Source organism: Ranitomeya imitator, chromosome 1 (genome assembly GCF_032444005.1).
Source record: "Ranitomeya imitator isolate aRanImi1 chromosome 1, aRanImi1.pri, whole genome shotgun sequence".
NCBI lineage: Eukaryota > Metazoa > Chordata > Amphibia > Anura > Dendrobatidae > Ranitomeya > Ranitomeya imitator.
In genome coordinates, this window is record NC_091282.1 from 1,029,207,094 (window position 1) to 1,029,783,809 (window position 576,716).

The 576,716-nt window shown below is 43.7% G+C and overlaps 3 protein-coding genes across 4 annotated transcripts; 2 read left to right on the plus strand and 1 right to left on the minus strand.

The window, feature by feature from the left end:
• The first annotated feature begins 31,971 nt into the window (after positions 1-31,971).
• Positions 31,972-54,720, plus strand: MMAA (metabolism of cobalamin associated A). Its single transcript, XM_069744027.1, has 7 exons — positions 31,972-32,049; positions 34,011-34,490; positions 36,717-36,839; positions 38,225-38,395; positions 44,469-44,554; positions 45,636-45,785; positions 54,385-54,720. The coding sequence occupies exons 2-7, from the start codon at positions 34,106-34,108 to the stop codon at positions 54,670-54,672; spliced, it is 1,203 nt and encodes a 400-aa protein (XP_069600128.1). The 5' UTR covers positions 31,972-32,049; positions 34,011-34,105; the 3' UTR covers positions 54,673-54,720.
• A 15,061-nt stretch (positions 54,721-69,781) lies between these two features.
• On the plus strand, positions 69,782-115,613 carry LOC138656782 (uncharacterized). The gene is made up of 7 exons (XM_069744028.1): positions 69,782-70,105; positions 71,264-71,340; positions 88,495-88,559; positions 89,966-90,035; positions 97,240-97,331; positions 98,635-98,707; positions 112,935-115,613. The coding sequence occupies exons 1-7, from the start codon at positions 69,843-69,845 to the stop codon at positions 113,078-113,080; spliced, it is 786 nt and encodes a 261-aa protein (XP_069600129.1). The 5' UTR covers positions 69,782-69,842; the 3' UTR covers positions 113,081-115,613.
• A 38,539-nt stretch (positions 115,614-154,152) lies between these two features.
• Positions 154,153-445,877, minus strand: ZNF827 (zinc finger protein 827). 2 transcript variants are annotated; one of them, XM_069744030.1, is made up of 14 exons: positions 445,395-445,807; positions 344,679-345,674; positions 311,358-311,530; positions 301,737-302,190; positions 276,118-276,342; positions 225,767-226,000; positions 217,175-217,229; positions 214,676-214,773; positions 164,511-164,648; positions 164,086-164,257; positions 161,115-161,281; positions 159,929-160,120; positions 158,586-158,772; positions 154,153-155,918 (listed from the first exon to the last, which is right to left on the minus strand). In XM_069744030.1, exons 1-13 carry the CDS (start codon positions 445,435-445,437, stop codon positions 158,591-158,593), a joined length of 3,129 nt encoding a protein of 1,042 aa, XP_069600131.1. In that variant the 5' UTR covers positions 445,438-445,807; the 3' UTR covers positions 154,153-155,918; positions 158,586-158,590. The 2 variants fall into 2 exon arrangements, with proteins under 2 accessions (XP_069600131.1, XP_069600130.1); XM_069744029.1 differs by having other exon boundaries at positions 154,968-155,918; positions 158,595-158,772; positions 445,395-445,877.
• Between the last annotated feature and the right edge of the window lie 130,839 nt (positions 445,878-576,716).

Below are 576,716 nucleotides of genomic sequence, written 5' to 3' on the forward strand. Positions count from 1 at the left end.
TATACTCGTGTATAAGCAGAGTTTTTGAGCATATTTTTATGTGCTGAAAACACCCTCCCACCCTTCCCCCGGCTTATACACGAGTCATTGTCCCAGAAAGCCGGAGGGGGCGCAGCGGGTGACAGAAGCAGGAGCCGGCGGCTGTGGCTAAACCCTGTGCCGCTGCTAAAGAGAAATGAATATTCAGTTATCTTACAGCGCTCACAGTGACAGCCGCCGCCGGCTTCCAGATGACATCCTACTCACCCTCCAGCGTGCCCTCGCAGCATCTCAATAGTGCCGGCTTCCAGTTGCTCTTCCTGTGCTGAGCGATATGCACACATCTCCACTCCCATAGGCGTGGAGTGAATGTTCATTACCTTAATGAGTGATGCCAGGTGATCGCTCAGCATGGGAAGAACAACTGGAAGCCGGCACCAAGGAGATGCTGCGAGGGCACGCTGGAGGGGTGAGTAGGACTTTTTTTTTGTTTGTTTGGTAATAGGAAGCATACATACCAGGATGGGAGGGGGGGAGCCACGCATACCAGGATGGGAGGGGGGGGAGCCACGCATACCAGGATGGGAGGGGGTGGAGCCACGCATACCAGGATGGGAGGGGGGGGAGCCACGCATACCGGGATGGGAGGGGGGAGCCACGCATACCGGGATGGGAGGGGGGAGCCACGCATACCGGGATGGGAGGGGGGAGCCACGCATACCGGGATGGGTGGGTGGAGCCACGCATACCGGGATGGGTGGGTGGAGCCACGCATACCGGGATGGGTGGGGGGAGCCACGCATACCGGGATGGGAGGGGGGAGCCACGCATACCGGGATGGGAGGGGGGAGCCACGCATGCCGGGATGGGTGGGAGGAGCCACGCATGCCGGGATGGGAGGGGGGAGCCACGCATGCCGGGATGGGAGGGGGGAGCCACGCATGCTGGGATGGGTGGGGGGAGCCACGCATGGGAGGGGGGCAGCCACGCATGCCAGGATGGGAGGGGGGGAGCCACGCATACAGGACAAGGGGAGCCAAGCATCATACCAGGACAGGGATGAGGGGACAGTGCATACCTGGCTTATACTCGAGTCAAGCGTACCCAGTTTTTCATGGCAAACTTAGGTGCCTCGGCTTATACTCGAGTCGGCTTATACTTGAGTATGTACGGTATATTAGAAAGTTCCATAGCAATTCATTTTTTACAGTGCCCAAAGCAGGAACACCTCTCTCGTAAATGTAAACTATATATCATTTATTCTATATTGCAGGGGGTGGGCAGTTAATTTTAGAGGGGTCACATGAGAGATCCTGACTTTTGTGCAGGGCCAAACCAATAGGCCGAAATGATTTCTGTTTAAAATTAATAACCCCCAATATAAATATTGCATAATATTGAGCAGCATTATGTCGGCTAGCTCTTAATACACATTATAATAGGACTTATTGTAATATGTATTCTGTCTGTGGCCGCTAATCAAAACAATATAATTTACTGTTCTTTTTATGCAGTGAATCATATTGCTCTCTGTTCAGCCCAGATCAACAGATGTCCCCATATGACACACGGTGTGATGATCCCCAGACAGTATCCTGTCTGCACATATTTCACTAACAAGTGTTTGATAATTTAAAACAAAAAAAACCCTCTCTTCATTCCACCATCGCACAGTGTTCCTGTCTCTGCTGCGTGGCAGGAGGCGCCGTGCTGCAGGCTCAATCTAGTGGTCATCGCTCCTGCTGCACTCGCATATTCTGAACGGTGGCAAAATCTACGGTACATTTAAAGCAAATATTGTGCATGAGTGCCAAAAAAACACCTTTTATATGCTTTTTTTTTTGTGTGCACATGACATGTATAGTGGCAATTAATATGTAAATTCAATCCAAAGTGAGATTTTATGTAATTGGACTGGTGTTGTGAATATGGAAATGGAACAGATGTATGGTTTTCGAATCGAATTCTTGGGACATGTGTCACAGGGGAGTGTCAGTATAGTAGTTTTCTATTTCTGTAGTAGAAGGTCCCCACCATTGATAAGCGTGAAGGTCACACACTGCTTCTGCCTGCTGTCTTCCCAAACTTCAAAGGCTTTTGTGGTGAGCTTTCCTTCACACCCCTATTCTGATGTGTAGGATGAGGTTCCTCGCTGGCCTTGGTAGCTCCTTCTCATGACCACTCTGTTAGGCACGCAGATGAGGGGGGGGGGGGGGCGGATTTTTGTTAAATTTGTATCGGTGGGGGAGGTATGATTGTGCAAAAGAACTCAAAGCTGAGATGCTGAAGAGGCAGAAGGACCAAACGTAACAATTGAGAAAATGAGTTATAATAACTCCAATAAAACAGAAGTGAAGATGGCGCCATTCACCATATCACAAAATCTTCTTTACTGATACAAAACCAGCATAAAAATTCCAAATATTGTGCAAATAACATGACAAGCAGTAGGCATTTTGTGTCTCTTAAGCTTAGTGAAGTTTGGGTGGGGTTTGCTTACAACTTTAAGCCACCAAACTCAATTCTGAGTAAAAGGTAAAAAATAATGCAATATGAAGTGGTCCATTGTTAAAGGGACTCTGTCACCTGAATTTGCAGGGAACAATCTTCAGCCATGGAGGCGGGGTTTTTGGGTGTTTGATTCACCCTTTCCTTACCCGCTGGCTGCAATATTGGATTGAAGTTCATTCTCTGTCCTCCATAGTACACGCATGCGCAAGGCAAGATTACCTTGTGCAGGCATGTACTACGGAGGACAGAGAATGAACTTCAATCCAATATTGCAGCCAGCATGCTGCCAGCGGGTAAAGGCCCCTTCACATTAAGCGACGCTGCAGCGATACCGACAACGATCCGGATCGCTGCAGCGTCGCTGTTTGGTCGCTGGAGAGCTGTCACACAGACCGCTCTCCAGCGACCAACGATGCCGGTAACCAGGGTAAACATCGGGTAACTAAGCGCAGGGCCGCGCTTAGTTACCCGATGTTTACCCTGGTTACCAGTGAAGACATCGCTGGATCGGTGTCACACACGCCGATCCAGCGATGTCAGCAGGAGTCCAGCGACGAAATAAAGTTCTGGACTTTATTCAGCGACCAACGATCTCCCAGCAGGGGCCTGATCGTTGGTCGCTGTCACACATAACGATTTCATTAACGATATCGTTGCTACGTCACAAAAAGCAACGATATCGTTAACAATATCGTTATGTGTGAAGGTACCTTTAGGAAAGGGTGAATCAAACACCCGAAAACCCCGCCCCTATAGCTGAAGATTGTTCCCTCCAAATTCAGGTGACAGAGTACCTTTAAATGGCTGCTTTATAAATATCACAAGATGTCTGAAGGGCTTTCTACAGTTACCAGTGTAGCCGTTGATTTTCTTTGTGTGTAAATGTAGTATTTGTAACCTCCTCTCCAAATTCTAGAGGACCAGGAGGCAAGCTGTAATAAATACATAGAGGTACTGGAAGAGTTTGGCCAAGAAAAGCCTCCTTTTTATGGGATGGCTATATTACATCTCCACAGAAACATTGTACACTTTATAGAGACTCTCATGCACAAACTAATAAAAACCAAGAGGATCATATTTAGATAGCAAGTGTATTTATTGTAAAATATCACTTCTTTACCACTAATGAAGCATACACTGCTGCTCTGAGTATATGTGATCTAGATCTGGATCTGTGCCAGTAGTTACCATGTGCAAAAGAGAGAAAATGGCAGAAAGCTCAAATCAGTGAGAAAATAAAAGCGCTTTGTGTACCTCTATGAAGCGGGAGGGAATGCATGAACTTACTACACCCATAGAAACCCATTACAACTACCCCTGAATCCCATGTACTTCTCTCCCTCTTTCCTAACTGCTGGTACAACTGAACTATCTCTTACTCTGGAATAGCCACTGCACCCCTGAATCCCATGTACTTCTCTCCCTCTTTCCTAACTGCTGGTACGTCTGATCTCCTACTCTGGAATAGCCACTGCACCCCTGAATCCCGTGTACGGTACTTTTCTCCCTCTGTTCTTGGTGGTACGTTGCTTCTTTTTCCCTGACTTTAATTCCTGTATTATTCTGTAAATTTTTTGACTCTGACTGCATATTGACATGTCTGTGCTCCTCACACCTAGCCCCATCTTGTGATCTTATCCTGCCTCTGTCTTCATCTTTGGTAGTCAAGTGTTGTATTAACTGCAGTCTGCTAATTGTCACCTGCTGTGGACTGTCCTCCACCTCCTTCCTCCCCTCCCTCTCTCACCTGGCTTCATTTCTTGGACATTTGAATGGTAGAAGTTGCATTGAGCGGGTCAGATCTGACATAATTTCAAGTGACATATTTTAAGTGTATCATCTGAAATATACCAGAAATCGGCCAGACGGTAAGACTAATCGCTGTCTTCTAAATTTACTTGCCTTTCTTTTTCTCCCTTGCTCTTTAACCATGCTCCCACCGTTTTTCTCCACTAATCCTCAACCCCATACCCTCGCACCCTCAAACCACATAACTATCTCCACCTCTCTCTTACCCCCCCACCTCGCTTCATCTGCAGACCTGCTCTCAACCTCAGACCTCTACTACCAAAATATAATATAAGACAATCACTCTCCTTCACCCACCTGCTCCTCTTTCTCTGCTTATTCTTACTGCTGGCGACACATCCCACATTCCTGCCTCCCCCCCCTCTGCCTCATTCATCACTAATCCTCACACTATCCTCACACTATGAGAAAGTTGCAACTACTCACACTAAAGGTACCGTCACACATAACGATTTCGTTAACGATATCGTTGCTTTTTGTGACGTAGCAACGAAATCATTATGCGTGACAGCGACCAACGATCAGGCCCCTGCTGGGTGATCGTTGGTCGCTGCGAGTGATCAGGACCTTTATTTGGTCGCTGATCACCCGTGTGTGACGCCGATCCAGCGCCGGCTGGCCGTAAAGCAGAGCACAGCGGTGATGTCACCGCTCTGCTTCACGGCCGGCGCTTACACAGTGCAGGGAAGCTGACGCCGGGGGACGTGACAGACACCGGAATGTAAGAATGTAGTGTTTTGTTTTTTTAAATTTACAATGGTAACCAGGGTAAACATCGGGTTACTAAGCGCGGCCCTGCGGTTAGTAACCCGATGTTTACCCTGGTTACCCGGGGACTTCGGCATCGCTGGAGAGCTGTCTGACAGCTCTCCAGCGACCACACAACGACTTGCCAACGATCACGGCCAGGTCTTATCGCTGGTAGTGATCGTTGGTAAATCGTTTAGTGTAACGGTACCTTTAAAATCTGTGTCACTGACCCCCACCCCCCTGCTTCCTCTCTCTGGGGCACTTTGGAATGCCCGCTCCATATGCAACAAGCTCCACATGATCCACGATCTCTTTACTTCCCGCAACCTTTCCTTCCTGGCCCTCACTGAGACCTAGCTGTCGCCCCCTGACACGGCCTCGCCTGCAGCACGGAGTTACGGTGGCCTCCAATTTACCCACTCTCCTCGCTCTGGAGAACTGGTGGACGAGTGGCTATCCTTTCTAAAAACTGTTCCTTCAACCTTATCCTCCCTTCTTTCAAGGTTCACTCTGTCCGAATCTACGCTCCCTCCAGTCTCCAAATGGCTGTCATATACCGACCACCAGGCTCAGCCACTGCCTTCATCGACCAATTCTCCACCTGGCTCCTTCACTTTCTCTCCGCTGACATCCCCACCATCATCATGGGTTACTTTAATATCCCTACTGACACCCAGCAGCTTCCAAGCTACTGGCCCTTCATCCTTTGGACTCACTCAGTGGTCCTCCACAGCCACCCACACAGACATACACTAGACCTCATCTTCACGCATCTCTGTTCCTTATCTAATCTCACAACCTCTCTCTTCCCCCTATCTGACCACCATCTACTTGCCTTCTCATCCTTGTCTTCCTCACCTGCCCCCCATGTCTAGATATTCAGACTCCTACCCCTGTCCTCCAAATCTTCACTCTACGACACGGACAGCGCCACCGCTTTCTATAACTCCACCCTCACATCAGCCATAGATTCAGTCGCCCCTCTCATGCATGGCACAGTGCGATGAACCAATAGGCAACATTGGCATAACAATCTCACAAAAACATTTCGACAAGAATCCAGGGTTGCAGAGCAGCGTTGGAAGAAAACACGCCTGCCAGACAACTTCACTGCTTTCAAACAAGCTACATTTGACTTCAAATTAGCCCTCACCTCCGATAAACAGACCTATTTCACTAACCTTGTATCTTCACTATCTTACAACCCAAAACAACTATTCAGCACATTTAACTCCCTCGTCCGCCCACCACTGCCACCTCCAACTACCCTCATCTCTTCTGAGGACTTTGCCACCTACTTCAAAAACAAGATCGACCACACAAGGCAAACCCTAACTGTTCCACCACTTCATATACCAGACCTCTACTCTTCCCTAATAACCTCCCTCTCCAAAATCACTGAAGGAGAGCTTACTCTTTTCCAAATCACACCTCACCACCTGTGCACTTGACCCCATCCCCTCCCACCTGCTCCCCAACCTCACTAACATGCTCATTCCAGCCCTAACCCATCTTTTCAACCTATCGCTATCTTCTGGTACCTTCCCCTCTGCCTTCAAACATGCCACCATCACACCCATCCTCAAAAAAACTAACGGCCCAACTGCTATGCCCAGCTATAGCCCCATATCACTGCTCCCGTTTGCTTCAAAACTCCTTGAGCAGCATGTCCATGCTCAAATTTCCTCCCACCTCTCATCTAACTCCTTGACAACCTCCAATCTGGCTTCTGCCCCCACCACTCCACCGAAACTGCCCTGACAAAAATTACTAATGATTTACAGCCAAAGCTAACGGACAATTCTCGATCCTCCTCCTTCTTGACCTGTCGTCTGCTTTCGACGCAGTCGATCACTGCCTACTGCTAGATTCTTCCCTTGGCATCAAAGACCTTGCCCTGTCCTAGATTGCCTCATACCTTTCTGACCGCCCATTTAGCGTTTCCCATACCACCTCCTTATCCCGCCCTCTCTCTGTTGGAGTCCCTCAAGGCTCTGTCCTAGAGCCCCTACTTTTTTCCATCTATACCCTTGTCCTAGGACAACTCATAAAGTCCCATGGCTTCCAGTACCACCTGTATGCGGATGACACTCAGATCTACCTCTCTGGTCCAGATGTGACCTCTCTGCTGTCCAGAATCCCGAAGTGTCTGTCCGTCATATCCTCCTTCACCTTTCGTTTGCTAAAACTCAATGTAGACAAAACCGAACTCATCATCTTTCCCCCATCTCACGTATCCCCCCCAACTGATCTATCTATTAGGGTAAACGGCATCACGCTCTCTCCCGCACCTGAAATCCGCTGCCGCGGGGTAACTCTCGACTCTGCCCTGTCCTTCAAACCGCATGTCCAAACTCTTGCCACCTCCTGTCGCCTCCAACTCAAAAATATTGCCAGAATCCGTTCCTTCCTCAGCCCAGAATCTACTAAAACTCTTGTGCATGCCCTCATCATCTCCCGCCTCGACTACTGCAACACCCTCTTCTGTGGCCTCCCCGCTAACTCTCTTGCACCACTCCAGTCTGTCCTCAACTCTGCTGCTCGGCTAATCCACCTCTCTCCTTGCTACTCCCCTGCTTCTTCCCTGTGCAAATCCCTCCACTGGCTCCCAATTCCCCAACGAATCCAGTTCAAACTACTAACACTGATCTACAAAGCCATCCACAACCTGTCACCTCCCTATATCTCTGAACTAATCTCCCAATATCTTCCCTCGCGTAATCTCATCCTCCCAAGACCTCCTACTCTCCGCCACACTTATTCGTTCCTCACACAACCGCCTCCAAGATTTTTCCCAAATATCCCCCATCCTCTGGAATTCCATGCCTCAACATGTCCGATTATCCACCACCCTCGGATCCTTCAGACGTAACCTGAAAACCCATCTCTTCAAGAAAGCCTACAGCCTGCTATAACCATTCTGCCGCATCACCAGAACCGCCGCCTCTTCCCCACTATCCCATAGAATGTAAGTCCGCAAGGACAGGGTCCTCTCCCCTTTGTACCAGTCTGTCACTGTAAAGTTGTTTACAGTAAACAATATCTATAACTCTGTATGTAACCCCTTTCTCATGTACAGCACCATAGAATTAATGGTGCTATATAAAGGAATAATAATAATTACCTTAGTGTATATAGGCACTGGTGCAAATCCAGTAATGTCACTGGAAGCAACTAATCTGCAGACCAGCCCTTGAATTTGAGCAGTTTAGTAGGGCAGTGTGTGTTCTGGCTAGCCCAGTGCGAAGGCTATGTTCACATCTGCATAATAGGTTCTGTTAGAAACCAATTACTTTTTTTTTTACGCTTGCATCAAAGTAAATGTAGCTGGTCATGTTTCCAGGAGCAATGGGGAACAATCCTTACTCCATATATAAGGCCCTTTGTACAGCAGGGAGGACAGGCTTGTGTCACATGTACTGGTTTGACACCGGCTCCAGATGCTGCACACAAGCGCTTTCCTCCGCACTCCAGCTTATTGCTGACTAAGGGGCCCAGCTATGTGTGAGGATCCTGCTTCAACAGATGTTCTCTTTTTCACCATGTGGTTTTCGAAGTACAACATATTTCATTGTTCCTGTGATTTTCTTTCCTCTCATTCATTACAATAAAATCTGTTGTTTTCTCGAGAGGAATATATGTCACTAAACAGCTGTATTTCCCCTCAGGAAAGGGAAAACATAAAAAAAAAAATCTACCACCATGTCAGCTAGACAATGAAACACTGAGATCTTGGTGTGCAAAATGCCAACTTATTCAAACAAGGCAACCAAATATGTACAAGTATGAAAAACTGCAACATGTCACAAAGACCTAAATATGCCTATAAATGAAAATTCCGATTTTATTGAAATATTTAATTTGCTGAAAGATAGACTAAGTGCATTGAGTTTCTGGCATTACAGAGAGTTTGTATGTTCTCCCCATGTTTGCGTGGGTTTCCTCCCACATTCCAAAGACATACTGATAGGGAATTTAGATTGTGAGCCCCATCGGGGACAGTGATGATAATGTGTGCAAAACTGTAAAGCGCTGCGGAATATGTTAGCGCTATATAAAAGTAAAGATTATTATTATTAACTCCCAGGATATACAGGTCAAATGTATTCATAGGGCTCCATTCAAGTAACAGAGGCCATACGGACACTCGTAGGTGTTGGGATCCGTTTTTCTAGTTGTATTGTAAAGCAAGAGAATAGACTTTCTTTTCTGATAGTCAAATAAAAAACGTATACTGTGCACTACACTTAGGTGGCAAACTTCAGAGGTAAAAGTCAGAAAATCTTCCAGACATGATGAAGGGCTTATACCTTATGTACTGATCCTTAATAGGGCTATCCCAAAATGACCATTTAGCACCTACCCACAAGGTAGTCAATAAATATCTGCTAGGGGCAACAGTCCCCCACAATAACAAGAATCGAGGGTTTGGAGTACTTCATTGCACAACCACAATCGGAAGGAGTTCGACTAGAGCTCATGGCTGATTCACGCTGTGCTGCGCCATTCAAGGTCTATGGGCTTCATGGACACAGACAGGCAAAGTGCCCGGGCTTGTCCATCAGTCCTACAGACAGTGGATGAAGCAGCAGTGCTCACACTCAATGGCTGTATCGTCACACCTCTCATTGGGATTTGATACTGTCTGAACCTTGTTCTAGTGCGTATTGGGTTCATCGTGATCAAATATTTTAAAGGAATCTGTCACTAGATTTTTGCCACCTAATCTGAGAGGAGCAGAATGTAGACAGACCCTCATTCAACCGGTCTGTCACTTACTGGGCTGCTTGCTGTGGTTTTGATAAAATAGCTTTTTATGAGTAGAGAATAACTAAACTCGCTGAAATATAGTCCTCCATATTTATGAACTCTGTAATGCCACACACACTACTGATTGGCAGCTTGCTGCCTATGCAGTGTACACAAGCTGCCATTCAGTGGTGTAGGCGGGGTTATACAGAGCTCAGCATTCAGAGTCCTGGTAGATCTGCAGCAGAGGAAACCGCAATTATGTCAAAACTACAGCAAGCAGCTCAGTAAGGGACTTGCTGGAATCAGGTCTGCCCCTATATCATGCTGCTCTCAGATGGGATTCAGTCAACACAAAAAGAAAATGAGGTAATGAAAATACCACCAAAAATAAAATAATTTTATTAAATAATCAGACAATCACATGTGACATAATCCAAAAAGGGTAAAAAATGAAACGAGGAGAAAAAAAACAGTACACTAATGGGAAGCAAGAGGTCTATAGTATGACTTGGGAAAGCAGAGGCAACCACATCAAGGTGCAAAATATTCACATGGTAACACCTAGTGACACATATATATCACTAAGTAGTAGCTGCACCCATGTGCTGCCCCACATAAAACACTGCATTACATTAGATGCTTACCCATAGTAAGTCAAGACCTGAAGACAAGCTCCCTGCAATCCCTGACGCGCGTTTCGCGTGCCCGCTTTCTCAGATGGGATAGCAGAAATCTGGTGACTTGAGAGGTTATCCCAGAAACTTTTTTATTTTCAAATTCCCTGTTGTCCAATGACCTCTCCACTGTAACCCAGCCATGCCTTCATGTACTAGCTAATTTCTTATAACATTTTCTGGCTCCAGCTCCTCCATAAGGGCAGTGACGATGCATGAAATCGGAATACACTTGCCCATTCAAGTCAATGGGTGCCTGGAAATCATCGGACTGCATTTGGATGACATCTGGGGGCAGTCCCAATCTCCTCGGACTCACAATGGTAAAGTTCATAGTGCAGCTTTCATTTTGCTAGTGCTATTTAAAAAAAAAATGAAAGCTGACCTCTGATTGGTTTCCGTTGTAAAATGAAAGCTGAGCGCTGATTCGATGCTGTTGACAACAAAGACCGTTTCTCTTTCAGACTGTATAGAAGAAGGCTCGGTTCTTTTTACATTGTACATAGGGATCCTGTCATCAGAAAAAAAGAGCTATTTACCTGCAGATATGACGACATCCGAGTCAGCAGTCACTAGCAAGGTAGATCATGTACAGTGCATGGTCTAACTAACTTGCGTCTGCAGCACTGAAAGACTTCTGCATTGCTATGTCTCATAACTGCGCTCAGACTGCAGAAAGTGAAAGTCCCATAGTGGGACAAAGTAAAAGAAAAGTTGTAAAAGAAAATTGTAAAAATATTTGTAAAAAAAAAAAATCACAAAATAATAAATATATACATTATACCCATAAATAAATATTCTGAAAAAAACTTTTAAATAAAAGTACACATATTTGATGTCGCCGCTTCCGGAATGACCCGACCTATAAAACTGTCCCACTAGTTAACCCCTTTCTGCTTTATCATCATACGGCCGAACAAAATGTGCAGTAAAAAATACGAATGTAAATATATGGTGTCTCTGAAACAGTCATCTATCTGGTCCCGTAAAAAAACAAGCCGCCATAGAGCTCCATCAGACAAAAAATAAAAAAAAGTTATAGCTCTGACTAAAGCGATGCAAAAATAATTTTTTTCCATAAAATAGTTTTTATTGTGGAAAAGCGCCAAAAAATAATAAATATATAGATATAATATAAATGGGATATCTCTCTAATTGCACTGACCCAAAGAAAAAAGCTGCCTTATCAATTTTACCACACATGGAACGGCATAAAAAAAGCAAAGCAAAAAACAATTCCTGCATTGCTGGTTTTTGTTTGTTCTGCCTCCCAAAAATCAGAAGAGAAAGCAATCAAAAAAATGTCATGAGCCTGAAAATGGTACCAATAAAATCGTCAACTCTTCCCGTAAAAAACATGACATGACTTTGCCAGCAGAAATATTGCAAGCAAACATAAAGAAAACAATATGAAACTAGCATCGCTGTAATCACACCAACCTGAATAAAGTCATCTAACAGCGTAAAAAATAAAAGCAAGTCTTCACCTGCTGTTGATTTGTTTCATTATGCCTCCCAAATATCGCAGTAAGGTTCAGCTCACATTTATCCTGCACTCTATGCTGAGCTCTTACACCAGGGTTTCCATGTAAATTTCTGAAATACGTGATTCAGACCACTGGCGGAAGATTCCTATAATGGGACAGATGACGGCATTGTCTGACCTGTGGTCCGGCGGTGTCCGTCTTTTTATTAGAAGTGCATGAAAATGCCATCGGTCACAGTTTTGTGTACCTCTGGAAAAAAAAAGGACACCGTTGAATAGAGGCCAGACGGAGTCCAGAGTAACTCTGCTGCCTTATTATAGTGAGTCCCTCCCTTGGGGGTTTCATCTGAATTACGTCATTCGGAGATTTAAATGGAGACCTTGATGTAAGTGCTCAGCATAGAACGCAGGATAAATGTGATCCAAAATGTTCCCAATGAAATCTTCAACTCAATCCACCAAAAAAGCAAGCCTGCACTCAAGTCCGTCATCTCTCTACTGAAACATAAGGGGCTTCCACATTACTGGCAGCACAAAGGCTCTGGAAAAGCAAAATGGCCCTCGCCCCGCAAAAGAAATTCAGCAAATTCTGTGCTCCAAAATCCAAATGCCCCATTGCACCTAAACCGCAGTTAGTGTCCATATGTTTGACATTTCTGTTGCTATGAGAGCCGGGTGCATAAGCTGGGCACAATGTACTGGTCACTACAATGGCAGTTTGCAATTTTCACTCCGCAACATTCATTGCTGCTTGTTTCTGGAAAACACCCATGGAGTCAAAATTATCACGACACCTGTAGATAAATTCCCAAGGGCTTATAATTTCCAAAATGGAGTCGCTTGAAGGGGGATTCTGCTCTTCTAGAACTTAGGGGCTCTGTGTATGGAGTCCGTAAAGTATTATAGAAAATTGTGTGCTCCAGGATGCCTTCTGTATAACAGTGCGGAGCACTATTTGCCCTAATTTGCACTATTTGCATTAATAGCGCTCCGTCCATCCCGAGTCTTGTCGTATGGCTAAGTAGTACTGTACAGCCAGATATGGGGTATTTCTACATTCAGCAGAAATTGTGGAACAATGGCGCTTCTTCACTTCTGAGCTTTGCACTGTGCCTTAAAAGTAGTTTTCGGCCACATACAGGCTATCGGCGTACTCAAAATAAATTGTACGACAAATTTTGGGGTCCATTTTCTCCTGCTATCCTTGCGAAGATAACAAAAATTGGTGCTAAAATAACATTTTTGGGGAAAAATTTTGACTTTTACTTTCACGGCTCTACGTTATAAACTTCTGTGAATTAGAGGAGGGTTAAAGGTGCTCACCACACACCTAGATGTGTCCTTGAGGGGTCTAGCTTCCAAAATGGTGTAAATTGTGGGTGTTTTACACTGTTTAAGCACCTCAGGGGCTCACAAAATGAAACATGACACCGCAGACCATTCTATCAAAGTCAGAGTTTCAAAACATCAAAACTTCTTTTCTGAGCCCTGCCGTGAGCCCAAACAGTTGTTTACCCCAATATATGGAATATACGCGCACACAGGAGAAATTGAATAACAAATTTTGGGGGCGATTTTCTCCTGCTATAATTGTGAAAATATAATAACATTTTTATGGTAAAAGTTTGATTTTTTGTTTTATTTTCACAGCTTAATATTACAAACTTCTGTGAAACACATGGGGATTCACATGTAAATTTCCCTGAGGGATCTAGCTTCCAAAATGGTGTCACTTGTGGGGTGGTTTCCACTGCTTAGGCACCGGGGGCTCTCTAAATGCAACATGACGTCCACTAATTATTACAGCAAATTTTGCATTAAAAAAGTCAAATGGCGCGCCTTCCCTTCTGAGCCCTGCTGTGTGCCCAAACAGTGGTTTTCCCCACATATGGGATATCAGTAGGCTCAGGAGAAATTGCACAACAAATTTTGGGGTCCATTGTTTCCTGCTAAATTTACAAACATAAAAAAAATGTGGGTCTAAAGTAAAATTTTTGTGACAAAAAGTTAAATGTTCATTTTTTCCTTCCACATTCCAAAAAATCCTGTGAAGCACCTGAAGGGTTAATAAACTTCTTGCATGTGGTTTTGAATACCTCAAGGGATGCAGTTTTTAGAGTGGTGTCACTTTTGGGTATTTTCTGTCATATGGGCCCCTCAGGGTATGTGCACACGTCAGGATTTCTTGCAGAAATTTCCTGAAGAAAACCGGAAATTTTCTGCAAGAAATCCGCTTTTTTTTTTTTGCGCTTTTTTCTCGTTTTTTTTTTTAACATTTTGCAAGCGAAATTAGCTTGCAGAATGCTAAAGTTTTCCAAGCGATCTGTAGCATCACTTGGAAAACTGACTGACAGGTTGGTCACACTTGTCAAACATAGTGTTTGACAAGTGTGACCAACTTTTTACTATGCCTATGCAGCATCAATAGTAAAAGATAGAATGTTTAAAAATAAACAGCCGATCTCCTCAGCGGCGTCAGATGGTGTGTGTGTGCAGGACCTTCGATGACGTCGCGGTCACGCGACCAATCACAAGACGGCGACGTCATCGCAGGTCCTTCACATAGAGCATCTATAGGAATGGAAGAGAGAGCGTGCACCGATGAGAGGCGGGAGGACTCCGGGGCCATCAGAAGGTGAGTATATGACTATTTTTTATTTTAATTCTTTTTTTTTTACCAATTATATGGTGCCCAGTCCGTGGAGGAGACTCTCCTCTCCTCCACCCTGGGTACCAACCGCACATAATCTGCTTACTTCCCACATGGGGCTGCATGATCAATGCATTCCTAGGTGTGCGGAATCCCCGCAATTCCGCAAATTTAATGAACATGTTGCTTTTTTTTCCGCAATGCGATTTTTTCGCGGAAAAAAATGCAACATTTGCACTAGAAATGCGGAATACACTTTAAATAATAGGAGGCATATGTAAGCTTTTTTTTTTTGCGTTTTTATCATGTTTTTATAGCGAAAAAACACGAAAAAAACGCGAAAAATACTGAACGTGTGCACATGGCCTCAAAGTCACTTTAAATGTGATGTGTTCCCCAAGAAATAAGTAGTCTTGTAAACTTTGTTGAAAAAATGAGAAATCGTTTTTAACCCTTATAACTTGCTAGCAAAAAAAATTATGTTTCAAAATTGTGCCGATATAAAGTTGACATGTGGGAAATGTTATTAACTATTTTGTGTGACAAAACTTTGATTTAAGGTCATAAAAAATTAAGTTTGAAAATTGCAACATTTTAAAAATTTTCACCAAATTTCCGTTGTTTTTTCACAAATAAATGCTATTGATATTGAAGAAATGTTACCAATACCAAGTACAATATTTGACAGAAAAACAGTCTCACAATCATTGGGATCTGTTGAACAGTTCCAGAGGTCAGAATTGTAAAATTTGGCCTGGTCATGAAAGTGCAAACAGCCTTGAGGGTAAAAGGGTTAAATGTCGAGTCTAACGACTTGAATTAACGGCATCAGAAGAAAATGCACCCAAATCACATTTGAGATACAGTGGACTAAGATTGCCAAAAGTGTGACTAGGAGATCAGACGTTTCTCTGCTAGAAAAATCTAGCAATCGCCATTGTGTGCCTAGGCTGCAGATGTAGAACTTCATATTTTAATTACAGAAACCATTAGGCTGCATTTACACATACATACATTTTAAAGGACGGGTATTGTACCACCTCTGTGTTCATGTTGCAGTTACACATAGTAGCGGCATTATTTTTGTGTAGCACGAAAAGTGTTTTACTTCATTTGCTTAAAGGGACTCTGTCACCTGAATTTGGCGGGACCGGTTTTCAGTCATATGGGCGGAGTTTTTGGGTGTTTGATTCACCCTTTCCTTACCCGCTGGCTGCATGCTGGCTGCAATATTGGATTGAAGTTCATTCTCTGTCCTCCGTAGTACATGCCTGCACAAGGAGGACATAGAATGAACTTCAATTCAGGTGACAGGTTCCCTTTAAACAAACTATGCTGCACAACTGCTACATTGTAACTGCAGCCTTAAAGAGGTAACCAGGGACGCCTTCGGCCAGGGCTCCCCAGCTGTCGCGTCAGCTGCCACACACCTTCCTGCACCAAACCACAAGTATGTAATTTGCATACAAGCAGTCACATGCCAACTAGACGTACTAACCCTTGCTTAATACAAGCAAACTTAGCAAGAGAGCATCTCTAGTTGGCATGTTGCCATAAGTATGCAAATCATAAGCTCACGGTCAAGTGACCATCGGCTCTGGCTGGCAAAATCGGAGAATCTTGACAATGTGCGGTGAGCACGCTGTGAGGATTCAGAAGTCTGCAGTCACATAGAGACAACCGTGGTCCATTGTAATTCACAATAGTCTGAAAACATGCCTTAGACAATGATCACATGATTTGGCAATGCTAGAGTGCCGAAATGGAATAAGAACAAGATTATGTACACCTTTACATCTATGTTCTGGCAGGAGTCTGGAGATTCAGAAAAAAAAATTGTCTTTGGATAAGGATAGCTCCAAGGAATGTTAGCAACTTTTGATTTTTCTTTTGAAATTGCTTACATTAGAAGTTTCACCATCAGTGAACATGTTCTTTAACAAAAAACCTTTCCGTTCAAAAAATTTCAACTTTTTAGTTTCATTTCTCTTGGCGTAGATTGACATGCTAAGCATGCTGAGATGAGGAGACTTAAAGGGACACTGTCACCTGAATTTGGAGGGAACAATCTTCAGCCATGGAGGCGGGTTTTGGGGTTTTTGATTCACCCTTTCCTTACCCGCTGGCTGCATGCTGGCTGCAATATTGGATTGAAGTTCATTCTCTGTCCTCCGTAGTACATGACTGCACAAAGTAATCTTGCCTTGCGCAGGCGTGTACTATGGAGGACAGAGAATGAACTTCAATCCAATATTGCAGCCAGCATGCAGCCAGCGGGTAAGGAAAGGGTGAATCAAAAACACAAAACCCCGCCTCCATGGCTGAAGATTGTTCCCTCCAAATTCAGGTGACAGTGTCCCTTTAAGGCTTGCTCAACACTGGCGTATAACATGGAGGAGTGCAATGTGAGAAAACATCTCACTGCACTCTGACCAATGTTATTCAATGAGTCATGGCTCATCTGCAAGTTTTGCTTAGCTCTAATCGGACCTGAGGGAAAACAAATCGCAGCATGTTGCAATTGCTCTTGTATATCAGATGAGACTCACCAATCCAATTCAATGTGTGGGAGAAAAAAAAAAAGGATAGCACACGGACCATGCTTATGGTGTCCGTTTTTTAAAGGGAACCTGTCACCAGGTTTGGCCAATATGAGATGCGACCACTGCCTTTCATTATATTATAGAATGCTGTATATCAGCCCAAACCCGACCTAGAACTGAAAAATAACTGTTGAGGGCAAAGTACTGCAATACGCAGCAATAGGAAAGGTCAGAAAGGAACAACGCCTGCGCACTACAGGTCTTTGCCCTAAACAGGGCAGATAAGTACGCCTGCGCAGGAGCACGATGCCGGGGAGCCTGTGTGGATGATGCAGGGACGCGTCATCCAAACAAAACAAGAAGGAGGACGGTGATCGTAAGAAGACGGGAGGCACCAGACCAAGAAGAGCGACACCACCAGGACCGGACCGCCCCACAGTTATTTTTCAGTTCTTCTAGGTCGGGTTGGGGGCCGATATACAGCATTACAGAATGCTGTATATCGGCCCGAAAGGTGGTGGCCGTATCTCATATCACACAAACCTGGTGACAGGTTCCCTTTAAAGGGACACTGTCACCTGAATTTGGAGGGAACAATCTTCAGCCATGGAGGCGGGGTTTTGGGGTTTTTGATTCACCCTTTCCTTACCCGCTGGCTGCATGCTGGCTGCAATATTGGATTGAAGTTCATTCTCTGTCCTCCGTAGTACATGACTGCACAAAGTAATCTTGCCTTGCGCAGGCGTGTACTATGGAGGACAGAGAATGAACTTCAATCCAATATTGCAGCCAGCATGCAGCCAGCGGGTAAGGAAAGGGTGAATCAAAAACACAAAACCCCGCCTCCATGGCTGAAGATTGTTCCCTCCAAATTCAGGTGACAGTGTCCCTTTAAGCACACATCTCAAAGGAACCACTTAATTCAATCAGCCAATAACTGTAAATTCACAGCCAGAACCCTCAGAATAGATAGAACAGATACTGTAGATATATAGAATAGATAGATATATAGATCAGATAGATATCCTGTAGGAGTAATTTCACTAGTCCCCGACATATAATAAACTTGCACCCTTTCATGTGGAGTTTATTCTATCACTTTTTAGGCTTGTCCAACCTAATAAATAATTTTATAAAAATTACTGAGGGTCTCCCCTCTATTTTATGAAACCAGCAAAGGTAAAGCAGACAGCTGTGAGACGATATTATCAGGCTGAGAAGGTCCATGGTTATTTGGTCCTTCCCAAGTCCCAACCTAAAAATACCAGCCCTCAGCCGCCCCAATTCTGGCGCTTTGCCCGGCTCTTCCAGATTGACTTGGTGTAGTGGCAATCAGGGTAATAGTAGTTGGCTAAAATCACAGCTGGCATCAAGCCCTGATGTTAGTAATGGAGAGCTGTATATCTGACACCCTACAAACAGCCTGCCCCAATGCACAGTGTCAGTCAGGGCCGGTGGTACAGTTACCTCATTCTTCCTGCCATCATAGGATTTGTAGCAGTATTTTCAGCTGCAAATCCTGAACGTGTACACATAGCCTTAAGGTACCGTCACACTAAGCGACGCTGCAGCGATACCGACAACGATCCGGATCGCTGCAGCGTCGCTGTTTGGTCGCTGGAGAGCTGTCACACAGACAGCTCTCCGGCGACCAACTATGCCGGTAACCAGGGTAAACATCGGGTTACTAAGCGCAGTGCCGCGCTTAGTAACCCGATGTTTACCCTGGTTACCAGCGTAAAAGTAAAAAAAAAAACACTACATACTTACCTTCCGCTGTCTGTCCCTCGGCGCTCTGCTTCTCTGCCCTGTGTAAGCACAGCGGCCGGAAAGCAGAGCGGTGACGTCACCGCTCTGCTTTCCGGCCGCTGTGCTTACACAGGGCAGAGAAGCAGAGCGCCGAGGGACAGACAGCGGAACGTAAGTATGTAGTGTTTGGTTTTTTTTACTTTTACGCTGGGAACCAGGGTAAACATCGGGTTACAAAGCGCGGCCCTGCGCTTAGTAACCCGATGTTTACCCTGGTTACCAGCGAAGACATCGCTGAATCGGCGTCACACACGCCAATTCAGCGATGTCAGCAGGAAGTCCAGCGACGAAATAAAGTGCTGGACTTTCTGCAGCGAACAACGACATCACAGCAGGATTCTGATCGCTGCTGTGTGTCAAACTGAACGATATCGCTAGCCAGGACGCTGCAACGTCACGGATCGCTAGCGATATCGTTTAGTGTGACGGTACCTTTAGTCCCTGTCCTGTGTTCTCCACCCACCCTAACCTTTATCAGGGTCTTATAATTAATTGTGCGGTGAGGAGGACGATATCAGGGCCTTATAAGGAATTGTGGTGTTTGGGAGGATGCAATCAGGGACTTCACATCTTTCATTCGCCACCACCCAATTTATTTTAAATCCACATTTAACTTCCTCCACCCTCTCCCCCTGTTCAGGAGCTTGTATGTCCGCCCGCCTCATAGACTATTTATGATTATGTAGGACATAGCTCAATAGTATTATAGATACAATTATCGTGCTTCATTTTCTCAAAGGGTTACTTTTTTTGATTTTTGATATTTTTGCTTGCGTCAGTAGGGACAAACCACGTTAACCCAGGGCGTCATATCACTTTATTCAGGGTGCCTACCTTTGCAGTCAGGTAGTCACTATATAGCAATTAATGAGGATAGCTTTTATCACTCTTTTAGAACTTACGGAGTGACTCAATTACAATATAATGGTAGCTGTTTTATTCTTTGTCTATTGAACCCTTGTATCTGGTCATATATGTACACATCTAGCTAGGCATATCTACTGATGCCGCTAATTATTATTAATATATGTTGGTACTGGTGGTAGTGGTGCTTTTGAGTATATAATTTCCCTCTGAGGTTCCTTTGTGCTGTTTTCACTATATGGCCGGGATCACACATGCGAGAAATACAGCCGAGTTTCGCATTTTAATACCCGGCATTGCTGCCGTCACTCAGGAGCGGAGTGTGCGGCCGCATAGCAATATATGCAACCTCACGCTCCACTCCAGAGAGACGGCGGCAATGCCGGGTATTAACATGCGAAACTCGGCCGTATTTCTCACATGTGTGATCCCGGCCTAAAAATGGTTTTAATATTAAATTGATTATTTTTAGTGGTTGTTTTGCAGTTTTTATTTCTTATTAATTGGCTCACTGGGGTTATTTGATTTTTTGTTTAATAGCAGATAAAAGAAGAGGCATTAGTAAAAAAGAAAAACACATGGAGAACATCAACACATATTTCAGCATTATAGAAGAGATTTCAACTTAATTTAGGATGAACTGAGTAGAATAGCCATGTCTGTAGGTGATCAATGCCAATCATGCTCAGTAAAGCTAAGTGTCTTGGTATTGAGCACTGTTATCTGCTGGCCTGATGTCCTGAGTTTGACTTTGACAAAGGGTAATATCTAGGCAGAGTTTGTATGTTCTTCCAACGTTTGTGTGTTTCCTCCAAATACTCTGACCAAGGGTAATATCTACGCGGAGTTTGTATATTCTCCCAACGTTTGTGTGTTTCCTCCAAATACTCTGACCAAGGGTAATATCTATACAGAGTTTGTATGTTCTTCCAACGTTTGTGTGTTTCCTCCAAATACTCTGACCAATGGTAATATCTACGCGTAGATTGTATGTTCTTCCAACGTTTGTGTGTATTTTCTCCAAATATTCTGACCAAGGGTAATATCTACGCAGAGTTTGTATGTTCTTCCAACGTTTGTGTGTGTTTCCTCCAAATTCTCTGACCAAGGGTAATATCTACACAGAGTTTGTATGTTCTTCCAATGTTTGTGTGTTTCCTCCAAATACCCTGACCAAGGGTAATATCTACACAGAGTTTGTATGTTCTTCCAACGTTTGTGTGTGTTTCCTCCAAATTCTCTGATCAAGGGTAATATCTACACAGAGTTTGTATGTTCTTCCAACGTTTGTGTGTGTTTCCTCCAAATTCTCTGATCAAGGGTAATATCTACACAGAGTTTGTATGTTCTTCCAACGTTTGTGTGTTTCCTCCAAATACCCTGACCAAGTGTAATATCTACACGGAGTTTGTATGTTCTTCCAATGTTTGTGTGTTTCCTCCAAATACCCTGACCAAGGGTAATATCTACACAGAGTTTGTATGTTCTTCCAACGTTTGTGTGTGTTTCCTCCAAATTCTCTGACCAAGGGTAATATCTACACAGAGTTTGTATGCTCTTCCAATGTTTGTGTGTTTCCTCCAAATACCCTGACCAAGGGTAATATCTACACAGAGTTTGTATGTTCTTCCAACGTTTGTGTGTGTTTCCTCCAAATTCTCTGATCAAGGGTAATATCTACACAGAGTTTGTATGTTCTTCCAATGTTTGTGTGTTTCCTCCAAATACCCTGACCAAGGGTAATATCTACACAGAGTTTGTATGTTCTTCCAACGTTTGTGTGTGTTTCCTCCAAATTCTCTGACCAAGGGTAATATCTACGCAGAGTTTGTATGTTCTTCCAACGTTTGTGTGTGTTTCCTCCAAATTCTCTGATCAAGGGTAATATCTACACAGAGTTTGTATGTTCTTCCAACGTTTGTGTGTGTTTCCTCCAAATACCCTGACCAAGTTTAATATCTACACAGAGTTTGTATGTTCTTCCAATGTTTGTGTGTTTCATCCCAATACCCTGACCAAGTGTAATATCTACAGAGTTTGTATGTTCTTCCAATGTTTGTGTGTTTCCTCCAAATACCCTGACCAAGGGTAATATCTACACAGAGTTTGTATGTTCTTCCAACGTTTGTGTGTTTCCTCCAAATACTCTGACCAAGGGTAATATCTACGCGGAGATTGTATGTTCGTCCAACGTTTGTGTGTATTTTCTCCAAATACTCTGACCAAGGGTAATATCTACGCAGAGTTTGTATGTTCTTCCAACGTTTGTGTGTGCTTCCTCCAAAAACTCTGAGCAAGGGTAATATGTACACAGAGTTTGTATGTTCTTCCAACATTTGTGTGTTTCCTCCAAATACCCTGACCAAGGGTAATATCTACACAGAGTTTGTATGTTCTTCCAACGTTTGTGTGTGTTTCCTCCAAAAACTCTGAGCAAGGGTAATATGTACACAGAGTTTGTATGTTCTTCCAACATTTGTGTGTTTCCTCCAAATACCCTGACCAAGAGTAATATCTACGCGGAGTTTGTATGTTCTTCCAATGTTTGTGTGTTTCCTCCAAATACCCTGACCAAGGGTAATATCTACACAGAGTTTGTATGTTCTTCCAACGTTTGTGTGTGTTTCCTCCAAATTCTCTGATCAAGGGTAATATCTACATAGAGTTTGTATGTTCTTCCAACGTTTGTGTGTTTCCTCCAAATACCCTGACCAAGGGTAATATCTACACAGAGTTTGTATGTTCTTCCAACGTTTGTGTGTGTTTCCTCCAAATTCTCTGACCAAGGGTAATATCTACACAGAGTTTGTATGTTCTTCCAATGTTTGTGTGTTTCCTCCAAATACCCTGACCAAGGGTAATATCTACACAAAGTTTGTATGTTCTTCCGTTTGTGTGTGTTTCCTCCAAATTCTCTGATCAAGGGTAATATCTACACAGAGTTTGTATGTTCTTCCAACGTTTGTGTGTGTTTCCTCCAAATTCTCTGATCAAGGGTAATATCTACATAGAGTTTGTATGTTCTTCCAACGTTTGTGTGTTTCCTCCAAATACCCTGACCAAGGGTAATATCTACACAGAGTTTGTATGTTCTTCCAACGTTTGTGTGTGCTTCCTCCAAAAACTCAAAAACTCTGAGCAAGGGTAATATGTACACAGAGTTTGTATGTTCTTCCAACATTTGTGTGTTTCCTCCAAATACCCTGACCAAGAGTAATATCTACGCGGAGTTTGTATGTTCTTCCAATGTTTGTGTGTTTCCTCCAAATACCCTGACCAAGGGTAATATCTACGCGGAGATTGTATGTTCGTCCAACGTTTGTGTGTATTTTCTCCAAATACTCTGACCAAGGGTAATATCTACGCAGAGTTTGTATGTTCTTCCAACGTTTGTGTGTGTTTCCTCCAAATTCTCTGACCAAGGGTAATATCTACACAGAGTTTGTATGTTCTACCAATGTTTGTGTGTTTCCTCCAAATACCCTGACCAAGGGTAATATCTACACAGAGTTTGTATGTTCTTCCAACGTTTGTGTGTGTTTCCTCCAAATACGCTGACCAAGGGTAATATCTACACAGAGTTTGTATGTTCTTCCAATGTTGGCGTTTGTTTGCTCAAATACATACTGGATAATCTGCAAATTAATTTTTGCACAGTGCTGCAGAATGAACATCGAAGCTGGTACATCCTGTGGAAGCACACTATATGGCAGGAAGTATGTGGACACTCTCCTAATTATTGAGTTCAGACTTTAGAAGCACATCTACTGCAAACACCTGCATTATAATTAAGAACACAGAAATGCAATAACAATAGCCAAACGATGGCAGTAGTAGGATCATTCATACTGAAGAGCTCAGTGACTTAAAAGGGGAAAGCAAAGTAATAAACATGCTTCCTGTTGAATCCTTTGCTGCTGTGGTGGTCTCTACTGGTCCTGTCATTATAATTTTGAATGCCCCATCTATCAGACAAGTTGGCAAAGCAATCAATCACTGGCCTCGGTTGTTATTTTTTGTATATTATTATTATTTATTTATATAGCACCATTAATTCCATGGTGCTGTACATGAAAAGGGGTTACATCAAAATAAAAATATCACTTACAGTAAACAAAACTAACAATGACAGACTGGTACAGAGGGAAGAGGACCCTGCCCTTGCAGGCTTACATTCTACAGGATTATGGGGAAGGAGACAGTAGGTCGAGGGTTGCAGTAGCTCCAATGGTGTTGAGGTGGCCGTGTGGTCTTTACAGGCTCTAAGCTTCCTTGAAGAGGTGGGTTTTCAGGTTTCTTTTGAAGGATCCAAAAGTAGTGGATAACCGGATGTGTTGTATATGCAGTGATTGGCAGCAGCGTTCATTGACTGTTGGATGAGCCATGATCGTGGAAAGCTCTTCAGGAATCATCCGAGAGGAACCACTAGAGCGGCAAGAGATGTCATGATAACTAGTTGCTATTTATTTAATATTCTCAACTCTAGGGGAAATGTTGTAAAATCCTGGAAACCCAGTATATCAAAATGATCAATTTATCAAAATTCTCAATTCTGATGTAAAATTTGTATTCAGTGAACACTTTCCCTTTACGGAGATAGGAGATGGCAGCTTGTGCTGATAAGATCCAATGTAGACAGGAGGGAAGAGCTAGAGGCGTGCTATGTTTTATCGCGTAGCACTCAGCCGTGTTATGCGGTAGTGTGACACCGTCTTTAGGCCTCGTTCACGCGTTCAGTATTTGGTTAGTAATTTATCTCAGTATTTGTAATACAAAACCAGGAGTGGAACAGTCAGAGGAAAAGTACAGGGTGGAGCGCGGTAATTTGCTGATTTGGGAATGAAATAAAAAAATTATGATCATTAGAAAAATTTATTTTATATTTTAATTATACTGAACAGTAATGGAATTTTTAAATTACATGGTTTTAAATAGTGTATCTGGCAAATGTCGACCTTCGCTATCCACACACTGCTGCATACGTTTTCTGAAGTTTTCATGAACTCTAACAAGCATGTCCACTGGTATTCTGCCAATTTCAGCTTCAATATTGTTCCTTAGGTCTTCCAAGGTGTTGGGACGGTTGATATACACCTTAGACTTCAGGTAACCCCAAAGGAAAAAATCGCTTGGGGCTAAATCTGGTGAGCGTGCTGGCCAGTTCACATCTCCCCTCAAAGAGATAAGCCGTCCAGGAAACATTTGCCTCAAACAATTCATGGTAACCCTCGCTGTGTGTGCAGTGGCACCATCCTGTTGGAACCATGTATCCTCTAGTTCCATTGCCTCAAGAGCCGGCTGAAAATAATGCTGTATCATAGACAAGTACCGTTCGGAGTTCACAGTTATGGCACGACCATTATCCTGAAAAAAGTAAGGACCAATGATGCCTACTCGTGATATGGCGCACCACACAGTGACGCGGTCCGAATTTGAAAAATACGCTTCAACACAAAATGACCTCTCCTCACGTGTCCACTGCATGATGGCAACTGAAAGGCAGAGGAATACAAATCTCCCATCAGCCACTGTAAGCCACACCCACTCTCCCCTCTCTTCGACCGACAGTGCCGCCACAGCATGCAGTGCAAAAAAGCAAATTACCGCGCTCCACCCTGTATAATAGAAACACGTCACCACTTTTTCAGCCAGTCCAGGTTTTGGCTTACAATTACTGACGCAAAATACTGACTGTGTGAACATGGCCTTATGCATAGTTTCCAACTCTCCTAGAAAAAAAAATAAAAAGGAAAAAAACTCAAGAATTAAATGGCAGGTCTCCCAGTCACCGGTGAACCCAAGGACAGTACATCCCCTATGACTGCGAATGTGCCGGATGCCACCGGAGTTGGAAAATGATGATGCAACAAGGGGTGACCTGGAAAAAATAAAGTGTCTAAACATTGCAAATCATATCACTCCACAATCTTATACTTCTCCGGAAAAGCCCTTTTGCAAATATTGGCAACTATAGTTTTAGGCTGGGTTCCCAAAAATACCTAAAAAAAAATGGCTAAAAAACCGTTTGATAGACCCTTTGTCTTCATTTCAACGTCATTTTTTTCCCATCCTGAAGAGGTTTTAAAAAACACCTAATTAAAATTAAAAAGATGTGCTTGTCGGTGTTTGAGGCATACTCCTTCTGGAATCCGCTTCAAACTTGGCACGTAAAGTTATCAGGATGCAGAAAAAGATTCCTTAACCCCTTCATGACCTTGGGATTTTTCGTTTTTCCGCGTTCGTTTTTCACTCCCCTCCTTCCCAGAGCCATAACTTTTTTATTTTTCCGTCAATTTGGCCATGTGAGGGCTTATTTTTTGCAGGACGAGTTGTACTTTTGAACAACATCATTGGTTTTAGCATGTCGTGTACTAGAAAACAGGAAAAAAATTCCAAGTGCGGTGAAATTTGCAAAAAAGTGCAGTCCCACACTTGTTTTTTGTTTGGCTTTTTTGCTAGGTTCACTAAATGCTAAAACTGACCTGCCATTATGTTTCTCCAGGTCAGTACGAGTTCATAGACACCTAACATGACTAGGTTATTTTTTACCTAAGTGGTGAAAAAAAATTCCAAACTTTGCTACAAAAAAAGAAAATTGCGCCATTTTCCGATACTTGTAGCGTCTCCATTTTTCATGATCTGGGGTCAGTTGAGGGCTTATTTTTTGCATGCCGAGATGAAGTTTTTAATGATAGCATTTTGGTGCAGATACGTTCTTTTGATCGCCCGTTATTGCATTTTAAAGCAATGTCGCGGAGACCAAAAAAACGTAATTCTAGCGTTTCGAATTTTTTCTCGCTACGCCGTTTAGCGATCAGGTTAATGCTTTTTTTAATTGATAGATCGGGCGATTCTGAGCGCGGCGATACCAAATATGTGTAGATTTGATTTTTTTTTATTGATTTATTTTGATTGGGGCGAAAGGGGGGTGATTTAAACTTTTATATTTTTTTTATTTTTTTCACATTTTTTTTAACTTTTTTTTTTTACTTTTGCCATGCTTCAATAGCCTCCATGGGAGGCTAGAAGCAGGCACAGCACGATCGCCTCTGCTACATAGCAGTGATCTGCTGTTCGCTGCTATGTAGCAGAATTGCAGGTGTGCTGTGAGCGCCGACCACAGGGTGGTGCTCACAGCTACCGGTGCTCAGTAACCATAGAGGTCTCAAGGACCTCTATGGTTACAATACTGAAGCATCGCCGACCTCCGATCATGTGACGGGGGTTGGCGATGATGTCATTTCCGGCTGCATGCGGTAGTTAAATGCCGCTGTCTGCGTTTGACAGCGGCATTTAACTAGTTAATAGGTGCGGGCAGATGGCGATTCTGCTCGCGCCTATTACGGGCACATGTCAGCTGTTCAAAACAGCTGACATGTCCCGGCTTTGGTGCGGACTCCCCGCCGGAGCCCGCATCAAAGCAGGGGATCTGACCTCGGACGTACTATCCCGTCCGAGGTCAGAAAGGGGTTAAAAATGCTTCAAAAAATAATTCAGGAACAAAAAACCTCAAAAAACTCCTCCCCTCCAAAAAGTGCTTCCTGAAAACTGCAAAGAACTCTATGGGAACCTTAAGGCTATGTGCACACGTTGCGGATTTTGCTGCGGATCTGCAGCAGTTTTCCATGCGTTGTACAGCAGGGGTGTCAAACTGCATTCCTCGAGGGCTGCAAACCGGTCATGTTTTCAGGATTTCCTTGCATTGCACAGGTGATAATTTAATCACCTGCAGAGAATGATTCCAGCACCTTGTGCAATACTAAGGAAATCTTGAAAACACGCATGGTCTGAGGCCCTCGAGGAATGCAGTTTGACACCCCTGTTGTACAGTACCATGTAAACGTACGGAAAACAAAATCCGCAGTGCACATGCTGCGGGAAAAAACGTGCTTCTCAATAGGAATCTGCAGGTGTAAAACCGCAGGTGGAATCCGCACAAAAACCGCGGGTAATCTGCAGTGCGGTTTACCTGCTGACATTGCAAAAACAGTGTGGAACAATCCGCACACCAATCCGCAACGTGGGCACATAGCCTAAAGGGGCTTTCCAGGATTTGTAAAAAGCTGGCCAAGGGGGGGGATGTGCTAAAATAATGAAAAGGCCGGGGTTCCTCCTTTGGCCCCGGTGGTCCAGCATTGATCACCTCCATTATCCCCCACAGCTAGTCACTGGCCTTGGCGGTGACACGTTTGGCGCGTGACCTCTGGGACCAGCGATTGACTGCGGAGATCACATGAAATATTGACGGTACGTTATCATTGTTTCAGCCACCAGAGACCACCGTGTCAGGGGCTTCAAGGGGTATGCAACAATTAGTTTAGAACATTCTCAAGTTTTTAAAGTCGTGGAAAATCCATTTACACTCTCTTAGGTGAACTTGGCATGTAAACCAGTACAGCACAATACACCCTCCCTCAGCAGGCTCTGGGACACCATGCACACCTGCAAGCACAGTACGGCTCCATGTGTGTGTGCCCAGCTCTGCCCGGCTCCATGTGTGTGTGCCCAGCTCTGCCCGGCTCCATGTGTGTGTGCCCAGCTCTGCCCGGCTCCATGTGTGTGTGCCCAGCTCTGCCCGGCTCCATGTGTGTGTGCCCAGCTCTGCCCGGCTCCATGTGTGTGTGCCCAGCACTGCCCGGCTCCATGTGTGTGTGCCCAGCTCCATGTGCGTGTGCCCAGCTCTGCCCGGCTCCATGTGTGTGTGCCCAGCTCTGCCCGGCTCCATGTGTGTGTGCCCAGCTCTGCCCGGCTCCATGTGTGTGTGCCCAGCTCTGCCCGGCTCCATGTGTGTGTGCCCAGCTCTGCCCGGCCCCATGTGTGTGTGCCCAGCTCTGCCCGGCCCCATGTGTGTGTGCCCAGCTCTGCCCAGCTCCATGTGTGTGTGCCCAGCACTGCCCGGCTCCATGTGTGTGTGCCCAGCTCCATGTGTGTGTGCCCAGCTCTGCCCGGCTCCATGTGTGTGTGCCCAGCTCTGCCCGGCTCCATTTGTGTGTGCCCAGCACTGCCCGGCTCCATGTGTGTGTGCCCAGCCCTGCCCGGCTCCATGTGTGTGTGCCCAGCACTGTCCGGCTCCATGTGTGTGTGCCCAGCACTGCCCGGCTCCATGTGTGTGTGCCCAGCCCTGCCCCATGTGTGTGTGCCCAGCACTGCCCGGCTCCATGTGTGTGTGCCCAGCCCTGCCCGGCTCCATGTGTGCGTGCCCAGCACTGCCCGGCTCCATGTGTGCGTGCCCAGCCCTGCCCGGCTCCATGTGTGTGTGCCCAGCACTGCCCGGCTCCATGTATGTGTGCCCAGCACTGCCCGGCTCCATGTGTGTGTGCCCAGCCCTGCCCGGCTCCATGTGTGTGTGCCCAGCCCGGCTCCATGTGTGTGTGCCCAGCACTGCCCGGCTCCATGTGTGTGTGCCCAGCACTGCCCGGCTCCATGTGTGTGTGCCCAGCACTGCCCGGCTCCATGTGTGTGTGCCCAGCACTGCCCGGCTCCATGTGTGTGTGCCCAGCTCTGCCCGGCTCCATGTGTGTGTGCCCAGCTCTGCCCGGCTCCATGTGTGTGTGCCCAGCTCTGCCCGGCTCCATGTATGTGTGCCCAGCACTGCCCTGCTCCATGTGTGTGTGCCCAGCCCTGCCCGGCTCCATGTGTGTGTGCCCAGCACTGCCCGGCTCCATGTGTGTGTGCCCAGCACTGCCCGGCTCCATGTGTGTGTGCCCAGCACTGCCCGGCTCCATGTGTGTGTGCCCAGCTCTGCCCGGCTCCGTGTGTGTGCCCAGCTCTGCCCGGCTCCATGTGTGTGTGCCCAGCTCTGCCCGGCTCCATGTGTGTGTGCCCAGCACTGCCCGGCTCCATGTGTGTGTGCCCAGCACTGCCCGGCTCCATGTGTGTGTGCCCAGCACTGCCCTGCTCCATGTGTGTGTGCCCAGCTCTGCCCGGCTCCATGTGTGTGTGCCCAGCCCTGCCCGGCTCCATGTGTGTGTGCCCAGCACTGCCCGGCTCCATGTGTGTGTGCCCAGCACTGCCCGGCTCCATGTGTGTGTGCCCAGCACTGCCCGGCTCCATGTGTGTGTGCCCAGCACTGCCCGGCTCCATGTGTGTGTGCCCAGCTCTGCCCGGCTCCATGTGTGTGTGCCCAGCTCTGCCCGGCTCCATGTGTGTGTGCCCAGCTCTGCCCGGCTCCATGTGTGTGTGCCCAGCTCTGCCCGGCTCCGTGTGTGTGCCCAGCTCTGCCCGGCTCCATGTGTGTGTGCCCAGCACTGCCCGGCTCCATGTGTGTGTGCCCAGCACTGCCCGGCTCCATGTGTGTGTGCCCAGCACTGCCCGGCTCCATGTGTGTGTGCCCAGCTCTGCCCGGCTCCATGTGTGTGTGCCCAGCACTGCCCTGCTCCATGTGTGTGTGCCCAGCTCTGCCCGGCTCCATGTGTGTGTGCCCAGCACTGCCCGGCTCCATGTGTGTGTGCCCAGCTCTGCCCGGCTCCGTGTGTGTGCCCAGCTCTGCCCGGCTCCATGTGTGTGTGCCCAGCTCTGCCCGGCTCCATGTGTGTGTGCCCAGCACTGCCCGGCTCCATGTGTGTGTGCCCAGCACTGCCCGGCTCCATGTGTGTGTGCCCAGCACTGCCCTGCTCCATGTGTGTGTGCCCAGCTCTGCCCGGCTCCATGTGTGTGTGCCCAGCCCTGCCCGGCTCCATGTGTGTGTGCCCAGCACTGCCCGGCTCCATGTGTGTGTGCCCAGCACTGCCCGGCTCCATGTGTGTGTGCCCAGCACTGCCCGGCTCCATGTGTGTGTGCCCAGCACTGCCCGGCTCCATGTGTGTGTGCCCAGCTCTGCCCGGCTCCATGTGTGTGTGCCCAGCTCTGCCCGGCTCCGTGTGTGTGCCCAGCTCTGCCCGGCTCCATGTGTGTGTGCCCAGCACTGCCCGGCTCCATGTGTGTGTGCCCAGCACTGCCCGGCTCCATGTGTGTGTGCCCAGCACTGCCCGGCTCCATGTGTGTGTGCCCAGCTCTGCCCGGCTCCATGTGTGTGTGCCCAGCACTGCCCTGCTCCATGTGTGTGTGCCCAGCTCTGCCCGGCTCCATGTGTGTGTGCCCAGCTCTGCCCGGCTCCATGTGTGTGTGCCCAGCTCTGCCCGGCTCCATGTGTGTGTGCCCAGCTCTGCCCGGCTCCATGTGTGTGTGCCCAGCTCTGCCCGGCTCCGTGTGTGTGCCCAGCTCTGCCCGGCTCCATGTGTGTGTGCCCAGCTCTGCCCGGCTCCATGTGTGTGTGCCCAGCTCTGCCCGGCTCCATGTGTGTGTGCCCAGCTCTGCCCGGCTCCGTGTGTGTGCCCAGCTCTGCCCGGCTCCATGTGTGTGTGCCCAGCTCTGCCCGGCTCCATGTGTGTGTGCCCAGCTCTGCCCGGCTCCATGTGTGTGTGCCCAGCTCTGCCCGGCTCCATGTGTGTGTGCCCAGCTCTGCCCGGCTCCGTGTGTGTGCCCAGCTCTGCCCGGCTCCATGTGTGTGTGCCCAGCACTGCCCGGCTCCATGTGTGTGTGCCCAGCACTGCCCGGCTCCATGTGTGTGTGCCCAGCACTGCCCGGCTCCATGTGTGTGTGCCCAGCTCTGCCCGGCTCCATGTGTGTGTGCCCAGCACTGCCCTGCTCCATGTGTGTGTGCCCAGCTCTGCCCGGCTCCATGTGTGTGTGCCCAGCTCTGCCCGGCTCCATGTGTGTGTGCCCAGCTCTGCCCGGCTCCATGTGTGTGTGCCCAGCTCTGCCCGGCTCCGTGTGTGTGCCCAGCTCTGCCCGGCTCCATGTGTGTGTGCCCAGCTCTGCCCGGCTCCATGTGTGTGTGCCCAGCTCTGCCCGGCTCCATGTGTGTGTGCCCAGCTCTGCCCGGCTCCGTGTGTGTGCCCAGCTCTGCCCGGCTCCATGTGTGTGTGCCCAGCTCTGCCCGGCTCCATGTGTGTGTTCCCAGCTCTGCCTCCCCTCATAACTGGGGGACGCATCTACTACCGGGGAGCCGACAGCAGACGGTCACGTGAAACGTACGGACTGCGTGTCGGTGCATCATGGGACGTGTAGTTCTGGCTGCGCCCGAGGTACTGTACAGGGAAGCACGCAGAACTACATTTCCCGGCAGTACGTACAGCCATGGGGCGTCCTTGGCCAATAGGCGCTATGGACCTGTGAGGAACTGGTAGGAGGCAGCAGGACGAGCATGGAGAAGGACCCAGGCGTGATGTCACCCTGGAGCAGGTAAGCTGCCGTGCTGGCTGGTGCAGCATACATAATGTATATATGGGCCGCAGGTCCTGCCTTAGTTAGTTCTGGTTAGTTTCCTTATGACTTGTATACACACAGGTGATAATACAACCAATAAAGGGCTTAGCAATAGTGCCCAACTGGAGGACCTGATAATACATGGCCTCAGCGCCACGACTGAGGGACCATGTTCATGTATTGTACATATCTTCCCTGAGATTAGGCCGGTGGGCGTCCGCTCATCTCCCAGAGATGCCACATGAATATTATTATTATTATTTATATAGCACCATTAATTCCATGGTGCAGTACATGAGAAAGGGTTACGTACAGGGTTATATATATACTAGATGGCAGCCCGATTCTAAAGAATCGGGAGTCTAGAATCCATATATACTTTATTTATTCAAATGTAAGAATAATACAATTAATAAATAATAGTAAGAAAGAACAAAAATAATAGGCAGTATATGGAGAAAACACCAAACAAAAGTTCAAAATTGGTGTGAAAATGTCACTGAACCACTTCACAACTAAATATATATAGTTTTGGTAAATGGTATTATCATTTTTTTGACGAAATTGGGCAGGAGCTTGAAGAGCAACGTCACTGGGCCCGCCTCCACGCAGTAGAAACTTGCTGTGAGGTAAAAATTCAAAAATCACACCAAAATGGCGGGCGGAGTGTGTCACAGTACGGCACGTTTCTGATTGGTCGCTCGCAGCAGGCAGCAACCAATCAGACACTGGACACTGTTGACGTCACTTATCTCCGGACATTAGCTCCGGACATTAGCTCCGGACATTAGCTCCGGACAGGAAGTTGGCACAAATTGCAGGAAGTAGTATTCTAGGCAATTATATATTAGATATTGTATACACGTGTCCTGGTCAGGGGTCTTGGACTGACAGATAATGGCCGCTTACACCCCTATATTACCAAACAGCGCCCTTCATCTTATTAGGTTGTATTAGGTAGACCCCTATGGATGTCCATTGATATTTTTATCCATACGCTACATACGCTGGAAAATAGATGCACACTTTTTTTTTTTTTTTGCCTGACATGAGGAATCTAGTGTATAAGACATATGCAAATGAGGCTAGAAGTGCACTGGGGGCGTGTCAGTGCACTTGGAAGAAGCCGTCCAGCTGTGCTAACACACCCCCAGTGCATTTCCAGCATGATTTGCATATGTCTTCACTAGATATCTCATGACTGGCACGTCAGATTGCTACACATAAGGTGTTATTTGCAGGCGACGACAGCTTATACAGCCGTACCAATTACCAGCATATATAAAAAAAATAACAGCCCTAACTGGTTTCCTTTAAACTCCATCCAACAGAATGCAACAAACACAATTCTTTTAAGTCATCATTTAGAGAGAACTTATTGTAGAAGTGTCAGAGATTTGTTGCATTGAGACCCCGCTGATTGCAGGGACACATCGGCCAAAGCAGTCTGCATTTTTTTTCAGATCTTAAGGGTAAATGCACACTTGGCAGATTTGTTGCTGATATTTCAGCAATTAAAAATCGGAATTGGTTCTCTTCTGAAGCATATGGATTTATGACAAAAGGAGATAACATGGATGACATCCAAGTGCCAGGCACGAGGTCTTGAACATATTATTCAAGCACTCCAAAGCCACTCGTTTAACACCCGAGCATGCTCAGATAACACTTTCTCCGACCACATTTGCTCATCACTACTCTCTATGCCTGGCGGCAAAAATCATGGGATGCCCGATGGCACAAGTGCCTGTGTAACTGCTACGTTACGTTGGTTTTTAGACTTTCACTGCCAAGCGCCTATCTTCTGATGAGATCATCACATTATCATTTTCTGTGCCTGTCTAGTTTACGTGTGCTGGTAAATAAGTGTGTCATTATTATTGGTGGTAATATCGTCGGACAATATCTCCCTTTTCTGATGTTCACTGTCTTTACAGCTGAAGGAAGCCATTGAGAGGAGCGGAGTGTCCATTCCCCGGAGCTGGAGAACGGTTTGTTCATCATCATTATCTGACCCTTAATAATTGCCAACATGCCAGGATTAGCGCTGTGCCAGCTGCGGATGTTAACAAGCACTGTACGTCGGAGGGCGTTGATGTTGGCGTCCTTACACAGACCGGGCACTGAGCAGCACCCATCCCAAACAGACTATTCTGGCTGTAGAAGGTCTCGGTGGTCTTCTTCCATATCACCGAGAGAGTCCGAGCCTCTGGAAGGGAAAGAACAGAGACGGCTGAGTAACATCTATAAAGGGCTGATAAATGGCCAGCGAGCCTGCTTGGCTGAAGCCATAACACTAGTGGAGTCTACTCATCTGAGGAAGAGACAGATGGCACAAATACTATTGCAGAAGGTACTATCCCATCACCGGGAGCAGGAGCAATTAAATAACGGAAAGCCTCTAGCGTTTAGAGTGGGTCAGTGTTGGATTTCCTGCTTCTTTATGTAACACATATAGTCATCTGTTCCATCTCTGTGTTATTAATGGTTATACATGTGTTTTACATTCAGAGTGGTAAGGGTTAATGTTACCAGGAATGATGGACAGCTGCTCCGTTCTGCCCTAGTGTACTGTGTGTGTCATTAATAGGTCGTAATTGGGATGTGAAAACCCTTTTTCAGTATTCCCGCTCACCTAGAAGACCCCAGTGGTTGATTATCCTAAATGTATCCATATATAACACAACTGACCACCATTATGACCACTGTTACTGTTTATGATCATTAAGGGGGCACACATTTTGAAATTTCAGCAATTGTTAAAGTGGACCTACACTTCTGACCTGACATTAAGTGTAGAGAGATGATCTGTAATGCATACGTTGTAGTGGGCACAATACACTCTGGGTGAGGTACAAATGCCAGGTCAGACATAAAGTTCCAGCACCCAAATTCTCATGTGTGATTACCCACTAACCAACAAATACACAGTGTGCGGGGAGGGACCTGTGACTCCAGTGCAGCAGGCGGGGAGAAGCCATCAGGGACCCACCTTCCTGACTAGGGACTCTTGTGGCTTGTAGAGTATATTTTTCTCTGAAATGGCGTAGCATTTCAGAGTCGAACATACCTGGCTGAGGTCACCCAACCAGTGCCCGATGCATGGTGTCTGCGTGCGGATCGGGCAGCATGTATCAGCTGTCAAGTTCCCTTTATGTGTACCTAAATTAGAGCTAGGGGAGCAGGATCTCCTCCTTGTATGTATAGGAGGCATCAATCCACTAGTTTCCTTCCAATCTGGAGCTGAGCTCAGGAAACCCTGGCAGTAGGATATGAAGCCCACAGAGGGAAAACGGCCCGCGATACTATTCTGTGGCTTCCAGCCGCCTGATCATACACCTTCTTGTCTGAGTATGGCGGCTTCTTACATGTATATTCCTTGCCAGAGAGAAGAGCAGTGGTGTAGTGCAGAGCAGGGACACTTGATTCTCTGCAACCCCCAAATGTTAGCAGACCGGCCATCTCCTGCCAGTGTGTAGCACTCCAGAAAGGAGTAGATGATGTGGAGACGTGGTCATACATGAATCATACTCTCCTCAATATAGTTTTATAGGAGGAGTGAAACATATTTTAGCAAATGACATTAGGTACATGCATGGTCTGTTCCTTTCTAGAATGCTATCATTGAGATGTAATATGCAAATTGCCTCTTCTGAGAAAAAGAGGACTTAAACTCTATAGCGCCACCTGTTGGAAGTAGCGATCCTACAAGTCACAATCAACCCTTTAACGAGTCGTGCAATATGACTTAGGATAAAAGCCAAATCAGTATCTCAATTCGCAGACACGGTGTTTCGGGCTGTTGGCCCATGGTGACTTATTTTCATCATAGGTAGGATCATATACTTGCATATATTGCACATATATGGCATTTAATTACAATATTTTATAAATATCCCAGATCTTAATTCCCGCTTTGTCTTGTTGCGGCCCTTGGAATTGCTTCAATCTGACAATGTCAAATTAAATTTAATCCCCGTATTATAGGCTTTCTTTTTCTGTGCCTTTATTATCGAAATTTGCGCTTAATATGGGTGTACTCGCATATTGTGTTCTATTGCATTTTTTCTGCGTTATGAGCAATGCATGGGTATTTGTGGGGATTACATCACTGTTTTTACTGAAACAAAAAACATCTCCAAATCGCTTCCCCAACCTCAGATTGAGATTTCTACAATTGTGTTTCAGTCAAGACAAGAAGTGAACTGTGAGCTTGACCGCCTTATGTGGGCTGCCACCACACTCTTCATGTCTACGTTTCTTTCTACATCTCTGTAGCTTTAGGGTATGTGCACACGTTCTGTTTTTTTTTCGCGATAAAAACGGATTACAAACTGCAGACATGTGCATCCTATCATTTAGAATGCATTCTGCAATTTTTGTGCACATGATGCGTTTTTTTCCATAAAAAAAGCAGCATGTTCATTAATTTTGCGGATCTTTTGCGTTTTTCCCGCTATTCTATGCATTGGGAAAAAACGCAAAAAAAAACACGCAAAAAAAGGCATGCGGATTTCTGGCAGAAATGTCCGGTTTTTGTCAGGAAATTTCTGCTAGAAAATCCTGACGTGTGCACATACCCTTATGCTTGGATGCATAGACCAAATATATAGCGACTTTTGTTTCTGTCATCCCGGCCACAGGTCTGTCCGGTCCTCCTGGTGCTGGCAAGTCCACATTTATTGAATACTTTGGGAAAATGCTGACAGGACAGGGACATAAAGTTGCGGTTCTAGCCGTGGATCCTTCCTCCAGTACTAGTGGTGGTAAGTTGAATGATTTACTCTTACAGCTAGTGTTGACTGACAACACGTACAGATAACTTGGCCACTATATAGAAGAAAACTTTATTCAGGCTTTATTGGAGAGTGTAGGCCCAAGCATGCAGTAGATGAAACCATGGTGCGAGCTATGCCCCATCTGAGAAAACGTTGGGACTTCAGGACCCGGACTAAACATACAGCCATTTCTCACCTTGAAGAGCTTCATCTGAAGGCAAAGACGGAGCTCTACAAGGAGTGAAATGGCCAAAGCCTTTTTTAATCTGTATCTTCATCCTGACAATGAAGAAAAAAAAAATAAAATAAAGGCTTGAAAGACACATGGTGAGCGCCACCATTTACCACCTCCGTGCATTCAGTGCTAGGACTTCACCTCATGTGGCTCCTCCTGTGAGCCTTTGTTTGGGCTGTGGATTTCGTTTATCGCGTCTTTGTGGGAGATGTTGGGACACGTCCGGTGGTTTTGTATTTTTATATTATTGTTTACATGCCAGCATTGGGTTTCAGGGAACAGAACTGCTGCCAAAATCCCCTCCCTCATAACTATCAGCACCCTCGGGCCAGTGCGGAGGGTCATGGTGACAGTCTCTCCCATGGTAACCTTTGGGTGCAATGGTTGCTCAGCACCTGGTCATAAAACCTGTACAATCATCATTCAGCAGTGTGATCTTTGTGCGTATGAAAACATGTCCTATTTTTTATCATTTACTTTTATGCAGACCGTACACAGATATTTCCTTATTAAATCTTATTCTGGGAATGTGATTATTACTACAGCTCCCTGAGACATGGTTACACATCTTTCCTGGACTTCTGAATGGCAAACCTTGTATGTCACGATGCAGTACAGAAACTGGAGAGGTTATCGCTGTAGATTGTGTATTTAGGTGTCTAGAAAGCTGGAGTAAAGCACTTATGGGTGCTGTTATAGCTGTCAAACATGATTAAAATTATAGGGGTAATCTGGTAATACCAAATAGCCATTAGACTGTCGGGGGTGAGACCACAATTTATTGCCAGTATGGGGGGTCTTGTGTGTTTTGATTGAATGGTGCAGTGGTCCCACTGCCTCTCTATTCGAAGGTTATGGGACTGACAAAGATAGCCGAGCGCGGTATGCTGCTTTCTTAGTCAGTTTTATAGGTGAATGATGGGGGCTCAGCAGACGATCATAGGTAGTGAATGGAGGGGCCCTCATTCAGTTGGTGGGGGAGCAGATGAACCCCCACCAATTTAGCAATTATTAGTCTTTATTTCTTAGAGAAATCTGCTCTTAATTCTCTATGATGATTCTTGGCATTACACTTAGACTCATTCTCCCAGAAAACGTAGTTATAAGCTTAACAAAATAAATTTCATCTGCATTTTAGGTTCTCTTCTTGGAGATAAAACAAGAATGACTGAGCTGTCCAGAGATATGAATGCTTACATTAGACCCTCTCCAACCAGGGGGACCTTGGGAGGGGTCACACGAACAACTAATGAAGCCATTCTACTGTGCGAGAGTGGGGGCTACGACATTGTCCTTGTGGAAACTGTAGGTAAGAAAAAAAAAAGATAGCTCCTTGATGTTGTCCAAAAGCACCGCAGAATACTAAGCAATACCCCAAACTAAGGGTGTAGGAAGCCAATCAATGCAATATAAATCGGCAGGAGAAGCTATATACTCTATATATTAGATCAATAGAACCTGACTTTTAATAATGTCAAAGGTAAAACTTGAGGCTTATCCTACATGATGATGATAACAACAAAACATAGTAACATAGTAACATAGTTAGTAAGGCCGAAAAAAGACATTTGTCCATCCAGTTCAGCCTATATTCCGTCATAATAAATCCCCAGATCTACGTCCTTTTACAGAACCTAATAATTGTATGATACAATATTGTTCTGCTCCAGGAAGACATCCAGGCCTCTCTTGAACCCCTCGACTGAGTTCGCCATCACCACCTCCTCAGGCAAGCAATTCCAGATTCTCACTGCCCTAACAGTAAAGAATCCTCTTCTATGTTGGTGGAAAAACCTTCTCTCCTCCAGACGCAAAGAATGCCCCCTTGTGCCCGTCACCTTCCTTGGTATAAACAGATCCTCAGCGAGATATTTGTATTGTCCCCTTATATACTTATACATGGTTATTAGATCGCCCCTCAGTCGTCTTTTTTCTAGACTAAATAATCCTAATTTCGCTAATCTATCTGGGTATTGTAGTTCTCCCATCCCCTTTATTAATTTTGTTGCCCTCCTTTGTACTCTCTCTAGTTCCATTATATCCTTCCTGAGCACCGGTGCCCAAAACTGGACACAGTACTCCATGTGCGGTCTAACTAGGGATTTGTACAGAGGCAGTATAATGCTCTCATCATGTGTATCCAGACCTCTTTTAATGCACCCCATGATCCTGTTTGCCTTGGCAGCTGCTGCCTGGCACTGGCTGCTCCAGGTAAGTTTATCATTAACTAGGATCCCCAAGTCCTTCTCCCTGTCAGATTTACCCAGTGGTTTCCCGTTCAGTGTGTAATGGTGATATTGATTCCTTCTTCCCATGTGTATAACCTTACATTTATCATTGTTAAACCTCATCTGCCACCTTTCAGCCCAAGTTTCCAACTTATCCAGATCCATCTGTAGCAGAATACTATCTTCTCTTGTATTAACTGCTTTACATAGTTTTGTATCATCTGCAAATATCGATATTTTACTGTGTAAACCTTCTACCAGATCATTAATGAATATGTTGAAGAGAACAGGTCCCAATACTGACCCCTGCGGTACCCCACTGGTCACAGCGACCCAGTTAGAGACTATACCATTTATAACCACCCTCTGCTTTCTATCACTAAGCCAGTTACTAACCCATTTACACACATTTTCCCCCAGACCAAGCATTCTCATTTTGTGTACCAACCTCTTGTGCGGCACGGTATCAAATGCTTTGGAAAAATCGAGATATACCAGGTCCAATGACTCACCGTGGTCCAGCCTATAGCTTACCTCTTCATAAAAATTGATTAGATTGGTTTGACAGGAGCGATTTCTCATAAACCCATGCTGATATGGAGTTAAACAGTTATTCTCATTGAGATAATCCAGAATAACATCCCTCAGAAACCCTTCAAATATTTTACCAACAATAGAGGTTAGACTTACTGGCCTATAATTTCCAGGTTCACTTTTAGAGCCCTTTTTGAATATTGGCACCACATTTGCTATGCGCCAGTCCTGCGGAACAGACCCTGTCGCTATAGAGTCCCTAAAAATAAGAAATAATGGTTTATCTATTACATTACTTAGTTCCCTTAGTACTCGTGGGTGTATGCCATCCGGACCCGGAGATTTATCTATTTTAATCTTATTTAGCCGGTTTCGCACCTCTTCTTGGGTTAGATTGGTGACCCTTAATATAGGGTTTTCATTGTTTCTTGGGATTTCACCTAGCATTTCATTTTCCACCGTGAATACCGTGGAGAAGAAGGTGTTTAATATGTTAGCTTTTTCCTCGTCATCTACAACCATTCTTTCCTCACTATTTTTTAAGGGGCCTACATTTTCAGTTTTTATTCTTTTACTATTGATATAGTTGAAGAACAGTTTGGGATTAGTTTTACTCTCCTTAGCAATGTGCTTCTCTGTTTCCTTTTTGGCAGCTTTAATTAGTTTTTTAGATAAAGTATTTTTCTCCCTATAGTTTTTTAGAGCTTCAATGGTGCCATCCTGCTTTAGTAGTGCAAATGCTTTCTTTTTACTGTTAATTGCCTGTCTTACTTCTTTGTTTAGCCACATTGGGTTTTTCCTATTTCTAGTCCTTTTATTCCCACAAGGTATAAACCGCTTACACTGCCTATTTAGGATGTTCTTAAACATTTCCCATTTATTATCTGTATTCTCATTTCTGAGGATATTGTCCCAGTCTACCAGATTAAGGGCATCTCTAAGCTGGTCAAACTTTGCCTTCCTAAAGTTCAGTGTTTTTGTGACTCCCTGACAAGTCCCCCTAGTGAAAGACAGGTGAAACTGTACAATATTGTGGTCGCTATTTCCTAGATGCCCGACCACCTGCAGATTTGTTATTCTGTCAGGTCTATTAGATAGTATTAGGTCTAAAAGTGCTGCTCCTCTGGTTGGATTCTGCACCAATTGTGAAAGATAATTTTTCTTGGTTATTAGCAGAAACCTGTTGCCTTTATGGGTTTCACAGGTTTCTGTTTCCCAGTTAATATCCGGGTAGTTAAAGTCCCCCATAACCAGGACCTCATTATGGGTTGCAGCTTCATCTATCTGCTTTAGAAGTAGACTTTCCATGCTTTCTGTTAAAACACACGGAAGCACCCAAATAAGTGCAATTAATAAAATGGTTCGGTCTCACCCATAATGCTGTCAGAGAAGGCCAGCCATACATTCAAGAAGGGACAGTGGTCATGCAGGTATTAGTGTACCTTGTTGTACCCCATGTGAGGTCCCTCTTCCTGACAAGGACAGTACCCAAGTGTGATCCTGTCCCACTAAATGTCCCTAATTCCTGCGCCCAACGCGTTTTGTCCACCTGTAACGGGGGACTCAAAAAATAAATGGAAACAATAGAAAGGGGGTCAAATAAATGCAAGACCCTTAGTAAAAAAGGGAAATACAGATGGGAGCCTATGATGTCAAGGCAGCCTAAAAGTTGGCAGAGTGCTGCACAACAATAGGGCAAGGTCTAAGCCTTACACCATTCATCCCACCGTAAACGTTATATTGGACCACTCAAATACGGAACATTTAATAGTGTCAAAGGTAAAAATGGAGTCTTGCCCTACATGAACAATAACAATGAACAACATATTTGAGGGCTAAGTAATTCTGTATTATTCTATTCAGGTATGGCACACCATAGCAGATAACTGCCTATTTGGTCACATTCCTGGAAGACCATTAGAATAGGTTTTAATAAAATGTGTACTATAAGATACAGCCATGTAGAGTGCTCAGAATTTTGGGACATGAGCGCTCCACATTGGGACATGAGCGCTCCACATGGATGTCCTTGTCCTTCACAGCTTCATTGATGTGTTGCATAATATAGAACATTTAAATTCTATATAGTGAATGAGACAGTTCTCCACAGTTTGCAATGGTCTTTTCATCAACCATTTAGGTAACTACAGGAACGCAAATCAGTAATACTAATATGTATCGTAGGGATGTCATCCAATAGGCATTTAGTGTCACTGTTGATGCCACTGGCAACTGCTGACAAGTTCCCATTATTTATTGCTCTTAACGGGCATCTGTCATCAGGTTTTTGTTACCCCATCTGCGAGCAGTATGATGTAGAGGCAGAGATCCTGATTCCAGCGATGTTACTTACCGCTGCAGTTTTGATTAAAAACTGTTTATCTGCTGCAGATTTACCAGTTCTCTTCAAGGGAATCTGTCACCCCATTTTAGGCCTATAAGCTGCGGCCACCGCCATCAGGGGCTTATCTACAGCATTCTGGAATGCTGTAGATAAGCCCCCGATGTAACCTGAAAGAGGAGAAAAAGAGATTAGATTATACTCACCCAGGGGCGGTCCCGCTGCGGTCTGGTTCGATGGGTGTCGCGGTCCGGGTCCAGCTCCTCCCATCTTCATACGATGACGTCCTCTTCTTTGCTACCTGCCGCGGCTCCTGCGCAGGCAGACTTTGCCCTGTTGAGGGCAGATGAAAGTACTGCAGTGTGCAGGCGCCGGGAAAGGTCAGAGAGGCTTAGCGCCTGCACACTGCAGTACTTTGCTCTGCCCTCAACAGGTCAAAGTACGCCTGCGCCACAGCCGCAGCATGAAGTAAAGAAGAGGAATACATCTCATGAAGATGGGAGGCTCCGGACCACAATGCCCTTCAGACTGAACCGCCCTTGGGTGAGTATAATCTAACTTGTTTTTTCTTTCAGGTTACATCGGGGGCTTATGTACAGCATTATAGAATGCTGTAGATAAGCCCCTGATGGCAGTGGCCTTAGCTTATAGGCCTAAAATGGCGTGACATATTCCCTTTAAGTTTGTGCTCTGTACCACTAACAGGCAGCTTTCTGCCTATGCGCAGAGTATAAGGAAAGCTGCCAATCAGTGGTGGGGGCGGGGTTATACAGAGCTCATGAACATGGAGGACTACATGACAGCAGGTTTACTAGTCCTCCAGTCATAATCTTCTGCTTATAAAACAGTGATTTTTATCAAAACTACAGCAAACAGCCCTGTAAGTGACGCATCTCTAGAATCAGGCATTCTGCCTCTACATTATTTTGCTCTCAGATTAGGTAGAAAACACCTGGTGACAGATTACCAAAAGGTTTATTGCTATTGAATTGGAAATGATCTTAGACCAGTTTCACATGTCATTTTTTTTTCTTTTTCTCATATGTGAAAAACGGTCCTTTTTTTTTTTTCCTCAGTGTTCTTGGTTCATGTAATTTTTTTTTATTTACAACCCTTGCTGCATCGGTTTATCAGGCACGGAAAAAAAAAAACTTGGCTCCTTCTACGCATTAAACAGTAAATATGGACATGACAGCCATGTTCTCTCCATTTTTTTCACAAGGCCACTGACGTGTATTGTTGAGTCTGATACGTAATACAGATCAAAGTAGGATATGTCTCCGCTTTATTTTTTTCTTCATTTGTTTTTTTTATGGACAATTAGTCTGCAAAACTTGTGAAAAGTGGTACAGTAATGGGTCCGTGATCTATCCCTAAAAATAATGGATTGCATATGTACCCCTCCCCCCCCCCCAAAAAAAAAAATATATATATATAATATATATAGCTGTCCTTATTCAGACTTTTCCTCAGCTTTGTGAGTGGATGGGTTTCATGTACTGTGGTTTTCTGCTATGTGTTTTTAGCACCTCCTGTGCTTTTTATAAGCCACAGCTTCCTAAACTCTTGGTAGTCTTTTATCCAATTTTTTGATATCTGCTAATAAAATTCTAAACCAACGATAGTGTCTTATAAATGCACATAAGTCCACAGCTAGAAAGTCACTCTATCCGCTGTTTTTCCATCTTCATCGGCTTACCACCAGACTTCTTGGACTCTCCATCTCCAACCCAGCATTGTTCCTGAGTAATCATGCATTTAGATAAGTTGATAATCACCTCGAGAGCAAAGAAAACGCATGTAAAAATCAGCTTTGGGCTATATTCACACATCCGTGTGTCCGTGGAGTATGGACCGCTGGTCTCCTGACACAAATTCAACAGACATATATCAGGCTGTCAAGTTTGTGTCAGGAGACCCCTGTGGCCTGTCCTTGCAGTGTGGATGGAGAATCAAGGATGTCTGAATATTGGCAGCAAATCGGCCCATGTAAACAGTTGATGTTCTGCCGATAACATAATGGTGTATGGAGACAGAATGATCATCGTAAAAATCGTTCTGCATCCATCGGTCTGGTTTTCCTGAGGAAGCGATGTTTGATGGACTTTTATATAGTTGATCATTAATTGGCAGTAATGGGCCCATCTTAATGCACCTGACGGCCATATGCTTATGGTGGACAATGTTGGCTGTTACTGCCCCTATCGTCTACTCTACTGCATGATCTGAGCGTGCTCTGTACACACAGTAAGAATCTCCACATTTGTGTCATCACGCAGGAGTGGGGCAGTCGGAGTTTGCTGTGGCTGACATGGTGGACATGTTTGTTTTACTTCTGCCACCAGCAGGGGGCGACGAGTTGCAGGTAGGTAATTCGGTTCTGTGACTATTCGGTTCTGTGACTATGGAATAAGTAGACTAGAGGGAATGGTGGAACGGTGTGTGTGTTGCTGACATTTACCAGAGATTATTCCTCCTTTTTATTATTATGCAGGGTTTGCTATATATTACGTTACCCCCCCAAAAAAAGAACATATCCTGTAGCGATGTTGTTAATCTGCATCGGTTCCAATAAATTCTCTCTCTGTTGTGTCTCTTCTTTAAATATTTATCCACCCGGTTAGCCAAGGAATATAAATCAGCTGCTTCCGCTCCAGGACGCTGACCATATGGGAGCAATCACTTCGGTTCCATGTGAGTTAGGTTGGATGACTTGTAATTTGCATTAGCGTTCACCTCTGTCTGCTTCCTGGAGTGCACAGGAAGTTTTATGTGGCATTAGTTGGGAACTGATGGTTTAAATCACTGGAAGTCACAGACGCCGCACAAACGAGTATGCAAATCAAGCCCACGGCTCCGAGCGTCATCTGGATTCTGGAGACTCGGACTTTCTCCTCTGCCTTCCTGTTACAATCATGGAGGAACTGAAATGTGTGCCGCAGATTGGAACCAGGTGTTGGCGTGTTTGGACAATGTACAAAGGGAGAACATACATTCAGGCGGACGCCGTCCCGCTCCGTCCCCCACGGTCATATGGGATGACTTGTAGAGATTTTCTGGCTAACTGGTTATATGACTGCCACGATAGATTGCTTAGGATTGGTCACCCAGCTTTCCTATACCCTGAATGTCAAAATTGATGCAGTGACTGACACTTCTCCTGCTGTCATATCACTACATTATTCAATTAGGAAATATGCCGGAGCTGATAGAAGTGATCCCAGAAGATTATATTCACTGGTGATTTTTTAAAAATATTTTTTTTAGTTTTAATAATATAACAAGACACTTTAAGGATTTTTTTTTCTTATTCTGCCTGGCTAAAAGCAAGTAATTTAATTTTAATGGGCTACTTCATATAATTCCTGCTTCCACAGTGTGTTCACATATTGATAAAGTGGTCAACAGCCGGGATTTCAAGTACATAATGATCTATCTTCCCTCAGGGCATAAAGCGAGGGATAGTGGAAATGGCTGACCTAGTTACTATAACCAAGGCAGACGGAGACTTGCTTATTCCTGCAAGGAAGATTCAGGCAGAGTATGTGAGTGCATTGAAGTTACTGCGGACGCGATCCAAGACCTGGAGACCTCAGGTAAGCACAATGGCAGGATGAGGAATTAAAGTCGGGTATTTCAGCCTTACTCGGGTTTCCACCGAGTATCGTGGATGATCGATTGACATGTTTGAGTCCCCGCGGTTGCATGTTTCATGGCTATTAGACAGCCACTAAGATGCGGGGATTGCCTGTGTATGTCAGGGAGTCTCCGCTTGTTTTGTGGCTGTCTAACAGTTGCGAAACATGTGGTCGCGGGGACTCGAACTTGTCACTTGATCACCCGCGATACTCAGTGGAAACCCGAGTAAGGAGCACTTGCGCTCATCACTACTCCTTACCTGAGGATTGTGCCTGTCCTACATGTGCAGCTGCTCACACCCAGATTACTATGTCTTTGGCGCAAGGGATTATTCAGCCACATGGACATTCATCAGCCGCAGCCATTTTCTTTTCACCTGATTTTATCATATTCTGCCTATAAAACACTATTACAGAATTGTATGCTGTGTACCAGAACCGATGAGGCTTTGCATTGTATTATGGCACAGTAAAGAAGAAATGGTATAAACATTTTTTTTTTACAAAACAGGATGTATGTAAGCAGCAGTTTTGCTAAAATTTGCTTCCAACACATACAACCCCTGGCAAAAATTATGTAATCTCCGGCCTTGGAGGATGTTCATTCAGTTGTTTAATTTTGTAGACAAAAAAGCAGATCACAGACATGGCACAAAACTAAAGTCATTTCAAATGGCAACTTCCTGGCTTTAAGAATCACTAAAAGAAATCAAGAACAAAAAATGTGGTAGTCAGTAATGGTTACGGTACTTTTTTTTAACCAAGCATAGGGAAAAATTATGGAATCACTGAAATCTGAGGAAAAAAATTATGGAATCATGAAAAACATCAAACAAAAAAACACTCCAAAACATCACTAGTATTTTGTTGCACCACCTCTGGCTTTTATAACAGCTTGAAGTCTCTGAGGCATGGACTTACTGAGTGTCACACAGGACTCTTCATCAATCTGGCTTGAACTTTCTCTGATTGCTGTTGCCAGATCAGCTTTGCAGGTTGGAGCCTTGTCATGAACCATTTTTTTTTCAACTTCCACCAAAGATTTTCAATTGGATTGAGATCCGGACTATTTGCAGGCCATGACATTGACCTTATGTGTCTTTTTTTCAAGGAATGTTTTCACAATTGTTGCTCTATGGCAGGATGCATTATCATCTTGAAAATTGATTTCATCATCCCCAAACATCCTTTCAATTGACGGGATAAGAAAAATGTCCAAAATATCAACATAAACTTGTGCATTTATTAAAGATGTAATGACAGCCATCTCCCCAGTGCCTTTACCTGACATGCAGCCCCATATCATCAATGACTGTGTAAATTTGCATGTTCTCTTCAGGCAGTCATCTTTATCAATCTCATTGGAACGGCACCAAACAAGTTCCAGCATCATCACCTTGCCCAATGCAGATTTGTGATTCATCACTGAATATGACTTTCATCCAGTCATCCACAGTCCACGATTGGTTTTCCTTAACCCATTGTAACCTTGTTTTTTTCTGTTTAGGTGTTAATGATGACTTTCGTTTAGCTTTTCTGTATGTAAATCCCATTTCCTTTAGGCGGTTTCTTACAGTTCGGTCACAGACGTTGACTCCAGTTTCCACCCATTCGTTCCTCATTTGTTTTGTCATGAATTTCCTGTTTTGGAGACATATTGCTTTAAGTTTCCGGTCTTGACGCTTTGATGTCTTCCTTGGTTTACCAGTATGTTTGCCTTTAACAACCTTCCCATGTTTGTATTTGGTCCATATTTTAGACACAGCTGACTGTGAACAACCAACATCTTTTGCAACATTGCATCGTGATTTACCCTCTTTTAAGAGTTTGATAATCCTCTACTTTGTTTCAATTGACATCTCTCGTGTTGGAGCCATGATTCATGTCAGTCCACTTCGTGCAACAGCTCTCCAAGGTGTGATCACTACTTTTTAGATGCAGACTAATGAGCAGATCTAATTTGTTGCAGGTGTTATTTTTGGGTATGAAAATGTACAGGGCGATTCCATAATTTTTTCCTCAGAATTGAGTGATTCCATAATGTTTTCCCTATGATTGGTTAAAAAGAGTAACCATTACTGACTACCATATTTTTTGTTCTTGATTTCTTTTAGTGTTTCTTAAAGCTAGAAAGTTGCCATTTGAAATGACTTTAGTTTTGTGCCATGTCTGTGATCTGCTTTTTTTCTACAAAATTAAACAACTGAATGAACATCCTCCAAGGCCGGTGATTACATAATTTTTGCCTGGGGTTGTAGACCCTGAGATCATGTTTTTTAATGTGATTTTTTTAAAACTTGAAATGCAGCAGAATTGCGAATGTAGCTGCATCAAAAGCAACCCTAAAGGGTAATTAACAAAATGTTCCTGATTCTTTAACACAGGGTGCCATTGTTTTGTATGCCCACGTTTGCCGGGATACACCACATTTATCACACAGCGCGTACCACCATGTTCAGTTTTATGCCATCTAAATGTTATAATTAATACTTTTGCCTCATTATATTTAATATATTGTTATATACCATTAATGGGAGTCTGTAGCACAAAATGACTCTTCAAACCAAGCACAGCCGCCTGCTGCACCCTTGGCGTGGCCAAACCATTCAGTGCACCTTCCCACCTGCTTGTGCAACATGTCCTCCTTCCCTTTGCATTGTAAAGACAGAGCTGTCATTCAAGAGGGTGGAAGCGATAAACAAAAAACAAGTAGGGCCATTTAATTATTTAGCCGCGCAAGGGTGCGCCAAGCACCTGTGTGTGATTTTAACATTTTGGGATGACCCTCTGTTTAGCCCTTTGATGACCAGGGGAAATATTTGTTCCATAGTTTTAAACTGAAACCAATTTCATTTATCCCCTTTATAACCGGGCCTCATTTTTTTAAAATCTGACCAGTGTCACTTTATTAGGTTATAGCTCTGGAATTCTTCAACGGATTCCAGTGATTCTGAGATTATTTTTTCATGACATATTGTACTTCATGATAGTGGTAAAAAATTTTCGATGTGACTTGCGTGCTTTTGTGAAAGTATTGGAAATTTGGTGAAAATTTCACTATTTTCCATATTTTAATTCTTATGACCTTAAACCAAGGAGTTATGTCACACAAAATAGTTAATGCTTTGAACAGAAAGGAAAAAAAAAGGCATGAACCGCACCTCCAAAAATCATAAGTTGATCTAAAGCTGCTAGGCAAAAATTTATATATTTGAATATGAGGTTTTCAGTTTAACATTCTGATCAGACTGTATGAAGCCCACTGCCACGTCACGGCAAACCTCGTAGTGGGTCCTACCGCCCTAACGGAGCGGAGACGTGCGGCGACCATCGCCACAGCGGCAATGCACCAGCAAGGCGGATGGCCTGTTGCCCCACAGCACCCATGCTGCAAGACTGAGTCCCCATGACTCCAGACCGCGCCACCGCACAGCACCAGCACCAAAATGAAAGGAGCACTGAAACTCACTTTCCTCCAGCTCTTCAGTGAGAGCCAAAATAGGCTAGACCCCTTACTTTGCAGTCTCCTGCTAATTAAAATCACCTGTGCCAAATGGGAGGAGTGCTGGTCCAAGACAGACTAGAACATGCTTTGATCAAAAAGGAAAAGAAAAAAAAAAGGCATGAACCGCACCTCCAAAAATCAGAAGTTGATCTAAAGCCGCTTCTTGGCTCTCACTACGAGGTTTGCCGTGACTTGGCAGTGGGCTTTATCCCCTTCATGACCTTGGGATTTTTCGTTTTTCCGTGTTCGTTTTTCACTCCCCTCCTTCCCAGAGCGATAACTTTATTTTTCCGTCAATTTGGCCATGTGAGGGCTTATTTTTTGCGGGACGAGTTGTACTTTTGAACGACATCATTGGTTTTAGCATGTCGTGTACTAGAAAACGGGAAAAAAATTCCAAGTGCGGTGAAATTGCAAAAAAAGTGCAATCCCACACTTGTTCTTTGTTTGGCTTTTTTGCTAGGTTCATTAAATGCTAAAACTGACCTGCCATTATGATTCTCCAGGTCAGTACGAGTTCATAGACACCTAACATGACTAGGTTATTTTTTATCTAAGTAATGAAAAAAAATTCCAAACTTTGCTAAAATAAAAAAACAATTGCGCCATTTTCCGATACCCGTAGCGTCTCCATTTTTCGTGATCTGGGGTCGGTTGAAGGCTTATTTTTTGCATGCCGAGATGACGTTTTTAATGATAGCATTTCGGTGCAGATACGTTCTTTTGATCGCCCGTTATTGCATTTTAATGCAATGTCGCGGCGACCAAAAAAACGTAATTCTGGCGTTTTGAATTTTTTTCCCGCTACGCTGTTTAGCGATCAGGTTAATGCTTTTTTTTAGTTGATAGATCGGGCGATTCTGAGCGATACCAAATATGCGTAGATTTTATATTTTTTTAATTGATTTATTTTGATTGGGGCGAAAGGGGGGTGATTTAAACTTTTATATTTTTTTTATTTTTTTTACATTTTTTTTTCAACTTTTTTTTTTTTACTTTTGCCATGCTTCAATAGCCTCCATGGGAGGCAAGAAGCAGGCACAACCCGATCACCTCTGCTACATAGCAGCGATCTGCTGATCGCTGCTATATAGCAGAAATGGAGGTGTGCTGTGAGCGCCGACCACAGGGTGGCGCTCACAGCCACCGGCGATCAGTAACCATAGAGGTCTCAAGGACCTCTATGGTTACAATGGAGACGCATCGCCGACCCCCGATCATGTGACGGGGTCGGCGATGACGTCATTTCCGGCCGCCCGGCCGGATGCGGTAGTTAAATGCCGCTGTCTGCGTTTGACAGCGGCATTTAACTAGTTAATAGGTGTGGGCAGATCGCGATTCTGCCCGCGCCTATTTCGGGCACATGTCAGCTGTTCAAAACAGCTGACATGTCCCGGCTTTGATGCGGGCTCACCGCGGAGCCCTGCATCAAATAGGGGATCTGACCTCGGACGTACTATCCTGTCCGAGGTCAGATAGGGGTTAAATAGTCTGATCAGAATGTTAAACTGAAAACCTCATATTCAGTTATATAAATTTTTGCCTAGCGGCTTTAGATCAACTTATGATTTTTGGAGGTGCTGCTCATGCCTTTTTTTTTTCATTTTTGTGCAAAGCATGTTCTAGTCTTTCTTGGACCAGCACTCCTCCCATTTGGCACAGGTGATTTTTAATTGGCAGGAGACTGCAAAGTAAGGGGTCTAGCCCATTTTGGCTCTCACTGAAGAGCTGGAGGAAGAGGAGTTTCAGTGCTCCTTTCATTTTGGTGCTGGTGCTGTGTGGCGGCCATTGTTACTGTGGCTTTGTGCTCGTGGGGCGGTGCGGTCTGGAGTCATGGGGGCTCAGTCTCGCAGCATGGGTGCTTTGGGGCAACAGGCCGTCCGCACCGAAAAAAAAAATTTGCCTCACTTTTTTTTTTTTTTTCCCAAGGGTAACAGGAAAAAATGGACCTCCCATATGTGGTTGACAATTACTTTAGAGGCACAGTGCAAAGCTCGGAAGGGAAGGAGAAGGGTGTGATGGCACAGTGGTAGAGCCCCTGAGGTGCCAGAACAGCAGAAACCCTCATAAGTGACTTCTTTTACAAACTAAACCTATCAATGTTAATGACCCACTGGAAGAGCCCCTGAGGTGCTAAAACAGCAGAACCCCCTATAAGTGACACCATTTTCCAAACTACACCTCTCAATGAATACATCTGGAGGTGCAGTGATCATATTGACACCACGAGTGTGTCACAGAATTTTATACCATTAGGCAGTGAAGAAAAAGTACCACAAAAAAAATGTTTTAGCCTCAGATTTTTTATTTTTACACAATGAAATAGGTAAAAATGGCACCAAAATTTGTCATACAATCCCGATTTTCCTAGAATAGTTTGCGAACTCAATATACAGAGCCCCTAAGTGCTAGAAGAGCAGAATACTCTTTTTGGAAATTATACCCATGCCAATCATGTGGATGCTAAATGCGGTTTAGGCACACTGGGGCTCAAAAGGGAGAGGGTATTTGGATTTGGGAGCACAGAGTTTGTTGGATTTCCTTTGGGGGGCTAGGAGCCATTTCACTTTTCCAGAGCCTTTGCACTATCAGTAACATGGTATGGTATATTTCCATTAACAGATGACGGACCTGAGTGGGGACTTGCTTTTTTGTGGATTGATTTGGAGCTTTTGTTAGGGAACATTTTACACAACATTTGGGATCACATTTATCCTGCGCTCTACGCTGAGCACTTACATCAGAGTTTCCATCTAAATCTCCAAGTGATGTGATTCAGATGAGACCTCCGAGGAATCCATTCTCTATCATGAGGCAGCAGAGTTACTCTGGACTCCGTCTGTTCTTTGTTCAGCGGTGTCCTTTTCAGAAGTGCACAAAACTGTGACGGCTTGCACTTTTATGCACGCCTAAAGAGACGGACACCGCCAGATCACAGGTCCTATGGCGTCCACAGTACCTACATCTGCCTCATTACAGGGACTTTATTCTTCAGGTTGGTACGATTACATGGATACCAGATTTATATCTGGGTTTTCTATTTGTCTGCTGTCGCACTTTTAGGGGGGTTGCAAAAACTAGTTTTTGGATCGCCATATTTTGAAAGCTACAATTTTTCCATATTTCGGCTAACTACTGTACATGTGAGGGCTTCTTTTTTCCGGGATGAGTTAACATTTTTATTGGTATCTTTTCCGGACGCATGACATTTTTTCATCACTTTCTATTCTGACTTTTGGGATGCAGAGTGAACAAAAATCATTCATTCAGGAATTTATTTATTTATTTTTTTGATGAGGCAGCTTTATTGTTCGCGTCAGTACGATTACATTGATACATCTTTTATGCCATTTTTTTACTTTTGTGCACTTTTTCAAATTAAAAACCTTTATAGAAAAAAATAATTATTATTGCATCGCATATTTCATATCTAATTAGAGAAATGTGTACTTTTTTCTTTTTTACATAAAAATGTGTATTAGTGTAATGATTTTTTTTTATTGTTTTTATTTTGTAAGATATATATACCGGTATTATTTCTTTAAATTTTTTACAATTTTTTCGCTTTTCTTTTTAACCTTTTTACTTAGGTGCTTTAGGGGGCTTTAACTTTTTTTTTCACTTTTTTACTCTGATTGCAGGTAGCTTCTGAAACCTTGCCAACGATCAGGCCACCGCGATGAGTTTCCGGGGGCACCGATCTGAAGGCAGATGGAGCTTCCCCTCTCTGCCTGCCTCCTAAATGTTGTGATCGCTCTCAATCGCAGCATTAGGGGGTTTAACAGTCAGGGGCGGTGTTGGCACCATCCCTGGCTGTTAGTGCAGGAGCTCAGCCACTAGCAGTGCTGAGCTACTGCTGTGATCGAGCAGGAAGTACTGATATTCTGGCACCTCCTGCACGATCACAGCGATCTCTTCCCATGCCCCTTATCTGTCACTGACAGCTTCTGCACTGAACTGTCACCGCCTGGCAGTTCAAAGTCATGGCTGGCATAGCATGTCATGATGCAGGAACTGACAACTGCTCATAACGTGCTCTGTCAGTCATTGGACGTAAAGGAGTTAATCAATTTACAGTCCTTAAAGGACAGATTAAATTGCTGTTGGACGAACGTTTGTCTGACATCTTTCTCTTCCAGCTCTTCCATATACCGTATTTTCCGCTTTGTAAGACGCACTTTATTTCCCCCAAATTTGGGGGGGAAATGTGGGTGTGTCTAACAAAGCGGATATACCGCTTACCATTACAGGCTGGGATAAGGGGCTGTCCGCCGCCGCTACCGCCCGCCGCCGCTATCGTCCGCCGCCGCTTCCGGGTTGTCCGCTGCTGCCCCGGGTGATGCTGGAGGCTCCGGTGCTGCGGGGGGCTCTGGCGACATTTTGTGAAAGACCAGAGCCCCCCGGTAGGTACATGCGCATCCAGCCCCGCTAAGCACTTTTATGGCCTCTATGAGAGAACTGCTGATAGACTTTTCTTTCAGTCGCCTTTCTTACAAAAAGCAAAAGGTCCAGCCCATGGAAATCCAACGTTCTGGAACCTTCTCTCCCTAGCATCATTGGTCAGGGAAGAATCAGGAGGCTACCATACACATTAGGTGGCGGGCCGACATTGATTGGTTTGGACAACTTCGGTCTAATGTGAATTGTGGCCTTTAGATCATTAAAGCTCTGGTAGTACTTAGGTTGCATCTCCAATTTTCCTGCATAATTGAGTGACAGTATTGTTAAACTTTGCTAAACTTCTTAGATAATTCAGTATTTCTATAGTCCTTGTGTCACAAAAATGTAAGGTAATCTTAAGCTAGAATATCCTGATTTTTTTTTTTTTTTCAACCAAAGCCAAGAATTTCAGGATCACACCTATTCAAAATAAAACTGCATACCATCACATTATTGGATTGAGTCACAACTGTATGTTGTGGATCTTTGTACCCATAAAATAGAAATGGGGGGGGGAAGTGGCATTCAGGAACGATAGTTTATCCAGCTTTAGAGGAGCATGTTATGTTCTTTTCTTGTGTTGCCCATTCCATTAAATGCTTTCTATTGCAGGTTCTACGCATTTCTGCTAAGACTGGAGAAGGCATACCAGAGTTGTGGAAGAAGATGATGGACTTTCAGAATATCATGATCACTAGTGGAGAACTTATAGCCAGGCGTAGGAGTCAGCAGAAGGTCTGGATGTGGAGTCTGATTCGGGAAAATGTTCTTCTGCACTTTAGAAATCATCCTGCAGTTAAGGATCAGATACCCCTCCTTGAGGAGCAGGTCCTTGCTGGTGTCTTGTCACCTGGTCATGCGGCGGACATGCTTCTCCAAGCATTTTCTGAAAGCAGCTGAAATATCAGTCACATCCTTGTAAATAAAATGAACTCATTAATTATCTTATATACTTGTGTTTAAGTCGACCCGAGTATAATCGGAGGAAGAAGTACTGTATAACTGTATGGTGAATATTGAAGAATTTATAGCAGACCTGTCAGCTGAATCCATCACAAAACTTATCCAAGAAGTGTGCAAGTTTCATACATGGCTGACCACTCTTCTACTTTAATAGGTATCCAATTCATTCTTTAGAGTAGGAATTGATTTGGCAACATAAATTTGGGTGCCATCCATGGGTCACACTAATCCAAATATCAGACATATTATAATGTGACCACTCAATATGTAAGTGAATGTTTAGTTTGTAAAACTTAAAGGGGTTCTCCAAGAATGTAATAAAATGTCCCCTGTCCTAGTCATGTGCTAGCACAGGCTGCAGTCTGTAGGAATACTGCCCCCGACACCTGTGTCTCAATTGACGGGCGCTGTATCAAACACACACCTCCATAAACCAAAGAAGTGTGTGGCAGGAGAAGAAAGAAATCTACTCGCTAACTGGGCACAAAGGATTTTTATCTCCAGCCTCTGTGCTCAGACAGTCAGAGGAGAAGATTTATTTCTACACCTCCCACACTTCTCAGCTCATGGAAGTACAAGTGTGCTTATAAGGCTACGTTCACATTAGCGTTGCGCGCCGCTGCGTCGGCGACGCAACGCACGACGCACAAAAAAACGCGCGCAAACGCACGCAAAAACGCTGCGTTTTGCGACGCGTGCGTCGTTTTTTGACGAAAATCGGACGCACGAAAAATGCAACTTGTTGCATTTTCTTGCGTCCGACGCTAGCGTCGGAAACGACGCATGTGTCGGAAAACGCAACAAAAAAAACGCACGCGTCCCCCATGTTAAACATAGGGGCGCGTCGCCGCTGCGTCGCCGACGCAACAGCGACGCACATTAGCGGAACGCTAATGTGAACGTAGCCTAAGACAGCTTCTGGCAGTTAAGACACAGGTCACAGAAGCTGTGTTTCTTCAGATTGCAGCCCATTTTGACATGTGACTTTGACAGGCTGCAGTTTAAATTATGTGATGACGACCATTTTATTACATTCTTGGAGAATCTCTTTGTGACTGGTCTTGTATTTTTATACAGCTATACTTGGATACTAAATATACAAGTCATTTGAACAGGCTCCGCTTACAATGACACAGGTTATGTCACATGCTGATTGTGGAGAGAAAATAACCACAATGAGTGCATTTGTTTTATTTTGTTTGTTTTTATTGTAGTGCAGTGTTTTCCTTTTCATAATTTCACATTGCTATGAATTCACAGGCAGTCTCACAGTGCTATACCCACCCTTCCCGCCTGTCTTACTATTGCCAGCTCTGCACAGATAATATATTTTGTGATTTTCCTTATACGTAAGAGAAGGCTACACGTAGTTGGCACTAATATACAGAGAAGTTCGGGCAGTCACGTATCCTGAGACGGAAGGCGTTATTATGGTACACTTTGGGGGCACCAGAATTGAGCTCTTTAACTGGGGTAGAACGGCCATGCCTGGATGCAACTACAAAAAAAGTCTTGCCTGTTGCTTTTCACACCTATGTACACAAGAATATTCACATCCAGCGAATCAATGGAAGATTTACATAAGGAAACTCATTCCACCAGAAACATGCCAATCACATCTCCTGCCGTATTATCCCACTGCCAACACAAGTGACTGTCGCATGCAAACAGAAGGACAAAATATGTCAATAGGACCATGTTGTGCAAGTTATACTAGATTTATTGGCTGCAGTTGTCAAAAGTCGTTTGCAAGTACAGAACAACCTGTGCAGGTAACGTGAGAGATATAGGGTGGCCATACTCGTAGACTTATACCAGCGAAATCCATCGACAGTGGGGGGGAAAAGTATTGGCATGTTTAATTTTGAACCTTGACATACACGTGAGAGAGCCACCTAAACACGAGTGCTCAGACGAATGTGTTTTCAATGGGTAGTGGAGAAAGCCGCTGCCAGATATCTGATGGCAGCAGCTTGTCTTCTCTGAAAACATTCCCTTGACCTCATCTGTTGGGGAAGAATTGGGAGGCCGCCAAACATCACAGATGGTCAGTCCGCCAAAAAGGCGGGTTCTAGCCGTCCTTCATTTAATGTGCACGGTGGCTATAACATGCTTGATCCTTTGTTCCCACAGGAGATGAGCTGCCGCCAGATGAGCTTGGCAGCGGTTTATTTCCTTCCTCCCATTGAAATAAAACATGTAAGCTTATCTGTACCATGCATGCTTGGTAGGAACGCCTGTCAGCTACTGAGGAGGATCGTTCACTACACAGCCACTGACCACTGGGATAAAACTACAATGTGTTATTACAGATTTTGTTTTGAAACTTTTTCTGCAAAGTTCTCCAAGCTGGAAACAATGACAAACTTGAGTGATCCAGGTGAGGACGGGATCTGGAGTTGTGGTTGGCCGGCCGCATGGTCAGCTAGGCTACAGACATGGTAGGTTTGGTCTCATCTGGGGAGTGGGCTGATAAGTGGGGAAAAAAGGCAGAAGGTAAATGGGGGATCAGAAATGGGAAAAGGACCACGTGGCCGATTAGGTGTTCAATCAGCACGTGGACAACAAGCACGTCTGAATAAGTCCTAATGGTCAGATTGTCCAATGAATGCCACACCACTATTGCTAGGTGTGGACGTGGCTATGGAACAGCCCACCAGTGGTTCTTCCACCAGTGAAATCGTTGCTTCAGAAACTATCCTGCATTCTGTAAAGAAAAAAAAAAAGATCTCTCTCTTGGTTTCCTAGTTCTCGATCCATAAAATATAACAAATATTGGTTAAGTTCATATATGGAACGAATATCTTCATAAAATAAAGCTGAAATCATAAAAATATATTTTAAAAAGATTTTAATTGATATAATAAAGATGATATAACTGTTTGGAACCAATTACACAAGCTAACCTGATTTCCAGCATTTATAGTGAGTATCTGTCAAATGATGAATTAATGAGATACGTCGAGTTTTTTTCAAATGTTTATGAATAGAAATGTATTATTGTTATTGACACTAATTAGGAGTGAGCAGAAGTCTCATGCAACAGAATGGCAGGGCGACTTCATGATTTCTTACCAATGACATCTTCATGTAAAGGGACCATTAACTGTATAAAAGTACAATCAGCGAGTAGGAGAGCAGATAAGAGTTCTGTAGCACCACCTGCTGGCCTTGCCAGGGTATGCACACATGGGTTCTCTATAAAATGTGGAATTGAGTTCTACCTGGTGACTTAAACACAACATTTATGTGTTTAAGCCTGATACCAATAGATATTTGGGTATTGTGTATACAGTATATATATATTAAAAAAAGGTAGGAGATTATTCTCTAGCGATTTTATTCATGCTTCATTTTCTCCTCCAGAGATGGCCCCTTAATGCTTAATGTGCGACACAGAATTATAGTTTATTAATTCATTGATATAAAAATGTGTGTAAACCATTAAAATAAGTCTGGACATAGGGAAAAACAGGGACACCTACAGTCATGGCCAAAAGTATTGACACCCCTGCAATTCTGTCATATAATACTCAGTTTCTTCCTGAAAATGATTGCAAACACAAATTATTTGGTATTATTATCTTCATTTAATTTGTCTTAGATGAAAAAACACAAAAGAGAATGAAGCAAAAAGCAAAACATTGATCATTTCACACAAAACTCCAAAAATGGTCCAGACAAAAGTATTGGCACCCTCAGCCTAATACTTGGTTGCACAACCTTTAGCCAAAATAACTGCGACCAACCACTTCCGGTAACCATCAATGAGTTTCTTACAATGCTCTGCTGGAATTTTAGACCATTCTTCTTTGGCAAACTGCTCCAGGTCCCTGATATTTGAAGGGTGCCTTCTCCAAACTGCCATTTTTAGATCTCTCCACAGGTGTTCTATGGGATTCAGGTCTGGACTCATTGCTGGCCACCTTAGAAGTCTCCAGTGCTTTCTCTCAAACCATTTTCTAGTGCTTTTTGAAGTGTGTTTTGGGTCATTGTCCTGCTGGAAGACCCATGACCTCTGAGGGAGACCCAGCTTTCTCACACTGGACCCTACATTATGCTGCAAAATTTGTTGGTATTCTTCAGACTTCATAATGCCATGCATACGGTTAAGCAGTCCAGTGCCAGAGGCAGCAAAGTAACCCCAAAACATCAGGGAACTTCCGCCATGTTTGACTGTAGGGACCGTGTTCTTTTCTTTGAATGCCTCTTTTTTTCTCCTGTAAACTCTATGTTGATGCCTTTGCCCAAAAAGCTCTACTTTGTCTCATCTGACCAGAGAACATTCTTCCAAAACATTTTAGGCTTTTTCAGGTAAGTTTTGGCAAACTCCAGCCTGGCTTTTTTATGTCTCGGGGTAAGAAGTGGGGTCTTCCTGGGTCTCCTACCATACAGTCCCTTTTCATTCAGATGCCGACGGATAGTACGGGTTGACACTGTTGTACCCTCGGTCTGCGGGGCAGCTTGAACTTGTTTGGATGTTAGTTGAGGTTCTTTATCCAACATCCGCACAATCTTGCGTTGAAATCTCTTGTCAATTTTTCTTTTTCGTCCACATCTAGTGAGGTTAGCCACAGTGCCATGGGCTTTAAACTTCTTGATGACACTGCACACGGTAGACACAGGAACATTCAGGTCTTTGGAGATGGACTTGTAGCCTTGAGATTGCTCATGCTTCCTCACAATTTGGTTTCTCAAGTCCTCAGACAGTTCTTTGGTCTTCTTTCTTTTCTCCATGCTCAATGTGGTACACACAAGGACACAGGACAGAGGTTGAGTCAACTTTAATCCATGTCAACTGGCTGCAAGTGTGATTTAGTTATTGCCAACACCTGTTAGGTGCCACAGGTAAGTTACAGGTGCTGTTAATTACACAAATTAGAGAAGCATCACATGATTTTTCGAACAGTGCCAATACTTTTGTCCACCCCCTTTTTTATGTTTGGTGTGGAATTATATCCAATTTGGCTTTAGAACAATTCTTTTCGTGTTTTTTCATTAAAGACAAATTAAATGAAGATAATAATAACAAAGAATTTGTGCTTGCAATCATTTTCAGGAAGAAAATGAGTATTATCTGACAGAATTGCAGGGGTGTCAATACTTTTGGCCGTGACTGTAGGATAAGAACAAAATGAATGGGACAAACCCATACAGAGAAATTCTCATGTATATGTCACACAGCATCAGGATGGATTCACATATACTTTTATTTTTACATAAAAAAAAATGTTTTATTTTTACATAAAAAAAAAATAATTACATAAAAAAAAAAAAAATCAATTTTGATCAGTGTTTTGTATGTTTTTGATCCTTGTGTTTTCACTATCAGTGCTGCATCTCTATATTATTCCGAAGCTTCTCCTACCCAATAGACATTGAAAAGCCGACCCCAAACGTCTGCTTTGGTGTCCTTTTTTTTTTTATGGACCCACTGAACAGCTGATTTTGATTTGCAAATCGGATCAAAATCGGACATGTTCATTTTTATTTGTGGAACGATGGTCCGTAAAAACATAAATAAAAGGGCTGGCGAAGATGCCTGTATTCTACAAAGGGTTCATGTTCTATCCTAAAAAAAAAAAAAGATTGTGACACAGACTTGTAAATGCGGACAAAGAGTAGATAACTAAACATAATTTTTACATTGCAAATTCCCCAAGGAACTGAAAAAAAATGACCGCAAACATAGATATGCCTGATGTCTATATGCCACAATGCATCAGCGGAGCCCTCCCCACCCACCAGAATGAATAATCTGGGGGAAGCACTTATTCCAGCATACACCTCTGCGTGTGGGATTGTCTCCTCGCATATATTACTCATATCTTATGTGTCCTTCATTTTCTCCCGTCTACACTCCTTTATAATCATTTATATCTGTTTTTTGCAAGTGAATTACTATATGTATATAAATAAAGTTGGGTAGTGATTTGTTTTGGACCATATCTTAATTATACAGCTCTTAAATTATTGCCGTTCCAAGTCTATGTGCACACGTATAATGGTCCACTGCAGATTTTTCCGCAGCGGATTTGATAAATCTGCGGTGCAAAAACGCCTTTTTGCTGCAGATTTATTGCGGATTTCACTGCGGTTTTACAACTGCGGTTTTCTATAGGAGCAGCTGTAAAACCGCTGTGGAATCCGCAGAAAGAAGTAACATGCTGCGGAATGTAAACCACTGCGTTTCTGCGCGTTTTTTCCGCAACATGGGCACAGCGTTTTTTGTTTCCCATAGGTTTACATTGTAATGTAAACTAATGGCAAACTGCTGCGGACCCGCAGCTGCAGAAACGCAGCGTTTTCCGCATCGTGTGCACATACCCTAAACAAGCTAGTGGTCACTGAACTTCCTTAAAGGGAACCTGTTATGTGAACAATGCTTTTAACCCCTTCATGACCCAGCCTATTTTGACCTTAAAGACCTTGCCGTTTTTTGCAATTCTGACCAGTGTCCCTTTATGAGGTAATAACTCAGGAACGCTTCAATGGATCCTAGCGGTTCTGAGATTGTTTTTTCGTGACATATTGGGCTTCATGTTAGTGGTAAATTTAGGTCAATAAATTCTGTGTTTATTTGTGATAAAAATGGAAATTTGGCGAAAATTTTGAAAATTTCGCAATTTTCACATTTTGAATTTTTATTCTGTTAAACCAGAGAGGTATGTGACACAAAATAGTTAATAAATAACATTTCCCACACGTCTACTTTACATCAGCACAATTTTGGAAACAAAATTTTTTTTTGCTAGGAAGTTATAAGGGTTAAAATTTGACCAGCGATTTCTCATTTTTACAACGAAATTTACAAAACCATTTTTTTTAGGGACCACCTCACATTTGAAGTCAGTTTGAGGGGTCTATATGGCTGAAAATACCCAAAAGTGACACCATTCTAAAAACTGCACCCCTCAAGGTGCACAAAACCACATTCCAGAAGTTTATTAACCCTTTAGGTGCTTCACAGCAGCAGAAGCAACATGGAAGGAAAAAATGAACATTTAACTTTTTAGTCACAAAAATGATTTTTCAGCAACAATTTTTGTATTTTCCCAATGGTAAAAGGAGAAACTGAACAACGAAAGTTGTTGTCCAATTTGTCCTGAGTACGCTGATACCTCATATGTGGGGGTAAACCACTGTTTGGGCGCACGGCAGGGCTTGGAAGGGAAGGAGCGCCATTTGACTTTTTGAATGAAAAATTGGCTGCACTCTTTAGCGGACACCATGTCAAGTTTGGAGAGCCCCCGTGTGCCTAAAAATTGGAGCTCCCCCACAAGTGACCCCATTTTGGAAACTAGACGCCCCAAGGAACTTATCTAGATGCATAGTGAGCCCTTTAAACCCCCAGGTGCTTCACAAATTGATCCGTAAAAATGAAAAAGTACTATTTTTTCACAAAAAAAATTCTTTTAGCCTCAATTTTTTCATTTTCACATGGACAACAGGATAAAATGGATCCTAAAATTTGTTTGGCAATTTCTCCTGAGCACACTGATACCTCACATGTGGGGGTAAACCACTGTTTGGGCACATGGTAAGGCTCGGAAGGGAAGGAGCGCCATTTGACTTTTTGAATGAAAAATTATCTCCATCGTTAGCGGACACCATGTCGCGTTTGGAGAGACCCTGTGTGCTTAAACATTGGAGCTCCCCCACAAGTGACCCCATTTTGGAAACTGGACCCCCCAAGGAACTTATCTAGATGCCTAGTGAGCACTTTAAACCCTCAGGTGCTTCACAAATTGATCCGTAAAAATGAAAAAGTACTTTTTTTTCACACAAAAATTATTTTCGCCTCAATTTTTTCATTTTCACATGGGCAATAGGATAAAATGGATCCTATAATTTGTTGAGCAATTTCTCCCGAGTACGCCGATACCTCATATGTGGGGGTAAACCACTGTTTGGGCACACGGCAGGGCTCAGAAGGGAAGGCACGCCATTTGGCTTTTTAAATGGAAAATTAGCTCCAATCATTAGCGGACACCATGTCGCGTTTGGAGAGCCCCTGTGTGCCTAAACATTAGAGATCCCCCACAAATGACCCCATTTTGGAAGCTAGACCCCCAAAGGAACTAATCTAGATGTGTGGTGAGCACTTTGAACCCTCAAGTGCTTCACAGAAGTTTATAACGCAGAGCCATGAAAATAAAATAAAAAATTCTTTTCTCAAAAATGATTTTTTAGCCCGCAATTTTTTATTTTCCCAAGGGTAACAGGAGAAATTTGACCCCAAAAGTTGTTGTCCAGTTTCTCCTGAGTACGCTGATACCCAATATGTGGGGGTAAACCACTGTTTAGGCACATGCTGGGGCTCGGAAGTGAAGTAGTGACGTTTTGAAATGCAGACTTTGATGGAATGCTCTGCGGGCATCACGTTGCGTTTGCAGAGCCCCTGATGTGGCTAAACAGTAGAAACCCCCCACAAGTGACCCCATTTTGGAAACTAGACCCCGAAAGGAACTTATCTAGATGTGAGGTGAGCACTTTGAACCCCCAAGTGCTTCACAGAAGTTCATAACACAGAGCAGTGAAAATAATAAATACGTTTTCTTTCCTCAAAAATAATTTTTTAGCCCAGAATTTTTTATTTTCCCAAGGGTTACAGGAGAAATTGGACCCCAAAAGTTGTTGTCCAGTTTCTCCTGAGTACGCTGATACCCCATGTGTGGGGGTAAACCACTGTTTGGGCACACGTCGGGGCTCAGAAGGGAAGTAGTGACTTTTGAAATGCAGACTTTGATGGAATGATCTGCGGCCGTCATGTTGCGTTTGCAGAGCCCCTGGTGTGCCTAAACAGTAGAAACCCCCCACAAGTGACCCCATTTTGGAAACTAGACCCCCCAAGGAACTTATCTAGATATGTGGTGAGCACTTTGAACCCCCAAGTGCTTCACAGACGTTTACAACGCAGAGCCGTGAAAATAAAAAATCATTTTTCTTTCCTCAAAAATGATGTTTTAGCAAGCATTTTTTTATTTTCTCAAGGGTAACAGGAGAAATTGGACCCCAGTAATTGTTGCGCAGTTTGTCCTGAGTATGCTGGTACCCCATATGTGGGGGTAAACCACTGTTTGGGCACATGTCGGGGCTCGGAAGTGAGGGAGCACCATTTGACTTTTTGAATACAAGATTGGCTGGAATCAATGGTGGCGCCATGTTGCGTTTGGAGACCCCCTGATGTGCCTAAACAGTGGAAACCCCTCAATTCTACCTCCAACACACCCCTAAACCTTATCCCAATTGTAGCCGTAACCCTAATCACAACCCTAACCCCAACACACCCGTAACCCCAACACACCCCTAACCCCAACACACCCCTAACCCTAACCACAACCCTAATTCCAACCCAACCCTAACCCTAAGGCTATGTGCCCACATTGTGGATTCGTGAGATTTTTCAGCATCATTTTTGAAAAATCCGCGGGTAAAAGGCACTGCGTTTTACCTGCGGATTTACCGCGGATTTCCAGTGTATTTTGTGCGGATTTCACCTGCGGATTCCTATTGAGGAACAGGTGTAAAACGCTGCGGAATCCGCACAAAGAATTGACATGCTGCGGAAAATACAACGCAGCGTTTCCGCGTGGTATTTTCCGCACCATGGGCACAGCGGATTTGGCTTTCCATATGTTTACATGGTACTGTAAACCTGATGGAACACTGCAGCGAATCTGCAGCGGCCAATCCGCACCGTGTGCACATAGCCTAATTCTAAAGGTATGTGCACACGCTGCGGAAAACGCTGCGGATCCGCAGCAGTTTCCCATGAGCTTACAGTTCAATGTAAACCTATGAGAAACAAAAATCGCTGTACACATGCTGCGGAAAAACTGCACGGAAACGCAGCGGTTTACATTCCGCAGCATGTCACTTCTTTCTGCGGATTCCGCAGCGGTTTTACAACTGCTCCAATAGAAAATCGCAGTTGTAAAACCGCATTGAAATGCGCAGAAAAAACTTGGTAAATCCGCCATAAATCCGCAGCGGTTTAGCACTGCGGATTTATCAAATCCTCTGCGGAAAAATCCGCATAGGACCAGAATACGTGTGCACATCCCGAACCCTAACCCTACCCCTACTCCTAACCCTACCCCTAACCCTACCCCTAACCCTACTCCTAACCCTACACCTAACCCTACCCCTAACCCTAACCCTTCCCCTAACCCTAACCCTACTCCTAACCCTACCCCTAACCCTACCCCTACCCCTAACCCTACCCCTAACCCTAACCCTAACCCTAGTTCTTACCCCAACCTTAGTGGGAAAAAATATATATATATTTTTTTATTGTCCCTACCTATGGGGGTGACAAAGGGGGGGGGGGGGGGTCATTTACTTTTTTTTTATTTTGATCACTGAGATAGGTTATATCTCAGTGATCAAAATTCACTCTGGAACGACATGCGCCCGCCATTTTGGAAGATGGCGGCGCCCAAGGAAAGAAGACGGACGGACCCCGGGAGGCCAGGTAAGTATAAGGGGGGGGGGAGATCAGGGCACGGGGGGGGCGTCGGAGCACGGGGGGGTGGATCGGAGCATGGGGGGGTGGATTGGAACACGGGGGGGTGGATTGGAGCACGGAGTGGGGGATCGCTGTGCGGGCGGGTGGATCGGAGCACGGGGGGGGATCGCTGTGCGGGGGGGGATCGCTGTGCGGGGGGGGGATCGGAGCACGGGGGTGTGATTGGAGCACGGGGGGAGCGGACAGGAGGCCGGGGGAGCGGAGCACAGGACGGAGGGGAGCGGACCACAGATCGGGGGGCTGGGGGGGCGATCGGTGGGGTGGGGTGGGTGCACATTAGTGTTTCCAGCCATGGCCGATGATATTGCAGCATCGGCCATGGCTGGATTGTAATATTTCACCATATTTTTAGGTGAAATATTACAAATCGCTCTGATTGGCAGTTTCACTTTCAACAGCCAATCAAAGCGATCGTAGCCACGAGGGGGTGAAGCCACCCCCCCTGGGCTAAACTACCACTCCCCCTGTCCCTGCAGGCCGGGTGAAATGGGAGTTAACCCTTTCACCCGATCTGCAGGGACGCGATCTTTCCATGACGCATATGCTGCGTCATGGGTCGGATTGGCACCGACTTTCATGACGCAGCGTATGCGTCAAAGGTCGGGAAGGGGTTAATCTTCAGATATAGGGTTAATCTTCAGGCTAATTGCATTTTGAAGTTGCCTGGCGCCTGCCATGAAAGCCCGCTACTGGGAGTAAATGAACTTTATTCCTCCAAGCAGCCCCTGGCTTTCAGTCATGGAGTCTGGCGTGGCTTCAGTCACTGCCCGGTACATATTGAGCGACGGATGAAATCACGCTCCGGCACTGACTGACAGCAGGCTCAGCACTGATGCACTGTGGAGCCAGCAGTCAGTCAGTGCCGGGGTGTGGTTACAGCTGCTGCTCACTATGTACTTGTAATGCAGGTGACTGGACGCAACGAGCAGCGATCACGAGGCAGAAACAGCCAGGGGTTGATATAATGCTATTTATATACACCAGTAATGTTTAAACAATTAGTGTTAGTAGCTATGCAACTTAACAGTAGAAGGAATAACAACAGGTTTAGAATAAATAAAGTCTCTCACTACGTAATGATCGTGTTCTTTTCAGAGGTGGTGCGCCTAGCCTTTGGGAGTCACCACATGAGTTCTCAAAGCGCTGGCCCTAGCAGTAATCACCGGGTTTTCCCGCTAGGCCGCAAGTCTCTTCCTGACGTAGTCTATCAAAGCTTGAGACTCTGATGCACCAAACCAACCTACCCTCCTAATCCCAACCGATCCCGATACCATAGATGATGGCTGGAAGCACCAGTAATTAACTCCAGAGCCCCACTTTTCAGCTTCAAGCAAATGTGACATTATCCTCAATCACAAATTTACAGAACAATGAACTGGGTAGATTACTAGATGAATACGATGCTTGTCTGGAAGTGGCGGCTCTGCTCACTCGTACTGTTCCTCCACAGTCGCAGGCGTCCCTCTCCTGTTGCAGTCTCTGCATGGCTCTTCTCAGCTTGACCTTCAGCGGAAGTCTCTCAGGTTCAGGGCAGAGAGGCTTGGGCCTCAAAGGCTTGACCAGCACAGGGTGCAGATCCTGACTCTGACCAGTGTAAGTGGTACTTGGGGATTTCTTCTGGGGACTCCGGACCTTGCCAGGGGGTGATCGGCTCCTGGGTGATGCAGACTTCCCGCTGAGGCCTGCCACGTTGGTCTCAACGGTGTCTCTAGAGCATGTCTGCCCCGATCTCTTCCCCGGCGCCATATCTCTTCGTGGCTGGGCGGCAGGGCTTTTATATTAGGGAAGTCCTTTCTGTGGGTCACCTGATGCAGTCCAGCACACAAGATCGTTCCCCCTGCAAATCTTCCAGCACATGGCATGGTTCTGCTTGATTTCGGCTGGCCAGCAGATGGCAGGCTTTTCTCCTTAATGGCACATCCTGCACAGATTATGCAGAGGTCTCATGGCTTCTTGTTACATACTGAGAGGAGACTGAAGCAGTGCCTACAGTTAGGTCCATATATATTTGGACAGAGACAACATTTTTCTAATTTTGGTTATAGACATTACCACAATGAATTTTAAACAAAACAATTCAGATGCAGTTGAAGTTCAGACTTTCAGCTTTCGTTTGAGGGTATCCACATTAAAATTGGATGAAGGGTTTAGGAGTTTCAGGTCCTTAACATGTGCCACCCTGTTTTTAAAGGGACCAAAAGTAATTGGACAGATTCAATAATTTTAAGGAAAATGTACATTTTTAGTACTTGGTTGAAAACCCTTTGTTGGCAATGACTGCCTGAAGTCTTGACCTCATGGACATCACCAGACACTGTTTCCTCCTTTTTGATGCTCTGCCAGGCCTTCACTGCGGTGGTTTTCAGTTGCTATTTGTTTGTGGCCTTTCTGTCTGAAGTTTAGTCTTTAACAAGTGAAATGCATGCTCAATTGGGTTGAGATCAGGTGACTGACTTGGCCATTCAAGAATATTCCACTTCTTTGCTTTAATAAACTCCTGGGTTGCTTTGGCTTTATGTTTTGGGTCACTGTTCATCTGTAGTATGAAAGGTTGACCAATCAGTTTGGCTGCATTTGGCTGGATCTGAGCACACAGTATGGCTCTGAATACCTCAGAATTCATTCGGCTGCTTCTGTCCTGTGTCACATCATCAATAAACACTAGTGACCCAGTGCCACTGGCAGCCATGCATGCCCAAGTCATCACACTGCTTCCGCCGTGTCTTACAGATGATGTGGTATGCTTTGGATCATGAGATGTACCACGCCTTTGCCATACTTTTCTCTTTCCATCATTCTGGTAGAGGTTGATCTTGGTTTCATCTGTCCAAAGAATGTTTTTCCAGAACTGTGCTGGCCTTTTTAGATGTTTTTTAGCAAAGTCCAGTCTAGCCTTTTTATTCTTGATGCTTATGAGTGGCTTGCACCATGCAGTGAACCCTCTGTATTTACTTTCATGCAGTCTTCTCTTTATGGTAGATTTGGATATTGATACGACTACCTCCTGGAGAGTGTTGTTCACTTGGTTGGCTGTTGTGAAGGGGTTTCTCTTCACCATGGGGATTATTCTGCGATCATCCACCACTGTTGTCTTCTGTGGGCACCCAGGTCTTTTTGCATTGATGAGTTCACCAGTGTTTTCTTTCTTTCTCAGGATGTACCAAACTGTAGATTTTGCCACTCCTAATATTGTAGCAATTTCTCGGATGGGTTTTTTCTGTTTTCGCAGCTTAAGGATGGCTTGTTTCACCTGCATGGAGAGCTCCTTTGACTGCATATTTACTTCACAGCAAAACCTTCCAAATGCAAGCACCACACCTCAAATCAACTCCAGGCCTTTTATCTGCTTAATTGAGAATGACATAACGAAGGGATTGCCCACACCTGTCCATGAAATAGCCTTGGAGTCAATTGTCCAATTACTTTTGGTCCCTTTAAAAATAGGGTGGCACATGTTAAGGAGCGGAAACTCTTAAACCCTTCATCCAATTTGAATGTGGATACCCTCAAATGAAAGCTGAAAGTCTGATCTTCAACTGCATCTGAATTGTTTTGTTTAAAATTCATTGTGGTAATGTCTATAACCAAAATTAGAAAAATGTTGTCTCTGTCCAAATATATATGGCCCTAACTGTATATGACTGAAAGCCAGATACAAAAAGAAAAAAAGATGTTCTATAAAAATTGGGTATGGAAAATTGCATGGACATATGGCATTTTATTTCAGGCCTTATATATGCCTGTGTTACCTGTATGCCCCTCGTTATGTGTTGAGAGAGGCACTATAGGTGAGAATTGTAAAGACAAGGTCTTCCATGCAGATGACTGTATTTTCAGATCAAATTTAATCTATGGCGCCGTGCATAGGTCCGATTTTTTTCCTAATACAACATGCAAATTTTGCATACAATATTCGGATTGCACTCAGCCATCCAAGTCAATGGGTCCCGACTGCACTCGGATGCCATTCGAATGCGATCCGATTTTCACGCATTGACTGAATGGAGAATCTTTTTCCATCTTCTCATTTGAGAAAATCAGATCACACTGTGATCACACTGTAATCATACGCTGATCTGAGTATCATTTGTAAAAATCAACCGGATTCTCTCGGATGAGAGAAAATACGATCTTGTGACCCTAGCCTAATATACATCAATACAATGATATCGGATATATATACCTATGCACTTTTACTGTATGTAAATCCTACCATACGGTGTGGCATCGGTGCCTGGGAGCTTTAGGCTTAGTTTCTCTAGGATAGAACTCATATACTGTATAAGTAAGATTATTTAGAAGTGACTGGCATACTGTAAGATACCGGATTCTGCGCTCTATATTAGTCATTTCACATGGTAGAGAACGTTATTGTGTTCTGTGCTCACTTTGCATAGTAATTGATATGCAGTGCTTGCTCGGGTACACCTTTCACGTGGTGGTCACCGAGTAACGAGGGTCAAGTAGCGAGCAATATGAGTGTTGCTAAGCAACCATTAACAACAGAGCAGAGCCTGCTGAACGAGCGCAGAGTAGTGGAGGCGAGAACACTTCTTACTCTCTAGAACTCTTCATCATGACAATGGCAGGATATTCCCTATACCACAATGCCAACTTTCAGTCATTTGTTAGTCTAAATTACCAGCCTAGGCCTGCCAAGGAGAAATATGCTGAGATTAGAGTTGAAGCGCAGCTGCAGCACATCCGTGATGCCAGAAAGAAAGAGGAAAGTGCCACAGTATACGCTGGTGACTACCGGAGGAAGGAGCTGGATGAAAGCTGTCAATCATCGATGAGACCAAGCTCACCTACCCGGATGAACAAGCCTCACCCACCTGAGTAAGAATTATAGGCTGAGTATTATAGGCTGAACTGGATGGACAAATGTCTTTTTTCGGCCTTACTAACTATGTTACTATGTTACTATGTAATGTGTGTGAGGCGATGATGCGAGCTCTATGCTGGTGACTGTCTTGGGATATGGCCAATAATAATATTGGGTTCTCCAAAACGTATTCCTGACACACCATTTCCACCATAACCAGCTCCAAATTCCATAATAATTGTCACCGAACGTAGACACTGTATGGCCAAAAGTAATTTTAAGGGAATCAGTAGGATCAGCCCCCTAAGCCGTCTATATGGGCATGTGGCATGTAGGGCATAGGAAGCTGGATATAATGAGATCTTGATACCTGTAATCCGATGTCTTATTTCAGCCTAATCTGCTGGAAAATTGTGTGACAAAAAACTGGTAACAGATATTACACCTGTTTATTTCTCTGCACATTGCTGGCTACAAATCTGCTTGTTATGACAGGGAGTTTATAACTGTTTTATCTGTCGTTTGCTGAGCTCCTCTCAACTGATTTATGACCACACATCACATGCAAAGAAAGTTGAACGTTTATGTAATCAAAAATTAGCACATAAAAGCTCAGAAAAAGATAGATAAGAGAGTTACAAACTCTCTTTCAGAATGAGCTCCCTGATTAATTCTTATTTTACTTATTCTGCATCCAGCAAGGGACCGTACATCACCGAGGCTATGGAACGCAAATTTTGCCAAATTTTTTATGAAACCTAATTGTAAAAAATATGTTAGTCCAAAATACAAGCATAGAAGTAGAAAAAAGGAAAAACAGTTGCCCCAAAGGGCAAATGGGAGCAGTTAGGCTCCCATTGCCTAACTGCGGGGAGCCGGCTGTCAATCAGCGTGATGCCAGCAGTCTTGCCCCTTACACAGAGCAGACTGGAAGAATGAGAGCTGCTATTTTGACTAAGAGCAGCTAAATCACCAGCAGGAGCGGTCGGTGACTGCTCTGAGCTGGCACCAGGTAGGACAGTTAGGTAGTTGCCTCTTTTACCAACTACATGCATGTTAGCTTTTATGCCCACAGAAAACCCTGTCATGATGAAGATCTGTCAGTGATAATACTAGTAGCAGATTATAATCTAATAAAACATGTGATCATGATTTTTTAATGTCTTTTACAGGGTATTCTTATTTACGACACTACATAACATCCCAGGTCATTACAACTGTAAGAAAAACATCTCTTTGGAAGAAAAAGGTAATTGTATTCAGGAAATGATGACTACAAAGAAACCCATCATATTTCATGCACATTAGCTAACTTCATCCATCCCACCAAAAAATTTAGAGATATATTCTCTAAGTACCTTATAGTCTATGGGCTAATTGTTTGGTATGTCATGAATCCTTTTTTTCACTACAGGGGATCACTCAGGCGTTTATGCCAATGAAAGTCTGCATTGCATACGTTTGTATCCAATGTTTATATCTATAGTGTTTGAAGATGTATTTCATGTATACATTGTTTTAAACAAAATATGTAAATGGGTTTTTATATATTACTTTGGTATACAGTAATATGACTAGCGATTAGTGATGAGCGAGTGTGCCCGTTACTCGAGATTTCTGAGCATGGTCAGGTAACATAGTAACATAGTTAGTAAGGCCGAAAAAAGACATTTGTCCATCCAGTTCAGCCTATATTCCATCATAATAAATCCCCAGATCTACGTCCTTCTACAGAACCTAATTGTATGATACAATATTGTTCTGCTCCAGGAAGACATCCAGGCCTCTCTTGAACCCCTCGACTGAGTTCGCCATCACCACCTCCTCAGGCAAGCAATTCCAGATTCTCACTGCCCTAACAGGCAGTTAGGTGTTCTCCAAGTATCTTGAGCGTGCTTGTATATTATGCTGGTGTCCCACAGCTACATGATTTGTGGCTGTTGGGCAATCCATGCATGTGCAAAAACAAAAAAAAACAGGATTCATAAAAAATAACCTTTAATGACATGTACTACTAAAAACTCTAATCATTAAAACACAACAGCAGAAATGTGCCTATATGATCCTAGAGCGACACTAAGCTTTGTCCTACCTGGCAGCGGGGGTTGGCACCCTAAATTACGCTTGGCGCCCCCACTCCACGGCGGCTCGCCCTCAGAATCCCTAGAGATCCCTACAATGCAGGAAGCCTAGAACGACCTAATATGTGCCTAACGGACAAACCCTACCTGACAGTGGAGGTTGGCACCCTACTTTGAAACGGTTGGCGCCCCTACTCAGCGTCGACTTACCCTAGGATCCCTCAAAAATCCCTACAATGGAGATAAAGAATAGAAAAATGTCCCAATACACCCTGATAACCACAAGAAGAAAATAAAGAAATAAAAAAATGTGAAACAAAAACCTAACAAACCAACAAAATAGTATAATGTAATAGAGAGATCAGTATATCACAGATTGGGCTTCGATCGACAAAGTCAGATATGCCCAGCTGATAGAGGGTATATCAGGATGCAATAAATAAATCTCACATCATCAAAATAAGAAAAGATGATAACAAGTATCCAATAGGGGGACACATTTATATCTTAAAGTCAATCAGTAGACAATTATGTTGCCGAGACACGATCGTCTCTAACAAATCAGGCAATATACACATGTATAGATCTTAGACAAATTGCCCAGAACGCCCCCTCATATGGACACAAAAAAGGCTATTACATCAATCTCCAATCATACAACTACAAACGGCAATAATAAAGTGCAAAGTGCCAAATTGATCCTACACCCCTTAATAGAGGGTATAGAACCGATAATTACAGCAGCGTTGTCATCACAAAATGCACCGTACCAACTTAAACTTAACCCTCAATAATAGAGGGTACGGAACCAATAGTCACAGCAGCATAGTAATTCAGTGATTAGCACAGTAAGATCAAGGATACTCATCTGTGAGCAGCGGCACAAAATCCCGACATCAGGGTAACGCCGTAGGAGATGATGATGAGGAGATGAGAAAAACAGCACTCGATCAATATCTTATCCCCAAAACAATGCCCGACGTGTTTCCCCCCCCCCCCATTGTTACAAGGGGGTTCATCAGGGGTCAGCAGCACGTGTAGTCTGAGCTGTGATGATTTGTGGCTGTTGGGCAATCCATGCATGTGTACAGGTTGTCTGTTTTTTAGGGAATCCCCACATGCACTCAGGCTGTCTAGCAGCCGCAAATCATGCAGATGCGGCGGCACAAACATAATCTATGAGCATGCCCAAAATACTCGGAGAGCATCCGAGCATGCTCGTAAATCCAGAGTAACGAGCACACTCGCTCATCACTACTAGCGATGAGTGAACCCAAACAGTAAAGTTTGGGGTCCATATGTAACACCTACTGTTCTGGCACGAAACCCCAAACACGAAGTTCTCCAAGAAGTCCATTTTACTATTCGGGTTCATCACCCTGAAAATCGGGTGTTTCCCACACTGACATCTGGATGACAGAGTGAGAAACACCGGTGGCTCTGATAGACTGTAAAATCACTACCGCCGGTCAGAGAGCTACAGTTTCCACGCTGTAAGATGACAGTGTGAGCCAGCAGCTGTGATTGGCAGTTATAAGGTTACCTTTGGTTACATGCTTTGGCTGATGAGATAGTACTACTCCTATCAGCCTACACCTGCTGTTGCTGAAAAGAGCAAGAGAAGGCACTGCTGATGGGAATATTCATCAGCTGGTGCGTGTGCTAAAAAATAAATAATGATACAAAAAAAATTACATGGGGTCTCTTCTATTTTTGATAACCAGAGCAGGCAAAACTGGCAGCTGTGGGCTGCAAACCTCAGCTGCCAGCTTTATCATAGCTGGTTGTCAAGAACAGAGGGGTCCCCACACTGTTTTTTAAAACTATTTAAATAAGTAATTTTTAAAAATTACATGGGGTCCCCCGCATTTTTGACAACCAGCTAAGCTAAAGCTGACAGCTGGGGCTGGTATTCTCAGGCTGGTAAGGGGCCATGTATATTACCCCCAGCCTAAAAATAGCAGCCTGCAGCCACCGCAGAAAACATGCATCTACTAGATTTGCCAATTCTGGCTCTTTGCCCTGCTCTTCCCACTTGACCTGGTGCGGTGGCAAGTGGGGTAATCGTTGTGGAGTTGATGCCAGCTGTTTTATGGCCGCTGACATCAAGTCCACAGGTTAGTAATGGAGAGCTGTCTATAATACACCCCATTACTAAACCCATAGTTAGATTGTAAAAAAGAAACAGTACTTTACTTGAAAGAAAAACACATGCTCCTTTATTTGAAATAAAAAAAAAACACAGTTTTACTCACCTTATGCCTCATCCATTGAAGCCCTTGTCACCTGTAAAAATAAATAAATAAAAAACAAACAACCATATCACTCACCTGTCTAAAGCAAAGATTAGCAAGACAGCGCCTTTTCTGGGGCAGCTGCACGGCTGCTATTTTTAGGCTAGGGGGTGAAATATCCATGGCCCCCAACTGTCTGCTTTAGCTTTTCTGGTTGTCGTAAATGAGGGAATCCACAACGTCTTTTCTTTTAAATAATTTATTTTAATAATTTTAAAAAACAGAGGGACCCCTCTATTCCTGATAATCACTGTCATCTGATAGCATGAGAACCACAGCTCTGTGACAAGTGGCAATGATCTTACCGCAGATCAGAGCCTGGGTTTGCCATGCTGTTATGCAGATGACAGCATTGCAAACAACAGATGTTCTGGCTACCCATTCATCTGAATGTGATTTGGGTACCTTTCTGGTTCTTGTACCAAAGCCAAAATATTTTTAGATGTTCGGCTGAACCTGCCAGACCCGAACATCCACAGGTTTGCCCATCACTAAAAACGACTTACGGTATATTCATATCATGCTATTAAAATCAGAATTAAACTTGTCTATGGCTCATTGACAGACCTAGCATCAACTGCGTGAGAATTGAATTAATCTATATCCAATTTGACTCTAATAGCTCTCTTATTGTAAAGTTAGCATATTTTAGGTGTAGCACATGTGTAGCATGTGAATTTATCGAGACTGGGAAAGAATTCAACAATGACATTACCAATGAAACTTTCCAAGTGAAAGATTTCATAAATTGTGAAACTAAGGGGATTATTTATCAGGCAACTTGCAGATGCCGTAAATCATATGTTGGAAAAAAACAACTAGGGAATTTGGGAGAAGGGTAGGGGAACACTTGGGGGGACATTTGCAATGAGAGGGACACACCACTGGTGAAACATGTCAATGGTCATCATGGTCATCATGGGAGGGGGGATATCAAAATGATCAAATCCATGGGCATTGACAAAATTAAACCATTAGTTAGAGGAGGAGACTTTGACAGGATGGTGTTGCAGAGGGAGTCTTGATGGATCTTCCATTTGGACACACAAAAACCACATGGTCTGAATGAACAACTTAGTTATAGTTGCTTCCTCTAAGAGAATCCATTCATAGTGGAAACGGCTTTATAAGGGACACATGGGTTCCACAACCTCATAAAACTTGATGTCCCCCTCACACTTCGCTTTAAAGAATATCTCCCCCTTCCAACTGTAGTAGTCTTTATACAAAAATTCAATAAGTCCCTCCAATATTTCTCCTGCCACCCCTCCTTCTTCCTTCCCTATATTTGAACGTATCCTGATCTTGTCCTTATATATTTTTGCAAATGTATTGATATTAGGGGCATTGTATACATGAAACCAGTCAATTAAAATGGATTTATATATGCAAAATAGAAACCAAAATATGGGCAAAAATTAAAAGTGCTTGACATTAGACTGTCGTTGATACGATTTTTAAGGGTTGTCCCTATATAATATCCAACAGTAATCTGCCATTGTTGAGTCATTCCAAAAACCCTGGTAGCGATGTTCCATTACTTTCATGTCCTGGTGAAACCGCTCGCCTTGTTCATCGCTTACATCCCCAAGATTTTGAGGGAAGAAATCTAAATGTGAATGCAAAAAGTGCATTTTCAGAGACATGCGACACCCAAGGCACTGGTATGCATTTAGCAGTTCCTCAACACCTTCAACATATTCTGGAGATTTTTTTTCCTAAGAAGTTTTCACAAATCCACTTGAAGCTATTCCAAGATCTCAATTCCTTATCATTTAGAATTCCTTCGAACACATCATCTCTCATAAGCTCTCTGATCTGAGGAACAACAAATACCCCTTCCTTCAGTTTTGCTGGTGAAATGCTGGAGAATTTCTGTGAAATGTACTGGAACCCTTGTGAATTTGTCTTTGCCATGGCTTTCACAAAGTTTTTAACCAATCCCAACTTTATATGTAGTAGAGGAAGAAAGATCTTTGTTCCTCTATGTCGCTGTTACTACTGCTAGCACCAATTGTGGGCATTGCTGCAGGGTGTCAGCTGTCACATACTGCTGACACCCACACGCGCTCACTGCGGCCGCACACCATGAGACTGCGGTGATCACGGCGCCGTACTAGTACTACTGCTGGCACAAATGCAGTTCCCGCATACTAGTACGGCGCATGTCGCGAAGGGGTTTATCATGAGTGATTGAACATGCTTGGCCTTTTGTTGTAAAAGAACCACACACATAGCAGAATCTGTTCAGATTGATGCACTGTCGGGGCATTTTTCTCCTTTAAATCAGATCAAACAGTAAGTTCAGTTCAATGGTGGTGGCAAACTCAAAAAAAAATGCGATGAGCCGACCGACTATGTGTAAATATTTCCCCAGAGATGACAGAGGCAGCTTGTATTTAGAACTGATTTTACTGGAGGTAATCAGGTAGATAACTATATACAGTTGTGAGGTAAATGGGTCGTCAGCCTATTCCTTACAGATGAACATTTGGAGACAGACAGATTCTCAGTGTGACATTGGCTGCTTTCAGGTTCTCTCTCTGTGGAGACCCTCACTCAGTTACACCTCAGTGGCTGAGCTGTTTTCTTCCCTCTTAGGCGACTTGCCCTCCCAGAAATGCAGTGAAAATCCTCTCACAATGGCGGCTGTTCACTGCCTTCCCTTCTATCTCACTGTGGCAGGGCTCAGATTCCTGTAGAGGCCTGTCTCCTGTCAGAGTCTCACATACCAGTCCTTGCTGCCATCACCATCCTTTTCTGACTAACTTAAACCTTACCACCTCATAACAGTTAGCTCCTCCCCATAACATGTGACTTTCTAAGGAGCAGTCGTTGGTTGACTGTCAATACTCCTCCGATAAAACTCACTAAAACCTTTACTGATGTTGTCCCTGTAAGAAAATTCACAACTAAGTAAGACAAGCAAAGACATGGGAATCTAATATATAAAGCTGAATGTGTGTGTGTGTGTGTATGTGTGTCCGGGATTGGCATCTGCACCGTCGCAGCTACAGCCACAAAATTTTGCACAGTCACACGTCTGGACCCCGAGAGCGTCATAGGCTATGTTGTGAGGCGAAATTTTAACCCCGCGTGTTACAATTCACCAAACAATTTTGCCCCTATCTACATAATGGGGAAAAAGTGAAAGGGAAAGTGTTGGAGACAAATTGACAGCTGCCAGATGTGAACAAGGGGGACTTAAAGAATGGGAGCGATGGCGCCAAAGAGTATATACCGTACAGTTGCTAAGGTGGGGCCCCGACATGGGATACTCAGCACACACGGGGATATGAACACACACACACAAAATGCGCCACACACTACCACGCGCTTGAACACATATACCACCCTCAGCACACATTTCACCACACATACACCAACCTCGCCACATAAAAGTTGAAACACAAAAGTCGCCACTCAAAACTAGCCATGCACAAAATTCACCACATGCAAAACTCGCCACATGCAAAACTAGGCTCACGCAAAACTCACCTCATCGAAAACTCGCCACATGCAAACTTGCACACGCGGAAAAATTGCCACATGCACAAAAGTTGCAACACATGCAAAAGTTGCCTCACATAAAACTCGCCACACGCAAAACTCGCCATGCACAAAACTTGCTGCACACAACTTGCTACACTAACCTGTCACATGCAACTTGACACACAAATAGTTGCTACACACGTCGCCACACAAAACTCCTCTCACAAAAGTCGCTACATGCATGTCGCCACACGCAACTCAACACACACAACTTGACACATGAAACTCGCCCTAAAACACAAGTCTGGTATTATGCTTCAAAAAAAAATCTGATTAATAAGCAAACATTTAGGAAATACGGCAGCTGTCAGTCACATAACCTGTCTATTATGTGTATGTGTGAGCTAATATATACTGCCGGGGGGGAGGGCTTCCTGTTGGCTGGGGATTTATCAGGCTAGCAATAGCAACCAATCACAGCTCAGCTTCTATTTTGCTACAGTTAATTAGTCTGAGCTCTGATTGGTTAATATAGGCAACAAAGGACATTCTCAGTATTAAAAAGCTTGTACTATACAAAGGTGAGATGACATACAGGTATATACTATATACAGGAGGAGATGACATACAGGTATATACTATATACAGGAGCAGATGAGATACAGGTATATAATATATACAGGAGGAGATGACACACAGGTATATACTATATACAGGAGGAGATGACATACAGGTATATACTATATACAGGAGGAGATGACATACAGGTATATACTATATACAGGAAGAGATGACATACAAGTATATACTATATACAGGAGGAGATGACATACAGGTATATAGTATATACAGGGGAGATGACATACAGGTATATACTATATAAAGGGGAGATGACATACAGGTACAGTGGGGCAAAAAAGTATTTAGTCAGTCAGCAATAGTGCAAGTTCCACCACTTAAAAAGATGAGAGGCGTCTGTAATTTACATCATAGGTAGACCTCAACTATGGGAGACAAACTGAGAAAAAAAAATCCAGAAAATCACATTGTCTGTTTTTTTAACATTTTATTTGCATATTATGGTGGAAAATAAGTATTTGGTCAGAAACAAAATTTCATCTCAATACTTTGTAATATATCCTTTGTTGGCAATGACAGAGGTCAAACGTTTTCTGTAAGTCTTCATAAGGTTGCCACACACTGTTGTTGGTATGTTGGCCCATTCCTCCATGCAGATCTCCTCTAGAGCAGTGATGTTTTTGGCTTTTCGCTTGGAAACACGGACTTTCAACTCCCTCCAAAGGTTTTCTATAGGGTTGAGATCTGGAGACTGGCTAGGCCACTCCAGGACCTTGAAATGCTTCTTACGAAGCCACTCCTTCGTTGCCCTGGCGGTGTGCTTTGGATCATTGTCATGTTGAAAGACCCAGCCACGTTTCATCTTCAATGCCCTTGCTGATGGAAGGAGGTTTGCACTCAAAATCTCACGATACATGGCCCCATTCATTCTTTCATGTACCCGGATCAGTCGTCCTGGCCCCTTTGCAGAGAAACAGCCCCAAAGCATGATGTTTCCACCACCATGCTTTACAGTAGGTATGGTGTTTGATGGATGCAACTCGGTATTCTTTTTCCTCCAAACACGACAAGTTGTGTTTCTACCAAACAGTTCCAGTTTGGTTTCATCAGACCATAGGACATTCTCCCAAAACTCCTCTGGATCATCCAAATGCTCTCTAGCAAACTTCAGACGGGCCCGGACATGTACTGGCTTAAGCAGTGGGACACGTCTGGCACTGCAGGATCTGAGTCCATGGTGACGTAGTGTGTTACTTATGATAGGCCTTGTTACATTGGTCCCAGCTCTCTGCAGTTCACTCACTAGGTCCCCCCGCGTGGTTCTGGGATTTTTGCTCACCGTTCTTGTGATCATTCTGACCCCACGGGGTGGGATTTTGCGTGGAGCCCCAGATCAAGGGAGATTATCAGTGGTCTTGTGTTGTGAATTCTGTTGTCGAACTCCCTCCTGTGGTCATGAATGGTACTTCGGCGAGTTCTGTCCATGGACTCCCTCTGGTGGCTGTGAGTGAAGGTGCTGCTTCTGAGGTTCCTTACACAGGTGACGTGGTTTATCCTTTGGTTGGCTGCTCTATTTAACTCCACTCAGATCGTTACTCCATGCCAGCTGTCAATGTTCCTGCATTGGTTCAGTTCGCTCCTGGATCTTTCTGGTGACCTGTCTTCTCCAGCAGAAGCTAAGTTCCTGATAGTTATTATTTGTTCATTGTTTCCTTGTCCAGCTGGTTATCATGATTTTGTCTTGCTAGCTGGAAGCTCTGGGATGCAGAGTGGCACCTCCGCACCGTGAGTCGGTGCGGAGGTCTTTTTTGCACACTCTGCGTGGTCTTTTGTAGTTTTTGTGCTGACCGCAAAGATACCTTTCCTATCCTGTGTTTGTTTAGTAAGTCTGGCCTCCCTTTGCTGAAACCTGTTTCATTTCTGCGTTTGTGACTTTCATCTTTACTCACAGTCAATATATGTGGGGGGCTGCCTTTTCCTTTGGGGAATTTCTCTGAGGCAAGGTAGGCTATTTTTCTATCTCTAGGGCTAGCTAGCTCTTAGGCTGTGAAGAAGCGTCTAGGGAGAGTCAGGAACGCTCCATGGCTATTTCTAGTGTGTGTGATAGGATTAGGGCTTGCGGTCAGCAGAGCTCCCACATCCCAGAGCTTGTCCTGTGTGAGTTTAACTATCAGGTCGTGCCGGGTGCTCCTAACCACCAGGTCCATAACAGTACAGCTGGCCCAAAGTTCTGAGACCATTTTTTTTCTTTGCACTGTGTTTTGCCTTTCTTTTCCCCTAAACCTTTGGGTGGTTCAGGACACAGGTGTAGATATGGACATTCAAGGTCTGTCCTCTTGTGTGGATCATCTCACTGCAAGGGTACAAAACATTCAAGATTTTGTGGTTCAGAATCCTATGTTAGAGCCCAGAATTCCTATTCCTGATTTATTTTCTGGGGATAGATCTAAGTTCTTGAATTTAAAAAATAATTGTAAACTGTTTCTAGGTTTGAAATCCCGCTCCTCTGGTGACCCCGTTCAACAAGTAAAAATCATTATTTCTTTGTTGCGTGGTGACCCTCAAGACTGGGCATTTTCCCTTGCGCCAGGAGATCCTGCATTGCGTGATGTTGATGCTTTTTTTCTGGCACTTGGATTGCTTTATGATGAACCAAATTCAGTGGATCAGGCAGAGAAAATCTTGCTGGCTTTGTGTCAGGGTCAGGATAAAGCAGAGGTTTACTGTCAGAAGTTAGAAAGTGGTCTGTGCTTACTCAGTGGAATGAGTGTGCCCTGGCGGCAATTTTCAGAAAGGGTCTTTCTGAAGCCCTTAAGAACGTCATGGTGGGATTTCCCACACCTGCTGGTCTGAATGAGTCTATGTCCTTGGCCATTCAGATCGATCGGCGCTTGCGTGAGCGCAAAGCTGTGCACCATCTGGCGGTATTCTCTGAGCATAGGCCTGAGCCTATGCAGTGTGATAGGACTTTGACCAGAGCTGAACGGCAAGAACACAGACGTTGGAATGGGCTGTGTTTTTACTGTGGTGAATCCACTCATGCTATCTCCGCTAGGTTCGCTAGGTCTGCCACCATTGGTACGGTACAGTCTAAATTTCTTTTGTCCGTTACTCTGATTTGCTCTCTGTTGTCCTATTCTGTTATGGCATTTGTGGATTCAGGCGCTGCCCTGAATTTGATGGACTTGGAGTTTGCCAGGCGCTGTGGTTTTTTCTTGGAGCCCTTGCAGTATCCTATTCCATTGAGAGGAATTGATGCTACGCCTTTGGCCAAGAATAAGCCTCAGTACTGGACTCAATTGACCATGTGCATGGCTCCTGCACATCAGGAGGATATTCGCTTTTTGGTGTTGCATAATCTGCATGATGTGGTCGTTTTGGGGTTGCCATGGCTACAGGTCCATAATCCAGTGTTGGATTGGAAATCTATGTCTGTCCGGCTGGGGTTGTCAGGGGGTACATGGTGATGTTCCATTGTTGTCAATTTCCCCTTCCACTCCTTCTGAAGTCCCTGAGTTTTTATCAGATTATCGGGATGTATTTGAAGAGCCCAAATCCGGTGCCCTACCTCCTCATAGGGATTGCGATTGTGCTATTAATTTGATTCCTGGTAGTAAGTTTCCTAAGGGCCGTCTATTTAATTTATCTGTGCCAGAGTACGCCGCTATGCGGAGTTATGTAAAGGAATCCTTGGAGAAGGGTCATATTCGCCCGTCGTCGTCACCATTGGGAACAGGGTTCTTTTTTGTGGCCAAGAAGGATGGCTCTTTGAGACCTTGTATTGATTACCGCCTTCTTAATAAGATCACAGTCAAATTTCAGTATCCTTTGCCGCTGCGGTCTGATTTGTTTGCTCGGATTAAGGGGGCTAGTTGGTTCACCAAGATAGATCTTCGAGGGGCGTATAATCTTGTCCGAATTAAACAGGGCGATGAATGGAAAACAGCATTTAATACGCCCGAGGGCCATTTTGAGTACCTGGTTATGCCATTCGGGCTTTCTAATGCTCCATCTGTGTTTCAGTCCTTTATGCATGACATCTTCCGAGAGTACCTGGATAGATTCATGATTGTATATTTGGATGATATTTTGGTCTTTTCGGATGATTGGGAGTCTCATGTGAAGCAGGTCAGAATGGTGTTCCAGGTCCTTCGTGCGAATTCCTTGTTTGTGAAGGGGTCAAAGTGTCTCTTTGGAGTTCAGAAGGTTTCATTTTTGGGTTTCATTTTTTCCCCTTCTACTGTCGAGATGGACCCTGTTAAAGTTCAGGCCATTTATGATTGGACTCAGCCGACATCTGTGAAGAGCCTGCAGAAGTTCCTGGGCTTTGCTAATTTTTACAGTCGCTTCATCGCTAATTTTTCTAGTATTGCTAAACCGTTGACTGATTTGACCAAGAAAGGTGCTGATGTGGTCAATTGGTCCTCTGCGGCTGTAGAGGCTTTTCAGGAGTTGAAGCGTCGTTTTTCTTCTGCCCCTGTGTTGTGCCAGCCAGATGTTTCGCTCCCGTTTCAGGTCGAGGTTGATGCTTCTGAGATTGGAGCACGGGCTGTTTTGTCGCAAAGAAGTTCTGATTGCTCGGTGATGAAACCATGTGCCTTCTTTTCTAGAAAATTCTTGCCTGCTGAGCGCAATTATGATGTGGGCAATCGAGAGATGTTGGCCATGAAGTGGGCATTCGAGGAGTGGCGACATTGGCTTGAAGGAGCTAAACATCACGTGGTGGTCTTGACGGATCACAAGAATTTGACTTATCTCGAGTCTGCCAAACGGTTGAATCCTAGACAGGCTCGATGGTCGCTCTTTTTCTCCCGTTTTGATTTTGTGGTTTCATACCTTCCGGGATCTAAGAATGTGAAGGCTGATGCCCTGTCACGGAGTTTTGTGCCTGATTCTCCGGGTGTTCCGGAGCTGGCGGGTATTCTTAAAAGAGGGGGTAATTTTGTCTGCCATCTCCCCTGATTTGCGGCGCGTGCTGCAGAAGTTTCAGGCTGATAGACCTGACCGTTGTCCTACGGAGAAACTGTTTGTCCCTGATAGATGGACTAGTAGAGTTATCTCTGAGGTTCATTGTTCGGTGTTGGCTGGTCATCCTGGAATCTTTGGTACGAGATTTGGTGGCTAGATCCTTTTGGTGGCCTTCTTTGTCACGGGATGTGCGTTCTTTTGTGCAGTCCTGTGGGACTTGTGCTCGGGCTAAGCCCTGCTGTTCTCGTGCCAGTGGGTTGCTTTTGCCCTTGCCGGTCCCGAAGAGGCCCTGGACGCATATTTCCATGGACTTTATTTCTGAGCTCCCTGTTTCTCAAAGGATGTCGGTCATTTGGGTGGTTTGTGATCGCTTCTCTAAGATGGTCCATTTGGTACCCTTGTCTAATTTACCTTCCTCCTCTGATTTGGTGCCATTGTTTTTCCAGCATGTGGTTCGTTTGCATGGCATTCCAGAGAACATCGTCTCGGACAGAGGTTTCCAGTTTGTTTCGAGGTTTTGGCGGTCCTTTTGTGCTAAGATGGGCATTGATTTGTCTTTTTCTTCGGCTTTCCATCCTCAGACTAATGGCCAAACCGAATGAACTAATCAGACTTTGGAAACATATCTGAGATGATCTAGTTCGTGCCTTTCATTTGGCTCATCCTGATCGGCGACCCCTCCTCAAGGGGGGGGTACTGTTGTGAATTCTGTTGTCGAACTCCCTCCTGTGGTCATGAATGGTACTTCGGCGTGTTCTGTCCATGGACTCCCTCTGGTGGCTGTGAGTGAAGCTGCTGCTTCTGAGGTTCCTTACACAGGTGACATGGTTTATCCTTTGGTTGGCTGCTCTATTTAGCTCCACTCAGATCGTTACTCCATGCCAGCTGTCAATGTTCCTGCATTGGTTCAGTTCGCTCCTGGATCTTTCTGGTGACCTGTCTTCTCCAGCAGAAGCTAAGTTCCTGATAGTTATTATTTGTTCATTGTTTCCTTGTCCAGCTGGTTATCATGATTTTGTCTTGCTAGCTGGAAGCTCTGGGATGCAGAGTGGCACCTCCGCACCGTGAGTCGGTGCGGAGGTCTTTTTTGCACACTCTGCGTGGTCTTTTGTAGTTTTTGTGCTGACCGCAAAGATACCTTTCCTATCCTGTGTCTGTTTAGTAAGTCTGGCCTCCCTTTGCTGAAACCTGTTTCATTTCTGCGTTTGTGACTTTCATCTTTACTCACAGTCAATATATGTGGGGGGGCTGCCTTTTCCTTTGGGGAATTTCTCTGAGGCAAGGTAGGCTATATTTTCTATCTCTAGGGCTAGCTAGCTCTTAGGCTGTGAAGAGGCGTATAGGGAGAGTCAGGAACGCTCCACGGCTATTTCTAGTGTGTGTGATAGGATTAGGGCTTGCGGTCATCAGAGCTCCCACATCCCAGAGCTTGTCCTGTGTGAGTTTAACTATCAGGTCGTGCCGGGTGCTCCTACCTACCAGGTCCATAACAGTCTTGTATGTCTTCCATTTTCTAATTATTGCTCCCATTGTTGATTTCTTCACTCCAAGCTGGTTGGCTATTGCAGATTCAGTCTTCCCAGCCTGGTGCAGGGCTACAATTTTGTTTCTGGTGTCCTTTGACAGCTCTTTGGTCTTCACCATAGTGGAGTTTGGAGTCAGACTGTTTGAGGGTGTGCACAGGTGTATTTTTATACTGATAACAAGTTTAAACAGGTGCCATTACTACAGGTAATGAGTGGAGGAAAGAGGAGACTCTTAAAGAAGAAGTTACAGGTCTGTGAGAGCCAGAAATCTTGATTGTTTGTTTCTGACCAAATACTTATTTTCCACCATAATATGCAAAAAAAATGATAAAAAAACAGACAATGTGATTTTCTGGATTTTTTTTCTCAGTTTGTCTCCCATAGTTGCGGTCTACCTATGATGTAAATTACAGACGCCTCTCATCTTTTTAAGTGGTGGAACTTGCACTATTGCTGACTGACTAAATACTTTTTTGCCCCACTGTATATACTATATACAGGTATATACTATATACAGGAGGAGATGACACACAGGTATATACTATATACAGGGGAGATGACATACAGGTATATACTATATAAAGGGGAGATGACATACAGGTATATACTATATACAGGAGGAGATGACACACAGGTATATACTATTTACAGGGGAGATGACATACAGGTATATACTATATAAAGGGGAGATGACATACAGGTATATACTATATACAGGAGGAGATGACACACAGGTATATAGTATATACAGGGGAGATGACACATCCATATACTATATACAGGAGGAGATAACATACAGGTATGTACTATATAAAGGGGAGATGACATACAGGTATATACTATATACAGGAGGAGATGACACACAGGTATATACTATATACAGGAGGAAATGACACAGGTATATACTATATACAGGGGAGATGACATACAGGTATATACTATATACAGGAGGAGATGACATACAGGTATATACTATACACAGGAGGAGATGACACACAGGTATATACTATATACAGGAGGAAATGACACACAGGTATATACTACATACAGGGGAGATGACATACAGGTATATACTTTATACAGGAGGAGATAGCATACAGGAATATACTATTTACAGGGGAGTTGACATACAGGTATATACTATATACAGGAGGAGATGACATACAGGTATATACTATTTACAGGGGAGATGGAATACAGGTATATACTATATACAGGGGAGATGGCATACAGGCATATATTGAGGGGAAAATGACAGGTGTGAGGTCAAAATGACAGGTGTTGGGGGGGAAATGGGGAGAGGAGTGAGGGGGAAATGAGAGATGTGAGGGGGGAAATGAGAGGCGTGATGGGAAAATGAGGGAAGTGAGGTGCTATAGCCAACCACAGTCAGTTACTATGCCTGGGTAACGCCGGGCTTTTCAGCTAGTAACATATGAAAAACCACATACATTGAAAATGCTGAAATAACGTAGTAACAAAAATACTTCTATCTCAGAAACTTTATGTGATAGAGGAAAACTAAGCATATTTTTTGAATCAGCACATCAAACTCTATAAAACAGACATATTACCTTTGCTGATGATTTTTTTTTGTGTTGACCAACCTAACCTTCCCTTTGATTATACTGAGCAGTATCTTCAGCAATACTTCAGTTTAGCTTCCTCCTCCTCTCCTGTTTTTTACTATGCACTTATTGTGATAAAAGTCACACATAGAATAGGTCAGAGGAGTGTATTTCTGGGCTAGTTTTACCAGTATAAGGATTTCCCTATATGTATGGTACTATGGTTGCTATAGATACTCCACAGTTTACACTAAACATTTCTCCGTGCGGCTCAATTACTGTATATGTGAGACGTAATGTGGAGGAGATTCCCAGTCACATCATCCACCTTTGAACTAGAAGTGAAGTGATCCTTCGGAAATTGTATGTGTCTCAACACAGGAGAAACGCAATCCATAGACCAGAAGTGACAGCATTTGCGATCACATGATCTTCCGGTGGTCCAGAAGCCACACTGCTGTCGGGGCATGCGTTCCAGGCATATGGACTTGCATTCCAGAGACTGGAAATGGCGTCAGATGCCTCTGTAGTGGGAGGTGGATCTACTGTACTTATAAAACATGCACCGGACATGATGATGAAGCGGACCAAATCTCATGTAGGGGCACTGACCCAATCAGACCCATTTTTTGGTATACTTGCCACTGCAAGAGTCCAACCTGTATTCCCATATATTATTTAACCCCCTCCCTGATGAATCCCCTGAATGGAGGGGGAAACGCGTTGGGAATCCATACAATTCCTATGGGAAATTTGAGGGCAGGCTGCACCTGGGTACTGCCCTTGTAAGGGCAGGAGCAATGCAGGGGCATGACAAGGAGTTTTAGAGGAAAAGAGTAACTTAAAACCTCCCCCACCACTATCATTGTTCCCCTCCTGATCCAGTCTTGTGTACCTGGGGGCAGAAAGAAAACCACATTGGTGAGATCAAACCAATTTTTGAAACACAGAGTATGTATAGCATTTATCAGCTGTGTCTCACTAATAAGAAATAGGCACTGTGGATCTGGCTCTGAATTTACTTGTCATTAATAGTACAATCCTGACGGGTAACAAAAACTATTACGGTATTTAACAAAACAGTCTACGCTTATATCACACATTGTGATGCACTATGAAATAAAGTGGTTATATAGATCAGATAAATGAATGATGGGCCTTCTTGAGTTTTTGGGGGGGATTTTTTGAGGATTTCTACCTTTCCTGAAGCAGTTTTTAAGTGTTTTAGAAAAAAAAAAATTTCCAAGAGGTTTTTTTTCTGCAGCCTTCTGATCTAACAGTCTCTGGTTTAGGTCACGTTCACATGTTCATTATTTGGTCAGTATTTGTAAAGCCTAAATCAGGAGTGGAATAATCAGAGGAAAAGATTAGCAGAAACACGTCACCACTTCTGTATATATCACCCACTCCTGGTTTTAGCTTACAAATACTGATGTAAAATACTGAACGTGTGAATGTCGCCTTAGAACGACTGTAAAATACTGAACGTGTGAATGTCGCCTTAGAACGAATTCCATCAGGATCCTCTTCAAAGAACTGACTTGCATTTATTTTCCACAATGCCCCTTTAGGAAAAAAAAAATGCTCAAACAACTCTTCATATGAAAAGCAATGTGTAAACGAACACAAATAATAATAATAATTGTTTTACAAGCATTTTTGAAGCAGTTAAAAAGAAAAACAAAAAAAGTAGTGTGAAGATAGCCTTAGACACTCTGATTACTGCTGGATTTCAACATGCAAGGTCCCTGTTACCTCTTCCACAATTTAAATAAACATGGATACCTGGTGCAGTCAGGAGAAATAGCGTTCGGCCTAACACGCATCTCAGCTCAAGATGTTTTAGATGTAAGTAAACCAATTATGATAATAATTTAAGAAATGGTTTCTTGCAGGTGAAGAACAAACAAACATTTCTCCCACTAGACCTAAAAAACTCCAGCGTGGAGACAAGACCAAGGTATGGTAAAACAAATGCAACCATCTGAAGGTCACACTTCTAATGTTTCTTACATCCAAAGAGGTTTTTTTAATATAGTATTCCTTTAAATTTCTCATATGAATCAACTTCTAAGTTGATTTATGATCAATAAAAGTTCAACTGTTAAAAGGTGTTTTCCACTTTCAAGAAACTGGACCTCAAACACTCTAAAATACCTAAACTAATGCCGGCTACCCTCCACTGCTTGCGTCTTGGTTTTTGCCTATAGCAGTGACATCACATTGACAGTGCACATCACTGCTTAGAGCCGAGGCTGGACATGAGGGGGGTGAAGACCTTCTCTATTTCTTATTTTAGAGTATTGGGGTCCACTGTTCTGTAATTGGGAAACCTCTTTAACTGGTCAATAACCAGCGTAGAAGAGAGATACGGTAAGAGGTATGCACCCTGTCATTAGAATAAGCTCACTAATGGATTGACTAGTAACTCGTTCTCCAATCCCTTTGGGTTGAACTGGCAACCTCTTTTTTCAACCGATCACCACTTTGCAACAGCCCCCACTTCAGTCTCTCCAAAATCCCAAGTTCAAAACATAGGTGAGCTGTTAATTCCCTTTTTCACTGTGATACACAGACCATTGAAGCCAAACTGTCCAAGATTTTAAATTAAATCCCATTGGAAAAATGTTATATACCGGTATATATTTACTTTTCAGAGAAAGTGTACTCATTTCTGATATATATATATATATATATATATATATATGTATATATATGTATATATATATATATATATATATATATATATATATATATATATATAGTGCTCAGTATAAAGGAGTATCTCACTGAACACCAATACAATTTCCAAAATTTTGACACGACTGAGATTTTTGGCACATTTGTTTAATCCATAACATAAAAGTAAGGTTATATTATTAACCTTCATTATAAAATCTTCAGTTTTACTTACCGTAAATTAGTTGATGCACAAATTAATAAATCCCATGGCTGCAACATCACTCTCAATCCAGCTTCCATTCTCTAAAAGAGGACTTTCTTCAAGAATGGAAAAAGATAGATGTTGCAATATGATGCTGACTTGCTCATACCATGCCTAGAAGACTGTTCTTAAAAATGATGGAGGTCATACAAAATACTAAATATAGTAGTTTTTGATTTGGGGTGTACTGATTTTTTGCTTCAACTAATTTGTTTAAAACTGAAGATCGTGTAATGAAAGTTATATTATTAACCTTAGTCTCATAATGTGGGTTAAAAAATGTTCTATGAAACTCAGTCTTGTCAAAATTTGTGCAATTCTTCTTGTGTTATGTGTGTGTATATATATATATATATATATATATATATATACTGTTGGAAAATGACATAAGAACCATCACAGGGTATTTTGTACTTTCACAGGTACAGATATTTAATGACGTAAACTCCAATATGGCAGCCCAGGCTTGGCTCAAGCTTGCTAATGTTGAAGGTAAGATGTGTATTCAGCTTTCCATATTATGCATAGTCCAGGACATGGAGGGAATGTGCAAAACTCAGGAAGATTCTATTTAGTGTTCTATTTGTCATGAATTATTCCCTCAAAAACTGTGGAAAATCCAACATTATATTGAAAAGTGATCTAGGGGAACGACTCTCAGAGAAGATTTTGCAGGAGAGGTTTACTGCATATCAATAGGTGCTGCAAAGTGTTCCTTACTTACAATTAATCTACATTTGCACACTGAAGAGTAGAGATGATAGAACATTTTCAAATTCACCTGTTTTTTGATAATATTTAAAAAAACATTCAATATGTGATGAAAAAAAATTGCTGGGAATTGCAGGTAGTTACATTGTGCTGAGATAATAGGGCCAGCAGTGTGAGGTTTCATGCTTGTTTTCATGTGTTTAAGTGGCCTCTGTAAGTTGGAAGTCAGATGTGAGATAGAGACGGGCACAGTTCTGGCGTAGGAGAATCTGTGGTTGTCATGATGCCCTTAAGGACATGTGAAGCCTGTGTGTGTTCTCCGTAGTCATTGTGTAAAATTTTTGAATTTTTCAAACTAGCTGTAAGAGGAACGATAAGTGGGGAAAAAAGAAACGCAGAGGAGAAATGAGACAAGATTAATAGGAAGAAAGACGTTAGTGTGGATGTGTGATGAGCACTTTTGCTGTGTTACCTAAATTCTTAGCAAGCGTTCAGTTGGATTCAGTATAGAGAGAGTGATGGGGAAAGAGAAAGTAGGAGACAGAAAGAGAGGAGGTAGAGAGGGAAGGGGAGAAAGAGACCCATGGGGTCTGCGACATATAAAATCTGCTACAATGTGTAAAACAGTAATGGCCGTTTTAGGACAATTCACAAGAATCGAATCGCACATTGTTCAAATTTGACAGGACCTGTGGATTTCAGAAAATTAGACTTGAATTCGATTTGCCTGAAATCGGTCCTCTTTGCTGAAGAGTCTAAGAGTTCAACCATTGTAAACAGATGTAACTTGTTGTCCAGTGCAGACATTGATATAGCTGTAAATGGAAACACTAAGGGGCCCATTCACCGAAACTGGTGCTCCTTCTCTTTCTGCTGATGTGCACGATTATCAGATTTGTACAACAGTCATGGACCAAAGTACATTTCTGTCGTAACTTAGAGAACTTTTGTGGCGTAAATTATGAAGAATTTGTCTGGCTATGCTCTGCCACGTCCCAGCAAATGGACAAACTAATATGTCTAGGTGATGGTGTGGGTACAGAAGCTTTCCTTAACTGAAAGATCACCCGTGGAGCTCTGCTTAACTGACAGCCAAGCTCTTGCAGCAATTGTCAGGGCCAGTGCCAGCACCATCCTTGGCTGTTTAACCCTTTCAATTATGTGGTCAAAATTGGTTGCAGCATCCAAAGGGTTGTGATAAAGAAGGGGCTTTTTCTTAAACTGTGTCGAGACCACCATATCGTGATCGTGTGGTACCAATGAATGCTATGGAAATCGGAGGTCAAACAAAGACCTGCTGATCTGCCGGATATAGTGGCCTGTTTGACCCTGCCATATGCAAAGTCTAATAAGCTTCCTCTAAATGAGACGCAGACAGATCTAATACCTTGCATTGCATATGTATTGCTGGCAGGGCTGAACTGGGACTGAGGTTCAGTCCTAGAAATCAAAAGCCCACAGTCCATAGAGGCCCATACTCTCTTTCCTAGATGAGGATCACAATTTAGGAAATGACCCTGCCTGAAGATAAAATAAATCAAGATGTACTGCAAAACTAATACTACCAATAATACCGCTACATAATGCCCCCACATAGTGATAGAATTCCACCATATTGATCAATTCCAAACTCCACTGGGATATTACCAATATTATCATCAATATTGCAATATTATAACAAATAATACCTCCAGACCATAAACATACAGCTCTTGCAAAAATTAAGAGACCATAGCAAAATGTTCAGTTTGTCTGATTTTTCTCTTAATAGGTATATTTTTGATTAAAATGTAAATTGTTCTTTTCTAATATATAATTGCCTAGAATACTACTTCCTGCAATTTGTGCCAACTTCCGTGGCTTTGTCCGGAGCTAATGTCCGGAGCTAATGTCCGGAGCTAATGTCCAGAGATTAATTGCCTAGAATACTACTTCCTGCAATTTGTGCCAACTTCCGTGGCTTTGTCCGGAGCTAATGTCCGGAGCTAATGTCCGGAGATAAGTGACGTCAACAGTGTCCAGTGTCTGATTGGTTGCCGCCTGCTGCGAGCGACCAATCAGAAACGTGCCGTACTGTGACACACTCCGCCCGCCATTTTGGTGTGATTTTTGAATTTTTACCTCACAGCAAGTTTCTACTGCGTGGAGGCGGGCCCAGTGACGTTGCTCTTCAAGCTCCTGCCGAATTTCGTCAAAAAAATGATAATACCATTTACCAAAACTATATATATTTAGTTGTGAAGTGGTTCAGTGACATTTTCACACCAATTTTGAACTTTTGTTTGGTGTTTTCTCCATATACTGCATATTATTTTTGTTCTTTCTTACTATTATTTATTAATTGTATTATTCTTACATTTGAATAAATAAAGTATATATGGATTCTAGACTCCCGATTCTTTAGAATCGGGCTGCCATCTAGTATTCTATAAACTTCTGACAACATGTCTCTGAATTTCCAAGCAATAAATTTTGCATTTTTTTTCTAACAAATGAAAATGGTCAAAATAAAAAAAGTGCTTTCAGACATCAAATAATGCAAAGAAAACAAGTTCAGAATCATTTAGAAACAACAATACTAATGTTTTAACTCAGGAAGAGTTCAGAAATCAGTATTGTATGAAATAACCATGATTTTTAATCACAGCTTTCATGCGCCTTGGCATGCTTTCCACCAGTCTTTCACACTGCTTCTGGCGCAAAAATGTAAGCAGTACTTCTTTGTTTGATGGCTTGTGACTATCCATCTTCCTCTTGACTACATCCAAGAGGTTTTCAACGGGGTTCAGGTCTGGAGATTGGGCTGCCCATGACAGGGTTTTGATGTGGTGGTCTCTTAATTTTTGCCTGAGCTGTATATTACCGTCATATACAGTATGGTAGTGCTAATACCACCATACTGATCATAAATCAAAACTACTGTATAAAGACTAATATTACCACCATACAACCCATACAGCAGTGATGTAATGGTAGATATTAGTGACTCAGTGGAGAAGTTCTCAATGATTGTAATCATTTACTTTGCATTTTGCCTAAACCGCCATACCCACTTCTTTGGTTTATTGCTTTTCCAGCACCCACCTCAAATTCCCCCACTTCTGCACAAACCATAGTACTATAACCACTGTACTAAATAGTAATAATGCGCCCTTTGTGCCTCCTCATAGCAGTAATTCAGTCCCCTATATAAATGGTGTCCCCCTTGTGCCTTCTTGTAATAATACTGCCTACCTGTGCCTAACAATACTAATATTAACAACAATAATAATTCACCCCTGTGGTTCCTTATAATGATATAACAATGCTCTAGTTGTGCTTACTTATAAGGGTACGCTCCCATGACCCACAGAGGCTAGATGTTACAGCGTTGTGGATCGGATTTCTAGAAATCCCATGTCCACTATGCATGCATGTGGGCCTGCGGATCACCCACGGAGACGGGCATGCAGTGCAGGTTTACGATCCGCAGCATGTCAACTAAACTTGCAGAGACACCAGTCTCCTCAACAAAAATGTAATCAATAAAAATGTACTGAACGTGGTGAATCCCCACAGTTCGGTGAACACATGTGGATTTACCTGCATTCAATAGAAGGCAGCGCTTTAGATGCAGTGAACATACGCTGCATCCAAAGTGCTGCTAGTTCCGGAGCATGTGCACATAGCCTAAGAATGACCCCTCATTGTGCCTCCATGCATACTGACCCTTTATTTCAGGGGTGACAAACTGCATTCCTCGAGGGCCTCAAACCATGCGTGTTTTCAAGATTTCCTTAGCATTGCACAAGGTGCTGGAATCATTCTCTGCAGGGGATTAAATTATCACCTGCGCAATGCATGGAAATCCTGAAAACATGACTTGGTTGCAGCCCTCGAGGAATGCAGTTTGACACCCCTGCTTTATTTTGCCTCCCCTTTGCCTGCCAAAGGATAAAAAGATATAATAATACCTCACCTCATTCTTAGGGCTCATACTCACCTGCTAGAAACTCGGATGAGTCTCGCACATCAATACCCGGCACTGCCCCCGACACTCAGGAGTGGAGCGTGCGGCTGCATGTATTGCTATGCGGCCGCACGCTCCGCTCCTGAGTGCCGGGTGCAGTGCCGGGTATTGCCGTGAGAGAATCATCTGAGTTTCTCGCAGGTGAGTATGAGCCCTTACGCTGAGTGGTGATGCACTCCTCCACTGCAGACCCCGGGCTGGTGCAGGTGACGCAATGAAATCATATCATCACACTGCCTGACATCCGCTTCACTGCACCTATCCTTTCCTATCGTACGGTCCTATCCTATTTATTCCATTTCTAGATGTTCTGACCCCGTTTTCTCCATCTTGTTCTAATTCTATTTATTTTGTTGCATTCCTTTTTTTAGTTTGTCTATCACTACTTTTCTATCTCCTGTTCATTACTATGCTATCTGTTCCTCTACTTTTATTACTATTCCTATCTCATCCATCCCTATCCTACATGTTATATTTTGTTTATATTTATTACATTCCTGTGCTATCCATTCCAAGCCTGTTTCTTTCATTTTTTTTGGTTTCAATCCTTTCTTTTTTGTATTTTATAAAGTCTTTTTCTGTCCTTTCGCATCCCTCACTATCTATTCTATATTTTGATCCTATTCTATTCTTTCCTATCGGTGCTTATTTGTAACTACCATATCATTTCCAATACTATCAGATCCATTCCTATCCATTTTTAGAATCTGTTCTTATCCTTTCTTTTCCTAATTATTGCTATCCTATCTATTAAATTTACTTCTTATCTCTTTTAACCCTTGACATGTACACGTACATCGCAGAGGGAAGTGCGTTCCTGCAAACCACCGAACATGACAGCAGACCATTCCTCCACATCACCCCGCTTGGCTGTACCGCCCCCTGCATCTACGATAGCTGTGATAGGCCTATTAATTCTGACAAGCCAATCACAGCAATCTGACAATAAAGTAAAAAAAAAATCTTTGTGACACGCTGTGATTGGTGCTGTCTGAGAAAGTACCAATCACAGCAGTCACAATGAATAGGGTGATCGCGACGTCACCTCTGCGGACTAACCCTTTTGTCGCTGATTGACTGAACAATAGTTACCAATCGGCACCAAAACAGTAGATTTTAAATAGTGATTACTGCACTGCTCACCATCTTTTCAACAGATGTGGAGTGGAGAGGGGTTGTGGAGATCTTCTCTTACCTGAGAAAAAGATTTTGCATTGGTGACCAGTGGGATCTGTCTCCTGCAATCCTGTGCTATTTGCTGTGCTGTGTGATCAAATTGTGATCACAGCAGCAGCCACAGTTACCATATCCCTGTTCCTGCTCTCCCTACCCCCAATCCCACCCACTCCCCAATGTAATTTTGATGCATTTGTTTCCACCTTTTCCGTGTGCTTGGCGTCCTGCGTTGAGCATTCGTGCTCTTACCGTGGCCGCAGCACTATGATCAGCATCGCTTCTGGGACTTTTTTTTTTTTTGTAAAACTGTAGGTAGAGTAGCGGATGTCGCAGTGTAAGTGACGTCCGATTTTCTTGTAAAAAAAAAGATTATAGTAGCTAGCACAGAGTAGCTTTATAGGTAGAGAGGTATCGTATTAAGGGAGCGCACATCGCAGTGTAAGTGATGTCTGTTTTTCTTTTGCACAAAAAAAGATTAGTTAGCGCCGACTAAAGTGTTTCTTCTATATTTCTCCTTTTTACTTTTTTCTCTACTTTTTTTTTACTTCTTTTGTATCTGTTTGTTTCTCTACATTTTTGCTCTCCATTTTTTCTCTCTACTTTTTATAGTAAATTCAAGAATAAATTGTACCTTTTACAGACTCCCCACACAACACACGTATAAAAGCATACACACATGCCCAGTGTTTTGAAGAATAAAATAAAAATGGCCCATTCGTCAAGAAGACACTATTCACCAGAAGAGGCGTAAGCTTTCCTTGCCGCTGACACGGATTCAGGCAGTGAGGAAGATCCCACATTCCTCTATTTTTCTTCCTCCTCCTCATCTAGTGAAGAGGGACCCCCATCAATGTGCCCTATGACTAAGGCAGCCCCTTCTGCAATCAATCCCATGTGGACTCCAGCCCCAGAAAATTATCAGCTTGTTATTCCGGATTTCAAGGGTAGCGTAGGAGTCCAAATTGACGCTAAAGGCCTCATTAAAATTTACTTTTTCAAATTCTATAATAAATGTTATGGTGGCCCAGACAAATTTGTTTGCCCATCAATTTTTTACACAAAATCCCATGTCATCACAGGCAAGAAATTGTATATGGGAGGTGAAGGAGAGATTGGTGTCAAACATAACACCCAGACAGCGCGCCTGCTGCCGGGCGTTATTATGGTGCAACCCACGGAGAGGGAAATGTCAGATATAGGAAAGTTAGTAGATGGCGGGAGCAGAAGAAGTTCAGTTTTGGAAAGGTTGAGTTTCAGATAGAGAGCGGACATGATGTTGCAGGCTGTGGACAGACAGTCACTGGTGTTCTGAAGTACAGCAGGGGTAAGGTCATCCTAATTTACACCTAATTTATCTATCCTATATAGTCTTATACAATTCATTACTCCACTATGCTGTCCTTTATTCTTTCATCCTTTCTTATCTCATCTAATCCTTAATCCTTTCCAATCTTATTCACCCTATCCTATCTGTTGCTTTATAATGTTATCTTTTGTAATTCATTTTATTTTATTCTTTCACATCCTTTCATATTATTTTTTAATACCATTACTAATCTAATCTGTTCCCACAGTAGTCTATCCTTCTGCTTCTTCTGTTCCTGTCCTATGTATCACTCCTATCTCCTCTGTATCTGTCCATCCCTACTGTAGATCTGTATGCTATATCTCTTCCTTTTCTATTTTTATCCATTTAGTTCTCATTTTATGCTTTTAATGTTTTCCAAATCTTTAGCTTCTGGTCCTTTTCAGTTCTTTATATATTTACTAAACGGTCCATTCTTCTTGTGATAACTACAGACTATTCTGCAGTTATGAATATGATAAAGTTTGTAAGTGATAAACAAGCAATGAGTGAGGATCCAAGAGCAAAGAAGAATTTACTCAACCAGGTAAGAGTTTTGATATTTTTGTAAAATAGAAAAAAGTTCACATTGTAATTCCTGATTTAATTATAACTATCTAACAGTTTACCTGACTTTTAATTTTCTGTAACAATAAAAGTGCACCAGGGGGCATCTCTTGAGGAGGAAGGGTATGGTAGGACATAGTAAGAAGGAACATAAACCAGCTCACCCATGATTCAGCAACCAAACCTCGGGAGCACGGACCCGCTGTGTCCAGGCGTGCAAGATCCAAAAAAAGAGAAAGAAATGTCCAGCTTCACCGAGTCCGTAAAAAGGCGATTTCTTTATTAAACTTTAAACATGGAGGATACAGACTTCAGCACAACCATATGGGTAAGAATCTCAACGCGTTTCTGGAGACTAGGCTCCCTTAATCATGGAAACGCGTTGAGATACTCGGTGAAGCTGGACATTTCTTTCTCTTTTTATGGTAGGACATGCATTATGGCCACTATGCCGATTTAGGTCAAGAGTAGTTTAAAGAAAGGACTTTGAGGGCGATTCATTAAGACCAAAAAGCAAAGCGAGTACCAGCTCAACTGGTGTAGATAAGCTTATATCAAGGCACAGACCATGTTCTTGTGTAGCTGGAAATCCAAAAATTAATCTTTAGTCCAGCCACATGAGTAAAGGATGAAATCATCTTTATTGAATGTTGAATAAAAACAACTAACAGAGTAACGCCATAAAATTCGGCTCCAAACTTCATTTTATGATGTAACTTTTTACAACATGATTTTACTCAATATTCAATAGAAAACATTTTATGTTTTATCCAAGTGCCTGGAGTAAAGATGCCTTTTTGGTGATTCATTATTGAAGCTCTCACCTAAGTAGACTGTCCTCCTGATAATCTACAGTCTGCAGTTGCCACAAATGTACGCAAACCTGAGGCTGGTGTACATTGATGGAGTATGCTACTCCACTTTAGTGGCATAACTTATGATGAATTTGAGGGTTGGACGTCCTACCCATGCCCGTATTGACATAGCTGGCCAGGACTGATGTATAAATGCTAAAAGTCCCAATGTGCCAAGTTGCAGGAAAATATTGGGACTTATTATGGTGTTTATGCCAGATTTCTGGAATATACTCCCTAATGAACTGCCCCGTTTAAATGCCTGGCATGCACCTACGGCCTTGTTGTTTGACCTATATGGCCTGTCCCGATCTCCATATTTTCTATTTTATTTTTTTGCTGGGTGGGGAAGAGGGGTTCATTTTGGTTGAAGAAAGCAGCACAGTTTCTATAATTCACTGTTCATAACATTTTATATCTTTTAAACAGGCATTGGAACAATACATGAAACCGGAATATGTTCCCTCAGCCCAACGGTGGTTACTAAATGCTCGGCCTGAAGGTAAACTTAATATGAATGGCATCAAGACCTCCTACGTACAGTTCATGTAGTAAATTACAAGTATAAAGAGGCAAAATAAATGTGTGAATATTCGACCTGAAAATATAACACTTATTCCTAGCAAATCACCAAGGTTACAGAATTATTTATTTTGAAATATGTTTCTCAATGTGAGATGTGAACATAAATGACTTTTCTAATATGCGACTTACAACTGTGATCTTCATAGAGTAAATATAATGTTCAGTACTTTAGACCATGTATCGTACAATAGCATCAATGGCAACGAGAGGAAAATTCAATGTATTGCCCAAAACGTTTGCAGATGTGTTTTTCTCGTGTACTTTACTATACAGTATATACACTATTATCTGTGACAGGTCAGACACTGACAGTGAAGGGTCACACTGCAGGATTTGCGCCTGGTGTCCATCCCCTATCAGGCCCATCTTGGGTATACACTGCACATTTTTGTGATGCATTTGTTCAGATGTTTAGATGATTTTTTCGTTCACTCATTCACAGATGTAGCAGCCATAACCTTTTAATTTGTATGTAAGCTTCACTGTATGTTTTTTTTTTTTTACAAATCAAGCTGTCATTTTTGTAAAGTGAAATTTTGCCAAACACACGGTTAGGGGTTAAATTTGTATTAACTTTTTATGATTCCCCTCTGCTTTTCTCAACAGAACATTGAGAGAAGTGAATGACAGTTGTGATTTGCACATTTGCAGTCAGCTGACCACCCACGTGAAAGAGGGTGGTGCTGTTATGGACAGTAAGGAACACGCTGTCACTTTAAGAGACTGCACCCCCTTGTCTGGCATGATGGAATGTTCTGCTTCTCCCCTGCAATAGACTGTGTGAATGAACTGGACTGAGCAGAGGGTGGGGGTGGAGCCTGGACAGCTCAGGGAAGAAGCAGAACATTCCATCACGCCAGACAAGGGGGTGCAGTCTCTTAAAGTGACAGCGTGTTCCATACTGTCCATAACAGTACCACCCTCTTGCATGCTCCCACAGTGACTGCAGAAATTTGTCTAGAGTCTGAAAAACCCCTTTAAAAATGAGACTTTATACCCTCTAACCTGTATTTTACTCCAAGTATATACAGTGGGGAAAATAAGTATTTGATACACTGCCAATTTTGCATGTTTTCCAGCCTACAAAGAATGGAGAGGTCTGCAATTTTTATCATATGTACACTTCAACTGTAAGAGACAGAATCTAAAGATATAAATCAGAAAAGCACATTGTATGATTTTTAAATAATTAAATTGCATTTTATTAAATTAAATAAGCATTTGATCATCTACCAAGTAGCAAGAATTCTGGCTCTAACAGACCTATTAGTTTTTCTTTAAGAAACCCTCCTACTCTGCACTCATTACCTATATTAATTGCACCTGTTTGAACTCATTACTTGTATAAAAGAATATGTCCACACACTAAATTGATCAAACTCCAACTTCTTCACCATGGCCAAAACCAAAGAGCTGTCTAAGGACACCAGGTACAAAATTGTAGACCTGCACGAAGTTGGGATGGAATACAAGAAAATAAGCAAGCAGCTTGGTGAGAAGGCAATTGTTGGCACAATTATTAGAAAAAAGAAGAAGCATAAGATGACTGTCAATCTTCCTCGGTCTGGGGCTTTTTGCAAGATTTCGCCTCGTGGGGTAAGGATGATTCTGGGAAAGGTCAGGAATCAGCCCCAAAACTACACGGGAGGACCTGGTCAATGACCTGAGGAGAATTGGGACCACAGTCTCAATCAATAACGTTAGTAACACACTACACCATCATGGATTAAATCCTGCAGGGCTTGCAAGGTCCCCCTGCTCACGCCAGCACATGCCAAGGCCCACTTGACGTTTGCCAATGACCATCTGGATCATCCATAGGAGGCATGGAAGAAGGTAATGTGGTCAAACTTGACTAAAATAGAACTTTTTGGTGTCAACTCCACTCACCGCGTTTGGAGGAAGAAGGATAATAATAATAATAATAATAATAATCTTTATTTTTATATAGCGCTAACATATTCCGCAGCGCTTTACAGTTTGCACACATTATCATCGCTGTCCCCAATGGGGCTCACAAACAAGGACACCGTCTTTGCTGTGAAGCAGGGTGGGGGAAACATCATACTTTGGGGATGCTTTTCTGCGAAGGGGGAAGGATGACTGCATCATATTGAAGGGAGAATGGATGGGGTCATGTATCGTGAGCTTTTGGCCAACAATCTCTTCCCTCAATAAGAGCATTGAAGATCGGTTGTTGCTGTGTCTTCCAGTATGAAAATGACTCGAAACACACAGCCAGGGCAACGAAGGAGTGGCTCCGTAAGAAGCATTATGCATTGGCCTAGCCAGTCTCCCAAACTGAACCCAATAGAAAATCTTTGGAGGAAGCTGAAACTCAATGTTTCCTAGCGACAGCCCCGAAACCTGAAAGATCTGGAGAAGATCTGTATGGAGGAGTGGGCCAAAATCTCTGCTGCAGTGTGTGCAAACTTTGTCAAGAACTACAGGAAACGTCTGACCTCTGTATTTACAAACAAAGGTTTCTATGCCAAATATTAAGTTCTGCTTTTCTACTGTATCAAATACGTATTTCATGCAATAAAATGCAAATGAATTATGTAAAAATCATACAATGTGATTTTATGGATTTCCTTTATACAAGCAACGAGTGCAAACAGGTGCAATTAATACAAGTAATGAGTGCAGAGTAGGAGGGCTTCTTTAAGAAAATCTAACAGGTCTGTCAGAGCCAGAATTCTTCCTGGTTGGTAAGTGATGAAATACTTATTTCATGCAATAAAATGAAATGTAATTATTTAAAAATCATACAATGTGATTTTCTGTTTTTTATTTTTAGAATCTGTCTCTCAAGGTTGAAGTGTACCTATGATAGAAATTACAGACCTCTCTATTCTTTGTAGATGGGAAAACTTGCAAAATTGTCAGTGTATTAAATACTTATTTTCTCCACTATATGTATATAGAGATGTACTGGTATATAGAGAGGGCAGCACGGTGGCTCAGTGGTTAGCACTGTTGCTTTGCAGCGCTGGGGTTCTGGATTCAAATCCCACCAAGGTAAACATCTGAAAGGTGTTTGTATGTTCTCCCTGTGTTTGCTGACAGGGAATTTAGATTGTGAGTCCATTGGGGACAGCAATGATAATGCCTGTAAAGTGCTGTGGAATATGATGGCGCTATATGCATAATAAATATATAAATACATCTCTATTTACTAGTACATTATGTCTGTAATGAAGAAGCATACCATTTGGAGCTTTATGCAGAGAAAATATACCTCTACTCAGCAGTGCTGCCTATAGCTCAATACTAAAACTGTTACATGCCATACTAGAGGTTCACAATTTGAATCCCAAGGAAGAGTGTCCTAACTGAGCAACGTGATGTGTGACTAGGCCGCTCTCCTCCATGGGCCCCTGTGCAGCTAACCAGCTGCTCTGAGTTGCTTCTCCTGTGCCATACACTAAGTTACTGACAGGTAGTATTCCCTCTTTTTTTAAGTGTTTCTATTATACAGTCATCCTTTTATGCAATTCTTTTGCAATGCTGTTAGACACAGAAAGCGCACACTGGGGTAAGTTACTGTAAAAAGAGGTTACTCTCCTACTCTCTAGGCTCCAGTCACTAGGCATTAAGGACACTGCTCTCCTGGTTCTCCTCCTATCTTTCTGACCGCTCCTTCAGTGTATCGTTCCTTGGCTCCACTTCATCTTTTCTTCCTCTCACTGTCGGGGTACCTCAGGGCTCAGTCCTTGGCCCCTTCTCTTCTCCCTCTACACAGCCCCAATTGGACAGACCATCAGATTTGGCTTTCAGTACCATCTTCATGCTGATGACACACAACTATACACGTCAGCCCCTGACCTTACCCCGCTGTACTACAGAACGCCAGTGACTGTCTGTAGTCTCCGACATCATGTCTGCTCTCTATCTGAAACTCAACCTCTCCAAAACTGAACTTCTTCTGCTCCCGCCGTCTACTAACCTCCCTAAATCTGACATTTCTCTCTCCGTGGGTGGCACCATAATAACGCCCCGGCAGCAGGCGTGCTGTCTGGGTGTTATGTTTGACTCCGATCTCTCCTTCACCTCCCATATACAATCTCTTGCCCACTCGTGCCGCTTACACCTAAAGAACATCTCTAGAATCCGCCCTTTTCTCACCATGGAAACAACAAAAACCATCACTGTTGCCCTGATCCACTCCCGCCTGGACTACTGTAATGCTCTATTAATTGGCCTCCCCCTTACTCGACTTTCCCCTCTCCATTCCATCCTTAATGCAGCAGCCAGGGTCGTCTATCTAGCTAATCGTTACTCGGATGTGTCCGCTCTTCGCCAGTCGTTACACTGGCTGCCCATTCATTACAGGATACAATTCAAAGTACTTGCTCTCACCCACAAAGCTCTTCACAGTGCAGCACCCCCTTACATATCCTCCCTCATTTCTGTCTATCGGCCTAACCGACCACTGCGCTCTGCAAATGATTTTTGACTAACCTCCAAGACTTCTCCCGTTCTGCGCAAATCCTCTGGAATGCTCTACCCCAAGATATTAGGACCATCCACAATTTGCATAGTTTTAGGCGCTCGCTCAAAACACATTTGTTCAGAGCGGCCTACCACGTTCACTAATCAAAGTAATTTTATGTTTGTGTTTGTGTGTGTAGCCCATTCACTATCTCCATCTATCCCCCACCCCCTGAAAATGGCTGGACCATCATTGTAAATACATAATTGTAAATACACACCTGTACTTTGTATCTCCCCACCTCATTGTAGATTGTAAGCTCTCACGAGCAGGGTCGTCTTATTTCGCTTTAATTATTGTATTGTTAACGTTGTTACTTATGACAGTTGTGTTTGAAAATGTAAAGCGTTGCGGAATATGTTGGCGCTATATGAATAAAGATTATTATTATAACTTAACTTTTAATTATAATTCATGGTTAAAAATAAATACTGACTTCCAATAGATCACAACACCAAAATTTTCATCCATCTGGATTCAGTGTTGAGTGGACATAAATATTCCCCAATGTGCACCTTTTCTAGTGGGCATATGTTTGTCTAGGAATGTGGAAATGAAAGTCACAATAATGCTTCAACCAGTCACAAAAAGCCATTGTCATAGAGCCCAAAGAGCTAATAAGGAAAAATGGTATTAAACCTTTTTACACATAGGTCAAAGCCAAATATTTAAATTAAGTGACATAAAGGTACAACTAACAAGTGAGAAAATCGACACGTCTCTCCTGTCATTAGGTCCAGTTTCCAGTTAATTAGTGGCTGTATCTAACAACAGGACAATTCGCAAACTGTATATTTAAAGGTGTGAACAAAGGTAAAGATGTAGAATAGATACAGACTCATGACCAGGTAATAGGGGCCACAAATAAAGTTGAGGTCAGATAGCACCTTGAACAAGGCTATTGGTAGCTTATAGTGTAACCTGTATAGCTTATAGTGTAACCTGAGATGTCCTCAGAATTTTACCTTAAGGTACCGTCACACTCAGCGATGCTGCAGCGATATAGACAACCAGCCGATCGCTGCAGCGTCGCTGTTTAGGTCGCTGTAGAGACGTCAAACATGGCAACACCAGAACGATGCAGGAGCGATCCAGTGACGTAACGGCGACTCACTTATCGTTCTCGCTGGTTGTTAGCTCCATGTAAAACATTGCTGGCATCGTTGCTTTTGCTGTCAAACATGACGATACACGCCGACCTGACGACCAAATAAAGTTCTGGACTTCTAGCTCTGACCAGCGATGGCACAGCGGGATCCTGATCGCTGCTGCGTGTCAAACACAACGAGATTGCTATCCAGGACGCTGCAACATCACGGATCGTTGCCGTTCTCGTTGTAAGGTTGCTGAGTGTGAAGGTACCTTTAGTCCAACAGAATTTATCTCTTTTGGTGCCAAAACAAGAGGATAATGTCAGAAAAGGTGCATATTACAAGCTAAGGGACACGGCTGTAGGTAGTCCTGTGGCATTTGCTTATGTTAACTTATTCCTGGGTTGGTGAGACGATACTGTGGTCTTTCAGATTCTACGTCCGATTTACATTTTGAGTACATACATTGATGATATTTTTATTGTCTGGTCTGGCACTGAGCAGGCATTTAAAAGAAAGAAAGAAATGTGGATTATTTCAATCATAATACCTATGAAAGACAATGGATACAATCTATAATGAGATCCATATCTGAAAGATTGGGAATCATCCTCCTAAAAATCCCCTTAAACTCAGGGAGCTTAATGGGTGAGATATCTTCAGATATACCTCTAATTTTAATGTTGTTACGACGGGATCTGTCCTTTAGATCTGCCAACTTAAGCTTCAACTGACGAATCTCTGACAGAGTCAGACTGTTCCTTTAGGGACAGTGCATGTGACTTTTCCAATTCTGACAGTCTAACTTCATGGTTATCCAACCCAGAAGTGAAAAACTTGACAGTCCCCTGAAATATTTTCGTCTTGTTGTCCATATCAAGACGCAATCTGGTGCTAAGTTTATCAACCAGACTATCCATACACGTCTCAAGCGACGTTGCATCATGAAAGGTACAAGAAGACAAGGAAGACACAGATGGTTTCTCTTTCTTTGGTTTGGACTTTTTTGGACTAGGATTGGGAGAGTAATTAGTAGAGTCCTCTTCTGAAGAATTGGTAATGGAGGACCTCGTTCCCCCCCAACTTGAGGGACGCTTCCTCTTTGAGGAGGAAGAGAAGTCCATGGTCTCAGTAGGAATGAATGAAGAGGGAAGTTCCACACAGAGCTCTGCTAAGCAAACTTTAGGTGTGGACGCAGAATGAGAGAGGGCCTTGATAGAGGACTGTGAGAGCTCACTCTTAATAGAGAACGAGACTTAACTGGACTCAGCAAATTAACCAAGTCCCTTGAAGAACCACAATTAGCCCGTGGGTCCTTATTTTGTTTTTGAACTCTAGAAGAACCAGAAGATTTAGCCATAGGCAATTTAAAGGTGAGCTGACTCATGGTGTCCAGCGGTATTATAAAAAAAGTGATTGAAGGTAAGACAAGGTCCCACCACAATGTGATTGTCATGATCCAGTTCTGAGTTTATGTTCAGCTGTCTTATCTCGGGACTGGTCATGTGGGAGTTAATCCCCTCTGCTTCACTTTGAAGCTGGCTGAGCTATTTAAGTCCTCTGCAGCCTGTGGGCCAGTGTCAGCTATAGTTCATGCTGCACGGTTTGAGCACCTGACCTGGATACTTGTACTAGTGTTCCTTTGGCCTCTGACTGCCTGCACCCGTTTATGACTTGTTCTGACCTCTGGCTTGTACCCCGACTCCATCTTACGTCTCACGTTTTGGTTACCACGTTCCCGGTAGGCTCTGACTTCTTGCTTGTCCCCGACAATTCTCTGCTCGCCCCTTCTGTACCGCGCTGCTATCTTCGTGTATGACCTTGGCTTGTCTGACGTCTCTTTCATTACCTGTGACACCTGTATTGTTGTTCAGTGTTGATGCGCTGTGTGTACAACCTCTTTTCCTTAACCAGCACCCCCTGGTGGAGGTTGTTCTATACTGCACTGCAGTAGCACATTACAGTGATAATGCATAGGTTATGACATAGAAACAACTTGTTATATATTTTACCAACCTCTTACTCTAAAATTTTATCTCCCAATAAGATACAGGTAAAAGTGACATAATATTTAAATAGGTACATATATAAATATGCAATACAAATTTGTTATAAGCTTTATATAATTATTATCATTAATATTATATTAATCAGAACCAACTCCCACTTTATTAAAAGTATCTGCTAAAAAGCAATGGACCAAAAAGACCTGTTCAGGCAATAAAAATACCCAGCCCTTCCCCACCCTCAATGAAACCAAGCAAGCAATCAGTCAATATTATGCAAAGACAGAGCAGCTGTAATCTTCTGCAGCCTCCAGAAGATGGCCGTCACCGCCAGAGGAGGAGAAGCCGGGGAACCGATGAAAACAACGGTCCGTGACAGGATCTTCCCGGGTGGTTTGCTCAATAAAAACAAAAGCAAAATAGATCCCAGACCCCTGGTTCACAAGGGGCAACCCAAAGGAAGTTTTCTGAAGTGGTTCCAAAGCAATTTGAGAACTTACAAGAATATTGCAAGCAGCGATGACATCACTGAAGCGGAGGAAGATGGCGCCTGGAGCAGTCCGTGGTAGAAGCTTCACCCCCAGTGTGTCAGGTGCAGATACAGTTAAAAGGGGGCAAAAAAAACCCGGTAGGGTAGGGGCACACCCAAGGAAGGTGATCCGTTGTAGTTTGTGACATCGCCCGATTAGCAGTGACGTCACTGAGATGGAGGAAGATGGCGCCTGGAGGGGTCCCTGACAGAATCTTCATCCTTGATGTGCCAGGTCCAAACGTAGTCAAAAGGGGCAAAAAACCCCAGTTGGGTAGGGGCACACCTAAGGAAGGTCCAGGGAGGTGTTTCTTGGTAGTCTGTCACACCGCCCGATTAGCGGTGACGTCACTGAAAGAAAAAAATGCCGGACCACCAGCGCTTATGACAGACTGTGACAGGGCCCTCAAAGATGATGTGCCTGGTACCAATTCGATCAAAAAAGGGTAAAAAAACCCAGATGGCCAGGGGCAACCCCCAAAAAAACTCCAGTGGTGCTAATAGAAATTAACACAATGTCTTCAGCAGGGCAATAGAGGTTACTGAGGTAACCATAGCAACCTCACAGACACCAGGTAAAACAGGTTAACCAGAAAAAAAGCACTAAAAGCAAGAAATGTTTCAAAAATGTCATAAATCCACACAAATGTATATAAAAAATAAAAAACAATGTTTAAAAAGAAAAATTGTAGTCCTTTAGTTTATTTTACCTCAGAAAATTAGTCACTCACAGGGACAAGCCATTTGATGACGCCATTTTAAGTGTGTCATCTTCAAAACAGGATAAACAAAAAAATTTCTGAATAAAAGTAAATATGAATGGAAGCACAAATTTTCAAAAAAGATCACGTTATATGTTGCGCTAGAGGGTTACCTCAGGAGCTCGCACGACTACATCACCTGCACCTAAGCCACGCCCCCATCGTTAGTGGTATCTGTGTGTCACTTGATTTGAACATTACTTGTTTTCGTTATGACCTGTGTATAATAAGGTTCAATACCATTTGCTCTTATTGACTTTTTAAGCTCTATGCTAATGGATTTTGTGGTTTTTGTGACTATGGTGTTGTGATCTGCTAAAAAGAACATTGGAGGTCAGCATATATTTTTAGATATGAATTATAATTAAAAGTTAAATTTTATCACTAACTTTTGTTTTACAATATCTGCTTTCAATGATTTTTTTTAATTTGTTCTCTGAATACATACATACAGTGGGTACGGAAAGAATTCATACCCCTTTAAATTTTTCACTCTGTTTCATTGCAGCCTTTGGTAAATTCAAAAAAGTTCATTTTTTCTCATTAATGTACAATCTGGACCCCATCTTGACTGAAAAAAACAGAAATGTAGTAATTTTTGCAAATTTATTAAAAAAATAAAAACTGAAATATCACATGGTCAAAAGTATTCAAAACCTTTGCTCAGTATCGAGTAAAAGCATCATTTTGAGCTAATACAGCCATGAGTCTTCTTGGGAATGATGCTACAAGATTTTCACAACTGGATTTGGGGATCCTCTGCCATTCTTCTTTGCAGATCCTTCCATTTAAGGATTCTTCCATTTAAGGAACTTAAAACTTCTTCCATTTAAGGATTTTGGAGGCCACTCTGCTGTTAGGAACCTTGAGTACTGCAAAAATTCTGTTGTAACCGTGGCCAGATCTGTGTCTTGCCACAATTCTTTTTCTGAGCTTCTTGGTCAGTTCCTTTGACCTCATGATTCTCATTTGGTCTGACAAGCACTGTTAAGGTACCTTCACACTAAACGACGCTGAAGCGATCCAGACAACGATCCGGATCGCTGCAGCGTCGCTGTTTGGTCGCTGGAGAGCTGTCACACAGACCGCTCTCCAGCGACCAACGATGCCGGTAACCAGGGTAAACATCGGGTTACTAAGCGCAGGGCCGCGCTTAGTAACCCGATGTTTACCCTGGTTACCATCCTAAAAGTAAAAAAACAAACGCTACATACTTACCTACCGCTGTCTGTCCCCGGTGCTGTGCTTCTCTGCTCTGGCTGTGAGCGCCGGGCGGCCGGAAAGCAGAGCGGTGACGTCACCGCTCTGCTTTCCGGCCGCTGTGCTCACAGCCAGAGCAGAGAAGCAGAGCGCCGGAGGACAGACAGCGGTAGGTAAGTATGTAGCGTTTGTTTTTTTTACTTTTAGGATGGTAACCAGGGTAAACATCGGGTTACTAAGCGCGGCCCTGCGCTTAGTAACCCGATGTTTACCCTGGTTACCAGCGAAGACATCGCTGAATCGGTGTCACACACGCCGATTCAGCGATGTCAGCGGGAGAGCCAGCAACCAAAGAAAGGTCTGGCCCTCTAGCCCCGACCAACGACATCACAGCAGGATTCTGATCGCTGCTGCGTGTCAAACTAAACGATATCGCTAGCGAGGACGCTGCAACGTCACGGATTGCTAGCGATATCGTTTAGTGTGAAGGTACCTTTAGCTGTGAGGTGTTATATAGACAGGTGTGTGCCTTTCTAAATCAAGTCCTATCAGTTTAATTAAACACAGCTGGACTCCAATGAAGGAGTAGAACAATCTCAAGGAGGATCACAAGGAAATGGACAGCATATGACTTAAATATGAGTGTCTGAGCAAAGGGTCTGAATACTTATGACCATGTGGTATTTCAGGTTTTCTTTTTTATTAACTTTGCAAAAATGTCTACATTTCTGCTTTTTTCAGTCAAGATGGGGTGCAGGGTGTACATTACTGAGGAAAAAAAATGAACTTTTTTGAATTTACCAAATAGCTGCAATGAAACAAAGAGTATATATATATACATATATATATACTAGCTATTGGACCCATTCTACGCCCGGGTGGCAAGCATTTATATTGGTATATGGTCTCCATCCTGGTATGTGCTGCTCCATCCTGCATCCCCATCCTGGTATGTGCTGCTCCATCCTGCGCCCCCATTCTGTCATGTGCTGTTCCCATTCTGCGCCCCCGTTCTGACATGCGCTGCTCCCATCCTGCGCCTCCATTTTGTCATTTGCTGCTCCCATCCTGCACCCCCATTCTGTCACGTGCTGCTCCCATCCTGCGCCTCCATTCTGTCATTTGCTGCTCCCATCCTGTGCCCCCGTTCTGTCATGTGCTGCTCCCATCCTGCGTCCCCGTTCTGTCATGTGCTGCTCCCATCCTGCACCCCCGTTCTGTCATGTGCTGCTCCCTTCCTGCGCCCCCGTTCTGTCATGTGCTGCTGCCATCCTGTGCCCCCGTTCTGTAATGTGCTGCTCCCATCCTGCGTCCCCGTTCTGTCATGTGCTGCTCCCATCCTGCACCCCTGTCCTGTCATGTGCTGCTCCCATCCTGCGCCCCCGTTCTGTCATGTGCTGCTGCCATCCTGTGCCCCCGTTCTGTCATGTGCTGCTCCCATCCTGCGCCCCCATTCTGTCATGTGCTGCTCCCATCCTGTGCCCCCGTTCTGTCATGTGCTGCTCCCATCCTGCACCCCTGTCCTGTCATGTGCTGCTCCCATCCTGCGCCCCCGTTCTGTCATGTGCTGCTGCCATCCTGTGCCCCCGTTCTGTCATGTGCTGCTCCCATCCTGCGCCCCCATTCTGTCATGTGCTGCTCCCATCCTGCGCCCCCGTTCTGTCATGTGCTGCTCCCATCCTGCGCCCCCGTTCTGTCATGTGCTGCTCCCATCCTGCGCCCCCGTTCTGTCATGTGCTGCATCCTTTCCGCCGCCATTTTCTTGGTCCTCCTGCTGGCGGAATCGGCGCCTGCGCAGTCCGCGCTTTCCGGCGCCATTTTCTTGAAGACACACTGCAGTCTTCAAGAAAATGGCGCCGGAAAGCGCGGACTGCGCAGGCGCCGATTCCGGCAGCAGGACCAAGAAAATGGCGGCGTAAGTAACAAATTGCTGTGGCATGAAGTGCCACAGCTTTATGCCACAGCAATTTGTTACTTACGCCATTCCTTTCCACCCATTTTCTTCGTCCTCCTGCTGCCGGAATCGGCGCCTGCGCAGTCCGCACTTTCCGGCGCCATTTTCTTGTAGACACACTGGGATCGGCGCCTGCGCAGTCCGCGCTTTCCGGCGCCATTTTCTTGAAGACACACTGCAGTGCGCAGGCGCCGATTCCGGCAGCAGGACAAAGGAATCAGGTGGCGTAAGTAACAAATTGCTGTGGCATGAAGTGCCACAGCTTCATGCCACAGCAATTTGTTACTTACGCCATTCCTTTCCGCCCATTTTCTTCATCCTCCTGCTGCCAGAATCGGCGCCTGCGCAGTCCGGCGCCATTTTCTTGAAGACTGCAGTGTGTCTTCAAGAAAATGGTGCCGGAAAGCGTGGACTGCGCAGGTGCCGATTTCGGCATCAGGAGGACGAAGAAAATGGGCGGAAAGGAATGGCGTAAGTAACAAATTGCTGTGGCATGAAGTGCCACAGCATAATCAGGGCGCAAATATGTGCATGGTGTCCCCCTGCTCCCGACCCCCTGCTCCCGGCAGTCTGCGCCTTCCAGCACCATTTTTTTTCCTGACACTCTATAATGTAACGCTAGGAGCGTCGCGCCTGCGCGGTCTATAAAGGCTTCGGACAGAGTGACGCTCCCAGCATTATAGATATATATATATATACAAACTGCTCAAAAAAAGGGCCAACCGCACCAGCATATGGTCTCACAAAGGGTCTGAGGATCTCATCTCAGTACCTAACGGCAGTCAGGCTACCCTCTGACTGTGCAGCCCTCCAAAGAAATGCCACCCCACACCATTACTGACTCACTGCCAAACCGGTCATGCTGAAGTATGTTGCAGGCAGCAGATCGCTCTCCACGGCGTCTCCAGACTCTGTCACATGTGCTTAGTGTGAACCTGCTTTCATCTGTGAAGAGCACAGGGCACCAGTGGCGAATTTGCCAATCCTGGTGTTCTGTGGCAAATGCCAAGTGTCCTGCATGGTGTTGGGCTGTGAGCACAACCCCCATCTGTGGACGTCAGGCACTCAGACCATCCTGATGGAGTCGGTTTCTAACAGTTTGTGCGCACATACACATTTGTGGCCTGCTGGAGGTCATTTTGCAGGGCTTTGGCAGTGCTCCTCCTGTTCCTCCTTGCACAAAGGCTGAGGTAGCGGTCCTGCTGCTGGGTTGTTGCCATCCTACAGGCCCCCTCCACATCTCCTGGTGTACTGGCCTGTCTCCTGGTAGCGCCTCCAGCCTCTGGACACTACGCTGACAGACACAGCAAACCTTCACATTGATGTGCTATCCTGTATGAGCTGCACTACCTGAGCCACTTGTGTGGGTTGTAGAGTCCGTCTTGTGCTACCATGAGTGTGAAAGCACAATCAACATTCAAAAGAGACCAAAACATCAGCCAGAAAGCATTGGTACTGAGATGTGGTCTGTGGTCCTCACCTGCATAACCACTCCTTTATTGAGTGTGTCTTGATAATTGCCAATAATTTCCATCTGTTTATTCCATTTGCACAACAGTATGTGAAATTGATTGTCAAACAGTGTCGCTTCCTAAGTGGACAGTTTGATTTCATAGAAGTTTGATTTACTTGGAGTTATATTCTGTTGTTTAAGTGTTCCCTTTATTTTTTTGAGCAGTGTATATATTTGAGTTTTCTTGCGCTGTATGATTTGTAAAATAGATATGTCAACATTTGTCTCCCCTCATAATTCTTCTAGAAGCTCCATTTACCAATTTCGAGTATTTTATGCAGTGCTAGCCATATTGTTAAGACTACAGTCACTATAATTAGCCCCCTGTAAGTTAATAAGGTCCCTCAGTCAACATCCACCAGCGTGTTGTGGCCGCCATTATAAACAGAGCCCAATATGTACCATACAGGCTACAGCCTTCTTTTTTACATTTCATATCTGTAGTTGCACTAGTGTACGGTGTGTGATCACATAACTTGATGGGGTTTATAATTTACATTGGGTTAGTACATTTTATCTCGTTATTTTATACATGCCACAAGCTGGTGTTATTACTACACATCCATATCTAACACATCATTACACTTCATTTCAGAAGGGAAAGCTGTGGAGAGATTGCTTAGGACTTTGTCTACGGGACCTCCAACAGCACTAAAAGGAACTTCTGGATCTTATCCACATGTTTACAGACCACAAAAGAAAGAATATCTAATACACCCGGACTGGAGGGCACAGAAATAAACTGATTAAACTCTATTTCAGTAAGATGTCTACGCCAAGTTGTTTGGAGTGTGGACAATGACTGTCGTGTTCCTATCCCTGAAGACACCAATCGCGTTATTTGTAAAAGTGTTATGTGGCTTTTACATATATTTTGATATATACATATATTGTGAGAAGGTCACTGGTAAAATACTGGAGGGGAAACATGTGTCACTAAGGATGTTAGCCTCAGTGATATGAACCTGGAAAAATGCTCCAGCACACTATGTGCTAAGAGGGGTTAATTGAACATATTAAGGGCTGAGATTTGGGGACAGCTCAAGCGTAGGTGGGAGGCTATATCCAATATTTCCAATCCCAGGGTGTGGTCCAGAAGGTAAATGTGGAGCCTTTGGACTCATTCAGTGTTCGGTGTGTCTGGAGATGAGATCTCCCGAGCTGTGCTCATGTTAAAGAGAACTGAACCTTGTTTTCGCTCCCCTGAGTGGGCGGATCCCCACAGCCACACAAACCATACTGTATACTATTTTTTTGCCTGTTATGCCAGAAGAGCCATGTTTATTTGCCTAATTTTGGACTTTTGGTTTTTAATAAACCAATTAAAAACTTAAACGGAAAGTGTTTATGTCACTACCTTCATGCAGCTGAGTGAGTCCACAATATATATAAACATTTATAATGTAATCCATAGTGTAAAGCAGTGTTATGGATAATGTTGTAGATGATGTTATAATGTTGGTAATGTATAATGTAGCATCTGATAATGAAAGGTATTGTATAAGCTATACTGATGTAATGCATGATAGAGATAGATGTTGTAGTGTTTGCATAGAATGTAGGTGAAAGGTTACATTTGCCCAGCATCAGACAGCAGTGTCAGAGACAGTTACTGTTGGGACTAGCCCACAGGGGGAGGGCTTAGTGATAGGTAAAAAGGACTGCGCTTCCTGGTTAGGAAGAGATAGGAGTTAGAGTCTTAGGCTGCCGTCACACTAGTTTAGCAAAAACTGACATACTGGATATACATTAGAAAGTATGTGGTCCTAAAAATACGGGACCAAACAATGAGAGCGCAGCCGCGACTCCACACAATATACAACACCTACAAGAGATCAGGAGTATACTCTCATATATAAGTATAAAGAGATGAGACCCTGAGTCTTAAAATGATTATATCAAAAGGTGAAAATTTATTAAACAGGGCTCATTAATAGTACAAAGAAATGGCTATAAGCCTAAATGCACAAAAACATGACGAGAGAACAGGGGAAAAAAAAGAACCACATAAAAAACAGCAACTGCCAGAGGAGGTACATCCCTAAATGTTGGTACTATGAGTGGGCATAGGATAAATAGGTCAGGCATCCCACCATCAAGGGGTAATTACATAGGGAGCCCATATGCTAATATTGCAACCCATAAACCTAATATGCTCTCACTCATACTGCCCAGCATAACAGTAACTCACCCATGTGGGAGGGAGGAACCTCGACAGGTAGGAGAAAAGGGCCCCAACGCGCGTTTCGCGAAGTTGGCTTCCTCAGGGGACCAACGTCACACTAGCAGTATTTGGTCAGTATTTTACATTAGTATTTGTAAGCAAAAGCCAGGAGTGGAACAATTAGAGGAAAAGTATAATAGAAACACATGCACCACTTCTGTATTTATCACCCACTCCTGGTTTTGGTTTACAAATACTGATGTAAAATACTGACCAAATACTGCTAGTGTGACAGCAATCTTAAGAAGTAACAAGTGTGCAGTGCTGCCAAGGGGTGATTCAAAGCATAAAGAGATGTATGGACAGGGATAGTGAGATCCTGAAGAGAATTACTGATGAGACAGAGTTGCCTTCCACCTTAAAGGAGTCCTCGCATAGAACAATGTGCCTCGAGAAACTTGAGAGCTTTCTAGTGTGGAAGGTAACTGACCTAAAAGAGACTGAGATCGTGGAATTAGTGGGGGTCCCGAGCAGTAGATCCAGGGCTTTCATAGTAAGGGTATGTGCACTCATTGCAGGATTTTGCTGCGGATCCGCAGCGGATTGGCCGCTGCGGATTCGCAACAGTTTTCCACGAGTTTACAGTACCATGTAAACCTATGGAAAAGAAAATCCGCTGTACACATGCTGCGGAAAATACCGTGCAGAAACGTAGCGCTGTTTATTCCGCAGCATGTCAATTATTTGTGCGGATTCCGCAGCGGTTTACACCTGCTCCATAATAGGAATCCACAGGTGTAAAACCGCAAAAAAAATTGTGGTAATTCCGCAGGAAATCCGCAGTGTGGTTTACCTGTGGATTTACCAAAAACAGTCCGGAAAAATCCGCAGAGTAATCCGTAGCGTGTGCACATACCCCCTAATAGGATGCAGAACTGCTGAGTGAGTAGAGGGCAAAACAGTGTGTTTCACTGGCCCTGGAGTAGACTACAATGGAAGTAAATTATGTGCTTGAAAATACTTTTCACTGTGAAGGAAACATGCTTACAACTGTGTACCTGCTATCCTTTGTACATAACCCTTATCAAGTTCAGTAAAGTACCCATGTGTGAATGGAAGTCTACTTCTACTTTATTAAACTGTGGACTTCGGGGTCCTGGCCAGCCAACACTATTGGTTTAAGGTGGCCTGCATGGGCGCAAGGCCCTCACATTACCAACACCCTGCCAGAACCCATCTTTTCCTTTAAAGAGTCAAGGTGTTGTGAAGTAGCAGCTCGGCCATGGCTACCGCCTGTAGTCAATTTACCCTGCTTATTTCAGTAAGGCCACATACACATGTTCAGTATTAGGTCAGTATTTGACATCAATATTAATAAGCCAAAACCAGGAGTGGGTGATAAATACAGAAGTGGTGCACAAGTGCCTATTATACTTTTCCTCTGGTTGTTCCCCTCCTGATTTTGGCTTACAAATACTGATGTAAAGTACTGACCAAATACTGAACATGTGATTGTGGCCTAAGGTGTGTACACCGAATGCTTATTTCAGAAAGGCCATGTTCACACATTCAGTATTTAGTCAATATTTTACATCAATATTTTCAAACCAAAAACAGGAGTGGAACAATCACGATTGGAAAGGAAAAAAAAAAATTGCAGCATGCTGTGATTGCATGCCAAATTCGGATCGCAATCAAACATATAAGTCTATATATGTCTATGGGTGCATGTGAAACATCTTGAAACATTCTTTGAGCTGGGCATTATTGATGTGGTCTCCCGTGGCTGTGTGTCCACTATTTGGGCTCAGTCCGTCTCAGCCCTTATCCACATGCATGTCACTTGACAAAATTGTAAGGTTTTTAATATTAGAGTTAGGGCTGTCCCAATTACGGTCAGCATGACGGGATGGCTTTCGCATTTTTTTGATTAAAAAACATGGTAACTAAATACCGTATATTATTTTCATGCACTATGCCATTTATTTATGTACTGCAGGGTATTTAATCTTTATGTTTCTGTCTTTGTTTTTTTTTCTGTTCAGTGACCAGTGTGAACATGCGCTTACACGCTGCATGCACACCAATTTATAGCCCAGTTCATACCTTTTTTAAAAAAAATTTTACATAGAGCATTATAGTATGCAAAAGACGCATACGCATGATATACGGATGCTAGCCGAGAAAGAAACGCATACTCGCATAGCACTCACATGACATATGGAATGACAAGTGCAGGACACTCGCCAACTTTTCTGGCTGAGAATCTGAGCAATTTTATATATGCAGATGTGAGCGAACCCTAAGATGAGTGTTTATCTCAGGAAGAGGTCTACATTGGGCATTTATTTCAGTAAGAGGTCTACACTGATCGTTGTATTTTGACACATTGCTTTGAAACTAAGGGCTAGCCCACTTTGCATACTTTGTCTCCTGTTGATTCCTGCATTTTTCATAAAAATGTGAATGGATCACAGCAAAAAAGAATACCTCTACCAGAACAATAATTTTCCATTTTCCCTGAATCCTTTCCTTTTTGAGAAGAAATAATGAACTCAAGGACACCAAATACGAGCTTTTAAACTATATTTCAATGATACTTTAGCGGAGTAGCTGCATCAGACTTGTGCACAGAAGTCACATAGCACATTAGTGTATGCTGCTGAGATGCTGATTATTGCATTACCTGAACTGAAAAGCGTGGTGGGTCTCCTCCTCTTGGTATTCCGTAACACTCCAGCCATGAGATCACTGGATATTTACACAGCTGGAAGGGAAGTGACCATGGAATTAGACATGAGTCCACATGGACTAGTGTCAAAGTTTGTCACTGCAGTTCCCAAAATTGCATTTCTCCAATATTTAGGACATTGCCAGCAGACATGACATAGGCTTAAAATAAAGAATGATTAAGAAAATGAGCTGACTGTGGGTGGCTTTTTATGAGGTCTAGAATTTGGAAACCGTATCAGGCATAAATATAATGAGCTTTACGCTTCACCAAGTTTTAGTTTGATTATAGTAGTATTCCAGGTTTAAAACGTTGCTGCTTTCTTCTAAAACAAATGCCAGATCTGTCCACAGTCTGTGTGGTATGGCAGCCCGGCACCATTCACTTCCAGCTGGAACGTCAGACACACTTTATGGACCGGTACTGTTTCTGGAAGGAAGTAGCCATGGTTTTCTAAGCTTGGACAAATACTTTAAATGCAGCATCTGGCAGAGAATCACCCATGATCCTGGGATGTTCAAGAATGTCCTAACAGAGTCAGCAGCTGCACTGAGACACAGAGCTTGCTGCCATGCTCGGCCTGACTTTCCATAGAAAAGGCAGAGATGTTTATTACAATATTCACAGCTTTGATCAAGCCCCGTGTATAAACTTTAGGAAGCACTTTATCCTCCCGTCCTAGTGATCTTGTGATTGTTGTGTGCTGAAAGGGAGCAGGCGCTGCTGGATCTGAGCATACTCAAATCAGCTCTTCAGTTCAAGGAGGAGGCTGAATTTGCCCTGTTAAAGGGACTGATATGTCAGTCCCAGTTACAGGGACACCTAGCAAAAAAAAGTATTTTAAGGTTTTAACGCCCTCAAAGACCTTTTTCGACTTGACTTTATGGGGAGCACAACATGCAAAATATATATTATTATTATTATTTATTGTTATAGCGCCATTTATTCCATGGTGCTTTACATATGAGGAGGGGTATACATAAAAACAAGTACAATAATCTTAAACAATACAAGTCATAACTGGTACAGGAGGAGAGAGGACCCTGCCCGTGAAGGCTCACAAGCTACTATATATATATATATATATATATATATATATATATATATATATATATATATATATATATATATATATATATATATATATATATATATATATATATATACACACACAGTACAAACCAAAAGTTTGGACACACCTTCACATTTAAAGATTTTTCTGTATTTTCATGACTATGAAAATTGTAAATTCACACTGAAGGCATCAAAACTATGCATTAACACAAGTGGAATTATATACTTAACAAAAAAGTGTGAAACAACTGAAAATATGTCTTATATTCTAGGTACCTCTTGAAGCTCATCGAGAGAATGCCAAAGCAGTCATCAAAGCAAAAGGTGGCTACTTTGAAGAACCTAGAATATAAGACATATTTCAGTTGTTTCACACTTTTTTGTTAAGTATATAATTCCACTTGTGTTAATGCATAGTTTTGATGCCTTCAGTGTGAATTTACAATTTTCATAGTCATGAAAATACAGAAAAATCTTTAAATGTGAAGGTGTGTCCAAACTTTTGGTTTGTACTGTATATATATATATATATATATATATATATATATATATATATACACACACACTACTCAAAAACAAATAAAGGGAACACTAAAATACCACATCCTAGATATCTTTGAATTAAATATTTAATTTGCAAATGCTTATTCATTACATAGTGGAATGTGTTGAGAACAATAGAACATAAAAATGATCAATGTAAGTCCAAATGAATATCCTATGGAGGTCTGGATTTGGAATGATACTCATAATCAAAGTGGAAAATCAAATTACAGGCTGATCCCACTTTAGTGGAAATGCCTCAAGACAAGGAAATGATGCTCAGTTGTGTGTGGCCTCCATGTGCCTGTATGATCTCCCTACTTTGCTTGGGCATGCTCCTGATAAGGCGGCGGGTGGTCTCCTGAGGGATCTCCTCCCAGACCTGGACCAAAGCATCCGCCAACTCCTGGAAAGTATGTGGTTCAACGTGACATTGGTGGATGGTACGAGACATGATGTCCCAGATGTGTTCAATTGGATTCAGGTCTGGGGAACGAGCGGGCCAGTCCATAGCTTCAATGCCTTCATCTTGCAGGAACTGCTGACACACTCTAGCCACATGAGGTTGGGAATTGTCCTGCATTAAGAGGAACCCAAGGCCAACCGCACCACCATATGGTTTCACAAAGGGTCTGAGGATCTCATCTCGGTACCTAATGGCAGTCAGGCTACCTCTGGCGAGCACAGGGAGGGCTGTGCGCCAGTGGCAAATTTGCCAATCCTGGTGCTCAGTGTCAAATGCCAATCGTCCTGCACGGTGTTGGGCTGTGAGCACAACCCCCATCTGTGGACGTCGGGCACTCAGACCATCCTCATGGAGTCGGTTTCTAACAGTTTGTGCAGACACATGCACATTTTTGGCCTGCTGCAGGTCATTTTTCAGGGCTCTGGCAGTGCTCCTCCTGTTCCTCCTTCCACAAAGGCTGAGGTAGCAGTCCTGCTGCTGGGTTGTTGCCCTCCTGTGGCCCCCTCCATGTCTCTTGGTGTAGTGACCTGTCTCCTGGTAGTGCCTCCAGCCTCTGGACACTACGCTGACAGACACAGCAAACCTTCCTGCCACAGCTCGCATTGATGTGCCATCCTGGATGAGCTGCACTACCTGAGCCACTTGTGTGGGTTGTAGAGTCCGTCTCATGCTACCACGAGTGTGAAAGCACAACCAACATTCAAAAGTGACCAAAACATCAGCCAGAAAGCATTGGTACTGAGATGTGGTCTGTGGTCCCCACCTGCAGAACCACTCCTTTATTGAGTGTGTCTTGATAATTGCCAATAATTTCCATCTGTTGTCTATTCCATTTGCACAACAGCATGTGAAATTGATTGTCAAACAGTGTTGCTTCCTAAGTGGACAGTTTCATTTAACAGAAGTTTGATTTACTTGGAGTTATATTCTGTTGTTTAAGTGTTCCCTTTATTTTTTGAGCTATATATATATATATATATATATATATATATATATATATATATATACACATACATACATACATAAAGGAAATCAAGAAAAAAAAAAGTTAAAAAAGCCAGTGCCAGTTCATACACAATAAAAAATAAAACAATATATAGAAATAATAGCAACAGTAAGGGTAACACAATTATTCAACATAGCCTAGTGTTAACTTGTGGTCTTAAAACACAATTTGAAAAAAAAAGTCAAAAACAGAGACATATTTCCTATTTTCCTCTACATTGTCCCTAATATCGGCAAAAAATATGAATACAAAAATGCCATTAAAAACTTTTCCCCAAGTATCACAAAAGAAAGAAGCAAAAATTGCTTGAATAACAAAAAAATAAAAAAACATGCTATAAAATATTTTGAAACTACAAGCATGAAGAAACACCCACACAAATGTGCCTGGTCATGAATATGGGAACTAGCCCACTCTCGAACTTGTTCTGGATTTTTAGAAAATAAAAAAATTCCCACAAATAACTATTGCAGGCTTGGTAAATTCCCTGTGCTGCCCCTCTAATGGTCTTGTTAACTGTCCTCCAGTGATGATGTGTCAACTTCACACAAATGACCACTGCAGACAATCTCTGTTATAGGAATGAATACATTTTTTTAGATTCATTGCTCTGTGGCTATTATTTTTTTCTTAATCCTGGACAAGTACTTCGGATTATATCCCCTATTCTTTCTACTGCAGCTCTGTATACTCAGTCTGGCTGCTGTGATAAGCCCATGCTCCATTACCAGCTCATAGGAAGCATATACCTAACTCTCCTGCACACTTTCTAGACACTTGTTAAAATATGATGCTTGTGGTCTATGCTGCAACCTATAGATATATGTACAGTAGTGTTCCAAATACCATAATAGCATGCCAATATGAATAACCAGATTAATCACTGTTTTTGGTATATATTATATCACCACATGTCAAACAATTTACCAGTTGGTGCAGTAGATTCTAAGAAAACCAACAGACTCAGCATTCATGATCTGCATGTTTTTGAGTCTGTGTATTAGAATAATTAATTGAAAGGAGGTGTGCTCAAAATAACAGCATTGTGGAGTTCAATAAGTGAGGTCAATCTTTTGTGTAAAGAAACAGGTGTGAATCAGGTGGCCCTTATTTAAAGGGACACTGTCACCTGAATTTGGAGGGAACAATCTTCAGCCATGGAGGCGGGGTTTTTGGGTGAGGAAGGCCAATCGCTGAAACGCGCGTCGGGGAGGACGGGACTACTGTGCATGTGTTCTGTGACTCACCACTGCGGTATGTACTATATATCTGACACATGTTTATAGGGTCACATGCATTGCTGTTAGACGTTCCTCTATGTTTCATGCAATTGATAGCATATATGGACCTTTTACCTTTATGGTCCATAAAAGATATTAGTGCACTTTAGTCCGGTCCCTTTATGATGTGTGTATGGGCTTGTGTAGGGGATTTGTTTGCCTGCCGTGCTGTATACCTGTTTTTTACATAATAAAGTTTTTTCATATTTGCATTAATTGGACGTTTTGGACTGCGTTTTTGGTGCTTTTTTTGTTTAGAGCTAGATAGCAGAATAGCCGATAATTGTCGGCATCTGTATAATCATTACAGAACCCGACAGGATATGAGACATGGTTTACATACAGTAAACCATTGCATATCCGTTATTTTTTATATGTCCCTCACTAATAACGTTAGTAGTGTGTGTGCAAAATTTTGGAGCTGTAGGTGTTAACTTAAAGGATTTATGCCAGCTATATATATTCAGGCACCTATGTCTGTCACAAGGCTACTATTTAGCAGCTTTACCACCTATGCTTGCCATCCCCCTCTTTTTTCCTGTCTTTTCTGAAGCCATTCATTACACCTATGGATTTTTTTCACTGATTTATGTATATGAAACCCATGTTACTTTTTGTTTGATATTTATTACATGTTATTGATTTCCAATAAAAGTACATTTTGGTATTTTAGACTCTATGTTCTCCTGATTATGCAACATTCAAAAGTGACCAAAACATCAGCCAGAAAGCATTGGTACTGAGATGTGGTCTATGGTCCCCACCTGCAGAACCACTCCTTTATTGTGTCTTGATAGTTGCCAATATTTTCCATCTGTTGTCTATTCCATTTGCACAATAGCATGTGAAATTGATTGACAAACAGTGTTGCTTCCTAAGTGGACAGTTTCATTTCACAGAAGTTTGATTTACTTGGGAGTTCTATTCTGACGTTTAGGTGTTCCCTTTATTTTTTTGTTTGAAGTGTATATATGTCAATGACATATATATTTACACCTATACTATGTGTATACATTTATTTTATCTATTGTATTCTAATCTGTCAGTGCGATTTTACTGTACACCGCACTGAATTGTCAGCTTTTCGATGCGTATTTCTCGCAAGTCACAGTGATGGTCCATGTGGTGTGCAAGTTTTTCTCGCACCCATACTTTCATTGGTGAGTCTGCGATTTCACTCGCATGTATAATACGGCCAAGAAAAAAAACTGCTGGGAGTAGCCCCATAGATTAACATTGGGCCGAAGGCTATGCGATTTTTTCTCGCATAGCACTCGTCCGTATTCCTCTCTAGTGTGACTCCGGCCTAATACAGTGATCACTGGTGACATTGTACACAGGACTGCTGTATATAGTATACAGTGTATAGTGTCAGTGTACAGGTAACACACTGACTCGCCAGTGACGTCTCTAGGTGAAGTCCTTCATCTTTGCTTTTCATCTTCGCAATACTAGACACGGCACTCAGGGCTTCTTGGAGGTGCACAAGTTAGGTATCCAACCCGTCAGATATAAGCAATAAATTACTTGGCACTCAGGAGAATTTTTTCATGATAAGAAGTGAACAATTCGTTTATTTGGTGCATCCAGTTCAAATTTAAACGTTTTCGGTCTAATCACAAGACCTTCATCAGAAATTGTTTTAGAATACTGAAATACATATGCAGAAAAAAACACAGGAAGATGCTTATAGAAAAAATTACAAGATGCACAGTATATATACAAACGTGATACATTCTGGTCAAAATAATAAATACATCACTTGTTAAACGACAGACAACAACAGTGGCGGTCTGAACAGATCCGGCCTGGTGTTCCGTGAGTCTCGTTCAGGGGATGCTATAGACTGTGAACGTGTATAGAAAATTATACAGTGACGGTAACAAATCCTGTCAAGGGAATAGCCGAGTGGGAGGCAAATTGACCACCCCCAAAGGATACAGAATATGAAGTGACCTCCCAAAACGCGGGGTCACAGAGCTAAGGTGCAAGGTGAAAATGCCTAAAACATAAAAGCATGAACATATGAGTATACACATTGATGCCATAGTGCAGGTATCGTGCGGAGCGACTGGGCATAAGGCCCTGTTAAATATTCTGAACTAACGGACCAGCCCTTATGTGTGACCACCTAGAGCCTGTATGTAATGGATAGAGATATGTAGGTATAAATATACAGTGTAATGTATGAGACCCAGATAGAACACCTCCAGAGGCCCCAAAATAATACCTGTAAGACACAATGACTATGTATGGGCCCACAAAGGTGTCGGCGTTAGACGGGGTCCGGGAGAGGAGAGCGCCTGGGAAACACAACATGAGGGAGGAGCATGACATATCATATGGAAATGGCTAAATTGCCCAAGACAGGGAAAAAGGGAAAATACCCTGGTGCAGCTACTGTGACCTGGGAGTCCGGAGGTATGGGGGAGTGCTGTGGAAGAGAGAAGATAGGGGTCGGGGCTAGGGGGAGCACAGGAGGGGGATGAGCGCTGCTGGGAGAGGGTATGGCAATTACCTAGAACCTCGGAGCACACTGGCACCGTGCTGCAGGGGTCGCGTTGCTCCCGGGACTGGTGACCGGCAGTGGCACTTCCGGATTTAAGTGCGCGCTGCCTGGCGGTCACCTGACCAGCTGCGTCATAGGGGACACGTGACCGGGAAGGCTGCGCACGCGCAGAAAAGATGCCGGCATGAGAGGAGCCAGTGAGGTGACCGGGGCTTGCGGCACCTGCGCATAAGGAATAGAGCCCAAAGAGGCTGTGTATGACAATAGCGGCCATGTGTAGGGAGAGCCTCAGCGCCGGGCGGGCCATAAGATAACCGGACCGGTGAACAAGAGACTGGAGCAGATGAATGGGCAGTGCTGAAGACAAGTGTTGGAACACTCTGCATAGAAGATAGGCTAACCATGTAGATAAGAACAGGACCCTAAGAGGTGGTCACACAGTAGCGATATAGAGATAGGGGTAACACTCTATATAAAAAATGGCATTGTGCATGAATACTGTACCATGTGGGGTAAGACCAGTGCTCGGTGCGAGAGGTGCAATTAACGGTTCTGTGGGGAAAAGACATGAAACAGTTAAAATCAAGACGTAACTAGTCAAACAAGGTCAATATACCTGACAAATGTACTAACTAACACAGTATGCTACAAAAAAAGCTGAGACATCATAGTCCCTATTTAATCCCTTTGGTTCTAGGGTCTGTAATGTGTAGATCCAGTATGCTTCCCTCCTTTGAAGCATTTTAGTACGGTTTTGGCCCCTTCTAGGGATGTCTACCTGTTCCAGAACCTGGAACCGGAGTTGGGAAATGCTATGATTCTTTTCGGAAAAATGATGTGGGAGGGGGAGGTGCGTCTTATTACATCGGATGGTGGACTTATGTTGGGCCACTCTATCCCTCACTGTTTGTGTGGTCTCGCCCACATAGGCCAGACCGCAAGGGCATTTGATAAGATAGACCACAAATGTGGACTCACAGGTGTAAAAGCCTTTTATGGGGATGGCCTTGCCAGTTTGTGGGTGAAAAACAGAGGGACCCTTTTGTACGTTACTACACTGAAGGCAGTTTAGGCTGGGAAATGTACCACGTCTCTGAGTTTGTAGGAAAGTTTGCTTAGGGACCACTGTGCCTGGGCCAACATCTGCCTTGACTAACCTATCCTTAAGGTTCCTAGTTCGCTTAAAGCATGACAGGAAAGGCACTTTGAACTCTGGAATTTTCGGGTAGCTTTTGGTTAAAATATTCCAGTGTCTCCTTATGGTAGACTGTACTAGGCCAGAGAAAGGGTGGAAAGTAGAAACAAAGGGGATTCTCTTTTGATTATCCTTGGGTTTACTATTTGATAGGTTCCTTTTGGCATCCGTCAGTACCCCAAGGGGATAACCCCTGTCAGTGAATTTATGTTCCATCTCAATGAGTCTAGTTTTTTCGATATTTTCATCGGAGACAATTCTGTCCACCCTATGAAACTGTGATTTCGGGATGGAGTTCTTAATGGAGGATGGGTGGCAACTGGTGAAGTGCAAAAGACCGTTGCGATCAGTAGGTTTTGTATATATGTCTATGGCTAGAAGACCCTCCCTCTCCTTGTATATCAAGGTGTCCAGAAAGCTAATCCTGTGTGTGTCATGTTGTATGGAGTATTTGAGTTCAGGCCAGATACTATTGATGTGTTGGTCAAAAGGCAGGAGTGATTCAATTGGACCGTCCCAAATGCAAAATATATCATCGATATATCTCCGCCAAACCCTACAGTGAGCCGTGAATAAGGGATGATTGTACACAAAGTCACTTTCAAAAGCCACCATGTATGCTACAGCGTAGGGGGGCGCTACGTTCACGCTCATTGCTGTGCCTTGTTGCTGGGCGTAAAAAGTGTCCTGAAACAAAGTAGTTTTCTTTGAGTACCAAGCCCAGAAGGTCGGCACAGAAATGACGGATTTTGATATCTACTTTGTTCTCACTCAGGAGTCTGTCTGTGGCTGCTAAGCCTTTCTCATGTACTATCGAGGTGTACAAGCTGTTGACATCCCAGGTAATCAAAAGGGAAGAGGGGGCTATGGGGCCCAAGGATCTAATGACTTGAATAAAGTCATTAGTATCCAGCAAAAAAGAGCGGGTGGTCTTAACCAGTGGCGTTAGAATTTTCCCCAGCACCATGGATAGTGGTGACAGTACCGAATCGGTCAGGGAAACGATGGGCCTGCCAGGTGGTTTGACTAATCTTTTATGTATTTTAGGCAAAACATAAAATATGGGGGTGATGGGATCCCTTTTAATGAGGAAATCCCTCATTTTACTGTCGATGGTGCCTGCTTGGAAGTGAAAATCTATAATAGGCGCAATTTTTTGGACTAACTGGTTCAAAGGGTTATGTGGTATTACCTTGTATACTGTGGTGTCCCCCAGTCGTCTAAACACTTCCTCAAGGTAATCAGATCTATTCATGATTACCGTCGCCCCACCTTTATCTGCTGGTTTAATTATCAGAGACTTATCCGACGATAGTTGCTCCAGTGAAAGTCTCTCTGAGTGTGAGAGATTGGTGTGGAACTGGAACTTCCCCCGATCCATCTCCCGAGTCAGCGTATGGATGTCCCTCTCAACAAGGGAAACAAAGGTTTCCACTGGTGGATTGGACCGAGGTGGCATGTAAGAACTGTGGGCCCGTAGCCCCAGATCTCGGAGTTCAAGAAAGATCTTGTCCTGCCTTGAAGGATTCAAAGCAGGGGATTGTTCTGAGAAATGGACATGTAGTCTGAGGTTGCGATAGAACCTCTGTAGATCCTTGCTGAGTTCAAAAGAGTTGAACTTGTACATAGGGCAAAAGGATAAGCCCTTTTGAAGTACAGATAGTTGATGCGTGTCCAAGTTTTTCGAGATGTTAAATACCAGTGGGAGGTCCTTACCTGTGAGCACGTCACCATCTGGTTTCTGGGTTCCTTGGCGGCATTGGCCCCCCCGCCTCGTTTTCCCTTTTGACGGCCGCGGTTGTTCCCTAAAAAAGAATGGGAGGTAGAAGAATTTGAGGTACCGGGCCTGCTGTCGATGGAACCAGAAGAGCTTAGAGAGCTGTGTCGCCTGGTGGAATGCCGAGTATCTCGCCACTGGAGACTCGGTTCTGTAAATAGTCCTCGGTGTCTCTCAGAAATTTCGATCTTTTCCTCTTTTCTAACTCTGATCTGTGTGACCGTAATAATTCTTGGTTTTTCGTCTTGAGTTCCTGGAACTCCTCCTGGGGCATAGTGCTGGTCAGTTGGCTCTCGATGGTGTTTATTTGGGAGTTTACCGTATCCAGGTTCTTTTGGAGATAAGAGAGGGTTAAAGTCATCAGATCTGCCGAACATTTGTTCAGAATGTGTTCAAACTTTGTGCAGTAATCTTTATCTTCCCTGAAGAAGGTTGGTTGTAAAGGGACCCGTAGGCCCCGTGGGATCCTCTGGACTCGGAGGTACTCAGCTATTGTAATGATGTGCAGTTCTAGGTTAACTGCTCTTCTAGACTCGCATTCCAAGTCGCAATTCTTAAGCTCTTTGGTCGGAATTTGAAGAAAGTCGCTGGGTGCGGTTACTTTGGAGAGAATTTCCGCCGCTTCTGTTGCGTTGAAGGAGAAGGTCTCACTCGACATCGTCCGAGGTGCCCGTGTAAGGATAAGGCATGCAGCAATAGTATACAGTGTATAGTGTCAGTGTACAGGTAACACACTGACTCGCCAGTGACGTCTCTAGGTGAAGTCATTCATCTTTGCTTTTCATCTTCATCCAGCACAGACCGTCATCACTTCTTCCAGCCAGGGCTCGTCTCTGCAGGAAGTATGTTCTGAAAGCATTCAAGAAAAGAGGAGGGGGGATAGGAAAAGTTATGAGCTTGACACGCCGAGATATGCATCTGTAAGCCGTTGCAAATGAATGTAACTGGTGGGTGCCGTACCTGCTGGTGATTTCAGCTGAAGTAGAAGAAAGGAAAAGGGAATATCCAGCACGTCCAACCAGTGTAAGTAAAATATCCAAAATTTATTGAAGCATTTTAAAAAACAATATTAAAAAAGAGAGAGGGAGACTCTCTCTGCCTGACGCGTTTCTGGCGCACCACGGCGCCCTTAGTCATAGGAACTAATACCATATAGATGAACAGGTTTATATATAGCAAGGAACCAAGCACAGACATAGCAATCAATTGCATTGAAAAAGGCTGCAGCTAAACATAACAAGACTTTTTTCTCCTATTTCAAATACACTGAAATTGCATAAATATATACTTTAAATTGCCGCAAGATCTATCTGTAAGTTCAATATATGTAAAAAAGGTCATTCCTGTAATTCATACCGTGTGGATGTTTAGTGTCTAAAGTGTTATGAAAGGCAATTCAGTACTACAATGGACATAGCGGTCAGAGCACATACAGTGATCTGACAATAACCCAAAATCATAGAACGAGCTCTGAGACGTGGGAACTCTGCAGACCGCAATCCCTAATCCTCTCCAAACAACACTAGAGGCAGCCGTGGATTGCGCCTAACTCTGCCTATGCAACTCGGCACAGCCTGAGAAACTAACTAGCCTGAAGATAGAAAATAAGCCTACCTTGCCTCAGAGAAATACCCCAAAGGAAAAGGCAGCCCCCCACATATAATGACTGTGAGTTAAGATGAAAAGACAAACGTAGAGATGAAATAGATTCAGCAAAGTGAGGCCCGACTTTCTTAACAGATCGAGGATAGAAAAGGTAACTTTGCGGTCTACACAAAACCCTAAAGAAAACCACGCAAAGGGGGCAAAAAGACCCTCCGTACCGAACTAACGGCACGGAGGTACACCCTTTACGTCCCAGAGCTTCCAGCAACAAATTAGTCAAGCTGGACAGAAAAAATAGCAAACAAATAGCAAAGAAGAACTTAGCTATGCAGAGCAGCAGGCCACAGGAATGATCCAGGGAAAAGCAAGACCAACACTGGAACATTGACAGGAAGCCAGGATCAAAGCATTAGGTGGAGTTAAGTAGAGAAGCACCTAACGACCTCACCAGATCACCTGAGGGAGGAAACTCAGTAGCCGCAGTACCACTTCCATCCACCAACAGAAGCTCACAGAGAGAATCAGCCGAAGTACCACTTGTGACCACAGGAGGGAGCTCTGCCACAGAATTCACAACAGTACCCCCCCCTTGAGGAGGGGTCACCGAACCCTCACCAGAGCCCCCAGGCCGACCAGGATGAGCCACATGAAAGGCACGAACAAGATCGGGAGCATGGACATCAGAGGCAAAAACCCAGGAATTATCCTCCTGAGCATAACCCTTCCATTTAACCAGATACTGGAGTCTCAGTCTAGAAACACGAGAATCCAAAATCTTCTCCACAATATACTCCAATTCCCCCTCCACCAAAACCGGGGCAGGAGGATCAACAGATGGAACCATAGGTGCCACGTATCTCCGCAACAATGACCTATGGAATACGTTATGTATGGAAAAAGAATCTGGAAGGGTCAGACGAAAAGACACAGGATTAAGAACCTCAGAAATCCTATACTGACCAATGAAACGAGGTTTAAACTTAGGAGAGGAAACCTTCATAGGAATATGACGAGAAGATAACCAAACCAGATCCCCAACACGAAGTCGGGGACCCACACGGCGTCTGCGATTAGCGAAACGTTGAGCCTTCTCCTGGGACAAGGTCAAATTGTCCACTACATGAGTCCAAATCTGCTGCAACCTGTCCACCACAGTATCCACACCAGGACAGTCCGAAGACTCAACCTGTCCTGAAGAGAAACGAGGATGGAACCCAGAATTGCAGAAAAATGGCGAAACCAAGGTAGCCGAGCTGGCCCGATTATTAAGGGCGAACTCAGCCAAAGGCAAAAAGGACACCCAGTCATCCTGATCGGCAGAAACAAAGCATCTCAGATATGTTTCCAAGGTCTGATTGGTTCGTTCGGTCTGGCCATTAGTCTGAGGATGGAAAGCCGAGGAAAAAAAAAGTCAATGCCCATCCTACCACAAAAGGCTCGCCAAAACCTTGAAACAAACTGGGAACCTCTGTCAAACGATATTCTCTGGAATGCCATGTAAACGAACCACATGCTGGAAGAACAATGGCACCAAATCAGAGGAGGAAGGCAATTTAGACAAGGGTACCAGATGGACCATCTTAGAAAAGCGATCACAGACCACCCAAATGACTGACATCTTTTGAGAAACGGGAAGATCAGAAATAAAATCCTTAGAGATATGTGTCCAAGGTCTCTTCGGGACCTGCAAGGGCAAAAGCAACCCACTGGCACGAGAACAGCAGGGCTTAGCCCGAGCACAAATCCCACAGGACTGCACAAAAACACGCACATCCCGCGACAGAGACGGCCACCAAAAGGATCTAGCCACCAACTCTCTGGTACCAAAGATTCCAGGATGACCAGCCAACACCGAACAATGAACCTCAGAGATAACTTTATTGGTCCACCTATCAGGGACAAACAGTCTCTCCGCTGGACAACGATCAGGTTTATTAGCCTGAAATTTTTGCAGCACCCGCCGCAAATCAGGGGAGATGGCAGACACAATTACTCCTTCCTTGAGGATACCCGCCGGCTCAGACAAACCCAGAGAGTCGGGAACAAAACTCCTAGACAGAGCATCCGCCTTCACATTTTTAGAGCCCGGAAGGTACGAAATGACAAAGTCAAAACGGGCAAAAAACAGCGACCAACGAGCCTGTCTAGGATTCAACCGCTTAGCAGACTCAAGATAAGTCAAGTTCTTATGATCAGTCAATACCACCACGCGATGCTTAGCTCCTTCAAGCCAATGACGCCACTCCTCGAATGCCCACTTCATGGCCAGCAACTCTCGGTTGCCCACATCATAATTTCGCTCAGCAGGCGAAAACTTCCTGGAAAAAAAAGCGCATGGTTTCATCACTGAGCAATCAGAACCTCTCTGCGACAAAACAGCCCCTGCTCCAATCTCAGAAGCATCAACCTCGCCCTGGAACGGAAGAGAAACATCTGGTTGACACAACACAGGGGCAGAAGAAAAACGACGCTTCAAGTCTTGAAAAGCTTCCACAGCAGCAGAAGACCAATTGACCAAATCAGCACCCTTCTTGGTCAAATCGGTCAATGGTTTGGCAATACTAGAAAAATTGCAGATGAAGCGACGATAAAAATTAGCAAAGCCCAGGAACTATTGCAGACTTTTCAGAGATGTCGGCTGAGTCCAATCATGGATGGCTTGGACCTTAACAGGATCCATCTCGATAGTAGAAGGGGAAAAGATGAACCCCAAAAATGAAACCACCTGCACACCAAAGAGACACTTTGATCCCTTCACAAACAAAGAATTAGCACGCAGGACCTGAAAAACTGTTCTGACCTGCTTCACATGAGACTCCCAATCATCCGAGAAGATCAAAATGTCATCCAAGTACACAATCAGGAATTTATCCAGGTACTCTCGGAAGATGTCATGCATAAAGGACTGAAACACTGATGGAGCATTGGCAAGTCCGAATGGCATCACTAGATACTCAAAATGACCCTCGGGCGTATTAAATGCAGTTTTCCATTCATCTCCTCGCCTGATTCGCACCAGATTATACGCACCACGAAGATCTATCTTAGTGAACCAACTAGCCCCCTTAATCCGAGCAAACAAATCAGATAACAATGGCAAGGGGTACTGAAATTTAACCGTGATCTTATTTAGAAGGCGGTAATCTATACAAGGTCTCAGCGAACCATCCTTCTTGGCTACAAAAAAGAACCCTGCTCCTAATGGTGACGATGACGGGCGAATATGCCCCTTCTCCAGGGATTCCTTCACATAACTGCGCATAGCGGCGTGCTCAGGCACGGATAAATTAAACAGTCGACCTTTTGGGAATTTACTACCAGGAATCAAATTGATAGCACAATCACAATCCCTATGCGGAGGTAGGGCATCGGACTTAGGCTCATCAAATACATCCCGGTAATCAGACAAGAACTCTGGAACCTCAGAAGGGGTGGATGACGAAATTGACAGAAATGGAACATCACCATGTACCCCCTGACAACCCCAGCTGGACACCGACATGGATTTCCAATCTAATACTGGATTATAGGCTTGTAGCCATGGCAACCCCAACACGACCACATCATGCAGATTATGCAACACCAGAAAGCGAATAACCTCCTGATGTGCAGGAGCCATGCACATGGTCAGCTGGGTCCAGTATTGAGGCTTATTCTTGGCCAAAGGCGTGGCATCAATTCCTCTCAATGGAATAGGACACTGCAAGGGCTCTAAGAGACACCAACAATGCTTAGCATACTCCAAGTCCATCAAATTCAGGGCAGCGCCTGAATCCACAAATGCCATGACAGAATACGATGACAAAGAGCAGATCAAGGTAACGGACAGAAGAAATTTTGACTGTACCGTACCAATGGTGGCAGACCTAGCGAACCGCTTAGTGCGCTTAGGACAATCAGAGATAGCATGAGTGGAATCACCACAGTAGAAACACAGCCCATTCAAACGTCTGTGTTCTTGCCGTTTAACTCTGGTCAAAGTCCTATCGCACTGCATAGGCTCAGGTTTAAGCTCAGGTAATACCGCCAAATGGTGCACAGATTTACGCTCACGCAAGCGTCGACCAATCTGAATGGCCAAAGACATAGACTCATTCAAACCAGCAGGCATAGGAAATCCCACCATGACATCCTTAAGGGCTTCAGAGAGACCCTTTCTGAACATAGCTGCCAGCGCAGATTCATTCCATTGAGTGAGCACGGAACACTTTCTAAATTTCTGACAATATACCTCTATCTCATCCTGACCCTGACAAAGAGCCAGGAAATTTTTCTCTGCCTGATCCACTGAATTAGGTTCATCGTACAGCAATCCGAGCGCCAGGAAAAACGCATCGATATTACTCAATGCAGGATCTCCTGGCGCAAGAGAAAATGCCCAGTCCTGAGGGTCGCCGCGCAAAAAAGAAATAACAATCAAAACCTGTTGAACTGGATCACCAGAGGAGCGAGGTTTCAAGGCCAGAAATAATTTACAATTATTTTTGAAACTCAGAAACTTAGTTCTATCTCCAAAAAACAAATCAGGAATAGGAATTCTTGGTTCCAACATAGCTTTCTGATCAATAGTGTCTTGAATCTTTTGTACTCTTGCCGAGAGCTGATCCACAAATGAAGACAGACTTCTAATGTCCATCGCTACACCTGTGTACTGAACCACCCAAATGTCTAGGGGAAAAAAAAGGCAAAACACAGTGCAAAGAAAAAAAAAATGGTCTCAGAACTTCTTTTTTCCCTCTATTGAGAATCATTAGTACTTTTGGCTTCCTGTACTTTTATGAAAGGCAATTCAGTACTACAATGGACATAGCGGTCAGAGCACATACAGTGATCTGACAATAACCCAAAATCATAGAACGAGCTCTGAGACGTGGGAACTCTGCAGACCGCAATCCCTAATCCTCTCCAAACAACACTAGAGGCAGCCGTGGATTGCGCCTAACTCTGCCTATGCAACTCGGCACAGCCTGAGAAACTAACTAGCCTGAAGATAGAAAATAAGCCTACCTTGCCTCAGAGAAATACCCCAAAGGAAAAGGCAGCCCCCCACATATAATGACTGTGAGTTAAGATGAAAAGACAAACGTAGAGATGAAATAGATTCAGCAAAGTGAGGCCCGACTTTCTTAACCCCTTCCCGACCTGTGACACAGCGTATGCGTCATGAAAGTCGGTGCCAATCCGACCTGTGACGCATATGCTGTGTCACAGAAAGATCGCGTCCCTGCAGGCCGGGTGAAAGGGTTAACTCCAATTTCACCCGGCCTGCAGGGACAGGGGGAGTGGTAGTTTAGCCCAGGGGGGGTGGCTTCACCCCCCCCCATGGCTACGATCGCTCTGATTGGCTGTTGAAAGTGAAACTGCCAATCAGAGCGATTTGTAATATTTCACCTAAAAAACTGGTGAAATATTACAATCCAGCCATGGCCGATGCTGCAATATCATCGGCCATGGCTGGAAACACTTATGTGCAGAATTTTTTTTTTTTTTTACACTAAGGTTAGAATAGGGTTAGGGTTAGGGGTAGGGTTAGAGGTAGGGTTAGGGGTAGGGTTAGGGGTAGGGCTAGGGTTTCGGTATGTGCACACGTATTCTGTTCCTCTGCGGATTTTTCCGCTGCGGATTTGATAAATCCGCAGTGCTAAACCGCTGTGGATTTATCGCGGATTTACCGCGGTTTTTCTGCGCATTTCACTGCGGTTTTACAACTGCGATTTTCTATTGGAGCAGTTGTAAAACCGCTGTGGAATCCGCAGAAAGAAGTGACATGCTGTGGAATGTAAACCGCTGCGTTTCCGTGCAGTTTTTCCGCAGCATGTGTACAGCGATTTTTGTTTCCCGTAGGTTTACATTGAACTGTAAACTCATGGGAAACTGCTGCGGATCCGCAGCGTTTTCCGCAGCGTGTGCACATACCTTTAGAATTAGGCTATGTGCACACGGTGCGGATTTTCCTGCGGATCTGCAGCGGATTGGCCGCTGCGGATTCGCAGCAGTGTTCCATCAGGTTTGCAGTTCCATGTAAACATATGGAAAACCAAATCCGCTGTGCCCATGGTGCGGAAAATACCACGCGGAAATGCTGCGTTGTATTTTCCGCAGCATGTCAATTCTTTGTGCGGATTCCGCAGCGTTTTACACCTGTTCCTCAATAGGAATCCACAGGTGAAATCCGCACAAAAAACACTGGAAATCCACGGTAAATCCGCAGGTAAAACGCAGTGCCCTTTACCCGCGGATTTTTCAAAAATGATGCTGAAAAATCTCACACGAATCCGCAACGTGGGCACATAGCCTTAGGGTTAGGGTTGGAATTAGGGTTGTGGTTAGGGGTGTGATTAGGGTTATGGCTACAGTTGGGATTAGGGTTAGGGGTGTGTTGGGGTTAGTGTTGGAGTTAGAATTGAGGGGTTTCCACTGTTTAGGCACATCAGGGGTCTCCAAATGCAACATGGCGCCACCATTGATTCCAGCCAATCTTGTATTCATAAAGTCAAATGGTGCTCCCTCAATTCCGAGCCCCGACGTGCGCACAAACAGTGGTTTACCCCCACATATGGGGTACCAGCATACTCAGGACAAACTGGACAACAACTTTTGTGGTCCAATTTCTCCTGTAACCCTTGGGAAAATAAAAAATTCTGGGCTAAAAAATTATTTTTGAGGAAAGAAAATGTATTTATTATTTTCACGGCTCTGTGTTATAAACTTCTGTAAAGCACTTGGGGGTTGAAAGTGCTCACCACATATCTAGATAAGTTCCTTTGGGGGTCTAGTTTCCAAAATGGGGTCATTTGTGGGGGGTTTCTACTGTTTAGGCACACCAGGAGCTCTGCAAACGCAACGTGACGCCCGCAGACCATTCCATCAAAGTCTGCATTTCAAAAGTCACTACTTCCCTTCGGAGCCCCGACGTGTGCCCAAACAGTGGTTTACCCCCACACATGGGGTATCAGCGTACTCAGGACAAACTGGACAACAACTTTTGTGGTCCAATTTCTCCTGTAACCCTTGGGAAAATAAACAATTCTGGGCTAAATAATTATTTTTGAGGAAAGAAAACGTATTTATTATTTTCACTGCTCTGTGTTATGAACTTCTGTGAAGCACTTGGGGGTTCAAAGTGCTCACCTCACATCTAGATAAGTTCCTTTCGGGGTCGTTTCCAAAATGGGGTCACTTGTGGGGGGTTTCTACTGTTTAGCCACATCAGGGGCTCTGCAAACGCAACATGACGCCCGCAGAGTATTCCATCAAAGTCTGCATTTCAAAACGTCACTACTTCACTTCCGAGCCCCAGCATGTGCCTAAACAGTGGTTTACCCCCACATATGGGGTATCAGCGTACTCAGGAGAAACTGGACAACAACTTTTGGGGTCAAATTTCTCCTGTTACCCTTGGGAAAATAAAAAATAGCGGGCTAAAAAAATCATTTTTGAGAAAAGAATTTTCTTTTTAATTTTCATGGCTCTGCGTTATAAACTTCTGTGAAGCACTTGAGGGTTCAAAGTGCTCACCACACATCTAGATTAGTTCCTTTGGGGGTCTAGTTTCTAAAATGGGGTCATTTGTGGGGGATCTCCAATGTTTAGGCACACAGGGGCTCTCCAAACGCGACATGGTGTCCGCTAATGATTGGAGCTAATTTTCCATTTAAAAAGCCAAATGGCGTGCCTTCCCTTCTGAGCCCTGCCGTGCGCCCAAACAGTGGTTTACCCCCACATATGGGGTATCTGCGTACTCAGGACAAACTGGACAACAACATTTGTGGTCCAATTTCTCCTATTACCATTGGCAAAATAGGAAATTCCAGGCTAAAAAATCATTTTTGAGAAAAGAAAATTTATTTTTTATTTTCATGGCTCTGCATTATAAACTTCTGTGAAGCACCTGGGGGTTTAAAGTGCTCAGTATGCATCTAGATAAGTTCCTTGGGGGGTCTAGTTTCCAAAATGGGGTCACTTGTGGGGGAGCTCCAATGCATAGGCACACAGGGGCTCTCCAAACGTGACATGGTGTCCGCTAAAGAGTGCAGCCAATTTTTCATTCAAAAAGTCAAATGGCGCTCCTTCCCTTCCAAGCCCTGCCGTGCGCCCAAACAGTGGTTTACCCCCACATATGAGGTATCAGCGTACTCAGGACAAATTGGACAACAACTTTCGTGGTCCAGTTTCTCCTTTTACCATTGGGAAAATAAAAAAATTGTTGCTGAAAAATCATTTTTGTGACTAAAAAGTTAAATGTTCATTTTTTCCTTCCATGTTGCTTCTGCTGCTGTGAAGCACCTGAAGGGTTAATAAACTTCTTGAATGTGGTTTTGTGCACCTTGAGGGGTGCAGTTTTTAGAATGGTGTCACGTTTGGCTATTTTCAGCCATATAGACCCCTTAAACTGACTTCAAATGTGAGGTGGTCCCTAAAAAAAATGGTTTTGTAAATTTCGTTGTAAAAATGAGAAATCGCTGGTCAAATTTTAACCCTTATAACTTCCTAGCAAAAAAAATTTTTGTTTCCAAAATTGTGCTGATGTAAAGTAGACATGTGGGAAATGTTATTTATTAACTATTTTGTGTCACATAACTCTCTGGTTTAACAGAATAAAAATTCAAAATGTGAAAATTGCGAAATTTTCAAAATTTTCGCCAAATTTCCGTTTTTATCACAAATAAACACAGAATTTATTGACCTAAATTTACCACTAACATGAAGCCCAATATGTCACGAAAAAACAATCTCAGAACCGCTAGGATCCATTGAAGCGTTCCTGAGTTATTACCTCATAAAGGGACACTGGTCAGAATTGCAAAAAACGGCAAAGTCTTTAAGGTCAAAATAGGCTGGGTCATGAAGGGGTTAACAGATCGAGGATAGAAAAGGTAACTTTGCGGTCTACACAAAACCCTAAAGAATACCACGCAAAGGGGGCAAAAAGACCCTCCGTACCGAACTAACGGCACGGAGGTACACCCTTTGCATCCCAGAGCTTCCAGCAACAAATTAGACAAGCTGGACAGAAAAAATAGCAAACAAATAGCAAAGAAGAACTTAGCTATGCAGAGCAGCAGGCCACAGGAATGATCCAGGGAAAAGCAAGACCAACACTGGAACATTGACAGGAAGCCAGGATCAAAGCATTAGGTGGAGTTAAGTAGAGAAGCACCTAACGACCTCACCAGATCACCTGAGGGAGGAAACTCAGAAGCGCAGTACCACTTCCCTCCACCAACAGAAGCTCACAGAGAGAATCAGCCGAAGTACCACTTGTGACCACAGGAGGGAGCTCTGCCACAGAATTCACAACACTAAAGCCAGAATCCAAAAGGCTTCCCGCATGCTAATTGTTTCTTCCAATCTCCACCTCTAGGTGATTGACTAACCCTTTCTATGCCAAAAAAATGAAAAATCTGATAGGTCTCCTTTATGTACAGAAATAAAATGTTTCGTAACCCCAGAATAGCCTGAATTATTGTTATTTATATTTGCTATGTGTTCTGAAATTCTTTTTTTTATTTTCCTTGTGGTGTAACCTATATAGCAAATGTTGCAAGCCTTACATCTTATGCAGTATATGACGTGGTCAGAATCACAATTAAGAAATGATTTTATATTATAAGTAACATTGTGATTCGAGGAAAAAGTAGTTCTTTTGTTGTCGGCAAATTGGTAGACATTACATCTGTTGCCAGAACATTTAAAAAAACCTTTTATTGATAACCATGATGTGGGAGTTTTTTTCTGGCGCACCATACTGGGAGACAAAATATTCCCCAGTGTGCAACCTCTCCTGGCCACTACTCTGCATCCATTCTGAATAATTGTGCATAAAGATTTATCCTGATTGACTACAGGGAGATATTTAAGAATGATCTGTTTAATTTTATTGTACTGACTGCTATAAGCGGTAGAAAAAGTAATCTGCGTTTCAGGAGCGGCACTTGCATTTTCACTGTCAGAATACAATAAATCAGCACGTGGAATTTTGGAAACATGTCTGAATGCATGTCTTATATTGGATTGTTTATATCCCCTATCAAATAATCTATCAGAAATAAGATGACTTTCCTTGTGGAAACTTTCCTCACTAGAGCAAATTCTCCTCGCTCTCGTGAGCTCACCCCTAGGAATGGCATGAATGGTGTGTCGAGGGTGTGCGCTTGAAGACATCAGGATTGTGTTTCCAGAATTGTCTTTTCTATAAAGAGAAGTATTAACCCTATGTGATGTATTGCTGCGCGAAACGCACGTCGGGGACCACCTCCTGACTGTCTCTCCACCCTGCCCTGCTATTAGGTAAGCCTGTGTTCCCATGCTGGTCACTACGACTCTTGTTATTTTTATATAGCTGCAGCTTGGATGGCACTTTTGTGTGCATGGGCGCCTACTTCTTAGGTTGAGGCACACTGGTGTTTCTATCTACCTGTGGACCTGACTAGCCCTGTTATTGTTCCTATGTTAATTTACATGGCTTTTGGTACCATTATGATGTCTTAATTAATATTATTACGTAGTTTATGGGGCCAGGTCTTTTCCCAGGATAGACACTTCTGTGTCTATATTTACAATTCTACCAGGATTTGGTGCTTCAACCCCTTTTTTTCCTCCCTCGGTTTCTGGGGTGGGGGGTGGGTTCAGGAGAGTAGGGGTATGGGGGCTACTTTTCAGCATATTTCAAGTATTCATCTTTGTTCATATTACCTTATGATATTTGATATGAAACTTAATGTTATTTTATTGGTTTTGGAAACAAAGCTTATTAAAATTGTTCATCAATGCTCAGTCTTTTCTCCTTGAACTACAGTAACAGGAAGGCCTGGGCTTCATGATAGTGGTAAAATTTCTTTGATATTACCTGCGTTTATTTGTGAAAAAAATGGAAATTTGGCAAAAATGTCGCAATTTTTATGCCCTTAAATCACAGAAATATGTCACACAAAATACTTAATAAGTAACATTTCCCACATGTCTACTTTACATCAGCACAATTTTGGAACCAAAATTTTTTTTGTTAGGGAGTTATAAGGGTTAAAATTTGACCAGCAATTTCTCATTTTTACAACACGATTTTATTTAGGGACCATATCACATTTGAAGTCATTTTGAGGGGTCTATAAGATAGAAAATAACCAAGTGTGACACCATTCTAAAAACTGCACCCCTCTAGGTGCTCAAAACCACATTCAAGAAGTTTATTTACCCTTCAGGTGTTTCACAGGAATTTTTGGAATGTTTTAAAAAAATGAACATTTAACTTTTTTTCACAAATTTACTTCAGCTCCAATTTGTTTTATTTTACCAAGGGTAACAGGAGAAAATGGACCCCAAAAGGTTGTTGTACAATTTGTCCTGTGTACGCAGATATCTGGGGGTAAACCACTGTTTGGGCGCATGGCAGAGCTCGGAAGGGAAGGAGCGCCATTTGACTTTAATGCAAAATTGACTGGAATTGAGATGGGACACCATGTTGCGTTTGGAGAGCTCCTGATGTGCCTAAACATTGAAACCCCCCAAAGTGACACCAAAGTTTATAACGCAGAGCCATGAAAATAAAATTTTTTTTTTTCCACAAAAATTGTATTTACCCCCAGTTTTGTATTTTTCCAAGGGTAACAGGAGAAATTGGACCCCAAAAGTTGTTGTCCAATTTGTCGTGTACGCTGATACCCCATATGTGGGGGGAACCACCGTTTGGGCACATGGCAGAGCTCGAAAGGGAAGGAGCGCCATTTGGAATGCAGACTTAAGTGGATTGGTCTGCAGGCATCACATTGCATTTGCAGAGCCGCTGATGTAACTAAACAGTAGAAACCCCCCCACAAGTGACCCCATATTGGAATCTAGATCCCTCAAGGAACTTATCTAGATGTGTTGTGAGAACTTTGAACCCCCAAGTGTTTCACTACACTTTATAATGCTGAGCCGTGAAAATAAAAAATAATTTTTTTCCCACAAAAATGTTTTTTTTTAGCCCCGCAAATTTTTATTTTCCCAAGGGTAACAAGAGAAATTGGACTCCAAAAGTTGCTGTCCAATTTGTCCTGAGTACACTGATACCCCATATGTTGGGGTAAACCCGTTTGGGTGCACAGGAGAGTTTGTAAGGGAAGGAGCACTGTTTTACTTTTTCAACGCAGAATTGGCTGGAATTGAGATCGGACGCCATGTCGCATTTGGAGAGCCCTGATGTGCCTAAACAGTGGAAACCCCCAATTGTAACAAACCCTAATGCAAACACACCCCTAACCCTAATCCCAACCAAACCTTTAACCCCAACACACCCCTAACCCTAATCCCAACCATAACGCTGAAACTCCCCTAATCCTAATCCCAACCGTAAATGTAATCCAAACCCTAACCCTAACTTTAGCCCCAACCCTAACTGTAGCCCTAACCCTAATGGGAAAATGGAAATAAATACATTTTTTAAATTTTATTATTTTTCCCTAACTAAGGGGGTCATAAAGGGGGGTTTGATTTACTTTTATTGCAGGTTTTTTAGCAGATTTTTATGATTAGCAGCTGTCACACACTAAAAGACGCTTTTTATTGCAAAAAAGTTTTTGCGTCTCCACATTTTGAGAGCTATAATTTTTCAATATTTTGGTCAACAGAGTCATGGGAGGTCTTGTTTTTTGCAGGACAAGTTGACGTTTTTATTGGTAACATTTTCTGGCACGTGACTTTTTTTTATCGCTTTTTATTCTGATTTTTGTGAGGCAGAATGACCAAAAACCAGCTATTCATGAATTTCTTTTGTGGGGGCGCTTATACCGTTCCATGTTTGGTAAAATTGATAAAAGTTTTATTCTTCGGGTCAGTACGATTACAGCAATACCTCATTTATATAATTTCTTTATGTTTTGCCGTTTTTATACGATAAAAACTATTTTATAGCAAAAATTATTATTTTTGCATCGCTTTATTCTGAGGACTATAACTTTTTAATTTTTTCGCTGATGATGCTGTATGGCGGCTTCTTTTTTTGCGGGACAAGATGACATTTTCAGCGGGACCATGGTTATTTATATCCATCTTTTTGATCGCGTGTTATTTCACTTTTTGTTCGGTGGTGTGATAATAAAGCGTTGTTTTTTGCCGCTTTTTTTTTTTTACGGTGTTCACTGAAGGGTTTAACTAGTGGGACAGTTTTATAGGTCAGGTCGTTACGGACATGACGATACTTTTATTGTTTTTTTTATTTAGATAAAGAAATGTATTTATGGGAACAATATATATATTTTTTCTTTATTAGGAATTATTTTATTTTTTTTTACACATCTAAATATATATTTTTTTTACATTATCACATTGTCCCAGGAGGGGACATCACTATATAGTGACAGATCGCTAATCTGACACTTTGCAGAGCACTGTGTCAGATCAGCGATCTGACAGGCAGTGCTCCAGGCTTACAGGTGCCTGCTCTGAGCAGGCTCTTGTAAGCCACCTCCCTGCAGGACCCGGAAGTAGCCCCGCGGCCATTTTGGATCCGAGGCCTGCAGGGAGGAGATGCTCGGTACAAGGTGAGCACATCGCCTTGTACCGAGGGTCTCAGTGAAGCCCGCAGGGAGCCCACTCCCTGCGTGATGCTTCCCTATGCCCCCGGAACGCTACGATCATACTTGATCACAGTATGCCGGGGGTTAATGTGCCAGGAGCTGTCCGTGAGCGCTCCTGGCACATAGTGCCGGATATCAGCTGCGATAGTCAGCTGACACCCAGCCTTGCTCCCCCCGTGAGTGCGGCCGATTGCATATGACGTACTATCCCGTCACTGGGAATTAAGTCCCAGGTCACCTCAACGGGATAGTACGTCATATGGGATTAAGGGGTTAAAACAGTATCCTCAAAAAATAAAAAATACATGACAGCAGTAATAATATCGCTTAATTAGCGCCTATGGTAATAGTATTCCCCATCCTGGCCCCCGTGTGTCTCATTCTTGGCTCCAGCCATATGTTCTCCCATCCTGCCCTCATCAGTAACCATTCTGCCCCATGTGATGGGACAGGATCACGGGACATCTGCCCCGTGATCCTGCTCTATCTGTTCCATTTGTCTCCATTGTATCCATCCTGCACCATGTGTCTCCATCCTGCCCCATGTGTCTCCATCCTGCCCCATCTGTCTCCGTCCTGCCTCATTTGTCTCCATCCTGCCCCATGATCCTGCCACAGTTGTCTCCACCCTTCCCCATCTGTCTCATCCTGCCCCATGATCCTACCCCATCTGTCTCCATCCTGCCCCATGATCTTGCCCCGTGTCTCTATCCTGCCACATGATCCTGCCCCATCTGTCACCAACATGCCCCATCATCCTGCCCTGTCTCCATTCTTACCCCATGTCTCCATTCTTGCCACCTGTGTCTCCATTCTTGCCCCGTCTCTATTCTTCCCCCTGTGTCACCGATCCTGCCCCTGCCGCTTTCAATAAGAATAAAAAAACCTTTCTTCTTACCTTGCCACGCTCCTACGGCGAAGTTCCCTACACGCAGTTCAAGCGCCCACTCGCCGGCGAATGACAATGATGTCATACGCCGCAGATGTGCATGCTGACATCAGCTGCCAGCCTCCGTTTGGCTCAAGGATAAACAGTCGCACTCATAATTCCTTTAAGTTTGCAAACAATTTAGAATTTTCAAACCACCAAAATAAAATGATTCACTGCAGTTGAGACAATAAGGTATTCCAATGGTATAAGGCAACGTTTCGACCCACTTTGTCTTTATCAAACCTTACTCGTAGTAGAAAGGCAAGGAGAGGATATATTTCATGAGAGGTGCTGGAGTCTCATTACGGGCTTCTGGTATGCTGCATCTGGAGACCTACGATTGGCTCACACGGCTTCTAGCTATTGCTGTGCGGGCCTGGCCCCGCACGACAAAAGAGTTTAACTGAACCTGGGTCTTTGACGCAGCTTCAGTTTCTGCAGTGGCAGAATCCTGCCGCTGGGTCCCGATGACTAAAAGAGATGGGGTCTTATGCGGGCCCACTCTGGTCATCGGGCCCCATACGCCAGTCAAAGCAGTAATGCCCTGATGGCAGACATGATGCTGGCCCCGGAAAGTACGCATCGTATAGTGCTGGCCCTGGAAAGTACACATCATATAGTGCTGGCCCCGGAAAGTACACATCATATAGTGCTGGCCCCGGAAAGTACACATCATATAGTGCTGGCCCCGGAGAGTACACATCGTATAGTGCTACCCCCAGAAAATACACATCGTATATAGTGCTACCCCAGGAAAGTACACATCGTATAGAGCTGGCCCCTGAAAGTACACATCACTCTGGTCATCGGGCCCCATACGCCAGTCAAAACAGTAATACCCTGATGGCAGACATGATGCTGGCCCTGGAAAGTACACATCGTATAGTGCTGGCCCCGGAAAGTACACATCATATAGTGCTGGCCCCGGAAAGTACACATCATATAGTGCTGGCCCCGGAAAGTACACATCATATAGTGCTGGCCCCGGAAAGTACACATCGTATAGTGCTACCCCCAGAAAGTACACATCGTATATAGTGCTACCCCAGGAAAGTACACATCGTATACAGCTGGCCCCTGAAAGTACACATCATGTAGTGCTGCCCACAGAATGTACACATTGTATAGGGCTGCCCCCGAAAAGTACACATGATAAATTGTTGGCCCCGGAAAGTACACATCGTATAGTGCTACCCTTGGAAAGTACACATCGTATAGTGCTGGCCCGGAAAGTACACATATAGTGCTGGCCCCGGAAAGTACACATCGTATAGTGCTACCCCCAGAAAGCACACATCGTATAGTGCTGCCCCAGGAAAGTACACATCGTATAGTGCTGGCCCCGGAAAATACACATCATACAGCGCTACCCCCGGAAAGTACACATCATACAGTGCTACCCCCGGAAGGTACACATCGTATATTGCTGGCCCCGGAAAATACACATCATACAGCGCTACCCCCGGAAAGTACACTTCATACAGTGCTACCCCCGGAAGGTACACATCGTATATTGCTGGCCCCGGAAAGTACACATCGTACAGTGCTACCCCCGGAAAGTACACATCGCACAGTGCTACTCCTGGAAAGTACACATTGCACAGTGCTACCCCTGGAAAGTACATATTGTATAGTGCTGCCCCCGGAAAGTACACATCGTATAGTGCTGGTCTCGGAAAGTACACATCGTATAGTGCTACCCCCGGAAAGTACACATCATGTAGTGCTGCCCACAGATTGTACACATCATGTAGTGCTGCCCATAGAATGTACTCATTGTATAGTGCTGCTCCCGGAAAGTACACGATATAATGTTGGCCCCGGAAAGTACACATATAGTGTGGCCCCGGAAAGTACACATCGTATAGTGCTACCCCCAGAAAGTACACATCGTATAGTGCTGCCCCAGGAAAGTACACATCGTATAGTGCTGCCTCCGGAATGTACACATCGTATAGTGCTGCCCTTGGAAAGTAAACATCGTATAGTGCTGGTCCTGGAAAGTACAGATAGTATAGTGCTGGCCCCGGAAAGCACACATTGTATAGTGCTACCCTCAGAAAGTACACATCGTATAGTGCTACCCCCGGAAAGTACACATCATGTAGTGCTGCCCACAGAATGTACACATCATGTAGTGCTGCCCAAAGAATGTACACATTGCATAGTGCTGCTCCCGGAAAGTACACATGATATAATGTTGGCCCCGGAAAGTACACATCGTACAGTGCTACCCTCGGAAAGTACACATATACTGCTGACCCCAGAAAGTACACATTGTATAGTGCTACCCCCAGAAAGTACACATCGTATAGTGCTGCCCCAGGAAAGTACACATCGTATAGTGCTGGCCCAGGAAAGTACACATCGTACAGTGCTGCCCCCGGAATGTACACATCGTATTGTGCTGCCCTTGGAAAGTACACATCGTATAGTGCTGGTCCTGGAAAGTACACATCGTATAGTGTGGTCCTGGAAAGTACACATCGTATAGTGCTACCCCAGGAAAGTACACATCGTATAGTGCTACCCCCAGGAAAGTACACATCGTATAGTGCTGGCCCCGGAAAGTACACATCGTACAGTGCTGCCCCCGGAATGTACACATCGTATTGTGCTGCCCTTGGAAAGTACACATCGTATAGTGCTGGTCCTGGAAAGTACACATCGTATAGTGCTGGTCCTGGAAAGTACACATCGTATAGTGCTACCCCCAGGAAAGTACACATCGTACAGTGCTGCCCCCGGAATGTACACATCGTATTGTGCTGCCCTTGGAAAGTACACATCGTATAGTGCTGGTCCTGGAAATTACACATCGTATAGTGCTACCCCCAGAAAGTACACATCGTATAGTGCTGCCTCTGGAAAGTACACATCATATTTTCCTGTCCCCTGTGACTGCAGCGTCAAAACCACGTTCTGGACCACCGTACCTTTGTGTTCACAGTTGTCACAACTGTTAGTTTATTTCTAATTAAAACCCCAGTCTCATTTCAGTCTTTAATAAATGTGTAGACACACAGTAAAATAATTGAACAATAAATACAGAAAACTGAAAGCTTTAATTGTAAACATATTTGCTGCTTTTATACCTAGTTAGGTAACCATTCTCCCAGAGAAAAGGGGAAAAAAAAAACTTTTTTAATATACCCAGTCTGTTTCATGCTCAAAGGTGAGCAGAAATAAAGGACACAGTGCTGTGAATAGCAATAATATCATATAGAATAATATCATATAGGAAAGCATTCATATACACCAAAGTGTTTATGTCATCGGATGGGGAAAACGTTTCAGTTTATAATACATTACAGTTCACTTTTTGATCAACATACATAATATCGTCAAAGTAACTTTAGGCTTTCTGGTCTGTTTAACAGAAGACAAAGTATATTTTTATTAAAATCCTCAAAAGTACTGCTACTTTTTTTTTTCTTTTTCCAGAAAATCAATGTTTTATTCTCCTTTTTTAAGGTTACGTATCAATACAACCAAATGTTATGCAACCATTGCTGCCTCAGCTAGCAGTAAAGTGCAAGAAAGTTGCCACATTTGTTATATCCATGCTTTTAGCATCACATAGAAGAGGTCTCGTGTAAGACCTCAGTACAGGTAGAGGGTTATTCACCTTTCTAAAAAGTCATCAGAAAGCCAAGCTTGTTAGCTTAACATTGAGTCCCTTTCTTATCATGTTTCAAAGTGCCTTGTGATTATTAGCTTGCCTCATTCAGCCAAGTTTACTCTGGGGTGTATCTAAGCTTATATTTGCAACTTGCAATTTCCCTCTGTGTGTCAATCCAATGAAGCGTGAAATGGTGCCTGAGAGATTACAGTGGTGTGCAAGGAAAGCCGCCTGGCACAATTGTTACCGAGAAGATTGGTCTGTAAGCGTCATCACACAGAGAATAAGTGCGTACTGCATGTAACAATGGAGTTTTACCAGCTAAGTGATAAATCAGACGGAATCAACTTAATGAGAAGCTATACAGACAGCAAACAAAGCTCATGTTTATATGGATAGTCATTTCCAGGCCGATCGATAGGTTTTCAATGTCTGGAATTTTTATGGTGGTGTCCAAAAAGTTAAATTGAGTATATGAATAGTCCCAATGTACTATACACTTTTCTCATACACCAGGCTACAAGCCATAAACATTCAAAACCACTCAATATAGACATCCCTGACCCGAAAATCTAATAATTGTCCTATATATGGATGGGACAACCTAAACAAATCTCTAAAAGGTATATCTACAAGATTAATATTTTGTTTCCTTATGCCAATCACAGTACCTTTCCTGACCGCCATGAGTTACCGTAACTGCCTGTTAGGCATATGAAGGTTGGTTCCGGTATTGTGATCCGAGCACAGTTCATGGCTCTAGGACATGTGAAATTGGCATTAGCGCTATAAAACAAATCATATGATAAATGTCACAATTGTGACGACATTACGGTTGTTGGACTCCATTTATCCACTCTATTCACCTTTAAGGCATTTACGTCATCAAAGAGAAAAGAAAATATTTTTATAGAAAGTATCAAACCTTGATAATTAGTTGCCAGCAAGTGTTACAACTATGAATTTATTTAATTGAACAGAGGCCCCAGGAATATACAGCCAAAGGCAAACTAATTTTTGTGGCCAAAAAAAGGCTCAGCAAGGATAGTCCAGGCTTTATCAAAGGTAACGATACTGATAAAGATTTGAGTGTGAAAATTGGTTTACATGCAGTTAATGGAAAAACTGGTGATACAAAGAAATAAAGATAGAACAATGTCATACTGGACACCAAGTGTAAAATTAATGAAGATTAAAGGGGCACGCAGCAGTATCGGTCGTATAATATCAGCCACCATAGACACAGGTAGGCTGGTCTGTGATGTTCTGCTAAAGGATTATGGACAAGAAGTGCTGGAGAATCTCAGTCGTGTGATCACCACTTCATCTCAAATCACGAGTGTGGAGAACGGCCAATGATAAAAGCAGCTGTTTCCGTTTTGTAGTTTGGTATAGTATAATCTAGAATACAGGAGTATAGGTGGGGGGCGCTGGAGTGCACATGGTCATATACAGTGAAGGAAATAATTATTTGATCCCTTGCTGATTTTGTCAGTTTGCCCACTGACAAAGACACGAACAGTCTGTCAGTGGGCAAACTTAAAAATTCAGCAAGGGATCAAATACTTATTTCCTTCACTCTATCTCTTCTCAGTGGATATAATCAACAATATAACCACTTAATCAGTGCTTGTTTAAGGTGCACTTACACAGAAAGATTCAAACTATATGGGGACCGAAAGTTAACTTGGTCGTTTGGTTGCCATACAGTTTGCATATTATCGGCAGCACATGTCCTGTTTACATGATGTGATATGGACACCAGTGATTTTAGGCCACCATAAATAATGAAACTAGGTGGAAAATGAGTGTGTCTCTTGTTCATTAACCGATTAGTGGCGAGTTTACAAGAGCATTCTTATGAATGCAAGTTCTTGGATAATGAATAGGTCCTTCGTCAGTGAAGTACAGTGGATATCTCCGGCCACAAGAAAGGAAGCCATAACATAGTGGTGTAGAAATAAGACACAAGTTCATTTAGTTTAGCTTAACTGAAGTAACGCCACCTGATTGGATGCTCCATTTTTTATCCAAGCCACGATGGCTCAGCAAAGAACACTATTTTGATGAATTCACAGTGCAAAACAATTTATACTGTGAGAAAAAAAAACTAAAATCCTATGGGCATTGTACTAACATGTTTATACCTATGGACCTCCGGCAACAGAACTGAAAAATACGTTACAGCACCCATCATGCATGTGTAATGGTATTGGGTGGCTTCAGTTGAATGTGCCCTTAGCTGAGCGTGCCTTACTTTAGAATAAAGACATTCTACCATGCACATAAATGGCAGTGAGCACAAGCCCACACACAATCACTAGCTGTGTATTCAGGACATTTTTCATTCACACAGATCCCAAACACACAATTGTGAATTGTATATGAAGTCGTATTTCATCATTAAAAATAAAAACAAAACCTATACATATATTTATTTCACAATCCATGTGACTGCTATCGGAGTGATAAACAGCAGGAAGATAAAGTGCCACCTTTATTATTGGGAGCCTGTATCAAGACAGAGCTTTGCATGTAATTAATTGTAAGAGTGCTAAAAGTTGTTTAATAGTCAGTTACTGACATTTATTGTGAAAGTAATGAGCCGTTTAGCATCTGGGAAACAATCTATGATTGACAATAATTGTAGCAGAGGAAGAATTGCAAGGGGTTACCTACATAGGAATACTAATGGCTTCGAAAGTAATTTACTCTGCCAGCTTGAGAAACCCTGCTGCGAAATGCGTGTGCCGGGGACCTGAATGTATCATCACCACCTTATTAACGTGGCATCATGCAATGGCCTTCTCCCACTTGTAGCACATGCTTTTCTCATCCCATAACTGATGGAAGGACCTTTGTTGGACCGGTCACTAAAGGGAATCTGGCACCATCTGAGAGCAGCATGATGTAGGGGCAGAGACTGTGTTACTTACTGAGCTGCTTGATGTACTCTTTATAAAATCACTTTTATAGGTGGCAGATGTACCAGTTTTCTCAATGCTGAGCTCTGTCTAACCCCGCCCAAACCACTGATTGGCAACTTCTGTGCACATGTGCAGAAAGCTGCCAATCAGTGGTGTGGGCGGGGTTATACGGAGCTCATGAATAGGCAGGAGTACATGGCAGCAGGTTTATAAATCCTCTAGTTATAATTTCATACTAATAAAATAGTGATTTTAGCAAAATTACACCATGCAGCCCAGTAAGGTATACATCTCTAGAATAAGGGTCTCTGTCTCTACATTATGCTGCTCTCAGATTAGGTGGCAAAAACTTGGTGAAAGATTCCCTTTAAAGGGATTTTCCAAGAATGTAATAAAATGGACCCAGCCACAAAAATAAGCAGCCCATCCCAGTCATGTGTCAGGATGGACTGCAGTCTGGAGAAAAACAGGTCCCGAAACTTTTGTCTCAACTAACATTGGAGCTGCATAGGAAGCACACATACCAGTGATTTGCTGGTACATGAGAAGAAATACACCAACTTCTTCATGGAGGACGGAAACTAGAAAAAAAAATCCTTTGTGCTCAGTCAGATGAGGAAAAGATTTATTTTCACGTCATAGCCTTTTCTTTAGTTTACAGAGGTAAGTGTTCTTTAGACACAGCTCCTCTGTCAGTTGAGACATAGGTCTTGGGAGATGTGTTTCTCCAGACTGCAGTGCATCCTGATACATTAATAGGATGGGCTGCCATCTGAGTTATGTGGCAGGGGCCATTTTAATACGTTCTTATAGAACCCATTTAAAATTGGGCTAAGCAGCTGGCAATGTCTCCCTTTCAATAGTTCACCTCATGGAGATCATACATGATTCAATCTATCCTTGTACTAATTGGGAAGAGTAGGAAAAGAATAGTTTTGTATATTGAACAACTGTGGCGAGGGTTTCGTGATACAGAAGACATGTGGAAACGGAGGAAATAGGCAAAAATAAAGGTTAAAGAATTACCAACTTACTATCCAGGGGATTTATTAAAATTGGCACCAACAAATATGGAACAGCTGCCAATCAGCAAAATGAAAAGCTAAATTCCCACCAGTTACTTTTTCTTGTGCACCAGTTTTAATAAAACCACATCTGCTGGCTTCCATTGCAAAGAAAAACCACATGGTCAATAAATATAAATTCTTCTGTGGGTTTAGGAGCTCGTTTGCTGTATGTATCATCACTTCTCATTAAATATGTACCGTCACATCATCATAGGTAAATACCTGTCTGACAAGACACAAGCTTTGATCCACATATTGGAATCATCTGGAATACATACCAACAAAATCTTATTTTATACGTTTAACGGGTGAGAAAATTTAGCTTCGGACTGACATTTTAGACAATCAATGGTATATTATGGTTTAGGAAATGTGATACATGAACTAGCGCAAGGCAAAGCACTGTGCAAAACTGCCTTTTATCCTGGGTGCATCACCCAGCTTGTCTCGGACACCCTTTATAATCCTTACTGGACAGAATTACATCAATTTCTACAGGCAATATATATATTCAGTACAAAAAGGTACCCACTGCATACTCACTGTATTTAACCCTTGCGTGTCATTCTAGTGAGATAAATCATTTTACATTTGCAGACAACCATGGAAACCATGATTAGGCTGTATCCTTTGTCCCGATGCCATTGTAACCAGTTGCTAAGTGAACTTCCACACAAGCCTCTTAAGACAATGGCAGCAGAAATACTGCGTATTCAGACTAGTATAATGGGCCCTTGACCTGTTTTGCAGCAGGAAGATGTTAAAGCAAGTGGATTAAAAAAACACGATGCAAAAGCAGCACGCGATCGAGTACACAGCTGCCAGTTCAACATCCAGCATTGTCGGTCTGTAAGCGCTGCATGTTTTCTTCTGTCACACAGAGCTTACAATGGTAATTTACTCAGGCCAAATTAGGTGGCAGAGCAGCACAGGGTTTCCTACCTACAACCACCAGTCTTGCTTTACCGGACATATGGGAGGTGTGTTGGTAATCTGAATAACTGAACAGGGTGGACTGCAAATCAAAGGCAATACTGCAAAAAGTAAATATATCTATATAACTAGTGTATGGTCTTACATCTCTAGACACCTAAGAACAACTAATATGACCTATTATTCTGCAGCAAATCAGTGAACATTCGCCTGCAAGCCACCCTGCAAATTATAGGATTTTCCAATTCCTAAGCAACAATAGAGTATGTTACACAAGGTAAGCAGCGAAGATCTAGGACGTCACCAATTTCTAGTCATTTGTAATGCAGGTTTCAAAATGTCAGCCTCCGGAGCCTGTACGGTGCCAGAAAAATGAAAGAGAACCCTACTTTCTGGTGAGGATTCCAGCTGCACTTCTTAAGGGTTTACTTTACCTGTAAATGATACATTTGCAATAACATTATCTGCAGGAAAACTGTAACATGGATAAGTGAAGGCGTTTTATACTGGGACCCTTGAAGCCCATTATGTAAAGTACTGGCATAGGGCATAAGAAAAGCCAATGACAGATCTCAGGAGCGGTACTGGATGGAAAGGAAAATATAATATATACAATTAAATACGCTGTGTTGAGAATGCACATAGGAAGATACTCCAGAGTGCTTATATTATGGGTGGTACATTTCTCTTCATAGTATGTATGGGTGGTACTAGAGGTGTTGCAAATTGATTCATCGTTCAGAAGCCAATCTGTGGCTGCCATACAGGAACCCAGCGAACAGCTTCCTACCTGCCGGCATCATCTTTTGATTAGCTGGCCTGGCACAATGTCATTTTTGCGGTGTTGCGCCAGATCAGCTAGTCAAAAGAAGAGCCACGGATGCTAACAGGTAGGAGACAGTTCACTGAGTTCCAGTCAGGCAGGTCACCGAGACAGCAGCTGCACCAGGTTCTGCAAACTGGTTTGCAGCATTTCTAGGTGGTACTTTTTTCCCCTCAGTACTTCTATTATGGGTGGTACTTTTCTCCACTTAGTACTTCTATTATGGGTGGTACTTTTCTCTCCACAGTACTTCTATTATGGGTGGTACTTTTCTCTCCACAGTACTTCTATTATGGGTGGTACTTTTCTCTCCACAGTACTTCTATTATGGGTGGTACTTTTCTCCCCTTAGTACTTCTATTATGGGTGGTACTTTTCTCCACTTAGTACTTCTATTATGGGTGGTACTTTTCTCTCCACAGTACTTCTATTATGGGTGGTACTTTTCTCCCCACAGTACTTCTATTATGGGTGGTACTTTTCTCCCCTTAGTACTTCTATTATGGGTGGTACTTTTCTCTCCACAGTACTTCTATTATGGGTGGTACTTTTCTCCCCACAGTACTTCTATTATGGGTGGTACTTTTCTCCCCTCAGTACTTCTATTATGGGTGGTACTTTTCTCTCCACAGTACTTCTATTATGGGTGGTAATTTTCTCCCCACAGTACTTCTATTATGGGTGGTACTTTTCTCTCCACAGTACTTCTATTATGGGTGGTATTTTTCTCCCCACAGTACTTCTATTATGGGTGGTACTTTTCTCCACTTAGTACTTCTATTATGGGTGGTACTTTTCTCTCCACAGTACTTCTATTATGGGTGGTACTTTTCTCTCCACAGTACTTCTATTATGGGTGGTACTTTTCTCCCCACAGTACTTCTATTATGGGTGGTACTTTTCTCCCCTTAGTACTTCTATTATGGGTGGTACTTTTCTCCCCTTAGTACTTCTATTATGGGTGGTACTTTTCTCTCCACAGTACTTCTATTATGGGTGGTACTTTTCTCCCCACAGTACTTCTATTATGGGTGGTACTTTTCTCCCCTTAGTACTTCTATTATGGGTGGTACTTTTCTCCCCTTAGTACTTCTATTATGGGTGGTACTTTTCTCTCCACAGTACTTCTATTATGGGTGGTACTTTTCTCCACTTAGTACTTCTATTATGGGTGGTACTTTTCTCTCCACAGTACTTCTATTATGGGTGGTACTTTTCTCCCCACAGTACTTCTATTATGGGTGGTACTTTTCTCCCCTCAGTACTTATACTATTGGTGGTACTTTTCTCCCCACAGTACTTCTATTATGGGTGGTACTTTTCTCCCCTCAGTACTTATACTATTGGTGGTACTTTTTTCCCCACAGTACTTCTATTATGGGTGGTACTTTTCTCCACTTAGTACTTCTATTATGGGTGGTACTTTTCTCTCCACTTAGTACTTCTATTATGGGTGGTACTTTTCTCCCCACAGTACTTCTATTATGGGTGGTACTTTTCTCCCCTTAGTACTTCTATTATGGGTGGTACTTTTCTCTCCACAGTACTTCTATTATGGGTGGTACTTTTCTCCCCACAGTACTTCTATTATGGGTGGTATTTTTCTCCCCTCAGTACTTATACTATTGGTGGTACTTTTTTCCCCACAGTATTTCTATTATGGGTGGTACTTTTCTCCCCTCAGTACTTATACTATTGGTGGTACTTTTCTCCCCACAGTACTTCTATTATGGGTGGTACTTTTCTCCCCTCAGTACTTCTACTATGGGTGGTACTTTTCTCCCCTCAGTACTTCTACTATGGGTGGTACTTTTCTCCCCACAGTACTTCAATTATGGGTGGTACTTTTCCCCCCACAGTACTTCTGTTATGGGTGGCACTTTTCTCCCCTCAGTACTTCTACTATGGGTGGTGCTTTTCTCCCCTCAGTACTTCTACTATGGGTGGCACTTTTCTCCCCTCAGTACTTCTGTTATGGGTGGTACTTTTCTCCCCTCAGTACTTCTGTTATGGGTGGTACTTTTCTCTACTTAATACTTCTATTATGGGTGGTACTTTTTTCCCCATAGCACTTCCATTGTGGGTGGTACTTTTCTCCCCACAGGACTTCCATTATGGGTGGTACCTCTCTCCCCTCAGTACTTCTATTATATGAGGTACTTTTCTCCTCTCAGGTCTTCTATTATGGGTGGTACTTTACTCATCACAGTACTTCTATTATGGGTGGTACATTTCTATCAACAGATTTTTCTTATTAAGTGTGGAACACATTTCTCTCCACAGTACTTTATCAGGCTGCAACATACTTGTATACAAATGAAATATGAAACTATCATTTAATAAGTGCAGAAGCCGTCACCAAAAGCAGCGGCATTGGGGCACCAGCCCCTCGATATGTAGACGTATGCAGTAGGTTTTCTCTCTGAATATTTCATTAAGCAGCTTTATGTAAATGCAGTAAGTATACACACAGAGCCCATTAACTAATCTTCATACCAATCAAACATATAATTTGCAGCAATGTTTACCTGCCGGATTTTAGAGACAAAATAAGGGCCATTCTTAAACAGTTTTTGCCCTTTCTGTCAGTCCAAGGTAAGCAAGGAAGGAGTGCTTCGGCGTGGTGACACCAGGGGGTGCCGTTTGAGGTCTGGGAGGATGGAATGTGACATTATAATGGTTCATAGGAAAGAGCATTGTTAAGGGAATGAGATGAGCAAATTCTGAGTTCTGGTACCTATCCAAGCATGATAAGTTACCATTTACTGCAAAGGCTTTAAGTGCTAAATGTGTCTCCATGCCACTGCTTTGAGCAGCAGACATAGCCACTGTTTGGAGAGCCTGTGAGGCAGACATGACAGAGAGAGGTGACAAGAGGCTCCTAGTGTCATTGACGGAGAGCCCAGGGGTAGCCTCTTTTTGGACTGTGGTCTGGAATTTCTTCTCTTCTTCCAGGAACTCACCATTCTGGTGCTTCTTAACATGACGGCTGAAGACAAAAGGGTGGGTGGTCTTAAACAGGCACTCCTCGCAGCTGAAGGTCTGGCGGGGAGAGTGCTTGAGCTTCTTGTGCAAATTGAGATTGTCTTTGCGCTTGCAGCTATAGCTGCACTGGTCACAGTGAAAGGGGCGCTCTCCTGTGTGGACACGCACATGCTCAATCAGCTTATTGGCCGTCTTTGAGAGGTAGCCACACTGGTCACACTTGTAATGATTCCCGAGCCGATGCTCGCGGATGTGCACTTCCAGCTCTAGCTGGTTTGCCTTGACCGTCTTGCAGATCCGACACTTGTACTCCATCTTGTAGTGCGTTTTCAAGTGACATTCCATGGCTGCAGGGCGGTTTGTGGAGTAAATGCAGAATGGGCACCTAGAAAGAAAGCCATGCAAACCATATACAGTTAGTCTTGTCACCAGACATAAATGAGATTACGGTATATTGACAATAACTAAAGGTGACTATGCATAGCTACTAACAACTTTTCAAAAACTACGATTTAGCAGCTTGAACATTCTAATAATACTATGAAACATTTTAAGGAACTTACTGCAGCAGTCTGTTTCTGGCAGTATGTAGTCTGTGCCTGCAGTCCAGACTGTCAAAAAGCAGCCTCTGATTTCTGGAAAGGCTGCAAGTCAACCTTGAAAGGATATGTCACCATATTTTACAAAATAGACTGCATCCACTTTTAAATAAATGTTTTGGACCTGATGAGGTGGATGTACTTGCTGTGAAAACGGTCTAAGACTAAGAATATTAGTTGATTCACCGGAGCTGCTCCCAGTGTCTGTAATTGTCTGCAACACTGACAGCCAATCAGTGAGCTCAATGGTTCATGCCATGTACACTCACAAAGCCGCTAAGCTCAATTATTGGCTGCAGCAGTGTTAACATGGTATCAACGCTGCAGACAATCACAGACACTGAAATCAGTAGTGACTCAACACTGGACCTGGGCAGGGTAAATAAAGCCCAGTCTGGTTTTTTTTTTTACTACTAACAGCGCTTAGATCTTTTCTGAAAAGGTACAATCCCTTTAAGAACCTGACATTTTCAGCTCTTTCAGATCTACTGTTATGTATTTGAGATCAACAGAGAATATTGAAGGTGAAGTTGAGCTTGGTGATATGAAATGTACAATTTTCTATCGTATTAATCGGTATTTTAGTATGAAAAGCTATATAATTACAGACTTAGAAAATGCACATACGGTAAGTCCGGTCTCCCTGGTGCACACAGAATGGTGTGCTGTGCTGTCTGGGAGCAGTGTAGGGGAGGTGAGAATCCGGACTCCTGAGCTTTCTCTGTGAGTCCTTGCAGCATTTATACAGCTTTTTATATAAAAATAGTAAAAAATTTGAAACTAAATTGAAAAATTAAGCTGCCTTCCTACAGGGTCGCATTACAGATTTGACCTCTGCGTCAAGATAATATAATACTTCTTTTGGTTACACCGTTTAGTTGTCACTTATCACTTACTACATGGACAATGAAACATTGAAACACCATTCCATATATGACCACACACAACAAAAATGGATAGAAGGCTGCATTAAAGGGAACTACAGGGCGTGATATTGCATTTTTAAAATAATTGATTGTGCTGATCACGATGTCAATTAAGTGCCAGTTAGCATGATTACAGAGCAGACACGGTGTGCATCTGTAACTGCTCCGTGCTGTGCCCGCCCACATGACTGGGATACAACAGCACACAGTGAGATATATTATATATATAATTATTTTCAGCCTTCCACTCATAATGCTAGATGGAATAAGGGTAACTGTGCTGCCCTGGAATTCATTACAGAGGGAATTCCGTAATGACAGGTTCACTTTAAACCAACTTTTTCTAAGCACTTATATTTTATACAGTGAAAAGATGGATTTATACAGTTTCTCTTGAATAATAAATCCACTTTAGTAAGCGCCTATCACCACGGAGTTCTACTATTTAGCTCTATAAACTCAATGCTACTTGAGGACCTGTGACCTATTCAGCTTTGCAGACATTATACTTTCACTACAGTCCTTTCTGGACCATTCACAAAGTGATGTGAATAGTATTAGTAAGGTTAATAACCATAACAGAATAGGAAGTTTCCTTATATTACAAATAAAATATAAACTTAAACGAGGTTGTCCCATTTTAATCAATAGATCTTGGAATAATAGTGAAGTTCCACAATAAAATGTGCTAAAACAAAATGTTCCGATGCTGAGATAAACCTGAAAATATGCCCCTTCTATGTACTGTGTAATGGTTGCGTCCAACCATGCACTGTTCCCTCAGCTCAAGGTCGGCACATATCACAGCACCTGGCCGATGATGAAACATGGGGCACTTAGGATAAGCGAGTATACAGATAAAATAGGAGGGGTTCGCAGCTGCTGCTTTTTGAGGTTACACATTTCCCTGTTCTGAGGTAACACAGGAATGAGTGACCCATCTCCAGCCCTTTGAGCTCATCATAATTCAAGTCAGTGACGTAGGAGCTCAAGCAGCCACTGAGCTTATACGTCACTAGCTCGATTTATGATCAGCTCACAGGACTGGTGATGTGGCAGAAATACTTGCATCTGTGATAAAGCAGGCAGGGAAATGTGTTAACTCAGAAAAGAGCAATTGCTTTTTCGTCTGTATACTCACTTATCATAAGTTACTTATGCTTCTACCTTTACCAAGAACTACGGTATCTGCCGGCCATAAGCTGGAGCAGCTTTGCACGATCAGTCATTACACAATATATAGCAGGGGCACATATTTAAGATTTCAGCACAGGAACATTTTTTACCCCACACAACCAGTTGTGGAACTTGTTATTATTACAAGATCTATTAATTAAAACACACTTTGTTCGTGGAAAAACCCCTTGAAATGCTATCAATGATAATATTTTGGGAATGAGGGCATGCTATGACTGTGTATTCCTAGCTACATATCCAGAGAATATCTTGCAGACATATACAAAAATAATCATATTCATACAACAGAATGTTTCATATGCTTAACACAGGAAAAGTTTTTGTACTTGCTTTCCTTACTTGAGCCCACCGGTAGGGACTGTGTGGCATTTCTTGTGTTCTAACAGCTGTTCAGGTGTCTTCATGAACTTATGGCACACGTCACACTCGTACATTCGAGTGATCAGGTGAATCTGCAGGTGTCGTTCAAACATTGGTTTTGTTTTGCAAACAAAATTGCAGAACACACATTCAAAACCTGCCATTATAAAAGATCTATTAGCATAAAACTTTAATATCCTAATATCATAATAAATTAAACAAAAGTAATAAACTGCACAATGATCGAAGGGGTTTTCAGCTTAATCTTGTTTTCTGTCAAAAAATAAAAAAATGCTTTATTTAATTGCTTTATCTGTAGCACAGCATCATGTTTTTTATCATTTGGCTGCAGTGGTGATGTCACAACTACAGTATGTGACCGTTGCAGCCAATCATGAGCCAAGTAACTGGCTGCAGTGGTCACGTACTGTAGTCATGACATTACTGCTGCAACCATGTCATGGAAGACTGCAGGTGGCGGTGGACAGGTAGTGCTGAGGTGTCATTGTAACTAAGGCTCATTTTGTTATTTGTTTAGATAGTGGATGCTAAGGAAAGAAAGAAACATTTAAACTGGGAAAAGCCATTTATACACTGAAAAACATATTGGCAGAAAGTAGCTACAACATGAAACCAATAAAAAGAAAGGTGTAAAGGGTTCCTCCAGGACTTTGATATTGATGGCTTATGCATAGAATAGGTCATGATTATCAGTTACATGGGAGTCCACTTCACGGCACCCCCACAATCATTTTGGTTACCCCTTCATTTTCTCTCAGGCATCAGGAGACTGAATTGCAGTATCAGGCATAAACATTGCAAACTGTTTAGTACTACACCTGGGAAACATTGAAGGTTAGGCAGAAGTCGCCTGACCCCATCAATTAGGTGATCAGTGTGGGCACCAAAAGTCAGACCACTAATGATCTAATAATTATGGCCTATCTTATGGATAGGCCATAAGGGTCCCAGAAACCCCCTTTAACCAATGGAAATCTCATTTAAGCAAAGCAATCCCAGATCACCATCTCACCATTTATTGTACATACAAGTAGGAGATCTGTTGTTCTAGTGTTACCAATATTGTACATGTTATATTGCTCACTAGTCCTCATTTTAAGCATTGAATCCTATCCCTTTTCTATCAGTGTTGCCATTCTCCACCTCATACCACAATATTTAGTCACTCGCTCACTTCAGAGCTCCTTATAATGCGCTTGGGTAAAATGGGAATGACATTGTCAGTGCACAGAAAGAGGCGCTTACAGGTGGACGGAGAGGACATTGTGGCAGCTTGTGTGAAACACAGTTACCTTTGTCAGATTTCTCCTCGCTGCTAACAAAAGGCTGGGAGCTGTGTCCTACAGAAATCACCAACAAGCTGTTTGAAGTCGGGTTTCTTAGTGGGGTGTCCGAGTCTTCTTTACTGTTGGCTGAATCACTAAGTGCTGACAATGAAGAAGAAGAAGGGCTTACGGATTCACTGGGGGTCTTTCTTTCATCTCCTAGAGAAAAAAAAACACCCTTTTAAATGGTACGATTTTAGACAGTTTTTCTAGACACCGGGCTCCATGTCACACATGAGCTGGGTGCACATGATGATTTCCATACTGGCCAAGATGCACGAGTTTTCTCAGTGAAGGTGTTATTATGGGCTTGCAGGGGACTTGTCAGAATTCCTGACATATTTTGTCCTAGCAAATATGTGTACTTCCTATACATCAATAATGCTGAAGAACCTTTTCTTGACATTTTCCATTATGCCATTCCTCTTTTATACCTGCATGAAATTGATGCCAATGTCTTACCATTCCCTTTGTCAACATGGTGTGCCCCTGTACAGTAAAATGGTCAGCTCTTATTGGACAAGCAGACATTATGGGAATTGGAGGAACTGTATAGAATTTCTAGGTATTATATAAAATGTTTAAACTGTGAAAATATTGCATAAAATAAACTACTTGTGTACATTTTCCTAACATTAAAAGATTACAAGTGACCAAATCATAGCCCAAAACATGCATTTCCATACTTTTGTAACTTAATCTGTGAACATTTCCTAACCTTAGTAAATGAAAGATGCAATGCAAGCTAGCTTTCAGGCAATATGTCCAAAATAATGGATACAAAAAATAATAAAATATTATTTGGTACAAGTATTGATAAACATCATATTAAAAACATATAAAAAGTACTGTAGATCCGACAGTGCAAGTGGCGTCAAAGACAGTGGGAGAGAGGACAGTGTGCACCTTGTCCGTTGGGACCGTTGTTTTTTTTTATTACCTTCCGGTTGGTCCATTTCTATTTGAGCCCATATTGTTTGGTAACCCTGCTAATATTTCGACAGCATATTGCTTTTATAGCTTTAAGATAAGTTTATACATAAAGTTCTCATCTTTTTGTCTATTTTTATTCGTTTGCGTTTCACTCCACTAATAAAGTGCTCTCCTCCTCTGTGGTCCATTATTTCGGTCTGTGAGGGCCTCCTTTCCTTACCTGAGTGTTTGGTGCTAATGTGAGTTCTCATATCAGCTTCTTCCATGGTGACAAAGTCACAAGTACTGCAGCAAATTGAATACATCCATTGTTCCTTGTCTACATGTAGAGACATGTGGCTCACAAACTGGACATTCAGCTCGGTCTCAAAGCCACAAACATGGCAGCTATATGGGATGAAGAGGAACAAACGTCATTATCTGTGGATGCATTTTTGCAAGTTCTGTCACCTCCGAAAGCCATAGCATTGATACAAAGCCAGAATAGAGGATTTCCATAAAAACTTTGAAATGCTTCTAAGGTTTTGTGAAAGTTATGGCATAAAAGATTAATACCGTGACTTTTTAATTCCCGTAAGTACTGAAGAAACAAACAAAACATCTTTGAGGATGTTCCCCCCTTCCAACCATGTGTGTATATATATATATATATATATATATAAATATATATATATATATATATATATATATATATATATATATATATATATATATTGTGGGGTATGTGTCATGACATTACACTGTGGAGTATAATGATGATGTTAATTGGGAACTACATGTTCCAGATGCTGCACATCACCTAGCGGATTCCTCTGGGCAACAGAGGAGCAATGTAACCCTGCCAAATACAGTTGTAAAGGCTGGTTTGTTGCTAAGTAGAGAGCACACGGCACCTCAGAAACCAACTCAAACAATCTGGACAGCTTCCCAGGTTACTGCGCACTATTTCACAAGCTTCCAGGAACGTCATGTCCCAGTCAGTGCTAGAATATGAACACAATGCTGCCATCGGCTGTTATTTAGTGAACAGGACATACACAGAACAAGACCTCAGATCATTGTGTGACAGCGCAAACTGACAGGGTCACTGCCTATTTTTAACCGTGTACACAGGGCAAAGGGAATGAGACTTCCAGGAAGTCGCAAATATGGCGGGGATCACACTTGTGCACGGAGTTTTGTATACCTGTTCTGTTAGAGGAACACAAGAAACCCAACTCCTGCAGGAAAATGTCCGATCGTGGAAACAAATAACGCCAGATGGAACCCCGTAAGATCCATTCGGTTTTTGGCTGTTTTTTTTTTTTCTGAAAAAAATGACTGACCTTCGTCTGAGCCTTCGACACAAGTGTGAACAGTGCTGTTTAATAATGTATAAAAGCTATAAAATGCTAAAACATAGTGCCAGGGTGCTGTGGAACAGATTGACACTATATAGATACATAGGAAAAAATGTGCAAAACATCCAGCAATGTAGTCCTTAAAATCCAGATTTTATTGGCAATGCATTAAAATCCAAGAATCAGAAATCGCAGACGCGTTACTCACATACGTCCTTGCTCAATGGACCCCTTGTTGGATTTTTTGCACATTATTCCTAAGTGACCCTTTGTCATACCAATGGTTTTCTCCGTGCGTCGGGGATTCCTCTGTTCCGTGGTGAGCTGATTGTTTCTTTCTGTTTGACTCTATACATACATGCTTTCATCTAGGACAATGCTACATTTCACTAAAGAAAGTGACTCCATGTACTTGAATAAATATTATTTATAAGCTGGGATTTTATTATGCACAAGCTGGATATTTAGATTTTTTGGGATAATCTAAGAAATACAATTCACCTTATGTGGTGTCATCCAGCGGTAAGAGAAAGAGAATGAACTTTCAGGACAGGATGATTGGGGATTTGGATGTTTCGCCCCCGGGTACATTTCGCCCTGTGAGTACCCTGTTTTGCCCCCAGAATTTTGCGTTTGGATGTTTTGCCAGTTTGTCCTTGTGGTTCATGAATTCCCGTCCGGCATCAATCCACACGTCTCAAAAGTACTGTACAGAGTGCTTCACTTTTGTGACATGTTAAATCAACTGTTTCCATCTGACGTCACGGGGAACCGCTAGACTGCACTCCGTGACCCAAGGAGCTGCAGCTGCGACAGGTAAGTATCATCCTGGGGGCCAAATGCTGGGGACGAAATGTGCGCGGGCAAAATGTACCCGGGGATGAATTACTGGGGGCGAACTGCTGGGGGCGAAACATCCTATAACTGGATGATTGGCATTGGTCATGTGATTAACTCCATGTTGGACTTTATATTAAACCTCAATGGGTAATAAGAAGGCTACTACCTTCATACCTGCTATTCTCATCAGCCAATTCATGGCAGTGCTGAATATTCAACACCTTTCGACTAATTCAGAAAGCTCTAGGGCATTTTTTTGTGACAAAACAGAACTGTCATTAGGCTTAACTTCCGTATATTGCACAAAACCACTTTATTTCTTAGTAAAACACTCTGGTGATTGACAGCTGGTTACTGGGCAAATACAAACAGCAGCCCTCCAATCACAGAGGTGACAGGTGGGCAGAACACGCCCCTCACGAGTTCAGAGGGCTCAATCCATTGGAAGAATTTATCAAGACAGGTGATACATAAGCCAGTGTTGAACCCACAGGCTGCTGGAGTGTATTGTGCTAATCTTATGAAGAGGGGCACCCATCATAATAAATATAAGTAAACTAGAAATGCCCGATCTGACATACGGTAATTTCAAATACAATGTGTGCCAGTTATTGTGCAAATGCCCCTTCCACATTTTTGATCCCAGAAAACTGTAGAGGGAATATTAAATGGAGAACAATAAATGGCCAGTGTATGTTTTGAAAAAAATGCACAAGATTTTTTTTTTCTTCAGCCATTTTGGCTAATAGGAGAGCCAACCTGTCCCCTTTAAACCCAATCTGATGACAGATCGGATTTTAAACATACCGTACATTGCTTTTATCAATGTAATATTTGAGATTACTAATGCCATAATTGGCCTTCTGAGATAAAATGAAATAATTGACTGAATTTCTCGTAAAAAAAAAACATGTAAAAGCCATTAATCTAAAAATAAAACCTATTAAAATGGTTGAAAACATCTTCAATGTAATACTGAATAAAGAACACAAGTATGTGAGTGCCTCTCACCTGTAGTAATATGGGTTCTTCTTTTTCTCACTGGTATCAGAAATGACGGCACTGACAATATCTTCAGTGTCAGTGCTTACCAACTTTACCGCGTGGACAGTTAGGTGCTGGTTCAGGTTAGCCCGGCACTTTGCAGCATATGGGCACAAATGGCACTTGTACTTTCTCTCTTCTGTACAGGAAAGTACAAAAACAGTGATATTAAATCCATCACATAGGCTACATTATACAAGAGGAAATGTCTGCCCATCATAAGCGTTAAAGAAATATGACCTATTGCTGCCCATGAAATACCAAACTGGCAGCACAAGATGAAGAACAAACTTGAGATGGTACAACCGGGCCTCTCCTAGGCGTTCACCATGTCGATAAAAAGGTGGGCTTCAGGGCATACTTTTAATATTTCACAATAATGATAGCAGTACCTGTGTGCAATAATAGATGTCGAGATAAAGTCTGCTGTCTACCAAACACTTTTCCACAAACATCGCATGGAAAGAGCTGTTCATTCAGCTTCCAGGCCATTAACCCACTGCCTGCATCTAGTCCAAGTGTCTCTGAATCTGCAACAATGGAGAAAATACATCAAAGGATTTATGTAGGCGAAGACTTGTTAACCAGGTTGTAATTCCATCTTTGTAGTAAAAGAAAAAAACAAAATACACAACTTAATTAAGAATTTACTGGATATATTAGGTTAGAACAAGAAGAAATATTACAGACAGTGTAAAGCCAGAACAAAGATATACACCGGCTGGTGCTCATCATCAGGGAAGGTTTAGACTTCTTAAAATATTCTGCAGAAGAAAATCACTTTATGATCATAACACTTTCAAGACTTTGCTATGAGAATGGATGCCGAGTGCTATGTTTTTATTGGGGCCCAACTGTCAAAGGACACATAATTCATAAGACGATCCATGGGATCTGGCCGGCACATGCACAGTTCTCATGTCTGAGAGACATACCACCTGGACAGGCATCAAAAGAAATGGTTTCTGGTTAAAAAACAGATGTTCTTGGCCAGTGAATACACTGAGCATTTTTATATGTGCAAACAGCTTACAGGAGAACATCAAAGACACAGCAAGAAGTGTAGAACAGCTCCTGAATTGCCATTGTTTGCTCACACTGAGATCAGCATTGATACCAGAAAATCCTCAACCACTGACTGTCCAGATCAGCGTGCAACTAGGGTCCAACATCTGCTCACATCATAGTATTAGACACCTCTGATTAGAAGCTTCAGTAATGTAAGCCAAGCAACAAGAGGCACGGAAGGGTATTGTAATAAAGGGTCATGTAAAGCCAGCTACCCCTGTTCTGTCCTTATAAGCTGCTTCAGATTTGTTCATACCAGCATTGTGAACGCAAGCATTCTGGATGAAAAAGGCTCCTTGTAACATGTATCATCTTAATACATGAGGTCAATTTTCTGATGTCATAAACCTGGACAAGTCTTTCAAAACTGTAAAAAAAAGACTACTTGTGGGAATCTTGAGACAAGTTCTTACCATCAGAATCCAAGGGGGAGCAAGTGCATCAATTTTGAATATGAGGCATTTGCTTTAAAAGGAAATAAAAACCAGAAACTAACTCATTCTTTTTCTATTTAGAGTTTTATTCTATTTTCTGTACATATGGGGCAGTGAAAACACAAGTGTGAACACAGCCTAAGGCTCTGCTCTCAAGATGAGTTTTTGCAAGCTTCTGACGCTGTGTCTAACAGTTCCGGCACTGTGGATGGGATTTATAGAAATCTCATGCCCATTTTTACGCAGTGTAAACTGACCTTCGGTGTTTCAAATCCGCAACAAAAAATGCAGGAGTTTTTACGGCTTGTAATCCGTACATCAATAAAGTTTTGTCATAGCCAAATACCAAGAAATATCAAAAACAAAGCAGCTTTATTTAAAAGCATGACACCAACAAGAGCCAAAAATTGCAGGAACAAAAACATGATAAAAACGCATGTAAAAAAAAAATCACAAGTAGCTTAGTTTACATAATAGGTCCAGAAATGCTGCAGAAAATCTGCAAGATTAAAAACACACCAAAAGCTCATCATGGGAATGCAGCCCTATAGTCCAGAGCAGTATTATTATTTTACTGGCTTCAGCGGTCAAATCTTAAGGTACCGTCACACATAGCGACGCTGCAGCGATACCGACAACGATCCGGATCGCTGCAGCGTCGCTGTTTGGTCGCTGGAGAGCTGTCACACAGACAGCTCTCCAGCGACCAACGATCCCGAGGTCCCCGGTAACCAGGGTAAACATCGGGTAACTAAGCGCAGGGCCGCGCTTAGTAACCCGATGTTTACCCTGGTTACCAGCGTAAAAAAACAAACAGTACATACTTACATTCAGCTGTCTGTCCCTTGCCGTCTGGTTCCTGCACTGACTGCTGGCCGTAAAGTGAAAGTGAAAGCACAGCACAGCGGTGAGTCACACAGCGGTGACTCACCGCTGTGGCTGTGCTCTGCTTTCACTTTACGGCCAGCAGTCAGTGCAGGAACCAGACGGCAAGGGACAGACAGCTGAATGTAAGTATGTACTGTTTGTTTTTTTACGCTGGTAACCAGGGTAAACATCGGGTTACTAAGCGTGGCCCTGCGCTTAGTTACCCGATGTTTACCCTGGTTACCAGTGAAGACATCGCTGAATCGGTGTCACACACGCCGATTCAGCGATGTCTACGGGGAGTCCAGCGACGAAATAAAGTTCTGGACTTTCTTCCCCGACCAGCGATCTCCCAGCAGGGGCCTGATCGCTGCTGCCTGTCACACTGGACGATATCGCTAGCGAGGACGCTGCAACGTCACGGATCGCTAGCGATATCATCTAGTGTGACAGTACCTTTAGCTTTGCCGATTGCTGGAACATAATTTGCAACAGAGAATATTTTGTAGAACGTAAAGGGAATTGGTGGTCGGTGCTCGTAGCATTTCTGCTAGATACAGGCGATCTGATCATCGCCTGTATGCAGCAGAGCCGATCAAAGTAGTGCAGCTTCTATTGAAGCATGCAGAAAGTAAAAAAAAAAAAAAGTTTTTAAAAATATTCAAAAAATAAAAGTATAAAAGTTTAAATAACCCCCTTTCGCCCCACCCAAAAACAAAACAAACAAAAAAAATCAAATATACACATATTTGGTATCGCCGCGTTCAGATTCGCCCGATCTAGCAATATAAAAAACGGCGTAATGAGAAAAAAATTCAAAACGTCAGAATTACATTTTTTTGGTCACCGCAACATTGCAATAAAATGTAATAACGGGAGATTAAAAGATCGTATCTATACCAAAATGGTATCAATAAAAAAACCTAGACATTTTGCATACCTATGAACTCATAATGACCTGGAGAATCATAATGGCAGGTCAGTTTTAGCATTTAGTGAACAACAACAAAAAAAGGAACAACTATGGAATTGCACTTTTCTTGCAATTTCACGGCCTTGGAATTTTTTTTTTTTCCAATTCCCAGTACACAATATGTTAAAACCAATGGTTCCGTTCAAAAGTACAAACTCATCTCACAAAAAACAAGCCCTCAAATGGCCATTTTTACAGAAAAATAAATAAGTTAAGGCTCTGGGAAGAAAAGGAGCTAAAAATGAAAACGCAAAAACGAAAATACCTATGGTCGTTATTGGGTTAAACCAGGGCCGAACTGGGACTAAAATTCAGCCCTGGTATCGATTTTAAATTGTTTTTAACTAGTTTTTGTACCGTGGGAGGGCGGATGTCGGCGTGGGGAGGAGCGCTAGTATCTGGCGCTACTTCTGGCGTCACATCCGCACTCTCATTGAACCCGTTGAAGCGCCAGGTGGGAGCGAAACGGCAGTTGTTCGGCAGCCACTATCTGTTTTATATGCACCCACGTGCCGTGAAGATATGCCACAATAAAGTACCTGTTTGTGAAGACTGGTGAGTGCTGCCATTTTTTCTACATTGCTATGACTGTATAATATCTTTGTACACTTGTAGGTTACAAGAAGTGAGGGGAGTGTAACAGGACTATATAACATATAATCACAGCTGTATCCAGCATTACAGCTCAGTCCTATTTATTGCTTTTAGTTGCAGTACCAAGAAAAGCCGCTACTTTACCTACATAACTGGATCTCGTAGATAATGAAGGGATGAGACGACCAAAGGCTATGGAACCTCATTCTGATGCTCCTTAAACTTTGCCTACAGCCATTTTTGGTTCCGCTGCGCAGCACGAGACCCTGTGACTCTGAAAAGCGGTGACATCAGTAATGTCACCGCACTTCAGATCTTCCGGGTCTTGCGCTGAGCTCGGCGACTGTGAAGAGCGGTATTGTTACTACCGTCACCGCTCTTCAGAGTCGCTGGATCTCGCCAGGTCTGGGCTAGTAAGGGGGTGTCTGATAGACACCTCTCCATTACTTACACCAGGGATTGATAGCAGCTGACATTACACAGCTGACATCAACCCTAAAAATCATTACACATACCAGAATTAAATGCTGTGGTGGCTGGGAAAAGCAGTAGAGTTCGCGCTATTCCCAGGCGCCGGGTGCTAACTACAGCTGTCATCATCTTTGCCTGGTCTCCCTGCAAAGCATTTCTGCTGTATTTACATGCACTGATCTCAGGCCATTAAACGAGTGTGATCAACAATACTGTCGTTTGCTTGTTTCCCCGCCTCTTTACACCACCTGAGAAAGAATGAAAGGAACAGAACAATCACAATTAGATTAATCTGTCCCAATACAGCATTATGTTATCAGCAGCACATCTACAGTTTACATCGGCGATGTGCTGCTGAGAACAACGATTTCTGTTCCCACATAAACAATCCAATCACTCAATGAATAGGCAGCATTTTGCTTGTTTAGTATCGTACACCGCATAGTCCTCCATATATTATAATGTGCACCTCAGTCATCCATATAGTATAATACACTCCTCAGTCCTCCATATAGTATAATACACTCCTCAGTCCTCCAAATAGTATAATACATTCCTCATAGTGCTCCTCCATATAGTATAATGCCCTGCCATTGTCATCCATGTAGTACAATTCACTTCCCATAGTATAATGCACCCCATAGTTCTTCATATAGTATAATGTATTCCCCATAGTCCTCGATACAGTATAATGCAGCCCACATATAGTATAATAATGCCACTCCAGAGTATAATGCAGCCACCCCACAGAATATATTGCAGCCCCCTGAGTATAATGTAACCCCTCAGAGAATATAATTCAGCCCCCTCATATAGTATAATGCAGCAACCAGTACAAGTAATTGATGCTCTCATGGATTGACAGTGGCAGTTAAATTGATGGAACCGGAGCTACTTCTGGTCGCTGTTAAAGGCAGATGCTGGCTATATAGCCTAGCCGGCATCTGCATTGGTAGGATGCAGACTTCACTTCTGGGCAACTTCATACAGCCTGCATGTGACCTGTGCCAAAATATACATCACATGTTACTAGGGGGTAAAAGCTATCACGTAGCCCCAGCGCTGTACTTGGCTATGTCCAGAAGTCCAATAGAGAGTGAATGGAGCAGTTTTGTGCATGCAATGGCCACTACTCAATTCCGACAAGACATTTCAGAGCCCCGGTCTCCATTTCTGCTTGTGGTGTGTAAACCTGTGAGTACAACTGTACATGTAACAACACGGAAGAAGGACACTGCCAGGAGACAGGGCACCAACGTGTACTGGCAACATTGTGATGATCTGACGGGACTGTTTTTCATTCACTGCCCATGTAATTGCAGATGGGCGGGTGATAAAGGCTGGTAGCACACACATATTTTGTATCTCCAACAAACGTACTCTAGAAAAACAGTTTACAAACGTTTAACTGCACTTAAAAAGCTAAACTTCTGTCTAGTAAATACATTTAATGCTAAACTAAAACCAGTCATTTTCTCCCACATTCTAAAGGTCCCTTTCTCTCCCATTCTCCTGTCATTATACTGAAGGTCACCTTCACATAAAACACAACGTTAGCATGGAGAAGACTCTCAATTAGTTCTACAAATTGTACTCTAAGTGCAGGCGATTGTGGCGCTCACTACTGCCATCTTGTGGTCTGCTAAAAACTACAAGTCAACATAACACTTCACAAACTACAAATAACAAGCCAAGACCACTTTTTTTTTACAATAACCAAAGTTGAATTTTTAAAACACACATAAGATAATGATCAAAATTCCGAAATTGGAATATTACAATGAGTAGATTGTAAAATACATTATATTCATTCCATAATATATTATGCTTAAATACATTTATCTATTGAGATACAATTTAGACAAATGTAAGTCATCGAGGCAAAAGCAGCTTCAGTGAGAAAGAATAAAGCGGCTCGATAATTAGTGTATCAGTGTTTGCTCTAGTTGACAAGTGCAATTGTTTTTAGGGTAGATCTAAATGAGGCAGACACGCAGTGGATTTTCTGCCATGGATTGGCATGAGAAAAATACACTGTACATATTGGAGTAACAAGATTGTGATTTAAATTGAACAAAATTTCATCTACATTCTGCAGGGAAAATCCTCAGCAGAATTAGTTCTACGGGGCAGATGTGAAATTTGCAACATTTATATTTATTTTACCCACTTATATAGCACCATTAATTCCACAGAGCTTTATACACATTATCACTGTCCCCATTGGGGCTCACAATCTAGATTCCCTATCAGTATGTCTTTGGCGTGTGGGAGGAAACTCAGGGAGAACACACAAACTCCTTGCAGATGTTGTCGCTGGTTGTTCCATAAAACCCACAGTGATTTTCTCCTCTGAGGATATTGATAAGTCTATTAGGTAGTCATGGGGTGCACATCCACCTATACATTATAATTACGGCTTAAAGGGGCTGTCCACTACTTGGACAACCTCTTCTCAATCAGTATGTTTTGCCCTATTAAAATAAAAACACTAATGTTTTGCCCTATTAAAATAAAAACACTAATTATACTCCCCTCCGGTGCCTTTCCAGTGGTGTTGGCATTGACTTTCCCATCGATTGCGTAACAAAGTGACGTCACGCGAACTCTGCGACCAATCAGCAGCCGCTTCACTCACCCCACTTTTGGACAAATCGCTTAAATATAGAGGAAGGGAGCGCTGCTGCTCGCTCTCTTTCTCCGGATGTATGTGATACATCTGAAGGTGGGGAAAGAGCAGCCGTCCATTGGCCGTGGGGTTCACGTGACGTCACACTGTTTGGTGATCGCTGGAAAAGTCAATGCCAACACTGCTGGAATGATTGCAGCTCTGGGAGTGAGTATAAGTGTTGTTTTATTGGGGGTAAACATACGAATTGAGAAGGGGTGTCCTAGTAGAGCACAACCCATTTAAATCCAGACGGTAAACTGAAGACTTGAATGCACTAATGTGTTAGGGAACTGCATATAATGCTTTTTTGTAATATACAGTGCTAAGCAAAAATAAGTATACCCGCTTTGAAAATTAAGATTTTAATCAATATCTTATGCAACACAAGAACAATTCCTAAAATTTTGACAAGATTGAGTTTCATAAACATTTTTTTAATCCATAATATGAAAGTAAGGTTAATAATATAATTTTCATTGCAAAACCTTCAGTTTTACTCAAATTAGTTGATGCAAAGATGAATACTCCCCACATCAAAAACGGCAACATCTAGTATTTTGTATGACCTCCACAATTTTTAAGGACAGCACCAAGTCTTCTGGGCATGGAAGGAACAAGTTGGGGACATATTACAACATCTATCTTTTTCCATTTGTCAAGAACAACCTATTTTAGAGCTTGGTAGCTGGTTGGAGGGTGATGCTCAACTTGTGTCTTCAGAATTCCCCATAGGTGTTGGATTGGGTTCACATCAGGAGACTTATTTGGCCACTGAATCACTTTTTGTTTTTCAGAAATGTAACAGATGTTTTTTTTAATCATTATCATGTTGGAAAAGTGCAAATATACCAAGGGCACGGAGTGATGCTAGCATCTTCTCTTTCAATATAGAGCAGTGTATTTGAGAACTCAAGATAATATCAATGAAATATAGCGCCCCGACACCAGCAGCACTGCCACCACCATTTTTCACTTTAGGCACCATGCATTTTCCTTTGTACACCTTACCTTTGCGACTCCATACAGCAAAGGTGTCAAACTGCATTCCTCGAGGGCTGCAAACAGGTCATGTTTTCAGGATTTCCTTGTTTTGCACAAGGTGCTGGAATCATTCTGTGCAGGTGATTAAATTATCACCTGTGCAATACAAGGAAATCCTGAAAACATGACCTGTTTGCGGCCCTCGAGGAATGCAGTTTGACACCTCTGCCATACAGTTTTGAAGCCACCAGACTTTTATTTAGTTGTACTCATTTTTGCCACATGATCTTGAATAAATCGGTTAGGAAAATTACCTTTTTGGGAGTGCAAAATAATATGTAGTATGATATCCCATAGAAAATATTTATTCTCAAATGAGAATATTCCCGCATATTCCCGCACTCACAGGAGAGGGAGTGTGTCAGCAGACACCACAGCCTGTGTTCGCTTTCTCTGTGCTCTATATACAAACAGTGGACTGAATCTAACTTTCCCAACACTAAAGAGGTTGTCCAGGACAATTTTTTTTTTTTTACTATGGGCCTAAAATCTAAACAACAAGGTAGTTGCTAACCGAGGCACCTTCCTGACTGTTCTACCCTTTAGGGCTTGTTTCCATTTGCGAGAAACACGTCCGTGTCTCGCATGTGGAAACGAAGCTCTGGTGCCGGAACTCCGGAGCGGAGCGTGCGGCCGCGTAGCAACACATGGAGCCGCACGCTCTGCTCCGGAGTGCCAGCACCAGAGCTTCATTTCAACATGCGAGACACGGACGTGTTTCTCGCAAATGGAAACAAGCCCTTAAGATCTCAATCTGGTCACCGACCGCTTCTGCCAACAATCCAGAAGGTGCATGTTTCAGATTGCTCTGTCTACAGGGTGTGACTGCTGAGGTCATGCTGACTGACAGGTGTCTCCTAGAAATTATGCTTTCGGGAGCTGCCTGTAAAGAAAATTTGGCAAAAAATTTGAAATTTGAAAATTGCGAAAATTTCAAATTTTTATTCTGTCAAACCAGAGAGTTATGTGACTCAAAAAAGTTAATAAATAACATTTCCCACATGTCTACTTTTCATCAGCACAATTTTGGGAAAAATTTTTTATTGTTAGGAAGTTATAAGGGTTCAAAGTTTATCAGCAATTTCTCATTTTTCCAGCAAAATTTACAAAACCATTTTTTTTAGTGACCACATCTCATTTGACGTCCCTTTGAGGGGCTATATGACAGAAAACACCCAAAAGTGACACCATTCCAAAAACTGCACCCCTCAAGCTACTCAAAACTACATTCAAGAGGATTATTAACCTTCACAGGAACTAAAGCAACGTGGAAGGAAAAAATGGACTTTTTAATGTTTTCATCAAAAATGTTCTTTTAGCCTCAATTTTTTTCATTTTCACAAGGGCAACAGGATAAAATGGATCCTAAAAATATTTGTGAAATTTCTCCTGAATACACCGATGCCTCATATGTAGTTATAAAGCACTGTTTGGGCGCACAGCAGAGCTCGGAAGGGAAGGAGCGCCATTTGAGTTTTTGAATGGAAAATTAGCTCCAATCGTTACCGGACACCATGTCGCGTATGAAGAGCCCCTGTGTACCTAAACATTGGATCTCCCCCACAAGTGACCCTATTTTGGAAACTAGACCCCCCAAGTAACTTATCTAGATGCATAGTGAGAACTTTGAATGCCCAGGTGCTTAACTAAAGTTTATAACGCCCGGGCATGAAAATAAAAAAAATCATATTTTTTCCACAAACATGATCTTTTAGTCCCCAATTTATTTCCTCAAGGGTAACAGGAGAAATTGGACCCCAAAAGTTGTTGTCCAATTTGTCCTGAGTACGCTGATAACCCATATTGGGAGAAAACTACTGTATGGACACACGTCAGGGCTTGGAAGGGAAGTAGTGATGTTTTGGAATGCAGACTTTGATGGAATGGTCTGTGGGTGTCATGTCACCCCTGATGTACCTAAACAGTGGAAACTCCCCACGAGTGACCCCATTTTGGAAACTAGACCCCCCCAAGGAACTTATCTAGATGTGTGGTGAGAACCCCTGATGTGCCTAAACAGTGGAAACCCCCCAATTCTAACTCCAATCCTAACACACCCCTAACCCTAATCCCAAACCTAACCACAAACCTAACCCTAACACACCCCTAAACCTAATCCCAACCCTAACCCCAATTTTAGCCCCAACCCTAATCCTAATCCCTACCCTAACTTTAGCCCCAACCGTAACCCTAATTTTATCACCAACCCTAACCCTAACTTGAGCCTAACTCTAACCCTAATGCGTAAACTGGAGTGGAGGGGGCGATCACTGGGGCAGGGGGGCCATCACTGGGGTAGGGGGGCCATTGCTGGGGCAGAAAGCGATCAGGGGGCCATCAGCGGGGCAGGGGGCGATCGCTGGGGCAGGGGGCAATCGCTGGGCAGGTGATCAGTTGGTCAGGTCAGCATGCAGGCACATCGCTTTTCAGCTTCCAGGGACTGGATGAACTTGGTGAGTGACGCAGCCATACTGTACTCTGCCACCGCCCCTCCACATCTGATTGGAGAGCTAGCCTCACATGGACACTAGCTCCAATCAGATCTGGGGGGTGACAAATAGGTCACCAGGAGGGATCATAGCCACGGGGGGGGGGGGGGGGGGGGGGAGGGAGGGGGGGCAAAGCCCCCCCCCGGGCTCAAGTACAAGTCCCCCTGTACCTGCGGATCGGGTGACATTTCAGTTAACCCGTTCACCCGACCTGCAGGAACTCGATCCCGCCATGACGCCACATAGGTGTCACAGGTCGGATTGGCACCAACTTTCATGACGCCTCCATGGCTCTCCATGCATGTGCTGTGACTGTGACACAGCCATGACACATGCAGCTGCAGAGCCAGACAGCTGATCAGCCGGCTTGCTCCATGTCTCCGGGTTCCCTCTGCAGCTTATTCGGTAAGCACTATAGCTTGCCGAATAAGCAGGGACCCAATCAAATTCGCTCAACTCTAGTCATTGCTAAAGAAGCTGTCTTTTCAGAGTGCTGTATCCAAGCATATTAATGGAAAGTTGAGTAGAAGGGAAAAGCGTGGTAGAAAAAGGTGCACAAGCAACCGGGATAACCGCAGCCTTGAAAGGATTGTTAAGAAAAGGCCATCAAAAAATTTGGGGGAGATTCATAAAGATTGGACTGCTGCTGGAGTCATTGCTTCAAGAGCCACCACACACAGACATATCCAGGACATGGGCTACAAGTGTCGCATTCCTTGTGTTAAGCCACTCACTCATGACGAATAGACAACGCCAGACGCATCTAAGCCTTCTTTCACACTTGTGTCGGTACGGGGCCGTCGGAATGCATCGGCCAGACGTACCGACGCACGTTGTGAAAATTGTGCACAACGTGGGCAGCGGATGCAGTTTTTCAACGCATCCACTGCCCAGTCTATGTCTCGTGGAGGAGGGGGCGGAGTTCCGGACGCGCATGCGCGGTCGGAAATGGTGGACGCAACGTACAAAAAAAGTTACATTGAACTTTTTTTGTGACTATGGTCCGCCAAAACACAACGGATCCAGTACACGACGTGTGGCCAAACGTCGCGATCCGTCGGCAATACAAGTCTATTGGCAAAAAACGCATGCTGCGAGCACATTTGCAGGATCTGTTTTTTGTCCAAAATGACGGATTGCGAGGGATGCCACACGACGCAAGTGTGAAAGTAGCCTTACCTGGGCCAAGAAGAAAAAGAACTGGCCTGTTGCTCAGTGGTCCAAAGTGCTGCATTCAGATGATAGTAAATTTTGGATTTCATTTGGAAATCAAGGTCCCAGAGTCTTGAGGAAGAGTGGAGAGGCACACAATCCAAGCTGCTTGAGGTTTAGTGTGACGTTTCCACAATAAGTGATGATTTGGGGAGCCATGTCATCTGCTGGTATAGGTCCACTATGTTTTATCAAGACCAAAGTCAGCGCAGCCTGTTATGTTTGCTAATGACAGGTGTTATGAAGGCAATCCAGAAACACAGTGTGCTTAGCGATCAGAGCGCACACAGTGATCTGACAAATACCCAAAAATACAAGAACGAGCTCTGAGACGTGGAAACTCTGTAGACTGCACACCTGATCCTATCCTAAACACAACTAAAAGCGGCTGTGGATTGCGCCTAACAACTACCTAGGCAACTCGGCACAGCCTAAGAAACTAGCTAGCCTGAAGATAGAAAAATAGGCCTGACTTGCCCCAGAGAAATTCCCCAAAGGAAAAGGCAGCCCCCCACATATAATGACTGTGAGTAAGATGAAAAGACAAAACGTAGGGATGAAATAGATTCAGCAAAGTGGGGCCCGATATTCTAGGACAGAGCGAGGACAGTAAAGCGAACTTTGCAGTCTACAAAAAACCCTAAAGCAAAACCACGCAAAGGGGGCAAAAAAAAACCCACCGTGCCGAACTAACGGCACGGCGGTACACCCTTTGCGTCTCAGAGCTTCCAGCAAAACAAAAGACAAGCTGGACAGAAAAAAAGCAACAAAAAAGCAAAAAGCACTTAGCTATACAGAGCAGCAGGTCACAGGAACAATCAGGAGAAGCTCAGATCCAACACTGAAACATTGACAAGGAGCAAGGATAGCAGCATCAGGCGGAGTTAAGTAATGAAGCAGTTAACGAGCTCACCAGAACACCTGAGGGAGGAAGCTCAGAAGCTGCAGTACCACTTGTGACCACAGGAGTGAATTCAGCCACAGAATTCACAACAGCAGCCGTCTACCAGGAAATTTTAAGTACTTCATGCTTACCTCTGCCGACAAGTCTTTTAGAGATAGAAATTTCATTCTTCAGCAGGACTTGGCACCTGTCCACACTGCCAAAAGTACCAATACCTGTCATGCTGCATTGATGCAGTAATTGATGCAAAAGGAGCCCCGACCAAGTATTGAGTGCATTTACTGAAAGTATATTTCAGTAGGCCAACATTTTGAATTTTAAAATAATTTTTCAAGCTGGTGTTATAAAGTATTCTAATTTACTGAGACAATGACTTTGGGGTTTCAATTGGCTGTAAGCCATAATCATTAACATTAACATAAATAAACACTTGAAATAGATCACTCGGTTAGTAATGATTCTACATAATATACGAGTTTCACTTTTAGCATTGAAAAACTGAAATTAAATTTTTGATTATATTCTAACTTTGTGAAAAGCACCTGTAGTTAAGAAACTAAACAGTCCATTTAAAACTAGGTTTACACCAGCACCTGGATTCAGAAACTGATCCATCCCACTACAACACAAATTATGCCAGATAGTCTCCATTGGCTGTACTTAGTTCTGTTTGGTTTCTGATTGAGTGGAAGATATTTTAATGGAAAGTCAAAGGCAAATGTATATGACAACACAATGGCTCAGTGGTTCGCACTGTAGACTTCCAGTGTTGGGATCCTGAGTTCAAATCCCACATAGGACATCTCCAAGAAGTTAATATGTTCTTCCTATGTTTGCGTGGGTTTCCCCCAGTTCTCCTGTTTCCTCCCACACTCCAAAGACATACTGATAGGGAATTTAGATTGTGAGCCCCAATGGTGACAGTGATGATGATATGTGCAAAGCGTTGAGGAGTATGATGAGGAGTATAAAATAAGTTTAAAAAAGTCAACCAACCTACATTTCTTGAAAGGTAATCTGTCACCACATTTGACTTATGTTAACTATTACAATTGGTACATAGGTTATAGACTGCTGAAAATAGTCCTCCCTGTGTGTCTCATATCAGATGCCTTGTTGTGGATAAATAATGTTTAATAACTTTATGTAAATGACCTCTTCCAGGCTATGGGGAGGACGCTGCCTGGAAGATAACTCTGCCTCCAGAGCTTGTTTTACATGAAGGGGCAGATACCAGTGTGATGTCCGCTCTCTGGTCACCGTTGGCAGTTATGAAAATCTTGAGGCTCTATACCTAAACACTCTACAACATTTGTAGCCATGCAGTGGAATAATAACCCTGTAACATGTAAGTACTGTAGTGCTAGGCTGATTTTGGATAAGAAGCTGCTGCCATAAAAGTATCTTGGTGGGAATTTCACCTTTGCCACAGTTTTCTGTGGTAGGTTCACTAACAAGGGAGAGGCGCATCTGCACAATGATTAATCATGGACTGTTCCTCTGCAAGGAAATGTGTAAGAGCCCAAACTTTAATGACTCGCTGGACTTAGAATAGCTTCACAGCAGCTGCGCGCTGGGTACAAACTTAGTATGAGAAATACAGTGCAAGAGAGGGCAACATCAGACACTGACGGAGGTTACACTGTTAAATCAGAGTTCAGCACTCGGGCCGCAAAGCTCTATTACAGTTGCATAATGAAAGGAAGAAATTTAACATTAAGTAAAAGCCAAAAATGACTTCCTATCTGTGCTTTGCTGATTTTTTTTTTTTTGCTGAATAGTTATACTAGAACTACTTCAAATAATGACTAGTAATTAAATTATCATATAGTATATATAAATGCTCATATTTTTAACCTCTTAAGGAACAGACCATTTTGGTACACAGGACCACGGAAAATGTAAAATTTTTCATCTTGCCATTCCAGAAGTGATACATTCATCATGTTTGCATCAGGGCATAGATGTGGGGTCAAATTGTAAGTTCTGCACACACACATACCACTTTAAGATACACTTATGTTATGTTGGCATTTACTTCTCATTTTGCATTTAGATTTCATTTTGTATTTACATTTCATTTTGTAGGGAACAAGCAAAAAAAACCAAACTCAAAACAAACAAAAAAATAACACCCCATTATTTTTTTCCCCCTATTATATTACCTTAGTCATCACTGACATAGAATAATTGTATATATTTATATTTGTTGTGGTGACTGTAGATATACAAAATATATAGTTGAATATGTGATTTTTTAAATTGTGTTTTATACAATAAATGCTTTTTTTTACTGGATTTTTAAAAGGAACTTGACACGTGAAAAAAACTATTAGGGTATGTGCACACGTAGAATGGTCCACTGCGGATTTTTCCGCAGCGGATTTGATAAATCCGCAGTGCAAAACCGCTGCGTTTTTTTCTGCGGATTTATCGCGTTTTCTATTGCGGATTCCGCTGCGGTTTTACAGCTGCACTTTTCTATTGGAGCAGATGTAAAAACGCTGCGGATTCTGCACAAAGAATTGACATGCAGCGGAAAATAAATCGCTGCGTTTCCGCGCGTTTTTTCCGCAGCATGGGCACAGCATTTTTTGTTTCCCATAGGTTTACATTGTACTGTAAACTCATGGGAAACTGCTGCGGATCCGCAGCAAAATCTTCAACGTGTGCACATACCCTTAACCTGTGGATATGTGGTTAATCTTCAAATTAATAGTGTTCTGAACCTGCCTGGTGCTTGCATGTAGAGCTGGGCTGCAGAAAGGAAATCCACTGTATTCCCCCATCAGCGTTCTGGTTTCAGTCACGGGGGCAGCGCGGGTTCAGACACAGCTCTGTGTATAGAGAGCGGCGGCTGTAACCATGCCACCCGACACAGACTGACTGCTCGCTCAGCATTAGGAACGGCTGTCAGTCAGTGCCGGGGGTGCGGTTACAGCAATCCCTTTCTGTGCACAGAGCGGTAACTGAACTCATGCCGGGGCAGCTACCATGACTGAAACCCAAACACTAACTTAAAAAAACTGACCTTCGCATCCAAACATAGAATAAGTGTGAACAGGTACTGAACCTAGAGTCACCAACTCATATACTCTCAAACAAAAAGGCAGCACACTGTAGCGCCATAGCATGTAAATATGAAATATGAAGCCACAATAAGGCATTTCTCGTTTCCAGGGCCTAGCAATGCCTTTCCTCACTTAGAATAAAGTCTTCATCTGTACTTTACGCAGCACACTGTAGCGTGGCTTCCAGGTACACATGAATTGGCCAATTTATGCGCTAAACTTATATATATTTCTAATGCAGTAATGCAATTCAATTTTCATATTTCATATTTACATGCTATAGCGCTACAGTGTGCTGCCTTTTTGTATATCCTGGTGATTCGAAGATTTTTTTTTCCCCCTCACACATTGTACTTTATGTTAGTGGTAAATTTAAGTTGATAAGTTTTTCATTTTTTTGTAAAAATATTTAATCTTTTGTAAAAATATCTAATTTGATGAAAAATTTGAAAAAATAGGGATTTTCATCTTTGAATGCTTTTATCCATAATCCAGATAGCCATGACCGCGTATGGCCAATAAAGGATCCTTTCCGTAAAGCATCCCCCACCCCCAACTACCTTGCCCCTCTTAACCCCTCCATCTATTACCCAGGAAAACACACCACCACGTTAATTTCTTTTTGGATAATTTGGCCACAGCGGCCATTTTATTAACAAACAAATACATAAATAACAACATGTAAACAGTAAATATATAAAACCTCGAGGGGGGGGCTCTTGGAGCTAAAAAATCTGGCTCATAATAGGCAGAGAGCCTACCCAAAATTTTTACAAAAAACACGTATTTACCCTCAGCCGTAACCACCAGCTCGAGGGCACCATGTAACCCATTTCGGGCAAACCAACCACAAAGCTCCCGAGGTAAACACCCCGTCCAGAGCCCGTACCAAAAGCCAGATCAACCCTATCAGCATCATCACCAACTCCAAGAACCCCACCCCCCGCCAACGCCACTGTGACAATAATACAGAATGCTTGCCTTCAATAAATCAACAGAAAAGAAATATAATTCAAAAGACCCCTTTTTTTTTTTTTTTTTTTTACCTTAAGAATTGACGAACTCGCCGATCTTGCCTAAAGCTACGTTGCCTCATAGAACCGCTAAAACAGGGAGGGTGGGAGGGACTCACTTCGCCCGTCTAAGGTAACTGATCTCCCCTTTTCCCGCACTTTCCCAAGCCCCCACCTCCCTTTTTGCATAAATCCCCACCCCAAATCCTACTCTTCCAATCCCCGGGCTCCTTTACTCAATAACACCTTTATTTTTTAAAAGAAAACCTACTGCACTGCTCCCATGGCAACGCAGTCATGTGGGGGCCTCCTTTTAGCTGCGCCCCATACAGCCCCCCCTCTTGACCGCGTATGGCCAATAAAGGATCCTTTCCGTAAAGCATCCCCCACCCCCAACTACCTTGCCCCTCTTAACCCCTCCATCTATTACCCAGGAAAACACACCACCACGTTAATTTCTTTTTGGATAATTTGGCCACAGCGGCCATTTTATTAACAAACAAATACATAAATAACAACATGTAAACCTTAAATATATAAAACCTCGAGGGGGGGGCTCTTGGAGCTAAAAAATCTGGCTCATAATAGGCAGAGAGCCTACCCAAAATTTTTACAAAAAACACGTATTTACCCTCAGCCGTAACCACCAGCTCGAGGGCACCATGTAACCCATTTCGGGCAAACCAACCACAAAGCTCCCGAGGTAAACACCCCGTCCAGAGCCCGTACCAAAAGCCAGATCAACCCTATCAGCATCATCACCAACTCCAAGAACCCCACCCCCCGCCACACACGAACAGCCCTGACCACCTCAGGCTCGTGAGTGCCCCACCACCGCCAAAGCTCTTTCAACTCCTTCCTGTAGACCGAGCGCCCATAAATCCATCCCGATCTCGTTAAGATGCACTCCATCATCCCTCCAAAAATTACCGACCCCGGCCTCCAGCTCGAAATGCCTCACGGCAATACCCCCATTCCGGGACACAAAACTCGCCACCATCCTGTTCAATTTTACCCTGGCTCTGTTAATCCCTTTATGGGAACGGGCCTCCCGCCACGTCTTCCGCGGCACAATGTCTGACCACACAGTCAGCATACCGGGAAAAGATACCCACAGCCTCAACAAGTCATAACGGATATCCCGAATGAGTTCCCTCACGGGTTTTGCCCCCAAATCATTACCCCCCAAGTGAACCACTAAAATATCCGGAGGGCGATCCAGACGGGCGGCGCGGGAGAATTCCGGCAAAAAACTACGCCACGACATACTACGAGTCCCCATCCAACGGATGATCACTGCCTCTCGGCCGAAACCCAGTTGCCTACCATTCGCGCGCGCATCGGCCCGGAGGGCGCCCCAATAAACGAAAGAGTGTCCGACAATCCACGCCAAAAGAGGGGTACGACCTGAAAAACACAACCATAATTAACAATCCGCAAAGACGTCCCTCTTCACCCCGCATTGTTGATTTAATGCCGCACATAAGACAGGTAACGATTAGAACTCCATCTGCCTATTTTCTTGATCACCTCCGGCCCAAGGCCCAAACCATCGGCCTCAGATGCGGCCCCAATCCTAAAAGAATGCGAGCCGAAATTTTCCGGGTTAACACCCAGCAAACCCAAGCCCTTCTTCAAAATGGCTACAAACTGGAAACGTGACAAGAAATCCCCCTCTTGGTGTTGCAACAGAGGGCCTGACCTGACTGATGACAAATTCCAATATGCCTCTAAGCAGCGTTGCGGACACATCCCGCTACCCGCCACCCTTCCTAGCACTACTTTCTTTCCCCTACCTAGCTGATCCGTCTTTGAACGCCTTATCCAAAAGGCAACTCCCCCTTCCCAAAAAACCACATCTTCCGCCAAAAGACCACCTGACCTGTCCTTGCTCGGGGAAACCAATTCACCCAGACGCAAAGCACCAAAAAACGCTAGAGAAAAGGCCAATTGAAACAGTACCACCTCAAACTGAGATGAACAAATTACGCCCAAGGCCTCCCCTAACCGCTGCAACAACCCAAAAGAAATGGGCCTGCGCTTATCAAAAGTCGAATTACCCTTACGAAAACCTTTCAACGCCTGCCGTATAACAAAGTCCTTTGTGACGTCCCTCAATCCTTGCAACTGAAAACCAAAAGCCAAACCTGCTATAAACTTGTTTAACCTAGACACGGACCAACCCCACTCCACGACCTTACCTACCAGTGCCAATAACGCCATTGCCCTGTCGCTATCTGACTCAGCCGAGCCGCATTGAAACAACCAACTTTCCCACATGGCCCATGACGCCGCATAATCTGACCATGTCCTGTTTGACACCGAGGCTTGGATCAATCGGCCTCCCCTTCCGTAACCACCTGCCACAGATGCAAAGGACATGCTGCTCCTGCCGCCTCCGAATCTGGAGCCAAATCCCGGAATCGGTCCCACTGCAAACGAGACAAAGCATCAGCTATATTGTTCTGAACTCCTGGCACGTGCACCGCCGTAATCCATGCATTCAACTCCAAGCATCTCAGTACCAACTCCCTGACCAACCTAATTACTGGAGGGGAAGAAGAAGATAAGCTGTTAATCACGGCCACCACGCTCGAGTTATCGCAATGGAAACGTACTCGCCGATCACGAAAGCTGTCACCCCAAACAAACACTGACACCACAATCGGGAACAACTCCAACAATGCCAAATTCTTGGTGAGCCCCTTCTTTCGCCAATCCTCTGGTCACACCCCGACGCTCCATTTTCCTCCACAGTAGGCCCCATAACCAACTCCACCTGCTGCGTCTGTGTAGATCTCGCAATCAAAAGCATTCAGATCCTCCTGCTGAATAAGCGACCTGCCATTATAGCCTTCCAAAAAACGTTGCCAAACAAGAAGGTCCTCCTTATGCTCTCTACCCAAGCGAATAAAATGATGAGCCGACCGAACTCCAGCCGTCGCCCTGGACAATCTGCGGCAAAATATCCTGCCCATTGGCATAATACGACAAGCAAAATTCAGGCGGCCCAGCAGCGACTGCAACTCCTTCAATGAAGTCTTCCGCAATTTTCCAATCCGACTCACCTCTCGCTTAAACAACTCCAACTTATCATCAGGCAACCTACACTCCATTTTCTCAGAATCAATGAGAATCCCTAAGAAACTCAAGACCGTGCAGGGGCCCTCCGTTTTTCCCTGTGCCAAAGGAACACCAAACTGTCCGGCCACCCATTCCATGGTCCCAAGTAAATGACAGCACACTGCTGAATCCGGTGGACCAACAAACAAAAAATCATCCAAATAGTGAATGACAGAAGGAACGGCCGATACATCTCTCACTACCCACTCTAAAAAGGTACTGAAAGTCTCAAACAATGCACAGGAAATAGAACATCCCATAGGCAAACACCTATCCAAGTAAAAACCACCCTCCCACCAACAACCTAACAAAGGAATGCTCTGCGGGTGCACCGGCAAGAGCCTAAATGCCGACTCGATGTCCGTTTTTGCCAGCAATGCTCCAGGCCCGTACATTCGCACCCACCGAACAGCCGCATCAAACGATGTGTAAACAACGGAGCACAACTCCTCCGCAATCCCGTCATTAACCGAGGATCCTTTGGGATATGAAAGATGCTGAATTAGCCGGAACTTGTTCGGCTCCTTCTTGGGCACCACCCCAAGCGGGGAAACAATTACACCCGCCATGGGCAACGAACTAAAAGGCCCCGCCATTCTTCCCAGCTCAACCTCTTTTGCCAATTTAGCCAAAACCACCTCCGCATGCAAGCCAGCTGATCTCAAATTTTTTGTAGAAAAAGGAACAACATGCATCGGGTGAGGGATCTTAAACCCCTCAAGAAAACCGTCCCTAATAACCTCCGCCTTTTTAACATCCGGGTATCTACTTAGATAGGGGGCCATCTTTTGAACCCTCACCGGAGTCACCCCCTTGACCGCCACCCACTGATGGCTTACCACGTGATTTCTTGAAACACTTAGCGGCTCTGTGAGAGGCCCCGTTGCAATGGGAGCACACGTGTTTAAATTTACAAGTGGTGCCATACTTGCACTGGCCCTCATTAAACTGCCAGCATGTCCCAGATTTTTCCTTTGAACCCTGAGACCCGTGTCCTCCACTTTGTCCTGACTGCTGACTGCTACCCCCCCTCCCCCCTGAAAGGACTGCCCATAACGCACCGGAGCCATCACCTTCAGCCACAACCCGATGTCTTTTTGGTCCCACCTTATCTCCGGCCTCACTGCTTTTCGCTGCCTGAACTGTTCATCGTATCTCAGCCAAGCCTGGCCCCCGTAGGTACGATGCGCCTCACCAATAGCATCCAAATAACAAAACAGGCCCGAGCAATTCTCGGGGAATTTCTCCCCTATAACACTCGCTAGAATGGCAAAGGCCTGCTGCCAGTTAACGAACGTCTGAGGAATAAGGCGCCAACGCCTCTTTTCTTCCTCTTCCTTTTTGCTGTCGTCTTTCTTTCCTTTATCCAAGTTAAATTTTTCTAAAGGAAGGAGAGAGAAAATCTCTACGTATTCATCTTTCCAAATCTTTTCCTTGACTTCTTTCTTCAAATGGGCCCCCAGCGGACCCTCAAAACACACATATACCTCGCCTTTTGCCCTGTCGTCTAACTTAACGGTATCACCTTTTCCCGTTTCCGTTTGTACCGACACCGACACCCCCGCCACAGAAACAGGTGTCCCGCTACCCGAGCTCGCAATCTCGTTCGAACCCCCTGCTACGCCCCCGGCAACTGACACCCAGGCACCAGCGGGCGACGATCCCACACTGTTAGCAACTGAGCTACCCCCGCCCCCATCCAATCTACGCAAAATCTGCGACATACCCGCTAGAAGTTCTCTGACCCCCGGGACCTCATTACAGCCCCCACCCCGCTCCACCACACCCGAAACACCCGGCACTGGGGAAAGACTGGACATGTACTCACGTGGCTGCGCAGGTGCTGTGTCCCCACCAGCCGTGCTTCCTGAATCCTGCTGGTCCATTTCGTCGCGATGTTCGTTCCCGGAATCATCGCTGCCGCTCATCTGCCCCAGGCCCGCGCCCCTGGCCTCCACGTCACCAGGGGGGACCGAGACTGGCGAAGGCGACCGGTCCCTCGACCTCCTGCTGGATCTGGATCTGTCCGGCTCCGTGATTCCTCTGCCTCCAGCCGCTGGACTGTCTCCTCTGGACGCCGCTCCTGCGGCCCGACCGCGACCCGCTCCTTGCCGTGATGCCGCCGCTGTCCTGCCCGATAGTCTGCTCTGCCGTCCTGTCGCAGAGCCAGGCGCACTGGGGGGATGGGATCCGGGTGCCCCCGCCGCAATTGCGCCCGCCGCGATACTCCCCGGCTCCTGCCTGGTGGATGCTGCCGCCGCCGCTGGGCTCCTTCCCCGTCCCCCTGCTCGTGTTGCCGCCACCGCGGGAGGTGCTCCCCGGCGGGTAGAAGCTGCTGCTATCGGTGCTGCGGCGCCGCCGCGCCCTCTGCTAGGCCGCACCGGAAATGCGGCCCTGACATCCTGTGCAGCGCCGGCGTCCTGCCGCGTCTGCACCGCTCGCCCAGCACCGCGCCGCCTCGCGCCGGCAGGGCCGCCAGGTGGATTCCTGCCGGGGGAGGGGGCGGGCAAGGTGGATCGGCCGCGTCCCCCAGCCCCCGCAGGGTCCCTGGAGGGGCTCCGCGGCCTGCGCCTGCCGCGCGGTGTAGTGTCGGGGGACAGCCTGTCTGGCGGCCTAGACCGCCTGGTTCTGCTGCCCCGGCTCCCGCTGTCCTGGCTCCCACTGCCTCCGAGCAGCCCTGTGAGCTGCTCCTCCAGCCATCCGGCCCTCCTGGAACTGGCCTCCCGACGAAGCTGAGCTACCAGGCTGTCCACAGAAGACATGGTGAGAGGGATGTGGCAGCAGGTCCACTCACTTCGCCCGTCTAAGGTAACTGATCTCCCCTTTTCCCGCACTTTCCCAAGCCCCCACCTCCCTTTTTGCATAAATCCCCACCCCAAATCCTACTCTTCCAATCCCCGGGCTCCTTTACTCAATAACACCTTTATTTTTTAAAAGAAAACCTACTGCACTGCTCCCATGGCAACGCAGTCATGTGGGGGCCTCCTTTTAGCTGCGCCCCATACAGCCCCCCCTCTTGACACACAAAATAGTTTAAATAACATTTCCCACATGTCAACTTAATGTCAGCTTCATTTTTCAAATGTCCTGTTATTTTGTTACAATGTTAGAAGTATTAAAATTAAGCAGAATTTTCTCTTATCAAGGAAATTTACAAATCCAATTTTTTATGGACCTATTCACGGATGGAGGGGCATTGAAGGCACTATATATGATATATATATATATATATATATATATATATATATATATATATATATATATATATTTAGACTGAATTGGACTGGAATTGACTGGAAGGTAACAGACTACTAACCACTACAATGTTTCGATTTCTTTTCTCTTTCACCCCCATACTACTTTCCTTCTTACAATCTCCTGCAATCCCTCCTCCTAGTAAGGAACTAGTCATTTCTTCCTCCATACTCCCCAGCCATCTCACCTTCTCCTCAGAACTGTTCCTCCACATACAATCCTTTTTATCCAGACACACACGGCCGCATCATGTCCTATCCTGCTCCCACCTTCTAATGATCTGTCTGTTACTCCTCATTGCTGGTGACATATCCCCAAATCCCGGCCCTCCCCAATTCATCCCCACACTCGTTTCTAACCCCCTGCCACGATCCTCCGCACGTTTTCCCAACCACGACAACCTCATACCCATTCATCCAGCCCCCACTCCCCAGCTCCCCCTACTTGGAGCACTATGGAACGCACGCTCCATCTGCAACAAACTGACATTTATCCACGACCTCTTCATCACCAACAAACTCTCCTTCCTCGGCCTCACTGAAACCTGGCTCACCCCCTCTGACTCTGCCTCTCCAGCTGCGCTCTCCTATGGCGGATTCCACCTCTCTCACACCCCTCGCCCCAGCAACAAACGCGGTGGAGGAGTTGGCTTGTTCCTGTCCGACACCTGCTCCTTCACTCCAATCCCACCCTCCACTACTCTTCCCTCGTTTGAGGTGCACTCTGTCCGCATCTATTCCCCCTCCAACCTCCAGCTGGCTGTCATCTACCGCCCCCCAGAACTAGCCATCTCCACCTTTCTCGACCACTTCACCACCTGGCTACTTCATTTCCTCTCTGTTGACATCCCCACTATCATCATGGGTGATTTCAATGTCCCCATTGACACTTTCACCTCAGCTACCTCTAAACTTTTATCACTGACTGCCTCCTTTGGCCTCACTCAATGGTCCTCTGAGGCCACTCACAAAGATGGCCACACGCTGGACCTCATCTTCACCCGCCTCTGCTCCCTTACTAATCTCACTAACACACCCCTCCCCCTGTCTGACCACAACCTACTGACATTCTCGTCCCTCTCCTCTCCTAGTGTGCAACCCCCACTCCACAAACTCACTCACCCTCGCAGAAATCTCAAACATCTCAACTTACAATCACTCTCTGAGTCCCTTCTCCCTCTCACAGACATAGCTTCCCTTCATGACACAGATGCTGCTGCCACTTTTTATAACACCACAATAACAACAACACTCGATTCGGCCGCCCCACTCATGCATAGTAAAACTCGTACAATTAACAGGCAGCCCTGGCTGACCAGCCTGACCAAAGAATTGAGACGGGCTTCCAGGATTGCTGAGCGGAGATGGAAGCGATCCCACTCTGCCGACCACTTCACTGCATACAAGCAGTCCCTCGCCAGCTTCAAGTCTGCGCTCACTGCCGCAAAACAAACTTACTTCTCATCCCTCATATCCTCCCTGTCCCACAACCCTAAACAGCTTTTCAACACTTTCAATTCTCTACTCCGTCCCCCCGCACCTCCTCCCTCCCCCCTCATTTCTGCTGATGACTTCGCCTCTTTCTTTAAACAGAAGATCGATACGATCAGAGAAAGCTTTGGCACACAGCGCCCACTACCCCTCTTAGCTGCTCAACCCTGCTCCTCCAAAACCAGCTTCTCCACCATGACAGAAGATCAGCTCTCCACCCTCCTGTCAAGATCACACCTCACCACCTGCACGCTTGACCCGCTCCCATCCCACCTCATCCCTAACCTTTCCACGGTCTTCATCCCAACCCTAACGCACCTCTTCAACCTCTCACTCACAACAGGTGTCTTTCCCTCATCCTTCAAGCATGCCAAGATCACACCCATCCTCAAAAAGCCCTCCCTCGACCCATCCTCTGTGTCTAGCTATCGCCCAATATCTCTTCTCCCTTATGCCTCCAAATTGCTGGAGCAACATGTCCATCTTGAACTGTCCTCCCACTTCTCCTCCTGCTCCCTCTTTGATCGGTTACAATCAGGCTTCCGTTCCCATCACTCAACTGAAACTGCCCTAACTAAAGTCACCAATGACCTACTAACTGCCACGAGCAAGCGACACTACTCTGTCCTCCTTCTCCTGGACTTGTCTTCTGCCTTTGACACTGTAGACCACTCCCTTTTGCTACAAATCCTCTCATCCCTTGGCATCACAGACTTGGCCCTTTCCTGGATCTCGTCATATCTGACAGACCGAACATTCAGTGTCTCCCTCCCCCACACCACCTCCTCACTTCGCCCCTTGTCAGTCGGTGTTCCTCAAGGCTCTGTTCTAGGACCCCTACTCTTCTCCATCTACACTTTCGGCCTGGGACAGCTCATAGAATCCCACGGTATGCAGTACCATCTCTACGCTGACGACACGCAGATCTACCTCTCCGGACCTGACCTCTCCTCCTTGCTTACCAAAATCCCGCACTGTCTGTCTGCCATTTCAGCCTTCTTTTCTGCTCGCTTTCTACAACTGAACATGGACAAAACAGAATTCATCATCTTTCCCCTATCTCACTCTACCCCTCCACCAGACCTATCCATCAATGTCAATGGCTGCTCACTATCCCCAGTCCCACTCGCCCGGTGCCTCGGGGTGATCCTCGACTCTGCCCTCTCTTTCAAGCCACATATCCAAGCCCTTGCCTCCTCCTGTCGTCTCAAACTCAAAAATATTTCCCGGATCCGTGCTTTCCTTGACCGCAACACTGCAAAAACGCTAGTGCATGCCCTTATCATCTCCCGCCTCGATTACTGCAACCTCCTACTCTCTGGACTCCCCTCTAGCACTCTGGCACCACTCCAATCCATCCTACACTCTGCTGCCCGACTAATCCACCTGTCCCCCCGCTATTCCCCAGCCTCTCCCCTGTGTCAAGCCCTTCACTGGCTTCCTATTGCCCAGAGACTCCAGTTCAAAACCCTCACACTGACATACAAAGCCATCCACAACCTGTCTCCTCCATACATCTGTGACATGGTCTCCCGGTACCTACCTACACGCGACCTCCGATCCTCCCAAGACCTCCTTCTCTACTCCCCTCTCATCTCTTCTTCCCATAACCGCATCCAAGACTTCTCCCGTGCTTCCCCCATACTCTGGAACTCTCTACCCCAACACATCAGACTTGCGCCTACCATAGAAACCTTCAAAAAGAACCTGAAGACTCATCTCTTCCGACAAGCCTACAGCCTGCAGTGATCCTCAACCTACTGAACAGCCGCACAGCCAGCTCTTCCCTCTCCTAGTGTATCCTCACCCACCCCCTGCAGACTGTGAGCCCTCGCGGGCAGGGTCCTCCCTCCTTATGCACTCGTGTGCCTTGTTATCTGCTCATGTTTAATGTATTTGTCTATATTTGCCCCGTATTCACATGTAAAGCGCCATGGAATAAATGGCGCTATAAAAATGTATAATAATAATAATAATATGATACCCTTTTAAAAACAGCACTCAAGTTATTCTAAAAAGCTGTTAGAAAATTTGTAAACTCTTCATGTCCTTCACAGGAATTAAAGGGATGATCCACAGGTCAATTAAATTTGTATCTAAATCCCCATTTAGTGCCGTAATCTAAACTCTTTTCTAATATGTTTGCATTTAAAATTCCCTACTGTTCCCTAACTACACTATCAAAGTGTATATTCTATTCTCCCAGTGCATCTTGGGATACTTAAACTAAGTCTCATCAGGGGACAGAGGCTTCGATCACTGCCGCAGCACCTGCCCCTCTCTCTGAAATGAAGCATCATTAGTGACGCGCGTTTCAGGAGCAGGGATAGTCCTTGCCCTGTAATGTGCACAATAACAGCACATTCTTTGTTGCTGAATCAGCTCAGCAGTAACAAGCCGGCAACACAGAGGAAAGCGCAATGTCAGTGAGCGGTACCAGGATACCCAGTGCAAGAGACCAGCACCGCCCCTCAAGTGATGTCACTTGCGTGAGTGGCGCTTGTTCTTTGCACGTCGCTGGGTATTCTCAGACCGCACTCTTGACAGTGAGCTTTCCGGTCTGATGGTATCCATCCTTTTAGGCATGCACACGTATGGTCGTCCTCACGTGTGCTCTAAAAAGACGCCTAGAATGTTGGAGTACCACCAGAACAGAGATCAGTACAAAATGACTGCATCTGCCCCATTATAGTGAGTGGTTCCATTGGGGGGTTTTGTCCGAATTAACGTTTTTGGCCGTCTACACGGAAACCCTAAATGCAACATCTCAGTGGGAAGCATAGGATAAATGTGAACTGAGCCTTATTCCGATTTTTGGGAGGTAGAATGAAAAAATAGACAGCAGTAAAAGAATAGTTTTTATTTTAGTGCAGTTCACCGTGAGGTATAAGTGATGACTGCTTTATTCTTCAGGTCAGTACAATGACAACTTTTTGCTTCTATCACATAGTAACAATGCTTCTCATTAAAAAATAAATACATTTTTAGGTTGCTATTTTTGAAGAGCGGTAACTTTTGAAAAAATTTTTAGTGAACAGAGCTGTATGAGGACTTATTTTGTGTTTGACGAGTTGAAGATTTTTTTTTTTGGTGGGGAACATAACATATGTTGAGAGCTTTTTATTCAGATTTTTCATATGTGGATTGAACAAAAAATAGCAATTCAGTTACTGTTTTTCCATATATTTAATATATATATATATATATATATATATATATAAAAATAATATTTTACAAAAATTAATTTGTTTGCATCGCCATATTCTTAGAGCTGTAACTTATTTTTTTGTTGAATGAGCCATATTAGGGCTTGTCTTTTTTGGGACGATTTGGCGTTTTTATTTGTACCATTTTATCTTTACATGTGGCTTTTTGTATTCTTTTTATTCAATTTTTTTGTGAGTCAGTATGATGAAAAAGCTATATTTTTGGAGTATTTTTGATTTTTTTTTATTGTGTTTGCCGTATGGAATAAATTATGTGACAGTTTTATAGATCAGGTTGTTCTGGACGCGGCGATACCAACATTTATTTGTTTATTTCCGTTTTAACAAAAAAGCTGTTTTTAGTGACCACGGTAAATGGGTTTTTCTTGATTTATGTGCACTTTCTTTGTGTATTTTTTTTTTATATTTTTTTCACTTAAACCCACTGTGGGACATGAATATTTTTTCCTTTGATCACTAGTCTTCTGCATTGCAGTACTTGTGTCCTGCAGTACCTGAGAACTGTAAAATTTTCACTGACTCAGCCTGTTGCACCCATCTATAAGCAAGGATTAACAGGCCATCATACCTTGGTGTTATCAGATGACCTTGGGGTGCGATGTCAATTATCAGCATCTGCGATTATGATCACTGAGGGTCTATGGTGTTAAAATGGCTGTTTTGACCACTTAGATGCCCCTGTCACGATCGACAGCATTAACCCCACAAACGGTGGGGTTGTTAAGGGGTTAAGAGTGCATACAAAGGTAGCTGTCATTGACAACTGCCTGTTTATTACTTTGAATACACACTTAATGTCTGCTCTTCATCATAAAACATGCTTCAAATACCTATTCACAGCAGGGTGCAGAAAGGATTTCATAAGTGGGGTTATGAGTTATATAGATCAAAGGCTGGGAGCCTTGGATCACTGCCCGCACCCAAAGCTGTGAAGAGCAGACATGGAATGTATATGGAGAGTAATTAACAGGTAGTTATCAATGGTAAATAATCATTTGGGCCAAAAATGTGTCTGTATGCCTCCACTGGTACATAGAGGTTCAGTGCTTTCATCTTGTGCAGCCACTCCTTCTGTACTCCATAGACAGGATAAGATAAAACAATGTCATCTGGATTATAATTCTAGTTTTACAGAATTATGGATATATCCGATGGAGAACACATTCCCATCTGTGGGTCAAATTGCAAAAAGTTTTGCAGATCTGTCCATATTTCCTGAGGCGTTCTCCTCCACCAGAAGCACTCATGGATCAAATTCGTAAGCTGTAGCTGTATTTTATCTGCAGACTTTACCTGCAGACTTGTAGTTTTAGACTGGACAACCCCTTTTTTTTTATCAGATAAATTTTTATTGAACATAATAAATGTTATCTATTCATACAACAAAGTGCATTTGTGTTTTTCATTTTAACAAGAAAATATACCCCTTCTCCCCCCTCCCTCCTTCAGATAACCAACCCCAACTTTCCCCCCTCCTCCCCAAGAAGATCATTTTTATTACAGACAAATTGTATTATTAACATTATTTACCACAACCTCTTAATCATTCCCATTTAGCCATGGCTGCCATAGCTTTTGAAAAAACCCCATCCTATTCCTCTTGGTATAAATGCTTTTTTCGAGCTGGACAATATGATTCACCTGTGCGGTAAATTCTCGTCTGGTTGGAGGTTCCTCCCTAATCCAGTATCTCGCAATCACTTTCCTTGCAACGAAGAGCAATCTAGCTATTGCCATTTTGGCAGTTTCATCGGCCGACAACTCCTCCACATACCCAAGTATACAAACCACTGGATCCCTGGGAATCGCACATCCATAAAGCACTCCAATTTGGTTCAACACTGCTACCCAATATGAAAAGAGCCTGGGGCACACCCACAACATGTGGAGCATACCCGCCTCAGTCTGAGTGCACCTAGGGCACTCAGAATCCAATCTCACTCCGGCTTTGAACAACAAGTCAGGTGTCCTATAGGCCCTATTAACCACATACAATTGCGAGAGTCTCCCAGGCTCACTCATTGACAATTTAGGTATGTATTCCAGAATAGACCCCCATTTGTCATCGTCTATTTCCCCCAGTTCGGCCTCCCATTTTCCTCTAGCTTTAATCGGGTAATCCTCCAAGAATGTGTGTAGTAAATCCCCATATACTTCCGATATAGCCCCCTTTGTTCCATTGTTATTTAGAATACAGTCTAACATGAGATCTTTCTGAACCACTATGGGCCCCCTCTTCCTCTGTGCCTGAAAAGCGTGCTGAACTCTCCTATATTGATACCATTTTAATCCCGGAAACTGAAATTCCTGCCGAAGCGCATCATAAGATCTAAGACTCCCACTGTGAATCAATTGTCCTAATAGCCTAATACCCTTTTCTCTCCATTCTCCCATTCCTTCCATATGGTTAAATTCTTGAAGAGATGAGTTATCCCAGATAGGTGAAAATTCCGTGAAGCCCCCAATTCCCCTAATACGCTTCAGCATCTGCCATACTCTATGAATTAAATTCATGGTGGGAAAGCCATTCCCCAATTTCCTAAATAGTCCTGATTCCAGACCCAAACTCAAGGGCCATACCCCGCTAATATGCACCAGACTACTGTGACCCATTTCTTCCACTAACCCTTTCCCCCATCCCCTAAGATGTTGGCTCTGTGCAGCCAGAAAGTATAACCATGGGTTGGGTAACGCAAGCCCCCCCTCATCTTTGGGTCTCTGCAAAGTCTCCTGCCTAATCCTCGGGCTCTTCTTTCCCCACACCAACTCTCCAAATATCGATTTCAGCTTACGGAATGTTCTCATCGGGATCCATACCGGAGAATTATGTAGGACATACAGGATCTGAGGCATCACCACCATCTTAAGGAGATTTACTCTTCCTACCACTGACAAATTTAGCTTACTCCAAGCTGAGATCTTAGTGCGTATCTTAGTTACTAAAGGCTCGAGATTAAGTTCCTCAAATCTAGTTAAGGGAAGAGCTACCTGCATCCCCAAATATTTAAACTGAGTGACCACCCTTAATTTTGTATCTTCTTCCACCTCCCTTGTACAATCCACTTCTCTATCTATCTGCATAACGCTCGATTTGTCCCAATTAATAACTAGCCCTGAAATTTGCCCAAATCTCTCGATTAATGCTATTACATTTCTTAGTGGTTCCCCAGAGCTCTCAAGGAAAAGCAGTATGTCATCTGCATATAAGGCGATTTTTTCCTCCATCTTCCCATATAAAAACCCTTTCACCATTTGAGACCGTCTGATAGTCGCTGCCAGCGGTTCCACCGCCAAAGCAAACAGCAGCGGGGACAACGGGCACCCCTGCCTTGTACCTCTAAAAAGCTGAAAGCTGTCTGACATCATATTGTTCACCCTGATTTTGGCCACCGGAGAGGAGTATAGGAGTCTCACCCATGACACAAAGACTGGCCCAAACCCACAACGACTCAGCACCGACCACAGGTATTGCCATTCTATACTATCAAAGGCCTTGTGTGCATCGAGGGAAACCACCACTCTCTTGCCAGCATTATCAGCCGGTATTTGCATATTAAGAAATAGCCTTCTCAAGTTAATGGCAGTTGATTTATTAGGCATAAAGCCTGATTGGTCCGAATGAACCACTTTTTCTATCACCCGGGTCAGCCTGTTCGCCAGGGCCTTAGCCAGAATCTTGACATCTGTCGTTAGGAGTGATATCGGCCTATATGACTCCGGCAATCTTGGGTTCTTGTCTGGTTTGGGGATGACCACAATAATGGCCTCCCTCATGGAATCAGGCAATATACCCCTCTCCAGTGACTCCTCAAAGACCTCCAACAACTGAGCCATCAGCTCCTCAGCAAAGTTGCCGTATATTTCGACAGGAATGCCGTCCGCCCCCGGCGCCTTCCCTCCCGCCATGGACCTCAAGGCCCCCTCCAATTCCTCCACCGTAAACGGCCTATCCAACCAGTCTCTATCCTCTGTCTCTATTCTAGGCAAGTCTGCCACCTCTAAGAACCTGTCAATTTCTTCTTCTCCCTGTTCCAATCGTGATGTATATAGTTTGCTGTAAAAACCCTTAAATCCTTCCATAATTTGGGCCCCCTGTGTAACAATACTGCCATTTTCCAATTCTAGGGCATGTACATGTGCCGATTCCCTTTGCGCCGATGCCACCACCGACAGCAGATGCCCCACTTTCTCTCCCTCCGCATAAAATGCCTCTCTTTGGAAATTCCTTGTCCTTTCTGCTCTACGTAAGTGTAACTTATTCACCTCCTCCTGAGCCTTCTTCATACGTTTTATGGTGTCCTGTGAGCGCAGATCATTCAATGCAGCCTCCGCTACCTTCAATTCTTCCATTATCGCTTTATCAGATTCCCTTGTTCGTGTTTTGTGCCTAGATATCTCTCTAAATAATATCCCCCTCAAGAATGCCTTCATGGTATCCCACACCACATATTTCGCTGCACTACCTTTATTAATTAGAAAGAACTCCTCCAGCTCCTCCCCTATCTTTCCCATATCCAGAATTTGCAACCAGAAAGGGTTAATTTTCCACCCCCGCTTAGCTATCTCCCCCAGGCTTTCAATTTTCAGTGTTACCACAAGCGGACTATGGTCCGAGACTACCCTAGCCATATACGCCACCTTCTCCACTAGCCCGTCCATTCCTTCATTGCCCAGGGCCAAATCGATGCGAGACAACGAGCCATGTGTCGCCGAATAGCAGGAAAAGCAGTACGTGTCAGTGTTACGGACTCTCCACAGATCCCTCCATGCTACTTCTTTCAAATAACTACCAAACGCTGTCTCATTCCCTTCCGCCCTCAGCTGTGCGTGTTGACCCTTATCCCAGTGATCGTTAATAATGTTATTGACATCTCCCAATATAAGCAAAGGAACTCCTCCCCATCTACCGGCTATATTAAGAATTTCCTGCAGTTTTTTCCCCGAGTACGGTGGAGGAATATATACCGACACTACACATATCAATTTAGCGAATACTTTACACACTAGGAATACATATTGTCCATCACTGTCTATCGTCACCTCCACCTCCTCAAACGGTACGTTCGTGTGCACCAGAATCGACACCCCTCTAGCATAGTTCGAGAACGTCGCATGGTACGCCCTCCTCACCCATCTTTTATGCAGTATATCCACTTTTTCTTTTACTAAATGGGTTTCCTGAAGGCATATCAGCGAGGGCCTCTGTTTCAAGATATATTGCAAAATCGCCGTACGCTTTGTATTGTTTGATAGACCTCTAATGTTCCAGCTCAAAATTTTAACTTTATCTCCCATCATATTGCCAAACAATGAAAATATTCTTCTCCCATCCTTTGATCTTCTTCCCCCCTCCCCTAAACTGACCCCTCCCCCCCCAAACCTCCCCCCCATCCCTCATTATTACAAATTAACCTAAACCTTACCTCTCCCTCCCTCAATAACCTCCTCCCTCACAAAACTCCTACTCCCTCTCTATATGAGAAAAAGGGGAACGTACTAACACTCCTACCAGTGACTTAGAAGCCGACACTCACCCACAATAAATTTCCCACTATCCAACAGTCGTTCCCCTCCCCCCGCCCATCTGAAACATAATGTAAAAACAGTTGCGCCGCCGAACACAACCAAAGCGCACTAGTCCTTCAAAACAAGTTACTCCAGTATTCTGTCACAGTGAACCCGTAGCTCAGTTAATTCTGTCAGATGAACACTTTAGACAGAAAATCACTCCTGATCCTCCTCAGCGGTTCCCTTTCGCTTCAATACGCTTCGCGTTCAGATCCAACCAGTGTGACACTTCCTCAGGGCTCTGGAAAAAGTGGACCTTATCCATAGCCACCACGCGTAGTTTTGCCGGATACATCATAGAATAAGCCAGGCCCAGTTCACGCAGACGTCTTTTAGTCTCTCCAAACTTCATCCTAAGCCTCTGCACAATTGTGGAATAGTCAGGATAGATGGATACTCGATTTCCATCGATGGTTAATTCCTCCATATTCCTGGCCTTCCTCATCAGAATATCTCGGTCTCTATAATTCAGGATTTTAGCCAGAAAAGTCCTTGGAGGGGATCCAGGGGGCAAAGGTCTGGACGGCACCCTGTGCGCTCTTTCAACCGCGAATAACTTAGTGAGACTATCTCCTCCCACCTTAGTTTTCAACCATGTTTCAATAAATTCCGTGGGGTTGTTTCCTTCTGCCTTTTCAGGCACACCAACAATTCTCAAGTTATTCCTACGTGAGCGGTTCTCCAGATCGTCAGTTTTAAGCTCCAACTCTGAAATGCGCTGGATGTATTTTTTCTCCCTTTTAGTCATTTCGGCAATTTGGTCCTCCGCTCCCCCTACACGTTCCTCTAACAGTTCAACTCTCCCCTCCATTTTGTGCATGGCTGAGCGAAACGAGGAGACCTCCCCCTTCAGGCCATCCACCTGAGCAGTTAGGGTTGTTAAAGCAGTCTTGCAAGACAATATAGCAGAGAAAATGTCCCTCAGGGTCGGCTCCGCAGCCTCATCAATACATACAGTTCCCAGCTGTGCTGCACAATCCAGGGCCAGCCCAGCCCCCTTATCTAGTGGGGCATTGCTTATGGCTGGTGTTATGGTGGGTGCTAAGCAGGATTCGCTCTCCACCACCTCCCTCTGTGCCCCAGCCTGCTCACCCGTCTGCTCCACTGAGTCCACTGCTCCTCCTGTCACCTCTCCTTCAGCTCCTTGCATCATCCGTCCTGCCTCCTCTGTTCTGGCAAACTGCTCCAGCTTTGCTAGTATTTCTAGCCGCTTCTGGTAAGCAGCGCCTGCCTTTGCCGCCTCCTCCGCTGCGCTGTCGGCGCCATCTTGGGAGCGCGTGCAGCCGGCCACCCCGGCTTCTTTCTGCCTTTTGCGCGTCATTTTCCCCCGGCTCCTGCAGCGCGCTTTTCGCTCTCCCTGCTCCCCGGCCACTCAGGAGCTGCTCCTCCGGTGTTTGGCGTTCGGCGGCGCCTTCAGAATCACTTAAATCTCCGTTCGGGCAGCGGGAGAGGTCCGGCAAGCGTCCTCTCACATCTCCTGCTAGGCCACGCCCCCGGACAACCCCTTTAAACATCCCAGCTCTATAGCTCTAAGCATTAGTCACACTAGACCGTAATACGGACGAGTGCAATGTGATAAAAAATCGCATAGCACTCGGCCCAATGTTAATCTATGGGGCAGCTCCTATTATCTGTTGTTTTCTCGGCCGTATTCAGGATCCGAGTGAAATCGCAGCATGCTGTGATTGTCATCATATCTCGGCCGAGAATCGCCAATGCAAGTCTATGGGTGCGAGAAAAAAATGGATTACACATGGACCATCAGTGTGACTTTTGAGAAATACACATAGGTGTTCTATAGAAAAGTCGGCAATTCAGTGCGGTGTACAGTAAAATCACATTGACATGTTAGAATAGAACAGATAAAATTAATGTGTATATATATATATACAGTGGGGCAAAAAAGTATTTAGTCAGTCAGCAATAGTGCAAGTTCCACCACTTAAAAAGATGAGAGGCGTCCGTAATTTACATCATAGGTAGACCTCAACTATGGGAGACAAACTGAGAAAAAAAAATCCAGAAAATCACATTGTCTGTTTTTTTAACAATTTATTTGCATATTATGGTGGAAAATAAGTATTTGGTCAGAAACAAACAATCAAGATTTCTGGCTCTCACAGACCTGTAACTTCTTCTTTAAGAGTCTCCTCTTTCCTCCACTCATTACCTGTAGTAATGGCACCTGTTTAAACTTGTTATCAGTATAAAAAGACACCTGTGCACACCCTCAAACAGTCTGACTCCAAACTCCACTATGGTGAAGACCAAAGAGCTGTCAAAGGACACCAGAAACAAAATTGTAGCCCTGCACCAGGCTGGGAAGACTGAATCTGCAATAGCCAACCAGCTTGGAGTGAAGAAATCAACAGTGGGAGCAATAATTAGAAAATGGAAGACATACAAGACCACTGATAATCTCCCTCGATCTGGGGCTCCACGCAAAATCCCACCCCGTGGGGTCAGAATGATCACAAGAATGGTGAGCAAAAATCCCAGAACCACGCGGGGGGACCTAGTGAATGAACTGCAGAGAGCTGGGACCAATGTAATAAGGCCTACCATAAGTAACACACTACGCCACCATGGACTCAGATCCTGCAGTGCCAGACGTGTCCCACTGCTTAAGCCAGTACATGTCCGGGCCCGTCTGAAGTTTGCTAGAGAGCATTTGGATGATCCAGAGGAGTTTTGTGAGAATGTCCTATGGTCTGATGAAACCAAACTGGAACTGTTTGGTAGAAACACAACTTGTCGTGTTTGGAGGAAAACGAATACTGAGTTGCATCCATCAAACACCATACCTACTGTAAAGCATGGTGGTGGAAACATCATGCTTTGGGGCTGTTTCTCTGCAAAGGGGCCAGGACGACTGATCCGGGTACATGAAAGAATGAATGGAACCATGTATCGTGAGATTTTGAGTGCAAACCTCCTTCCATCAGCAAGGGCATTGAAGATGAAACGTGGCTGGGTCTTTCAACATCCAAAGCACACTGCCAGGGCAACGAAGGAGTGGCTTCGTAAGAAGCATTTCAAGGTCCTGGAGTGGCCTAGCCAGTCTCCAGATCTCAACCCTATAGAAAACCTTTGGAGGGAGTTGAAAGTCCGTGTTGCCAAGCGAAAAGCCAAAAACATCACTGCTCTAGAGGAGATCTGCATGGAGGAAAGGGCCAACATACCAACAACAGTGTGTGGCAACCTTGTGAAGACTTACAGAAAACGTTTGACCTCTGTCATTGCCAACAAAGGATATATTACAAAGTATTGAGATGAAATTTTGTTTCTGACCAAATACTTATTTTCCACCATAATATGCAAATAAAATGTAAAAAAAACAGACAATGTGATTTTCTGTATTTTTTTTCTCAGTTTGTCTCCCATAGTTGAGGTCTACCTATGATGTAAATTACAGACGCCTCTCATCTTTTTAAGTGGTGGAACTTGCACTATTGCTGACTGACTAAATACTTTTTTGCCCCACTGTATATACTAGCTGAAGAGCCCGGCGTTGCCTGGGCATAGTAAATATCTGTGGTTAGTTATAGCACGTCACTTCTCTTATTTTCCCATCACGCCTCTCATTTTCCCAATCACATCTTTAATTTTCCCCCTCACATCTCTCATTTTCTCCCTCACACCTCTCATTTTCTCCCTCACTCCTCTCATTCCCGCCTAACACTTGTCATTTCGACCTCACATCTGTCATTTTCCGATCACTACACTATTTTCCCTCACTCCTCTCATTTTGCACTCACACCTTTTCATTTTCACCTCACACCTCTCATTTTCACCTCAGTATATACATGTTTGTCATCTCCCTTATATATAGTATACACCTGTATGTCATCTCCTGTATATAGTATATACCTGTATGTCATCTCCCCTGTATATAGTATATACCTGCTGTGTGTCATCTCCCCTGTATATAGTATATACCTGTATGTCATCTCCTCCTATATATAGTATATACCTGTATGTCATCTCCTCCTATATATAGTATATACCTGTATGTCATCTCCTCCTATATATAGTATATACCTGTATGTCATCTCCTTCTATATATAGTATATACCTGTATGTCATCTCCTCCTGTATATAGTATATACCTGTGTGTCATCTCCCCTGTATATAGTATATATCTGTGTGTCATCTCCTCCTGTATATAGTATATACCTGTATGTCATCTTCTATATATAGCATATACCTGTATGTCATCTCCTCCTGTATATAGTATATACCTGTAGGTAATCTGCTCCTGTATATAGTATATACCTGTGTGTCATCTCCTCCTGTATATAGTATATACCTGTATGTCATCTCCTCCTGTATATAGTATATACTTGTAGGTAATCTGCTCCTGTATATAGTATATACCTGTGTGTCATCTCCTCCTGTATATAGTATGTACCTGTATGTCGTCATCTCCTTTATATAGTATATACCTGTGCGTCATCTCTCCTGTATATAGTATATATCTGTGTGTCATCTCCCCTGTATATAGTATATACCTGTGTGATCTCCTGTATTAGACCTCGTTAACACGTTATTTGCTCAGTATTTTTACCTCAGTATTTGTAAGATAAATTGGCAGCCTGATAAATCCCCAGCCAACAGGAAGCCCTCCCCCTGGAAGTATATATTAGCTCACACATACACATAATAGACAGGTCATGTGACTGACAGCTGCCGTATTTCCTATATGGTACATTTGTTGCTCTTGTAGTTTGTCTGCTTATTAATCAGATTTTTATTTTTGAAGGCTAATACCAGACTTGTGTGTGTTTTAGGGCGAGTTTCGTTTGTCAAGTTGTGTGTGTTGAGTTGTGTGTGGCGACATGCATGTAGCGACTTTTGTGAGATGAGTTTTGTGTGGCAACATGCGTGTAGCAACTTTTTGTGTGTCGAGTTGCATGTGACAGGTTAGTGTAGCAAGTTGTGTGCAGCAAGTTTTGCGCATGGCGAGTTTTGCGCGTGGTGAGTTTTATGTCTGGTGCCTTTTGAGTATGTGCAAGTTTTGTGTGAGGCAACTTTTGCATGTGTTGCAAATTTTGTGCATGTGGCAATTTTTCCACATGTGTAAGTTTTGCGTGTGGCGAGTTTTCCATGAGGTGAGTTTTGCGCTTGTGGCGAGTTTTGCGTGAGCCTATTTTTTGCATGTGGCGAGTTTTGCGCGTGGTGAGTTTTGAGCGGCGACTTTTGTGTTTCGACTTTTATGTGGCGAGGTTGGTGTATGTGTGGTGAAATGTGTGCTGAGGGTGGTATATGTGTTCAAGCACGTGGTAGTGTGTGGCGCATTTTGTGTGTGTGTTCATATCCCCATGTGTGGTGAGTATCTCATGTCGGGGTCCCACCTTAGCAACTGTACGGTATATACTCTTTGGCGCCATCGCTCTCATTCTTTAAGTCCCCCTTGTTCACATCTGGCAGCTGTCAATTTGCCTCCAACACTTTTCCTTTCACTTTTCCCCATTATGTAGATAGGGGAAAAATTGTTTGGTGAATTGGAAAGCGCGGAGTTAAAATTTCACCTCACAACATAACCTATGACGCTCTCGGGGTCCAGACGTGTGACTGTGTAAAATTTTGTGGCTGTAGCTGCGACGCCTCCAACACTTTTCATTTCACTTTTTCCCCATTATGTAGATAGGGGAAAAATTGTTTGGTGAATTGGAAAGCGCGGGGTTAAAATTTCACCTCACAACGTAGCCTATGACGCTCTCAGGGTCCAGACGTGTGACTGTGCAAAATTTTGTTGTTGTAGCTGCGAAGCTTCCAACACTTTTCCTTTCACTTTTTTCCCCATTATGTAGATAGGGGCAAAATTGTTTGGTGAATTGGAACGCGCGGGGTTAAAATTTCGCCTCACAATATAGCCTATGACGCTCTCGGGGTCCAGACGTGTGACTGTGCAAAATTTTGTGGCTGTAGCTGCGACGGTGCAGATGCCAATCCAGGACATACACACATACACACACACACATTCACCTTTATATAGTAGATATATATATATATATATATATATATATATATATATATATATATATATATAAATAAATCAGTGAGACTCATATATATACATATATTTATATTTCATATAGTGCTAGATAGCAGAAAAGCCGGTAATTCAATTGCCGGCTTTTGCCATCTCCTTCTCAAACCCGACAGGATATGAGACATGATTTACATACAGTAAATCATTTCATATCCCTTATTTTTTTTACATATTCCTCACTAGTAATGTTAGAAGTGTATGTGTGCAAAATTTGGGGGTTCTAGCTGTTAAAATAAAGGGTTAAATAACGGAAAAAACTGGCGTGGGCTCCTGCTCAATTTTCTCCGCCAGAGTGGGAAAGCCAGTGACTGAGGGCAGATATTAATAGCCTAGAGAGGGACCATGATTATTGGCCCCCCCCGGCTAAAAACATCTGCCCCCAGCTACCCCAGAAAAGGCACATTTGTAAGATGCGCCTATTCTGGCACTTAGCCTCTCTCTTCCCACTCACGAGTAGCGGTGGGATATGGGATAATAAGGGGTTAATGTCACCTTGCTATTGTAAGGTGACATTAAGCCAGGTTAATAATGGAGAGGTGTCAATAAGACACCTCTCCATTATTAATCCTATGTTCTTAAAGGGTTAAAGAAACACACACACATTAGAAAAAAAGTATTTTAATGAAATGAAGACACATGGTGTTGTAATAGTTTATTAAACGCTCAATCCAATTGAAGACCCTTGTCACCTGAAACAAAGTTAAAATAAAAAAACAGCAATATCACATACCTCTCCGGAGCTCAGTCAAGTCCCATGATGTAAATCCATCAGAAGGGGTTAAATAATTTTACAAGCAGAAGCCTGCTAATGCAGCTGTGCTCCTGCCTGTAAAAAGTTGGGAATGAATGGAATGCAGGGGAGTAGCTACCTAGACTTGCGATGCTGCGCCCCCTGCTGGCATAAGCTCGTATGAACTCTAGCATGGGAATTTTTCAGAATATTTTCTCACGCTCGAGTTCATGCCAGTAGGGGGCGCAGCACCGCAAGTCTAGGTAGCTACGTTCCCCTGCTTCCATCCATTCCCCAGTTTTTACAGGCAGGAGCACAGCTGCATTAGCAGGCTTCTGCTTGTAAATTTAACCCTTTCTGATGGATTTACATCGTGGGACTTGACTGTAACGCCGGAGAGGTATGGGATATTGTTGGTTTTTATTTTAACTTTGTTTCAGGTGACAAGGGTCTTCAATTGGATTGAGCGTTTAATAAACTATTACAACACCATGTGTCTTTATTTCTTTAAAATACTTTTTTCCTAATGTTTGTGTTTTTTTAACCCTTTAAGAACAAAGGATTAATAATGGATAGGTGACTTATTGACACCTTTCCATTATTAACCTGGCTTAAAGTCACCTTACTATAGCAAGGTGACATTAACCCCTTATTACCCCATATCCCACCGCTACAGGGGAGCGGGAAGAGAGTGGCTAAGTGCCAGAATAGGCGCACCTTACAGAGGGGGTGGCTGGGGGCAGATGTTTTTCGCGGGGGGGTTTGAAATAACCATGGTCCCTCTCTAGGCTATTAATATCTGCCCTCAGTCACTGGCTTACCCACTCTGGCGGAGAAAATTGTGCGGGAGCCAACGCCAGTTTTTTTCAGTGATTTAACCCTTTATTTTAACAGCTAGAACCCCCAAATTTTGCACACAGACGCTTCTAACATTAGTAGTGAGGAATATGTAAAAAAAATAAGGGATATGAAATGGTTTACTGTATGTAAACCATGTCTCATATCCTGTCGGGTTTGATAAGGAGATAGCAAAAGCCAGCAATTGAATTACCAGCTTTTCTGCTATCTAGCGCTGTAGGAAATATAAATATATGTAGGTATATGTATCTCACTGACATACATATATACATGTCCACGTAGTGTAGTGCACTGCCCGCATAGTATATTGCCCAGCCACGTAGTATATTGCCCAGTCACGTAGTATATTGTCGAACCACGTAGTATATTGCACAGCCCACGTAGTATATTGCCCAGCCACTTAGTATATTGCCCAACCACATAGTATATTGCCCAGCCACGTAGTATAGTGCCCAGTCAGGTAGTATATTGCACAGCCCACGTAGTATATTGCCCAGCCACGTAGTATATTGCCCAGTCACGTAGTGTATTGCCCAAATTTATAAATATTTTTAGAGTAGGCGTTCTTGAAAATCATAAATTACTCAAAAAAAAAATTTTTTATTAAATATATTTTTTTAAAAGGCCACCAACCTGTGGCTATACCAAACACCACCAAAAAAAACACTGAAAAAAAGCTAGTGAGGACAACTAGGAATACCCTAATAATCATCTACGTTGTGGTCTGCCTGGCGGCGGGGGTTGGCACCCTAGGGGATAACGTTATGGCGCCCCCCCTCCACGTCGGCTCGCCCTAGGGTCCCTAGAAGGCCCAGCCACGTATTATATTGCCCAGTCACGTAGTATATTGCCCAGCCACGTAGTATATTGCCTAACCACGTAGTATATTGCACAGCCCACGTAGTATATTGCCCAACCACGTAGTATATTGCCCAGCCACGTAGTATATTGTCCAACTACGTAGTATATTGCCCAGCCACGTAGTATATTGCCCAGCCACGTAGTATATTGCCCAGCCATGTAGTATATTGCCCAGCCACGTAGTATATTGCCCAGCCACGTAGTATATTGCCCAGCCACGTAGTATATTGCCCAGTCACGTAGTATATTGCCCAGCCACGTAGTATATTGCCTAGCCACGTAGTATATTGCCCAGTCACGTAGTATATTGCACAGCCCACGTAGTATATTGCCCAGCCACGTAGTATATTGCACAGCCCACGTAGTATATTGCACAGCCCACGTAGTATATTGCCCAGCCACGTAGTATATTGCCCAGTCACGTAGTATATTGCCCAGCCACGTAGTATATTGCCCAGTCACGTAGTATATTGCACAGCCCACGTAGTATATTGCCCAGTCACGTAGTATATTGCCCAGCCAAGTAGTATATTGCCCAACCACGAAGTATATTGCCCAGCCACGTAGTATATTGCCCAGTCACGTAGTATATTGCACAGCCCACGTAGTATATTGTCCAGTCACGTAGTATATTGCCCAGCCACGTAGTATATTGCCCAACCACGAAGTATATTGTACAACCCACGTAGTATATTGCCCAGCCACGTAGTATATTACCCAACCACGTAGTATATTGCCCAGGCACGTAGTATATTGCACAGCCCACGTAGTATATTGCACAGCCCACGTAGTATATTGCCCAGTCACGTAGTATATTGCCCAGTCACGTAGTATATTGCCCAGCCAAGTAGTATATTGCCCAACCACGAAGTATATTGCACAACCCACGTAGTATATTGCCCAGCCACGTAGTATATTGCCCAGTCACGTAGTATATTGCACAGCCCACGTAGTATATTGTCCAGTCACGTAGTATATTGCCCAGCCACGTAGTATATTGCCCAACCACGAAGTATATTGTACAACCCACGTAGTATATTGCCCAGCCACGTAGTATATTGCCCAACCACGTAGTATATTACCCAACCACGTAGTATATTGCCCAGGCACATAGTATATTGCCCAGTCAGGTAGTATATTGCACAGCCCACATAGTATATTGCACAGCCCACATAGTATATTGCCTAGCCACGTAGTATATTGCCCAACCACGAAGTATATTGCCCAGTCACGTAGTATATTGCCCAGCCACGTAGTATATTGCCAAATCACGTAGTATATTGCCCAGCCACGTAGTATATTGCCTAACCACGTAGTATATTGCCCAGTCACGTAGTATATTGCACAGCCCACGTATATTGTCCAGCCAGGTAGTATATTGCCCAACCACGTAGTATATTGCCCAGTGAAGTAGTATATTGCTCAGTCACGTAGTATATTGCACAACCCACGTAGTATATTGCCCAGCCATGTAGTATATTGCCCAGCCACGTAATATATTGCCCAGCCACGTAGTATATTGCCCAGCCACGTAGTATATTGCCCAGTCACGTAGTATATTGCCCAGTGACGTAGTATATTGCCCAGCCACGTAGTATATTGCCCAGTGACGTAGTGTACAGCACAGAGCCACGTAGTATATTGCCCAGTGACGTAGTATACAGCACAGAGCCACGTAGTATATTGCCCAGTGACGTACGTAGTATACAGCACAGAGCCACGTAGTATATTGCACAGCGACGTAGTATACAGCACAGAGCCACGTAGTATATTGCCCAGCCACGTAGTATATTGCCCAGCCATGTATGTCACAGGTTAAAAAATAAACATATACTCACCTTCCGAGGGAGCCCTTGTAGTCATGTGCACTCGGCAGCTTCCGGTCCCAGGGTTGGTAGCGCAAGGACCCGTGATGACGTCACGGTCACATGATCGTGACGTCATGTCAGGTCCTTCTCGTGCAGGCGCGCAGGACCTGTGATGAGGTCGCGGTCACATGACCGTGATGTCATGGCAGGTCCTTGTCGCATACCACCCTTGCCACCTGAACCTGCCGCTTGCATGGAGCGGTTACCGGAGCATCGCGAGGAGCGGGAAAGGCGGCGGAAGGTGAGTATAAAATTATTTTTAATTTTTTAAAATTATTTTTAACCTTAGATCCTTTTACTATTGACGCTGCATAGGCAGCATCAATAGTAAAAACTTGGTCACACAGGGTTAATAGCGGCGGTAACGGAGTGCGTTACCCGCGGCATAACGCGGTCCATTCCTGCTGGCATTAACCCTGTGTGAGCGGTGACAGCGGGGAGTATGGAGCGGGCACCGGGCACTGCGTGGCCTGTGTTATATACTACGTCGACTGTGTTATATACTGCGTGGCTGCTATATACTGCGTGGGCTGTGTTATATAGTATGTGGGCTGTGTTATATACTGTTTGGGCTGTGCTATATACTGCGTGGCCACTGTATATTGCGTGGCCTGTATTAACGCATCGGGTATTCTACAATATGTATGTTTGTATATAGCAGCCACATAGTATATAGCACAGGCCACGTCGTATTTGTCTGCTATATACATACATACATATTCTAGAGTACCCGATGCTTTAGAATCGGGCCACCATCTAGTAAACGATATAATTGGGCAGCACGGTGGCTCACAGGTTAGTACTGTTGCATTGCTGCACTGAGGTCCTGAGTTCCAATCTCACGAACTACAACATCTCCCCATGTTTCCTTCGGGTTCTCAGGTTTCCTCCCACACTCCAAAAACATACTGATCAGTCATTTAGATTGTGATCCCTAATGGGGACAGTGCCAATAATGTCTGTACAGCACGGTGGAATTAATGGCGCTATATAAAACTGTCACAACCCAGCTGATGGGTGACCCGGGACTCCTTTCCTGTCCCTACCACTAGGGGGAGTCCTAGCTCACCCTATTGTCTGGGATACTTCAGAAGGTGAAGATGCCGGGGCCGCCACCCTTGCCTTATCTCCTTAGTCAGCCTTCTGTCAGTTCTCTTCCCCCACCCAGGGAAGAGGGGCGCTACTGTGCACTGCAATGGACCAACCCGACGAACAAGGCAACACAAACAAGGTGCAGTCTTCTGGCTCCTCTCTGTTTCGGTAACCCAGTGACAATAAGTAAGTAAAATAAATAATGTACTTAAAGGGTAACCATACAGTCAAGTAGCTTTCAAGAATTAGTTAGCACGCTGACAGAAGCAGCAAAGGTTTGAAGGAAATTATAGAGCACTGTTAAGCTGTGTAGATGTGAATACAGATATGAAGTAAATTAGAAAGATTGTGCTGAGCTTTCTAACAAGTTTTTATAGGTCTCACTCTGCATCTCACATGGGCTATAATTCGCTATGTAACCTGGCACCTCACTGATATGAGCTAGCTGATAGTCTTGAGCAAGGCCTGAGTTGAGCTATTTTTTTCTCCAAAGTGAATGACAAATTCAGGAGGTGGGAGGGATTGAAGTGTCTCATAAATGAAAAAAAAAAGCAAAGTTTGGTAATATATATTACAAAGTTTCATATGATCTCACGTACTACTGATTAATGCAAAGTTTGTTAAAAGTACAGTTCTCTTTTAAACAGTTGTGGACAACCCTTTTACATGCACTGCAATAGGGAATCTGCAGATGATCCCCTTTACTCTGAGTCACAACACAGATCTGATACCTAGAAAGACTCCCAACTCTATGGCCTACATCATATCCATAGTCTCAGTTTTATTCATTATAAGAAATGGTAATAAATGGAGGAAACCTAATCATATAAAAAAAAAATCAAATTAATTTCAGATGTAATTTATAACATATATTTCTTTATACTTTGTATAAATCTGATTTGCATTTTTAATTATAAAGAATGTGTTTTCTATTAATATTCTTCCAGAAATGACCAAACCTGCTTTAGTATTGCCCTTTGCGTTACAGATGACACATCCATACTTAAGAGAATTGATAATGAGCATCACTTTGCTCATTACAGATATTATTCCCACTTGTTTCTTGACCTCAGCACTGCTTGTGACACGGATGGCGATTTGATTTTATGTGGACATCTGTGGTCTTCATATAACCTCAGTTACGGGTCAAGCTCCCATAATTGGTTATGCCTGGTCCTCACAGAAGACATTTTTTCAAGCCAAGTATAATTTGCTGCCGTCAGGATCCATTCGAAATTTCTAATTTGGCCAGTATATCATAGATTACATATAATCGTCATTATCTTTTCTTGCAGAGGATAAAAATGTATCAAAAGACGTCTCCTGCTTCTACTCTTTTAAATCTGATGTTGCAAGTCACATATTCGTAAGCGGTAGGGGCAAGAATTAACTAACTTTTAGTTTTTTCAGATAAGTTTAGCCTGTGCAGATCTTAGAGATCTTATTTATTCACTGCTTATTTTATTCACTTACCGTATATACTCATGTATAGGCCAACTTTTTCAGCACATTTTTTTGTGTTGAAAATGCGCCCCTCTGCTTATACACAAGTCATTGCCCCAGAAGATGCCGGGGGAGGGCGAGCGGCGGGTCACAGGAGGCAGGAGTCGGCAGGCTGCGGGTAAAGCCTGTGCCCGCTGCTAAAGAGAAATTAATACAGCCACAGCCACCGGCTTCTAGCAGCGGCCGGGCTATCACGGGTGAATATTCACCTCTCACCACTTCCATAGGCGTGGAGAGAGGTGAATATTCATTACCTTAATGAGCAGGGATACGTGATCGCTCGGCCGCATGAGCTGCTGGCACCGGAACAAGATACTAAGAGGGCATACAGGGAAAGTAAGTAGGATGTTTTTTTATGCTTTGCTCATGGGGGCCCCGCATGCAAGGATAGGGATAAGGAACCATGCATACAACGATCGTGATAAGGAGCCAAGCATACAAGGATGGGGATGAGGAGCCATGCATACAAGGATGGGAATAAGGAGCCATGCAGACAAGGATGGGAAAAAGAAGCCATGCAGACAAGGATGGGGATAACGAGCCATATAGACAAGGATGGGAATAAGGGGGGAGGTAGTGGGGCATATGCTGTCATTGGTGGCTTCTGCCCAGAGGGGTACATCATTCGTGCATTCATTGGAACTTGACAATGGTACGAAAGTGTCGGAGACCTCTGAGAACTTAAGGGTCTTTATGGACTTCTATGCGGATCTGTATTCCTCTGGAGTGGTCCCATCGGTGGCATTTTTAGAGGGTATTATCTTACCTAGGCTGAGTGAGGAGGATAGGGAAAGTTTGGAGGGCCCTATAACAGACGAATGGCAAGGGGTAAGCAGATGGACTACCATCCGAAATGTATAAAGAGATGGAGGGGGTGTTGCTGCCCAGATTAAGAGTGGTCTTGGAGGAGGCTAAGAATAGGGGAATCCTGCAAGCCTCCATTAGGGAGGCCATAATAGTTGTAATCCCGAAGGAAGATAAGGATCTACGACAGCCTGAATCAAATCGCCCGATCTCTTTGCTTACTACTGACGTTATGCTTCTGGCTGGGGTGTTAGCGACCTGACTGACGGGTGTTATTTCTAAGTTAATACATCCAGATCAGTCTGGCTTTATGCCTGACAGGTCTACGGCAGTTAATCTAAGAAGGCTTTTTTTGAAATTACAATTGGGGGCCGATAACGGCGGTCATAGAGTTATTGCTTCCTTAGACGCCCATAAGGCATTTGATAGTGTGGAATGGGGGTACTTGTGTCAGGTATTGCACGGTTTTGGCTTTGGTCCACAATTTGTGTCTTGGGTCCAGCTGTTGTATGCGCAACCATCAGCTAGAGTGAATGGTGAGCTTTCTCACACGATACAGCTACATAGAGGGACGAGACAGGGGTGTCCACTCTCCCCTCTTTTGTTTGCTTTAGCCGTGGAGCCGTTGGCCGCCAAAATTCGACAGTCTGCCGAGGTCTCTGGGTTTAAATATGGGTCGATAGAAGAAAAGATGGCCCTTTAAGCAGACGATATACTGCTGTTTTTGAGGGACCCATGTGACTCATTGAGCAATGCTATTCGGCTCATCGAGGGATTTGGTGCTTTATCGGGGCTAAAGATAAACTGGAAGAAATCAACTCTACTCATGGTGGATGATACATGGGATGAGCTGGAGATTCCACGGAAGGGGGTAGACTTAAAATTGTAGACCAATTCAAATATTTGGGGATACTAATCTCTGTCGATTACAAATTATTTGCATAAGAATCTGACACCGGTGCTGGGAATTCTTAAGGCAAAGGTAGGGGCTTGGTCTAAACTGCACTTGTCTGTTGTAGGTCGAGTTAATCTTATTAAGATTATTCTGATGCCTAAGATATTGTATTTTCTCCATAACTCACCTATCTGGATACCGTGTGGGAAGTTCAAGCTGATAAACTCGTTATTTAGAAGTTTGGTGTGGGGGAAACAGCACCCACGAATCAGGTTGGAGACTCTTCAGCGACCTAAGGACGCGGGAGGTTTGGCTTTACCTAATCTCGAAATATATTTTTTAGCGGCCCAATGTCAGCATTTAAAGGGCTGGGAACATGAGACATCTGCCAATGGGGTACAACTCTTGATAGAAAGGGTGACAAAAAGAAGTCCAGCGGTACAGTGTTTAGAAGATGGTTCCCTGGGGATGCTTGGGATAATGTATCCAACATTGTTTCTGATATATAAAATATGGGGGAGAGTTAAACAAATTCGTGGGGTCACCTGTCATACTAGGTTTTCTACGTTGTGGTTTAATAATAATCTACCGGAGTTTTTGGCGATGGGATATATACCAGAATGGCAAGCTAAGGGGATTCAATATGTCTATCAGATTTTAGAGCGGCGGGAGTTGAAACCATTTTCCCAGTTGCAGTCGGAGTATCATCTTAGGACATCCGGCGGTTGTCAATATGCACAAGTTCAACATGCATTTGTGGCTCAGAATAAGGGGGATTGTCTCAAAATCCAAAGTGACTTAGTATTGGAATATATCTGTGGAGTGGGGACGAGGGGTGTTATCTCCTCCCTATACAAAGATCTACTTCATACTCACTTATTGGGATATCTGATTGGCGCGAGGGCTAAATGGGAAAGAGAGTTGGGTCGCTTGAAGGATGAAACATGGGAATCTGTATTAGAATGGATACCCAAATTATCATTGAATGAACCGTATAGACTTTCCCAGCTTTATATTATACACAGAGTGTATAGGTCTCCGGATGTCTTATATAGAGCTGGGTTGAGATCTGACTCGGAATGCCCTAAATGTAGGAATGATAATGCTGGAATGTTTCACATGCTTTGGACGTGTCCGAGATTGACTGCTTTTTGGTTAGTGGTTCTCAGCCGGATAGGAGCATACAGATGCATAATTCCAAGGGAACCAGTGGTGTGCGTGTTGGGATATGTAGAGGAGATAGTTGTGGATAACAAGTTAAAAATAGCTATCGTTAGACTACTATACATGGCTTGGAAGGTCATAGCAAGAAACTGGACAAATGAGGAGCCTCCCTCAAAGGGAGAATACATTAAATATGTGGGAGAAATTCATTGCCCTGGAAAAGGGAGTGTATCAGAAAAGAGGGAAAATGGTTTTGTATGACAAATTGTGGACGCCTTGGCTGGAATTGGGATAGGAGGAGGTTAAGGGAAGATAGGCCTGAGGAGGTTTCGCCTATACAATAATGGTTTACGTGTTCATAATGGATGACACTACATAATGCTAACGTATATATACTGTTACAAGACATGTTAAAAGAAGAGCGTGAGCAGTCTAAATGGGAAGGAGGGGGGAGGGGTGGGGAAGGAGGGGAAAGGGATGGGGAAGGAGGGGGGAGGGGTTTGGGAAGGGGGGTAAATGTTGGGGAAAAATTGAAAAATACATGTATTAATGTTAAATGTTTTATTGAAATGTTATACTTAATAAAAAATGATGGGGATAAGGAGCCATACAGACAAGGATGGGAATAAGGAGCCATGCAGACAAGGATGGGAATGAGGAGCTATGCAGACAAGGATGGGGATGAGGAAGCATGCATACCAGGATAGGGATGAGGGGACAATGCATACCCGGCTTATACTCAAGTCAATAAGTTTTCCCAGTTTTTGTGGCAAAATTAGGTGCCTTTGCTTATACTCGGGTCGGCTTATACACGAGTATATATGGTAACTTACTGCCTTTTTTATAAATATTATTGGCTATTTTTTGTGATTATAAAACTCTAGGCTAAATACAGTTGCAGCACAGTTTTTACAGGTGTGTGGAAGGGGCACACCTTAAGGTACGCTCACAGTTATTATGAGGCAGAACAATCTGACATTTTCTCACTTCAGGAACCAGTGCTGAGATTTCTTGTATTTTGTGCTATATTTTTGAGGTTTTGCCAAAGTTTTTTAAAGCATTTTCCCCCCACATTTTTGATTTGATAGTGTCAAGTTTGGACCCGAATCTACTCTTTTTTTCTACGACAAAGTTTTCAAAACATTGTTGAAAAAAAATTAGCCATAAGCAGAGCAGTGGATTCTCCATTAAAATGAATAGCAAAACATTAAATTATAAAAAAAGAAACGCATAGATTTCAATCCTGGCTACTATACCTGGCAATGAGGACCTTCCTTGAGGAGATTGTTCACTTTTTGGGAGATCTTTAGAAGTGAAGGGTGATTGTCTAAACTTATCTTCTGAAAAAAATGGGCTAGAAGACAAAAACCAATTATTACACAAACAACTGTTGGACCAATTTTATAGAGGTCTACTGGGAATTTCTGGTGCTGAGCCAATTCACAAATTTCACTTGTGGATTCTCAATTATACAAATCATTAACTATATAGCGCAGTATAGGTTTTCTTTATTTCACCTTTATAGAATATAGAAGAATGAGAATGTCACTTCTTTTAACCACTTTTCGAAAAAACACTGAAGCGATTCAAAGAAGTGACATAAGAAGTAACTTGCATTTGTGGGGCACTTTTGCGGTGCTTTGTCTGTACATACCCCTAGGGTATGTTCCCATGGGAAATATCTCCCGTGAAATATCAACATGGAAAAACAGCAGCGGCAAAGAATGCAGGATTTTGTTCTGGAAATGCGGCATATTTGCGGTATTATTCTCCTTTAGCAATGGATAAGGTGAGATCCCAGCATAGAATAATATTCTGCCAATATAAAGTCTGCAGTGGTGGTCATTTTACTGTGAAAATATTCTCTTTTGGATGCAGATGATATTTTGTAAAATATTATCAAAGAAACGGCTACTGTGATATGCAGCAGACTTTCCACCCAGAAAATCTGCATGGAAAATCCCCTGGAAATCCACCACAGGTGCACAGATGGACACCCTTTCAATTACTGCGCACTAGCTTGACCCTATTGACATATATACACACACACACACAATCACATATATACAGCAGTGTGTGTGTGTGTGGGGGGGTATTTAGTCAGCTATCAATTGTGCAAGTTCTCTCACTTAAAAAGATGAGAGAGGCCTGTAATTGACACCATAGGTAGACCACAAGTATGAGAGTCAAAATGAGAAAACAAATCCAGAATATCACCTTGTCTGATTTGGCAAGATTTATTTTGCAAATTATGGTGGAAAATAAGTGTTTGGTCATTAACAAAAGTTCATCTCAATATTTTGCTATATAACCTTTGTTGGCAATGACAGAGGTCAAACATTTTTTCTGTAAGTCTCCACAAGGTTGGCACACACTGTTAGTGGTGTGTTGGCCCATTTCTCCATGCAGATCTCCTCTACAGCAGTGATGTTTTGGGCCTGTCACTGGGCAACACAGACTTTCAACTCCCTCCAAATTTTTTCTATGGAGTTGAGATCTGGAGACTGGCTAGGCCACTCCAGGACCCTTATATGTTTCTTACGAAACAACTCCTTTGTTGCCCTGACGGTGTATTTGGGATTATTATTATCCACATTTCATCTTCCGTGCCCTTGCTAATGGAAGGAGGTTTGCACTCAAAATCACTCACGATACATGACCCCATTCATTCTTTCATGTACACTGATCAGTTGTCCCGGTCCCTTTACAGAGAAACAGCCCCAAAGCATGATGTTGACACCCCCATGCTTCACATTAGGTATGGTGTTCTTTGGATGCAACTCAGCATTCTGTCTCCTCCAAACTCGACGAATTTTGTTTCTACAAACAGTTCTACTTTGGTTTCATCAGACCATATGACACTGTCCCAATACTCTTCTGGATAATCCAAATGCTCTCTAGCAAATTTCAGAAGGGCCTGGACATGTACTGGCTTAAGCAGGGGGACACGTCTAACACTGCAGGATCTGAGTCCCTGGGGGCACAGTGTGTTACTGATGGTAGCCTTTGTTACAGTGGTCCCAGCCCTATGCAGGTCATTCACTAGGTACCCAACGTATGGTTCTGGGATTTTTGCTCACCGTTCTTGTGATAATTTTGACCCCAGGGGGTGAGATATAGCTTGGAACCCCAGATCGAGGGAGATTATCAGTGGTCTTGTATGTCTTCCATTTTCTTATTATTGCTACCACAGTTGATTCCATCACACCAAGCTGCTTGCCTATTGCAGATTCAGTCTTCCCAGCCTGGTGCAGGGCGACAATTTTGATTCTGGTGTCCTTCGACAGCTCTTTGGTCTTCACCATAGCTTGGAGCTTGGAGTGTGACTTTTGAAGTTGTGGACAGCTGACTTTTATACTGATAAGTTCAAACAGGCGCCATTACTACAGGCAATGAGTGGAGGACAGAGGAGCCTCTTAAAGAAGAAGTTACAGGTCTGTGAGAGCCAGAAATCTTGCATGTTTTAGGCGAGCAAATACTTATTTTTTACCATATTTTGCAAAATAAATCTTGCCAAATCAGACAAGGTGATTTTCTGGATTTGCTTTTTCATTTTGACTCTTATAGTTGTGGTCTTCCTATGATGTCAATTACAGGCCTCTCTCATCTTTTTAAGTGGGAGAACGTGCACATTTGGTGTCTGACTAAATACTTTTTTCCCAACTGTATATATATATATACACACATACACACACACATATGTATATTATATTTTGGTGAATATGGGATATTTTATGTAGAAATTGAACAATTACCTGGTTGTTCTGATAATGTTTGACTTGTTATGATTATTTTCTTTGCTGACTTTCTCTGTAATATAAGTCACAAGAAGAGTTACAAGTTTTGGGGTAATTTCTGTGCCTTCCATTATTATGCAAATCTGTTATTTCAGCATTCTCTCATTGATGTAGCTACCATGACCATTAGGCTAAGTTCACACTGGACGTTTTTGATGCTTTTTTTAATGCAAATTTTCAGCTGCATTTGACAGTACCAGCTATGTCTACGAGATTTCAGAAATCTCATGAACACAGTTTGGTGTTTTTGTCATCAGTATTTTGTGCTTTGCTTGTTTTTTTTGTACACAGAACATGTCACTTCTTTCATCGTTTTTTCAGCAATTTTCACCCATTAAATTGAATTGAAAAAAACGCATGAAAAATAAACACAAAAAATGCAGCGAAAAACATAGCAAAACCTGCGTTTATACCACAGCTTCTTTCCTGCCAAGCACTCAGGATTTGCTGCAGAAAAGATGCCCAGTGTGAACCTAGCCTTAAGCGTCTTGTTCACACATCACTAAACCTCTAGGAAAGTTCATTACAATCTATGAACCCTAGGTGTCAATATATAGCTAATTTAAAAACACACAAATAAATACAGTCTCCACATAACAAGGCTCTCTGGGGCACAGTCACACCTAAATTCAAAACATTTTTCAAGGGTGCAATTTTATAGGAGACCCTAATATCAGATCTAAGAGGGTAAGCAGAGAAGCCTAAGGTCGGGGGTCACACTTGCGTGTTCAATGCGAGACACTCGCACATTAATTCCCGGCACTGCCGCCGGCACTCGGGACCGGAGATTGCGGCTGCATGCATTTCTATGCAGCCGCACGCTCCGGTCCAAACTGCCGGTGGCAGTGTAGGGAATTGATGCGCGAGTGTCTCGCATTTAACTTGCAAGTGTGACCCCGGCCTAAGGCCTGTTTCACACGTCAGTGGCTCCGGTACGTGTGGTGACAGTTTCCTCAAGTACCGAAGACACTGACTCACGCAGACACATCAAAAATAAATGTGTCTCTGCACATCTCAGCGTGTTTTTACGGACCGTGTGTCCGTGTGCAAAACACGGAGACATGTCCGCGTTTCTCCGGCAGCACGGTCCGCAAAGCGTCCCGCACATGTGCACACGGAGAACAGTGTGCACTCTCCTCCGTGTGCACGTACCGCTGCAGGAGAAACAGCGCTACAGTTAAGCGCTGTCCCCTGCTTTTGTTGCTGAAGTCGGCATTCATTCCTTCTCCCAACAGCGTTCGCTGGAGAGAAGGAATGAAAAATCAAGGTTTTGTTAAAAATAAAGTTTGGAGTCACCTCCCGCCTCCCACCCCCCGTGCGCCGACAAGCTTGCAGAGAAATACTCACCCAGCTCCTGCGATGCCTGCTCTCAGTGCCGGCAACCTGTCCTGTGTGAGCGGTCACGTGATTCCGCTCATTACAGTGATGAATATGCGGCTCCACCCCTATGGGAGGTGGAGCCGCATATTCATCACTGTAATGAGCGGTACCACGTGACCGCTCACACAGGACAGGCTGCCGGCGCTGAGAGGAGGCATCGCGGGAGCTGGGTGCGTATTTCTCTGAAAGCGGGCGGGCGCACGGGGGTGGGAGGCGGGAGGTGACCCCAAACTTTATTTTTAACAAAAAACAAACAAAAAAAAAATCCTTGATTTTTCATTCCTTCTCTCCAGCGAACGCTGCTGGGGAGAAGGAATGAATGCCGGCTTCAGCACCAAAAGCAGGGGACAGCGCTTAACTGTAGCGCTGTCTCCTGCACGGTCCGTGTGGTCCTCAGTCGGCATACGGCTGCCGCACGTGTGCCACACTGATGTGCCACGTGAGCACACGGACACGGATAATCTGGACGTGTGAGACTGGCCTAAAAGATACATCCTACTCATTACTTCCCCGGCATTAGATGCGCCATGTCTCTCATACTTGTCCCTAGGCATTTTATCTGCAGGTCTATCAGACTCTTCAGTGGATCGCCAGTAGTTTATAAGGATATTGTGGATGACAAATTGTAAAAAAAGGGTTGAGTATAGCATCTATGGGTAAGGATCCAATATAAGGTTGTTCTTGTCATCTATGTAATCCTGAGGACAAAGATTAAAGTATACTTTAGGACTGCTCACCCAGACACCATTTTTTTTTTCCTATGGGTTACTCATTTTATTTTACTAATTAAATGGGTATTGCAGTAGGAAGAAGCGGTCATCTATTTCTAGATCGATGAGGATTCCAGCGGTCTGACACCCATCGAAATACAAGTTATTGCATACCTTAACGATAGGTGATAATTCCTATGGAATTGAGATATTGATTTGGCTTTTATCCTAAGTCATATTGCACGACTCGTTAAAGGGTTGATTGTGACTTGTAGGATCGCTACTTCCAACAGGTGGCGCTATAGAGTTTAAGTCCTCTTTTTCTCAGAAGAGGCAATTTGCAAATTATGTTCAGGAATAAAAGTTATAGTGTAAGAAGCTATATAAGTATCCTGAATGATCCTTTTCTCATGTTTTAAAGGCAAAGCTCATACCTAAAAACATACTCAGAAACCATAGAAAATGAAATTCTGTATAAAATATCTTTTGGAAACGCAATATTTAGCCAAGCACCCAGCACAGCCTCCTTAAAGAGAATCTGTCACAATCTGAGAGCAGCATGTAGAGACAGAGGTTATGATTTCAGTTATGTGTCACTTTCTAGGCTGCTTGCTTTAATTTTGATAAAATCACAGCTTTATCAGTAGAAGATTATTACTAGAGGACAAGTAAACCTGCAGCCATTCAATCCTCTATATTCATGAGCTATGTATAACCCCACCCCCACCACGGATTGGCAAATTTCTGCCTATGCACAGTGTACACAGAAAGATGTCTAGAATTCAGAGAACTGCTAGATGTGCAGCAGATAAAACAGTGATTTTATAAAAAATAAAACAAGCAGCCCAGTTAGGGCCTGTGAACAAGTTGCAGATTTATCACAGTTTTTCTCTGTAGTTGTGTTACAAAACCTGAAGGGTTTCCTGATGCCAGCGAAGTGAATGAGAATCCTGACGTTGCTTATTTATGACTTGCAGATTTGGCGCAGATTTAAATCTGCAGTATGTCTATTCTTTCTGCATTTTTTCTGCAGATTTCACTCATACTATTGTGTGGGGAAAAATCCGCCCCCAAAACGCAATTAAAAACACGGGGAAAAAAGCAACTATTTTAAGCAGCACATTTCTTGCCAAGAGATGCAGAAATTTCTGCACCAAATACTGAACGTCTACACATACCCTAAATGACACATCGCTGGAATCAGGATCTCTATCCCTACATCGTGCTGCTCTCAGATTGGGTAGAAAAAATCCGGTGACAAATTCTCTTTAACCCCTTCATGACCCAGCCTATTTTGACCCTAAAGACCTTGCCATTTTTTGCAATTCTGACCAGTGTCCCTTTATGAGGTAATAACTCAGGAACGCTTCAACGGATCCTAGCGGTTCTGAGAATGTTTTTTCGTGACATATTGGGCTTCATGTTAGTGGTAAATTTAGGTCAATAAAATCTGCGTTTATTTGTGATAAAATCGGAAATTTGGCAAAAATTTTGAAAATTTCGCAATTTTCACATTTTGAATTTTTATTCTGTTAAACTAGAGAGTTATGTGACACAAAATAGTTAATAAATAACATTTCCCACATGTATACTTTACATCAGCACAATTTTGGAACCAAAATTTTTTTTTGCTAGGAAGTTATAAGGGTTAAAATTTGACCAGCGATTTCTCATTTTTACAACGAAATTTACAAAACCATTTTTTTAGGGACCACCTCACATTTGAAGTCAATTTGAGGGGTCTATATGGCTGAAAATACCCAAAAGTGACACCATTCTAAAAACTGCACCCCTCAAGGTACTCAAAACCACATTCAAGAAGTTTATTAACCCTTCAGGTGCTTCACAGCAGCAGAAGCAACATGGAAGGAAAAAATGAACATTTAACTTTTTAGTCACAAAAATTATATTTTAGCAACAATTTTTTTATTTTCCCAATGGTAAAAGGAGAAACTGAACCACGAAAGTTGTTGTCCAATTTGTCCTGAGTACGCTGATACCTCATATGTGGGGGTAAACCACTGTTTGGGCGCACGGCAGGGCTTGGAAGGGAAGGAGCGCCATTTGACTTTTTGAATAAAAAATTGGCTCCATTCTTTAGCGGACACCATGTCACGTTTGGAGAGCTCACGTGTGCCTAAAAATTGGAGCTCCCCCACAAGTGACCCCATTTTGGAAACTAGACGCCCCAAGGAACTTATCTAGATGCATAGTGAGCACTTTGAACCCCCAGGTGCTTCACAAATTGATCCATAAAAATGAAAAAGTACTTTTTTTTCACAAAAAAATTCTTTTAGCCTCAATTTTTTCATTTTCACATGGGTAACAGGATAAAATGGATCATAAAATTTGTTGGGCAATTTCTCCTGAGTACACCAATACCTCAGATGTGGGGGTAAACCACTGTTTGGGCACATGGTAAGGCTCGGAAGGGAAGGAGCGCCATTTGACTTTTTGAATGAAAAATTATCTCCATCGTTAGCGGACACCATGTCGCGTTTGGAGAGACCCTGTGTGCCTAAACATTGGCGCTCCCCCACAAGTGACCCCATTTTGGAAACTAGACCCCCCAAGGAACTTATCTAGATGCCTAGTGAGCACTTTAAACCCTCAGGTGCTTCACAAATTGATCTATAAAAATGAAAAAGTACTTTTTTTTCACACAAAAAATTCTTTTCGCCTCAATTTTTTCATTTTCACATGGGCAATAGGATAAAATGGATCATAAAATTTGTTGGTCAATTTCTCCCGAGTACGCCGATACCTCATATGTGGGGGTAAACCACTGTTTGGGCACACGGCAGGGCTCGGAAGGGAAGGCGTGCCATTTGACTTTTTGAATGGAAAATTAGCTCCAATTGTTAGCAGACACCATGTCGCGTTTGGAGAGCCCCTGTGTGCCTAAACATTGGAGATCCCCCACAAGTGACCCCATTTTGGAAACTAGACCCCCCAAGGAACTTATCTAGATGCATATTGAGCACTTTAAACCCCCAGGTGCTTCACAGAAGTTTATAAAGCAGAGCCATGAAAATAAAAAATAATTTTTCTTTCCTCAAAAATGATTTTTTAGCCTGGAATTTCCTATTTTGCCAAGGGTAATAGGAGAAATTGGACCCCAAATGTTCTTGTCCAGTTTGTCCTGAGTACGCTGATACCCCATACGTGGGGGTAAACCACTGTTTGGGCGCACGGCAGGGCTCGGAAGGGAAGGCACGCCATTTGGCTTTTTAAATGGAAAATTAGCTCCAATCATTAGCGGACACCATGTCACGTTTGGAGAGCCACTGTGTGCCTAAACATTGGAGATCCCCCAGAAATGACCCCATTTTGGAAACTAGACCCCCAAAGGAACTAATCTAGATGTGTGGTGAGGACTTTGAACCCCCAAGTGCTTCACAGAAGTTTATAACGCAGAGCCATGAAAATAAAAAAAAAAAATTATTTTCTCAAAAATGATCTTTTAGCCTGCAATTTTTTATTTTCCCAAGGGTAACAGGAGAAATATGACCCCAAAAGTTGTTGTCCAGTTTCTCCTGAGTACGCTGATACCCCATATGTGGGGGTAAACTACTGTTTGGGCACATGCCGGGGCTCGGAAGTGAAGTAGTGACGTTTTGAAATGCAGACTTTGATGGAATGCTCTGCGGGCGTCACGTTGCGTTTGCAGAGCCCCTGGTGTTCCTAAACAGTAGAAACCCCCCACAAGTGACCCCATTTTAGAAACTAGACCCCCCAAGGAACTTATCTAGATATGTGGTGAGCACTTTGAACCCCCAAGTGCTTCACAGACGTTTACAACGCAGAGCCGTGAAAATAAAAAATCATTTTTCTTTCCTCAAAAATGATGTTTTAGCAAGCATTTTTTTTATTTTCACAAGGGTAACAGGATAAATTGGACCCCAGTAATTGTTGCGCAGTTTGTCCTGAGTATGCTGGTACCCCATATGTGGGGGTAAACCACTGTTTGGGCGCACGTCGGGGCTCGGAATTGAGGGAGCACCATTTGACTTTTTGAATACGAGATTGGCTGGAATCAATGGTGGCGCCATGTTGCGTTTGGAGACCCCTGATGTGCCTAAACAGTGGAAACCCCTCAATTCTACCTCCAACACTAACCCCCCCACACCCCTAACCCTAATCCCAACTGTAGCCATAACCCTAATCACAACCCTAATTCCAACCCTAACCCTAAGGCTATGTGCCCACGTTGCGGATTCGTGTGAGATTTTTCAGCATCATTTTTGAAAAATCCGCGGGTAAAAGGCACTGCGTTTTACCTGCGGATTTTCCGCGGATTTCCAGTGTTTTTTGTGCGGATTTCACCTGCGGATTCCTATTGAGGAACAGGTGTAAAACGCTGCGGAATCCGCACAAAGAATTGACATGCTGCGGAAAATACAACGCAGCGTTTCAGCGCGGTATTTTCCGCACCATGGGCACAGCGGATTTGGTTTTCCATAGGTTTACATGGTACTGTAAACCTGATGGAACACTGCTGCGAATCCGCAGCGGCCAATCCGCAGTGTGGGCACATAGCCTAATTCTAAAGGTATGTGCACACGCTGCGGAAAACACTGCGGATCCGCAGCAGTTTCCAATGAGTTTACAGTTCAATGCAAACCCATGGGAAACAAAAATCGCTGTACACATGCTGCGGAAAAACTGCACGGAAACGCAGCGGTTTACATTCCGCAGCATGTCACTTCTTTGTGCGGATTCCGCAGCGGTTTTACAACTGCTCCAATAGAAAATCGCAGTTGTAAAACCGCAGTGAAATGCGCAGAAAAAACGCGGTAAATCCGCCATAAATCCGCAGCGGTTTAGCACTGCGGATTTATCAAATCCGCAGCGGAAAAATCCGCAGAGGACCAGAATACGTGTGCACATAACGAAACCCTAACCCTAGCCCTAACCCTACCCCTAACCCTACCCCTACCCCTAACCCTACCCCTAACCCCCTACCCCTAACCCTACCCCTAGCCCTAACCCTACCCTTAACCCTAACCCTATTCTAACATTAGTGGGAAAAAAAAAATTCTTTATTTTTTTTATTGTCCCTACCTATGGGGGTGACAAAGGGGGGGGGGTTATTTATTATTTTTTTATTTTGATCACTGAGATAGATTATATCTCAGTGATCAAAATGCACTTTGGAACGAATCTGCCGGCCGGCAGATTCGGCGGGCGCACTGCGCATGCGCCCGCCATTTTGGAAGATGGCGGCGCCCGGGGAGAAGACGGACGGACCCCGGCAGGATCGGTAAGTATGATAGGGTGGGTGGGGAGCACGGGGGGGGGGGATCGGAGCATGGGGGGGTGAATCGGAGCGCGGGAGGTGTGGAACGGAGCACGGGGAGGGTGGAACGGAGCACGGGGGGTGGAACGGAGCACGGGAGGGTGGAACGGAGCAGGGGGGGGTGGATCGGAGTGCAGGGGGGGTGATTGGAGCACGGGGGGGTGATTGGAGCACGGGGGCGAGCGGACAAGAGCACGGGGGGGAGCGGAGCACAGGACAGAGGGGAGCGGGGCAGTGTACCGGGCAGATCGGAGGGCTGGGGGGGCGATCGGTGGGGTGGGGGCACATTAGTATTTCCAGCCATGGCCGATGATATTTCAGCATCGGCCATGGCTGGATTGTAATATTTCACCCGTTATAATAGGTGAAATATTACAAATCGCTCTGATTGGCAGTTTCACTTTCAACAGCCAATCAGAGCGATCGTAGCCACGGGGGGGTGATGCCACCCCCCCTGGGCTAAACTACCACTCCCCCTGTCCCTGCAGATCGGGTGAAATGGGAGTTAACCCTTTCACCCGATCTGCAGGGACGCGATCTTTCCATGATGCCACATAGGCGTCATGGGTCGGATTGGCACCGACTTTCATGACGCCTACGTGGCGTCATGGGTCGGGAAGGGGTTAAGATTCCATGCATAGGTTCTTGGTTGTAGCATACTCAATGCTCACAGGGATGTTAATTAATGCCCATAAAAGATGCTTGCTTTGCCTTTTTCTGTACCTCCCAGCACTGAGAAGAGAGCAGAGGGCATATATAGCAACCTGTCAACCAAATCCTATAGAGACTGTGGCCACTGGGAATTAGAAGACTAGGGTCAAAGGAAGTTCCTTAAAAACACACATTCGCCAACCTACTCATACAGAGACCTAGCTGGAACATAGATTTCTTTTTTGCGTCTCCCAGGATTTGTGATTACTGCATATCTTGTCTCCTACCTGTTGTGTTGCACACAATCATTGATGTTGCGTTATATCACAAAATTTTGCGCTGATGATTCTGACCTATCCACGTTACGTTAACATTCATTGGACAATTGTACAACGGGACCCTGTGCACGAAGAGGGTAAGTTCTGATTCCGCACACTGCTATATGTCATCACATATATCAAGATTTCACGAGTTTGACATTAAAGACGCCACTATAAATTGGTATATTACCTGACAATTTGAAGAGGAGTTCTGAAGCCATCTTCACAGAGATGTCTTGGCTGAACAGGTTCCCCTCGGGAATAACTCTGCACTCTGGCATCTTCTGCAAGTGCTCGTTTTTTTCTTGCCTTAATAAAGTGCTGTAACCAATGTTTTGTCTGGGGGAGACGGAAGAGTCAGGGATGTCAACCTCCATGGGTTCTTCTTTAATCTTCACAGTCTGCGCATCCTTACAACTTTCAGCTACACAGGGATGCAGAAAGAAATTCAATTACAAACTCTACCTTACTGAAAAAAACAAAAAACAACTGTGCGAATCCGATCTGATCTCCGTGCCTGTACAGTCTAAAAGACTGATTCTGAGAAAGACAGCTAAAAACATAAAATTCTAAACTTTTTATGGCGGAATTCTTCTTTACAATCCTGGAAAATTGAGATTAAACCAATACAAAAATTAACATTAAAAAGGAATGAATAGGACAACAGAAAATTACCTATTACTTAAATCATGTTTTTGTGTTACATTTATTTTTACAAATTTTTGGCACTGTTTTTATTCTTCTTCCATATCGTAATGTTTACTAAAAAATAAAAATTAGAAATTTTATTAAGAATGGCGATTGAACACGTTTATTAAATGGTACAAGCCACTTATTTAACTCAACACATTTTCCAAGTGCGCATCTTTGTGACATAAGAAATGCTGGCATTTTCCATGAATCTCACAGGTGGGCATGGTCCCGCTCCCTCCCTAGCTCCACCCATTCTGGCGGAACTGCAGTCACAAAGATTTTGTGCGCCTCCATGTTGCGCACAAAAGTTATTTATCAAAGTTTTATTTCAGTTTTCTGGCTAAAAAACTATGATGAATCGGCACCTAACTTCTTGTTGCTTTAGGAAATCCTCATGTATTTTAGCCACAATGAACAGACTGATAATAAGCATGAGAACATGGGCTCTGGGTTAGGAAAAATGGCAGCAGGTGCTTTGGACTTAAGAGTCAAAATCTGAATATCTGCAATCAGTGTTTGCAAGTAACAGTGAAGCATGGTGGAGGGTCTTGGCAAGTTTGGGGCTGCATTTCAGAAAAGGAGTTTGGGGATTTGGTCAGGATTAATGGTACCAATGTCATTAAAAAACATTTTTAGCGTAAAGAACAAGGAATTCTACAAGTAACGATATGGCCCCTACAGAGCCCCGACCTTAACATCGAGTCTGTGTGGCATTACATGAAGCGACAGAAGGATTTGCACAAGTCTACATGCATAGATGAAGTGTGGTCACTAGTTCTTCAAGATGCTTGGAACAACCAGTCTGTCGAGTTTCTTCAAAAACTGTGTGCATCAGAGAAAAGATGCTATTTTGACGACAAAGGGCGGTCACACCAAATATTGATTTGATTTACGATAGATTTGTTTTTTGTTAATTCATTTTAAATTTTGCTAATTAGTAAAAATGAACTATTAACACTTCTATTTCTGAAAACATTCTTACTTAGCAGCATGGGTTGTTACAATAGCTGGAGGTCTGCTGAAGACCCCCATGCCTATCATTATGATCCTCTTGTGAAAGACAGCCCATGGACGATGTTCAGAGAAGATTGTGATTTTAGTTATACATAGCTGGGATGCTGTGCTGATATGTATAGCACAAGCGATAGGATGATTGCAGCAGAAAGTCATCTAAGGGGACTATTAAATAAAGTAAAAAGTGAATACATTTTTTTTTTTTAAATATGAAAATAAGGAGAAAAAAAAGACACAAAAGTTCAAATCACCCACAATTAATAATAAAACAAACTAAAAAAAAATACTGTATATACTCAAGTATAAGCCGACCCGAGTATAAGCCGACCCCCCTAATTTTGCCACAAAAAACTGGGAAAACTTAATGACTCGAGTATAAGCCTAGGGTGGGAAATGCAGCAGCTACCAGTAAATGTCAAAAGTAAAAATAGATACCAATAAAAGTAAAATTAATTGAGACATCAGTAGGTTAAGTGTTTTTGAATATCCATATTCAATCAGGAGCCCCATATAATGATCCATAAAGTTTATGATGGCCCCATAAGATGCTCCATATTAAAATATGCCCAATATAATCCTGCATAAAGGTTAATAATGGCCCCATAAGATGCTCCATAGACATATTTGCCCAATATAATACTGCACAAATGTTGATTATGGCTCCATAAGATGCTCCATAAAGATATTTGCCCCATATAGTGCTGCACAAACATTGATTATGGCCCCATACAGACACTTGCCCCATATAGTGCTGCACAAACCTGATGGTCCCATACAGACACTTGCCCCATATAGTGCTGCACAAACGTTATGGCCCCATACAGACACTTGCCCCATATAGTGCTGCACAAACGTTATGGCCCCATACAGACACAAGCCCCATATAGTGCTGCACAAACGTTATGGCCCCATACAGACACAAGCCCCATATAGTGCTGCACAAACGTTATGGCCCCATACAGACACTTGCCCCATATAGTGCTGCACAAACGTTATGGCCCCATACAGACACAAACCCCATATAGTGTTGCACAAAAGTTATGGCCCCATAGATGCTCCATACAGACAGTTGCCCCATTTGCTGTTGCTGCGATAAAAAAAAAAATAAAAAAAATCACATATTAGCCTCTCCGTCGCTCAGGCCCCCGGCACTTTCAATATTCACCTGCTCCTCGTTCCAGCGCCGCTCCATCTTCAGCGTCTTCTGTACTGACGTTCAGGCAGATGGCGCGCACTAACCACGTCATCGCACCCTCTGACCTGAGCGTCACTGCAGAAGACGCTGAAGACGGAGCATCGCCGGAACGAGGAGCAGTTGAATATCGCGCAGAGCTCCCCTCTCCGTTATACTCACCTGCTCCTGGCGCTGTGCAGTCCTTGCTTCCCCGGCGCCGGCAGCTTCTTCCTGTATTGAGCGGTCACCGTTACCGCTCATTACAGCAATGAATATGCGGCTCCACCTCTATGGGAGGTGGAGCCGCATATTCATTACTGTAATGAGCGGTACCATGTGACTGCTCAGTACAGGAAGAAGCTGGGGCACCAGGGATCTGCAGGGACCACGCCGGGAGCAGGTGAGTATAATTAGACATCCCCTGCTCCCCCTACCCTGCCGACCCCTGGGTATGACTCGAGTATAAGCCGAGAGGGGGACTTTCAGCCCAAAAAAGTTGACTGAAAATGTCGGCTTATACTCGAGTATATACGGTAACCATATTTGAAGACACAAAAGAGCACAGTGAGGCCTGAAATACTCTGTTGTAAAAAAAATCACAGTAATAAGCAAGTGCTAGTCAAAAAAACAACAGGGTATTTAGTTGATACGTTTTTTGCAAAAAAATGTATACTAAGCTGCTCCACCAATCGTCAAGGTTTTTTTTACAACAGAGTATTTTAGGCCTCACTGTGCTCTTTTGTGTCTTCAAGTTTCTTGGTGGTGTGTGAACATGTTCCTACAGACTTGTTCAATGTGCAAGGAGCCTATGTGTTTCTGGTTCGGTAACCATATTTGGTATTGCCGAGATCGCAGAAGTCCGATCTATCAAAATCTAAAATAAACTAATCTGTTTAGTTTAACAGGTTGTCAATTGTCTTTTGCAAAATACTGTTAATACGGTGTGGGGTTGTTTGTTTTCCTGTAACTAAACAATTCTCTACTTCAGTAGTTACTATACCATATGGTGTGTTCATATGAACCTGTTGATATGAATGTTTTGTGGTGTACAGGTCCTTCTCAAAAAATTAGCATATAGTGTTAAATTTCATTATTTACCATAATGTAATGATTACAATTAAACTTTCATATATTATAGATTCATTATCCACCAACTGAAATTTGTCAGGTCTTTTACTGTTTTAATACTGATGATTTTGGCATACAACTCCTGATAACCCAAAAAACCTGTCTCAATAAATTAGCATATTTCACCCATCCAATCAAATAAAAGTGTTTTTTAATAACAAACAAAAAACCAACAAATAATAATGTTCAGTTATGCACTCAATACTTGGTCGGGAATCCTTTGGCAGAAATGACTGCTTCAATGCAGCGTGGCATGGAGGCAATCAGCCTGTGACACTGCTGAGATGTTATGGAGGCCCAGGATGCTTCAATAGCGGCCTTAAGCTCATCCAGAGTGTTGGGTCTTGTGTCTCTCAACTTTCTCTTCACAATATCCCACAGATTCTCTATGGGGTTCAGGTCAGGAGAGTTGGCAGGCCAATTGAGCACAGTAATACCATGGTCAGTAAACCATTTACCAGTGGTTTTGGCACTGTGAGCAGGTGCCAGGTCGTGCTGAAAAATGAAATCTTCATCTCCATAAAGCATTTCAGCCGATGGAAGCATGAAGTGCTCCAAAATCTCCTGATAGCTAGCTGCATTGACCCTGCCCTTGATGAAACACAGTGGACCAACACCAGCAGCTGACATGGCACCCCACACCATCTCTGACTGTGGGTACTTGACACTGGACTTCAGGCATTTTGGCATTTCCTTCTCCCCAGTCTTCCTCCAGACTCTGGCACCTTGATTTCCGAATGACATGCAAAATTTGCTTTCATCAGAAAAAAGTACTTGGGACCACTTAGCAACAGTCCAGTGCTGCTTCTCTGTAGCTCAAAAGTGGCTTTACCTGGGGAATGCAGCACTTGTAGCCCATTTCCTGCACACGCCTGTGCACGGTGGCTCTGGATGTTTCCACACCAGACTCAGTCCACTGCTTCCTCAGGTTCCCCAAGGTCTGGAATCGGTCCTTCTCCACAATCTTCCTCAGGGTCCGGTCTCCTCTTCTCGTTGTACAGCGTTTTCTGCCACATTGTTTCCTTCCAACAGACTTACCATTGAGGTGCCTTGATACAGCACTCTGGGAACAGCCTATTTGTTGAGAAATTTCTTTCTGGGTCTTACCCTCTTGCTTGAGGGTGTCAATGATGGCCTTCTTGACATCTGTCAGGTCGCTAGTCTTACCCATGATGGGGGTTTTGAGTAATGAACCAGGCAGGGAGTTTATAAAAGCCTCAGGTATCTTTTGCATGTGTTTAGAGTTAATTAGTTGATTCAGAAGATTAGGGTAATAGGTCGTTTAGAGAACCTTTTCTTGATATGCTAATTTATTGAGACAGGTTTTTTGGGTTATCAGGAGTTGTATGCCAAAATCATCAGTATTAAAACAATTAAAGACCTGACAAATTTCAGTTGGTGGATAATGAATCTATAATATATGAAAGTTTAATTGTAATCATTACATTATGGTAAATATTGAAATTTAACACTATATGCTAATTTTTTGAGAAGGACCTGTATTATAAAAACAATAAAATTTTGAATGAGAAATAAACTAATCTGATTGGTAGACGGCGTAAAGAAAATTAAACTTCTTTTGCTGCCACAACATTGCAATAAAATGCAACAATAGGCGATCAAAACATTTTATCTACCCCAAAATGATATCAATAAAAACATCAGTTCAGGGCGCAAAAAATAAGCCCTCACACAGACCCATATTTCCCGAAAAATTAAAACGTTATGGGTCTTGGGAAATGGCAACAAAAACAAAAATATTTTCTTAAAAATTTGCAATTTTTTTTGTAACCACTTAAATAAAAAAACAAAAAAAAACACAAATTTGCTATCTGCATCCTTGTACGGACCTGTAGAATCATATTACCAAGTCAATTTTACCATATAGTGAACATGGTAAATAAAAACTCCTCAAAACAATTGTAAAATTGCAATTTTTTTGTAATTTCAACACATTTGATATTTTTTTCCCCATTCTCCAGTACAGTTTGTGGTAGAATAAATAGTTTAATTCAAAAGTACAATTTCTCCAGCAAAAACAAGACATCATACGACTATATTGACGGAAAAATAAAAAAAAGTTATGGCTCTTGGAAGAAAAAAACTAACTAAAAACGGAAAATAGCCATGGCATTAAGGAGTTAAACTTGAAAGCTGCTTGTTGGTCATACAGTTAAACATTCGGACTATAAATTCTGGATATGGTATATGTATTTTCTCCCCAAAGCAGGAGCTATCGCTTGTTTTGTCGCTAAGTGATTGAGACGTCTACAGTGGGTACGTAAAGTATTCAGACACCTTAAAATTTTTCACTCTTTGTTTCATTGCAGCCATTTGGTAAATTAAAAAAAAGTTCATTTTTTTCTCATTAATGTACACTCTGCACCCCATCTTGACTGAAAAAAAAATGTAGAAATTTTTGAAAACTTATTAAAAAGGAAAAATTGAAATATGGTCATAAGTATTCAGACCCTTTGCTCAGACACTCATATTTAAATCACATGCTGTCTATTTCCTTGTGATCTGCCTTGAGATGGTTATACTCCTTCATTGGAGTCCAGCTGTGTTTAATTAAACTGATAGGACTTGATATGGGAAGGCACCAACCTGTCTATATAAGACGTCACAGGTCACAGTGCATGCCAAATGAGATTCAGGAGGTTAAAGGAACTGGCCAATTGTGGAAAGGCACAGATCTGGCCAGGGTTACAAAAGAATTTCTGCAGTGCTTAAGGTTCCTAAGAGCACAGTGGCCTCCATAATCTTTAAATGGAAGAAGTTTGGGACCACCAGAAGTCTTCCTAGACCTGGCCATACAGCCAAAGTGAGCAATCGTGGGAGAAGAGCCTTGGTGAGAGAGGTAAAGAACCACAAGATCACTGTGGCTAAGCTCCAGAGATGCAGTTGGGAGATGGGAGAAAATTCCACAAAGTCAACTATCACTGCAGCCCTCCATCAGTCGGGCCTTTAAGGCAGTGTGGCCCAACGGAAGCCGCTCCTCAGCGCAAGACATATGGAAGCCCGCATACAGTTTGCTAAAAAACACATGAAGGACTCCTAGACTATGAGAAATAAGATTCTCTGGTCTGATGAGACGAAGATAGAACTTTCTGGTGATAATTCTAAGCGGTATGTGTGGAGAAACCAGGCACTGCTCATCACCTGCCCAATACAATCCCAACAGTCAAACATGGTGGTGGCAGCATCATGCTATGGGGGTGTTTTTCAGCTGCAAGGAGAGGACGACTGGTTGCCTTTGAAGGAAACATGAATGCGGCCAAGTACAGAGATATCTTGAATGAAAACCTTTTCCAGAGTTCTCTGGGCCTCAGACTTGCCCGAAGCTTCACCTTCCAACAAGACAATGATATTAAGCACACAACTAAAATAACAAAGGAGTGGCTTCAGAATAACTCTGTGATCATTCTTGACAGGCCCAGCCAGAGCCCTGACCTAAACCCAATTGAGCATCTCTGAAGAGACCTGAAAATGACTGTCCACTAACAATCACCATCCAACCTGACGGAACTGAGGAGGATCTGCAAGGAAGAATGGCAGAGGATCCCCAAATTTAGGTGTGAAAAACTTGTTGTGTTGCATCATTCCCAAGACAACTCATGGCTGTACTAGCTCAAAAGGGTGCTTCTACTCCATACTGAGCACAGGGTCTGAATACTTATGACCATGTGATATTTCAGTTTTTCTTTTTTAATACATTTTTCTACATTTCTGGGTTTTTTTTCAGTCAAAGGGGGTGCAGAGTGTACATTAATGAGAAAAAAAATGAACTTTTTTGAATTTACCAAATGGCTGCAATGAAACAAAAGGAGTGATAAATTTAAAGGGGTCTGAATACTTTCCGTACCCTCTGTAAACTAAGCATGGATGATTTGTGGTGTAATAATGTTTCCCGGGGGTCGCTAAATAGAAAAACATGAAGTACAGTACAGGTTAGCAGGATATCTGGGACAGGTCTACAACACATGCAGAATTGGTGGAATACAGTTGTGCTCAAAAGTTTATATAACCCGGCAGAATTTTTGATTTCTTGTCCTTTTTTCAGAGAATATGAATGATAACACCAAAACTTCTTCACCACTCATGGTCAGTGGTTTGGTGAAGCCATTTATTGTCAAACTACTGCGTTCTCTCTTTTTAAATCATGATGACAACCCAAAACATCCAAATGACCATGATCAAAAGTTCACATACCCTGGTGATTTTGGCCTGAAAACATGCACAGAAGTTGAGACAAATGGGTTTGAATGGCTACTAAAGGTAACATCCTCACCTAAAAGCAAAACCACGGTCAGGTAGACCAACAAAAAAGTCATCCACAACTGCCAGGAAAACTGTTCGGATGCAAAGAAAAACCCACAAATAATATCAGCTGAAATACAGGACTCTCTGAAAACTAGCGGCGTCGCTGTTTCAAGATGCACAATCAGAAGGCACTTCAAGAAAAATGGGCTGCATGGTCGGGTCGCCAAAAGAAAGCCATTACTGCGTAAATGCCACAAAATATCACGCCTAGAATACCCAAAACAGCACTGACAAGCCTCAAAACCTCTGGAACAAGGTAATTTGAAGTGATGAGATCAAAATTGAACTTTTTGGCTACAACCATAAACCTTACATTTGGAGAGAGGTCAACAAGGCCTATGATGAAAGGAACACCATTCCTAATGTAAAGCACTGAGGTGAATCGATGATGTATTGGGGATGTGAGAGCTACAAAGGCACAGGCAACTTGGTCAAAGTTGAAGGAAAGATGAATGCAGCATGTTATCAGCAAATACTGGAGACAAATTTGCACTCCTTAGCCCGGATGCTGCGCATGGGACATACTTGGACGTTCCAACATGAAAACGATCCAAAAAACAAGGCCAAGTCGACCTGTCATTGGCTACAGCAGAAGCAAGTGAAGGTTCTAGAGTGGCCATCTCAGTCTCCTGACCTCAATATCATTGAGCCACTCTGAGGAGAACTCAAGAGCGCAGTTCATGCTAGACAGCTCAGGAATTTTCAGGAACTGGAGGCTTTTTGCCAAAAAGAGTGGGCAGCTTTATCATCTGAGAAAATAAAGAACCTCATCCACAACTACCACAAAAGACTTCAAGCTGTCATTAATGGTAGAGGGGGCAATACACAGTATTAAGAAATGCGGTATGTGAACTTTTGATCAGGGTCATTTAAATGTTTGGGGTTGTCATTATGATTTTAAAAGAGAAAACACAGTAGTTTGACAATAAATGGCTTTACCCAACCACTAACCATGAGTGGAGAAAAGGTTTTGGTATTATCATTCATATACTCTAAAAGAGGCCAAGAAAGGAAAATTTCTGCCTGGACGACATTTTTGTTTTTACAGAGCCCCTGATTTTCCATTTGTTAATCACAGTTTGAACGCTGCTGACTGGCATTATCAATTCCTTGGATATGTTTTTGTATCCCTTTCCTGTTTTATATAGTTCAACTACCTTTGTCCGTAGATCTGTTGACAGTTCTTTTGCTTTCAACATGACTCACAATCCAGAAATGTCAGTGGCTTGATGACAGATGCAAGAGTCTGTCTGGATCCCAGAAACTCACTAAGCTTTTATGCACACACATTGATTATAAGCAAACAGGTCACAGGTGAGGATGTTACCCTTTGGTAGCCATGCAAACCCATTTGTGTCAATTTCTGTGCATGTTATCAGGCCAAAATCACCAGGGTATGTGAACTTTTGATCAGGGTCATTTGGATGTTTTGGGTTGTCATTATGATTTAAAAAGAGAAAACACAGTAGGTTGACAATAAATGGCTTCAACCAACCACTAACCATGAGTGGAGAAAAAGCTTTGGTGTTATCATTCATATTCTCTGAAAAATGGCCAAGAAAGCAAATATTCTGCTGGGGTATGTAAACTTTTGAGCACAACATGATAAGGAATCAAACACTTTAGAAATATCGAGAGAAAGAAAGTGAGCACCTTGCGTGAGAAAGCTAAATGAGCCAAATTAACCAAACTGTGAATATTATGGCTAGCTTTGACAATGTGGGATAAATTCAGTTGGATCTCTAAGGGTATGCGTAGACGATTAGGAATTGGCAGTGCTTTGGATGCAGCACATGTCCATTGCGTCAGAAGCGCCTCCGGCTATTGAATGTAGCTGAATCCGCATGTGTTCACTGAATCGTGTGGATTCATCGCGTTCAATACATTGTCTGGGTGAAATTTCTCTTGCGGAGACTCACATGCTGCCATCTGGAAAGATGCGACGCATGTCCGGATCCACGGGTGAGCTGCAGGTGTCTTTGAAATCCCATCCACTATGCTGTAACATGTGGAAGCTGTGGGTTGGACCCTGCGCAAGTACACAGTGTCCAACCCACAGTGTTTACTGATCGTGGGCACATAACCAAAGTATTAAGGAGCTGAGGAACGAGGTTCATCCTCATCCATAAAACCACAACTTTCCATTTTGAAATCCACAGTATGTCTGACCCGTGTGGACATACCCTTAAAAATTGTTTTAGCAAACTAAAATCTCAGTTGGCTTAAGTTTGATTACGTTACTTTAAAAAGGTGATTGTAAAACTCAATTTTATTAGAAACACAGTCAACCCCTGTTCATCTGGGCATATAAAGGTCAACAGGTGAGTTCGCAGTATGAGATCCCCATCTATCAGTCACAACAGAAAGTTGTTCTTCCAACCAGACACTTATGTTACCCAGACAGCCATTCATCTATATAGTTTCCATGTAATACTACATTTGCATTGAATAATGCCTACCTAGCTGTAGCTTCCCTGCGGCAAAGTTAGGCTAGTTTCACATTTGCGTTTAAATCCGCAGCGTTTAATCCGCATCCGCAAGAGGTGGAAAAAACGCATATAAACGCGTACAAACGCGTTTTTTAACCACATGCGGTAACGTATGCTGTAAAAAAACGCCGCGTTTGTACGCGTTCATATGCGTTTTTTCTTGCGTTTGCGTTTTTTGTGCGCACGTTGAGAAATTTCCCAAGAGAAAAATCTAGATAACCAGACACCACCAATGGGACTACAGAGGGCGTGTATTATGGTATTTCTTTATATAGACCCCGGAACAGCTGTAATATTCAGATTTTGCTCCTGTATCCTGTGTCATGATGGATCTTCGCATGGAGAGCTTTTATTTCAACCTGGATTTAAGCATCAAGCTGTTTCTTGCCTGTGCTTTGCTTGGGAGCAAGACAGAACTCGCGAAAGATGGAGAAGGAGACAACGTCGGCGTTTTTGGAGACACCCCATAATCGAACTACGTGAGAGCCGGGGAGCCTATCACACGCTGTATGGTGAGCTTAATGCCAACCCGGAGAAATTCCATGAATATACAAGGATGTCGCAAGACTCATTCCGGGATTTGTTTGCTCGTGTCCAAGGAACCATACAGAGACAGGACACCCAGCTCCGTAGAGTGATTCCACCGGAGGAATGTCTGCTGGTTACATTAAGGTACGTTACAAATCTAAACCAATGACAGTCCAAATTTTGTGTTTTCAGACATGTATGTTTTGGATATTTACCTATCTTTCTTTAGCGTAAACACACCATCAATAGAATAGATTGTAATTTTTTTTTTGTTTCTGTTTTTCTTACAGATTTCTGGCAACCGGAGGGAGTTTATCATCCCTCCACTTCCAATACCGGCTTGAAATATCCACTCTGTCCGGAATAGTTGCGGACACCTGTCAGGCTTTGTGGAATGTACTCCGGGATGAGTTTATACCCGTACCCACCGTGGACATGTGGCTTGAAATAGCTGAAAAATTCTGGAGTGTGTGATTTCCCCAACTGTTTAGGAACGGTGGATGGAAAGCACATCCGCATTATCAAACCTGCCAGAACAGGATCGGAGTTTTTCAACTATAAAAAATATTTTTCTGTTATGCTCATGGCAATAGCTGATGCGAACTGTCGCTTCATCGCCGTGGACATTGGAGCTTTTGGCCGTGGCAACGATTCCCAGACGTTAAAGAACTCGGATATGGGCCGGCGTGTGTATGGCAAAAATTTCAACTTTCCCCCGCCACAACCTCTCCCCAACACTGAAGGTCCACCGCTGCCATTTGTTATGGTTGGGGATGAGGCCTTTCAGATGTGTGAAAACCTACTGAAGCCATATTCCAGTCGGGACTTGAACCACACTAAAAGGATCTTAACTACGGACTGACCAGGGCCCGAAGAACAGTAGAGTGTTCCTTTGGCATTCTGGTCTCAAAATGGCGCATTCTTGCATCAGCCATAAATCTAAAAGTGGAAACTGTCGACGAGGTGGTCAAAGCCTGTGTGGTTCTTCACAATTATATAATGGCTAAGGAGCAACCCAACATTGAACTGGATGAACCAGTTGCACACCCACTGCCCGAATTCCAGCATCACCCGCTGCGGTCAACTGCAGCAGTTGGTCACATGTGGGACCAATTTGCTGCCTTTTTTGATTCAGATATTGGACGAGTGTCATGGCAGGACAATGTTGTTTAAATGTCCTGTTGTTATTACATCTGTAACAGTAATTATCTGAAATGATAGCAATATTTCTCATTAATAAACTTTAGTTTTGGTTGTGTTGACCGTGTCTCCTATGTTTTCCTCTACAAACCAAGGCTGTCCTAAAACTTGCAGTATTTGGTCTATATTTAATATCAGTATTTGTAATCCAAAACCAGGAGTGGGTGTTAAAGGCAGAGGTGCTAGTTGTTATGTTAATAACATAATTTACCTCTAATTGCTCCACTCCTTGTTTTGGCATACAAATACTGATATAAAATACTGGCCACATACTGCTTGTGTTATGGCAGCCATGTTGCTTTACGCTTGGTGACGTCATTGCGTCCTGATTCTGTTCTGCAGTATCCATTGGACACAGACTGAAGAGACAATGACTGTCACATTCAAGAGATCTATACTCATCAAGTCAGGTGTCAGAACTAATGAATTCACGATGCACATGTAACAGCCTCATGAATTAACTATTTCTGTCACCTGTGCAGGTGAGCATAGATATGCCGTGTGACCACCATTGTCCCTTCTATTTGTGTGTAATAGATTATGTACACAGAAGAGAAAATGGAGGTTATACAAGGCAGTTCTCTACTCACTAGATCAGGTTTCAGAACTGATTTTTTTTTTTTTGACACCTGACCAGTTCAGTAGAGTTCTGCACTGTATTTCCGCCATTTTCTCTTCAGACTGCAACTCAAGTCACAGCAGAAAGAAGAGATTATGGAGATAATACATTTATTATTTTTGGGTCTACCTCATATCTTTATACTAAAGACACACAAAGGTGCATTTTTTTTTAATAACTACTGGAGATATGATGTGGCCCAAAAATTAAGTGTGTGGCGAAGTTTCTTGGCACACGGTGTGTGTTGCCGGCGGCGATAGACACAATAAACCAAACATAATTTTGGCAAATAAAATTGTATTTATTTTTTTAACAACCAAAAAACTTTATTTAACTGCGCCGGCTTGGGGTGGAGTGATGTAAACGGGGGGGTGTGACGCACTGAGGCCTGGCTAACCGTGGATGACGCAGAGGTGACAGGAGACGGGGCAATGAAACTAATGGGGTCTGGTAGTTCGGGGAAGGGGCTTGACACACGAGATGCTTGAGACGCAGTTGAAGGGTGAGACAAACCTAACATTACAGACACATTGGAAGGTGAAGGGGAAGGAATGCTAAGAGTTCTCTGTTTTTTTTGTGTGTGTGTTTTTTTTATTTTGACAGGTTCTGGGAGGTATTGGTGGGCTGATATGGCGTGGCGTAGTAGTGGGTGACCTGTTAGTGTCCGGCTGCACCATGCCAGAGTCCATAGCACTCGTAGAGCGTGCAGCCATGCCAGAGTCCATAGCGCTCGTAGAGCGTGCAGCCATGCCAGAGTCCATAGCGCTCGTAGAGCGTGCAGCCATGCCAGAGTCCATAGTGCTCATAGAGCGTGCAGCCATGCCAGAGTCCATTGTGCTTGTAGAGCGTGCAGCCATGCCAGAGTCCATAGCACTCGTAGAGCGTGCATCCATGCCAGAGTCCATAGCCCTTGTAGAGCGGAAGGCCATGCCAGGGTCCTGCTGCATCGTGATGGGGGCAGTACGGAAAGCCATGCAAGGGTCCTGCTGCATTGTGGTGTCAGTGGAGGAGGTCCAAGCAGGAGCAGCGGTTGTCACGGTGGTGGCGGTGGGATGTTCAACTGCACTCGGCATGGTGCTGGCGCTGTAGTGGTGTCCGCCTGTGGAAAGAATTGAGGTGGCCGTGCAGTGATATGCAGCAGAGGTCGGCATTGAAGTTAATCATGACAGTGAAGGCACAGTTGGATATGCCGCCACTGTCTGCTGGAAATACCGACTCTGCTGCATAGCCTGCACATAAGCAGCATTGCAGGCCTGCATGACACTCAGCTGGAGATCAGGAGTAAGGTGTTCCGACATGCCCTGCTCAATTTGGTTAAAAAAAAATGATGAGCTGGCCTCTGGAGGTCGGCTTTCACTTGATCAAGGCTTTTGGTGACCTCATGGATACGTGCATTCAAGAGGTTATGTGAAACATCCATTCGGTCACCCAAAGCCTTGATTGCTTCGTGTAAAACCGAGCTCAAGTGCAAAACTCGGGCATGAGTGACCTGTCCGAAGCCCTCTGCTGCTGCCGGGAGGAGCCCAAAAAAAAAGGGGCAGTGGAAGAGGACTTCGAAAGGGGAAGACCTGATGGACCAGCTCCCTGATCTCCAGTTAGTGTGGAAGGCCCACTTGCTGCTGCGCTGCTGGATGGCTGGGACGGGTCCGCGGCTTTCGGATGAAGGACCGCTCCAGAACCTGGGCCAACAGTAGTGCTCCATGTGCTGTGAAAAAAGGAAACAGAAAATGAATACCAAAAATAAACCAGATGCCAAATCCTGTGGAATAGAAACATACATAGTATGGCAATTCAATACAACCTAATGCACGTGATAAATACTTACGCTCTCTGGGCAAGGACCGGTCTTAAAAATGCCAGAACGCGATGGTATTTGTACGTTCGGATCCTTGCTCCTGAACCACTGGCAACACGGCTCTCTTGACGCAGGTCCTTGTTGAAGCGGTCCTTAATCGAACGCCAACGTGTTTTGACTTTGCCCACTGTTAACAAAAAAAACATTTTGGTCAGAAAAAGGACTTTGGGCCGTGCTCATGCAACTGTGTGTGATGAGAGAAACTCCTGAGAGTTTCTTTCATCACACACAGTTGAGTGAGCACAGCCAAGGTCTCTGCTGCTTCACGCTGCAGTGCAATACTTACCAAATGCACTTCGGACCCGAGTCGGGGCATTGTCCCAGCCATCCCACAGCTCTTTGGCCACCTCATTCTATAGGCGCCGCAATGTGACTTTGTTTGGGTGCAGTGGATCCCGGGTGTCCCACAACGGGACTCGCTCCTGGACCAGGGCGATGAGGAGGTCATTCTCTATGAGATCATCCTCCCGTTGTGAAACCTGAAAAATAAATAAAGTCATTAAAGTTTGGTCAATTAACATAAGGAAAAGAAAGAAAAAAAGATGCAGAGAAATTGCATGAATAGGAAAGTCAACATACAAAAGCATTCCAGAAGAAAAAAGTAAAGAAATACGAATGGAAAGAAAGGAAGATTCAAGAGTATGACACTGAGGATACATAAAAAACAGTCAGCCTTGTATACGTACCTGCTGCCGTCCTTCCACTGGACCTTGACTCCGCTGCTCCTGGCCAGTCTCTGCCGCAGATGAAGAAGAGCTCTAAAAAAATGAAAAACAAACATTGCACCATGTGTGGATGTGACAGTGAATACTTACCAATCGGACGAGGCAAGTACTCACCTCACTCACATACTCGACTTCTGACGGCCCAGGAAGAAACTCCTCATGAGAAGAAGCTGAAGAAGAAGACATTCTGATGCATGTAGAAAGAAAGAAATGGCAGAAATTAGGACATGTAGAGACAGAAAATAAAAAATAAAGGCATTGGCTTGGATATACTCACATTGTTCAGAGGCTTGTTTTCTCAAAAGGTGCTGTGGTCCGTCTGTTCTCCTTGGCTGTCTGCTGTGGTCCGTCTGCTCTGCTTCAGTGTCTGCTGAGTAGTGACCTGCAAATGTCCACTATCTCCCTTTATCACCTACTATGTGGGGGGTGGCTTATCAGTGTCTAGACATGTTGTTTTCAATTGAAACGCATGCGTCCGCGAACACAACCAAACGCATGTGCTTCTGAACGCATGCGTTCATATAGACAGCAATGCGTTTTTTGCCGCAAAACTTGCGCAATCAACCGCATGCGTTACCAGGCGGCAAATTGACGCCTCTAAAAATTACTACATGTTGCATTTCCGCGCCAAACCGCAAACGTCGAAACGACGCATGCGTCGTCAAACGCGAACAATCACGAACGCATGCGTTCCTAATGTTAAATATAGGAATACAAAACGCATGCGGATATATGCGGTAGAAATGCTGCGGACACAAACGCAAATGTGAAACCGGCCTTAACTGGCCATATTTTGAAAGGGGCTGTCTCTGAAGGGAAAACAGCTAGAAGGTTTATATTAGGTGGTAGGGCATGGTTTCCATTTTTTCCACTTTGCTGCTGCAGTAATAATAATTGTTTAGTGAAAATTGGATCTATGTAGGTGGAAATATCCTTCACATTCCTTACAAGAGATAGTTTTTGGAAGCCAAGATCTAAAAGGCTTTTCAAGTACATGCTTTTCCCTTTAAGTCTGGTGCAGGAACGCTAAGCAGGGTGGAGAGGTCAGCCCTAATGTACCTAGTGTAGCCAGGTTTGCTCTTGTCAGCCACGCAGAAAATAACTTGAAAGCTGACCTCTGTCCCATTTAAGAAGGCAATTCCATTTCTCTTGACCTTCATAGAGGCCAAAGCGATACGGTGAGATTTCCAAATCATGAATTAAGTTTAGACTGTGTCACTTAAATTGTGTCTCTATCCACGATGAGAGATAAGGTATTTATTATTGAAGATTAGATATTGGGGTGAATTCACATGATATCAGTTGTAAGGCTATGTGCACATGCTGCGGATGGGTGTGCGGATTTTTCCACACTGATTTTGGTAAATCCGCAGGTAAACCGCACTGCGGATTTACCGCGTTTTTTTGTGCGGATTCCACTTGCGGTTTTACACCTGCGGATTCCTATTGAGGAGCAGGTGTAAACCGCTGCGGAATCCGCACAAAGAATTGACATGCTGCGGAAAATAAACCACTGCGTTTCCGCGCGTTTTTTTTCTGCAGCATGTGCACTGCGGATTTTGTTTTCCATAGGTTTACATGGTACTATAAACTCATGGAAAACTGCTGCAAATTCGCAGCGTCAAATCCGCTGCGGAGCTGCAGCACAAAATCTGCAACGTGTGCACATAGCCTAAGAAGGACGGGTCCAGATCTGCTGCTGTGGGGTAAATGTTGATCAAGCAATTTTGAAAGATTGCTAAGTAACAAACAAATGAACTGATTCCAGTGCGCTAAAAGGAAAACTATAAATGACTACAACCACCCCTTCCCCCCCCCCGGCTGCTCAAGTGGACACCAAGGGCCGAGAAAATCACCTCAAAAATTCTATGTATAGAAAAGTGGTATTGGTAAGTTGTGTTCACTGCACAGATAACAGCGTATTGTCTGGATATTTATAAGGCAAAATGTCAGTCACCAAAGGATTCAAAAGAAAAAAAAGCAACCAGGTAAACTACATTTTAGCAACCAGTTCAGTGGATGTTAAAAAATAGGCAAAAAGACGCAACCCGTTTGGTGTCAATAGTATCGGCATTAGGATTACAAAAATGTCCAACCACTTTACAAGTATTCTGTTTCAACAGACATTAATTGGATCAGCATTTTTGGGACAGATGTCTTTATCGAACTCACTGTTCTGATGTACTGTCTGATATAAATAATCACTTTAGTGGAGAAACACCTGAGGGTTAAGGTACCTTCACACTGACCAACTTCACAACGATATCGCTAGCGACCTGTCACGTTGCAGTGATATCGTTGTGTTTGACAGGCAGCAGCGATCTGGATCCTGCTGTGACATCGTTGGTTGGAGCAGAATGTCCAGAACTTTATTTCGTCGCTGGATCTCCCGCAGACATCGCTGAATTGGCATGTGTGACGCCGATTCAGCGATGTCTTCACTGGTAACCAGGGTAAACATCGGGTTACTAAGCGCAGGGCCGCGCTTAGTAACCCGATGTTTACCCTGGTTACCAGTGTAAATGTAAAAAAAAAAAAAAAACACTTCATACTTACATTCCGGTGTCTATCGCGTCCCTCGGCGTTCTGCTTCCCTGCACTGTTAGCGCCGGCCAGCCGTAAAGCAGATTACAGCGGTGACGTCACTGCTGTGCTTTACGGCCAGCCGGCGCTCACAGTCAGTGCAGGAAAGCACAACGACGGGGGACGCGACAGACACCGGAATGTAAGTATGTAGTGTTTGCTTTTTTTTACATTATCACTGGTAACCAGGGTAAACATCGGGTTACTAAGCGCGGCCCTGCGCTTAGTAATCCGATGTTTACCCTGGTTACCAGGGGACTTCGCATAGTTGGTCGCTGGAGAGCTGTCAGTGTGACAGCTCTCCAGCGACCACACAGCGACGCTGCAGCGATCAGGATCTTTTTCTAGATCGCTGCAGCGTCGCTAAATATGACGGTACCTTTAGTCCGTGCTGTAGCCACCAAGCCGGGATACACGCCACAGTGTTCAGGGTGCCCCGCCGGTGGGTCACCCGACACTAGAATCAGCATGCCGGAGTAATGGCGTGTGCACGCTTCATTCTACGGTCAGGTGAGCCACTGGCCGGGAATCCTGAACACTGCAGCATGTATCCACACTTGGCGGCTACAGTCACACATCATTTGCTCAGGTGAGTTGTCCCAAAAATGTTGATATAATTAACATATATTTGTTGAAACAGAATACTTGCGAAGTGGTTACTTTTCTAGATGCCATGTCCCTACTAGACAGGTTCTCATTAGTTTTAGATTCAGCAGCTCAGACTTAAAGTGAATCTGTCACTAGGTTTTTGCCACCTAATCTGAGAGGATCATAATCTAGAGACAGAGACCCTGATTATAGTGATGTATCACTTACTGGGCTGCTTAGTGCAGTTTTGTTAAAATCGCTATTTTATGAGCAGGAGATTATCAGTAGAGGACTAGTAAACCTGCTGCCATATAGTCCTCCATATTCATGAGCCATTTATAACCCTGCCCCCACCACTGATTGCCAACATTCTGTGTACACTGTACATAGGCAGAAAGCTGCCAATCAGTGGGGTGGGAGGAGTTATAAAGAGCTAACATTCAGAGAACTAGTAGGTCTGCAGAAGATAAAATTGTGATTATCAAAATGACAATATGCAGCCCAGTAAGTGATACATGGCTGTAATCAGAGACTCATCATTATGTATCATTTAGATGGGGATCAGAAACAGAACCAGAAACAGTATTTTTGACCTCACTGTGCTCTTTTGTGTCATCATTTAAATGGGGTAGCAAAAGCTGGTGACAGATTTCCTTTAAATGCTTAAAGCATCTTCACTAGAAAACTACCCAATGCGGATACATTTACTGTAAAACTTGCATACGTATTTCATATTTTTAATCCTAGTACTGTAAGCAAATAAAGGAATAGTAATAAAAAACAACAGACATTCGTATACTAGGAGAGGGTACAAGGGATGGTAAAATAGTGCTTTCTGCATACTGATTTATATAGAGGCAGGAAAGAAAGAAGGGAAGAGGAGAGAGTAAAAATGATTTAAGATTTAGTTACATTTACATATTTGTGTTTTAGGTAAAAAAAGGGGGAACGTTCATCAGCTAAGACCACTTTATTTTTGTTACTGATTCTTTTCCTACCTATATAGAGTGAATACGTTCATTCTAAGGCAACGTTCAGTATTCGGTCAGTATTTTATGTCAGTGTTTGTAACCCAAAATCATGAGTGGAACAATCAGAGGAAAAGTGTAACAGAATAGCATTCATCACCCACTCCTGGTTTTTGCTTACAAATACTGAGAATGTGAACATGGCCTTACACTAATATTTACTAGGACAGAGCTGTCGGGAGAGCTGACAGATGCTGTTTATCTCAGTGTATGTGCAGGAGATTCGGAGCTCTGTATCAAATTGCACAGCAGAATTGGAATTGTTCAATGCTTTCAACTCTCTGCAGTTTAGAAATATGTGGAAATCACTACTATATACTTCTTGTACTCACAATGGACACCCAATCTAATAAGGAGTGATAAAAACTTAAAGGGAACGTGTCATCAGAAAATGACTAGTGATGAGCGAATATACTCGTTACACGAGGACCCCCGAGCATGCTCGTCGAGGACCCCCGAGCATGCTCGAGAAATCTTGAGCAGCGAGTATATTCGCTCATCACTAAAAATGACCTATTGTTTAAATCGAGTTTTCAGAACCATTAGTTGCTTGTCACGTTTCCTTATCGCTATCTATTTAAATGTAAGTAAATAAATCCTGCAGCTTTCATTCTGGCCACATTGGATGTCTAGAACAAGATCACATACAAATCAAGGTGTCACCTCCAGATTATAGGTACCTCTGGTCTCTGTGACTGCTGTACAGCAGATCTCTGAACACTATAAACTGCGTAGAAAAGCAGCTCAGATAAATGGCCTCCCCCTAATCATATAGCGGAAACAGAAGAAAAAGAGCTATACATTAATAAAGTTAGAATATTTATCATTATCTGATTTTATTAGCAAAATAGAAGTTGTACAATTCCTTTAAAAATGATGAAACATCCCACAAATACTGCAGAAGATTGTTTACTTTACTTGATACATGGATTTCTGGTAATAAAATTGGGGAAACTGCAGGCAGCCCCCCTGAACATGAACAGAGTAGTGCTGCAGTTCTAGGGTACAGATGTGCGGCAAAAACTGACTTTATGACATGAAGAGTAAGAGAACAAAGTGCTTCGTTTCACCTTTTCTAGACAGCTGGTAGTCACTATTGGCCAGTTACAGGAGTCATGTATCATGACTTTATAATGCCAAGCCAAAATTTTCTCCAAAAGGAAAAGGAAAATGGAGCTTTTTCCTTTTAAACAAGATTTCTGGTTGCCCATTTTCCATGTCATACAGCGATGGCATTGCTACTTCCAGTAGGTGGCACTGGAGACCCCGATCTAAGAAGAGGCTATTTGCATATTTTTTCACAAGGAGGATTGCATAGACCAGTGGTCCCCAACTCCAGGCCTCAAGGGCCGCCAACAGTGCAGGTTTTCAGGATTTCCTTAGTATTGCACAGGGGTTGGAATCATCACCTGTGCAGATGATCACATTACCACCGATGCAATACTAAAGAAATCCTGAAAACCTGCACTGTTGGCGGCCCTCGAGGCCTGGAGTTGGGGACCCCTGGCATAGACTATAGTCTCCCTATGCCCACTTGGCAGTCTAGTTAATGAGAAGCTTTCCGCCTCGAAAGTACCCCTTCAATGTTCGTTAACAGCAAAATAGTTGGATAATGCATGCACTTTGATTTTATTCGAAGTCTCCATTCCGAGCTCACATGTGCTTTGCTTAATACACTTTATGTCACACAATTTGGTCTTTTCCTCTATGAACATATAATTTAAGCATTCTTCCTACAATGTTTTCTTTCTGGTCACCGCCCATTCACTAGTATAATTGATGCCGAGTGGTTGTAGGTATGTGCTCATCTACTTATAAATATAGATGAATACAGATTTGTCAAAGACAGAAGTCAAACGGCACGCTACTTTCCTAATCACTAATTAAATAAAATGTAGGTCATGAAACAAATACTTCTCTTAAAAAAATAAATAAAAAAGGTTGCGAGAACAAAAGAGCCACAGCATGCGGATTCAATCTCCTCATAACCGCAAAGGTTATAATTTTCTTTTCTCACTACAACTGACAACGTAATCAGCACTTCGCAATAGACAACAAGAAATGATAAAGTGCAAAAAAGGCTTCCATCAAAACAAACACACACATACACACAAACATATACACATACAGAAACACCCACATATATACAGTTGTTCTCAAAAGTTTACATACCTCGGCAAAATTTTTGCTTTCTTGGCCTTTTTTTCAGAGAATATGAATGATAACCCCAAAACGTTTTCTCCACTCATGGTTAGTGGTTGGGTGAAGCGGTTTATTGTCAAACTACCGTGTTTTCTCTTTTAACCCCTTAACCCCCAAGGGAGGTTTGCATGCTAATGACCGGGACAATTTTTACAATTCTGACCACTGTCCCTTTATGAGGTTATAACTCTGGAACGCTTCAACGGATCCCGGTGATTCTGACACTCTTTTTCTCGTGACATATTGTACTTCATGATAGTGGTAAAATTTATTTGATGTGATTTGCGTTTATTTGTGAAAAAAATGGAAATTTGGTGAATATTTTGCAATTTTCCCACTTTGAATTTTCATGCCCTTAAATAACAGAGATATGTCACACAAAATACTTAATAAGTAACATTTCCCACATGTCTACTTTACATCAGCACAATTTTGGAACCAAAATTTTTTTTTTGTTAGGGAGCAATAAGGGTTAAAAGTTGACCAGCAGTTTCTCAGTTTTACAACACCATTTTTTTTAGGGACCACATCACATTTGAAGTCACTTTGAGGGGTCTATATGATAGAAAATACCCAAGTGTGACACCATTCTAAAAACTGCACCCCTCAAGGTGTTCAAAACCACATTCAAGAAGTTTATTAACCCTTCAGGTGCTTCACAGGAATTTTTGGAATGTTTAAAAAAAAAATAATGTGCATTTAACTTTCTTTCACAAAAAAATTACTTCAGATCAAATTTGTTTTATTTTACCAAGGGTAATAGGAGAAATTGGACTCTCAAAGTTGTTGTACAATTTGTCCTGAGTATGCCGATACCCCATATGTGGGGGTAAACCACTGGCTGCATGGCAGAGCTCGGAAGGGAAGGAGCGCCGTTTGACTTTTCAATGCAAAATTGGCTGGAATTGAGATGGGACGCCATGTCGAGTTTGGAGAGCCCCTGATGTGCCTAAACAGTGGAAACTCCCCACAAGTGACACCATTTTGGAAACCAGACCCCCTAAGGAACTTATCTAGATGTGTGGTTAGCACTTTGAACCCCCAAGTGCTTCACAGAAGTTTATAATGTAGAGCCATAAAAATAAAAAATCATATTTTTTTAACAAAAATTATTGTTTTGCCCCCAATTTTTTATTTTCCCAAGGGTAACAGGGGAAATTGGACCCCAAAAGTTGTGCAATTTGTCCTGACTACGCTGATACCCCATATGTGGGGGTAAACCACTGTTTAGGTGCATGGCAGAGCTCGGAAGGGAAGGAGCACCGTTTGACTTTTTCAACGCAGAATTGGCTGGAATTGAGATCAGACGCCATGTCACGTTTGGAGAGCCCCTGATGTGCCTAAACAGTGGAAACCCCCCACAGGTGACCCAATTTTGGAAACTAGACCACCTAAGGAAATTATCTAGATGTATGGTGTGCATTTTGAACCCTCAATTGTTTCACTAAAGTTTATAATATAGGGCCGTGAAAAATAGAAAAAAAAAATTTTTCCCCACAAAAATGATTTTTTTTTTAGCCCCAGTTATGTGTTTTCCCAAGGGTAACAGGATAAATTGGACCCCAAAAGTTGTTTTGCAATTTGTCCTGAGTACGCTGATACCCCATATGTGGGGGGAACCACCATTTGGAAACATGGCAGAACTCAGAAGGGAAGGAGCGCCATTTTGGAATGCAGACTTTGATGGAATGGTCTGCGGGCGTCACGTTGCGTTTGCAGAGCCCCTGATGTTCCTAAACAGTAGAAACCAACCACAAGTGACCACATATTGGAAACTTGACCCCCCAAGGAACTTGTCTAGATGTGTTGTGTGAACTTTCAACCCCCAAGTGTTTCACTAAAGTTTATAACGCAGAGCCGTGAAAATAAAAAATCTTTTTTTTTCCCACAGAAATGGTTTTTTTTAGCCCCCAGTTTTGTATTTTCCCAAGGGTAACAGGAGAAATTTGACCCAAAAAGTTTTTGTGCAAGTTGTCCTGAGTACGCTAATACCCCATATGTGGGAGAAAACTACTGTTTGGGCACACGTCGGGCCTCGGAAGGGAAGAAGTGGCGTCTTGGAATGCAGACTTGATGGAATGGTCGGCAGGCGTCATGTTGTGCTTGCAGAACCCCTGATGTGCCTAAACAGTGGAAACCCCCCAATTCTAACTCCAACCCTAACCCCAACACACCCCTAACCCGAACCCTAACTACACTCCTAACCTGAACACAACCCTAACCCCTCCCCCCCCCCCCCGTGAGCGTGGCTGATCGCCAATGACATACTATCCCGTCCATGGTAATTAAGTCACAGGTCACATGGACGGGATAGTACGTCCAATGACAGAAATGGGTTAAATCATAATGACAACCCAAAACATCCAAATGAACCTGACCTAAAGTTCACATGCCCTGGTGATTTTGGCCTAATAGCATGCACAAGTTGACACAAATGGGTTTGAATGGCTACTAAAGGTAACATACTCACCTGTAACCTGTTTGCTTGCAATCAGTGTGTGTGTATAAAAGCTCCAGTGAGTTTCTGGGATCCAGACAGATTCTTGCATCTTTCATCCAGCCACTGATGTTTCTGGATTGTGAGTCATGGGGAAAGTAAAAGAATTTTCAACGGATTTATGGGAAAAGGTTGTTGAACAGGAAAGTGATACAAAAAGATATCCAAGGAATTGATAATGCCAGTCAGCAGCATTCAAACTGTGATTAAGAAATGGAAAATCAGGAGCTCTAAAAACAAAACCACGGTCAGGTAGACCAACAAAAATTTTGTCCACAACTGCAAGGAAAAATTTTCAGGATGCAAAGAAAAACCCACAAATAACATCAGCTGAAATACTGGACTCTGAAAACTAGCGGTGTGGCTGTTTGAAAATGCACAATAAGGAGGCACTTGAAGAAAAATGGGATGTATGGTCGATTTGCCAGAAGAAAACCACAAAGTATCTCGCCTACAGTATGCAAAACAGCACAGAGACAAGCCTCAAAACTTCTGGAACAAGGTAATGTGGAGTGATGAAATTGAACTTTTTGGCCACAATCATAAACGTTACATTTGGAAAGATGTCAAGAAGGCCTATGATGAAAGGAACACCATTCCTACTATAAAGCATGGAGGTGGATCGCTGATGTTTTGGGGATGTGAGCGACAAAGGCACAGGAAACTTGGTCAAAGTTGAAGGAAAAATGAATGCAGCACGTTATCAGCAAATACTGGAGGCAAATTTGCACTCATCAGCCCGGAAGCTGCGCATGGGACGCACTTGGGCGTTCCAACATGACAATGATCTAAAACAGGGGTCTCAAACTGCATTCCTCGAGGGCTGCAAACAGGTCATGTTTTCAGGATTTCCTTGTACTGCACAGGTGATAATTTAATCACCAACTCATTATTTGTATAGGTGATTAAATTATCACCTGTGCAGTACAAGGAAATCCTGAAAACATGACCTGTTTGCAGCCCTCGAGGAATGCAGTTTGACACCCCTGATCTAAAACACAAGGCCAAGTTGACCATCAATTACTGCATCAATGCGGCGTGGCATGGAGGCGATCAGTCTGTGGCACTGCTGAGGTGTTATGGAAGCCCAAGTTGCTTTGATAGCAGCCTTCAGCTTGTCTGCATTGTTGGGTCTGGTGCCTCTCATCTTCCTCTTGACAATACCCCATAGATTCTCTATTTGGTTAAGGTCAGACAAGTTTGCTAGCCAATCAAGCACAATGATACTGTTGTCGTTAAACCAGGTATTGGTATTTTTGGCAGTGTGGACAGGTGTCAAGTCCTGCTGGAGAACTAAATTTCCATCTCCTTAAAGCTTGTCAGCAAAGGGAAGCATGAAGTTCTCTAAAATTTCCTGGTAGACAGCTGCACTGACTTTGGTCTTGATAAAAACACAGTGTATCTATACCAGCAGATGACATATCTCCCCTGCTGCACGGAGCACTCGCACACTGGGATACAGCGTGGCTCTTTTTACAAGTACATACAGTTTTGCCTTTACCTCTTGCGCTGTCCTTGGCTTATGATGCCCAGCTGGTCTACAGTACATATCAGCTGCAGCAGGTCCCTATAATTTGAACGCTCATGATCGCTTACAGAGCACCCCTTCACATCCAGTTCATAGTAACATAGTTATTAAGGTTGAAGGAAGACTTTAAGTCCATTTAGTTCAACCCATAGCCTAACCTAACATGCCCTAACATGTTGATCCAGAGGAAGGCAAAAAAACCCATGTGGCAAAGAGTAAGCTCCACATTGGGGAAAAAAATTCCTTCCCGACTCCACATACGGCAATCAGACTAGTTCCCTGGATCAACGCCCTATCAAGGAATCTAGTATATATACCCTGCAACATTATACTTTTCAAGAAAGGCATCCAGTCCCCTCTTAAATTTAAGTAATGAATCACTCATTACAACATCATACGGCAGAGAGTTCCATAGTCTCACTGCTCTTACAGTAAAGAATCCGCGTCTGTTATTACGCTTAAACCTTCTTTCCTCCAGACGTAGAGGATGCCCCCTTGTCCCTGACTCAGGTCTATGTTTAAAAAGATCATCAGAAAGGTCTTTGCACTGTCCACTCATATATTTATACATTAAAATAAGATCTGTCTTTGTCTTCATTTTTCCAAACTAAATAGCCCCAAGTGTAATAACCTATCTTGGTATTGCAGACCCCCCCAGTCCTCTAATAACCTTGGTTGCTCTTCTCTGCACCCGCTCTAGTTCAGCTATGTCTTTCTTATACACCGGAGACCAGAACTGTGCACAGTATTCTAAGTGTGGTCGAACTAGTGACTTGTATAGAGGTAAAATTATGTTCTCCTCATGAGCATCTATGCCTCTTTTAATGCATCCCATTATTTTATTTGCCTTTGTAGCAGCTGCCTGACACTGGCCACTGAACATGAGTTTGTCATCCACCCATACACCCAGGTCTTTTTCATTGACGGTTTTGCCCAGAGTTTTAGAATTAAGCACATAATTATACATCTTATTACTTCTACCCAAGTGCATGACCTTACATTTATCCCCATTAAAGCTCATTTGCCATTTATCAGCCCAAGCTTCTAGTTTACATAAATCATCCTGTAATATAAAATTGTCCTCCTCTGTATTGATTACCCTGCAGAGTTTAGTGTCATCTGCAAATATTGAAATTCTGCTCTGAATGCCCCCTACAATGTCATTAATAAATATGTTAAAAAAGAAGCGGGCCCAATACTGACCCCTGTGTCATGTTAAAGAATGTTCTGATGAAGGTCCTGTGACAGACCGAAAAAGTTCATAACCATTTTTGTCTGGATGCACAAATTAAAGGAAGCTCTTTTTTGTTTAAATACTGAGTGCCAAGCTTATTATTATATTTTGACGGGTTGGATACCTGACTTGAGCACCAACAACACTTTTACTATAGAGTGCCGTGTTAAGGTACCTTCACACTGAACGATATCGCTAACGATCCGTGACGTTGCAGCGTCCTGGCTAGCGATATCGTTCAGTTTGACACGCAGCAGCGATCAGGATCCTGCTGTGATGTCGTTGGTCGCTACAGAAAGTCCAGAACTTTATTTCGTCGCTGGACTTCCTGCAGACATCGCTGAATCGGCGTGTGTGACGCCGATTCAGCCATGTCTTCACTGGTAACCAGGGTACACATCAGGTTACTAAGCGCAGGGCCGCGCTTAGTAACCCGATGTTTACCCTGGTTACCAGCATAAACGTAAAAAAAAAAAAACACTACATATTTACCTTCTGCTGTCTGTCCCCGGCGCTGTGCTTCTCTGCTCTGGCTGTGAGCGCCGGCCAGCTGGAAAGCACAGCGGTGACGTCACCGCTCTGCTTTCCGGCCGCTGTGCTCACAGTCAGTGCAGGAAAGCACAGCGCTGGGGACAGACAGCAGAAGGTAAGTATGTAGTGTTTGTTTTTTTTACGTTTACGCTGGTAACCAGGGTAAACATCGGGTTACTAAGCGCGGCCCTGCGGGATCGTGTTCGTGACAGTGTTCAGCTGGTCTTACCATGCAAGAAGCTGCGTACAGAATATACAGTGTGTGTGTTGTGCGTATGGCATATACAGTGTGTGTGTGTTGCGTACGGCATATACAGTGTGTTTGTGTGTGTGGTGCGTACGCCGTGTACAGTGTGTGTGTGTGGTGCGATGGTGTTCTGCTGGCGGTACTGCGCAAGAGGCTGGTAGCAACAGCAATTTCCTTATTGAGACACCCATCACGTAGGTGTACCAATATGGAGGTCAGTGAACTTCCGCCGCTTGGAATTCTGGGATCCGGACACATCTGGATGGAATAGGATGTGAAGACATTACAAGGCAAGTATATATTAAGAAGATACATACACACACAAGCAAATTCCTGTGGTATCTCTTTAGCGGGGGAAGTAACATACTACATTCTACAAAATGCCAGCCACACAGTATTTGTGTTGGTTACCAGATGTCAAGGTACAGAGGGGTAAGGTTAGTTTTTTTTTTCCTTTAACACACTATCTAAAGGAAATGTCAGTAAACCTTTCACTAAGGAACCAGTATGAGCGCAGGGTAGTGTTTAACATCGTAACCATATCTATTTCATTGACTTCCAGTTCCAGAGCTGTGTCACACTGAAATTCTTCTTTTATTCTTATACAACATAGCTTTGCAAGTGCACTGGTGGACTCTGCTTCATGACATACACTATGCTGTCCACTGTCAATGAAGAAGCTGGATGCTAAGCCGAGCCCAGGACTGCAAAGGCACCTACAAGCCAAGTGCACCTTCAAATCTAATTTGCATATGCATAAAATATGAATTTCAGTGCAATGATATAGGTGGAAAAACTGTAGAAGAATAAGAGTGCACAAGACCCTAGGATGATACCATTTAGGGTATAAGGAAAGTAAAAGGAAGGTGGTTACCTGAGCAGGTTGGGTGCAGGCACAGCTATTATGAACGCTGCTGCCTCGTGTCAGGGGGATGATCTCCTCCAGGATAGCGGACCAATTTGGATGATGACACGATATTGGGCTGCGCTGCTGTTATGAAGAATTCTTAGGCCTAAGATCAGTTGAATGGTTTTTATTTCCACAAGATGTTTCAATGCTGGACTAGTGTCTTTTTCAAGTGAAAAATCAATTGCATCAATGAATGTCCAAATTGGTCAGTGCAACGATATAGGCATCATTGGAGATGTTTCACCTTTGCCCTTCCTACGTTACCGGTGGTTTCTTAAGGTACCTTCACACTGAGCGACTTTAGAACGATAACGATAGCGATCCGTGACGTTGCAGCGTCCTGGATAGCGATATCGTTGTGTTTGACACGCAGCAGCGATCAGGATCCTGCTGTGAGATCGCTGGTCGGAGCTAGAAGGCCAGAACTTTATTTTGTCGCTGGATCACCCGCTGACATCGCTGAATCGGCGTGTGTGATGCCGATTCAGCGATGTCTTCACTTGTAACCAGGGTAAACATCGGGTTACTAAGCGCAGTAGTAACCCGATATTTACCCTGGTTACCTAAAAAAACAAAACACTACATACTTACATTCCGGTGTCTGTCGCGTCCCTCGCAGTCAGCTTCCCGCACTGACTGAGCGCCGGCCGTAAAGCACAGTGGTGACGTCACCGCTGTGCTCTGCTCTACGGCCGGCCGGCCGGGAGTTGGGAGAAATAGCCAAGTCAGATTGCCATCTTTGTTCCCCTCTCGCACTAAGAACACATGAATGCACATTCAAGCTGAGCATGCATGTATGAGGGAAGGGATCGCTGACAACTAAACAAGAAATTAGCCAACAGCTATTGAAGGTGTATTTCTACCTTTAGAAACATATCAGAAATTGTGGCATCTTATCAATTAAATATATTTAAGGTACCTTCACACTCAGCGACGCTGCAGCGATACCGACAACGATGTCGATCGCTGCAGCGTCGCTGTTTGGTCGCTGGAGAGCTGTCACACAGACAGCTCTCCAGCGACCAACGATCCCGAGGTCCCCGGGTAACCAAGGTAAACATCGGGTTACTAAGCGCAGGGCCGCGCTTAGTAACCCGATGTTTACCCTGGTTACCAGCGTAAAAGTAAAAACAACAAACACTACATACTTACCTACCGCTGTCTGTCCCCGGCGCTCAGCTTCTCTGCACTCCTCCTGCACTGACTGTGAGCACAGCGGCCGGAAAGCAGAGCGGTGACGTCACCCCTCTGCTTTCCGGCTGACCGACGCTCACAGCCAGTGCAGGAGGAGTGCAGAGAAGCTGAGCGCCGGGGACAGACAGCGGTAGGTAAGTATGTAGTGTTTGTTTTTTTTACTTTTACGCTGGTAACCAGGGTAAACATCGGGTTACTAAGCGCGGCCCTGCGCTTAGTAACCCGATGTTTACCCTGGTTACCAGTGAAGACATCGCTGGATCGGTGTCACACACGCCGATCCAGCGATGTCTGCAGGGAGTCCAGCGACGAAATAAAGTTCTGGACTTTCCTCAGCGACCAACGATCTCCCAGCAGGGGCCTGATCGTTGGTCGCTGTCACACAGAACGATTTCCTTAACGATATCGTTGCTACGTCACAAAAAGCAACAACGATAACGATATCGTTATGTGTGAAGGTACCTTTAGTGTAAAACTGAGATAAAGGAAGAGTCATGTAGCTAAAGAAGAGGTCTACTTGAAGTGACACATCTGATACATAGCAGAAGATCATAATGTGATCTGTTATCTCAGCCCCAAGTACAGACACTGTATAGAGGGCACAAGCCCCTTGGTCACTGCTCAGAGATTTCTGCAGCTGAAAATCAAGTACAACATTCTTACTCACATTTCAGTTACTCTTATGTCAGATTTCCAATAACTCAATCTCTGAGCAGAATCTGGCCGCTGCTTATCCCATTCTTCCTACAGCAATAAGACGGCATCCTTTGCTGACCCAAGTAGGTTTACAAAGGTAGCAAAGGACACATTTTTAGCCTGACAGCTAAAACCCCGTAAAATCTAAACTGTTTTGGCTGACCTAAAGAAAATGCAGACTCCTGTAAATCAATTTATTTGCTAAAGATATTAACGATTTTGGGGGGATTTTTTAATTTTTATTTTCAATGATCGTATCTTACAGTTTTTGTTTTGGCCACTGAGCCTCATACTTGGCTGACACTGTACAGATCAGTGGTTAGCAGTCATCTCATTATCACCACAGATAGGATTACAATGACAGGTCTTATCTATAGAAAACACAGGAGAACCCCAATGAAAATAGTCACAGCTCACCTCCACCCCCTCACTGCACAATGACATCTGCACGCATAGAAAAACATCCCATTTTGGTAAATATTAACTTTAAAAAACAAAAAACTAATTCTAACCACTAAAACACTGACGCAATCGTACTGACCTGAAGAATCATATTACCAAGTTATTTTTAACACACAATGAATGAATGTAAAAATGTGTAAAAATTCCATACAAAAAAACTAACAGAATTGCATTCTTTTCACCATATCTTGGAAGAAAGGTAGGAAAATATGTTATAACAATAACCAAGGTAGGAAATGGCAAAAAAAGGTTACAAATAATGTATAAATAATTTATATTACAAGGTAGTAATACTTTTTGCTTTAAATTAATTGGCATTTAATGTAATGAATGGCAATGGCAATGAATGGATAGAGATTTCTCTTCACTTTGAAGTTACAAGTCTTTGTTGATCAGTCTGTTTAATAAAAGCATTTCCAATTTGGACATTATGCAGGACACTCACATATAGGATAAAATTCAGAAATAAATGTTGAATTTCTGTGACCCACTCCAATACGGAGAATAGGGTTCCTCAGAATTGACCAACAAAGCAGTACAAAAATAGACGGGAAAGCGTGCTTCGTAGGGACGAGCGGAGCCGTGGAAGTTTGGATTTTGGTACCAGTCCCAAACTTTAGTCCAAAGTTCAATTCGGGTACCAAAACATTACTCGAACTTGAACCTGAACCCCATTGAAATGTAAGGGGACCCAAACTCACCCTCTCGACTTCCCCAAAACTTAAAGCTTTGAAGATCGGGTACGCTTATCTCTACTGCTTGGCTGCTCCTGTAACACCCATGGCAGTGAATGATGAGTGCTGTGCACATACATGACCACCTCGCCAGTCATACTCTGTTGGATGTGATCGCTGCCTTGGCAGACAGGATGGGGGAACTATGCTTTCCCCATTGGTGCAGTTCTAAGAGGTTTGACCTGCATACATCACAGCTTTATGGTATCATCTTCTCTGCACTGAGACGGACACTGCCCCATTCTCTGCACTGAGATGTACACTGCCCCATTCTCTGCACTGAGCCGGACACTGCCCCCTTCTCTGCACTGAGCCAGACACTGCCTCTTCTCTGCACTGAGCCAGACACTGCCTCTTCTCTGCACTGAGCCAGACACTGCCCCTTCTCTGCACTGAGCCGGACACTGCCCCTTCTCTGCACTGAGCCAGACACTGCCCCTTCTCTGCACTGAGCCAGACACTGCCCCTTCTCTGCACTGAGCCAGACACTGCCTCTTCTCTGCACTGAGCCAGACACTGCCCCTTCTCTGCACTGAGCCGGACACTGCCCCCTTCTCTGCACTGAGCCGGACACTGCCCCCTTCTCTGCACTGAGCCAGACACTGCCCCTTCTCTGCACTGAGCCAGACACTGCCCCTTCTCTGCACTGAGCCAGACACTGCCCCTTCTCTGCACTGAGCCAGACACTGCCTCTTCTCTGCACTGAGCCAGACACTGCCCCTTCTCTGCACTGAGCCAGACACTGCCCCTTCTCTGCACTGAGCCAGACACTGCCCCTTCTCTGCACTGAGCCAGACACTGCCCCCTTCTCTGCACTGAGCCAGACACTGCCTCTTCTCTGCACTGAGCCAGACACTGCCCCTTCTCTGCACTGAGCCAGACACTGCCCCTTCTCTGCACTGAGCCGGACACTGCCCCTTCTCTGCACTGAGCCAGACACTGCCCCTTCTCTGCACTGAGCCAGACACTGCCCCCTTCTCTGCACTGAGCCAGACACTGCCCCTTCTCTGCACTGAGCCAGACACTGCCCCTTCTCTGCACTGAGACGGACACTGCCCCCTTCTCTGCACTGAGACGGACACTGCCCCCTTCTCTGCACTGAGCCGGACACTGCCCCCTTCTCTGCACTGAGACGGACACTGCCCCCTTCTCTGCACTGAGACGGACACTGCCCCCTTCTCTGCACTGAGACGGACACTGCCCCCTTCTCTGCACTGAGCCGGACACTGCCCCCTTCTCTGCACTGAGCCGGACACTGCCCCTTCTCTGCACTGAGCCAGACACTGCCCCTTCTCTGCACTGAGCCAGACACTGCCTCTTCTCTGCACTGAGCCAGACACTGCCCCTTCTCTGCACTGAGCCAGACACTGCCCCTTCTCTGCACTGAGCCGGACACTGCCCCTTCTCTGCACTGAGCCAGACACTGCCCCTTCTCTGCACTGAGCCAGACACTGCCCCCTTCTCTGCACTGAGCCAGACACTGCCCCTTCTCTGCACTGAGCCAGACACTGCCCCTTCTCTGCACTGAGACGGACACTGCCCCCTTCTCTGCACTGAGACGGACACTGCCCCCTTCTCTGCACTGAGCCGGACACTGCCCCCTTCTCTGCACTGAGCCGGACACTGCCCCCTTCTCTGCACTGAGGCGGACACTGCCCCTCCTCTGCACTGAGCCAGACACTGCCCCCTTCTCTGCACTGAGATGGACACTGCCCCTTCTCTGCACTGAGCCGGACACTGCCCCCTTCTCTGCACTGAGCCGGACACTGCCCCCTTCTCTGCACTGAGTCGGACACTGCCCCCTTCTCTGCACTGAGACGGACACTGCCCCCTTCTCTGCACTGAGACGGACACTGCCCCCTTCTCTGCACTGAGCCGGACACTGCCCCCTTCTCTGCACTGAGCCGGACACTGCCCCCTTCTCTGCACTGAGGCGGACACTGCCCCCTTCTCTGCACTGAGACGGACACTGCCCCCTTCTCTGCACTGAGACGGACACTGCCCCCTTCTCTGCACTGAGCCGGACACTGCCCCCTTCTCTGCACTGAGCCGGACACTGCCCCCTTCTCTGCACTGAGGCGGACACTGCCCCTCCTCTGCACTGAGCCAGACACTGCCCCCTTCTCTGCACTGAGATGGACACTGCCCCCTTCTCTGCACTGAGCCGGACACTGCCCCCTTCTCTGCACTGAGTTGGACACTGCCCCCTTCTCTGCACTGAGCCGGACACTGCCCCCTTCTCTGCACCAAGCCGGACACTGCCCCCTTCTCTGCACTGAGTCGGACACTGCCCCCTTCTCTGCACTGAGATGGACACTGCCCCCTTCTCTGCACTGAGACGGACACTGCCCCCTTCTCTGCACTGAGCCGGACACTGCCCCCTTCTCTGCACTGAGCCGGACACTGCCCCCTTCTCTGCACTGAGCCGGACACTGCCCCGCTTCATAGACCGCACAGTAGAAGAAAACAATGACATGAAGCCATTCTGCTTTGGTTCAGAGGTGAACCCTACACTACCCTGTGTAAAATGCCGACTTGCTGCCAGACTGGGATAGGAGAATTCGCATTAAACAGCTTTAAATAGAAAGTTCATCATCAGTTCACAGAGGCCGACAATTGGTTCAAGATCAGTAGCTCACAAATTATAGGCCAGAACAAGCCAGTTTCTGATCTGTGTATTGCTTGAACTTGCTGAACACAATGAAAACAATGCCGCCCTTATTTTTTTTTGTTCTTTTTAGAGGAATCTGTCACCAGGTTTATGTTGCCCAATCTGAGGTTCTACAATCATCTGGACCCTTGCTGCAATTTTCATAAAATACTGCTTAATCTGCTAGTCTTCTCGATCAGCTCGATCTGTGCAGTCCTTTTTTATTATTGGGCAACAAATAGTCTCCACTGTACATAGGCAGAAAATAGTCAATGGCAAGGTTTTCCTTCCTGTGGAACCATGACGCAGAGCAAGATCCAACACACAACACCACTGTGGGGTCATAATGCGGGGTCCAACGATTCAATGGGAAGAACAGTGTTACGCGCCGCACTCTTTTTCCCATAAAATCTGATGGAATTTGTGACAGAGCCCCTGATGTTAATGTGAACAGTGTCTTACCACTGATCGCTTTCTTGGGGCCACATCTGTCCATAGGCTATGTCTGATACTGCAGAGAATCCCATGCAGCGCACTTAGACAGATGTGGCACGGTTTCTGGAAACAAGGGGGAAGAAAAAGCAGACCCTTTTAATCCCAGATAACCTTAAACTTGATAGAAATATTTAGAAATAAAAAAAAAAAGCCTCAAGTGCCAAAACCCACCGCTGACCTGGATTTTAAATTTAGGACACTAGTAATCTTCTGCACATTTGCTGTTTAGTAAAGATCACGGAGATATAACGTGAAACCCATCCATTCTGTGATGGTAAATCAGTGTGATGAGCGCTATAATGATGATGGGTTATGTAAAGAATGAGAACATTCACAGCGAAGCGCAGCAATAGGCCCTTTCACAGGAGGAAATTCAGGATATTGTTTGGAGAGGCTTACTTCTCTGAAGGTCGCTTTTCTTTTCACTGGCATTTACTGGTGTTTTTCGGTTATTTTTACATTTTTTTTAATTTTCTACTTCTTTTGTTACATGTAAAAAAAATAACAACAAAAAACATTTTTTACTATAAATTTTGTTTCATGAATTTTACCATGTGTTTTGTAGTGACAGTTTTCACAGGATAAACGTTCGTCAGCCTGGATGTGACATGTAGAAAAATATGCTACAAAAACCCCCCTGACTCCTGCAATGACAAACAGACCTGCATTTGTTTCTAAAAGCATTTGATTTTCTGTCGCTGGTCGTGAGTCACATGCGGCTCACTTGCAAAAGGCTTCAATGCAAAGTGCACGTGACTGCAGCTTATTTGGCTGTGATTAGGTGTTTTTGTTTTTGTCCATGGTCATATCTATGGATGGGAAATTGGTCCATGGCCATATCTATGGATGGGAAATTGGTCCATGGCCATATCTATGGATGGGAAATTTGTCCATGGTCCTATCTATGGATTGGAAATTTGTCCATGGTCCTATCTATGGATAGGAAATTTGTCCATGGTCCTATCTATGGATTAGAAATTTGTCCATGGTCCTATCTATGGATAGGAAATTTGTCCATGGTCCTATCTATGGATAGGAAATGTGTCCATGGTCCTATCTATGGATTGGAAATGTGTCCATGGTCCTATCTATGGATAGGAAATGTGTCCATGGTCCTATCTATGGATAGGAAATTTGTCCATGGTCCTATCTATGGATAGGAAATGTGTCTATGGTCCTATCTATGGATAGGAAATTGGTCCATTGTCCTATCTATGTATGGGAAATTGGTCCATGGTCCTATCTATGGATAGGAAATTTGTCCATTGTCCTATCTATGTATGGGAAATTGGTCTATGGTTCTATGTCCTACCCATAGATAGGAAATTGGTCTATTCTCCTTCTCTTATCAGCACCATGACATCACGCAACGCTGCAACACTGAGGAGAACCAATGCACCCTCAGAGATACTTCGCCTGGAAGCACTAATCTACATTAGTACAATCGGACTGCCATTGACACATATTGCAGGTAAACAACCTTCCCACTACATACGTGGATCCAATATGACGGTTTGCACTTTATACCTTTGGTTGCATCTGAGCAAATCCCTATGCATGTAATATTTATCCACCTGTTTAAGTGCCACATGGTTACACCCAGGCTATCATCTCAACAATCTGTAGATTATTGTAAATCTGATCTATTGTATAAATGTGTAATATATTTTACTTGTTCGATTTATTCAGAACATACAATTGTTCTATTGTTCCATTTCATTTTAGCGCAAATTGTCTTTTGAATTTCAGTGTCTAATGTTGTTGCACATAGTGGATTTTTGCTATTTATTTTCAGCTTGTGAGATGGACAGTGTAATGCCACGGTAGCAGACTGATGCAGTGATGAGGTAGTAACCCACAAAGTTCAAACACAAAATTCCTTTATTGTGTTTATTCACAGCATTAAATGTCCCAATTCACACAAGTGCATATAATCTCAGTGCATAGTATTAATGTCCATTTCAGCATACTACATACTACACGGCATCCTTCTGTTTACAGTCACTAAACACGCTGGCCTTCCCTTTGACCAGTAGTCGTGGGCGACTGCACCGCCGGGCCAATGTCTCTTACTCACAGCTGTACACAGTCCTTGTTATCATCTTGTTTGCAGTCGTTACACACACCAGTCCTCCATCGGGCACAGGACGGTCTATCTCCGGTTCACCTACGGGCACAAGACAGTCCACCTCCGAGACCAGTTACCGTGGATGGTAGCACCACCTTGTACGCTGTGGGTGCCAGGCCTATTGGCTCGGCTCTGTCCTGTGTGTCTTCACACAGACAAATCTCTGCAGAGCCTCCGCTCTGCACTCTGACCTACACCAACTGACACTGGCCCTGACACACCCAAACCCTTTGCTGCAGGGCTTTTAACAAAGAAACCTGTGGCCTTCAGCCACATGGAAACCTGGGCTGGGAATGAAACGGACAGCATGACTACCATCCTGCAGTCTGTTTCACACACGACATCCCAAAGCAGGTTTCCCCTACATCTGTCTTGGACACTAGCATGTCCAAGACAAACACTTTTATTTTTTCTTGTCCGCATTGCAGCCACCGCTACATCCGTGACTGCCATGCACTCCTATGGCCTTCATACGCCTCCCTGAACAAACTGGTGAGAACACACAATGACCTCTACCTGTGACATCGATCACTGCTTCACCATTGCAATCACAGCTACGCCTGTGACTGCAATGCACCCCCATGGCCTCACTACAACTCCGTGCACAACCTGGGGAGATCAAACAGCGACCTCTACCTGTGACATTGGTCACTGCTTCACCATTGCAATCACAGCTACGCCTGTGACTGCATTGCACCCCCATGGCCTCACTACAACTCCGTGCACAACCTGAGGAGAACAAACAGCGACCCCTACCAGTGACATCGGTCACTGCTTCACCATTGCGATCACAGCTACACCTGCGACTGCAATGCTCCCTCATGGCCTCACTATGCCTCCGTGCCCATCCTGGGGAGAACAAACAGCAACCCCTGCCTGTGACACCAGTCACTGCCTCACAACAGGTAACAGCGCCATTGTGGTTATTTAGAGCTTTTTAGTTTTGCAACTTGCAGAAAAGTCACATGGTGCTGTAATCACGTTGGAATTGCGTTGAAGTCTATAACAACTGAGTTGCATGCTACTAGCGACCATTGATATCACATTTGGAAACATCTGTGAAGGTGTCACAAATATGGTAGCTCACTATTCCCAAAGCGACAGCATAGGAAGTCTTTAGATGCAATGTCATAATTCAACATTGCACTTAATGTCATGCTACATGCAACAGTGTAGGTCTAGCCTTACATGGGAACGTATGTCACCAACAATATCTCGTCACAAAACCAAAAAATTCTATGCAACTGGTCTGCAACTTGCTGAAAATAAAGATTAAACAACAACAAGACAGATTTTATCAACCAAGGTACCATTATAATTAGTATAACGGCACTAACCTGACACTGTCTGTAGGTTACTGAGCACAATCCTCTCCTGACAGGTTCCCTTTAATGGTTAAACCATCTTATGCATTAAGTTCCTAAAGGTACAGCTCCTAATGTCCCATTCTATGGAAGAAATTGCTCTCTTCTAATTTGTTGCCTGCAAAGTCTTTCAAACTTTATTCACTGTAACCAATAGCAAAATAGTAACACTTGTGTGCTACAGGGTCTGATGTTTCTTTGCTAATAGGGAAAGGCAATTGTAATTTAAGTTATTCACTAATATTTTGCAATAGGATAATGATAATATTCTGGTGTGGGTTTTTAAAATTAAATTTTGACATCTTAGCACATCAAAATCAGACAATATCAGATCAAACATGGCCTGTCAGTCGGTGCGGTGCTCACCGAGCTGTATGACCCCTGCTCTAACCTGACCCCGGTGACGTAATAGCCACAGTGAGCAGTGATGTCAGGTGGGCTCCACTGCAGTCACATATGGCAGTATCTGTCAGCTATGCTTTATATCACTGCCCCAGGATTTCTGTGTGAACGATTGGCCTCAGGACAGCTACTAATATTATCTTTCTAATGACCTGTGCCAAACAAACCAAATGAAAATTACGGTAATTCCTCTTCTAAAAATGCTCCCTTTACAAGAAAACAGCACCTCTCCAATTATTCTTCAAACCAACATACAAACTGTTATATTATTGGGAACTAGCAATGCACGCCGCCATTGATATCCAATCTGTAACCAGTCTAACCCCTCGTTGCACACAAACTGCAAAACCATCCTATTGTTGGCCATTAAAGGGAATCTGTCAGTAAGATCAGATCCCCCCCAAACTGCAAATATGGCCATGCAGGTCGTTGAAGGCTAAATCCAACAACACCTTTGTATCTTCTATCTGTTGCTACATTTCATAGAAATTGTTTTTTTTTAATTCACAAGCAAGTGAAATGCTCTATGCATGGCAGAGCACTTTCTGAGACGTTGCCACCTGAGGTTGTTTCCCCATCGAGCACCAGCTTCTTTAGCTTGATAGGTGTCAATAGATTTAGTTTTCAAAGACTTGCACGCATGTGATTTAAGGGGGCGGATTTAACTAACAAATTTCCTAATGCACAGATATTTCGTCGAGGGACACATGCCAATATTTTCAGTTGATGCCACTTATAAATGGTAATACTATAGATTGCATTTAAGGACTATCCTGAAATGTGGACATAATAAGTCAGCCTTATAGTGACACATTAGAATATATTGTAATTGTTATAAAGGTGAATCAAAGCTGCCTGAAGGCGGTTGTGATAGGACCGAGTTGATTTATAACACTATGCTTTTGGTGTTACAGTAGCTATTTGGATGGTTAGTAACTATTTTTACAAATCAAAAAAGGAACATAATATCTTTAAAATGCAGATGTGCGGTATACACAAGGTTGTAAACCTTGATATATTATTTTAACAGTTTATTTTGAGGGTACTTCTCTGCTTGGAAAAGAGCAGTAGCCACAAAGGTCATTTCCAGCATTACTTTTACCAATACTTTTAGTGTGTTGCATTAAATTATTGAGCCTTTGTGAATAAATGGTATGCTTGGGTTAACTTTTAAGTCAGATCACCTGAACCTCCAGACATTTTTGTTAAAAATCACAATTTGTTGCCAGGATATAAAAACAAGGCCGTACTGTAAACTACTACACCGCATCTATTCTTCAGGTTGTCTACTTCAAGAAAATATATAGATTATTGCAACCAAGGTTTGAATCCATAGATTTATAAGTAACTGATAAAAGATGGATGAATTCAAATTAAAAACACACAAGAAAAAAAAAAATACCGTAGCTAAATAAAAGGATAATTAACCACCTCCAATACTTTTGGCTAGAAAAAAAGGAAAATGCTTAAAATGGGTTGTCCACTACTCAGAAAACCCCTTCACAGTTACTAGGTTCCCCCTCCAGTAGAATAACATCTATACTCCCCTCCAGCGCTACCGGTTTGGTTTCTAAATTTACACTTAAGAAAATAATAAAAATCCCAATTCGCTTTCTTGTGTAGTCCATTGTGCAACAATTCACAGCAGAAGGGTCAACCCACAGAGCACAGGCTTTAAATCATTCAATAAGATTATCCAGGCTATGGAAAGGGTTAAGTAAAGGGGCGTGTCCTAGCTGGCCATGTGAGTGGAAGCAGGGAAGAGTGCTCCTGCTGCCAGAAGGACAAAAATTCTGCTTTAACCCCGATTTTCGGGTAAACTCACCTAAATCCGGCTGGCTGAAGGTCCGGAGAGTGCAGCGGTGCGGAGCAGCAGGTCCGGAGTCGGCAGCGATGACCAGGAGGCGGCAGAAAGACGCTGGCACCAGCGATGCAGGAGCCGGCCAAGATGGCTCCGATGCTAGGGAGGACGCCGAGAAGGAGAACGCCGCATGTCAGCGGCGCATGGAGGTGGCCGCAAAGCTGCAGCAGTATGCCAGAGTGGAGGCTGCTGAGGAGGCAGAACCAGGATCTGGAGCTGGAGCTGACCAGGAGGAGGAGGAAGCAAGCACAGCCGAGCAGCATGAGGTACAGAGGGGGAAGGAGAGAGGCAGCATGGCTGGGGCTAGTGGGGGACCTGAAGCCATATCACAGGGAGAGGAGCCGACTCTTAGAGATGTTATCACACTGATCTCTTCATGTCAGCAATCCCTGAACTCCTTGGCCCAGCAGATGCAGGAAGTTAAAGGGGACACGGCACAGATTAATGCGGCTCTGCAGAAAATGGACAAACGTATAGGAGTGGTGGAGGAGAGGGTGAGCACGGCAGAAGATCACATAGTTAAGCTACAAAAAGCTGAAAAGAAGTTCGCCCAAGCAATAGCCGAGCTCGCTGCCAAAAATGAGGATCTGGAAAATAGATCCAGAAGAAATAATATACGTATAGTGGGGCTGCCTGAAAAGACTGAGGGGAGAAATCCCACTGAGTTTGTGGAGAACTGGCTGCTGGAGAAGATTGGGAACACAGGGTTGGCAAAAGTCTTTGCTGTTGAACGGGCTCATAGGGTCCCGCCGCAGCCCCCTGCCTCAGGAGCAAATCCCCGTACCATGCTTGCTAAAATACTGAACTACAGGGACAGAGACATTATCCTTAGAAAGGCTAGAGAGATGGAGGATCTGACGGCTGGAGGTCAAAAAATCGCCATTTATCTGGATTATTCCGCTGCGGTTCAGAAACAGAGGATGAAGTTTACTGGAGTCAAGCGGCGACTGAGGGAGCTGGGAGTGCAGTACTCAGTGATGTTTCCCGCCAAGCTGAGACTGGTGGCTTTTAATAAGACCCACTTTTTCTTGACACCGGAGGACGCTACCCAGTGGCTTGATACTCATGAGAAAAAACTTAAGGGAATGGGCGACTGACATTTCGGCAAGATCCAGTTGGGATTTGTTTTCTCTGTCGATGGAGGAGAGTTCTGCGCTCGTTAGCAATGGTTAAAGAGTTGAGCAACTGTTGGGGGTTTTGCTGGGCCATATTGAAGGAATGGCCGGAGGGGACAGTACCAACTACTAAGTACGGGGGGAGGAGGGTTATGCTGGGTACTGTGAACTGGTTTGGTACTTTTTCTATATGTTAATATAAGTTGAAATGTTAAGATACAATAAAGTGAAAGTTGGGGGGGAAATTGTGATTGCTATGGCAGCGGGACGCGAATGGAGAGGGTTAAGTAAGGGAGAGTGTTCGCAGTGGGCAGTGGAGCCCCACTCTTGATGAGAGGAAGAATGCGTTATATTGGGGGGGTTAGGGGGGTAAGTTGGGAGGGGGCAGGGGGGGTGGGAGGGTTGGGGCAGCTCATACTTGGGAAATTGGATACTTTAAGAAATGATGAGCCACATGATGGGAGATTGTATTAAAATATTGAGTTGGAATGTGAGAGGTCTGGCGGATAAAACACGGCGGGCGGCAAGTCTGCAGTATGTCCGAGAACAGAAAGTCTCAATGATATGCCTGCTGGAGACACATTTAGTGCGGGAGAGGGTGAACATATTGAATAGGCGCTGGATACAGAGGGCGTATCATTCTACTTTCTCGACGTATTCTAGGGGTGAGTCTGTGTTAATACCTGCGGGGGTGCAGTATGAGGAGGTAATGGTAAAAGAGGATGTCGATGGTCAGTATGTGGTGGTGAAATGTAAAATGAATGGAGTATTGATGTGTATAGTGGCAATGTATATTCCGCCCCCATACTCAAGCAAGAAGATAAGAGAGGTGCTGGAGAGGGTAGAGCGCTGGGGACCGTTACCATTACTAATTATCGGCGACCTTAATAATATATGTGATGACTTTTGGGATAAGAACAAAAACCCCCAGAATAGGACGGCGGGACATACCACTACGTTTGGGACTTATGTCGGGGAAGTGGGCATGGTTGATTTATGGAGAGTTAGGCATATCGGGGAAAGGGCGTATTCATGCTACTCACCAGCTCATGGTACGCTGTCTAGGATTGATCTGGCACTGGGTAACCGATTACTAGATACGATGGTAAGGGACGTGAGATATTTACCTAGGGCTCTCTCAGACCATAGTCCAGTTGAAGTGGAATTTCGATCAGTGGGGACACGGAACGGGAGCAGAAGGGAGTGGAAAATTCACCCTAATTGGCTACACAGTATAGACTTGGAGAAGATTAAGAAGGAATTGGTGGAATTTTTTGAGATAAATGAGGGTAGCGTAGATGTGCTTACTGTGTGGGAAGCCATGAAAGCGTACTTGAGAGGGCTGTTGTTTAGGGATATTAGCAGGTGTAAGCGGAAATCGAGAGAGGCAGAGAGGCTGGCGATAGATGGGCTGAGGGTGGCTGAAGATGAGATGGTAATAATGGGTACTTTGGAGGCTGGGAGGAGGTTAAAGGCAGCTCAAAGCCAGCTAGAGGCGGTCTTGCTGAGTAAGGCTGAAAGGAAGAGGGAATTCATGAATTTGGCCTATTACCAGGAGGGTGAATCTGTGGGTCATTTGCTGTCGCTGGTGGCATCTGCCCAGAGAAATACTTCCTTTGTTCACTCTTTGGTGACTGGGAGTGGTGTTGCTGTTTCTGAGACTTCAGAGATTTTGGAGACTTTTGCAGATTTTTACGCAGACTTATACTCCTCTCGGGTAGATGGGTCAATGGAGGACACGGTGGCGTTCTTTGAGGAGTTGGAGCTCCCGAGGCTGAGTGACACAGCTAGGGAGGATTTGGAGGCTCCCATTACGGAGGAGGAACTGGGACGGGCATTGCAGTCGATGGCTAATGGGAAGGTGCCTGATGTAGACGGATTTCCTGCCGAAATTTATAAAAGCTTGGGGGAAGTGTTGATTCCTAAATTGAAGGCGGTCTTGGAAGAGGCTACGAATGGTGGAAGGCTACCGGCATCTATGCGGGAGGCCACAATAGTGGTGATTCCAAAGGAGGGGAAAGACCCGACACAGCCGGATTCATATCGGCCAATTTCTTTGCTTACTATCGACGTTAAACTCCTGGCTAAGGTGTTGGCGATGAGGTTGACAAGTGTTATTTCTGGCCTGATACACTCAGACCAGTCTGGCTTTATGCCTGATAGGTCAACTGCGATTAATCTACGAAGGCTGTATATGAACTTGCAACTCAAAGCCGATAACTGTGGCCAGAGAGTTATTGCATCTTTAGACGCTCACAAGGCGTTCGATAGTGTGGAGTGGGGGTATCTCTGGCAGGTGTTGCGAAGAATGGGGTTTGGACCGCAGTTCATATCATGGATTCAATTAATGTACTCGATGCCGATGGCCAGGGTTAGGGTAAACGGGGAGTTGTAACGGACCATACAATTGGCTAGAGGGACGAGACAGGGGTGTCCGCTTTCCCCCCTTTTGTTTGCTCTGGCGGTGGAACCACTGGCCGCTACGCTTCGACAGTCTGATGAGATGACGGGGTTTAAATATGGGGTGATTGAAGAAAGGGTGGCGTTGTATGCGGATGATATTTTGTTGTTTCTGGCTGACCCGGTTGCATCCTTGGAGGGAGCCATTGGGATTATTGAACGATTCGGATCAGTGTCGGGACTTAGGATAAATTGGAGTAAGTCTATCTTGTTTAAGGTGGACGATGTGGATGGGGAGCCATTGGAGGACGGGCGACTGGAGGTGACGAGTAAATTTAAGTACCTGGGAATATGGGTATCTATGCCGGTCACTGACTATATACATGAGAATCTGACTCCAATCTTGGGTGCCCTCAAGGCAAAAGCGGATGCATGGCTTAAGCTACATTTGTCTGTGGTAGGCAGGGTGAATCTTATCAAAATGATTCTGATGCCGAAAATATTGTATATTCTTCACAATGCGCCGGTTTGGATACCACGTGGGAAATTTAGACAGATCAACTCTCTGTTTAGGAATCTGATTTGGGGGAGGCAGCATCCGCGTATCAAACTGGAGACACTTCAGCGACCCAAGGATGATGGGGGTCTGGCATTGTACTTTCTTGCAGCCCAGAGTCAGCATTTAAGGGGCTGGGCGCATGGGGGGTCATCTGGGGCAGTACAGCGGTTGATGGAGGTGGTGACAAAAAGAAGGCCAGTGGTGCAATGTTTGGAGGATGGATCCTTGGAGAGTTTGGGGAAGCTATATCCGACTTTGCTGTTGATACGCAAGCTGTGGAGTAGATTGAGGCACGTACGTGGGATCACAGACTTGACTAGATACTCGCCGCTATGGCATAATAACAATCTGAAAGAATTTGAGGCATTGGGGGTACTGATAGAGTGGTTGGGCAAAGGGATTCAGTATGTGTATCAAATAATTGAACAAGGTGAACTGAAATCATTTTCCCAATTGCAGGCGGAATTTGGTCTTGGGTCTGCAGGGGAGTATCAATATTTGCGGATGAGGCATGCCTTTGGAGCTCAGAGTAGGAACGGAGGTATTAGGATTCAAAGGGATATAGTACTGGAGTATGTGTGTAATGACGGGACGACTGGAGGAGTCATATCCACTCTGTACAGGGATCTGTTGCACACTTTTCTATTGGGGTTTCCAATAATGGCAAGAGCTAAATGGGAAAGGGATTTGGGCCCAATAGATAACGAGACTTGGGAGTCGGTGTTGGAATGGATCCCAAGACTGTCGCTGAGTGAACCGTATAGACTGTCACAGCTCTATGTGATACACAGAGTTTATAGGTCTCCGATGGTGCTATATAAGGCAGGATTGCGTAATGACTCTGAATGTCCGAGGTGTAAGTCTACGGATGCAGACATTTTCCATATGATGTGGACATGTCCGAGGTTGGCTGCCTTCTGGGTGGTAGTTTTGAGTCGTATGGAAGGTGCGTATGGATGCACGGTGCCAAGGGATCCAGTTGTCTGTTTGTTGGGATGCGTGGATGAGATTGGAGTGGATAAACACCTTAAGATAGCTATAGCCAGATTGTTGTATATGGCTAGGAAGGTGATAGCTAGAAACTGGATTAGGGAAGAGCCGCCGTCAAGAGGAGAGTTCCTCCAGTATGTGAAACAGGGCCTGACACAAGAAAAAGGGATTTATAAGAAGAAAGGGAAAACTGAAACATTCAATAAAATGTGGTCTCCATGGATTGCTATGGGATAGTAATGTGAAGTGTGGCTTATACGAATGGTTGAGGGATTAGATACTCTATTGTTTTAATGATGGTAGTAATTAACAAGATGAGCTGCTTTGTGGGGTGGGGGTGGGGGGCTTTGGGATCGAAGGGGGCTGTTTGAAGGGGGAGGAGGGGAGGAAATACTCTATATTGAAAATGTAAATGTAACATGTTAATTGCCTTGTTATTCTTAATAAAAATTTATTTGAAAGAAAAAAAAAAAGGGTTAAGTAAAGGTACCGTCACACTTAGCGACGCTGCAGCGATACCGACAACGATCCGGATCGCTGCAGCGTCGCTGTTTGGTCGCTGGAGAGCTGTCACACAGACCGCTCTCCAGCGACCAACGATGCCAGTAACCAGAGTAAACATCGGGTAACTAAGCGCAGGGCCGCGCTTAGTAACCCGATGTTTACCCTGGTTACCATCCTAAAAGTAAAAAAAAACAAACACTACATACTTACCTACAGCCGTCTGTCCTCCAGTGCTGTGCTCTGCACTCCTCCTGTACTGACTGTGAGCACAGCGGCCGGAAAGCAGAGCGGTGATGTCACCGCTCTGCTTTCCGGCTGACCGACGCTCACAGCCAGTACAGGAGGAGTGCAGAGCACAGCACAGCGCTGGAGGACAGACGGCTGTAGGTAAGTATGCAGTGTTTGTTTTTTTTACTTTTAGGATGGTAACCAGGGTAAACATCGGGTTACTAAGCGCGGCCCTGCGCTTAGTTACCCGATGTTTACCCTGGTTACCAGTGAAGACATCGCTGAATCGGTGTCACACACGCCGATTCAGCGATGTCTGCGGGGAGTCCAGCGACCAAATAAAGTTCTGGACTTTCTTCCCCGACCAGCGACAGCACAGCAGGGGCCTGATCGCTGCTGCATGTCACACTGGACGATATCGCTAGCGAGGACGCTGCAACGTCACGGATCGCTAGCGATATCGTCTAGTGTGACGGTACCTTAAGGGAGAGGAGAAAGAACGAAATTCATTTGAAAGAATATAAGAAACCTAAAGAAGCACTCTGGTGAAACGCGTTTCATCTTCAGTCCCTCCACTGTACCAGTCTCTGCAATATCTTGTCCTCATCTGCATCAGTCTAAGCAGACCTCACAGCGTCTTCTGTCTGCACTTGACGTCACTTTCTCAAAAAATACCTACGAGTCTCTCATTGAGGTTCTTACAGGCAGGCACTGAAAAAGTGACTTCTGCTCCATGCAGAAGTCATTGCGTCTTCTAGCTAGTCACAGTGCAAGTTCATGTGGATCGGAACATTTCTGATAGTGGGTTTTGGCAGCAACTGGAAAATTTATTAATGGTAATACTTTCACTGAAGTGCTGCTTTAACCCTCTGCTTATAGCTGCCTAATGCTTCTTTGGATAGAACATATCCAAAAATGTATCCCCCCCCCCTACTACAACATAGAAAGACCATTAATTTACTTCATAGCCAAAGTAACACTGATCCCTCTTTCTTCTTACACCACCAAGGAAATTTGAGTTTTCAAGATTTTTTTTTTCTGTTTTGTGGCGTATAAACCTGGGGTGCATCCCACAGTTCCTAAAAATACTACGGTACTTGTAATAAAAATCCTTTACATAGTAACATACCAGTTATTAAAATGGAAGAAAGACTAAGTCCATCTAGTTCAACCCATAGCCTAAGCTAACATGCTCTAACATGTTGATCCAGAGGAAGGAATAACAAACCATGTGAAAAAAATTCCTTCCCGACTCCACGTATGGCAATCAGACTAGTTATCTGGATCAACACCCTATCAAGGAATCTAGTGTATATAACCTGTAACATTATACTTTTCAAGAAAGGCATCCAGTCCCCTCTTAAATTTAATTAATGAATCACTCATTACAACATCATACGGCAGAGAGTTCCATAGTCTCACTGCTCTTACAGTAAAGAATCCGCGTCTGTTATTACGCTTAAACCTTCTTTCCTCCAGACGTAGAGGATGCCCCCTTGTCCCTGTCTCAGGTCTATGATTAAAAAGATCATCAGAAAGGTCTTTGTACTGTCCCCTCATATATTTATACATTAAAATAAGATCACCCCATAGCCTTCGTTTTTCCAAACTAAATAGCCCCAAGTGTAATAACCTATCTTGGTATTGCAGACCCCCCAGTCCTCTAATAACCTTGGTCGCTCTTCTCTGCACCCGCTCTAGTTCAGCTATGTCTTTCTTATACACCGGAGACCAGAACTGTGCACAGTATTCTAAGTGTGGTCGCACTAGTGACTTGCATAGAGGTAAAATTATGTTCTCCTCATGAGCATCCATGCCTCTTTTAATGCATCCCATTATTTTATTTGCCTTTGTAGCAGCTGCCTGACACTGGCCACTGAATATGAGTTTGTCATCCACCCATACACCCAGGTCTTTTTCATTGACGGTTTTGCCTAGTGTTTTACAATTACGCACATAATTATACATCTTATTACTTCTACCCAAGTGCATGACCTTACATTTATCCCCATTAAAGCTCATTGGCCTTTTATCAGCCCAAGCTTCTAGTTTACATAAATCATCCTGTAATATAAAATTGTCCTCCTCTGTATTGATTACCCTGCAGAGTTTAGTGTCATCTGCAAATATTGAAATTCTGCTCTGAATGCCCCCTACAAGGTCATTAATAAATATGTTAAAAAGAAGCGGGCCCAATACTGACCCCTGTGGTACCCCACTGCTAACCGCTACCCAGTCCGAGTGTGCTCCATTAATAACCCCCCTTTGTTTCCTATCCCTGAGCTAGCTCTTAACCCACTTACACATATTTTCCCCTATCCCCATTGTTCTCATTTTATGTATCAACCTTTTGTGTGGCACCGTATCAAAAGCTTTTGAAAAGTCCATATACACCACTTCCACTGCGTGTCCTTGGTCCAGTCCGGAACTTACCTCTTCATAGAAGCTGATCAGATTAGTCTGACAGGAACGGTCCCTAGTAAACCCGTGCTGATACTGGGTCATGAGGTTATTCCTCTTCAGATACTGCAGCATAGAATCTCTTAGAATACCCTCCAGGATTTTACCCACAGTAGAGGTTAAAGGGAACCTGTCACCCCCCTCAGGCGTTTGTAACTAAAAGAGCCACTTTGTGCAGCACAAATGCCGCATTCTGACAAGGTGGCTCTTTTAGTTATGCTCCCTGCACACGCTGAAATAAACATTTATAAAATGCGCCCCTCATAACCTGAAATCGCCAGGGAGGCAGGTCTTTCCTTCCTAAGCCAGACGCATCCCAGCCGTCACTCCGGGCCTGTGCGCGCCAGGCGCCATCTCCTCTTGCTTCATTATTGTCCCTGGCGCCTGCGTTGTAATTACGAAGGGCAGCGCAACTGCGAATGCCCGAAAAAAAAACAACTTAATGCGCAGGCACCGGGGACGATAATGCTGCAAGAGGAGGCGGCGCTTGGCACGCACAGGCCCGGAGTGACGGCTGGGAGGCTTCTGGCTTAGGAAGGAAAGACCTGCCTCCCTGGCGATTTCATGGTATGAGGGGCGCATTTTAAAAAAATCTCAGGTACTTCAGAGAAACACATTTCCAACATTACCTAGTCTTTCATTATTTGCTACTTTGCTGTGCCAAAATTTATGTTTTCTTGATATGCAAATTAGACTTGCAAGTGAACTGCTGGACGTATCAGTGAACTTGCAGACCACAACTTCTCAGAGCTGGTGACGCCCTGCTACTTGAGTAACAGTGAAGGGCAGAGGTGAGCTTATGCAGAAGAGCCACTGTCTTCCCCGTCAGTGAAGAAACATAGGGCTGCACTGATGGATGGAATTGAAGAGAAACTGCAAATGCACTATTCTGCCCAGATGTGCACTTGAGAAGCTAATATGCATATGAATAAAACATGAATTTTGATGCAACGTAGCCCCGAATAACAATAGCATGAGTATTGAGGAAATGTGTGTCCATGCCCTATCTTGCAGTACCGCAGATTACTGGCCTGTTACATTATCAAAACTACTGTAGAAGGACGTAGATCTGGGTATTTATTATGATGGAATATAGGCTGAACTGGATGGACAAATGTCTTTTTTCGGCCTTACTAACTATGTTACTATGTTACTACTTCATAAAAAGAGTTTTCTACTGACAATACAGTGTAAAAAAATTACCAGAAAGTTTCATGAGAAGTTCAGATGCCGCCTTGACCGAGATATCCTGCGTCAGTAAGTTTGGCTGTGTTTCCTGGGATGTGGCTTTTTCTGGCGTGTTTGAGCGTCGAGCCTCAGATTCATGGCTGTAGGTGAATCCAGAATGCGGGGACAAGGAGATGCTAAGTTCTCCATCATTAGGCTCTTCTTTAACTTTGAGTGTCAGGGGGTCTTTCTGATTTGCAGCTACAAATAGAAAATACAGACTGAATTAATGAGAGGAAACATGCTGCAATCATTTTTACACAGTGAGCTCAAAGATGGGTATGATACCCTATCCCCGACATATTAAATGATCACCTAGTGTCACCACATCAGCTCAATCCTCCATGTTACTGGAGACATGTAGAAAGAGACGGCAATACCAATGATCAAAAACTATCTAAAAAAAAATAAATAATAAACAGTTTTTGTTCTTTTTTTGCATCAAATTACTTTGCAGCTTTAATTTTACCAGAACCGATTAAGAAATGCAAGCCGATTGGTTGATATAGACAATAAAGGGCAGTTTTTCCTTAAGACAGTTTTGATAGCTGTGTTTTGTTTTATAACTTTCAAGTGATGTCACCCCATAGGTTCCCCATTGTTACTTTTTGTCTCTTTTTATTTTTGGTAGATGTTCCTAAGATATTAGAATTATTATTTGGGTATATGCACACGTTGAGTATTTGCAGCAGAAAAGTCCGCTGTTGGCAGGAAAAGAGCTGCATAAAATACTCTCATTTTTGCATGCGTTTTTCTCCTCAATCATTTGAATGAATGAAAAATGCTTGAAAAACAATGACAAAATTGATATGCTACATATTTGGAATTGGTTTAATTCTGAAAGCAAAACATAAGCAGAAGATTTCAGAAATCTCATTCACTTTGCTGGCACAGTAAAACGTGGTGATATTTTGGCAACAAAAACGCAATGTGTGAACATACTCTAAGATGTTAGTGTTTGGGTAAGACGTAATGTGTGGGATGAAATCTGAAAATACTCTTGTGGTGCGAGTCTTAGAACACTTTACAATGCATTCAGCAGAATACATGCAAATTGAGATCATTTTGTTAATGTGGGGCAACATGGAGTTGGAAATTTGCCATTTGCATTCACACTTTTTAGACGTCATTTTTTGTTAAAACTATTGCAAAATACACAAAGACAACTTTGATAATTTAATGCAGATGATACCACTTTTCCACATTAGCGAGTTTTACGGACGTATGAGAGGTGCAGAAAATACGGATTGCATACGGTACAACAATTCTCTATGGCCCAGCTCCTATCTGCCGTATTTTACTGATCCGTATTATACGGTCTTCTACGGCCGTAAAAAATCGCAGCATGCTGCGTTTGTCACCGTATTGCGCAAAAAATACACCAATGAAAGTCTATGGGGGCGAGAAAAATACGGATTACACACGGACCAACAGTGTGACTTGCGAGAAATACGCAGCAGTGTTCTAGCGAAAAGCCGGCAATTCAGTGCGGTGTACAGTAAAATCACACTGACAGGTTAGAATAGAATAGCTAAGAGAAATGTCTACACATAGCATAGGGGTATATATCTATCTATCTATCTATCTATCTATCTATATATATATATATATCAGTGAGACACTTATATGTATATATTTTAACTAGATTGTGGCCCGATTCTAACGCATCGGGTATTCTAGAATATACATGTCCCCGTAGTATATGGCCAATGATGATTTGTGCATATTTGTGTATGGTTGTCTGTTGTGCGACCTTTATGACATCATCGTCGCCATTGCAACCATTATGACATCATCATCGTTGTGCCCGTTGCTGATTGGTCGAGGCCTGGCGGCCTCGACCAATCAGACGCGGGATATCTACGTCCTTTATGACATCATCGTCGCTGTGCTCGTCGCTGATTGGTAGAGGCCTGGCGGCCTCGACCAATCAGAGAGCCGGGATTTCCAGGACAGACAGACAGACAGACGGAAAAACCCTTAGACAATTATATATATAGATATTTCATACAGCGCTAGATAGCTTAAAAGCCGGTAATTCAATTGCCGGCTTTTCGTATCTCCTTCTCAAGCCCTACATGATAGTATGTGCAAAATTTGGGCACTCCAGCTATTAAATTAAAGGGTTAAATCACGGAAAAAATTGGCGTGGGCTCCCGCGAAATTTTCACTGCCAGAATGGTAAAGCCAGTGACTGAGGGCAGATATTAATAGCCTGGAGAGGGTCCATGGTTATTGCCCCCCCCCCTGGCTAAGAACATCTCCCTCCAGCCACCCCAGAAAAGGCACATCTGGAAGATGCGCCTATTCTGGCTCTTAGCCTCTCTCTTCCCACTCCCCTGTAGCGGTGGGATATGGGGTAATAAAGGGTTAATGCCACCTTGCTATTGTAAGGTGACATTAAGCCAGATTAATAATGGAGAGGCGTCAATTATGACATCTATCCATTATTAATCCAATAGTATGAAATGGTTAAAAAAAAACACACATTATTACAAAGTATTTTAATGAAATAAATACACAGGTTGTTGTAATATTTTATTATACTGGTAATCCACCTGAAGACCCTTGTCACCTGTAACAAATATAAAAAAAAAAAACAAACAACAATATTGCATACCTTCCGATGATCAGTCTCGTCCCACGCTGTAAATCCATCTGAAAGGGTTACCTAATTTTACAAGCAGAAGCCTGCTAATGCAGCCGCCCCTGCCTGTAAAAACTCGGCGAATGAATGGAATGTAGATGAATGGAATGTAGGTGAATGACCTGTAGTTACCTCGAGTTGCGGTGATGCGCCCTCTGCTGGATGTCCTCATATGAACTCGAGCCTGGGAACTTTTCAAAATATTTTCCCAGGCTCGAGTTCATATGAGGACATCCAGCAGAGGGCGCATCACCGCAACTCGAGGTAACTACAGGTTATTCACCTACATCCCATTCATTCCCTGGGTTTTTACAGGCAGGGGCAGCTGCATTAGCAGGCTTCTGCTTGTAAAATTAGTTAACCCCTTCAGATGGATTTACATCGTGGGATGTGACAGAACGATGGAAGGTATGGGCTATTGTTGATTTTTTATTTTTCTTTTTTTACAGAACGAGGGTCTTCAGGTGGATTACCAGTATAATAAAATATTACAACAACCTGTGCATTTATTTCATTAAAATACTTTGTAATAATGTGTGTGCTTTATTAACCATTTCATACTATTGGATTAATAATGGATAGGTGTCATAATTGACATAATTAATAACCCTTCATTACCCCATATCCCACCACTACACGGGAATGGGAAGAGAGTGGCCAAGTGCCAGAATAGGCGCATCTTCCAGATGTGCCTTTTCTGGGGTGGCTGGGGGCAGATGTTTTTAGCCAGGGGGGCCAATAACCATGGACCCTCTCCAGGCTATTAACATCTGCCCTCAGTCACTGGCTTTACCACTCTGGCGGAGAAAATTGTGCGGGAGCCCACGCCAATTTTTTCCGCGATTTAACCCTTTAAATTAATAGCTAGAACGCCCAAATTTTACACATACACACTACTAACATTAGTAGTGTGGAATATGCAAAAAAAAAAAGGGATAGGAGATGGTTTACTGTATGTAAACCATGTCTCATATCATCTCGGGTTTGAGAAGGAGATAGGAAAAGTCGGCAATTGAATTACCGGCTTTTAAGCTATCTAGCGCTGTATGATATATATATATATATATATATATATATATATATATATATATATATATGTATGTGTGTCTCACTCTCACTGACATATATATATATATATATATATATATATATATATATATATATATATATATATATATAGACAGTATATATGTTTTTACGATTTTTTGAGCCCATGGATCCATTGTATGTCCGTATGTCGGTTTTGCAAGCCTGCAAGAAAATCTCGCAGTACGGATGCCATACGGATTACATACGGAGGATGCCATGCGCAAAATATGCTGACACACCCTGCCTACGGATGACATACGGATCACTATTTTGGGGACTTTTCTGCGTATTACGGCCGTAAATAACGGACTGTATTTTTATTTGCTGAGTGTGAGGCGAGCCTAAGGGGTAATGTTTCTCCTTGTGGAGAGTGACATAGCGGTTCTGGCATGCCAATGTAAGTAGGCTTATAAAAAATTAGAGGTATCCCAAATACTTTTTTACTGACAGCTGCATGAGCCAGGGCCTGTTTTTGAGACAGATGCAGGCACATTAGTGGGAGCTGCATCTACTAAACAATAACGGTATAAATCCTTTGGGTATGCCATAAATGTACAAGAAGGCAATACCCTTTTAAATCTAATGGCAGTCTGTTTTATGCGACAAGTGAATCGAACAAAAAATGTAAGGAACAAAAAACTGGCTGACTAAGATTAATGTAGAAAAAAAGAAATGGCGTCAATGCAAAATTATCAAAACATACTGCACAAAGATAGCGGATAATCAGGGATGCTATACATACAGTGGAATGGTTCATCAGTGAATTTTATCTAGCAGAACATAACTTTTATGTTCTGAATGGAAATATGCTATCATTACAGTAATAACTCATGACATTTTGCAGCGTTATGTTGCAGGCAAACATCCTGAGCAAGAATAATAATTGTGCAGCATCTGCAGGCCTAGGAAGAAGCTTGAAAACTGTGGAAATGAAAAGTCATTGTGACTTGGACAACGCAAAATGTAAAGTCTAATATGATCTCCTTGGGCTTTGTCCAATGTAATATGTCACACAGAGTGTATATTCAATTTGCAATAGAAGCCAAGGGTTGAAACACTAAATTGTAATAAAAGTCTCCCTGAACTATTTGAGCCCATGGCTTATAATCACGTTTGGACCATTGACAGTATTTAATCAAATTCAGCCTATTCGATCTGCACTTCAAGTATTAAAGCTCCGACATTTAGATTTGAATAGTGGGTTCAGAGACTATTTGAATGGGAAAAAAGTGGATTTAAAATGGTGTTCCCATAATGTATAATCATCACCTATCCGGTGAGCAGGAAAGGGGGCTTGGGACACGTGTTCTGTCACATTTGTACCAGAGCAAACATTCATCTTATTAATCTGTGGTTCAGTTATCAGCTGTTTTTCACATACAAATCACAGTGAATTTTTTAGTCACACAAAACACTGCAATTCACTGCCAAAGGGTTCACCTGCAGTTAAACTAACATTATATATGGAAAGATCAAAGCAAATTATACAAATTCCATATTCAACTACCTCCTATAAACTCGAACTGTAATACAAATAGTAATAATAATTTAATGAGTATGATAATTATATCTGTGCATTCCCTTGGGCCACGTGCACACGTTCAGTTTACCTCAGTATTTTACCTCAGTATTTGTAAGCCAAAACCAGGAGTGGGTGATAAATGCAGAAGTGGTGACGTGTTTCTGTTATACTTTTCCTCTGATTGTTCCACTCCTGGTTTTGGCTTACAGATTCTGAGGTAAAATACTGCTCGAATACGGAATGTGTGAACGTGGCCTAAAGGTACCTTCACACATAACGATATTGTTAACGATATCGTTGCTTTTTGTGACGTAGCAACTATATCGTTAATGAAATCGTTATGTGTGACAGCGACCAACGATCAGGCCCCTGCTGGGAGATCGTTGGTCGCTGAAGAAAGTCCAGAACTTTATTTCGTCGCTGGATCTCCCGCGGACATCGCTGGATCGGCGTGTGTGACACCGATCCAGCGATGTCTTCACTGGTAACCAGGGTAAACATCGGGTAACTAAGCGCAGGGCCGCGCTTAGTAACCCGATGTTTACCCTGGTTACCATCCTAAAAGTAAAAAAAACAAACACTACATACTTACCTACCGCTGTCTGTCCCCGGCGCTCAGCTTCTCTGCACTCTTCCTGCACTGACTGTGAGCGTCGGTCAGCCGGAAAGCAGAGCGGTGACGTCACCGCTCTGCTTTCCGGCCGCTATGCTCACAGCCAGTACAGGAGGAGTGCAGAGAAGCAGAGCGCCGGGGACAGACAGCGGTAGGTAAGTATGTAGTGTTTGTTTTTTTTACTTTTAGGATGGTAACCAGGGTAAACATCGGGTTACTAAGCGCGGCCCTACGCTTAGTAACCCGATGTTTACCCTGGTTACCGGCATCGTTGGTCGCTGGAGAGCTGTCTGTGTGACAGCTCTCCAGCGACCAAACAGCGACGCTGCAGCGATCCGGATCGTTGTCGGTATCGCTGCAGCGTCGCTTAATGTGAAGGGGCCTTAAGTCTTCGCTTCTCCTGGTTATTTCCTGAGCAAGAGCGTCTTTAGTTTGATTGATAACGTATTGTCTGTGTGAGGTCCGGTACCAGGCAAGGAAATAAGACAGTGTAGTACAGTATCAATCAAGCTAAAGATGATGGTGCTGGATGGGAAAACATATATATATAACCCACTAACAAAATACGCTAATTACTCGGGAATGCAGCCACAGATAGAAGATGTAAAGGTGTCAAAGAATTTACATATTTCAAAGTCCTGGATTCCTATGTATGCTGCTTGGATGGGTGTTGGTCTTACTTACAGCTTTCCTTTAAGAAGTTTATAAATCCCAATCCACTAAGGTCCACTTATGTTTACAGAAGCTCACATCATGATTATAACGTGATGGTTTTTTTTTATTAACTTCACTTCCTTACCTTTCAGCAGGTTTTGCTATGAAATCTGAGAGCACCATGATGTGTAGGGGAAGAGAACCTGTTTTCAATGGTGTCACAAACTGGGCTGTGTTTTGCCGTTTTAGCACAGTGTTTTATTAGCAGGAGAATATCACCACAGGACAAGCTGCCCACGTGCCTCCTTGTCCATCCAACAGCGAAAGCTTCTAATCAGTGATGAGGGTGGGTAATACACAGCTCAACAATCCGAGCTCTGGTAGATCTGCAGCAGAGAAAATTGTGACCATCTCAACTGTTTCACTCAGTAAACTAAGTGATACATAACTGGAATCAGGGTCTCTGTCCCTACTGTCGGATTACATGGCAAAAACCTGCTGACAGATCCTCTTACAAGGTTGTGTTCATAGCGATACAGCTGAAACCCAGCCAGTTGGACAGTTTTCCAACACCTAAAAGCAGTTTGATGTTTCAGTCTTGCAGTATTACAGCTAACACCAGCAATACTGTGCAGCCAATAACTATCAAACTGACTTTGGCTGCAGTCACTATAAAAACTGCACCGACCTACACTCAGGTTTTGGCCACATCATGACTGTTCTTTCATCACATTTGATCAAATAGTTAAGATTAAAATAATATATAACATTTTTAGAATTCAAAAATCTGTTTGCACATCAGTGTAAAAAAGTAACATGACAGCAGCGTTATGATATTCTGCGTCTAAAAAATGCATCCAGATGAAATTCCCTGCTCACAATGTAATGCACACAGCTTTATATCTGCCCTCAAAAAGACCAAACACCTCGATGCCACCAGATGAAGCCCCATTTTGAGAACAACAAGGGTCCATCAGGTGCCACTCTTGTCTGTTGCACTATGGAAACAGCACAGTGCTGTGGCTGCAGGTCTGAATGGAAGCCACAATGAATCAATGCAGCTTACTGACAATCACTTGACCAACCTGGGATGATACTGATGCCCTCTGTTAATAATGACATATTTTGGATGTGTATTATTGTCTTACTTTTCTGGTAAACAAATCAATGCCCCAAAAATGATGTCACTAAATCTAGATGTGGGGAACAGAGCACACAATGCAGTGATAACCTATGGAGGGAGAATGTGTAAATGCTGCTTACATTCACCTGCTGGTTTTGTCACAGGCACAACCCCTACGTAGTCATGAACAAAACCCGCTGCTGCCTCGTTATTAAGGGAATAAGGAACCTTATTTGAGGGTTAGACAACAGGTACTGCTGTGACTGCTGGGGGGAAGCATGGCTGGTTAAACTCAGGTGGAGCAGAAGCCACAGATTCTACATGGATTGTAAATTTGTATAAACAGATCTATCAAGTGTATCTTGTTACAACTGTTTCAATCATACCAGAGTCTTTTGCAGTTGTTACAACGTGTAACCCAAAGATTATGCCATCTTTGATTTTTGTCTTGTCCCGAATTACATCCCAAGGATGACAGAGCGCAGCAGCGTCATTCACAAGGAAACCGGACTTCCAAGATCTAGCACAGTGAACCCTGCTGGCGGATATAGATCAAAACATAGTTACATAGTTATTAAGGTTGAAGGAAGACTAAGTCCATCTAGTTCAACCCATATCCTAACCTAACATGCCCTAACATGTTGATCCAGAGGAAGGCAAAAAAAAACCATGTGGCAAATAGTAAGCTCCACTTTGGGGAAAAAAAATTCCTTCCCGACTCCACATACGGCAATCAGACTAGTTCCCTGGATCAACGCCCTATCAAGGAATCTAGTATATATAACCTGTAATATTATACTTTTCCAGAAAGGCATCCAGTCCCCTCTTAAATTTAAATAATGAATCACTCATTACAACATCATACGGCCTTTTAGTTAGGTCTGAGCCTTTTAATTTGTAGAGCGTGCTGCCGTGCATTCTCAGGTGGTGGTAGATGGTGATATACCACTGTGACCGGTGGGCAGCGAGGAGACCCAGCGCTGTCACTACCTATATCAGTGCCATTTCAGTCCTCCTGGACACTGGGCCTCGCAGGATGCTTTATCTTGGATTCAAAGTGGGGTAGAAAGAAAATGTTAGATTTTGTCTCCAATACTGTAAGTGACGTTTATTAAAGAAAACCAAAATGTACATTGCCCGGCATAATGCCTTACCCACACACCCTCACAGCTGAGGAATGGCGGAGAAACAAAGGAGCTTCTGTACATGACTATTGACCGAGGTTATAAAAATAGATTAAGGGAACAAACAGAGGAAGGATATAACAATTACCAGAGAAAGCATCAGGTCATCAGTTAGGTCAAAGAGTAAATGGAAAAAAAAAAAATCAAGAGTGAACGTTTTCTTTAATTTGATTGTATGAATAAGTCAGCAAGCTAAGCCGTAATTGATAGTAGGACACAATCATGTAGAATTCCTGCATTCCAGGCAAAGCAAATAAGTATTGAGCCAGGAAATGACCAGACACTTAGCGTGCTTTCACAAAACCAACATGGCAAAATACAATGTATCTGAAGAAGATGAAACCAAAAGGCAGCAGCCGGGCCCGAAACTAAACTTCAATAACTTGAAAGAATTACACATGGAGAAAGTCAATGGCCTATGCACGTCTCACACCTACTCTCAGGGTTTATCACCAATCTGATTAGTAGACTCTGAATGCCCAAACCGGGGGCACACTCCCCTATTAAATGCCAATACCCCAACTCAAGAGCAGAACAATAGTCGATCAACAGGTTAGACATTCCCGAGAGAAGGATCAGGCAGTCAAAATGTAACACCTTCCCATTCCTCCGCTGTACATATACAGCACATGTTGGGTGTAAGCTTATCCCATGCACCCATCACCCCCACTATACGGTTGTGGTGTACGGATGGGTTACCATGGCTGAAGGGCCCTACCGCTGCCCTGTTGGGCTTCATAGGAAACCATCATCTTAGCTATTTCCTGCAATAAAATTGTACTGCAGTATATTGAATAACTGATGAGATAAATAGAAGGTTCAAATCGATTAATAAAACTTAAAAAAAAAAAAGCTTGTTTTTTTAATGGAATCTGTCAGCAGGTTTTAGCTACCTCATCTGAGAACAGTGCAACGTAGGTAAAGAGAAGCTGAATCCATTGGTGGACCACTTCGATTACTCGGAGTAGCAGTTCTGATGCAATCAGAGCTTTGATTAAGGCCCCTTTCACACCTTAGTTTTTTGCTGTCAGTCACAATCCGTTGGCTCAATGGATCTGTCGCAGATTGTGAAAAACTGATGCGACTGATCCGTTTTTTGGATGGATCCGACTAGTGGATCTGGCCAATTGGATCAGAGCATGCTCAGTTAAAAAAAAAACGGAATCCGTTTCCGGATTCTGTCTTTTGATGGATCCGGCGAAATAGGCTTCCATTCTAGCATACGACAGACGCGACGGATCCGTCACTGTCCGTTTTTTCGACGTACACAAAAAAACGTTACTTTGTCCGTTGTCTCCGGCCGCCGAACAAACAATTTTCGACAGATCCAGCGAACGACGGATGAAATGTGAGGCCATCCGTGGCAATCCGTTGCTAATACAAGTCTATGAGAAAAAAAAACGGATCTGGCGGCATCAGTCGCCAGACCCGTTTTTTTTTTTCAAAATTCGATGGATTGCGACTGAGGGCAAAAAAACTTTTGTGTGAAAGGGGCCTTTAGGGTATGTGCACACGCTGCGGATTTTGCTGCGGATCCACAGCGGATTCCCATGAGTTTACAGTACAATGTAAACCTATGGGAATTGAAATCCGCAGTGCACATGCTGTGGAAAAAAAACACGCGGAAACGCAGCGGTTTATTTTCCGCAGCATGTCAATTCTTTGTGCGGATTCCGCTGTGGATTTACACCTGCTCCAATAGAAATCTGCAGGTGAAAATCTGCAGAGAAAACCGCAAAAGAAACCGCGATAAATCCGCAGTAAAAACCGCAGCGGTTTTTCACTGCGGATTTTGCAAATCCGCTGCGGAAAATTCCGCAATGGATTCCGCAGCGTGTGCACATGGCCTTAGACTGAAGCAGAGCCAAGGAAGCTAACCCCACCCACACCAGTCTCTGTATATACAATGTCCACAGACAGTGAGCTGCTTAGTTGCAGGACTAGTCCAGTAATGTTAATCTCTTAGTGATAAATCCTTCACAGTTAGTAAACGACAGCACTCACTTTGACAAGTGACACATCACTGAATTGTGTGTTTTAACCTCTATCTCCTGCTGTCGTCAGATTACATCAGAATGACACAACTACTTTCCATTAATAACAAACATTCGTATATATAAAAAAAAAAAACATATTCGATATCACCACATTGATTGAAGTCCCTCAAACAAATGGAAATGTCAGAATTTTTCATTCACATCACCTCTGCCAAAAATGCAATGAAAAGTGATCAAAAACATTGCATGTACCCCAAAATAGTATCAATAAAAAAATCAGCTCACTACACAAAACACAGACCCTCACAAAGTTTATTCGAAGATGCTGACGGACAGGTCTGGTAGGTCCCATCCCCTCCATTAGCAGCTTTTTTGAGAGCATAGTGCCGGTGAGGAAGGCTGTAATATCAAGTGAGTGAGGAGATCCGGTTAAACTTATACAGTATATTAGTTAGGGGCACAAAACTGAGACCCCAACACATTTGTTAAATAAGCGGTTGTGTTTGTACACGAGGAATAACACAATTTCTGGCCACGTATTTTATACCAGTTCCAGTCTACAGTTTTCAGTTCTCTCTGAGCTGGTGGTTGGCGATCACTTGCTACACACAGAAAGATGGATTTCTGCACTTCTTCCTCTGAAGAAATTCCCCAGCTGTACTGAGCTATATAGTGTGGTTATTAATCCAGCACTGAATTTAACTACATTTTTTAACCCCTTGCCACCTCCCCTGAGTTTGATGCGGGCCCGCAAGCCGAGCGTGCGTATTTCCCAGCTGATGATGGCCAAATTATTTCGTTCAATGCCGCTGTCAATCTGTGCAGCAAATAATGCACACTGGCAGGGGGCCACGTAAATCTATGCGCCCATGATGCAAGGTGCTGATGGGTTGCCACAACAGCCAGGGGTCTACCGAAGTTCCCACTGCCTGTCATGGCAGTACTCTCCTGGGAAAACTAACCAGTAGCTTGCATACATAGGAGACCGTGATTTGTGCTATACATCACAGAAATACCACAGTATTGTTAATAGTAGAAGCGATCAGCAGGACTATAATGTAAAAAGTGAATAAAAACGGTTTCGAAAAGTATAAAAAGAAAATGTAGAGGTTCAAGTATTCCCTCTTTTCCCCCATTAAAAATAAATTAGAATAAAAAAAAACACATTTGGTATAGCTGCATTTGTAAAAGTCTGATCTATCAAAATGTAAAATAAATTAACCCAGTCGGTAAATGGCGTAACGAGAAAAAAATATAAAATGGCAAAATTACATTTTTTTGGCCAACGCAACACTGCAATAAAATGCAATAACAAGCGATCAAAACATTGTATCTACTCCAAAGAGGTATCAATAAAAAGGTCAGCTCAGGTAGCAAAAAACAAGCCCTCACACAGGCCCATCGACCAAAAACTGAACATTTTATGGGTCTCAGAATATAGAGAAACAAGTGATTATATTTTTTTTCCCCAAAATTTCCGATTTGTTTTTTTACCACTTTAAAAAAAACAAAAAAAAAAACAACACAAAACTAAGCATGTTTCATTTCTCCAATCATACTGACCTGGAAAATCATATTGCCACATCAGTTTTATCATATAGACTGCAGCTCAGTCTGCATGGTCTAACAGTGTACTAAAGCTACGGTCCCCACGGTCAGTAATCGGCAGCGCTTTGGAAGCAGCAAATGTCCACTGCGTCCAAAGTGCCGCTGGCTTTTGAACACAGGTGATTCGCTTGTGTTCATTGAACCATGCGGAATGAATGTGTCCCATTATATTGGATGTGTGAAATTTATCTTGTGGAGACTCACGTCGCTGCAAGATAAATTGACATGCTGCAGTCTGGAAAGACGAGCCACATGTCCATCTCCGCGGGTGATCCGCAGGCATCGGTGCACGCATAGTGGACATGAGATTTCTAGAAATCCCATCCACTATGATGTAACATCTGGACACTGCGGATATAGCAGCATCCAACCCACAGGGTTTACTGACCGCTTGAACATACCCTTAGTGTTATTCACTCCCATTCCCCTGTTTATAGAGTTTAATACAGTAGAAGCCGTAACCTGAAACCTCACTGTACTGGCGGATCATTTTGCTTTGACAACCACACATCTGAGCTGTGCTTTTTTCCAGAGGGAATGATGAATGAAGGAGGAGGGGAGGAGCAGAAGTGGCTCATCAATAGAACATATTTTTTTTCTGGTAAGATATAAAGTTTCTTAAATTGACATGCATTATTGTTTTATACAAAGTTTCTTGAAGCAGTAACCATCTAAAGATAGAGTGTATAACCCCTTCTTAACTGCTTAAGTGCCCCACACAACATTAATAATGTGGGGTTCTTAAGAAGGGGTTGTTCAGAAGTGGAAAACAAATGTCATTGATGTGCCACCAAGGGTATGACCGTACACACCTTGCAACACATCAAGATCACAGCATTAAAAGGAAAGCTATCATCAGAAAATGACCTACTGAATAATTTAGATTTCGGTGATAAATGTATTTAAAGGGAAGGTGCCACCAGTTTTTTTGTGAAATTAAGCTTAAAATAGTAAATAAAATGTATTAATGCAATGTTTGCACTGTTTGCAAACATTTCTATATGAAAAATATTACCGTATATACTCGAGTATAAGCCGACCCGAGTATAAGCCGACCCCCCTAATTTTGCCACAAAAAACTGGGAAAACTTATTGACTCGAGTATAAGCCTAGGGTGGAAATGCAGCATTTACCGGTGAATTTCAAAAATAAAAATAGATCATTATTTCCCCATAGCTGTGCCATATAGTGCTCTGCACCGTTCATATTGCCCCATAGATGCTGCACAGATGCCCCATACAGTGCTCTGCACCGTTCATATTGCCCCATAGATGCTGCACAGATGCCCCACAGTGCTCTGCACCGTTCATATTGCCCCATAGATGCTGCACAGATGCCCCATATAGTGCTGTGTGCCGTTCATATTGCCCCATAGATGCTGCACAGATGCCCCATATAGTGCTGTGTGCCGTTCATATTGCCCCATAGATGCTGCACAGATGCCCCATATAGTGCTGTGTGCCGTTCATACTGCCCCATAGATGCTGCACAGATGCCCCATATAGTGCTGTGTGCCGTTCATACTGCCCCATAGATGCTGCACAGATGCCCCATATAGTGCTGTGTGCCGTTCATACTGCCCCATAGATGCTGCACAGATGCCCCATATAGTGCTGTGTGCCGTTCATACTGCCCCATAGATGCTGCACAGATGCCCCATATAGTGCTGTGTGCCGTTCATACTGCCCCATAGATGCTGCACAGATGCCCCATATAGTGCTGTGTGCCGTTCATACTGCCCCATAGATGCTGCACAGATGCCCCATATAGTGCTGTGTGCCGTTCATACTGCCCCATAGATGCTGCACAGATGCCCCATATAGTGCTGTGTGCCGTTCATACTGCCCCATAGATGCTGCACAGATGCCCCATATAGTGCTGTGTGCCGTTCATACTGCCCCATAGATGCTGCACAGATGCCCCATATAGTGCTGTGTGCCGTTCATACTGCCCCATAGATGCTGCACAGATGCCCCATATAGTGCTGTGTGCCGTTCATACTGCCCCATAGATGCTGCACAGATGCCCCATATAGTGCTGTGTGCCGTTCATATATCCCCATAGATGCTGCACATAAATCTGTGCCATGGCCGCTGCTGCTGCTGCAATAAAAAAAAAAAAACACATACTCACCTCTCTTGATTGCAGCTCCCAGCGTCCGGTCCCGGCGCCTCCATCTTCCCGGCGTCTCTGCTCTGACTGATCAGGCAGAGGGCGCCGCGCACACTATATGCGTCATCGCGCCCTCTGCCTGAACAGTCAGAGCGCAGACGCCGGGAAGATAGAGACGCCGGGAAGATGGAGCGGCGCCCGGAACGTGGACAGGTAAATATAACATACTCACCTAGTCCCAGCGATCCTCGCGCTATCCCTGCCTTCCTCCCCGTCTTCTGTGCTGCAGCCTCTTCCTGTCAGCGGTCACCGGCACCGCTGATTAGAGACATGAATAGGCGGCTCCACCCCTATGGGAGGTGGAGCCGCCTATTCATTTCTGTAATGAGCGGTCCCACGTGACCGCTGAAGAGGGGAAGAAGCTGCAGCACAGAAGACCGTGGGACGGCAGGGACAGCGCGAGGATCGCTGGGACTAGGTAAGTATACCTCAGCGCCCTCTCCCCCTCACCCGCCGACCCCACCGCTACCGTGACTCGAGTATAAGGCGAGAGGGGCACTTTCAGCCCAAAAATTTGGGCTGAAAATCTCGGCTTATACTCGAGTATATACGGTATATATTTTCTTACAAATATATATATTGACCACTAGGGGGAGCATTTTCCGTTTTAGAGCTCAAGCAGCTATAGTAAGACTTACCAGCTTTACTCTTTGCTGGAAAATTGGGGCAGTAACTGCTGACATCACCATTTTCCTCCCCTTTTGGGTGTTCTAATATCCCTGGGGCAGAATGAAGAGCAGCATCACAGGGCAGAGCCATTTTGTGTGTGATTGCTCTGTGATCTGCTATCACCAGCAGTTACTACATCAGAAACACAGCTACAGAGTTTACAAAAAAGCAGAACACAGTGGGCTCAGCAGCATGGTGGACTGGAGGAAAAGTGAAGACATGTGGTGTTTATGTATGGAGCAGCATTATCTGAGCAGAGCTGTCTGTGACTCATCCCTCAGTAAGATAAGAAGGAGGAGATCCAGGTCTGCAAAATGGCCAGGCATTGTGGAGGGAGGGGAGAGATACATTGTATGGCAGAGAGAGAGAGAGAGAGAGGCAGGCAGGCTGTGAATGCAGCTTACCAGAGATCACAGGGTCTGTGTGTGAGGAGGCGGAGACAGAGCAGGAGAAGCACACAGGGAGGGCAGCGTGTGAGAGCAGAGGATGTCTGCCCAGGACGTGCAGTGCAGTGCCTGGAGTACAGAGGAGCATGGAGATAAATCACCCGCACTCCCCATCCTCTGGTTCCAGTGAGTGCTTCTCTCCTGCGATAGAAAGTAAGTGGAGCTCGGCAGATAGCACTGGGCTATTATAAAATGGCGGCCAGTCACACCTACAGCAGTGAGTTGTGCAGCCCACAGAGGCGTGCCCAGCTCACTGCTAAAGCAGCTACAATGTTAGAGATAGGGTCAGTGCCGGTCTATTATCTCCTATGTCCATGGGGTGCCGTAAAATGACACTGATAGTGTCGTGAACTGCTGTGAAACCAAGATGTCAGCCCCCAGTGCCTTCTTTAAACTCATATTACACACGTAATCTGTTTCACATGCATTTAAAACTTGGTTATAGCAGCATGTTATGCTACATTACAGTGATTTATTAATGATCTACAAACGCGGTACCTTCCCTTTAAAAAAATAAATGTATTTGTTTTTTAATATATCCTAATCTTCATTAAAAATAAAAATATAAATCTTTCAATTTTCACTTGGCCACTAGGGCTTGTTTTAAGGTACCGTCACACTAAGCGACGCTACAGCGATACCGACAACGATGTCAATCGCTGCAGCGTCGCTGTTTGGTCGCTAGAGAGCTGTCACACAGACAGCTTTCCAGCGACCAACGATCCTGAAGTCCCCGGGTAACCAGGGTAAACATCGGGTTACTAAGTGCAGGGCCGGCTTTACGGCTGGCCGGCGCTCACCAGTCAGTGCGGGAAGCTGAAGGCGAGGGACCTGACCAGACACCGGGAATGTAAGTATGTAGTGTTTGTTTTTTTACATTTACAACGGTAACCAGGGTAAAGATCGGGTTACTAAGCGCGGCCCTGCGCTTAGTAACCCGATGTTTACCCTGGTTACCAGTGACGACATCGCTGAATCGGCATCACACACGCTGATCCAGCGATGTCAGCGGGAGATCCAGCGACAAAATAAAGTGCTGGACTTTCCCCAGCGACCAACGATCTCCCAGCAGGGGCCTGATCGTTGGTCGCTGTCACACAGAACGATTTAGTTAACGATATCGTTGCTACGTCACAAAAAGCAACGATATCGTTAACGATATCGTTATGTGTGACGGTACCCTTAGACTTTCTGTTATATGTACATTAGCCACACTAGTCAGATAACTGACTGTGATAACTGAAAACTGTGACTTCCCCTAATGAGATTGGTGGGTCATGTGTTATCAGCTGTGAATAAAGGTGTTACCTGTCATTATAATCCTGCCTCTTATAAGGAAACTCCTGCAAAATCTTTTGGAAAAGACAAAAAATAAAGCCCCAGGCATTGTGAAAATTGCCAGATTTATTTTTTTTTTTTTTTTAAAGAGCATTAGATATAAACAATCTCCTAAATACATTTTAAAAATAAATGCAACACTTTTTCCCTTTATGGTGGTGCAAGTACTTCCCTAGATTAGACCTGGGCAAAGTGTAGCCCACGGACCACATCTGGCCCTCTGGCTGTTTCAGTCCAGCTCGCGGACAGAGACAGCCGAAGGGCACAGACTGCAACATGCCGCCGCTCCGATCATGAGGTCACCGTTCTCCACATCCTCGGGATGCAGGTAGCAATGAATACATTGGTAGAGAACTGAGCCACTGGATCCTTCTATAAATCAGAGGGTGTAACTTAAAAAGCAAACACTGTCTCAGTGCAGATAGTCAGTGCACAGGAAACTGGAGCAGAACGCCGGGGGAACGGGAGCAAGGAGACTATGTCTTTATCATGTGTGCAAGGGATGTGACTGTATATAGGGGGCTATGTGAGGACTCGTACTGTATTTAGTAGGCTATGTGAGGACTCATACTGGATATAGAGACGCTATGTGGGGACTACGGCAAACCAGCATAGGATTTTAGTTATTTTTTTTTAGTTATTTTTTTTAATTCAATTGGTGAACGAGGGAAAGTGTCGGTGGGGTGTTTATTTCAATAAAGAACTTTTGTGCGTGTTTTTCTTTTTTCTTACGGATAGACACCTCTCCATTACTAGCGCCTGGGCTCGAGGTCAGCTGTATTTTTGGACAATTCACAGCTGACATCAACCCCAAAACCATTACCCCAATTACAACCGCACCAGGTCACCGGGAAGAGCCGGGGCAAAGAGCCAAATTGGCGCACCTAATGTGATTCTACACTTCTGGGGTTACTGGGGTCTGGTATTTTTAGGTTAGGAAGGGCCCAATAACCATGGACCTTCCCAGTCTGATAATATCGGCTCACATCTGTTTGTTTTACCTTTACTGGTTACGAAAAATGGAGGAGACTCCATGTTTTTGTTTTCATTTATTTAATCATAAAAAGCGGTTCAATAAACTGGACAGGGTGCAATTTTATAATATGTTGGTGGGTTGTGCAATTATATGTCTGTCTATTAATCTAGCTCTATAGCATTCATAGCTGTTCAAAAATACATCACAAACCAGGCATAAACGTGCGCTTTCGCTGCTGCATTTTTCCTGTCAAGAGATGAAGCAATGGTGCAGAAATTTTTGCATCCAAATACTCAACATGTGCACATACCCTTACGCAGTTTTTTTTCCAAGCTTGAAGTCAGTTGATATAAATAGAATATATTTCTTCGAATAGGAAAGGAAAATAAAAAGCTTCTTTCGCATGAAAGATAAGTGGACAGGTTTACATTACCATCCAAATGCTGCATCTAAGTGAAGAAAATATTACAGATACATCCTTCAACCCCTGTGACTTTATATCACGTTGCTAGGCAACAAAGCTTATAGGTCAGGTGCAGGGACCTTTCGGAAGTCACCATGAAATGGCTAGGCCTTTTGCATAAATGAAACACATTTGCATGTGTCTCTTGGCATATCAGTATTTCAATAGATTTCTCACTGTGCAATCTGATGTATAGAGTTCATTCTGACAGCTGGCTGTGACCTTTTGTAGTTCACCATTGTACAGATTCTCAAGACCAATGTGATTTCAATTCCTTTCTTGTGGTTTACTGTATTTCAGGATCATGGTGACTATCACTGTGACGCACATATAGACTGGCAATCCAATAATTAGGTATCACAAACATCTAAAAGGAGTACAATATATTATTGGGCTGCTGCATTTTGTTTGGTACTTTACAATGGAAGATGTGTGTGTATATCTCTTTCTCTCTATCTATATCAATACGATATATATATATATATATATATATATATATATATATATATATATATATACACATACACATGCACGCACACACATATATACGGTATATTAATCTATTTATTAAGGAAAGAAATGCTAAGAGGTATATAATAACAATATATACATAGATAAATGTGTATATATATATTGAGTTTTTAACAACATCGATATGAAAACAGAACATTCCAATTACATTCAATTATAACAATAAAAAACTTGGCGGTTGTTAATAATAAGTTATTGTTAAACATTAGAATATAAGTATAATCAGTTTGATAAGGTGTTAATATAAACTATTGCCAGAACCAAATAGATACAGGAAAGATATATATGTCTTATCCATGGTTTTTTTTTTCCTGTGCTATGCGGTGTATAAATATGTGATTCTTCAGAATTTCTTTTAGTCTTTGCCTGATGAAGAGACCTGTGTAGTCTCGAAAGCTTGCAATTTGTTACCATCTTTTCAGTTAGCCATTAAAAGGTATCAACCACCGATGACTCTCAATTCTAAATATTTTTCAGAACCAAATAATTATATGTGTGCTACAGGAACAAAAAGAAGACAGGAGGTCGGTAAGAGAAAGAATGGGAAGGAAAAGGAGGTAGGGAGGACAAAAGAAAAAAAAAACATGACTTATTGAAACCAGCACTTCAGAGGACCACATCTACCACAACATTCTATTTTAAGTGCTATATTCTGACAATCAGATTGCAGGATCACTCCCCTCACTGAATAATATCCAACAAGTCCATTGGCGATGAAAAGCAACAGCTCTGGCAAAAATTAAGAGAACACCACATCAAAACCCTGTCATGGGCAGCCCAATCTCCAGACCGGAACTCCATTGAAAACCTCTGGAATGTAGTCAAGAGGATGATGGATAGTCACAAGCCATCAAATAATCAAGATCTGCTTACATTTTTGCCAAGACGCATGAAAGCTATGAATAAAAATTATGGTTATTCCACAAAATATTGATTTCTGAACTCTTCCGAAGTTAAAACATTAGTATTGTTGTTTCTAAATGATTATGAACTTGTTTTCTTTGCATTATTTGAGGTCTGAAAGCACTGGGGTTTTTTTTTTTTTTTTTAATTTTGACCATTTTTCTTTGTCAGAGAATAAATACAAAATTTATTTCTTGGAAATTCGGAGACATGTCAGAATTTTATAGAATAAAAGAATAATTTACATTTTACTGAAAACTATCCCCATAAAGAGAAAAATCAGACAAACTGAACATTTTGCAGTGGTGTGGTAATTTTTGCCAGAGCCGTATGTTTGGATCTTCCTTCTTAGTAGAGATGGCATGGCAACAGAAGCAAACAAAACAAAAATGTAAAACAGCTACTTTGCTCTAACACTAAAAGAACATTAATAAACTTCCTATGTCTGTCCCCTAACACGATAATATTATGGAGACATTAGTTCTGTATGCCGAGGACCTAGAAAAGTTGGTATTTTTCCTGCAGAAAATGTCAAACAATTAAGGGCACTATCTAATCACGGTTCATCATCTCGACAGTTACCTCCTTTTCTCTGACTTTTTTTTCGAACTCCGTTTAAAATGTGATCTTTCTAACCACTGAATCCTCTCCCGCCTGCATTCAAAGGTCAAAAGCACCACACTCTCTAAGGAGCAAGGATCAAGGGACATGAGAACACAAAGCTTTTCCAGGAACACATTGGAAGGCATTACAGAAAAATGCAGAGAACAATATACTGTAATATTTTCAACTACAAGTCATCTGGCTATGACATTTAGTAAAACGCAGCTTGTATTTTTCACCAGCCAATTACCATCCATTTAACAGCGCTGCCAATCTCTCGGGGCTTCTAATGGTATTTGTAATCATCACAAGTACAAAAAAAAAATAAAGTTCAATTTCAAAACACCAAAATAGATTTATTTTAACTATAAATGTGAATTCATTACTGCTCTGTAGCTTTGCCGACTAAACTCTGCCAGCTCATAATTTCAGTAATTTGCTGGAATATGGTTGGTCAAAGGGTAAATGTAAGATAGGGGATATTACATAGCTGGACGATGATCTAGCTCGGAGCAGAGAGACTATTATTCACAGATCTATGGCGTAGCAGCAATGTAACAAAGTTTTAGTGACCCGTCCCTGGCAAGCCGGTCTTTGTCTCCTGACCTGTCCCTGGCCAGCCGGCCTTTGTCTCCTGACCTGTCCCTGGCCGGCCTTTGTCTCCTGAAGATGGGGTGAATAAAGCAGCAGAATGGTCACTGGATTTTATGATGCACAATTTGAAGTGTAACAAGCTTTTCCACTTTATATGCATGCATTACTCTTTTTAAGCACTGTAACAATGGGCATTCATTTCTCCATATTATTAGAAGGATTGGACAATATTTAAAAATAAATAAAGCCCCCTAATAAAAGTAGGAAAAATGATAGAAAAAAAAAAAGCAAACTCTCTAGTCGCACCAATACTGCCAGTCCAGTGGTCCCTACTGGTCTTGGCTAACATTGCTGAAGCCATACATCCCAGTGAGTGACGCAGACAAACTAATACATGTGATGTAATTGCTTAAAAGGGTTGGCTACTACTTTTTTTTTATATTGCTGGCCTATCTTTAGGATAGGCCATCATTATCTGATCGATGGGGGTGCATCACCTGGCAGGAAATTCTCGTTTCTATAGAGGCCACGGCTGGTACTGTAGATCCACCCCATACTAATAGGAGTCAGGGGTGGAATTGCACCCCTAGCTGCAGTCACTGGAGTTTTGATGGAGCTACTGTGTTCTGGCAGCCGCCGTCTGCGGTGACAGCTGGTTATCTGTGGTGCAGGGTGTCAGGTGATCAGTTATTGATGGCCAGCAGTAAAAAAAAAAAATAGAGGCCAAATTCTTTAAATAAAGTAAATAGGGACCATTGAAGCTGCTTAGCTATAGCAGTCAGTAATTTAATAGCATTTTTGTATTTAAATTTTGGACCACTCCGTTATGGATATTGTCAAACAAACTAATATTCATTGTCATAATTCAGAAGAAAACGTAAATAAATGCGGTAGGGAATTAGAGATCTCATATTTAGCAAGTAAATGCTGTCTAAATCGTGACATGCAGACTAAAGATGAGCGAACATCGTTGGCTCCCTCCTTATTCGGCAACCTATAGCGCTTACCGAAGAAGCTGCAGCAGGAACCCGGATACCTGGAGGGCTCCCAATAACCAGCTGTTCCGAGCCGCAGCTGCATGTGTCGCTGCTGTGTGACAGTCACAACACACAGGCTCTCCATGCATGCATGTGTAGTGACTGTTACACAGCCGCGACACAAACAGCCCTGACGACGGACACCTGATTATCGGGTGCACCACATCATGGGTGTCAGGTCCAAGCATTCCTACATGAACAGTTTCCTGGAAAGTGGATTGGTCGTCGTGGGCCAGTTGAATGGCCACCAAGGTCTCCCGATCTGACCCCCTTAGACTTTTATCTTTGGGGTCATCTGAAGGCAATTGTCTATGCTGTGAAGATACGAGATGTGCAGCATCTGAAACAATGGATACCGGAAGTCTGTGCTAGCATTTCTTCTGTGTTGTTGCTATCAGTGTGTCAAGAGTGGGAAAGAGGGTTGCATTGACAATCCCACACAATGGCCAGCACTTTGAACACATTTTATTAGTGGCCATAAACTTGTAAATAACTCATGAAAGAATAAAGTTACGTTAAAACCAAGAACGCCATTGTTTATCGTGTGAAATTCTCAATAAGTTTTATGTGTCACATGACCCTCTTCCTATTGGAAAAAATAAAGTTGGATCCAAATTGGCCGACTTCAAAATGGCCGCCATGGTCACCACCCATCTTGAAAAGTTTTCCCCTCTCATATACTCATGTGCCACAAACAGGAAGTTGATATCACCAACCATTCCCATTTTATTTAGGTGTATCCATATAAATGGCCCACCCTGTATACTTAAGCTACTGCAATGCCCTGTACATTGGGTAATTGACATAGCTAATCAGAAAAACTATACTACATTTCTAATTGGAAGTATTTGCTAATATTATTACTAATACACCTATTACATATTTGGATGTAAATTTGGAGATGGGAGTACCCCTTTAAAGCCTTCATGACGTCCGCCATACATGCACAGTGCATGTCGGAAGAGGGTGCATGGAGCGGGCTCTCACAGTGAATATTACGCCAGGACCTGCTGCTAACAGTATTAATAATTGTTAGGTTGTTAAATGCTGTTCCCAATCTGTGACAGCAGCATTTAACACGCGCAGACTTGAGTGCACATCATTTTATCTGCCCATCGGTGCACCCATATGGCTACTTTCACACTTCCGTCGGTACGGGGCCGTTGCAAACCGTCGGCCCGACGTACCGATGGACGTTGTGCAAAATAGTGCACAACGTGGGCAATGGATGCAGCTTTCAAATACATCCGCTGCCCATAATGAGTTTCGGGGAGGAGGGGGCGGAGTTTCGGCAGCGCATGCGCGGTCGAAAATGGCGGACGCGTCGCACAAAAAAAGTTGCATTGAACTTTTTTTGTGACAACGGTCCGCCAATTACCGATGCATCCAGTGCACGACGTATGGAACGTGTGTCCATACGTCGCGATGCGTCGGTAATACAAGTCCATGTGCAAAAAACGCATCCTGCGGGCAACTTTGCAGGATGCGTTTTTTGCACAGATCGACGCATTGCAAAGTCTTTATAAAGACGGAAGTGTGAAAGTAGCCTAACAGGATCGCGGGTCACCAATGGGTTGTCAGAACAGCCGGGGGTCAGCTGATAACCCCTGTGGCGGTCACTACGGAGCTCCTTTGAAACTCTGCCTCTGGCTGGGCTTCAAAGGAGACCGTGATTTCTGCTATATGCAGTGACTTCTTTCACTGAAGCTACAGTGGCGGCGAAGATAGAAGCAGAGTGCCAGCACTGCACTCGCATCTCTCACAGAAACCATCACCTGTGATCCAGGACATCTTTGGAGGGCGACAATGAAAGAAACTAGTGAGTAACTGCAGTGCTGCGTGTGATATCCTGTTCCAGGGGGGCGATGTACACTGCAGGGAATGAGTGCAGCCCCAGCATCCTGTGATGTCACTTTCCACACTCCTCTCAAACTAAACGTTACCGGAAATGCAGTAAAAACACATTTAGGGATTAGCAAATTACAAAAGTGGTACGGACTACTTATTCTTATCATACATCATCAATATCAGATCAGTGACATATCAGCTTTGACGGCAACCAGATGAAAGTATCAAACAAAGCTGCGCTGTTCAATGTTAGCGACCGTTACTGAAAACTGTAAAGAGCCAATGTGCAGTCCTTGGAGGAGGTCGCTATTCAAGGAACGGGGCTGTACAGAGAAGCTTCTCTCAATGTGATTACATGCATCTGCCGCCAGAGCTAATGGCAGCTGATCAGTGGAGCTGCTGGGGTCTGACTATCCCCAATCTGATATTCATGACATATCCCAAGGATTTTAGAAGCATGGACAACTCCTTTATGCAGGTAAAATGCTGCTGCCCCAACAACTATCAAATATAAATCCACATGCTATAAAGACACAGAACAGACTTGAAAGACATAAATGATATATATCTCTAAATAGGAGATCAGGTTCTGGTATTTGAAGGTAAAATGTGGGGCAGTTAAGATGGCAAGAAGTCTATTGCTAGTAATTCCCTGAACAGACATCTTCATATCATAATGTTTACCTTGCAGCACTTAATATCTGGTTCAGGGGACCATAAAGTACAAAACTCTTTGTTACAAGAGTACCGTAGTTTAGTATCATTGTGTTCATGCATTTTAAACCCTTGATTTCAACTTCTGGCCGTGTATAAAAAAGTTCAGGATCAGGTATACTGTATTTAGCTTTATTTCCCTCACTCCCAGAAGAACATAGAACTCTAAAGAGTGTATCAACAAAGTGGCGATTATGACATTCCTATGCATGTTGTCCTCTACTTGTATTTTAAGTACTTTTAATGGAATTTTTCAATGTAATTATGAATTAATAAAGATTTTAGTATTCTTTATAGTAGTACTATCTCTTTGTACAGGATTGTATTGAAATTTTTGGATAGACTCAATTATTTTTAGCCCTTTTTATTATTTTGTGGCCTAAGGTATACAGTAGGTAACTCTGTAAATGGCAAGGTTATAGGCCTTTCTCTTCTACCGGACTTGAAGACTGTGTCAAAACAGTGGTTGGTCTGACCCAATGCCACCAATTTTGCAGGGTTTTCCATGTAAACAATATTATTTATTCTGCTTGGTTGTTTTGGCCATTTTTTTTTTAAAGTAAACATGAAGAGCCGTCATATGTTGTTGTTGGGGTCACTTTTGAACTGACTTGTCAGAAAGAGAATTTGGTATGTTCTAGAAATAAAGTAACACTCGATTGCCAAGAAGCCTACTTAAATGTGATAATGTGTTAATCAACGTGGTTGTCACTTTAGCAAAAACGACCACTACAGCGGAATAGAAAAGTACCACTGTCTCTGTGAGTAAATTATAAAATTTCCCAAAGTTTGACCTCGCTCTGACTTCTCTCACTTATTTGAAAGGACAATTTAGACTAGATGAGAAGAAATGATGCTTCATACCTGATAACTTCATCAGAAAATCCGAAGCCATTTTGACAGAGATATCCTGACTAAAAAGGGATGATGGACATGTAACAAAGTCTAAAGCATCTTTCAGCTTCATGCTGCTGTTGCTGTTAGGTCTCTCAGGGAAGGGCATCATGGACGGACAGTCATCTTTAGGTTCTTCCTTGATCTGTAGGGAACTCACAGCTGAAGAATTGATCCGACTTAAGTTTTCGGGAAGCAGAGAGCTTTGCGTCGGTGAAACACTCCCTTCATCGTTACTGCCCAACGAATTATTAAAAGGTGATCCCTTATTGTCAGTATCACTTGGCTCTTCCTTCACCTTGGCTTCAGCTCGAAGAAAGTGCTGGTGGCAGCGCATGTGAAGTTTCAGGCTGAAATGTCGTGAAGAGGTGAAAGGGCAGAGCTGACACTGGAAAGTCTCTCCTCTGTCTTGGTGCTGGTGGACCTGATGGTGGAATCAATTTAATAAATATTAACTTTTTATTCTTTAAATCACAATGCAGACCATATTCAAGTAAGAAATCTACAGTCACAACAGCTAAAAAGAATTATCAAATATGTTCTTATGGGACCAGAAAAGCTTATGACTTCAAGCTTATGTGGCAAAAAGGAAAATCTTTACATATGTATTACAGTGAAAAATAAAAAGTGATTTTCTGGTTCATTAGAGCAGTACATACAATCAACTGTATACTGAAAATCCCCTTCATTTACAATCTGCCTCTTTCTCTACAATTTGATTTATACGCATTATGGCCTTTTGAGGTTCTTTTTTTGAAGGTTTCAGCTTCTATAACAATTCTATAAAGATGAAATTATAGTAGCTAAAGTATTGAGAGTTCATTGATAATTTTCCTTAAACCAGAAAACTACCCTTTATTGCGGTCACCAGATTTTACAATATTAACTGTACACATTATAAATACCGTAAATCTTTCAGACTCGTTGAAGTAGGTATACTTAATTGGAAATCCTGGTCAGAAAGCATGCATAGTCCGTAAAGAAAATTAAATCTTACTCTCTGTCCTGATCCTTGGTGTCCCTCCTCCTTGCTGAGATCTAACACTGCTCAGTACAAGCTGAAGTTATCATATTGACAGTGTGGCCGAAGAATACATTTGAACTCATGAGCTTTCTCATTTTTTAGCTGGATGTAAAGAAATCTTATTTTAAAGGGAACCTCCAAAAACACTATTTACCTGCAGATATAGGAGTAACCTGAAAGTAAAAATGTAAAAGTACAACATGCCTGGCATACTAGAAAATTAAGTTTTAGTCTCCCTATCGCCGCTTGCTCCCAGTGTTTAGGTCAGTGTTGGTAACAGTTACAGTCACCACTTTCTATGCAATGAGCACGCTGTAATCACGCCCCAACACTTTGATTGTCAGTGTGCAGTGAGTGTGTGTGCAGAGAAAGCAGTCAACGTGCCGAGGAGTGATTACAGCGCGTCCGCTGTGTCGTGAGCGGTTACTGTAACTGCTCGCTGCACCGCCCCAATGACTGGAAGAGAGTAGCTGCAGGAAAAAAATGTAACTTTATTTTCTCCATATAGTCGCTCTTCCAGTAATCCGACCAAGTATGGTTTAAGTGTTATTTACCTGCAGATACCACTATATCAGCAGGTACAGTGTTATTTGGAGGTGAAAGGTTCCATTCAATATTTGGATTATACGCCCATTCTGAAATAGCCTTAGTCATTTAAAAAAAAGAAAATCTATGTGCCCACAATCAGGAAGAGCAGCGGTTTGTGTGTAGCCCACCTGCGATGCTTCCAAAACACTGCGCTCTACATTAGAAGCACGGTGGATGGGATTTATAGAAATCCCATGCCCACTGTACTTCTATTTACCGCTGCGTAAACTCACCCACGGTGCTGGTTTACGAGCCGCATGTCAATTATCTGCAGCAGAGATGTTACGCTCCGCTCCATAGTTTCACCCATAGCCATTCATTAGATGTGGTAAATTCGCATGGCTCACTGAACACGTGTGGATTTACATGCGTGATTAGAACGCAGAGTTTTGGATGCAGTAAAAATATGCTGCGTCCAAAACGCTATCATTTCCTGATTGTGAGTACATAGCATTCAGAAATATGCTTTATAGCCAAATGGAGCCTAGAAACATTTGGCCTTAAACTGAATTTGACTCTATAGGAGAATATTGTGTGTGACCTGAGCAAAGGTTATTCTGCAGGTACAATGTAACAGGTAGGCAGCGTCCAGCGCTTGCCTATTGTGAATGGTGTGACGTTGTCTTACCTATACATAGCGCAAAAATAGAAAGAACTGTGGCAATCACCCTGTGGCTACAAGAGTCCTTTATTAAATACAGAGGATATAGAGCAAAAAAGCATTATCGCTTATTGATATATAGATGAAACCGGTCATTGTAATTATGTATGCAAATATAACAAAATGACACGGTCATCAAAATCATATGGATAAAAGTCAGACACCGAGCATCCCCACCATTCATGAGCCATGGTCGGCGAAACATCACAGTGTGTGGAGATGGAACACCATGGTGCCATACTCTGTGTAGTTGCTATTCTCAAGAGCAGTAGTACAGACAGTGGCGCAACGCCAATGGCGGCAAGTCCAAACAGCCTCTATGGGGCCGGTTTGTCGGGGGTGGCTTGGTGCCTCGGGCCAGCATCACACTTTCAACTGTATCAGCATACTTGATGCCAATAGATAATGAATACACATATATACAAAAGTAAATATATAGCATGCATTAGAAAATAATACTAAGCCTACAACATAATGCACATAATCTTCAAAAAGTTGACACGTCACTCCTCTTATGCTTCGGTGCTCGAAACAGGGGTTACCAAACCCTTATAATACAATGTAAAAAATGTAACAGCACTCAAAATGTATATGCTTGAAGAAGAAATTCTTTTATTGAGGATGCAAATTCCAGAATATGACTGTAACGTTTCGGTCATAACATTGACCTTCATCAGACAGGGAAATATCAAACGTGCTTAAACGTGTGCACTCTCCTGTGAGTCTCTAGGAGTGGGGGAGGACCATTCTTATAAGAAGTTCGGTGGTTAGATCCGGGGCCATGCGCTCTACATGTGCGGAAGTGTCTGGTGAAAAGGCGCCCTCTTTGTCGTCAAAGCTCAGGCGAAACGCGCGTCGGGCAGGTGCGGGCCACCACAGGACCACCCATATGGTTAAGTATTCCATCTTATTACATAGTCGCTTTTTTGGTCTGGTTTATGGGCTCTAGGTTTATCAGATATATAGAAACTACATTGTACTGTTATGTAAATGTGCTGCTATTTGCACTGTGCTGCTATACAAATTAGTATATTGTGCTGCTATATAAATTCAATGTAAATGTGCTGTTATTTGCACTGTGCTGCTATACAGATTAGTATATTGTGCTGCTATATAAATTCAATGTGAACTATCTACATTGTGGTGCCGCATAAATAACTGCACTGTGCTGCTATACAAATTTGTGCACACAATTTGAGACTTTGACACATTGCCTTTTGCTTTTTATTGTATCTTTTTCTAATCGGACAGCATTTTGGTACTATTGATTCCCTTAAAATAATACACCTTGTGGCACAATAACATTTTTTGCTATATAGTTTTTAGAAATGGTGACCTTTTTCCAGACATGGCAGTTATTTCTATATTCTGTGGTTACAAATATGGGAACTATTGTGTGCATATGACCTAATGTTCATTGGGGATATACCCGTATTTATTACTTGAATTTAGGAGCCACAACATATACTATATTGGTCTCTGTGATACCCTGTACTTTTTCCCACCTGGTTTTTGTTCTCCCTTTTATATATGTTATATGATACTTTTTATGATTAATAAAATTACGTTTATTATGATTCTTTGAGTTGTGCATTATGTTGTAGGCTTAGTTGATGCCAATAGAGTTGAAAGCAATGATGGAGGAGGGAGAGTGAGCCGACGCTCCCTCCTCTGTCATTCTCATCTGTCTGACATCTCAGCGCAGTGGGCGCAATGACGTCACTACAAAGCGCCTGCTGTGCCTAGCAGTGCAAAGTTGCAGAAAACACGCCGAGATGACCGGAGCAGCAGGAAAACGAGGAGAGATCACAAGCTCTTCAATGGGAGCGGAACTGCAGTACTCTACAACAGCCACTACAAAGCTGTGGTGCTCTAGCCCCATACACTGAAGTTCGGCCACAGCTCCAGGTATTAGCGGAGCAGTGGCGGTGCCAGGTATCAGATGCACACCAATATGATATTAATAACATATTCTAAGGAGCAAAATCTTCAATTCTATAGATGCACCTTATATTTATGTCCTTCCTGTTTCTTATACATTAGGTGATGTGGGCATGTGGTTTTGACTATTTAGCAATGACAAAGGATGATCAGTGCATGCTTTAGTAAGGGGAGCATCCTGGACCTGTCACATCATACAGCATCTCGGCAAAAGGATTTGACCTCACTTTGAAAAGTCAAAAAATATATAAATTGAACATTTAGAGCTTATAAACTCTAGTCTTAAAGAGGTGAAGATCCATTTTGTAAGGCTGCAGCTTTCACGTCCGTGCTGTAATGAGGCAGTGACCCAAGAAGGTTCAACCTAAGTGTTTTTATTTGCCAACTTACAAAATAAATCCAAACTTTATCATCCGGTTTGCAGCTGGAACGTTTGTATCAGTCCGTTTCCGTTGGCGACTGCATCACCGTATAACTCAAGGGTGTGGTAATGGCTTTGATCTAGTTTCTATGTTCAATTACACACGGAAAGGCATACACATAAAAGAAGTCTGATCTGTAAGGATCTCCTTAGGTAGTCCAAGGTGGCCAACCACTCCTGGGCAATACATTTAGCCAAAATGCGACAAAATGGAATTGTCTCCAGGTAAAGAGTAGCATAGTCTACTACCACTAATATGTGATAGTGGCCATGGACTGACTTTAAAATGGGCCCTACCAGATCAATAGCAATACACTGAAAAGGTACCTCTATAATAGGCAGAGGAACTAATGGACTAAGGAAACTTACGGTGAGTTTGGTCAGCTGACACTCTGGGTATGACTGACAGAACCTCTGAACCTTGGCATGAATCCTGGATAAAAAGAACAGTTGTAAAATATGATCTTGCATCATTTTAACCCCTAGGTGACTACCAGCTGTTCCACTACTTCATCCCAGATTTTGTCAAACCGATATAGCAACACCTGATTGGCCGCCATAAGCAGAAAAGCAGCCTCTGCTCCAGGTTGCTGAGCCACCCTATTTATCTCTACTACCCTTTTGTGTCCCCAGGTCAGAGTGGAATCCTGGAGCAGAGCTGTCCCAGAAGTTCCCAGAGATATTTTCAGATCTGGGAATGATGTGGTCTCCTCAACATCTCCTGCCAACACCTCTAGGGGAAACCTATCGGGTTTACACTCTTTCCCTATGAGGGTAACCCCTAAGACAGGTATCCCTGCCTCGGGATCTTCGGGTCCTGCGCCCTGACAGACCTTTACTCTGGAACTGTTAATTTTACTCTCTCACAGGAACCAGAACATGGGGCAAGTCTCTTCCCAAAACAGTCCCATAAGGAAGGGTCTTTACTACTCCACAGGGTGGAAAAAGTAACCTCTGCTGTCTGATAATCCCAAAGTTCAGCGTGTATAAAAATGACCCCGACTATCCCCCTAGTAGGTTCTAACAAAAAGATCAATTACCCAAGGACAAGTGTAACTAGGCCAGGGGTGTCAAACTGCATTCCTCAAGGGCCGCAAACAGGTCATGTTTTCCGGATTTCTTTGTATTGCACAGGTGATAATTTAATCACCTGCACAGAGAATGATTCGAGCACCTTGTGCAATGCTAAGGAAATCTTGAAGACATGCACGGTTTGCGGCCCTCGAGGAATGCAGTTTGACACCTCGGAACTAGGCTAAGTCAAAGAAAGCCTCCAACCGGTGTCCATTGATACCACTTGGAACAGATGGAGTTCACCAGCTGGGGCGAAGGCGTCGGTGGTGTAGACTGTCTGGGCATACATCAATAACCAGCAAGTAAACCCACAGTCCATGGGTTCAGCAGTCAGGGGCCAGTTAACAGCCACAAGTCCTGGTGCTTGGCGGCACAGCTAGTCCACGATACCGGTTTAAGGGAATCTGGTATCCTGCCACCCTCATTCCAGGGAACTCCCTCATTATGGGCTCTTTCTGACTGACCCCAGCAGAGGGTCATGTCCCTTTTCCAGGCTCCTGGGCTAGAAGAAGCTAGCACGATACCCAAAGAGGAGCAGAGTCCCATACCAAGTCCTGAGTGGACATATATCGCTCGATCAGGCTAACCAGCTGATCTACGTTACACGGGTCTCCTTCCCCACCTGGCGCTGTGTGGCCACTGGCAGAATTCGCACCAACCGGTCAACTACTACCTGATCTACCATCTGGACTGGGCTCAAGATCTCAGATTGAAGCCATTTTTTTCACTAAATGCAACAAATCAAATGCCTGAGACCTAGAGGGTTGAGCCTCCACAAAGGTCCACTGGAATACTCTCTATGCCTATACATAAGTATTAACTCCCATCTGGGCAAAGAGCTCACCCTTGGGTTTCCTATAGCTCTGGGTGCCCTCCTGAGTCAGGTCAAAATAGGAATTCTGAGCATCTCCCATCAGGAACGGGGCCACCACTTCAGCTCAATGGAAGATAACTCTGCCGTTCCGCTGTTATTTCGAACACAGTGAGAAAAGCTTCCACGTCATCCTCCACATTCATCTTCCTCAGTGTCATCCTGACCTTGTCCTGGGCCTCGAGACGGAACAGGGTCGGCGGTGGGGCCACCTCTTGCAGGGCTGCAATCTGTTGCAGAATCAGATTGTAGTCTGCTGCTGCTGTTGTTGCTGCTTCAACTTCTGCTGCTGCGCATTGGTTAGGACCAACTGCTTCAGTAGTTCCTCCATCTTGTCCATGGATCTGACTTGTAACGTTGCAGGTTTAATCATGGACATGCAGCTTTCTTTGGGGTATGCCTTGGTTCACACTCCCCACTTTCTCCACCATATGTAAGGCAGCGGCTTTCACGTCTGTGCAGTAATGAGGCAGTGACCCAAGAAAGTGCAACTTAAGATGTCCTTTATTTGCCAACTTACAAATTACAATTTCACACAAACAGGCATATACAGAGCCTCCTCACCTGCTGCTTGCAAACCAACACAGACACACTCAACCCTTACCTGAAAGCAAATGAAACCATTTTGGCGCAACTGACGAGCTCACAGATATTGGTTTGTCAACTGTACTTGAAAATGTAAAGCTGTCCTCAAAAACATAAAGCTGTCCTCAGATGTTAGCTCTTGATGGCTATGGCTCGAAATCATTCCACAACCCTATATCTACTCCACTCTGCCTGTCTAGGACTGATTACCACAAAATAAGCACCAATATGTTCCAGATATCTGGATTCTGGCATTTGGTGTTGGGTGACGCTTGTAGCAATTGAACTTGACACCGTCTGTTTATGAATACCATATGAATATCATACCGTGTTATGTTGCAAGACAATCAAACAACTTTATAGTATACAGGTCCTTCTCAAAAAATTAGCATATAGTGTTAAATTTCATTATTTACCATAATGTAATGATTACAATGAAACTTTCATATATTATAGATTCATTATCCACCAACTGAAATTTGTCAGGTCTTTTATTGTTTTATTCCTGATGATTTTGGCATACAACTCCTGATAACCCAAAAAACCTGTCTCAATAAATTAGCATATCAAGAAAAGGTTCTCTAAACGACCTATTACCCTAATCTTCTGAATCAACTAATTAACTCTAAACACATGCAAAAGATACCTGAGGCTTTTATAAACTCCCTGCCTGGTTCATTACTCAAAACCCCCATCATGGGTAAGACTAGCGACCTGACAGATGTCAAGAAGGCCATCATTGACACCCTCAAGCAAGAGGGTAAGACCCAGAAAGAAATTTCTCAACAAATAGGCTGTTCCCAGAGTGCTGTATCAAGGCACCTCAATGGTAAGTCTGTTGGAAGGAAACAATGTGGCAGAAAACGCTGTACAACGAGAAGAGGAGACCGGACCCTGAGGAAGATTGTGGAGAAGGACCGATTCCAGACCTTGGGGAACCTGAGGAAGCAGTGGACTGAGTCTGGTGTGGAAACATCCAGAGCCACCGTGCACAGGCGTGTGCAGGAAATGGGCTACAGGTGCCGCATTCCCCAGGTAAAGCCACTTTTGAACCATAAACAGCGGCAGAGGCGCCTGACCTGGGCTACAGAGAAGCAGCACTGGACTGTTGCTAAGTGGTCCCAAGTACTTTTTTCTGATGAAAGCAAATTTTGCATGTCATTCGGAAATCAAGGTGCCAGAGTCTGGAGGAAGACTGGGGAGAAGGAAATGCCAAAATGCCTGAAGTCCAGTGTCAAGTACCCACAGTCAGTGATGGTGTGGGGTGCCATGTCAGCTGCTGGTGTTGGTCCACTGTGTTTCATCAAGGGCAGGGTCAATGCAGCTAGCTATCAGGAGATTTTGGAGCACTTCATGCTTCCATCGGCTGAAATGTTTATGGAGATGAAGATTTCATTTTTCAGCACGACCTGGCACCTGCTCACAGTGCCAAAACCACTGGTAAATGGTTTACTGACCATGGTATTACTGTGCTCAATTGGCCTGCCAACTCTCCTGACCTGAACCCCATAGAGAATCTGTGGGATATTGTGAAGAGAAAGTTGAGAGACGCAAGACCCAACACTCTGGATGAGCTTAAGGCCGCTATTGAAGCATCCTGGGCCTCCATAACATCTCAGCAGTGTCACAGGCTGATTGCCTCCATGCCACGCCGCATTGAAGCAGTCATTTCTGCCAAAGGATTCCCGACCAAGTATTGAGTGCATAACTGAACATTATTATTTGATGGTTTTTTTGTTTGTTATTAAAAAACACTTTTATTTGATTGGATGGGTGAAATATGCTAATTTATTGAGACAGGTTTTTTGGGTTATCAGGAGTTGTATGCCAAGATCATCAGTATTAAAACAATAAAAGACCTGACAAATTTCAGTTGGTGGATAATGAATCTATAATATATGAAAGTTTAATTGTAATCATTACATTATGGTAAATAATGAAATTTAACACTATATGCTAATTTTTTGAGAAGGACCTGTACATATACATGTGTGTGTGTGTGTGTGTGTGTGTGTGTGTATAAATTATTTATATATATATATTTATATACACACACACACATATACATACATACATACATACATTAATATAGCTCACAGTTGGCGTCTTTCCTATAGACTACATTTCTCAGTAAGTCTTAATTAGTACATACGGTAAATTTGAAAAGCGCACTGAAAGTTAAAGGAAGCTTGAAGAAAACTGGTAAAAAAACAAAGCCTGATGTCAGTGCAGTCAAGCCGGCAAGAAACCATTTTAACAATGTGAAGTGTCTACTTGCAATAACAAGGAAGGATACACATACGAAAAAAAAACAAACAAACACCTTTTTACAGTAGCAAGGCAATCATGGCACACTTGCAATTTCATATCAAAGTCATTTTGTATTGCCAGCACAAAGCCGCTTTAGTTATCAAACAGAACCTTACCTTCATGTGTGATTTCAGATTGTCCTTGCGGGCACAACGAAATGGACATAGTGGACACTGATGGCTTTTTAACCCCGTGTGAATCACCATGTGTCTTTTCCAATAACTTTTCCGCTTTATTACTAGTCCACAGATGGGGCATTGGAAAGGCTTTCCGACTTCTTCTTCCGGAACTTTCAGATTAAATTAGAAAGAAAAATCAAGAAAGTTCATTATAGGAAGTTTGTTGGCGGGTAAGAATAAAATTAGAGTCGTGTTATACATTCATGTTTTCAGAAACAAACCAATGTGTCTAAAAATGTCCGTTTTATGCAATAAATATATGTACATGTCCAGGACTTCTGGCCTATGTACTGCAGCTCGGCTCCTTTATGGCACAGTAATTGGTGAGGATGCCTAGAGGCAACGCTCCCTGTGGAAAAGTAGGCAAATCAGCTGCCTTCCAGAAGGAGGTAAACTAGTGCCCCCAATATAAAGTCACCCTGCAAATCAAAGTGCAATTCTACTAAAGGAGCCTTAGGTCATAGCTAGGAACAGTCATACCAGGCAAGGGACAATTGGCATACAATGGAGATTTTGCTGAGTACAGAATAGGGTTCTGGCTAGTTGGATCAGATGCATGAGATACAGCTTTTGGATATTACTGCTGTTTTCTTGCATATATTTTTCTTTTTAAAGGGCTAGACACCAACCTATATGTGACACAGAGAGACAGTTCTTTCTTTCTCCACTATAGCATTACCAGTAAAACTTGCTATACCAACTGGATCTCTGCAAGTAAAACCAGTATCTTTTAAGCACTGTGACAAAAGCATGTCACCCAGCCAAAAAGAACCCAACTTTATACTAACAACGGAGAAACCCTTTGAGATGTCTACAATAGGCGCTTCTAGTTTAGTGAATATCCAAAAATCTATTCAAGGCTCTCTAATGGACTGTACATTAACTTACAAGGTCACTATCAAGAACTAAAAATGTTCCCTCCTTCTAATGTTAATTAGAATCTGCTCCGTCCTACTCATCTGTCTCCACGTCCGCCATGCACCCAATAGCATACGGTAACTGCACTTAAACAGACACTGACTGATGACAGATCCTGCAAACCCTTATTATAATGATGGCTGGACCGTACATGACCAGCACTTTTACCTATTGTCTCCCCCCTATCTCCTTATATATTGTAAGCAGGACCCTTACACCTCCTGTAACTGCTGAACTCTGTGTTACTTTGTATTGTATTTATTGTCTCTATATGTTCGCACTTATTTGTAAAGCGCTGCCGAAAATGTTACTGTTATATAAATAAAATTATTATAACATTTTTCTATTGAAGAAGGATTCATACAATGGTAATTATTAAAATAAGTTTTTGCAACGCTGGGCCCTTCCTAGATGGGGCCGTCGATGTGTTCCATCACAAATCCACTACTATACTTCACATGCCCCATATCAGTGTACAATAAATACAAATACAGAAAATATTTAAGTTGCAATTATTGATTAAAATCCAAACTAGATTATTAGCTGTTCCCACAAATATTGTCAAAAGAATACACAGAATAGAGGGATAAGAAGAAGTGGTCATGCAGGTCCTTTATTACTGCAGGCGACAGAGGCAGCCACACACATTAGAACAGATGTACACTCGTCACAGCAGTCCCTGACACCTTCTGTTGGATGCGATCCTACCCATCAGATGGTCAGGTGGTCCCTCCAAACACCACAGCTCCATACACTATGTTGTGGCCATTCTCGGGTACTGCAGTTCAGATCACATTCACTTCAATGGGAACTGAAAATGCTTACGATGGAACTGTGGTGTTCCGGCTCTGTACATTGTGAGCTTCTGATGGACACGACATCCGGCACTAACTGAGCAATACGTCTGGGTGTTACAACCCGACCAATCTGAATCCTATCGGTCAACCCGCTTAAAGGGAAACTGTCAATAAGATCAGCCCCCTCCCCAAACTGTGTATATGGACATGGAGGTTTTACAGTATGGTTTTATATTTCAATCTGATGTTGCATTCTTCTATAATTAGCAGTTTACTTCATATGCAAACGAGATGTTAAGTGCTCTGGGTCTGACCGTGCAGTTCCCGAGCCTCTGCCTTCTAGGGTTGTTCCCCACACAGCTCTAGCCTCTTTAGCTTGATTGCTCACTGACCGATTTCCTTGCCTGGTGCCTGAAGACACATGCACCGAGATATTAATAAGGCTAAATAACCTGGTGTTAGGCGGAAAAACAACCTGAGGAGGCAGAGGCTTGACAAGTGCTCATTCCTTAGTCCTCATTTACATAAGTATTAAAACACATATTTCTTGGGAATGCAGCAACAGATAGAAGATGTAAATCCATTGACACCTATGCTCTTACAGTGGGGCAAAAAAGTATTTAGTCAGTCAGCAATAGTGCAAGTTCCACCACTTAAAAAGATGAGAGGCGTCTGTAATTTACATCATAGGTAGACCTCAACTATGGGAGACAAACTGAGAAAAAAAAATCCAGAAAATCACATTGTCTGTTTTTTTAACATTTTTTTTGCATATTATGCTGGAAAATAAGTATTTGGTTAGAAACAAACAATCAAGATTTCTGGCTCTCACAGACCTGTAACTTCTTCTTTAAGAGTCTCCTCTTTCCTCCACTCATTACCTGTAGTAATGGCACCTGTTTAAACTTGTTATCAGTATAAAAAGACACCTGTGCACACCCTCAAACAGTCTGACTCCAAACTCCACTATGGTGAAGACCAAAGAGCTGTCAAAGGACACCAGAAACAAAATTGTAGCCCTGCACCAGGCTGGGAAGACTGAATCTGCAATAGCCAACCAGCTTGGAGTGAAGAAATCAACAGTGGGAGCAATAATTAGAAAATGGAAGACATACAAGACCACTGATAATCTCCCTAGATCTGGGGCTCCACGCAAAATCCCACCCCGTGGGGTCAGAATGATCACAAGAACGGTGAGCAAAAATCCCAGAACCACGCGGGGGGACCTAGTGAATGAACTGCAGAGAGCTGGGACCAATGTAACAAGGCCTACCATAAGTAACACACTACGCCACCATGGACTCAGATCCTGCAGTGCCAGACGTGTCCCACTGCTTAAGCCAGTACATGTCCGGGCCCGTCTGAAGTTTGCTAGAGAGCATTTGGATGATCCAGAGGAGTTTTGGAGGAAAAAGAATACTGAGTTGCATCCATCAAACACCATACCTACTGTAAAGCATGGTGGTGGAAACATCATGCTTTGGGGCTGTTTCTCTGCAAAGGGGCCAGGACGACTGATCCGGGTACATGAAAGAATGAATGGGGCCATGTATCGTGAGATTTTGAGTGCAAACCTCCTTCCATCAGCAAGGGCATTGAAGATGAAACCTGGCTGGGTCTTTCAACATGACAATGATGCAAAGCACACCACCAGGGCAACGAAGGAGTGGCTTCGCAAGAAGCATTTCAAGGTCCTGGAGTGGCCTAGCCAGTCTCCAGATCTCAACCCTATAGAAAACCTTTGGAGGGAGTTGAAAGTCCGTGTTGCCAAGCGAAAAGCCAAAAACATCACTGCTCTAGAGGAGATCTGCATGGAGGAATGGGCCAACATACCAACAACAGTGTGTGGCAACCTTGTGAAGACTTACAGAAAACGTTTGACCTCTGTCATTGCCAACAAAGGATACACGTATTACAAAGTATTGAGATAAAATTTTGTTTCTGACCAAATACTTATTTTCCACCATAATATGCAAATAAAATGTTAAAAAAACAGAAAATGTGATTTTCTGGATTTTTTTTCTCAGTTTGTCTCCCATAGTTGAGGTCTACCTATGATGTAAATTACAGACGCCTCTCATCTTTTTAAGTGGTGGAACTTGCACTATTGCTGACTGACTAAATACTTTTTTGCCCCACTGTATATATGCAGTTTGTTGTGGGGTAAAGGGTTTATTTTCCTGACATATTCCTACCTAATTTATGAAAGCTAATAAAACCAATGAAAGCATGTTGGTGCAACCGATGACATCATCAATATTGGGTTATCATCAAAATGTTCAACTCAGACGATACCTTATTCTAGAAACCCAGCACTCTAGTCACTAAATGTATGTAGTGATGAACAGACAGCATGAACATACGGGGCCCAGAGCCTCATGAATAGAATAAAGCTGACCTTACTTGGCCAATGAACTTAGCAAAAACTGGAAAGAAATTATGTATTTCATGTGGGACAGGCGGCATAAACATCCATTTTACAGGCAAAGGATAATACTGGTTGTCATCTTCAGAAAAAAAAAAATCTCGGACTGCATCTTCTTTGACAGGCTAATGTGTCCTCAGGTAACCTCACAATACACTGAAGATTCTGCTGAATAATTCATACACAAGGGGCATTTTATCAGGAGCATTTTACTATGTAAAGACACTGGCTACAAGGCCCCACTAACACATCGGTGGCGGATAACACATGACTCTGCAGTAAAGTCCGGCATTTATGCCTTGCATAGTACCACCATATTAGTACAGAAGAAAAACAATCTGATGGGAATGTTTATATTTTCCCAATTATTAATATTCCCTTACTGACAGAGCTAACGTTGACCTTAGTGACCAGGCCAAATTTATTAAATCTGACCAGTGTCACTTTATGTGGTAATAATTCTGGAACGCTTCAACGGATCCCACTGATTTTGAGATTGTTTTTTCATGACATAACGCATTTCATGATTTGCATATATTTATGAAAATTTCGCAATTTTCAAACTTTTAATTTTTATGCCCTTAAAGGGAACTTGTCACCAGGTTTGGCCGATTTAAGATACGGCCACCGCCTTTCAGGTCTTATCTACAGCATTCTATAATGCTGTATATAAGCCCCTGATCCGAGCTGCAAGATAAGAAAAGTAAGTTTTATTATACTCACCCGGGGGCGGTCCAGTACGTTGGGTGTCGCAGGTCCGCGTCCGGCCCCTCCCATCATCTTATGATCGCCGCCTTCCTGCTTGCTTCATGGCTCCCCAGCATCGCGCTCCTGCGCAGGCGTACTTATCCGCCCTGTTGAGGGAGGAGCAAAGTACTGCAGTGCGCAGGCGCTGGGCCTCTGACCTTTCCCGGCACCTGGAATCTCCAGGGATCCTCTGTGTCTCTTCTGATTAGTACTCCCGGTGTGACAGCATCGTTGAAGAGTGACATACACATGACATCACATGGGGGTCTGCTAATCAGAAAGGCGCCTGGGATGCTGGGCAGGTGGGAGGAGATGTGCAGGACTTTGGACTCACAATCATGGACTACTGATGTGACCGCTAGACTTTTTTAGACTCTAGTTCAGAGGTGTCAAACTGCATTCCTCGAGGGCCGCAAACAGGTCATGTTTTCAGGATTTCCTTGTATTGCACAGGTGATAATTTAATCACCTGCACAGAATGATTCCAGCACCTTGTGCAATACAAGGAAATCCTGAAAACATGACCTGTTCGCGGCCCTCGAGGAATGCAGTTTGACACCTCTGCTCTAGTTAATGAAGTCTTTTTTATTATAATTACTATTACTTATTATGGCGCTAAGGGCAATGAAGCATCAAAAAACAGTAACCTTCTCAGGGTCCCAAATACATTGATAAATGACTAAGAAGGCAACATACGGCAACATGGTTTAGGACAAAATGTAAAGGTATAGAGAAATAAAATAGTAAATTATTGTCCAAAAAATTTTCCAGCCATGGATATAAAAAAAAAAAAAACATTAGACTAGCTATCGGAAAGCGCATAACAAGAAAGGGGGGGGGGGGGGGGGGAGAACAAACTCCAAAAGATAGCCAATGTCTATAAAAATGCTTTATTGCGCAGGGCATGAAGGTGGTGACAGCTACAGGAGGTCACCAGACAGAATAAAACGCAAGGGTACTGGGAAAACCACAAAATGCCATTAAAGAATATACAATGTATAAAATATATTCATGAAAGGTATACCCGGGCGAAAGTACATGGCAACAATTGTAAAGTACAGCATGGGGAGATATCATAGAACATAAATATATATATATATACGGCATCCCAGCTTAACCAAACATGAGCTGGATGTATAGTAGAATGTAATCAATATAACATGCAGTACATGATCAATAGTAAATACATCACCCAGGTAGTATCGGCAAGTGCAGGCAGATAGTGGGTCCCAGCGCCCGCCCCAAATACATTGGTCTGGAGTTCATTCATCTCACTATGTGTCTAGTGCTCATATTTAGCGAGGCGCCCTTGTTACCGACACATCTAATCTCTACAAGCACTTCACAAGAACATGGACAAGCCGTCCGTTATGGAACTCAATAAAAGGCACAAGGGCATATGTAAGGAAAGAGGATATTTTGCTTGGCGCCTGCACTGGAAAGGCTACCTCTGCAAGAGGTGTTGTGTTCTGCATACTAAATAAGCATGTGTTAATAAGGTACTGTCACACTAGAGAACTACAATGTTTCTCAACCTGACACTGGATAAAGTGCACGAACTTCAATGCAACAGATACTACTGGACATTAGGCTTTGTTCAGACCTGCGTGGAAGGCTGAATTGGAAATGCTGTTGTATGTGAAAAGAAATATAGTACTGCATATACCTTGGAGAAACCCAATGAAACCCCCTAGGGTCTGTTCAGTAATTGGCAGCACTTTGGACGCAGCACATGTCCCATGTTCACACAGTTTTTTTTTTTTACACTGATTTTGGTGCCAAAAAAGAAAAGCCTACAAAATCAACACATGGGATAGCTCCATTGAATAGATTTTTCCCAAGTGCATTTACTAAATGTGAATATACCCTTAAAATGTAGGCTTTGGTTTTTCCGCTAGAAGATGTTCAAAATAATTTAACCCCTATGAGATATCTTTCTTGTACTTAAGGTAGGAATAACCTTCTCTTTTTTCACGCTATTAAATCATTCTTGCTTGTTTTGTTTTTATCTGTTTTTTTTCGCCATGAATGACAGCGCTTTATTTTCAATTATTTCTAATTGAACTCCTAATATTTTTTTTCTAGTTGCATAGAGAATTTTTAAACTACAATTTATATTTGTGTCCTATAGTGACTAACATTTATTTTCACATAGAATATGACCCAGTTAGAGTAATTGCAGATGAATCACTGGGCCTTTAGGGTTCAGGAAAGTACGGTAAATGGGATGTAATTAGACATTTTTTCAATAATATGTTTTTATATTTAAATTTTTGTTATCAACACTTGTATAATTTTTTACTTTTTTTCTTCTTGTTTTGTGCTCTAAACATCAGAAAAGGCAGTCTTGATGATGTGACAGTTGTCACAAATAGGGTTGTACTGGATCTAGTTATCTCTGACTAGATGGCAGCCCGATTCTAAAGAATCGGGAGTCTAGAATCCATATATACTTTATTTATTCAAATGTAAGAATAATACAATTAATAAATAATAGTAAGAAAGAACAAAAATAATAGGCATTATATGGAGAAAACACCAAACAAAAGTTCAAAATTGGTGTGAAAATGTCACTGAACCACTTCACAACTAAATATATATAGTTTTGGTAAATGGTATTATCATTTTTTTGACGAAATTCGGCAGGAGCTTGAAGAGCAACGTCACTGGGCCCGCCTCCACGCAGTAGAAACTTGCTGTGAGGTAAAAATTCAAAAATCACACCAAAATGGCGGGCGGAGTGTGTCACAGTACGGCACGTTTCTGATTGGTCGCTCGCAGCAGGCGGCAACCAATCAGACACTGGACACTGTTGACGTCACTTATCTCCGGACATTAGCTCCAGACATTAGCTCCGGACATTAGCTCCGGACATTAGCTCCGGACGAAGCCACGGAAGTTGGCACAAATTGCAGGAAGTAGTATTCTAGGCAATTATATATTAGATGTTTGATCACAAGATCGCGGAGTCTAAAAGAGGCAGCAGCTCTGTCTTTTACAGTTAGGTCCAGAAATATTTTGACAGTGATAAGTTTTAACATTTTATCTGTTTACCAAAACATTTTCAAGATACAGTAATATCAATATGGGCTTAAAGGGCAAACTTTCAGCTTAAGTTTGAGGGCATTCACATCCTAATTGGAATAAGGGTTTAGAAATTACAACTCGTTATTATGTAGTTGCCGCTTTTTAAAAAGGGACCGCCGTCATTAAATTGGACAATTATCTAAAAAGCTCTTCAATGGGCTGGCAGCATGGGCTATTCCCTTGTTAGACCATCAGTTAAGCAGGTAAAAAGTCTAGATCTGATTCCAGGTGTGGCATTTGCATTTGGAAGTTGTTGCTGTGAACCCACAACATAAGGTCAAAGGAGCGCTCAATAGGCTGAAAATAAAAAAAAGATGCTTTGGTAAGTTTGGGATCTCAAAAAAAGCCTGAATGTCCACGGAACACAAGAGTGGTGGATGATCACATAATCCTTTCCATGGTGAAGAAACACCCCATAACAGCATCCAGCCAAATGAAGAACACTCTCCAGGAAGAAGGTGTTTCAGTATCAAATTCTACATAGAGAGAAGACTTCATGAGAGCGCATACAGAGGATTCACCACAAGGTGAAAAACATTAATCAGCATGAAAAAAAGAAAGGCAAGATTAGACTTTGCTGAAAAACATCTAAAGAAGATAGCCCAGTTCAGGAAAAGCATTTTTGGACAGATGAAACTTAGATCAACCTGTTGATAATAACTAGAACTAGAAAGTATGGAGAAGGCTTGGAACAGCTCATGATCATAAGCATAATACGTCCTCTGTAAATCATGGTTGAGACCGTGTGATGGCATGGGCATGTATGGCTTCCAGTAACATTATATTGTTAAAACATTAACATTTTATTTATATTAAAGTTCATTTGTCCAATTGCTTTTGAGCCCCTGAAATATGGTTGCAATTCCTAAACCTTTCACAGGATTTTTTTTCAACCCCTTTAATTAAAACCCGAAAGTCTACACTTCAATAGCATCTCAGTTGTTTCATCTTATCCCCTTCCCGATATGTGCTGTACTAGTACTGCTCTGCGGGATATTAATTCCCGCAAACAACAGTACTAGTACACCAATCACGCGGCCTAACGCAGAGCGTCATGGTGATCGGGTGCTGTCATATACAGCTGACACCCCGCAGCAATGGCCATGTTCGGTGCTAGCACTGATAGCGGGCATTTAACCCCTTTAGTGACAGCGGCATCAGTGACCGTGACAGAGGAGCATTGCGCAGGGAGGTGGCTCCTTGCGAGCTTCCATCAGGATAACGTGATGTGATCGTGTTGTCCTGATGGTCTCCATGGAGACCCCTGGCACCAAGATGGCCGCGGGGTCCTTCCGGGTCCTGCAGCGAAGGTGACTTGTGTGAGCCTGATGAGAGCAGGCGCTGGCATGCCTTCTTCCTTGCCTGTCAGATCCTGATCTGATGCTCTGCAGTGCAGGGTATCAGATCAGCGATATTACAAAGTGTAAAAATATAGATTTTTTTTAATCCCCAAATAAAGAAAAAAAATTACTAAATATTATTCCAATATATACATTTATTTATGTAAATAAAAAATAATAATAAAAGTGCACATATTTGGTGTCACCACATCCGTAACGACCTGCTCTTTAAAACTGTCCCACATAATTAAACCCTTCAGGGAATACTGTAAAAAAAAAAAAAAAAAAAAAAAAAAAGCAAAAAACAATGCTTTATCATACCACCAAACAAAAAGTACAATAAAACGCGATAAAAAAGACGGATGTAAATAAAAAGGTACCGCTGAAAACGTCATCTTGTCCCGCAAAAAAACAAGTCAACATACAGCTCTGTCAGCAGAAAAATAAAAAAGTTATAGCTCTAAGAATAAAGCAATGCAAAAATAATTATGTTTTCTATAAAATAGTTTTTGTATAAAAGCGCCAAAAAATATCTATAATATAACGCTGGGAGCGTCACACTGTCCGAAGCCTTTATAGACTGCGCAAGCGCTGGCGCAGTCTGGACCCCACAGAGTGACGCTCCCAGGAGATCGCGGTATGCGTAAGCGCTGAACGCACACCGCGATCTCCAATGGACAGCAGGGACGCGCCAGGAGGGTGAGTATGAGCTATATTCACCTGTCTGTCCCGTTCCAGCGCTGCATGCCGCTCCATCTTCCGGGTCCTCTGCCTGTGACGTTCACAGTTCAGAGGGCGCGATGACGCGCTTAATGCGCGCCACCCTCTGACTGAACAGTCACAGTCAGAGGAGCCGGAAGAAAGCGGCACGCAGCGCTGGAACGGGACAGACAGGTGAATATAGCAAGTGTCGGGGGCCTGAGCTAGCGGCGATACCGGCACCTGACCCTCACAGCGCGCCGGTGTCCCAGCCTGCTCAGGCCCCCCAGCACTCGGCGCCCAGCGACGATAGGTGAGTATGTTTTTTTTTTTATATATATATATATATATATCGCAGCAGCATAAGGGGCATACACTATGGAGCATCTTATGGGGGCCATCAACCATAATGGAGCAGTGTACGGGGGCATACACTATGGAGCATCTTATGGGGGCCATCAACCATAATGGAGCAGTGTACGGGGGCATATACCATGGAGCATCTTATGGGGCCATCAACCATAATGGAGCAGTGTACGGGGGCATACACTTTGGAACATCTTATGGGGCCATCAACCATAATGGAGCAGTGTACGGGGGCATAAACTATGGAGCATCTTATGGGGGCCATAAACCTTTATGGAACAGCGTACGGGGCATAAAGTATAGAGCATCTTATGGGGGCCATAAACCTTTATGGAACAGCGTACGGGGCATACACTATGGAGCATCTTATGGGGCCATCAAACATAATGGAGCAGTGTACGGGGGCATATACTATGGAGCATCTTATGGGGGCCATAAACCTTTATGGAACAGCGTACGGGGCATATAGTATGGAGCATCTTATGGGGGCCATAAACCTTTATGGAACAGCGTACGGGGCATACACTATGGAGCATCTTATGGGGCCATCAACCATAATGGAGCAGTGTACGAGGGCATAGGGCATATACTATGGAGCATCTTATGGGGGCCATAAACCTTTATGGAGCAGTGTACGGGGGCATATACTATGGAGCATCTTATGGGGGCCATAAACCTTTATGGAGCAGTGTACGGGGCATATACTATGGAGCATCTTATGGGGGCCATAAACCTTTATGGAGCAGTGTACGGGGCATATAATATGGAGCATATTATGGGGGCCATAAATCTTTATGGAGCAGTGTACGGGGCATATACTATGGAGCATCTTATGGGGGCCATCAACCTTTATGGAGCAGTGTACGGGGCATATACTATGGAGCATCTTATGGGGGCCAGAAACCTTTATGGAGCAGCCTATGGGGCATATGGATGGGAGCAGCAAACTAAAGAACGGTGGCGCAGGATGGGAGCAGCACATGACAGAATAGGGCAGCACATGACATAATAGGGCAGCACATAACAGAACAGGGGTGCAGGATGGCAGAAGCACATGACAGAATGGGGGTGCAGGATGGGAGCAGCACATGACAGAACGGGGGCACAGGATGGCAGCACATGACAGAACGGGGGTGAGGATGGAAGCAGCACATGACAGAACGGGGGTGCAGGATGGGAGCAGCACATGACAGGATGGGGGCGCAGGATGGGTGCAGCACATGTCAGAATGGGGGCGCAGGATGGGAGCAGCACATGTCAGAATGGGGGCGCAGGATGGGAGCAGCACATGACAGAATGGGGGCGCAGGATGGGTGCAGCACATGACAGGATGGGGACGCAGGATGGAGCAGCACATGACAGGATGGGGACGCAGGATGGAGCAGCACATGACAGGATGGGGACACAGGATGGAGCAGCACATGACAGGATGGGGACACAGGATGGAGCAGCAGATACCAGGATGGAGACCATATACCAATATAAATGCTTGCCACCCGGGCGTAGAACGGGTTCAATAGCTAGTATATATATATAAATGAGGTATCGCTGTAATCGTACGTATCCGAATAAAGCTGCTTTACCATTTTTACCACACGAGGAATGATATAAAAAACAACAAACAAAGCAATTCCTGAATTGCTGTTTTTTGTTCATTCTGTCTCCCAATAATCAGAAAAGCGATCTAAAAAGGTCATGAGCCTGAAAAATGGTACCAACAAAAATGTCAGCTCGTCCCGCAAAACACAAGCTCTCACATGACTCTGTTGGTCGAAATATGAAAAAATTATGGCTCTCAAAACTAGTTTTCGAAGTAAAAAGAGTTTTTTAGTGTGTGACAGCAGCCAAACATTAAAACCCGATATAAATCTGGTATCGCTGTAATTGCACCAGCCTAAAAAATAAAGTCGCCTAATCACTTATACCGCATGTGGAACGGAGTAAAAAATAAATAAAACCAATTCATCACATGCTGTTGATTTTTTCATTCTGCCTCCCAAAGATCGCAGTAAGGCTCAGTGCACATTTATCCTGCGCTCTGCGTTGAGTACTTACATCTGGGTTTCCATGTAAATCTCTGAAATACATGATTCAGACAGCACCTCCGTTTGAAAATTCCCTATAATGAGGCAGATGGAGGTACTGTGGATGCCACAGGACCTGTGATCCGGCGGTGTTCGCCTTTTTAGGATTATAAAAAAGTGCCACAGTTTTTGTGTGCACTTCTGAAAAGGACACCGCTGAACAGAGGCCAGAAGGAGTCCAGAGTAATTCTGCTTTTCTAGCACTTAGGGGTTCTGTTTATGGAATTCACAAACTAGTCTAGGAAAATCTGCGATCCAGTAGGCAAATAGCACTCCGTCCCTCCCGAGTCTCTCCGTATGGCAAAGTAGTACTGTACATCCACATATGGGGTATTTCTACAGTCTGAACTTCAACTGCATCAGAATTGTTTTGTTTAAAACTCATTGTGGTAACGTCTATAACCAAACTTAGAAAAATGTATCTGTCCAAATATATATGGACCTAACTGTATGTGGGGTTCTGCTGTTCTGGCACCTCAGGAGCTCTACCAAAGTGACATAGCGCCCTCAAACAAGTGCTGCAAAATCTGCACTGTAATATGGCACTACTTCCCTTCTGAGCTTTGCACTGTGTCTCAAAAGTAGTTTTTGACCACATATGGGATATCTATGAAATTTTTCTCCTTTTGCCCTTGTGAAAATACAACATTTGAAGCTAAAAAAAAAAAAAGATTTTTGTGGGAAAAATGTGATTTTTTTTATTTTCACGGCTTATTGTTATAATCTTCTGTGAAGCACCTGGGAGTTCAAGGTGGTCAATACACATCTAGATAAGATCCCAAAGGGATCTAGTTTCCAAAATGATGTCATTTTCTCCTGATACCCTTGTAAAAGTAAAAAAAAATAGGTGTAGCATTCCCTCACATATGGGGTATCAGCATACTCAAGAGAATTTGCACAACAAATTCTATGGAGCAATTTCTCCTGTTACCCTTCTGAAAATGAAAAATATGGAGCTAAAAAAGATTTATTTGGGAAAACTATGATTTTTTTTATTTCCATGGCTCTACGTTATGAACTTCTGTGAAGCACCTGTGAGTAGGGTTGAGCGAAACGGGTCGTTCATTTTCAAAAGTCGCCGACTTTTGGCAAAGTCGGGTTTCATCAAACCCGATCCGACCCCTGTGCGGGGTCGGCCATGCGGTACGCGACTTTCGCGCCAAAGTCGCGTTTCAATGACGCGAAAAGCGCCATTTCTCAGCCAATGAAGGTAAACGCAGAGTGTGGGCAGCGTGATGACATAGGTCCTGGTCCCCACCATCTTAGAGAAGGGCATTGCAGTGATTGGCTTGCTGTCTGCGGCGTCACAGGGGCTATAAAGGGGCGTTCCCGCCGACCGCCATGTTACTGCTGCTGATCTGAGCTTAGGGAGAGGTTGCTGCCGCTTCGTCAGAAGCAGGGATAGCGTTAGGCAGGGTCCATTAACCACCAAACCGCTTGTGCTGTAGCGATTTCCACTGCCCAACACCACCTTCGGTGTGCAGGGACAGTGGAAGCTACATTTTTTTTTTTTTTCCCCCTCAGCGCTGTAGCTCATTGGGCTGCCCTAGAAGGCTCCCTGATAGCTGCATTGCTGTGTGTACGCCGCTATGCAAACCAACTGCTTTTTTCAAAGCACAAATCCTCTTGTTCCTTCCTTTCTGCACAGCTATCTTTTTTGTTTGTCCACACTTTTTATTTAATTTGTGCATCAGTCCACTCCTTATTGCTGCCTGCCATACCTGGCTGAGATTACTGCAGGGAGATAGTAATTGTTAGACACTCCCTGTTTTTTTTTTTTTTTTTTGTGGGAGATTAAGATTGACATTTCTGCTAGAGTGCCATCCCTGTGTGTGCCATCTCTCAGTCAGTGGGCCATAGAAAGCCTATTTATTTTTTTGCTTGATTTGGGTTCTAAAATCTACCTGAAAAAATCACTACATCAATCAGTGGGAGAAAAATATTGGCCTCAGGGCTTGTGTGCCACTCCTGACTCCTGTGTGCATCATCACTCACTCAGTGGGCCATAGAATGCCTATTTTTTTTTTTTTGCTTTATTTGGGTTCTAAATTCTACCTGAAAAAAATCAATAAATCAATCAGTGGGAGATTAATATTGGCCTTTGGGCTTGTGTGCCAGTCCTAAGCGTGCCATCTCTCTCTCTCAGATAGTGGGCCATAGAAAGCCTATTTATTATTTTTTTTATTGGGTTTATAAATTTTCCCTGGAACAAAAAAAAAAAAGTGGGAGATTAATATTGGCCTCTGGGCTTGTGTGCCAGTCCTGAGCGTGCCATCTCTCTCACAAATAGTGGGCCATAGAAAGCCTATTTATTTTTTTTTTTGGTTTTATAAATTCTCCCTGAAAAAAAAAGGGAGATTAATATTGGCCTTTGGGCTTGTGTGCCAGTCCTAAGCGTGCCATCTCTCTCTCTCAGATAGTGGGCCATAGAAAGCCTATTTATTATTTTTTTTATTGGGTTTATAAATTTTCCCTGGAACAAAAAAAAAAAGTGGGAGATTAATATTGGCCTCTGGGCTTGTGTGCCAGTCCTGAGCGTGCCATCTCTCTCACAAATAGTGGGCCATAGAAAGCCTATTTATTTTTTTTTTTTTTGGTTTTATAAATTCTCCCTGAAAAAAAAAGGGAGATTAATATTGGCCTTTGGGCTTGTGTGCCAGTCCTAAGCGTGCCATCACTCTCTCTCAGATAGTGGGCCATAGAAAGCCTATTTATTATTTTTTTTATTGGGTTTATAAATTTTCCCTGAAAAAAAATAAAAAGTGGGAGATTAATATTGGCCTCTGGGCTTGTGTGCCAGTCCTGAGCGTGCCATCTCTCTCACAAATAGTGGGCCATAGAAAGCCTATTTATGTTTTTGGTTGATTTGGGTTCTAAATTATTTTTTTTTTCTAAAGTCTCCCTGGGAAAAAAAAAAAAAAAATAAAATCAGTGGGAGATTAATATTGCCCTTTCTGCTTGTGTGCCAGTCTTGACTCCTGGGTGTGCCATCTCTCTCTCTCTCTCCAATTGTGGGCCATAGAAAGCCTATTATTTTTTTAGCTTGATTTGGGTTCCAAAATCTACCTGAAAAAATCACTACATCAATCAGTGGGAGATAAATATTGGCCTCTGGGCTTGTGTGCCACTCCTGACTCCGGTGTGCGTCATCTCTCACTCAGTGGGCCATAGAAAGCCTTTTTTTGTTTTATTTGTTTTCTAAATTCTCCCTGAAAAAATCATTTTATTCTATTATTTTTTTTTCCTAAAGTCTCCCTGAAAAAAAAAAAAAAAATCAAATCAGTGGGAGATTAATATTTACATTTGTGCTTCAGTGACAGTCCTGCGTGTGTGGCATCTCTCTCATTTGTTGCCACCAACAACAGAGTGTGTAACATTGTGCCTGATTTTCGTTGTGGTCTCACTCACCTGTAAAGGGGTAGCTAAATCATACTGAAGTTATAGCTCACCGTGTAAGTTGTGTGACAGCAACAAATACCGTTAGTTTGGTTACGTTTTTAAAACAATGAGGAAGTCTGGTGGAAGAGGTCGTGGCCGGGGGCGTTCATTGTCAGCTGGTAATGAGGGTAGTGGTAGTGGTGGAGCATCAGCTGGTCGTGGGAAAAAAAATATTGCACCTAAGTCTGGAGCTGTGGAGCCAGGTTCGTCGTCTGGCTACACAAGGCCTCGAACGCTCCCTTTTCTGGGAGTAGGAAAACCGCTTTTAAAGCCGAAGCAGCAAGAGCAAGTTTTGGCTTATCTTGCTGACTCAGCCTCTAGCTCTTTTGCCTCCTCTCATGAAACTGGTAAATGTCAAAGCAGCGCGTCGTTAGTGGATGTTCACGGTCAGGGACAAGTCGCTTCCTTGTCCTCTTCAGCAAAAACAAGAACAGAGAAGAATGCAGCAGGCGACACAACAGGTTACTCCATGGAGCTCTTTACACATACCGTCCATGGCTTAGAAAGTGAAGCAGTTAACAGTCCATGCCCATTACAAGTTGAATCTGACATGGAGTGCACTGATGCACAGCCACAGCCAGACTACTATGCTGGTCCTTTGACTCAGACCACAACATTGCCCTCGCAGGGTAATGATCAAGAATCAGACCCTGATGAGACTATGTTGCCCCATCACGAACGCTATACCACCGACAGACACGGTGACACAGACGAAGTTGCACACGAGCTACAAGAAGAGGTAATAGATGACCCAGTTCTTGACCCCGATTGGCAGCCATTGGGGGAACAGGGTGCAGGCGGCAGCAGTTCTGAAGCGGAGGAGGAGGGGCCGCAGCAGGCATCAACATCGCAACAGGTTCCATCTGCCGGGCCCGTATCTTGCCCAAAACGCGTGGCAAAGCCAAAACCTGTTGGAGGACAGCGTGGCCATCCGGTTAAAGCTCAGTCTGCAATGCCTGAAAAGGTATCCGATGCTAGAAAGAGTGCAGTCTGGCATTTTTTTAAACAACATCCAATTGATCAGCGCAAAGTCATCTGTCAAAAATGTTCAACTACCTTAAGCAGAGGACAGAATCTGAAAAGTCTCAATACAAGTTGCATGCATAGACATTTAACCACCATGCATTTACAAGCCTGGACTAACTACCAAACGTCCCTTAAGGTTTTAGCACCCTCGGCCAATGAAGCTAGTCAGCAACGCAACATCCCTTCCGGCAGTGTAGGGCCACCATTTTCCGCACCACCTGCAGTATCTGTGCAGGTTTCTTTGCCAGGCCAAAGCAGTCAGGGTCAGGGAATCACCAGTTTCGTAGTAGGAAACACTGCATCTAGGGCACCGGCGGCAACAATACCATCTCCCACCGTCTCTCAGTCTGCCATGTCCACCGGCACCCCCGCTAGTTCCACGATCTCCAGCTCTCCAGTCCAGCTCACCCTACCCTACATGAGACTATGGTTAGAAAAAGGAAGTACTTAGCCTCGCATCCGCGTACACAGGGTTTGAACGCCCACATAGCTAGACTAATCTCGTTAGAGATGATGCCCTACCGGTTAGTTGAAAGCGAAGCTTTCAAAGCCCTGATGGACTACACTGTACCACGCTACGAGCTACCCAGTCGACACTTTTTTTCCAGAAAAGCCATCCCAGCCCTCCACCAGCATGTTAAAGAGCGCATCGTCCATGCACTCAGGCAATCTGTGAGCACAAAGGTGCACCTGACAACAGATGCATGGACCAGTAGGCATGGCCAGGGACGTTACGTGTCCATCACGGCACACTGGGTGAATGTTGTGGATGCAGGGTCCACAGGGGACAGCAAGTTTGGGACAGTTCTGCCTAGCCCACATGCTAGGAAACAGTTGGCTGTAGCCGTTCGCACCCCCTCCTCCTCCTCTTCGTCCTCCTGCAGAAGCGAGAGCTCGTCCACAGACCGCAGTCGCACAACCACTCCATCCGCAGCTGCCACTGTTGCACACCAGGTCTCCCATTATGGGGCAGCTACTGGCAAACGTCAGCAGGCTGTATTGGCTATGAAGTGTTTGGGCGACAACAGACACACCGCGGAAGTTCTGTCCGAGTTCTTGCAGAAAGAAACGCAGTCGTGGCTGGGCACTGTAGATCTTGAGGCAGGCAAGGTAGTGAGTGATAACGGAAGGAATTTCATGGCTGCCATCTCCCTTTCCCAACTGAAACACATTCCTTGCCTGGCTCACACCTTAAACCTGGTGGTGCAGTGCTTCCTGAAAAGTTATCCGGGGTTATCCGACCTGCTCCTCAAAGTGCGTGGACTTTGCTCACATATCCGCCGTTCGCCCGTACACTCCAGCCGTATGCAGACCTATCAGCGTTCTTTGAACCTTCCCCAGCATCGCCTAATCATAGACGTTGCAACAAGGTGGATCTCAACACTGCACATGCTTCAGAGACTGTGCGAACAGAGGCGGGCTGTTATGTTTTTGTGGGAGGATACACATACATGGGCAGGCAGTAGGATGGCAGACATGGAGTTGTCAGGTGTGCAGTGGTCGAAGATTCAAGACATGTGTCAAGTCCTTCAGTGTTTTGAGGAATGCACACGGCTGGTTAGTGCAGACAACGCCATAATAAGCATGAGCATCCCCCTAATGCGTCTGCTGATGCAAAGTTTGACGCACATAAAGGATCAGGCGTCTGCAGCTGAGGAAGAGGAAAGCCTTGATGACAGTCAGCCATTGTCTGGCCAGGGCAGTGTACAGGACGAGTTAGCGGGCGAAGAGGAGGAGGATGATGGGGATGATTATATTTTTAATGAGGAAGCTTTTCCGGGGCCACTGGAAATTGGTGGCGCGGCAAGGCCGGGTTCTGGTTTTTGGAGGGACACAAGTGACGTGGATTTGCCTGAAACTGCCCCTCAACCAAGCACAACCGCAGATTTGAGAACTGGAACTTTGGCCCACATGGCGGATTATGCCTTACGTATCCTCAAAAGGGACACACGCATAACTAAAATGATGAACGATGACGATTACTGGTTGGCCTGCCTCCTTGATCCTCGCTATAAAGGCAAATTGCAAAATATAATGCCACATGAGAACTTGGAACTAATATTAGCAACCAAACAATCAACTCTTGTTGACCGTTTGCTTCTGGCATTCCCTGCACACAGCGCCCGTGATCGTTCTCACACGAGCTGCAGGGGCCAGCAGACCAGAGGAATTAGAGGGGCAGAAATCAGAAGTGGCGTTGGCCAGAGGGGTTTTCTGACCAGGTTGTGGAGTGATTTTGCTATGACCGCAGACAGGACAGGTACTGCAGCATCAATTCAAAGTGACAGGAGACAACATTTGTCCAGTATGGTTACAAACTATTTTTCATCCCTTATCGATGTTCTCCCTCAACCGTCATTCCCATTTGATTACTGGGCATCAAAATTAGACACCTGGCCAGAATTGGCAGAATATGCATTGCAGGAGCTTGCTTGCCCGGCAGCTAGTGTCCTATCAGAAAGAGTATTCAGTGCTGCAGGTTCAATACTAACAGAAAAAAGGACTCGTCTGGCTACCCAAAATGTAGATGATCTAACCTTCATTAAAATGAACCACAACTGGATTTCGAAATCTTTTGCCCCACCTTGCCCGGCTGACACCTAGCTTTCCTATGAAAAGGTCTTGCCTGTGGACTATTCTGAATGCCTTTTCCAATCTCGTAATTTTCTGCACCTGATTGTCCAGCATACGACATGTTTACACCTCACTAAATGGCCAAACTCCCCACACGGGGCCGTGGTATCGACACTTGGCGACAGCACCCGTGAGAGTGCTGTTTGTCTGAAGAGGTGGGTGTGCCCGCTTTTGGTCGACGGCACTGCCACTGGGTCCCTCCTAGTACAATAAAGTGTCTCTGGCGGTGGTGGTGCGCACCCAACGTCAGACACACCGTTGTAATATGAGGGGCCCTGGGCCTGTACCGCCGGCCACAAGACAGTTCCCCCCACCCCCAGCTCAAACAGTGCTCTACCACTTGCAAAATTATCTCACAGCTCCACCAATGTTTAGTCTATGCGCTGACATCCTTCAATGCCTGCCACTGACAATACCATTGTATTGACATTTTTGTTATGTTAGGCCTTCGAAGCCTGTCTGCGGTCACTCCTTCCACTATGCCTCCACTGACCACACCACTGCTGCCCGTGTACCCCTGGAACCAATTTAAAATTGCCTACAGCCAGCCCAATTTTTTTATTTTAGGCCTTCGATGCCTGTCTGCGATCCGTTCTTTCTACTACTACTACACTGACCAGGCCACTGCTGCCCGTGTACCCCTGGAACCAATTTAAAATTGCCTACAGCCATGTGTTATTATTTTAGGCCTTCGATGCCTGTCTGCGGTCACTCCTTACAATATGCCTCCACTGACCACACCACTGCTGCCCGTGTACCCCTGGAACCAATTTAAAATTGCCTACAGCCAGCCCAATTTTTTTATTTTAGGCCTTCGATGCCTGTCTGCGGTCACTCCTTCCACTAGGCCTCCACTGACCACACCACTGCTGCCCGTGTACCCCTGGAACCAATTTAAAATTGCCTACAGCCATGTGTTATTATTTTAGGCCTTCGATGCCTGTCTGCGGTCACTCCTTACAATATGCCTCCACTGACCACACCACTGCTGCCCGTGTACCCCTGGAACCAATTTAAAATTGCCTACAGCCAGCCCAATTTTTTTATTTTAGGCCTTCGATGCCTGTCTGCGGTCCGTTCTTTCTACTACTACTACACTGACCAGGCCACTGCTGCCCGTGTACCCCTGGAACCAATTTAAAATTGCCTACAGCCATGTGTTATTATTTTAGGCCTTCGATGCCTGTCTGCGGTCACTCCTTACAATATGCCTCCACTGACCACACCACTGCTGCCCGTGTACCCCTGGAACCAATTTAAAATTGCCTACAGCCAGCCCAATTTTTTTATTTTAGGCCTTCGATGCCTGTCTGCGGTCACTCCTTCCACTAGGCCTCCACTGACCACACCACTGCTGCCCGTGTACCCCTGGAACCAATTTAAAATTGCCTACAGCCATGTGTTATTATTTTAGGCCTTCGATGCCTGTCTGCGGTCACTCCTTACAATATGCCTCCACTGACCACACCACTGCTGCCCGTGTACCCCTGGAACCAATTTAAAATTGCCTACAGCCAGCCCAATTTTTTTATTTTAGGCCTTCGATGCCTGTCTGCGGTCCGTTCTTTCTACTACTACTACACTGACCAGGCCACTGCTGCCCGTGTACCCCTGGAACCAATTTAAAATTGCCTACAGCCATGTGTTATTATTTTAGGCCTTCGATGCCTGTCTGCGGTCACTCCTTACAATATGCCTCCACTGACCACACCACTGCTGCCCGTGTACCCCTGGAACCAATTTAAAATTGCCTACAGCCAGCCCAATTTTTTTATTTTAGGCCTTCGATGCCTGTCTGCGGTCCGTTCTTTCTACTACTACTACACTGACCAGGCCACTGCTGCCCGTGTACCCCTGGAACCAATTTAAAATTGCCTACAGCCATGTGTTATTATTTTAGGCCTTCGATGCCTGTCTGCGGTCACTCCTTACAATATGCCTCCACTGACCACACCACTGCTGCCCGTGTACCCCTGGAACCAATTTAAAATTGCCTACAGCCAGCCCAATTTTTTTATTTTAGGCCTTCGATGCCTGTCTGCGGTCACTCCTTCCACTAGGCCTCCACTGACCACACCACTGCTGCCCGTGTACCCCTGGAACCAATTTAAAATTGCCTACAGCCATGTGTTATTATTTTAGGCCTTCGATGCCTGTCTGCGGTCACTCCTTACAATATGCCTCCACTGACCACACCACTGCTGCCCGTGTACCCCTGGAACCAATTTAAAATTGCCTACAGCCAGCCCAATTTTTTTATTTTAGGCCTTCGATGCCTGTCTGCGGTCCGTTCTTTCTACTACTACTACACTGACCAGGCCACTGCTGCCCGTGTACCCCTGGAACCAACTTAAAATTGCCTACAGCCAGCCCAATTTTTTTATTTTAGGCCTTCGATGCCTGTCTGCGGTCCGTTCTTTCTACTACTACTACATTGACCAGGCCACTGCTGCCTGTGTACCCCTGGAACCAATTTAAAATTGCCTACAGTCATGTGTTATTATTTTAGGCCTTCGATGCCTGTCTGCGGTCACTCCTTCCACTAGGCCTCCACTGACCACACCACTGCTGCCCGTGTACCCCTGGAACCAAATTAAAATTGCCTACAGCCAGCCCCATTTTATTTATTTTAGGCCTTCGATGCCTGTCTGCGGTCACTCCTTCCACTAGGCCTCCACTGACCACACCACTGCTGCCCGTGTACCCCTGGAACCAATTTAAAATTGCCTACAGCCATGTGTTATTATTTTAGGCCTTCGATGCCTGTCTGCGGTCACTCCTTACAATATGCCTCCACTGACCACACCACTGCTGCCCGTGTACCCCTGGAACCAATTTAAAATTGCCTACAGCCAGCCCAATTTTTTTATTTTAGGCCTTCGATGCCTGTCTGCGGTCCGTTCTTTCTACTACTACTACACTGACCAGGCCACTGCTGCCCGTGTATCCCTGGAACCAATTTAAAATTGCCTACAGCCAGCCCAATTTTTTTATTTTAGGCCTTCGATGCCTGTCTGCGGTCCGTTCTTTCTACTACTACTACACTGACCAGGCCACTGCTGCCCGTGTACCCCTGGAACCAATTTAAAATTGCCTACAGCCATGTGTTATTATTTTAGGCCTTCGATGCCTGTCTGCGGTCACTCCTTCCACTAGGCCTCCACTGACCACACCACTGCTGCCCGTGTACCCCTGGAACCAATTTAAAATTGCCTACAGCCAGCCCAATTTTTTTATTTTAGGCCTTCGATGCCTGTCTGCGGTCCGTTCTTTCTACTACTACTACACTGACCAGGCCACTGCTGCCCGTGTACCCCTGGAACCAATTTAAAATTGCCTACAGCCAGCCCAATTTTTTTATTTTAGGCCTTTGATGCCTGTCTGCGGTCCGTTCTTTCTACTACTACTACACTGACCAGGCCACTGCTGCCCGTGTACCCCTGGAACCAATTTAAAATTGCCTACAGCCATGTGTTATTATTTTAGGCCTTCGATGCCTGTCTGCGGTCACTCCTTCCACTAGGCCTCCACTGACCACACCACTGCTGCCCGTGTACCCCTAGAACCTATTTATAATTGCATAGAGCATCCTTTTTTTAATAGTAGGCGTACAAAGTCTGTCTGCGGTTCACTATTGAAATTGTCCTCCACTGCCCAGAGCACTGCAGCTTGTGCACCCCTGTAACTTTTTTCTGCTGCAGTGAGCCACATTTTTGGTTTGAGTCCTACTACCTGTGTCTGTCTGCGCCACTCAATTCAGCTGTGTTCCTTTGAAAAAAGCTGAGCGTCAATAGTCTTGTTTTCAGCCTCTAGGAATTTTAAAACTGCATTGGGTGTACAACTTTGGTAGGGCCTACTAACGGTGTCTGCCTCCCCAAGGTGTTCCCCAGGTTTCCTCTCCATTGCTTCAATCTTCATGCTCTCGTTTAGTAGTTGTTGGAAACTACGCTGCATTAGGCCTACAAATTGGGTATGGGGTGTAGAGAGATGGTGTGTTCCACTCCAAGGTGTTCTCCAGGTTGCCTTTCCTGAGCTTCAATCTTCATGCTCTCGTTTAGTAGTTGTTGGAAACTACGCTGCATTAGGCCTACAAATTGGGTATGGGGTGTAGAGAGATGGTGTGTTCCACTCCAAGGTGTTCTCCAGGTTGCCTTTCCTGAGCTTCAATCTTCATGCTCTCGTTTAGTAGTTGTTGGAAACTACGCTGCATTAGGCCTACAAATTGGGTATGGGGTGTAGAGAGATGGTGTGTTCCACTCCAAGGTGTTCTCCAGGTTGCCTTTCCTGAGCTTCAATCTTCATGCTCTCGTTTAGTAGTTGTTGGAAACTACGCTGCATTAGGCCTACAAATTGGGTATGGGGTGTAGAGAGATGGTGTGTTCCACTCCAAGGTGTTCTCCAGGTTGCCTTTCCTGAGCTTCAATCTTCATGCTCTCGTTTAGTAGTTGTTGGAAACTACGCTGCATTAGGCCTACAAATTGGGTATGGGGTGTAGAGAGATGGTGTGTTCCACTCCAAGGTGTTCCCCAGGTTTCCTCTCCATTGCTTCGATCTTCATGCTCTCGTTTAGTAGTTGTTGGAAACTACGCTGCATTAGGCCTACAAATTGGGTATGGGGTGTAGAGAGATGGTGTGTTCCACTCCAAGGTGTTCTCCAGGTTGCCTTTCCTGAGCTTCGATCTTCATGCTCTCGTTTAGTAGTTGTTGGAAACTACACTGCATTAGGCCTACAAATTGGGTATGGGGTGTAGAGAGATGGTGTGTTCCACTCCAAGGTGTTCCCCAGGTTTCCTCTCCATTGCTTCGATCTTCATGCTCTCGTTTAGTAGTTGTAGAAAACTACACTGCATTAGGCCTACAAATTGGGTATGGGGTGTAGAGAGATGGTGTGTTCCACTCCAAGGTGTTCCCCAGGTTTCGTCCACATTGCTTCGGTCTTCCGACTCTCGTTTAGTAGTTGTAGAAAACTACACTGCATTAGGCCTACAAATTGGGTATGGGGTGTAGAGAGATGGTGTGTTCCACTCCAAGGTTTTCTCCAGGTTGCCTTTCCTGAACTTCTATCTTCAGGCTCTCATTAAATTGTAGTTAAATGGAACAACTGCATTTGGCGTACTAGTTGGTTTGGGGCCTACTATCGGTGTCTGCCACTCCTTGCTGTTCTCCTGGTTTCCTGTCCTGAAATTCCATTTTCAGGCTCTTGTTAAGTAGTTGTTAATGTTAGACTGCATTTGGCCTACTAGTTGGGTTGGGGCCTACTATCGGTGTCTGCCACTCCTTGCTGTTCTCCTCAACTGAACAAAGCTGGGCCGCCTGTTTACTACGGTTGCCAATTTTGAACTGCATGTCGACTACTTACTGATTTGGGCCTACTCTCTGTGTCAGCCTCTCATTCCAGTTGTCCTCCACTGCAATGCCCCCTGGTTAGTCCTGTGTTACCAATTTTGAACTGCATTTAGCCCACTTTATTCTTTGGGCCTATATCTGTGTTTCCTCCTCATCCTGCCCATTGCCCAGCCAGTGATAGATGAGTCTGCTGGTACATTGACCCATAACGCAAAATTCCCCGTGCACGCTACACAGCAAGATTGTGACCCTGCTGAAAGTCTGGTTCCTCTTCCCGCATACCATACCACCTTACACGGGGACAAAGAGGAAGGTGCAGATGAAAGTGCAGGTTCCTTCATCAGGTGGAGGGAGGAATACTAGTTGGCGACGTCACTGGCACAGGGCCTCTCATAGTACGCAAAAGTGTTGCTGCCGGTGGGAGGCGCCCCCGCCGTGCAAACACACCGCTGTACTTTGAGGGGCCCTGTGCCAATGCCAACGAGTGGGCCCCCCCTGCTTACTCAGGATCACAGCACTTGCAAAGTTTAAATACTTACCTCTCCCTGCTCCACTGCCGTGACGTGGTCCAGATTTACTGGGCCCACTAATTACTTGAACCAGCCCTACCCCCCACAACTTTAGCCAAATGATCCCCAATTTCAAATGCCTTCCAATTATTATAAGGTAAATTACGATTGACAAGCTTCTTTAACAAGAATGGATGTTTTTGCCATTAAAATGGGCAGTGTAGGTGTTTTCCTGGCCTCCCCTCACTGCCGACTATGCTCCCCCATTGACTTGCATTGGGTTTCGTGTTTCGGGCGATACCCGACTTTTCGCGATAATCGGCCGATTCCACTCGACTCGACTTCTAAGATAGTCGGGTTTCGCGAAACACGGCTCGACTCTAAAAAGGTCAAGGTCGCTCAACCCTACCTGTGAGTTAAACGTGCTTGGTACACATCTAGATAAGTTCCACAAGGGGTCTAGTTTCTGAAATGGTGTCACTTGCGGGGGGTCTCCACTGTTTAAGCACATCAAGCGCGACCTGGCATCCGCTAATTATTCCATCAAATTTTGCTTTCAAAACAGTGAAATGGCGCTCCACCCTTCTGAGCCCTGCCATGCGCCCAAACATTCCCCCACATATGGGGTATCAGCGTACTCAGGAGAAATTGTAGAACAAAATATATGGCTCATTTTCTCCTGTTACCCTTGCAAAAGTGAAAAAAAATAGGTGTAAATGAACATTTTTGTGAAAGAAAAGTAAATGTTTATTTTTTTCATACACAGTCCAAAAATTCCTGTGAAGCACCTGAAGGGTTAATAAACTTCTTGAATGCGGCTTTGAGCACCTTGAGGGCTGCAGTTTTAAGAATGGTGTCACTTTTGGGTATTTTCTGTCATATAGACCCCTCAAAGTCACTTCAAATGTGATATGGTCCCTAAAAAAAAATGCTTTTGCAAATTTTGGTGTAAAAATGAGAAATTGCTGGGTGACTTTTAACCCTTATAACTTCCTAACAAAAAAAAGATTATGTTTCCAAAATTGTGCTGATGTAAAGTAGACATGTGGGAAATGTTATTTATTAACTACAGTATGTTGTGCAGTATGACTCTCTGATTGAAGGCCATAAAAATTAAAATTTTTAAAATTGCTAAATTTTCGCCACATTTCCGTTTTTTTCACAAATAAACTCAAGTCATATAAAATATATTTTACCACTATCACAAAGTACAATATATCACAAGAAAATCTCAGAATCACGGGAATCCGTTGAAGTGTTCCAGAGTTATGACCTCATAAAGTGACAGTTGTCAGAATTGTAAAAATTGGCCTGGTCGGGAAGGTGAAAACCGGCTTCGGGGTGAAGGGGTTAAATCAATAATAGTGGCATGCAGAGTCCACATCAAAGGACCAGTCACTGTCCAAATACTTCTGAACCTAACTGTATATACAGGGCAGTCACTGAATGCTGTGTGCTGAGAAAAATCAATATACAGTGACGGAAATAATTATTGATCCCTTGCTGATTTTGTAAGTTTGCCCGCTGACAAAGACCTGAACAGTCTATAATTTTAAGGGTAGGTTACTATTAACATTGAGAAACAGATCAAAAATAAAATCCAGAAAATCACATTGTATAAATTGTATAAATGTATTTGCATTTTGTAGTGAGAAATAAGTATTTGATCCCCTACCAACCATTAAGAAATTCAATGTTGCCCTGCGATAGTTACGAACCTGAAAGATCCGGAGAAGATCTCTATGGAAGAGTGGATCAAAATCCCAGCTGCAGTGTTTGCAAATTTGGTGAAGAACTCTGTAATTGTAAATAAAGTTTCTGTACCAAATAATAAGTTCTATTTTTCTATTATATCAAATACTTATTTCATTCAATAAAATGCTAATTAATCAATTATTAATTAAAAATCATACAATGTGATTTTCTGGATTTTTTTTTTAAGATTCTGTCTCTCACAGTTGAAGTGTACTTACAATAATAATTACAGACCTCTTCATTCCTTGTAGGTGGGAAAACTTGCAAAAATCGACATTATCAAATACTCATTTTTCCCTACTGTATATACAGCTCTGGCAAAAATTAAGAGGCCACTGCAAAATGTTCAGTTTGTCTGGTTTTTCTCTTTATAGGTATATTTTTGAGTAAAATGTAAATTGCTCGTTTATTCTATAAACTTCTGACAACTCGTCTCCGAATTTCCAAGCAATACATTTTGAATTTTTTTTTCTGAAAAGGAGAAATGGTCAAAATTAAAAACAAACAAACAGTGCTTTCAGACCTCAAATAATGCAAAGAAAACAAGTTCATACTCATTTAGAAACAACAATACTAACGCTTTAACTCAGGAAGACAATCAATGTTTTGTGGAATAACCATGATTTTTAATCACAGCTTTGCATCTTGGCATGCTTTCCACCAGTCCTTCACACTGCTCCTGGCGCAAAAATTTAAGTAGTTCTTCTTTGTTTGATGGCTTGTGAGACTATCCATCATCCTCTTGATTACATTCCAGAGGTTTTCAGTGGGGTTCAGGTCTGGAGATTAGGCTGCCCATGACAGGGTTTTGATATGGTGGTCTCTTAATTTTTGCCAGAGCTGTATACCAGGATGTGCACAGGATGGGGGTGTATATGCCAGGATGTGGTCCAGGATAAGGAACATATATACCAACATTGGGTGCAGCAAATGGGACATATATACCAGGATGGGGCAAAGGATAAGGGACATACGGTATATACCAGGATGGAGGACATACAGTGCCTTGTGAAAGTATTCGGCTCCCTGGAACTTTTCAACCTTTTCCCACATATCATGCTTCAAACATAAAGATACCAAATGTAAATTTTTGGTGAAGAATCAACAACAAGTGGAACACAATTGTGAAGTTAAAATAAATTTATTGGTTATTTTAAATTTTTGTGGAAATTCAAAAACTTAAAAGTGGGGCGTGAAATATTATTCGGCCCCTTTACTTTCAGTGCAGCAAAGTCAATTCAGAAGTTCATTGTGGATCTCTGAATGATCCATTGTTGTCCTAAATGCCTAATGATGATAAATATAATCCACCTGTGTGTAATCAAGTCTCTGTATAAATGCACCTGCTCTGTGATAGTCTCAGGGTTCTGTTTGAAGCACAAAGAGCATCATGAAGACCAAGGAACACAACAGGCGATACTGTTGTGGAGAAGTTTAAAACAGGATTTGGATACAAAATGATTTCCAAAACTTTAAACATCCCAATTAGCACTGTGCAAGCGATCATATTGAAATGGAAGGAGTATCATACCACTGCAAATCTACTAAGACCCGGCCGTCCCTCTAAACTTTCATCTCAAACAAGAAGAAGACTGATCAGAGATGCAGCCAAGAGGCCCATGATCATTTTGTATTAACATTAGAGATCTACAGCTGAGGTGGGACAGTCTGTCCATAGGGCAACAATCAGTCGTACACTGCAAAAATCTGACCTTCATGGAAGAGTGGCAAGAAGAAAGCCATTTCTCAAAGATATCTATAAAAAGTGTTGTTTAAAGTTTGCAACAAGCCACCTGGGAGACACACCAAACATGTGGAAGAAGGTACTCTGGTCAGACTAAACCAAAATCGAACTTTTTGGCAACAATGCCAAACGATATGTTTGGTGTAAAGGCAACACAGCTCATCACCCTGAACACACTATCCCCACTGTCAAACATGCTGGTGACAGCATCATGTTCTGGGCCTGCTTTTCTTCAGCAGGGCCAGGGAAGATGGATAAAATTAAGGGGAAGATACATGGAGCCAAATACAGGACCATTCTTGAAGAAAACCTGTTGGACAATGATCCCAAACATAAAACAAAATCTACAATGGAATGGTTCACAAATAAACATATCCAGGTGTTAGAATGGCCAAGTCAAAGTCCAGATCTCAATCCAATCGAGAATCTGTGGAAAGAGCTGAAAACTGCTGTTCACAAACGATCTCCATCAAACCTCACTGAGCTCGAGCTGTTTGCCAGGGAAGAATGGGCAAGAATTTCAATCTCTCGATGTACAAAACCGATACATACCCCAAGCAACTTGCAGCTGTAATCGCAGCAAAAGGTGGTGCAATAAAGTATTAAGTTAAAGGGGTCGAATAATATTGCACGCCCCACTTTTCAGTTTTGGAATTTGCACAAAAATGTAAAACAAACAATTAATTTCATTCAACTTCACAATTGTGTTCCACTTGTTGTTGATTCTTCACCAAAAATTTACATTTGGTATCTTTATGTTTGAAGCATGATATGTGGGAAAAGGTTGAAAAGTTCCAGGGAGCCGAACACTTTCACAAGGCACTGTGTATTTACCAGGATGGAGGACACTTTTTTCAGGATGAGGAACAAATAAACAGGGATGCAGGCCAGGATAAAGGGACATATACAGTGCCTTGCGAAAGTATTCGTCCCCCTGGAATTTTTCAACCTTCCCACATATGCTTCAAACATAAAGATACCAAATGTAATTTTTTTGTGAAGAATCAACAACAAGTGGAACACAATTGTGAAGGTGAACGAAATTTATTGGTTATTTTAAATTTTTGTGGAAATTAAAAAACTGAAAAATGGGATGTGCAGTATCATTCGGCCCCTTTAACGTAATACTTTGTTGCTCCACCTTTTGCTGCGATTACAGCTGCAAGTCGCTTGGGGTTTGTCTCTATCAGTTTTGTACATCAAGAGACTGAAATTCTTGCCCATTCTTCCTTGGCAAACAGCTTGAGCTCAGAGAGGTTTGATGGAGACTCGTTTGTGAACAGCAGTTTTCAACTCTTTCCACAGATTCTCGATTGGATTGAGGTCTGGATTTTGACTTGGCCATTCTAACACCTGGATACATTTATTTGTGAACCATTCCATTGTAGATTTTGCTTTATGTTTGGGATCATTGTCTTGTTGGAAGACAAATCTCCGTCCCAGTCTCAGGTCTTTTGCAGACTCCAACAGGTTTTCTTCAAGAATGGTCCAGTAGTTGGCTCCATCCATCTTCCCATCAATTTTATCCATCTTCCCTGTCCCTGCTGAAGAACAATAGGCCCAAACCATGATGCTGCCACTACCAGGTTTGACAGTGGGGATGGTGTGTTCAGGGTGATGAGCTGTGTTGCCTTTATGCCAAACATATCGTTTAGCGTTGTTGCCAAAAAGTTCGATTTTGGTTTCATCTGACCAGAGCACCTTCTTCTACATGTTTGGTGTGTCTCCGAGGTGGCTTGTTGCAAACTTTAAACAACACTTTTTATGGATATCTTTGAGAAATGGCTTTCTTCTTTCCACTCTTCCATAAAGGACAGATTTGTGCAGTGTACGACTGATTGTTGTCCTATGGACAGACCGTCCCACCTCAGCTGTGGATCTCTGCAGTTCATCCAGAGTGATCATGGGCCTCTTGGCTGCATCTCTAATCAGTCTTCTCCTTGTTTAAGAAAGTTTAGAGGGACGGCCGGGTCTTGGTAGATTTTCAGTGGTATGATACTCCTTCCATTTCAATATGATCGCTTACACAGTGCTCCTTGGGATATTTAAAGTTTTGGAAATAATTTTGCATCCAAATCCAGCTTTAAACTTCTCCACAACAGTATCACGGACCTGCCTGTTGTGTTCCTTGGTCTTCATGATGCTCTCTGTGCTTCAAACAGAATCCTGAGACTATCACAGAGCAGGTGCATTTATACAGAGACTTGATTACACACAGATGGATTATATTTATCATCATTAGGCATTAAGGACAACATTGGATCATTCAGAGATCCACAATGAACTACTGGAATGAGTTTGCTGCACTGAAAGTAAAGGGGCCGTATAATATTGCACGCCCCACTTTTCAGTTTTTGAATTTCCACAAAAATTTAAAATAACCAATAAATTTCGTTCAACTTCACAATTGTGCTCCCCATGTTGTTGATTCTTCACCAAAAATGTACATTTGGTATCTTTATGTTTGAAGCATGATATGTGGGAAAAGGTTGAAAAGTTCCAGGGGGCCGAATACTTCGCAAGGCACTGTATATACCCGAATGGGGAACATATTATACACCAGGATGGGGACCATATTATACACCAGGATGGGGAACATACTATACACCAGGATGGGGGACATACTATACACCAGGATAGGGAACAGATATACCAGGATTTTGAACGCTACAAGGACCCATACATCTGACCAACATGAGGGGGGTGGATGGGCCAGGGGTCTAGTCAAAATTTTGCATCTGGGCCCATGGGACTCTAGTTACACCACTGGTGAGCCGAATATTATAATTTCAGGTCATGTAGTCAAATAGAGGACAGAAGCAGCTCTGGAAAGGAAAGGGAGACCAAATAAGCATTTTCATACACTTACTCTACATTACATACATAATTAGGAGGGATTACGGAAAAAAAAGCGGAGACTTCTTAAAGTTTCACATTAAGGTTGCAGTGCTGCAGGAAATGCATGACTTGGCAGGTAGTGATGATATATCAACATTTATCTTCACAGTAAGTAGAGCTGCATTCTGTAAAAAAGCAATCTAAGCAACAAGCAGGTAGAAGGAAAGGGTGGTCATGCAGTGAATGAGGCACACATTTGTTAACATAGTACAAATTTTGATAAATACTTCAATACATTTTATAGGCTACAAAGTGTAATGGAACCAGCAGGAAAGAGGAAATATTGTTTAAATAACTATAATATTGTTTTCTAATACAATCTTAAAAGGATTGTCCTCTGAAAACAACTTATCACCCATCTATAAAATGACTCATTTGTGGGAGTCCAACAACTAGGATCACACCAATAGGCAAAACAGGGAATTTTTAACACTGACAGAACACTTTTAACCCCGAAACAAAATGGAGCAGCAGATCGGATGCCCGACTGCCTCTCCACTCATTCTCTATGAGGCTACCGAAAAAAGCTGAGCACACAGCAGCTCTATAGGGAACTATGACAGTGGCGGTCGAGCAAGCACTCTGCTGCTCCATTATAACGGGATGAAATTGTCCCATTTTTCTAATTTGTGCGGGTCCCAACAATCGGACCCCCACCAATTAGTAAGTTACCAATTATCCTCAGGATAGGTGATAACTTGTTTTCACTGGACAATCCCTTTAAAAAGGGAATTTCCCATAACTGACATTAATTACCTATCTGAGGAATGAATAAGGTGATAAAATTCTACTTGATACTGGGGGTCTCACCTCTGAAACCCTTACCATTCACTAAAATGTGGTTTTGAAGCACTGATTCTCTCCAGCTGTAGATCCAATATAATAGAGCAGCAGCATTAATTTACATTTCTCCACTGAATTTTGATCGCAGCTGAGCAGAATTGAGGGACAGGAACCCTGTCCTATTGTACATTCAGGTTCCCAGTGATCAATTGTTCATCCTGGGGAAGTACCACTTAAAATAGAAGTAGTAAGTAGACGTAAATCCATCGAGTTCAACCTATAACCTAAGAGGAACTCAAAATCCCCATGGGGCAGGAAATAATAACTCTCCAAATTAGAGGGAATTTGGAACACACGGCAATCAGACTAGTGCTCTGGATAAACGCCCCATCACAGAATCTAGTGCCCATAACGTCTAATATTATATTTATTAAGAAAGGCATCCAAGACCTTTTTGTACTTTTGTGGTGAATCAACATTATATCACCTGGCTCTGACTGCTCTTACAGTAAAGAATAGCCGCCTAGGATTATGATTGAACCTTCCTTCCTCTAGATGTAGATGACGGACCTTTATCACCGAGCAGTGGAAGCAATCATTTTTACAGTTGTGTACATTTAAAAAAAAAACCTCTGAAATAGGGAAATGGAATGCATTTGTACCTTGACCTCCAGATTTTGAAGACCTTCCTTTTGGCGAAGGGAGTAATAACAGTTCTAAGGAATGGACTGCAGTTCCCTTTTCTTGTTTGTCTTCTGGCGGTGGTAGTGGATCTTCTGAGATGAGGGGCTTTTTTTTCTCTGCAAGCATATTGCCAGCAGCACGTGCAGCAACTTCCTTAAGTAAAGCTGCCGACGAAGTCATTGATGCCAAGGAAAGGAATGGGCCAGCTGGTGAATGACGCTCTTGACCGGACGTCATACCTCGCTCACTAACTTTCTTAGACAAGGCTGCCAACGTGGAACTAGCGGACTGAGAATTGAATGGTGACGTAAAGGTTTCAAACCTTAGGGTTTCTTCTGTTCTCATTTGTGACTGATCTTGTAAAACGGCATTAGCAGCAGCTTTTAGTTTAAGGATTGCAGAATCTGGTGACAGACCACACGTGTTATTTGCGTTCTGTAGCCATTTATCCTGGCTCCATATGAACCGGTTAGTGGGTACAGCTCCATATTGATCACTGTTTTCCTGTTTCTCAGCTAGTTTTCGGGCAAGAACACTCAACTGCTTTGCATGATGAGATGTAGGAGAAAACTGTAGACCTTGCGGATCTTCCCTGCCATTCGTAGACACTTCTGAAACCAGCTGAACAGAACCAGCTTCCAGTAACCGTCGAAGATTACTACTTAATGGCTTATTCACACTGGCTTGATCATCCTCATCCATCGAGGATGCTGAAGTTGACAATTGTTCCTTACAATGGGAGGCATCTTTAAAAACTTCATTTTCAAAAAATCCAAGGTCAGCATTTAAACTTGGAGTAGCACTTCCCAAAGAAGTATCAGGAGACGTGGGTGACTCTCGACCCCTATCAGTAGGAGACAATTTAAAATGGTCTTGTACATCACCAAAGGAATCTTCAGATGGCGTTTCGGAATTAGCTCCAAACCAGTTTTCTTCTTCACTGGCTTCTCCGACTTCTTCCCTCCTGGCACCATCTACAAGAAAGGGTACAATCGCTGTTACAAAAAGGCATTGATCCTAAATAAGCTTTTACCCTGGCAGCTGGAGACAAGACAGCCACGCCTTTGCCATATTACTCAACATATAAATTGTAGGTGCATGCCAATATTCTGCAGACTGAAGAGTTCTGGGAACATTTTTTTCCAGGAACTGCTCCATATGATTAGAATTGGAACAATCTGTACTAACAGAGCTACATGTCTATGCAGCAACAAAAATGTCCCTAAAATCAAGATCTCTATAAAACATAGGCTATAAAAATACTATCACATTTATATGGTATATGCATTATGCTCCGATGTTATTCAATCCTCATTCAGAAGACCACTTTTTCACATACCGTTTGTGCTTGTACCTATTATAGTCTTGTGTCCACAAAAAAAAAATCATGGAAAGAAAAAAAACTTTTTTTTTGCATATGAGAAAATCACTGATCAACACGGATGATAAAAACTGACTTAGCAAATAACGATGAACATCGGATTCGACAAACTGATGAAAATCAGTTCCTTTTTCACGCAAGAGAAAAAAAAACTACTACCTGAATAAGGCTTTACATAAAAAAAAAACTAAAAAAACTTCTAGAGCTATGAAAGAGAAGGGACTTATGTTTCTTTAGCTAATTGTCACTTCTTCATATTGAAGATTAAGGCAAAATTACATAACATCAGCTGCTGACAACTCAATTTAAAGCAGGCGTATCACCACGTTTTACAATATAGACTGCATACATTATAACTAGATCTATTAGACCTAATGAGCCTGCTGCATGTACTAGGAAAATCCATATTAACATACCTGCATAATCCTTTCTGAAAACTTACACAAAACATTTGCAGCCTTAACCTGACAGAGCTCCACAGTGTCCCTCCTCCCTGCTGCCACTGAAATCTCACACTGCTCAGTACAAGTTGCAGCTGTCAGGATGGGTTAGTGGAGACTGTGTGGGAGACATGAGCTTTCTCACTCAATAGTTGGTCTCATAAAAAGCTAATTTTCACATCAGTAAAACAGTTTGAAAACCATGTCAGAATTGCTGCAAGTACACCAGCCTCATCAGGTTTAAGAGAACTATTTAATAATAAGCGCAGCTTAAAAATACTGAACTCTGTGACAGATCTGGTGTCACTTTTGCAAAGAATAGCTATTGCAAGACTAAAGAAAAATGCTTATAGCTCTATCAAGAAATACAATGACTGATTATCAGTACAGGACTAGAGAGCTAACTTCTGGGTGGTGAAGTATAACTATTCTACATTTTGGGTGCAAATTAGCATTAATGCCATAAAAGGTACACTTGTCATACTGGATGAATGAGAATCCTGAAGTGTCGCGCACACGTTGCTCATTTGTTTCCTTGCAGATTTATATCTGCAGCATGTCAATACTTTCAGCATTTTTACTGCAGACTTCACCCAATGGGTAAAACATACCAAAAATGCAAGTATTTTATGCTGCAAATACTGACCGGGTGCACATACCTCTCGGGAGCTTTATACCTCATAAAACATACATGGTCAGTACGCCACACTGGCCCCACAGCACACACTTTTTCTATGACCGGCATAGATGTATTACCTTACCGACACAGCAAACAGTGGCGGCTAACATGGCGAATGTTACATCTCTATGGACATTTAGGTCTCCGCATGTATTTTTTCTTAAGGAGAATGTTAACATGTGAAGTAATTGACTAAAAACACTACCTCCAAGTAGTAACATGAGTAATGCCGCCCCTCTGACTGTAATTGGGTATGATGATTTTACGTTATTTAGCCAAGCATGCGATACCATTTTGCATAGCATTTCTGGTGAAAACGGCAAGGCGATGTCAACAGAGATCTACCATAGACGTTTAAGTGACCCATTGTGCACTTTTAGGGTTAGGGCAGACGGCCGTATTTTTCAGTCAGAGTGCCATCGGAACGCACTTAGACAAATGTTATTATGGGGCCGTCCATTTGTCCAATTTCTTCTTCAGATAGTCTGAGAAAAAAAATCAGTTTGATCCATTATACATCAATAGGTGTGTGGAAATCATCGGACTGCATTCGGATGCATCTGAGTGCAGTCCAATTCCCGTGTGACTCATAGAATGGAGATTATAAAGAATTTTTTTTCTACATCTTCTACTTATACAAGGGAACCGCATCACACTGATCAGAGTGGGAATTGCAAACTACCAAATTGTCTCGGATGAGAGAATCTATGGTCGCATGACTCTTGCCTTATTTTGTAAATTTGTACTAGTCCAAGATCTCAGGGATCATCAGTGTGATATTCTTACATATACCTATGGCAAGCCTGCAGACCATTTTGAGCGGACCTCAAGGCCTCATTTGCCATTAAACATTGCCGCCATTATATAACCTATTGCTTCCTTAATTTCCAAGATCTGCCTTCTCTGGCATGCCTGACAGCTCTCCTGGCAGGCTTCCCTAATTGTCAGCCCCATAACATCATCTTGGATTATATTTTCCCATAACTCTGGTCTGTACTGATGCTTTATAATTCCTATCAGACATGTATAAATATTTCTAACCAGGAGTTACCATTCCCATTTGTAAAGGCTCGTGTCCCTAGGGAGACAACTTCAAGAAGGAAGCATTTACAGTATATATTTTGAGGAGGAAGAACAGCACAAGATGGAGTCTAATAATGGTTAGATTGCAGGGGATCACATGTACTAAGTCAGACATGTCAGGAGCGTGGAGAGATCCACTTTAGGCTTCAGACTTTGAGCTCAGTGAGCATTCTCTGCAAAGCGTGCCCTCTCACTTGCTCCTTTTTATTAATACTGTAGCCTGTGTCGTCTCCTTTTCCATTCTGCATGCTGTCATTTCTGTGAAATACAGCACAGAATTCTCTCTGGGATATAGATCACATGACAATGATATGTATACATTATCCGCACATTATAACAATTTTCTGCTTCATGTATGTAGAAAATGTGTTATGCAAATGAGATATTATGGGAACAAAAGTGCCCATATACATACATACAGTGGGGCAAAAAAGTATTTAGTCAGTCAGCAATAGTGCAAGTTCCACCACTTAAAAAGATGAGAGGCGTCTGTAATTTACATCATAGGTAGACCTCAACTATGGGAGACAAACTGAGAAAAAAAAAATCCAGAAAATCACATTGTCTGTTTTTTTAACAATTTATTTGCATATTATGGTGGAAAATAAGTATTTGGTCAGAAACAAAATTTCATCTCAATACTTTGTAATATATCCTTTGTTGGCAATGACAGAGGTCAAACGTTTTCTGTAAGTCTTCACAAGGTTGCCACACACTGTTGTTGGTATGTTGGCCCATTCCTCCATGCAGATCTCCTCTAGAGCAGTGATGTTTTTGGCTTTTCGCTTGGCAACACGGACTTTCAACTCCCTCCAAAGGTTTTCTATAGGGTTGAGATCTGGAGACTGGCTAGGCCACTCCAGGACCTTGAAATGCTTCTTACGAAGCCACTCCTTCGCTGCCCTGGCGGTGTGCTTTGGATCATTGTCATGTTGAAAGACCCAGCCACGTTTCATCTTCAATGCCCTTGCTGATGGAAGGAGGTTTGCACTCAAAATCTCATGATACATGGCCCCATTCATTCTTTCATGTACCCGGATCAGTCGTCCTGGCCCCTTTGCAGAGAAACAGCCCCAAAGCATGATGTTTCCACCACCATGCTTTACAGTAGGTATGGTGTTTGATGGATGCAACTCAGTATTCTTTTTCCTCCAAACACGACAAGTTGTGCTTCTACCAAACAGTTCCAGTTTGGTTTCATCAGACCATAGGACATTCTCCCAAAACTCCTCTGGATCATCCAAATGCTCTCTAGCAAACTTCAGACGGGCCCGGACATGTACTGGCTTAAGCAGTGGGATACGTCTGGCACTGCAGGATCTGAGTCCATGGTGGTGTAGTGTGTTACTTATGGTAGGCCTTGTTACATTGGTCCCAGCTCTCTGCAGTTCATTCACTAGGTCCCCCCGCGTGGTTCTGGGATTTTTGCTCACCGTTCTTGTGATCATTCTGACCCCACGGGGTGGGATTTTGCGTGGAGCCCCAGATCGAGGGAGATTATCAGTTGTCTTGTATGTCTTCCATTTTCTAATTATTGCTCCCACTGTTGATTTCTTCACTCCAAGCTGGTTGGCTATTGCAGATTCAGTCTTCCCAGCCTGGTGCAGGGCTACAATTTTGTTTCTGGTGTCCTTTGACAGCTCTTTGGTCTTCACCATAGTGGAGTTTGGAGTCAGACTGTTTGAGGGTGTGCACAGGTGTCTTTTTATACTGATAACAAGTTTAAACAGGTGCCATTACTACAGGTAATGAGTGGAGGAAAGAGGAGACTCTTAAAGAAGAAGTTACAGGTCTGTGAGAGCCAGAAATCTTGATTGTTTGTTTCTGACCAAATACTTATTTTCCACCATAATATGCAAGAAAATGATAAAAAAACAGACAATGTGATTTTCTGGATTTTTTTTTCTCAGTTTGTCTCCCATAGTTGAGGTCTACCTATGATGTAAATTACAGACGCCTCTCATCTTTTTAAGTGGTGGAACTTGCACTATTGCTGACTGACTAAATACTTTTTTGCCCCACTGTATATATACACATATATATATATATACTAGATGGTGGCCCGATTCTAATGCATCGGGTATTCTAGAATATGTAAGTATATAGCACAGGCCACGTAGTATATAGGAGTACTACGTGGCCTGTGGTATATACCATGTGGCTGCTATATACATACATATTGTAGAATACCCGATGCGTTAATATAGGCCACACAGTAAATAACACAGCCCACGTAGTATATAACACTGCCCACGTAGTATATAGCAGCCATGTAGTATATAACACTGCCCACGTAGTATATAGCAGCCATGTAGTATATAACGCAGCCCACGCAGTATAGAACACAGCCCACATAATATCTAACTAAGACCGCTAAGTCTTCTGGGTAATTTCGCAATGCATCTCTGGGAACGGAAGCTGGTGGCAGGCGCAAGCGCAATGTCGGACTACGGAAGGTGAGAATAGCAGGCGCTTTTTTTTTTATTATTTTTAACATTAGATCTTTTTACTATTGATGCTGCATAGGCAGCATCAATAGTAAAAACTTGGTCACACAGGGTTAATAGCAGCGGTAACGGAGTGAGTTACCCGCGGCATAACGCGGTCCGTTACCGCTGGCATTAACCCTGTGTGAGCAGTGACTGCGGGGAGTATGGCGCGGGCGCCGGGCACTGACTGCAGGGGAGTATGGAGGGACTAATCGGACTGTGGCCGTCGCTGATTGGTCGCGGGAGCCATGACAGGCAGCTGGCGAGACAAATCAGCGACTTGCATTTCCATGACAGACAGAGGCCGCAACCAATGAATATCCGTGACAGACAGACAGAAGGACAGACAGAAAGACGGAGGTGACCCTTAGACAATTATATAGTATTCACTATATATATATATATATATATATATATATATATATATATATATATATATATATATATATATATATATATATATATATATATACACACACACACACGCACGGTATCACTTGGCACCATGCGATGGAGCTAAGGACATGCTGTAATGGTAAGGGACAAATTAACCTTCGTCAGGCTACATAATTTTACAACGTTAACAGGCTGCAGAGGTACAATTGTACCTTCATATATATTTTATTGAAATTTGGCCAATATATTCTGGACCAAAACTGCAGAGATGTCACGAAATTTCAGCCCTCTAAGGCTTTTCGAAAAAAAAAGTTATTGCAATTTTTAAACGGAATAGTTACAATTGTACCTACTCAGCAGGACGAAGGTTAAAGGGAAATTCGGGTTGGGTGGGGAAACTGTTTCCCACTTTAACTCTTCCTAACTAGTGATGAGCCAGTATACACGTTGCTTGGGTTTTCCCGAGCACGCTTGGTGACCTCCGAGTATTTGTTATTGCTCGAAGATATAGTTTTCATTGCATCCGTTGCATGATTTACGGCTTCCAGATACGCTGAATACATGTGGGAATTCCCTAACAAACAGGCATTCCTCACATGTATTTAGCGTATCTGGAAGCCATAAATCATGCAAATGAGGCAATGAAAACTATATCTTCGAGCAATAACAAATACTCGGAGGTCACCAAGCGTGCTCGGGAAAACCCAAGCAACGAGTACACTGGCTCATCACTATTCTTAACCATGTAATATACAGATACTACAGAAAAGCTTGCAGTGCACATAGATATGCCCGAGTAGCAATTTTGAACAATGATAAAGTCACTTGCAAAAAAGGACACAGTAGCACTGTATAGAGACCAATATATATGCAAACACAAAATCTAACATACCGTATATACTAGAGTATAAGCCGACCCGAGTATAAGCCGACCCCCTAATTTTGCCCAAAAAAACTGGGAGAACTTAATGACTCTAGTATAAGCCTAGGGTGGGAAATGCAGCAGCTACCGGTAAATGTCAAAAGTAAAAATAGATACCAATAAAAGTTAAATTAATTGAGATATCAGTAGGTTAAGTGCTTTTGAATATCCATATTGAATCAGGAGCCCCATATAATGCTCCATACAGTTTATGATGGCCCCATAAGATGCTCCATATTAAAATATGCCCCATACAATCCTGCATAAAGGTTAATAATCGCCCCATAAGATGCTCCATAGACACATTTTCCCAATATAATGCTGCACAAATGTTGATTATGGCCCCATAAGATGCTCCATAAAGATATTTGCCCCATATAGTGCTGCACAAACCTTGATTATGGCCCTATAAGATGCTCCATACAGACACTTGCCCCATATAGTGCTGCACAAACATTATGGCCCCATACAGTCACTTGCCCCATATAGTGCTATAGTGCTGCACAAACGTTATTGCCCAGGAGATGCTTCATACAGACACTTGCCCCATTTGTTGTTTCGCGGATTAAAAAAAAAAAAAAATCACATACTCACCTCTCCGTCGCTCAGGCCCCCGGGCACTTTCAATATTCACCTGACTTTGTTCCGGCGCTGCTCCATCTTCAGCATCTTCTGTACTGATGTTCAGGCAGAGGGCGCACACTAACCACGTCATCGCGCCCTCTGACCTGAGCGTCACTGCAGAAGACGCTGAAGACGGAGCAGCGCCGGAACGGGGAACAGGTGAATATCGCGCAGCGCTGCACTCCCCTCCCTCTTATACTCACCTGCTCCTGGCGCGGTGCAGTCCCTGGTTCCCCACGCCGGCAGCTTCTTCCTGTACTGAGCGGTCACCGTTACCTCCCTATGGGAGGTGGAGCCGCATATTCATTACTGTAATGAGCGGTACCATGTGACCGCTCAGTACAGGAAGAAGCTGTCAGCGCCGGGAAGCCAGGGACCTGCAGGGACCGCACCAGGAGTAGGTGAATATAATTAGACAGCCCCTGCTCCCCCTCCCCTGCCGACCCCTGGGTATGACTCGAGTATAAGTGGAGAGGGGGACTTTAAGCCCCAAAAAATGGGCTGAAAATCTCAGCTTATACTCAAGTATATACGGTAATTGCTGAATAAACTGTACCCCCAAAAAATGTTACTTTAAAAAAAAAAGTACTTACAAAAATGACGGTTCTTAGCGCATAAATTGGCCAATTCGTGTGAGCCCATCAATCGCGGAAAGGTGACACTTCTCTGATAGGTCCTATACAGTTAGGGCCAGAAATATTTGGACAGTGACACAATTTTCGCGAGTTGGGCTCTGCATGCCACCACATTGGATTTGAAATGAAACCTCTACAACAGAATTCAAGTGCAGATTGTAACGTTTAATTTGAAGGGTTGAACAAAAATATCTGATAGAAAATGTAGGAATTGTACACATTTCTTTACAAACACTCCACATTTTAGGAGGTCAAAAGTAATTGGACAAATAAACATAACCCAAACAAAATATTTTTATTTTCAATATTTTGTTGCAAATCCTTTGGAGGCAATCACTGCCTTAAGTCTGGAACCCATGGACATCACCAAACGCTGGGTTTCCTCCTTCTTAATGCTTTGCCAGGCCTTTACAGCCGCAGCCTTCAGGTCTTGCTTGTTTGTGGGTCTTTCCATCTTAAGTCTGGATTTGAGCAAGTGAAATGCATGCTCAATTGGGTTTAGATCTGGAGATTGACTTGGCCATTGCAGAATGCTCCACTTTTTGGCACTCATGAACTCCTGGGTAGCTTTGGCTGTATGCTTGGGGTCACTTTGCAGCATTTGGCTGAATCTGTGCTGAAAGTATATCCCGGTACACTTCAGAATTCATCCGGCTACTCTTGTCTGCTCTTATGTCATCAATAAACACAAGTGACCCAGTGCCATTGAAAGCCATGCATGCCCATGCCATCACGTTGCCTCCACCATGTTTTACAGAGGATGTGGTGTGCCTTGGATCATGTGCCGTTCCCTTTCTTCTCCAAACTTTTTTCTTCCCATCATTCTGGTACAGGTTGATCTTTGTCTCATCTGTCCATAGAATGCTTTTCCAGAACTGAGCTGGCTTCTTGAGGTGTTTTTCTGCACATTTAACTCTGGCCTGTCTATTTTTGGTATTGATGAATGGTTTGCATCTAGATGTGAACCCTTTGTATTTACTGTCATGGAGTCTTCTCTTTACTGTTGACTTAGAGACAGATACACCTACTTCACTGAGAGTGTTCTGGACTTCAGTTGATGTTGTGAACGGGTTCTTCTTCACCAAATTAAGTATGCGGCGATCATCCACCACTATTGTCATCCGTGGACGCCCAGGCCTTTTTGAGTTCCCAAGCTCACCAGTCAATTCCTTTTTTCTCAGAATGTACCCAACTGTTGATTTTGCTACTCCAAGCATGTCTGCTATCTCTCTGATGGATTTTTTCTTTTTTTTCAGCCTCAGGATGTTCTGCTTCACCTCAATTGAGAGTTCCTTTGACCGCATGTTGTCTGCTCACAGCCACAGCTTCCAAATGCAAAACCACACACCTGGAATCCACCCCTGACCTTTTAACTACTTCATTGATTACAGGTTAACGAGGGAGACGCCTTCAGAGTTAATTGCAGCCCTTAGAGTCCATTGTCCAATTACTTTTGGTCCCTTGAAAAAGAGGACGCTATGCATTACAGAGCTATGATTCCTAAACCCTTTCTCCGATTTGGATGTGGAAACTATCATATTGCAGCTGGGAGTGTGCACTTTCAGCCCATATTATATATATAATTGTATTTCTGAACATGTTTTTGTAAACAGCTAAAATAACAAAACTTGTGTCACTGTCCAAATATTTCTGGCCCTAACTGTATATCCTAAATATGCTTCTCTTGCTGCAGTTGATGGGCTCACATGAATTGGCCAATTTATGCGCCAAGATCCTTCATTTTTGTAAGTTTATTCAGCAAGTATGTTAGATTTTGTGTTTACATATATATTGGTCTCTATAGAGTGCTGCTGCGTCCTTCTTTTTTGCAAGATATGCAGTCATTGCAGCGTGCACCTATTCACACTATATGGAGGTGCTTGTCAGTTTTTTTGTTTAATGATTAAGTCATTTGTCACCAGCACGGTCGCATGGATTGCTAAGCAAGCCGTGACAGTTTTGTCCAGGTACATGTACCGACTGCAGCAATGGCTCATTGCTCAGAGGAAAAATCCATTGTATAATTAGATGCTTTCTTATTCGTGCATATAGAGATCTAGAGATGTAATTGAGAAGGGTCTCCCACGTAGGACTCCCCTCCATAAGCCAGAATAAAAATCTGCTCTGTATCAGCGCCTGCTAATCTGACAGACTCAAGACGTCCTTGGATTACATTTAACTGAATGGCGAACAGGTCATACTATATGGCTAGAAAAGTGTTTGGCTGACTACTACTTGCCCTGGCAAAATTCACTATTAAACGGACAAGCCTGAAGCCGGAACGGAGGCGGTCAGCTTATATTACTCTGGGAGTCGCATCCTGAAAGGGTATTCTCTGAGCAGACAACCCCTTTAAAGTGAAGCAAGGTGGATTGAAGATAGACAAAATAAATCTGTTAAATAGTTATTCTCAAAACAATGTGGTTTTCTAAGAGTGTACACATATTTATTCATTTGTGCCAATATAACTCAGATTGTAATCTGCCCCAAATAGCACACATCACTGCCCCAAGCTCTATTTACCCTCCAGCTTTCACTGGAACCATCCAGATATACTATGAATAATCCTGGTCAGTCATGCTCAGTACACGCTCGCTCAGATAGCTTTCTGCCAGTACAACTGTGATCTGTCTGGAATAGAGCTGTTTTGGTGTGGGATGGTGTCATGGGAAGGGGCAGGGCCTCCCACATTACAGTGCACATCTGTGCTGGTAACTAAGAGAAGCGATATACTACCGCATAGGTCTGTATATAGGAGGCTGAAAGGAGAGATATACTCCAGGATGGGGCTGTGTATAGAGGGATCCGAAAAGGATAGATATATTGCAGGATGGGGCTGTGTATAGAGGGATCCGAAAAGGATTGATATACTGCAGGATGGGGCTGTGGATAGAGGGATCCGAAAAGGATTGATATACTGCAGGATGAGGCTGTGTATAGAGGGATCCAAAAAGGATTGATATACTGCAGGATGAGGCTGTGTATAGAGGGATCTGACAAGAATAGATATATCGTACTGCAGGATGGGGCTGTGGACAGAGGGATCCAAAAAGGAGAGATATACTGCAGGATAAGGCTGTATATAGTAGGCTGAGACAATTGATATACTGCAAGATGGGGCTGAAAGGAGTGACATACTGAAAGACAGAGCTGTGTATAGAGGGGATTGAAAGGTCTGATATACTGCATTATGGGGTTGTGTATATATGAGCTGAAAGGAGTAACATTCAATGGGATAGGGCTGTATATATGCGACTGAAAAGTGATAGACTGCAGGAGAGGTCTATATACAGGTGGGTGTAGAAGAGCGATATACTGCAGGACGGGGTCTTAATATAGAGGGGCAGAGATGAGTTCAGCTACTTGTTACCTGCTTCTGAGAGATCAGTGATGTGAAACTCCAAATGTTGCTCTGTTGATGCATATGACAGAAAATAATCCTCTGCCATATGCATCAATTCAGCAGCATTTGTAGTTTCACATTACGGATTTCCAAGCAGCATGCCACAAACACAATTTTGCATTGCCTAGTAATTAGGAACTTTGTTGTGGAGATGTGTAGGAGAGTTGAGTTCTTAAAGAAACCAGGTAATAATCATGTAAATGCACACAGACAGCTAAATTGATGTAGATGGCACAATATAAAATTGCTCACGTAGGGTACTGTCCAAGAATAGAGAAACACAGAAGCATAGAACAGGAGAGAGGGGGGGGGGGGGCGGGGAGTTCTGCAGCAAGTGATGCTGGGAAATCCAATTTAAGCAGATAAGAATAGGATCAATTTAGCTACAGTGCCTACAAGTAGTATTCAACCCCCTGCAGATTTAGCAAGTTTACACATTTGGAATTAACTTGGCATTGTGACATTTGGACTGTAGATCAGCCTGGAAGTTTGAAATGCACTGCAGCAAAAAAGAATGTTATTTCTTTGTTTATTTTTTTTATTTTATTTTTTTAAATTGTGAAAAGTCTTTTCAGAGGGTCATTTATTATTCAACCCCTCAACCCACCAGAATTCTGTTTGGTTCCCCTAAAGTATTAAGAAGTAGTTCAGGCACAAAGAACAATGAGCTTCACATGTTTGGATTAATTATCTCTTTTTTCAGCCTTTTCTGACTATTTAAGACCCTCCCCAAACTTGTGAACAGCACTCATACATGGTCAACATGGGAAACACAAAGGAGCATTCCAAGGCCATCAGAGACAAGACCGTGGAGGGTCACAAGGCTGGCAAGGGGTACAAAACCCTTTCCAAGGAGTTGGGCCTACCTGTCTCCACTGTTGGGAGCATCATCCGGAGGTGGAAGGCTTATGGAACTACTGTTAGCCTTCCACGGCCTGGACAGCCTTTGAAAGTTTCCTCCCGTGCCGAGGCCAGGCTTGTCCGAAGAGTCAAGGCTAACCCAAGGACAACAAGGAAGGAGCTCCGGGAAGATCTCATGGCAGTGGGGACATTGGTTTCAGTCAATACCATAAGTAACGTACTCAACCGCAATGGTCTCCGTTCCAGACGAGCCCGTAAGGTACCTTTACTTTCAAAGCGTCATGTCAAGGCTTGTCTACAGTTTGCTCATGATCACTTGGAGGACTCTGAGACCTACTGGTTCAAGATTCTCTTGTCTGATGAGACCAAGATCGAGATCTTTGGTGCCAACCACACACGTGACGTTTGGAGACTGGATGGCACTGCATACGACCCCAAGAATACCATCCCTACAGTCAAGCATGGTGGTGGCAGCATCATGCTGTGGGGCTGTTTCTCAGCCAAGGGGCCTGGCCATCTGGTCCGCATCCATGGGAAGATGGATAGCACGGCCTACCTGGAGATTTTGGCCAAGAACCTCCGCTCCTCCATCAAGGATCTTAAGATGGGTCATCATTTCATCTTCCAACAAGACAACGACCCAAAGCACACAGCCAAGAAAACCAAGGCCTGGTTCAAGAGGCAAAAAATCAAGGTGTTGCAGTGGCTTAGTCAGTCTCCTGACCTTAACCCAATTGAAAACTTGTGGAAGGAGCTCAAGATTAAAGTCCACATGAGACACCCAAAGAACCTAGATAACTTGGAGAAGATCTGCATGGAGGAGTGGGCCAAGATAACTCCAGAGACCTGTGCCGGCCTGATCAGGTCTTATAAAAGACGATTATTAGCTGTAATTGCAAACAAAGGTTATTCCACAAAATATTAAACCTAGGGGTTGAATAATAATTGACCCACACTTTTATGTTTAAAATTTATAAAAATTTAACTGAGCAACAAAACTTTTTGGTTTGTAAGATTTATGCATCTGTTAATAAATCCTGCTCTTGTTTGAAGTTTGAAGGCTCTAACTTATTTGCATCTTATTAAACCTGCTAAATCTGCAGGGGGTTGAATACTACTTGAAGGCAGTGTATATGAAGCTGTATGCACAGAGGGGCAAGAATTATCATAGTCAGTATATGAACAATAAGTATGCATTTACTACTATTGATAGTACAAAACAATGTGATTCTGGGAATAACTCTTTAAATGACAAATGGCATCAAAAATCAAATCACCACTACTATTTGTAAATTAACATTCACCTGCTATCCATGAGGCTCACATTTCTTTTTATACATAGGACACGATGGCATTTGTGTCCTCTGTCTGGTATTTGGGTTTGCTCCTTTAAAGCCTATTAAAACTGTTGAAAGAAGTCAATTATATTGTAAATTGGAACTGCTAATTAAAGATCAGAGGATTAAGAGTGTGTGTGGAGAATAAAAAGTGATAAGCCATCTATGCAATATGCCCACTGCTGTAATATTTATGCATTTTGGGAAAAGATGCAAATACCTGCATATAACACAATTACTTAGCCTCTTATAATTAAAGTGATTCGCTCTGGCCGGCTTTTGTTACCAATTAGAATGGATCATTTTTTTCTTTTTCTTTTGGGGCTGTTATTGGGTTCAGCTGGGACTGCGAGAGCGTTATATTATATCCTTTCACTTCTGTTACTTAGTACAGTCCGAAAATTACCGTACCTAATTTTAACATGAAGTCAAATTTAAAGTTCTCACTATTTTTTTTTTTATTTTACTTTAACATTTTCACAGTGGTCACTGATGTTAAGCTAACACTTGCCTATTTTGTAGAATTCACTCTCCAGCTTGTGCTGTCTGCAGGCTGAGCAGTCCTATCATTATAATCAAAAGGCAGGATTAATATGAAAGCGGATGACAATGGGCATATTTTGTCTCAACAAGAAAAGCTCTTGTCTGAAGAAGCCACAGGGTGATCAGCTGTTTGCTTTAGCATTAGCTCCTGGAAAAAAAAAATAGGCAATCAATTTTAGGCTATGTACACACGTTGCAGATTTCCTGCAGATCCGCAGCGCTTTTTTTCGCGCAGAAACGCTGCAAATCAGCAAGTGATTTACAGTACAATGTAAATCAATGGCAAAAAAAAATGCTATGCTAATGGTGCGGAAAACTCCACATGGAAAACGCAGGGGATTAAAAGAAAGAGAATGTCACTTCTTTGAGCGGATCTGCAGCGTTTCAGCACTCATTCCATAATAGAAATCCACAGGGGTAAAAACACAGCGCGCTGTGCTCTGCTTTCACTTTACGGCCGGCAGTCAGTCAGTGCGGGAAGCAGACGGCAAGGGACCGGACGGACACCGGAATGTAAGTATGTAAAGTTTTTTTTTTTTTACGCTGGTAACCAGGGTAAACATCGGGTTACTAAGCGCGGCCCTGCGCTTAGTAACCCGATGTTTACCCTGGTTACAAGCGAACGCATCGCTGGATCGGTGTCACACACACCGATCCAGCGATTACAGCGGGAGATCCAGACAATGTGATTTTCTGGATTTTTTTTTCTCAGTTTGTCTCCCATAGTTGAGGTCTACCTATGATGTAAATTACAGACGCCTCTCATCTTTTTAAGTGGTGGAACTTGCACTATTGCTGACTGACTAAATACTTTTTTGCCCCACTGTATATATATATATATATATATATATATATACACATATATATATATATACATATATATATATATATATATATATATATATATATATATATATATATATATATACACATATATATATATATACATATTATATAATATATATATATATATATATATATATATATATATATATATATATATATATATATATATATATATATATATATATATATATATATATATATATACACACCGTGTTTCCCCGAAAGTAAGACAGCGTCTTACATTCTTTTTACCCCCAAAAGCCCCACTATGTCTTACTTTCAGGGTATGTCTTATATTGGGGAAAAAAATGTCGATTTTTGTTTTAAACATAAAATTAACATTTATTAACAACCTGAACAGTATGGTTTTCACCACAAAATAGTTTTATAAAAGCAAATGCCAAGAATGTCTTGTTACAACCGTATCATGATGGTACCGTATTTCCATGTATAACATGTAAACAAATGAAAAACAGTCTGAATATGTTATACTGGAAGATAAAACAGATTTATTCCATGACAACCATGTCATCATCTTCAGGAACATCTTCATAAACATCCATACTCTGAGGTTCCTGTGGATTTTCTTGGGACTCTCGGGACACCATTTCCTGCTGAATCATTGGCCCATATCTGTCATGGGTAGCAATGGCACTGTCCTGAAATGAGCAGGTCTTGTCCAGGTAGCCAGCTCGCAGTGCATTTGCAACGCAGGTGTCAGTGATCTTATCCCAGGAATTCTTAACCCAGTTCACAATCTCTGGCAGTCTTGGCTTCACAAAGTTCCCACGTACATTTCTCTCCATGCGGTTTTCAATGTAGGCATTGATTTCCGCACGCAGATAGTCCTTGAACGGCTTGTTAATGGCGATATCCAGAGTCTGGAGATAAGCCGTCATCCCTGCAGGAATCATGATTTGGTCGATTCTCCACTCATGAAGGAAGTTTTTCATGTTTTTGGCGCGGTGTGTGCTGGCTGCATCCCAGATCAGCATCCCTCTTTTGTTCCCTCGCATAACAAGCGGCAGCATTAAAGCAAGCCACTTCCTTATAACAGCTTGTGTGGCCCAGGCTTTTTCAGTTTCCAGCACATAAATGCCAGAAACCCGCTCAATCTTGTCCTTCTTGCCCTTTGCAATGAGAAGCGGTGTTACTTTAGTGCCATCCAGGCGAATCGCCAAAATGCAGGTGACACGTGCACTTTCATATGCGGTGGAGGGAACGTACACTGAGGACGCACCTCGTTGATCAATGGTGGTTTGAGCTGCTTGGCCCATGAACACGGCAGTTTCATCCATGGCGATCATGTTGCAAAGACTGTATTTAGAGAAGTCAATGTCATCCACAAACTTCTTGTAGGCAAATGCACGTTTTACAATCTCAGCATCCTCCAGCCTAAAGAGGGTTGTGGATCTTCTCAAAGACAGGTCATTGCGTTCAAGAAAGCTATCCACCCAGTGCTGTGATGCCTTGAATTGTTCAGGGGAAATGTCAAACTGTGGTGCCACTGCAAGGGCATACTCCTGAATCTGAGCCCTGGTCACCACCAATGTCTTTGCTCTCCTGTCTGCAACCCACTCTGAGACCAGGCTTTCCAGCTCTGTATACATTGGTTGCCGACCACATCCAATCTTGCGCTTTTTAGCCATTCCGCTCTCTACTTTTTCACTCAGTTTAGTGGACCAGTCGGTGATCCAACATTTTCTCCTTGCAGAACTCCACTACATTTTTGCCCCAAGATTCTTCGACAATCGCTTTTTTATACTCCACGGTGTAGCTCTTCCTTTTACCACTGGAACCGGAAGCGCTCATGTCTAGGGGCAAAAATATAGCGCACAGTATAAGCACTGCTTATGGTTCCATATCACAGTCTCCCATAGGGTTGCAGCCCCATACAGTATCCAACACAGCCTGCCATCCATAGGGTTACAGCCCCATACAGTATCCCACACAGCCTGCCATCCATAGGGTTACAGCCCCATACAGTATCCCACACAGCCTGCCATCCATAGGGTTACAGCCCCATACAGTATCCCACACAGCCTGCCATCCATAGGGTTACAGCCCCATACAGTATCCCACACAGCCTGCCATCCATAGGGTTACAGCCCCATACAGTATCCCACACACACAGCCTGCCATCCATAGGGTTACAGCCCCATACAGTATCCCACAGTAAGTGTACCGTAATGGCGATCAATTCCTCTGCGGTGCTGGGAAGAGGTGTGGCTTCTTCCTCATGCAGGAGCCGCTGGGCCAATCAGAGGGGCCACCAGCGGCTGCACATGAGGGCACTAAGGCTGCGTGTTGTTGCCGGACAACATTACTGCCGGACAACATTACTGCTGCTCCCGCGGCCTCCACATCCCTCCGCATCCCGCTCTAAGGGCTTGTTTCCACTTGCGAGATGCGTCCGAGTCTCGCATGTGGAAACGAAGCTCCTGCGCCGGCACTCCAGAGCGGAGCGCGCGGCTGCATAGGAACACATGGAGCCGCACGCTCCGCTCTGCAGCGCCGGCGCAGGAGCTTCGTTTCCACATGCGAGACTCGGACGCATCTAGCAAGTGGAAACAAGCCCTAACCACCGTAAGGTACCGCATGGCTTATATTTTACGGTACCCCCAAAAGTCCCACTACGTCCTACTTTCGGGGGTACGTCCTACATTATCCGACCCCCTTAAACCCCCCACTACGTCTTACTATCGGAGGTGTCTTACTATCGGGGATACACGGTATATATATATATATATATATATATATATATATATATATATATATATTTATTTATTTATATGTTCCATCTTTTGTAACTTCTTTTAACCACTGATCGCTTTAAAAGCTATGAAGTAGATAAAAGAAGTGACCTGACTGGTGGCAATTAGAAAATAATATAACAAAAAAAAAGGCACTTGTGGCAAAACAGAGATGAAGACTGCAAGCGTTTTCCAGAAGTGACTGCTTCAAAAACTATGCCAGCACCTACAAGATGCAATGTGAACATACCTTTAGGTGGCAGAGTCATGATTGAATTTATGTCATTATTATGGTAGGTATGAAACATGGATTGCCATTTCTAATTACGGTATATGTTCCCAAGAGAATGCAACAATGGTTTCTACAATATAGCCCTCTATTCCATAACCAAAACCTTTAAATGCACTCTAACCCCAAGTTCCCCCAAATACTTCATGATGTGATAATGTGATGTACAGAATGATCCAGCACAATGTGCAAAGGAGAGGAACGCCAATGGTCCTGGGCTGTACATGGAATACAACATATGAACCTGTTCCGTAGAACTGAACAGACCTCAGTAGTTCTTACTGCTGCATGTGATCTCTGGAGGAAACCGGATGTAGACGTCTACACAACAATGTAGTGAAGAAGATTAAGAGGTTGAGAGCTGCAGATAACATTTTCTAGTAGACCTCTAGTCTCTCACATCAGCAGTGTGAGCCATAAATACGAACCATTAAGGCTACGTTCACATTTGCGTTGTGCGGGGCTGCGTCGGCGACGCACCGCACAACGCAAACAAAAACGCAACAAAACGCACGCTAAAACGCAGCGTTTTGCGACGCATGCGTCCTTTTTTGCCGAAATTTGGACGCAAAAAAAATGCAACTTGCTGCGTTTTCTGCGCCCAACGCTTGCGGCAAAAAAAACGCATGCGTTGCAAAACGCAGCACAACGCATGTCCATGCGCCCCCCATGTTAAATATAGGGGCGCATGACTCATGCGTCGCCGCTGCTGCGCCCGACGCAACCACGCAAAACGGTAATGTGAACGTACACTAATGAATGCGGCACTGGTGTGGTATTAGTGTGAATAATGGTCTTAGAACTGCTCTTCTTAGTGTTTTCAGTTATAAAAAAAAGAAATAAAATGAAGCATGACATTACAGGCAATTTAAAGTTTAAAGGGATCTTATGTAAAAGATGCCATTCATGACGTAGTCGCTGACTAATCTTGTACTGCGGCACAGGTCTCCCAATGCCTCTCCATGTTTCCACAAGACTGCACTGGTCACATAATTAAGTCGTATGTACATTTGGCGGCAGTGGTCTTATGCCATCCACACCGCAAAAGTAACGGTTTGAGATCCAGGCAGAAGTATAAAAAGCATGCCTAGGCAAAGGCATCAGTGGAATGGTCGAGGTCGTAAATATGGTTTAATTAAATTTATTAAAGGAGTCTGTCATTCTTTCAATTAAAAGATTTTTTCTGGGTAAGTGTTTTTATACAATATGAGTTTGGGATTAGTAATGGGGGCATCTTATTGATGCCATTGCTAACCTCGGGGCTTGATGTCACCTGATAATATAAAGGTGACATCAACCCCAACAACTATCACCCCACTTGCCACCAATACAGGGCAAGTGAGAAGAGCGAGGCTAAGTCCCAGAATTGGAGGGCTGAGAGCTTATGTTTTTAGGCTGGGGGGCAGTATCCATAGCCCCTTCCTAGGCTATTAATATCAGACCGAAGCTGTCTGCATAGCCTTTGCTGGTTATTAAATTATAGGATGACACTACGTCATTTTTTGGGGGGGATCCTCCATTTTAATATCAAGTAAAGGCTAAGCATACAGCTGTGAGCTGATCATAATAGCCTGGGAAGTTACATGGGTATTACCCCCTTCCCAGGCTAAAAACATCTGTCCCCAGCCGTGGACTATCCCTCTGCTGGTTAAGAGAATTACGAGGGCGTCCACGCCATTTTTTTTTCAGAGAAATAATCTTATATTGCACACACACTGTACTAATTGTATATGTCACTGTCATCTATATATCCATCTATTTTAGCTGTATTTACTGTATGTAATCCATGTATTCTATCCTGTCGGCTCCTGCTGTGATTTTACAGTACACATTGCATTTTGCAATGAGAAATGAGTATTTGATCCCCTACCAGCGATTAAGAGTTCTGGCTCCTACAGACCAGTTATACGCTCAAAATCAACTCGTTACCTGCGTTAAAGGCAGCAGTCTTACATAGTCACCTTTATAAAAGACTCCTGTCCACAGACTCAATTAGTCAGACTCTAACCTGTAAAACATGGGCAAGTCCAAAGAGCTTTATAAGGATGTCAGGCCAAAGATCATAGACCTGCACAAAGCTGGAATGGGGTACGAAACCATACGTAAGAAGCTGGGTAAGAAGGAGACAACTGATGGGGCAATAGTAAGAAAATGGAAGAAATTCGAAATGACTGTCAATCGACATTGACCTGGGGCACCATACAAAATCTTACCTAGTGGGGTATCCTTGATTATGAGAAAGGTGAGAGATCAGCCTAAAACTACACAGGGGGAACTTGTTAATGATCTCAAGGTAGCTGGGACCACAGTCACCAAGAAAACCATTGGTAACACATTAAGCCATAAAGATTTAAAACCTGCAGTGTCCGCAAGGTCCCCCTCCTCAAGAAGGCACATGTGCAGACCTGTCTGAAGTTTGCCAATGAACACCTGGATGTTTCTATGAGTGATTGGGAGAAGCTGCTGTGGTCAGATGAGACAAAAATTGAGATCTTTGGCATAAACTCAACTCGCCGTGTTTGGAGGAAGAGAAATGCTGCCTATGACCCAAAGAACACCATCCCCACTGTCAAACATGGAGGTGGAAACATTATGTTTTGGGGGTGTTTCTCTGCTAAGGGCACAGGACTACGTCACCGCATCAATGGGAGAATGGATGGGGCAATTTACCATAAAATCCTGAGTGACAACCTCTTTCCTTCCACCAGGACATAAAAAATGGTTTGTGGCTGGGTCTTCCAGCAAGACAATGACCCAAAACATACAGTCAAGGCAACAAAGGAGTGGCTCAAAAAGAAGCACATTAAGGTCATGGAGTGGCCTAGCCAATCTCCAGACCTTAATCCCATAGAAAATTTATGAAGGGAGTTGAAGCTCCGAGTTGCCAAGCGACAGTGTCAAAATGTTAATTATTTAGAGTTGATCTGCAAAGAGGAGTGGACCAAAATTCCTTCTAACATGAGCGCAAACCTCATCAACTACAAAAAACATCTGACTGATGTGCTTGCCAACAAGGGATTTGCCACCAAGTATTAAGTCTTGCTTGCCAGAGGGATCAAATACTTATTTTTCACTGCAAAATACAAACAAATTTATATAATTTATACAATGTGATTTTCCGGATTTTATTTTTGATATTCTATCTCTCAATGTTAAAATTAGACTGTTCATGTCTTTGTCAGTGGGCAAACTTACAAAATCAGCAAAGGATCACAAACTTATTTCCCCCACTGTATGTGTGTGTGTCACTGACATCTATATATCTATCTATTCTATGTGTATATATCTATTTTATCTATTCTAACCTCAATCACTCTGTGATTTTACTGTACTTGGCAGATGAATTGCCGGATTTTCAAAGGAAAGCCGTTACTCATTGGCTTCTGAGGCTTTTTTTTTTTTACACTTATACTCCTGTCCTTTCCGGAAAAGTTTATAGCAAGGCTTCATGTTATAAGAGACTGGATTACAATGGCAGGCAATGCCTCTTTACACAGCTGATAACACAGGATCCACCAATCACAATAAGTGATATCACAGCTGATCTACTCCCTCTCCCTTCACAGTGATCTTTGCATGTAATCACTAAATATTTTAATACAAAAAAAGAACAGAGCCAAAGTCTGTTCATTGTGGCTATGTGCATTTGTTGTTTCCTTAAACAACATGAAGTTAGATTAGAGTAGGTTAATCCCCAGTTGCCAGTGTACTAATTGCAAGATTTCCATTTTCTTTTTTATATATTACAGATTATGTATGCAAAAAAAAAAAGAAAAAAAAACACGAAAACCCGAACTAAACAATAGCTCATAATAATTTCCTATTGTGGAACTGGCTCTACTTCATCTGTCCACTGATCAACAGAGATCCTGAGCCCACCGAGCTTCTGAGGTGTGTGGTGTACCCAGACTGCAATGAAATAGGCAAATATGACATACGTGACAGCTGTTGCCACAGGTTGCTGACCCTACCCAATACAAAGATATATTTACCGTAATCACTTTTGAAGGTCTCCTATCTAGTGCTGCCAAGAGTTTTGCATGGACAAAGAAGCAAATAGGCTCCCTGCAAAGTGCATATAACCTTACATAAATATAAGTTTATGCATTGTAAAATGGGTGTTGGAACGTTTCATGCCCTCATACATGGGCTATTTGTAGAGGAGCACATCTTGCACAAAGTAGAGCCTGTTCTTGGCTATTCTTTAAGCTGTCATTTTCATCAAGTTACTTACAGTGTATCACCCTGTATCCATATATCACCTGTTACGTGTCTTTGTGAACAATCATTGCTATTCACACGCTGTCATTTTTTTTTACTCCATTTGCAGAGTCATACCTTTTTCCATCAACTTATTTCTAAGTCGGGGGAAAATTTTCCCATCTCTCCAGCTGTCAATGCAAATGTGGTGTGTCTTTACAGACAAAATACCATACGGCTACTGATGGGTTTTGTGAAATCACTACATGTCAAAAGACTGGAGCGCACTATACTTTGATTAAACCTTCCCACCAGATCAGAGCAAGCCTGGCGGCTCTTTTGTTCTATGCTCTTAGCAATATAAAGGAAAGAAAATAGGAGTATTAAGAGAAAAAGGTTTCTTGTACGGTTACCCAGACAGCAGCCACATATGCTCTTCAGAAGATTGTTTAGGTTAACAAGGAAAGCCAAGCATTGCAGAATTTGAAAAGCACTTTACACCGGCCTCTGTAAAGGTAAGGAAATGGTCTGTGTAATAAACCATTTACGCCTTGCATGTTATTCATAAAATGTTCCATGGATAAATGAAGGTAGCGAGCAGCTAATATAGGCTGGCCTAATAATGGCCGAAATAAAAGAGCAGTCGAGCTGTTTGAGAAAGTAAGGAACATTTTAAATAGTTCAGACATGTGCAGATGAGGTATAACTTACTTCTAAGTGTTGTTGATTAATGTCATACTGCTAAATTAAAGAATTATAAAGAAGCTTGCTGGGGCGGCATTTCTCACAACGATGAGCAGCTTCTATTGCAAACGCAACCTGAAGCTGCCACTATGAGTAAAAGTAACATTACATACATAGGAATATCATGGACAGCCTCTCACTATAAGGTCCGTATGCCCAAACAGAACATATGAACAAGAATTGTTCTGCAAAAGGTTTATCACACAATCACATATCCACCGGATCGCCAATAGGACCTACACTGATCCTAAGTATGACCCCTGTATAATCAGAACAGTGGTCATGTACATCAGTGGGACTCCTAGCAATCACATGACTTTACAAAGGATTGTCTGGAGTTGAAAGCCCAATGCCCAATAAGGACGTTCTAAGTTACCAGTGAGGGCCCCCTTTCAGATACCTCATTTAATGCAAAGAGTATTGTGGAGAATATGGGGGGGATTTAATGGCAGTTTACAATCCTCCTTCAGCATGTATAGCTGCAACAGGAAACCTGCTTCAGCAGGTGGTCCAGCCCCACCAGCTAGTATCCAGCCTCATACAGGATAACCACCTGTGGAGCCCATGCTATGTTCTGCTTCATTCCTCCAGTCAGGTAGTATTTCTTATGTAGATTTAAAGAGAACATGAAGTTGTTGTGCATCCTAGCCACGCACTGGTTACATTTTAAGATCTCTGTAAAGGGCTGAATGCCTTCCAGGGTCTTAATCTGTTCTAGCTCCTGAGGGTGGAGAGATATGGCTAGTAGAAGCTAAGTAGCAAAGCTGTGTTTGGTCTCCAAGCATAACAGCCGGTCTGGCTGGATCCGATGGCACCAGAACCGCAGACCTATGACCTTATGTTGGGAAGTTAGGAATTTTTAGGAATTTTAGCTACAAACACCCAGCAGAGTGGGATAAGGTCCATCTCAGGCGCGAAAAAGGGTGTGACCAACCAAGGGATTAAAAGGCATTAGTAATGCCATGTCCTCACTCTCTCCGTCATGCTTGCTTTTCACTTCTAAAGGGGGGCCCACGTCGAGTAACATGCTGGAAGGAACAGGAACCAGCTGGCAACCCATGTCCCCATGCAGCCCAGCACACACGGTCAAACATCAAACTGGTAATTGATATGACTCATCTGCTTATACCTTTTGTACTTCACCTGTATTTTAATATCTAACCATTGCATACGTATGACGATTGTGTATATAGTGCATTGCCTAGTGTGCCCTTAAGGCTGTTAAATATATAATTTAACCTTTGGCTGCTTTTTTTATCTCGATTCACAAATCCGTGTGCTCAGTTTTAACTTCACATGCTACCAGGGCTGGTTTCTGGCCCAATATAGGTAATCCTGTTAACAGACCAGGCTTATATCCAACCAGGAACTCGTGGCAGTCACAGTTATACCAGGCTAGCGGAGCTCTGTTTTACTAGTGCTATTGAAACAGGCCTCTCAGCCAGTTAGGGTTGTAAGCGAGAGTGGTTCCATGTCAGCGGCTGCGTGGGCCACATCCTCTCACTCCCTCCGCTTGCCTGGTCCCATGTAGACAGTGGATGTGTGTATAACACTGTGCCAAGCTGACCTTACGTGTCCCCAGGGGGTGCAAGTTCGGAGACCATACTGCGTGATCCTTCCCAAGTAATAGTGACGTCAGGCGAGGTGCGGGTTCATCACACGCAATGCTTATAAAAGAGTGGCCAACCCTATAGGCACTGTGTAATACTTTAATTTTTCTTGTGCTGAAGTCATATTGAGCAGTTGTTTCCAGCTGATCACTGAGGCCCCATGCAGCAAGATGTGATTAGCTTACTCCTGGGGGACTATAAAAAAAAAATAGAAATGTCCAAAACAGACAAGCTAATTAAAGTTCGCTGTACACATTAGATGACTGTCTACTGTATGAAGCTTCGGACGACAGCCATCTCAGACAATTCTCCCATATACAGGAGCTCCCATTTGGCTGAGTACTCCTGTGTTATTTCAGATAGAACAATGTGATCAGCAGTCCAAAATCGGACATGCATGATTCACATCTCCCCAGACCATTGTTTGGACGGCACCACCATACACAATAGATCATTGGCTGAAGCATCAATATCAGAGGTTTCAGCTGACATTAATCTAATCTAAGGTGTAGGGGGACCTTTAGAAACACCATACGTATAGTCACTCTTTAGAAACCGGATGTGGTTAAAAGTCGCTTAAAAGACCGAACAGATGAACAGAAAGTCATTTTTACAGAGAAGTCCATATGTTCGTTCTTCTGAGCTTTTATTTAGCGCCTTTTCAGGCTGATTTCAGAGCAAATCCGCTTGTAAAAGAACAGTCTACATAACCTAAGGCTTCCTTGACACAGGTTTATATTGTAGCTTTTTTTTCGCATACTTTTTTTTTTAAACCTGAAAATGCCCATAGGAAAAAGATTGACAAATTAGCAGAGGAAAATCCCAGCGTGTGCATGCAGAACAAATATTATGACATTTGAATACTATGTTCACATGAGCTTGCCGGAGGCCATTTGTAATGAACATTACTGTGTGCAGTGTCAGATAATTTATATTATGGTTTTTGGAATCCACCATGTTCTTAAATCTACAACGGAGGCTCCTACCGAAGCACCAAAGGCAGGTGTGAACACATCACAAATTACATTATAAAATCTCTATCAATCTCAAATGCAGCAAATTGTCACTATTTGGTGTAACTTCGATAACACTAATCCCTTTAACTCTGAAAGTTGATCAGACAGACTGGAGCGTCACTCTGGTCTTGAAAATATTAGAAAAGCTTGACTATGAATAAAAATGCACAATCAAGAAGATTCTAACATGTAGGTAAAGTCAATTAAATATGTGTGCGGGGCATACATTAGTGGAAGCGTTTGCATGGGATTGGCAGGTATTTGTTTAGTGTAACAATTCAGAATAGGCCACAAATTTGCATTAGGGAGTATGCCAAGAACACTCTGCTTATTGTGAGTGATTAATTGCTGCCGTGAATTGAATCTTATTAGTGTGCTCATGCTCCAGTGATGCACAACCTCTTATCTGATACTTTGCCTATTTTTGCTCTGGTTACTATGTCAGATCTCACTGGACGTAAAAAGTCAGGCACAAAATAATGGAAATTATATGCCTACATTTACATACATACAAGGGGTGTGCAATAAGTTACCTTCCCTGAATATGAAAATTACATTTTCTAAGAAAATGTAACTTACTACTTTCAGTTCAATGTAATCCCTCTTGACTTCACACTTATTCCACTTCGCTTCCAGTGATCAGATGCCCTCAAGAGACAGAAACGTCTTGCAAGAACACTATTGCTGCCTCTCTAACTGCGTTATCATTCATTTGGTTCAGGTGATCACCTAACGAGAAGCACATGAAGTAGAATGAGGTGTACTCTGGTTGGAATTCAACTGTCACTGGAATGGAATGGCTGTCAGACATGTAGAGAAGCTGATTTTTAGGAAACTGTGCAGTGGTCTCTTAATTTTTGCCAGAGCTGTATTTATATATATCTCTTTGGATCTATCTGTATATCTATCTAATCTCTCTCAGAATTGCTCTAAGTAAAAGCTCATGTTAAAATCGCATTGCAATCAGATAGCATTCGCATGTAAATCGGATGCTAGGTATTAAAAATCGGATTGTACTTGCGTGAAAAACGTATGACATTCATCTTAATTTTTTGAAGACCAAAATCAAACTGATTTTAAAAATGCTACTGTGTCTCCGGCCAAAGGGAGAAGATACAGATTAGATATTACAAAACAAATTTGACAGTGAGAGTGATCAATGAGTGGGACAGGCTGCCAAAAGTGGTGGACAAATTCTCCTTCAATAGTAGTCTTCAGGGGCTGGACCGACATCTGTCTGAGATGGTTTACTGAATCAAGCATTGAGCAGGGGGTTGGACATGATGACTCTGGAGGTCCCTTCCAACTGTAAGGGTATGTTCACACGTTCAGGATTTCCATCCTTTTTTTTTCAGGACAGTTTTTTTTAAAAAACTGCAGCTCTTGGCAGAAAACGCAGGTCCTTTTTTTGTCCTTTTTTGATGCGTTTTTTGATGCGTTTTTTTATCCTTTTTTTACTGTGTGTTTCCTAGGAAGCTTTTTAGGGCTAAAATGGCTGAAAATACCCTAACCCTACCCCTACCCCTACCCCTAACCCTACCCCTAACCCTAACCTAACCTTAGTGAAAAAAAAAAAAAAAAATTCTTAATTTTTTTATTGTCCCTACCAATGGGGGTGACAAAGTGGGGGGGGTGTCATTTACTATTTTTTTATTTTGATCACTGAGATAGGTTATATCTCAGTGATCAAAATGCACTTTGGAGCGAATCTGCCGGCCGGCAGATTCGGCGGGCGCACTGCGCATGCGCCCGCCATTTTGCAAGATGGCGGCGCCCAGGGAGAAGACGGCCGGACGGACACCGGGACGCCGGGTAAGTATAAGGGGGGGAGATTAGGGCACGGGGGGGGGCATCGGAGCACTGGGGGGGGGGGCATCGGAGCACGGGGGGGGGGCATCGGAGCACGGGGGGCGGGATCGGAGCACGGGGGGGCAGCCACACTCCGCCCACGCACTTCCGCCCGCTCCCCCGCACTTCCTGCTGCAGCGGTTCTGCACATCAAATCGCAGTAAAACCCGCAGATATATTTTTGATCTGCGGGTTTTACTGCGATTTTGACCTCACAATGGAGGTCTATGGGTGCAGAACCGCTGCGGTTCAGGAAGAAGAATTGACATGCTCCTTCTTTTTTCCGGGAGCTATTCAGCGCGGCTTTTTTTTTTACAATTTCCGGACCATGTGCACAGTGTGTCCTGTTTTCCATAGGGTACAGTGTACTGTACCCTGCATGGAAAACAGCTGCGGAACCGCAGCGGCAAAACCACCGCGGTTCCGCGGTAAAAAACGCACTGTGTGAACATGGCCTAAAGGTACAGTCACACTGAACGATATCGGTAGCGATCCGTGACGTTGCAGCATCCTGGATAGCGATATCGTTCAGTTTGACACGCAGCAGGGATCAGGATCCTGCTGTGATGTCGTTGGTCGCTGCAGAAAGTCCAGAACTTTATTTCGTCGCTGGATCTCCCGCTGACATCGCTGAATCGGCGTGTGTGACGCCGATTCAGCGATGTCTTCACTGGTAACCAGGGTAAACATCGGGTTACTAAGCGCAGGGCCGCGCTTAGTAACCCGATGTTTACCCTGGTTACCAGCGTAAAAGTTAAAAAAACAAACACTACATACTTACATTCCGCTGTCTGTCCCCGGCGCTGTGCTTCTCTGCACTGGCTGTGAGCGCTCTGCTTTCCGGCCGCTGTGCTCACAGTCAGTGCAGGAAAGCACAGCGCCGGGGACAGACAGCGGAAGGTAAGTATGTAGTGTTTTTTTTTTTTTACTTTTACGATGGTAACCAGGGTAAACATCGGGTTACTAAGCGCGGTCCTGCGCTTAGTAACCCGATGTTTACCCTGGTTACCAGCATCGTTGGTCGCTGGAGAGCTGTCTGTGTGACATCTCTCCAGTGACCAAACAGTGACGCTGCAGCAATCGACATCGTTGTCGGTATCGCTGCAGCGTCGCTGAGTGTGAAGGTACCTTAACATTCTATGAATGTTGTAAAATTCTGTGATGCATCTATGGGTTCAAGGTGCTCACCACACATCTAGATAAATTCCTTGAGGGGTCTAGTTTCAAAATGGAGTCACATCTGGGGCTCTCCAATCACGACATGACGACAGCAGACCATTCCAAAACGTCACTCCTTTTCTTTACCCCTGCAGTGTGACCAAACAGTAGTCTTCTCCCACATATAGGGTATCTGCATACTCAGGAGAAATTACACAACTTTGGGGTCCATTTTCTGTCACCCTTGTGAAAATAAAAAATTGGGGCTAAATTAACAATTTTGTGGGAAAAATTTTTTTGTTTTTCTATTTTTACGGCTCTATGTTCTAAACTTATGTGAAGCACCTGGGGGTCTAGAATAAGTTCCCTAAGGGGTTGAGTTGCCAAAAATGTTGTCACTTGTGCTGGAGTTTCCACGATTTAGGTACATCAGGGGCTTTCCAAATGTGACATGGCATATGCTTATTATTCTAGCAAATAGTTTATACAAAAAGTCAAATAGCGCTCTTTCCTTTCCAAGCCCTAATGTGCTCCCAAACAGTAGTTTTACTCCACATGTTGGGTATCAGCATGCTCAGGAGATATTTCACAACTAATTTTGGGGTCCATTTTCTCCTATTACACTTGTGAAAAAAAAAATTAGGTCTAAAGTAAAAAAACAAAAAAATGGTAAACTTTCATTTTTCCTTCCACATCCCATTAATTCCCGTGAAGCACCTGAAGGGTTAATAAACTTATTGAATGTGGTTTTGAGCACCTTGAAGGGTGCAGATTTTAGAATGGTGTCACTTTTGGGTATTTTCTGTCATATAGACCCCTCAAAGTCACTTCCAATGTGAGGCGGTCCTTAAAAAAATGGTTGGGTAAATTTTGTTGGAAAAATTAGAAATCGCTGTTCAACTTTAAACCCTAATAACTTCCTAACAAAAAAAAGGTTAACAAAAGTGTGCTGATGTAAAGTAGACATGTGGGAAATGTTATGTATTAAATACCTTGTGTGACATAATTCTCTGATTTAAGGGCATAAAAATTTAAATTTTCAAAATGTTCACGTAATTTCCTTTTATCAGAAAGAAACACAAGTCATCTGAAACAAAAGTTACCACTATCATCAAGTACAACATGTCACAAAAAAACAAAAAAACAAAGTCTTAGAATTAGTGGGACCCATTGAAGCATTCCAAAGTCATTAAGTCATAAAGTGACACTGGTCAGAATTGTAAAATTTGGCCTGGTCATGAAGGTGAAAACAGGTTTGGGTGTGAAGAGGTTAAGGCTGGGGTCACATGCGAGAGAACCGGGCTGATTATCCAAATACTCTAGGAGTTTGATTGGAGGGTCAGCGCACTGTGCAAAGATTCTCTCACATGAAAAATTTCTCCATCTTCTCCATTGCCTGTGTCTGTAGTAATCTCAATGCGCTTGGATGACATCCGAGAGCCGTCCGATGTTTCACACGCACCCATGGAGTTGTAAAGGTGCGTGCGAACCGAGTGCTGCAGCCACTCACAGCATGCTGCAATTGTTTTCTCATGCCGAACTGGCATGAGAAAGAAAAATGGCAGATCTGAGCTGCCCCATAGTAAAACAGTGGTCCGAGTGCTACGTGATAAAACACTGCATTTCACTCAGCCGTGTTATACAGTACGCTCTTGTGAGCCCAAAGAAAGGGGCTTGCCTTCGGCAGAAAAATGGTCTGAAATAACTGCCCGATGTCTAATCAGTGTAAAGTTTATATTAATACAGAAAAGTAACTATTTAAGGGGTGTGATGCAGTGACCCATGTTACAGCCAGGGGGCGCTGTGTGTGCACTTGGATGCATAATTATGATGGTTAATTAGGGACTGGCATTATTGTAAATGGCCGGTATGAGTCGCAGAGGTTCTCTGCGCTGTAAGCCAAAAGGATATGGTTATGCTGGGACTTATAGTTCCACAAGTGTTTGCTTTATTTACTTAAACGGGGGGCTTATAGGGTTAGCTGGAGAACTGGGAGGAACTGGCTAACCACACACACACCTCCCACCTATGGGAGTGGTTACAACTATGTAATGTGACCAGGGTGTGGGTCACATGGTTCAGAGTGTGAGTTCCTGTATAGACGGTGTGTTGGAATGTCCTGGAATGGACTGGATTCCAGGAAGCACCTGCTGAGGCTATGGACTGAATGGTCAGTGTCTTGGAATGTTCTGGAACTGGACGGGATTCCTGGAAGCACATGGTGAGGCCATGGACTGAAGGCCTGTGACTGGACTTCCCGAACAGCGCACGGAGACGCCGTATCTGCAGAGCCTGGGATGGCTACTGTGTTGGGGAAGCTATAGTTCTGTCTGCGGGTCTGGACTATCTAAGCTGCCCTGGTCACAAGGACGGTGATCCCAGTGAGGCAGCTGTTCCCTGGGAACCAGGACTGACAGGAGTCAGTGTGTGGAGCCGGAGCTCCTGTAAGGTAACTCCAGATAAAGGGGGTTACGGGCAGAGACGTATCTGCCATTGGAACAGACTGTCGGTGGTTAATGTGTTCCGTTGATGTATATAATGAACTGTTTGTGACCAGGTTTATGAAGTTTCATAAACCGGATAGACTGTTTATGTGGAGAAACCGTGCCCGAGTGCTTTAATCCCGTGCTTCAATCCTGTGCCAAGCGAGTATCCCCCAACCCACTCAGGTAGCGCTATCTCACAGGGGCAACGTGTCACAATGCCCAATGACAACTCCTTTCAACGAAGTAGTTGGTCTTAAAGGTTGGTCCATTATACATGGACTGTATATGAAAAAGTAATTTTCTCCAAAAATGAAGAGTTTGGCAGATTTAGGTCTATGGTTGGTGCATCAGAACTGTACGACCTCCGAGTTGTATGGAACCACTGATTGGTGGTGTTTTTCTCACTGATGGTGCATATTTCTGCTAGCTGATGCCCTATGTGTGGAGCTAATCTCTCTTGGAAGTAACGTAATCATCATCAGTGTAATGCAAGTCACACCAAAGTTTTCAGGATATAATTTTGGGTAAATTACAGACGGCATGTGCCATGTATTTATAAAGTCTATGTAACCTTTATCCTCCTCCTTGAAAAGGATGTCAGATCCCAGACACTTGTACTTTCACACCAATCCCAACACTGAAGAGAACTAGACTAAGAACAGAGAAAGCGAGCTGCTCCGACGGACTCGCTACATACAGGAAGCTGACCCCGGATCTGCAACAATGTGTGTAAACAAATCCTGTGCACTCTGCAAAAAGGAAACCAAGGATTTCTTCTAGGCCCACTGTACGCGGCAAACACGTGACATTCCTCAGGACGGCAGCACTCTGCACTGGAAACAAGGCATGAGGAATGTCACTTGTGTAATCTCATGTATCCAGGCGGAGAGGAAGTGAGGTTACAGTGGGAAAGGGGAGCACAAAGCTGCACAGCCGACAATTTAACCCATAACCTACCAGTCAAAAAGGGTCCCCGCTCACATGCAACAGTTCATCATCATGGCCAAAAGCATCGGAGCAGACAGCTTTCGGCTAAATTCACACTTCCATGTACTGCCGTTTCCAAATTACCTCCATTCTGCTAAATTAAACGGAACTTGTATTTGTCCATTGACTCTTTAAGGCTACTTTCACACTAGCGTTGTTTGGCGTACGTCGCAATGCATCGTTTGGAGAAAAAACGCATCCTGCAAATGTGCCCGCAGGATGCGTTTTTTCTCCATAGACTTTCATTAGCAACGCATTGCCACACGTTCCATATAACGCTTTTTTGTGCGTCGAGTCCGCCATGTCCGACCGCACATGCGCAGCTGGAACTCCGCCCCCTCCTCCCCGGACATTACAATGGGGCAGCCGATGCGTTGAAAAACTGCATACGCTGCCCCCGTTGTACTACATCAATCACATTGTTCGTCGGTACGACGCATGGCGACAGCCCTGTACCGACGCAAGTGTGAAAGTAGCCTAAGGCAGTCAGTCGGCAGATTTTTGCCACCTAATTGTAGAGCAGCATAATGCAAAGACAGAGACCCCGATTCCTGCGGTGTCACTTACTGCTGCCTCAGTCTTGATTAAATCACTGTTTTATCAACATCAGATTATCACTAGAAGGCCAGGGTCACACTACTGTAGAATACGGGCGAGTGCTATGCGAGAAACAATGCACAGCACTCGGACCAATGTTAATCTATGGGGCAGCTCACATCACCATTTATTTTCTCAGGTGTATTCAGCGTGCGTGTAAAATGGCAGCAGGCCGAGACTCGCCAATGCAAGCCTATGGGTGCCAGAGGAAAAAAAATAAATAAATAACACAGCACTCGGACCATGTGAGTGCTGTCCAATTTTTATGCATCGGTGTCCTTTGAAAAGTCGGCAATTCATGTGCCACATACAGTAACATCACACAATAGATTACAATAGAATAGATATATACACATAGAATACATAGATATATAGATGTCAGTGACACACACATATACAGTGGGTACGGAAAGTATTCAGACCCCTTTACATTTTTCAATCTTTGTTTCATTGCAGCCATTTGGTAAATTCAAAAAAGTTCATTTTTTTCTCATTAATGTACACTCTGCACCCCATCTTGACTGAAAAAAACCCCAAAACAGAAATGTAGACATTTTTGCAAATTTATTAAAAAAGAAAAACTGAAATATCACATGGTCATAAGTATTCAGACCCTTTGCTCACTATTGAGTAGAAGCACCCTTTTAGGGTATGTGCACACGATGCAGATTTAGTGCAGAACTGCAGCATATTTTTCTGCAGCAGAAACGCTGCAGAACTGCACTGTGATTTACAGTACAATGTAAATCAATGTGAAAAAAAAAAGCTGTGCACATGGTGCAGAAAAATCTGCGCAGAAACGCTGCAGATTTCAAAGAAGTGCATGTCACTTCTTTTGTGCAGTTCTGCAGCGTTTCTGCACCCTTCCATAATAGAAATCCATTGGTAAAAAAAACACAAAAAAACGCATCAAAAACGCATCAAAAACGCACAAAAAAACGCACCTGCAGATTCTGCCAGGAGATGCAGATTTAGTGCAGATTTTATGCAGAAAATTCTGCACCAAATCTGCATCGTGTGCACACAGCCTTAAGCTAGTACAGTCATGAGTCTTCTTGGGAATGATGCAACAAGTTTTTCACACCTGGATTTGGGGATCCTCTGCCATTCTTCCTTACAGATCCTCTCCAGGTCCATCAGGTTGGATGGTGAACAGCTATTTTCAAGTCTCTTCAGAGATGCTCAATTGGGTTTAGGTCAGGGCTCTGGCTGGGCCAGTCAAGAATGGTCACAGAGTTGTTCTGAAGCCACTCCTTTGTTATTTTAGCTGTGTGCTTAGGGTCATTGTCTTGTTGGAAGGTGAATCTTCGGCCAAGTCTGAGGTCCAGAGCACTCTGGAAGAGGTTTTCATCCAGGTCTATCTTCGGCTCATCAGACCAGAGAATCTTATTTCTCATAGTCTGGGAGTCCTTCATGTGTTTTTTTTGGCAAACGCTATACAGGCTTTCATATGTCTTGCACTGAGGAGAGGATTCCGTCTGGTCACTCTGCCACAAAGGACTGAATAGTGGAGGGCTACAGTGATAGTTGACTTTGTGGAACTTTCTCCCATCTCCCTACTGCATCTCTGGAGCTAAGCCACAGTGATATTGGGGTTCTTATTTACCTCTCTTACTAAGGCTCTTCTCCAAGATTGCTCAGTTTGGCTGGACGGCCAGGTCTAGGAAGACTTCTGGTGGTTCCAAACTTCTTCTATTTAAGGATTATGGAGACCACTGTGCTCTTAGGAGCCTTGAGTACTGCAGAAATTCTTTTGTAACCTTGGCCAGATCTGTGCCTTGCCACAATTCTGTCTCCGAGCTCCTTGGCCAGTTCCTTTGACCTCATGATTCTCATTTGGTCTGACATGTACTGTGAGCTGTGAGGTCTTATATAGACAGGTGTGTGCCTTTCCAAATCAAGTCCTATCAGTTTAATTAAACACAGCTGGACTCCAATGAAGGAGTAGAACCATCTCAAGGAGGATCACAAGGAAATAGACAGCATGTGATTTAAATATGAGTGTCTGAGGAAAGGGTCTGAATACTTATGACCATGTGATATTTCAGTTTTCCTTTTTTAATAAATATGTAAAAATGTCTACATTTCTGATTTTTTTTTTCTCAGTCAAGATGTGTTGGAGCTTGCACAATGAGAAATAGGGATTTTTGTGTACTCACCGTAAAATCCTTTTCTCCGAGCCATTCATTGGGGGACACAGACCGTGGGTGTATGCTGCTGCCAATAGGAGGCTGACACTAAGTGATACAAAAAAAGTTAGCTCCTCCCCTGCAGTATAAACCCTCCTGCTGGCTCTCAGCTAACCAGTTCGGTGCAAAAGCAGTAGGAGATCAATAACAATATATGAGCGTATAGAATGTCATATTATATATGAGAGTATAGCATGTCAGATTATAAAAAACAATCATAAGCTAATAACAGGGTGGGAGCTGTGTCCCCCAATGAATGGCTCGGAGAAAAGGATTTTACGGTGAGTACACAAAAATCCCTATTTCTCCTTCGCCTCATTGGGGGACACAGACCGTGGGACGTCCCAAAGCAGTCCCTGGGTGGGGACAACAACAGATCAGGCCCTGCATAACCGCTACTTACAAGTGCGCCACCGCGGCCTCCAGGGTCCGCCTGCCCAGACTCACATCTGTGGAAGTGTGGGAATTATAGTGCTTCAAGAATGCATGCGGACTGGACAAATCCGCAAGCTTGCAGGCGTGCCTTGAACCCTTGATAGACAGGGAGATAGGCTGACATCTAGCACGGAAGGACTCCTGGATGGTGAAAAGAATTCACCATGTTATCATGGTCGATGAAACGGCTAAACCCTTCCTGAAAATGTCAGGAAGCCTTCCTCTACCATCAGGAAGCCCAAATAAAACGTCCAACCTTCAGAAGGACGCTGTCCTCAAGACGTACCTACTCAGAGCACTCACTTCATCCAGAATATAGGGGATCTTATTCCATTTTGTGGACTGGAGCCAAAAGAGATGAGGTCAGAACTATGCCCTCATAACAGTGGTAATACAGTACCACCTTGGTAACAAGGGATGGAGATGGCCTGAGGACAACCTTGCCTCGAAGGAAATAAGGGAAAAAAGTCTGAAAGAGCAGAGAAGCTAGCTCCGAAGACTCGTCAGAGTGAGAATATCGCAGAGGAGAACGGGACGACTTTCCCTGATAGTAAAGTCTGCCCGGATGAAAAAGGAGCCTACTGTAAGGCTCCTAGGAATAATAAGGTCCCAATGATCTAACGGTATGCGATAGGGAAGAACTACGTGTGAAAACTCCCTGTGAGAAAGTCCCTACTTGCGGTTGTGCTGCGATAAGGCGAGAAGATACTAGCTCCGCAAACAAAAAAACGGACGTGGTCAGTGCGGATCTCTGAGGATCACTGGGGCCCCTTTCTGCTTCCGAAAGGCTTTCGGAAGCAGTGGAAGGGGACTTATGGAAACTGGTACCACGGCAGAACCAGAGCATGGAGAGCGATGGCTCTTGGATCTCGAGGCCGAACCACGAACTCGAGTACATTGGCCTTCAGTCTGGATGTCATCCCACCTACAACTGGAGAGCTCCAGTAAGGACAGATCTGATGGAAGACTTCGGGGTGAAGTTCCCACTGACTTGAGGCGGAACCCTGACGGCTGAATTTGTTTGCCGTTCAGAGTTCTACTTCTGGGATATATACTGCCGAGATCACCGAATAATAGACTTCGGCCCATCAGAGAAAGTGAGGTACCTCGGTCATGGCGCCTGACCGTGGGTACTGTCATGATCCCAATGGCAGGGGATCACAAAAGGACAAGCACAAAAACAAAACAAGCTCTAGGGTGATGGAACCTGAGCTGACCGCGATCCTGAACCTAAACACACAACTAGCAGTAGCCGGGGAACGTGCCTATGATGATTCCTAGACGTCTCGCGCCAGCCGAAGGATTAACTTCCCCTATTAGAAGAAACACAAACCTCACTTGCCTCCAGAGAAACACCCCACAGAAATAGCAGCCCCCCACATGTAATAACGGTGAAATGAGAGGAAAGCACATACGTAGTTATGAAAATAGAATCAGCAAAAATGAGGCCCGCTAAAGCTAGATAGCAGAGGATACAAAAGTGAACGGCGCGGTCAGCGAAAAACCCTTCAAAAAACCATCCTGAAATTACTTGAACTCATGTGCCAACTCATGGAACATGAGGAGTAATTTCAGCCCACTAGAGCAACCAGCAGCAAGGAATCACATATCTGCAAGCTGGACTAAGACAAAAGTAAAGCAAAACGTGGAACAGGAAAATCAAAACTTAGCTTGTCCTGAAGATAACAGACGCAGGGAGCAGAGGTAAAAAGACACGCTGATTACATTGATAGCCGGCGAGGAAATGACAAAAAAGCCAGGTTAACCCCTTCATGACCCAGCCTATTTTGACCTTAAAGACCTTGCCGTTTTTTGCAATTCTGACCAGTGTCCCTTTATGAGGTAATAACTCAGGAACGCTTCAACGGATCCTAGCGGTTCTGAGATTGTTTTTTCGTGACATATTGGGCTTCATGTTAGTGGTAAATTTAGGTCAATAAATTCTGCGTTTATTTGTGATAAAAATGGAAATTTGGCGAAAATTTTGAAAATTTCGCAATTTTCACATTTTGAATTTTTATTCTGTTAAACCAGAGAGATATGTGACACAAAATAGTTAATAAATAACATTTCCCACATGTTTACTTTACATCAGCACAATTTTGGAAACAAAATTTTTTTTTGTTAGGAAGTTATAAGGGTTAAAATTTGACCAGCGATTTGTCATTTTTACAACGAAATTTACAAAACCATTTTTTTTAGGGACCACCTCACATTTGAAGTCAGTTTGAGGGGTCTATATGGCTGAAAATACCCAAAAGTGACACCATTCTAAAAACTGCACCCCTCAAGGTACTCAAAACCACATTCAAGAAGTTTATTAACCCTTCAGGTGCTTCACAGCAGCAGAAGCAACATGGAAGGAAAAAATGAACATTTAACTTTTTAGTCACAAAAATTATCTTTTAGCAACAATTTTTTTATTTTCCCAATGGTAAAAGGAGAAACTGAACCACGAAAGTTGTTGTGCAATTTGTCCTGAGTACGCTGATACCTCATATGTGGGGGTAAACCACTGTTTGGGCGCACGGCAGGGCTTGGAAGGGAAGGAGCGCCATTTGACTTTTTGAATCAAAAATTGGCTCCACTCTTTAGCGGACACCATGTCACGTTTGGAGAGCCCCCGTGTGCCTAAAAATTGGAGCTCCCCCACAAGTGACCCCATTTTGGAAACTAGACGCCCCAAGGAACTTATCTAGATGCATAGTGAGCACTTTGAACCCCCAGGTGCTTCACAAATTGATCCGTAAAAATGAAAAAGTACTTTTTTTTCACAAAAAAATTCTTTTAGCCTCAATTTTTTCATTTTCACATGGGAAACAGGATAAAATGGATCCTAAAATTTGTTGGGCAATTTCTCCTGAGTACAACAATACCTCACATGGGGGGGTAAACCACTGTTTGGGCACATGGTAAGGCTCGGAAGGGAAGGAGCGCCATTTGACTTTTTGAATGAAAAATTATTTCCATCGTTAGCGGACACCATGTCGCGTTTGGAGAGCTCCTGTGTGCCTAAACATTGGCGCTCCCCCACAAGTGACCCCATTTTGGAAACTAGACCCCCCAAGCAACTTATTTAGATGCCTAGTGAGCACTTTAAACCCTCAGGTGCTTCACAAATTGATCTGTAAAAATGAAAAAGTACTTTTTTTTCACAAAAAAATTCTTTTCACCTCAATTTTTTCATTTTCACATGGGCAGTAGGATAAAATGGATCATAAAATTTGTTGGGCAATTTCTCCCGAGTACGCCGATACCTCATATGTGGGGGTAAACCACTGTTTGGGCACACGGCAGGGCTCGGAAGGGAAGACGCGCCATTTGACTTTTTGAATGGAAAATTAGCTCCAATTGTTAGCGGACACCATGTCGCGTTTGGAGAGCCCCTGTGTGCCTATGCATTGGAGCTCCCCCACAAGTGACCCCATTTTGGAAACTAGACCCCCCAAGGAACTTATCTAGATGCATATTGAGCACTTTAAACCCCCAGGTGCTTCACAGAAGTTTATAACGCAGAGCCATGAAAATAAAAAATAATTTTTCTTTCCTCAAAAATGATTTTTTAGCCTGGAATTTCCTATTTTGCCAAGGATAATAGGAGAAATTGGACCCTAAATATTGTTGTCCAGTTTGTCCTGAGTACGCTGATACCCCATATGTGGGGGTAAACCACTGTTTGGGCGCACGGCAGGGCTCGGAAGGGATGGCACGCCATTTGGCTTTTTAAATGGAAAATTAGCTCCAATCATTAGCGGACACCATGTCACGTTTGGAGAGCCCCTGTGTGCCTAAACATTGGAGATCCCCCAGAAATGACCCCATTTTGGAAACTAGACCCCCAAAGGAACTAATCTAGATGTGTGGTGAGGACTTTGAACCCCCAAGTGCTTCACAGAAGTTTATAACGCAGAGCCATGAAAAAAAAAAAATATATTTTCTCAAAAATGATATTTTAGCCTGCAATTTTTTATTTTACAAAGGGTAACAGGAGAAATTTGACCCCAAAAGTTGTTGTCCAGTTTCTCCTGAGTACGCTGATACCCCATATGTGGGGGTAAACCACTGTTTGGGCACATGCCGGGGCTCGGAAGTGAAGTAGTGACATTTTGAAATGCAGACTTTGATGGAATGCTCTGTGGGCGTCACGTTGCGTTTGCAGAGCCCCTGATGTGGCTTAACAGTAGAAACCCCCCACAAGTGACCCCATTTTGGAAACTAGACCCCGAAAGGAACTTATCTAGATGTGTGGTGAGCACTTTGAACCCCCAAGTGCTTCATAGAAGTTTATAATGCCGAGCCGTGAAAATAATACGTTTTCTTTCCTCAAAAATAATTATTTAGCCCAGAATTTTTTTAATTTTCCCAAGGGTAACAGGAGAAATTTGACCCCAATATTTGTTGTCCAGTTTCTCCTGAGTACGGTGATACCCCATATGTGGGGGTAAACTACTGTTTGGGCACACGTCGGGGCTCAGAAGGGAAGTAGTGACTTTTGAAATGCAGACTTTGATGGAATGGTCTGCGGGCGTCACATTGCGTTTGCAGAGCCCCTGGTGTGCCTAAACAGTAGAAACCCCCCACAAGTGACCCCATTTTAGAAACTAGACCCCCCAAGGAACTTATCTAGATATGTGGTGAGCACTTTGAACCCCCAAGTGCTTCACAGACGTTTACAACGCAGAGCCGTGAAAATAAAAAATAATTTTTCTTTCCTCAAAAATGATGTTTTAGCAAGCATTTCTTTATTTTCACAAGGGTAACAGGAGAAATTGGACCCCAGTAATTGTTGCGCAGTTTGTCCTGAGTATGCTGGTACCCCATATGTGGGGGTAAACCACTGTTTGGGTGCACGTCGGGGCTCGGAAGTGAGGGAGCACCATTTGACTTTTTGAATACAAGATTGGCTGGAATTAATGGTGGCGCCATGTTGCGTTTGGAGACCCCCTGATGTGCCTAAACAGTGGAAACCCCTCAATTCTAACTCCAACACACCCCTAACCCTTATCCCAACTGTAGCCGTAACCCTAATCACAACCCTAACCCCAACACACCCGTAACCCCAACACACCCCTAACCCTAACCACAACCCTAATTCCAACCCAACCCTAACCCTAAGGCTATGTGCCAACGTTGCGGATTCGTATGAGATTTTTCAGCACCATTTTTGAAAAATCCGCGGGTAAAAGGCACTGCGTTTTACCTGCGGATTTACCGCGGATTTCCAGTGTTTTTTGTCCGGATTTCACCTGCGGATTCCTATTGAGGAACAGGTGTAAAACGCTGCGGAATCCGCACAAAGAATTGACATGCTGCGGAAAATACAACGCAGCGTTCCCGCGCGGTATTTTCCGCGCCATGGGCACAGCGGATTTGGCTTTCCATATGTTTACATGGTACTGTAAACCTGATGGAACTCTGCTGCGGATCCGCAGCGGCCAATCCGCACCGTGTGCACATAGCCTAATTCTAAAGGTATGTGCACACGCTGCGGAAAACGCTGCGGATCCGCAGCAGTTTCCCATGAGTTTACAGTTCAATGCAAACCTATGGGAAACACCAGGGTTACTTACTGGTAACAGGTTTTTCCGGAACCCATGACGGCACACCTGAGAGAGGGGATCCGCCCAGCCAGGACAGGAAACCCTACTGAAAATAAAAGGGCGGTACCTCTCCCTCGCTTCGGTTGGTTTTCAGAGCATGAGAGGCCCCCCTGGTTAGTACACATGGCAATCCAACACCACATCATATTAACTAAAAAAGCACCCAAAACAATAGTGCACACCGAAAAGGTGATAAAGGGGGGGAATATACAGGTGCCGTCATGGGTTCCGGAAAAACCTGTTACCAGTAAGTAACCCTGGTGTTTTCCCTTCCCCCATGACGGCACACCTGAGAGACTTTTGTAGAATGAAACCTTAGGGAGGGACCACCGCTTGGAGTACCCTTCTACCAAAGGTTAGGTCAGCAGAGGAGGAAAGGTCTAGCCGGTAGTGCTTGAAAAAAGTTGAGGGTGAGGACCAGGTAGCAGCCTTGCAAATTTGATCAATTGATACCTCAGCCTTTTCCGCCCAGGAGGTAGCCATGGCTCTGGTAGAGTGAGCCTTGATGCCTTCAGGAACCGGAGTGCCACCCGCAGAGTAGGATAAACTAATGGCCTTTCTAATCCATCTAGCAATAGTACTTTTAGCTACCCCACACCCTCTTTTGCTACCCTGAAAGGCTATGAACAGGGTTTGGTCTTTCCTCCACTGACTAGTCATAGATATGTACTGTAACATAGATCTTCTTACATCTAGCATGTGGAACTTTTGTTCCCCTGGATTTTTGGGATTACTACAGAAAGATGGTAAGGTAATCTCTTGAGTCCTATGGAACTTTTGAACCACCTTGGGGAGATAAGCCGGGTCTGGTCTTAGAACGATCCTGTCATCAAAAACCTGAGTATAAGGAGGGGATATTGACAGGGCTTGCAAATCACTTACCCTACGTGCCGATGTTAGGGCTACTAGAAGAACTGTTTTAAGGGTAAGTAACTTAGGTGATAACTCCTGTAAGGGCTCGAAAGGGTGTTTAGTTAGAGCTTCTAAGACCAAATTTAGATCCCAAGGAGGGATTTTTGGGATAACGACCGGCCGAGATCTACTGCAAGATTTTATGAATCGTGAGACCCATCTATTTGAGGCTAGATTACAGTTATACAGGGCCCCCAAGGCTGAAACCTGAACTTTAAGGGTGCTGGTTGCTAACCCAAGATGTAATCCTGCTTGCAGAAATTCTAGGATAGGACCCACTGGAGCCACCTCCCCCAATGGTTCACCCAGGAAGTCAAGAAATTTTTTCCATGTCCTACCATAGATTCTAGAAGTTATGGGTTTTCTGCTTTTCAACAGGGTGGAGATTAAACCTGGTGAGAATCCATGGCGACTTAGTAACGCCCTCTCAAATTCCAGGCTGCCAGATGGAAGCCCTTCACCTGAGAGTGGGTTACTGGGCCCTGGGTTAGTAGGTCCAGAATTTCTGGCAAAATCCATGGATCTGTTACCGACATCTGCCTTAGAAGGGAGAACCATGGTCTCCTTGGCCAAAATGGAGCTATGAGGATAATCCTCGCCTGATCCTCTCTGATCTTCCGGATCACAGCTGGGATCATCACTATCGGGGGGAATGCGTAGGCCAGAGAAAACTTCCAAGGTATTAGTAGGGCATCTACTGCGAAGGGATGTTCTCTTGGATTCAAGGAGCAGAATTTTCTGACTTTTTTGTTGTGAGAATTGGCAAACAAGTCTATTTCTGGTGAGCCCCAGGCTTGGACTATTTGTTGAAATATCTGGGGGTTTAAGGACCATTCCCCCTGTCTTAAGCCTCTGCGACTCAGGAAGTCTGCTTGAGTGTTTTCTATGCCCCTGATGTGTAGTGCCGACAGAGATAACAGGTGTTGTTCCGCCAGTTGGAAGAGGAGTTTTGACACATTCATGAGGCCTTTGGACCTAGTTCCCCCCTGATGATTGACATACGCCACCACTGCTCGATTGTCTGTTAGGATTCGAGTATGGCGACCCTGGAGTAAAGGGAGAAAATGTCTTAGGGCTTTCTCCACTGCCCATAGCTCTTTTTCGTTTGATCCATAGTTTTTTTCTCGTATGGACCAGGTACCTTGTACAGAGTGAGATCTCTGATGAGCTCCCCAACCTGTACCGCTTGCGTCGGTCGTGATGATGTCTATGACCGGATTTTTCCACCGGACCCCTTTTGTCAGGTGGTGTTCTACAGTCCACCAAGCTAGGGAATCCCTTACACTCAGGGAGAGACATAGATTTCCTTCTAAATGCCCTCTTAACAGTCTTTGAGCTGAGAGAACTTCCCACTGTAGATGTCTTAGGTGGAATTGTGCCCATTCTACTGCCGGTATACACGATGTTAACGAGCCTAGAAGGGACATCGCCTTTCTGAGAGTCATTGTGGGTTGACGTATTGCTGTACTGGTCAGGTTTATTATCTTGTCCACTTTGTTTTGTGGAAGGAGGCAGAGCTGACGCTCGGAGTCCAGTATTAAACCCAGGAAGGACTGTATTTTTACTGGCAGTAGTCTGGATTTGGGGATGTTTATTATCCAACCCAGCTCCATTAGAGTTGATGTTACCACTGATATTTGATGAGTGCAGTGGGACTCTGACCTCCCTATTACCAGGAAATCGTCCAGATATGGGACAATTACTACATCCCGGGACCGGAGGTATGACATCACTTCCACCATCACTTTGGTGAAAACTCTGGGGGCTGTAGACAGGCCGAATGGAAGAGCTGTATACTGAAAATGCTTTACCTGATTTTGAATATAGAGAGCTACCCTCAAGTATTTCCGATATTCCTGATGTATTGGTATATGGTAGTAAGCATCCTTTAAGTCTATTACTGCCATGAAGCAGTGTTGGAAGAGAAGTTTTATGGTCGTGTTTATAGACTCCATCTTGAAAGTGTAGTTCTCTATGGATTGTTTGAGCTTCCTTAGATTTATAATAGTTCTCCAAGAACCATCCGGTTTTTGGATCAAGAAGAGGGGGGAGTAAAACCCCTCTCCTTCCTCCTGAACCGGGACTTCCTGAAGAACCTTTTTGTGGACAAGTCCCAAGATCTCGGTTTCTAGGGCAGATTGTTCCTGCTGAGACTTCCGTCGGGGAGTTATTATGAAGTTTCGTCTGGGAGGACAGACGAATTTTATTTTTAGGCCGTCTCTGATGATGTTCGTGACCCAGATACTGGGGGAGATATTTACCCAGGCCGGAAAGAAGAGGGAGAGTCTTCCTCCCACTTCTGGCGTAATGTCATTGGGGGGATTTTTTTGCCGATGTGGAGGGGCCTTTAAACATATAGCCCGATCCTCTTTTATCTCTAAAATCCCAATTTTTCCTCTCCCCTGGGGGGCGACCTCTATTATATCTTCTCCTCCGAAAAAAAGGTTTTTTAGGATCTTTAGGGATGTTGGGAAAACCTTTCTTTTTATCTCCTGCATGTTACAGGATGTCTTCAAGTTTTTTCCCGAAGAGAAGTTGGCCGTCACATGGAATAGAACACAGTTTGTGTTTAGATGGCAAATCCCCCGGGCAGCCTTTGAGCCAGAGGGCTCTTCTTGTCGCGTTGGACAAACCCGCGGCTCTAGCTGTTAGTCTTGCGGAATCCGCAGAAGAGTCTGCCAAAAAAGCTGCTGCTCCTTGTAGCAAAGAAATATTTGCAAGGATGTCAGTTCTGGGTACTTTGTTTTTCAGCTGATCTTCTACCTGATGTAGCCAGACCATTAGGGCACGGGCCGTACATGTTCCCGCAATCGCCGGCTTAAGGCCCCCCGCTGAGGCTTCCCAGATGTGCCTCAGGAAACTATCTGCTTTCTTATCAAGCGGGTCTTTGAGAACACCAGAGTCCTCTAATGGAAGGGATGATCTTTTTAAACATTTGGCTACTGCCCCGTCAATCTTAGGGATTTTTTCCCAGGACTCAGAGTCTTTATCCTCAAAAGGATATCTCCTTTTGGATGAAGAGGGCAAGGAACCCATTTTTTCGGGCTTTTTCCACTCTTTGTCAATTAATGCTTTTATTTTTGCATTAACCGGAAACGTGCGTTTCCTTTTTTCTTCTAGGCCACCAAACATGACATCTTCTAGTGACCTAGGTGTCTTCTCCTCTTTAAGCCCCATTGCAGACCTAACTGCTTTGACCAGTTTATCTACGTCCTCAGTTGGGAAACATGGACGACCTCCTGAATCACTGTCCGAGGAGGAATCTGAAGACTGGACAGAGGCCGAGGAGGTAGAGGGAGACCGGGATGTTTTATGACTCCCCTGTCTCTGAGAGGCATCTGAGTCTGTGGACGCCTTACGGCTTCTCCTTCTTGGTTCGCTAAGGGCCAATTTTAAGGAGTCTTTTATTTCAGCCTGTATTATGGCTTTTAGGCTAGTGGCAAAATTAGGGGTCTCTTCTTGTATGGTTTTAGTAATGCAGTCAGCACAGAGATCCTTCTGCCACTGAACTGCAAGCGGGTTTCTACAAAGGGCACACTCTCGGTTCTTTGTTTTACCAACCGCTTTCCTGGACCCCTAGTGATCAAAACAGACAAAAATGGACCCTGTTACCATAAGGGTGACATTCACGTAGATCACTCACCACTACCGACAATCAAGGGTACCGATTTTGGAGGCTGGACAGATGCACGTGAAGCGTCCCTCCTGGACGCCGACGAATCCTGCCGGACAGAACGACTGCTGTTCCTACCACTTGAGCGGCTGCTCTTGGCATGCTGGTGGCTCGGCAAGGCATCTGGTGAGAGCTCCATTTGCTGCTGCTGCTGCTGCTGCTGTGAAGGCGGCTGCTGCTGCTGCTGCTGCTCCTGTTGTCCTACTTCCATGGTGAAGTTTATGGACATGAGCGCGTCTTCTGTGGTCTAACCCCCTTTTATGGGGGGACCACTGCACTCCCCGCCTCCTTCGGTGCCCAAATTAACCCCCTCCCACTCTCTGCCGTGCCGCCGGAGTTCCCTTTCACCGGCCGGCGTTCTCATCATGGGCGCCGCCATCTTGGATCCGGCGCCCGCCCCCGACGTCACGCGGGCACGCCCATTCCCAGCGTGCCTTGCGCGTGACGTCAGACGAGCGACCCGGAAGCGGCCACCGCACCTGGACGCCGGCAGAGAGGGAGGGCGGCGTGGCAGCCATGGAAGGGAACACAGCCCTCTGACCATGCTGCTCAACGCCCGCTCGGACGCAGAGACCCGGGGGACCTGCGGACGGCGCTTCCAGACTCCCGAACCCGACGCACAGGCGCTGCCTGATTCTTCCACGCCGGGACGGGACCTGGGTAAGTGAACCGCCGTGTTCAGTAAGAGGGTCCCTGTCAGGACAGGAAACCCAACTGAAACGAGGGAGAGGTACCGCCCTTTTATTTTCAGTAGGGTTTCCTGTCCTGGCTGGGCGGATCCCCTCTCTCAGGTGTGCCGTCATGGGGGAAGGGAAAACAAAAATCGCTGTACACATGCTGCGAAAAAACTGCACGGAAACGCAGCGGTTTACATTCCGCAGCATGTCATTTCTTTCTGCGGATTCCGCAGCGGTTTTACAACTGCTCAAATAGAAAATCGCTGTTGTAAAACCGCATTGAAATGCGCAGAAAAAACATGGTAAATCCGCCATAAATCCACAGCGGAAAAATCCGCAGAGGAACAGAATACGTGTGCACATACCGAAACCCTAACCCTACCCCTAACCCTACCGCTACCCCTAACCCTACCCCTAACCCTAGTTCTTACCCCAACCTTGGTGGAAAAAAATATATATATTTTTTTTATTGTCCCTACCTATGGGGGTGACAAAGGGGGGGGGTCATTTACTTTTTTTTTTTTATTTTGATCACTGAGATATAACCTATCTCAGTGATCAAAATTCACTCTGGAACGAATCTGCCGGCCGGCAGATTCGGCGGGCGCACTGCATATGCGCCCGCCATTTTGGAAGATGGCGGCGCCCAGGAAAGAAGACGGACGGTCCCCGGGAGGCCAGGTAAGTATAAGGGGGGGGGAGATCAGGGCACGGGGGGGGGGGCGTCAGAGCACAGGGGGGTGGACCGGAACACGGGGGGGTGGATTGGAGCACGGAGTGGGGGATCGCTGTGCAGGGGGGGGATCGGAGTGCGGGGGGGTTTGATTGGAGCACGGGGGGTGTGATTGGAGCACGGGGGGAGCGGGCAGGAGGACGGGGGAGCGGAGCACAGGACCGAGGGGAGCAGACCGCAGATCGGGGGGCTATTGGAGGAGTGGAGTGGGTGCACATTAGTGTGTCCAGCCATGGCCGATGATATTGCAGCATCGGCCATGGCTGGATTGTAATATTTCACCATTTTTTTAGGTGAAATATTACAAATCGCTCTGATTGGCAGTTTCACTTTCAACAGCCAATCAGAGCGATCGTAGCCACGAGGGGGTGAAGCCACCCCCCCTGGGCTAAACTACCACTCCCCCTGTCCCTGCAGATCGGGTGAAATGGGAGTTAACCCTTTCACCCGGCCTGCAGGGACGCGATCTTTCCATGACGCATATGCTGCGTCATGGGTCGGAATGGCACCGACTTTCATGACGCAGCGTATGCGTCAAAGGTCGGGAAGGGGTTAAATAGGAAACTCCCATAACCTGATGGAACAGGTGGACACCAGAGACCGCAGAGAACACAAGTCACCCAGTACCATCAGTAACCACCAGAGGGAGCCCAAAAACAGAACTCACAACAGGGTACCTGCTAGATGACTGACGTAAGGCACCGCCGTGGCATTATCCAATTGAATTCGGATAGGGAGACCCGCCAGAAGGCAGTGGACCTGCTGTAAGACTACCGTTCGGATCTCCAGAACAATGATGGGGAGAAGAAGACTGGCATTGGAAATTACTAATAACCATTGAACCGGGAGAAAAGTAAACAATAAAATAAAAACGTTGGGGTCTGAAACAGACCCATGTGCCTCCTACAGACACTAAGCAAGAACTGGTTAGCTGAGAGCCAGCAGGAGGGTTTATACTGCAGAGGAGGAGCTAACTTTTTTTGTATCACTTAGTGTCAGCCTCCTATTGGCAGCAGCATAACCCACGGTCTGTATCCCCCAATGAGGCGAAGGAGAAAAAATGAACTTTTTTGAATTCACCAAATGGCTGCAATGAAACAAAGAGTGAAAAATTTAATGGGGCCTGAATACTTTCCGTACCCACGGTGTATAACTATATACGGTATATATAATTGTCTAAGGTCCACTTCCATCTGTTTGTCTGTCTGTTTCTCTGTCACGGAAATTGTGAGTCGCTGATTGGTTGCAGCCGGCTGGGTGCGACCATTCAGCGACCGGCACAGTCCGGCCGCGAATTGGCCCCTAACGGACTGCGGTGCAACGCAGTCCGTTAACGCTGCCATTACCCCTGTTTGACCAACTTTTTACTATTGATGCTGCCTATGCAGCACCAATAGTAAAAACATATAATGTTAAAAATAATTTAAAAAAATCATTATACATTATATACTCACCACTCAGCGTCCGCGGCAGCTTTTCCAACTCCTCGCGACGCTCAGGTCCCAAGAATGCATTGCGGCAATGACTCCAGTTGACATAGCGGTCTCGCGAGACCGCTACATCATCACGTGTTATTGCAGCAAGGCATCACTAGGAACGGAGCGTCGCGAGGAGCATCGCTAAAGTCCTGGGCTGGATCCGGGGGCCACCAGAATGTGAGTATATCACTATTATTTATTTTAATTCTTTTTTTTAACAGGGATATGGTGCCCACATTGCTATATACTACGTGGCCTGTGTTATATACTACGTGGGCTGGGCTATATACTACGTGGCTGTGCTATATACTACGTGGCTGTGCTATATACTACGTGGCTGTGCTATATACTATGTGGCTGTGCTATATACTATGTGGCTGTGCTATATACTATGTGGCTGTGCTATATACTACGTGGGCTGTGCTACATACTGCGTGGGCTGTGCTATATACTGCGTGGGCTGTGCTATAGAATACGTGGCTGTGCTATATACTACGTGGCTGTGTTATATAGCTGTGAGACTTTTTCACACGGGGCGCCCTCAAAACCTGGAGCCAGCCCTGGCTTCACTAATTGGTCACGCCTGGCCGGGCGCGACCAATCAGCAACAGATGCAGTTCGGCCGTGAATTGGCGCGGAATTTGAACCACGCTTCTCTAATTGGTCGCACCCGGCCGGCCGAATCCTGTGTATTCATTGCATTATTCTGAAATCTTCATAAATAAACTACATACATATTCTAGAATACTCGATGCGTTAGAATCGTTCCACCATCGTGTGTGTGTGTGTGTGTGTGTGTATATATATAACATGGTAAAGCCTGCATTTATAGGAAGGTTGGAACCAACTGTGTATGTATGTAATTAAAAACACACCATATTGAATTGCTGACTTTGTAAGTTTGCTCACTGACAAAGACATGAACAGGCTATAATTTTAACCCCTTTCTGACCTCGGACGGGATAGTATGTCCGAGGTCAGATCCCCTGCTTTGATGCGGGCTCCGGCGGTGAGCCCGTATCAAAGCCGGGACATGTCAGCTGTTTTGAACAGCTGACATGTGCCCGTAATAGGCGCGAGCAGAATCGTGATCTGCCCACGCCTATTAACTAGTTAATGCCGCTGTCAAACGTAGACAGCGGCATTTAACTACCGCTTCCGGCCGGGCGGCCGGAAATGACGTCATCGCCGACCCCCGTCACATGATCGGGGTCGGCGATGCTTCAGAATTGTAACCATAGAGGTCCTTCAGACCTCTATGGTTACTGATCGCCGGCAGCTGTGAGCGCCACCCTGTGGTCGGCGCTCACAGCACACCTGATTTTCAGCTGCTATGTAGCAGAGGCGATCGAGGCTATTGAAGCATGGCAAAAGTAAAAAAAAAAGTTAAAAAAAAATGTGAAAAAAATAAAAAAATATATACAAGTTTAAATCACCCCCCTTTCGCCCCAATCAAAATAAATCAATAAAAAAAATATCAAATCTACACGTTTGGTATCGCCGCGCTCAGAATCGCCCGATCTATCAACTAAAAAAAAGCAGTAACCTGATCGCTAAATAGCGTAGCGAGAAAAAAATTTGAAACGCCAGAATTACGTTTTTTTGGTCTCCGCGACATTGCATTACAATGCAATAACAGGCGATCAAAAGAACATATCTGCACCAAAATGCTATCATTAAAAACGTCATCTCGGCACGCAAAAAATAAGCCCTCAAACGACCCCAGATCATGAAAAATGGAGACGCTACGGGTATCGGAAAATGGCGCAATTTTTTTTATTTATTTTTTTAGCAAAGTTTGGAATTTTTTTTTCACCACTTAGATAAAAAATAACCTAGTCATGTTAGGTGTCTGTCAACTCGTACTGACCTGGAGAATCATAATGGCAGGTCAGTTTTAGCATTTAGTGAAGCTAGCAAAAAAGCCAAACAAAAAACAAGTGTGGGATTGCACTTTTTTTGCAATTTCACCGCACTTGGAATTTTTTTCCCGTTTTCTAGTACACGACATGCTAAAACCAATGATGTCGTTCAAAAGTACAACTCGTCCCGCAAAAAACAAGCTCTCACATGGCCAAATTGACGGAAAAATAAAAAAGTTATGGCTCTGGGAAGGAGAGGAGTGAAAAATGAACACGGAAAAACGAAAAATCCCAAGGTCATGAAGGGGTTAAGGGAAGGTTAATTTTAACATTTCAGTATTTGGTCAGTAGTTTACCTCAGTACATGTAAGCCAAAACCAGGAGTGGGTGATAAATACAGAATTGGTGACGTGTTTCTGTTACACTTTCCCTCTTCCTCTCCAGGTTTTGGGTTACAGATACTGAGGTAAAATACTGACCGAATACTGAATGTGTGACTGTAGCCTAATAGTTATACATAAAACATACAGAAGAATAACTTGGTGACGATGTTACTCCGTAGTGCCTATGTGATGGTATTTCCAGCATTCGGATGTATCCCATGGTTCATGTATGTTTCTATTAGGCCAGTGTCACACTTGCGTGTGTAATGGGAGTCTCTCACCTCAGTGCCGGGTATTGATGCAAGTTTCTCGCATTACACACGCAAGTGTGACCCCGGCCTTAACATGAGTGTTCTTGTGGGATTATGGAGTCAATCTATAAAGTATATCATAAGGCATCTTTCTATACAATGTGCCCAAAAACAATTTATTACCACTGATTGTGGTCTGATTAACCTTTGTCAAGCCTTGACCGTAAGGCCAAAAGTCTAATGAGCTTTTATCTCAATGCACAGATTTTTATGATAAATTACCATTAAGTGAATTGTTTCATTTGTCATATCATTAACATTTATCTGCAGTCTTATCAAATTAACCGAGAGTCTATATTAGCATGTATACTAATTATTTCTATTTAGTAAGATCATCTTAGAGCCGCGTTCAGGTAGCTAAAAACACAATGGTCATTTACTCTAATTACAATTTTGACTCTCTAGTCTAAACCAACCAATGAAGACGACTTAAATCGACTTCAATGTTAGAGAGCCACAGAACAATATTCTACAACACGTCCGCGTTGTTTCTCCTCCTGATGGATAAGACAATTCCAGGAATATCTGCAACCCTCATTATGTTGTCAAAAGGTTTACTTGCTAGAATAATGCAAGTTACGTCTTATAATGTTAAGCCCCCTTCACCAAAAAACATTATTTGCTCATATATTTCAGTGCTGCACAAGTGCCGCCGCTCTGCTGGTCCCCATCGGTACTGCAGTGATGGCGTCATGGCCTTCATTCATGTGACTGTGGCAGCTGATAATTGACCAACTGTGACACTAGCTTTGGTGGGTTACAAGCCATCGATGCCACTGACTGACTGCTGCAGTCATGTAAGTGATAGGCATGGTCATCACCGCAGGCCCGGATTGATTTGTTAAATAATGGCTACTTTATATTTCCTACCCTTTTCCAATAGAAACTAATCCACTGTAAATTCAATCTGAAACAATTGAAATAGTTTAAACCCAACTTGTCTTCAATAAAACATTAAGAGCATGGTCTTGTGGCCTTCATCTCCCACAAATTCACTATACTTTACACCAGGGGTGGGAAACCTCCAGCCACAGGCAGGCCCCTGAAGTCTGCAATGCTCGGGCGGCAGCCCTATCCGGCGAACTGCTGGCCCTTTAAAAGGAAACATGTCACCCCCAAAATCGACGATGAGCTAAGCCCACCAGCATCAGGGCCTTATCTACAGCATTCTGGAATGCTGTAGATAAGCCCCGGATGTATCTTGAAAGATGAGAAAAAGATTATATTATACTCACCGAGGGGCGTTCCCGCTGCTGTTCGGTCCGATGGGCGTCGCGGTCCGGGGCCTCCCATCTTCTTACGATGACGTCCTCTTCTTGTCTTCACGCTGCGGTTCCGGCGCAGGCATACTTTATCTGCCTTGTTGAGGGCAGAGCAAAGTACTGTAGTGCGCAGGCGCCGAGTCTCTCTGACCTTTCCCGGCGCCTGCGCACTGCAGTACTTTGCTCTGCCCTCAACAGGGCAGACAACGTACGCCTGCGTCGGACCCGCAGTGTGAAGACAAGAGGAGTGGGTGAGTATAATCTAACCTCTTTTTCTTATCTTTCAGGATACATCGGGGGCTTATCTACAGGATTCCAGAAAGTACATTTGGGGATTCTCCAGCAACCAGGCAACCCCCACATGTACCGTATATACTCGAGTATAAGCCGACCCGAGTATAAGCCGACCCCCCCTAATTTTGCCACAAGAAACTGGGAAAACTTATTGACTCGAGTACAAGCCTAGGGTGGAAAATGCAACAGCTACCGGTGAATTTCAAAAATAAAAATAGATGCTCCATACCATTCATTATTACCCCATAGATGCTCCATACAAAGCTGTGCCATATATAATACTCCATACCATTGATTATTGCCCCATAGATTATCCATATATAGCTGTGCCATATAGAATGCTCTGCACCGTTCATTATGGCCCCATAGATGCTCCATATAAAGCTGTGCCCCATATACAATGCTCTGCACCGTTCATTATGGCCCTATAGATGCTCCTTATAAAGCTGTGCCATATATGCTCTGCACCGTTCATTATGGCCCTATAGATGCTCCTTATAAAGCTGTGCCATATATGCTCTGCACCGTTCATTATGGCCCTATAGATGATCCTTATAAAGCTGTGCCATATATGCTCTGCACCGTTCATTATGGCCCTATAGATGCTCCTTATAAAGCTGTGCCATATATGCTCTGCACCGTTCATTATGGCCCTATAGATGCTCCTTATAAAGCTGTGCCATATATGCTCTGCACCGTTCATTATGGCCCCATAGATGCTCCTTATAAAGCTGTGCCATATATGCTCTGCACCGTTCATTATGGCCCCATAGATGCTCCACATAAATCTGTGCCCTATATGCTCTGCACCGTTCAGTTTGGCCCCATAGATGCTCCTTATAAAGCTGTGCCATATATGCTCTGCACCGTTCATTATGGCCCCATAGATGCTCCACATAAATCTGTGCCATATATGCTCTGCACCGTTCAGTTTGGCCCCATAGATGCTCATTATAAATCTGTGCCATATATAACGCTGCTGCTGCAATTAAAAAAAAAAAAAAACACACCTTTCTTGCTTGCAGCTCCCCAGCGTCCGGTCCCAGCGTCTCTCCGCACTGACTGATAAGGCAGAGGGCGGCACGCACACTATATGCATCATCGCGCCCTGTGACCTGCACAGTCAGAGCGGAGAGATGCCGGGAAGATGGAGCGGCGCCCGGCGTGTGGATCGTGGACAGGTAAATATGAAATACTTACCTAGTCCCGGCGCTCCTGACGCTCCCCCTGCCTGTCACACTGTCTTTGGGTGCCGCAGCTTCTTCCTCTATCAGCGGTCACCGTTACCGCTGATTAGAGAAATGAATATGCGGCTCCACCCCTATGGGAGTGGAGTCCATATTCATAAGTTTAATGAGCGGTCCCACGTGACCACTGTACAGGGGAAGAGCTGCGGCACCCGAAGACAGTGTGACGGGCAGGGGGAGCGTGAGGACCGCCGGGACTAGGTAAGTATGCCTCAGACCTCTCCCCCCCTCACCTGCCAACCCTGCCACAGACCGTGACTCGAGTATAAGCCGAGAGGGGCACTATCAGCCCAAAAATTTGGGCTGAAAATCTCGGCTTATACTCGAGTATATACGGTACTTATGCTGGCTAACAGATGTAAATCATTCAGCTGCGGCAATAAAAACGAAATCTCCGAGCACTAAAAAATACTCGTCGGACACCAGAGTGTGCTCGGGAAATCTCGAGTAACGAGTATATTCGCTCATCTCTAGTCCCTGCGTCTCCTATGTGGTGTATATTCAACAATCCCAGCATCTCCTGTGTGATGTATATACAACCGCCTCCGCTATGTGATATAGATACAGCAGTCTCAGCATCTCCTATGTGATGTATAGACAGCAGTCACAGTGTTTCCCATGTGATGATTATACAGCAGTCCCATCGTCTCTTGTGTGGTTTATATACAGCTGTCTCAGCATCTCCTACGTAATGTATATACACTAGTCCCAGTGTCTCCTATGGTGACGTATAGGATTTACAAAAATTATTATGACAAAAAGCTGACTGTTCTCCTGGCAACGCAAACATGGAAAAGCAGCTGTGAGAAGCAACATGATCAGTATCACCTAACATCACAGCTGCACCAAAGAGAAGCAGCTCCAGCCCTCACATTAAGGCCTCTTTTCCACTTGCGAGAAACACGTCCGTGTCTCACATGTGAAAACCAAGCTGTGGCGCCGGCACTCCAGAGCGGAGTGTGCGGTCGCATAGCAACACATGGAGCTGCACGCTCCGCTCCCAAGTGCCAGCGCTTGCTTTTCACATGCGAGACACGAACGAGTTTCTCGCAAGTGGAAAAGAGGCCTACAGGTGAGTTACTGTAATTAAATGTTTAGCTACATATACCAGGGTAATTTTCCAGTTGATCATTTTTGTGTGCCCCGAATGATGGTAGAAATTTCCAAATGGTCTCCGACTGGAAAAAGTTTCCCCACCCATGCTTTACACCATGGTACCTCAGACCCTGATTGGTGCAAGTTCATTAAAAGTTCCTCATCATGCATTTAGCACATCTTACTCCAAGTGGCCCTGGATAAAGGCTGACGTATAAAAAATGGTAGAGAGGATGGCTCCTAAATAGGTTCCTACCCACTGATACTAAAATAACTGTTGAATGTTAATAAGCAGAGTTTTGTTTGTTTTTTTTGTGAGTTTTTGACACAGCGTATTTTCACTGAGCAAAAAAAAATAAAACGCAGTGTCTTAGGCTACATTCCCATGATGAGCTTCTGGAAAGTTTTTGACGTTGCAGATTGTCTACAGCACTCCTACACCTATTAAGTAAAATAAGGTTATTAGCGTTTTTTTTTTTTTTCATTTAGTTTTGTGTTTTTTAACCCCTTTATGACCTATGACATATAGGTACGTCATAGGTCCCCTCCCCCTCTTTAATGCTCCTCTGTCACTGAACCTGCACCTTTTATGGGACATGACAGCTAATCTGCTCAGCTGTCAAGTGCCCTCAACAGCCACATAGAATCACAATCCATCTGTGGCTTTTAACAAGTTAAACGCAGCGATTAATCTCTGACAGCGTCATTTAACTCCCGTAAACTGGATGCGTGTCATTAACTCCTCTCATCGGCGCCCCTGTCACATGACAGTGAGGCGCTGATGGGTTGGCATGACAATTTGGGGTCTGCAAGAGACCCCTATACTTATTACCGAAATGCTATGAGAGCCGCCCCGTGACCGACGCTCAGAGCAGATGAGCTGCAGTCCTGCTATGTGTAGCACAAGTGATCAGATGATCACAGCTTCGAGCCTCCTAAGGAGTCACTTGAAGCAAGTAAAAAAAAAAAGTTTACAAAATTTTTAAAATATAAAAGTTCAAATCATCACTTTTACCCCATTCAAAATAAAGCAAAAAAAAAGTAAAAAACATACTTATTCCGTATTGCTGCATTCAGAAGTGCCTGATATTTCAAAATATAACAAAAATTATCTGATTGGTAAACGGCGTAATGAGAAAAAAAATCAAAACACAAGAATTACGTTGTTTTAGTCGCCGCAACATTGCAATAAAATGCAATAACTGGAGATCAAAACATCATAATTTTTATTTTTTTTATCACTTAAATAAAAAGAACCTATACAAGTTTAGTATCTGTGAACTCGTAATGACCCGGAGAATCATAATGGCAGGTCAGTTTTATCATTTAGTGAACATGGTAAAATAAAAAACAATTGTGGAATTGCACTTTTTTTTTTGCAATTTCACAGCACTTGGAATTTTTCCTAGTACGCTATATGGTAATTTCAATGGAGTCAGATTCAAAAGTACAACTCGTCCTGCAAAAAAACAAAGCCGTCGCATTGCCACATTGATGGAAAAATAAAAGAGTTATGGCTCTGGGAAGAAGGGGAGCAAAAAAATGAAAACACAAAAATGTTAGAACTCAAAGGGTTGGTAAAGGGGTTAATCGCATTTTTATCGTGTTGAGTGTTTTATCTCTTTTTGGTATGCCATGTTTTAAATAAAGCTGCTTTGTTTTTTATTTTTACTGGTAACTGGCTTTGACAAATCTTTACTGATACAGTCATGAGTTTATTACATGAATTTCTGATACGTCTCCGTTGCGAAAACTTACTAAAAACGCATGTGTGTTTTTACATGCAGATTTTCCGCATCTAATGCAAGTCTATAGAAAAACCTGCACATAAAACAAGACAAATTCACATGTTGCGGATATGAAACACGCAGCGCAGGTCAGTTTACACAGAGTAAAAAAAAAAAAAATAATAAAAAAATCCCATCCACTTTGCCGGAACTGTAAGACACTGCGCATCTAATGCTGCGAAAATAAGCTTCATCAAACTCTCACCAAAAACTCATAGTGAGCACACAGCCTTACGATGCCAGCAAAGTGAATGTGCTGAGGAGGCTGGGGATGGCACACATGCAGAGGAGAGTGGTAGCAGTAGTGCTGAGATGACGCGCGTGCCTACAGGTATGACTGTAATATATGAAGAGTCTGGAGCAGCAAAGGTTTTTTAAAAAATTTGGGACATTATACAGTATAGAGCACCATGTGGAGCCACTATATTGTATGGAAGGCAATGCAGGGCACCATTACACTCCATACACCACTATGTGGCACCGTTATACTGTATGGAGCACTATGTGCGGCCATTATACTGTATGGAGGTCTGTGGGGATTACAGTTGGAGACTCATACTCTGATGGGTTCACCATACTGTGTGTGTGGAGAGTACTGTGGAAGAATTCACTGTGGAGGTATCCTACTGTGTTAGGGTACTTTCACACTGGCGTTTTTTGTAATACGTCGCAATGCGTCGTTTAGGGGAAAAAACGCATCCTGCAAAGTTGTTTGCAGGATGCGTTTTTGCCCCATAGCGTAACATTACCGACGCATTGACACACGTCGCAACCATCGTGCAGCGGTTGCGCCGTGTTGTGGCGGACCGCCGGGAGCAAAAATCGTTAAATGTAACGTTTTTTGCTCCAGACGGACCGCTTTTTCCGACCGCGCATGCGCGGTCGGAACTCCGCCTCCACCTCCCCGCACCTCACAATGGGGCAGCGGATGCGCCGGAGAATGCATCCGCTGCACCCGTTGTGCGGTGCTAACAACGCTAGCGTCGGAATCTCGGCCCGACGCAATGCGACGGGCCGAATTCCAACGCTAGTGTGAAAGTAGCCTTATGGGGCACTTTTGTTTGCATCATACATCTTTTTTTATCCTTTTGTTACTATATATTTAAATTAGGCCATTGTGTCATATGCGTTTTACTTCTGTTAGGCTAAGTTCACACTTGCATTTGGCTGGTCTGCATATGGCTGCGTACTTCCTCCCTTAAAAGGAACCCCCAAAATGGAAGTTGAGCTAAGCCTGGAATGCTGTAGATAAGCCCCCAATGTATCCTGAAAGATGAGAAAAAGAGGTTACATTATACTCACCTGGGGCGGGCGGTCCAATCCGATGGGCTTCGCGGTCCGGTCCGGGACCTCCCATCTTCTTACAATCACGTCCTCTTCTTGTCTTCATGCTGCGGCTCCGGCGCAGGCGTACTTTGTCTGCCCTGTTGAGTGCAGAGCAAAGTACTGCAGTGTGCAGGCGCCAGCAAAGGTCAGAGAGGCCTGGTGCCTGCACACTGCAGTACTTTGCTCTGCCCTCAACAAGGCAGACAAGGTATGCCTACGCCGGAGAAGCAGCGTGAAGTCAAGAAGAGGATGTCATCCTATGAAGATGAGAGGCACCGGACCGCGATGCCCATCGGACCGGACCGCAGCGGGAACACCCCTGGGTGAGTATAATATACCGTATATACTCGAGTATAAGCCGACCCGAGTATAAGCCGACCCCCCTAATGTTGCCACAAAAAACTGGGAAAACTTAATGACTCGAGTATAAGCCTAGGGTGGGAAATGCAGCAGCTACTGGTAAATTTCAAAAATAAAAATAGATACCAATAAAAGTAAAATAATTGAGACATCAGTAGGTTAAGTGTTTTTGAATATCCATATTGAATCAGGAGCCCCATATAATGCTCCATACAGTTCATGATGGGCCCCGTAAGATGCGCCATATTAAAATATGCCCCATATAATCCTGCATAAAGGTTAGTAATGGCCAAATACGATGCTCCATAGACACATTTACCCCATATAATACTGCATAAATGTTGATTATGGCCCCTAAGATGCTCCATAGAGATATTTACACCATATAGTGCTGCACTAACATTGATAATGGCCCCATAAGATGCTCCATAAAGATATTTGCTCCATAAAGATATTTCCCCCATATAGTGCTGCAAAAAAGTTGATAATGGCCCCATAAGATGCTCCATAAAGATATTTGCCCCCAAATGCTGGCGCTACGATAAAAAAAAATAAAAAAAATCACTTACCTCTCGTCGCTCAGACCCCCGGCACTTTCAATATTCCCCTCTCCTCATTGTGTCTTCAGCGTCTTCTGCACTGACGTTCAGGCAGGGGGCGCGCACTAACCACGTCACCGCGCCCTCTGACCTGAGCGTCACTGCAGAAGACGCTGAAGACGGAGCGGCGCCTGGAACAAGAGGTGAATATCGCGCAGCGCTCCCCCTCCCCATTATACTCACCTGCTCCTGGCGCGGCAGCTTCTTCCTGTACTGAGCGGTCACTGTTACCGCTCATTACAGTAATAAATATGCAGCTCCACCCCTATGGGAGTGGAGTCGGGTCCATATTCATTACTGTAATGAGCGGTACCATGTGACCGCTCAATTCAGGAAGAAGCTGCGGCTCCAGGAGAACCAGGGACCTGCAGGGATGGCGCCGGGAGCAGGTGAGTATTATTAGACTCCCCTCCCCTGTCGACCCCTGGGTATGACTCCCAAGAGGGGGACTTTCAGCCCCCAAAAAATGAGCTGAAAATCTCGGCTTATACTAGAGTATATACGGTAACCTCTTTTTCTCATCTTTCAGAATACATCGGGTCTTATCTACAGCATTCCAGAATGCTGTAGATAAGCTCCTGATGCCAGTGGGCTTAGCTCAACTTCCATTTTGGGGGTGACAGGTTCCCTTTAAGCTCCACCTAATTCCGCATGCATCCTGCATACCTATCTTTAACATTGGGTACGCAGGCACATGCGTTGTATGCGGATGCGTCCACATGCTGCGTTTTGACGTGCCCACCAACCGCATGGGAACGCAACATGTGTTCCCGTGCAGTCAGCGGGCACATCAAAACGCAGCATGCGGACGCATCCAGATACAATGATTGTCCCTGCATACCCAATGTTAAAGATAGGTACGCAGGACGCATGCAGAAGTAGACGGAGCGTAGGCGGAGCTTAAGGGAGGAAGAACGCAGCCATACACAGACCAGCCAAACAAAAGTGTGAACCCGGCCTTACATAACATTATATTATTCCAATATAATTCCAAAAGTTAATATTACTTTTATTTGATAAGGTAAAACTCCCTCAATTGTAGAATTTTGTTTTGTTTTTTTTAAACAAATATCAAGGATGGCCCTCGACTTTGTCCAAGCTTTTAACTTTGGTCCTCTGTATTTGAATTTGACATCAGTGGCTTAAAGGGTCATTCTCATCATGACAAAGAGCTACAATTACAAAAATGTTGTAAAAACAAACAACGTTGCAATTTTACTTTTGATTAAAAATTCTCTCTATTCTCAAGCTCTTTGCTATAGACTCTATAGCGCGCTAATATATGAACTGTTTTTCAGGTGAAATTGCCGTGTTGGGACTTTGCGATAAATAAGTGGGTTTTGGATTGTAGTTCGGGCACTCGGCCTCTAAAAGGTTTACCATCACTGGCCTAGATCCTTAGATCAGGAACAGAACAGACATGTAGGCTATGTGCACACGTTGCGGATTTACTGGGAACCACAGCGTTTTTTCCATGCAAAAACGCTGCAGAACCGCATGTGACTTACAGTACAATGTAAATCAATGGGAAAATAAAAATACTGTTCAAATGGTGCGGAAAATTCCGCACGGAATCAGCAGTGGATTTAAAAAAAAGGACCAAGTCAATTCTTTGTGCGTTTCTGCACCCATTCCATTATAGGAAAATGCAGGGATAAAAAAGCATAAAATCCGCAGCAAATCTGCAGGAAAACTGCACAAAATCCGCAAAAAAGTGCAGATTTTGACCTGCGTTTTCTGCCAAGAGATGCAAGAAGATATGGCCTAGCAGTATGATTCCTCTGGTCAGTATAAGTACAATGAAACCAAGCGTAAAATGGTTGTTTAATACTTTTCATTTTCCCACCAAAGGAGCTGTTTGAGGACTTGTTTTCAGCACGCTGAGACTACATTTTTATTGATACTGTACATATAAAATGTTGATCTTTTTTAATTTTTTGGGAGTGCAGTAACTGAAAAAATTCCATTTTTGCGTTTCATCTTTTTCTTTGGCGTTTAATGTATGGTTAAAATCATTTTATATCTTGACGAGAGATGGGCGATCCTAAACAGTAAATAAAGTTTGGCTTCCGTATTGAACATCTACTGTTTGGGCATGGACACCATAACACAGACCTCATCAGGAAGTCCATTTTACTGTTGGGGTTCGGCTCCCCAAACACCCGGTTGTTTGTCGCGCTGTCAGGTGCATGACAATGCAGAAAACACCGCATCTGATTGGTGGTAAAATCATCACCGGTCAGACAACTGCGGTTCCCACGCTGTGAAAAGACAACGTGAGCCTGCAGCTGTGATCGGAGGTATAAAGTTTACCTCCTGTCACTGGTGTCAGCAAATGGGAGTATCGCTCCCATCAGCCAACCCCTGCTGCCGCAAATAACCGTGATGGGAGTATTCATCAGTCGACTCCTGCGCTGTAAATATATATATATATATATATATATATATATTTTTTTTTTTTTAAAGGCGTGGGTTTCCCTGTATTTTTGATAACCAGCCAGGCAAAACTCACAGCTGGAGGCTGCAACCCTCATCTGTCAGCATCAACAAGGCTGGTTATCAAAAATAGAGGGGTCTCCACGTCGTATTTTTTAATTATTTTAATTATTTAAATTACCTGCGTGGGGTCCCCGATTTTTGACAACCTGCCTTCCTAAGGCAGACTGCTGTGGGCTGGTATTCTCAGACTGGTAAGGGGCCATGGATATTGCCCCCGCCTAAAAATAGCAGCCTGCAGACGTCCAGAAAAGGTGCATGTTTTAGAAGCGCCATTACTGGCACTTTGCCCGGTTCTTCCCACTTGCCCTGTGGCGGTGGCAAGTAAGGTTCATATTTGCGGGGTTGTGCATGATCATCAGATGCATTTTGAAAAGGCAGTGTTGTTACACAGTTCTATAGAGTGCTATGGAAAGAATCAGTCAACTATTAAAGTATAAATGAGAGTCCATCATTAGTTCAAAACATAAAGGTCAGTTATACCTGAAAATTGCTAGAGCCTTGGAGGCATCTTTAAATGCAGCTATGAAAACCATCAAACGCTATGATGAAACTGTCTCATGTGGACTGCCCCAGGAAAGGAAGGCTCAAAGTTACCTCTGCTGTGAAGAATAAGTTCAGAGTTACTAACCTCAGTAGCAAAATGTCAGCACCTCAGATAACAGCCCTCATAAATGATGCACAGACATTAAAGGAGTTCTCCACTACCTGGACAACCCATTCTTGATTTTATCTATATGTTTCGCCCTGATAAAATAAAAAAAACAACTACACTCTCCTCCTGTGTGTTGGCACCACCAGCAGTGTCAGCAGTTACGGTCCTGGGGCTCTTGTGCAGTTGTAGGACATGCGGTGCCCAATCAGCACCGGCATTGCTGTCCTCACCTATGGACAAATTGAACATGAAGAAGTCTGGGCTGCAGCAGCTCTTTGATTTCTTCTTCATGTTCAGTTTGACAGGAGGCAGGGACAGCGACGCCAGAGCTGACTGGGCGCTAGGGTCACGTGTCGCAACAGCAGGATGGAATCCCTGGGGAGAGCAACTGCAGACACCGTGAGAATGGTGCTAGCACGGGAGGCGAGTATAAGCTTTTTTATTTTATCGGGGCCAAGCGTGGGGTATGAGTTGTTCAAGAAGTGGACAACTCATTTAAGTAGCAGACACATCTCAACATCAACTAGAGGACACTGCAAGAAGAAGGCCTTGCTTGGACCAATCAACACAAAAACAGAACAGAAGTGGAAGTCTGTACAGAAGTCTGAAAATGTAAGATTTTTGGTGCAAACCAACATGTCTTTGCGAGGCGCAGAAAAAATGAGTGGATGGTTTCTACACATGTGGTGCTCACAGTGAAGCATGTAAGGGAAGGCGTGACGGTGTGGGGGATTTATTCCAAATTTAAGGCAAATATACCCAGCATAGCAACCACGGCATTTTGCCATGTTTGGTTTGTACTTGGGACAATCATTTGTGTTGTAACAAGACCATAACCCAAAACAGATTATGTAAGGGCTATGTGACTAAGAAGGGAAGCGATGGAGTGTCGTGTCAGCCTGTTTTCGACTTCCTGACCAGGCCAAATTTTACAATTCTGACCAGTGTTTTATGTGGTAATAACAGGAATCTAAGTGATTCATTACATCTCATTACATATTGTACATCATGTTAGTGGTGAAATGTTTGATAGGACTTGTGTTTGTTTATATGTGAAAATAAATAAAATCTATAAATTAAAAAAAAACTCCTAATTCTTATGCCCTTAAATCAGAATTATGTCACAGAAAATAGTTAATAAAGTTACCATATCTACTCTACATCTGAACAATTTTTCTTTGCTAGGAAGTTAGAAGGGTAAAAAGTTGATCAACAATACCTCATTTTTACAACAAAATGTGCAAACCATTTTTTTAAGTTACCACATCACATTTGAAGTGACTTTGGGTGCCTATATGACAGAAAATACCAAAAGTGACATCAGTATAAAAACTGCACCCCTTAGTCCTCAAAACCACATTCAAGAAGTTTATAACCTTCAGGTGCTTCACAGCAATTAAAGGGAACCTGTCACCCCCAAAATCGCGGGTGAGGTAAGCCCACCGGCATCAGGGGTTTATCTACAGCATTCTGGAATGCTCTGGATAAGCCCCCGATGTATCCTAAAAGATGAGAAAAAGACGTTAGATGATACTCACCCAGGGGCGTTCCCGCTGTTGGTCCGGGTCCGGGCCTCCCATCTTCATCAGATGGCGTCCTCTTCTGGTCTTCACGCTGCGGCGCAGGCGTACTTTGTCTGCCCTGTTGAGGGCAGAGCAAAGTACTGCAGTGCGCAGGCACTGGGCCTCTCTGACCTTTCCCAGGGCCTGTAGATGCTGTAGATAAGCCCCTGATGCCAGTGGGCATACCTCACCTGCAATTTTGGGGGTGACAGGTTCCAAAATTTGTTGAGAAAAACTACTGTTTAGGTACATGGCAGAGCTCAGAAAGGAAGCAGCACTGTTTGACTTTTTGAACGCAAAAATAGCTGGAATCAAGAGCGGACGTCATTTCATGTTTGAAAAGCCCCTGGGGTGACTAAACGGTGGAACCCCCACAAGTGACACCAATTTTGAAAACTAGACACCTCAAGGAATGTATCTAGGTGTGCGGTGAGCACCTTAAGCCCCCAGACGCTTCACAGAAGTTTATAACAGAGCCATGAAAGAAAAAAAATATATATATTCACAAAGGTAATAGAAGAAAATGCACCATACAACTTGTTGTGCAATTACTGCCAAGTACATTGATATGCCATACATGGAGGAAAACTACTGTTTGGGCGCAGGGCTCAGAAAGGAAGGAGTGACTTTTTGGAACACAGAACTCGATGGAATGGTCTGGGGGTGTCATGTCGCGTTTAGAGAACACCTAAACAGTGGAACCCCCCCAACCGATGAGTGACCCAATTTTGGAAACTAGACCACTCAAGGAATGCATCTTAATGTGTGGTGAGCACTTTGAACCCACAGGTGCTTCACAAAATTTTACAACATTGAACTGTGAAAATGAGAAAAAAAAATTGCCACAAAAAATGTTTTAGTTCCAAGTTTTTTGTAGTGTTCACTGAAGGAGTTAACTAATGACAGTTTTATGGGTCAGATAGTTCTGGATGCAGCAATGCCAAACGTGTTTTTGTTTTAATAAAAATACAAATTTATAGGTACAATTTTTTTATTATTTTGCAAAAATTGTAATTGTTTTTTACTTTATTACTTAGACTGTAATAAGTGAAAGTCCGATAAGAGGAACTATTTTACCATCTGTGAGATATGCACTAATGTACAAGCTTGTTAAAGAATGCTCTGAGCATAGCCTAACAAGCTTGCTAGCCTGGTGAACCGGGAGTCATCATGATGAACTTGGGTCACCATGGCAACGATCGGGCCCTCTCAATGACGCTGCGGGGGCGCCAATCGGAGGCGAGTGGTAGCCCCCTGCCTTTTAAATGCTGTGATCAATTTCAATAGCTGCATTTAGGTGGTTAAACTGCCAGGCACCACTCCTGGCAGTGAGAGCTGCGTGTAAGCTCTTGTGTGCACAAAATCGCTATGATGCACCTCGTATATCCAAGGTCTGGAATCATTCACTTTCATGGCGTACGGGGAACTTCCAAGTTTGGGAAAATGTTAACCAACCTCGGCGCAATTAACCCCTTCCCGACCTTTGACGCAACGTATGAGTCATGAAAACCTGTGCCATTTTGACCTGTGACGCAGCATATGCGTCATGGCCGGATTGGGCTCCTGCAGGCCAGGTGAAAGGGTTAACTGTAATTTCACCCGGCCTGCAGGGACAGGAGTTGTACTTTAGCCCAGGGGGGTGGTTTCACCCCCCCGTGGCTACGATCGCTCTGATTGGCTGTTGAAAGTGAAACTGCCAATCAGAGCGATTTGTAATATTTCACCTAAAAAACTGGTGAAATATTACAATCCAGCCATGGCCGATGCTGCAATATCATCGGCCATGGCTGAAAACACTGATGTGCACCCACCCCACCCCACCAATCACCCCCCCAGCCCTCCGACCTGTGGTCCGCTCCCCTCCATCCTGTGCTCCGCTCCCCCATCCTCCTGTCCGCACCCCCCGTGCTCCAATCCGACCCCCTGCACTCCGATCCACCCCCCGCACTGCGATCCACCCCCCCGCACTGCGATCCACCCCCCCGCACTGCGATCCACCCCCCCGTGCTCCGATCCACCCCCCCGTGCTCCGATCCACCCCGTGTTCCGTTCCACCCCCCCGTATTCTGATCCACCCCCCCATGCTCCGATCCACCCCCCCGTGTTCCCCCCACGCCATCATACTCACCGAGCCTCTCGGGGTCCGTCCGTCTTCTTTCCTGGGCGCAGTGCGCCCGCCGAATCTGCCGGCCGGCAGATTCGTTCCAATGTAAATTTTGATCACTGTGATAAAACCTCACAGTGATTAAAAAAAAAAAAACAGTAAATGACCCCCCCACTTTGTCACCCCCATAGGTAGGGACAATAATAAAATAAAGAATTTTTTTCCACTAAGGTTGGAGTTAGAACTAGGGTTAGGGTTAGGGTTAGGGTTTCGCTATGTGCACACGTATTCTGGTCCTCTGCGGATTTTTCCGCAGCGGATTTTGATAAATCCGCAGTGCTAAACCGCTGTGGATTTATCGCGGATTTACCACGGTTTTTCTGTGCATTTCACTGCGGTTTTACACCTGCGATTTTCTATTGGAGCAGTTGTAAAACCGCTGCGGAATCCGCAGAAAGAAGTGACATGCTGCGGAATGTAAACCGCTGCGTTTCCGTGCAGTTTTTCTGCAGCATGTGTACAGCGATTTTTGTTTCCCATAGGTTTACATTGAACTGTAAACTCATTGGAAACTGCTGCGGATCCACAGCGTTTTCCGCAGTGTGTGCACATACCTTTAGAAGTAGGCTATGTGCACACGGTGCAGATTTGGCTGCGGATTCGCAGCAGTGTTCCATCAGGTTTACAGTACCATGTAAACATATGGAAAACCAAAACCGCTGTGCCCATGGTGCGGAAAATACCACGCGGAAACGCTGCGTTGTATTTTTCGCAGCATGTCAATTCTTTGTGCGGATTCCGCAGCGTTTTACACCTGTTCCTCAATAGGAATCCGCAGGTGAAATCCGCACAAAAAACACTGGCTATCCGCGGAAAATCCGCAGGTAAAACGCAGTGCCTTTTACCCGCGAATTTTTCAAAAATGGTGCTGAAAAATCTCACACGAATCCGCAACGTGGGCACATAGCCTTAGGGTTAGGGTTGGAATTAGGGTTGTGGTTAGGGTTGTAATTAGGGTTATGGCTACAGTTCGGATTATGGTTAGGGGTGTGTTGGGGTTATTGTTGGAGGTAGAATTGAGGGGTTTCCACTGTTTAGGCACATCAGGGGTCTCCTAACGCAACATGGCGCCACCATTGATTCCAGCCAATCTTGTATTCATAAAGTCAAATGGTGCTCCCTCACTTCCGAGCCCCGACGTGTGCCCAAACAGTGGTTTACCCCCACATATGGGGTACCAGCATACTCAGGACAAACTGCGCAACAATTATTGGGGTCCAATTTCTCCTGTTACCCTTGAGAAAATAAAAAATTGCTTGCTAAAACATCATTTTTGAGGAAAGAAAAATGATTTTTTATTTTCACGGCTCTGCGTTGTAAACGTCTGTGAAGCACTTGGGGGTTCAAAGTGCTCACCACATATTTAGATAAGTTCCATGGGGGGTCTAGTTTACAAAATGGGGTCACTTTTGGGGGGTTTCCACTGTTTAGGCACACAAGGGGCTCTGCAAACGCAACGTGACGTCCGCAGACCATTCCATCAAAGTCTGCATTTCAAAAGTCACTACTTCCCTTCTGAGCCCCGACGTGTGCCCAAACAGTAGTTTACCCCCACATATGGGGTATCACCGTACTCAGGAGAAACTGGACAACAAATATTGGGGTCAAATTTCTCCTGTTACCCTTGGGAAAATAAAAAAATTCTGGACTAAAAAATTATTTTTGAGGAAAGAAAACGTATTTATTATTTTCACGGCTCTGCGTTATAAACTTCTGTGAAGCACTTGGGGGTTCAAAGTGCTCACCACACATCTAGATTAGTTCCTTTCGGGGTCTAGTTTCCAAAATGGGGTCACTTGTGGGGGGTTTCTACTGTTTAGCCACATCAGGGGCTCTGCAAACGCAACGTGACGCCCACAGAGCATTCCATCAAAGTCTGCATTTCAAAACGTCACTACTTTACTTCCGAGCCCCGGCATGTGCCCAAACAGTAGTTTACCCCCACATATGGGGTATCACCGTACTCAGGAGAAACTGGACAACAAATATTGGGGTCAAATTTCTCCTGTTACCCTTGGGAAAATTAAAACATTCTGGGCTAAAAAACCATTTTTGAGAAAAGAAATTTTTTATTTTATTTTCATGGCTCTGCGTTATAAACTTCTGTGAAGCACTTGGGGGTTCAAAGTGCTCACTACACATCTAGATTAGTTCCTTTGGGGGTCTAGTTACCAAAATGGGATCATTTGTGGGGGATCTCCAATGTTTATGCACACAGGGGCTCTCCAAACGCGACATGGTGTCCGCTAATAATTGGAGCCAATTTTCCATTTAAAAAGCCAAATGGCGTGTCTTCCCTTCTGAGCCCTGCTGTGCGCCCAAACAGTGGTTTACCCCCACATATGGGGTATCTTCGTACTCAGGACAAACTGGACAACAACATTTGGGGTCCAATTTCTCCTATTACCCTTGGCAAAATAGGAAATTCCAGGCTAAAATATCATTTTTGAGGAAAGAAAAATTATTTTTTATTTTCATGGCTCTGCGTTATAAACTTCTGTGAAGCACCTGGGGGTTTAAAGTGCTCAGTATGCATCTCGATACGTTCCTTGGGGGGGTCTAGTTTCCAAAATGGGGTCACTTGTGGGGGAGCTCCAATGTTTGGGCACACAGGGTCTCTCCAAACGCGACATGGTGTCCGCCAACGATGGAGATAATTTTTCATTCAAAAAGTCAAATGGCGCTCCTTCCATTCCGAGCCTTACCATGTGCCCAAACAGTGGTTTACCCCCACATGTGAGGTATTGGTGTACTCAGGAGAAATTGCCCAACAAATTTTAGGATCCATTTTATCCTGTTGCCCATGTGAAAATGAAAAAATTGAGGCTAAAAGAATTTTTTTGTGAAAAAAAGTACTTTTTAATTTTTACAGATCAATTTGTGAAGCACCTGGGGGTTTAAAGTGCTCACTATGCATCTAAATAAGTTCCTTGGGGCGTCTAGTTTCCAAAATGGGGTCACATGTGGGGGAGCTCCAATTTTTAGGCACATGGGGGCTCTCCAAACGCGACATGGTGTCCGCTAAAGAGTGCAGACAATTTTTCATTCAAAAAGTCAAATGGCGCTCCTTCCCTTCCAAGCCCTGCCGTGCGCCCAAACAGTGGTTTACCCCCACATATGAGGGATCAGCGTACTCAGGACAAATTGGTCAACAACTTTCGTGGTTCAGTTTCTCCTTTTACCATTGGGAAAATAAAAAAATTGTTGCTAAAAGATCATTTTTGTGACTAAAAAGTTAAATGTTCATTTTTTCCTTCCATGTTGCTTCTGCTGTTGTGAAGCACCTGAAGGGTTAATAAACTTCTTGAATGTGGTTTTGTGCACCTTGAGGGGTGCAGTTTTTAGAATGGTGTCACTTTTGGGTATTTTCAGCCATATAGACCCCTCAAACTGACTTCAAATGTGAGGTGGTCTCTAATAAAAAAAATGGTTTTGTAAATTTCGTTGTAAAAATGAGAAATCGCTGGTCAAATTTTAACCCTTATAACTTCCTAGCAAAAAAAAATTTTGTTTCCAAAATTGTGCTGATGTAAAGTATACATGTGGGAAATGTTATTTATTAACTATTTTGTGTCACATAACTCTCTGGTTTAACAGAATAAAAATTCAAAATGTGAAAATTGTGAAATTTTAAACATTTTCGCCAAATTTCCGTTTTTATCACAAATAAACACAGAATTTATTGACCTAAATTTACCACTAACATGAAGCCCAATATGTCACGAAAAAATAATCTCAGAACCGCTAGGATCCATTGAAGCGTTCCTGAGTTATTACCTCATAAAGGGACACTGGTCAGAATTGCAAAACACGGCCAGGTCTTTAAGGTCAAAATAGGCTGGGTCATGAAGGGGTTAAGATAGTTTGGGAGGAGTTGGACAGCAGAATAAGGCTATGTGCACACCTTGCAGATTTGCCTGTGGAATTTTCCGTGCAGATTCTGCATCTTTTGGCAGAAAGCGCAGGTAAAAATCCGCATAATGCGTTTTTTTCATGTGTATTTGTATGCGTTTTTGAAAGCTAAATAAAGATCTATTATTGAACAACAAAAAAAAAGAATTGTGATGTCATTTCTTGTCCAACCTCATTTACATACTCCATTGAAGAATAATTTTTACACACACCGAAAGATAGATAATAGATCTATAGATAGATAAATAGATAGCTCAATAGATACAGTGCCGGCAAAAAAAATCTTTACACTTGCGCAGCAAAAAAAAACTTTACATATAAAATCCACATCATAATTTCACTTTTTAAAAGTGTACACAATGGGGGAGATAATAAAAAACTGTCTAATATTAAAGCTGGCTTTGTTGCAAATATCAACCAATCAACGCTCAGTTTTCACTTCTCTGGTAAAGCGAAAGCTGCCCTCTGATTGGTTGTTATGTGCAGCCCAGCCAGTTTTGCTATTAGGCAGTCTTTTATTATCTCCCTCAGTTTTTTATTATCTCCCACAATGGGTCGAAAGAAGCTAAAAATGGAAGAGAAATCCGTGCCTTGACTCTGCTCGAGAAGGGGGATTCGGTGATTGCTGTAGCTAGAGATCTGGGAGTGTCAAGAGACGCAATTTATCAACTGAAGCGGTCGGCGGCATCATTGCCTCCTGGGAAGGTACCGCAGAGGAAGTCGGGCTCTGGCGCACCTAAGAAGACTTCACCAAGGACTGATAAGCTTCTGAAGCGTGAAGTGATGTCACATCCTGAACCAAAAAAGAAGACACTGCATAAATGTGTGCACACCTATGTATCAAAAGAATAACAACTTTATTATAAGACACAAAGCAATACAAAATATAAAACCATTAAAAACATGTCCCATAAGGATCAAAAAAACAAACACACCATACTACTTGAGTGATGATATACCTACAAGCCACAGCCCAAGATATTGAAAAATGCTCATACACTAATATGCGTAAATACAAATACAATCATATGAATATATAAAGGCCGAGCACTTGTGACATGAGTAAATAGGAATGTAACCACACAGATCCTGATAACATATGGGCGTCCCCAAAGTTATCAAAACATAAGCCAAACTCAGCCAAATGAAATATTCACTAGGTGAAAGAAACCCTGTGGCTAATGCTATATGTCCATAACAGGGGAAGCAAAAGGCCAGAAAAATATGTAGGCTAAATCAGCAGAGGCACAGAAAGGCATGCCACTGAAAATGTGTGCACAAGATCACAGCCACAAAATAAAGAAGCAGCAATCATGGCTGGAAAATAGCACAGCCCAAAAGGTGCAAACAGAGCTGTACGACCACCTCATAAAAATGAAAGGGGAGCCAAAAAGATAGTTACATGTCTTGTGGCTGCCATAAAGAGGACCCCAATGCTGGCGAATCTGCGGGCAAACAAGGAGAAGGTGTGGGAGAATCCCACGCGTATCGCTGCACTGGGCAGCTTCGTCAGGGAAAGTGATTCTCCTGTTGAGTATAACCGGTATTAATGATCCCATATCTTACCGATGTGGCGATCCAGGTGGACAAAACCGGAAGTTGAAGAGGGGTGGGAGCGCAAGCGCAGAAGCCAAGGAAGGCTGGGATGCAGTGCGCATGGTATAATGAACAGCGAGATGAGAGGCAAGATAGAAAAAGGCTGCCTAAGTCAGGCACGCAGGCGCATGAGCTCCCCAGTAAGGGAAATAACTGCGCAGGCGTAGAGATAAAGAAAGCACAGTAAGTGCATTGTGCGGCTGCACAAAAAGAAAGCGTAAATAAAACGCAAGCAAGGGAGAAGCAAGGGAATATACGAAGGTGGGGGACCAAAGGAATGAATGGAAAACAAAAATAAAAAATAAAAAGAAAATAAATATTACCGAAAAATACCTGTAAGAAACGGAGCAGTTTTAACAGATATTACATTTCAATAGCCTATTCATACAAGCAATATATATAATAATAAAATGCATGACCAATGATGTATAATCAATATAAATATACAGGCTACGGTTCCTATAAACTAAAAATATACACAATAACAATACCAGTAAAGAAAATACCCATTATACCCAAAGAAATAGAAAAATATAAAGAATATATATGAAAACAAAATATAACAACAATACCAATAAAGAAAAAATGAGAAAACAAAGGAATATATACAAAAATATATGGTACCCATAATACCCAAAAAAAGAGACCAAAAATATATATATATAAATATATGAAAAAATCAAAACAAGTATAATGAAAACATATAGCAAAATATATGCACATATGTGTAAAGAATTAGAAAAAAGTTCATCCAATATGATCCCAACATCTAGTAAGGCATACGCCAATAAACTTCGTCCGTGGAACTTGAAGTAGGCAAACACATAGGTACAGGGCCAGTGAGCGCTTCCATAGAAGTAATATTCCAGATGCCTGATAAATGTCCGGGTCCGAGGCTTTGCCAGAATGATACCAGACCGAAATAAAGGGGTTTTAAATGCCCCGAATGTTGATAGATGTCAAGAAATGAATAGAGGCTGTCCAAGGAATCCTACGAGCTGACTTGAACATGGCAAGGACAAGAATAATAACCCAGGAGAGCCTGATCAGGTAACATATGGTAAATACCAAGATGATCATGGATAATTTATCCGGACCAAGTTAACCCAAAAAGCCAGTGTAGAGAAGTTCTTCATTCAAACCGAAGGGTGAAATAGACTTCAAACGAAAAATCCAGCGGGCCTCATGTTGCAATAGCCATCTATGCCGATCACCACCTCTTTCATTGAACAAAATCCTCTGTAGACCAAAAAATTGAGTATTAATAGATTTACCACCATGCACTTTAAGATAATGAGCAGCAATCGGGGTTAAAACCTTACCCTTTTTAAGGTCAGAATGAGCTAAATGAATTGTAGATAGATGTTTTTGGGCTCGTTTTCTCAATTCCTGCGACGTCTGACCAATATATACCTTGTGACATGGACAAATGATGGCATAAATCACAAAACTGGTTTTACAATTAATATATTGGCAAAGTCTATGGTCTGTATTGTCTGAGGGGTTATGAAAGATGTCTTTAGTGGGCGGCATATAGGGGCAGATGGTACAATTTCCACAAGGAAAGGAACCTCTAAGTCGAATACCCCGATTTAAGTTCATAACAGGTCGTGAGAAGTGACTCCTAGTAAGTATGTCACGTAAATTAGAGGCTCGCTTAGCAGTCATCAAGGGTCTGGAGCTAACACAGGCAACAGTTTGGGAGTCTGAAGTGAGAATATCCCAATTTTTTGTCAAAATGTGTCTCACCTGATTCCAGTTTGTACTATATTCCGTGATGAATCTGACTGTGGAGTCTTGTGGTCGGGGATGTGATACCAACAAAGAGGCCTGATCCGATGATTGGGCTCGCTGAAAGGCTTTAGAGATAGAGGGTATCCTCGCTGTTGGAACCTTAAAGTAATTAAAGTACAAACTGGAATCAGGTGAGACACATTTTGACAAAAAATTGGGATATTCTCACTTCAGACTCCCAAACTGTTGCCTGTGTTAGCTCCAGACCCTTGATGACTGCTAAGCGAGCCTCTAATTTACGTGACATACTTCCTAGGAGTCACTTCTCACGACCTGTTATGAACTTAAATCGGGCTATTCGATTTAGAGGTTCCTTTCCTTGTGGAAATTGTACCATCTGCCCCTATATGCCGCCCACTAAAGACATCTTTCATAACCCCTCAGACAATACAGACCATAGACTTTGCCAATATATTAATAGTAAAACCAGTTTTGTGATTTATGCCATCATTTGTCCATGTCACAAGGTATATATTGGTCAGACGTCGCAGGAATTGAGAAAACGAGCCCAAAAACATCTATCTACAATTCATTTAGCTCATTCTGACCTTAAAAAGGGTAAGGTTTTAACCCCGATTGCGGCTCATTATCTTAAAGTGCACGGTGGTAAATCTATTAATACTCAATTTTTTGGCCTACAGAGGATTTTGTTCAATGAAAGAGGTGGTGATCGGCATAGATGGCTATTGCAACATGAGGCCCGCTGGATTTTTCGTTTGAAGTCTATTTCACCATTCGGTTTGAATGAAGAACTTCTCTACACTGGCTTTTTGGGTTAACTTGGTCCGGTTAAATTATCCATGATCATCTTGGTATTTATGTTACCTGATCAGGCTCTCCTGGGTTATTATTCTTGTCCTTGCCATGTTCAAGTCAGCTCGTAGGATTCCTTGGACAGCCTCTATTCATTTCTTGACATCTATCAACATTAGGGGCATTTAAAACCCCTTTATTTCGGTCCGGTATCATTCTGGAAAAACCTCGGATCTGGACATTTATCAGGCATCTGGAATATTACTTCTATGGAAGCGCTCACTGGCCCTGTATCTATGTGTTTGCCTACTTCAAGTTCCACGGACGAAGTTTATTGGCGTATGCCTTACTAGATGTTGGGATCATATTGGATGAACTTTTTTCTAATTCCTTACACATATGTGCATATATTTTGCTATATGTTTTCATTATACTTGTTTTGATTTTTTCATATATTTATTTATATATTTTTTTTTTTGTTTGGTCTCTTTTTTGGGTATTATGGGTACCATATATTTTTGTATATATTCCTTTGTTTTCTCATTTTTTCTTTATTGGTATTGTTGTTATATTTTGTTTTCATATATATTCTTTATATTTTTCTATTTCTTTGGGTATAATGGGTATTTTCTTTACTGGTATTGTTATTGTGTTTATTTTTAGTTTATAGGAACCGTAGCCTGTATATTTATATTGATTATACATCATTGGTCATGCATTTTATTATTATATATATTGCTTGTATGAATAGGCTATTGAGATGTAATATCTGTTAAAACTGCTCCGTTTCTTACAGGTATTTTTCGGTATTCTTTATTTTCATTTTATTTTTGTTTTCCATTCATTCCTTTGGTCCCCCACCTTCATATATTCCCTTGCTTCTCCCTTGCTTGCGTTTTATTTACGCTTTCTTCTTTTTGTGCGGCCGCACAATGCACTTACTGTGCTTTCTTTATCTCTACACCTGCGCAGTTATTTCCCTTACTGGGGAGCTCATGCGCCTGCATGCCTGACTTAGGCAGCCTTTTTCTATCTTGCCGCTCATCTCGCTGTTCATTATACCATGCGCACTGCATCCCAGCCTTCCTTGGCTTCTGCGCTTGCGCTCCCACCCCTCTTCAACTTCCGGTTTTGTCCACCTGGATCGTCACACACCGGTAAAATATGGGATCATTAATACCGCTATTTATAGCGGTTATACTCAACAGGAGAATCACTTACCCTGACGAAGCTGCCCAGTGCAGCGATACACGTGGGATTCTCCCACACCTTCTCCTTGTTTGCCCGGAGATTCGCCAGCATTGGGGTCCTCTTTATGGCAGCCACAAGACATGTAACTATCTTTTTGGCTCCCCTTTCATTTTTATGAGGTGGTCGTACAGCTCTGTTTGCACCTTTTGGGCTGTGCTATTTTCCAGCCATGATTGCTGCTTCTTTATTTTGTGGCTGTGATCTTGTGCACACATTTTCAGTGGCATGCCTTTCTGTGCCTCTGCTGATTTAGCCTACATATTTTTCTGGCCTTTTGCTTCCCCTGTTATGGACATATAGCATTAGCCACAGGGTTTCTTTCACCTAGTGAATATTTCATTTGGCTGAGTTTGGCTTATGTTTTGATAACTTTGGGGACGCCCATATGTTATCAGGATCTGTGTGGTTACATTCCTATTTACTCATGTCACAAGTGCTCGGCCTTTATATATTCATATGATTGTATTTGTATTTACGCATATTAGTGTATGAGCATTTTTCAATATCTTGGGCTGTGGCTTGTAGGTATATCATCACTCAAGTAGTATGGTGTGTTTGTTTTTTTGATCCTTATGGGACATGTTTTTAATGGTTTTATATTTTGTATTGCTTTGTGTCTTATAATAAAGTTGTTATTCTTTTGATACATAGGTGTGCACACATTTATGCAGTGTCTTCTTTTTTGGTTCAGTATTTGCATTTCCCATGCATTGTGTAGCACCCTAGTAGATACATTTATATATTGGTTGTGCTCCCGACACATCTCTTTATTGTGATGTCACATCCTTCTATAACTGCTGTTGAACTAAAAAACAAGTACCCTATGCTCCTCCAGAACATCACAACTAGGACAATTCGTCACCGCCTGCAGAAGGACCTAGGTCTACCAAGTTGCCGTGCCGCAAAGAAGCCCCTGCTCACAGCAGCAATGAAGATGAAAAGGCTTGCTTTTTGTTAGAAATATCAAGATTGGACATCTGAAGAGTGGAAGAAAGTGATGTTTAGTGATGAGAGCACTTTCAGGCTGGTCAGGGGAGGCTCAAAGGTTGTGCGTCGTCCGAGTACCGTGTCACGGTATGACCCAAAATATACAGTACTAAAGGTGGTGCTGAAGACATTGTGGGTAAACATGGACTCCACATACTTAGCCAGCCTTGCTGAATCCGTGCCTAAACGACTGCAGATGGTGATAAAATGTAAGGGTGACATGACAAAATACTAATTATAATAAAATATCCACAATAAAACACTTGAATCCACTTGAATATTAAGATTTTGTGGTTTCATTGAACTTGTAAAGATTTTTTTTGCCGACACTGTAGATAGATCTATAGATAGATGGATATACAGTTAAAGGGACTCTGTCACCTGAATTTGGAGGGAACAATCTTCAGCCATAGGGCGGGGTTTTCGGGTGTTTGATTCACCCTTGCCTGCGCAAGGCAAGATTTCCTTGTGCAGGCATGCACTACGGAGGACAGAGAATTAACTTCAATCTAATATTGCAGCCAGCATGCAGCCAGCGGGTAAGGAAAGGGTGAATCAAACACCCGAAAACCCCGCCCCTATGGCTGAAGATTGTTCCCTCCAAATTCAGGTCACAGAGTCCCTTTAAGTCCATATATATTTGGACAGAGACAACATTTTTCTAATTTTGGTTATAGACATTACCACAATGAATTTTAAGCAAAACAATTCAGATGCAGTTGAAGTTCAGACTTTCAGCTTTCAATTGAGGGTATCCACATTAAAATTGGATGAAGGGTTTAGGAGTTTCAGCTCCTTAACATGTTTTGTCTCTGTCCAAATATTTATGGACTTAACTGTATCTATAGATAGATGACAGATATATCTATAGATAGAACATAGAAAATTGTAACATCACTTTACCAATAGGTGGGTGCACGCCTCCCAGACAAAATATCCAAGACTTGCCTCAATCCAGACATAGGAAAAAATGCAGGCAGCACTCCATAGCTTAAGGGTACCGTCACACAGTGGCATTTTGATCGCTACGACGGCACGATCCGTGACGCTCCAGCATCGTAACAATATCGCTCCAGTGTCGTAGACTGCTGTCACACTTTGCAATGTACGACGCTGGAGCGATAATTTCATGACGTATGTGCGATGTAGAAGCCGTTGGTTACTATGCGCACATCATATACAATATCGTGCACACCTTTGTTACACCATGCAATCATGCCGCCACAGCGGGACACTAGACGACGAAAGAAAGTTTCAAACGATCTGCTACAACGTACGATTCTCAGCGGGGTCCCTGATCGCAGTAGCGTGTCAGACACAGCGAGATCGCTGGAACGTCACGGATATATCGCTGGAACGTCACAAATCGTGCCGTCGTAGCGATCAAAATGCCACTGTGTGACGGTACCCTAAGGCTATGTGCACACATTCAGGTTTTTTCATGCTAAAAACGCTATAAACTCTCATTAAAAACGCATACATTATGCATTCTATCATTTAGAATGCATTCTGCATGTTTTATGCACATGGATGCGTTTTTTTCCGCGAAAAAAAAGCGTTGCTGTAAAAAAATGAGCATGTTCATTATTTTTGCGGATTTTCTGTGTTTTTCCCGCAATTCTATGCATTTGGGAAAAAACGCACAAAAAACGCACCAAAACTCGGTAAAAACGCATGCGGATTTCTGGCAGAAATGTCCGGTTTTTGTCAGGAAAATTTCTGCAAGAAATCCTGACGTGCACATACCCTAAAGGTGAAAAAATGTGGTTTTATTTCAAACTCACAAGCTGTGGCAATGTTTCGGCTCAAATGAGTCTTTTTCAATGCTAGATAGATACATAGATAATACCAAGTCCGATGTTTAGTAATAAACATAATAAAATCGTACATAAAGAGTTAAATAAAGACACACAAAAACTGCCTTAAGCCGGAGTCACACTTGCGAGAAAGTCGCAGGGGTCTCGCATCTCAATACCCGGCACTGCCACTGGCACTCAGGACCAGAGCGTTCAGCTGTCCCTAATTTATAACTAACCAGCTCCCATAATCCTGCTGTCCTCTCCCTGCACTGGGGGCCTATAAATTTAGACTCATTCTTAGGGGTGCACGCATGTGTGGGGTCACACGCATTCAGAAAAGCATCGCATTAGCTAAGCATCAAGTTATAGGGCAGTTATTCCATGGCAGTTAGTCAGGGCAGGAATCAGGTAACCCACACTCTGCTCTCCCTTCTATCCATGTGCTTTATTCCTATCCTCCTATGTACCCTTACCATCCACATCCACCGCCCAATCCCCCCTCCATCACCACTCATATACATCAGCTCCTCTCTCCTTCACTCTCCCATGTACAGCTCCCATGCACTTCTCACCTTCCTGAAAATTCTCAGCCTGTCTTGCCCAAACACACTGCACAAAAAACTTCTTACAATTCCAAAAACTTCTTGCTTTTTATCTTCTACTCCTACTGATTTCGGGAGACATCTCCCCCAACCCTGGTCCACCATCCCACAACCCCAACTGCTACCCTACCTCACATCAAAACCATTCTAACCTTATTAATATTACTTGCACTCCCTCATCTCCTTTTTTTAATTGTGCCCTTTGGAATCCACGGTCTGTATGTAACAAGCTTCCTTTCCTGCACAACTACTTTCTGAACAACTCTCTAAATCTATTGACCCTCACTGAAACCTGGATCCAGGATTCTGACACTGTCTCCCCTGCTGCCATTTCCCATAGAGGCCTACAATTCTCCCATTCCCTGAGACCCACAAACAGACCTGGTGGTGGAGTCGGCATACTCCTCTCCCCACAATGCACCTTCCAGGTCATCGCCCCAGCTCCATCACTCTCATTCCCTTCTTTTGAGGTCCACACCATCAGGCTCTTCCGTTCCCTCTCCCTCAGAGTAGCGGTCATATACTGGCCCCCAGGCTCACCCACCCACTTCCTAGACCATTTCTCTGCCTGGCTGCCACACTTCATGTCCTCAGAACTCCCAACCCTTATCCTGGGAGACTTCAACATCCCCATAAACAGCCCCACTTCTACATCTGCATCCCAGCTTCTATCGCTAACCACTTCGCTCGGCCTATCACAGCTCTCAACCTCTGAGACACACAAGGACGGTAACACCCTTGACCTGGTCTTTGTCTGGCTGTGTTCAATCTACTATCTAAATAACTCACCCCTTCCCCTCTCTGACCAAAACATTCTCTCCTTCATGCTCACAAATCCTCGCTCACTCCAGCACCCTCCTACCTACCATTCAGTCAGAAACCTACAAGCCATTAACCCTCATACACTTTCTGACTCCTTACACTCATCACTGTCCCCAATCTCCTCTTTTTCTTGTCCTCATCTGGCGGTACATCACTACAATGACGCTCTTAAAAGCACCCTGGACCAAGTAGCTCCCTTCACCATCAGAACCTCCAAACAGAGTAAAACAGCCCTGCATCTCCCCTGGCTCACTCTCCACATTTGATCCCATCACAGAAGAAGTAGTCTCCAAGCTCCTATCTTCTTCTCGTCCGACTACATGCACTACCGACCCCATTCCCTCTCATCTCCTCCAGTCGTCACTACTCACCTTACTACAATCTTTAATCTCTCACTCTCCTCAGGCATTTTCCAGTCCTCCTTCAAACACTTTATCATTACTCTGTTACAAAAGAAACCGGCCCTCGACCCATCATGCCCAAAAAACTACAGACCGGTCTCCAACCTCCCCTTCATCTCTAAACTCTTGGAGTGCCTAGTCTACTCCCGCCTTACCCATTACCTCTCCATTCACTCCCTCCTAGACCCTTCACATTCCAGCTTCCGCCCGTTAAACTCGACAGAAACTGCACTCATCAAAGTGACCAACGACCTTCTGACAGCAAAATGTAACGGTGACCACTCTCTGCTCATTCTTCTCGATCTTTCTGCAGCTTTCGACACTGTTGACCACCCTCTCCTACTCTCTAGGCTCCAGTCACTAGGCATTAAGGACACTGCCCTCTCCTGGTTCTCCTCCTATCTTTCTGACCGCTCCTTCAGTGTTCTGTTCTCTGGCTCCACTTCGTCTCCTCTTCCTCTCACTGTTGGGGTACCTCAGGGCTCAGTCCTTGGCCCCCTTCTCTTCTCTCTCTACATGGCCCCAACTGAACAGATCATCAGCAGATTTAGCTTTCAGTACCATCTTTATGCCGACGACACACAACTATACACGTTATCCCCTGACCTTACTCCCGTGGTACTACAGAACACTAGTGACTGTCTGTCCGCAGTCTCCGACATCATGTCCACTCTCTATCTGAAACTCAACCTCTCCAAAACTGAACTTCTTCTGCTCCCACCATCTACTAACCTCCTTAAACCTGATGTTTCCCTCTCCGTGGGTGGCACCATAATAACACCCCAGCAGCAGGCACGCAGTCTGGGTGTTACCTTTGACTCCAATCTCTCCTTCGTGTGCCACTTACACCTAAAGAACATCTCTAGAATCTGCCCTTTTCTCACTATGGAAAAAACAAAAACCCTCACTGTCGCCCTGATCCACTCCCGCCTGGACTACTGCAACCCTCTATTAATTGGCCTCCCCCTTACTCGACTTTCCCCACTCCAGTCTATCCTTAATGCAGCAGCCAGGGTTGTCTATCTAGCTAATCGTTACTGGGACGCGTCCGCTCTTCGCCAGTCATTACACTGGCTGCCCATTCATTATAGAATCCAATTCAAGGTACTTGTTCTCACCCACAAAGCTCTTCACAATGCAGCACCACATTACATCTCCTCCCTTATTTCTGTCTATCGGCCTAACCGACCTCTGCGCTCTGCAAATGACTTTCGACTAACCTCTGCACTAATCCATACCTCCCACTCCCAAATCCAAGACTTCTGCCGTGCTGTGCCAATCCTCTGGAATGCTCTACCCCAAGATATTAAGACCGTTCACAATTTGCATAGTTTTAGGCGCTCCCTCAAAACACATTTGTTCAGAGCGGCCTATCACGTTCCCTAATCAAAGTCATTTTATGTTTGTGTGTAGCCCAATTCACTACTTCCATCTATCCCCCACTCCCTTAAGATGGCTGGACCATCATTGTAAATAGATCATTGTAAATACACACCTGTACTTTGTATCTCCCCCACCTCATTGTAGATTGTAAGCTCTCACGAGCAGGGTCGTCTTATGTTGCTTTAATTATTGTATTGTTAATGTTGTTACTTATGACTGTTGTGTTTGAAACTGTTAAACTGTAAAGCGCTGCGTAATATGTTGGCGCTATATAAATAAAGATTATTATTATGTGCAGCCGCACGCTCCGGTCCCGAGTTCTGGCGGCAGTGCCCAGTATTGATGCGAGAGACTCGTGCGAGTTTCTCACAAGTGTGACCCCAGCCTTAAACGCAATATCTGTTTAATTTATATTTTAAAAAAAGTGGCGTGCTCCCACACAATTTTCTGCACCAGAGAGGGAAAGCCAGCGACTAGGGGCCGATGTTTATAGCCTGGGAAGGGGTTAATACCTATGGATCTTCCCAGGCTATGAATATCAGCCCACAGCTTTATATTTAGCCTTTACTGGCTATTAAAATAGGGGGATCACCCCCAAAAAAAAATGACGTGGGGCCACCCTATAATTAATAGCCAGAAAAGGCTATGCAGACAGCTGCGGGCTGATATTCATAGCCTAGGAAGGGGCCATGGATATTGCCCCCCCCCCCCCCCCGGCTACAAACACCAGCTCACAGCCGCCCCAGTAATGGCGCATCTGTAAGATGCGCCAATTCCGGCACTCAGCCTTTCTCTTCCCACTACCCTGTAGCATTGGCATATGGCGTAATAGCTGGGGGTTGATGCCACCTTTGAATTGTAAGGCGATATCAAGCCGGCTTAGTAATGGAGAGGTGTCAGTAGGATACCTATCCATTACTAATCCTATAGTTGTTAATGGGTTAAATAACCACACAGCCATAAAAAAGTATTTTAATGCAATAAAACACTACAGTTTTGCCATCTCTATTGTTCTGCCAATCCATGCGACGCCCTCGATCTCCTGCTTCAAAATTTTTTTTTAATAAACCAAAACAAATACTCCCTGGTCCGACGCAGTCCATTTAATAATGACTGTCCCATGACGATCTCCACTATAGAGCTGTCACATCAGGAGATGTGACAGCTCCATAGGCCTCCAGTGACACACTGACAGGAGACAATGGCTCCTGCAGTGCATCACTGAAGAGGTTACCTGAGTTCAGGCTCTCACTTTACAGCAACGCTGCGTGAGAATTTTCCCACGCAGCGGTGCCGCAAGTGACAGTATCCCTACTCACAGCAGAGGGATACAGTGCGAAGGATTATCTGCCATCACTGTATCGCCGGAGCCCCTGGAGAGCGGTCGCATCTGCCGATGTGACAGCACTCCAGGGGAGATCGTCGTGGGACACTCGTTATTACATGGATTACAACGGATCAGGGAGTATATAGTTGGTATATTTTAATTTTTTTTTTTATATATACATGTGATCAAGGGCTTCAGGGACTAGGTGATTGGTGAGTATGTACTGTATGTTGTATGTAATGTATGTGTATTTTTTTTGTTTGTTTTTTTTACACTTGAACACAGTAGCCGGGTGATGGGACTACTACTGTCCCATCATCCGGCTACCTGTCACAGCAGCAGGCATAGCTGGATGGGACAAGTAGTCCCATGGGACAATGCCTGCCTACACACTGCCGCGCGTGCACACACACACACACAGAAACACACAAACACCAGCACACAGCCCCGCACACACACCGCTTACGCCCACACACTTTTCCCCCTCCCAATCTGCAGCGCTTCTCACAGGCACATCCGTAGCAAATCCGCAGATCTTTTTTAAACCTGCGGTTTTGCTGCGGAATGGCCTGACACAATGGAAGTCAATGCTGTAGATCCGCAAAAAGAATTGACATGCTGCGAAGAAGAAAAAAAAGCTGCGATTCCACGCGTTTTTTTGCCGCAGCATGTGCACACCAAATATCAATTTCACATTGACTAACATTGCTTGTGCACTACACTGCGGATTTGATGCAATTTTGTGTGTCCAAAAAGCTGCGGATCTGCATCAAAATCCGCAACGTGTGCACACAGCCTAAAAGCAAGGAGTCCTAGAAGTGCGGAGCAGCTTTCTGAACCTTGAAGACTGTCAGTCATTCCAGGTGACTATATGATGATGCTGCTTGAGAGAAGGCCAAGGGTGTCATCAGAATAACAGGCGTTTTGAGGAATTTAAGCGCTAGCTCACATTCTAGTTTGTTTCACACCTGGTTTTTACTCTTTGTTTTCTTTGGTGTCTCCTTGTGGGCTTGCTACCTTCAGTCTGATATCTAGTATGTCCAAATGTTATGATTAGAGTAAGGAAAACCACTGCATGATCAGATGTGTAGACACTTTTGACCGATACTGTATATGTACAGTGATGAGAACGCCTCTTTGAATTTTATAGCTGTACATATCAGGTAATAATGCATACCTTGGTACAAAAAGTTATTTAAATAAGATAAATGTAATTCCAAATGAACGCCACCTTAAACCTAGAAAATTAACCTAAAAATAAAGTACAACCAATCGATTGAAAGTAAAACTAACTACGGTGCCTGTAGCTGCAATAAGAGCAATCTTTCACATCATTCTGGAGGAATTTTGGTCCACTCTATTACGACATTGCATGAAGGGAATATGTACGGTAATTAGAAAATGACCAATTCTTTATATATAGTATATAATTCCATGTGTTACGGTAATTCATAATTTTGATCCCTTCCGTGTGAATGTACAATTTTCATAGTCATGAACATACAGAAAAATCTTTAAATGAGGTGTGTCCAAACTTTTGGTCTGCACTGTATATATGTACCTATTCTATGTGTGCACATTTATTTTATCTATTCTACCCTGTCAGTGTGATTTTACTGTACACTGTACTGAATTGCCGGCTTTTCTATAGAACAATGCTGCGTATTTCTTGCAAGTCACACTGTTGGTCCGTGTGTAATCTGCATTTTTCTTGCCCCCATAGACTTTTATTGGCGGATTTTTTGCGCAATACTCTGACAAATTCGGCATGCTGCGATTTTCTCAGCCTGTAAAATACGGGCGAGAAATATACACCAGATAGGAGCTGCCCCATAGAGAAACAGTGGTCAGTGTGCAATGTGTTTTTTTTGCGCCTCTGCATACATCCGTATTCCTCTCTAGTGTGACCCCGGCCTAACAGTCTCATCCAGGACAATGGGAGAATTGTTTCTTACTTGTCATCTGTGTGCTGTCCATATACAATCTGTTGTTTTTTTATTTACTCAGCAGCTATTAATGATTTGGTTTCCCATCTAAGGGTATGTACACACAATCAGGAATTGGCAGTGTTTTGGATGCAGCACAAGTCCGCTGCGTCCAAACTGATTGAGCGCAGGTGATTCAGCATGTGTTCATTGAACCATGCGGATTCACCACGTCCCATATATTGTACGGGTGATATTTATCATGCGGAGGCTCGCGTCTCCGCAAGACAAACATTCTGCGGTCTGGGAAGACGCGCCGCATGTCCATCTCTGCGGGTAAGCCGTGGGCATCTCTGAAATCCCATCCACTATGCTGATTGTGTGCAAATACCCTTACAGAACTGCAATATATCCATAAAAATTGGATGCTATACTGATGGTCCGTGTGGCATTCAATCTTTTTTTCTCACACCCATTCAATTTCTAAGCTGAATCTCAGCGTGCTGCCATATTTTCTCACAGCTGATAAAAAAAAGTACTCAGATCTGCACTGCTTTTTTTAAAAATTGGATTGCACTTGTTTGATTTAAAATGGTCATGTGAGCGAGCAGTTAGGCTGGGTGTCCACAATGAGTTTTTAGTGACTTTCCTGACACTGCATATTTTCGCTATGTCAAAACCCCTTAGGTTGGGGTCACCCGAGCACATGACATTTCCATACATCCCACCCACTTTGCTGGAACTATGACACATCGAAACATTGATTAGAGTATCACTAGCCACCTTTGTATTACACTTTTCAGAACTGAGAAACATTTGTATCTATATTCCTCTCTAAGATTGATACATCTACCATAATACTTGTACTTGTTTTTTCAGTGGCAATTTCTGTCTAGTTTGACACCATTTGTATTCACATGGTTATAGGTAACAAGCTTTGTTTCGGTTTCATTACCTACATCATTTTGGATGGATTTTTGGGCCTTCTTCCGTACTTCATTTCAGGCTCTTTGGTAGTGCGGTGACAACTCTTATTTTGTTGTTGCCCAGGACTTAGTCATTTTAAATTGTGTGTAAATGTTGGTGTCTTATGTAAATTAAACTTTTATAATAAAAGACAGTCTATTTTGCATATCTTTATGGTGTGTGTTAAGGTACCGTCACACTGAACGATATCGCTAGCGATCCGTGACGTTGCAGCGTCCTGGATAGCGATATCGTTCAGTTTGACAGGCAGCAGCGATCAGGATCCTGCTGTGCCATCGTTGGTCGGCGAAGAAAGTCCAGAACTTTGTTTCGTCGCTGGATCACCCGCAGACATCGCTGAATCGGCGTGTGTGACGCCGATTCAGCGATGTCTTCACTGGTAACCAGGGTAAACATCGGGTTACTAAGCGCAGGGCCGCGCTTAGTAACCCGATGCTTACCCTGGTTACCAGCGTAAACGTAAAAAAAAAAAAAAACACCACATACTTACCTTCCGCTGTCTGTCCCCCGGCGCTCTGCTTCTCTGCACTGTGAGCGCCGGCCAGCCGGAAAGCAGAGCACAGCGGTGACGTCACCGCTGTGCTTTCCGGCTGACGCTCACAGTCAGTGCAGAGAAGCACAGCGCCGGGGGACAGACAGCGGAAGGTAAGTATGTAGTGTTTGTTTGTTTTTTTACGTTTACGCTGGTAACCAGGGTAGACATCTGGTTACTAAGCGTGGCCCTGCGCTTAGTAACCCGATGTTTACCCTGGTTACCAGGGGACCGGCATCGTTGGTCACTGGAGAGCTGTCTGTGTGACAGCTCTCCAGCGACCACACAGCGACGCTACCTTTATTTATAATGTGGTTCTCCAATTTAAGAAGCAAGTTTATTCTCTCCTTCACCCTCCCATTTACTAGTGGTGTCCATCTTTTGTCCAGTGTTCTCTCCACCACAGTGGTTGACAAATGGTAATTGTTTGTGCCGATATACTCTTTGGTTTGACCAAATGTGGCCAAGATATTATGGTCAAACATCTCAATTTTTGTCTTATCTGTCCAAAGGACATTGTTCCAAAAGTCTTGTGGTTTGTTCAGATGCAACTTTGCCATCTTTACTCATGCTGCCATATTCTTTGTAGAAGAAAGAGGCTTCTCCTGGAAACCTTGCAAACAAGGCATATTTGTTCACCGTTTTTCTAATTGTACTGTCACGCTGTGGCTGTAAGAAAGCTGAGGGAAAGGGACCCTATCCTTTCCCTTAATCTAGAGAAGCCCTAATCTAGCCTTAATCAGGGGGTTATCCCTGGAGGTGGGGAGGACCGGGATTCATACCTTTAAGTGCTCCTACAAAATACTACACAGCTGCCACCCTTTCTCCCAGCGAGGAAAGGGGCAGAAGTAAAAGGGTAACACCGACTGGACAGACAAGAGGAACCAAGGCACAATCAAACAACAAGTACACAGGATAAAATACAAAAGGGAAAATGAGTGCACCGTAAAGAGGTAGAAAAGCAACACAAAAGAACCCCAAAAGTGGAAAAGTGGAAGGTAGAGGTGTCCACAACAAACCACATGCAACAATGTCAACATGGCTATGAGTGAATGAATGGCCGTGTAGATTTAAAGAAGGCCTGTGCTCAGCTAATCGCAGCGATCTTCTAATGTCAAATGTACCACAGGTCCCATCAGAATGCAGCACATTCATGACATGTTCCGTCAGGAACTTGAACATTAAAGAGACCTGTCATTGGCACAGGATGACTATTCAAACTAAATACCGCCGCTCGATGCATCATGGCGGGACCAAACATTGACACACTCCATCCCACGTGCTTGCTTTCCCTCAATCTCCATCGCCCCTCTTCTTTGATAGCTCTGACTTCATAGAGCCAGATAAGGGAGATGATAGATGGAAAACAAGCAGGTGGGAAGGTGTACAAAAAAGATTGGTCCCCACTATGATGTGCCTTTGTTTCTGCAGCAGCTCTGACACGGCTTATTTTTTTTTGTATAATTTAAACTATAGCTAGCAAACAATATCCTAGTGGAAACATCCCTAAGGGCTCGTTCACCCAACCATATTTTTGGTCTGAGTGCTGTCCATGGAAAACACATATAATACTCTGACTAATCCTATTCAATAGGGCAGTGCAGATAAGCAATTTTTGACTGACCAAATCTGTGCTTGAAACAAATTGCAGCATGCGCTAGTTTATTCCATAAATTGGATGACACTCGCCTATTCAAACCTATGGGTGCAAGAAAAATCAGATGCCATACAGAGTCACCATATAGCACAGAGTCACCATCTGATTTTTACAGATACATTACAATTCTGTGACATGAGATATTAAAAGGTGAAGCTCTAAAAAAAAAAAAAAAAAAAAAAAAAAAACATGCATATGGACTGCGCACGGATATGACAGGTGTGAAAGCCGATTGAGTTAAAGCATCAAATCTTCTCAGCTTCCAAACCCTGACTGTAAGGCTATGTGCACACGTTCCGGATTTTTCACATTTTTCTTTGGCGGTTTTCCGCTGTAAAAACGCTTAAAAAACGCTTACATTAACCCCTTTACCCCCAAGGGTGGTTTGCACGTCAATGACCAGGCCAATTTTTACAATTCTGACCACTGTCCCTTTATGAGGTTATAACTCTGGAACGCTTCAACGGATCCTGGTGATTCTGACAGTGTTTTCTCGTGAAATATTGTACTTCATGATAGTGGTAAAATTTCTTTGATAGTACCTGCGTTTATTTGTGAAAAAAACAGAAATTTGGCGAAAATTTTGAAAATTTCGCAATTTTCAAACTTTGAATTTTTATGCAATTAAATCACAGAGATATGTCACACAAAATACTTAATAAGTAACATTTCCCACATGTCTCCTTTACATCAGCATAATTTTGGAACCAAATTTTTTTTTTGTTAGGGAGTTATAAGGGTTAAAAGTTGACCAGCAATTTCTCATTTTTACAACACCATATTTTTTTTTAGGGACCACATCTCATTTGAAGTCATTTTGAGGGGTCTATATGATAGAAAATACCCAAGTGTGACACCATTCTAAAAACTGCACCCCTCAAGGTGCTCAAAACCACATTCAAGAAGTAAATTAACCCTTCAGGTGTTTAATAGGAATTTTTGGAATGTTTAAATAAAAATGAACATTTAACTTTTTTTCACAAAAAATTTACTTCAGCTCCAATTTCTTTTATTTTACCAAGGGTAACAGGAGAAAATGGACCCCAAAAGTTGTTGTCCAATTTGTCCTGAGTACGCTGATACCCCATATGTGGCAGTAAACCACTGTTTGGGCGCATGGGAGAGCTCGGAAGGGAAGGAGCGCCGTTTGACTTTTCAATGCAAAATTGACAGGAATTGAGATGGGACGCCATGTTGCGTTTGGAGAGCCACTGATGTGCCTAAACATTGAAACCCCCCACAAGTGACACCATTTTGGAAAGTAGACCCCCTAAGGAACTCATCTTGATGTGTTGTGAGAGCTTTGAACCCCCAAGTATTTCACTACAGTTTATAACGCAGAGCCGTGCAAATAAAAAATATTTTTTTTTCCACAAAAATTATATTTTAGCCCCCAGTTTTGTATTTTTCCAAGGTTACCAGGAGAAATTGGACCCTAAATGTTGTTGTCCAATTTGTCCTGAGTACGCTGATACCCGATATGTGGGGGGGAACCACCGTTTGGGCGCATGGGAGGGCTCGGAAGGGAAGGAGCATCATTTGGAATGCAGACTTAGATGGATTGGTCTGCAGGCGTCACATTGCGTTTGCAGAGCCCCTAATGTACCTAAACAGTAGAAACCCCCCACAAGTGACCCCATATTGGAAACTAGACCCCTCAATGAACTTATCTAGATGTGTTGTGAGAACTTTGAACCCCCAAGTGTTTCACTACAGTTTATAACGCAGAGCCGTGAAAATAAAAAATCTTTTTGTTTTCCCACAAAAATTATTTTTTAGCCCCCAGTTTTGTATTTTTCCAAGGGTAACAGGAGAAATTGGACCACAAAAGTTGTTGTCCTATTTGCCCTGAGTACGCTGATACCCCATATGTTGGGGTAAACCCCTGTTTGGGCACACGGGAGAGCTCGGAAGGGAAGGAGCACTGTTTTACTTTTTCAACGCAGAATTGGCTGGAATTGAGATCGGACGCCATGTCGTGTTTGGAGAGCCCCTGATGTGCCTAAACAGTGGAAACCCCCCAATTATAACTGAAACCCTAATCCAAACACACCCCTAACCCTAATTCCAACGGTAACCCTAACCACACCTCTAACCCTGACACACCCCTAACCCTAATCCCAACCCTATTCCCAACTGTAAATGTAATCTAAACCCTAACCCTAACTTTAGCCCCAACCCTAACTGTAGCCCCAACCCTAACCCTAGCCCTAACTCTAACCCTAGCCCTAACCCTAGCCCTAATGGGAAAATGGAAATAAATACATTTTTTTAATTTTTCCCTAACTAAGGGGGTGATGAAGGGGGGTTTGATTTACTTTTATGGCGGTTTTTTTAGCGGATTTTTATGATTGGCAGCCGTCACACACTGAAAGACGCTTTTTATTGCAAAAAATATTTTTTGCAATACCACATTTTGAGAGCTATAATTTTTCCATATTTTGGTCCACAGAGTCATGTGAGGTCTTGTTTTTTGCGGGACGAGTTGACGTTTTTATTGGTAACATTTTCGGGCACGTGACATTTTTTGATCGCTTTTTATTCCGATTTTTGTGAGGAAGAATGACCAAATACCAGCTATTCATAAATTTCTATTGGGGGAGGCGTTTATACCGTTCCGCGTTTGGTAACATTGATAAAGCAGTTTTATTCTTCGGGTCAGTACGATTACAGCGATACCTCATTTATATCATTTTTTTATGTTTTGGCGCTTTTATACGATAAAAACTATTTTACAGAAAAAATAATTATTTTTGCATCGCTTTATTCTCAGGACTATAACTTTTTTATTTTTTTGCTGATGATGCTGTATGGTGGCTCGTTTTTTGCGGTACCATGGTTATTTATATCTGTCTTTTTGATCGCGTGTTATTCCACTTTTTGTTCGGCGGTATGATAATAAAGCGTTGTTTTTTGCCTCGTTTTTTTTTTTTTTCTTACGGTGTTTACTGAAGGGGTTAACTAGTGGGCCAGTTTTATAGGTCGGGTCGTTACGGACGCGGCGATACTAAATATGTGTACTTTTATTGGTTTTTTTTTTATTTAGATGAAGAAATGCATTTATGGGAATAATATTTTTTTTTTTTTTCATTATTTTGGAATATTTTTTTTTACAGATTTGGAATTTTTTATTTTTACTTTTTTATTTTGTCCCGGGGGGGGGGGGGGGGGGACATCACAGATCAGTGATCTGACAGTTTGCACAGCACTCTGTCAGATCACTGATCTCATAGCAGTGCAGGCTGCTTCACAGTGCCTGCTCTGAGCAGGCTCTGTGAAGCCACCTCCCTCCCTGCAGGACCCGAATCCGCGGCCATCTTGGATCCGGGGCTGGAGGAAGCAGGGAGGGAGGTGAGACCCTCGCAGCAACGCGATCACATCGCGTTGCTGGGGGGGGCTAAGGGAAGCCCGCAGGGAGCCCCCTCCCTGCGCGGTGCTTCCCTGCACCGCCGGCACATCGCGATCATGTTTGATCGCGGTCTGCCAGGGGTTAATGTGCCGGGGCGGTCCGTGACCGCTCCTGGCACATAGTGCCAGATGTCAGCTGCGATAAGCAGCTGACACCCGGCCGCGATCGGCGGCGCTCCCCCCGTGAGCGCTGCCGATCGCTATGACGTACTATCCCGTCCAGGGTCAGATAAGCCCAGGGCACCTCGACGGGATAGTACGTCTAAGGTCACAGAGGGGTTAAGCATCCCATCAATTTAATGCATTCTGCAATTTTTGTGCCAATGCTACGTTTTTTTCTGAGAAAAAAAACGTATCACGGAAAAAAATGCAGCATGTTAATTAATTTTGCGGATTTGCCGCTATATTATTGCATTGGGAACCTCCAGAAAAACCCACAAAAAAACGCGCAAAAAACGCGAGCGGATTACCTGCGAAAGTAGTCCGGATTTGCTTAGGAAAATTCTGCAAAGTTTCCTGAACGTGTGCACATAGCCTTACAAGTGGCAACAGACACGGGCACAGCAATACAATTTTTCCATTGCTGTTCATTATGTTCACATTTTGTGGCACTTTTTCAGGAAAGTTCTAGGTAGAATCTGCCTGAAAAAAATGGTTGTGTGCACCAGGGCTATGGAGTCAATAAGCCAAAACTCCAACTCCACAGCACTGCCTCCCTGCTGAGCAAGTACATAAAGTGCAGCACAGATCTCATCCTCACATCAGGAACAGAACAGACATTTATAGGACACTAGATGGTGGCCCGATTCTAACGCATCGGATATTCTAGAATATGTATGTATGTATATAGCAGCCACATAGTATATAGCACAGGCCACGTAGTATATAGGAGTACTACGTGGCCTGTGGTATATACCATGTGGCTGCTATATACATAAATACATTCATATAGTAGAATACCAGATGCGTTAATATAGACCACGCAGTAAATAACACAGCCCACGCAGTATATAACACAGCCCACATGGTATATAACACTGGCCACGTAATATATAACACAGCCCACGAAATACAGTGGGGCAAAAAAGTATTTAGTCAGTCAGCAATAGTGCAAGTTCCACCACTTAAAAAGATGAGAGGCGTCTGTAATTTACATCATAGGTAGACCTCAACTATGGGAGACAAACTGAGAAAAAAAAATCCAGAAAATCACATTGTCTGTTTTTTTAACAATTTATTTGCATATTATGGTGGAAAATAAGTGCCGTATTTGGTCAGAAACAAACAATCAAGATTTCTGGCTCTCACAGAGCTGTAACTTCTTCTTTAAGAGTCTCCTCTTTCCTCCACTCATTACCTGTAGTAATGGCACCTGTTTAAACTTGTTATCAGTATAAAAAGACACCTGTGCACACCCTCAAACAGTCTGACTCCAAACTCCACTATGGTGAAGACAAAAGAGCTGTCAAAGGACACCAGAAACAAAATTGTAGCCCTGCACCAGGCTGGGAAGACTGAATCTGCAATAGCCAACCAGCTTGGAGTGAAGAAATCAACAGTGGGAGCAATAATTAGAAAATGGAAGACATACAAGACCACTGATAATCTCCCTCGATCTGGGGCTCCACGCAAAATCCCACCCCGTGGGGTCAGAATGATCACAAGAACAGTGAGCAAAAATCCCAGAACCACGCGGGGAGACCTAGTGAATGAACTGCAGAGAGCTGGGACAAATGTAACAAGGCCTACCATAAGTAACACACTACGCCACCATGGACTCAGATCCTGCAGTTCCAGACGTGTCCCACTGCTTAAGCCAGTGCATGTCTGGGCCCGTCTGAAGTTTGCTAGAGAGCATTTGGATGATCCAGAGGAGTTTTGGGAGAATGTCCTATGGTCTGATGAAACCAAACTGGAACTGTTTGGTAGAAACACAACTTGTCGTGTTTGGAGGAAAAAGAATACTGAGTTGCATCCATCAAACACCATACCTACTGTAAAGCATGGTGGTGGAAACATCATGCTTTGGGGCTGTTTCTCTGCAAAGGGGCCAGGACGACTGATCCGGGTACATGAAAGAATGAATGGGGCCATGTATCGTGAGATTTTGAGTGCAAACCTCCTTCCATCAGCAAGGGCATTGAAGATGAAACGTGGCTGGGTCTTTCAACATGACAATGATCCAAAGCACACCGCCAGGGCAACGAAGGAGTGGCTTCGTAAGAAGCATTTCAAGGTCCTGGAGTGGCCTAGCCAGTCTCCAGATCTCAATCCTATAGAAAACCTTTGGAGGGAGTTGAAAGTCCGTGTTGCCAAGCGAAAAGCCAAAAACATCACTGCTCTAGAGGAGATCTGCATGGAGGAATGGGCCAACATACCAACAACAGTGTGTGGCAACCTTGTGAAGACTTACAGAAAACGTTTGACCTCTGTCATTGCCAACAAAGGATATATTACAAAGTATTGAGATGAAATTTTGTTTCTGACCAAATACTTATTTTCCACCATAATATGCAAATAAAATGTTAAAAAAACAGACAATGTGATTTTCTGGATTTTTTTTTCCTCAGTTTGTCTCCCATAGTTGAGGTCTACCTATGATGTAAATTACAGACGCCTCTCATCTTTTTAAGTGGTGGAACTTGCACTATTGCTGACTGACTAAATACTGTATATAGCACAGCCCACATAGTATCTAACAGTGGCCACGTAGTATATAGCACGCAATATAGAACACAGCCACGTAGTATATAACACTGCCCATGTAGTATATAGCAGTCATGTAGTGTATAACGCAGCCCACGCAGTATATAACACTGGCCACGTAATATATAGCACAGCCCACGCAGTATAGAACACAGCCCACATAGTATCTAACACTGGCCAGGTAGTATATAGCAGCCACGCGGTATCTAACACAGCCCACGTAGTATTTAGCAGTGTGGGCACCATATCCCTGTTAAAAAAAAAATGATTAAAATAAAAAATAGTTATATACTCACCTGGCGGGATCCAGCAAAACTCTGGCGATGCACGCAGTTGCTGCCATCTTGCGTTCCCAGGATGCATTGCAAAATTACCCAGATCACTTAGCGGTCTCGCGAGACCGCTAAGTCTTCTGGGTAATTTCGCAATGCATCTCTGGGACCGGAAGCTGGTGGCAGGCGCGAGCGCATCGTCAGAGGTTCGCTGGATCCCGCCGGGTGAGTATATAACTATTTTTTATTTTAATTATTTGGCATAGGCATAGGCAGCATCAATAGTAAAAACTTGGTCACAAAGGGTTCATAGCGGCGGTAATGGAGTGAGTTACCCGCGGCATAACGCAATCCGTTACCGCTGGCATTAACCCTGTGTGAGCGGTGACTGGAGGGGAGTATGGAGCGGGCGCTGACTTCGGGGAGTATGGAGCGGGCGCCGGGCACTGACTGCGGGGAGCATGGAGCGGGCGCTGGGCACTTACTGCAGGGGAGTAGGGAGGGACTAATCGGACTGTAGCCATCGCTGATTGGTCGCGGCAGCCATGACAGGCAGCTGGCGAGACCAATCAACGACTTGGATTTCCATCACAGACAGAGGTTGCGACCAATGAATATCCTGGACAGACAGATAGACGGAAGTGACCCTTAGACAATTATATAGTAGATTTCATAACGTTCCAAAATGATTGTGAAAATGTACAGTACATCCTGCATTGTACTACTGAACCTAATTTATCATATATTTTCGGAGTCGGTCCATTTTATACCATACACATACCCCAATTATTATAGATGTACCATAGGTTGTTTTTATTTGAAGAAAGATTTTTGAGTAAAAAGAGTATTTTTACTCAAATATGCCCCCCCCCCAAAAAAAAAAAAAAAAAAAAAAAGTGTGTTTCCTAAAGTGGATATATCTTGAAAATCTCATTTTGATTTTTTTCTCTGCAGAACGGACTGTGTGAACACATCCTGAGAGTACGTTCACTTTGCATCTTTTCTTTGAGCTAATCCCCTAAATTAAAACGTTGGAAAAAGTGCTAACAAAATGAAGAGCATGGTCCTATTAAATTATATGGGGAAACAACGATCTGTTGATATTTTCAGGCTTTCAAAGATGTCAACCGTTAAAAAGAACATGTACATTCTTCTGGCGTTTTGTGAATATTTCTTATTTCTTCAGTGCTTTTGCTTCGAAAATCACATGCATTTACTTCATTGTTTAATGGATTAAAAAAAAAAAAATCTGAAAACACAAAAAAAATGTTTTTGAAAAAGCACCCTAAAAAAAAGGAACAAAAACACTAAACAGACTGACTAAACTCCCGAGAGAAGGAGTGATTCCCAAAGCATCTACTACTTCAATGGATGTCTTGACCACCGGAAAAAGACTGTGTGCACATACCTAAGAGTCCCATCACCATTTTCTCAGCTTTCAACGCAGAAATCCTGATCCAATAACATAAACCTATCAATCATCGAGCTCAGCCCATCCTCTCAGAGAGGCAGTATAAATCCCCCGACATGTTCGCATTAAGGTTTTGTCAGCATTTGCAGTATTTTTCTAGATCAATTCATTCAATAAAATTAGTTTATTTTAATAGTACTAACTAAAAAAATGCAACTTTGTTTCTACACCTCTATTGTAGTCATTGGTCTCCATGGTAACAGAACACAAACAAAATCACATGTACTCTGATCCTGCAGTCATACCTTTTTTGATCTGTCCCTTACTTTTTGCCACTCACCAAATGTGGATAAGCAAAAAGAATATGAAAAGATATCTGAATACAATTCTTTTTTTGTTGTCTGTTACCAAGGAGATGAAATAAGAAAATAAGTCAGGCATATCTGGTGAAATGGCAAACACCCCACCCCCACAATTAAGACATAACATGACAGACATAATGTGTCAGGTTAGTAGACAATACCAAACTCCAAAAAAAGTATTACTTAAAATGGTGAAAAAATAAATAATCAGAAACGTTTTTTATTTTTAAAAATAAGAACTTTACCGATGATGGAGATGCATGACGGCTTGTTCTTTGGGTGATGTTTTTATTGGCACCATTATGGGGTAAATACATACAACCTTTAGATCACTTCTTACTGTACACAAATTTATCAATTCATTCCCAAATTTTGAGGACGGATGCAGCTATATTGGTTGTGGCCGTGCTATCATTCTTTTTCCATATCCAATAACAGTGTGACACAAAAAAGAAAATGTTATACAAAATTGCCACGGTTTCTTGAGCTTTTACCTGTGTTTGTCACAACAAAATGGGGCTGTGACAGTTCCTTGCACAGAAGTTGGCCACGAGGAAGGAGAAGCAGCGCTGAGTGACTGCTGCAGCCCTTCATTCTCAGGGTTGGAGGAAGTTCCAGTTGTCAGACCTTTACTGATCATAAAGTGATGGCTTGTCCTAGATATGGGACTATACTTTTTAAACACTAGGACTACTGGTTTAGTCATTTTGACTACTTGAACTTCAGTAGTTCTATTCGGGGTCACGAGTCCAGTAGTCCTAGTGTTAAAGGGAGGCTGTCTGCACTGATTGAGGGTACGTGCACACGTTGCGGTTTTTGCTGCGGATCCGCAGCGGTTTTCCATGTGGTGTACAGTACAATGTTAACCTATGGAAAACAAAAACCGCTGTGCGCATGTTGCGGAAAAAAACGAGCGGAAACGCTGCGGTTTATTTTCCGCAGCATGTCAATTCTTTGTGCGGAATCCGCAGCGGTTTTGCACCTGCTCCATATTAAAAATCCGCAGGTGTCTAAAACCGCAGTGGAAACCGCACAAAAAAAGGCGATAAATCCGCAGTACTTTTTGCACTGCGGATTTAATCAAATCCGCTGCGGAAAATTCCGCAACGGAATCCGCAGCGTGTGCACATGGCCTGACTGTTCAAGCCAAGTCCTGGCGTTCGGTGCACCCTTGGTGTGGCCAAACATTTACCTACATCTTCCCACCTGCTTGTTCTCCTTCTATCTCTGCCTTCTCCGACTGTCAAAAAAAGGGGGATATGCGAGTGAGGGAACACAAGTAAGTGGGACAGTGTAGGTAAATGTTTGGCCATACCTAGGGTGCCCCGAGAATGAGACTTGAACAGTCATTCGGCGCCGACAGCCCTCGTTACACTTTTGTGGTTTAATTGTAAATACACAGAATTAATTACAAAATGTCTTGGTTTTTTTTCAGCTTCCTGACACAAGATAGATAGAAGTGAAGGCGGCACTAGATGGTGCGGGTCACATATCTATGAATGGAAAGTTCTCTTTAGATGACAAGACTTTGTGCTGGACACAAATAAGACCTTTGTAGATTTCCCGGGTGACAATTTAAAACACAGTCTCTGCAACAGACGAAAGTTTGAGCTCATCGAGCGCTTCCTCTGACTGCTCCTACCCTAAGAACAGGGACAGACAGGGCCGAGGATCTGCAGGAGAGAAGAGGTTCATTTCATAGATACAGTCAGAGCACAAAGGCACCGAGTAGGCCCAGAGTGACTGAGCTAAAATGGAGAATGACTCAGAGCTGGGGGGAGTAGCTGAGGTCAGGGTCAAGGTCACATGGCGGGGCTGCCACTTAGACATACATCTCCTGCTCAGCAGAGGTCGCCTTCCTCCATCCTCACATATTTCTGTCTTCAAAGCAAAAACAAAAATAGAAAAACATTTCCACTGTAATTAACCTCTTCAGGGACTGTCTGCAGCACCTGACCACTGGTTCCCCTGCTACCAGCCGTCGATCTGTGCTCTATATAGTAAAGGGAATCCAGTCTATGTAGACAAGAGCTGGGGTGACGAAAAAACGAAAACTTTCCCTGGAGCGGAAATGGAATAAATAAGGATATATAGATAGATAGATAGATAGATAGATAGATAGATAGATAGATAGATAGATAGATATTATATATTATACACACACACTATGTGTTTAGGTTATTCCTGGACATAAGAGCACATTAATTTACCCTCTGGAGCGAAGCCTCATGCACTACGTATGTGTTCTATGTCATCCTGTACAAAGGGGTAATACAAATGCCAAGCACAGGCCACTAAAGATATCCTTCATTATGTTATATAGCGCCAACATACTCTGCAGCGCTTATAATCCAGTGATCCCAGGTACAGACTATGTACACAATATGACGGTCTATGTAAGAGCTGCAATGGAGCCCTAGATGCCAGAGAGGTTATTAATGCCCACGGCGCGCAGGCTGAAGCTGTGCCAGCCTCCTCCATTCTTCCCTGTGTGTCGGAGACATGCATACATATATTTATGTTATGGATATTGATCGGGATCTGTCTGCAGAGAGCAAATGGCTGCAAATGGAAAGCAACAGCCTGACCCCTCCCTCCCTTCCCCCAACCTTGTGAACTTCAGGTGACCGACTGTGGCTTTATACACACCAGCAGAGAAAACACAGCCATGTACAGATCCTCAGCTGAACCAAGGGGTGCAGCGGGCCCAGGATTAACCCTTGCCTCCACAGATCTATGCACCTCTGTGCCACATTCATGGCAGGGATGGTGTGACAGGCCGGGGTATCACCTGCAAGCTACATTCATGGCCAGTCAACCAAACAATGGCAAAGACAATGTAAACACGGAAAACAATACAGCAGCACCCCGTGTGCCCAAGGTGGATGTGAATACTGAATGTAGGAATTTTGGGATGTCTGGTGCCAGCTGCTGCATAACCCCTGGACCACACTACACACCAGTGATGAAGAATGCTTTGTGTCAGGTGACATGATACAGGAGACATCTACATCACAGGGCATCCAAGAGGGGCGTGCGAGACCACCCCAGAAGTGGCCTCTACAGTGCCCACCTCACCTGAGCCCTCCTAGCACCTATTGCTTACAGCAGTGCCACTAGGGTAACAGGTGAAGCATGGCTCAGATCTGCCCCTCACCACATAGAGGGGTGATACCCTCCCCCAAACACTGAGCCCTCCTAGCACCCATTGCTTATAGCAGTGCCACTAGGGTAACAGGTGAAGCATGGCTCAGATCTGCCCCTCACCACTCAGAGGGGTGATACCCTCCCCCAAACACTGAGCCCTCCTAGCACCCATTGCTTATAGCAGTGGCACTAGTGTAACAGGTGAAACATAACCCAGATCTGCCCCTCACCACTTAGAGGGGTGATACCTCCCAAACACTGAGCCCTCCTAGCACCTATTGCTTATAGCAGTGCCACTAGGGTAACAGGTGAAGCATGGCCCAGATCTGCCCCTCACCAGTTAGAGGGGTGATACCCTCCCCCAAACACTGAGCCCTCCTAGCACCCATTGCTTATAGCAGTGCCACTAGGGTAACAGGTGAAGCATAACCCAGATCTGCCCCTCACCACTTAGAGGGATGATACCCCCCAAACACTGAGCCCTCCTAGCACCCATTGCTTATAGCAGTGGCACTAGGGTAACAGGTGAAGCATGGCCCAGATCTGCCCCTCACCACTTAGAGGGATGACACCCACCCACCTCACCATTTCCGAGGTGCCCCAGGGGTCAGTGCTGGTGACCTGCTCCTGCCCAGGGTGGGGGCACACATTAGGCATCATGCCCAGCACTACATGCTCTGCCATCTTTGAGCATGAGAAAAGTTCCAGGCTGTGGACAATGAAGGACTGGGCTGGAAGTAGCAGGAAAAGTTGCAGCAAGGCCGGCGTGTGCCCGGGGCTGTGGTGCCCCTTCCTGTGCCCCGGCTGCAGCCCCTCGCAGGGATTCCTATACAGACACCCCTTCTCCCTCCGTGCTCGGCCCACCCCTCGGGTTTCTGCACAGCCTCCCTCCCCCTTGCATCTGCTGCTGCCTCTCCTCCCGGGGCCGCCAGGCTCAGCAGCCGGAGCTGGCCGCAACCTTTACCCGGGGACAGAGCCCTATTGATTGTGGCAGAGCCCGGCACAGGGCTGGCGAGCAGCACGGCGGGTGGGCGGCGGAGGGCACGGGAGGAGGAGGGGGTCGCTCCACACACAACACCCACAGACTAGCTGAATAAAACGATGAAAGCCATAGCCAGCACAGGACTGCTGCTCCACAACATGGCTGCCCTGCTCAGCCCGCACACAGCACCTCTGTAACCCTAAAGTCGCGCACACGACGGGCTGCAGCGCCAGGCGGCGGCGGGCACTTACGTGAAGGCAGGCGCTTGGGCTGCTCCTGCTTCCTCCTGGGCATTGTGTCCCCTTACAGTGTCCAGGGCTTCTCCGCGTCCATCACATTATTCTCCTCCTCGGTGCACGGAGACGAGAGGATGAGGAGCAGCTCCTGCGGGCTCCGGAGTCAGGGCGCTCGGTCCTTGCACCTGGCTTGTCCTCCCCTTCACCTCCCTCCCCCAGTCGTAATAAATAGTCCTCAATGGATGTGATCTATACGTGTGTGGTGTGTATGGAGGGGCGACATGATGCTGAGGAGCCGCGGCTGCCGTGTATGGCTGCTCCCTGTGTGTCTTCAAGCCCCTAACACTAGTGCAAGGATCAAAGGGCAGCGGTGGCGGCGGCAGAGCGCAGCATAGACACACACACATGAGGGGCAGCCTCCCAGCCTCAGACATACAGCAGACAAGCTCACAGCCAAGGCTGGGTCACAGTGCAGAGCTGCCCTAGGCGCTCTCCTCCTCCTCCCCTTGCACTTTGCACACCCTGCTCCCCTTCAGCTCCTGTAGGGAGGAGGTAGACATGTGCAGGGACTGCAGTAAAACACTCTAAGGTTAATGCTGAGCTCCAGGCTCCATCCCAAACTTCTCCCCCAGCCCAGGCTGCAGATCTGTGTCCTTACAGTGCACAGGAGAGGGGTCATGTCTGTGTCCACACAGGGAGGGGGGTCCTGTCTGTGTCCACACAGGGAGAGGGGTCCTATCTGTGTCCACACAGGGAGGGGGGTCCTATCTGTGTCCACACAGGGAGGGGGGTCCTGTCTGTGTCCACACAGGGAGAGGGGTCCTATCTGTGTCCACACAGGGAGGGGGGTCCTATCTGTGTCCACACAGGGAGGGGGGTCCTGTCTGTGTCCACACAGGGAGAGGGGTCCTATCTGTGTCCACACAGGGAGGGGGGTCCTGTCTGTGTCCACACAGGGAGGGGGGTCCTGTCTGTGTCCACACAGGGAGAGGGGTCCTATCTGTGTCCACACAGGGAGGGGGGTCCTGTCTGTGTCCACACAGGGAGAGGGGTCCTATCTGTGTCCACACAGGGAGAGGGGTCCTATCTGTGTCCACACAGGGAGAGGGGTCCTATCTGTGTCCACACAGGGAGAGGGGTCCTATCTGTGTCCACACAGGGAGAGGGGTCCTATCTGTGTCCACACAGGGAGAGAGGTCCTGTCTGTGTCCACACAGGGAGAGGGGTCCTATCTGTGTCCACACAGGGTGAAGGGACCTATCTGTGTCCACACAGGGTGAAGGGACCTATCTGTGTCCACAAAGGGAGGGGGGTACTATCTGTGTCCACACAGGGAGAGGGGTCCTATCTGTGTCCACACAGGGAGAGGGGTCCTATCTGTGTCCACACAGGGAGAGGGGTCCTATCTGTGTCCACAAAGGGAGGGGGGTCCTATCTGTGTCCACACAGGGAGAGGGGTCCTATCTGTGTCCACACAGGGAGAGAGGTCCTGTCTGTGTCCACACAGGGAGAGGGGTCCTATCTGTGTCCACACAGGGAGGGGGGTCCTGTCTGTGTCCACACAGGGAGAGGGGTCCTATCTGTGTCCACACAGGGAGGGGGGTCCTGTCTGTGTCCACACAGGGAGAGGGGTCCTATCTGTGTCCACACAGGGAGGGGGGTCCTGTCTGTGTCCACACAGGGAGAGGGGTCCTATCTGTGTCCACACAGGGAGAGGGGTCCTATCTGTGTCCACACAGGGAGAGGGGTCCTATCTGTGTCCACACAGGGAGAGGGGTCCTATCTGTGTCCACACAGGGAGAGGGGTCCTATCTGTGTCCACACAGGGAGAGAGGTCCTGTCTGTGTCCACACAGGGAGAGGGGACCTATCTGTGTCCACACAGGGAGAGGGGTCCTATCTGTGTCCACACAGGGAGAGGGGTCCTATCTGTGTCCACACAGGGAGAGAGGTCCTGTCTGTGTCCACACAGGGAGAGGGGACCTATCTGTGTCCACACAGGGAGAGGGGTCCTATCTGTGTCCACACAGGGAGAGGGGTCCTATCTGTGTCCACACAGGGAGAGGGGTCCTATCTGTGTCCACACAGGGAGAGAGGTCCTGTCTGTGTCCACACAGGGAGAGGGGACCTATCTGTGTCCACACAGGGAGAGGGGTCCTATCTGTGTCCACACAGGGAGAGGGGTCCTATCTGTGTCCACACAGGGAGAGAGGTCCTGTCTGTGTCCACACAGGGAGAGGGGACCTATCTGTGTCCACACAGGGAGAGGGGTCCTATCTGTGTCCACACAGGGAGAGGGGTCCTATCTGTGTCCACACAGGGTGAAGGGACCTATCTGTGTCCACAAAGGGAGGGGGGTACTATCTGTGTCCACACAGGGAGAGGGGACCTATCTGTGTCCACACAGGGAGAGGGGTCCTATCTGTGTCCACACAGGGAGAGGGGTCCTATCTGTGTCCACACAGGGAGAGGGGTCCTATCTGTGTCCACAAAGGGAGGGGGGTCCTATCTGTGTCCACACAGGGTGAAGGGACCTATCTGTGTCCACAAAGGGAGGGGGGTACTATCTGTGTCCACACAGGGAGAGGGGGGTCCTATCTGTGTCCACACAGGCAGAGGGGGTCCTGTCTGTGTCCACACAGGCAGAGGGGGGTCCTATCTGTGTCCACACAGGCAGAGGGGTCATCAGGGAGGACAGCATGGCTGGGTGATGGGAGCACGGTCACTGCAGTGAGATGAGCATCGTCAGGATTCTCCCCACACAGGACCAGGGAACACCTGTTGATGGCTTCTGCAGCCTTGTCTTCTGGGCTTTGTTTCTGTATTAACCTCTTCGTGACCTAGACAGGAACATTGTTTGCCCAAAATGAAGATTCCTTATATTGGGCGAGATGTTCCCCAAAATATGAATAATTTGATAAATCGGTAATAAATGTTCTGCAGATTTGCCTTACATGGAAACGATTGTTTTATTACCATGGGGAGACTGATGATGAATACTGGTAATCTATACGTGTACGGGCGCTGCTAGGAAGGAAAGGTGGGAGCAAACTGGTGAGTTTTTAGGGTCAGATCCGTTCCGAAAACTGCCTCTAGAAAATCCCTAAAAGCGACCAAGTGCCATAGGATGCTTTATCGGACGGCACTCGGATCTGTGTTAGTCTATGAGGCAACACTTATCTGAGATTTTTTTGAAAGCATGAAAAAAATAATTGCAGCATGCTGCGAGCGGCTCCGTAAATCGGATGCCACTCACCCATTCAAGTCTATGGGTGCATGGAAATCATCGGATTGTACTCGGATGACGTGTATCTATGCTCGTGTGAACGGGCCCTAAAAAGGATTCTTCCTCTCCATTTATAAATGACAAACTTGCTGTTCATATTAGTTCTTTGAGCTTTTTATTTTTGCTTCCTGAAGACATTCTTTTGGATTTCTGTGCAGATTTTTCCGCTCAGTTTTTGTAAAATCCTCAGGTAAAACGCCCAGCGTCTACTTTACATCAGCACAATTTTGGAACCAAATCTTTTTTTTTGTTAGGGAGTTATAAGGGTTAAAAGTTAAACAGCGATTTCTCATGCTTTACAACACCATTTTTTTTTAGGGACCACCTTACAATTGAAGTCACTTTAAGGGGTTTATATGATAGAAAATACCCAAAAGTGACATCATTCTAAAAACTGCACCCCTCAAGGTGCTGAAAACCATATTCAAGAAGTTCATTAACCCTTCAGGTACTCACAGGAATTTTTGGAATGTGGAAACATTTTTTACTTCAAATCCAATTTCTTTTATTTTGACAAGGGTAACAGGAAAAAATGGACCCCCAAATTTGTTGTGTAATTTCTCCTGAGCATGCCGATAACCCACATGAGGGAGAAAACCACTGTTTGGGTGCACGGCAGAGCTTGGAATGGATGGAGCGCCATTTGTCATTTGACTTTTTGAATGCAAATTTGCTGGAATCATTAGCGGACGTCATGTCCCGTTTGGAGAGCCTCTGATGTGCCTAAACACTGAAAATCCCCCACAAGTAATACTATTTTGGAAACTAGACCACTCAGGAAACTGATCTAGATGTGTGGTGAGCACATTGAACCCTCAGGTGCTTCACAGAAGTTTATAATGTTGAGCCGTGAAAATAAAAAAAAAAAATCACATTTTCCCCACAAAAATGTTTTTAGCCCCAAATGTTCACATCAAAGAACCTTGTGCAAAAAGACCACAAAAAGAGTATAATCCTAAAATTCAAATCTTTATTTATAAAGTACAGAATCAAAAAATAATTAAAATAAGAACTACTGGACACCACTCATCCAGGGACAGGATGCAATCAGCACATCAATTATCCTTTTAAAAAAATATTGCAGCATTTCTACCAGCAATGGAGATCAGTACAGACCATAGTAGTCCTGTATATTCTTAAAAACATAAGTACCGGTAGTCTAAATCTATCGGTACTGACCTATACATTGGCAGCGATCTTAGACCGAATACAAGTAAAGTGCTTATTACATAGTAACTGGTCCAAAATAAATCGCTAAAACCCACAATAGTATAGTATAGTGGAGAAATGTGACATACTTAGAAAATATAAACAGGCGATGTACTGGTAGCAAGCCGTCCCCACCGCCCCAACGCACGTTTGGTCAAGACTTCCTCAGGAGGCGTAATTTACTGTTTGGGCGCACGGCAGGTCTCGGAAGGGAAGAAGCGTCATTTGATATTTTGAATGTAAAATTTCCTGGAATAATTAGCTGACGTCATGTCCCGTTTGAAGAGCACCTGATGTGCCTAAACAGTGGAAACCCCCAACAAGTGATCTTATTTTGGAAACTAGACCCCTCAAAAAAATATATTTAGTTGTGTAGTGAGCACCCTGAACCCCCCTGGTGCTTCACAGAAGTTTATAACGTTGAGCCATGAAAATAATAAAATCACATTTCCCACACAAAAATGTAATTTTAGCCACAAATTTAGCATTTTCATAAGAGTAAGGCCGGGGTCACACTAGCGTATTGCATCCGATGCAATATACTAATGACCCTTGGTTCCTGCTCTGCTGTCAGCAGTAGCCGAAGTGTCATGCGTCTGTGATCCGAGCCTCTCGCACAGACAGGATCGGAGCACAGCTGCGGAGGAGGCGGAGAAACTACCGTATTTTTCGGACTAAAAGACGCACTTTTTCCCCCCCAAAAAAGGGGGGAAAATGGGGGGTGCGTCTAATAGTCGCAATGCAGGCTTACCTAGGTGGCAGAGGTGCGGTGGCAGAGGTCCGGTGGCAGAGGTGCGGTTGCGGGGGTGTGGCGGCAGAGGAGGCGCAGTAAGCGGGGTCCCTTTCCCCGGTATGGTGATGCAGCAGGCCCGGTATGCAGCAGAGCCGGGTGAATCCTCTTGTTATCGGTGGTGGCGGCCATTTTCCGGAGGCCGCGCGTGCGCAGATGGAGCGCTCTGCTTCCCGGGGCTTCAGGAAAATGGCCGCCGCGATCTCCATCTGCGCACGCGCGGCCTCCCGCGGCCATTTTCCTGAAGCCCCGGGAGCAGAGCGCTTCATCTGCACACGCGCGGCCTCAGGAAGATGGCCGCGCCCACCGATAACAAGAGGATTCACCCGGCTCTGCTGCATACCGGGCCTGCTGCATCACCATACCGGGGAAAGGGACCCCGCTTCCTGCGCCTCCTCTGCTGCCACACCCCCGCCACCGCACCTCTGCCACCGGACCTCTGCCACCGCACCTCTGCCACCTAGGTAAGCCTGCATGGTACGCCAGGGACCCCTCTCACGCCATACCTCTCACTGCACCTCCTGATCCCAGCACCTCCTGATCCCAGCACCTCCTGATCCCAGCACCTCCTGATCCCAGCACCTTCTCATCCCAGCACCTCCTGATCCCAGCACCTCCTGATCCCAGCACCTCCTGATCCCAGCACCTTCTCATCCCAGCACCTTCTCATCCCAGCACCTTCTCATCCCAGCACCTCCTCATCCCAGCATCACCCCACCTTGCCTCCTGTGACCCTGCTCTGCCACCGCCATAAGATACTGTAAATTCGGACAATAAGACGGACCCCCATGTTATAAAAAATCTTTTTTTCTGCAATTTTCACCCCAAATTTGGGGTGCGTCTTATGGTCCGGTGCGTCTTATAGTCCGAAAAATACGGTAATTTCTCCATCTCCTCCATTGCCGGGGTCAGCGTATAACGCACATCACTTGGATGATATCTGAGTGATGTGCGCTATCTCACTCGCACCCATAGGCTTATATGGGTACGAGTGAGCAGAGAGATTCGGCCGAGTGTCGGTGACAATTGTAGCATGCTGCGATTTCACTCGCACACTGAAAACGGCTGAGGAAATAAACGGTGATGGGAGCTGCCCCATAGAGGAATACTGGTCCGAGTGCTATGCGATTTTTTATCGCATAGCACTCGTCCATATTATGCTCTAGTGGGACTCCGGCCAAACAGGATAAATTGCACCATAGAGTTTGTTGTGCAATTTCTCATGAGTACGCTGATACCCCATATGAGGGAGAAGTCTACTGCTTGGGTGCATGACATTTGATTTTTTAATGTAAAATTTCCTGGAATCAGCGGACGTCATGTCCCATTTTGATAGCCCCTGATGATAACAGGAGAAATTGAACCTTACAATTTGTTATGCAATTTATCCTGAGTACGCCGATACCCCATATGTTGGGGAATACTACTTTTGAGGCACAGTGCAAAGCTCAGAAGAGAAGAGGCACCATATTGGAGTTCAGATTTTGCAGGAATGGTTGAGGGTGCCTTGTCACATTGGCAAAGCCCCTGAGGTGCCGGAACAACAGAAACCCCTATATGTGAACTCATTTTACAAACTACACTCCCCGATGAATTCATCTAGGGGTGCAGTGATCATATTAACACCACATGTGCCTCACAGAATTTTATACCACTAAGCGGTGAAGAAAGAATAAATTACATTTTTACCACTAAAATGTTTTAGCCCCAAGTTTTTCTAATGTCTAATAGGACATTTTTTTTACAACAAACTGAGGTCCATTTTTTCCTGAGTGCGCCAATACCCTACATGTAATCAGGATATTTTTCAGGCACAGTGCAAAGCTCAAATGACAAGGAGCGCCCGATTTTACTGTTATGGTTTGCAGGTGCCATGACCCACTGGGAGAGGTCATGAGATGCCAGAACAGCAGAAACCCCCATAAGTGACCCCATTTTACAAATTACACCTCTCAATGAATTCATCTAGGGGTGCAGTGATCATATTGACACCACTGATGTGTCACAGAATTTTATACCATTGGGCAGTGAAGAAAAAATAACTACATTTTTACCAGCAAAATTTTGTTTTAGCCCCAGATTCTACACTTTCACACAAGAAGTGGGTAAAATTGGCATCATAATTTGTTCCACAATTTCTACTGAACGTGGCATTACCCCAGATGTGGCTGTACAGTGCTATTTAGCCATATGGAGAGACTCGGGAGGAATGGAGAACTATTTGTCTTATACAGATCCCCTAATTGCTAGAAGAGCAGAATCCCTCCTCATTTTGGAAATTATACCCCTTTGGTAATTTATCCACATGTGTGGTGACGATTTTGACTCCATGGGTATTTTCCAGAAACAAGCAGCAATGAATGTTGCTGATTGAAAATTGCACTACTGTTGTAGTAACCAGTACGCTGTAGTAACCAGTACGTTGCAGTCACCACTATGTTATGCCCAGCCCGTGCTTCTGGAGACATGCACCCATAAGTTAGGTGGGTTCTCATCGCTTCAGAAATGCCAAACATATGTACGTTATATATGATTTAAGTACACTGTGGGGCTCAGAAGGGAGGGGGGCATTTGGATTTGGGAGCACAGAATTTGCAGAATTTCTTTTGGAGGATGAGGAGCCATTTTACTTTTTCAGATCCTTTGTACTACCAGTAACGTGGAAGCCCCCTATATTTCCGTTCACAGATGACAAACCTGAGTGGGGATTTGAAAATTGTCTTGATTGAGTTGAAGCTTTTATTGGGAATATTTTACATAATGTTTGAGATCACATTTATCTGGCGCCCTACGCTGACGACTTAATTTGGTGTTTCCATCTAAATCTCTGAGTGACGTGATTCAAATGAAAACACTGAGGAATCCATTCATTATAATGAGGCAGCAGAGTTACTCTGGACTCCGTCTGGCCTCTGTTCAGCAGTAACCTTCTTTTCAGAAGTGCACAAAACAGGTCAAACAGCGTCCACAGTGCCTCCATCTGCCTCATTATAGGGAATCTTCCACCAGAGGTTCCATCTGAATTATGTATTTCAGAGATTTACACGGAAACCAGGTGCAAGCGCTCAGCGTAGAGCGCATGATAAATGTGCGCCATTACTGCGATCTTTGGGAGACAGAATGAAAAAAATCAACAGCAGGTGAAGAATTGGTTTTATTTATTTCTTAAGCCGTTTCTCATGCAGTGTAAATAATTAGGTGACTTTATGCTTCGGGTCAGTGCGATTGCAGCGATACCACATTTATATAGTTTTTTTATGTTTTGGCACTTTTACACAAAAACACTATTTTATAGAAAAAAATTATTATTTTTGCATTGCTTTATTCTGAGAGCTATAGCTTTTTTATTTTTCTGCTGAGGGAGCTGTACTGTGGCTTGTTTTTTTCAGGACAAGATGACTTTTTAAATTGCATTTTATACCACTTTTTGTCGCGGTATGATGATAACATTGTTTTTTGCCTTGCTTTTTTTTTCTTTATGGTGATCACTAAAGGGGTGAACTAGTGGGACAGCTTTATAGGTCGGGTCGTTCCGGATACGGCTATACCAAATATGTTTACTTTTTTTGTTTATATTTTTTATTTCATACAAATATTTATTTATGGATACAATATCTTTTTATTTTTTTGATTTTTTAATTATTTTTAATATTTTTATAATTCTTTAAACTTTTTTTTTTTACTTTTTTACTTTGTCCCACTATGAAACTATCATTATTTGCAGGCTGATCGCTTATATACCATGGGAATGCAGCAGCATGTCATATGCATGGCTCCCCCGTCCTCCCCCATCATATGCGTGGCTCCCCCGTCCTCCCTCGTCATGTGTGGCTCCCCTGTCATATGAGTGGCAAAGCAAGGGCACAGACACAGAGACCAGGATATATAGCCTCCTGGAGGGCAGACCAACAAAATCAAGGCAAGGCAAGGAGAAGAGCCTCTAGAGAGGGAGTAACACAGAACAAGGCCTGGCAAACACAGAAGCTAAACACAAACTGAGCTAACACATTGCACAGGCCCAGTCCATTGGGTGAAGCTGCACTAAATACTGGAGGCCTCTTGGAAATTGGTCAGGAACAGATTAGACAGGTGCACCTGATTCCTATAAGAACCAGAGAGTTCCGGTGCCGCCCCCTATGCACACAGCCAGGAAGCATGCAGAGAGCAGAGGCACAGAATATGGAGCTGGCAAGAAACAGAAACCACATCATGACCTGGAGCAGTGGGTAAGATAGTGTGAAAGATGAGAGGCCATGTCATGATGCCAGCAGAGTTGTTACAGTGTCAAACAGTACTATTCCTCAATCTGTCTCCAACTTTCTCTGATTGCTGTTGCCAGATCAGCTTTGCAGGTTGGAGCCTTTTCATGGACCATTTTCTTCAACTTCCACCAAAGATTTTCAATTGGATTGACATCCGAACTATTTGCAGGCCATGACATTGACCTTATGCGTCTTTTTTCAAGGAATATTTTCACAGTTTTTGCTCTATGGCAGGATGCATTATCATCTTGAAAAATATTTCATTATCCCCAAACATCCTTTCAATTGATGGGATAAGAAAAGTGTCCAAAATATCAACATCAACTTGTGCATTTATTGAAGATGTAATGACAGCCATCTCCCCAGTGCCTTTACCTGACATGCAGCCTCATATCATCAATGACTGTGGAAATTTGAATGTTCTTTATGAATCTCATTGGAACGGCATGAAACAGAAGTTCCAGCATCATCACCTTGCCCAATGCAGATTCGTAATTCATCACTGAATATGACTTTCATCCAGTCATCCACAGTCTACGATTGCTTTTCCTTAGCCCTTTATAACCTTGTTTTTTTTCTGTTTAGGTGTTAATGATGACTTTCGTTTAGCTTTTCTCATTTGTTTTGTTGTGCATTTCCTGTTTTGGAGACATATTGCTTTAAGTTTCTGATCTTGATGTTTTGATGTCTTCCTTGGTCTATCAGCATGTTTGCCTTTAACAACCTTTCCATATTGTTTGTATTTGGTCTAGATTTTAGACACAGCTGACTGTGAACAACCAACATCTTTTGCAACATTGCGTGATGATTTACCCTCTTTTAAGAGTTTGATAATCCTCTTCTTTGTTTCAATTGACATCTCTCGTGTTGGAGCCATGATTCATGTCAGTCCACTTGGTGCAACAGCTCTCCAAGGTTTGATCACTCCTTTTTAGATACAGACTAACGAGCAGATCTAATTTGATGCAGGTGTTATTTTTGGGTATGAAAATTTACAGGGTGATTTTTTCCTCAGAATTGAGTGATTCCATAATTTTTTCCCTATGCTTGGTTAAAAAAGTAACCATTACTGACTACCATATTTTTTGTTCTTGATTTCTTTTAATGCTTCTTAAAGCCAGAAAGTTGCCATTTGAAATGACTTTAGTTTTGTGCCATGTCTGTGATCTGCCTTTTTTCTACAAAATTAAACAACTAAATGAACATCCTCCAAGGCCGGTGATTCCATAATTTTTGCCAAGGGTTGTAGAAAGCCCGACCCTACAGAATTCATTCCCCTCTTCAACTCCTGACTCAGCAGCTCCCTTCACTCCATCAAGGACTTTTGCAGTGACTTTAAAGCACCACTCCACCATTAGTTTTTTCTAACTCCCCATGCCTCCTGTTTCATACTCACCTGCTGCCGCCTTCATTCTTTTCCAGTGTTGCTCCCATCGATCACTGGCGAAAAGTGACCTGCCAGCATCTCCAGTGTTTTATGGAGCGCGCCAGAGGTACAGTAACTTTTAAATACATCTCTATGAGAGCCTCTTTCTGGCTTTCATAGACTCTTGTGACGTAACTTATGACTTCCGGTCATTTTGAAGTTACAGGCACATGGTGCAGCGGAAAGTGAATATAAGAACGGGGGAAAGTGGCTTACATTTAAAGCACCACTCCAGTTGTGAACACCCCCTCCCCCCGCTGGAGTGGTGCTTTGAGAGTCATATGGGAAAAATTGACCTCCTGTTTCCACAAAGAGCTTAGAAGGATTCAGTTTGTCAATTTTTAATCACGTGATGTCATAGAACTAATGGAAAAGAGAAGACTTATCTGGGTAGTGTAATGCTGTGGTAGCACCGTAAGCAGTGAAGAGGTAGTGACCCACAAAGTTCAGACACAAAGGTCTCTTTAATGTGTTACTTCACACATAACGGTGCATAGCATTTTATAGTACACATCATCAAAGTTCATTACACACAGTTGCATCTTGTCTCTGTGCTCGTTTCATAGCACTACACATGATATGGCTTTGAGATTGCAGTCCCTAAACACGCTGGACCTCTCCTTGTTCAGTATTAATGGGGCGACCGCACACCATATTACATTCTCTAAACACAGCTTCATATGTTGCAGACACTACACACACCAGTCCTCCTCTGACTAGTTCCCGTGGGTGTCCTGCACTGCTGTATCACAGAGTCTTTACTCACACAGCCGTACCCAGCCCAGGATACCATCCGGATAGCAGCCGGGCACAATATCCACCTGTTTGCAATTATTACACATGCCAGTCCTCTTTCCGGCACAGGACATCCAGCTCTGGTACACCTCCGGTACACCTCCGGGCATAGGACTGTCCACATCCGAGACCAGTTACCATGGACGACTTGCATCGCTGTAAACACTGCAGGTGCCAGGCTAGTCAGCTGCCATAGCTGCTGGCTCCGCTGGCCTGTGCTGCTTCACACACACAGCCAGCGCTCTGCAGGCCTCTGCTCTGCTCAACAGCACACACCAGACTGACACTAACGTGTCACCTGACACTCCCATACTCCTTACTGCAGGGTTTTTAACAAACAAACCTGCGGCTTTCAGCCACATGGAAAACTCAGACCGGAAATCTGTGACTGCCATGCACACCTATGGACTTCATCCATCTCTATGCACAACCTGGGGAGAACACACAGCGACCCTAACCTGTGACACAGGTCACTGCCTCACATATCCCCCCCCCCCCGTTCATACCTGTAGGGTTGAACACTTGTTACTCCGCATGGGCGTGCCCCACCGAGTTACCGCCAGAAGCCTTCAATCTCCATGGCCCCGCCGAGCCACAGCAAGCTGTCTTGAAAATTTTTTTCCAACAGACTTGCACAACGCTATGCAGCACGCTTTGGGGTATGCCTCAGTTAACACTGCCCACATTCTCCACCATATGTAGTGCTGTGGTAACACCGTACGCAGTGAAGAGGCAGTGACCCACAAAGTTCAAACAGAAAGGTCTCTTTAATGTGTTACTTCACACATAAAGGTGCATAGCATTTAATAGTACATGTCATCAAAGTTCAATACACACAGTTGCATCTCGTCTCAGTGCCCGTTTCATAGCACTACACATCATATGGCTTTTAGATTGCAGTCCCTAAACATGCCGGACCTCCCCTTGTCCAGTATCCGTGGGGTGACCGCACGCCGTATTACACTCTCCAAACACAGCTTCACATGTTGGAGACACTACACACGCCAGTCCTCCTCTGACTAGTTCCTATGGGTATGCATGTAGAAAAGCCTCGGAGACACCATCATGTGTTTCTCAACGCAAGCAATAAATAGCCAGGTCTTTCACCGGGAAGGAACAACCACGGGAAGGGCAGCATCCATAAAGGAAAACCACCTATGCCAAAACATGGTATCCATCCACAGACAGCTGTTTCGGGGTATTTGCCCCTCATCAATGTGGAGTAGGAAACTAGCTATTAGGAGCAGTGCCTAGTAAAAGACTATAAACATAAGGATGAATGACCTCGGGGAGATCAAAACATCCATCACCGCGGAGACACCATCACGTGTTTCTCAACGCAGTGATCCAGAACACTGCCCCCATCCCTTATGGGAAATATGCAAATGCATGTAGAAAAGCCGCGGAGACACCATCACGTGTTTCTCAACGCAAGCAATAAATAGCCAGGTCTTTCACCGGGAAGGAACAACCACGGGAAGGGCAGCATCCATAAAGAAAAACCACCTATGCCAAAACATGGTATCCATCCACAGACAGCTGTTTCGGGGTATTTGCCCCTCATCAGTGTGGAGTAGGAAACTAGCTATTAGGAGCAGTGCCTAGTAAAAGGACTATAAACATAAGGATGAATGACCTCGGGGAGATCAAAACATCCAACACCGCAGAGACACCATCATGTGTTTCTCAGCGCAGTGATCCAGAACACTATCCCCATCCCTTATGGGAAATATGCAAATGCATGTAGAAAAGCCGCGGAGACACCACCCCGAAACAGCTGTCTGTGGATGGATACCATGTTTTGGCATAGGTGGTTTTCCTTTATGGATGGTGTCTCCGCGGTGTTGGATGTTTTGATCTCCCCAAGGTCATTTGGGGAGTCCTTTATCAATTTCATTTGTGAAGCTTTACGGTTTATATTAACACACAATGCATTCACATTTATGGATTTGTGGTATAGGCAGATTACTGGGACTGCCATGGGGACTCCGGCAGCATGTACTTTTGCAAATTTGTTTTTGGGCCTTTTTGAGGAATGTTATATCTATGCCAACCAGAATACATATTTGAAACACATTAAATTTTATTGCAGATATGTCGATGACATGTTCTTTGTGTGGGATGGCCCGGGGGAGACTTTTGTCAAATTCGTGGCCTTCCTGAAAACCAACACGATGAACATGTCATTTACAGCAGACTTTGGCGGCACGCGACTTAATTTTCTAGATGTAACAGTGGAGGTCACCGATGGGACCCTAGATACGACCTTATACAGGAAACCGGTTGCGACAAATTCGGTACTCCACTATGGAAGTTACCACCCTATCCACACTAAACGGTCACTTCCATATAGCCAGCTCTTAAGGGTACGTAGAGCCAATAGTACAATGGAGGGCGTAGAATGGCAATCTACTGAGCTTTGCAATAGACTTGAAAGAAGGGGATACCCGAAGAAACTATTGCAGGAAGCCAGAGAAAAAATTAAGGTCAATAATGATGGTGAGTCGAAAAGAAATCCCACTATAGGGAAACGCTTTACATTTTGTTTTCAATACAGCCCTTTGGATATGCACATTCGGTCTGCCATCAGAAAAAACTGGCATATTCTCGAAAAACATAGAGCCCTCATAGAAACCACAAATAGGGGTCCATTAATATCGAACAAACGTAGCACCAATTTGAGAGATATCCTAGTGCATAACCGAATCTCCAGTGATAAAGCCAATTGGCTGGACTCTGGTGCACCTAAGGGGAATTATCGTTGCGGACACTGCGCGTATTGTAAAAGCCATAGAATAGGCCAAATTCTCAATATAGGTCCTGTCCAACATACAGTCAAAATGTTTATATTCTGCAAAACTAAAAACGTAGTATACGTAGTGTATTGCCCATGTGGGCGGTTTTACATTGGTAAAACAATACGTTGCCTTTATGTACGATTCCGCGAACACTGTAGATCTGTCATTACAGGCAAAGGAGTGCCCAGATTGATCGAACATGTGCGTGAAATACATGAAGGAAATCCCAACGTAATGACATTTGCGGGTATAGACAGAGTAGTTTTACCTAAGAAAGGAGGAGATCTCCATAATATATTGTTAAGAAGAGAAGCGCGATGGATCATGCAGACGAACGCGATGGGCCCTTTAGGTTTTAATGACAGAGTCGACATGTCTATTTTTTTGTAACATGCATAATGTTGTTATTACAATATGATATTAGGATATCTGAGTAAGGATAGCGGATATCATGGTGACGTATTGTTTTCTGCATCTTCTTTACATTGCTATTGCATGTGGGAGGTGCGTTATAGTTGCATTTTTTTGAAGAAATCAGGTCTGTCTTTATTCAGTGAGTTCCATTATAAAAAGTATTACCAGCAACGTTTTGTGAACTTTGCAGGTGTAACAGCATTTTTGTCTATTTGGTTTAGTGATATTCATGTTTTTAACGTGTTTTTAGTATTTCTGTCACGATGTGGGGTGTGTTGGGTTAATAATGGGAGGATGTAGGGGAGGGGTTGTTGGCCCCATCCTTCTACTTCCCCCGGTGTTCCTAACATCCACTCACTGACCCGTAGAAGCGCACACCAGGCGCAAAACGGCCGTCGTCATGCTTGCCGCTCTCCTCACTTAGCACCCTCGGCCGTGAAGATTTTTAACCACACTTTAATAAAGTAACCTGTCTTGGACGATCGGTGAGTGCCGGCTCTTTTCTTCCTACTAGAGCAGTGGATATAGTGCACAGAAAAAACAGGTGAGATCTTATTACACACAAGCACAGGATCAAGTCCCCAATGGGTATCGAGGCAGTTCTTTCTATTCAGTACAGCCCTCAGTTTTCCAAAATCAAATCACTAATTCAGAAACATATTCCTATTTTATATGAGGATTCTACTTTATTTACCATTTTAGAATCAGATTGTCACATAGTTGCAAAGAGAGCTGCGACATTGGGAAATATTATTTCACCTAGCATCTTTATTCCCAGAGCCAAACAAAAGATATGGTTAAAACATCAGGGTTTCTTTGGCTGCGGAGGATCTAGATATAGATTCTCCAATTTCAATAACACCCAACAATTTAAAATTCAACAATATATAAACTGCAACTCTTGCAATGTTGTCTGCATGGTTAAGTGCATTGAATGTGATCAGATGTATATACGTTGCACCACCCGCAATTTAGCCCCTTCCCGCTGCGGCCCTTTTTCGTTTTTGCGTTTTCGTTTTTTGCTCCTCTCCTTCCCAGAGCCATAACTTTTTTATTTTTCCATCAATATGGCCATGTGAGGGCTTATTTTTTGCGGGACAAGTTGTACTTTTGAATGACACCATTGGTTTTACCATGTCTTGTACTAGAAAACGGGAATAAAATTCCAAGTGTGGTGAAATTGCAAAAAAAGTGCAATCTCACACTTGTTTTTTGTTTGGCTTTTTTTCTAGCTTCACTAAATGCTAAAACTGACCTGATATTATGATTCTCCAGGTCATTACGAGTTCATAGACACCAAACATGTCTAGGTTATTTTTTATCTTAAGTGGTGAAAAAAAATTCAAAACGTTGCTAAAAAAAAATGTGCCATTTTCCAATACCCGTAGCATCTAAATTTTTCGTGATCTGGGGTCGGGTGAAGGCTTATTTTTTGCGTGCCGAGCTGATGTTTTTAATGATACCACTTTTGTGTAGATAAGTTCTTTTGATTGCCCGTTATTGCATTTTAATGCAATGTCGCAGCGACCAAAAAAACGTAATTCTGGCATTTCAAATTTTTTTCTCGCTACACTGTTTCGCGATCAGGTTAATGCTTTTCTTTTATTGATAGATCAGGCGATTCTGAACACGGCAATATCAAATATGTGTAGGTTTGATTTTTTATTGTTTTATTTAGGATGGGGCGAAAGGGGGGGTAATTTAAACTTTTATATATATTTTTTTGTTTTTTTCATATTTTTAAAAACATTTTTTTTTAACTTGTGCCATGCTTCAATAGCCTCCATGGGAGGCTAGAAGCTGGCACCATTCGATCGGCTCAGCTACATAGCAACGATCATCAGATCGCTGCTATGTAGCTGAAATGCAGGCTTGCTATGAGCACCGACCACAGGAAGCGCTCACAGCAGGCCAGCATCAGTAACCATAGAGGTCTCAAGGACCTCTATGGTTACTGTCCTGACACATCGCCGACCCCCGATCATGTGACGGGGGTCGGCGATGCGCTCATTTCCGGCCGCGCGGCTGGAAGCGGTAGTTAAAGGCCGCTGTCAGCGTTTGACAGCGGCATTTAACAGGTTAATAGCAGCGGGTGAATTGCGATTTCACCCGCCGCTATTGCGCTTTTTTGTACAGCTGACATGTCGCGACTTTGATGTGGGCTCACTGCCGGAGCCCACATCAAAGGGGGAGACACGATATGCGCAGTACTAGTACGTTTATAGACAGGAGAAGAAGGGAGCATACAATATAAATAGTTTTTATAAACCAGTGTCTTTATTAATACAAAAAAATACTAAAAATAGTAAAACAATTACATATTAGGTGTGACCCAGTCAAGCACAGGAGGAGGACCACCCCCTGCAACCCCCATGTACATACACCAATAATGACCGAGGGGGAAGAACCCCACATACAAATCATATGGAAGACTAAGCCCACATGTACCTAGGTGAATACCATAGCAAACAATCAAGCTAAACTAATGGTAGTGTGTGGTACAGTAAAGTAACACGTACCGTGGCTAAGTTTACCAGCGAGAGGTGCAGGAGGAAAGCGGCGCTTTAGAGCCGCGAAACGCGCGTCGGGGCGTTCTTTTTCCAGTGGGACTCTCCTCCTGCACCCCTCACTGGTAAGCTTAGCCACGGTACCTGTTACTTTACTGTACCACACACTACCATTAGTTTAGCTTGATTGTTTGCTATGGTATTCACCTAGGTACATGTGGGCTTAGTCTTCCATATGATTTGTATGTGCGGTTCTTCCCCCTCGGTCATTATTGGTGTATGTACATGGGGGTTGCAGGGGGTGGTCCTCCTCCTGTGCTTGACTGGGTCACATCTAATATGTAATTGTTTTACTATTTTTAGTATTTTTTTGTATTAATAAAGACACTTGTTTATAAAAACTATTTATATTGTATGCTCCCTTCTTCTCCTGTCTATAAATATGCTTGTTATGGAGCTTTTTTGACTGATCTGGGGGCACTGAACGTTCATGTGCTGCAGCCCAGACCAGCGCTATGATATTGGGATTTTTGTTAACCCAGTACTAGTACGGCGCATGTCGTGAAGGGTTTAAAGGTCAGAATTTCTGAACACATAACTGACATTGTTTCTCTTTTCAGTTGAAATTGTGCTATTTCATTTGCGTCCAGGCATTTTACTCATTGTCATCAAAGAAGTACTGCATAATTTAGGATTTCTGGAATAGAACGCATTGCACATCCATTGAGAGGAGGAAACATCAAGAGACTTCTAATGACCAGAGAGGCATTTTGGATTTTTTATTTGGGATCATGCCATCCTGCGGGTCTGAATTGTCACAAGGAATTTATGTTCCATTATTAATTTTTAGTGATGAGCGAATATACTCGTTACTCGAGATTTCTCGAGCACGCTCGGGGGTCCTCCGAGTATTTTTTAGTGCTCGGAGATTTAGTTTTTAGGGACACAGCTGAATGATTTACAACTGTTAGCCAGCATAAGTACATGTGGGGGTTGCCTGGTTGCTAGGGAATCCCCACATATATTTACTATATGCTGGCTAACAGATGTAAATCATTCAGCTGCGGCAATAAAAACTAAATCTCCGAGCACTAAAAAATACACGGAGGACCCCCGAGCGTGCTCGAGAAATCTCGAGTAACGAGTATATTCGCTCATCACTATTAATTTTTTTTAAATTTTTTTTTGTTTCTAAGTATACGCATGTAATGACATGATTTTATGTAGTTCACACTTTTTCTCTTGTTTCTTTCCATTTCCTTTACTTCCCCTCTCCCTCTTACCCCCTTATCCACATGTAAATTTAGTGTGATTAGCATGTTTGTCATTTTATTTGAAAGCTCTATTTTATTTGTCACATTTTGTATATGTGGCACCCCTAGGGGTATTTGCCACAAAAATAGTTACTGACAATAAATACAAATACTAAGATAGCAATACTGCACTACCACCTCCGGCCAGAAGGGGGAGCTCCAGAGACTTCCCTTGATCCATTCTGGTCTGAGAGAAGAAATGGCAGTTGGGCTAAGGAGCTGAAAGTGAGAGGTCATACAGTTGAATCTCTAACAGCCCTGTGACTGTTACCAGGCCTAAATCACCGGCCTGAGGAGAAGAGGGACAGAGAAAAAGGACATTGTGAGAACCGGGTAGCATTAATCACTACCCAGAACAGGCGCAAAGACGGATACCGGATCCGTGGCTGTATTCATTATATATAATACAGCAACCGGAAAAACGTGAGGTGATATCAGCTTCACTAGGGTCGGACGCAGCAACAGACACAGAGTTCAGCGGTACTCCCGGAGGGGGTAAGCCGATGAAAGGACTCGGGTTGCCCGTCGAACCATGACCCGGAGGGGACAGATTGGGCCGGCAGCCAGTTCACATACAGCAGCAGGGCCACACAGAAATTGCGTACAATAAGAGGCGAAGACCCCGGCAGGGTCAAAGTAACTCAGAGTTCCCATACAGACTCCGGTGACAGGACAGGTTGTAAATCCTTTTATGTTGAAGTAAATTGGTTAAACGTTTCAGTGCCTCAGTCTTTCATTTGGACAATAGCCAATATCCAGGATCGGGATCATCACCGCTGGGAGAACCTGCTGCTGATCAAGTAAGTGCCTGTTCCCTCACGATACCCCTTACACTGTGCATTGCCTGAGGCCACAGCACCGGGTCAAGCCACCCGTGACATCCCCCTCAAGAGACAAACCCCATTGGTCCGGTGCTGGGTATCCCGGTCTCCTGGGCGTCACAATTGGCGTCACGAACAGGATTCAGCCAGCCCGTATACCGGGTATTGTGTGCCGTGATTGGAGCCCAAAACTGTGAAAACTTGGATGAAAAATCTTGAAAATTGACTTTATTAAAGAAAATTCCATTTCCCATTGAAAACTATTGAAAGTGACTTTTCCCCATTGGTTATAATGGAGTAAAGATGGCCGCCATCCCCTGAGGTAATCACCTCATAACCGTTAGGCACGAGACTGTTAATTGAGCTACGCCATTACCTGAGCCCCAGTCTAACTGAAAAACTTCAGAATCCGCCATTACAGAGCGCGCGGCGGGCGGGAGCAGCAGGGGGCGTGTCATTGTGGGCGGCACCTAGCTGAGCGCTCTGACGTCAGAGCAAGGGGAAAACCAATCCTGCTGCACAGCGGAACGAATCTACACTATCCCGACAGAAGCGGAGGACCGGAAGGGTCCGGATTAACTAAGGGGGCACAGTATGTCGCAGCACGGAGACGCCGCAGCACCCGGCGACGCTAATGCAGCTGAAAGACAGAGTGTCGATAGAGAGTCCGGTAGCGCAGCGGTGCAAGGAGTGGCGCCCATCATGCCGGTGCTGATACCATATACCCCGGGTGGCCCGTTGCTTCCAATGTATGAAGGTGAGCCTAATACCCTTGACGATTTCAGAGAAAAGATGCTGGCCCATTTTAACATGTTCCCCGTGGGTGAAGTTCAGCGTGTTACTCTCCTGATGATGCAGTTAAGTGGCCATGCTAAGCGAGAAGTCACAGCATGGGCAGCTGATCTAAAAGGCACTGTTGAACGCATATTTGCTGGATTAAAAGCTACATTTGAAACCACTGCCAGCAGCAAAGCTAAAGTACGATTCTTTAATTGCAAACAAAAAAGTTAATGAGGGCGTGAGAGACTTTGCCTTAAACCTGCAGGAAGCCCTTAAATCACTTAAACTGGCTGAACCCATTTTTAACACCGGAGCGGATAAACTGCTAAGAGATCAATTTATTGAGGGACTCTACACCCCTTCCCACCGGGGGCATGTGAGCATGCTTGTTTTTAAGAACCCTGAATTGACATTTGCCCAATTAAAGGAGAGCGCTATACGTCTCCAGGTGGCAGAGGCACCTCGGGATCAGGAGCCTGCGCAACCCATGGCAGAGGCTCCTCAACAACAGGGAGTGCCAGTGACATCAGCTATGTCCGGGGCCATTGCTAAGCCCCTGGGGCCCAGTACTAATGAGGCTCTTCAACAAAAGCTTGACTCTTTAACTGATGTTGTTGCTTCAATGGCTAAAACCATGCAGGAGATGAGAGGACCCAAGATGGAGTTGTCAAACCGTAGAGAAGATGTTCCATGGATGAGACCCCGGAGATACCCGACATGGAGAGGACGACCCCGCGACCGCTACCAACCGGATGGACAGCCCATTTGCCGCCGTTGCCAGCAGTCAGGCCACTTTGCACGAGATTGTGATTTAAACGGGAATCCCCTGGGAATGCGGGCCGCTTCGCAGGAATGAACTTTCAAGGCCCAACACCCTGGCACGACAGGTACATCGGAGGACGACCCATCATCCCTATCGTGCTGGACGGAATGCCCCTCAATGCTTTTCTGGACACAGGTTCCCAGATTTCATCTATACCGTATATCCTTTATAAGAGGTACTGGGCTGATGCAGATATTGATAAAGGGCCCTCTGATGTTGAACTAGGTATATGGGCCAGTAATGGTAAGTTGGTACCGAAACTAGGATTCAGGGAGATGACCATAAAGATTGGTAAAGTAGAATTGAAGAAACAGGGTATAATTGTTGTTGATGTTGACCGACGGAACTGTGAACCAACTGTATTGATAGGAATGAATGTGTTAGAGAACTGCTTTTCCGAAGTTATTTCTGTCTTACAGCAAATTTCTGAAACTGCCCAATCCTGCCAGCAGAGAGTTCTCCGGAGGGAAATAAAAGTATTGATGTTAAGGCAACAGGTAGAAGTTGCAGGTGGAGAAATCGGCAGTGTGAGGGTAAGTGATCCAACGTCTATTGTAATCCCACCAAAAACAGAAATGCTGGTATGGTGTAGAGCAGCCATTGGTACTAAGGGACGAGATTATCAAGCCTTAATAGAACCAGTGTACACCGACAGCAGGCCCACTATACTCACAGCACGAGGGGTAGTTGAGGTACACCGAGGACGGGTGCCGGTACGACTTTTGAACTGTGGAGAGGAAGAGGTCACTTTGCCAAGGTATGCTACAGTGGCAAAGCTATATACTGTTGACAACAATGCCTGTCATGATCCCAATGGCAGGGGATCACAAAAGGACAAGCACAAAAAACAAAACAAGCTCTAGGGTGATGGAAACTGAGCTGACCGCGATCCTGAACCTCAACACACAACTAGCTGTAGCCGGGGAACGTGCCTACGATGATTCTAGACGTCTCGCGCCAGCCGAAGAACTAACTTTCCCTATTAGAAGAAACACAGACCTCTCTTGCCTCCAGAGAAACACCCCACAGAAATAGCAGCCCCCCACATGTAATGACGGTGAAATGAGAGGAAAGCACATACGTAGTTATGAAAACAGATTCAGCAAAATGAGGCCCGCTAAAGCTAGATAGCAGAGGATACAAAAGTGAACTGCGCAGTCAGCGAAAAACCCTACAAAAAACCATCCTGAAATTACTTGAACTCATGTTCCAACTCATGGAACATGAGGAGTAATATCAGCCCACTAGAGCAACCAGCAAAAAGGAATCACATATCTACAAGCTGGACTAAGACAAAAATTAAGCAAAACGTGGAACAGGAAAATCAAAAACTTAGCTTGTCCTGAAGAATACAGAAGCGGGAAGCAGAGGTAACAAGACACACTGATTACATTGATAGCCGGCGAGGAAATGACAAGAAAGCCAGGTTAAATAGGAAACTCCCATATCCTGATAGAACAGGTGGACACCAGAGACCGCAGAGAACACAAGTCACCCAGTACCATCTGTAACCACCAGAGGGAGCCCAAAAACAGAATCCACAACAGTACCCCCCCCTTGAGGAGGGGTCACCGAACCCTCACGAGAACCACCATGGCGACCAGGATGAGCCCTATGAAATGCACGGACCAAATCAGCAGCATGAACATCAGAGGCAACCACCCAAGAATTATCCTCCTGACCATAACCCTTCCACTTGACCAAATATTGGAGTTTCCGTCTGGAAACACGAGAATCCAAGATCTTCTCCACAACATACTCCAATTCTCCCTCCACCAGCACCGGAGCAGGAGGCTCAAGCGAAGGAACAACAGGTACCTCATACTTCCGCAACAACGACCGATGGAACACATTATGAATAGCAAACGATGCCGGGAGATCCAAACGAAACGACACAGGGTTAAGAATTTCCAAGATCCTATAGGGACCGATGAACCGAGGCTTGAACTTAGGAGAAGAGACCTTCATAGGAACAAAACGAGAAGACAACCACACCAAGTCCCCAACACGAAGTCGAGGACCCACGCGGCGACGGCGATTAGCAAACTGCTGAGCCCTCTCCTGGGACAACTTCAAATTGTCCACCACATGACTCCAAATCTGATGCAACCTATCCACCACCATGTCCACTCCAGGACAATCAGAAGGCTCCACCTGACCAGAGGAAAAACGAGGATGAAACCCCGAATTACAAAAGAAAGGAGAAACCAAGGTAGCAGAACTAGCCCGATTATTAAGGGCAAATTCGGCAAGCGGCAAAAAATGTAACACAGTCATCTTGATCAGCAGAAACAAAACACCTTAAATAAGTTTCCAAGGTCTGATTAGTTCGTTCCGTCTGGCCATTCGTCTGAGGATGGAATGCAGACGAAAAGGACAAATCAATGCCCATCTTAGCACAGAACGTCCGCCAAAATCTAGACACAAACTGGGATCCCCTGTCAGAAACGATGTTCTCCGGAATCCCATGCAAACGAACCACGTTCTGAAAAAATAGAGGGACCAACTCAGAGGAGGAAGGCAACTTAGGCAAGGGTACCAGATGAACCATCTTAGAAAAGTGGTCACACACAACCCAGATGACGGACATTTTTTGAGAGACAGGGAGATCCGAAATAAAGTCCATGGAAATGTGCGTCCAAGGCCTCTTCGGAATAGGCAAAGGTGACAACAATCCACTGGCCCGAGAACAGCAAGGCTTAGCCCGAGCGCAAACTTCACAAGACTGCACAAAAGAATGCACATCCCTCGACAAGGACGGCCACCAAAAAGACCTGGCCACCAAGTCTCTAGTACCAAATATTCCAGGATGACCTGCCAACGCAGAAGAATGGACCTTGGAGATGACTCTACTGGTCCAATTATCCGGAACAAACAGTCTTTCAGGCGGACAACGATCAGGTTTATCCGCCTGAAACTCCTGCAAAGCACGTCGCAAGTCTGGGGAGACAGCCGACAAAATCACCCCATCCCTAAGGATACCAGTGGGCTCAGAATTTCCAGGGGAGTCAGGCACAAAACTCCTAGAAAGAGCATCCGCCTTCACATTCTTTGAACCTGGCAGGTATGAAACCACAAAATCGAAACGGGAGAAAAACAGTGACCAACGAGCCTGTCTAGGATTCAGACGCTTGGCAGACTCAAGGTAAATCAGATTTTTGTGATCAGTCAAGACCACCACACGATGTCTAGCACCCTCAAGCCAATGACGCCACTCCTCAAATGCCCACTTCATGGCCAAAAGCTCCCGATTACCAACATCATAATTCCGCTCAGTGGGCGAAAACTTTCTAGAAAAGAACGCACATGGCTTCATCACTGAGCAATCGGAGCTTCTCTGTGACAAAACCGCCCCCGCTCCAATCTCGGAAGCATCAACCTCAACCTGAAAAGGAAGCGAAACATCTGGCTGACGCAACACAGGAGCAGAAGAAAACCGGCGCTTAAGTTCCTGAAAGGCCTCCACAGCCGCAGGAGACCAATCAGCAACATCAGCACCCTTCTTAGTCAAATCCGTCAAAGGCTTAACAACACTAGAATAATTAGTTATGAAACGACGATAAAAATTAGCAAAGCCCAAGAACTTCTGTAGACTCTTAAGAGATGTAGGCTGCGTCCAGTCACAAATAGCCTGAACCTTGACGGGATCCATCTCAATAGTAGAAGGGTAAAAAATATACCCCAAAAAAGAAATCTTCTGGACTCCAAAGAGACACTTTGAACCTTTTACAAACAAAGAATTGGCCCACAGGACCTGAAACACCTTCCTGACCTGCTGAACATGGGACTCCCAGTCATCCGAAAAAACCAAAACATCATCCAAATACACAATCATAAATTTATCCAGATATTCACGGAAAATATCGTGCATAAAGGACTGGAAGACAGATGAGCATTAGAAAGTCCAAAAGGCATCACCAAATACTCAAAATGGCCCTCAGGCGTATTAAATGCGGTTTTCCACTCATCACCCTGCTTTATCCGCACAAGATTATACGCACCCCGAAGATCAATCTTAGTGAACCATTTAGCCCCCTTAATGCGAGCGAACAAATCAGTCAACAATGGCAAAGGATACTGATATTTAACTGTAATCTTATTCAAAAGACGGTAATCTATACAAGGCCTCAAGGAACCATCTTTTTTGGCCACAAAAAAAAAACCTGCTCCCAAAGGGGACGAAGATGAACGGATATGTCCCTTTTCCAAGGACTCCTTAACATAATCCCGCATAGCAGTATGCTCTGGCACTGACAGATTGAACAAACGACCTTTAGGAAATTTACTGCCAGGAATCAAATCTATAGCACAATCGCAATCCCTGTGAGGAGGAAGCGAATTGAGCTTAGGCTCCTCAAAAACATCCCAATAATCAGACAAAAATACCGGAACCTCAGAAGGAGTAGATGAAGCGATAGAAATCGGAGGTGCATCATCATGAACCCCCTGACATCCCCAGCTTAACACAGACATCGTTTTCCAGTCCAAGACTGGGTTATGAGTTTGTAACCATGGCAGACCAAGCACTAAGACATCATGTAAATTATACAGTACCAGGAAGCGAATCACCTCCTGATGAACGGGAGTCATACGCATGGTCACTTGTGTCCAGTACTGAGGTTTATTCATAGCCAAAGGTGTAGAGTCAATTCCTTTCAAAGGAATAAGGACTTCCAGAGGCTCCAGACTAAACCCACAGCGGTTGGCAAATGACCAATCCATAAGACTCAGGGCAGCGCCTGAATCCACATAGGCATCGACGGAAATGGCTGATAATGAACAAATCAGAGTCACAGACAGAATGAACTTAGACTGTAAAGTACTAATGGCAACAGACTTATCAACCTTTTTTGTGCGTTTAGAGCATGCTGATATAACATGAGCTGAATCACCACAATAAAAACACAACCCATTTTTCCGCCTATAGTTTTGCCGTTCACTTCTGGACTGAATTCTATCACATTGCATTGTCTCAGGTGCCTGTTCAGAAGACACCGCCAAATGGTGCACAGGTTTGCGCTCCCGTAAACGCCGATCAATCTGAATAGCCATAGTCATAGACTCATTCAGACCTGTAGGCACAGGGAACCCCACCATGACATCTTTAATGGCCTCAGAAAGGCCATCTCTGAATCTTGCAGCCAGGGCGCACTCATTCCACTGAATAAGCACCGACCATTTCCGAAATTTCTGACAATATATTTCTGCTTCATCTTGCCCCTGAGAGAGAGCCAATAAAGCTTTTTCAGCCTGAATCTCTAGGTTAGGTTCCTCATAGAGCAAACCCAATGCCAGAAAAAACGCATCCACATTGAGCAACGCAGGATCCCCTGGTGCCAATGCAAATGCCCAATTCTGAGGGTCACCCCGCAGGAAAGATATAACAATCTTGACTTGCTGAGCAGGGTCTCCAGAAGAGCGAGATTTCAAAGAAAGAAACAACTTGCAATTGTTCCTAAAATTCAGAAAACTAGATCTATCTTCAGAAAAAAACTCTGGGATAGGAATTCTAGGTTCAGACATAGGAACATGTACAACAAAATCTTGTATATTTTGAACCTTAGCAGCAAGATTATTCAGGCTGGAAGCCAAACTCTGGACGTCCATGATAAACAGCTGAGGTCAGAGCCATTCAAGGATTAAGAGGAGGTAAGACGCAGCCAGGCTGCAATTAAGGCTATGCAGCAAACTCTGAGGGGAAAAAAAAAAAAAAACTTCCTCAGACTACTTTTCCTCCTACTTCAGCCAATACGGTTACCACTTTTTGGCCGGCTATACTGTCATGATCCCAATGGCAGGGGATCACAAAAGGACAAGCACAAAAAACAAAACAAGCTCTAGGGTGATGGAAACTGAGCTGACCGCGATCCTGAACCTCAACACACAACTAGCTGTAGCCGGGGAACGTGCCTACGATGATTCTAGACGTCTCGCGCCAGCCGAAGAACTAACTTTCCCTATTAGAAGAAACACAGACCTCTCTTGCCTCCAGAGAAGCACCCCACAGAAATAGCAGCCCCCCACATGTAATGACGGTGAAATGAGAGGAAAGCACATACGTAGTTATGAAAACAGATTCAGCAAAATGAGGCCCGCTAAAGCTAGATAGCAGAGGATACAAAAGTGAACTGCGCGGTTAGCGAAAAACCCTACAAAAAACCATCCTGAAATTACTTGAACTCATGTTCCAACTCATGGAACATGAGGAGTAATATCAGCCCACTAGAGCAACCAGCAAAAAGGAATCACATATCTACAAGCTGGACTAAGACAAAAATTAAGCAAAACGTGGAACAGGAAAATCAAAAACTTAGCTTGTCCTGAAGAATACAGAAGCGGGAAGCAGAGGTAACAAGACACACTGATTACATTGATAGCCGGCAAGGAAATGACAAGAAAGCCAGGTTAAATAGGGAACTCCCATATCCTGATAGAACAGGTGGACACCATAGACCGCAGAGAACACAAGTCACCCAGTACCATCTGTAACCACCAGAGGGAGCCCAAAAACAGAATCCACAACAAATGCCATCACAACCATTGAGCCCTTAGAACCAACCTGTCAGGTGGAAGGCAACGGCTCAGATGGAGAATTGGAGGATTGGTGCCAACAGCTACACGTGGGCATAAATTCAACACCTACCCATCAAAAACAAGGGGTGCATAGGCTAGTGATGGAATATGAACAAGTCTTCAGTAAACACCCATTGGACTTCGGACGGATAGAAGGGGTAGTGTTGTGAATTCTGTGGCTGAATTCACTCCTGTGGTCACAAGTGGTACTGCAGCTTCTGAGCTTCCTCCCTCAGGTGTTCTGGTGAGCTCGTTAACTGCTTCATTACTTAACTCCGCCTGATGCTGCTATCCTTGCTCCTTGTCAATGTTTCAGTGTTGGATCTGAGCTTCTCCTGATTGTTCCTGTGACCTGCTGCTCTGTATAGCTAAGTGCTTTTTGCTTTTTTGTTGCTTTTTTCTGTCCAGCTTGTCTTTTGTTTTGCTGGAAGCTCTGAGACGCAAAGGGTGTACCGCCGTGCCGTTAGTTCGGCACGGTGGGTTTTTTTTGCCCCCTTTGCGTGGTTTTGCTTTAGGGTTTTTTGTAGACTGCAAAGTTCGCTTTACTGTCCTCGCTCTGTCCTAGAATATCGGGCCCCACTTTGCTGAATCTATTTCATCCCTACGTTTTGTCTTTTCATCTTACTCACAGTCATTATATGTGGGGGGCTGCCTTTTCCTTTGGGGAATTTCTCTGGGGCAAGTCAGGCCTATTTTTCTATCTTCAGGCTAGCTAGTTTCTTAGGCTGTGCCGAGTTGCCTAGGTAGTTGTTAGGCGCAATCCACAGCCGCTTTTAGTTGTGTTTAGGATAGGATCAGGTGTGCAGTCTACAGAGTTTTCCACGTCTCAGAGCTCGTTCTTGTATTTTTGGGTATTTGTCAGATCACTGTGTGCGCTCTGATCGCTAAGCACACTGTGTTTCTGGATTGCCTTCATAACACCTGTCATTAGCAAACATAACAGTACAAGGAGCCAAACTAATGATTCTCAATAGAGGGAAAGAAAAAGTTCTGACATCATTTTTTTTTTTTTCTGCTCTGTGTTCATTTTTTTTTTTCCCCTAGACATTTGGGTGATTCTGGACACAGGTGTGGACATGGATATTCAGGGTCTGTGCTCTTCAATGGATAATCTCGTTATAAATGTACAAAAAATTCAAGATACTATTGATCAGAAATCTATGTTAGAACCAAGAATTCCTATTCCTGATTTGTTTTTTGGAGATAGAACTAAGTTTCTAAGTTTCAAAAATAATTGTAAGCTATTTCTGGCCTTGAAACCTCATTCTTCTGGTAATCCTATTCAACAGGTTTTGATTATTATTTCTTTTTTGCGCGGCGACCCTCAAGACTGGGCATTTTCTCTTGCGCCAGGAGACCCTGCATTGAGTAGTGTCGATGCGTTTTTCCTGGCGCTCGGATTGCTGTACGATGAGCCTAATTCAGTGGATCAGGCTGAGAAAAATTTGCTGGCTTTGTGCCAGGGTCAGGATGATATAGAAGTATATTGTCAGAAATTTAGGAAATGGTCAGTACTCACTCAGTGGAATGAATCTGCGCTGGCAGCTTTGTTCAGAAAGGGTCTCTCTGAGGCTCTTAAGGATGTCATGGTGGGATTTCCTATGCCTGCTGGTTTGAATGAGTCTTTGTCTTTGGCCATTCAGATCGGTCGACGCTTGCGCGAGCGTAAATCTGTGCACCATTTGGCGGTACTGCCTGAGGTTAAACCTGAGCCTATGCAGTGCGATAGGACTATGACTAGAGTTGAACGGCAGGAATACAGACGTCTGAATGGTCTGTGTTTCTACTGTGGTGATTCCACTCATGCTATTTCTGATTGTCCTAAGCGCACTAAGCGGTCCGCTAGGTCTGCCGTCATTGGTACTGTACAGTCCAAATTCCTTTTGTCCATTACCTTGATATGCTCTTTGTCGTCGTTTTCTGTCATGGCGTTTGTGGATTCGGGCGCTGCCCTGAATCTGATGGATTTGGATTATGCTAAACGTTGTGGGTTTTTCTTGGAGCCTTTGCGGTGTCCTATTCCATTGAGAGGAATTGATGCTATACCTTTGGCCAAGAATAAACCTCAATACTGGGCCCAGCTGACCATGTGCATGGCTCCTGCACATCAGGAAGTTATTCGCTTTCTGGTGTTGCATAATCTGCATGATGTGGTCGTGTTGGGGTTGCCATGGCTACAAACCCATAATCCAGTATTGGATTGGAATTCCATGTCGGTATCCAGCTGGGGTTGTCAGGGGGTACATGGTGATGTTCCATTTTTGTCGATTTCGTCATCCACCCCTTCTGAGGTCCCAGAGTTCTTGTCTGATTATCAGGATGTATTTGAAGAGCCCAAGTCCGATGCTCTACCTCCGCATAGGGATTGTGATTGTGCTATCAATTTGATTCCTGGTAGTAAATTCCCTAAAGGTCGATTATTTAATTTATCCGTGCCCGAACACGCCGCTATGCGCAGTTATGTGAAGGAATCCCTGGAGAAGGGACATATTCGCCCATCGTCATCACCACTGGGAGCAGGGTTCTTCTTTGTAGCCAAGAAGGATGGTTCGCTGAGACCGTGTATTGATTACCGCCTTCTTAATAAGATCACTGTTAAATTTCAGTATCCCTTGCCATTGTTATCTGACTTGTTTGCTCGGATTAAGGGGGCTAGTTGGTTCACTAAGATAGATCTTCGTGGTGCGTATAATCTGGTGAGAATCAGGCAAGGAGATGAATGGAAAACTGCATTCAATACGCCCGAGGGTCATTTTGAGTATCTAGTGATGCCGTTCGGACTTGCCAATGCTCCATCTGTGTTTCAGTCTTTTATGCATGACATCTTCCGTGAGTATCTGGATAAATTCCTGATTGTTTACTTGGATGACATTTTGATCTTCTCAGATGATTGGGAGTCTCATGTGAAGCAGGTCAGAATGGTTTTTCAGGTCCTGCGTGCTAACTCTTTGTTTGTGAAGGGATCAAAGTGTCTCTTCGGTGTGCAGAAAGTTTCATTTTTGGGGTTCATCTTTACCCCTTCTACTATCGAGATGGATCCAGTTAAGGTCCAAGCCATCCAGGATTGGATTCAGCCGACATCTCTGAAAAGTCTGCAAAAGTTCCTGGGCTTTGCTAATTTTTATCGTCGCTTCATCTGTAATTTTTCTAGCATTGCCAAACCATTGACCGATTTGACCAAGAAGGGTGCTGATTTGGTTAATTGGTCTTCTGCTGCTGTGGAAGCTTTTCAGGAGTTGAAGCGTCGTTTTTGTTCTGCCCCTGTGTTGTGTCAGCCAGATGTTTCTCTTCCGTTCCAGGTCGAGGTTGATGCTTCTGAGATTGGAGCAGGGGCGGTTTTGTCACAGAGAGGTTCTGATTGATCAGTGATGAAACCATGTGCTTTCTTTTCCAGGAAGTTTTCGCCCGCTGAGCGTAATTATGATGTGGGCAATCGAGAGTTGCTGGCCATGAAGTGGGCATTCGAGGAGTGGCGTCATTGGCTTGAAGGAGCTAAGCATCGCGTGGTGGTATTGACTGATCATAAGAACTTGACTTATCTCGAGTCTGCCAAGCGCTTGAATCCTAGACAGGCCCGTTGGTCGTTATTTTTTGCCCGCTTCGACTTTGTGATTTCGTACCTTCCGGGCTCTAAAAATGTGAAGGCGGATGCTCTGTCTAGGAGTTTTGTGCCCGACTCTCCGGGTTTATCTGAGCCAGCGGGTATCCTCAAGGAAGGAGTCATTGTGTCTGCCATCTCCCCTGATTTGCGGCGGGTGCTGCAAAAATTTCAGGCGAATAAACCTGATCGTTGTCCAGCAGAGAAACTGTTCGTCCCTGATAGGTGGACTAATAAACTTATCTCTGAACTTCATTGTTCGGTGTTGGCTGGTCATCCTGGAATCTTTGGTACCAGAGAGTTAGTGGCTAGATCCTTCTGGTGGCCATCTCTGTCACGGGATGTACGTACTTTTGTGCAGTCCTGTGGGATTTGTGCTAGGGCTAAGCCCTGCTGTTCTCGTGCCAGTGGGTTGCTTTTGCCCTTGCCGGTCCCAAAGAGGCCTTGGACACATATTTCGATGGATTTCATTTCTGACCTTCCCGTTTCTCAAAAGATGTCAGTCATTTGGGTGGTCTGTGATCGCTTTTCTAAAATGGTCCATCTGGTGCCCTTGGCTAAATTGCCTTCCTCCTCTGATTTGGTACCTTTGTTCTTTCAGCATGTGGTTCGGTTGCATGGCATTCCTGAGAATATTGTTTCTGACAGAGGTTCCCAGTTTGTTTCAAGGTTTTGGCGAGCCTTTTGTGGTAGAATGGGCATTGACCTATCCTTTTCCTCGGCTTTCCATCCTCAGACTAATGGCCAGACCGAACGAACCAATCAGACCTTGGAAACATATCTGAGATGTTTTGTTTCTGCAGACCAGGATGATTGGGTGTCCTTTTTGCCGTTGGCTGAGTTCGCCCTTAACATTCGGGCCAGCTCGGCTACCTTGGTTTCTCCATTTTTTTGCAATTCTGGGTTCCATCCTCGTTTCTCTTCAGGACAGGTTGAGTCTTCGGACTGTCCTGGTGTGGATTCTGTGGTGGATAGGTTGCAGCAGATCTGGACTCAGGTAGTGGACAATTTGATCTTGTCCCAGGAGAAAGCTCAACTTTTCGCTAATCGCAGACGCCGTGTGGGTCCCCGACTTCGTGTTGGGGATCTGGTTTGGTTATCTTCTCGTCATATTCCTATGAAGGTTTCCTCTCCTAAATTTAAACCTCGTTTTATTGGTCCGTATAGGATTTCTGAGGTTCTCAATCCTGTGTCTTTTCGTTTGACCCTCCCAGACTCCTTTTCCATACATAATGTATTCCATAGGTCGTTGTTGCGGAGATACGTGGCACCTATGGTTCCATCTGTTGAGCCTCCTGCCCCGGTTTTGGTGGAGGGGGAATTGGAGTATATTGTGGAGAAGATTTTGGATTCTCGTGTTTCTAGACGGAAACTCCAGTATCTGGTTAAATGGAAGGGTTATGCTCAGGAAGATAATTCCTGGGTTTTTGCCTCTGATGTTCATGCTTCCGATCTTGTTCGTGCCTTTCATGCGGCTCATCCTGGTCGGCCTGGGGGCTCTGGTGAGGGTTCGGTGACCCCTCCTCAAGGGGGGGTACTGTTGTGAATTCTGTGGCTGAATTCACTCCTGTGGTCACAAGTGGTACTGCAGCTTCTGAGCTTCCTCCCTCAGGTGTTCTGGTGAGCTCGTTAACTGCTTCATTACTTAACTCCGCCTGATGCTGCTATCCTTGCTCCTTGTCAATGTTTCAGTGTTGGATCTGAGCTTCTCCTGATTGTTCCTGTGACCTGCTGCTCTGTATAGCTAAGTGCTTTTTGCTTTTTTGTTGCTTTTTTTCTGTCCAGCTTGTCTTTTGTTTTGCTGGAAGCTCTGAGACGCAAAGGGTGTACCGCCGTGCCGTTAGTTCGGCACGGTGGGTTTTTTTTGCCCCCTTTGCGTGGTTTTGCTTTAGGGTTTTTTGTAGACTGCAAAGTTCGCTTTACTGTCCTCGCTCTGTCCTAGAATATCGGGCCCCACTTTGCTGAGTCTATTTCATAACTACGTTTTGTCTTTTCATCTTACTCACAGTCATTATATGTGGGGGGCTGCCTTTTCCTTTGGGGAATTTCTCTGGGGCAAGTCAGGCCTATTTTTCTATCTTCAGGCTAGCTAGTTTCTTAGGCTGTGCCGAGTTGCCTAGGTAGTTGTTAGGCGCAATCCACAGCCGCTTTTAGTTGTGTTTAGGATAGGATCAGGTGTGCAGTCTACAGAGTTTTCCACGTCTCAGAGCTCGTTCTTGTATTTTTGGGTATTTGTCAGATCACTGTGTGCGCTCTGATCGCTAAGCACACTGTGTTTCTGGATTGCCTTCATAACACCTGTCATTAGCAAACATAACAGGGTAGAACACACAATCCCCACCGGTGACCATCCCCCAATAAAAGAAAGATATAGACCCATACCGCCCGCTCACTATCAATGTGCAAAAGATATGCTGAGGGAGATGAAACAGGCCGGGGTAATAAGAGACAGCTGTAGCCCCTGGGCGGCCCCTCTGGTGATTGTCAAAAAAAAAGATGGAACCATGAGAATGTGCGTAGACTACCGGCAGATTAATAACATCACCCATAAAGACGCCTACCCCTTGCCTAGGATAGAAGAGTCCTTGACTGCTTTGAAATCTGCTAATTATTTTTCCACCTTAGACTTAACAAGCGGGTATTGGCAAGTCCCTGTGGCTGAGAGAGATAAGGAAAAGACGGCATTCACCACACCAATGGGTCTAAGTGAATTTAATCGCATGCCGTTCGGACTCTGCAATGCATCTGGTACCTTCCAGCGGCTGATGGAATGCTGCCTCGGACACAAGAACTTCGAGACCGTCCTCCTGTACCTAGATGATGTGATCGTCTACTCAAAGACTTACGAACAACACTTAAAAGACCTGGCAGAAGTGTTCGAAGCCTTTTCCAGGTATGGCATGAAAATCAAGCCATCCAAATGTCACCTTCTCAAGCCAAAGGTACAGTACCTGGGACACATCGTGAGTCCGGAGGGAGTAGCACCGGATCCCGAGAAAATAACCGCCATAAGGGATTGGCCGAGACCTACCAGCGCAAAAGAAGTGAGGCAATTCCTGGGATTGGTGGGTTACTATCGCAGATTTATAAAAGGATTTACCAAGTTGGCAGCACCCTTGCAAGACGCCTTGGTAGGGCAGACGAAGAAACCTTCGAACCGAAACCCTCCTTTCCAGTGGAACGACGAAAGGGAAGACTCCTTTGAACAACTAAAGAAGGCACTAACCGGAGACGAGGTTCTGACATACCCAGATTACCATCAGCCTTTCATCCTCTACACCGATGCCAGTAATGTGGGACTAGGAGCGGTGCTGTCACAAAAACAAGGAGGTCGGGAGAAAGTCATCGCCTTTGCAAGTAGAAAGCTCCGGCCTAGTGAAAGAAATCCAGAAAATTATAGCTCCTTCAAATTGGAACTATTGGCAGTAGTTTGGGCTGTGACTGAACGTTTCAAACACTATCTGGCCGCTGCAGAATTTATTGTCTATACTGACAACAATCCGTTGACCCACCTGGACACAGCCAAATTAGGTGCGTTAGAACAGCGATGGATAGCCCGGTTATCTAATTACAACTTCAAGATCAAGTATCGAGCAGGTCGCAAGAATGGAAATGCTGATGCCCTATCCCGGATGCCACACTTGAGAGATGTAGAAAAAGAAACGGGGGAGCTTGAAGAAATTGAACTACCAAGGCAAAACATCATCCCAAGGCAAAACATCATCAGTCAAGTACCTATCAGAAACAACAAGAGGTGAATTTTAATCCGTTAGCACACCATAGATGGGCTGACACCCAAGACAGCAATCCGGCTGTGAAGTTGGTGAAGGAACTGTTAACTGAGCAAAGTGCATATCCCGATGAGGATGCCCCAGAAGAGACGCATCAACTCTGGAAAGAGAGAGGCAAAATGTTCCTGTATCAAGGGAAGCTCTGTAGAAGGTACACCAATCCGAAAACACATGAATTGGTTTGGCAGATTATCGTGCCTAAACAAGATGTGAAGATGGTCCTCGAAGCTTACCATAACGGTGCTGGTCACTTCGGTTCGAAAAAGTTAGAAGTACTTCTAAGAGAAAGATTTTATTGGGTCGGGATGAGAAAATCAATCGAACAGTGGTGCAGAAATTGTGGCCCGTGCAACCTCAGAAGAAACGATCAAAAGAACCAAAGAGCACCACTGCAGCCCATAATCACCAAACAACCACTTGAACTTGTAGCCATAGACCATGTGAAGTTAATACCAAGCCGGTCCGGCTATGTCTATGCCTTGACCATCGTGGACCATTATTCACGCTTCTTGGTAGTAGTACCCGTAAAAGATCTGACAGCAAAAACAGCAGCCAAAGTGTTCCAAACGTACTTTTGTAGACCCCATGGATATCCGGAACAGGTTCTCACCGACCAAGGTACAGCCTTTGAATCAGAGATCTTCAGAGAATTCTGTAATATGTATGGTTGCAAAAAGATCCGGACAACGGCCTATCATCCACAAACAAACGGCTTATGCGAGAAGATGAACCATATTGTAATAGACCTACTAAAGACTTTACCTGAGACAGAAAGGAATCAATGGCCAGAGAAATTGCCTGACTTGGTAGATCTATATAATCATGTCCCGGTAAGCTCCACCAACTGCACCCCAGCTTACCTTATGCGTGCAAGACCTGGCCAATTACCAATCAATCTAGAAATGGGAATTCTGAAACCAGATGCAGAAGTTCAAGACTCCAATTGGGATATCATACGGCAAAAGCAGTATCGCCAAGTGCAAGAGAGTGTGGAAAGAAGCCTTCAGCAAACTAGAGAAAGACAAGAGCGAACTTTCAACCAGAATGCTCTAGCGACCCCATTAAGACCGGGTGACCAAGTGCTCAAGAGAAATCGTCGAACCAATAAACTGGACAATCAGTGGGAAGCCGTACCCTACACAGTTTTACCAACAAGAGTGGATAATCCTAAAATGTGTCTCATTAGCAAAAACGGAGGCTTAACATCTGTACTAGTGTCAAGAGACAATCTTAAATTATGTCCGGAGGCATTGAAAGAGCCAGACGTTGTCCAGCCAGAACCAGAAGTTATTCAACCCATTCACGGTGGACTTGCCAACTCCATAGTCGTAGAATTATCTTTAGCAGAGCGGGCAGATACTACATCCACAGTAGACAGTAGTACACCACATGAAGAGACACCACTATTACGTAGATAACAGCGTAGTACCCAGGGTAAATTACCGGCCAGGTATGCAGATTACCAACTATAAAGCTCATAATGTGAATTGTATATATGTTATGCCGTATATAGTTAAACAGAAAATGTAGTATAGTCATTGTTATCAGTCTGCAACGTTTAAGCCCAGTGCCTACAGAGACTTGTCTGTATGAACTTCTTGCATATTCTTGAACTTGTTATCAGCCCGGAGGCACTAAATCAAAGCTCCGGAAAGACTGCTTTTTGAACTTTGCTTTTTGCTCTTTTTGAACTTTCTTTAGACTTTATATTGACAACTCCGTTGGAAAAATGGAACTAAATTCCTGGACACAAAGTGCAGTGCCTTTCCTAGTAACTTCAAGGATAGGACTGTATTAATGGACGCTATTTGAAGTGACTTTTTACAGAACTCTATTTTTGTTTCCTTGAGTGATTTTTGTAACTTTTCATTTTTAAGACTCTGTACGTATTAATTGTTATGTCAAAATGTTATCGTCCCACAGTCCCGGAGTACTGTTCTTAACTAAGGGGGAATGTGGCACCCCTAGGGGTATTTGCCACAAAAATAGTTACTGACAATAAATACAAATACTAAGATAGCAATACTGCACTACCACCTCCGGCCAGAAGGGGGAGCTCCAGAGACTTCCCTTGATCCATTCTGGTCTGAGAGAAGAAATGGCAGTTGGGCTAAGGAGCTGAAAGTGAGAGGTCATACAGTTGAATCTCTAACAGCCCTGTGACTGTTTCCAGGCCTAAATCACCGGCCTGAGGAGAAGAGGGACAGAGAAAAAGGACATTGTGAGAACCGGGTAGCATTAATCACTACCCAGAACAGGCGCAAAGACGGATACCGGATCCGTGGCTGTATTCATTATATATAATACAGCAACCGGAAAAACGTGAGGTGATAGCTTCACTAGGGCCGGACGCAGCAACAGACACAGAGTTCAGCGGTACTCCCGGAGGGGGTAAGCCGATAAAAGGACTCGGGTTGCCCGTCGAACCAGGACCCGGAGGGGACAGATTGGGCCGGCAGCCAGTTCACATACAGCAGCAGGGCCACACAGAAATTGCGTACAATAAGAGGCGAAGACCCCAGCAGGGTCAAAGTAACTCAGAGTTCCCATACAGACTCCGGTGACAGGACAGGTTGTAAATCCTTTTATGTTGAAGTAAATTGGTTAAACGTTTCAGTGCCTCAGTCTTTCATTTGGACAATAGCCAATATCCAGGATCGGGATCATCACCGCTGGGAGAACCTGCTGCTGATCAAGTAAGTTCCTGTTCCCTCACGATACCCCTTACACTGTGCATTGCCTGAGGCCACAGCACCGGGTCAAGCCACCCGTGACATCCCCCTCAAGAGACAAACCCCATTGGTCCGGTGCTGGGTATCCCGGTCTCCTGGGCGTCACATATAGAAAAAGGATAAGACCTGTTCATGGATAGTTTGATAAAGGACACCTTGAGCGCTTGAAACGTGTAACTATATCTTGCCATGGGAACTTTGCCATTGCCATGGTTTTTTAAGAAGCATTTTCTAATAAATTTTTGGAGTCAAAGAAGCTGGAACGCATCTCCTTTCTCTCATCAAATCTAACATCACCCCATCTGCCCTATGGTCCCTATATATATTCCACACCTATCGCCGAGCAGGATACCTAATCCCTGCCTGATCCTGGCGACAAGCCCTTCACCAGGAAGGACGGGATGTGCGCTAGTCAATCCCCACTACCACTAAAGATAGATGAGATACAAACAAGGGGGAACACTTAGCTTGAGTAGACTGTTATGATCCGGTGACCTTGGAGCCGCATGGAACTTTCTCTTGAGTTGGTGTAAACTGTACTGACTGTTATGGACCTGGTGGTTAGGAGCACCCGGAACGACCTGATGGTTAAACTCACACAGGACAAGCTCTGGGAAGTGGGAGCTCTGCTGACCGCAACCCCTAATCCTATCACACAACTAGAAATAGCCGTGGAGCGTACCTAACACTGCCTAGACGCCTCTTCACAGCCTAAGAGCTAACTAGCCCTAGAGACAGAAAATAAAGCCTACCTTGCCTCAGAGAAATTCCCCAAAGGAAAAGGCAGCCCCCCACATATATTGACTGTGAGTTAAGATGAAAGTCACAAACACAGAAATGAAACAGGTTTCAGCAAAGGGAGGCCAGACTTACTAAACAGACTGAGGATAGGAAAGGTGTCTTTGCGATCAGCACAAAAAACTACAAAAAGACCACGCAGAGTGTGCAAAAAGACCTCCGCACCGACTCACGGTGCGGAGGTGCCACTCTGCATCCCAGAGCTTCCAGCTAGCAAGACAAAATCATGAAAGCAAGCTGGACAAGGAAACAATGAACAAATAATTAACTAGCAGGGACTTAGCTTCTGCTGGAGTAGACAGGTCACCAGAAAGATCCTAGAGCGAACTGAACCAGTACAAGAACATTGACAGCTGGCATGGAGTAACGATCTGAGTGGAGTTAAATAGAGCAGCCAGCCAAAGACTAAACTACGTCACCTGTGGAAGGAACCTCAGAAGCAGCAGCTCCACTCACAGCCACCAGAGGGAGTCCATGGACAGAACTCGCCGAAGTACCATTCATGACGACAGGAGGGCGTTCGATAACAGAATTCACAACAGTACCCCCCCCCCTTGAGGAGGGGTCACCGAACCCTCACCAGAGCCCCCAGGCCGATCAGGACTAGCCAAATGAAAGGCACGAACTAGATCGGCAGCATGAACATCAGAGGCAAAAACCCAGGAATTATCTTCCTGACCATAACCCTTCCACTTGACCAGGTACTGGAGTTTCCGTCTCGAAATACGAGAATCCAAAATCTTCTCCACCACATACTCCAACTCCCCCTCGACCAACACCGGGGCAGGAGGATCAACGGAGGGAACCATAGGCACCACGTATCTCCGCAATAACGACCTATGGAACACATTATGGATGGCAATAGAAGCTGGAAGGGCCAAACGAAATGACACAGGATTGAGAACTTCAGAAATCTTATACGGACCTATGAAACGAGGCTTAAACTTAGGAGAGGAAACCTTCAAAGGAACATAACGAAACGACAACCAAACCAAATCCCCAACACGAAGTTGGGGACCAACACAGCGCCGACGGTTAGCGAAACGTTGAGCCTTCTCCTGGGACAATGTCAAATTGTCCACCACATGAGTCCACATCTGCTGCAACCTGTCCACCACAGTATCCACACCAGGACAGTCCGAAGACTCAACCTGTCCTGAAGAGAAACGAGGATGGAAACCAGAATTACAGAAAAAAGGCGAAACCAAAGTAGCCGAGCTGGCCCGATTATTAAGGGCGAACTCAGCCAAAGGCAAGAAGGACACCGAATCATCCTGATCAGCAGAAACAAAGCATCTCAGATATGTTTCCAAAGTCTGATTAGTTCGTTCGGTTTGGCCATTTGTCTGAGGATGGAAAGCCGAAGAAAAAGACAAATCAATGCCCATCTTAGCACAAAAGGACCGCCAAAACCTTGAAACAAACTGGGAACCTCTGTCCGAGACGATGTTCTCCGGAATGCCATGCAAACGAACCACATGCTGGAAAAACAATGGCACCAAATCAGAAGAGGAAGGCAATTTAGACAAAGGTACCAAATGGACCATCTTAGAGAAGCGATCACAAACCACCCAAATGACCGACATCCTTTGAGAGACAGGGAGATCTGAAATAAAATCCATGGAAATATGCATCCAGGGCCTCTTCAGGACCGGCAAGGGCAAAAGCAACCCACTGGCACGAGAACAGCAGGGCTTAGCCCGAGCACAAGTCCCACAGGACTGCACAAAAGAACGCACATCCCGCGACAAAGAAGGCCACCAAAAGGATCTAGCCACCAAATCTCTGGTACCAAAGATTCCAGGATGACCAGCCAACACCGAACAATGAACCTCAGAGATAACTCTACTAGTCCATCTATCAGGGACGAACAGTTTCTCCGCTGGACAACGGTCAGGTCTATCAGCCTGAAACTTCTGCAGCACCCGCCGCAAATCAGGGGAGATGGCAGACAAAATTACCCCCTCTTTGAGAAAACCCGCCGGCTCAGGAATACCCGGAGAGTCAGGCACAAAACTCCTTGACAGAGCATCAGCCTTCACATTCTTAGAGCCCGGAAGGTACGAAACCACAAAATCAAAACGGGAGAAAAACAGCGACCATCGAGCCTGTCTAGGATTCAACCGTTTGGCAGACTCGAGATAAGTCAAATTCTTGTGATCCGTCAAGACCACCACGCGATGCTTGGCTCCTTCAAGCCAATGTCGCCACTCCTCGAATGCCCACTTCATGGCCAACAACTCTCGATTGCCAACATCATAATTACGCTCAGCAGGCGAGAATTTTCTAGAAAAGAAGGCACATGGTTTCATCACCGAGCCATCAGAACTTCTTTGCGACAAAACCGCGCCTGCTCCAATCTCAGAAGCATCAACCTCGACCTGAAACGGGAGCGAAACATCTGGCTGGCACAACACAGGGGCAGAAGAAAAACGACGCTTCAACTCCTGAAAAGCCTCTACAGCCGCAGAGGACCAATTGACCACATCAGCACCTTTCTTGGTCAAATTAGTCAATGGTTTAGCAACACTAGAAACATTAGCGATGAAGCGACGGTAAAGATTAGCAAAGCCCAGGAACTTCTGCAGGCTCTTCACAGATGTCGGCTGAGTCCAATCATAAATGGCCTGAACTTTAACAGGGTCCATCTCGATAGTAGAAGGGGAAAAAATGAAACCCGAAAATGAAACCTTCTGAACTCCAAAGAGACATTTTGACCCCTTCACAAACAAGGAATTCGCACGAAGGACCTGGAACACCATTCTGACCTGCTTCACATGAGACTCCCAATCATCCAAAAAGACCAAAATATCATCCAAATATACAATCATGAATCTATACAGGTACTTTCGGAAGATGTCATGCATAAAGGACTGAAACACAGATGGAGCATTAGAAAGCCCGAATGGCATAACCAGGTACTCAAAATGGCCCTCGGGCGTATTAAATGCTGTTTTCCATTCATCGCCCTGTTTAATTCGCACAAGATTATACGCCCCTTGCAGATCTATCTTGGTGAACCAACTAGCCCCCTTAATCCGAGCAAACAAATTAGACAGCAGCGGCAAAGGGTACTGAAATTTGACTGTGATCTTATTAAGAAGGCGGTAATCAATACAAGGTCTCAAAGAACCATCCTTCTTGGCCACAAAAAAGAACCCTGCTCCCAACGGTGATGACGACGGGCGAATATGACCTTTCTCCAAGGATTCCTTTATATAACTACGCATAGCGGCGTGCTCTGGCACAGATAAATTAAACAGTCGGCCCTTAGGAAACTTACTACTAGGAATCAAATTAATAGCACAATCGCAATCCCTATGAGGAGGTAGGGCACTGGATTTGGGCTCATCAAATACATCCCGGTAATCTGACAAAAACTCAGGGACTTCAGAAGGAGTGGAAGGCGAAATTGACAGCAATGGAACATCACCATGTACCCCCTGACAACCCCAGCCGGACACCGACATAGATTTCCAATCCAATACTGGATTATGGACCTGTAGCCATGGCAACCCCAAAATTACCACATCATGCAGATTATGCAACACCAAAAAGCGAATATCCTCCTGATGTGCAGGAGCCATGCACATGGTCAATTGAGTCCAGTACTGAGGCTTATTCTTGGCCAAAGGCGTAGCATCAATTCCTCTCAATGGAATAGGATACTGCAAGGGCTCCAAGAAAAAACCACAGCGCCTGGCAAACTCCAAGTCCATCAAATTCAGGGCAGCGCCTGAATCCACAAATGCCATAACAGAATAGGATGACAAAGAGCAAATCAGAGTAATGGACAAAAGAAATTTTGACTGTACCGTACCAATGGTGGCAGACCTAGCGAACTGCTTAGTGCGCTTAGGACAATCAGAGATAGCATGAGTGGAATCACCACAGTAAAAACACAGCCCATTCCGACGTCTGTGTTCTTGCCGTTCAGCTCTGGTCAAAGTCCTATCACATTGCATAGGCTCAGGCCTATGCTCAGAGAATACCGCCAAATGGTGCACAGCTTTGCGCTCACGCAAGCGCCGATCGATCTGAATGGCCAAGGACATAGACTCATTCAGACCAGCAGGCGTGGGAAATCCCACCATGACATCCTTAAGGGCTTCAGAAAGACCCTTTCTGAAAATTGCCGCCAGGGCACACTCATTCCACTGAGTAAGCACAGACCACTTTCTAAACTTCTGACAATACACCTCCGCTTCATCCTGACCCTGACACAAAGCCAGCAAGATTTTCTCTGCCTGATCCACTGAATTTGGTTCATCATAAAGCAATCCAAGCGCCAGAAAAAACGCATCTACATCACGCAATGCAGGATCTCCTGGCGCAAGGGAAAATGCCCAATCTTGAGGGTCACCACGCAGCAAAGAAATAATGATTTTTACTTGTTGAACGGGGTCACCAGAGGAGCGGGGTTTCAAAGCTAGAAACAGTTTACAATTATTTTTGAAATTCTGGAACTTAGATCTATCCCCAGAAAACAAATCAGGAATTGGAATTCTAGGCTCTAACATCGGATTCTGAACCACAAAATCTTGAATGTTTTGTACCCTTGCAGTGAGATGATCCACACAAGAGGACAGACCTTGAATGTCCATATCTACACCTGTCCTGAACCACCCAGAGGTTAAGGGGAAAAGAAAGACAAAACACACTGCAGAGAAAAAAAAATGGTCTCAGAACTTCTCTTATCCCTCTATTGAGATGCATTAATACTTTGGGACAGCTGTACTGTTATGGACCTGGTGGTTAGGAGCACCCGGAACGACCTGATGGTTAAACTCACACAGGACAAGCTCTGGGAAGTGGGAGCTCTGCTGACTGCAACCCCTAATCCTATCACACAACTAAAAATAGCCGTGGAGCGTACCTAACACTGCCTAGACGCCTCTTCACAGCCTAAGAGCTAACTAGCCCTAGAGACAGAAAATAAAGCCTACCTTGCCTCAGAGAAATTCCCCAAAGGAAAAGGCAGCCCCCCACATATATTGACTGTGAGTTAAGATGAAAGTCACAAACACAGAAATGAAACAGGTTTCAGCAAAGGGAGGCCAGACTTACTAAACAGACTGAGGATAGGAAAGGTATCTTTGCGATCAGCACAAAAAACTACAAAAAGACCACGCAGAGTGTGCAAAAAGACCTCCGCACCGACTCAAGGTGCGGAGGTGCCACTCTGCATCCCAGAGCTTCCAGCTAGCAAGACAAAATCATGAAAGCAAGCTGGACAAGGAAACAATGAACAAATAATTAACTAGCAGGGACTTAGCTTCTGCTGGAGTAGACAGGTCACCAGAAAGATCCAAGAGCGAACTGAACCAGTACAAGAACATTGACAGCTGGCATGGAGTAACGATCTGAGTGGAGTTAAATAGAGCAGCCAGCCAAAGACTAAACTACGTCACCTGTGGAAGGAACCTCAGAAGCAGCAGCTCCACTCACAGCCACCAGAGGGAGTCCATGGACAGAACTCGCTGAAGTACCATTCATGACCACAGGAGGGAGTTCAGTAACAGAATTCACAACAACTGACCGCAAATCCTGAACTTAACACCGCAACTAGAAGTAGCCGTGGGGTGTGCCTAACAAATCCTAGACACCTCGGCACAGCCGGAGGACTAAATACCCCTATAGATGGAAATAGGAATTCTACCTTGCCTCAGAGCAGAACCCCAATGGATAGGCAGCCCCCCATAAATATTGACTGTGAGTAGTAGAGGAAAAGACACACGCAGGCAAGAAACAGGATTTAGCAAAAGAGGCCACTCTAGCTAAAAGAGGAAAGGATAGGACAGAATACTAAGCGGTCAGTATTAAAATCCTTCCAAAAATATCCACAGCAGAAAATACAAAAAAATTCCACCATCTAACTAAAGATGTGGAGCGTATATCTGCAACTCCAGAGAATCCAACAAGACTGAGAAAACACTGACACAGTCTAAGCTGGACAAGAGAAAACAAATGAATAGCACAGAATTATTAAGCACACAGCATGTGTGCCACAGAAACAAAAACCAGACACTTATCTTTGCTGAATTGGCAGCAAGGCAGGAGGAACCAGACAAAGATCCAAAACCTCCCAGAACCATGGAAAACTGGCAAGGACTAATGAATCCTGCACACCTAAATACCCCAGTCAGAACTGCAATCAGCAGAAACACCTGACCAGGACTGCAACTCAGGGACAACTGCATTACCACCTACAACCACTGGAGGGAACCCAAAAGCCGAATTCACAACAGTAGACTCAGGGAGAAACACAGACATACTGCAAACACCAGAGAGGAAGATAGCCCACTGCTATAACTCCAAGCTGCAACAGGGAACTGGAAATAGAAATATCAACCTTTCTTTTCCAGCAGCAAGCTGGAAGTTATAAACACCGCTGTCCAGGTGTGTCAATTAGAGCTGGGGGAAGGTTGCCATTGGGTCCCAGAGTCAGAAGGCACATGAAGAAGTCTGCAAAGCAAACTGCTGAGACCTTCTGCAGTCAGATGCAGAGCAATGGTCTGCAGCCTCCGACACACCCGTGACAGTCCCCGCCTTCTACAAGTGGCCTCCGGACAGTCAGGACCAGGTTTCTCAGAATACGAGGTGTGGAACGAACCAACCAACCTGGGGGTGTTCACTTGTGATGCAGAAACCCCCATCCTTTCCTCTGAACCATAACCCCTGCAGTGCACCAAACTGCAGGGAACGACATTGGAGGCGGGAATCTACAATCCTTGAAATTTGAAACTCTAGGTTTCTATCAACCATTATTGGGGGAGGCGGTAGGGGTGGGGGCTCATGGGGTTCCACATATCTCTTGACCAATGACCTGTGGGTCCAATGAATCTAGGTCCCAACTTCTAGGAAGGAACCCTCAATCTGAAATTCCTGGTAGACAAACACACAGAATAATTTACATTCAGGTCCAGACCTGGCACGTGTTTACTGACAGTCCTACATTTATTAATTACTTTGTGGCACAATACAGATGGCACAAACAACCTCCCTGAAGGGCAGGAAACAGGGGCATTCTTGTGAGCTTCCAACACCTCACCCTCCATGTCAGTGTACAAGGCCGAAATGCCTACCCCCTTCTACAAAATTGGGGCAGGGTCCTCAAAGCCAGACAAAAATGTCCAGACAAAAATGGTCCCTGTAAAAACAGCAGAAGGGGAAATGTCTAGGCAGTTACCATGACAGTAATCTCCCCACTTTACAATCTCTCTGGATTGCCAATCCACAGTTAGATTATGGTTCACCAACCTGGGCAAATCCAGAACCATTGGAGTGTGGAGACCCTTCAGGGCATAACAAGGGATTATTTCATAATGCGAAGACCCCACCTTCAGTCTTATGTTATGAAGAATTTGTGTCAGTGTTCCCTGTGCAAGTGGTGCTGAGTCAATGGTGCAAATAAGTATAGGTTCAGCCAAGTTAGAGCAGACAAAACCATAAGTTCTAGCAAACTCAGCATCCACCATACTGACTCCAGCTCCAGTGTCTACAAACACAGAATTTTTTTCAGACCTGCTCTCTAGCACCACCTCTGCTGTCTGGACAAAATGAGAATTGCAGGTTGAAGACGAACACACCCCTTGATTATCAAGCTTAAGGCTCCCAAAGGTTAATCAAGTCACTTTTTGCTTTGGAATTACAGGACATGCCCCAATAAAATGTCCCTTCTTCCCACAAAAAAATATACACCCTTTTTCTTGCAAATGTCCATCTGTCCAGCAGGCGTCTATCCACCGAATAGCCAAGGACATGGCAGCCTTCTGTGACACAAGAGTTTTATACACTGCTAATGCATCCTTTAACCTTTCAGAGAGGTCCTGAACGAAAAAATACATACAGCTGAACGCTCCAGTCCCGAGTGCCAGTAGTTGTTCCGGGTATTGATGCGAGAGACTCGTGCGAGTTTCTCGCATTGCACACGCAAGTGTGACCTCGGCCTAAGTCTCCACTCAACAATTCCCTTGCTGAATGGAACGCAGCTTGGATCCAGTCAATAAAATATGGTTAGTATCAGGGCATGGGCCCTGAAAAAATCTCCTCCACAGACTGGAGACTCGTAGAATCCTGTAGCAGAGAAAAAGCCCAGGACTGAGGTTCCCCCTGCAACAGTGAAATAACAATTCCTACTTGTTGCTCCTCATCTCCAGAGGAGTAAGGACGAAGTTTAAAGTACAACTTGTATGCCTCCTTAAATACAGAAAACCTGTCTGGGAGGGCAATTTTGTGTTCATACTGAACCAGCCAACCCCCAGCGTCCCCCACAATAGGAGCCTGCAGCTGCTGTCGTTGCTGCTGGACCTCAAAATGAAGGTCAGTCACCACCAGTGGCAACCTCTGCAGCTGCTCTGCTAGCACAGCAACAGGATTCATTGCTGGAAAAAAAGAAGAAAGAAAGAAAGAAAGAAAGAAACAAAGAAAGAAAGAAAGAAAGAAAGATCCATGAACCCAGCCAAAGAAAAAAAAACACACAGAAAAAACACACAAGAAAAAAATAAGTGTCATTTTTTTTTCTTTTGCAAACGTGAAGGGTGCTTGATAATGTCACGCAACGTGTAGGAAAGGCTAAGTACAACACAGAGGGATAAGGGAAAGGGAACCAAACACTAGGAAAGGGGAGTGTGGAGACCCCAAGGCAGATCTAATGTTACCCTGTCTGCCCTATCATCCCTATATAGGTTCCGCATCTATCGCCGAGCAGGATGCCTGACCCTGGCTATAAGCCCTCTACTGAGAAGAACAGGATTGTGCTAGTCAATCCCCACTACCACTAAAGACAGATGGGATACACAAACAAGGGGGAACACTTAGCTTGGGTAGACTCAGGGAGAAACACAGACGTCCTCCCAACACCAGAGAGGAAGATAGCCAACTGCTATAGCCCCAAGCCACAACAGGGAACTGGAAATAGCATTTAAAGTGCACAGTCTGGAAGGGTCCCAGTCCTCCACTTGGGGTGTCAATGTAAGTTGCAACAAGCGAGGTAGTCATGGGCAAGCTTCTGTTCTAACTCGCTTTGGCATCGTACAGACATCTCGTGTCCCAGTTCTGATGTGCTGCTGTGTGTGAGGTGCATCATATTTACTTCTGGCCTGTTGGCCTCTTCGTCTTCTGAGTCCAGGAATCCTTTTTCTGGAACCAGCAAATAATCCAAGAGACACAAGGTTCATAAAATCAGCCAAACATTTACTTGGTGAATAGCAGCATATACAGTATTTAAAGGCAGATGTAGAGGATAAGGCCCAACGGGTTGTCATCTTTCCCACAGATACCGGATACAACTTCAGCCCTGTTCCTTGGTATAGGTGAAATGTCCCTCTCACTGGCTTTCTTAGCCCTAGGGAGTCTTCTTCACCACTAGCAGTATATTCTATTGCAATACCTTCCGCCCTATGTAGCCTGAGTCCATGTTTCTCTGTAGCTTCACAGGCTGAGTGTGCCCCAGGCCCCCGACGTCCAACTCGAGGTTGTCCCAGGCTATTTAGACGGAATCACATGGAAGGATATTTTCGGCAATCCACTGCACCGAATCTTAGGCCCATGCTGTCCCTAGCAGCCTCTTGCCCCAGGCCTGCTACTTCACTCACTGCTGTCCACACACTGACTGGCCCTGTCTCTTCCTGGACTTGCTACTAACTCTCAGTTCCCTCTCCCAAACTGGGCCGGCCATTAGAGTTAACCCTGTCTAAGCTAACTGCAGCCCCAGTGGGTATCATCCTTTTATAACATACTCAAGCATCAAATGCATTTAACCCTTGGAGTGTCAGGGAGCAAGCCATCAGCCCCCACCACTGCTACACCAGGGCAACCAAAGGCTGCCATAATGGTACTCCATTGAAGATCAGCCTGTGGTTGACTTCGTAGGAGATTATGATTTTTACTATATAAAGTATAACCAATTGATAGACAAACAGGTTCATGTTCCCTCCAGGGAATTACGTGTTGAAATAAAGTAAAACAAAAATTAAAGAAATATAAAAATAGAAAAGTTTCTATAAAAATAGAAAAGTTTCTAGAAAAGTCCAGTCTATCAAAATATAAAATAATTATCCTGAATGGATAATGCCATATTATTAGAAAAAAATATAGTGAGAAGTGATCAAAACATAAACCTCAAAATATTATCAATAAAAATGTCATCTCGCCATGCAAAAAAAACAAGTGCTCACACAGTTCCATCAACGTAATATTAAAAATGTTACATTTATTTGAAAAAGGCTACACAGCTATTTTTTTTTACACATTTCCAATTTTTTTATTTAAATAAAAAAATATGCAAGTTTGATATTGTTGTAATTGTACTGACTTGGAGAATCATACCGAAAGGTCATTTTTTCATCAAATAGAACATTATAAAAACAATTGCAAATAGTTTTTTTTCTGCAGTTTCACCACAATTGGAATTTTTTTCAGTACATCAGATGGTAAAATGAATGTCCATTATTATAAGATGGGGAAATTGACAGTGGATACTTTTCTATCCTTAGCTCATATACTATATATGACTCTTGTGGGAAACTCCCCAAGTCTACATAGGCCTGATTTAGATGTCATTTGTCTGATGTCGTACATAAAGAAAAAACTATCCAATTCTCATCAGTGTTTTAGATGCGATTTTTGGATCAGTGCTTCAGTTTTTAGTCTACATTCCCACAATGAGCTTTTGGTCAGTTTTTGACGTTGCAAATTTTCTGCACCTTTTATGTAAATTAGGTTACTTGAGTTTTTTCATTGCGTTTTTTACAGGCGTTTTTATTTCATGCTTGATGCTGCAGTTTTTGCCTCTTTTTAGTATGTCATGTTTTAAATAAAGATACTTTATTTTTTATATTTCCTGGTATTTGGCTTTGACAAATTTTTATTGATATAGTCATATGATGATTACATGCAATATTTATGTGATTCCGCCATTCCAGGGGCACTTAAAACACTTGTGCATTTTTTTTACCTGCGGATTTTCCTTTTCTAGTGCAAGTCTATGGCAAAAATCTGCACATGAAACTCAATGTACCTGCAAGAAAAATCTGAATTTGAAACAAGCACCACAGGTCAGTTTAACCCCTTTACCCCCAAGGGTGGTTTGCACGTTAATGACCGGGCCAATTTTTACAATTCTGACCACTGTCCCTTTATGAGGTTATAACTCTGGAACGCTTCAATGGATCCTGGTGATTCTGACATTGTTTTCTCATGACATATTGTACTTCATGACAATGGTAAAAATTATTTGATAGTACCTGCGTTTATTTGTGAAAAAAACGGAAATTTGGCGAAAATTATGAAAATTTTGCAATTTTCCAACTTTGAATTTTTATGCAATTAAATCACAGAGATATGTCACACAAAATACTTAATAAGTAACATTTCCCACATGTCTACTTTACATCAGCACAATTTTGGAACCAAAATTTTTTTTTGTTAGGGAGTTATAAGGGTTAAAAGTTGACCAGCAATTTCTCATTTCTACAACACCATTTTTTTTTAGGGACCACATCTCATTTGAAGTCATTTTGAGGGGTCTATATCATAGAAAATACCCAAGTGTGACACCATTCTAAAAACTACACCCATCAAGGTGCTCAAAACCATATTCAAGAAGTTTATTAACCCTTCTGGTGCTTCACAGGAATTTTTTGAATGTTTAAATAAAAATGAACATTTAACTTTTTTTCACAAAAAATTTAATTCAGCTCCAATTTGTTTTATTTTACCAAGGGTAACAGGAGAAAATGGACCCCAAACATTGTTGTACAATTTGTCCTGATTATGCCAATACCCCACATGTGGGGGTAAACCACTGTTTGGGCGCATGGCAGAGCTCGGAAGCGAAGGAGTGCCATTTGACTTTTCAATGCAAAATTGACTGGAATTGAGATGGGACGCCATGTTTCGTTTGGAGAGCCCCTGATGTGGCTAAACATTGAAACCCCCCACAAGTGACACCATTTTGGAAAGTAGACCCCCTAAGGAGCTTATCTAGAGGTGTGGTGAGCACTTTGACCCAACAAGTGCTTCACAGAAGTTTATAATGTAGAACCGTAAAAATAAAAAATCATATTTTTTCACAAAAATTATCTTTTCGCCCCCAATTTTTTATTTTCCCAAGGGTAAGAGAAGAAATTGGACCCCAAAAGTTGTTGTACAATTTGTCCTGAGTACGCTGATAGCCCATATGTGGGGGTAAACCACTGTTTGGGCGGATGGGAGAGCTCGGAAGGGAAGGAGCGCCGTTTGACTTTTCAATGCAAAATTGACAGGAATTGAGATGGGACGTCATGTTGCGTTTGAAGAGCCACTGATGTGCCTAAACATTGAAACCCCCCACAAGTGACACCATTTTGGAAAGTAGACCCCCTAAGGAACTTATCTAGAGGTGTGGTGAGCACTTTGACCCACCAAGTGCTTCACAGAAGTTTATAATGTAGAACCGTAAAAATAAAAAATCATATTTTTTCACAAAAATTATCTTTTTGCCCCCAATTTTTTATTTTCCCAAGGGTAAGAGAAGAAATTGGACCCCAAAAGTTGTTGTACAATTTGTCCTGAGTACGCTGATAGCCCATATGTGGGGGTAAACCACTGTTTGGGCGGATGGGAGAGCTCAGAAGGGAAGGAGCGCCGTTTGACTTTTCAATGCAAAATTGACAGGAATTGAGATGGGACGTCATGTTGCGTTTGAAGAGCCACTGATGTGCCTAAACATTGAAACCCCCCACAAGTGACACCATTTTGGAAAGTAGACCCCCTAAGGAACTTATCTAGAGGTGTGGTGAGCACTTTGACCCACCAAGTGCTTCACAGAAGTTTATAATGTAGAACCGTAAAAATAAAAAATCATATTTTTTCACAAAAATTATCTTTTTGCCCCCAATTTTTTATTTTCCCAAGGGTAAGAGAAGAAATTGGACCCCAAAAGTTGTTGTACAATTTGTCCTGAGTACGCTGATAGCCCATATGTGGGGGTAAACCACTGTTTGGGCGGATGGGAGAGCTCGGAAGGGAAGGAGCGCCGTTTGACTTTTCAATGCAAAATTGACAGGAATTGAGATGGGACGTCATGTTGCGTTTGAAGAGCCACTGATGTGCCTAAACATTGAAACCCCCCACAAGTGACACCATTTTGGAAAGTAGACCCCCTAAGGAACTTATCTAGAGGTGTGGTGAGCACTTTGACCCACCAAGTGCTTCACAGAAGTTTATAATGTAGAACCGTAAAAATAAAAAATCATATTTTTTCACAAAAATTATCTTTTTGCCCCCAATTTTTTATTTTCCCAAGGGTAAGAGAAGAAATTGGACCCCAAAAGTTGTTGTACAATTTGTCCTGAGTACGCTGATAGCCCATATGTGGGGGTAAACCACTGTTTGGGCGGATGGGAGAGCTCAGAAGGGAAGGAGCGCCGTTTGACTTTTCAATGCAAAATTGACAGGAATTGAGATGGGACGTCATGTTGCGTTTGAGGAGCCACTGATGTGCCTAAACATTGAAACCCCCCACAAGTGACACCATTTTGGAAAGTAGACCCCCTAAGGAACTTATCTAGAGGTGTGGTGAGCACTTTGACCCACCAAGTGCTTCACAGAAGTTTATAATGCAGAGCCGTAAAAATAAAACAAAATTTTTTTCCCACAAAAATTATTTTTTTAGCCCCCAGTTTTGTATTTTCCTGAGGGTAACAGGAGAAATTGGACCCCAAAATTTGTTGCCCAATTTGTCCTGAGTGCGATGATACACCATATGTGGGGGGAACCACTGTTTGGGCACATGGGAGGGCTCAGAAGGGAAGGAGTGCCATTTGAATGCAGACTTAGATGGAATGGTCTGCAGGTGTCACATTGCGTTTGCAGAGCCCCTAATGTACCTAAACAGTAGAAACCCCCCACAAGTGACACCATTTTGGAAAGTAGACCCCCTTAGGAACTTATCTAGATGTGTGCTGAGCGCTTTGACCCACCAAGGGCTTCACAGATGTTTATAATGGAGAGCCGTAAAAATAAAACAAAAATTTTTTCCCACAAAAATTATTTTTTAGCCCCCAGTTTTGTATTTTCCCGAGGGTAACAGGAGAAATTCGACCCCACAATTTGTTGTCCAATTTGTCCTGAGTGCGCTGATACCCCATATGTGGGGGGGAACCACTGTTTGGGCGCATGGGAGGGCTCGGAAGGGAAGGAGCTCCATTTGGAATGAGGACTTAGATGGAATGGTCTGCAGGTGTCACATTGCATTTGCAGAGCCCCTAATGTACCTAAACAGTAGAAACCTCCCACAAGTGACACCATTTTGGAAACTAGACCCCCTAAGGAACTCATCTAGATGTGTTGTGATAGCTTTGAACCCCCAAGTGTTTCACTACAGTTTGTAACGCAGAGCCGTGAAAATTAAAAAAAAAAATCTTTCCCCCCAAAATTATTTTTTAGCCCCCAGTTTTGTATTTTCCCGAGGGTAAGAGGAGAAATTCGACACTAAAAGTTGTTGTCCAATTTGTCCTGAGTACGCTGATACCCCGTATGTTGGGGGAAACCACCGTTTGAGCGCATGGCAGAGCTCGGAAGGGAAGGAGCGCCATTTGGAATGCAGACTTAGATGGAATGGTCTGCAGACGTCACATTGCGTTTGCAGAACCCCTAATGTACCTAAACAGTAGAAACCCCCCACAAGTGACCCCATATTGGAAACTAGACCCCCCAGGGAACTAATCTAGATGTGTTGTGAGAACTTTGAACCCCCAAGTGTTTCACTACAGTTTATAACGCAGAGCCGTGAAAATAAAAAATCTTTTTTTTTCCCACAAAAAATATGTTTTAGCCCCGAGTTTTGTATTTTCCCAAGGGTAGCAGGAGAAATTGGACCCCAAAAGTTGTTGTCCTATTTGTCCTGAGTACGCTGATACCCCATATGTTGGGGTAAACCCCTGTTTGGGCACACGGGAGAGCTCGGAAGGGAAGAAGCACTGTTTTACTTTTTCAACGCAGAATTGGCTGGAATTGAGATCGGACTCCATGTCGCGTTTGGAGAGCCCCTGATGTGCCTAAACAGTGGAAACCCCCCAATTATAACTGAAACCCTAATCCAAACACATCCCTAACCCTAATCCCAACAGTAACCCTAACCACACCTCTAACCCTGACACACCCCTAACCCTAATCCCAACCCTATTCCCAACCGTAAATGTAATCTAAACCCTAACTGTAACTTTAGCCCCAACCCAAACTGTAGCCCTAGCCCTAACCCTAGCCCTAACCCTAATCCTAACCCTAGCCCTAACCCTAGCCCTAACCCTATCCCTAGCCCTAGCCCTAGCCCTAACCCTAGCCCTAACCCTAGCCCTAACCCTAGCCCTAACCCTAACCCTAGCCCTAACCCTAACCCTAGCCCTAACCCTAGCCCTAACCCTAACCCTAACCCTAGCCCTAACCCTAGCCCTAACCCTAGCCCTAGCCCTAACCCTAGCCCTAACCCTAGCCCTAACTCTAACCCTAGCCCTAATGGGAAAATGGAAATAAATACATTTTTTTAATTTTTCCCTAACTAAGGGGGTGATGAAGGGGGGTTTGATTTACTTTTATAGCGGGTTTTTTAGCGGATTTTTATGATTGGCACCCGTCACACACTGAAAGACGCTTTTTATTGCAAAAAATATTTTTTGCGTTACCACATTTTGAGAGCTATAATTTTTCTATATTTTGGTCCACAGAGTCATGTGAGGTCTTGTTTTTTGCGGGACGAGTTGATGTTTTTATTGGTAACATTTTCGGGCACGTGACATTTTTTGATCGCTTTTTATTCCAATTTTTGTGAGGCAGAATGACCAAAAACCAGCTATTCATGAATTTCTTTTGGGGGAGGCGTTTATACCGTTCCGCGTTTGGTAAAATTGATAAAGCAGTTTTATTCTTCGGGTCAGTACGATTACAGCGACACCTCATTTATATCATTTTTTTATGTTTTGGCGCTTTTATACGATAAAAACTATTTTATAGAAAAAATAATTATTTTTGCATCGCTTTATTCTCAGGACTATAACTTTTTTATTTTTTTGCTGATGATGCTGTATGGCGGCTAGTTTTTTGCGGGACAATATGACGCTTTCAGCGGTACCATGGTTAGTTATATCTGTCTTTTTGATCGCGTGTTATTCCACTTTTTGTTCGGCAGTATGATAATAAAGCGTTGTTTTTTGCCTCGTTTTTTTTTTTTTTTCTTACGGTGTTTACTGAAGGGGTTAACTAGTGGGCCAGTTTTATAGGTCGGGCCGTTACGGACGTGGCGATACTAAATATGTGTACTTTTATTGTTTTGTTTTTTTTATTTAGATAAAGAAATGTATTTATGGGAATAATATTTTTTTTTTTTTTCATTATTTTGGAATATTTTTTTTTATTTTTTTTTACACATTTGAAATTTTTTTTTTTTACTTTTTTACTTTGTCCCAGGGGGGGACATCACAGATCAGTGATCTGACAGTTTGCACAGCACTCTGTCAGATCACTGATCTGACATGCAGCGCTGCAGCCTTCACAGTGCCTGCTCTGAGCAGGCTCTGTGAAGCCACCTCCCTCCCTGCAGGACCCGGATCCGCGGCCATCTTGGATCCGGGGCTGGAGGGAGCAGGGAGGGAGGTGAGACCCTCGCAGCAACGCGATCACATCGCGTTGCTGCGGGGGGCTCAGGGAAGCCCGCAGGGAGCCCCCTCCCTGCGCGGTGCTTCCCTGTACCGCCGGCACATCGCGATCATCTTTGATCACGGTGTGCCGGAGGTTAATGTGCCGGGGGCGGTCCGTGACCGCTCCTGGCACATAGTGCCGGATGTCAGCTGCGATAAACAGCTGACACCCGGCCGCGATCGGCGGCGCTCCCCCCGTGAGCGCTGCCGATCGCATATGACGTACTATTGCGTCCTTGGGAAGTAAAGCCCACCCCACATGGACGCAATAGTACGTCTAATGGCAGAAAGGGGTTAATATGCATAAAAAAGCACATTTTTCCAGTTTACTGGAACTGTTAGGCCGGCGTCACACACAGCGTAAAACAATACGGTCCGTATATTACGGCCGTAATACGCTGAAAAGTCCCGAAAATAGTGGTCCGTAGCTCCTCCGTAGGCAGGGTGTGTCAGCGTTTTTTGGGCATGGCATCCTCCGTATGTAATCCGTATGGCATCCGTACTGCGTGGTTTTCTCGCAGGCTTGAAAAACCAACATACCGCTATAGAAGTGATCCATGTGTCCCAAAAATAAAAAAAAATATATATATACTGTCTATATATATATATATATATATATATATGTCAGTAGACACATATATGTATATATATTAATATTTTTTCCAGCGCTATACAGCTTGAAAGCCGGTAATTCAATTACCGGCTTTTTCTTTCTCCTTCCTAAACCCGACATGATTTGAGACATGGTTTACATACAGTAAACCATGTCTTCCCTCCATTTTTTTTGCAGATTCCACACTACTAATGTCAGTAGTGTGTATCTGCAAAATTTGGCCGTTCTATCTACTAAATTAAAGGGTTAAATGGCAGAAAAAATTGGCGTGGGCTCCCGCGCAATTTTCTCCGCCAGAGTAGTAAAGCCAGTGACTGAGGGCAGATATTAATAGCCTGGAGAGGGTCCATGGTTATTGCCCCCCCCTGGCTAAAAACACCTGCCCCCAGATGCGCCTATTCTGGCACTTGGCCACTCTCTTCCCATTCCCGTGTAGCGGTGGGATATGGGGTAATGTAGGGTTAATGCCACCTTGCTATTGTAAGATGACATTAAGCCAAATTAATAATGGAGAGGCGTCAATTATGACACCTATCCATTATTAATCCAATTGTAGTAAAGGGTTAAATAAAACACAAACACATTATTTAAAATTATTTTAATGAAATAAAAACAATGGTTGTTGGAGTATTTTATTCTACGCCCAATCCAGTCACTGAAGACCCTCGTTCTGTAACAAAAAAAACATAATAAACCAACAATATCCTTACCCTCCGCAGATCTGTAACGTCCAACGATGTAAATCCATCTGAAGGGGTTAAAATAATTTGCATCCACAAGCTTTGCTAATGCAATGATGCTCATGGCTGCAAAAACCCCGGAAAATGAAGGTAAAGTAGGTCAATGACCTATATTTACCTTCATTTGCGGTGAGGCGCCCTCTGCTGGATGTTTCTAGATCGTGGGAACTTTCCTAGAAAGCTCCCAGGCTCGAGTTCATAAGTGGCGCCCTCTGCTGGTTGTCCTCATATGAACTCGAGCCTGGGAGCTTTCTAGGAAAGTTCCCACGATCTAGGAACAACCAGCAGAGGGCGCCTCACCGCAAATGAAGGTAAATATAGGTCATTGACCTACTTTACCTTCATTTTCCGGGGTTTTTGCAGCCATGAGCATCATTACATTAGCAAAGCTCGTGGATGCAAATTATTTTAACCCCTTCAGATGGATTTACATCGTTGGACGTTACAGATCTGCGGAGGGTAAGGATATTGTTGGTTTATTATGTTTTTTTTGTTACAGAATGAGGGTCTTCAGTGACTGGATTGGGCGTAGAATAAAATACTCCAACAACCATTGTTTTTATTTCATTAAAATAATTTTAAATAATGTGTTTGTGTTTTATTTAACCCTTTACTACAATTGGATTAATAATGGATAGGTGTCATAATTGACGCTTCTCCATTATTAACCCCTTTCTGCCATTGGACGTAATATTCCGTCCATGTGGGGTGGGCCTTAATTCCCAAGGACGGAATATTACGTCCAGCGCGATCGGCCGCGCTCACGGGGGGAGCGCCGCCGATCGCGGCCGGGTGTCAGCTGCTTATCGCAGCTGACATCCGGCACTATGTGCCAGGAGCGGTCACGGACCGCCCCCGGCACATTAACCCCCGGCACACCGCGATCAAAGATGATCGCGATGTGCCGGCGGTGCAGGGAAGCATCGCGCAGGGAGGGGGCTCCCTGCGGGCTTCCCTGAGACCCCCGCAGCAACGCGATGTGATCGCGTTGCTCCGGGGGTCTCCTACCTCCCTCCCTGCAGTAAGTCCCGGATCCAATATGGCCGCGGATCCGGGTCCTGCAGGGAGGGAGGTGGCTTACCAAGTGCCTGCTCAGAGCAGGCACTTGGTAACGCTGCACTGCTCTCAGACAGATCGGTGATCTGTCAGAGTGCTGTGCAAACTGGCAGATCACCGATCTGTATTGTCCCCCCCTGGGGCAAAGTAAAAAAGTAAAAAAAAAAATTTCCAAGTGTGTAAAAAAAAAAAAAAAAAAAAATCCTAAATAATGAAAAAAATATATATATATTATTCCCATAAATACATTTCTTTATCTAAATAAAAAAAACAAAACAATAAAAGTACACATATTTAGTATCTCCGCGTCCGTAACGACCCGACCTATAAAACTGGCCCACTAGTTAACCCCTTCAGTAAACACCGTAAGAAAAAAAAAAAAAAAACGAGGCAAAAAACAACGCTTTATTATCATACCGCCAAACATAAAGTGGAATAACACGCGATCAAAAAGACGGATATAAATAACCATGGTACCGCTGAAAGCGTCATCTTGTCCCGCAAAAAACGAGCCACCATACAGCGACAACAGCAAAAAAATAAAAAAGTTATAGTCCTCAGAATAAAGCGATGCAAAAATAATTATTTTTTTCTATAAAATAGTTTTTATCGTATAAAAGCGCCAAAACATAAAAAAATGATATAAATGAGGTGTCGCTGTAATCGTACTGACCCGAAGAATAAAACTGCTTTATCAATTTTACCAAACGCGGAACGGTATAAACGCCTCCCCCAAAAGAAATTCATGAATAGCTGGTTTTTGGTCATTCTGCCTCACAAAAATCGGAATAAAAAGCGATCAAAAAATGTCACGTGCCCGAAAATGTTACCAATAAAAACGTCAACTCGTCCCGCAAAAAACAAGACCTCACATGACTCTGTGGACTCAAATATGGAAAAATTATAGCTCTCAAAATGTGGTAACGCAAAAAATATTTTTTGCAATAAAAAGCGTCTTTCAATGTGTGACGGCTGCCAATCATAAAAATCCGCTAAAAAACCCGCTATAAAAGTAAATGAAAAAAATGTATTTATTTCCATTTTCCCATTAGGGTTAGGGCTAGGGTTAGGGTTAGGGCTAGGGCTAGGGTTAGGGCTAGGGCTAGGGTTAGGGCTAGGGTTAGGGCTAGGGTTAGGGCTAGGGTTAGGGTTAGGGCTAGGGCTAGGGCTAGGGTTAGGGCTAGGATTAGGGTTAGGGCTAGGGTTAGGGTTAGGGCTAGGGCTAGGGTTAGGGCTAGGGCTAGGGTTAGGGCTAGGGTTAGGGCTAGGGTTAGGGTTGGGACTAGGGTTAAGGTTAGGGTTAGGGCTAGGGCTAGGGTTAGGGTTAGGGTTAGGGTTGGGGCTAGGGTTAGGGCTAGGGTAAGGGCTAGGGTTAGGGTTAAGGCTACAGTTAGGGTTGGGGCTAAAGTTAGGGTTAGGGTTTGGATTACATTTGCGATTGGGATTAGGATTACGGGTGTGTCTGGGTTAGAGGTGTGGTTAGGGTTACCGTTGGGATTAGGGTTAGGGGTGTGTTTGGATTAGGGTTTCAGTTATAATTGGGGGGTTTCCACTATTTAGGCACATCAGGTGGATCTCCAAACGCGACATGGCGACCGATCTCAATTCCATCCAATTCTGCATTGAAAAAGTAAAACAGTGCTCCTTCCCTTCCGAGCTCTCCCGTGTGCCCAAACAGGAGTTTACCCCAACATATGGGGTATCAGCGTACTCAGGACAAATTGGACAACAACTTTTGGGGTCCAATTTCTCCTGGTACCCTTGGGAAAATACAAAACTGGGGGCTAAAAAATAATTTTTGTGGGAAAAAAAGAGATTTTTTATTTTCACGGCTCTGCGTTATAAACTGTAGTGAAACACTTGGGGGCTCAAAGTTCTCACAACACATCTAGATAAGTTCGTGGGGGGGTCTAGTTTCCAACATGGGGTCACTTGTGGGGGTTTCTACTGTTTAGGTATATTAGGGGCTCTGCAAACGCAATGTGACGCCTGCAGACCATTCCATTTAAGTCTGCATTCCAAATGGCGCTCCTTCCCTTCCGAGCCCTCCCATGCGCCCAAACGCTGGTTCACCCCACATATGGGGTATCAACGCACTCAGGACAAATTGGACAACAACTTTTGGGGTCCAATTTCTCCTTTTACCCTCGAGAAAATACAAAACTGGGGGCTAAAAAATAATTTTGAGGTGAAATTTTTTATTTTATTTTCACGGCTCTGCGTTATAAACTGTAGTGAAATACTTGGGGGCTCAAAGTTCTCACAACACATCTAAATAAGTTCCTTGGGGGGTCTAGTTTCCAATATGGGGTCACTTGTGGGGGGTTTCTACTGTTTAGGTACATTAGGGGCTCTGCAAACACAATGTGACGCCTGCAGACCATTCCATCTAAGTCTGTATTCCAAATGGCTCTCCTTCCCTTCCGAGCCCTCCCATGCGCCCAAACGCTGGTTCTCCCCCACATATAGGGTATCAGCGCACTCAGGACAAATTGCACAACAACTTTTGGGGTCCAATTTCTCCTGTTACCCTCAGGAAAATACAAAACTGGGGGCTAAAAAATTATTTTTGTGGGAAAAAAATTTTGTTTTATTTTTACGGCTCTGCATTATAAACTTCTGTGAAGCTCTTATTGGGTCAAAGTGCTCACCACACATCTAGATAAGTTCCTTAGGGGGTCTACTTTTCAAAATGGTGTCACTTGTGGGGGGTTTCAATGTTTAGGTACATCAGTGGCTCTCCAAACGCAACATGGCGTCCAATCTCAATTCCTGTCAATTTTGCATTGAAAGGTCAAACGGCGCTCCTTCCCTTCCGAGCTCTCCCATGCGCCCAAACAATGGTTTACCCCCACATATGGGGTATCAGAGTACTCAGGACAAATTGTGCCACAACTTTTGTGGTCCAATTTCTTCTCTTACCATTGGGAAAATAAAAAATTGGGGGCGAAAAGATAATTTTTGTGAAAAAAAAAAGATTTTTTATTTTTACGGTTCTGCATTATAAACTTCTGTGAAGCACTTGGTGGGTCAAAGTGCTCACCACACCTCTAGATAAGTTCCTTAGGGGGTCTACTTTCCAAAATGGTGTCACTTGTGGGGGGTTTCAATGTTTAGGCACATCAGTGGCTCTCCAAACGCAACATGGCGTCTCATCTCAATTCCTGTCAATTTTGCATTGAAAGGTCAAACGGCGCTCCTTCCCTTCCGAGCTCTCCCATGCGCCCAAACAATGGTTTACCCCCACATATGGGGTATCAGAGTACTCAGGACAAATTGTGCCACAACTTTTGTGGTCCAATTTCTTCTCTTACCATTGGGAAAATAAAAAATTTGGGGCGAAAAGATAATGTTTGTGAAAAAAAATGATTTTTTATTTTTACGGTTCTGCATTATTAACTTCTGTGAAGCACTTGGTGGGTCAAAGTGCTCACCACACCTCTAGATAAGTTCCTTAGGGGGTCTACTTTCCAAAATGGTGTCACTTGTGGGGGGTTTCAATGTTTAGGCACATCAGTGGCTCTCCAAACGCAACATGGCGTCCCATCTCAATTCCAGTCAACTTTGCATTGAAAAGTCAAATGGCGCTCCTTCCCTTCCGAGCTCTGCCATGCGCACAAACTGTGGTTAACCCCCACATATGGGGTATCAGCGTACTCAGGACAAATTGTACAACAACTTTTGGGGTCCATTTTCTCCTGTTACCCTTGGCAAAATAAAACAAATTGGAGCTGAAGTAAATTTTTTGTGAAAAAAAGTTAAATGTTAATTTTTATTTAAACATTCCAAAAATTCCTGTGAAGCACCTGAAGGGTTAATAAACTTCTTGAATGTGGTTTTGAGAACCTTGAGGGGTGCAGTTTTTAGAATGGTGTCACACTTGGGTATTTTCTATCATATAGACCCCTCAAAATGACTTCAAATGAGATGTGGTCCCTAAAATAAAATGGTGTTGTAAAAATGAGAAATTGCTGGTCAACTTTTAACCCTTATAACTCCCTAACAAAAAAAAATTTTTGGTTCCAAAATTGTGCTGATGTAAAGTAGACATGTGGGAAATGTTACTTATTAAGTATTTTGTGTGACATATCTCTGTGATTTAATTGCATAAAAATTCAAAGTTGGAAAATTGCGAAATTTTCAAAATTTTCGCCAAATTTCCGTTTTTTTCACAAATAAACGCAGGTAATATCAAAGAAATTTTACCACTATCATGAAGTACAATATGTCACGAGAAAACAATGTCAGAATCACCGGGATCCGTTGAAGCGTTCCAGAGTTATAACCTCATAAAGGGACAGTGGTCAGAATTGTAAAAATTGACCCGGTCCATAACGTGCAAACCACCCTTGGGGGTAAAGGGGTTAATTTGGCTTAATGTCACCTTACAATAGCAAGGTGGCATTAACCCTTCATTACCCCATATCCCACCGCTACACGGGAATGGGAAGAGAGTGGCCAAGTGCCAGAATAGGCGCATCTTCCAGATGTGCCTTTTCTGGGGTGGCTGGGGCAGATGTTTTTAGCCAGGGGGGGGGCCAATAACCATGGACCCTCTCCAGGCTATTAATATCTGCCCTCAGTCACTGGCTTTACTACTCTGGCGGAGAAAATTGCGCGGGAGCCCACGCCAATTTTTTCCGCCATTTAACCCTTTAATTTAGTAGATAGAACGGCCAAATTTTGCAGATACACACTACTGACATTAGTAGTGTGGAATCTGCAAAAAAAATGGAGAGAAGACATGGTTTACTGTATGTAAACCATGTCTCAAATCATGTCGGGTTTAGGAAGGAGAAAGAAAAAGCCGGTAATTGAATTACCGGCTTTCAAGCTGTATAGCGCTGGAATAAATATTAATATATATACATATATGTGTCTCACTGACATATATATATATATATATATATACCTATTCTATGTGTACACATTTATTCTACCTATTGGACTGGAAGCTGTCAGTGTGATTTTACTGTACACCGCACTGAATTACCGGCTTTTCTCTCTAACACCGCTGCGTATTTCTCGCAAGTCACACTGCTTGTCCGTGTGTAATCCGTATTTTTCACGCTTCCATAGACTTTCTATGGCGTATTTCTTGCGCAGTATGGTGACAAACGCAGCATGCTGCGATTTTGTACGGCCGTAGAAAGCCGTATAATACTGATCAGTTTAATACGGCAGATAGGAGCAGGGGCATAGAGAATAATTGTGCCGTATGCTTTGCGAGTTTTACGGACGTAGTTTCTGCGCTCTTACGTCCGTAAAACTCGCAAGTGTGACGGCGGCCTAAGGCTGCCGTCACACTATCAGTATTTGGTCAGTATTTTACATCAGTATTTGTAAGCCAAAACCAGGAGTGGGTGATAAATGCAGAAGTGGTGCATATGTTTCTATTATACTTTTCCTCTAATTGTTCCACTCCTGGTTTAGGCTTACAAATACTGAGGTAAAATACTGACCAAATACTGACAGTGTGACACCGGCCTAAGACACTGCGTTTTTCACGCAGCAAAAATATGCAGCTGCAAAAACTCATCATGGGCGCACAACCTAAGGCCCCCTTCACATGTCCGTGTTTCAAGTACTTGTGGCATCTGTTTTTTTCACTGATACCTTATGTACCCATAATAATCTATGGCGTCATTCACATGTCCATTCTTTTCAGGTAGCAAAGGTGACAAGCTCCAATACAAGTCTATGGGTCTGTGTAAAACACGTACAGCATCTGTGTGCCGTTTGCGTGCCGTCTGTTTTCTGTATGTGTGCTGTACGTGTTTAACATTGCAAAGTATAGGAAGAGCTTTGGAAATTAGTTTTCTTAAACCAGAAAAAAAATGGATGGCAAATGGCTGGTTCACTGATCCAAAACACTGATGACACTAGTATGGTTTTTTTCCGGTACCGATATCATACGGGAAAGGGGCCTAACCATCAGTTTTTCATCAGATTTTTTCATATGGAAAAATAAATTTTGTAGAGTTACAATAATTTATGTCAGAATGAGCTGTTGTAGATTTCAGTTTGTGGAGCACAGACAGCTCAAAATGCCCCAAATTTATCAAGCCCATCTTACTCCAGATGAATTTTGTTTCAGACTAATCTTAATAAATTCCTACCATTGGGTCTACTTTTTATCTGAAACAGTGGCATTCTTGTCCGATAGTTTTGTCTGGTATATTCCCTTGAAACACTTTAAGCTGTAGACACAGTCTGTGGACAGAGGTGGCATTTTTCTAGGAAAAAAGCCGACCGTTCATTCTAATTATGGAATATCCTATTATGTTCTTCACATGTGTCCGTCTACTGGACGCACTATTGTAACTGGCTGTAGATTTGAATTGATACAATTACACTTCATGGTAACAAAAAAAATAAATTGGGAACTGGTAGCCCCACGATGGGCATAGGACTGCATTAGGCTGTTGACTTTTGGTGGCCTCAAAATTAACAGCAACCAAAGCATATGAAATTTAAACTAGCCTGTCAGATACTATTATAACATCTCATCAGCTGCTAATCTGCCAATCACATCATGAACTACATTAAATATCCAACATTAGATTGAAATTATGACAAATTATCTGTTGGGTACCAGTCATTAACACAAATGAATGTGACATATCAATATCTGGCAATGTGAAAAAAAATTGTTACATGTTAGTGACTAGTCTATAAAAAAAACTAGATATGTTCCTGAATTATATGGACTCTTGTCGGGTGACCGGGGACTAGGGGCTCCTTCCCTGTCCCTAACACTAGGGGGCGCTCTAACTCGCCCTATTCCCCTGGTTACTTCTGAATGTGAAGATGCTGGGGCCATGTAACATAGTAACATAGGAACATAGTTAGTAAGGCCGAAAAAAGACATTTGTCCATCCAGTTCAGCCTATATTCCATCATAATAAATACCCAGATCTACGTCCTTCTACAGAACCTAATAATTGTATGATACAATATTGTTCTGCTCCAGGAAGACATCCAGGCCTCTCTTGAACCCCTCGACTGAGTTCGCCATCACCACCTCCTCAGGCAAGCAATTCCAGATTCTCACTGCCCTAACAGTAAAGAATCCTCTTCTATGTTGGTGGAAAAACCTTCTCTCCTCCAGACGCAAAGAATGCCCCCTTGTGCCCGTCACCTTCCTTGGTATAAACATATCCTCAGCGAGATATTTGTATTGTCCCCTTATATACTTATACATGGTTATTAGATCGCCCCTCAGTCGTCTTTTTTCTAGACTAAATAATCCTAATTTCGCTAATCTATCTGGGTATTGTAGTTCTCCCATCCCCTTTATTAATTTTGTTGCCCTCCTTTGTACTCTCTCTAGTTCCATTATATCCTTCCTGAGCACCGGTGCCCAAAACTGGACACAGTACTCCATGTGCGGTCTAACTAGGGATTTGTACAGAGGCAGTATAATGCTCTCATCATGTGTATCCAGACCTCTTTTAATGCACCCCATGATCCTGTTTGCCTTGGCAGCTGCTGCCTGGCACTGGCTGCTCCAGGTAAGTTTATCATTAACTAGGATCCCCAAGTCCTTCTCCCTGTCAGATTTACCCAGTGGTTTCCCGTTCAGTGTGTAATGGTGATATTGATTCCCTCTTCCCATGTGTATAACCTTACATTTATCATTGTTAAACCTCATCTGCCACCTTTCAGCCCAAGTTTCCAACTTATCCAGATCCATCTGTAGCAGAATACTATCTTCTCTTGTATTAACTGCTTTACATAGTTTTGTATCATCTGCAAATATCGATATTTTACTGTGTAAACCTTCTACCAGATCATTAATGAATATGTTGAAGAGAACAGGTCCCAATACTGACCCCTGCGGTACCCCACTGGTCACAGCGACCCAGTTAGAGACTATACCATTTATAACCACCCTCTGCTTTCTATCACTAAGCCAGTTACTAACCCATTTACACACATTTTCCCCCAGACCAAGCATTCTCATTTTGTGTACCAACCTCTTGTGCGGCACGGTACCTTGCCTTATTTCCTGAATCCACCCTCCGTCTGTACCCTTCCCCCACCCAGGGAAGAGGGGAGTAGGTGTGCACCGTAGCATAGCAACCAGATGAACAAGGTAGCACGAACAGGGAAAACGGAAAATACCAGGCATACAAATTTTCCCTCACATATTACAGAACAATGCATCGGGGAATGGGCGATGGGGTTAAACCAATATGGGAGAAGGAAAGGGAATTATCACACTTACTAAACCAAGCAACAGTCACATATAAACCCACCAAATGCCTTCTCGTTTAACCACTAACTACTATCCTCCCAGCCATGCAGCAAAAACTAGCTCTGACGGTGTGTGTCATTCAGGACCCAGATTATAAAGGTGATAGGAGTGGTTAACAGTGCACAGCTGAGAGCCCTAGCACCCAGAGCGCTCAACATGACCGAATAACCCCTGTACTGCCAAAAGAAATTTACACTGTTTAAAAAGAAGGTGAAGCGCTTCTTTTCAGCACAGGAGTAGGAGCAATGAGACGCTGCAGTCTTCTGGCTCCTCTCTGTCGTGGTAACTCCTTGACACATGGTATGTCCATATAACATAATCCTTAGTTAACGTGCACACATGGATTTTCTGCTGCAGAATTAGTTTTGTTAATAATGGCAATTTGACACACATTTCAATCTCTGTGATGCAAAGGGTGCAATTCGTGGTGCAATCTGCCCCATAAATTAACATACTGCAGATTTCAATTTGCATTGATGGTAAATTTTGATTTTCTCTGCAACACTTGGATGAGATTTTGTAAAATATAATCCACAATGATGCTACTGTAGTAATCCAAGTGGTAAATCCAGGCAGAAAATCCCCTACATATGTGCCGTATGTGCCCTGAAAGGAGATGTTCATTGCATCAGTAATCACATTCTGTACTATTGACATCACAGCCAAGACTGATGGCCGTATACACAGCAAATGACTACTGAGGCCATTAGTTGGCTGCTGTATTCATTGGTTACAATACACATCATTGCTGGCAGCCTCTAAACAAAGACAGGCAACATACATTTGGAGCTTCTGCATTGGATGGGACCTGAGACTTGCCTCACTCTCAAAACCGGGCTCGACTTTGAGTGTCACTAGCAGTGGTGAAGTCGCTGCACATGTACTGCTCTTGCCATAGATGTGACTTCAAATAGCAGAATAGCCGGTAATTCAATTGTCGGCTTTTGCTAAATCATTACCGAACCTGACAGGATATGAGACATGGTTTACATACAGTAAACCATTGCATATCCATTATATCTTTATATATCCCTCCATCATAATGTTAGTAGTGTGTGTGTGTGTGTGTGTGTGTGTAAAATTTGGGAGCTATAGGTGTTAAATTAAAGGGTTAATTCATGGAAAAAACTGGCATGGGCTCCCGCGCAATCTATATCTGGGGGAATTTACATTTACAACCAGGAGCACTGCTATTGTGGCTGCTCCCGGCTGTAAAAGACAGGGGAATGAATGAAAGGGAACGGAGCTTCGGTGACTAGCGGTGCCGTCATCAAAGCTGCGCTGCCTGGTAGCATGTACTCATATGAACTCTGTAGTGTGGGAAAATCAGCTGGCATTTTCCCACGCTGAAGAGTTCATATGAGTTCATGCCGACAGGGAGCGTAGCTTCGGTGATGTCACGGCTAGTCACTGAAGCTCCGCTACCAGCATTACATTCCCCAGTAGTTTACAGCTGGGAGCGGTTGCATTAGCAGCGCTCTCGGTTGTAAACTGTACATTCCCCTAGATATGGATTATTGCGTTGGACTGACTGTACGCCGGACAGGTATGGGTATATTTTTGGTTTGTAATGCTTTCATTTTTTTACAGGATAAAAATGTATTCATTGGTTAAAATACACATCATTGCTGGCAGCCTCTAAACAAAGACAGGCAACATATATTTGGAGCTTCTGCATTGGATGGGACCTGAGACTTGCCTCACTCTCAAAACCGGGCTCAACTTTGAGTGTCACTAGCAGTGGTGAAGTCGCTGCACATGTACTGCTCTTGTCATAGATGTGACTTCAAAAAATTGCAGAGTACACTTGCTTTCCCAAGAAAATGGTGGGTGACAGAGACTCATTCTGCAGTTAACCCCTTTCTGCCATTAGACGTACTATTGCATCCATGTGGGGTGGGCTTTACTTCCCAAGGACGCAATAGTACGTCATATGCGATCGGCAGCGCTCACGGGGGGAGCGCCGCCGATCGCGGCCGGGTGTCAGCTGCCTATCGCAGCTGACATCCGGCACTATGTGCCAGGAGCGGTCAAAGACCGCCCCCGGCACATTAACCCCCGGCACACCGCGATCAAAGATGATCGCGATGTGCCGGCGGTGCAGGGAAGCACCGCGCAGGGAGGGGGCTCCCTGCGGGCTTCCCTGAGCCCCCCGCAGCAACGCGATGTGATCGCGTTGCTGCGAGGGTCTTACCTCCCTCCCTCCCTGCTCCAGGCCCAGATCCAAGATGGCCGCGGATCCGGGTCCTGCAGGGAGGGAGGTGGCTTCACAGAGCCTGCTCAGAGCAGGCACTGTGAAGCAGCCTGCACTCCTATCAGATCGGTGATCTGACAGAGTGCTGTGCAAACTGTCAGATCACCGATCTGTGATGTCCCCCCCTGGGACAAAGTAAATAAGTAAAAAAAAAATTTTTCAAATGTGTAAAAAAAAATTAAAAAAAATATTCCAAAATAATGAAAAAAAATAAATAATATTATTCCCATAAATACATTTCTTTATCTAAATAAAAAAAACAAAACAATAAAAGTACACATATTTAGTATCGCCGCGTCCGTAACGGCCCGACCTATAAAACTGGCCCACTGGTTAACCCCTTCAGTAAACACCGTAAGAAAAAAAAAAAAAAAACGAGGCAAAAAACAACGCTTTATTATCATACCGCCAAACAAAAAGTGGAATAACACGCGATCAAAAAGATGGATATAAATAACCATGGTACCGCTGAAAGCGTCATCTTGTCCCGCAAAAAACGAGCCGCCATACAGCATCATCAGCAAAAACATAAAAAAGTTATAGTCCTGAGAATAAAGCGATGCAAAAATAATTATTTTTTCCGTAAAATAGTTTTTATCGTATAAAAGCGCCAAAACATAAAAAAATGATATAAATGAGGTGTCGCTGTAATCGTACTGACCCGAAGAATAAAACTGCTTTATCAATTTTACCAAATGCGGAACGGTATAAACGCCTCCCCCAAAAGAAATTCATGAATAGCTGTTTTTTGGTCATTCTTCCTCACAAAAATCGGAATAAAAAGCGATCAAAAAATGTCACGTGCCTGAAAATGTTACCAATAAAATCGTCAACTCGTCCCGCAAAAAACAAGACCTCACATGACTCTGTGGACCAAAATATGGAAAAATTATAGCTCTCAAAATGTGGTAACACAAAAAATATTTTTTGCAATAAAAAGCGTCTTTCAGTGTGTGACGGCTGCCAATCATAAAAATCCGCTAAAAAAACCCGCTATAAAAGTAAATCAAACCCCCCTTCATCACCCCCTTAGTTAGGGAAAAATTAAAAAAATGTATTTATATCCATTTTCCCGTTAGGGCTAGGGTTAGGGCTAGGGTTAGGGCTAGGGTTAGGGCTAGGGTTAGGGCTAGGGCTAGGGTTAGGGTTGGGGCTAGGGCTAGGGTTAGGGTTAGGGTTAGGGTTGGGGCTACAGTTAGGGTTGGGGCTACAGTTAGGGTTGGGGCTAAAGTTAGGGTTAGGGTTTAGATTACATTTACAGTTGGGAATAGGGTTGGGATTAGGGGTGTGTCAGGGTTAGGGGTGTGGTTAGGGTTACCGTTGGAATTAGGGTTAGGGGTGTGTTTGGATTAGGGCTTCAGTTATAATTGGAGGGTTTCCACTGTTTAGGCACATCAGGGGCTCTCCAAACACGACATGGCGTCCAATCTCAATTCCAGCCAATTCTGCGTTGAAAAAGTAAAACAGTGCTCCTTCCCTTCCGAGCTCTCCCGTGTGCCCAAACAGGGGTTTGCCCCAACATATGGGGTATCAGCGTACTCAGGACAAATAGGACAACAACTTTTGGGGTCCAATTTCTCCTGTTACCCTTGGGAAAAAACAAACTAGGGGCTAAAAAATAATTTTTGTGGGAAAAAAAAAAGATTTTTTATTTTCACGGCTCTGCGTTATAAACTGTAGTGAAACACTTGGGGGTTCAAAGTTCTCCCAACACATCTAGATGAGTTCCCTGGGGGTCTAGTTTCCAATATGGAGTCACTTGTGGGGGGTTTCTACTGTTTAGGTACATTAGGGGCTCTGCAAACGCAATGTGACGCCTGCAGACTATTCCATCTAAGTCTGCATTCCAAATGGCACTCCTTCCCTTCCGAGCCCTCCCATGCACCCAAACGGTGGTTCCCTCCACATATGGGGTATCAGCGTACTCAGGACAAATTGGACAACAACTTTTGGGGTCGAATTTCTCCTCTTACCCTCGGGAAAATACAAAACTGGGGGCTAAAAAATAATTTTTGTAGGAAAAAATTTTTGTTTTATTTTTACGGCTCTGCATTATAAACTTCTGTGAAGCCCTTGGTGGGTCAAAGCGCTCACCACACATCTAGATAAGTTCCTTAGGGGGTCTACTTTCCAAAATGGTGTCACTTGTGGGGGGTTTCTACTGTTTAGGTACATTAGGGGCTCTGCAAACGCAATGTGACACCTGCAGACCATTTCATCTAAGTCTGCATTCCAAATGGAGCTCCTTCCCTTCCGAGCCCTCCCATGCGCCCAAACAGTGGTTCCCCCCCACTTATGGAGTATCAGCGCACTCACGACAAATTGGACAACAAATTTTGGGGTCCAATTTCTCCTGTTACCCTCGGGAAAATACAAAACTGGGGGCTAAAAAATAATTTTTGTGGGAAAAAATGTTTGTTTTATTTTTACGGCTCTGCATTATAAACTTCTGTGAAGCCCTTGGTGGGTCAAAGCGCTCACCACACATCTAGATAAGTTCCTTAGGGGGTCTACTTTCCAAAATGGTGTCACTTGTGGGGGGTTTCAATGTTTAGGCACATCAGTGGCTCTCCAAACGCAACATGGCGTCCCATCTCAATTCCTGTCAATTTTGCATTGAAAAGTCAAACGGCGCTCCTTCCCTTCCGAGCTCTCCCATGCGCCCAAACAGTGGTTTACCCCCACATATGGGGTATCAGCGTACTCAGGACAAATTGTACAACAACTTTTGGGGTCCAATTTGTTCTCTTACCCTTGGGAAAATAAAAAATTGGGGGCGAAAAGATAATTTTTGTGAAAAAATATGATTTTTTATTTTTACGGTTCTGCATTATAAAGTTCTGTGAAGCACTTGGTGGGTCAAAGTGCTCACCACACCTCTAGATAAGTTCCTTAGGGGGTCTACTTTCCAAAATGTTGTCCCTTGTGGGGGGTTTCAATGTTTAGGCACATCAGGGGCTCTCCAAACGCAACATGGTGTCCCATCTCGATTCCAGTCAATTTTGCATTGAAAAGTCAAATGGCGCTCCTTCGCTTTTGCGGTCCATTTTCTCCTGTTACCCTTGGTAAAATAAAACAAATTGGAGCTGAATTAAATTTTTTGTGAAAAAAAGTTAAATGTTCATTTTTATTTAAACATTCCAAAAATTCCTGTGAAGCACCAGAAGGGTTAATAAACTTCTTGAATATGGTTTTGAGCACCATGAGGGGTGCAGTTTTTAAAATGGTGTCACACTTGGGTATTTTCTATCATATAGACCCCTCAAAATGACTTCAAATGAGATGTGGTCCCTAAAAAAAAATGGTGTTGTAAAAATGAGAAATTGCTGGTCAACTTTTAACCCTTATAACTCCCTAACAAAAAAAAATTTTGGTTCCAAAATTGTGCTGATGTAAAGTAAACATGTGGGAAATGTTACTTATTAAGTATTTTGTGGGACATATATCTGTGATTTAATTGCATAAAAATTCAAAGTTGGAAAATTGCGAAATTTTCATAATTTTCGCCAAATTTCCATTTTTTTCACAAATAAACGCAAGTACTATCAAAGAATTTTTACCATTGTCATGAAGTACAATATGTCACGAGAAAACAATGTCAGAATCACTGGAATCCATTGAAGCGTTCCAGAGTTATAACCTCATAAAGGGACAGTGGTCAGAATTGTAAAAATTGGCCCGGTCATTAACGTGCAAACCACCCTTGGGGGTAAAGGGGTTAAAGGGACGATCAGCGGGCAGGATGTGCCAGACGCTGGCTACATGATTTCAGCCATATATGTTTAACTCTGAAACGCTGTGGCGTTTCAGAGAAAAACAGTTTGATAGCCTCTAGGCACCGCAACGCACGGGAGACTAGTTGGATTTGGTGGCTTCCTCCCGTCTGATGCTAATTTACACACTGGTCATTGGGGCTATTATAGATTTGTATTTCTTGTTCTTTCAGGAAATTTACACTTACCTTAGCAGCGATAGGCTGACTCGTTCTATAGATAGAATAATACCAACGCTACCAGGAATTTTGTGAGCCCCAGTATATAGGAAGTGATATTTAGGATTTGTATAAAATCTAATAATTTTATTCAATTACAGTACAAACAAATAAAATCAGAAAAAAGGTGCTGTACCATGGAGGGGCATGGGCTCTGAATTAGGCCGGAGTCACACTACCATATAATACGGACAAGTGCTAAGAGATAAAAAAAAATCGCATAGCACTCGGACCAATGTTAATCTATGGGGCAGCTCCCATCATCCGTTGTTTTCTCGGCCGTGCATGCTGCGATTTTCACCGTATATCGGCCGAGAATCACCAATGAAAGTCTATGGGGGCGAGAAAAACTCGCACACCACACGGACCATCAGTGTGACTTGCAAGAAATATGCACCGGTGTCCTTTAGAAAAGCCGGTAATTTAGTGCGGTATACAGTAAAATCACACTGACAGGTTAGAATAGAATAGATAAAATAAATGTCTACACATAGAATGGGTATATATATGTATATATGTATATATATATATAGACTTTATATATATATTTCTATTTCATACAGAGCTAGATAGCAGAATAGCCGGTAATTCAATTGTCGGCTTTTGCTAAATCATTACCGAACCCGACAGGATATGAGACATGGTTTACATACAGTAAACCATTGCATATCCATTATATTTTTATATATCCCTCCGTCATAATGTTAGTAGTGCGTGTGTGTGTGTGTGTGTGTGTGTAAAATTTGGGAGCTGTAGGTGTTAAAGGGTTAATTCATGGAAAAAACTGGCATGGGCTCCCGCGCAATCTATATCTGGAGGAATTTACATTTACAACCAGGAGCGCTACTAATGTGGCCGCTCCCGGCTGTAAAAGACTGGGGAATGAATGAAAAGCAGGGAACGGAGCTTCGGTGACTAGCGGTGCCATCATCGAAGCTGCGCCCCCTGGTGGCATGTACTCATATGAACTCTGTAGTGTGGGAAAATCAGCTGGCATTTTTCCACGCTGAAGAGTTCATATGAGTTCATGCCGACAGGGAGCGTAGCTTCGGTGATGTCACGGCTAGTCACTGAAGCTCCGCTACCATCATTTCATTCCCCAGTAGTTTACAGCTGGGAGCGGTTGCATTAGCAGCGCTCCCGGTTGTAAACTGTACATTCCCCTAGCTATGGATTTTTGCGTGGGACTGACTGTACGCCGGACAGGTATGGGTATATTTTTGGTTTGTAATGTTTTCATTTTTTTACAGAACAATGGCTTTGCTTGGATTACCAGTACAATAAAATGGTCAAACAGTGTTTAGTGTTTTATTTCATTAACAGACTTTATTCTGCTTGTGTGTGTTTATTTAAGCCTTTACAAACTTTAGGATTAGTAATGGAGGATAGGTGTCTTATTGACACCTCTCCATTATTAAGCCGGCTTAATGTCACCTTACAATTCAAAGATGACATTAACCCCTTATTACCCCATATGCCACAGCTACAGGGCAGTGGGAAGAGAGAGGCTATGTGCCAGAATTGGCGCATCTTACAGATGTGCCTTCTCTGGGGTGGTTGGGGCAGATGTTTTTTGCCAGGAGGGGCAATAACCATGGTCTCACTCTAGGCTATAAATATCTGCCCTCAGTCACTGGCTTTCCCTCTCTGGCGCAGAAAATTGCACGGGAGCCCACGCCATTTTTTTCCGTGAAAACATTCTTTTATTAAATATATACAGGTCCAAAATTTTACACATACTACTAACAGTATTAAACACTGAAATATATAAATCTAACTGTTCTGCAATGGTTTACTGTATGTAAACCATGTCTCCTATCCTGTCGGCTTCTGCAATGATTTTGCAGAAGCCGACAAATGAATTATCGTCTGTTAGGGCTGGCGGAACGCACCGAGTAAATATAGATGTTATTATTGGTGCGTTCGCAGCCCGGGGTCTACAGTGCATGAGGAGAACCTGCTGCTAGCAAATGGCACTATATGGCGGCATAAGCGACCTCTGTTACTTCACAGAGTCGCCGTGATAAAAAAAGCACTGTGTCCTGTTAAGGAGTACACAGCTAACTGCTGAGCTGATAGCAGTAAGTGGTCATTCAGTCAGAGAAACACACAATTCCTCACTGGAGGTGCCGGTATTCTAGTGGCTTATTTCAGCCGAGCCCTGACCACAATCATACATGACCACACTGGCACGACAAAGATTAATACTAGCACATGGCCATGCAGCCATGCAAACCTTTTATAGCTGCAGCAACTTCAGGACCTTCCTAGAGGACCAATGGGAGCTGCTACAGTATCTGAGCAACTTCAGGACCTTCCTAGAGGACCAATGAGAGCTGCTGCAGTACCTGAGCATGTGACCCCCGACCTCCAATGAGAGGTCTTACCCTGGGCATGCTCAGAAGAGGAAAAGCAGGACTTTGTCCCAGAGACATCTGCTCGCCGATGACCAGTACTGGCTACAATGGCTGAGCCTGGAAAGGCAGCGTCATGGTTCACAAGTAAACGACGTATCCAGGTGTTAGAATGGCCAAGTCAAAGTCAAGACCTCAATCCAATCAAGAATCTGTGGAAAGAGCTGAAAACTGTTGTTCACAAACGATGTCCATCAAACCTCACTGAAATCGAGCTGTTTGCCAAGGAAGAATGGGCAAGAATTTCAGTCTCTAGATGTACAAAACTGATAGAGACATACCCCAAGCGACTTGCAGCTGTAATGGCAGCAAAAGGTGGCACAACAAAGTATTAAGTTAAAGGGGCTGAATAATATTGCACGCCCCACTTTCAGTTTTTGAATTTCCACAAAAATTTAAAATAACCAATAAATTTCATTCAACTTCACAATTGTGTTCCACTTGTTGTTGATTCTTCACCAAAAATTTACATTTCGTATCTTTATGTTTGAAGCATGATATGTAGGAAAAGGTTGAAAGTTCCAGGGGGGCGAATACTTTCGCAATGACACTATATATATATATATACAGTGGGGCAAAAAAGTATTTAGTCAGTCAGCAATAGTGCAAGTTCCACCACTTAAAAAGATGAGAGGCGTCTGTAATTTACATCATAGGTAGACCTCAACTATGGGAGACAAACTGAGAAAAAAATTCCAGAAAATCACATTGTCTGTTTTTTTAACATTTTATTTGCATATTATGGTGGAAAATAAGTATTTGGTCAGAAACAAAATTTCATCTCAATACTTTGTAATATATCCTTTGTTGGCAATGACAGAGGTCAAACGTTTTCTGTAAGTCTTCACAAGGTTGCCACACACTGTTGTTGGTATGTTGGCCCATTCCTCCATGCAGATCTCCTCTAGAGCAGTGATGTTTTTGGCTTTTCGCTTGGCAACACGGACTTTCAACTCGCTCCAAAGGTTTTCTATAGGGTTGAGATCTGGAGACTGGCTAGGCCACTCCAGGACCTTGAAATGCTTCTTACGAAGCCACTCCTTCGTTGCCCTGGCGGTGTGCTTTGGATCATTGTCATGTTGAAAGACCCAGCCACGTTTCATCTTCAATGCCCTTGCTGATGGAAGGAGGTTTGCACTCAAAATCTCACGATACATGGCCCCATTCATTCTTTCATGTACCCAGATCAGTCGTCCTGGCCCCTTTGCAGAGAAACAGCCCCAAAGCATGATGTTTCCACCACCATGCTTTACAGTAGGTATGGTGTTTGATGGATGCAACTCAGTATTCTTTTTCCTCCAAACACGACAAGTTGTGTTTCTACCAAACAGTTCCAGTTTGGTTTCATCAGACCATAGGACATTCTCCCAAAACTCCTCTGGATCATCCAAATGCTCTCTAGCAAAATTCAGACGGGCCCGGACATGTACTGGCTTAAGCAGTGGGACACGTCTGGCACTGCAGGATCTGAGTCCATGGTGGCGTAGTGTGTTACTTATGGTAGGCCTTCTTACATTGGTCCCAGCTCTCTGCAGTTCATTCACTAGGTCCCCCCGCGTGGTTCTGGGATTTTTGCTCACCGTTCTTGTGATCATTCTGACCCCATGGGGTGGGATTTTGCGTGGAGCCCCAGATCGAGGGAGATTATCAGTGGTCTTGTATGTCTTCCATTTTCTAATTATTGCTCCCACTGTTGATTTCTTCACTCCAAGCTGGTTGGCTATTGCAGATTCAGTCTTCCCAGCCTGGTGCAGGGCTCCAATTTTGTTTCTGGTGTCCTTTGACAGCTCTTTGGTCTTCACCATAGTGGAGTTTGGAGTCAGACTGTTTGAGGGTGTGCACAGGTGTTTTTTTATACTGATAACAAGTTTAAACAGGTGCCATTACTACAGGTAATGAGTGTAGGAAAGAGGAGACTCTTAAAGAAGAAGTTACAGGTCTGTGAGAGCCAGAAATCTTGATTGTTTGTTTCTGACCAAATACTTATTTTCCACCATAATATGCAAAAAAATTGATAAAAAAACAGACAATGTGATTTTCTGGATTTTTTTTTCTCAGTTTGTCTCCCATAGTTGAGGTCTACATATGATGTAAATTACAGACGCCTCTCATCTTTTTAAGTGGTGGAACTTGCACTATTGCTGACTGACTAAATACTTTTTTGCCCCACTGTATATATATATATATCTATCTTATGTGTATATATCTATTCTATTCTTAACATGTCAGTGTGATTTTACTGTACGCCGGACATGAATTGCCGGCTCTTCAAAGGACACTGGTGCGTAAAAATCGGACAAAACTGCAATTTTTCTCGCACTCATTGACTTACATTGGCGAGTCTCGTCCGAGAGTCGCAGCGTTACGCAGCATGCTGCGATTTGTTTTCCCAGTCCGATTTCGGCTGAGAAAAAACTTGCAAATGAGATGTCACCTATTGAATAACATTGGTCCGAGTGCAATCCGATTTTTTATCGGATTGCACTCTTCTATTTTTCTCGCAAGTGAGTATGAGCCCTAACGCACAGCTCTGGAAAGTACAGCGCATGTTTTGCTGGTAGACTGGATTGAAAACAAACTGAAAATCAATTATCCTGATGCCTGCATCACCTGCATAGGTTCTGTAAGGTGAGAAGCTATAGCCCTTCAGAATACACTGCCAGCATATTTTCCTATAAGGCCGGTTTCACACGTCAGTGGCTCCGGTACGTGAGGTGACAGTTTCCTCACGTACCGGAGACACTGACTCACGTAGACACATTGAAATCAATGTTTCTCTGCACATGTCAGCGTGTTTTCACGGACCGTGTGTCCGTTTGAAAAACACAGAGACATGTCAGTGTTCGTGGGAGCGCACGGATTACACGGACCCTTTAAAGTCAATGGGTCAGTGTAAAACACGTTGTCCGTGTGCTGTGCAGGAGAAAGCGCTACAGTAAGCGCTGTCCCCCCCACGTGGTGCTGAAGCCGCCATTCATATTTTCTCTGCAGCAGCGTTTGCTGTAGAGAAGATATGAATAATCCTTTTTTTTTTGTTTCTCGTGTTTAAAATAAATATCCATGTCCCCACCCCCTCCCACCCCCTGTGCGCCCGCCCGCTGTTATTAAAATACTCACCCGGCTCCCTCGCTGGCGCTGCTTCCTGTCCTGGCCGCACCTTCTACTGTATGAGCGGTCACGTGGGGCCGCCGATTACAGTCATGAATATGCGGCTCCACCTCCCATAGGGGTGAAGCCGCATATTCATTACTGTAAAAAGGATTATTCATATCTTCTCTACAGCAATCGCTGCTGCAGAGAAGATATGAATGGCGGCTTCAGCACCAGATGCAGGGGACAGCGCTTATCTCTAGCGCTGTCTCCTGCACGGTGCGTGTGGTACCCAGTTGGCACACAGGCGGCACATGTGTGCCGCACGTGTGCCACACTGATGTGCCACAGAAACGCACGGGCACACAGACACGAATAGTTCCGGTACCGATTTTTCCGGTACCGGAATTATCTGGACGCGTGAGACTGGCCTAAGACAGCGTGGCCATGAACAATTTACCAATAGATCACACTCCGTAAAATGCCAAAAGAACTTTTAAAAATGTGAATATTTATGGAGAAAAGTGCCGTTTTCTGGTACAATCACTTTTGCTGAGAAAAATAAATCATTGGATTGTGGAATTTAAAGTTATATAGGCACATTAGTAGTGCCAGCTGCGAAATGGCCAACTACATTTCATCTTCTCTAGACATTGGCCTTCAAACAGAGGCTGGACAGACATCTGACTGAGATGGCTTAGTGAATACTTCTTTGAGTAGGGGGTTGGACATGATGACCTTGGAGGTCCCTTCTAACTCTGACATTCTATGATTCTATGAGATGGCTTAGTGAATCCTGCTTTGAGCAGGGGGTTGTACATGGTGACCCTGGAGGTCCCTTCCAACTCTTAATGTTTCCATGATCACCGCTTGCACAGGACCTGCCGCTCAGACCCCATGTTGAGGATATATGTCCCCTATCTCAGGAGTAATTACATGGACAATCCAGAACAATTAGGAAATATGGCAACTGCTACACAATTATGGTGTCCATAAAATAATATTAACCTTAATATCAATGTCATTATAGCTCTCATGCCCCTACAAAGCACATTGTATTCAGGTGCCTGGAGAATGTTTTGGTACAGCCTAAAATTACCTGTTTCAAGCTTTATCTTTCTGTCTTGATATCATTGACATGTATCCATGAAAGCCCATGGATGAAGCAGTCAGTACCACTAAATCCAACCTCTGACCACCACCAGAAAGGTTGCAAATCGGCATAAACCTATTTTTAAACTAGTGCACATAAAACAAGTTAACTTGACCAAAACCATAAAAGAAGAGAAAATATTGATTTGTATTCAGAATTTATACTTTTGGGTAAGGCTATGTCCACATGTTGCATTTTTGCTGCATTATTCTTTTCTGCAGGCAAAACCTGCTGTCTTGGCAGTAAAGAAGCTGCTTGCTAAAAGCAGGTTTTACTGCGCTTTTTGCTGCATTTTTTTGCTCTGTTTTTGTTGTCTCTTGTGCATGCTGATAAAGTTTAGTGCCCCCCAAAAAATCATGATGCAACTTTCTTAAAGGGACACTGTCACCTGGATTTGGAGGGAACAATCTTCAGCCATGGAGGCGGGGTTTTTGGGTTTTTGATTCACCCTTTCCTTACCCGCTGGCTGCAATATTGGATTGAAGTTCATTCTCTGTCCTCCGTAGTACATGCCTGCACAAGGCAATCTTGCACAGCGCAGACGTGTACTATGGAGGACAGTGAATGAACTTCAATCCAATATTGCAGCCAGCATGCAGCCAGCGGGTAAGGAAAGGGTGAATCAAAAACCCCAAAACCCCGCCTCCATGGCGGAAGATTGTTCCCTCCAAATTCAGGTGACAGTGTCCCTTTAAGGTTTTAGCAGCAAAAAGGCAGCAAAACCTGATACCTGCATTTTTGCACTTACTCATTGCTTTCTATGGGTGAAAAAACGTAGCAAAAGTGCTGAAAGAAGTGACAGGCTGCAGTTTGCAAAAATGCAGCAGTTTTCCGAATCAGTCAGAAAAAAAAACCAATGTGCGTGCATGAGATTTCTAAAATCCCATATCTTTTGCTGATACTGGTAAACGCAGCTTAAAATTGACATAAAAAAGTAGCAAAAAAATCAGCAAAAATGCAACGTATGGACATAGCCTTACTCATTGCTTTCTATGTGTGAAAAAACGCTGTTAAAATGCTTGAAAGAAGTGACATGCTGCACTTTTCAAAAACGCAGCAATTTTCCAATTCAGTCAGGAAAAATACTAAGGTGTGTGCATGAGATTTCTGAAATCTCATAGCTTCTGCTGGTACCGTAAAACGCAGCTTAAAATGTGCATAAAAAATGCAGCAAAAAACACAAAGTGTGGACATAGCCTTTATGTCCTGGACATTCAATTGATGGTCACTATCTTGTTTTATTTTTTCCTGACATAGTGACTTGGTTCAACTTCTAGCAAATGAAAGAGAAAAAATACATATACGGTATATTTTTTTAATTTTCTAAACTGCAAGTGCCCAAAATGTTCACTTTATGCCGGCCACCAGACCCCTACAACTTTCTGTACGCTATCTTCCAGTCATTCTCCTTTTTTTTTATATTTAGAATTATTTCATAAGAGACAGAAGTAATATGCCTGTCTTCATTATACCTCCTCTCCTCTCCCTAGAATATAATCCTCGTTGATAAATTGATAAAGAAACGCTGGAATTATTTTTGAAGCCTCGCTGTGTCTCACATTCAATACCAACCTTGGGCAATTGTTGATGTTAATGAACAAGTATGTACAATGCTCTTTACATCTTCTATGCTCCTTCATCAAAGTTAAAAAAGCCAGAAAAAGAAAAAAATGTGAAAGATCTGGGTCTCCCTAAAGCATAAAAGGTAGTGTAAGGCGGCGAGGACTTCTTTATGCAGTTTGCAGTCATTTGGATAAAAGTTCACTCCAAGGTTGTTAATGATTTAAGCCCCAGAACCTGCCACTGCTATTGAATTGGAGTGGATTGAAGCATGGCTGTGCTCTGCGACTCTTTTTGTCTAGCACATCTTTGTACTAAACCTGAATACGTAATACAAGTCTGGAAATAGTGTTCACGTTCATTTATATACAATTTTTTTTTTTTTTTCATATTTTGTGATCTATTTCAGTTGTTTTAAGGCACACCATTGATTTTATTTTGCTCAATGCTTTTTCTGTTGCTGCTTTATTGTCTTCCAATATATACAGAGCTGCAGATTTTTTTTTTAAAGCATTATTTATCTGACTCTGCTCTTGGAGCATTTGGTGATAAGTAATAATTATAGAAAGAACTTTGTCCTGTAATGCTCTAAACATAGCGCTAGGTACATGGTTTGTATTGTACGAGTGGCAAATATTTACTGTGCTGTCTACAGATAAGTGCATTGAACATGTATATGTTGTCTGGCTCGCTGGAATCAAAATGTTTTAATATTCTGAACACGTGTATAAGTAGAAGGAGGGGTGTTTAGTTAATGTCGATCTTTTTCTCTACTGTTTTATTATTGAGAATCACAATTTTGGAGATTGTGCGCTATGTTCCAATCTGTTAGTCATATTTATTGTACTTGTTTAGTCCCTTATGTTGTACGCTTGTGTTATGTATTGCTAGATGTATGATATGTACTGTACCTATTTACACCTTTTCACATTTTCATTGTCTCTGAAATTACAGTTCCTTTATAATAAATAATGACTCTAATATAGTTAGCTCATAAAAACACTATAATAGAGTTATTATTTATTATAAAGGGTCTGTCATTTTCTCTGTACATGTGAAAAAGTGCAGACAGAGTTTACAGTGCGTATCATACATATGACAATACATAAGTATAAAAGATAAGGTACAAAACAAGTACAATAATTGGGACTTAATGAATAACAGATTAATCAGCCTAACGAGAAGCGCGTTGGCCTCATTTCAAAATCTCCAACAAGACCCTCAACTTTCCCATGGCTTTAAATGAAACCAGTCATCAGGAAATTAGACTCCTAACTAAAGACATGTTAGTAAAGACCCTCATTGCTTACTAATACATACCTTTTTTATAGTATTTTGTTTGGAAATTGAAGAACAACCCAGCTCTGAAGTTTTAATCCCAAGTGCAGTAGGCGGACACTGCACTTCCAGCTGTCTTGCTTGTTTTCTTATTTCCCCACCTGGATTGGCCTTCAGTCGTTGACTCTTCTCTCTTCCCCTGCTCAAAATTCTGTGCAGGTGCCAAATCATTACCCAGGCTTGTCTCATCAGAAGAGGCGGAGCACGTGCAGTAAGCTCCTGATGATGTTGTTGGAGTTGGCCTAAAAATCTCTGCATGCATGCCTTCTCAGATGAGATGACTCCACACAATGATTCTGAATACGTGCCGAATCAGAAGTGGTGTGCATGCACAGATCTATATGCCGGCTCTAGCAAAGTCATCAGTTTTTATTAGATTACCCTGAGCGCTGATTCTGCAAAAGAGCATAATCTAAGGCAGAGGAAGTGAAAAGAATTACTTGAGAGTCAAAGACTGAAGGCCAACAACAGGCCGGGAAAATAAGGTGACATGCATAAGTACTGGGAGTACAGTGTCTGCTCACTGCACTTGTGATTAAAACAGAGATGGATTTCCAAACTAAATACTGCAAGAAACAAATGCATTTATTTCCTTTTACAAACACGTGTTCCAGTTAGGGATCTAATTTCTTGATGACAAGTGAGATAATTGGTGGGTATCAGGATTCTACCATCAGAAAGAGTGATAGAAAAATGTATCACCAAGACTGCCTAAATTGAGTTTTCTGTCTCCCTGTTGCCAGAGATTGGCATGTTGTAAAACGGGTTGATAAATTACTGAGGGGCTCGTGATGATCCAGCAGTTATGGTCCATGTGGGAACCAATGACAATACGTGGTCAGTAGAAGATCTTTAAAAATAATATTAAGGAAATAAGCTGTTGACTCAAGAAAAACCTTCAAATTAGTAATTTCTGGTTTAGGTAGTAAGATTTGTAATTGGATTGAAAACTAGCTCAAATGTTGCACCCAGAGAGTTGTGGTGAATGACTGCAACTCTGAATGGTCTACGGTCATAAATGGTTTATCCCTTGGTACAGTGCTGGGTCCGCCATTATTCAACTTATTTACTAATCACATAGAAGAAGGGTATTAATAGTGTTGTTATTTTTGGGGGGGATGACACCAAGCTATTTTGTATAAGTGGGCTTCAACTATCTGCACATACTGTACTTCTTGGCTTAAGGTACCGTTACACTAAACGATTTACCAACGATCACGATCAGCGATACAACCTGGCCGTGATCGTTGGTAAGTCGTTGTGTGGTCGCTGGAGAGCTGTCACACAGACAGCTCTCCAGCGACCAACGATGCCGAAGTCCCCGGGTAACCAGGGTAAACATCAGGTTACTAAGCGCAGGGCCGCGCTTAGTAACCCGATAATTACCCTGGTTACCATTGTAAATGTAAAAAAAAAAAACACTACATACTCACATTCCGGTGTCTGTCACGTCCCTCGCCATCAGCTTCCCGGCCTGACTGTGAGGGCCGGCCGTAAAGCAGAGCACAGCGGTGACGTCACCGCTGTGCTTTACGGCCGGCGCTCACAGTCAGTGCGGGAAGCTGACGGCGAGGGACGTGACAGACACCGGAATGTGAGTATGTAGTGTTTTTTTTTTTTTTACATTTACAATGGTAACTAGGGTAAATATCGGGTTACTAAGCGCGGCCCTGCGCTTAGTAACCCGATATTTACCCTGGTTACCAGTGAACACATCGCTGGATCGGCGTAACACACGCCGATTCAGCGATGACAGCGGGTGATCAGCGACCAAAAAAAAGGTCCTGATCATTCCCAGCGACCAACGATCTCCCAGCAGGGGCCTGATCGTTGGTCGCTGTCACACATAACGATTTCGTTAATGATATCGTTGCTACATCACAAAAAGCAACGATATCGTTAAAGAAATCGTTATGTGTGACGGTACCTTTAGACTTGCTGATTAAACTTTAATCTGCTGTAAATATAGCAAACTCTTCTCTGGTGTTGTTCACACTACAAAACCTGTTGTATCAGGATTCAATTTGTCCATTCATCATTGCTGGTTTGTGACTAATCATTTGTTTGCTGATTACCCCTTCCTCTATTGTGTACAGGAGGAACTGACAGTGTGACTTTCAAAAAATCAGGCACCAGATCTAAAAAGTAAGTCTCTCTTTTTTTTCTTGCAACGCAAAATTTTACATTACATAACTTTACAGTTTTACATCACTGTTGAAATTTTGATTTGTCCATAATGTCAGTTCCTGACTACTATAATGTTAGCACCAAACTGGAGCAGGTTGTAAAAACTCTAAACGCAAAGTAGTAAAAACAGTATGACAACTTAAAAAACCAACAAAGATCACCTCTATCTTCATGTCTTTGAGTTTAAAATTTTGTAAATCCAATTAATAGTTCTAAGTATTTTTTTACCAAAAGTAACAAGCAATTGCAGTCATTATAGCTTCTGGAATTGTGAATGTTGCAAGCAAAGTACTAATGCTTTACCAGGTAGATATATCTTTCCTAGTGTGTGGAAAAAATAGGTGAAACAGGAAAGAATTAGGAAGAGAGAATAAATAAAGACCAATATACTGTATATACATTACTTAAAATGGTAAATGTTATACAATATTTCACCTGGAAACCGTTTTTTAATTCATTCTCTGGGTATAAAAAGATTTTAGCCCTTTTTAAAAATTAATAAAAAAAATGCAAAATAACAAACTTAAAAATTCTAATACTACTACTAAGGTTAATTTAAAAATGAATATTACATATTGGAGTAGTACAACAACAATCCTCTATCATTTCTTTGATTTGCTTATTTACAAAATAAAAGCAAATAAATCTCTTGTAATGCCACTAGAATATCATAAAACTTTGATCTGTAGGTGTCCGCCCACTGGCTTATTCAACAATCTGGAGAACGGGTCAGATTCAGTTCTGAACTTCAAGCATGAAAGGAGTAGTGGCCGCCCATTTGTGGTCACTTGCCATAAAACCACCAGGTGTTCTTACTTGGCAGCGGTCTCAATATTTCGTATTGTAAATGCAGGTCAATAGTAAGTATCACTCAGTATGTTGGAAATAAATTATATACAACCACAAAAATCCTAATGCTAAAACATGTATAGCTATAAAAGAAATTCCAATAATGAAGAGTTTTGTATGCTTTAAATAAAAATTTGATAAATTGAATTTATGTATTGTGATTAAAAGTGAAATACAGGTATATGACAATACTGACTGGTATGCCGCTGTTTTCTTTTGTTGCTTTGAAGATGAGTATTATAATCATTGTTCAACTAAATTATTCTAGTCTAACAAGATGTTAAGTTCTTTTGACTGCATTGCATGTATGGTGTACATTATATAATTTCAAGCTTTATATTTTTTTAACAATACAGTATACGGTGTTCATATAAAAAAATTGTGACGCCCAGGAGACCGGGATACCCAGCACCGGACCAATGGAGTCTGTCTCTTGAGGGGGATGTCACGGGTGGCTTGACCCGGTGCTGTGGCCTCAGGCAATGCACAGTGTAAGGGGTATCGTGAGGGGACAGGCACTTACTTGATCAGCAGCAGGTTCTCCCAGCGGTGACGATCTCGATCCTGGATAGATGGCTATTGTCCAAATGAAAGACTGAGGCACTGAAACGTTTAACCAGTTTACTTTAACATAAAAGGATTTACAACCAGTCCTGTCACCGGAGTCTGTATGGGAACTCTGAGTTACTTTGACCCTGCCGGGGTCTTCGCCTCTTATTGTGCGCAATTTCTGTGTGGCCCTGCTGCTGTATGTGAACTGGCTGCCGGCCCAATCTGTCCCCTCCGGGTCCTGGTTCGACGGGCAACCCGAGTCCTTTTATCGGTTTACCCCCTCTGGGAGTACCGCTGAACTCTGTGTCTGTTGCTGCGTCCGACCCTAGTGAAGCTGATATCACCTCACGTTTTTCCGGTTGCTGTATTATATATAATGAATACAGCCACGGATCCGGTATCCGTCTTTGCGCCTGTTCTGGGTAGTGATTAATGCTACCCGGTTCTCACAATGTCCTTTTTCTCTATCCCTCTTCTCCTCAGGCCGGTGATTTAGGCCTGGTAACAGTCACAGGGCTGTTAGAGATTCAACTGTATGACCTCTCACTATCAGCTCCTTAGCCCAACTGCCATTTCTTCTCTCAGACCAGAATGGATCAAGGGGAGTCTCTGGAGCTCCCCCTTCTGGCCGGAGGTGGTAGTGCAGTCTTGCTATTTTAGTATTTGTACTTACTGTCAGTAACTATTTTTGTGGCAAATACCCCTAGGGGTGCCACATTCCCCCTTAGTTAAGAACAGTACTCCGGGACTGTGGGACAATAACATTTTGAAATAACAATTAATATGTACAGAGTCTTAAAAATGAAAAGTTACAAAAACCACTCAAGGAAACAAAAATAGAGTTCTGTAAAAAGTCACTTCAAATAGCGTCCATTAATACAGTTCTATCCTTGAAGGTATTAGGAACGGCACTGTACTTAGTGTCCAGGAATTTAGTTCCATTTTTCCAACGGAGTTATCAATATAAAGTCTAAAGAAAGTTCAAAAAGAGCAAAAAGCAAAATTCAAAAAGCAGTCTTTCCGGAGCTTTGATTTAGTGCCTCCGGGCTGATAAAAAGTTCAAGAATATGCAATAAGTTCATACAGACAAGTCTCTGTAGGCACTGGGCTTAAACGTTGCAGACTGATAGCAATGACTATACTACATTTTCTGTTTAACTATATACGGCATAACATATATACAATTCACATTATGAGCTTTATAGTTGGTAATCTGCATAACTGGCCGGTAATTGACCCTGGGTACTACGCTGTGATCTACGTAATAGCGGTATCTCTCCATGTGGTGTACTACTGTCTACTGCAGATGTAGTATCTGCCCGCTCTGCTAAAGATAATTCCACGACTATGGAGTTGGCAAGTCCACCGTGAATGGGATTACTCTGACCAGGAATCTGTTCTTCCTGGCCTGGAACCTCCTGTAGTACGGGGTCAGCCTCTTCCTGTCTTGGGACTTCTGGTATTGGGTTCGGTGTTGGGTAAAAGGCCACCATGGGAACCACTACTGCACCATGGTATGTTAGTAGGGTTTTGGGAAAGTCTCCTATACAGGTGTGATACACTTCCTCTTCTTTTTCCTTTACTGGTTGAACCTGTATGGGTTGAATAACTTCTGGTTCTGGCTGGACAACGTCTGGCTCTTTCAATGCTTCCGGACATAATTTAAGATTGTCTCTTGACACTAGTACAGATGTTAAGCCTCCGTTTTTGCTAATGAGACACATTTTAGGATTATCCACTCTTGTTGGTAAAACTGTGTAGGGTACGGCTTCCCACTGATTGTCCAGTTTATTGGTTCGACGATTTCTCTTGAGCACTTGGTCACCCGGTCTTAATGGGGTCGCTAGAGCATTCTGGTTGAAAGTTCGCTCTTGTCTTTCTCTAGTTTGCTGAAGGCTTCTTTCCACACTCTCTTGCACTTGGCGATACTGCTTTTGCCGTATGATATCCCAATTGGAGTCTTGAACTTCTGCGTCTGGTTTCAGAATTCCCATTTCTAGATCGATTGGTAATTGGCCGGGTCTTGCACGCATAAGGTAAGCTGGGGTGCAGTTGGTGGAGCTCACCGGGACATGATTATACAGATCCACCAAGTCAGGCAATTTCTCTGGCCATTGATTCCTTTCTGTCTCAGGTAAAGTCTTTAGTAGGTCTATTACAATATGGTTCATCTTCTCGCATAAGCCGTTTGTTTGTGGATGATAGGCCGTCGTCCGGATCTTTTTGCAACCATACATATTACAGAATTCTCTGAAGATCTCTGATTCAAAGGCTGTACCTTGGTCGGTGAGAACCTGTTCCGGATATCCATGGGGTCTACAAAAGTACGTTTGGAACGCTTTGGCTGCTGTTTTTGCTGTCAGATCTTTTACGGGTACTACTACCAAGAAACGTGAATAATGGTCCACGATGGTCAAGGCATAGACATAGCCGGACCGGCTTGGTGTCAACTTCACGTGGTCCATGGCTACAAGTTCAAGTGGTTGTTTGGTGATTATGGGCTGCAGTGGTGCTCTTTGGTTCTTTTGATCGTTTCTTCTGAGGTTACACGGGCCACAATTTCTGCACCACTGTTCGATTGATTTTCTCATCCCGACCCAATAAAATCTTTCTCTTAGAAGTACTTCTAACTTTTTCCAACCGAAGTGACCAGCACCGTTATGGTAAGCTTCGAGGACCATCTTCACATCTTGTTTAGGCACAATAATCTGCCAAACCAATTCATGTGTTTTCGGATTGGTGTATCTTCTACAGAGCTTCCCTTGATACAGGAACATTTTGCCTCTCTCTTTCCAGAGTTGATGCGTCTCTTCTGGGGCATCCTCATAGGGATATGCACTTTGCTCAGTCAACAGTTCCTTCACCAATTTTACAGCCGGATTGCTGTCTTGGGTGTCAGCCCATCTATGGTGTGCTAACGGATTAAAATTCACCTCTTGTTGTTTCTGATAGGTACTTGACTGATGATGTTTTGCCTTGGGACGATGGAAGGCTGGTAGTTCAATTTCTTCAAGCTCCCCCGTTTCCTCTTCTACATCTCTCAAGTGTGGCATCCGGGATAGGGCATCGGCATTTCCATTCTTGCGACCTGCTCGATACTTGATTATGAAGTTGTAATTAGATAACCGGGCTATCCATCGCTGTTCTAACGCACCTAATTTGGCTGTGTCCAGGTGGGTCAACGGATTGTTGTCAGTATAGACAATAAATTCTGCAGCGGCCAGATAGTGTTTGAAACGCTCCGTCACAGCCCAAACTACTGCCAGTAGTTCCAATTTGAAGGAGCTGTAATTTTCTGAATTTCTTTCAGTAGGCCGGAGCTTTCTACTTGCAAAGGCGATGACTTTCTCCCGACCTTCTTGCTTTTGTGACAGCACCGCTCCTAGTCCCACATTACTGGCATCGGTGTAGAGGATGAAAGGTTTATGGTAATCTGGGTATGCCAGAACCTCTTCTCCGGTTAGTGCCTTCTTTAGTTGTTCAAAGGAGTCTTCCCTTTCGTCGTTCCACTGAAAAGGAGGGTTTCGGTTTGAAGGTTTCTTCGTCTGCCCTACCAAGGTGTCTTGCAAGGGTGCTGCCAACTTGGTAAATCCTTTTATAAATCTGCGATAGTAACCCACCAATCCCAGGAATTGTCTCACTTCTTTTGCGCTGGTAGGTCTTGGCCAATCCCTTATGGCGCTTATTTTCTCGGGATCTGGTGCTACTCCCTCCGAACTCACGATGTGTCCCAGGTACTGTACCTTTGGCTTGAGAAGGTGACATTTGGATGGCTTGACTTTCATGCCATACCTGGATAAGGCTTCGAACACTTCTGCCAGGTCTATTAAGTGTTGTTCGTAAGTCTTTGAGTAGACGATCACATCATCTAGGTACAGGAGGATGGTCTCGAAGTTCTTGTGTCCGAGGCAGCATTCCATCAGCCGCTGGAAGGTACCGGATGCGTTGCAGAGTCCGAACGGCATGCGATTAAATTCACATAGACCCATTGGTGTGGTGAATGCCGTCTTTTCCTTATCTCTCTCAGCCACAGGGACTTGCCAATACCCGCTTGTTAAGTCTAAGGTGGAAAAATAATTAGCAGATTTCAAAGCAGTTAAGGACTCTTCTATCCTAGGCAAGGGGTAGGCGTCTTTATGGGTGATGTTATTAATCTTCCGGTAGTCTACGCACATTCTCATGGTTCCGTCCTTTTTTTTTGACAATCACTAGAGGAGCCGCCCAGGGGCTACAGCTGTCTCTTATTACCCCGGCCTGTTTCATTTCCCTCAGCATATCTTTTGCACATTGATAGTGAGCGGGCGGTATGGGTCTATATCTTTCTTTTATTGGGGGATGGTCACCTGTGGGGATTGTGTGTTCTACCCCTTCTATCCGTCCGAAGTCCAATGGGTGTTTACTGAAGACTTGTTCATATTCCGTCACTAGACTATACACCCCTTGTTTTTGATGGGTAGGTGTTGAATTTATGCCCACGTGTAGCTGTTGGCACCAATCCTCCATTTCTCCATCTGAGCCATTGCCTTCCACCTGACAGGTTGGTTCTAAGGGCTCAATGGTTGTGATGGCATTGTTGTCAACAGTATATAGCTTTGCCATTGTAGCATACCTTGGCAAAGTGACCTCTTCCTCTCCACAGTTCAAAAGTCGTACCGGCACTCGTCCCCGGTGTACCTCGACTATCCCTCGTGCTGTGAGTATAGTGGGCCTGCTGTCGGTGTACACTGGTTCTATTAAGGCTTGATAATCTCGTCCCTTAGTACCAATGGCTGCTCTACACCATACCAGCATTTCTGTTTTTGGTGGGATTACAATAGACGTTGGATCACTTACCCTCACACTGCCGATTTCTCCACCTGCAACTTCTACCTGTTGCCTTAACATCAATACTTTTATTTCCCTCCGGAGAACTCTCTGCTGGCAGGATTGGGCAGTTTCAGCAATTTGCTGTAAGACAGAAATGACTTCGGAAAAGCAGTTCTCTAACACATTCATTCCTATCAATACAGTTGGTTCACAGTTCCGCCGGTCAACATCAACAACAATTATACCCTGTTTCTTCAGTTCTACTTTACCAATCTTTATGGTCATCTCCCTGAATCCTAGTTTCGGTACCAACTTACCATTACTGGCCCATATATCTAGTTCAACATCAGAGGGCCCTTTATCAATATCTGCATCAGCCCAGTACCTCTTATAAAGGATATACGGTATAGATGAAATCTGGGAACCTGTGTCCAGCAAAGCGTTGAGGGGAATTCCGTCCAGCACGATAGGGATAATGGGTCGTCCTCCGATGTACCTGTCGTGCCAGGGTGTTGGGCCTTGAAAGTTCATTCCTGCGAAGCGGCCCGCATTCCCAGGGGATTCCCGTTTAAATCACAATCTCGTGCAAAGTGGCCCGGCTGCTGGCAACGGCGGCAAATGGGCTGTCCATCCGGTTGGTAGCGGTCGCGGGGTCGTCCTCTCCATGTCGGGTATCTCCGGGGTCTCATCCATGGAACATCCTCTCTACAGTTTGCCAACTCCATCTTGTGTCCTCTCATCTCCTGCATGGTTTTAGCCATTGAAGCAACAACATCAGCTAAAGAGTCAAGCTTTTGTTGAAGAGCCTCATTAGTACTGGGCCCCAGGGGCTTAGCAATGGCCCCAGACATAGCTGATGTCACTGGCACTCCCTGTTGTTGAGGTGCCTCTGCCATGGGTTGCGCAGGATCCTGATCCCGAGGTGCCTCTGCCAGCTGGAGACGTATAGCGCTCTCCTTTAATTGGGCAAATGTCAATTCAGGGTTCTTAAAAACAAGCATGCTCACATGCCCCCGGTGAGAAGGGGTGTAGAGTCCCTCAATAAATTGATCTCTTAGCAGTTTATCCGCTCCGGTGTTAAAAATGGGTTCAGCCAGTGTAAGTAATTTAAGGGCTTCCTGCAGGTTTAAGGCAAAGTCTCTCACGCCCTCATTAGCTTTTTGTTTGCAACTAAAGAATCGTATTTTAGCTTTGCTGCTGGCCGTGGTTTCAAATGTAGCTTTTAATCCAGCAAATATGCGTTCAACAGTGCCTTTTAGATCAGCTGCCCATGCTGTGACTTCTCACTTAGCATGGCCACTTAACTGCATCATCAGGAGAGTAACACGCTGAACTTCACCCACAGGGAACATGTCAAAATGGGCCAGCATCTTTTCTCTGAAATCGTCAAGGGTATTAGGCTCACCTTCATACATTGGAAGCCATGGGCCACCCGGGGTATATGGCATCAGCACCGGCATGATGGGCGCCACTCCTTGCACCGCTGCGCTGCCGGACTCTCTATTGACACTCTGTCTTTCAGCTGCATTAGCGTTGCCGAGTGCTGCGGCGTCTCCGTGCTGCGACATACTGTGCCCCCTTAGTTAATCCGGACCCTTCCGGTCCTCCGCTTCCGTCGGGATAGTGTAGATTCGTTCCGCTGTGCAGCAGGATCGATTTTCCCCTTGCTCTGATGTCAGAGCGCTCAGCTTGGTGCCGCCCACAATGACACGCCCCCTGCTGCTCCCTCCTACCGCGCTCTGTAATGGCGGATTCTGAAGTTTTTCAGTTAGACTGGGGCTCAGGTGATGGCGTAGCTCAATTAACAGTCTCGTGCCTAACGGTTATGAAGTGATTACCTCAGGGGATGGCGGCCATCTTTACTCCATTATAACCAATGGGGAAAAGTCACTTTCAATAGTTTTCAATGGGGAATGGATTTTTCTTTAATAAAGTCAATTTTCAAGATTTTTCATCCCAGTTTTCACAGTTTTGGGCTCCAATCACGGCACACAATACCCGGTATACGGGCTGGCTAGATCCTGTTCGTGACGCCAATTGTGACGCCCAGGAGACCGGGATACCCAGCACCGGACCAATGGAGTCTGTCTCTTGAGGGGGATGTCACGGGTGGCTTGACCCGGTGCTGTGGCCTCAGGCAATGCACAGTGTAAGGGGTATCGTGAGGGGACAGGCACTTACTTGATGAGCAGCAGGTTCTCCCAGCGGTGACGATCTCGATCCTGGATAGATGGCTATTGTCCAAATGAAAGACTGAGGCACTGAAACGTTTAACCAGTTTACTTTAACATAAAAGGATTTACAACCAGTCCTGTCACCGGAGTCTGTATGGGAACTCTAAGTTACTTTGACCCTGCCGGGGTCTTCGCCTCTTATTGTGCGCAATTTCTGTGTGGCCCTGCTGCTGTATGTGAACTGGCTGCCGGCCCAATCTGTCCCCTCCGGGTCCTGGTTCGACGGGCAACCCGAGTCCTTTTATCGGTTTACCCCCTCTGGGAGTACCGCTGAACTCTGTGTCTGTTGCTGCGTCCGACCCTAGTGAAGCTGATATCACCTCACGTTTTTCCGGTTGCTGTATTATATATAATGAATACAGCCACGGATCCGGTATCCGTCTTTGCGCCTGTTCTGGGTAGTGATTAATGCTACCCGGTTCTCACAATGTCCTTTTTCTCTATCCCTCTTCTCCTCAGGCCGGTGATTTAGGCCTGGTAACAGTCACAGGGCTGTTAGAGATTCAACTGTATGACCTCTCACTATCAGCTCCTTAGCCCAACTGCCATTTCTTCTCTCAGACCAGAATGGATCAAGGGGAGTCTCTGGAGCTCCCCCTTCTGGCCGGAGGTGGTAGTGCAGTCTTGCTATTTTAGTATTTGTACTTACTGTCAGTAACTATTTTTCTGGCAAATACCCCTAGGGGTGCCACAAATGCTTAACACTATATATGTACAGTACTTCTGGAATAACTCACAGAAATGTAATTCACTAAGAGGGAAACTGCAACGGCATTGTATTTATTAAAACCCCTGATGTTTGTATGCATATGAGTCCAGTAGGCGGTCTTACACCGTGATTGACAGCTATCACTGTATGTACAAGGACGACTGTCAGTTCCTGAGTAGCACCACCTACTGGACTCTAAGCATACAAACCAGTAATTTCAATCAATAAAATGCAAGTTTTACTAAACATTTTCCTTAAAAAATGTCTATCTGTTTATCTCAATCTGCTATATAACATGCTGCCTGCAGATCAGATAGCTTTTCCAGCATGGCAGATTCCTTATAAAGATCTGTTTCCATCAGGGACACTTATTGCATAGTATGAGTGGCAATTTTCAAAGCAAGCTTCCTGATGTGCACTGGAGCCCATTTCTCAAGACAGATACTTGTCCCACAGCTGGACATTGCACACTTATATGCATTTCCTGTTGCTTTGCCATAAGTGATCTAGATTCAACATCCCCTTTAAGCACTAATTGCTAATATAATTGCATAGTGAATTATATGAATTGAATTTGAATTGAATTTGCCACCTAGTTATAGAAAAAGACTTAAAGGGGGTTTACCCATGAACAATAGTTCATTTTAATCAATACATCTTAGAATAAATAAAATATTCCTGTGCCGAGATAATCTTATAAATGTTTGCGGGAAAACTCCTTTAATTTATGAATGATCCCACAAAACACTTGTCGAGTACAGGGCCGCCGTTGAGGGGCATAAACTGGGCTAATAGTGTCCGACAACACGGACACTATGAGGCCCAGTGCCAGCGCCGCCTCTGGGCACCCCCCTCCCCATCCAGCATCACACATTCATACAGTTGAAAGCAATGATAGAGGAGGGAAGCCGTCCACACCCTCCCCCATCAATGCCTACTTACTGGTACTACGCCCACTTTGTCCTATGCGGAGGACGGTTTGATGGAGAGAAGCATCCTATTCATGAAAATGGTGAGAGATGTCACTTTTCTTCTAGTGGACAGAAGAAGTTGTGGTCCTGATTAGAAGACATGGGAATCCGTGATGATGTGTCGGCCCCCAACTTCTCTGCAGAGAGTCCTCGAGGGCATAAAGAAGAGGAGGCATAGTGGGGGATATTGTAGCATTTCTGCTGATGCCCCTGTATGGTGTCCCCCTTCTTCTTCTATGCAGGGACGCGGGCTTACTCACCATCCCAACCGTCAGTGCAGTCCCTGGCGTGCACCTGTTTTCTATGTGTGTGCTGCTGTCCCGGCAGCGAGCCTAGTATGCAAAGGCTCACAGTTCCTAAAGGGACAGCATCCGCATATATGCGCTCAGCGGGTAGAGGCATTTAGTATAACTAGTGCACCTGCAAGATGGCTACCAGCTAATTGCTGGGAGTCATCCTGTATAAAAGACTCCCTCTCCCCTGGGGGATGACCAAGCAATATGTAGAGTCATTAGTGAGTAAGGTGTACTACCAGTGAGTTGTGTCCCCTGGTTACGGTGCGGCTCCCATCCTGAACCTGAACCCCTGGTCCCAATGTGCCCAGTCCTGTATCCTTAGTCCCCCGGCCCCGGAGAGCTCACCGCCTAAACCTCACCCCCTGGTGCCAGAGTGGCCAACGCCTGAACCTCATCCCCTGGTCCATGAGCGGCCAGATCCTGAAAATGGCTCCCCAGTCCTTGTGCGGCCAAACTCTGATCCAGTATCCAAGACCGTTGTGTCTGAACTAAGAGTGAATCCATTTCAGTAACTGTTCTGTAGAGGTGCTAGAACTTACTAGTCTGAATGGAGACCTAGCCCTAATCAGTATCAGCATACCTGACTGCTGGGGTCAGCAGCTGCAGTACCAGGTTCTGCCCAGGAGTGGTACCTGGCACCTAGCTGCAGCTCAGTCTGTCTCCAGCATCAGGAGCACCAGTGAACACCAGGTAGCCCCTTAGCTACACCCCTTCCTTGCCAGGCCCGGCCCTGTGACACAGTGGGTTCACAAAACAGTTTGCTTGGCCATCCATGGTCGAAACACATTATACTATGTGGAGGTCTATGGGTTGTGCATTATACAATATGGAGGACTATGAGATGTGCATTATACTCTATGGAGGATTATGGGGAGTGCATTATACTATATGAAGGACTATAGGGAGTACATTATACTATATGAAGGACTAGTGAGAGTGCATTATACTGTGTGGAGAACTATGGGGAGTGCATTATACAATATGGAGTACTATAGGGAGTGCATTTTACTATATGGGTCCCATTATATTATATGAAGGCCTGTTTGGGTGCCCTATACTATATGGAAGGCAATGTTAGGCAATGTTCAATGTTTGTCCTGTGGACAGACTGTCCCACCGCAGCTGTAGATCTCTGCAGTTCATCCAGAGTGATCATGGGCCTCTTGGCTGCATCTCTGATGAGTCTTCTCCTTGTTTGAGTTGAAAGTTTAGAGAGATGGCCGGGTCTTGGTAGATTTGCAGTGGTACAATACTCCTTCTATTTCAATATGATCGCTTGCACAGTGCTCCTTGGGATGTTTAAAGTTTTGGAAATCATTTTGTATCCAAATCCAGCTTTAAACTTCTCCACAACAGTATCACGGACCTGCCTGTTGTGTTCCTTGGTCTTCATGATGCTCTCTGTGCTTCAAACAGAACCCTGAGACTATCACAGAGCAGGTGCATTTATACGGAGACTTGATTACACACAGGTGGATAATATTTATCATCATTAGGCATTTAGGACAACAATGGATCTTTCAGAGATACACAATGAACTTCTGTAGTGAGTTTGCTCCACTGAAAGTAAAGGGGCCGAATAATATTGCACGCCCCACTTTTCAGTTTTTGAATTTCCACAAAAATGTAAAATAACCAATGAATTTCGTTGAACTTCACAATTGTTTTCTACTTGGTGTTGATTCTTCACCAAAAATTTACATTTGGTATCTTTATGTTTGAAGCATGATATGTGGGAAAAGGTTAAAAAGTTCCAGGGGCCGAATACTTTCGCAGGGCACTATATGCACACTACCGTTCCAAAGTTTAGGGTCACTTAGAAATTTCCTTATTTTTGAAAGAAAAGCACAGTTTTTTCCAATGAAGCTAACATTAAATGATTCAGAAATACACTCTATACATTGTTAATGTGGTAAATGACTTTTCTAGCTGCAGATGTCTGGTTTGTATGTAATATCTTCATAGGTGGATAGAGGCCCATTTCCTACAACCATCACTCCAGTGTTCTTATGTTACTTGGTGTTTGTTAATGTGTAAGAAGGCTAATGGATGGTTAGAATACCCTAGGAAACCCTTGTGCAAGTATGTTAGCACAGCTGAAAACAGTTTGTCAGGTTAGAGAACCTATAAACCTGACCTTCCTTTGAGCTAGTTGAGAATCTGGAGCATTACATTTGTTGGTGCCATTAAACTCTCAAAATGGCCATAAAAAAGTACTTTCATGTGAAACTCGACAGTCTGTTCTTGTTTTTAGAAATGAAGTCTATTCCATGAGAGAAATTGCCAAGAAACTGAAGATTTCCTACAATGGTGTGTACTACTCCCTTCAGATGGGAGCACAAACGGGCTCTAACCAGAGAAGAAAGAGAAGTGGGAGGCCCCGCTGCCCAACTGAGCAACAAGACAAGTAGATTAGAGTCTGTAGTTTCAGAAATCGACGCCTCACAGGTCCTTAACTGGCAGCTTCATTAAATAGTACACGCAAAATCCCAGTGTCAACATCTACAGTGAAGAGACGACTCTGGGATGCTGGCCTTCAGGGCAGAGTGGCAAAGAAAAAGCCATATCTGAGACTAGCTAATTAAAGAAAAAGATTAATATGGGCAAAAGAGCACAGACATTGGTCAGAGGAAGATTGGAAAAAGTGTTATGGACAGACAAATCCAAGTTTGAGGTGTTTGGATCACACAGAAGAACATTTGTGAGACGCAGAACAACTGAAAATATGCTGAAAGAGTGCCTGATGCCATCTGTCAAGCATGGTGGAGGTAATGTGATGGTCTGGGGTTGCTTTGGTGCTGGTAAAGTGGGAGACTTGTACAAGGTAAAAGGGATTTTGAATAAGGAAGGCCATCCCTCCATTTTGCAACGCCATGCCATACCCTGAGGACAGCGCTTGTTTGGAGCCAATTTCATCCTACAACAGGACAATGACCTAAAACACTCCTCCAAATTATGCAAGAACTATTTAGGGAAGAAGCAGGCAGCTGGCATTCTATCTGTAATGGAGTGGCCAGCACAGTCACCAGATCTCAACCCCATTGAGCTGTTGTGGGAGCAGCTTGACTGTGTGATATGTAAAGAGTGCAAATCAAGCCAAACTAACTTGTGGGACGGGCTTCTGGAAGCATGGGGTGAAATTTCTCCAGATTACCTCAGCAAATTAACTGCTAGAATGCCAAAGGTCTGCAATGCTGTAATTGCTGCAAAGGGAGCATTCTTTGACGAAAGCAAAGTTTGAAGGAGAATATTTTTATTTCAAAATCTTTTTTTCGAACCTTGTCAATGTCTGGACTAGATTTTCAATTCATTTGGCAATTCATTTGATTAATAAAAGTATGAGTTTTCATAGAAAACATAAAATTGTCTGGGTGACCCTAAACTTTGGAACCATAGTGTACATATGTGTGTCTAACATGTAGTTTGTGTGTTTACATTTATAAATACAGGTAGCACTGATGGGACTCCATAGGTGTAAACATCAGCAATCTCCCAACAAACAAGCAAAATGCTACCTATTCATAAGGTGACTGGATTGTTTATGCCGATACAAAAAATATTGTTCACCGCAGCAAATTGCCCAGTGCAAACTGCAGACATGCTGCTGATAACATGATACTGTATGGGGACAGATTGATCTATTAGTGATCATTCTGTCCCCATGCAAATTGCGTCTTCAGATAGAAAGAGGACTTGTACTCTATAGCACCACCTGTTGGAAGCAGCGATCCTACAAGTCACAATCCCTTTAACGAGTCTTGCAATATGACTTAGTATAAAAGCCAGATCAGAATCTCCTTTTGCAGAATGTGTTTCGGGCTATTGGCCCTCTTCAGTGCAAAGTATGGGAACTGATTTGGCTAGATGAGAGGCTCTGGACTGGGGTCTAAGGGGGAATGTTTCTCCTTGTGGTTTGTGACATACCAGCTCTGGCGTGTCATATTGTAAGACTAGTTAAAGGTTTTATTGTAGGATCGCTGCTTCCAACAGGTACAAGTCCTCTTTCTATCTGAAGATGCAATTTGCATATTAAATTTCCCAGAGGAAATGCAAGATAAATGTTTTGGTGTCATGGTGGATGATGCTAGCATTCGGGGCATCACTTTAAACTTTTTCCCAAGGCTCCACTTTCTCTAAATCTGGCCCGTGTAGAACATACATCAAAAGTGTCATATATATGATGGCATAACCAGATACACATTAGCTGGAGAGTTGCTCATTGGTAAAGTGCCACTGGATGCTCATAATGGTGTAATTGTTACTAAATAATGGAACCTGTTGTCAGATTCATGCTGCTCGAACCTGGGTCAGCATGAATCAGATACTTCCTAGCCATCTTCTCCCTGCCCGCTCGAGCTGACTGGCAGGTCTCTTCTTATGTACCCACATAGGGAAAGACCTGTCATAAAGAGAGGTCTTTTTTCAGCCTTTTCAAATATCTTTTTTCGGCCTTGCTATGTTACTATTTACAGCTATTAGATTCTTTAGAAGGACGTAGATCTGGGGAGATATCCTGACGGAATATAAGCTGAACTGAATGGACAAATGTCTTTTTTCGGCCTTACTAACTATGTTACTAGAGAAACCTGTAAATCAAAGGGATTAGGACAGGAGTAAGCCATCTGGAGTGTCACCTAAGATTAGTCAGCCAAGACACAAATGGGCAAACTAATCAAAGCATTTACACCAGAAAACTGCCATAAAAACTAAAGGCGGGGAAAAAATTTTGTAACGGTGAGTTGCGCAAAAATTTTGCAAGTTTTTGCATTTTACACAAGTTTGAATCAGCTCGGCCCAATTAGGCAGCGTGTGGATGAGGCATAATCATCAAATTAGTAAAATTAATAAAAAATGCTGGCGCTTTGTACACCAGAAATACTACTCCAGTCTCTGATTGGAGGAGAATTTCTGGTGCAGTGCACGAAGGCCCTCTCTACAAAGGAGATGCACTGAATTTTTAAGTGGTTTTAGACTCTTAATGAACCCCATCAAGACTGGCATAGCATGTCAGTCTTGATGAATCGGCCTCGTAGTCCTCAGCCAGTTCTTCATAGCATACTTATTCTGAAACAACATAGCATTTTAGGGTAAAGGATACGCCGCTGCAACAGTGCAAACACTATGTGTTTCATTCTGCCCATGGTGAATCAGATGACAGGCTCACTTTAAATGAGTTTACACTATGCTGAGCATAAGAAGATGCAGAATATTGTTACTAAGTGCAGGGATCACAGTGCGAGTGCTGTGCATCACCACCTACAGTTCAAAAGCTTTACTGCATTATATTGATTTTTTTCAATCTGTGGATGACTTATAAATAAGAAAGCACATGCAGTAATCAGATCGCTAACCTGTTTGTATTTAATAATTCATTTAATTTTTAGAGTAATTTTTAAAATAATTCAGAAAAAATCTTTTTAATCTAGTGTTTTGTAAATTTCCTTGGCTTAGGAAATCCCTTATAACTCAATATTTGGAGGTTCAAACTAAGAAAATGAATACAACAGCAGATTGGAAATCTTTACCATTCAATAGTCACAGAGGTGAATTCCTTATGACTGGCATTGCACATGCCATTCTTAATGAACAGATATGCTTCCAACTGACGTGAAGACTCTAAAAGTCACAAACTCCGAGTTGTGCAAAAATATTGTGACTTTTCAAAGCATTTTCTGATGTAAAAGCTTTGATGAACCGGCCTCAAAATGTACAAAAATAGTTGACTTTTTCCATTAATGACAAAAACTAAATTCTGAAATCTATTGATTTGTTGATTTCCTTTTTCTTCAGTGAGCAGTGGATCACGAGAGCTTAGACAATAGTTGCAGAGCTAGGTTGTAAAGTCCCATGTGTGACAATGAACTGATGTCTGCTAGGTCTCAGCAGTTCGTTTGCAGCTGGACCCATTAGCCCAGCCACTGACCACTATAAAACATATGGCAGCAAACCTGTATATTTTAGAAATGTAAAGACTCACAGAACTCCTCCATAGTGATCAGACCTAGGAGAGATATTCAATACAACATTGATGGGCGTCTGACACTCAGCATCTCCACCAGTCAGCTGTTATCACACTGTTCTGTACACTGATTAGTGGCCATTGCATTGTATTCCAGATCACCTCCTATAGAGAAGAATAGGAACTTATCTGCATTACAGTCATTAAAGGCATTAAGGCATTAAAAATTTTTGAGAATGAGACAAATATTAATTTTTCCATAGTCTACTGCTTGATTTTTTCTAATGGCAATTTGCATATACTCCTGAATGTCAGAGTGATCAGCTTAACAGCAAGTACTGTACTTGCAAAGTCAATATTTGCCCAGAAAATGAACTTTAACCCCCAAAACACATTTCAACATCATTGCAGTCCTGCCTTAAAAGGAGCAGCTAACATCGTTTTAGTGATTGATCCATTAACACAGGTGTGGGTGTTGATGAGGACAGGGCTGGCGATCAATCAGTCATGATTAAGTAAGAATGACATCACTGGACACTTTAAAAGGAGGCTGGTGCTTGGTATCATTGTTTCTCTTCAGTTAACCATGGTTATCTCTAAAGAAACACATGCAGCCATCATTGCACTGCACAAAAATGGCGTAACAGGGAAGAGTATCGCAGCTACAAAGATTGCACCTCAGTCAACAATCTATCGCATCATCAAGAACTTCAAGGAGAGAGCTTCCATTGTTGTCAAAAAGGCTCCAGGGCGCCCAAGAAAGACCAGCAAGCGCCAGGACCGTATCTTAAAACTGTTTCAGCTGCGGGATCGGACTACCAGCAGTGCCGAGCTTGCTCAGGAATGGCAGCAGGCTGGTGTGAGTGCTTCTGCATGCACTGTGAGGCGGAGACTCTTTGAGCAAGGCCTGGTTTCAAGGAGGGTAGCAAAGAAGCCACTTCTCTCCAGAAAAAACATCAGGGACCGACTGATATTCTGCAAAAGGTACAGGGAGTGGACAGCTGAGGTCTGGGGCAAAGTCATTTTCTCTGATGAATCCCCTTTTCGATTGTTTGGGACATCTGGAAAACAGCTTATTCGATTCGGAGAAGAAGAGTTGAGCGATACCACCAGTCTTGTCTCATGCCAACTGTAAAGCATCCTGAAACCATTCATGTGTGGGGTTGCTTCTCAGCCAAGGGAATCAGCTCACTCACAGTCTTGCCTAAAAACACAGCCATGAATAAAGAATGGTACCAGAATGTCCTCCAAGAGCAACTTCTCCCAACCGTCCAAGAGCAGTTTGGCACCCAACAATGCCTTTTCCAGCATGATGGAGCACCTTGCCATAAAGCAAAGGTGATAACTAAATGACTTATGGAACAAAACATAGAGATTTTGGGTCCATGGCCTGGAAACTCCCCAGATCTTAATCCCATTGAGAACTTGTGGTCAATCATCAAGAGACGGGTGGACAAACAAAAACCAACAAATTCTGGCAAAATGCAAGCATTGATTATGTAAGAATGGACTGCTATCAGTCAGGATTTGGTCCAGAAGTTGATTGAGAGCATGCCAGGGAGAATTGCAGAGGTCTTGAAGAAGAAGGGTCAACACTGCAAATATTGACTTGCTGCATTAACTCATTCTAACTGTCAATATAACCTATTGGTACTCATAATATGATTGCAATTATATTTCTGTATGTGATATAAACATCAGACAAACACTAATAAAAACCAGAGGGCAGCAGATCATGTGAAAATATAATTTTGGTGTCATTCTCAAAACTTTTGGCCATGACTGTACATGGCTGAAACCGCTAAAAAGTATTACAGAGCCGTTTTGTTACCAGAGATGGACATGAGCAGAAGAAGGTCCCAGTAGAATACCAATAAATACATCTTAGCAGTCCAAAAGAGAAAAAAAACAAATGAATAAATTGAGGTCTGGTATCCTGTATATATAAACCAAAATAAAAAACAAACCTAAAAATGAGCTTTTATTATGTACCTCTAAAAAAGCTCAATATGTAAAAAACACATGCATATGAGTGAATCAGACACAGGTGCTGAAAATTAAAAAAACAGGTCTAATTGTTTATTTATTTCTGGAAAACTTCTAAGGAAACAGATAGCTGATATTCCGTTTCCCTACCTGGTAGCGGAGGTTGGCACCCTAGGAGGACACATAAAAAGAAACAGAAATAAATTAACTTTTTGATGATATTCTAATTTTGTGAGAAGCACCTGTATATGAGGAGTCTATTAAAACTCCTAACATTTGTTTTCAACCTGTCTGTTATGCTCACTGACAGTGATACAAATATATGACTATGGTGATATTGAGGGATGATGTGTCCCCAGTTAATTTTTTTATGCTACACAAAAATCTTCCTGCTATGTGTATATCTGAGGTTTAACACCTGATCTGGGTTGTCATTTGTATTGTTTACAGAGGATTTGGAAGGGGCTATAATATCTGATGCCTATGGGATTGGAGGTTTTTTTACTTACTAAAAATCTATTATATCCATGAAATATATGGACTTACTCTAGGCATACTCTATCTACCATTCATCACACTGAAATATAGTCAGCACTATACAATCCTATTTATGTACAGCATTGTCACCTATTTAAACATATTTACAGACAGGTTCATCATTATAAAGCACTGAAGCACTTTATGGGTGTTGTTGATGGCTTGGTGAGGGATTTCCTTTTAGGGTCAGACGTGGTTAGCCTATGTTACATAGTTACATAGTTATTAAGGTTGAAGGAAGACTATAAGTCCATCTAGTTCAACCCGTAGCCTAACCTAACATGCCCTAACATGTTGATCCAGAGGAAGGCAAAAAAAACCCATGTGGCAAAGAGTAAGCTCCACATTGGGGAAAAAAATTCCTTCCCGACTCCACATACGGCAATCAGACTAGTTCCCTGGATCAATGCCCTATCAAGGAATCTAGTGTATATACCCTGTAACATTATACTTTTCCAGAAAGGTATCCAGTCCCCTCTTAAATTTAAGTAATGAATCACTCATTACAACATCATACGGCAGAGAGTTCCATAGTCTCACTGCTCTTACAGTAAAGAATCCGCGTCTGTTATTATGCTTAAACCTTTTTCCTCCAAACGCAGAGGATGCGCCCTTGTCCCGGTTTCAGGTCTATGATTAAAAAGATCATCAAAAAGGTCTTTTGTACTGTCCCCTCATATATTTATACATTAACATAAGATCACCCCTTAGTCTTTGTTTTTCCAAACTAAATAGCCCCAAGTGTAATAACCTATCTTGGTATTGCAGATCTCCCAGTCCTCTAATAACCTTGGTCGCTCTTCTCTGCACCCGCTCTAGTTCAGCTATGTCTTTCTTATACACCGGAGACCAGAACTGTGCACAGTATTCTAAGTGTGGTCGAACTAGTGACTTGTATAGAGGTAAAATTATGTTCTCCTCATGAGCATCTATGCCTTTTTTAATGCATCCCATTATTTTATTTGCCTTTGTAGCAGCTGCCTGACACTGGCCACTAAATGTGAGTTTGTCATCCACCCATACACCCAGGTCTTTTTCATTGACGGTTTTGCCCAGAGTTTTAGAATTAAGCACATAATTATACATCTTATTACTTCTACCCAAGTGCATGACCTTACATTTATCCCCATTAAAGCTCATTTGCCATTTATCAGCCCAAGCTTCTAGTTTACATAAATCATCCTGTAATATAAAATTGTCCTCCTCTGTATTGATTACCCTGCAGAGTTGTCATCTGCAAATATTGAAATTCTACTCTGAATGCCCCCTACAAGGTCATTAATAAATATGTTAAAAAGAAGAGGGCCCAATACTGACCCCTATGGTACCCCACTGCTAACCGCTACCCAGTCCGAGTGTGCTCCATTAATAACCACCCTTTGTTTCCTATCCCTGAGTCAGCTCTCAACCCACTTGCACATATTTTTATTTTATTTTATTTTGAACAGCCGCACAGCCAGCTCTTCCCTCTCCTAGTGTATCCTCACCCACCCCCTGCAGACTGTGAGCCCTCGCGGGCAGGGTCCTCCCTCCTTATGTACTCGTGTGCCTTGTTATCTGCTCATGTTTAATGTAATTGTCTATATTTGCCCCGTATTCACATGTAAAGCGCCATGGAATAAATGGCGCTATAAAAATGTATAATAATAATAATAATATTTTCCCCTATCCCCATTATTCTCATTTTATGTATCAACTTTTTGTGTGGCACCGTATCAAAAGCTTTTGAAAAGTCCATATACACTACATCCACTGGGTTCCCTTGGTCCAATCCGTAACTTACCTCTTCATAGAAACTGATCAGATTAGTCTAACATGAACGGTCCCTAGTAAACCCGATACTGGGTCATGAGGTTATTCCTCTTCAGATACTCCAGTATAGCATCCCTTAGAATGCCCTCCAGGATTTTACCCACAGTAGAGGTTAAGCTTACTGGCCTATAATTTCCGAGTTCAGTTTTTGTCCCCTTTTTGAATTTTGGCACCACATTTGCTATACGCCAGTCCTGTGATACAGACCCTGTTATTATGGAGTCTTTAAAGATTAAAAATAATGGTCTATCAATGACTGTACTTAATTCCTGCAGTACTCGAGGATGTATCCCATCCGGGCCCGGAGATTTGTCAATTTTAGTGATTTTTAGACGCCGCCGTACTTCCTGCTGGGTTAAGCAGGTGACATTTAATTGGGAATTTTTATCACTAGTCATTTTGTCTGCCATGGGATTTTCTTGTGTAAATACTGATGAAAAAAAGTCATTAAGCATATTGGCTTTTTCCTCATCCTCATCCACCATTTCACCCAGACTATTTTTAAGGGGGCCAACACTATCATTTTTTAGTTTCTTACTATTTATGTAGTTAAAGAATATTTTAGGATTATTTTTACTCTCTCTGGCAATGAGTCTCTCTGTTTTTGCTGCCTTGATTTGCTTTTTACAGAATTTATTTAATTTTCTGTATTTATTTAATACCTCATCACTACCTACTTCCTTTAATTCTCTAAATGCTTTCTTTTTGTCACTTATTGTGCCCCTTACAGCTCTATTTAGCCATATTGGTTTCCTCCTATTTCTAGTATGTTTATTCCCATACGGTATATACTGTGCACAGGTCCTATCCAGGATGCTAATAAATGTCTCCCATTTTCTTTGTGTATTTTTATGTCTCAGGATATCGTCCCAGTTAATTGCACCAAGATCCTCTCTCATCCGTTGGAAATTTGCCCTCTTGAAGTTTAGTGTCCTTGTAACCCCTCTATTACACATCTTTTTAAAGGATACATGAAAACTTATTATTTTGTGATCGCTATTTCCCAAGTGACCCCCAACCCTTATATTTGCTATGCGGTCTGGCCTGTTGGTTAATATTAGGTCTAGCAGTGCCCCCTTTCTTGTTGGGTCCTGAACCAGTTGTGAAAGGTAATTGTCTCTCTTAGTTGTCAAAAACCGATTACCTTTGCTGGAACTGCAGGTTTCTGTTCCCCAATCTATTTCAGGGTAGTTGAAGTCCCCCATAATAATGACTTCTCCTTGAGTCGCAGCTTCATCTATTTGCTTTACGAGGATATTCTCCATTGCTTCCATTATTTTTGGAGATTTATAACAAACCCCTATCAGTAATTTATTATTTTTTCCCCCTCCCCTTATCTCCACCCACAGGGATTCTACATTTTCATTAAATTCACCTATATTATCACGCAGGATGGGTTTTAAGGACGATTTTACATATAGACACACCCCTCCCCCTCGCTTATCTGTACGGTCATTTCTGAACAGACTATATCCCTGCAAGTTAACAGCCCAGTCATGGCTCTCATCCAGCCATGTCTCAGATATCCCCACCATGTCATAATTATGCTCCAACAACATTAATTCTAATTCGTCCATTTTGTTGGCGAGGCTTCTGGCATTAGTTTACATACATGTTATGTATCTCTCTGCATCTCTATTCTTTCTTAAATTATTAACTGTTCTAACCCCACCCCCCATGCCACCGCCACCCCCATCTTCCTTATTTGTGCCCAGGTCTCTATCTGCACTATCTTCCCCTCCTATAAAATGAATACCCTCCCCCCAATTCCTAGTTTAAACACTCCTCCAACCTTCTAGCCATTTTCTCCCCCAGCACAGCTGCACCCTCCCCATTGAGGTGCAGTCCATCCCTAGCGTAGAGCCTGTAGCCAACTGAGAAGTCGGCCCAGTTCTGTAGGAACCCAAACCCCTCCTTCCTACACCAATTCTTGAGCCACTTATTAACCTCCCTAATCTCCCGTTGCCTCTCTGGCGTGGCACGTGGTACAGGCAGTATTTCGGAAAATACCACGTTGGAGGTCCTTGCTTTCAGCTTGCAGCCTAATTCCCTGAAATCATCTTTAAGGACCTTCCACCTACCTCTAACTTTGTCATTTGTGCCAATGTGCACCATGACCGCTGGGTCCTCACCAGCCCCTCCCAGTAATCTGTCCACCCGATCAGCGATGTGTCGGACTCGAGCGCCAGGAAGGCAGCACACCGTTCGACGATCCCTGTCTTTGTGACAGATTGCCCTATCTGTTCCCCTAATAATTGAGTCACCCACTACCAGCACCTGTCTGGCCTGCCCTGCTCTCCTATTTCCCTCCTTACTGGAGCAGTCACTCCCCCGGCTTTCAGAGGACATGCCTGGCTGCAGCAGTGCTACCCCTGTACTGGCACCCCCTCATCTGCCAACTTAGCAAACTTAATGGGGTGTTCCAGATCAGGACTAGCCTCCCTGGCACTCTTCCCTCTACCCCGCTTCCTAACTGTCACCCAGCTTGCTACTTCATCGTCCTGCAGCTCCATCCCACCATCCCCCCCTCATCTATCCCATTGAGCGTCTGCTCTGTGAGCAGAAGACTCCTCTCCATATTGTCTATGGATCTCAGTGTTGCCAGCTGCACATTTAGATTCAGAATCTGGTTTTCCAAATGCACAACGTGCTCACATCTCGCACAGCAGTATGCACCCTCGATCGGCTGCTCAAGGACTGCATACATGTGGCAAGATGTGCACTGGATGGCATTAACAAGAGTGGAGCACATTTCCTAATGGGGATTACACCAGACAGAAAAGTTAAATAAAAAAAAAAAAATATAAATACAAAGTATTAATAAAAAAAAAAACCAAACAAACAAACAAAAAAAAAAACAGACAGCAATTCAGTAATTCCTCCCTTGGAAACTCCCTGACTCCAAAGTCACTGAATCACAAGTCACACTTACCACCGTTCACACTTACACTCAGATCACACTCAGCTCGCTCACACTCGCTCTGCTGAAGATTTATAGATTTTTTTTTTCTCTAGTTCCCTTAACAGCAATCCACCTTGCTGTCCAAATGCACTTCCAAAAAGGACTGGAGCCCCAAACAGCTGCCCCTTATAAACCCTTAATTATGAGCCCCCACCCTAAGTTAACCTCTTATGAATATAGCTACCCCCAATTCAGCAACTCACACAGGTATCTATTAAAGGCTTTCCAAATACCTCTTCACTGAATCACAAGTCACACTTACCGCCGTTCACACTTACGCTCAGATCACACTCAGATCGCTCACACTCGCTCTGCTGAAGATTTATAGATTTTTTTTTCTCTAGTTCCCTTAACAGCAATCCACCTTGCTGTCCAAATGCACTTCCAAAAAGGAGTGGGGCCAGCACAACGCTTCCCCCTAGGGTGCCAACCTCCGCTGCCAGGTAGGAAATGGAGTATCAGCTATCTGTTTCCCTAAACTTTTTATACAAATAAATAAACAAGTACCGTAAATCTGGTTTTTGAATTTTCAGGGCCTGTGTCTGATCCACTTACCAATATGCATGTGTTTTACATATTGAGCTCTTTTAGAGATAAATAATAAAAGCTAATTTTTAGGTCTGTTTTTTTGTTTTGTTTTATATACACTTAGCAGTCCAAAAGTTTATCAGAATGCACTCCTTTATGTGTCTGGTAGAAGCTGTGTGCTGCTTCAGTACTGGAAGTAGGCCCCCTCACCTCTTAGACCCCAGGGCAGCTGCACAGGTTGCCTCAATGGTTTATCTGTCCCTGTTCTCTGTGCACTGTTGGAGGTGATAACAGATGATCGTTGGAAGTGTCAGATGTCCAACCTACACTAGTCTTACATTGATGACCTATCTCGAGGATAGGTCATCAATATAATAATAATAATCTTTATTTTTATATAGCGCTAACATATTCCACAGCGCTTTACAGGTTGCACACATTATCATCGCTGTCCCCAATGGGGCTCACAATCTAGGTATACCATTACACTAATTGTCTATATCTCCCTGACCACTGGGGTTGTTACCCTTACTCTCTAACTACCGTAGCCTGCCAGATGTATTACTATTGTCCATTTAGCCCAATAAATTAGTATATAACAAGAGAGATTGCAGCCATCTATATATATAATTGTCTAAGGGTTTTTCCGTCTGTCTGTCTGTCTGTCTGTCCTGGAAATCCCGCGTCTCTGATTGGTCGAGGCCGCAAGGCCTCGACCAATCAGCGACGGACACAGTATCGACGTAGAAACCCACGTCTCTGATTGGTTGAGGCCACCAGGCGGGCACAGCGACGATGATGTCATAAAGGACGTAGACATCCCGCGTCTGATTGGTCGAGGCCACCAGGCCTCGACCAATCAGCAACGGGCACAGTATCGACATAGATGTCATAATGGTTGCCATGGCGATGATGATGTAATAAAGGTTGCCTCGACCAATTAGCGACGGGCACAGTCTGCCGCGAATTCTGGAATCATCATTGTCCATATACTAAGGGGAAATGCATATTCTAGAATACCCGATGCATTAGAATCGGGCCACAATCTAGTTTAATATAACAACCTTCACTTACTATAGGTGGAGATATCAGGGATTACCAGGGATGAAGAGGCTAATGATGGAACAAGATCACCTGTTTCACAAAAGCTCTCACCTCATCACAAAGTTATTTATTTGAAAAGATACACAAGTTTTAACCATGGTTTTGTAAATAGAGAATTTCTCTTTAGGGTATGTGCATAGGGGTCTTATCCTATGTGGAGTATGTTGTAGACATGCTGTACATTTGACTTTTTGCATTCCAGGTACAGTCAATTTACTCTGCAGATTATTTTCTGCTTTCCTCCATCTACCTTTACACATGGCACGTCTTTTGCCATAACCAATGTCCTTAAATGCCCTTATCCTTAAAATTAGTGCAATGTCTCATTTAACATCTTAATCATACTGTATAATGTGGATGGACATTGAGAAGTACGCCTTGTGCGTCCCTTTACAAACATACAGTACCTATGTCTACACAGACATGGCTTAAAAAGCACAACTGAAAAGATAGGTTAACCCCAATGTCAGAATGAAAACAGCTTTTAGCTGCACCTTGGCTTTTATCCTATAATTACATCTGATCTGCCCTTTCGATCCCAAATGGCACCACTTTTTAAGTAATTTATCATCAGTCCACTGCACAGTGATAATCTATTTCACTCATATATCAAGAGGGAAACAGCTGCATTAGTGTAATACATCATCAAAACAAAGCACTCTCATCATGATGTATTTCTCGGAGATGGCAGCGGTGGAGAAAGATAGAGGTCGGAGAGCAAATTTAATTCCAAACAGTGGGCGCTCATCAAAACTCAACTAGGAGCGCAAACATAACAGCCAGCGATAAATGTGTAGGTTGGAAAGCATAGGGGCATTTGTATTAATTTATGATAACAGCTAACTTCCTAGTCTTTTAGGCCAGTGCCATAAATTTCATCAACATGTAGAAAGTACGGTGGACTTCTGTTTATTTGAGCACTGACGAACTACCGTACAATACTTTCTGTACCCAATATTTATTCTTTATCTTAGTGTGGAAAATAAAAACCTCACCATAAATCCACGAGTAACTTGGTACTATCTATAAAACTGTACTGGGTCACAAATGGAATTCAAGGACATTATTAATCAAGTGAAAATAATAAGTTAAGGAACTATCAGAATGCGTATGTTACTTAATAAAATAATGTATTCTCAAGACATTTTTTGCTAATGTCTGCAATTGTTCTATTCATTTTAATGCCTGGGGACATGATTATATGTGTCTGTATCAAAATACTCAATAATAATCTGTTCTGATTTTGCATTGTTAATTTTTTTTCATGCATTTTCCCTTTATTGACACATTTTGGCGCAGATCCGTTCTTCTTTTGACTCATGTGATGACACTGTGCTCTGTGTGAACCAGAAGTGGCATTTACTTTGTAATATATGGAGCATCAGAATGAGGCTTAATAGGCTTACATTTTTGCATTGTAAAAGACATTTAGAGCTCACACATAGGGGCAACTTTTCACCAGAAAAGTTTCAGAAGTTTTGCGCAATACAGTTTGAAGCAGCTTTGCCATAATGGGTGGAGCTGGGGAGGAGTATGGAGAGGATGTGGTTATCAAAGAATCAAATGAGCAAAGAGAAAAGGAGAGACCGGCACTGCTGCAGTGCTCCTGGATTCCCAAAAAACGATGCCAGATCAGGACCTATATGCCTAGCCACATAACACAACAAATGTCCAAATCTTCACAGGAGAAAGAAGTGGCAAGATGGCACTCACCTTTCTCAATTGTCCTTTATTGGATATCACGTAAGACAGAAGAACATGGAGTGAAAAAATGCCGGACGATGGTCGTTTCGAGCACACAGGTCCTAACTGGTGTGAGAGACAATCCTAATAAAAGGGCGTAGAGATTCCCTTTAATTATATGATGTCATCCCAACAGTTAACTCTTAACAGCACATATAAATCTAGAAAAGTGAACTAAAAAACAAAACAATTAAAATACATGAAAATACACATATTAAACAACAGAGATTAAATTACAAAATCACAAAAAGACAGACATATTGATTTTTTTGTTGAAACCTACTACACTCTGCTCTCGTATACGTATAATCCACCTAGCTTCCTTTCTAAGTTTCATTTTATGTGAGTCTCCTCCTTGTGCAGGTGGATTGACTCTTTCTATGCCAGCAAACCGCAACATCGCAGGATTAAGAGAATGTTTTTCTCTTATGTGACTAATAAGTCTAGGGACACCTTTTCCTGATGTTATGGAATTATAGTGTTCTCTAAAGCATACAAAGAGGTGAATTGTTTTGCCAATGTAATGAAAACCACAAGGGCAAAATAAAACATACACCACAGACCGTGTGCGGCAAGATATGAAATCCCACACCTTGTGAGGGAGTGAGTGAGTACGGACAATAGTGAGAAATTGAACAATTTCATTTGTGAGGGGATTAGATTTATTCTGGAACACAGTGCATTCAGTTTTTTTGACAATTGGTTTTTGCAGCGAGTTGGTACCGCAATGGGTACCCCGTTGCATGTACTTTTGCAAATTTGTATTTAGCGGTTTTCAAAGAGACTTACATGTATTCCTTGAAAAATCATTTTCTTAAACACATCAAACTTTACCTTAGATTTGTTGCTGACATATTCATGATTTGGGATGGTCCATGGGACACTTTTCATGGTTTTGTGGATTACCTCAATACATCCAATTCTATGAATATGGTTCTGGCCTCTCAATTTGGAGGCAATGAATTGGAATTTCTGGATGTGTTTGTTAAGGTAGATGGAGGAATTATTAAAACCAAAGTATACCGAAAACCGACTTCCACTATTTCTCTTTTACATTTTGACAGCGCCCATCCTTTACATGTAAAAAGGTCCATACCGTATAGCCAGTTTTTGCAGCTTAAAAGAATCAATAATGATCCTGAATGACTAAAGATACAATCAGCTGACATGTATAAAAGATTTTCAGAAAGAGAATACCCGAAAGAGATCTTAGATCAGGCTGTTTCAAGAACAAATGGTTTTACTTCCTCCCCTATGGACTCTTCTGTTGCTTCACAGTCGGTGGTTGGCAAAAATAATGCAAAAGATAAAAGATTTGTCTTCAATTTTTAGTTTGGTCCTATGGACAGGCATATAAGAACAGCCATCTGAAGGAATTGGCATATTTTGGAAAAAGAGGTAGATATCTCGGAAATAGTAGCCAGGGGTCCTCTAATAACTAATAGAAGAACAAAATCGTTGAAAGACTTGTTGGTGCGTAATAAAATTACTAGAGAGTCTAATAATTGGTTAGATAAGAATATCACCCATCCACTGGAGTTCAGTGCCCCAACACATCCGGTTATCCACTACTTTTGGATCCTTCAAAAGAAACCTGAAAACCCACCTCTTCAAGGAAGCTTACAGCCTGTAAAGATCACACTGCCTCCTCAACACCATTGGAGCTACTGCAACCCTCGACCTCCTGTCTCCTTCCCCATAATCCTGTAGAATGTAAGCCCGCAAGGGCAAGGGGTCCTCTTCCCTCTGTACCAGTCTGTCATTGTTAGTTTTGTTTACTGTAAGTGATATTTTTATTTTGATGTAACCCCTTCTCATGTACAGCACCATGAAATTAATGGTGCTATATAAATAAATAATAATAATAATATACCAATGGGTAATTTCAAGTGTGGTCATTCCTCGTTTTGTTCCTTTTTTTTTGAACACTAAACATTTGAGGATGGGGAGTATTTCACACAAGGTGCGGGATTTCATATCTTGCCGCATACATTCTGTGGTATATGTTTTATTTTGCCCTTGTGGTTTTCAGTACAAAATAATTTGCCGACTCTTTTTGTACACTTTAGAGAACACTATAATTCCATAACATCAGGAAAAGGTGTCCCTAGACTTATTAGTCACATAAGAGAAAAACATTCTGGTAATCCTGCGGTGTTGCGGTTTGCTGGCATAGAAAGAGTCAATCCACCTGTACAAGGAGGAGACTCACCTAAATGCTACTTAGAAAGGAAGCTAGGTGGATTATATGTACATGAGCGCAGAGTGTAGTAAGTTTCAAGAAAAAATCAATATGTCTGTCTTTTTGTGATTTTGTAATTTAATCTCTTTTTTAAAATTTGTATTTTCATGTATTTTAATTGTTTTGTTTTTTAGTTCACTTTTCTAGATGTATATGTGCTGTTAAGAGATCCCCAGCTGTTGGGTTGATGTCATATAATTAATGGAAATTTCGACGCCCTTTTATTAGGATTGTCTCTCTCACACCAGTTAGGACCCGTAGAAGCGCATTGTGTGCGCGAAATGGCCGTTGTCAGGCACTTTTTCACTCCATGTTCTTCTGCCTTATGTGCTATCCAATAAAGGACAATTTAGGATTGTGAATGCCATTTTGCCACCTCTTTCTCCTGTGAAGATTTGGACAGGATGTGGTAATGCCAACCCATCAAATTCATCAAAAGTGCTTGTATTTTGTACTACAGATAGGTTAATCCAGTCTTTGACTGGATTAACATATATGGCACGACGCATACCACTGAGAAGATGTGACGAATTTATCCATGTCTTGGGATAAACAGTTTTCAACCTGGATGGTGCCAAGATGCAACCATCCAGGCTGAGAACTACTGAGAAATAAGCTCGATGATGTCACCGCTAGTCACTGATGCTGTGCTTGCAGCAGCTCATTCCTCAGTGGTTACCAGCCTGGACCGCCACGTCTTGGCACCGTCCAGGTTGAAAACTGTTTATCCCCCAGACATGGATTATGGCGTGGGTCTGACGGACAGGTGAGGGATATTGTTGTTCTTTAGTTTTATTTTATTATAGGAGACGAGGGCTTTGGTGGAATGGGCGTTAGGTAAGTATAACTGTGTTCGTTATTTTTAAATAAAAATGGAAAAGTGTGTTTTGTTTTATTTCTAAAATACTTTATTCTTGCTGTGTCTTTATTTACAATACAACTATAGGATTAGTAATAGATAGGTGCTTTATAGACACTTCTCCATCACTAATCAGTTGGCTTGATATCACCGCTCAATACAAAGGTAACATCGACCCCACAAATATGAACCCCACATGCCACTGCTACAGGGCAAGTGGGAAGAGCCAGACAAAGCGCCAGAATAGATGCATCTAATAGATGCACCTTTTCTGGGGGGGCTGCGGGCTGCTATTTTTAGGCTGGGAGGTAATATCCATCCCTTACCAGCCCCCTTCTGTCAACTTTACCTTGGCTAGTTGTCAGAAATGGCGAAAACGCACAAGATTTTTTTAAATTATTAATTTAAATAATTAAAAAAACAGCATGGCGACCCCTAAATTCTTGATAACCAGCCTTGCTAAGCTAACCATTAAGGGTGCAGCCCGCAGCTGTCAGTTTTGCCTTGCTGGTTATCAAAAATCCATGGAAATTTTTTAAAATTATTTATTTATAGCCAATTGATGGGTCATTGATGCTACTTTTCCTGGTGTCTGCCTGTTACGGCTGGCGGAAAGCACCAAATAATAAAAGAGAAGTAATAAGGTGCGTTTGCAGCCCGGGATCCACTGTGCAGAGATGTTACCTGCTGCCCGGTAATGGCGGACACAATATGGTGGTGTAATAATGAACCCACATGGGTTAACGTCACCTGGTATGTATAGAGATGAACTCTGTTGCTTTACAGAGCCACAATACCGCAGAATGTGCGCTATGTTTTGGTCACAGGACTCTGCCCCAAGGACACGGGGTTAGAGTCCCTCTAGACCCCCTAACGCACGGAGCCGCACCTGTGATGCCAGGAAAAATGAAATAATAAATTTAGCGCACTGAGTTCCCACAACGTCACTCTGGCGAACGCCACTAACCACCCTATCTAGGGAATATATACGCACACTAAATGCGCATGGCATCGCACTGGCAAACGCCTCTGGTTGACGCTGGTAGATCGTGTTCAATGCTGGTATGCACTAACTTGCCCTATTTCAGCTCCAAACACCCAGGCTCATGCAACAACGCTAGAGAAGGGAATAATTAGGAGCTTTCACCAGTATCATAAACGTATCCACACACACCACGATATCAGGATATACTAGGGCATGGCCTTGTGACCTCTTATAGTCGCAGCCTTCCGGGACCTTGCCAGTGGTCCAATCAGAGCCGCTTGAGGACCTGGGCATGAGACGACCTCCAATGAGAGGTTGTCTCATGTGCATGCTCAGTAGGCAAAAAGCAGGACTTAGTCCCAGGAGCGTCTGCTCGACGCTGACTAAGGCTGGTTACAATATCTGGACCTAGAACGGCAGCAGTAACCAGATGCACAGTATCAGCTTGAGCAAGAGGCTGGGACCCATGACTCTGCTGAGCAGAATCCTTTGCAGCTGAGGAAGAATGGGAGACCGTAGAGGACAGGGTTCAAGATTCCCCCTGTGCTGTCGCGGGAACTCGACACTTAACACTGCCCTTACTTTTAGCTGTTTTGGCATCTATTTGGCCCCCTTCTGAAGGTTTTGTATGTACGTTTGGTTTGCATCCCATTGAAGTCAATGGGGTTCGGGTATGCTCATCGAACCATTCGGCGAATATGTTCAGCGAACATCGTAACTTTCGCCGATTCGAACCGAACCAAACCTTGTTCATCTCTAGTCCTGGATGAAGGAATTCTCAATATATATACATTCCTAAACTTTTGCCAGCCAAAGCAAGAAAGGTGGACATATAGATTTCTTCCAAAAAGAAGGAATACAGGCTCTAGATGCCATAATCAGGAATTTTAGCAAAGAGCGTTTGTAAGCAGAAAATGGAGTCTCACAGTGATGCAGGAGGAACTTGTCTGGACCCATTTTGCCAGTAAATCCAGTAACTTAATGTATGATGTCAGTCACTTCGGACCAGAATGGGAGGAGTATGTTACAAACCCAAAAGATATGGAAAAAAGAAACCTCGGCCACACCATACCTCCAGCATGCAGGATCAGAAGATGGAAAAAGATACTTGTACCATCTGGCAAGTAGCTTATATTCAGCCTCCTGAAATCCAGAACTGATAGCAGATACATGTGTGAGAGTAAAATACAAGATCTTTTTTTTCTGAGGTAAGGTTTATATCTAAATCTGCCTCCCACTTTAAGACAAACGGAGCAGGGGGTTGGTCCAGGGGAGAAGTCAACATGGAATAAACCCTAGAAATGGTATTCCTAATTGGACCCATACCAGACAAGAAAGTTAAAATTGCGTTTTCATTTGCAAGAAATTTGATTTAGGAAGCACCTTGTCTATGAAGTGTTTTAATTGCAAATATCTCAATTGACCCAATGGGACCTGCTCTACAATGCCCAAAAGGTATTTGACAGAGGGTCAATCATTGCTGCTACCAAAAGTCTCCGCTAGGTCTTTCCCTGCATTAATCCAAGCCTTGAAAATAGTATCCAAATGGCCAGGGACAAAATCAGGATGGCTCAGTATTGGGAATAATGCAAAGTATTGGGGAATTGTAACATTGCCAACCACTACATTACTGCAACAATTTAGAGTGGGGCCAATTGTTGGGTGTAATTTCAAATAGTTGGGAATAGAAGCTGCAGTCCACGGAAGGGCACACACTGGAAAGAGGCAAAAACTTTGCTACATGTGAACCCAAACCTTATTTTGACCATTTCTGCATCAATTAACTACTCGCGCTAAAGGTCCAGCCAACTAGTATACCGTAGCTTAATTTCAAGAAGACCTATACCATCTGAATCTTTACATCTGCTAAGGATTGAGCGTTTAAGTCAGTCAGTCTTCTTAGCACAAATGAAAGTATTCTGTATAGAAGAAATTGTTTTAAAAATGCTTCTGGTAATTTAATAGGAAGAGCTTGTACGAGGTATAGAATTCTTGGTAGAATATTCATCTTAAAAATCTGGCATCTGCCAAACCAAGTAAAAGTAGATTTTGGGCTTCACGGAGGAAGTCCGCAGCCCACCGCAGATCAGGTAAACGCTAGTGTGAAACTAGCCTAAAAGAGTTTTTAAGGTCTTTAACAAGAGTATCAGGAAGGTTGGTATTCAAAGCTTCTGATTTTGAAAAGTTAATCTTAAATTAGATAATTGTGAGTCTATCTGAAATTCGTGCATTAGATTAGGTAGAGAAATTCTAGGTTTGGTTAAAAAAAGAGAAGGCCATCTGCGTACGTTGTGATTTTATGCATGTTTTGGTGAATTTTGCTACCCTCAATGTTTTTGCTTGCTCTTACATGTTTAAGGAAAGGTTCCATCGTTCAAATGAATATTAGCGGGGATAAAGGGCAGCCCTGGTTTATGCCATTGTAAATATTAAATGAATCTAAAAGAAGTCCGTTAACCCGAACCCAAATATCTTAATGTCTCCTCGAGGAATACCCAATTAACCCTATAAAAGGCTTTAGTGGTATTACCGTATGTCAAAAATGCAACGTGTGAACATACCTTTACATTGGTTAAGGCCTCCTTCACACATCCATGTTTTTTGGTACGTGCGGCATCCTTTTTTTCACGGATACCAGACTTTTCCATTATAACCTGTGGGACTGCTCACGTGTCCGTGTTTTTACATGGATTGTATGTCTGTGTAAAGCACACGGAGACATGAATGTTTCTTTCCTGTAGCAAAGCAAAGTGTAGGAGAAGCTTTGTAGTTTCTATTTCTTAAGCAATACAGGAAAAACACTGATGGCACACTGATGACAGAATGATGACACCGGTATGGCCACTTTCACACGTTCAGTATTTGATCAGTATTTCACATCAGTATTTATAAGCCAAAATCAAGAGTGGATGAAAAATACAGAAGTATTGACTTCTTTCTATTATAATTTTCCTCTGTTTGCTCATCTCCTGATTTTAGCTTACAAATACTGATGTAAAATACTGACCAAATACTGAACATGTGAACATAGCTGTATTGTTTTTTCTGGCACTGGTTTTATATGGACTGGTGAAGGAGGCCTAAGGGCTCTTTTGCACGTCCTGATATTTCCGGTAGTGGAAAAACCAGTACCGGAGATGTCCGTGTGTCTGTGTGTTTAATACTTATAGCAAATGAGAGACAACCATGTGCTGCCTATGTGCCGCATCAGCATCACATGTACCGGCACCTGGGATTCAGCGGTACTGTTCGCACTGTTTCCCAGGGCCAGGTGCTGAAGACAGCTCACATGACTGTCCCCTGCTCGAGCTAAAATTAGTGCCAGCAGGAGATAATGCTGAGAGTTGTATTTAGCTACAGCAAGAGCAGGCGGTGGCTGATGGGAGTATTCATCAGCCTCCGCCTGCGCTATCTATATATATAACTAGCTATTGAACCCGTTCTACGCCCGGGTGGCGAGCATTTATATTGGTATATGGTCTCCATCCTGGTATGTGCTGCTCCATCCTGCGCCCCCATCCTGTCATGTGCTGCTCCCATCCTGCGCCCCCGTTCTGTCATGTGCTGCTCCCATCCTGCGCCTCCATTCTGTCATTTGCTGCTCCCATGCTGTCATTTGCTGCTCCCATCCTGCGCCCGTTCTGTCATTTGCTGCTCCCATCCTGCGTCCCCGTTCTGTCATTTGCTGCTGCCATCCTGCACCCGTTCTGTCATGTGCTGCTGCCATCCTGCGCCCGTTCTGTCATGTGCTGCTGCCATCCTGCGCCCGTTCTGTCATGTGCTGCTGCCATCCTGCGCCCGTTCTGTCATGTGCTGCTGCCATCCTGCGCCCGTTCTGTCATGTGCTGCTGCCATCCTGCGCCCCCACTGTCATGTGCTGCTGCCATCCTGCGCCCGTTCTGTCATGTGCTGCTCCCATCCTGCGCCCATTCTGTCATGTGCTGCTGCCATCCTGCGCCCGTTCTGTCATGTGCTGCTGCCATCCTGCGCCCGTTCTGTCATGTGCTGCTGCCATCCTTCGCCCGTTCTGTCATGTGCTGCTGCCATCCTTCGCCCGTTCTGTCATGTGCTGCTGCCATCCTGCGCCCGTTCTGTCATGTGCTGCGGCCATCCTGCGCCCGTTCTGTCATGTGCTGCTGCCATCCTGCGCCCGTTCTGTCATGTGTTGCGGCCATCCTGAGCCCGTTCTGTCATGTGCTGCTGCCATCCTGCGCCCGTTCTGTCATGTGCTGCGGCTATCCTGCGCCCGTTCTGACATGTGCTGCTGCCATCCTGCGCCCGTTCTGTCATGTGCTGCTGCCATCCTGCGCCCGTTCTGTCATGTGCTGCTGCCATCCTGCGCCCGTTCTGTCATGTGCTGCTGCCATCCTGCGCCCGTTCTGTCATGTGCTGCTGCCATCCTGCGCCCGTTCTGTCATGTGCTGCTGCCATCCTGCGCCCGTTCTGTCATGTGCTGCTGCCATCCTGCGCCCGTTCTGTCATGTGCTGCTGCCATCCTGCGCCCGTTCTGTCATGTGCTGCTGCCATCCTGCGCCCTTTCTGTCATGTGCTGCTCCCATCCTGCGCCCGTTCTGTCATGTGCTGCTGCCATCCTGCGCCCGTTCTGTCATGTGCTGCGGCCATCCTGCGCCCGTTCTGTCATGTGCTGCGGCCATCCTGCGCCCGTTCTGTCATGTGCTGCTGCCATCCTGCGCCCGTTCTGTCATGTGCTGCTGCCATCCTGCGCCCGTTCTGTCATGTGCTGCTGCCATCCTGCGCCACCATTGTATTATATGCCCCCCGCTCCAGTGTGTATGCCCCCGAATGCTGCTGCCATATAAAAAAAAAAAAAATACCATACTCACCTATCGTCCGGCTCCACTGCAGGTATGTCTTCAAGAAAATGGCGCCGGAAAGCGGGGACTGCGCAGGCGCCGATTCCGGCAGCAGGAATCGGCGCCTGCGCAGTCCGCGCTTTCCGGCGCCATTTTCTTGAAGACACACCTGCAGTGGAGCCGGAGTGTGTCTTCAAGAAAATGGCGCCGTAAAGCGCGGACTGCGCAGGCGCCGATTCCGGCAGCAGGAATCGGCGCCTGCGCAGTCCGCGCCCTCCGGAGCCGGGAGCAGAGGAGCCGGGAGACGGAGCCGCAAGCAGCGCTGGAACCGGGAAAGGTGAGTATAGTTACCCTCCCTCCTGGCGGTCCCTGACTCTCCGGTGGAGATCGCGGTATGCGTTCAGTGCTTACGCATACCGCGATCTCCCGGGAGCGTCGCTCTGTGAGGCCCAGACTGCGTCGGCGCTTGCGCTTGCGCAGTCTATAGAGGCTTCGGACAGAGTGACGCTCCCAGCGTTATATTATAGATTGTCTAAGGTCCACTTCCGTCTGTTTGTCTGTCTGTCTGTTGCGGAAATCCTGCATGGGCACAGGTGGGCATGACCAATCAGCAACAGGCACAGTCCGGCCGCGAATTGGCCCCCCCTTCAGTGAGTGCCCCCTCCATACTCTCCTCCAGTCAGCGCCCATATAGGGGTCTAGTAGTCCGTTAAACAGACTGCGTTACATCGCGGCATAACGCGGTGTAACGCAGTCCGTTAATGTTGCCATTAACCCTATAAGTGTGACCAACTTTTTACTATTGATGCTGCCTATGCAGCATCAATAGTAAAAACATATAATGTTAATACTAATAAAATAAAAAAATCATTATATTCTCACCTTCCGTCATCCACGCTAGCCTTTTACGCTCCTAGCGACGCTCCGGTCCCAAGAATGCATTGCGGCAATGACTCGCGAGACCACTACATGATCACGGGTTATTGCCCCAAGGCATTACTGGGAACGGAGCATGGCAAGGAGCATCGCTAAAGGCCTGGGCTGGATCTGGGGGCCGCCAGAAGGTGAGTATATAACTATTTTTTATTTTAATTCTTTTTTTAACAGGGATATGGTGCCCACATTGCTATATACTACGTGGGCTGTGTTATATACTACGTGGGCTGTGTTACATACTGAGTGGGCTGTGTTATATACTACGTGGCTGTGCAATATACTACGTGGCTGTGCTATATACTACGTGGCTGTGTTGTATACTATGTGGGCTGTGCTATATACTATGTGGGCTGTGCTATATACTACATGGGCTGTGTTACATACTGCGTGGGCTGTGCTATATACTACGTGGCTGCTATATACTACATGGCTGTACTATATACTACGTGGCTGTGCTATATACTACGTGGCTGTGTTATATACTACGTAGCTGTGCTATAATGTGTGCATGTGTGTAAAGCGCTGCGGAATATGTTAGCGCTATATAAAAATAAAAGATTATTATTATTATTACGTGGGCTGTGTTATATGCTACGTGGGCTGTGACACTCTTTCGCCCGGTGCCCTCAAAAACCTGCAGCTGGCCTGGGCTTCAGTGACTGGTCACGGCCGGCCGGCCGTGAACAATCAGTGACAGGCGCAGTCCGGACGCAAATTGACGCGGGATTTGAACCACGCTTCGCTAATTGGTCGCGCCTGGCCGGCCGAAACCTGTGTATTCATTGCATTACTCTGAAATCTTCATAAATAAACTCAATACATATTCTAGAATACCCGATGCGTTAGAATTGGGCCACCATCTAGTAAACAAATAAGTAAAAAATTACGTAGGGTTCCCCTGTATTTTTGATAACCAGTGAGGCAAAACTGACAGCTGCGGGCTGCAACCCTCAGCTGTCAGCTTTAGCAAGGCTAGTTATCAAGAATAGTGGAGTCCCCACACCGTATTTTTTAATTATTTAAATAATCGGCTTGGGTCCCCCCATTTTTGACAACCCGCCAAACTAAACCAGTCAGCTGGGGACTGGTATTCTCAGACTGGTAAGGGGCCATGCACATTGCCCCTCCAGTCTAAAAATAGCCCGCAGCCACCTAGAAATGGCTCTTCCCACTTGCCCTGTGGCGGTGGTAAGTGGGGTGGTTATCAAAAACGCAGGGGTACCACATGTCATTTAAATTTTTTTTAATTTATTTATAGTGCAGGTGAATGCTCTCATCAGCCATGGCTTGTTCTCGCTGTTATCAGGTGAATACAACTCTCAACATTCTCCCCTGCTAGCGCTGATCATAGTGCGAGCATGGGACAATGATGAGAGCTGTTTTCAGCACCCGACACCGGGGAAGAGCGCTAACAGAACATGTGCCACACTGACGTCACAGGGATGTCATCTGTGTGTCATCAGTGTGCACGTGTGCAGGACGTTTTTGTGGCCTGTGCTGCTGTTAAAAATGGACATGGGCACAGACCCATTGACCTTAATGGGTTTATGTGTGTAAGTGTCTCCGGTACGTGTGAAAACTGTCACCACATGTACCAGACACACTGACATGTGAAAGAGCCCTAAAGGAGTAAGAAAAATAACGTGAGTGCTTCTTTAACAACACTATGGGCAAGAGTTTTAACTAATTCATATCCACTTTGCTGTTAAATAGCGGATTTTCTGCCAAAAAAATGCAATGGAAAAATGTAGGTTTCACGCTAAGTGGGAACATGGCATTTGCGTTTCATTACTGATTAAATGTGATTTATGTACAATTAACAACCAATGTCAGTATGGTTAGGAAAAAATAGGAGACTTTTTACCATTGTCTGAAAAAAAAAAATGCATCCATGATTTTTTGGGGGCTATAGAAAATTGCATGGACTATTGTGATTGTAAATATAACCATTTTCCATGCATTTCATGGAAAATACTAATATGAATTGTGTGTATAGCAGTATATTGAGCAATGCGCATAGTTCATCTTTATAATTCATTTTGATTTTACAATTTGTCCTTTAGCTGTCCATGATTTTTGGATAAGTTGCCCGCAAAAAAATAAATCAGAAAGACTACCCTGCTTGATCTGTGTATATCCAGCTTTAATTTAGGATTACACAATATGATTTTTCATGTGATCTGATTAGATAGATTCCCATCTAGTGATAATTCATGCTTGTAAATGACCTGTGTCGATTGTTTTCAACTTGCTTCCATCGCAATGGAAATTAATCTCACATTAAATATTTATCTCGTAAGACAAGCAAAATTGTGGCGATCACTGCATGTTAACAATCCTTATCTGTCGTCAGCATACAAATGACTGGCATCTCAATGTCAAATGGCGCTCAGTGTTATAAAGTACATTGCATCGTATTGGAAATAGTGGGCATATAAACACAATCGATCACAATCCTCATATTAATCAGAATGAAAGTTGGATGTTCACAAACTTGTAGCACCTAAACCCAGACTAACAATCTATTCTCTGTCCAAACTAATTTCAATATCAGGACGGAGAAATGTTTCAATGTGATTAGAACAATTTTCATATCATTAATTAAAATAAATCCCAACAATTTTCACGAGATCATCACATAAAAGTGTGATAATAATGTTGATGAGCAACATAGTGCAGACGTTGAGTCATTAAATATTGGCAGATTTCAGCTCTGAGGCCTGAAGAATTATTATTGCAACTCTTGGCTATAATACAGGCTGTAAATCAAGTTGATATAATATATTTGCAGTGTTACCTGAAGCATACAAACTTTGTTTTTTTATTATGTTACAAATGCCGTGCAAATTTGTGGGTGACCGGGTGCTGTGACCCCCACAGCTCAAAACTTTCTGATTCTCCTTTTTCCAACAGTCATCTCTTTACTTCATGATGAAATCTAACCTATTGGGAGTATATCCCGATACCTCTTTTTAAAAAAATACTGCAGGTTACAAATGGATGATGTTGATACCTGCCAAAATCAGAATGGGGAGGTCTACCGCTTGGAAAAACATTATTAATGAATCTTGGAGGGAAACAGCTTAAAATTATGCACTGGGCTATATTCGCTTTTCATATTCCTAAAATGGATCCATGATCTGACAGGTTAGCTGCATGTCCCAAATGTAATCTTTCTGATTCCGACCTAATTCATGGTATATGGTACTGTCTCCTTCTACACTACTGAAGTGACTCAGGTGTAGATACTAACCTATTTAAAGGCCTCCAAATGTCTTCTCACTATACTTTTCTTGACTAAAAAACAAATTCTTAAATATTGGTTAAAACTCTCCTCCCCCTCTATCCCAGAACTGATAGCCCAGCTAAAACATTTTATGGAGGTTGAGCAAGGGGACACAATTACTAATAGTCACAAGCAGATACAGTACATTAATTTTGAAGTGGAAACAGTTTATTAAAAAATGATCTGCTGGAAAAAAAAAATTATAAAAGCTTCAACTTCATAAATTGAGTGATCAAAGAATTAGACTGGGATAACTAATAGGGAATCTTTACTTCGATGTCCTCTTTTATGCTGCCTTCTATGTTGGTATGCTTTTATGTTAATTTTAATTGTCGTCTTCTTTTATATGTTGCCCGACTGATTTTATACCATTGTATATAGAAATCTTTAGTTAATGATTAATATGTCATAATCAATAGCCGTTTACCAAGTCTATGGACTGGATGCAATTTATTGTGTTCAAAATGGTGATTTTATTGTTTAACAAAACTTTCAATAAAAATTATACATCAAAAAAAAATTCTAATTGACACATAGAGCAGTGTGCAGTCTCAATTTATATTTTTTGAGCCCACATTCCACTCTCTGCTCGCCAAGAGCAGAGTGCTTCTGCTTCCCAAGTAGCACATATATGACAAGTGTTTTGAGCAATTAGTACAAGTCTCAAAGCTCCGCAGGACCAATCTGGCCCTATCACATGTTAGAAAACTAAAAAAGTGTGGGTATGCTTCAATGTTTGAAATTCGATCTGAACTGTGAAATGTTGCTCCAAGGTGGGCAACTTGTACGTTTTCAGGAATATCAATTGTAATTTCCTGTAAATTATTTTAAAGCTGAAGATTATCTGTCCAGGTACTAGTGGCCTTAATGGTTAATTACCTACTTGAAGACCTTCCATAGATTTTAAACTCTTGGGCAGACCCTATTTTACTCTGTAATAATGTTTCAAATCATTACTGCAGAGTAAGCAGCTGCACAAAATAAATCTTGCCAAATCAGACAAGGTGATTTTCTGGATTTGTTCTCTCATTTTGACTCTCATAGTTATGGTCTACCTATGATGTCAATTACAGGCCTCTCTCATCTTTTTAAGTGGGAGAACTTGCACAATTAGTGGCTGACTAAATACTTTTTTTACCCACTGTAATGGCCATGCTTCTTAACTAAGCTGTGTCTCCCAGAACTCTGCCAGACGTACATTCAGCTTGTGAGGTTTGTGCTGTGCTCTCCTGTGCTTTGAGTTCTGTATGCTTGATCTGTTGCCTGACCTTGGACTTCGTTCTGACAATCCGCCTGTTTAACCCCTTCAACTCTGATCCGCTACCCTCCCGGTACTCTGCCTTTGGAACGTTACCTGACTTCGCTTTTGTCTCTGCTTTCTGTTTATGACGTACCCTCCTAGTTTCTGACCTTGGACTCCTTGACCACTCTGACTCATGGCTTGGCCGTGAAAAGTGACTAGTGTCACAGGAAGCATGGACAGTGCTTTCTCTGCTGGACACAGCGTTTCTGTGATGGTTGGGTGCCAGGAAGGAGCAGGAGCTGCTGAATCCTAGCAGACCCAGATCAGCTCTGCTGTTCAAGCAGGAGGCTGAATTTGCTCTGCTATTGGGGCAGTTATGCCAGCACAGTTACAGAGAAAGTCAGCAATATAAAAACACATTTAAATGTCAAAATGACCAACAAGTGTCTTTTATGATCTTATGAAGGCATAATGTATGAAATAAATGACAAAACAAATGAATAAAAGGTAAGAAAAATATACATATAGAAATAAATAAAAAAAGACTCAGCAAAAAAACAAAATATAAAAAGCCACTTATATCAAAAAAGGAGGCAAAAATTATTTGAACATCTGAGTGAAAAAAAAACCTAGAGTTGTTTAAACCCTTAATCCCATATGACGTACTATCCCGTCAAGGTGACCTAGGACTTAATTCCCAGTGATGGGATAGTACGTCATATGCGATCGGCCGTGCTCACGGGGGGAGCACGGCCGGGTGGCAGCTGACTATCGCAGCTGACATCCGGCACTATGTGCCAGGAGCGGTCACGGACCACCCCCGGCACATTACCCCCGGCACACGGCAATCAAACATGATCACAGTGTTTCGGCGGCATAGGGAAGCATCGCGCAGGGAGGGGGCTCCCTGCATGCTTCCCTGAGACCCTCGGAGCAACGGGATGTGATCACGTTGCGCCGAGGGTCTCCTGCCTCCTTCTCCCTGCAGGCCCTGGATCCAAAATGGCTACGGGGCTGCATCCGGGTCCTGCAGGGAGGTGGCTTAGCAGCGCCTGCTCAGAGCCAGCGCTGGTAAGCCTGCAGCCCTGCATGTCAGATCGCTGATCTGACACAGTGCTGTGCAAAGTGTCAGATCAACGATATGTCACTATAACATGATTCCCCCCCAAGGGCAATGTTATAAAGTAAAAAAAAATATACATATTCACACGTGTAAAAAAAAAAAAATCCTAAATAAAGAAAAAAATATATATATTGTTCCCATAAATTTCTTTATCTAAATAATAAAAAAACAATAAAAGTATACATATTTAGCATCGCCGCGTCTGTAACGACCCCACCTATAAAACAGTCCCACTAGTTAACCCCTTCCCTGAACGCGGTAAAAAAAACAAAAATAAAACAGAGGCAAAAAACAACGCTTTATTATCATACCGCCGAACAAAAAGTGGAATAACACGCGATCAAAAAAACAGATATAAATAACCATGGTACCGCTGAAACGTCATCTTGTCCCGCAAAAAACGAGCCACCATACAGCATCATCAGCGAAAAAATAAAAAAGTTATAGTCCTCAGAATAAAGTGATGCAAAAATAATTATTTTTTCTATAAAATAGTTGTTATCGTATAAAAGCACCAAAACATTAAAAAATGATATAAATGAGGTATCACTGTAATCATACTGACCCGAAGAATAAAACTGCTTTATCAATTTTACCAAACGTGGAACGGTATAAACGCCCCCCCAAAAAGAAATTCATGAATAGCTGGTTTTTGGTCATTCTAACTCACACAAATCGGAATAAAAAGCGATCAAAAAATGTCACATGCCCGAAAATGTTACCAATAAAAACATCAACTTGTCCCGCAAAAAACAAGACCTCACATGACTCTGTGGACCAAAATATGGAAAAATTATAGCTCTCAAAGTGTGGAGACGCAAAAACTATTTTTTGCAATAAAAAGCGTCTTTTAGTCTGTGACGGCTGCCAATCACAAAAATCCGCTAAAAACCCTGCTATAAATAGTAAATCAAACCCCCCTTCATCACCCCCTTAGTTAGGAAAAAGTAATAAAATTTAAAAAATATTTATTTCCATTTTCCCATTTGGGTTAGGGCTAGGGTTGGGGCTAGGGTTAGGGCTAGGGTTAGGGCTAGGGTTAGGGCTAGGGCTAGGGCTAGGCTTAGGGCTAGGGCTAGGGTTGGGGCTAGGGTTATGATTGGGGCTAGGGTTAGGGTTGGGGCTAGGGTTAGGGTTTCAGTTAGTATTGGGGGTTTCCACTGTTTAGGCAATTTCTCTTGTTACCCTTGGGAAAATATAAATTTGGGGGGCTAAAAAAACATTTTTGTGGGTAAAAATGATTTTTTATTTTCACGGCTCTGCATTATAAACTGTAGTGAAACACTTGGGGGTTCAAAGTTCTCACAACACATCTAGATAAGTTCGTTGAGGGGTCTAGTTTCTAATATGTGGTCACTTGTGGGGGGTTCCTAGTGTTTAGGTACGTTAGGGGCTCTGCAAACACAATGTGACGCCTGCAGACCAATCCATCTAAGTCTGCATTCCAAATGGCGCTCCTTCCCTTCCGAGCTCTGCCATGCGCCCAAAAGGTGGTTCCCCCCACGTATGGGGTATCAGCGTACTCAGGACAAATTGGACAACAACTTTTGGGGTCCAATTTCTCCTGTTATCATTGGGAAAATACAAAACTGGGGGCTAAAAAATAATTTTTGTGGGAAAAAAAATAATTTTTATTTTCACGGCTCTGCGTTATAAACTGTAGTGAAACACTTGGGGTTCAAAGCTCTCACAACACATCTAGATAAGTTCCTTAGGGGGTCTACTTTCAAAAATTGTGTCACTTTTGGGGGGTTTCAATGTTTAGGCACATTTGTGACTCTCCAAAAGCAACATGGCGTTCCATCTCAATTCCTGTCAATTTTGCATTGAAAAGTCAAACGGCGCTCCTTCCCTTCTGAGCTCTGCCATGCGCCCAAACAGTGGTTTACCCCCACATATGGGGTATCAACGCACTCAGGACAAATTGCACAACAACACTTGGTGTCCAATTTCTTTTCTTACCCTTGGGAAAATAAAAAGTTGGGGGAAAAAAGATCATTTTGTATTTTTACGGCTCTGCATTATAAACTTCTGTGAAGCACTTGGTGGGTCAAAGTGCTCACCACACATCTAGATAAGTTCCTTAGGGGGTCTACTTTCCAAAATTGTGTCAATTGTGGGGGGTTTCAATGTTTAGGTACATCAGTGGCTCTCCAAACGCAACATGGTGTCCCATCTCAATTCCTGTCAATTTTGCATTGAAAAGTCAAGCGGCACTCCTTCCCTTCCGAGCTCTGCCATGCGCCCAAATAGTGGTTTACCCCCACATATGGGGTATCAGCGTACTCAGGACAAATTGTACAACAACTTTTGGGGTCCATTTTCTCCTGTTACCCTTGGTAAAATAAAACAAATTGGAGCTGACGTAAATTTTTTGTGAAAAAAAGTTAAATGTTCATTTTTATTTAAACATTCCAAAAATTCCTGTGAAACATTGAAGGGTTAATAAACTTCTTGAATGTGGTTTTGAGCTTCTTGAGGGATGCAGTTTTTGGAATGGTGTCACACTTAGTTATTTTCTATCATATAGACCCCTCAAAATCACTTAGATGTGCTCCCTAAAAAAAATAAAATTAGAAATTGCTGGTCAATTTTCCAATGTTTTTATTTTCATTTTAGCAACATAACAAGATTCAAGTTTGAAGGCATTGTTTGTCATTAGGTAACATATAATATATAATATTCCATATTATAATAGACATTTGACATATAATGGGTGTCTATAAGACTTTGTATTGTTTCATTAACAATTTTAAGCGTATCAAACGCTTCATATCGTTTTAAAGATATAGAAAAAGTACAGAAACAGTACATTCCAATATTTTCGTTTTCGTAACAAAACATGACTCATTTTTATAGGCATTTTTGCCGATATGTAACATAACATACCATATAATATTTTTATATTTAATCATTCTCTATAAAGCTTTATTTTGCTTCAATATCAATTTTGGGTATTATAAACGCTTTATATCACTTTATAGATATACAGTAAAAATAAACTGAAATGTACAAAAATAAAGTAAACTTTATACAACAATTTTTAAGGTACGTATATTAGATATATATCTATGAGAATAGATGTTATGGATATATATTGTCCCAGTGAGACCACTTATTTGTATATTTCACCAGTTGGTTATTCACTAGCGCGAAGGATAATTCATATGTCCTATGGAGAGATAGTTGTTCTATTATGTCTGAAAATGAAGGAGGGAGATGATGTTTCCAGTTAAAAGCTATGCTGTTTTTTACTACCAGTAGTATTTGTATAATCATATTCCTTTTATCTAGACTAAGGTCCTCGAGGCCCAGGGAAAGCAAAGCTATATGGGGAGTTAAATTTAGTGGTTTGCCATAAATTTTGTCAATAAGGGTAGATATTTGTGTCCAGAGAGGTTTTAGTTTTGGGCAATGCCAAAACATGTGAAGGAGGTCCCCTTTAATGCCACATTTTCTCCAACAGGAGGCAGATCCATCTTGGTTAATATGAGCTAATCTTGCTGGAGTATAGTACCAGCGGGTATTTACTTTGAAATGACATTCTTGAAGAGACATAGATAACGTGGAATCATATGTGGAAGACAGAGCGTCCTCCCAATCTTCTCTGGTAAAGGTAGACTGCAGTTCCCTTTCCCACTTGCGTATATAGGGGTGTTTAGGCATTTCCCAATCATGATTAAACCAGTCATAAATATATTTGTTACTCCAAAAGACTCCGTGTTCCGTGTTACTTACTAAGTTTAAGGATGCTTCGGAGAATTTAGGACCCTTCTGGAGAAACTTCATGACTTGTTCTTTTAACATTACAAATTGTAAAAACGTCGATGACAGGAGTCTAAACTTCTCTTTTAGGTTGCTAAATTTTATGAAAGAGCTACCAGCATAGACGTCTCCCAATCTCGTAATTCCCCTTTCTTCCCATAGAGTTGGAAGTGTAATATTGTTACATGTAGAAATAGTGGAGAGAGGAATTTTAACCAAGATAGATTTTTTGGATGTTCCCTTTCTTGATCTGGACAATTTTTCCCAAGCATGTATGGTGGCCTGGAATATTGGGTGAGTCACTGAGTTGAGTTGATGACCAGTTAGTGTTTTTATAATTAAATCTTTGGGGTGGTTGTTTTTATTTAGAAGGGTTTCCATATCTAACCACGCTGGGGGTTTTGATACTGTTAGCCAGAATCTGCTTTGTTTTTATCAAGGATGTATAATAATGGGCAGCTATATTGGGAATCCCTAAGCCCCCATATGCTCTTTTTTTGTAAGTGATACTTGAGGGTGTCCTGGGTTTTTTATTATTCCAAATAAATTTATTAATGATGGTTTGGAGAGATGTAAGGTATGATACCGAAATGGGAAGAGGAATGGCGCTCAGAATGTAAAGAATCTTAGGTAGCGTAAAGATTTTTATTGTAAGGACTTTGCCCCACCAGGAGAGGAATTTATGCCCAAAGGTGGTAGTGTCATTATTGATAGTTTTAATTAAGTAATTAATATTATTTGTTACTATGTTGTTTAGATTTTTAGTGATCTTAATCCCTAAATAGGCAAGTTCTTTATTAGCCCAGGTAATGGGTGAAGAAGCTTTAATTTTTTTCATTTGCTCTTCATCTACATTTAAGGGTAGGATTTTTGATTTTGTTGCGTTAATTTTGAAATGGGAGACATTTGAAAAAGAATCCAATATCTTGTGAAGTTCTGACATGGAGTTGATAGGGTCTGTTAGGGTGAGAATGATGTCATCAGCAAAC

What these genes read in the sequence shown, in the direction of transcription:
- MMAA (XM_069744027.1), top strand. Translation starts at nt 34,106, where the DNA reads ATGCCAGGATTAGCGCTGTGCCAGCTGCGGATGTTAACAAGCACTGTA. An exon ending in GCCTCTAGCGTTTAGAGTGG is followed by an intron (nt 34,491 to 36,716) that starts GTCAGTGTTGGA and finishes TCCCGGCCACAG; the next exon opens with GTCTGTCCGGTCCTCCTGGT. An exon ending in CCAAGACCTGGAGACCTCAG is followed by an intron (nt 45,786 to 54,384) that starts GTAAGCACAATG and finishes TTTCTATTGCAG; the next exon opens with GTTCTACGCATTTCTGCTAA.
- LOC138656782 (XM_069744028.1), top strand. Translation starts at nt 69,843, where the DNA reads ATGACAATGGCAGGATATTCCCTATACCACAATGCCAACTTTCAGTCA. An exon ending in AGCGTGGAGACAAGACCAAG is followed by an intron (nt 88,560 to 89,965) that starts GTATGGTAAAAC and finishes GTACTTTCACAG; the next exon opens with GTACAGATATTTAATGACGT. An exon ending in ACTAAATGCTCGGCCTGAAG is followed by an intron (nt 98,708 to 112,934) that starts GTAAACTTAATA and finishes ACTTCATTTCAG; the next exon opens with AAGGGAAAGCTGTGGAGAGA.
- ZNF827 (XM_069744029.1), bottom strand. Translation starts at nt 445,437, where the DNA reads ATGCCCAGGAGGAAGCAGGAGCAGCCCAAGCGCCTGCCTTCAC. An exon ending in GCCCAAGCGCCTGCCTTCAC is followed by an intron (nt 345,675 to 445,394) that starts GTAAGTGCCCGC and finishes CCTTTCTTGTAG; the next exon opens with ATGGTGCCAGGAGGGAAGAA. An exon ending in CATTAGCACCAAACACTCAG is followed by an intron (nt 160,121 to 161,114) that starts GTAAGGAAAGGA and finishes TTTTTTCTCTAG; the next exon opens with GAGATGAAAGAAAGACCCCC.